The 568,439-nt window shown below is 42.9% G+C and overlaps 4 protein-coding genes and 2 long non-coding RNA genes across 19 annotated transcripts in view; 3 read left to right on the top strand and 3 right to left on the bottom strand.

Moving 5' to 3' along the window:
- CPAMD8 (C3 and PZP like alpha-2-macroglobulin domain containing 8) overlaps positions 1-25,420 on the bottom strand; it is a 115,166-nt gene extending 89,746 nt beyond the window's left edge. The window contains exons 1-4 of the mRNA XM_056562863.1: positions 24,831-25,420; positions 9,480-9,631; positions 2,991-3,013; positions 5-116 (exon numbers count right to left, since the gene is read on the bottom strand). Of these exons, the coding sequence (XP_056418838.1) occupies positions 5-116; positions 2,991-3,013; positions 9,480-9,631; positions 24,831-24,889 (346 nt within the window). The 5' untranslated portion in view covers positions 24,890-25,420. The remainder of the gene's footprint in view (positions 1-4; positions 117-2,990; positions 3,014-9,479; positions 9,632-24,830) is intronic.
- Positions 25,421-91,161: 65,741 nt separating this feature from the next.
- On the bottom strand, positions 91,162-107,016 carry LOC130306080 (uncharacterized). The gene is made up of 4 exons (XR_008855483.1): positions 106,940-107,016; positions 96,131-96,170; positions 91,946-91,981; positions 91,162-91,315 (listed from the first exon to the last, which is right to left on the bottom strand). It is a non-coding gene; the product is annotated as an uncharacterized LOC130306080 (long non-coding RNA).
- LOC130306091 (uncharacterized) lies at positions 105,011-106,492 on the top strand. Its single transcript, XR_008855494.1, has 4 exons — positions 105,011-105,152; positions 105,476-105,615; positions 105,719-105,881; positions 106,237-106,492. It is a non-coding gene; the product is annotated as an uncharacterized LOC130306091 (long non-coding RNA).
- A 5,001-nt stretch (positions 107,017-112,017) lies between the features above and the next one.
- HAUS8 (HAUS augmin like complex subunit 8) lies at positions 112,018-165,829 on the bottom strand. Of its 3 annotated transcripts, XM_056518146.1 has the most exons (12): positions 165,682-165,815; positions 144,103-144,179; positions 139,224-139,364; positions 128,641-128,696; positions 127,311-127,425; positions 124,549-124,659; positions 123,445-123,521; positions 121,824-121,898; positions 121,104-121,262; positions 115,147-115,288; positions 113,690-113,831; positions 112,018-113,079 (listed from the first exon to the last, which is right to left on the bottom strand). In XM_056518146.1, the coding sequence occupies exons 1-12, from the start codon at positions 165,693-165,695 to the stop codon at positions 112,959-112,961; spliced, it is 1,230 nt and encodes a 409-aa protein (XP_056374121.1). In that variant the 5' UTR covers positions 165,696-165,815; the 3' UTR covers positions 112,018-112,958. The 3 variants fall into 3 exon arrangements, with proteins under 3 accessions (XP_056374121.1, XP_056374122.1, XP_056374123.1); XM_056518147.1 differs by lacking the exons at positions 139,224-139,364; positions 165,682-165,815 and adding an exon at positions 165,614-165,650 and having other exon boundaries at positions 112,025-113,079; XM_056518148.1 differs by lacking the exon at positions 139,224-139,364 and having other exon boundaries at positions 112,032-113,079; positions 165,682-165,829.
- MYO9B (myosin IXB) lies at positions 162,135-357,673 on the top strand. 11 transcript variants are annotated; one of them, XM_056518137.1, is made up of 42 exons: positions 162,135-162,154; positions 236,860-237,741; positions 267,898-267,992; positions 275,773-275,835; positions 277,297-277,396; positions 285,203-285,303; positions 285,410-285,539; positions 285,838-285,927; positions 292,981-293,097; positions 293,589-293,723; positions 295,327-295,448; positions 295,565-295,706; positions 296,901-297,096; positions 298,862-298,937; positions 300,855-300,944; positions 302,789-302,902; positions 303,565-303,604; positions 305,453-305,575; positions 306,305-306,385; positions 306,624-306,734; positions 306,826-306,948; positions 309,182-309,331; positions 311,740-311,909; positions 313,318-314,256; positions 314,356-314,410; positions 314,495-314,613; positions 314,703-314,854; positions 314,946-315,130; positions 317,870-317,968; positions 319,186-319,356; positions 320,584-320,628; positions 322,892-323,000; positions 328,414-328,487; positions 330,201-330,384; positions 330,948-331,076; positions 336,208-336,313; positions 339,005-339,136; positions 340,079-340,202; positions 341,275-341,322; positions 341,692-341,825; positions 345,186-345,313; positions 352,369-357,673. In XM_056518137.1, the coding sequence occupies exons 2-42, from the start codon at positions 236,914-236,916 to the stop codon at positions 352,779-352,781; spliced, it is 6,543 nt and encodes a 2,180-aa protein (XP_056374112.1). In that variant the 5' UTR covers positions 162,135-162,154; positions 236,860-236,913; the 3' UTR covers positions 352,782-357,673. The 11 variants fall into 11 exon arrangements, with proteins under 11 accessions (XP_056374112.1, XP_056374110.1, XP_056374113.1 ...); XM_056518135.1 differs by lacking the exon at positions 162,135-162,154 and adding an exon at positions 165,737-165,836; XM_056518138.1 differs by lacking the exon at positions 162,135-162,154 and adding an exon at positions 166,147-166,285 and having other exon boundaries at positions 300,858-300,944.
- A 2,794-nt stretch (positions 357,674-360,467) lies between these two features.
- LOC130306059 (uncharacterized) lies at positions 360,468-512,217 on the top strand. Of its 2 annotated transcripts, XM_056552062.1 has the most exons (9): positions 360,468-360,537; positions 418,717-418,842; positions 508,721-508,786; positions 508,864-509,377; positions 509,458-509,555; positions 509,631-509,693; positions 509,889-510,115; positions 510,185-510,344; positions 510,409-512,217. In XM_056552062.1, the coding sequence occupies exons 5-9, from the start codon at positions 509,479-509,481 to the stop codon at positions 510,590-510,592; spliced, it is 711 nt and encodes a 236-aa protein (XP_056408037.1). In that variant the 5' UTR covers positions 360,468-360,537; positions 418,717-418,842; positions 508,721-508,786; positions 508,864-509,377; positions 509,458-509,478; the 3' UTR covers positions 510,593-512,217. The 2 variants fall into 2 exon arrangements, 1 of the variants encoding a protein (XP_056408037.1); XR_008855472.1 differs by lacking the exons at positions 360,468-360,537; positions 418,717-418,842 and having other exon boundaries at positions 508,717-508,786; positions 509,889-510,111; positions 510,185-512,217.
- Positions 512,218-568,439: the final 56,222 nt, after the last annotated feature.

The raw sequence follows: 568,439 nt of genomic DNA, 5'->3' as shown, positions 1-568,439 counted from the left end.
AAACCTTTGCTATCCACTGTTACAGTGGTAGAATTGTGGAAAATAAATCCACCATCATTTAAATGACGATTGCCCCAAACTTTAAGATGAGCTTGTCCTCTCAGTCCTGGTGGAACCTGTAATAGGGAGAGAATAATAACTGAAGAAAGCAAAGAAATTTGACTTTTAAAAGTACAGAACAAAACTAGATGAATAGCATAATTTCAACAATTTGCTAATTTATAGCCTTCCAGACAGAAGTCTGCGGTCAGATCACAAAAAACATTTTTCATGATGAACATATATATTTGCAGCTAGCATTCCATAATCTGAATGGCTTTTAGATTTGCAGGTCACTTATCTGCAGATCTACACTGATCCTAAATTACAGTAATTGGAAATAAATCTAATATATTAAGGTTTAGGAAGCACATACAAGTAAAGTTTCACGGTGAAAATGTTGCAATACAGATGGGGAGGAGAACCGTGTTTCAGTTTTATGATACAAAAAGACAATCATTAAAGAATTTTAAGTATTTAAACAGTGCAAATAAGGCTGAACAAAAATAGCATTTTCACTGGTCTTATGAATCATGGTTCTTATGATGTACGTTTTAATAATGTAACTGACTGACAAATTTTGTCTTAAATTTTGCAAAACAACCCAATTGTCGCCACATGAATTCATAATATATTGGCATCCTTTTGAACAGCTAAGGTACATATTACTACAATACAATGAATGCAATATTCTATAAAAGATAACATAGGGTGGTAAATGGGTTAATACAAGCTCAATATGTAATCCTAGGAAATGTAAAAATCTTCAGATGGGATGTTGACAAGTATCTATGACTAATATGTGTTTAAGTAGTCCTCTTGCTTACACAGGTTACCTCTAGTGTTGCTCGCGAATATTCGCAATTCGAATATTATTCGCGAATATCGCATATTCGCGAATTCGCGAATTTCGCGAATATAGCGCTATATATTCGTAATTACGAATATTCGTTTTTTTTTTTTTTTTTTTTTTTCACAGTACACATCACAGTGATCACCCCTCTCTGCTTCCAGCTTGTGTGGTGTAAAGACTTGTGTGGTGTAAAAAAGGCTGTAATACTACTGTGTGAGACTGGCGTGCGAAAATTCGCATATGCGAAAATTAACATATGCTAAGTTTCGCATATGCGAATTTCCACATATACTAATTTTCGCATGCGCGTATTTTCGCATACGCGAAAATAAAACGAGAATATAACGAATATGCGAATATTCGCGAATATATGACGAATATTCGTCCATATATTCGCGAATATTCGCGAATTCGAATATGGCCTATGCCGCTCAACACTAGTTACCTCATGGCTTATCCTGCCAAATGTTCAAACTAATGTGGCCTTTCCCTCAGCTCCCCACCTCTTTACAAGGGAGGTACCACACAATGGAGGAGGCAAAAAAATAGTAAATCCTAAATATTTGTGCATTAAAATTTTTTTTTTTTATTGAAATGATTATCTTTCTTTAGTTTAGCACTGAGGAATAAGTATGTGAATTATAAATTATATACAATTTATTTTAACATTATTTTACTATATATTTTGATGCTTTCCCTAATTAATTTTTTTTGGGTGAAAGTAAAATTCCATTCATATAGTGGGACATGTATCTGTGGTAGCTTGGGGGAGTAGGGTATATGGGGTGTAGCTGTGCAGTGACTAAAGGGTGTCTGGTTAACCTTTTCTATTCGTGACGCCAGAGTGTGGGCTCCTTTGCAATGCTTGTCCTACCGCCACCCTTCCCAAGAGCAATAGGGAGGTATAGAATAATTGAATGTCCACAACCGGAGAGTTTGCTGAAAACAGTCGGAACTTTACTTAAGATTTTATGCAAGCTTCATAACCGGAACAGTCTCTATACATGCAGTATCTATACATGCAAAGTCTCTTTGACAGAGATTGACAGTGGTTGGGACCTTAAGCGTTTTAGAGTCCGTAGACTGATATGCGCTGTTCCACCAGATTTAGGGGAACTAGTTTCGGTCCAGTATTCACACTAGCTTTAGCGGGGATTTAGTTTAGGACTCACGGTTTAGGTTAGGCTGAGGCCGGTAGGTTTTCTGGCCTAGCTTGTCTTTGAAAGTTGCGCAGATCCGTCCTGCTAGTCCGGCATCCACGAGAGCAGCAACCCAAGAGAGCGATAATTGGCTACAGCTCCGTTATATGGGCAGGGGCTGGACTAAAGCTGATTGGTCCAATACTTCTGTCAATCATCTTTACACAGAGTTATGGGTAAACATGTGACCCAAGGACTTCCCAAGGTCCTCCAACATACCATAGAGGAATTAACATAGTCACAAGACTCGAAGGTCCTGCGACGCTAACAAGGTAAGCATACTAATATACGTCATACTAAATATACACATTATTAAATATGTACACATTAACATTATAAGAATAGAGAAAGAAGAGGCGACTAGGGGCTGTCCCACCTGGGTGACCCTACCTGAGCGTAGTAACTCTGACTTTGGGGACCACCATACAAGGTACGGTATGCAATACGGTACTGGGACACTACATATTATTTGTGTATGGTAGAAGCAGTTTACCCCTTTTGCAGAATTCTAAATTATGTGCAGAAGCGCAAAATTTATCAATCAAGCGCAGTGCGTTTGATATCATCGATTTTATCTTTGAAAAATTAAATCGATGATTTAGAGCATCTTGCTACGTGCAGTCCAAGATGGCTTATATTTGCGTTAAAAACATGGTCATTGCGCAAGATTTCTGCGGGTAAATGAAATGTATGCAGTTAATAAATTTATGCGTACTAAATATGTCACTCCAAGGTACACCGAAACATTCACATCTGGAGGAAATGCTCCACCAGAATGTACGAAAAAAAAAAAAAACGCCAAAAATGCAAAACCGGGGTAAAATCTTTGATACATGTCCCCCATAGAGTTGTGATTTTTCTTCTATATTCTTTTGAAATTATCTGAAAGCAACACTCACCTTGATTTTCACTGTGCCTTTATCTGAGAATATAAAAAAAACAAAAAACATTATGTGTTAGATTTACTACTTAACATTGCTTTGCAAAGAAAATACAGGTATAACAGATTTAGGGGCATCAAAACTAATGATAATGATCCTCCTGAGTTTGTAATAAGTAAACTTCTGCAGGAACCATAAAAGGGAAATATATATATTGTGAACTGGTATAGAACTTTAAATGGGCACTGTAAGATACAAAAACCTTTTATATTTTGTACGTCTTGGCAAAACAGTAGTTTTCGTAATATACTTTAACCCCTTAAGGACACAGGGTTTTTCCGTTTTTGCACTTTCGGTTTTTCCTCCTTACCTTTAAAATATCAAAACTCTTTCAATTTTGCAACCAAAAAATCCACATGGCGGCTTATTATTTGCGCCACCAATTCTACTTTGTAATGACATCAGTCATTTTACCCAAAAATCTACGGTGAAACGGAAAAAAAAATAATTGTGCGACAAAATAAAAAAATAAAAAACACGCCATTTTGTAATTTTAGGGGCTTCCGTTTCTACGCAGTAAATTTTATCGGTAAAAATTACACCTTATCTTTATTCTGTAGGTCCATACAATTAAAATGATACCCTACTTATATAGGTTTGATTTTGTCTTACTTCTGAAAAAAATCATAACTACATGCAGGAAAATGTATACCCCTATAACTTTTTTTTTCCACGTATGGGGCGGTTATGAGGTCTCATTTTTTACACCGTGATCTGAAGTTTTTAGCAGTACCATTTTTGTACTGATCGGACTTATTGATAGCTTTTTATTCATTTTTTCATGATATAAATGATGACCGCCACGCTCCCTTCCCATAGACTTGTATTGACGGGGGTGCTGTGACGTCACGAGGGGCGGAGCCATGACGTAACGATGCTCCGGCCCCTGTATTGCCCGTCATTACATGCAGAGCGATCTCACTCTGCGCAGTAATGATAGCGGGGTGCTGCAGCAGCGATCCCCGCGGTCCCCAGCAGCGGGACCCCGGCGATCTGACATCTTATCCCCTATCCTTTGGTTAATGACGGGAGCGGACTCATGACGTACTGTTACGTCATGGGTCTTTAAGTGGTTAAAAAAATTTCACATTTTATTAAAGAAAACTGCCTTTGAAAATCCCACCACAAGGGCTCCCCATACCTCCTGGGACACTGAGAAGTCCCACAGGAGTATGAGCATGTCCAAGGGTCATGGACACAAGATGGCTGATTGACAAAGCTGCAGGAGGAACAGATTGCAGCAATACTGCTGTAACCCAAAGTTTTAACAAACATGTGCCAGCAGCTATTGTAAAACTACAACTCCAAGCATGCCTGGACAGTCAAAGGATGCCTGGATATGCTGGGACTTGTAGTTTTTCCAAAGTTGTAGGCACACAGCTGAAGGCAACACTGCTGCAAAAAAGACTTATCCAAACACTGTACCTCCAACTATTCCAAAACTACAAGTCCCAGCATTACAGGACTGGCAAAGGATGATACACAAGAATGACATATGAACATATAGAAAATATATGCATAAAAAAACACTACTTTTAGCACTAAACCCTTAAACTAATTTTGGAAAATGTAATTTATACACTCACCATATTGTCTTTGGTGGTAAAGTACAGGCAATATCCAATAATCATTGTGTGTGTGTATATACACAGCATGAAACCAGAGAGGAAAGAGCAGGGCTGCCAGGCTCAATCTCAGGGAAGTGTGAGTCAGTATAGTGAGGGAGGGGGAGTCATCTCAGTGCAGACAAGAGAAGGACACGCCCCCTCTCTTTGGATAGATGAAAAAGACATTGAGCAGCTGTAATATGCTATTTAGTGAAATATTTGTGATGGAAACATAAAAATGACATGTACATGATGAGGATTAGGTAACAACAGTTTAGTTTTTTTGTGGGATCTGACAGGTGCGCCTTAATGTAGTCACTTAATATACTATTTCTCTTAAAGGGGTACTCCGCCCCTAGACATCTTATGCCCTGCTGGGGAGCCCCGGGATCCCCACTACGCCACCCCGCTATCATTACAGCACACAGCGAGTTCGCTCTGTGCGTATTGATGGGCAAAACAGGGGACGGAGCAGCGTCAATATATGGCTCCGCCCCTTGTGACATCACAGCCCGTCCCCTTAATGCAAGTCTATGGGAGGGGGCGTGACGACCGGGGGCGGAGCCGTGAAAAGGGCGGGCCGTGACGGCACAAGGGGCGGAGCCGTGACGTAACGATGCTCCGGCCCCTGTATTGCCCGTCATTACGTGCAGAGCGAACTCGCTCTGTGCTGTAATGATAGCGCCGTGCCGCAGCGGGGATCCCGGGGCTCCCCAGCAGCGGGACTGCCGCGATCTGACATCTTATCCCCTATCCTTTGGATAGGGCATAAGATGTCTAGGGGCGGAGTACCCCTTTAAGGCTCCTTAACACAAGGTGGTTATAGGTCAAACAACTGCCCCATGTAAAAAGCCCAGAGATCAGTCAATGATCGAGCAAATGCTTGTTTATCAGCTGACTGCATCTTTTATGCAAGCCTAAAAATGTATTGTTTGTTGGCAACACATTTCCCCATGTAAATAGGGTGTGCTGCCAAAAAATAATGAAAATGAAGAACCCCATGAATAATTAAGCAATCATTTGTGCAGCTGTTCACTCAAGATTATTGCCTAGAGTAAATTGTCCTTCCGACCTTTCTATAGAAGTCGACAGGCACTTGTTTTGGACAACTGTTTGCTCTTCTAAAAGGACCCTTAGACTTTTTTCACATTGTAGGAAATTCAAAGGCTTCGCCTAGATACAGAAACATGTTCTTTTTTTCTATTCTGTTTCTACTTTCTAATTTTTTTTATACATCATTATGAGAGCTGCCATCTTGCTTGTGCCGTTTTTAACAGCATTTAGAGATACGCTTCATAGCAGGCCACATGGACCATAGGCAACAATATGAATCGGAAAAAAGTCTGTGCATGTTCAGTGACCCTTTTTAAAAGTTCTTATACAAGGGGGAGGCTGATCTATGAGCAACATCTAATGTGTGTACATCTGCTATCAATATACTTGTGTGACCTTTTCCTTTAATCCTCTCTGTAGTGATAAGAAAGCACTGCTAGGATATGATATGTACAAAACAGGAAGTCTCAGTTTAGTTTTTAGCCTGGTGGCCAGAATTGAAACTACCGGTACAAAATTTCCAGATTATGTAAATATATACTTTATTCAGTTATGGTTCAGTTTTGTATTTAGTGTCAAATCAGTAAAAAAGAGAAATATTGGAGGTGTTCTCTGTGCATGCTTATCCTGTGCTAAAGATGGGGTAACTGCACATGTAGTTTTCCTGAGCATGCGATAGTCAGAGAACGTATCAATCATATCATAAAAAATTTATACTGCTCAGTAAACACTTTCTTTTACAATTGGAATAAATGAAAGACTGAGCAGCTGTATGGCATACTGTTGCTAAAGTCCAGGCCAAATGTCTAAAGTATGGGTCAGGATTATATTTTTATAATAATATAGGAGATCAGGTAACGCTTGAGGAGGTGCTTTTCCTCTTTTGTGGATGGGTTTGGAGATGTAGCAGGGTTCCTCTTTTGTGTTCCATTTTCTGCCCTGTCTCTTTCTGTTTGCTGAGTGCGCCCACTGTACATGTGCGTTCAGTGATCTTTGTGTGTGCTATTTAACTTCCTGTTATTGAATACCTTACCTTTACTCACATAGCGGTCACGGGTCCTGGATCCGGTTATATGGTGGACATGGGGCTGTTTGTGGGGTGGTTAGTGTGTTGGGGTGGGGGGAGGTGCTGTGAGTGGGTGTTCATCTTTGTTATGTGTAATCTTGAAAAAGCTGAGGTTCAGGTGGCTACACACTATACTTGATGGTGTGCCTTATACTGAAGTACTGAGTTGCACTATACCCGTAGTGCATAAAAACAGTATTAGGATTCAGACCTCAAGGTATAGGGTGAACTGGGAATGTAAGACTGGAGATGTAGCTGGTTGTACAAAATGAATTATGCTTTACTTAGATAAAATGACTGTGTATTATCTGAGCAGGGCTCTTGCTACACATATAGTACATACACTATATAGTAAAATGTGGTCAAATCAAATATGGTAAAATATAGTTGCATAAAATTATGATATGATACATACACAGATAACGCCACCTAGTTTTGTGCCAATTTAAATGTCCAGTGTAATGCGCATATATAGGTTTTCAAAGTCTATTTAAATCCGTAAGTTGGGATACACATCGGGAATCAAGTTGTGAGCGTTGCAGGTATGGCACGGGTATTTGCCCGGCCTAATAGAAGGATATTACCTGCGAGTCAGATGAATACTGAGATGGGAAGATGATATCGCAGGGACTTGCCATCTTCATGGAAGGTTGCGGTGAGATGCAGACTCCCTTAGCTGTCGGATGGCATGGACGTGCGTCTGGCTCAGTAGGTGAGAAGATTCTGGCAGTAAGGGTGATGTGCCCTCCTTAGCAGTGGTGTCCTTGTGTAGAGATTTGTTTTTTGGGAGCGTATCACACCACAGTGGTCCCCAAACAGGGGGACTGCAGCACTTGCCAAAGTAAAACCAATGTGGTTGGTTATTGCGCTTGCAGACAATGACATAGATGGTGGTATACTGGCAAACAGGTGGCAATAGAGATATAGGTGAGGCCAAGCGTGTTTCGGGGGGGGGGGGGGGGGGGTTGGAGTCCCCCTTTATAGATGGCTTAATCACCATATTTGATTTTACCACATTTTACTTAGATGCATTGCATTGGCAGTATGACCATGTGTACTGACATTTAAAAATATTGAATTATTACTTCACTCCAATACACCCTTCCACATGGGCTGCAAAGTAGGAAAGTCATTTTTGGCATTAAATGGGCACTGTTCGATCCGAAAACTTTTTCTAGGTTGTTCCTGATGAAAATTTAAGACATTTTGTAATATGGTTGTTGAATTTTTTTTTTTATATTTAATAAAGAAAACAGCCCCTGAAAAATCCCACCACTACGGGTCCCCATACCTACAGGAACACTAACTAGTCCTGCAGCAGAATCAGGCATGTCCATGTGTCATGGACAAGGCTCCATAAGCAGACACACCAATCACCTCCCACCCCAACAAGGGAGGGACACGTCCCCTTCCCCAGAGAGGATTTCCAAGACTTTGAAGTAATGAAAAGAGGTATTTATATAATAAATATAGGCATAAAAAGGACATGCACGTGGTCACAATTAGGTACTAAGTAACATATGAATTTTTTTGTGGGATCTGACAGGAACGCTTTACAGGAAAACATTTGCAGGCACCAATTTGTGTTACTTTGTAAATGCTGTATAGTTATTTGTTGTAAAAGATAAATGCTTTTCACTACTCTGTACAGAGGCAGACATCATGCTGATTTTGGAAATTCCAAGTCATTATTTGTAGAAATCTTGTTGTCTATGGCAGCAGATTATAACCCATGCTGTTCAAGGAATTCCCTTGAATTGGGAAAGTCAAAACATGTTGTTTAAAATGCCTTTAAGATAATCTTATTTCCACTTAGCCAAGGACAGATTACTGCCTGCATTATTCCTGTGATTAAGTTTGTATTTGGTGAACAATTATATTGGTTTTCAAAGTGAATTTTCAATAAGAACTTTATGTCCATGTACTATTACAAAGAATTTGGCATCTCTGGATATATGGTAATTGAAAAAAATTGTATGAGATTAGAAAAACAGGTTTCATCTAGAACCAGTGGCACTTGAAGCTGTATTGCAAGACACATCCCATGGAAAAGAAGGTTACCTATTTTGCAGCCATGCCTTTTAATCTCATATAATCTCCTACAAGTAAGACTAATTTATGATTGGCATCTAATTGTTTAAAGGGATACTCCGGTGGAAATTTTTTTTTTCCAATATCAACTGGCTCCAGAAGGTAACACATATTTGTAAATTACTTGTATTACAAAATCTTAATCCTTCCAGTATTTATGAGCTGCTGTATACTACAGAGGAAGTTTAGTTGTTCTTTTCTGTCTGACCACAGGTGCTGATACCTCTGTCAGTGTCAGGAACTGTCCAGAGTAGGTGCAAATCCCCATAGCAAACCTCTCCTACTCTGGACAGTTCCTGACATGGACAGAGGTGTCAGCAGAGAGAACTGTGGTCAGACAGAAAATAACTATTTACCTTCCTCTGGAACATATAGCAGCTGATAAGTACTGAAAGGATTAAGATTTTTAAATAGAAGTCACAAGTTGATTAGAATTTTTTCTGGCACCAGTTGATTTGAATTTTTTTTTCCCACTGGAGTACCCCTTTAAAGATAGGATGGATAAAGAAAGGATGATTCACTGACAGCTAAAAACCAGTAATCATACAGTAAACACATTTTCCATACACAAAAAAATGAAAATATCTTAAAATTGTATAATTTTATATTAGGCAAAAAACATTTACATACCTAATACTGATCCATAACCTGATGCTACATTCTCACCCTTCACCACCAGCTTCACCTGGACCTTGGTTTCTGTTCGTGTGTTGAAGATGGTAACACTCACCGCTTCTTCAACTCCTGAGCGGAAAACTGATGGAGCAGTTATCAGGTATCCCCTAATATTGAGACATTAAGACAACTTAATCTGAGAAGGGGAATGTGGTAATTTCTACAACATACTTAAGAGTATGGACAGTGGAACAACAAATAAATAAATGGGTCAGAAAGATAAATAAATGGATCTTAAATTATTGGGAAAAGCAGTAAATCCACAAACAAAAATGTCCTTTGTTTTTTTACCATTATTAACAATAAACATTCCATAACTCTCAAGGTACCTGGAGGCATGCTATGTCAATTATCTTTGTGGGTTTTGTCCCCTCCAACTGATAAAAGAACATCACCAAACAAAAGCCACATAAAAGAACAGGAAAAATTCCGATTACTGTAATTACCTACGGAGAAGGTTCACTTCAAAGCATAGTAATGGGTTAGTATCGAGCTTTGGGCTGTCTAGAAAGCAAAGGAGGGGGAAAGAGCAGAGATAATCTCCAGTCTGTAGGCATATTGTTCAAGGTATAAGGATGATCTAGAAACTTTTGTAATATAACACATATATGTAGAGAGCCATTGGCTCTTATGCAGTAATAAGCCCCAATATAAAAAAAAATGTAGTAACTAACTTTAACCCCTAAAGGACATAGCCCATTTTGGCCTTAAAGGAAAATGGTCAGCCTGTTCATCCACACTAAACCCAATACACTGGGTTATAGTGTGGGTGAATAGGAGTCCAATGAGTGGTCACTGACTAAACTACATACCTTAGGCCTGGAGATATGTCCCACCGAAGATCTGCTGCTATATTTTGTAAATTGAGCGTTGGAGGCGGGCCCCACAGGCTCAATTTACATATTTATTGTCTGTGACTCCACGTCCTAGTAACATGCAGTTGCTGGTCACATAAGCGCATGCACCGACTGAGCGCCCACGAGACCAGCAACTCCACGTCAATAGGACGTGGAGTCACAGACATCTATGTAAATTGAGTCATCAGTAGAGATGAGCGAACTTACAGTAAATTCGATTCGTCATGAACTTCTCGGCTCGGCAGTTGATGGCTTTTCCTGCATAAATTAGTTCAGCTTTCAGGTGCTCCCGTGGGCTGGAAAAGGTGGATACAGTCCTAGGAGACTCTTTCCTAGGAATGTATCCACCTTTTCCAGCCCATCGGAGCACCTGAAGGCTGAACTAATTTACGCAGTAAAAGTCATCAACTGCCGAGCCGAGAAGTTCGTGACGAATCGAATTTACTGTAAGTTCGCTCATCTTTAGTCATCAGGGCCCGCCTTCAGCAGGCAATTCACAGAATATAGCAGCAGATCTTCGGGGGGACATATCTTCAGACCTAAGGTATGTATTTTAGCCAGTGACCGCTCATCAGACTCCTGTTCACCCACACTATAACCCAATGTATTGGGTTTAGTGTGGGTGAACAGGATGACCTTTTTTTTTGTAAAATGGGAAAGGGGATTTTATTTAAATTTTTTTTTTTTTGGGGGGGGGGGGGGGGGGTTTAAGAGGCTTATTCACTTATTTAAAAAAAATTTATTTAGCTTTTTATGTACCCATAGATGATCATTAGATTGCTATCACTGATCAGTAATAATGGAGATCTACTTTTCTGGTCTGCTAAAAGGCAGACCAGAGTAGAAGATCGCTAGCGCGATTGCTGATGTTTGCCATTACCTGTGGGAAGCTCCTGTGCTCGCTCCATGTACAGGATGTAAATGTACTTCCAGGTGCATTAAATACCAGCGCACCAGGATGTACACTTACATCCATAGTCTTAAAGGGTTTAAAGGCAACCACAATGTATCTGAAGAATGCCTTGTTTCTATAGTGCATCCTTGTGCCATTTGTCCTCCAAGTAAGTGACACACACCTAGCAGTTCACATGATTGATGTAATAGATAGCATGATTCATCAGATTCTTCCATTGCTTCCTGCTTCTGATACTCAGGTTGGAGGCATTTTGTGTGGTAGACAGGGTCAGCATTGGCACTAACCAATCTGTGGCTGCACAGGCCCATACCTAACAAGCTGCATTGCACTGTTTGTAATGGTGCTTAGTTATTATCAGCAAACATTGACTTTTTTTTTTTCTTCATGTGGCTATTCTGTGGGATCAGACGAGTTAGGCTACCTTATTCCCCCCCCCCCCCCCGCAAATAGGCATCTATTAGCATTATTTGGACATACTTGATCCTGTCACCATCTGTCATTGCTTGGACCATCACAATTTAGTTTTTGTCAAAGTGAATCAGAACCTTATGCTCGCCCATTTTCTGGCTTTAACACATCAAATTCAAGAACTGACTGTTTATCTGCAGCTTTACCTGTCAGTGGTTTTAATGTTATAGCTGATTGGTGTACATTGACTGCAAGTCTTTGTCCAAGCTTATCACTATAAAAAGTCACCCTTCAATATGATCTATGGTGCATAATGCAATTACTTTATCATAGTTATTTCCAAGAGCCCATGTTTTTGTATGTTAAAACCCCTTAAAGGGGTTATCCACCATAAGGTGATTTTAGTACATACCTGGCAGACAGTAATAGACATGCTTAGGAAGGATCTGCGCTTGTCTTGGGGATAAATGGCTATGTTGTAAGATTACCATAAACACTGTGGCTAGCTTTTTGAGAACTGGTATTTCCTTTTTGAGTTTTCTTTTTTGCATACAATTCCAATAATTCCATTTTCCTCCCTCCCACACATCAGCCACCCCACCCATTGAAACATAAATGAGCGGCATCCATTCAAAAGACCTGTGGTTTTCAAACAGGGTGCCTACAGCTGTTGCATTAGTTGCAGATTGATCTCCCTCCCACTAAGCGATCGCTCCACCCACTGAAGCAGACAGGCTCACTGTCATCAGCGGACTAGTGAGTCAGGTCTCGGCCGCATTGCAACCTGGGAAAAATCTGAGGCAACAGTCATTTTGTATGCTGTTAAAAATAAATATTGGAGTGAAAATGACAGAAGAATTGTGAGAAAACGGTCACAAACAGGTACAGACACTATATTATGAACTACACTAACTTACAGCCCCTGTAGCATAGTTAAATAAAAAAAATCCTGGAATACCCCTTTAAAGGGGTACTCCGGCGCTAAGACATCTTAGGGGATAGGATCGCGGGGGTCCCGCCGCTAGGGACCCCCGTGATCTTCCACGCCGCACCCCGTTAGAATCAGTCCCCGGAACGTGTTCGCTCTGGGTCTGATTACTTGCGATCACGGGGACGGAGCATAGTGACGTCACGGCTCCGCCCCCGTGTGACATCATGCTCTGCCCCCTCAATGCAAGCCAATGGGAGGGGGCGTGACAGTTATCATGCCCCCTCTCATAGGCTTGCATTGAGGGGCGGAGCGTGATGTCACACGGGGGTGGAAGCGTGACGTCACATGCCGTCGGCCCTGTGGTCGCCGGTAATCAGACCCGGAGCGAACACGCTCCGGGGACTGATTTTAACTGGGGTGCCGCGTGCAAGATCACGGGGTTCCCAGTGGCGGGACTCCAGCGATCAGGCATCTTATCCCCTATCCTTTGGATAGGGGATAAGATGTCTAAGCACCGGAGTACCCCTTTAAGGACACAGCCTTCTAAAAATCATACCTCTTTCATATTTACATCCACAGACCCACGTGAGGGCTTCTTTTTTGCCTGACCAATTGTACTTTGTAATGACATTCCTCATATTACCATAAAATGTACAACAAACTCAAAAAAAAAATTTCTGTGAGAAATTGAAAAGGAAACTGAAATTTTACGAATTTTGAAGAGTTTTGTTCTCACTCTGTACACTTTACGGCAAAAATGACATGTTTTCTTTATTCTGTCAATACAATTAAAATGATAACCATGATTACATACTTTTCTATTATTGTACTGCTTTAAAAAAAAAAAAAAATTATAAATAAAACTTTCAAACTTCTTTCACAAAATAAATATATCTTTAAAATTGCCCTATTTTGACCCCCTCTAACTTTCTCATTTTTCTGTATAAGGGGCTGCATGAGGGCTAGTTTTTTTTGCGCCATGATCTGTAGTTTTTTTTTGTACCATTTGTGTGTATATGTGACTATTTGATCACATTTTATTATTTTTATAATGTGATGTGAACAAAACATAGCAATTTTTTTTTTTAAACCTTAAAGCCGTTCACAGTACGGGATCATTTACATTATATTTTGTTCAGACATATACGCATGCGGGGATACCAACATATGTTTATCAATTTATTTCACTTAATGCTTTTTGGGTGTTAAAATGGGAAAAAGGGTCGATTTACATTTTTATTGGTGATGGGGCTTTTTTCACTTCTTATGTTCCCACAGGGGACTATTTATAGTAATGAATAGATTGCAGTTACTGAACAGTGCTATTCATAGGCATAACACCGATTAGTATTATCAGCGATCGATATCAGCTCGATATCAGACCAGAGGAAAAGACTCTGGGAGGAAAGCAGAAGCAGGTGAGGGGACCGCCGTCTGCCTTCTTGGATGATTGGATCCCCACGGGCGAGCTGATCATTCAACAAAAGTGACGCAGATGCCGTTATCTGTATTGATCACTGCTTTTGAGTGGTTAGTGGCAGACATCAGCATGATGGCTGATGTCCACTATTATCGGCGGGTCCCTGGCTGCTAAAAACAGCCAGGACCCATGGGGCATGATTCTCCCGTCATGTACCGGACATAAACGTACATCCTGGTGCGCTAAGTCTCAGCAGATCAGGACGTACATTTACGTCCAATGTCCTTAAAGGGTTAAGGGGTATGTTTGTGTTCCACAGTATGGATGCTTAGTATTCTAACAATATGATAGCTCTGCTGTTCCCTGATGCAGAGTCTTGCAAAGAAAAACAACCAGAAGTTTCAGTCACAATTGTCCTATCTATGGTGCCAAGGGTATGTTAAATTATGGTCTTGATTCACAGTAGCCGTATAGCCTTATAATTAAGCCATGACAACTCTGTTGGCTCTGTTTTCTAATAAATACGAACCGATATACATCACTTTAAAAAGTGTACCTGTTTTTTAAAAAACATTTTTGAAATGTCACAGAAACATGTCAAAAGTTTTGATTGGTGGTGTCTCAGACTCCACAATTATTAGAATGACTGTAGAAAAACATGTGGTAGTGCACTTTACTCCCTGGCTTGAAGCATTCTCTGTCCAGCTTCACTAGATAAATTCTACTATAAATCTATGGGCTGTCTAGTAAATGCTGTGAGCAAGACAGTGAAGCCCGCGTTCACAAACTTCTGTCTTGTTCTAATAGTTGTAGAAGTCTCAATACTGTGACCCTGACTGATCAATTTTTATTTTATTTTAAAGACAAAGCACCATATACAGTATTGTTCACAGGCAGTTTCTGATATTGTAGTATAGCACCTTTCACTTCTATAGAGAAGAGCTAAAAAATGAGCCATCATCTTAAAGGGGTACTCCGGTGCTTACACATCTTATCCCCTATCCAAAGGATAGGGGATAAGATGCCTGATCGCGGGAGTCAAACAGCTGGGGACACTCGCAATCATGCACGTGGCACCCCGTTTGTAATCAGTCCCCGGAGCGTGTTCATTCCGGGTCTGATTACGCTCGACCGCAGGGCCGGCGGCGTGTGACATCACGCCTCCACCCCTGGGTGACGTCACGCATTCGCCCCTCAATGCAAGCCTACGGGAGGGGGCGTGATAGCTATCATGCCCCCTCCCGTAGGCTTGCATTGAGGGGCGGAGCGTGACGTCACACGCCACCGGCCCTGTGGTCGACCATAATCATATCCCCAAAGCGTGTTCGCTCCGGGGCCTGATTACAAATGGGGTGCCGCGTGCATGATCTTGTTTGATTGCTGGGGTCCCATCGCTGGACCCCCGCGATCTCAGTGCCACACCCGGTGCATTGCCGTGGAATGAGATTTGCCATAGAATGAGATGGTCCGCCTCCATCACATCCTATTGGCTCTCTCTTGTCACGTGACATATTTAAACGTCACGCATCGATGCGCACAGCAGTGTCAGTTTGGCTATCACAGGGAGAGGATCTCCTCACCCTGTGATTGCTGAAGGTGTACGGAGCTCTCGTGGCCCGACAGAAGTTCACACATGTACGCAGCTCATGCGGCTGCCTCATATACATTTACTGTTAATCCACAGCGCTATCGGGAGCCCGATGGCGCTGTCATCAGGATCCCCACGCCCGCAGCTCTACACCCCGTCCCCCGCATCTCTACTCCCCGTCCCCCGCATCTCTACTCCCCGTCCCCCGCAACTCTACTCCCCGTCCCCCGCATCTCTACACCCCGTCCCCCGCATCTCTACTCCCCGTCTCCTGCATCTCTACTCCCCGTCCTACGCATCTCTACTCCCCGTCCCCGGCATCTCTACTCCCCGTCCCCGGCATCTCTACTCCCCGTCCCCCGCAGCTCTACTCCCTGTCCCCTGTGAACGCTCAGGGAGCGATCCGCAGCGCTATGGGGATTCCTACGCCCGATGGCGCTGTCATCAGTGTGCGTCCCCGCGAGCGCCCCATGCCCGCAGCTGTACTCCCCGTCCCCCGCATCTCTACTCCCCGTCCTCCGCCCCCCGCAGCTGTACTCCCCGTCCCGTTAACGCTCAGGGAGCGGGGAACAGAAAGTAGAGCATCGGGCGCAGGTAAAGTAGTACTGCGCATGCGCAGCACTACGCGAATAACTTAACCTGCGCCCGATGCTCTACTTTCTGTTCCCCGCTCCCTGAGCGTTAACGGGACGGGGAGTACAGCTGCGGGGGGCGGGGAGTGGAGCTGCGGGTGTGGGGTGCTCGCGGGGACGCACACTGATGACAGCGCCATCGGACGTAGAATCCCCATAGCGCTGTGGATCAACAGTAAATATATATGAGGCAGCCGTATGAGCTGCGTACATGTGTGAACTTCTGTCGGGCCACAGAGGCCATGAGAGCTCCGTACAGCTTCAGCTATCACAGGGTGAGGAGATCCTCTCCCTGTGATAGCCAAACTGACACTGCTGTGGCGCATCGATGCGTGACGTTTAAATATGTCACGTGACAAGAGAGAGCCAATAGGATGTGATGGAGGCGGACCATCTCATTCTATGGCAAATCTCATTCCACGGCAATGCACCGGCATTCTATTCAATATGTTTAGAACGCTGGATTTCCGTGGCCATAGACATGACGTCACGCCCCGTCCCCTCCTTTCAAGTCTATGGATAGGGGATAAGATGCCTGATCGCGGGAGTCCCGAAGCTGGGGACGCCCGCGATCAGGCATCTTATCCCCTATCCATAGACATGAAAGGAGGGGACGGGGAGTGATGTCACGTATATGGCCGCGGAAATCCAGCGTTCTAAACATATTGAATAGAATGCCGGGTGTGGCACTGAGATCGCGGGGGTCCAGCGATGGGACCCCAGCAATCAAACAAGATACTTGCGGGAAATTGAAAAGAAAACCACAATTTTGCTACTTTTGGGAGGTTTTGTTTTCATGTTATGCACTTTACAGTAAAAGTGTTTATTATTTTAATCATATTGACCCACGGAATAAAAAAAAAAAAAAAACATCTTTACATGCTTTTCTATTATTGTACTAAAATAAAAAAACACCACCACCTTTTTAAACAAAATGAGTATGCTATAAAATTGCCCTATTATGACCACCTTTAAGTTTCTAAATTTTTCATATACAGGGATGAATAAGGGCTCTGTTTTTTGTGCTGCTACATGTAGTTTTTATGAGTACCCTTTCTGCGTATATGTGACTTTTTAATTCTTCTTTTTCTGGGCTGTGAGGTGACCGAATAGCAGCAATTTTGGACTTTTGTATTGTTTTATGCTGTTTATCATAGGGGATAGTTAACATAATATTTTAATAGGTTGTCAAAGAAGGAAGAGCCTTCTCGTCCTGAGATGGTAAGCGGTTTATGATGGGGGATGGGAGCTATCCACTGCTGAGGTAGATGGAGGGCTTACCTCTCCTTCACTGCTGGCTCCTGCACTCTGAATGATAGAGCCAGGCTTTATCAATCGAGCACAGAGCACACAGATCAGTGTGGTTTTTGAAAGTGTAAAAATAAAAAGTAAATAAAAAAAAGTTTAAAAACACACACATTAACCCCTTACTTATTAAAAGTGTAAAGGGGTTTTCAAGAAAAAAAAACTTTTTTTTATATATCAACTGGCTCCAGAAAGTTAAACAGATTTTTGAATTACTTCTATCAAAAAAATCTTAATCCTTTCAGTAATTATGAGCTTCTGAAGTTAAGGTTGTTCTTTTCTGTCTAAGTGCTCTCTGATGACACGTGTCTCGGGAACTGCCCAGTTTAGAAGCAAATCCCCATAGCAAACCTCTTCTAAACTGGGCGGTTCCTGAGACACGCGTCATCAGAGAGCACTTAGACAGAAAAGAACAACCTTAACTTCAAAAAAGAACAACCTTAACTTCAGAAGCTCATAAATACTGAAAGGATTAAGATTTTTTAATAGACGTAATTTACAAATCTGTTTAACTTTCTGAAGCCAGTCGATATATAAAAAAAAGTTTTTTCCTGAATAACCCCTTTAAATCACCCCCATTTTCCCAAATTGCATATAAAAAATATGTAACCATAATAAAAATAAACATATGTGGTATTGCCGCGTATGTAAATGTCTGAAATATAAAAATATATTGTTAACTAAACTGCACGGTTAATGGCGTAGACACTAAAAAAAATTCATAAGTCCAAAATAGCGTATTTTTGGTCACTTTTTAGATCATGAAAAAATTAATAAAAAGCAATCAAAAAGTTCAATCAATACAAAATGAGATCACGGCGCAAAAAATGAGCCCTCATACCACCCTGTACACGTAAAAATAAAAAAGTTATAGGGGTCAGAAGATTTTAAAACGTATTCATTTTCGTGCATGTAGTTATGATTTTTTTTCCAGAAGTAAGATAAAATCAAACCTGTAGATTTTTGGTAAAATGACTGATGTCATTACAAAGTAGAATTGGTGGCGCAAAAAATAATCCATCAGATGGATGCATTTAGGCGCAATTGAAAGGGTTATGATTTTTAAAAGTAAGGAGGAAAAAACTAAAGTGCAAAAACGGAAAAACCCTGCGTCCTTAAGGGGTTAATATATTGGACATTTGTGCACACGGTGATACTAAATATGTTGATTTTATTTTTTTACATATATTTTTTTTTTTGCAAAACTGGAAAAGAGGGAAAAAAATTTTTTATTGGGGGAGAGGCATATTCACTTTTATTAAAACTTTTCTTTTTATTTTTTTAGTGCTATGCATAGCACTGATCAGTGTTATCGGCAGTATACTTCTCTGTTTGGCCAGAAAGCAGACCAGAGAAGATCATTGCTGCAGATGGCCAGGAGCTGGTAAGCGAAGCTCCAGCGGCCATCTTAATAATTCAGACACTCTCAATTGCACCACGGGTGGTTTGATGAATCCCTTAAGCCCCGTAGATACTTCAGATGTGGTGATCGGCAGTTAATCAGCAAGATTGCTAATGTCCACCATTATCTGTGACTCCCTGTCTGAGATAATAGGCGGAGCTCACATGCAATGTAGCAAGCCCTGCTCCTGCTCTCACTTCATAGCCGTGCTGTAAATGTGTGCGCTGAGCCCAAAGTTGCTTGCTGCTCCACCATAATTTCATGGCGCATGTCCTTATAGGATTATAGAGAATTTGAGGGTGGTAGAGTTTAGCCCAATATTCAAGATGGTACTTGAATTGTCTATCCTTTGTTAATTATTAATTTTTTCTTCAGAAACTCCAAAACCTAAAACTTATGTGCAGAAGACCTTAGTGAACAGGTATTATTTAAAGAATACTTATTTTTAAAACTTTAGAAAAATTAGATGCAACATCACGCAGCTAAGACCGTTTTTGCATTTGTACACTAAATGCTGCATTCAGCTAGCACTGTTGCACCTTTTTATTAGTTGTCAGTGGGGATGGGATATATTAGACAGAAAGGCAGCAGTCAGTTCTTGAAGCTAAAATTAGCATGTGCAAAAATTCACAAGATTTAAAGTGTGATAGCTATATCATTTAGCCAGAAAATATTCAAAACTTCAGGACTTGTGTGGTGTTCCACATATATGCAGTAGTTGTGAAATGTGGTCAAAGGAAGTAGCATGAGTGAACTGGTGAGAGGGTCATTTATTCCAAGGATGATGTGCATGGGAAATGAAGGCTATCCTGTTTAGTCTGATTCCACAAAAGAGGTACTTCAGATAATAAACCCATTTTCTGCAAATATCTGATAGGCTACTTTTGAGGGAAAGCTCTTAAATACTGGTTATGATAGAAAAATGTCAGAACAGACTGCTAATTCTGACCCTCTCTACAGTAATAGGCGCATTCAATAGGCAACAGAGTATGAAGTAATTAAAGGGGTACTTCGATGGAAAACAAATGTTTTCATATCAATTGGTGCGAGAAAGTTAGAGAGATTTGTAAATTACTTCTATTTAAAAATATTTCGCCTTTCAGTATTTATCAGCTGCTGTATACTATAGAGAAAGTTGTGAAGTTCTTTCCAGTCTAACCACAGTACTCTCTGTTGACACCTCTGTCCATGTCAGGGGATCCATACCCTGTCGAATTTCTTAGGGCACCTATGTCTCACATGTAGAGCCTGGTACAACGGGACACATTTTTTCACCAAAGCTAACCAACGAGACAATGGGGGGGGGGGGGGGGGGATGTATCCTTCCATGTCATTACCACCACTTTACAGGCACAAAATAGCTGGAAATTAATCACTAAGCATCTATGTGAACGAGAAACCAAATCATTAATAATTCCCAGCAGGCACACCAAAGGGATGAATATAAAAGTGAAGCCTAGATTATCTGCCAGAAACACCATCACCTCCCACCAGAAGAGAGCAATGACAGGACACTGCCACACCGCATGCAAAAAGGTGCCAAGCTCTGAAGAGCATCTAAAACACCGATCTGACAAACAAACTCCAATACGCTTAAGCTTAGCAGGGGTATAATCTAACCTCAATACATATCTAGATTGGATCAGCATGTCTCTACTGCTAACCACAGTGTAATAGACAAAAACTTATTCATAAGAGTGATGGTCACATGACACAATGTCCATGCACAAAATAGTTGGTCTTTAGACACTACTATGAGAACTGCACTGAAAACATAATTTAGGGGATTGGTGACCACCTCTTTAATAATAATGAGGAACTGGACCTATATAAGAACCCCTCTTGTCGGAGATCGCCATGATTCGCCGGTCAATTCAGGTGATCCGATCGCCCGGAAAATAGGAGTGGATCAAAGCTGACAGCACTGACCACCATGAAGGGCAAAGCTGGGGGGGGGGGGGCTTTGGGAGAATTAGAGTTGAGATCCCCCCCAGTACGGCGGGGGGACTGGCTGCTGCAACCCAGTGGAATCAGTAGTTAGGTCTCCAAACTGTTCTCCTCCATTTGTTACATAACTACATCTCCCAGCATGCTGTTGGGGCTCGCTGAGAGTTGTAGTTTTGCAACAACCGGAGGCACACTGATTGGGAAACACTCTGTTTGAGTAACACTGTACGCTTCCAAACTCAGTGTTTCCAAACCTGTGTGCTTCCAGCTGTTGCAAAACTACAACTCCCAGCATGCACTGACAGACCATGCATGCTGGGAGTTGTAGTTTTGCAACAGCTGGAGGTACAATGGTGTGGAAAAACTGCGGTAGTCTGTTACCTAACTCAGTGTTTCCCAACCAGTGTGCCTCCAGCTGTTGCATAACTACAACCCCCAGCTACACGGTCTGTCATTGTATGCTGGAAGTTGTAGTTTGGCAACAGCTGTAGGTTTGTGCCTTTAGTTTTTTTGCTGTTCTGGCACCAATGGGGCTTCCTAAATGCGATATGACCCCCAAAAACCATTTCAGCAAAATTTGCTCTCCAAAATTCCATTGTCGCTCATTCCCTTCTGAGCCCTGTAGTGCACTCGCAGAGCACTTTACATCCACATATGAGGTATTTCCTTACTCGAGAGAAATGGGGTTACAAATTTTGGGTGACATTTTCACCTATTACCCCTTGTGACAATAAATAAAAAAAATTTGGGGTAACACCACCATGTTAGTAAAATTTTTCTTCCTTCATTTTCACGTTCCACATTTACGAAAGTATGTCAATCATCTGTGGGGTGTTAAGGCTCACTATTACCCCTTGTTACGTTCCTTGAGGGATGTAGTTTCCAAAATAGTATGCCATGTGTTTTTTTTTTTTTTTTTGTTTTTTTTTACTGTTTTGGCACCACAGGGGCTTCCTCAATGCGACATGCCCACCAAAAACCATCTCAGCAAAATTCGATCTCCAAAATCCCATTGTCGCTCCTTCCCTTCTGAACCCTGTAGTGCACTCGCAGAGCCCTTTACATCTCCATATGATGTATTTCCGTACTCGAGAGAAATTAGCTTACAAATTTTGGTGGGCTTTTCTCCTTTAACCCCATTATAAAAATGAAAAATGAAAAAAAAAAAAGATAATAAAAATGGGTCTACAAGAACATGTTAGTGTAAAATATGAAAATGTTGAATTTTCTCCTCCAGTTTGCTGCTAGTCCTTTGAAAAACCTAAAGGGTTAAACTTTCTGTAACGAAAAAATTATCTCGGAATAAATTTCATAAGTAAAAGCATCCCAGTTATTCATGCTTAAAGTGACAGAGGTCAGATTTGCAAAAAATGGCCTGGTCCTTAACCCCTTAAGGACGCAGGACATAAATGTACGTCCTGGTGCGGTGGTACTTAACGCACCAGGACGTACATTTACGTCCTGTGCATAACCGTGGGCATCGGAGCGATGCCCGTGTCATGCGCGGCTGATCCCGGCTGTTGATCGCAGCCAGGGACCCGCCGGCAATGGCCGACGCCCGCGATCTCGCGGGCGTCCGCCATTAACCCCTCAGGTGCCAGGATCAATACAGATCCTGGCATCTGCTGCAGTACGCAATTTCAATGAACGATCGGATTGCCCGCAGCGCTGCTGTGGGAATCCGATCATTCAGAACGCCGCACGGAGGTCCCCTCACCTTCCTCCTTCCGGCTCCCGGCGTCTCCTGCTCTGGTCTGAGATCGAGCAGACCAGAGCAGAAGATGACCTGTAACACTGATCTGTTCTATGTCCTATACATAGAACAGATCAGTATTAGCAATCATGGTATTGCTATGAATAGTCTCCTATGGGGACTATTTAAGTGTAAAAAAAAATGTAAGAAAATGTAAAAGTAAAAAAGAAGAAGTGAAAAATCCCCTCCCCCAATAAAAAAGTAAAACGTCAGTTTTTCCTATTTTACCCCCAAAAAGCGTAAAAAATTAATTTAATAGACATATTTGGTATCGCCGCATGCGTAAATGTCCGAACTATTAAAATAAAATGTTAATGATCCCATACGGTGAACGGCGTGAACGTAAAAAAAAAAAGTCCAAAATTGCTACTTTAATACATTTTATAAAAAAAGAATTATAAAAAATGTATTAAAAGTTTTTTATATGCAAATGTGGTATAAAAAAAAAAAGTACAGATCATGGCGCAAAAAATGAGCCCTCATACCGCCGCTTATACGGAAAAATAAAAAAGTTAGAGGTCATCAAAATAAAGGGATTATAAACGTACTAATTTGGTTAAAAAGTTTGTGATTTTTTTTAAGCGCAACAATAATAGAAAAGTATGTAATAATGGGTATCATTTTAATCGTATTGACCCTCAGAATAAAGAACACGTCATTTGTACCGTAAATTGTACGGCGTGAAAACGAAACCTTCCAAAATTAGCAAAATGGCATTTTTCTTTTTAATTTCCCCACAAAAATAGTGTTTTTTGGTTGCACCATACATTTTATGATATAATGAGTTATGTCATTACAAAGGACAACTGGTCGCGCAAAAAACAAGCCCTCATACTAGTCTGTGGATGAAAATATAAAAGAGTTATGATTTTTAGAAGGCGAGGAGGAAAACATGAAAACTTTAAAATTTTATTGTCTGAGTCCTTAAGGCCAAAATGGGCTGAGTCCTTAAGGGGTTAAAGGGGTACTCTGGCCCTAATACATCTTATGCCCTATCCAAAGGATAGGGGATAAGATGCCTAGCGGGGGACCCCCCGCAATCTGTCATTCAGCACCCACCTTTGCGAGCTCTCCGCAGCAGGTTCCGAGTGTGCAGCATGACGACCTCGACCGTCACGCTCCCTCCCATAGACTTGCATTTAGTGGGCGGGGTCGTAACGTCACACAGGGTCGAGCCGTGACATCACGATACCCCGTGGTCCTCACGCTACACAACTGGAGCCTCCAGCGCTGCGGAGAGTTCGCAAAGGTGGATGCTGAATGACAGATTGAAGGGGGTCCCCAGTGGCTGGACTCCCGTGATCAGACATCTTATTCCCTATCCTTTGGATATGGGATAAGATATATTAGTGCTGAAGTACCCCTTTAAGGTCAAAATGGGCTTGGTCCCATTAAATTATTGCTACGTTTTAAAGTTTATAAATATTTTACAAATGGCAGCAAATGTAGTAGATGGCGTAAGTAAATGAATGGGAAGCTCATTGCACTGCTATGATTTTATCACGTGGGTGCATCACTGGCTGCCTATTGTGCCTCTCCTTATGCATAGTGCACATTGTAAGGTCTTAGAAGTTAACTTCATGCCTGTTAAACTGCTGTGACATATCAACTAAGCTGTATATCCCTACCCCATAAGTCATTACATGTTTCTGTATATTGCACAGGTGTGTGAAATTTCAACAAAAAGCTGTAATATACATACTAATTGTAATGGTTATTATATGCATGAAATTTTGTAGGTGATTTTCTCTGTATGGCATATATATGTATGTGAAGATAGTCCTGGAGTATAGAAGTGCTAGGTTACGCAACAAATTGCCAGTTGGCTACATGTAGTAGCAAATTGTGCCCACAAATATCTCTAATATTAATTTGACAGAATTTGCTTTAGTTATACAGTTCATCAAAGTAATAGGCTTAAATAAACAATGTTATTAGGCATGTTATTTTGTGATACTTATCAAACCTCTTCATGTAGGTTACTGAATGCTAGTGCAGTGTATAACTATTGTCCACTCTCTTCAAAAGATTTGTGAGCTGTTACTAAAAAGGTAAAACAACATTAACCTTATGAACTTATAAGAGCCTATGGAAGATACAGATATCAGAAGCATTGATATGAACAGACATGCATCAGGAGTACTTACGGATTGTTCTGCGCTATAGTCAGGCTGCAAAGAGTTCCCAAAATCCACAATAGAACCATATTCAGCAACAAGCACAGTTCAATTCACACACAGGACTCTACCCAGTGCCCCTACAGGGGTAACTGTCTTCCTTTGGAATCACACAGGACAGGAGGGGTGAGTGTGCCCTGGGGGTGGAAGGAGCAGTGTGTGCTCTGCTCTCACTCTCCCCCCTTCCTCAGTTTGAGAAGGGTTTAACCCTTGTTCCGACTTGCCCTCATGCAATGCTTGCAACTGTAAATATTCCTGTCTTCCTCTTCCCAAAGCAATCTTGAAATTACACCGCTTTCATTTGCATTGATTCTTTGTGGGTTTTTTGTGCAATAGTGCAATATCTTCAGTTGTTTTCAACTGCATAATCTTGCTTTTTGTAATCAGTGTATATATATATATATACACACACACACGTTTCCTCTTCTATGCAGAATAGGTTACCTGTCTAGAACCACTTTGCCTCTGTCTCCTCCTCCATTCCCTCATTGTTTGAATCATATATAAAGCTGGAGTAGGCATAATGAAGAAGAATGCAACCAGCCTTTCTATAAATATGAGCTCCCTACTCTAGCCAGTCTGAAGGGAGTGTGAGTTTCACCAGCCAAGCCTCAAACTGAGGAGGGCTGGGCATCCAAGGAGAAAAAGAAGGAGGGGGCATGGCCCTATAAATCACTAGTAACAGACCTTTTAAAACAAGATATATGGCATGTTCCCCTTTCCCTCCTCCCTCACTGCTAATTAAATGAATGACCTTAAGCTGGAAGAGGTAAAATAAGGAGGGGGAGATATTAAATCAGCCCCTAAGGGAATTCCCTTTTATCCCTGTGGTATTTTCTGCCAGATCCTACTACTACTTGTTTCTGGGAGTGCATGTTTACTATAGGGTACTGTTAGTACACAAGCAACTGTAAGTACGCAAAGTAAGATCTTACACTAGGCTAAAATCACACATGCAGATTTTTGAGCCAAACACAAGAGTACATATAAGAAGAGAGAAGACAGATCTGTCATTATACGCTGCTAAAAAAATAAAGGGAGCACTTAAACAACACAATGTATGGCTGGGTTCACACTACATTTCTCCCATACAGGAGCGCATACAGCAGGGGAGAGCTAAAACCTTGCGCTCTCGTATGCCTTCATATGCGCTCCCGTATGTCATTCATTTCAATGAGCCGGCTGGAGTGAAACGTTCGGTCCGGTGGGCTCATTTTTGCGCCGTATGCGCTTTTACAACCGGACCTCAAACCGTGGTTGATCACAGTTTTAGGTCCGGTTGTAAAAGCGCATACGGCGCAAAAATGAGCCGACCGGACCGAACGTTTCACTCCGGCCGGCTCATTGAAATGAATGACATACGGGAGCGCGAGGTTTTAGCTTCCCCCCTGCCGTATGCGCTCCCGTATGGGAGAAAACGTAGTGTGAACCCACCCTAACTCCAAGTCAATCACACTTCTGTGAAATCACACTGTCCACTCAGGAAGCAACACTGATTGACAATCAATTTCACATGCTGTTGTGCAAATGGAACAGACAACAGGTGGAAATTATAGGCATTTAGCAAGAAACCCCCGATAAAAAAAGAGTGGTTCTACAGGTGGTGACCCCAGACCACTTCTCAGTTCCTATGCCTCCTGACTGATATTTTGGTCACTTTTTAATGCTGGCGGAGTCTACAACCCACACAAGTGGTTCAGGTAGTGCAGCTCATCCAGGATGGCACATCAATGCAAGCTGTGGCAAGAAGGTTTGCTGTGTCTGTCAGCGTAGTGTCCAGAGCAAGGAGGCACTGCCAGGAGACAGGCCAGTACATCAGATGTGGAGGAGGCCAACAACCCAGCAGCAGGACCGCTAACTTCGCCTTTGTGCAAGGAGGAGCACTGCCAGAGCCCTGCAAAATGACCTCCAGCAGGCCACAAAAGTGCATGTGTCCACTCAAAAAGTCAGAAACACTCTTAATGAAGGTGGTAGGAGGGCCGAAGTCCACAGGTGGGGGTTGTGCTTACAGCCCAACACATCCATGCAGGATGTTTGGCATTTGCCAGAGAACACCAAGATTGGTAAATTCGCCACTGGCACCCTGTGCTCTTCACAGCAGGTTCACACTGAGCACATGTGACAGAGTCTGGAGATGCCGTGGAGAACCTTCTGCTCCCTGCAACATCCTCGAGCATGACCGGTTTGGCGGTGGATCAGTAATGGTGTGGGGTGGCATTTCTTTGGGGGGCCACACAGCCCTCCATGTGCTTGCCAGAGGTAGCCTGACTGCCATTAGATACCGAGATGAGATCCTAAGACCCCTTGTGAGACCATATGCTGGTGCGGTTGGCCCTAGGTTCCTCCTAATGCAAGACAATGCTAGACCTCATGTGGCTGGAGTGTGTCAGCAGTTCCTGCAAGAGGAAGGCACTGATGCTATGGACTGGCCCGCCCGTTCCCCAGACCTTAATCCGATTGAGCACACCTGAGACATCATGTTTCGCTCCATCTACCAATGCCACATTGCACCACAGACTGTCCAGGAGTTGGCGGATGCTTTAGTCCAGGTCTGTGAGGACATCACTCAGGAGACTATCCTCCACCTCATCGGGAGCATGCCCAGGCATTGTAGGGAGGTCATGCGGACAAGTGGAGGCCACACACACTACTGAGCCTCATTTTGACTTGTTTTAAGGACATTACATCAAAGTTGGATCAGCCTGTAGTGTGGTTTTCCACCTTGATTTTGAGTGTGACTCCATATACAGACCTCCATGGGTTGATAAATTTAATTTCCATTGATAGTTAAAGGTCAACAAAGTCACACAAAAATTATGTAAAGATGAAAGTATTTCATACAATCATTTCATTCAGATCTAGGATGTGTTATCTTCATGTTCCCTTAAATTCTTTGAGAAGTGCACTTCTGTGAGAATCTGCCTCTGGCTGAAACATGGCATCCTAAACAGCCACAAACACTTTGGCTGACATTTATCAAAGGATGTCTAGTATAGTAGTTTTTCACCACCTTTCTTTGACGATGGTTTTGACGTGCACAAATTTATCAAAAAGTCACAAAGAAAATGATAAATTTGATGTGTCATCAGTACTTTGTACAATTTCTTAGTGTAGAGGTTTTTCTCATGTCTCCTTTTAGATAGCGTAGATTTGTGCCTCGATTTTGCTCTTTGTGCAAAAATTAGCTACTTTTATTTTTCAACTAAAGTCACAATTACCGTAATAAATATGTGACCACTGCATGGTGAAAAGGATAAATAGTGTACTGCAAGACAACATTGTGAAGAATGCCTATTTAAACCCTTAAGGACTCAGCCCATTTTCACCTTAAATGGGCACTGTCAGATACAAAAACTTTTGATATGTTGTAAAGCCAATAGGTTTTGCAATTGCTTTCATGAAAAAATTCAGTATTTCATACTGAAAAAGCCAGTCAAACAACTGCCCCCCATGCCTGCTTGGACACATACTAGTCCTGCTGTGTCCATGCGTCATATTCTACGTCATGGACACACTTACTTGATTGACAGCTGTCAGCGCAGGGCTCACAGCTGGAAGAAAAATCCTCCCACTGTCAGCTTGTGTCCCGCTACTGTCAGTGAGGACAAGCTGGGAGTTGTGATTTTGCTAATTCTAGGAGATGTGAGCAGACAGCATACTGATGGAGGGGGCGGAGACCTGCACAGTGAGGCCACACCCCCTCTTTTTTAGAGGAATTCAGACTAGTGAGCTAAATTAAAAGTGTAATAAAAAAATAAATGTGCTAGACTCAAAAATTAAAAAGGATTCGGTACTGAGCGATACATTAAAAACTATTTATTTTTTTTGTTAGATCTAACGGGTACGCTTTAAGGACCCTAACATTTTTTGCACATCTGACTACTGTCGCTTTAAGCATTAATAACTCTGGGATGCTTTTATTTTTCATTCTGATTCCAAGATTGTTTTTCGTGACATATTCTACTTTATGTTAGTGGTAAAATTTGTTCGCTACTTGCATCATTTCTTGGTGAAAAATTAAAAAATTTGATGAAAATTTTTAAAATTTTCATTTTATTTTATTTTTTACTTTGAAACTCTCTACTTATGAGAAAAATGCAATTGGTAAAGGTCCCCGGGACACTAGTTCTCAGGAGAAAAAAATCTGCGTCCAGAAGCGCTCTCTCCTCTGGGTCAGCTCACAGGTTCAGGATTTAGATTGTGGTCATATGAAAAATTAGCCAGGCTCGGTGGAGTTAGTAGATAATGGATTTTATTGATAGAGATCACAGGTAACGCGTTTCGAGGGGTGGGACCCCTTCTTCGTCAGATCCAATGATGTGGCAGATGTGCAGAGGCCACTAGTTTATACACAAAAAGCCTGCGAAACTCACCATGAGTTACCGGGTACAAGATAAAACATAGTTTTACTTTAATACAAATATAATATACATGTGAACTGTACAGTGTCAGCAGTATTTGCGGACATCTGGCAGAAGTAAATCTAAAAATAAACAAAATCATACGATCTATCTTTCTTACTAAGGATACCTGAAGGTATTGGGACCATTAGCCCAGCTCTCCGTACGAGAAGCGGGGCAGGTACAAGAGGCAGAGTGCTGCTCTCCATGTTCCGGCAGCATGTAAAGATAGACGTGCGGCAGGATCGCGGCTGCTTACACTATAGGAGACTTTGCTCATCCGTTGAAGAAAGAAAATCAGGGTAAATGTTTCCTATGTAGACAGCATCTTATCTTGACTTTTCCTGGTGAAGGGACAATTCTTAGGAGTCAGTATTTCAGTAGAAGTCAGTTCTTCAGTGTGGCGTTTTTAATCTTTTTTGGTAACATGTTGGACTCCAGGCATAACAGTCAGCAGCGTGCGAGGACAGAGGTGCAGCAGGATCGCGGCTCCTTGCAGTTTTACTCCGGTAAGGGAACATTTGGTAAAAGTCGCCACTTCCATACAGCGACTTTAGTCTATTTAAACTGTTTAAAAGATGACCTATTCAAATGCTGGTGTGGCAGTCAGAGAGAGGATCCGGCAGGCGAGTATCCGACTATGGTTCCTAATGAAAAAATGTTGAAATAGCGGTGCAACAGTCAGAGAAATGATCCAGTGGGTTGGTCTGTAGACTGTGGTGTCTATATTCATAATTGTAACAAGGAACTGTGAAACACGATAGTAGTGGATGGTCATAATTCTCTGCTACTATTGCCGCTCAATAGTTTTGGAGGGTGAAAAATAGTTCCAAATGATGTTACCACTTCTTCAAATGTTAGAGAAATAATTTTTTCTCTTTTCTCTTTCTCCACAAAGTGTTTGTATTTCATAGGTGGCTACTTCATATAGCCCTCCTACATGGGTGGAGTCCATTCTGTATGGCCCCGGACTAGATATCTCGTTTGCCGGTGCCAACATAGTCAAACGTTAGTAAGGGATTAGTATCCAGGGTTCTATGTGGTCCTTCCAGTGGTCATGGTTTATTTTTTGCCTATCATACTGATAATGACCCTTTCTTATAAGCATATCGTAAGAATCATCCTCATTTCGAATTATATAATGTCATTCCATGCATGCAAGAGTGTGCAAATGCAGGATATCGGGAAAAGGTTCAAATCGATCTAGTAGTTCAGTAGATTAATTCAGTGGCTTCATTCAGTCCATGGGGTTGGAGAGATTCTAATCTATAAATCCAGTACATTTCTTTTTTTCCCAAAGCTTCCAAACGATTAGTGACATGTGCAGGGATTTAATCAATGGGCATGATGGAAAAGGCTCCTTTGATCCCATTGTGTTTGGTTGTGATATGCCGTGATAGGCCATGAGGCATAAATCCCTTTTTCACATTACATCTGTGTTGGTTCAGTCTTTGATGTAATTTTTGCATAGTTCTCCCCACATATTGTTTCCCACAGCAACAATTGATGAGGTAGATGACAAACTGGAATTGCAACTGAAATGTTTCTCCTGTGTGGTGACTCTTAAAGTCGGTGCTATGATCTGCTAGGATGCTGCAGCAAAGGCACCTTTTTTTGCCACATTTGAAAGCACCTTTTTTGAGGGTGTTCTCTGTAGTGATCCGTTTGGCTGGTCTTTGTTTTTTCAAGCGGCTGGGCGCTATCATATTTCTAAGAGAAGGAGCTCTCCTAAATTTAAGCATGGGTTGAGAGGGCAAAATATCTTTTAGGTAGGGGTCATTTTTTAAAAGACACCAGTGTTTCTGTAATATTTTTCTTATGTTGTAATGGCCCGAGGAGTAAGTAGTTACATAACTACTGTTCTTCCTCCCCACATCTTGTTCTATACGTTTGTTTGCATTTCCTTGGATTTTCTCAAATTTTTCATTTTCACTTCCTTTTTTCTGTGGTATTTCTGGTGGATCTCTGTCAGCCCTGTCACGGGGGCCCTCATAGGTTGAAGCGGATGGCGCTGAGTTTGCATTATCTGAAGTCACTGGCGCCACTGAAAGGGACGGTAGACAGGATTCCTGGGTGAGTACAAGCGCTTTCTGAAATGCATTCTCTACCAAGGTTTTGGGGTATCCCTTTACAGCAAATCTGTTTTTTAGAATTTTTGATTGATCAATGTATGTCTTTGTGTCCGTACAGTTTTTTCGCACCCGGCGGAATTGGCCATAAGGAATGTTCTGCTTCCATTTCGAGTAGTGGCCACTTGACAACGGTACATAAATGTTTTAAAAAAGGAGAGGTGATTATTTTATTGTCATGGTGGGAGATTAGCAGATCCAAAAATTTGATTTCCTTATCGGAAATATTTGGTGTTAGGGTAATACTCCAATTGGTGTTGTTCATTTTGCGGATCAATGTCTGGATCTGCTCGACTGTACCTCTCCAAAGAAAAAATAAGTTGTCTATATAGCGTTTATAGATGACTGTGTGCTCGCAAAACAGATTATTTTTATAGAGGAACTCTTCCTCAAACTGCCCCATAAAGAGGTTTGCATAGGAGGGCACCACTCGGGTGCCCATTGTTGTCCCTCTTATTTGCTGGAGTGTTACCCCATTATAAGTGAAGAATTTATTCTTTAGAATAAGTTCAAGGCATGCAATCGAAAAATCTGCCTGATTTGCAGGGATTTTGGTGTCATTTCTCAAGTAGGATGCTGTACTCCTTATTCCTAAATCATGTCTGATGTTGGAATATAAGGCTGACACATCCATGGTCACAAACAGCATGTTCTCCTCCCATGTTAGATCTTTTAGTATTTGGATTAATTGATCCGAATTTTTGAGATGGCAAGTTCTGAACATAGGTTTGGAGTATTCGGTCCAGGTACTGTATGATGTTGCTAGTAATACTCTCAATCCCAGAAATAACGGGTCTTCCCGGTGGGTGTTCCTGGTCTTTATGCACCTTAGGTAGGTGATAATAAAAGGGTATTTTGGGGTTGGAAATCCATAAAAAGTTATTTTCTTTCTTAGTAATGACACCCTGTTTTACACCATCTTCCAGCATGGAGGAGACTTTTTGTTTCAATGTAGGAAGGGGGTTACTGCTGATCTGTTCATAGTACGAGACATCCCCCAAAATCTTCCATGCTTTCTGATCATAGTCCGTGTAATTTTGTATTACATTGCTTCCACCCTTATCGGCGGGGCGTATCACAATATTCTGATTTTCCTTTAATGCCTTCAGGGCAGCACGTTCACATTTAGTGAGGTGGCCCTCCTTTGAAGGTATCAGGGAGGCTCTTGAAGTCCTCCGCTACCAAGTCATGAAATGACTTCAGGAGATGACCCTGACTCTCTACAGGGTAAAACTTAGATTTGGCCTTCACCTCCGGGTGCACCCCGAGTATTATGGTGGCATCCTGTGGAAGATATTTAGAGCTGACACTTGGTAGCGCGAAGTGACGTTGTAATGTAAGACGTCTTGTGAACCTGTGAAGGTCCAAAAATAAATCAAATTTATCAGGGTGCGATTTGGGGCAATACGATAAGCCTTTCTGCAGCAAGGATAGCTCCCCTTGATTTAGTAGGTGATCTGATAAGTTAAAGATTTTTATTGTGGATTCTTGTATGGACTCCTTTACGAGTTCCGGTGTGATGGAATTCTTTAGTTTTTTCTTTTTGGTGTTTTTCCACTGTGTATTTCGGACCCCTCCTCTTGTTCCTCTCCTAGTTTTCTTTTTGTTGGTTTTCCGGGTTGGAAGTAATCCGTTATTGGCCGGGTCCGATTGTGACCCACCCCTAAAAAAAATGAGCAGATGGATTATTAGGGGTGGTTTCTGGGAATGTAGTGATCACTTCTGAAAAACGATGGATGTCTCCATGGTCGGTGTTTTCAGAGGTTTATAAGATCCGGGTGATATCTTCCTTCAGTTTATCCTTCAGGCATTTTATTGATTGTCTGATATCCTTCATATGTTCTTCCACCCGTGGGTGTGAGATCCCCGAGGTCTCCTGGTTGCGTGTTCCTTCTTTTGGCTTAGTGGGGAGAGAAGCATTCCTTGTTGGGGTTAAGGGTGGAGGGATGGTTATATTCTTATTCTGATTCTTAGTTATGTTTCCATTTTTCTGTGTGGTATTGGTAATAGGTTTTTTGTTTTGTGTGTTCTTGGTAGTATAGGCGAAGTTTCTCCAGGTGGCTGTTCTCCTCTTGTTGTTGTTGGCTCCAGAGTAGTGGTTTTTGTGATGATCTATTCCTGTGGCACTGCTGTTGGAATTAATCCGGGGTCTCCATGATGTCCTTTTGTGGTTATGGTAGGGTTTATTAATTTTCCTGGGAGTCACTGGTGTAGTCCTAAGTACAATTCTAGATTCGATGGTGGGGACAATTGGTCCACCTCTTTTTGTAAAGATTTGTTCTTGTTCCAGTTTCTGTATTTATTATTCGATTTGTCCATCCGGTCTCTTTTCAGTTTTTGTGCTTCTTTTGCAATTATTTCCTGCTGTGCTTGGAAATCCGTGTGAAAATTTTATTGTTAAGTGCCTTCTATTCCATATGTGTGGAATATTGTTCCAGGCTGGTTATTAAATCCTGTATCTTAAACATAGCACTTAATTGCAATTTTGCCCTCTTGGTTTTGATGTGATTCATAAGCATCTCAGAGCATTTGGTTAATAAACATTCCCATTTTACCAAATCTTCCCTTACCGGAGTAAAACAGCAAGAAGCCGCGATCCTGCTGCACCTCTGTCCTCGCACGCTGCCGACTGTTATGCCGGGAGTTCAACATGTTACCAAAAAAGATTAACCCCTTAAGGACGCAGGACGTAAATGTACGTCCTGGTGCGGTGGTACTTAACGCACCAGGACGTACATTTACGTCCTGTGCATAACCGCGGGCATCGGAGCGATGCCCGTGTCATGCGCGGCTGATCCCGGCTGCTGGTCACAGCCAGGGACCCGCCGGCAATGGCAGACGCCCGCGATCTCGCGGGCGTCCGCCATTAACCCCTCAGGTGCCGGGATCAATACAGATCCCGGCATCTGCGGCAGTGCGCGATTTGAATGAATGATCGGATCGCCCGCAGCGCTGCTGCGGGGATCCGATCATTCATAACGCCGCACGGAGGTCCCCTCTCCTGCCTCCGTCCGGCTCCCGGCGTCTCCTGCTCTGGTCTTAGATCGAGCAGAAGATCACCGAAAACACTGATTTGTTCTATGTCCTATACATAGAACAGATCAGTATTAGCAATCATGGTATTGCTATGAATAGTCCCCTATGGGGACTATTCAAGTGTAAAAAAAAAAATGTAAAAAAATGTTAAAGTAAAAAAAAGTGAAAAATCCCCTCCCCCAATAAAAAAGTAAAACATCAGTTTTTTCCTATTTTACCCCCAAAAAGCGTAAAAAATAAATTTTACAGACATATTTGGTAGCGCCGCGTGTGTAAATGTCTGAACTATTAAAATAAAATGTTAATGATCCCATACGTGAACGGCGTGAATGAAAAAAATTAAAAAGTCCAAAATTGCTACTTTTTTAATACATTTTATTTTAAAAAAAATTATAAAAAATGGATTAAAAGTTTTTTATATGCAAATGTGGTATAAAAAAAAAGTACAGATCATGGCGCAAAAAATGAGCCCCCATACCGCCGCTTATACGGAAAAATAAAAAAGTTAGAGGTCATCAAAATAAAGGGATTATAAACGTACTAATTTGGTTAAAAAGTTTGTGATTTTTTTTAAGCGCAACAATAATATAACAGTATGTAATAATGGGTATCATTTTAATCGTATTGACCCTCAGAATAAAGAGCACACATCATTTTTACCATAAATTGTACGGCGTGAAAACGAAACCTTCCAAAATTAGCAAAATTGCATTTTTCGTTTTAATTTCCCCACAAAAATAGTGTTTTTTGGTTACCCCGATTTTCTTTCTTCAACGGACGAGCAAAGTCTCCCATACCGTAAGCAGCCGCGATCCTGCCGCACGTCTATCTTTACATGCTGCCGGAACATGGAGAGCAGCACTCTGCCTCTTGTACCTGCCCCGCTTCTCGTACAGAGAGCCGGGCTAATGGTCCCAATACCTTCAGGTATCCTTAGTATGAAAGATAGATCATATGATTTTGTTTATTTTTAGATTTACTTCTGCCAGATGTCCGCAAATACTGCCGACACTGTACAGTTCACATGTATATTATATTTGTATTAAAGTAAAACTATGTTTTATCTTGTACTCGGTAACTTGTGGTGAGTTTCGCTGGCTTTTTGTGTATAAATTAGTGGCCTCTGCACATCTGCCACATCATTGGATCTGAAGAAGAGGGGGTCCCACCCCTCGAAACGCTTATGTGTGATCTCTATCAATAAAATCCATTATCTACTAACTCCACTGAGCCTGGCTACTTTTTCATATGACCACCATCTGAATCCTGAACCTGTGAGCTGACCCAAAGGAGAGAGCGCTTCTGGACACAGATTTTTCTCTCCTGAGAACTAGTGTCCCGGGGTTTTACCAATTGCATCTTTCAGATGTCCAGGATCCACAGGACGACACGGTGTAAGCTGCACCTCCTAAACCCAGCGATTCCAGTCTTACCGGGATACAAGCCCTATATGGTGTTGTGCCCAGCACATAACACCCCAAGGTGAGCAAAACATTTTTCACATTTAGCTCTTTCTATTAAGAACAACATTTACGGCACATTGTTGCGCAATTTTTTGTGTTTCTATTTTTTTCATATACAGAGTATGAGGAAAATGGACATCCCAAATAAATGATATATTGATTCACAAATACAATATGTCTAATTTATGTTTGCATCATAAAGTTGACATGGAATAGCAGCAACAGGAAAAAATTCAAAATCTTCATTTTTTATACGCGCATGTTCTTGTAGACCCAGATTTTGAATTTTTACAAGGGGTAAAAGGAGAGAAATTTCCCTAAAATTAGTAACCCAATGTTAAGTGCTCTGTGGGTGCACTAGAGGGCTCAGAAGGGAAGGAGCGACAATAGAATTTTGAAGAGTGATTTTTTTTGAAATTTTTTTTGGGGGGCATGTCACATTATGGTGCCAGAACAGCAAAAAAAAAAAACACATGGCATACTATTTTGGAAACAACACCCCTTAAGGAATGTAACAAGGGGTACAGTGAGCCTTAACACCCCACACGTGTTTGTTGTATGTGTAAATGATAAATTTTTTTTCACTAAAATGCTGGTTTTCCCCCAAATGTAAAATTTTTACAAGGGGTAATAGGAGAAAATACCCCCCCACCAACCCAAAAAAAGTGTGGACGTAAAGTGCACTACGGGCGCACTACAATGCTCAGGAGAGAAGGAGCCCCATTTCGGTTTTTGAAAGCAACTTTCTTTGAAATTGTTTTTGGGGGGCATGTTGCAGTTCAGAAGCCCCTATGGTGCCAGAACAGCAAAAAAAAAAAAAAAAAAAGCCCCACATGGCACACTAATTGGGAAACAACACCCCTCAAGGAAAGTAACAAGGGGTACAGTGAGCCTTTACACACCACAGGTGTTTGACAAATTTCCGCTAAAGTTGGACGTAAAAATGAACAATTAGATTTTTTTTCACTAAAATGTTACCCTCAATTTTTTACTTTCATAAGGGGTAATAGGAGAAAAAGCCTCCCAAAATTTTTACTCCCGTTTCCTCTGAATATGGAAATACCCCATGTGTGGATGTAAAGTGCTCTGCTGGCAAACTACAATGCGCAGAAGAGAAGGAGCACCATTGGGCTTTTGTAGAGTGAATTTGTTTGGAATGGAAGTCGGGGGCCATGTGCGTTTATAAAGCCCCCCGTGGTGCCAGAACAGTGGACGCCCCTCGTGACGCCATTTTGGAAACTACACCCCTCAAGGAATGTAATAAGAGGTGCAGTGAGCATTTACACCCCACTGGTGTTTGACAGATCTTTGGAACAGTGGGCTGTGCAAATGAAAAATTACTTTCCTTTTACTACTTGTGAAAATTAGTATGGGGCAACACCAAGATGTTAGTGTAAAAAAAAAAAAATTTTTTTTTTTTACACTAACATGCTGGAGTAGACCCCAACTTTACCTTTTCATAAGGGGTAAAAGGAGAAAAAGCCCCCCAAAATTTGTAATGCCCCATATGTGGCTCTAAACTGTTTCCTTGAAATAAGACAGAGCTCTGAAGTGAGAGAGCACCATGCGCATTTGAGGCCGAAATTAGGGATTTGCATAGGGACGGACCCGGATGCAAGAATTACACTTGCCTCCGATACCAAAATTACCCTACCGCAGTGTTTCCCAAACAGGGTGCCTCCAGCTGTTGCAAAACTCCCAGCATGCCTGGACAGTCAATGGTTGTCTGGCAACACTGGGAGTTGCTGTTTTTTAACAGCTGGAGGCTCCGTTTTAGAAACTGTGCCGTACCAGACGTTTGTCATTTTTATTGGGGGGGGGGGGGGAGGGGGGTAAATGTGTAGGGGTATGTGCATATGTAGTGTTTTAATTTTTATTTTGTGTAATGTAGTGTTTTTAGGGTACATTCACACGGGCGGGTTAACAGAGTTTCCTGCTGGGAGTTTGAGCTGCAGCGGAAAATTTGCTGCATCTCAAACTTGCAGCGAGAAACTCACTGTAAACCCCCGCCTCTGTGAATGTACCCTGCATCTGTTGCAAAACTACAACGACCAGCATGCACTTTGGCTGTCCGTGCATGCTGGGGGTTGTAGTTATGCAACAGCTGGAGGCACACTGGTTGCAAAACACTGAGTTTGTTACTTGCCACAAAGTTTTGCAACCAGTGTGCCACCAGCTGTTGCAAAAGTACAACTCCCAGCATGTACAGACAGTTAAAGTGCATGCTGGGAGTTGTAGTTGGCATCAGCTGGAGGCACACTGGTTGCAAAACACTGAATTAGGTAACAAACTCTGTGTTTCGCAACCAGTGCGCTTTCAGCTGTTACTGAACACAGAGTTGTAGTTTTTGCAACAGCTGAAGGCACACTGGTTGTGAAACACAGAGTTTGTTACCTAACTCAGTGTTTCGCAACCAGTGTGCCTCCAGCTGTTTCATATGTACAACCCACGGCATGCACCGACAGCCTAAGGGCTTGCTGGAAGTTGTAGTAGTATGCCTCCAGCTGTTGCATAACTACAATTCCCAGCATGCCCTTTGGCTGTCCATACATGGCTGTCTGTAGGATGTTATCCCTCTGGAAGGGGTGGGCGGATTACAGGGATTTGATTCGTCACTAACCTCACGGCTCGGCGTTTGCTGACTTTAGCCTGCATAAATTAGTTCAGCTTTCAGGTGCTCCGGTGGGCTGGAAAAGGTGGATACAGTCCTAGCAATGTATCCACGTTTTCCAGGCCACCGGAGCACCTGAAAGGTGAACTAATTTATGCAGGCTAAAGTCAGCAACCGCCGAGCCGTGAGGTTCACGACGAACTTACCTGTAACTTACCTCATCTTTACTATTAACTATTAAAGTGACAGGTCCTCTTTAAAAAATTTTTGTTTACTACCTAATTCCATATGTGTTCCTGCATAGTTTTCATGGCTTCAATATGAATGTACAATGTAGGAAAAATAAAGCAAAACAGAAACACTCTGGAATGAAAAGACATGTCCAAACTTTTGACTTAAAGGGGTACTCCACCCCTAGACATCTTATCCCCTATCCAAAGGAAAGGGGATAAGATGTCTGATCGCAGGAGTCCCGCTGCTGGGGACCCCGGGATATGGGCTGCGGCACCCCGCTGTCATCACTGCACAGAGTAAACTCGCTCTGTGCGTAATGACTGGCGATACAGGGGCCGGAGCATCGTGACGTCACGGCCTGCCCCGTTAATGCAAGTCTATGGGAGGAGGAGTGACAGCCGCTCCCATAGACTTGTATTGAGGGGGGCGGACCATGACGTCACAAGATGCGGAGCCGTTTCGTCACGATGCTCCAGCCCCTGTATTGCCCGTCATTTCACACAGAGCGAGTGTGCTCTGTGCAGTAATGACAGTGGGGTGCCGCAGCCGAGATCCCAGGGGTATCCAGTGGCAGGACCCCCGCGATCAGACATCTTATCCCCTATCCTTTGGATGTCGTGACATCATGGCCACACCCTCTCAATGCAAGTCTACGGGAGGTGGTGTGATTGCCGCCATGCCCCCTCCCATTGACTTACAATTTTGAAACTTGTGGTTTTTGTTTTCATGCAGTGCACTTTATGGTAAAACTGACGTTCACTTTAATCTGTCAGTCAATACTACTACAAAATTAGTATGTTTAAATTTGCCCTAGTTTGACCCTCTAACTTTTTTTTATTTTTCCGTACACGGGGATATATGAGGGATCATTTTTTACGCCATGATGCATAGTTTTCATTGCTACTTTAAAAAAATGTATTATAATATTTAAAGGGGTAGTCCGGTGGAAACTTATTATTATTTTATTTTAACCCCAGCCCAAATATACCTTAAGGACCCAGCCATTTTTTGAACATCTGACCACTGTCACTTTAAGCATTATTAACTTTGGGATGCTTTTACCTTTCATTCTGATTCAGAGACAGTTTTTTCGTAACATATTCTACTTTATGTTAGTGGTAAAATTTTGTCGCTACTTGCATCATTTCTTGGTGATAAATTGCTAAATTTTATGAAAAAATTGAAAATTTTGCATTTTTTTTTACTTTGAAGCTCTCTGCTTATAAGGAAAATGGATATTCCAAATAAATTATATATTGATTCACATATACAATATGTCTACTTTATGTTTGCATCATAAAGTTGACATGTTTTTACTTTTGGAAGACATCAGAGGGCTTCAAAGGTCAGCAGCAATTTTCCAATTTTTCACAAAATTTTCAAAATCGGAATTTTTCAGGGACCACTTCAGTTTTGAAGTGGATTTGGAGGACTTTCTTATTACAAATACCCCATAAATGACCCCATTATAAAAACTGCCCCCCTCAAAGTATTTTAAATGACATTCAGAAAGTTTGTTAACCCTTTAGGTGTTTCACAGGAATAGCAGCAAAGTGAAGGAGAAAATTCAAAATCTTTATTTTTTTACACTCGCATGTTCTTGTAGACTCAGTTTTTGAATTTTTACAAGGGGTAATAGATGAAAAATCCCCCCAAAATTTGTAACCCAATTTCTCTCGAGTAAGGAAATACCTCATATGTGGATGTCAAGTGTTCGGCGGGCTCAGTAGAGGGCTCAGAAGGGAAGGAGCGACAATGGGATTTTGGAGAGTGAATTTTGCTGAAATGGTTTTTGGGGGGCATGTCACATTTAGGAAGCCCCTATGGTGCCAGAACAGCAGAAAACCCCCACATGGCATACCATTTTGGAAACGACACCCCTCAAGGCACATAACAAGGGGTCCAGTGAGCCTTAACACCCCACAGGTGTTTGACGACTTTTCGTTAAAGTCGGATGTGTAAATGAAAAAAAATATTTTTTCACTTAAGTGCAGTTTTCCCCCCAAAATTTATCATTTTTACAAAGGGTAATGGGAGGAATTGCCACCCAAAATGTGTAACCCCATCTCTTCTGAATATATAAATACCCCATGTTAGGACATAAAATGCTCTGCGAGCGAACTACAATGCTCAGAAGAGCAGTAGTCACATTTAGCTTTTGGAAAGCAAATTTTGCTGAAATGGTGTTTGGGGGGCATGTCGCATTTAGGAAGCCCCTAGGGTGCCAGAACCGCAAAAAAAAAAAAACACATGGCATACTATTTTGGAAACGACACCCCTCAAGGAACGTAACAAGGGGTACAGTGAGCCATAACACCTCACAGGTATTTCACGACTTTTTGTGAAAGTTGGATGTGTAAATGAAAAACATTTTTTTTCACAAAAATACTGTGTTTTCCCCAAATTTTAATTTTTTACAAGGGGTAATAGGGGAAAATGAACACCAAAATTTGTAACCCCATTTCTTCTGCATATGGAAATACCTCATGTGCGGACGTCCAGTGCTCTGCTGGCGCACTACAATGCTCAGAAGAGGAGGAGCGACACTGAGCTTTTTGAAAGAGAATTTGTTTGGAATGGAAGTCGGGGGCCATGTGCGTTTACAAAGCCCCCATGGTGCCAGAACAGTCGACCCCCCCCACATGACCCCATGGGAAACTACACCCCTCACAGAATTTAATAAGTGGTGCAGTGAGTATTTACACCCCACTAGCATTTGACAGATCTTTGGAACAGTGGGCTGTGCAAATGAAACATTTTATTTTTCATTTTCACGGATCACTGTTCCAAAAAATCTGTCAGACACCTGTGGGGCATAAATGCTCACTGCATTGCTTATCCATTGTTCTGGCCCTATGGGGGCTTTGTAAACACATGTGGCCTTCAATTCCAGACACATTTTCTCTTCAAAATCCCAATGACGCTCCTTCTCTTCTGAGCATTGTAGTTCGCCCGCAGAGCACTTTACATCCACATATAGGGTATGTTCTTACTCAGAAGAAATGGGGTTACACATTTTGGGGGGGCTTTGTTCCTATTTTCTCTTGTGAAAATGAAAAATTTAGGGTAACACCAGGATTTTATTTCTCACTTTCCCATCCAACTATTTTGTCAAACACCTGTGGGGTCTTAAGGCTCACTATACCCCTTGTTACGTTCCGTGAGGGGTGTAGTTTCCAAAATGGGGTCACATGTGGGTATTTATTTTTTTTGTGTTTATGGCAGAACCGCTGTAAAATCAGCCACCCCTGTGCAAATCACCAATTTAGGCCTCAAATGTACATAGTGCGCTCTCACTCCTGAGCCTTGTTGTGCGTCCGCAGAACATTTTACGCCCACATATAGGGTATTTCCGTACTCAGGAGAAATTGAGTTACAAATTTTGGGGGTCTTTTTTTTGCTTTTACCGCTTGTGAAAATAAAAAGTATGGTGCAACCCCAGCATGTTAGTTGTAATTTTTTTTTATTTTTGAAACTAACAGGCTGGTGTAGACCCCAACTTTTCCTTTTCATAAGGGGTAAAAGGAAAAAAAAGCCCCCCAAATTTGTAGTGCAATTTCTCCCGAGTACGGAAATACCCCATATGTGACCCTAAACTGTTTCCTTGAACTACGACAGGGCTCTGAAGTGAGAGAGCGCCATGCGCATTTGAGGACTCCATAGGGATTGCATAGGGGTGGACATAGGGGTATTCTACGCCAGTGATTCCCAAGCAGGGTGACTCCAGCTGTTTCTAAACTCCCAGCATGCCTGGACAGTCAGTGGCTGTCCAGAAATGCTGGGAGTTGGTGATTTGCAACAGCTGGAGGCTCCGTTTTGGAAACACTGCCGTACGATAAGTTTTTCATTTTTATTGGGGGGGGGGGGGGGACAGTGTGAGGGGGTGTATATGTAGTGTTTTACTCTTTATTATGTGTTAGTGTCGTTTAGTGTAGTGTTTTTAGTGTACGTTCACACTGGCGGGCGCTTACAGTGAGTTTACCGCTAGGAGTTTGTGCTGCGGCGAAAAGTTTGCCGCAGGCCAAACTTGAATCAGAAAACTAACTGTAAATCTGCCTGTGAGAATGTACCCTGTACATTCACATGGGGGGGACAAAACTCCAGCTGTTTCAAAACTACAACTCCCAGCATGTACTGACAGACCATGCATCCTGGGAGTTGTACTTTTGCAACAGCTGGAGGCACACTGGTTGGAAAACCTTCAGTTACCTAACTCAGTATTTTCCAACCAGTGTGTCTCCAGGTGTTGCATAACTTCAACTCCCAGCATGTACTGATCACCGAAGGGCATGCTGGGAGATGTAGTTATGCAACAGCTGGAGGTACACAACTACAACTCCCAGCATGCCGAGATTGGGATTTGCAGTTTTGCAACATCTGGAGAGCTATAGTTTAGAGACCACTGCACAGTGATCTCCAAACTATGGACCTCCAGATGTTGCAAAACTGCAAATCCCAGCATGCCCAGACAGCAAACTGCTATGTGGGCATGCTAGGAGTTGTAGTTTTGCAAGATCTGGAGAGCGACAGTATAGAGATCATTGTGCAGTGGTCTCAAACTGTAGCTCTCCAGCTGTTGCAAAACCACAAATCCGTAGGATTCACAGAGCTGCGTCGCCGTCCTCCTCTTCCGTCGATCGTCGCCAGCTGCTGCCGTCGACCATCGCCCGCTGCCGTCACTGATGGGTTAGTGGACTTCGGCGCCGGTCCTGTGTCGTTTCCCCATTCTGCCCCGCCTATTGTGGGTGGGCAGGATGGGGAAACGGAAAGTAAAGCCCCTGATCTGCTATTGGTCATCGAGTCTTGATGACCAATAGCAGGGATAGGAGGGGTGGCACCCCTGCCTCCTAACTCCTATCGCTTCAGGGGGATCGTGGGTGTCATGGACAACCGCGATCCCCCTTCTATTCCCGGTCATCGGGTCACCATAGACCCGAATCGGCGCAAATCGCAAGTGTGAATTCACTTGCGATTTGTGCCGATCGCCCACATGGGGGGGGGGGGGTCTGATGACCCCCCCTGGGCATTTGCGCGGGGTGCCTGCTGATCGATATCGCAGGCACCACGGTCCGGTCCCCACCCGGCGGAGACAGAAATTCCCACGGGCGTATGGATACGTCCTGGGTCCTTAAGTACCAGAAAGCCAGGGCATATCCATACGCCCTAGGTCCTTAAGGGGTTAAATCAACTGGTGCCAGGAAGTTAAACAGATTTGTAAATTTCTTCTATTAAAAAATATTAATCCTTCCAGTACTTATTAGCTGCTGAGTACTACAGAGGAAATTATTTTCTTTTTGAAACACAGTGCTCTCTGCTGACATCATGACCACAGTGCTCTCTTCTGACATCTTTGTCCATTTTAGGAACTGTCCAGAGTAGCATATTTTCTATGGGGATTATCTCTTACTCTGGACAGTTCTTAAAATGGACAGAGGTGTCAGCAGAGAGCACTGTGGTCATGATGTCAGCAGAGAGCTCTGTATTTCAAAAAGTAAAGAATTTACTCTGTAGTATTCAGCAGCTAATAAGTACTGGAAGGATTAAGAAAAGTAATTTACAAATCTGTTAAACTTTCTGTTACCAGTTGATTTAAAAAAAATAAAAAAAATAAAAAAGTTTTCCACCGGAGTACCCCTTTAATGTTATATTTTAATAGACATTTCCACATGTGGCGATACCAAGACTATTTATTTTATATATAATTTTTTACTTTATTTTTAAAAATGGAAAAAGAGGGGACATTTTTTATTGGAGAGGGGCTTATTCACTTATTTAATTACACTTTTTTAGTCCTTACAGGGGACTTTAGATTGAAATCTTTAGGCATAGCACTTATTAGTGTTATCTGCGATCTACTTTTCTGGTCTGCTTGAAGGCAGACAAGAGAAGAAGACCCCATAATAATGGCAGAAGGCAGGAAAGGAGACCACCGGCCACCATATTGGCTGATCTGATGCCCACAGCCGTGTAGTGCATTGGCGCAGATTCTGTGATCAATATTGATTAGTTCCGAATGCTCTGTGAGGTCTTTGGAGTTGCCACCACCCCTCGTGACTTCACGACCCCCCCCCCCTATCGTGACGTCATGCCCTGCCCCCTCAATGCAAGTCTATGGGAGGAGGGTGTGATGGCCATCACGCCCCCTCTCAAAGACCTGCATTGAGGGGGCGTGTCATCACGAGAGGCGGGGCATGACATGAGTGGGGCGTGGCAACCCGTGAAGCCCACACCCATCGTTTGGAACTAAATGTTCGAACACTGGGGAGTGGAGTACCCCTTTAAGGATGAAGATCGTACTATCAGCAGCTATTCCTGACACATCGCCCAGGGGGGGTCCCAAGAACAATTCTGACCAGCGAATCCTGGTGCTTCTGTGGCAGTCGCGTCCCTGGTGACACAGAAGATAAAGGTAATTTATGCTATCTGAGACCTTCAGCATCAGGAAAGGGGTGGCACTTGTGCCACCTCCTGATCGCTGCTATTGGTTGGTCAGAGAGACCGACCGACTGACCAATAGCAGCGCCTGGCAGGTGATTCAAATCACCGCACCAGCTCTGCCACCCGATCCTGGTCTGGACGGGGAGCAGAGTGGGTGCCGTGATTGTGCCGGAGGTCCTGACCGACAATCAGGAGGCTCCGGCCAGCAGACCCTTTACTGTGTGCATGCTGGGAGTTTTAGTTTTGCAACAGCTAGAGGCACTTGGCTTGGAAAACACTGCACTCACTCAGTGTTTCCCCAGACAGTCAAAGGGCATGCTGGTGGTTGTAGTTTTGCAACAGCTAGAGGCACACTGGCAGAGAAGCACTAAGTTAGGGAAGTGTCTCATAACACCCAGCATGCCCTTTGACTGTCAGCATGCACAAATAGCCAAGGGCATGCTGGGAGTTGTAGTCCACCCCCAGTTAAAGGGTATGGTCATGCGGCAGGATAACAGCGAGCATGTTTGAGTTGCACAAAATCCGCAGCAGATTCCATTGACTTCAATGGTGTCTGCTGCGGAAAATGCACCATAGAAAACCCACCACAGCTCAAACTTGCAGGGCGAAACTCTGTAAACCCACTGTGTGACCATACCCTAAAAGTATTACACTACAAAAAATTATGAATAAAACACTACATTTACACACACCCTTGCACTGTTAATCCCCCCCTCCCCAATAAAAAACTACAAACATATTAACAGTATAACAATATAAACAGGGTGCCTCCAGCTGTTGCAAAACTACCACTCTCAGCAAGGCCGCACAGCTTGAGGCTCCCTGTTTGGGAGACACTGCCTAAGGTATTGTCAGCAGAGGAGGCAAACAAGAAGAAAGAGGGGGAAAAAAAACACACCTCAGCTCACCAGACCAATGTGAACAAGTATTCATGGACAGCAACGGTACATCCAGGTGGTGGAGCTCGGACTGAGTGGGCCTTCTCCTGTAACATGCAGCTTGATCAAACGAAGGAGTGTCCAGGTGTCAACAAAAATAGCGGCAGTTAAAATTTCACTTTTAATGCATGGCTGACACGTTTCGAGCTATGGCTAGTTCTTAAGCATGGCGATATCAAAAAGAACAGTGCTTGCTTATATACACACACAAGAAATGAATAGTGATTACCAGGTTCGCACAAACACCGGCTTCAGCGTGTGACGAAAGCTCTGGTGTGTGCAGAGAATAAACATGGGCAATAAGGAAAATATGGGGTGGATATCTGCCGTTCAAAAATATCAACACCGTACAAGTAAGTAACGGGACACACAAGCCCATATATAGCATTATGAACATGAAGATTGTCACCCCATGTTATCCACATGTGACATGTGTTAGACACATCTTAAAGGGGTATTTCAGGAATTTTTTTTATTTGACTATGCTACAGGGGCTGTAAAGTTAGTGTAGTTAATAATATAATGTCTTTACCTGTGTGTGACAGTTTTCTCACAATTCTTATGTGATTTTCATCCCAATATTTATTTTTAACAACATACAAAATGACTGTTGTCTCGGAATTTTTCCCAGCTTGCAATGCGGTTGAGACCTGACTCACTAGTCAGCTGATGACAGGGAGCCTGTCTGCTTCAATGGGTGGAGAGAGCAATCTGCAAGTAATGCAACAGCTGGAGGCACTCTGATTGAAAACCACAGGTCTGCAGCTCATTTATGTTTCAATGGGTGGGGTAGCTGATGTGTGGGAAGGAGGAAAATGGTATCATGGGATTTGTAGGCAAACAAGAAAACTGAAAACAGGAAATACAAGTTCAGAGAAAGCTAGCCACAGTGTTCTGGTAATCTCATAGCATAGCCATTTAGCCCAAGACAAGCGCAGATCCTTCCTAAGCATGTCCATTACTGTCTGCCAGGTACGTATTAAAATCACCTTATGCTGGATAACCCCTTTAAAATATCACTCTTTGCAACAACATATTTAACCGTGGATTGTAATTATGGAAAACCGGGACCGAACCAGGCACCAGTATAAAATTATCGTGTCTAGCAACATGGCAGAATGTTAAAAGATCTCCCCCTGTGTATCAGTCAAAAGTAAACAAGATATCTATCTATCTATCTATCTATCTATATATATACATATATATAATGAATGCTTAGTGCTGAAAGATTTTAATTACATTAGTGCAGGTAATATCTTCAGCTCTGGTGCATACAGAAAGCAAAAACGCATGCACCTAGACCGGTTTGAATACTATACCTACAAAAAATATATACGGATGCATAACCACATTAAACCAAATAAAAATTTGGGCGTGACTTGGATGGCAGACTGAGTGGTAGCACCTCACGGTGCTCCCGCTACCCCGACTCTAATTTACCCTGCTAATTTATCCTGAGGGCCGCTTGTGGATCATCTTACTGGGCTTTTCATATACAGATGCGCGGCAATTGGGGTTCTCCGATACCCTACTCTGACTCTCTGGCTGCCAGACTGTGCAGGAACTGCTATACCTGACATCCTGCCATTGCTCCGTTCAGTGCCCCAGGGTTTGGGCTCCAGTGAGTACACCCGGACGCCTGACTCCTCTGTGGGGTGGACTACAACTGTCATTCAGTCTCTACATCCTCTCCCTGCCTCTATACTCACTGTGGTGCTGGACTTTGTGGTGCTGTCTGTCTGTCTATACTATACCTGCAGTGGCTTCTGGACTTCACTGATTCACCACTGATACCCTGTATGCACTGGGGGGAGCTGCTGTGCCTGACAAAACCAGCACCACAAGGGCTTACAACTTTTTAGAGTTGTAAGCCCTTGTGGTACTGGTTTTGCTGGCCATAAATAGTACCTGCTCCTGGACTCCACTCTCTAGTTCTGGCACCGTGAGTGGCCTGTAGGGGGTTGTGGCGTACTGTTGGGCTTGCTACTGTAGCCTGGACTCTGTTGCTCTGCTGGGACTTGTGGTGCATAATCTATTATATTTGGTCCTGAAAGAAGTATGGCAGAACCACCGAACAAGTCTAAAAAATCTAACAACCTACATGAATAAGACCATCAATCCTAAAGTAATACCAACCGAGGCGAGAAAAAACAATATATATTAACCTACAAGAGTATCTCAACCCTCAAGTAAAGAAACACTACATACAAATGTGAAAAGCAATATATAATCTTTATTAAACAACCCAAATCAATGACATAATTAGCCCACCCCTAAAAAACATTTATACACATAGACACGTTAAAAAACATAGCAGCAATGGGGTAACACAGAGTCACCAATTAATACATCTAGAAAAATAGAAAATTCCTATGTTGCATGCTGGGAACAAATTCATAACAAGTATATACCCCTTCAATGTGGGCTAATATGAATCCAGTCCCCAGCATGCATCAGATATAACCAAAAATTGAGGTGCAATAGTGCATATAGCAGCAAAAAAAGGTGCACTGATAGTTGTATGTCACTAATTCTCAGCCACTAATATTGCACATTTGCCATATAAAAGTTCACATAGAAATAATGTGATACAGACCCAGTGGTACGTGACTAAGACCGACTTCAGTGTTCCCCCCACCTCACACTCTGCGCATAATCTATTACATTTGGTCCTGAAAGAAGTATGGGAGGACCACGGAACAAGTCAAAAAAATCTAAACCTGCGGCTGAGACCGCTAGACAATCCTCAGAAGATGATGCTTCTTTGGATAAGGGCCACTCTCAGGCCGGTTGGCCCTCTAGGTGGGATTCCTGCATTCCCACGCCTCTTGTCTCCAAAATTTCAGCTCATGCAGTAAAAACCCTCAGTCAATTTTCCAGGCGAGCTGAAGATTCAGATAGAGCTTCTCCTGCTCACCACATCATCTCTCCTGTTCTGCTGAGTCCATTGTCCAGAAGTTTACTCAGTTTCTGGCGGCCTTCACCTCTTGTCAAACCATGATGTGTCCAAAGTGGATGAATTGAGACAAGAATTTGTGATCCTCCATCATGAGACACAGAAACTGCGGGAACGCACTGGGGAGGTGGAGCACAGAGTCTCGGCTTCTGAAGATACTTTGCATCCTCTCCCTGAACAGATGTCCTCTATGCAGCGTCAAATTAAACATATGCTTGACCGGGCTGATGATCTTGAGAACAGACTGCGACGTAATAATATACATGAGGTGGGACTACTTGAAAAAGCGGAAGGCTCTGATCCTGTGGCCTTTCTGAAAATATGGCTGAAAGAAATTCTGCCCCGGACACCTAGGTAGTTTCTAGCAAAACTACTTCACTACTGTGACTGAGATGCTGTCCTAAGGGCAGTCCACATCAAGGGAGAAGTTCGCTTTAATGAAAGCAGTCACCTTCTACCCAGATTTCTCAGTGGAGCTACATTCAGAGGATCGAGTTTACTGAAGTCCATCTTCGCTTTCGTACCAAAGGCTATCGATATGCAATATTGTTTCCGTCAAGACTCCGATTGGTGGATGGAGCAACTGCTCGGTTCTTTACATCACCGGCTGAAGCACTACAGTGGGTGGACGCTGCGCCTGCTGCAGGCACCCCCCCCCACCCCACCCCGGACTGATCTTCCCCTGAAACTCTTCCTGCTGATTTTCTTTTTATTATAAATTTTAGTTAGTGTAGGGAGATAGGTCATTCTCAAGTTTGCTATCCAGGACTTATGGACATTGCTCTCCAGTACCTTCATCAGTTAAGGGGTTAGTGGGCGAGTTGGCCCATTTAGCTTAGTTGGGGTTGGCAGGAGGGAGTGGGACGGTTTGAGTTAGAGTTCTTGCTACTACCCATCGATAGTGTTTAGGGTCTAGGTCTGCACATGTTCCCAGTGTTGGACAGGGGGTTTATGGAAGCTGTTATTGCTTAATGTTGAATTTGTTTTTGTGTCATCTTTGTTGTTTGTGTGTCCGGTTGCCGTGCGTGCTCCAGGTGGACTTCCCAGATTGGGCTGTAGATCCCACTTTGCTTCTCCTGAGTGTTATGTTTTTCTGCAAGGACAATGGGGTCACTTAACTCCTTGGGGACGGAGCCCATTATAACCCTAAGGACGGGAGCCTTTTTTGCAATTCTGACCACTGTTACTTTAAGCATTAATAACTCTGGGATGCTTTTACCTTTCATTCTTATTCCGAGAATGTTTTTTCGTGACATATTCTACTTTATGTTAGTGGAAAAATGTTGTCGATACTTGCATAATTTCTTGGTGAAAAATTCCAAAGTTTGATGAAAAAATTGAAAATTTTGCTTAACTTTGAAGCTCTCTGCTTGTAAGGAAAATAGACATACCAAATAAATCATATATTGATTCACATATATAATCTGTCTAGTTTATGTTTGCATCATAAAGTTGACATGTTTTTACTTTGGAAGACATCAGAGGACTTCAAAGTTCAGCAGCAATTTTCAAATTTTTCACCAAATTTTCAAAATCAGAATTTTTTAGGGACCAGTTCAGATTTGAAGTGGATTTGAAGGGCCTTCATATTAGAAATACCCCATATTGGACCCCATTATAAAAACTGCACCCCTCAAAGTATTCAAAATGACATTCAGAAAGTTTGTTAACCCTTTAGGTGTTTCACAGGAATAGCAGCAAAATGAAGGAGAAAATTCAAAATCTTCATTTTTTACACTCACATGTTCTTGTAGACCCAGTTTTTTAATTTTTACAAGGGGTAATAAGAGAAAAAGCCCCCCAAAATTTGTAACCCAATTTCTCTCGAGTAAGAAAATACCTCATATGTGTATGTGAAGTGCTCGGCAGGCGCAGTAGAGGGCTCAGAAGGGAAGGAGCAACAATGGGATTTTGGAGAGTGAGTTTTTCTCAAAATGGTTTTTGAGGGACATGTCACATTTAGGAAGCCCCTATGGTGCCAGAACAGCAAAAAAAATTAAAACACATGGCAACTATTTTGGAAACTACACCCCTCAAGGAACGTAACAAGGGGTACAGTGAGCCTTAACACCCTACAGGAGATTGACGAACTTTCGTTAAAGTGGGACGTGAAAATGAAAAATTAGATTTTTACCACTAAAATGATGGTATTACCCCAACCTTAAGTAATAGAGTAATAGAAGAAAATGCCCCACAAAATTTGTAACTCCATTTCTCTCGAGTATGGAAATACCTCATATGTGGATGTAAAGTGCTCTGCGGGTGCACTAGAGGGCTCAGAGGGGAAGGAGCAACATTGGGGTTTTGGAGAGCGAATTTTGCTGAAATGGTTTTTGGGGGCATGCCGCATTTAGGAAGCCCCCATGATGCCAGAACAGTAAAATAAAAAAAACACATGGCATACTATTTTGGAAACTACACCCCTCACAGAATTTAATAAGGGGTGCAGTGAGCATTTACACCCTACTGGCATTTTTACAGATCTTTGGAACAGTGGGCTGTGCAAATGAAAAATTACATTTTTCATTTTTACAGACTGTTCAAAAAATCTGTCAGACACCTGTGGGGTGCTCACTGCCCCCCTTGTTACATTCCGTGAGGGGTGTAGTTTCCAAAATGGGGTCACATGTGGAGGGAGTGCACTGTTCTGGCACCATGGGGGCTTTGTAAACACACATAGCCTTCAATTCCAGCCTAATTCTCTCTCAAAAAGCCCAATGACGCCCCTTCTATTCTGAGCATTGCAGTTCGCCCAAAACCTTCAGCTGTGGCAAAACTACAACTCCCAGAATGCACTGACATTCCATACATTCTGGGAGTTATAGTTTTGCAACAACTGTAGGCACACGGGTTAAGAAACAGACTCTAGCTCAGTGATTCCAATCCGTGTGCCTCCAGCTGTTGCAAAACTACAACTCCCAGGATGTTCTTTCAGTGCATTCTGGGAGTTGTAGTTTTGCAACAGCTGGAGGCACACGGGTTGGAATCACTGAGTTAGGAAACAGACTCTAGCACAGTGTTTCCCAACCAGTGTGCCTACAGCTGTTGCAAAACTACAATTCCCAGCATGTCCAGACAGTCAGGGATGCTGGGCATGTAGTTCTGCAATATCTGGCCCTTATGATGTTGCAGAACTACAACTCCCAGCATGCCTGGACAGTCTGGGCATGCTAGGAGTTGTAGTTATGCAACAACTGGGGAAGAACAGTTTGGAGACTGCTAAGTAGTGGTCTCCAAACTGTATCCCTCCAGATGTTGCAAAAATCTGGCCTGAAGGGCTACACGCCCAGCATTCCTGACTGTCTGGCCATGCTGGGAATTGTAGTTTTGCAACATCTGGAGGGCTACAGTTTGGAGACCACCGTACAGTGGTCTCCAAACTGTGCCACTTCAGATGTTTCAAAACTACAACTCCCAGCAAGCCCAGACAGTCAGTGCATGCTGAAAATTGTAGTTTTGCAACATCTGGAGGACTACAGTTTAGAGACTACTACACAGTGGTCTCCAAACTGTGGCCCTCCAGATGTTGCAAAACTACAACTCCCAGCATGCCCAGACAGCCTTTAGATGTCTGGGCATGCTGGGAGTTGTAGTTTTGCAGCTTTTAGAAGGCCACAGTGAAGATCACTTACCGCAATCTTCACTGCAGCCTTCTCCATCAACGCACTTTCTGGCCGCCGCTCTGATGATGATACAGCCGCCGGTCTGGGTAAGCCGGCTATGCTCTCCCCTCGCCGCCCGTGTTCCCCCCGCTCTGCCTGACATTGATCGTCAGGCTGAGCTAGGGAAATGAACTCTAACCCCTTCCGCCCACTCCTGCCATTGGTGGATGTTCTGACCGACCAATGGCAGGGGATAGGAGGAGGTGGCAACACTGCCACCTCGCTCCTATCCTTTAGGATGATCGGAGCGGTCTCTTATTTTCCGGGCGATCGGGTCACCAGTGACCCGATCGGCCCGGATCGGCGCAAATCGCCGGTCTGAAATGACCGGCGATTTGTGGCGATCGCCTAGGCATTGCCACGGGATGCCTGCTGATAGATATCAGCAGTCATCCTGGTCTGATCACCACTCAGCGAGCGGCGGTGACCGGAAATGCGAAGGGCGTACAGGTACGCCCTCTGTCCTTAAGTGACGGGACGCGAGGGCGTATCCATACGCCCTCCGTCCCCAAGGAGTTAAAGTAGTGGGTTGGAATGTCAGGGGCCTCAATTCTAAGTTTAAATGGGTTTTATGTCTTAATTTCCTTAAACGACAGGCCCCGCACTTGATCTGTTTACACGAAACCCATATAACTGGCCAAAAGATTCTAGGTCTTAAGAGGGCATGGATTAAGAGGGGATTTCATTCCACATACTCTTCCACTGCTAGGGGGGTATCTATTATGGTATCCAAATCTCTTCCTCTAGTGATAGAGCAGGTGGCCTGTGAATATTTTGGTAGGTTTGTCATCATCCATTGCTCCCTGCATGCTTTTCATTTCATTTTTGTGTCTGTGTATGTTCCCCCTCCGTTTCAAGTGGATGTTTTGGATTATGCTAAATATAAGCTACAAATTTTTCCCTCTCTGCCTGTTCTTATAGGGGATTTGAATGCAGTTCCACATCCTAGCATTGATCGCACTGGTGCTGTGGACTCTGGCTCTCCTGGACTTAATGCCCGGAGTTCTGCGTTGTCCCTTACTGAGGTATGGCGTTGGGAGCATCAGTCTGACCCAGTGTTCTATTATTCAGCAGTTTATAAATCATTCTCCAGAATTGATCTAGCATACGCATCATCAGATCTTCTTCCTATGGTAAGAGACGCAACATACACCACTAGGGGGATCTCTGACCACTCAGCTTATACTTACTCTGTCTGGGTCCTCGCCCTTCCTCTAAGATCTGGCGGATGAATCCCCGGTAGGTTGCAGGAGGAAGTGGTATCTGCTTCATTGCTGGAGGCACATAACTGTTTTTTGGGAACATAATGGGTCTCAGCCCGATAAATATAACTATTGGAAAATTTTGATTGCACCTTCGATGTATTTGTGTGTATTTTGTAATTTTTGTAAATTAAGCATGATTATGCACTTGATTTTTCACCTGATATATTGGAGCACTGATATCCATTGCATTATGCTTGAGAAAGGCAGTGTGATCCTGCTGAAATGTTGTATCTGAACATGGGATATTAAAAATCACCTTATTTGCAATTCCTTGGGGTGCTGCTGGACTTTTCTGCTGGATATCTCTATACAGACTGGGACTGTTTGAAGTAGCCTGCACCCTCCAACCGCATTCTACTTTGGTTGTGCTGCCTCAACATCCCTTTTAATATAATGTATAGGTATACTTCCGTTTCTCGACTGTTATCTCTTATTAAAACAGTGGCTGAGGTGTGGTTGGTGGTCTCAGAGCGCTTTTCGATGCCGGCTTTCTCTCCCAGACCACTCCTGTGGTGGAACCCTCACTTTGAGCACCTATGGGAGTCGGAGGAAGCCAGCTTCTGGAGCGATCATGAGATCAAATTTGCTATACACTTATTTGGGGAATTTCCTTCTTTCCCCTCCTTTCAAGATTTGTGTGATCGCTTTCATGTCCTTCGGAGTGTCCACTTTCGTTATCTGCATTTGAGACATGCGATCGTTTGGCTCTCTTGGATGTGACTCCAGCCTTTTCTGAAGTAAAGCTGCTTTTGCGTACCACCGATCTCTCCAAAACCCTGTGGGGCCTGATCCTTTTGAGTTAGCTTTTTTGAAGTGGGTGACAGATATTCCTGAATTGACTGAGGAATAGTGGAAGGAAGTCACGAGAACTTATTACCCTACTGTGGTTAGCGTCAGAGATATGCTTATCCAGTCTAGACTTCTATTGCGACTGTACTATACTCCGGCTAAACTTTTCCGTCTTGGTCTCTCTGCCTCAGATACTTGTTTCCGCTGTTCCCTTTGTGTTCTCCCCCCGTGGTCTGTTTGTTGGGTGTCATTAACGACCTGGAGTCTGGTTCCCATAGGCGCCTGCTCATAGGTTTCCTTCTGTTTTGCGCGCTTAAGGTGGTGATAATGGCGTGGAAAGATACTACCCCCCCCCCCTCCTATTTCTCGACGGTTTAATTTAGTTAACAAATATGCCCCACTGTACAGGATTCTCTATATGAGCCGTAGATGCCCGAAGAAATTCGATAAAGTTTGGATGCCGTGGCTGATGTTGGGAGAGTTGGTGGTTCCTCCTTAGTGTGTAGCTCCTTAGTTACTGGGTGCTGGATTGGGGAAGTTTTCCCGGGAATGTGAATATGGTGAGTTTGGGTGTGCATGATATGGATGGGTGTACTGTCGAGCGCGGGGCCTCTTGGTGAACCTATTTATATTATAACAGCTGTTTGTTCCTGCCTTCCCTTGTGCGGTAGGTGATCTAGGGAGCTCTGCACTTGTGCAATGTTATATTCTTTGCAAGAAAAAAGTTATAAATAAAACCTTAAAAAAAAATATTAAAGTTTACTAGGGACCTAAAGGACTATTCAAATATGGTGTACACTTGGTACAGGACAAAGAGGAATGCACCACGATCTATTCTCAAAAATCTGAACAACACAAACAACATACCCAAGAAAAACGTGAGCTTTAGCTCATTGGAAAATGAGTCTACTGATTATGGTACTGATGTATTGGATATTGAAGACAAATCCACATAGGCATGGAGAGCTTTATAAAGGTTAAGGAGAGAAAGTAAAGGACGGGAGAATGTGAGAAGGACATCATCAGCAAACAAGCAAATCTTAAATTCCCTATCATGTAAGGGAATGCCAGTGATGTCCGGGTCCCCCCTAATCATGGCAGCAAGAGGCTCAATGCAAAGGGCAAAAAACAGTGGGGACAGCGGACAGCCCTGGAGGGTTCCATTAGACAGAGGAAAGGTTGGAGAAGGAGCATGAGGAAGTTTGAGAGAGGCTGTAGGAGAGGAGTAGAGACCCCGCAGTGCATTTAACCTGTTAAGGACCCATGACGTACCGGTACGTCATGAGTCGTCTCCCGTTCTATAACGCGGGGCCCAGCCTCTAACAACGGCCAGAACCCATGGCTATTAGCGCGCGGCACTGATCGCGGTGCCGCGCACTATTAACCCTTTAGAAGCGGCGTTCAAAGTTGAACGCCACGTCTAAAGTGAAAGTAAATCATTGCCGGCTAGCTCAGGGGGTTGTTATTGATGTCCGTGGCAAAATCGCAGCATCCTGAACAGCTGTGACACAGCAGGAGGGTCCCTTACCTTGCCTCCTAGTGTCCGATAGCCAAATGACTGCTCAGTGCCTGGGATCCAGGCATGAGGAGTCAAGCGGCAGAATCATTGATCAATTGATTCCTATGAGAAACCAATGATCAATGTAAAAGACAGTGTACAGTGTTATAGCCCAATATGGGAGCTAACACATTGCAAAAAATAAAATAAAAAAAAAGATCATTTAACCCCTTCCCTAATAAAAGTTTGAATCACCCCCCTTTTCCCAATAAAAAAAAAAACAGTGTAAATAAAAATGAACATATGTGGTATTGACGCATGCGGAAATGTCCGAATTATAAAAATATATCATTAATTGACCACAAAATCGACAAAATCAAAACCTACATAAATAGGGTATAATTTTAATCTTATGGACCTACAGAATAAAGAAAAGGTGTAATTTTTACCGAAAAATTTACTGTGTAGAAACGGAAGCCCCCAAAAGTTACAAAATGGTGTTTTTTTTTTTCAATTTTGTCTTACAATGATTTTTTTTCCCATTTCACCGTAGATTTTTGGGTAAAATGACTGATGTCATTACAAAGTAGAATTGGTGACGCAAAAAATAAGCCATCATATGGATTTTTAGGTGCAAAATTGAAAGAGTTATGATTTTTTAAAGGTAAGAAGGAAAAAAAGGAAAAATGCAAAAACGGAAAAACCCCGGGTGCTTAAGGGGTTAAAAAGCTGCCCGTGATACTAAATTTCTGGAGGGTAGCAAAGAGAAATGGCCATCCCAATCTATCAAAAGCCTTTTTGGCATCTAGGCTAAGGAGTAACGCCTTTCGGACCTCCAATTGACTAAGTCAATGAGATCTACTACCCTCCTGGTGTTGTCACGGCCCTGGCGGAAGGGGATAACCTTATGGATAAGAGATGGGAGAAAAGAAGTCTGACTGCTAACACCTTAGAAAATATTTTCAAATCTGAATTAAGAAGGGCAATAGGTCGGTAACTTGAGCAAAAATGACTTCGGGATCACCTTGCGCAATGCAGCAGTTTTGCTCTACCTATCCCATGATGCTTTAGCATAATTTGGGCATTCAAAGCATTTTGAAAGATGTAGATCAAAACATCAGCAGGACCAAACGGTTGACTATGCTTTTTTTTTTTTTTTTTTTTTTTTTTTTTAAGAGATCATAAACATTGGTAAGGTCTAATAGTGTTTGACATCACATAGTAGAATCGAAATGTATTAATACATCCAAATTTTTGATTGCTGGTAACCCTTTCAAATTAAAAAATTTTATTACACGTTTATTTTTGGTAAGCACTATGTATTAATTTTTTTTACATTTATAAGCTAATTTGCAGACAAAAGTCCAGTGCCAAAAAGGTAGATTGCAAAAACTCCCAAAAATTACAATTAATCTGACAATCTAGGCTAATCTTGATTTCAAACAGATAGATGCTTTGCACTGTTACACTAGAACTCACAAAAAGGAACAAACCACTTTCACAAAGTTTAAAACAAATTCATAAAAAAAAAAAAAGATAGAACTAACATCACTTGATGTCCTTAGAGGGCTTAGGAATAGGAGCCACATTTCCAGGAAAGCTTGGTAGTTGGGTACTGAACAATTTGCAATATGCTTTCCATCACACCCCACAGGAAATCTTGTGAAGTGGATTCATAAACAGGTTTGACAACCCAATCACGCCTGCCTTTTGTAAATTCAATACGGTGACACAAAGTGCAAACTGGATCACTGGTTGTGTTTGGTTCTCTCACTCTTGCTTGAACACAACCCACATTGTTGTTGTGGTCTAATGCCGCCTACTGTGTACGTGCCAACATAGAGTCCATGTAAAAATGGGCCCTTTTAGTGCAATATTTCATACACAGGCTATGAAATACTTCTAAATTGCCTGTGTGGCAGAAAGCCGAAAGCTGTCTAATTTCCTTCAAAAGAATAGGGTTTGGGACAGTTATTTTAAAACATTATATGCAGATGAATTTGGGACAAGCCATTTGGTTTCTTCTTTTTGATCCTCTCTTAGAGGAGGGTGTTGGCATTGACTAGACTGCCCTTCCTCAACCCAGGCATGTTCCTTTACCACATTTTTTATGACAGATTTCCGAATTTCAACCAGAATTTGTGGATCATGAGTACAGTTCCGGGCCGACCACCATAGGCGATTCTTTATTGGTTGTACCCATCCAGCTAAGATTTTTGTTTTCTCAGTTTTTGCACCCGCTAATATTTTATTGCCAACATTCTTTGCAAGGTGCCACACACTGGTGGTTTACCCTTGGATATTGTTCACAAATCATTTTACGAATTGAGGCATGGGATCTGTCGCCAACATGTGGACATCAATTCCCTGGGCAATAAGGTGATCCAGAGTTTTTTTTACATGCTTTTTTTTTTTTTTAAGGCTGCTGAAGACATTGACGGACCCAACTGCTCCACAGAAAAGCCACATATCTTGTTTGTACTGACATCCAACATGGTATAAGTACAATATTTTGTGGAATATCCAGGAGAGTCACATTGTCCATCTCCTGGGGCCTGGCGCAGTGCAGTTAGGACAGAGTTCTTTTCTTTGCACCATTCTTCATTCATGCCAGGAAAGATAAATTTCTTTTGATGGTTAAAGAAAGCAGTTTTACAATATCATTTGTGTTCATAACTTTCAGAAAAGTTTGAATCTTACAAAAACTATTACCATGAAGAACAATGGACGACAAAAGTAACATTACCAGCAGGTACTCTACAAATGACAGGTTGCGTTTCCCATTTTGGAGATTGGTAACCCTTTAAGCACTTCAAATAAACTGTAAGGGGAGTCCCTTCTATAATTTTTTTCCACTTAATAATTTTAGCCATACAGTGTGGTGCCAAATGACAATGAAGGGAATCAAAAAGGCTGCGTAGTGAAGAATCAAAGATTATCTACTTTTCATCAATTACTTGGTTGTTTTGGTGTAATGTCACATCTTCAAAGCCATCTAAATCATCCGATTCACATTGAGATGATGTAAAGCATAAGTCCATTAAGGATTCTTCAGAGTTGCTTAGCCTAAAAGTGAGATCCTTTGGATCTTCAGTTGAGTAGGCACTGTTTGGCGAGATTACTAGATGAGAAGGAGAGAGCCTTCAAACATGGAGATTCTTGGTTGGTCACCTTTACGGGTGTCTGGTGTTCATGTGCCCAATGTTAATGGTTGTTGCATTAGGTAATGCTCAAATGCTTCTTGAAAGGTGTTGACTGTCATTGGCATAGCAGTATTTGGGGTTTTTGTTGTTCCTTCACTTGATCCTACATCTAGGGAATTTTCAGTATGTAGTGAGGACTCCATGCTAGAACCTGTTTTCCGTTTTTTTTTTTTTAAAGTAGTAACCCTGCCTCACGCTCTCTTTTCAATTTAATTCTATCCCAAGTACTCAAAACGGAAGTTAGTTTTCCTGAATTTAATCTTGTTCATGTTGATCTTGAATGTTTTTTTTCAATTGAGTAAATTTTTCAGATTCCAGGAGGAAGGCTTTTTTGCTCGCAATGCAGGTTTTCTTTGCAGGTATTTTTTTTTGGTACATCGCTGAAGGTTGCACATAATTTGTCTATGTTTAGATGGAATTTTTATCTGGATTTTTTTGTTTTTGGGTTCATGAATAAGCACAGTATATGTTGCAAAATCACGCTTCAAGGTAGTTTTGGGTGCATTTTCCCACCAATTTGACAGGGTATTTGTGGAATGACTTTTACTTTGGCTTGCTTTCGTCAAAAGATACTTCCTTTTGGTGATGTTCTAGGTTCTGAAAACTTATTGAACAAGGAGGATTAGTAGGGATGCACCGACATATCGGCGGCCGATACATATTGGCCGAAAATAGCTATTTTGGGGAAATGCCGAAACAACAAAAAATTTGCCGATAATGACCCACCTCCCCTGCCCGCCCACAGCACAAGTTACAAACACTGCCAGTAGCGTAGCGTGGGGGTGCAGGGGGGGCCGGCCACACCGGGCGCAACATCTGGGGGGGCACGCTCTCCGGGATAGGAATACTTCTTTTTATGTGCCCGGGCCGGCTCCCGTGTGTGGCTGCAGGCGGGGGCCGGCCAGAGCATATAAAAACTAATACTGTATACTAAAAACCAGGGGCCCTCCAGCTGTTGTGAAACTACAACTCCCAGCATGCCCAGACCGGCAAAGGCTGTCCGGGCATGCTGGGAGTTGTAGTTTCACAACAGCTGGTGGCCCCCTGGTATTCCTATCCCAGACATCCCTGTGTCCCGAAAAATCTTTTCGGGACATAAGGATGTCAGCCGGTCACTCACCATTCCCCGGCGTCCTCCTGCGATCCTCCTTCGGTCCTTCGCCTCTATGGTTGCATGCACGGGAAGTCACTGACATCCCGTGCGTACAACCATAGAGACGCAGGAGGACCGCAGGATCGTCGCAGGAGAACGCGCGCTGCCCGGGGCCTGGTAAGTGACCGGCGGTGCGTCATCTTCTTCAGTGTTCCGGTCACCGCTCCTCCGGTCCCGGCACCCACTGCTATGGTCCATAGGCCATAGCAGTAGATGTGACCCCGGGCCGGAGGAGCGGTGACCGGATCACTGTGGGGGCAGCAGTACAGACATACAGCCTCCAGCCATACACTGTAAATGGCTGGAAGCTGAATGTCTGTGGGGTGGGAGGAAGCTGCCTACTATTGTGGGGAACTGCTGACCTAATGTGGGGGGGAGCTGCCTACAAATGTGGGGGGAGCTGCCTAATATTGTTGGGGGGGAGCTGCCTAATATTGTGGGGGGGGGGGGAGCTGCCTACAAATGTGGGGGGAGCTGCCTAATATTGTTGGGGGGAGATGCCTGATATTGTGGGGGAAGCTGCCTACTATTGTGGGGAACCTGCCTACTATTGTGGGGGAACTGCTGACCTAATGTGGGGGGGAGCTGCCTACAAATGTGGGGGGAGCTGCCTACAAATGTGGGGGGAGCTGCCTAATATTGTTGGCGGGAGCTGCCTAATATTGTGGGGAACCTGCCTACTATTGTGGGGGAAATGCTGACCTAATGTGGGGGAGCTGCCTACTATTGTGGGGGAGCTGCCTACTATTGTGGGGGAACTGCTACTATTGTGGGGGAACTGCTACTATTGTGGGTGAGCTGCCTACTATTGTTGGGGAGCTGCCTATTAATGTGGGGGAGCTGCCTACTATTGTGGGGGAGCTGCCTACTATTGTGGGGGAGCTGCCTACTATTATGGGGGAGCTGCCTATTAATGTGGGGGAGCTGCCTACTATTGTGGGGGAGCTGCCTACTATTGTGGGGGAGCTGCCTACTATTGTGGGGGAGCTGCCTACTATTGTGGGGGAGCTGGCAATCTAATGTGGGGGAATCTAATCTAATCTAATGAGCGGAGCACTGCATTTTACCAGAAGACGGGGAGAAGTCATTTTCGGTTTTGGACGGACATTTTTTTTTTTTTCGGTTTCATTTCGGTTCTGAAATTTCCATTTCGGTGCACCTCTAGATTCATGCATACTGGCTAAAGAGTCATTAAAAAAGAAAGAAGGTGCACGGTATGGGTGATCAAATAATGAGGAATAAGGATGTTTGCCTTTCTTAGGGACGACTGTTGAAGGAGTAGTGTTAGAAGACAAAGTACTGCTTACTGACGTGGAAGAACTAGCAAGGGTGTAGGTAACTACACAGCTAGTGGCAGTGGTGAACACATCACATTCCCCAAGTGTTGTTTTTGCTACTTCATGGGAAATCCCTGCAGCATTTGACACTTCAACCGCTTGAGTTGATGAGTAAGTTTGTTTTAGACCAAAAAAGAGTTGGAATTGTATCCTTACATAAAGATGGTCATTTTGATAGTTGAAACTGTCAGGGGTAAAGTGAAGGGAACATATCCGGTAGCTATCATTGACTGTTCCTACCCAAACCATTTCCTCCAAATTGGAATGGTATTTCCCAGTCTTTTCAAGCCATAAACTGATTTGATTAATATCCTTTGGAAATTTAAGTAGAGACACTGAGAGATCCTTTTTGCTCCAAGAGGTTTTGCCTCCTTTCACATGACACAAGAACATATTGAATCTTAACCACATAGGGACCAAGGGCGTACAGGTACGCCCTGGCTCCCTGGTACTTAACCCTTTAAGGACCAAGGATGTACAAGTACATCCTGAGTTCTTTCCCTTTCTATAACGTGGGGCCGCGGCATGGCCCTGCGTCATAGCGGGTCGGGCCCGGCCTCTAACAACGGCCGGGACCCGTGGCTAATAGCGCCCGGGATTGATAGCAGTGCCGTGCGCTATTAACCCTTTAGACGCGGCGTTTAAAGTTGAATGTCGCGTCTAAAGTGAAAGTAAAACAATGACGGTAAGCTCAGGGGGCTGTTCGGGACGGCTGCGGCATCCCGAACAGCTACGATACAGCTGGAGGGTCCCTTACCTTGCCTCCTGGTGTCCGATTGCCGAATGACTGCTCAGTGCCTGTGATCCAGGCATGAGCAGTCAAGCGACAGAATTATTGATCAATGGTTTCCTATGAGAAACCATTGATCAATGTAAAAGATCAGTGTTTATTGGAAATAAGTTAATAAAGATAATTTAACCCCTTCCCTAATAAAAGTTTGTATCACCCCTTTTTTCCCATTTAAAATAAAAAACTGTAAATAAAAATAAACATGTGGTATCGCCACGTGCGGAAATGTCCGAATTATAAAAATATATTTTTAATTAAACTGTACGGTCAATGGCGTACGCGCAAAAAAATTCCAAAGTCCAAAATAGTGTATTTTTGGTCACTTTTTATATCATGAAAAAATGAATAATAAGTGATCAAAAAGTCCAATCAATATAAAAATGGTACAGCTAAAAACTTCAGATCACAGCGCAAAAAGTGAGCCCTCATACCGCCCGTACCCGGAAAAATTTAAAAGTTATAGGGGTCAGAAGATGACAATTTTAAACGTATAAATTTTCCTGCATGTAGTTATGATTTTTTCCAGAAGTACGACAACAAATTTTGTAGCACAACGATTTCTTCTTCGGTTTTGTCGTAGATTTTTGGGTAAAATGACAGATGTCATTACAAAGTAGAATTGGTGGCGCAAAAAATAAGCCATCATATGGATTTTTAGGTGCAAAATTTTAAGTTATGATTTTTTAAAGATAAGGAGGAAAAAAGTAAGGTGTAAAAACTGAAAAACCCCTGGTACTTAAGGGGTTAAGGACAGAGGGCGTACCTGTACGCCCGTGGGAATTCCCAGACAGCTGTTTGGGCATGCTGGGATTTGTAGTTTTGCAACAGCTGGAGGGCTATAGTTTGGAGATCACTGTGTAGTGGTCTCTAAATGGTGGCCCTCTAAATCTTGCAAAACTACAACTCCCAATTTGCACGAACAGCAAACGACTGTCTCGCCATGCTAGAAGTTGTAGTTGCGTGCATCCAATTTTTGCATAACTACATCTCCCAGCATTCCCTTCGGCGATCAGTACATGGGAACTCACTGTAAACCCTGTACATTCACATGGGGGGGGGGGGGGGGGGGGGTGCATACCTCCAGTTGTTGCAAAATCACAACTCCCAGCATGCACTGACAGACCGTGCATGCTTGGAGTTGTAGTTTTGCAACAGCTGGAGGCACACTGGTTGGAAAATGCAGCGTTAGGTAACAGAACCTAAATCAAGGTTTTCCAACCAGTGTGCCTCCAGCTGTTGCAAAACTACAACTCCAAGCATGCACGGTCTGTCAGTGCATGCAGGGAGTTATGATTTTGCAACAACTGGAGGTATGCACCCCCCCATGTGAATGTACAGGGTTTACAGTGAGTTCCTTGCTTCAAGTTTGAGCTGCAGCGTAAACTCCTAGCGGGAAACTCACAGTAAAAGCCTGCCAGTGCGAATGTACCCTAAAAACACTACCACATAATAAAGAGTAAAACACTACATATACACCCCCTTACACTGTCCCCCCTTCCCACCTAATAAAAATGAAAAACGTATCGCATGGCAGTGTTTCCAAAACGGAGCATCCAGCTGTTTCATAACAACAACTCCCAACATTTCCAGACAGCCACTGACTGTCCAGACATGCTGGGAGATTATCAACAGCTGGAGGCACCCTGTTTGGGAATCACTGGCATAGAATACCCCTATGTCCACCCCTATGCAATCCCTAATTTAGTCCTCAATGCGCATGGCGCTCTCTCACTTCAGAGCCCTGTCGTATTTCAAGGAAACAGTTTAGGGCCACATATGGGTATTTCCTTACTCGGGAGCAATTGCGTTACAAGTTTTGGTGTTGCCCCATACTTTTTATTTTCACAAGAGGTAAAAGGAAAAAAAGACCCCCAAAATTTGTAATGCAATTTCTACTGAGTACGGAAATACCCCATATGTGGGCGTAAAATGCGCTGCAGACGCTCAACAAGGCTCAGGAGTGAGAGCGCACTATGTACATTTGAGGCCTAAATTGGCGATTTGCTCAGGGGTGGCTGATTTTACAGCGGTTCTGACATAAACGTAAAACATTTTGGAAACTACACCCCTCACGGAATGTAACAAGGGGTATAGTGAGCCTTAACACCCCACAAATGTTTGACGAATTTTCGTTAAAGTTGGATGGGAAAATGAAAAATCTGTTCCAAAGATCTGTCAAACGCCAGTGGGGTGTAAATGCTCACTGCACCCCTTATTAAATTCTGTGAGGGGTGTATTATCCAAAATGGGGTCACATGTGGGGGGATCCACTGTTCTGTCACCAGAGGGGGCTTGGTAAATGCACATGGCTCTCGACTTTTATTCCTAACAAATTCTCTCTCCAAAAGCTCAATGGCGCTCCTTCTCTTTTGAGCATTGTAGTGCGCCAGTAGAGCACTTGACGTCCACACATGGGAATTTCTATACTCAAAAGAGATGGGGTTACAAATTTCGGGTGGCATTTTCTCCTATTACCCCTTGTAAAAATGTAAAATTTGGGGGAAAAACTGCATTTTAGTGAAAAAAAAAGTTTTTTCTTCATTTACACATCTGTCTTTAACGAAAAGTCGTCAAACACCTGTGGGGTGTTAAGGGTCACTGTACCCCTTGTTACATTCCTTGAGGGGTGTATTTTCCAAAATAGTATGCCATGTTTTTTTTTTTTTTTTGCTGTTATGGAACAAAAGGGGCTTCCTAAATGCGACATACCCCCCAAAAACCATTTCAGCAAAATTCACTCTCCAAAACCCCATTGTCTCTCCTTCCCTTCTGAGCCCTCTAGAGCACCCACAGTGCACTTTACATCCACATATGAGGTAGTTCCTTACTCGAGAGAATGGATACACATTTTGGGGGCTACCCCTTGTAAAAATTCAAAAACTGGGTCTACAAGTAACATAGTAACATAGTTCATAAGGTTGAAAAAAGACCAGAGTCCATCAAGTTCAACCTATAACCCTAATAAGTCCCTACTGAGTTGAGTTGATTCAGAGGAAGGCAAAAAAAACCTCATACTAGAGGTAAAAATTCCTTCCTGACTCCAAATACGGCAATCAGAATAAATCCCTGGATCAACGTTCTGTCCCTATAAATCTAGAATCCATAACCAGCGATGTTATTATTCTCCAAAAATGCATCCAGACCCCTTTTATATTCTTTTACAGAGTTCACCATGACCACCTCCTCCGGGAGAGAATTCCACAGTCTCACTGCTCTTACAGTAAAGAACCCCGTCTGTGCTGGTGTAGAAACCTTCTTTCCTCTAAACGTAGAGGATGCCCTCATGTAATAGATACAGTCCTGGGTAGAAATAGATCATGGGAAAGATCTCTGTACTGTCCCCTGATATATTTATACATAGTTATTAGGTCTCCCCTAAGCCTTCTTTTTTCTAAACTAAATAACCATAATTCTGATAATCTTTCTGGGTACTGTAGTCCTCCCATTCCCCTGGTTGCCCGTCTTTGAACCCTCTCCAGCTCCACTATATCTTTCTTGTACACTGGTGCCCAGTACTGTACACAGTATTCTATGTGTGGTCTGACTAGTGATTTGTACAGTGGTAGAATTATTTCCTTGTCGTGGGCATCTATGCCCCTATTGATGCACCCCAGGATTTTATTTGCCTTGGCAGCAGCTGCCCGACACTGGTCACTACAGCTAAATTTACTGTTAACTAAGACTCCTAAGTCCTTTTCCACGTCAGTCGTCCCAAGTGTGCTCCCATTTAATATATAATCCCAGCCTTGATTTTTCTTCCCCATGTGCATTACCTTACATTTATCAGTGTTAAACCTCATCTGCCATTTCCCAGCCCCAACCTCCAATCTATCCAGATCCATTTGTAACAGTTCACTGTCCTCTATTGTGTTTACCGCTTTACAGAGTTTAGAATCATCTGCAAAGATTGCTACTTTACTATTCAACCCCTCTACAAGGTCATTAATGAATATATTAAAATAGAACAGGACCCAAGACTGACCCCTGTGGTACCCCACTAGTAACAGTCACCCAATCAGAATAAGTACTATTAATAACCACCCTCTGTTTCCTATCACTGAGCCAGTTACTTACCCACTTACACACATTGTCCCCTAGCCCAATCCCTCAAATTTTTTGCACCAACCTTTTATGTGGAACCGTATCAAATGCTTTGGAAAAATCCAGATATATGACATCCAGCGATTGCCCCTGGTCCAGTCTGGAGCTCACCTCCTCATAAAAGCTGATCAGGTTAGTTTGACACGACCGATCCCTCATAAATCCATGCTGATACGGAGTCATACATTTATTTTTGTCAAGATACTCCAAAATAGCATCTCTTAGAAAACCCTCAAACAATTTACATACAACCAAGGTTAAACTAACAGGTCTATAATTCCCGGGTTCACCTTTTGATCCCTTTTTAAATATTGGCACCTCATTTGCCATGCACCAGTCCTGGGGAACAGTCCCTGTCACTATAGAGTCCCTGAATATTAAAAATAGGGGTCTGTCTATTACATTACTTAATTCCTTTAGAACACGGGGGTGAATGCCATCTGGACCTGGTGATTTGTCTGTTTTGATTTTTTGTAGGAGGCACCGTACTTCTTCCTGAGTTAGACAGGTGGCCTGTACTGCAGAGTTTACCTTATGTCGCTGTATTTCACCTGGCATTTCATTTTCCTCGGTGAATACAGTGGAGAAGAAGTTGTTCAATATATTTGCTTTTTCCTGATCCCCGTTTATAATTTCTTCCTCATCATTTTTTAAAGGGCCTACACTTTCATTTTTGCTATTTATATAGTTAAAGAAAATTTTGGGGTTAGTTTTACTCTCTTTAGCAATGAGTCTTTCTGTCTCTATTTTTGCGTCTATCAGTTTTTTTTTTTTACATATTTTACATTTTTCTCTATAGCTTTTTTAATGCTTCTTCACTGCCATCCTGTTTTAGTAGTTTAAATGCTTCATTTTTGTCATTTATTGCTCCCTTCTCTGAGTTGATCGAACTTTGCCTTCCTAAAGATCATTGTTTTTGTGACCCCTCGAGAGATTCCCTTATTGAAGAACAAGTTATAATGTATTATATTATGATCACTATTTCCTAGGTGTCCTTCTACTTGCACATTAGTTACTCTATCAGGTCTGTTGGTTAATATTAAGTCTAGTAGGGCGCCCCCTCTGGTCGGGCTCTTCACCATTTGGGACAGATAATTGTCTTTAGCTATAGTCAGAAACCTGTTTCCTTTATGAGATTCACAGGTCTCAGTCTCCCAGTTTATATCAGGATAGTTAAAGTGGTACTCCGGTGAAAACCGTTTTTCTTTTAAATCAACTGGTGGCAGAAAGTTAAACATATTTGTAAATTACTTCTATTAAAAAATCTTAATCCTTCCAGTACTTATTAGCTGCTGAATGCTACAGAGAAAATTCCTTTCTCTTTGGAACACTGATGACATCACGAGCACAGTGCTCTCTGCTGACATCTCTGTCCATTTTAGCAACCATGCATAGCAGATGTATGCTAAGGGCAGCATGGTGGTTAGCACTTCTGCCTTGCAGTGCTGGGGACTTGGGTTCTAATCCCACTAAGGACAACAATAAATAAAGCATTATTATAATAACGTCAGCAGAGAGAACTGTGCTCGTGATGTCATCAGAGAGCATTCCAAAAAGAAAAGAATTTCTTCTGTAGTATTCAGCAGCTAATAAGTACAGGAAGGATTAAGATTTTTTAATAGAAGTAATTTACAAATATGTTTAACTTTCTGCCACCAGTTGATTTAAAAGAAAAAAGGTTTTCACCGGGGTACCCCTTTAAAGTCCCCCATTATTATCACCTCATTTTGATTTGCTGCCTTGTTTATTTGCCTCAATAACTGATCTTCTGGCTCTTCCATTATGTTTGGTGGCTTACAGCAAACCCCTATCAGAATTTATTTTTATCTCCATATATTTCTACCCATAATGACTCTACATTACCGTTTCCCTCCCATATATCCTCCCGCATTGTGGCCTTCAGACTCGATTTCACATAAAGACCAACTCCTCCCCCTTTCCGTTTTGTCCGATCCTTCCTGAATAGACTATAACCCTGTATGTTGACCGCCCAGTCACAGCTATCATCCAACCAAGTCTCTGTTATACCCACTATGTCATAATCCTCCACAGAAATTTTCAACTCCAGTTCGTCAATTTTATTGGACAGACTTCTGGCATTAGTCAACATGCAATTCAATGGTGTATTTTTTTTTCCTATGATGCCTACCCCTATTAGCTATTCTAACCCACCCTCCGCTCCACCCCCAGGTACATTATTAAGTCCCCCCCTCTATCTACACTAGCTTCCCCATCTATGTTGTAGGTCTCCCCCCCCCCAGTCCCCAGTGTAAACACTCCTCCACCCTTCTAGCCATCTTCTCCCCAAGCACAGCACATGCGTGTGTAAAAAATGAAGATTTTGAATACTTTGGGGTGTGCAGTTTGTATATTGGGGTCATTTATGGGGTATTTCTAAAATGAAGGCCCTTCAAATCCACTTCAAAACTGAACTGGCCCCTGAAAAATTCAGATTTTGAAAATTTTGTGAAAAATATGAAAATTGCTGCTGAACTTTGAAGCCCTCTGATGACTTCCAAAAGTAAAAACATGTCAACTTTATGATGCAAACAAAGTAGACATATTGTATATATGAATCAATATATCATTTATTTGGGATGTCCATTTTCCTTATAAGCGGTGTCAGCAGAGAGCCCTGTGGACAAGACAAAAAAGAAAAGAAAACAAAAGAATTTCCTCTTTAGCATACAGCTGTGAAAAAGTACTGGAAGGGTAAAGATTTTTTTAATAGAAGTCATTTACAAATCTGATTAACTTTCTAGCACCAGTTGATTTAAAAAAAAAAAAAAGTTTTCCACCGGAGTACCCCTTTAAGGTGAAAATAGGCTTGGTCCTTAAGGGGTTAAAGAATTAGAAAGTGCAGTCATTTTTAAACTCATTCTGTAAAGAGAAATTTTTTGAGAAGAACCTGGACCCAAAAGCCAACGACCAAGGTATGTCGCCAGTGTGTTCAAAAATTGACTCAAAGAAGAGAATCCATCTTGCAAGTATCATGATGTATTTTACCAAAATGCGTTAGTGTAGGGTTGAGGATCAGATGCTCTTTCTTCCTTGAGAACCATTATCGTTCCAAATATTTTAAGTTATAATTTTCTATCAAAAAATTATAGGCCAAGTGTAAAGTCTTATCTGTGTTTACTGAAACTTGCACCCAAACTTTCTCTAAGTGTAACACGTTTCATTTTGACGTTTACTAATTTCCCAATCAATTCTCTTTTAGAAGGATAACAAAAGGACCCTCTATCCGCATACTTAGTGATTACTTGTGTGTTTCAGGGTGTGGCCAATGTTTTGTCCCTCCGCTATGTCATGCATGGGGCCACAGCTCTGCCACTGCTTTCCCATGCAGGTGGTGTATTGGCTGCAGCATTACGTTGCTGCCAACATACCTCCTACATGTAGATCTAGGCGTGTGGTGGGGAGGCCTTGATTGTGCCTCTCAGCCTCTCACCCTGAAATGTCTTTGTAATGGTTGATGAAGGGTGAAGAACCAGCTCTTATCTAGATACCTCGATTTTTTATTGTGTTTATTTAAAAAAGAAGCCTCTGTTGATACCCCCTACTCCTATATTGGATAAAAGGTCCACATATACAACGGCATGAATCACAGGGGTGCATTTTTTCCAGAACATGAAAAAATGAAAATTTGCTCAGTTGCCTATAGCAACAAATCATATTGCTTCTCACATTTGCCATTGGCTTTGTTCAAATTTTAAGAAGCAAGTAGATTTTTTGCTAGTGGCATATGTGCAACTTTTACACTGTCAGGTTTAGAGATTTTGCACCAATTGACTGGAGCCAGGTAAAGTGCATGCTCTAGTGAACACATTTTGCCAGTTCCATCCCCCAATATACACGCTCAGTCATTGTTGATCAAATGAGGGACAAGTGCTATGGTGGACACATGATGCTATGTTGGTGATGAGTCACCCAGGGTAATATTTTATTTAAAAGGTACAGAGTATAAGTAGATTAGTTGCCTATAGCTACTAATCTGCTAACTTTGTTCATTTTTCACATACCTTGTGAAAAATTATGCAAGTTAAGTAATTGATTGCTATGGCAACTCATCAACTAGTTCTCTATAAAAGTTTGGAGAAATCTCCTCCACAAAGCTTAGTGTACTCCTCGTCCCTAGGAGCAAAGCTCCGGAATCAGAACAGGATACATGGGCCCCCAAAAGCAGCACACTTGTACAATGGGGAGAAAGTGCGCTTTTAGGCACAGTGAACGTCTGGCTAGGTTACATAAAGGTTGCAAAGTGGATTTAGGTTAATTTCTAACATACAAAGATTGGATGCGCAGAATTTGATGCACAGGATTTTCTGCAGCAGATTTCAATTTAAACTAAATGACTGAGCACAGCTTCGAATCTGCAGTTCCAAATCTGGTGCAACAGATATGCGCAGGATCCTGTATATGAGAACTTATATTTACAGTATTTTGCATCCCCCTTTTAAAAAAAACACATACAAATAATAGCAGGGGGTAGGCGTATGTCTCTCAGGTAAACACAATACTTTAGTATGACTTAGCAGGGTCCCCAACTAGTAAGTCACATTCAGTTCCAAAAATAATTTTTTTGCCCCAACATCCATGCTGTATTTGGAATATGCAGCATGCTACAGCTAGAAACTAATTCTCAATCAATTTTAAACTCATGTAACATAGAAAAAGCTATTTTTTTCTTTAATAAAAATGAAAAATGGGTTGCTCTGGGCAACCCACCATTTTCAAACAATATGTTAACTAATATAAAATTGTACAGTCACATCCAAGGTGCATTATAATGTACCAACACTGGTCTAGCAATGCTGGGACTTGTAGCATAAATCTAGCAATAGGCCTAATGGTTGTAGAATAAATGAGACAACACACTAAAAAGCACCAAATAAAACAAAGGTAAGGGCAACTGGGCATGTGCATTACTAGCAATAAACTACCTAATTTCTGAGCAAATATTAAGCAACACATAGCAATAATGTAAATTACACCATGAAGAGGCAAGCAAGCAGAGCTAAAGTGAACTGAAATGTACATTCACATGGAGGGTGGGGCGCAAACCTCCAGCTGTTGCAAATCTACAACTCCCAGCACTGACAGACTATACATGCTGGGAGTTGTAGTTATGCAACAGCTGGAGGCACATTGGTTGCGCAACACAGAGTTTGTTACTTAACTCAGTGTTTTGCAACCAGTGTGCCTCCAGCTGTTGCAAAACTACAACTCCCAGCATGTACAGTCTCTCAGTGCATGCTGAAAGTTGTATTTTTGACACAGTTGGAGGCACACTGAGGGCAACAGAGTTAGGACACAAACTCTGTTTCACAACCAATGTGTCTCCAGCTGTTGCAAAACTGCAACACTCAGCATGCATTGACATTGCATTAAAGGGCATGCTGAGAGTTGTAGTTTTGCAACAGCTGGAGGCACACTGCTACAACTCCCAGTATGCCCTTTGGTAGTCTGTGCATGCTGGGAGTTGTAGTTACGCAACTCCTGGGCATTTGCACGGGATGCCTGCTGATAGATGTCAGCAGTCATCCTTGTCCGGTCCGAAATTCCCACGGGCGTACAGGTACGCCCTGGGTCCTTAACCCCTTAAGGACCAGGCCATTTTACACCTTAAGGACCCGAGCGTTTTTTGCAATTCTGACCACTGTCACTTTAAACATTAATAACTCTGAAATGCTTTTAGTGATCATTCTGATTCAGAGATTGTTTTTTCGTGACATATTCTACTTTAACTTAGTGGTAAAATTTTATGGTAACTTGCATCCTTTCTTGGTGAAAAATCCCAAAATTTGATGAAAAAAATGAAAATTTTGCATTTTTTTAACTTTGAAGATCTCTGCTTGTAAGGAAAATGGATATTCAAAATATATATTTTTTGGGTTCACATATACAATATGTCTACTTTATGTTTGCATCATAAAATTGACGTGTTTTTACTTTTGGAAGACACCAGAGGGCTTCAAAGTTCAGCATCAATTTTGAAATTTTTCACAAAATTTTCAAACTCACTATTTTTCAGGGACCAGTTCAGTTTTGAAGTGGATTTGAAGGGTCTTCATATTAGAAATACCCCATTATAAAAACTACACCCCCCAAAGTATTCAAAATGACATTCAGTAAGTGTATTAACCCTTTAGGTGTTTCACAGGAATAGCAGCAAAGTGAAAGAGAAAATTCAAAATCTTCCTTTTTTACACTCGCATGTTCTTGTAGACCCAATTTTTGAATTTTTGCAAGGGGTAAAAAGGAGAAAATTTTTACTTGTATTTGAAACCCAATTTCTCTCGAGTAAGCACATACCTCATATGTCTATGTTAATTGTTCAGTGGTCGCAGTAGAGGGCTCAGAAGGGAAGGAGCGACAAATGGTTTTTGGGGGGCATGTCACCTTTAGGAAGCCCCTATGGTGCCAGGACAGCAAAAAAACACACATGGCATACCATTTTGGAAACTAGACCCCTCAGGGAACGTAACAAGGGGTAAAGTGAATCTTAATACCCTACAGGTGATTCACGACTTTTGCATTTGTAAAAAAAAAAGATATATATTTTTTACCTAAAATGCTTGGTTTCCCAAAATTTTTACAATTTTAAAAAGGGTAATAGCAGAAAATACCCCCCTAAATTTGAAGCCCAATTTCTCCCGATTCAGAAAACACCCCATATGGGGGTGAAAAGTGCTCTGCTGGCGCACTACAGGTCTCAGAAGAGAAGGAGTCACATTTGGCTTTTTGAAAGCGAATTTTGCTCTGGGGGCATGCCGCATTTAGGAAGCCCCTATGGTGCCAGGACAGCAAAAAAAAAAAACACATGGCATACCATTTTGGAAACTAGACCCCTCGGGGAACGTAACAAGGGGTAATTTGAACCTTAATACCCTACAGGTGTTTCACGACTTTTGCATATGTAAAAAAATATATATTTTTTTTTACCTAAAATGCTTGTTTTCATAAAAATTTTTACATTTTTAAAAAGGGTAATAGCAGAAAATACCCCCCAAAATTTGTTAGGCAATTTCTCCCGAGTACGGCGATACCCCATATGTGACCCTTAACTGTTGCCTTGAAATACGACAGGGCTCCAAAGTGAGAGCGCCATGCGCATTCGAGGCCTAAATTAGGGACTTGCATAGGGGTGGACATAGGGGTATTCTACTCCAGTGATTCCCAAACAGGGTGCCTCCAGCTGTTGTAAAACTCCCAGCATGCCTAGACAGTCAACGGCTATCTGGCAATACTGGGAGTAGTTGTTTTGCAACAGCTGGAGGCTCCGTTTTGGAAACAGTGGCGTACCAGACGTTTTTCATTTTTATTGGGGAGGGGAGGGGGGTTGTGTAGGGGTATGTGTATATGTAGTGTTTTTTACTTTTTATTTTATTTTGTGTTAGTGTAGTGTTTTTAGGGTACAGTCACACGGGCGGGGGTTCACAGTAGTTTCTCGCTGGCAGTTTGAGCTGCGGCAGAAAATTTGACGCAGCTCAAACTTGCAGCCGGATACTTACTGTAATCCTCCGCCCATGTGAGTGTACCCTGTACGTTCACATTGGGGGGGGGGGGGGTGACATCCAGCTGTTGCAAAACTACAACTCCCAGCATGTACGGTCTATCAGTGCATGCTGGGAGATGTAGTTTTGCAACCGCTGGAGGCTCCGTTTTGGAAACAGTGGCGTACCAGACGTTTTTCATTTTTATTGGGGAGGGGGGCGGTGTAGGGGTATGTGTATACGTTGTGTTTTTTACTTTTTATTTTATTGTGTGTTAGTGTAGTGTAGTGTTTTTATGGTACAGTCGCACGGGCGGGGGTTCACAGTAGCTTCTCGCTGGCAGTTTGAGCTGCGGCAGAAAATTTGCCGCAGCTCAAACTTGCAGCCGGATACTTACTGTAAACCTCCGCCCATGTGAGTGTACCCTGGGGAGGGGGGAACATCCAGCTGTTGCACAACTACAACTCCCAGCATGCGCTGACAGACTGCACATGCTGAGAGTTTTAGTTTTGCAACAGCTGGAGGCACACTGGTTGTGAAACACCGAGTTTGGTAACAAACTCAGTGTTTTGCAACCAGTATGCCTTCAGCTGTTGCAAAAGCTACAACCCCCAGCATGTACGGACAGCGGAAGGGCATGCTGGGTCTTGTAGTTATGCAACAGCTGGAGGCATACTACTTTGGCTGGGGATGCTGGGGATTGTAGTTATGCAACAGCTGGAGACACACTGGTTTGCTACTTAACTCAGTGTGCCTTCAGCTGTTGCAAAACTACAACTCTCAGCAGTCACCGACAGCCAACGGGCATGCTGGGAGTTGTAGTTATGCAACCACCAGATGCACCACTACAACTCCCAGCATGCACTTTAGCTGATTGTGCAAGCTGGGAGTTGTAGTTATACAACAGCTGAAGGTACACTTTTCCATAGAAAGAATGTGCCTCCAGCTGTTGCAAAACTACAAGTCCCAGCATGCCCATAAGGGAATGCTGGGAGTTGTGGTGGTCTGCCTCCTGCTGTTGCATAACTACAGCTCCCAGCATGCCCTTTTTGCATGCAGGGAGCTGTTGCTAAGCAACAGCAGGAGGCTGTCACTCACCTCCAACGATCCTCGCCGCACAGGTCAGTCCCTCGTCGTCGCCACCGCCGCCGCTGCTCCTGGGGCCCCGATCCCAACATTAATGCCGGGGATCGGGGTTCCCAGCACCCGGGGTGCACGTCCCGCACCCGCTCACGTCCTCCGGAAGAGGGGCGGAGCGGGTTGCGGGAGTGACACCCGCAGCAGGCGCCCTGATTGGTCGGCCGGTAATCCGGCCGACGAATCAGGGCGATCGTGAGGTGGCACCAGTGCCACCTCACCCCTGCTGGCTCTGGCTCAGCCAATAATTCCGGGTCACCGGGTCACTGGAGACCCGATTGACCCGGAATCCGCCGCAGATCGCTGGACTGAATTGTCCAGCGATCTGCGGCAATCGCCGACATGGGGGGTCATCATGACCCCCCTGGGCGATATGCCCCGATGCCTGCTGAACGATTTCAGCAGGCATCGGGCACCGGCTCCGCTCCAGATGGTTGCGGGGGGCCGGTAAAACACATGACGTTATCATACGTCATGTGTCCTTAACCCCTTAAGGACACATGACGTTCTCATACGTCTCCATTTCCGAGTCCTTAAGTACCAGGAAGGACAGAAAAACTCATCAATGCGGTAGATTCTTTACCCTGGAAGAATGGCAATAGGTGGAGGTCTTGCAACGTCACTGCACTCTATACCTGCATTCTGTACCTTGAGGCTGTAAACTACCACATGCTCAAGTACATAACTATACGTCCACATTGATAGAAAATACCCTTGATGTTCTATCGTTTTTTCTTCAGATGGTTGATGCCCCATGGGAGCCAAGTTCTCCCCTTCACTTGCAAATCTGTATATGTCCCACTGGGAGGAGGTTTGTCTGTATGCAGTGGTCAAAGCCCACCGTGCTCTTGTGGGGTGGTACGGCCGTTATGTCGACAAACTCCTCCTTGTGTGAACAGGTTCTGAGGAGCTCTGGCCAGCTCCTTACATGACAGTGCGCTCAGCCTGTCACCAGCCGAGGCGGGACATCGCTGCGGCAGGCAATATGCTGACCGCAATGCGAAGTTTTGAGCCTAAGAAGCACGTAGCCCAGCAGCGCCGGAGGAACGGGATGCCAATACCGGAGCAATGTAGGAACGTGAGTTAAAGGGGTATTCCGGGGCTAACTAACTTAACTATCCTGCCCATTATGAATAATTATGCTAGTTTTGCATACACTTGCTATAACGCTCTGCCGTGGATAGTCTTTTTTTTTTCTTCATTACATGGCCCCCCCCCAGGTCTAGTCTTCCTTTCAGGTCCTGATGACGTTCGTATCACAATCCTTTGTGGCTCTAGATGGCAGCTGGTATACGGGGGCTTGACTATTTCTTCTATTTCCTCACAAGCCAGCCCCCTGGTGACGTTTGCAGTCCATCTGTACGTTCTGATGTGTCGGCGTCCCGTGATCTCAACAATCTGCGCAGGGAACGCCGGCACGTCCAGATGGACCGCAAACGTCATCAGGAACTGAAAGGAAACGCTAGAACTGGAGGGGACCATATAATGAAGAAAAAAGACGATCCACGGTAAAACTAGCATAAATATTCATAATGGGCAGGATAGTTAAAAGTTAGTTAACCCCGGAATACCCCTTTAAAGTTTTTTTTTTTGCTTTTGCAGCCCGGGCATTTCTCCTTTTAATGATAACGACTTCAATCCAAAATTTACCAGTAATCTTGAAAATAACACAATCAATTTTCTAGATGTTACTTTAAAGGGGGACCTCATAACCAATAAAATGCATACAAGCATGTACCAAAAACCGAGATCCGGCAATACCATCTTACATGCCGCAGTGGTCACCCACAACATACGGTGAGAAACTCCCCACTAGGCAAAAATATCCGAGCAAGAATGTCCTCCTTCAATGAAACTTATCAAACTACTGCAAGTGAAACAAACAATTAAAAGCCTGGGGCTATCAGCCCTCTGTACTCTATAGGGCAAGAGCAATTGCTGGTGCCAAAATGAGAACACAATACCTGCAAGAACATGTCCGTAAGGCCCCTTTCACATTACCGATATGCTCCTGTAAAAACTCCCGTCAGAAAGTCCATAAAATGGCCGTCAAAAAATCACATTCATGTCAATGGCATTTTTTTACCATCCTTTAGCATCAGTTATGTCTAACATGCCTTATTTTTGACTGTGCAAATAATGATGCATGCACTAATTTTTGTCCCGTCAAAAATAACAGTGGAATAACGGACGCTAAAATTTTAACATCCGTTAGCGTCCATTATTTTCACCTTCCGTTTTGATCCATTATTGCTACTGAGCATGGTCAGTACGGCCTCACAACCAGAAGGGGTTAAAACGGACATAAAATAACGGACGATAATGGTGCATGACTGATGAAATAACGAAACGTCCTTTACTTTGACAGAATGCTGATAAAATAACGGACATTGGCCATCCGTTATGTTGAGTTATTTTGTCTATTTTTTTCATGACCTCTTTCATCAGAAAAACAGCTGTCAAAATTGACCAAATCCGGGCCTGAGGAAACGTCCAGAGGGAGTGAAACTCCCTGTCCCCTGTACAAGTTTACTTTTCCCCTCCACAATAGCAACCCTGTCCCTCATATAGGTGACCCCATTTGGACTCAATTTCTGGATGATTATGAGCCACAGATTCCAGGGTTTGTCCTTACGGAAATGGACTTTATTTTTAATGTTTTTTCTCAGTGGAGGTTATTTGATGGACACTTTATTAGCGGATTTCTTCTGAGCCCTGCGCCGCAGAGAACTTTACGTCCACATATGTGGCATTTACGTATTACGGAGTTATTGGGTTACAAATTTTGTAGGCCCTTTTTTTTTTTTTTTTTTTTTAACCCCTTGTGAAAAGGAAATATTTGGGACTTTCACGGGTTACTGCTCCAAAATTGTGTCAAACGCATGTGTGGTGTAAATGCTCACTGCCCCCCTTAATACATTCCTTGAGGGGTATTGTTTCCAAAATCGTGTCCATGGTGTCTGGGCACCATGGAGACTTTATAAATGCGACATGGCCCCTAAAAACTGTTCCAGCCAAATTCTCTTTCCAAAAAACAAATGTTGCTCCTTCCCTTCTGAGCTTTGCTGTGTGCCTGCAGAGAACTTTATGTCCACATATAGGGCATTTCTATACTCAGGAGAAATGAGGTTATGAATTTAGAGGGGCTTTTCCTCCTTTTACCTCTTGTGAAAAGGAAAAACTTTGGGCTAAAACAACAAGTTAGAGTAAAAAAAATGGAGATTCTGACTTTTCTCTTCCACATTGCTGCTATTCCTGTGAAACAAACTTTCTGAATGTCATTTGAAATACTCTGAGGGCTGCAGTTTTTATGATGGGGTCATTTATGGGAAATTTTTAATAAAAAGGCCCTGAAATCCACTTCAACTGAACTCGTCCTTGAAAATTTAGGATTCAGAAATTTCGTGCACATTTGAAAAATTGCTGCTAAAATGTTGAACCCCTGTAGTGCCTTTAACCCCTTAAGGACTGAGCCCTTTTTCATTTTAAGGAAGCAGCCTTTTTTGCAATTCTGACCACTATCACTTTATGCATTAATAACTCTGGGATGCTTTTACCGATTTTTCTGATTCCGAGATAGTTTTTTCGTGACATATTCTACTTTAACACAGTGGTAAATTTTCGTCGTTACTTGCATCTTTTCTTGGTGAAAAATCCCAAAATTTTGAAAATTTTGCATTTTTCTAACTTTGAAACTCTCTGCTTGTAAGGAAAAAGGATATTCCAAAAAAAATCATATATTGATTCACATATACAATATGTCTACTTTATATTTTCATCATAATAAAGTGGACATGTTTTTACTTTTGGAAGACATCAGAGGCTTCAAAGTTCAGCAACAATTTTCCACAACTTTTCTCAAAATTTTCAAAATCAGAATTTTTCAGGGACCAGTTAAGTTTTGAAGTAGATTTGAGGGGTCTTCATATTAGAAATACCCCATAAATGACCCCATTATAAAAAACAACCCCAAAGTATTCAAAATGACATTCAGAAAGTGCGTTAACCCTTTCGGTGTTTCATAGGAATAGCAGCCAAATGAAGGAGAAAATTCAAAATTTTTACACTCGCATGTTCTTGTACACTCAGTTTTTGAAAATTTTCAAGGGGTAAAAGGAGAAAGCCCCCCAAAATTGGTAACCCAATTTCTCTCAAGGAAATTACTCATAGATGGATGTCAAGTGCTCTGTGGGTGCACTAAAAGGCTCAGAAGGGAAGGAGCGACAATGGGATTTTGGAGAGTAAGTTTTTCTGAAATGGTTTTAGGGGGGCATGTCACATTTAGGAAGCCCCTATGGTGCCAGAACAGCAAAAAAAACAAAAAACAAACAAACATGGCATACTATTTTGGAAACAACACCCCTCAAGTAACGTAACAAGGGGTCCAGTGAGCCTTAACACCCCACAGGCGTTTGACGACTTTTCGTTAAAGTCCGATGTGTAAATTATGATTATTTTTTTCACTAAAATGCTGGTTTTCCCCCAAATTTAACATTTTTGCAAGGGGTTATAGGAGAAAATGCCCCCCAAAATTTGTAACCACATCTCTTCTGAGTATAGAAATACCCCATGTGTGGACGTCAAGTGCACTGCTGGTGACCTACAATGCTCAGAAGAATAGTCACATTTGGCTTTTGGAAAGGAAATGTTGCTGAAATGGTTTTTGGGGGGCATGTCGCATTTAGGAAGCCCCTATGGTGCCAGAACAGCAAGAAAACCCCCACATGGCATACTATTTTGGAAACGGCACCCCTCAAGGAACATAACAAGGGGTACAATGAGCCTTAACGTCCCACAGGTGCTTAACAAATTTCCGCTAAAGTTGGACAGGAAAATCTAAAATAAGATTTTTTTCACTAAAATGCTGATGTTACCCCAAATTTTAAATTTTCACTAGGGTAATTGGAGAAAAAGCCTCCCATAATGTGTAACCCCATTTCTTCTGAGTATGGGAATACCCCATATGTGGATGTAAATTGCTCTGCGGGTGAACTACAATGCTCAGAAGAGAAGGAGCGCCATTGAGCGTTTGGTGAGAGAATTTGGTTGGAATAGAAGTCAGGGGCCATGTGCGTTTACAATGCCCCCCGTGGTGCCAGAACAGTGGACCCCCACATGTGACCCCATTTTGGAAACTACACCCCTCACGGAATGTTATAAGGGGTGCAGTGAACATTTACACTCAACTGGCGTTTGACAGATCTTTGGAACAGTAGGCTGTGCAAATGAAAAATTTAATTTTTCATTTTCACGGACCACTGTTCCAAAAATATGTCAGACACCTGCAGTGCTGTGGAGTCTGAGTCGAGGAGTCGGAGGAAATTTTGGGTACCTGGAGTCGGAGTCGGCAAACAATGCACCGACTCCTACTAAATAGTTACTGCAATGCCACCCACCCAAGTCAGTGCCGAAAGATTATTTTCAGCCCTAAAAATAATAAAGTCTGACTTAAGATCCTCTATGAAAGAGGATCTGGCAAAGGCAATTCTCTTCCTTAGAACTCTACATTGAATTGATTTGCATTTGCTAAGCCTATAACTATATTTCAAGATTAATATAAACCATTTCTAGGTTTTACAGATTTTGTTTTTGGTTCATATAGATAAGCTTTGTTTTTGTTCTAAAACAACCAAAAGTCTCTATGTCAATGCACCATTGCTCTCAGACACGGCCGCCATTTCCTTAGAGACAACTACTTCTGCCCACGGACCGGATGCACCACGGAGGTCCCCGGCTACCAATAATCTGTCCAAAACTTTTGTACTATACTGGCATGTCATTCCTGCATGTCACCACCTGGATTGTATTCTCATCTTGATTCTACTTGTCTTTATTCATGCTAATGTCGATTATTAGTTTTTTCTGCAAGTGATGCTTCATTCACTGCATTGTAGTTTGGTCCCTCCCCCTTTTATTTTGGTGCCAAATGTAACTATTTAAACCCTGCATGTACTGTATAGCACTATCACTGATCTGAAGAAGGGGGCGTTGTCCCCCGAAACACGTTATCCTGTTTACTTTGCTTTATTCTCAATAAAGCGGTCCAGCTTTGTTCCGCATCACTTCTCTGGTCAGACCCTTCTTTTCCACACTGGAAACCACAGGATTTTTTTTGCATAATTCCAATGTACTTTCTTCAGGTAAGCCCTTTCCTGAAACCTTTGCTCGGGAGCTGTCTGCAGCATTGTTACCCCGCTTGGTGGGTTGATACACAAGTTTTCCACTCGCTCCAGGTGAGCACCCATTACCTACGGGCAACCTGTGCCCACCTGCCTCTACTTCATCATTCCTTCTTTATTTGCGGTAACACACTAGGCGCCCCATGCCGATCTTTACTTTTCTCTTCAAATACATATTCTACAGACATGATGGGAGTTTTAGCTTTACAGTAGCTGGAGAGCCACTTGAACCAAGGTTATTGATGGGCTGCTTATTCTAGAATGCCCGGGCCTATTTTTGATTAAAGTCCGGCCCTGCCTGTAAATCACTTATATCATTGTGTATTCTCTTGACTGTGTCCCATCAGTGCTGTAGTCACTGATATCTTTGTGACATGTATGTTGCCTTTCTTTCCTTCAAGGAATGCATAAAATACATTTGCATATTAATATAGAGGAGTCGGAAGTACAAAAAACTGAGGAGTCGAAACATTTATCTTCACAGCCCTGGACACCTATGGGGTGTAAATGCTCACTGTACCCCTTATTACATTACATGAGGGGTATATGTGGGGGGGGGGGGTCCACTGTTCTGGCACTATGGGGCTTTGTAAACACACATGGCCTTCAATTTCAGACACATTCTCTCTCCAAAATCCCAATGGAGCTCCTTCTCTTCTGAGCATTGTAGTGCGCCTGCAGAGCACTTTACATCCACATATGGGGTATTTTCTTACTCAGAAGAAAAGGGGTTACAAATTTTGGGTGGCTTTTTTCCTATTTTCCCTTGTGAAAAAGAAAGTTTAGTGAAAAAAATTATTTTTCATTTTCACATCCAACTTTAATGAAAATTCTTCAAACCTGTGGGGTGTTAAGGCTCACTGTACCCCTTGTTACGTTCCGTGAGGGGTGTAGTTTCCAAAATGGGGTCATATGTGGGTATTTTTCTGCGTGTATGTCAGAACCACTGTAAAATCAGCCACCCCTGTGCAAATCACCAATTAAGGCCTAAAATGTACATAGTGCGCTCTCACTCCTGAGCCTTGTTGTGCGTCCGAAGAACATTTTATGCCCACATATGGGGTATTTCCGTTTTCAGGAGAAATTGCGTAATACGTTTTGGGGGTCTTTTACCGCTTGTGAAAATTAAAAGTATGGGGCAACACATGCATGTTAGTGTAAAAATTTTTTTTTTTACACTAACATGCTAGTGTAGGCCCCAACTTTTCCTTTTCATAAGGGGTAAAAGGAGAAAAAGCCCCCAAAATTTGTAACGCAATTTCTCCCGAGTATGGAGATACCCCATATGTGGCCCTAAACTATTTCCTTGAAATACGACAGGGCTCCAAAGCGAGAGAGCGCCATGCGTATTTGAGGCCTAAATTGAGGATTTGGATCCGTCACGGCAGTGTTTTCCAAACAGGGTGTCTCCAGCTGTTGCAAAACTCCCAGCATGCCTGGTCAGTCAGTGGCTGTCCGGCAATACTGGGAGTTGTTGTTTTTCAACAGATGGAGGCTGTTTTGGAAACAGTGCCGTACAAAACGTTTTATTTTTTGTGTAGGGATGTGTGTATACTAGTAGTGTTTTACTTTTTATTTTGTGTAGGTATAGTGTAGTGTTTTTAGGGTACATTCACACAGTTGGGTTTATAGTGAGTTTGAGCTGGGAGTTTGAGCTGCGGCGGAAAATTTGCCGCATCTCAAACTTGCAGCAGAAAACTTGCTGTAAACCAGCCCATGTGAATGTACCTTGTACATTCCCATTGGGGGGGGGGGGGGGGCACACGAGGGGACCCCCGCCGGACCAGGGCAAGGTAGGAGACCAATGCCGGCGCCGATCTCCGCTCCGATCGCCATCCCCAGCACCCGTGCCACCTCACTCCTGCTGGGTAAGGGTGAATGGGGCTGTCTCGGACAGCCCCATTCACCCTTTTTTTCCCGGGTCACCTGAGACACGATTGACCCGGAATAGCGGCAATTCGGTCTGAATTGACCGGCGATTTGGTGTGATCACTGACATGGAGAAGTCTCAGGACCCCCCTGGGCGATCTGTCGGGATGGCTGCTGATAGATGATAGCAGTCATCCCGTTCCGATCACCGCGTCCAGAGACGCGGTGATCAAGGAAGCTGTGCCGTAAATGTATGGCGCTGTGCGCTAAGAACTTCTTAGCAGTGCCGTACATTTACAGCACTCGTCCTTAAGGAGTTAAAAAGTAAAATTGGCAAGCGTTATATAGGGTAAAATCTGATGATTGGTTCCCTTTAAGCACCATTCTAGCTGCCATGTGCCTCTGTAGCCTTTAAAGCACCCCTCTAGCTACCATGTGCATTTGTAGCATCTAAAGCAATCCTCTAGCCACCATACTCCTCCTCAACACCCCTCTAGAAGTGTATGGCAGGATTACCTTCAGGAGAACAATTTATAGAAGGCTTAAATTTAAAGGGTACAGTGTGTAGCAGTATTCTATTCAAAGGATACAGTCTCTGACAAGGTGCACGTGTGGCAGAGTTATATTCAAAGGGCTTAGGGTGTGGCAGGGATTCAGAGGGCATAGTGAGTGACAGTATTATATTTAGGGGTGCAGTGTCTGGTTTAGTTAGCAGCAACTTTCATTTTCACTTTAGATGCAGTGATCGACATTAATCACAGTGTCAAAAGGGTTAAACACAGGACAGCCGCAAGATAGCCACTGCCCGTCATAAGCGGTAAATATCTGGCTAGAGATGGTGGCCAACGCTCACTGCTCTGAAGTCAGTGCAGCTTCTGCGCTCGCTTCAAAGTCACTTCAGGCATCAGGACGTACAGGTACGCCCTGCGTCCTTAAGTACCAGGTGACTAGGTTATACCTGTACACCCTACATCCTTAACTTAAGGGTGTTTGCAGTCTGTGCTTCCAGCAACTGTTCGGTGTTGTGTGGCCGGACCACCCTGTGTGCAGTTTTTTCAGAAAGTCGGGGTGCTTTTCTTTTTGCTTTCTTTGTGGGGATTTTTTTGCCTGTGCTACAAGCTACTGTTGTGCACAGATTTTTTTTTCTATTTTGTGTGACGTAAAAGAAGAAGGATACGAAAGGTCACCTCCAATGCAACACCTGCCTGGATAACCAAGCTTCTGCATCAAAGAATGCTTTAATGTGTATCATATGAGTACTATATTTATTTTTTCTTAATCCCATTTTAATTTTACCTTAGGTTACCAAAATATACCTACATATTCTCTCACATTATAAAATTTAAATCACAAACTACTATTTGTCATACTACCCCCCCTGGGGTATATTTTCCAAACATAGGTCACTTTTATTGTAGAAGGGTGTGTCACGTTGGCGCACTTTGGGTTAAAAATACTGGCATATTAGTAGGAAAATTACAGTAGGAGAAGTCAAACAAAGAGAACTGTCTAAAGAACAAAACAAAACAAAGAACACCGCCAACAGGAAACAAACAACCGGAAAATCACTAAGAAGGGTTGGGAGCTGTTTTCCCCAATGAAGGCCACAAGAAAGAGAGATTGTACAGCAAGTACACAAAAATATTTTCTTTGGGGGCGCCTCATTGGGAGAAATTGGAACCATGGGATGTCCCAAAACAATTGCTGGGGTGGGAAGAAAACAACCGCCAGAGAACATGGAAGTCTGCGCCACTTCTGCCTGAAACAATTTGCGGCCAAGACAAGCATCTGCCTATGAAGAAGTATGCAAACTATAGAAACGCCCAAAAGTGTTCAAAAGGACCAGGTAGCGCCCTTGTACACCTGAATGGCTGACACGCAGTTGACCATGTGGAATGGGCTGTGACTCGGAAGGGAGGAACCATACCCTTGCAATGATAGGCCTCAGAAACGGCAGACCAGATTCAACCGGAGATTGTTGCCTTGGAAGCCTCTTATGAGAATAAGAGAACTGGAACGCTGGAAAGACAAGTTAAGAGAGATTAGTGCAGATGGCATTGAGAACATCCAATTTGTCTAGAGTGTTCCCGAAGATCAGAAGGGGTAGCACAAAAAGAGGAAGGACAATATCCTCGTTCAGATGGAACATGGAAATAACCATCAGTAAGGAAAAAGGGATCAGGGCAGAGAACCACTATGTACTGATTAAGGGTAACAAAGGAAACATCCCAAGGAGGTGGGAATGGGGGCTCCTGCAAGGCATCCAGGACCAGGTTCAGGTCCCAGGCAGGAGTGGGGAACCTTTTGAGCAACACCCTAAAGGAATGTCTGAACATTGGAGTTGGAAGCCAAGGGCCTCTGAAAGAGAATGAAGGAGGGACGAAATCTGCCCTTTAGGAGAACTGTGGGAGTGACCATTCTCCAGGCCAAGCTGAAGAAAGGCAAGAAGGTTTGTCAAGGGCAGAAACACAGGTCTCACATCTTTGGAAATAAACCCTCTAGGTATGGTTGTATAGGCATACAGGCAGGAAGCATGGATGACCCAAACAGAGAAACTGCAGCCATACCATTGTATACAGCAATAGATAATTTGGGTGGAAGAGGGGACCATGGGAAAGCAGGTCTCACTGATCAGATAGTCGCATTGGGAGTCTGTGATGAGGTTGATCACGTCTGTGTCCCAAGCTCATTTGAGCCAATCCGGAGCAACAAGGATGACTGGAATCTCTTTCGCCATTTTTTTTTTTAAAGATCCTGGGGAGGAGGGGCCGAGGCGGGAACAGAAACGGTATGGAAAACAAAGCCCACAGGATCCCCCAAGTGCACTCCCTACCACAAACTGGGGAACATGGCAATTCAACTGAGACATCATGAGGCCTACCTTTGGTATGAAACAGGGCGGGCAAGTGCTATTCACTGCCTATGGCCAGAGAGCACTTCCTGAAAAAAATGTGAAAAAAAATAAAATAAATTAAGATCATTTATCCCCACTCCTAATAAAAGTTTGAATCACCCCCCTTTTCCCATTTAAAAAAAAAACCTGTGTAAATAAACAAAAATAAACATATGTGGTATCGCCGCATGCGTAAATGTCCGAACAATAAAAATATATATCGTTAACATGGTCAATGGCATACGCGCAAAAAAATTTCAATGTCCAAAATAGTGTATTTTTGGTCCATTTTTATACCATAAAAAATTTATAAAAAGCGATCAAAAAGTCCAATCAAAACAACAATGGTACCGATAAAAACTTCAGATCACGGCGCAAAAAATTAGCAGAGAAATAAAAAAGTTATAGGGGTCAGAAGATGACGTATACATTTTTGTGCATGCAGTTATGTTTTTTTTTCAGAATACAAAATGAAACCTATATAAGTAGGGTATCATTTTAATCGTATGGACCTACAGAATAAAGATAAGGTGTAATTTTTACTGAGAAATGTACTGCGTACAAATGGAAGCCCTACAAAATGGCGTTTTTTTCAATTTTGTCGCACAGTGATTTTTTTTTGCTTCGCCGTAGATTTTTGAGTAAAATGACTGATGTCGTTACAAAGTAGAATTGGTGGTGCAAAACATAAGCCATCATTTGGGTCTGTAGGTGCAAAATTGAAAGGGTTATGATTTTTAAAAGGTGAGGAGGAAAAAACAAAAGTGCAACAACAGTTAAATCACCCCCCTTTTCTCAAAGTACATATAAAAAAAGTGTAACCATAATAAAAAACAAACATATGTGGTATCGCCACATGCGTAAATGTCCAAACTATAAAAAATATAATGTTAAACAGCACAGTCAATTTTTGGTCATTTTGTATACACTAAAAAAATATATAAAAAAAGTGATCAAAAAGTCCCACCAAAACAAAACTGGTAATGATATAAACGACAGACCACGGGGCAAAAAATGAGCCCTCACATATCCCCGTACATTGAAAAAAAAAAAATTATAATTATAAATACATGCACCAAAATTAGTATGTTTAAAATTGTCATCTTGTGACCCCTAAAAGTTTTTTGTAGTAAACTAAAATAAAACCTACATAAATTGGTTATCCTTATAACCGTATGGACCTACAGAATAAATATAAGATGTAATTTTTACCAAAAAGTGCACTGCGTAGAAACGGAAGCCACTAAAACATACAAATTTTTCTTTCAATTTTGTCCCACAAATAAACGTTCTTTTGGTTTCGCCGTAGATTTTGTGGTAAAATGACTGATGTAATTACAAAGTAAAATTGGTAGCACATAAAACAAGCCCTTATATGGGTCTGTAGGTAGAAAACTAAAGGCATTAAGATTTTTAAAAGTTAAGGATGAAAGAACGAGCCCTTGAGGGATTAAACATAATTTTTGCTATTTTATTCCTTTAGTGTAATTAATAAACTTACTAATGTATTTAATGTAGAAAACATTTATAATTAAGAAGAATGCTATTTTTTTCAAATAAATGTTGTGAGTATCAATCCAAATTTACCACAAAGTAGAATATGGTTTTCCCATAAGTTTTAGATCATGGGGGGGTTTGATCGCTGGGACCTCCCATGATCACCTGTACAGGACCCCCGGCTCTCTTTGGGAATGGGGCGTATCGACCCACCCCCTCTCCGGTTGAGATATATGGAGGGGGCGTGGCAGCGGCAGCTTCGTGCGAGGGTCGACAGGCCCCATTTCCGGAGAAAGCCGGGGCCCAGTACAGGAAATTGTGAGGGGTCCCAGCGGTCGTGGGCACTGAGGATAGGGGTCTGCCAATACGAAGTGTGGCAATGAAATGGGTAAACTACTAGGATAAGAAGTTCTTCCCTAACTGGCCATAGAGTAGGAGCTAAGGTGACGTTAGTAAGTAGGCTGTATGGGACTACCCAAGCAGATGTTGCTGTGGAACAAGGGCACTTATATAGGTTGTCCATGTATTGAAAAGGTATCCCTAGCCACAGGGGGATAAGCACCTAATTGCACTGGTCCGATGGCTGGGACCCTCTGTGATCTCCCGACGGTTCCTGTCTCTGATTGCTTCGGCCTCTACCTTCAGAGATGAACTGGTATCAGTAGTGACTGCCCGCACAGCCAATGACAGACTGAAGTGGGACATAGCTGAGGCTTGTGATTGTCTGAGCTGTTAGTCACTGCCAAGACCCTTTAATAATGTAAAACAGAGTACAGCTGCTTATTAAGGGGTTACATATAATCCAAAACTCTTTTCCCAAGAGTGCTGTTTCGTGCATTTGTGTAGTTAGGAAGTACATAGAGGGCATTTTAATGTGTTTTAATAAACACAGGAGAACAATTTTATATAAAAGGAGGGACATCACCCCAGACCATCAGGAAACCACATTTGTAAAGCTTTATGCATGTTTACAATTAAATGATACAGATGAAAACAATTTATTTTGAATGGAAGAGTAATTTCCAAGCTTCAAATTAGATAGATTGTGGCGTAACCTCCGTATTGTTTCTTTCTATTCTACTTTATGAGGGAATTTAATTTGTGGCTGGCAAGTCTTGAATATTTATGTCATATCTCATAGTACCACACCTTTTGACTTCATCCTGTTAAGAGAAATGGGTGTTTTGGAGCAGACTATCTACACTAACACATATGGGGATTAAGATGAATCTTATTTACAATACTACATTGTTGCTTTTTGTCACTTACATAAAATTTCTACTTCTGGTTACGGTATTTAGAATCATCAAGAAACATGCAATTTTTGACAATTTTTTTTTTTCTTTTTCTCAATCATCCACCTTGAGTGCAGTACCCCATTTATACATAATGGCTAGAGCATTGCACAAATCAAACACTTTTTGCCTATTGACTCAATCTCCACAGATTGTAATCTCTTGTGAGCAGGCCCCCTTGTTTGAATTGATAATGTGCCTTTCTGTAATGTATGATCTGTACATGTACTCTTGGAACTGTAAAGTGGTGTGGAATATGCCAGTGGCTCTTCTGAAAACATGTACAGGCATAGTACACAGACATGAAAACATTAAGACTATAGGCTTGAATTAGGCTTGCTCTATTAGGATGACCGAAGTAATGGGACGTTACATGTAAACTATGTAAAAAGCATAAAACACAAAAAAGGACAGGAAACTCAATATAGAAGGTTTAAAGAGTACCTGCCACCATGTTAATCAGCTATTTTTAGCTTCTTGCTTGTTCCTCCTCATGATTACGTGTCCCCCGATGTATTTATTTGTTCATTTTGTCCATTAGTTTTGCTGTCTTTCTCTTTTACTTCTTGCTCACTGCCTGTGAGTGTTGGCCGGCTGGAAGGGGCGTTACCCAGCAGACGTGACGTCAGCTGAAACTTGCCGGGTAAGACTTTCGCCATTCTCTGTTCTATGCTGCGCTCGGGAGCACACATAGAACAGGGAGCCAATCACGGCAGGCAGGCTGTGATTCCCCTCCTCTCTCTTATGCACAGCACGAGGCATACAGAGAGGAGCGTGATCGCAGCTGTCCAGCCTGCCATGCACAGCGTTGAATCAAGAAACCATCAGTAAGATGGTGAGTGTAATAAAAATAAAACTCACTCAGTCCAAGGATCATCAGCGCTGCAGTGAGCGCTAATGGCCAGCTAACATTGCTTCTCAGGGGGAGGGGACAAGAGGCAGTTACTAATATACCCTGTGCAGGGCCGCGCCGATGTCCCACCCCACCTGCACTTCCGGACTTTGGACTTGTGCCAGTCCAGCACAAGTCCGAAGCCTGTACAGAGAGTTTCGGCAGACATAGAAGAGAGCCCCAGTGATTTTTTTTTTTAACAGAAGATAAATTACAAAGTTTAATACAGTAACATCAGGAAGAATATATTAAAACATTTTAAGACAGGGACTCTTTAATAAAATAATAAAGCAAATAGCCACAAGCTGAAGAGCAGATTTCAGCCTGGATGCTGCTGTTATGATGCAGTTTGGAGAAAAGTTGACTTTCATTGTTCACTAAAACTAGTATGTAGTGCTTCCTTTGAGCTTCATTGGGAACAAGAGCGGTTACTCTTACATTTATTTTGCCGTTACAAATGTGAATTTACATTAAATGGACTAACTGAAAAGGTCAACAGCGGCATCTGGTGTCCATATACAACCAGTGCATTGTTAATCTAAAGTAAACAGACTCTAAATATAGCAGAGCTTGGGGTCATTGACAAATAATAAATGAAAATTCTTTTATATAGCGCACTCTGATTCCTCAGAATTGTTTGCTGAAATTGGTCCCTTTCCTCGATGGGGCTTACAATCTATAATCAGTAAGTTTTTGAGTGTAGGAGGAAACCCACACAAACACTAGGGGAACATGCAAACTTGTTGAAGATGTTTTCCTTGGTATGATTTGAACCTAGGACCCCAGCGCTGCAAAGCAAAAGTGCTAACCACTTAGCCACCATGCTGACAAATTCGGAAAATTCTCTCTCTGTTCACACATATTACCCTTCACTTCCATGCTTATCATTCTAGCGGTGAGACAAGTACTGAGTATCAAAAATTCCTTAAATATGAACAGTAACAATAACTTTGGTGTCCAATAATCTAGAAAGTCTGATAATATTGCACTTGTATTCAACATAAACAATAAAAACGTAAAAAATAGTGTGGTACCTGGATAGCAAGATTTGGTTTTCTTCATTGTACAATGCGCAGCAGTTTCAGAATGAATACCGCTGTGGCAGATGTGAGTATGCTGCCCACCAGGAAGCTCCTATTAGAGATCTGAGTAGCAAAGTAGCAAATCAAGCAGAGGGGCAGATGGACATAAGACCTGTGGGGGTAGGTTAAGAGCAGTGAATAAGGAGATCCAGGTGCTACAAACCAGCGCTGAAAACAAATGTACAAACAAGAACTCAAAAAATCTAATTGATATTGATTACATAAAACTAGGTGGCAAAATAAAGTTCACAAATGCCAGAAGACTATAGAAACATTGGATGTAGCTGATGTCACTGAAACATGGTCAGACTCCTCACATGACTGCCTAGGTCTTAGGAATGCATATGTACAGCTGGGAGAAAAACTGGAAGAGAAGGATGTGGGTGTACTTGTATTGTAGATCATAAACTACAGAACAGCTCTGTCATGCATGCAATGTCAAGCTTCTAAGGCCAGTAGGCTATTGTCATGTATCTAAAGAGGCATGGACTCAAGGGACTGGAACCGTTTTATATAGTTTTGGGCACCGGTTCCTAAAAGGGACACTACAGAGCTGGAAAAGGTACAGAGACACGCAACTAAACTAATAAGGGGTATTGAAAATCTTAGCTAGCAGTTAATATTAGTTTAGTCTTGAGAAGAGATGTATAAGGGGGAATATGATCAATTTATATAAAGTATATACATAAATGGCTCGAAAAAGAATTGTGAATAAGAATTGTGAATTTATGGAGCAGCCTACCTCATTAACAGTAGTGGGCTTCAAAACAGAGATTCCCTAGAACAAAAAAAAATGAATGCAGATGCGGGAATATAGACTCGCATCCCCTCCCCTTCATTCACCCATTCCCCTTCCCACATGGTTTGAACCTGATGAAAATGTGTCTCTATTCAACCATACTAACTACACTGCTCAAAAAAATAAAAGGGAACAATTAAACCACACAATGTAACTCCAAGTCAATCACACTTCTGTGAAATTACACTGTTCACTCAGGAAGCAACACTGATTGACAATCAAATTCACATGCAGTTGTGCAAATGGAACAGACAACAGGTGGAAATTATAGGCAATTAGCAAGACACCACAATAAAGGAGTGGTTCTTCAGGTGGTAACCACAGACCACTTCTCAGTTCCTATGCTTCCTGGCTGATGTTTCGGTCACTTTTGAATGCTGGCGGTGCTTTCACTCTAGTGGTAGCATGAGACGGATTCTACAACACACACAAGTGGCTCAGGTAGTGCGGCTCATCCAGGATGGCACATCAATGCGAGCTGTGGCAAGGTTTGCTATATTTGTCAGCGTTGAGTCCAGAGCATATGGGCGCTACCAGGCGACAGGCCATTACATCAGGAGACGCGGAGGAGGCTGTAGGAGGGCAATAACCCAGCAGGAGGACTGCTACCTCCGCTTTTCTGCAAGAAGGAGCAGGAGGAGCACTGCCAAAGCCCTACAAAATTACCTCCAGCAGGTAACAAATGTGCATGTGTCCACACAAACGGTCAGAAACACACTCGTTGAGTGTGGTATGAGGGCCCGATGTCCACAGGTGGGGGTTTTGCTTACAGCCCAACACCGTTTGGCATTTGCCAGAGAACACCAAGATTTTCGACAAATTCGCCACTAGCGTCCTGTGCTCTTCGAAAGCAGGTTCACACTGAGCATGTGACAGAGTCTGGAGACGCTGTTGAGAACATTCAGCGGCCTGCAACATCCTCCAGCATGACAGATTTGGGGGTGGGTCAGTAATGGTGTGAAGTGGCATTTGTTTTTGGGGGGGGAGGGGGGGGGCACACAGCTTTCCAGGTGCTTGCCAGAGGTAGCCTGACTGCCATTAGGTACCAGGATGAGACCCTCAGACCCCTTGTGAGACCATATGCTGGTGTGGTTGGCCCTGGGTTCCTCCTAATGCAAGACCTCACGTGGCTGGAGTGTGTCAGCAGTTCCTACAAGAGGAAGGCTTTGATGCTATGGACTGGCCCGCCCATTCCCCAGAGCTGAATCAGATTGAGCACATTTGGGACATCATGACTTGCTTCATCCACCAACGCCACGTTGCACCACAGACTGTCGAGGAGTTGGCGGATCCTTTAGTCCAAGTCTGGGAGGACATCCTACAGAAGATCATCCGCCACCTCCTCAGGAGCATGCCCAGGCGCTGTAGGGAGGTCAAACGGGCACGTAGGGGCCTCACACACACTACTGAGGCTCATTTTGACTTGTTTTAAGGACATTACATCAAAGTTGGATCAGCCTGCAGTGTGGTTTTCCACTTTGATTTTGAGTATGACTTCATATCCAGACCTCCATGGGTTGATAAATTAGATTTCCATTGATAATTTTTGTGTGATTTTGTTGTCAGCACATTCAACTATGTAAAGGCGAAAGTATTTAATACCATTAGTTTATTCATTCAGATCTAGGATGTGTTATTTTAGTGTTCCCTTTATTTTTTTGAGCAGCGTATTTAACTATACATAACTATGTTAGCCAGAAAAATCTATGATAATAAATAAATGTGTGTCAAAAAGACAAAAGTATGTTAGGAGGGATACCTTTTTTGATACCCTTGTGGGCAAACATTCCTTTGGAACAGGAAATAGGACAGATTTAATTATCTTAAAGGGGTACTCCGGTGCAAAAAAAATTTTGTCATCAACTGGTGCCAGAAAGTTAAACAGATTAGTAAATTATTTCTATTTAAAAATCTTTATCCTTCCAGTACTTATTAGCTGCTATATACACAACAGACAAAGTTCTTTTCGGATTTTTTTTTTCTGTCCACTGTGCTCTCTGCTGACACCTCTGTCCGTACCAGGAACTGTCCAGAGCAGGAGCAAATCTTCATAGCAAACCTATGCTGCTCTGGACAACTCCTGAGATGGACAGAGGCGTCAGCAGAGAGCATTGTGGACAGATAAAAAAAAAAAAAGAAATATATAAGTAATATACAGCCGCTAATAAGTACTGGAAGGATAATTTTTTTTTTAAACAATATTTTAGTGGGATTTTCATAAAATATAAACATGTGAACCAGGACATAAACGAACAGAGCAGTAAAAGCCCACAAGTGGACACCCAATCATGAACAGGAACTGGTCTAAGTCTAGCATTTGTATATAGCAAGAAGTAAAACAATGCACTACAAAGCGATAGGACTAGCGTAGCTTGATTCTGCTTATGTTGAAAAATAGAAGTAGGGCCCCAGAATTTAGGTGCGCACAACTCGTAGTCTCCCAAGAGATCCTACCAATGATCTGTTCAGATACCACATAATCTTATTGATATCTGCATCAGAACAAAAAGATACCAGAAAAGCCCTCCATTTCTTAAAAAAGGATCTGGCCGACTTTTCTTTGGTGTGGGCGATTTCGGTAAGGTCCATGAACAAATACTTTTTCATCTGGACAAGCACCTCAGATACAGGGGGCACCGACGGCTGTAACCATTGTGCCAAAAGGCATCTCTTCGCCACCAGAAGAAAGGCACGGAGAAGCAAGGTCAGCCTCCTATCCCCAGGAGCAATATGGAGAACCAGTAGGGCAGGGTCCAGCAGGAGGGATATCCGCAGCCGGTCATTCAGGAGCGAACCGAGGGATGCCCAAAAGCCATGAGAAAAGGGGCACGTAACCAGACAGTGTAGCAGATCAGTTTGGTGTGCGCCACATTTTGGGCAATCCTCGATGACATCCGGGTGATTGTGGGTGCGGGGGAATGTAAAGCCATAGGTGGCATGGTGCATTAGGCTGGGTTCACACCACGTTTTTCAAATACGGTTACCGTATACGGTTTTCCGCTAAAAAACGTATGGCAAAAACCGTATGCAAACATATACAACCGTATGACTCCAAATTAAAACGTATACGGTTTTTCCCTGTACGGTTTTATCCGTTTGCATCAGTTTTTGCCAACAGTTTTGGTATTTTGTTGGAGTGTGTTTTCCAGCAATTTAATAAAGTTACTATTGTTCTATTGAAATTCCAATCTGGGCATGTGTCAACTCCGAAAACGGATTAGAAAAACTGTGTGCAACCGTATTCTGAAATTCTGTGTACGGTTCTCATAGACAACAATGTTAAAAGAACCGCATACTGTTCGCATACAGTTTTCCAACCGGAGGCAAAAACGTGGTCGACAGCGTTTTTGCCTACGGTTGAAAAATCGGCAAAACCGTATCCGAGGCAAAACGGATGAAACCGTACACAACATTTGGAATACGGTTTACAATGCATTCGATTTCGGATACGGTCTGATACGTTTTTTTGCGGAAAACCGTATATGGTTAACGTATTTAAAAAACATGGTGTGAACCCAGCCTTAGCTTGACATGGGTCTCCCTCCAGTGTTCACTAATCACTGCTTTGCATACCTTCAACCACCCTTCTAGAATAGGGATCATCAGATCCACCTTCCCCAGTACTGAAATAACAAGGAGTGAGTCCCCTCCTCTGAAGATAGCGGTATAGCCTCGAAAGAGAATGGGTGCTCTCTGTCGAGGAAAATTAATTGGTCTAAATACGAGTGAGTATGTTCCTTAGAGAGGTCCCGAAGACCGGGTCTCAAAAAGGCCATAACCTGTTGATAAGGGAGGACGTGTTCTGGCCCTAACGCGTAAGTCGATGAAACCTTCAGAAAAGTGCAAGTCCGATAAAGATTTTTTAATAGAAGTAATTTACAAATCTGTTTAACTTTCTGGCACCAGTTGATAAAAAAAACAACTTTCTGCTGGAATACCACTTTAATACTAAAAGGTAACTTCATGAATGACAGATATGACCATTTTGGGCCCTACCATTTGCAACATAGCCTAGGTTTTTATTACTTTGGCTTATCTTAATTGATATTTCCCCGTAATGTACACTGTTTTGCTGTAAAATCTTTTAAATGGTGTGCTAGTCTTTTAATCATTCATTTGTAAACTTACCTGCTAAAAAGGGGCCTTTGTGCTCCAAAAGCTTGAAAACCTATTTTTTGACACAAAAGAATTTACCACAACACATTTTACAATACTAGATGCAAAAGAATGAACAAAAAGCGCAAAAAACACTAACAAAAGAATCAGATCTGTTAAAAACATTTTATTTTAGGAGACCAGACCCCTGCTGACCATAAAGCGATTGCACATCCTAGTGATATGTCATCACTTGACATACCCCATTAAGGTTCTTAACACTATGTGAAGAAAAGTATAGAACAGTTTCCTACAGCCTAAAAAATCTAAAGAAATTGATAATCTGGCATCTGATAGGCCCTAATACAGAAGAGTTCTCCAGACATTTTACATTGATGGCCTATCTTCAGGATAGGCCATTAATGTAATCGGCAGGGCGGCGACATGTTTGGCAGAGGCACAGTAACGGCATATACACAGTGAACACTGCCTAAAGCATTGGCTCCATTCATTATGTAGTGGTGGCTCCTGGTTACTGCAGTGTAGCTCCTGTTAAGAGGACTGTGGTCAGACTGAAGAGAACTGCACAACTATACAGCAGCTAAGTACTGGAAGCCTTAAGATAGTCATTTACAAATCTGTAATCTTTCTGGCAACAGTTGATTAAAGTAGTACTCCGGTGGGAATTTATTATTTTTTTTTAATCAACTGGTGCCAGAAAGTTGAACAGATTTGTAAATAACTTCTATTAAAAAATATTTTTTTTCTTGTCCACAGTGCTCTCTGCTGACACCTGATGCCCTTAACAGGAACTGTCAAGAGCAGGAGAAAATCCCCATTGTAAACCTATGCTGCTCTTTTAATCAAAGTCATTTACAAATCTGTTTAACTTTCTGGCACCAGTTGATTTAAAAATAAATAAATACATTTCCACCGCAGTACCCCTTTAAACATCTGTTGCTAGAAATGTAAACAGATTTGTAAAATTACTTCTATTTAAAAATCTTAAGCCTTCCAGTACTTAGCTGCTGTATAGTTGTGCAGTTCTTTTCAGTCTGACCACAGTCCTCTGTTGTCACCTCTGTCCGTGTCAGGAACTGTCCAGAGCAGGTTTGCTATAAGAAATGGCTCATGTTCTGAACAGTTCCTGACATGGAAAGAGATGTCAGCAGAGAGCACTGTGGTTAGACTGGTAGGAACTACACAACTTCCTCAGGAGCATGCAGCAGCTGATAACTACTGGAAGGCTGAAAGGGGTACTCCACTGCCCTGTATCCGGAGCTCCGCTCCCCAGTGTCCAGAAGTTTATTGTTCCGAACGCTGTGTGCGGGCTTCCGTGTTCAGGGCTGCCCCTCGTGACATCAAGCCCACCCCCTCGTACGGCCCTGAACACAGAAGCCCACACACAGCGTTCAGAACAATAAACTTCCGGATGCTGGGGAGCGGAGCTCCGGAAGCAGGGCAGTGGAGTACCCCTTTAAGGATTTTTAAATAGAAGACATTTCAAATCTGTAAACTTTCCGGCACCAGATTTAAAATGTATTTTTTTTTTACCGGAGTGCCCCTTTAGATGCCAAATCAAAGTTGATCGCAGGGTCATAAAAAAAAATAAAAATAATCCAAACAGCTTAGCGGGGTTCTGATGAGCTGAGAGGACGGGCAGAGGGCCCCTAACTCTCTCCGTCACATTGGCGCTCCAGTGCTGCAGAAAGCCATGGCAGCCTGAAGCACAGATAACTCTGATAAATACCGTGCTATGGCATAGTATTTGTTCCCTATGGGGACTGTAAAATAGTGAATACAAGTTTAAAAATAAATAAATAAATAAATAAGTTAACAAATGGAAGTCTGTTCCCTAATATACATTTGAATCATCTCCCTTTTCTCATTTTATATATAAAATTATGTAAACAAAAACATGTGGCATTGCCATGTGCATAAATGTTCGAACTACTAAAATATTAGTGTTAATAAAATAACAGTCAAAGGCATAAACTTTAAAAAAAAAAACTAAACCCAGAATTGCATATTTTTAGTCACATTTACCATAATTTATTCTTTTTTTATTTTTTATAATAAAAAATGTATTCGAAAAGTCCAACCAAAACAAAAACAAAAAGTTTCCAATGAAAACTGCAGATCACTGCATAAAAAAATGAGTCCACATACAACCCGTATAAAGGATAAATAAAAGTGTTATAGGGATCAGAAAAGGAAAATTTTAAACATAGAAACATAGAAGGTGTCAGCAGATAAGAAAAATTTGGCCCATCTAGTATGCCCAATAATCTGAATACTACGAATAGTCCCTGGCCCTATCTTATATGAAGGATAGCCTTATGCTTATCCCTATCTTATATGAAGGATAGACTTATACCTATCTCTATCTTATATGAAGGATAGCCTTATGCCTATCCCTATCTTACATGAAGGATAGCTTTATGCCTATCCCTATCTTATATGAAGGATAGCCTTATGCCTATCCCTATCTTATATGAAGGACAGCCTTATGCCTATCTCTATCTTATATGAAGGATAGCCTTATGCCTATCCCTATCTTATATGAAGGATAGCCTTATGCCTATCCCTATCTTATATGAAGGATAGCCTTATACCTATCCCTTTCTTATATGAAGGATAGCCTTATGCCTATCTTATATGAAGGATAGCCTTATGCCTATCTCTATCTTATATGAAGGATAGCCTTATACCTATCCCTATCTTATATGAAGGATAGCCTTATGCCTATCCCTATCTTATATGAAGGATAGCCTTATGCCTATCCCTATCTTATATGAAGGATAGCCTTATGCCTATCTTATATGAAGGATAGCCTTATGCCTATCTCTATCTTATATGAAGGATAGCCTTATACCTATCCCTATCTTATATGAAGGATAGCCTTATGCTTATCCCATGCATGTTTAAACCCTTTCACTGTATTTGCAGCGACCACTTCTGCAGGAAGGCTATTCCATGCATCCACTACTCTCTCAGTAAAATAATACCTCCTGATACTACTTTTAAACCTTTGCCCCTCTAACTTAAAACTACCGTATTTATCGGGGTATACCACGCACCGGCCTATAACACGCACCCTCATTTTACCAAGGATATTTGGGTAAAAAAAGTTTTTTACCCAAATATCCATGAAAAAATGAGGGTGCGTGTGTGCGCGTGTATACCCCGATATACCCCCAGGAAAGGCAGGGGGAGAGAGGCCTTCGCTGCCCGCTTCTCTCCCCCTGCCTTTCCTGGGGTCTAGAGCGCTGCTGTCGGCCATTTTCACCCCCTGGTTATCGGCGCCGCTGCCCGTTCTGTCCCCCTGACTATCGGTGCCGGCGCCGATAGCCAGGGGAGAGAAGCGGCGCCGACAGCCAGGGGGAGAGAAGGGGCAGCGGCACCCATTGCCGGCGCCGCTGCCCCGTTGCCTCCCCCCATCCCCGGTGGCATAATTACCTGAGTCCGGTCCGCGCTGCTCCAGGCCTCCGTCGTGCGTCCCCAGCGTCGTTGCTATGCACGGCGCGACGCTCTGACGTCATGCGCCGCGCCGTTCAGCGCATAGCAATGACGCCGGGGACGCACGACGGAGGCCTGGAGCAGCGCGGACCGGACTCAGGTAATTATGCCACCGGGGCTGGGGGGAGGCAACGGGGCAGCGGCGCCGGCAATGGGTGCCGCTGCCCCTTCTCTCCCCTGGCTGTCGGCGCCGCTTCTCTCTCCCTGGCTATCGGCGCCGGCACCGATAGTCAGGGGGACAGAACGGGCAGCGGCGCCGATAACCAGGGGGTGAAAAGGGCCGACAGCAGCGCTCTAGACCCCAGGAAAGGCAGGGGGAGAGAAGCGGGCAGCGACGGCCTCTCTCCCCCTGGCTTTCCTGGGGGTGTATCGGCGTATAACACGCACACAGACTTTAGGCTAAAAATTTTAGCCTAAAAAGTGCGTGTTATACGCCGATAAATACGGTATGTCCTCTTGTCATAAGCATACTAATTTTCATACAAAAAGTAATTTTTATTAAATTAGTAAAACAAAATAAAACCTATATAAATCAGGTATTGTTTTAATTGTATGGACTTATAGAAGATAATGGCCCAGATTTATCAAGCTGTGTGAGAGAAAAAGTGGAGTGATTTTTCCACAGCAACCAATCACAGCTCAGCAAACGAGCTCTGGTAAAGTGAAAGCAGAGCTGTGATTGGTTGCTGTGGAAAACTCACTCCACTTTTTCTCTCACACAGCTTGATAAATCTTGGCCAATGTGTAATTTTTACCGAAAAGTGCACTGCGTAGAAACAGAACCTTCCTAAAGATACAAAATGGATTTCTTTCTCCAACTTCGACCCACAAATTTGTTTTGTTTTATTTTACTGTAGATTTTGTGTTAACATTAGTGATGTCATTACAAAGTACAATTGATACAAAAAAACAAGCTCTCATATGGGTCTGTAAGTAGAAAATTTAAAGGGTTATGGCTATTAGAAGGCGAGGAGGAAAAAACTAAAGTGCAAAAATGAAAAATCCCTGTATTTTTAGGCGTTCACACGGCAGAATTTCTGCACTGAATTCTGCATGAATTTATAGCCAATACACTCCAATGGGATTCTGCTGTCCCATTCACACAGAAGAATTTCTGCTGCTGAATTTCCACTGCAGGAATTCCATTGAAGTGAATTGGTTGTAAATTCTTACAGAAATGTAATGCAGAATTCAGTGCAGAAATTCTGTCATGTGAACCTGGGGTTAAGACCCCTTCATGCGTCTTGTTATCTGCTGCAGTTGGAAATGTTGTGGCTCACCAGAGCTAAGCACCTCTGCCAGGAGCACTGGGATCCTGGAAAAGATTCCAACTAGAAACAACATCTGCATAGAATTTCTATACGCTTGTGTAGATTTCCTGCCATAATACATACTTGAGTTAGAGAGATTAGATTGTGCTTACACCAGTCCCTGTCTACAGGGAGACACCCAATTTGTGCATAGCTCAGACTGTGCTATATAAACAGAAATACTAAAACAGATCACTCCTAAATACAGTATTAACATTATAGAACTCGCACAATTACAACTAATAACTGGAATTTCTCATATTAATATTCTTTATCAGGTAAATTGCTAGTGCATTCATCATTGATAAGATTTCCTTCATATCTTTGATGGTGAACATTTTTATTATTTTTATGGCTCAACCACACCTTTTTTTTGTAAATGTGGGAATCAGCAAAATAAAAATAAAAAATAATAAATAAAATTGGGGTTTGACACTACCATGTTCCTACTTCAAAGCATGCTAATAAATAATTCCTCTATTTGAAAGAAATTTTTTTGCTTTTAACCTGACAAATATTAGATTGGATACTCTTTTGCTTATGTGAACTAAAGAGACATTGGAAAACTAAATATTTAAGGGAACAAGACTAGTCCTGTTAGAAGAACATCAAAAATAGTTTTAACAGATAATTAAAAAGGATAGATCAGAGAGCAGTGGTAACACTTGGAATCTAGATAGAGAAAAAGCAGCTGTTCTTGGGTAGATGCAAACTCCTTATACACCCATTCATCAACAACAGAAATATCATGCAAAACATAGATGTTGAAATTCTGATAATCAGTATATTCCCGTCACTGTGGCATTTTTTTATTTTTTTTTTAACTCCCCTTCACCTTTTAAGTTCATTCTATTTTATTATTTTTTTGATTGATTGATCTTGTGGGACAAGCTGTAGTTTAAAATGACACCCTTATATTCCATCATTTAACCCCTTAAGGACCTGGGGGTTTTCCATTTTTGCATTTTCGTTTTTTCCTCCTTACCTTTAAAAAAATCATAATTTTCTGTTTTGCACCTAAAAATCCATATGATGGCTTATTTTTTGTGCCACCAATTCTACTTTGTAATGACGTCAGTCATTTTACAACAAAATCTACGGCGAGAAAAAAAAAAAAAAGCATTGTGAGACAAAACTGAAAAAAACAAAACAAAAAACGCCAATTTGTAACTTTTGGGGGCTTCCGTTTCTACGTAGTACATTTTTCGGTAAAAATGACAACCTATCTTTATTCTGTAGGTCCATACGATTAAAATGATACCCTACTTATATAGGTTTGATTTTGTCGTACTTCTGGAAAAAATCATAACTACATGCAGGAAAATTTAAGTGTTTAAAATTGTCATCTTCTGACCCCTATAACTTTTTTATTTTTCCATGTATGGGGTGGTATGAGGGCTCATTTTTTGCGCAGTGATCTGAAGTTTTTAGCAGTACCATTTTTGTATTGATATGACTTATTGATCATGATATAAAAAGTGACCATAAATACACTATTTTGGACTTTTGAATTGTTTTGCGCGTACGCCATTGACCGTGCGGTTTAATTAACTATATATTTTATAATTTGGACATTTCCACACGCGGCAAAACCACATGTTTATTTTTATTTACACTTTTTTTTTTTTTTTTAAATGGGAAAAGGGGGGTGATTCAAACTTATTAGGGAAGGGGTTAAAGGGGTTCTCCACTGCTTTAACCTTCTTTGGCCAGTTCGTTAGTACTGTGGCTATATGTCATTAACGCTTTCTTTCCTGTTGCTAACGCTACTACATTTTTTTTTTTTTTTTTTTTTTTTTACCTTTTTTAACAGACCCGGAAGCTGGTTAATTCCTTAGTTTGCTGGCTTGCCTCGACCACTTTTTTTTTCTCCCGCCGCCATCTTGCCATCGATACGTCACCCTGCAGGGTGTTGTGTGGGAGGCCGGCCTGCCCCTCGCTCCATTCGTGCCCTCCTCCCGCGCTAATGAATATTCTGCACCTCCTTACTTTCAGCTTCTTCTAAGCTGAATGCTGATTGGGCTGCTTGCGGCGAATCGGCTCCGGTGATTGGCGCGTGCGCAGTTCGTCCTCGATCGTGAGGGTCATCTGCGCATGTGCCATTGTGATGTCAGCCTCAGGCCTGACGCGTTGGGGGATTGTTAACACTAACCTTGCCAGAGGGGAGTCCCTGAGCGCTGGACAGCTCCAGAAGGTTTGCTATGGGCTCTCTGGCAGATGTTCGCGCCGCATGTGATCCTAATTTTTCATATCTGTTTTACTGCAGGTGTTTTAGGGATTGGACTATTTAAATAGGATATTTCAAAATCTGCCAAAAAACCACCACAAACTTACCCAAAATACCAGGAATAAATGGACTTGCCAAAACACTATAGACAAGGGAAAAATGCAGCATACACACTGACACCATGCCCAGAGAAAAGAGGTTTATTGCAGCACATGTTCCCCTTAAATAGTCCAATCCCTCAAACACCTGCAGTAAAACAGATATGAAAAAGTAGGACCACATGCGGTGCGAACATCTGCCAGAGAGCCCATAGCAAACCTTCGGGAGCTGTCAAGCGCTCAGGGACTCCCCTCTGGCAAGGTTAGTGTTAACAATCCCCCAGCGCATCAGGCCCGAGGCTGACATCACAATGGCACATGCGCAGATGATCCTCACAATCGAGGACGAACTGCGCATGCGCCAATCACCGGAGCCGATTCGCCGCAAGCAGCCCAATCAGTATTCAGCTTAGAAGAAGCTGAAAGTAAGGAGGTGCACCCTTATGACGGCAGAATATTAATTAGCGCGGGAGGCGGGCACGAACGGAGCGAGAGGCAGGCTGGCCTCCCACACAACACCCTGCAGGGTGACGTATCGATGGCAAGATGGCGGCGGGAGAAAAAAAATAAAATAGCGCGCAGCACCGCGACCACGCCATTATAGAACGGGAGCGGACTCATGACAGGTACGTCATGGGTCCTTAAGAGGGGTTAAGGACCAATTTCCATTTTTGCTTTTTCCTCCTCTCAAAGCGCAACTGTAAACATTTACTCCCCCCCCCCCCCCCCCCCCCCCCTGACTACTACCAATATAGTACTGATGTCCAGGGGTGTGGAAATAAAAAAAAAAAAAATACTTGTCCAAGGGACTAAAGCGGAACAAAATCTACTTGTCCCTCAAGAAAATCCACTTGTCCTGGTAGATAAAATAATTTCAACCAAAATAGTACAATTCCTCCCACTAGACCACCAGGGATGGATATAAGATTCCTTTAGACACTGCTGTCAACTTAGACAGTGGTTATCTAATGGTTTAATAGCGGCCACGGTGATCGCAGCATGCCAGGCTATTAGCGGCGGGAGGGCTGTAGCTAGCTCCTTTTACACCCGAGGCAACTACAGAAAATTGTGCCCCCTATCTGACCCCTACAATGCCAATTTTTCCATATACAGGGATAAGGGTAATCTTGTGTGACATGATCTGTTGTTATTATCGGAACTTTTATTAGGAAAGGGGCTTATTCACATATATATACGCACTATTTTTCAGTCTTCATAGGGACTTATAAATGGAGTCTTTTGCTTGGAAGACACTGAACAACGATGTGTTACTGGGGGGGGGTTCTGCTTCTCCAGTTTATGTGCTGCGTTTTATTTACTCTAATTTATGTGTCAGAAAATGCTGGAAGTTGCATTTAGTTACTAGATAACTACAACACCCAGCATGCCCTGTTACAGTATGTTGCACTGTATAGTAGGACAGTAAGGTTATTGTGTAACATGCTGGGAGTTGTAGTTTTGGTTTGTGTCAGCGGCAGAGCCATAGGCTGTGTCAAGGAATACTGGGAATTACAGTAGAGAGTGGTGCTGGACGATTTAATTATCGTAATCGATCATATAAGAGGAAGCAGGAGAATCCGCAGACCTCTGCTAAACGCAAACCCGATCTACCAACAACAAATCCCACTTCTGACACCAATCTTAAGGTAATTAACCTTTCTCAATACACATTCTCAGATACTGATTTGTCTGTACTTGCCAAAGGTCTAACTTTCTCCCCTTGCGCAAATTTTGATCACTTCACAGCCATGAAGGATCTCCATCTTTTTGCACGATCACTAATTTTCAAAAAATGGTTTCATCGCACTGAAATGGAGGAATTTTCTACTGCAGAAGATAGGGCGGCTCTACGTATCCTGAATGAACTATTATCAGAACAAGAAACCTCTGTGGAACAACAGGTACCATCATGCATTAAGAAACTGTCACAAAAATTTCCACCTTTATCTATTTGTCCACCTGTGGAACTGTTTGTAAAATTAGTTACGAGGGAATTCCAAAATTTGCCAAAAACTATTTTCAATGATAATCTTACATTTGAACAACGTTCATCTTTGAAACACCTATGTAGTCTCCCGGATATTATATATAAACCAGCTGATAAAGGCGGCAACATAGTTGTCTGGCCAAAGAAAATGTATGAAGCGGAAGCTTATCGTCAGTTACGTGATCAGTCGTGTTACAAAAAACTAACGTTTAACCCACTTTCTACCTTTCAATTCAGTTTACAGGAAATACTCAATACTGCAACATTATCATCTATCATTACCAAAGATTTGGCTGAGGCATTACAAGTACAGTATCCAGTGATACCTACATTATATTTGTTGCCTAAGGTGCACAAGAACCAGACACGTCCACCAGGTAGGCCAATTATCTCTGGTAACCAAAATTTAACAGAAAATGTGGCAAAATTTATTGACTCTAAATTGAAATCATTGGTCGAATGTCTCCCCTCGCACATTAGAGACACCACAGATCTTCTACAGCGAATTGAGGGACTACAATTGGAACCGGACACTCTGCTAGTTACTTGTGATATTGAATCACTTTATACTAGTATTAGACATACTGACGGCCTTGCAGCAGCGAAATTCTTCCTGGATTCGAGTAACTACACACCACCCATGGTAAGTTTCATTATGCAACTCTTGGACTTCACCCTTACGCACAATTTTTTTACTTTTAATGGGTCCCTCTTCCTACAGCTCCAGGGGACAGCCATGGGGGTGGCCTGTGCGCCCTCCTATGCGAATCTGTTCCTTGGGGCATGGGAGAGGGACCTGTTCCTGTCAGATCATGGGGGGGCATCAATGGATCGCGTCCTATTTTGGGCGCGGTACATTGATGACATCCTCATGATCTGGCAGGGTAATTCTTCCCAGTTACTGGAATTTATAGATTTTTTGAATAATAACAACAAAAACATCAAAGTCACATTCCATTATGATCCTAATCACGTTCAATTCTTGGATGTATCTATAGAAAGAGATCCTGCGGGCTACCTTCAGACAAATGTTTTCCGTAAAGAGACATCAGTAAACTCCTATCTTCATGCGACCTCCTCCCACCCACCTCATATGATCAAAGCGGTGCCGTAGTGTCAGTACCTTCGCGCTAGACGAATTTGCTCTTCAGATGCCGCTTTCAAAGAACAGGCTGATGACTTGAGAGAATGTTTTAAAGAGAGGGGGTATAGTAACCGGAACATCAGAAAAGCTTACAACAGAGCCAAGAATCAGTCAAGACAACAACTTTTACAAGTAAAAAGAGGACAATCGTCTAATGATCAGGTACGTTTTGTTACCCAATATAATTCACAATGGCATCGCATGTACCAATGTATAGAGAAATTCTGGCCAATTTTGACAGTGGATCCCACTCTTAAACATTATCTAATGCCTAAACCAGCTCTAACTGCACGAAGGGGGAAAAACCTGAGAGACCTTCTGGTTAAAAGCGAATATGTTCCAAGTCCAACTTGCAACTTTTTCGGTACATTAGAACAACGCTCTGGCTGTATACCATGTGGGCACTGTGTGGCCTGTCCAAACATTGAGCGTGCCTTTACTTTTACAGATTCCTCTGGCAAGAAATCATATACTATTAGACGTTACATCTCATGCTCGACGAAAGCAGTTATCTATTATGCGACTTGCCCCTGCCCAAAGATTTATGTTGGACTTACCACACGAGCCCTGAAAGTTAGGACAAGAGAACACATTAGGGACATCAGGTTGGCCATCTCTGCTGAGACACTTGAAGATCTGAAACCAATACCAAGACATTTCAAATAAAAAAAAAACTGTAATTCTGCTCTCCTTCAAGTTTGTGGGATCGACTCGATTGATTTAGGTATGCGGGGGGGCAATATTGGAAAACGTTTGGCCCAATGTGAGAGTCGATGGATTTGGCGTTTAAGTACAGTCCAACCTTTTGGACTAAATGAAACACTAAGCTTTGCTCCATTCCTTTAAGGAATTACCTTGTTATGTCCTCCTTATCTCATGATACATATTTTTCTATTTTAATTTTCACGTTTCATGTTCGTTTATAATTTCTCTGGCTGAAAAATCCCCCAGTAGTTTTCCTTGTAAATATGTGGTTTTTATTATACTTTATGTATTTTAACACTCTATTTTTTAATGTTTTTTTCAGGACCATTTAAACAGCTAGCACAGGATGAATCCGATGATCGAATGTTAAGTTATCTCTTTCAGGAGAATTTACGCTCATGTACATCTCTTCTGCATTGCCTCCCATCGGTGCATAGGATGACATCCATCCAGTGAGACCATTATTCACTCACTCACAACATATATATATATTTTTTATTACCACTAATATATAATATAATTTTTTATTTTTTATTTCATGTGTTATTATTATATTGTTTTTGTTGTTGTTGTTGTTTTTGTGTGGTATATATTCACAATTGGCATCCATGCAGACATGTGTGCACCATGTCTACATGCATGTACAAAGTTTTTATTATCTGTATTCACATTATTTTTTATTAATTGCACTTATTTATCATTTTTATTCTATTTATTTTTCACAAAGATTTTCTACATACTTGATTTTCACGTTTCACATATGTATAACATACATTAGATTATTTATTTTTTATTTTTGCACTTTTGCATTTTATCACTTTTTTTCAATTACATATTTTCACTTATTCTCAACATCCTCCTTAGACCTGTTTTCTATAGCACAATACATATTCTCACTTCACCACTCACACTCCACCACTTTTTATTTTCACATTTATTTTCATTCATCCATTTATTTATTTATTCATTATTTATTACTTTATTTATTATACATAAATTCGTTCAACAATTTTTTTGAAATGAAGGGACCTTTTATGTATTTAATAATTGGTTATCTACTTATAATTATTTTTCTAAGTCCCATGTATGTTATACATTGTATTGTCCTCTAGGTGTCATTATTCTTATGCACTTTATGTGGCAAATGTATATTCTAAGTCCTCCACTAGATGTCACTGCTCTACAAGGGATTTGCACACATCGTGCGGGACTTTGCTGCCCGATGTGCGCATGCGCCGTCCTGGTTCCCTGTGCGCGCAGTCCTGCTGCTCCGTACCTTTGTGCGCGCGCTGCCGCGTCTCTATGTGTATGGTCACGTGAGCCATCATGTGACCATCACTTGACGCGCTGGCTCGCGGCGCGAACGTCGGGGATGATGCAGAGAGTGTGCGCCAATGTTTTGGACCAGGTAAGGCGTTTCTTTACCTATTACTTCCGCCGGGAGTTATTCCCGATTGGTCCTTGGGCACATAAATAGCCACTATTTCATGGATGCCGTCACCCTCGGACGAAGGTCAGCAGACCGAAACACGTGTAGGGGTGGCGGCATCCTGGGACTTGCAGTACTTTTTCTATATTACTGCGGTATGTATATGTTATTTATTTGTCACTATATGATTAATGCTTAGGCCTTATCCTGTTTGCACTTGCACTTTAACTGGAATTGCCAGCATATGTATCTACTGTACCCCCTTGCCTCAGTAATTGTATACATAAATTTAATGAGATTCAGCAATATTTGCACATTTATTGCCATTGTCCCAGGTATGCCGCCTGTCTGTGCCGTATTCCTCCTTTTTTAACATATTGCACTGTTTTTAATAATATCATTAAATAAAGTTTATATTTTATATTTCACTTATAATTTTTGAGTAGCTCCTTTTTTCTTTGGGTCTATTATGGGAATTACAGTTAGTAACAACAACTCCCAGCATGCCCTGATGCAGCTTATGGCTCTGCAGCTGACCCGAACAAAAACTACAACTCCCAGCATGTTACACTTTATAGTTCTATAGATTAGGTTATGGTGCAACATGCTGGAAGTTGTAGTTTTGGTTCGGGCGTGTTTTCGTGCATCCGTGGGGCTCTTGGTTGGCGGGTGAGTATGAAGGGTGGGATTCTGGGGGTGCAATTTAGTACGGGGCGCCAGAAACCACTAAAAAAAAAAAAAAAAAAAATGAAAAAAAATTAGCACAACTGGCAGCAGCACTTGTCAGTCCGCCCCTGTACAAAACATACATGCATACACATATACATACACCGGGTCACTGCCCCCTATATTCTACATTACATACATCCTACATAGACCCGCCGCTGCCCCCATCATACATTACATACACACATCCACCATACACACATCATATATACACATACAATCACACCATAAATATACACCATACATATGCACACAACATACATATACTCCCCCTAATCATACATTACATACATATACAACCACCCTTGACGCCGCCTGCATGCTCGGCCTCCTCATCTGAGCCGGTGTGAGGTGAAATCCCCAGCCCGTGCAGTGCAGTCTCCTCACACACGTCCTCTCCCCGCTCTGTATTTTCCCTGTGAATACCTGAAACCTCCCCCTGATAAATGAGGTCCTGTGTAGACAGAGCAGGGGGAAGGGAGAGGCTTTGTGTGGGAGAGGGAGGAGCTGTGTACGTCCTCATTCTCCCCCTGTGGTCTTTTATTATGCAGAGCTGCGCTCTCCATCCTCCGGGAGGGGGGGGGGGATGAGGGGGCGTGGCTTAATCATCTCCTGCAGATGGCGACCTGGGGCTCTGCCCTCGCTCCTGAGATCCCCTCACACCGGCTGGTGGGGCTCTGAGCAGCAGCCCCCCGGCTACTGAAATCAGCTGGGGGCCGCTACTGCCCCCTCCATACACCCTGAGAGCCGGTGTGAGGTGCAGACTTGCATCGGCTCCTGCACCTCACACCGGCATTAAAGAAAAATAAGGGAGAAGTCTGTCTGTCCCTGCCAGCCCGATACAGGGCTAAATCTATAAAAAAAATTCACCTGCCCGGCGCCCAAAACTACTTGTCCCGGGCATCGGGCGATAGGATTTCCACATCCCTGATGTCATAGAACAAAAAATACAGCCATATATTTGGTTTGGCTTCTTCATCTTTCATCATGTTCAAAATCTTAAAAGGAAAACTGTCAGCTTCTTCCCCAGCACTAAGCAGCGGTACTGGCTGATAAACTAGCGACAGTTGTGCAAAAATATTTGCAGGCAGAAAATAAAAAACAAAAAAAAAATGCAATGTTGTAACTTATGGGGGGTTTGGTTTTTATGCAGTGCACTTTATGGTAAATCGTAATTTTCACAAAATTTGCACTTTTCGGTAAAAATGACACCTTATCTTTATTCTGTATGTCCACAGGATTTAAATGATACTCAAGTTATATAGCTTTGGTTTTACTTCTATTAAAAAGTTATAACTTTTTGCAGGAAAATTTGCATGTTTAACCCCTTCCCGCAGATGGACATGTATACACGTCCATTTTTCCCCTGACTTAACGCAAATGGACGTGTATACACGTCCAATACATTTTTTTAGATCACCATGTCCGTTGGCAGCAGCGGAACCGGTGATCGCGGGAGGCAGCGGTGGGACCGGCGGAGGCAGCAGTAAAGGTAAGTGACCTTCACTGCTGCCTTCCAGGAGTTGCCAAACTACAACTCCCAGCAATCCCAGACAGCCAAAGGCTGTCTTAGCATGCTGGGAGTTGTAGCTTTGCAACATCTGGAGGGCCACAGTTTGGAGACCCCTGTGCAGTGGTGTCCAAACTGTAGCCCTTCAGATGTTGCAGAACTACAACTCCAAGCATGCCTGGACAGTCTGGGCATGCTGGGAGTTGTAGTTTTGCAACATCTGGAGGGCTACAGTTTGGACACCGCTGCACAGGGGTCTCAAAACTGTGGCCCTCCAGATGTTGCAAAGCTACAACTCCAAACATGTCCTTCGGTTGTTCGTGCATGCTGGGAGTTGTAGTTTTGCAACAGCTGGAGGCCCACTGGTTGGGAAAAACTGAGTTAAGTAACAAACTGTGTTTTGCAACCAGTGTGCCTCCAGCTGTTGCAAAACTACAACTCCCAGCGTGCACGGACAGCCAAAGGGCATGCTGGGAGTGTTAGTAGTATGCCTCTTCAGTTGTCACTGCATGCTGAGAGTTGTAGTTTTTGCAACAGCTGAAGGCACACTGGTTGCGAAACACAGAGTATGTTCCCTAACTCAGTGTTTCCCAACCAGTGTGCCTCCTGCTGTGGCAAACTACAACTCCCAGCATGCACTGATAGACCATACATGCTGGGAGTTGTAGTTTTGCAACAGCTGGAGGTCCCCCCTGCTCCCCCATCCCATGTGAATGTACAGGGTACATTCTCACGGTTGGGTTTACAGAGCGTTTCAAGTTTGAGATGCAGCAAATTTTCCGCCACAGCTCAAACTCCCGGCAGGAAACTCGCTGTGAACCCGCCCGTGTGAATGTATCCTAAAAACACTGTTTGGGAAACACTGCCGTACGGTAATCTCGGTATTGGAGGCAACTCTAATTCTTGCATCCGTCCCTATGCAAATCCCTAATTTAGGCCTCAAATGCACATGTTGCTCTCTCACTTCAGAGCCCTGTTGTATTTCAAGGCAGTTTAGTTCCACCCATACTGAAGCGAAATTGCCTTACAAATTTTGGGGGGAATTTCCTCCTATTACCTCTTGTAAAAATGTAAGATTTTGGGGAAAACCAGCATTTTAGTGAAAAAAAAAAGATTTTTATTTTTTTTTACACATCCAACTTTAACGATAAGTCTTCAAAAACCTGTGCGGTGTTAAGGCTCACTGTACCCCTTGTTTCGTTCCTTGAGGGGTGTAGTTTCCAAAATAGTATGCCATGTGAGTTTTTTTTTGCTGTCCTAGCACCAAAGGGGCTTCCTAAATGTGACATACCCCCCAAAAACTATTTCAGAAAAACTCACTTTCCAAAATCCCATTGTCGCTCCTTCCATTTTGAGTACTGCGTCTGTCAAACACTTTACATACAGATATGAGGTATTTCCTTACTCGAGAGAAATTGGTTTACAAACGTTAAGGGGATTTCTCTCCTTTTACCTCTAGTAAAAATTCAAAAACTGGGTCTACAATAACATGCGAGTGTAAAAAATGAAGATTTTGAATTTTCTCCTTCACTTTGCTGATATTCCTGTAAAAAGTGATGTCTCACTCTTGTAATCTGGTTCACCAGCACTATAACTGGAGTTTCATGCTGAGGATTTTTAAAGTGGGAACAGTGGTGTAGTGTTTACTAGTTTCACTAACTACTTGTACTGACGTATTCCTACAAAATCTGTACTAAACTGATAAAAGCAGAAAAAGAAAGTTTTAGCATACAGAAGTAATTAACAAAGACCAGGACTGCCATGATCTTTCTGCTCACTAATTTTGACTGGTCAGATTTAAGTGAATAGGGGTTATCATGTTACTAAAAAACATAGTATAGCATGCTGCATATTCATTTTTATTTCAGGTTTGCTTTACTAAATTATGCACAAAGTGAATGCCTCTAATAGAACAAACACAAACAAAACAACAAATTATATAGAGTGCAATTTTACTTTCTATACACTTATACAAGGAAATGACCTCTTCAGTCTAGACCTTGTTTACTTCAAAGCAACTTCACAATTCCACCATGGTGCAGGCTGAATGAAGACTGTATGGTGTGGATGATAAAATCTGATGTTCCAATGAAACTACATTATTTCCGAAAAATACATGAAAGTATGTTCTGAATATTAAGAATCTGTGTCAAAAGTGCTTCAGATGCTACTAAACTGTTCAGGGTCACTAAACTTAATTGGTGGCCTAGTCAAAATACCACTGCCTTACAAGGTCCATTTCAGAATTTTTCTCCACCAGTTTCTGGTTTTGTAGAGATACTTCTTTGTTCACTTTAAAAGACAAGTCCAGTACTTGGTGCAAACTCCTGTAAAAATAAATATGTAGATAAGAAATTGTAACTGCATATACTTGGATGTGCTCTGGCTGCAATTTCATGAACCACAAAATAATGCTTGAAGTGGAAGGCAAGAGAAAAGTGAAAACGGCTCAATCTTGGCCTACTCATAAATAAAGGTTTTATATTTCCCCAACGTTCACCTTCTCACTGAGCCCCTGCTGATCGCTCATCTGGAACAGCTGGGTGCCTTATTTTATAAATAAAGGATTACTTGGCACATAAAGCAATAAACACAGCTAATACTTAATCCTACCAAACATTTTGGTAACCTAGACGGTAGACAAAAATTTTACAAGTAGATCTTCAATTTCTTATTTTTTTTTTTTAGCTTATCTGGGTTCATTGCATTAATTAACACAAATAAAAATACCATTTCCCTGAGGAAAAAGTATTTAGTGTAGTTGTGGAGAAAAACAAAAACAAGGTTCATAAAATACAAACTGGTTTACATGAATAATAAAAGTGTAATGCGTATATAAAATCACCTTTTATGTAACTAGCGTTTAGCAAACAGTTAGCCTACATGTATGGCTAGCTTTAATAAATGGCATTTCAATAATCTCTATAAATTACAAACCGTGAAAGCTCTGCATCTGTCTTGAGCACAACATCTTCCAAGTTTTTGGTTGTGTCTAACAAATCCATACTGTCACTAGCAGGGCTTGGCAAGGCCTCTTGAAGTAGAGCTTTGGTGGAAGCTAGGTGTTTCTGAGTATCCTCTATCAAACAAATAGATTACAAAAATAAGTGACAATAGGTTCCCTGATAATCCTGACATTTACAGAATGCAGCAGTGAGCCATAAAGCTATATACAATTCATTGCACAATGTACTAGAAAATACAAACATTTTATACTGTTCTAGAGTAGTTAAAGTGTACCTGTCATTTGAAGGAAAAAAAAAACAACTTTTTATCCAAGTAGATAAGAGATGTCCAGATATAATTTTTTTCTTCTTTTTAAAAGACTGAGTACAAGTACCGATACTTTTTTTTAAAGCACTTGCCGATACCAATTACCGATGAACTTCCCACAGTGCTCTGTGTACTGCCTCTCACCCAGCTTTCCCAGTCTCCTAAAATATATAGTCTCCACAGAAGACTGGGAAAGCTGGGTGACAGGTATGTGTTATTTTATTATGTGGGGGTGAGACAGGGAGATTACCTGCCTATCCATAGGATGGGGGAGAACATGCTGATAAGTGAGATTCAGACCGCTGGGACCCCCACCGATGCAGAGAACATGGATATAATTCTCCCAGGAATGAAGGGCACACAGTGCTCCGCAGGCATAGCTACATTTATCGAGCAGCTGGACGCTTCTGATCTCTGAACTCGAAAACGCAGTATATTTATAATGGAATACCCCTTTAAGCCCTAAAAGCTGGTTCAAGTACTTGATTTCAATGTACCACATGGCAGAAAGGCATTCCTAAAGTACAATTATTATTTTGTGGTCTAAAGCAATATACATAAATTTTTCTTTGTATATGAAAAATAGATATTCTGTGTACATAACTTAGTTATTTCATACCAGCTAAAATAAGAATAATATTGCCCAAATAAGATAACTTGTTCTGATTTACTTTGAAAACTATATCCAGAATATGCGAATTCTTGCAATGATAGCAGTGTTGTGCAATATTTCAGCATGAAAGGAGATTTCCAGCATTGTGTACAAAGTGTGGGAGACAGAACTGAGCAAAGTTATGCCCAGAATTTCAAGACTTTTAACAGCTCCACTAAGGCAGAAAAGCAACAAATTAATGTACACAGCTTTTTTGTTTCCTGCCCAAAATGTCACAATAAACTGCACTTGCCATAGAAAAGGACTAACAAACTTTGAGACGTGAATGTTTTGTTTTATTATTCTGCTCTAAGAACACAGAAACAGTCTAGAGTCAGATCAAAGTTATTAATATTAACTAGTCATCAGAACTGAGAAAAGGACCAACGTAGGAAAACAGATCAGTGCACAAACATAGATAAAGATAAAAATGCAAAAGTGATATCTATGAGAAATAAAATCTTAATACCAAGGAATCTCTGTCGGGTGCCAGGGATATGGATATCTTTTATAGGCAGCTGATGCCTTGTGAAATCCAGAGCTGTGGCAAAGGAGGAGTAATTGTCTTTAAATTGGATTGTGGTGGCAGTAGAAGGAGCAAGGGTTTCAGCCTGCAAAAAATGACAGCAAGAAGATGGTAGACAATACAAATGTTATGAATTCTCAGAACAGGGGCACCAAGGAAACATTTTTGGTCAGAGAGAAGAACAAGCATGACGTGTCCCTCTCTCAACAGTTAAATGAAGGCATCAGAAACCAGATACGCTTAGCATTTTGAACGGATTTTACATACAGATTTCACTTGGGTCTAGGTGATTAAAAAAAAAAAAGCTAACATCTTCCTGTTTTACAACTTTACATTTTTCTGACATCCACCTATAGAAATGTACCTGTACAAGATAAGTTTTAGGTTACCCAAATCACAATTTTTCATGTATATTTGTCAAGAGGATTCATCCAAAAATGAAATTTTTTTTTTATAGAAATTGTTAAAGAGCCAATTCAATAGAATAGTGTTAAAAATAGCTCACAAACGAAAAGTTTACATATTGCTTAATAATTTACTGACTATAGGCAGATACAGATTATTTTTTTTAAATCTGTTTTTACTCTGTTTCTATCAGCATTTATAGATATGCTTCATAGCTACATAGTAAGCCCCTTGGATGTTTACACAACTGACTAGCCTTGACATCATTTCCTAGTAAGCAAACATCTTTTGGGCATGTTGTGGGGTCATTCCAAATGAGGGGGGGGGGGTTAAGGGGTCAGGATAGGGAATAGACTAGTCTATTCTTTCTGCGGAAATGCATTGCAGTCTATGAGATGGCGCCTTTACGATAGGTCCTAGAGATGACATGTTCTGCCAGCACTACGCTGTCAGGTGAATAACAAAAAAGGAGATGTTTGTACTCCCCGTAAAATCTGTTTCTCGTAGCTCTCATTGGGTGACACCTTACAGATGGGTGTATGCTCCTGCCACTAGGAGGCGCTGACACTAAGAAAGAGTTGGCTCCTTCCTGGCAGGATATACCCGCCCATCTGCCGTGAGATAATCAGTTTTGTCACAAAGCAGTAGGAGAAGGCAACAAGAAATGCGTCCGAAGGACCCCAGAAAGGAATCCCAGAGAGACAAATCCAGAACTGGAAAGAATAATCTGGAAAAAGAATAAGAAATGGGTGGGTGCGGTGTCCCCCAATGAGAGCTACGAGAAAGAGATTTTACGGCGAGTACAAAAATCTCCTTTTCTCTTGCGCTTCTCATTGGGGACACCTTACAGATGGGTGGTACCAAAGCAGTCCCCTAGGGTGGGGAAATTACAACCAGCGAGAAGGAATCAGCCCCAAGACTGAACTCACGTGTCCACGGAGCCCGTGGACGAGCCCCCAGGTCGGAGACAAACTAAAAGCCGGAATGTGAACTCCCAGAAGATTGCCCATCCAATAAGATGGACCAGGACCCCAAGGAAAAAGCCGACCTCTGGAGGGACCAGACAAGAAATTGAATATGTCAGGGTCTCCTGGAAAACGAAAACCCCAGAAGAGTAAGGAAAAACAGATGACCGCAAAAAGACTCCGGACGACCACTTCCACTTAAAACATGAAGAAGAGAGGGAGTGCAGTAGAGAAAAAAAGCCGCCCCGCCTGACCGGCTAGCCAAAGGCGGAACCAGCACCAAGGGTCAACCGAAAGAGCTGCCCGAAAAGAAGGCACGCCACAGCATCCAAAGACAGAGGTGAAGCCAAGGACCAACAAGTTATAGACCCAGTGGTCCAGAGCACTCTGAACAAACATTCCGCCAGAACGGGAACGGAGGGGGAAACAAAGGAGAGCCCAACTGGGACTCCCAGGGTCTAGGTGCAGGAAGGAGTGCGCCAGAAGACTTAGGTGGCAGTGTAGTATAACTGACACAGATAAAAAAAAGGGTAAGAAAAACTAACCCTGCCATGGAGAACGAACAAAGTTCTCCAACAGAGGAGAGAGTCCAGGCTGAGTGAGTAGCAGAAGATAACAAAAAAGGTAGAAAAAAAACAGGCTACAAGGGTGGCCGGCAAGCCCACAAACCTAGAAAGTAGAAAACTCTGTTGAATGTCCTTGAAAAAGATCACGGCCCCGCCGATAACCCACCTAAGAAAAAAAAGGGGGGGGGGGGAGAACAACGAGACGGTATCAGTTTGGCAGCAGAAAAAACTCAACAGCATACTCCCTCTAGAGGAGGGAAAAGCAAGGGTGGTCAATTAGGGAAGAAAAACACCAGTAAAGACCTATGTCAAGCACCCCGATCCCCACACCCCCTATGGAAGGGGAATGACAAGTGCGCTAGGCACAGCAACAAAAGGGAAATGCTGCCTCACAGCCATGTAACAAGTGCAAGGTGGGCAGAGCCCCCAGACCTCGGAGGCAGCCCAACGCCGTCTAGAGGGGCCACAGGAGACTCCAGAGGGATCGAAAGCCTGTACCCCAGAGCTGGGCCAAAAAACACAAACGTATGGGTCCATAGTAGACAGTGAGTCATGCTGTCCGTACCGCACACCGTAGTGGGGCACCAGGACTCCAGCCGCAGATACATCAGCCGTTCGATGTATGACAATGTAGACAACCATGCAGAACACTGTCCGGCTTACTGGTATGGGTCCAAAGTAGACAACGGGACACTCCATCGGACACCACATAAAGAAGAGAGGTACCGGAATTCCGGCCGCAGATACGTTTGATGTATGACAGGCGGTGGAGGCAACCATGCAGACCACTGCCTGGCTCTCTGGTATGGGCCCATAGTAGACAATGGGACACTCCGTCGGAAACCTCCACAGCAGCGAGGGACCGGGACTGCTGCCGCTGGAGTAGAAGACACCTTCCAGTAGCAGAGGGGTACCGAGTGTGAGCTCGGACGCGGCATCCATGAAATGAGGAACAGGCGAGACTACTGCCTGGCTTGATCAAATCAGGTCGAAGCCATGCCACGCAGGAATATTCCTCAGAGCACCGTAGCACTAGCCGCGTATGCAATAGCCCATGGAGAAGGAAAACCCACAGCATGACATGTCAAGAACTCCAAGGATGGACGCTAGAGACGTAACAGAGGAGGAGTTTTGAAGGAAACCTGAGGGTCCGCCAGGAATGCAAAACTTTTTTCATTGTATGGCCCACAGTGGTAAAAAGGAACATATTGCTTTGGAACATGACCCCCGATTCCAAGGGAACTTTAATCCCTAGTAATAGCCCGCCATGGCGGTGGATGTGGTCCCTGAAATGAGCAATAATAGACGCCAAATGTTAACACAAGTGTAGGCCACAAGAGAAAGCCAAACACCAAGAAATGGTCTGAGTGACCAAGAATATATGTTTTTTTTATGGAAAGGGAGATTATACACAGTAAAACAGACACCAGCCCCCCTAGGGGGGCATAGAGCCCAGAGCCCCCACTGTGGCCCCAAGTGCTGCCCGTAAGAGGCAGACAAGGTCGACTGACGGAGCGACAGCTCATAGCAGAGTGTCATAAGAGCCTGCTAAGCCGCCGGAGGGTCAATAGTAGGGATCGACCGATATCGTTTTTTTTTTAGGGCCGATACCGATAATGGGTGGAGGTTAGGGCCGATAGCCAATAACTTATACCGATATTCCGGTATAAGTTATCGGCTATTTATCCCCCGCGACACCGCTGCAGATCATTGATTTAAAACGGGCGCTTTAAATCAATGCACTGCAGTGGCTTTTGCGGTGCCATAGACCGCCGCCTCCCCCCGCCTGTCCGGGGGTCCTGAGACCTATCACCGCCACCGCCCCCGACCCGCCACACCGCTACCGTCAATGTATAAAACACAGTCCCAAAACCAGAAGGACCCGCAAAATGAAAGAGAGGAACATACTCACCTTGACCGTCACATACTCACCCTCGAAGTCTTCGAGCAGCTAGTGCCACCTGCCTTTTGCGAACAGGGGCGAATGGGGGACCGGACCCAAGGTACACCGCCAGGCGCTGGATGTTGGCGAGGAGGGGTTAACGGGTCATTCTCACCCAATGCACCGTGCCCCTAGCTCGCATGTGGGGGATCAGGCAGCGCCATACTCCTGTCGCCCCCAATGCTAGAAACAATAAAAAAGGAGAGAAAAACTAAACTTTTAGTCTAAATCTAGGAAAATAACAGAGAAAAAGACAAGGTCTGGGTACCCACAGACCACGTCTGGCCTCCTAATGACACTAACTAAAACTGATTATCTCACGGCAGGTGGGCGGGTATATCCTGCCAGGGAGGAGCCGACTCTTTTTTCTTTCTTAGTGTCAGCGCCTCCTAGTGGCAGGAGCATATACCAATCTGTAAGGTGTCCCCCAATGAGAAGCGCAAGAGAAAATATGAGATTTTCAGAGGAGCCATTCCCACGTCTGAACTTAGCTTTATACTACACTACTCAAAAAAATAAACACCTAACAACACTTAAACAACACAATGTAACTCCAAGTCGATCACACTTCTGTGAAATTACACTGCCCACTCAGGAAGCAACACTGATTGACAATCAATTTCACATGCTGTTGTGCAAATGGAACAGACAACAGGTGGAAATTATAGGCAATTAGCAACCCCCAATAAAGGAGTGGTTGTGCAGGTTGTGACCACAAACCACTTCTCAGTTCCTATGCTTCCCGGCTGATGTATTGGTCACTTTTGAATGCTGGCGGTGCTTTCACTCTAGTGGTAGCATAAGATGGAGTCTACAACCCACACAAGTGGTTCAGGTAGTGCAGCTCATCCAGGATGGCACATCAATGCAAGCTGTGGCAAGAAGGTTTGCCGTGTCTGTCAGCGTAGTGTCCAGAGCATGGAGGCATTACCAGGAGACAGGCCAGTACATCAGGAGACATGGAGGAGGCCGTAGGAGGACAAGAACCCAGCAGCAGGACCGCTACCTCCACCTTTGTGCAAGGAGGAGCACTGCCAGAGCCCTGAAGGCCACAAATGTGCATGTGTCCACTCAAATGGTCAGAAAGACTCCATGAGGTTGGTAAGGGCCCAATGTCCACAGGTGGGGGTTGTGCTTACAGCCTAACACCCTGCAGGACATTTGGCATTTGCCAGAGTACACCAAGATCGGCAAATTCACCACTGGCGCCCTGTGCTCGTCACAGATGAAAGCAGGTTCATACTGAGCACATGTGAACCTGCCAGTCCGAGTCTGGAGACGCCGTGGAGAACGTTCTGCTGCCTGCAACATCCTCCAGCATGACCGGTTTGACGGTGGGTCAGTAATGATGTGCTTGCCAGAGGTAGCCTGACTGCCATTAGGTACCGAGATGAGATCCTTAGACCCCCTGTGAGACCATATGCTGGTGCTGTTGGCCCTAGGTTCCTCCTAATGCAAGACAATGCTAGACCTCATGTGACTGGAGTGTGTCAGCAGCTCCTACAAGAGGAAGGCCTTGATGCTATGGACTACCCCCCCCCCCGTTCCCCAGACTTGGGACAGCATGAGCACATCTGGGACAGCATGTCTCGCTCCATCCACCATCAGTCCATCCACAGGAGCATACCCAGGCTTTGTAGGGAGGTCATACGGGCACATAGAGGCCACACACACTACTGAGCCTCATTTTGACTTGTTTTAATGACATTACATCAAAGTTGGATCAGCCTTTGATTTTGAGTGTGACTCCATATCCAGACCTCCATGAGTTGATAAATTTGATTTCCATTGATAATTTGTGTGTGATTTTGTTGTCAGCACATTCAACTATGTAAAGACTAAAGTATTTCATATGATTAGTTCATTTATTCTGATCTAGGATGTGTTATCTTAGTGTTCCCTTTATTGTTTTTGAGCAGTGTATGTCCACATAGGGGAATGTCTGCATGTAAAATCTCAGTGCAGACATTCCCCAGATAGCAGAACGACATTTTTCATCAAAACAAAAAGCATTTAGCATACCTGCTTATCAAGCAAATCATTGAGTTTCCCTTCCCTTTTTGTCATTAACAGTTCCCGTTTTAGCTGTTGCACTTTCTCCTGTAATTGTGTCTTCTCATCATGCACTAGCAACAGGCTGCGTTCGGCTTTCTCTTCCAGACGTGTAATATTTTTCTGCATCTGTAATATAAATTAAGGCAAGATGTTATTTGAGCTCCTTACATATGTGACAAATGGAGCATGTGATAGCTACCTAACAGTGGCCTTTCACCCATAGGATAAAATTCCACTGAAAAAATGCCATGAGCTCTTTTCATGACATCCATTAAATGAATGCAATGACAGCCTACTGGTGATGGATGCTACTTTATGTCATCTGTCACAGACATCAATCACTCAATATGATAAATTGCATTCTTGTGATGGATGTCATAAAGTGGCCACATGCTTGGGTTATGATTGGAATTTTTTTTTAATTTAATTAACTTTTTAAGCTCGTTTGATCACTTGCATAAAAAACTGCAATACTTTTGCATTGCATATGATTGTGTTCTATTAGCTCTGAAGCTTGATGCACGCACATCCTGCTGACTTCAGTTGTACATGTGCAAAGGATGTTGGGAAAGGATTTAAGTCCTAATAATTGCATTTTGTACAGTGACTGGTGGCTGACCAAATATCTTGAGCCCATCAGATAACAGAACAATAAAAAAAAATCGGAGAAAGAGAAAGACGTCTCACCTTCATAGTGAGATAGGTAAATATCAAGGTCTGCGATTCGATCATGTCTATCAAGTCCTCTGAAATGCTGCTAGACTATGGGAAAAAGAAGAAACACAATATATAACAAAAACTGTTCTTAAAGTGAAATTAAACATTAAATAGCAGTGCTGTATATAAGAATAAACACTCAGGTGTTGCAGAGAAATCAAAAAATTAAAAGCTATTGGGAACAGGCTAAGAAGTCATTAGGTTTGCCAATGGTAACTGTTCCCTGCCACGCTGGCCATAAGTAACATGTCTCTCCCTGTGTGTGTAAAGGGAGTGGAAAGAACCTGTGAGGAAAGCTGCGGGGCTACCCAGTTTCCGGTGTCTTTTAAAACTATGAGTAATAGTATGTCATGATCTTAAGCCTGGTCTCTGTTTCATGCTACCTGTAGTTGAAGACACCCAGGAGACGTAATACTAGAGGACTTCTAAGGCGTGTCATGGTAGCTTTTACTATATAAGGCTGACTTAACATGAATACACATATAGGGGGAATCAAATCATTTTATCCAGTTTTTTTGCTGTTCTTTGGCGCAGTGATTTTTGCACCAAAATTTTGCAACATTCTAGTTAGAAGGTTTTTCAAAACAAACATACAAAGTTGTGATTTTGTTTGATATTATGCAGTGATCAGGAATTTATGATGTGCGACTTTTCAGTGTGGTGCATCTTTTGGCGCAAATGCACTAACTGAGACACACATCTACACCAGCCCTGACTTGGCTTACAAAACTGGCAGTAGACAGCATTATCAAAAAGTCGCAAATTTTGTTGTACGGGTTAAAAAGTCGTACAAAAAGTTGCAGAAGAATCACCAAAGTGGATCTGCACCATATTTATCACATGCTCTTCACCATGTAATACATTTGGTGCAGGTACACAGTTTCTACCACACAAATTAAAGGGGTACTCCGGTGCTTAGACATCTTATCCCCTATCCAAAGCATAGGGGATAAGATGCCTGATCGCGGGAGTCCTGCCGCTGGGAACCCCCGTGATCTTGCACGCGGCACCCCGATTTTAATCAGTCCCCGAAGCGTGTTCGCTCCGGGTCTGATTACCGGCGACCACAGTGCCGACGGCGCGTGACGTCACGCCTCCGCCCCCGTGTGACGTCACACCTCCGCCCCTCAATGCAAGCCTACGGGAGTGGGCCTGATAGCTGTCACGCCCCCTCCCGTAGGCTTGCATTGAGGGGCGGAGCGTGACGTCACACGGGGCAGAGGCGTGACGTCACGCGCCGTCGGCCCTGTGGCCGCAGGTAATCAGACCCGGAGCGTGCACGCTCTGGGTACTGATTACAAACAGGGTGCCGCGTGCAAGATCACGGGGTCCCCAGCGGCGGGACTCCCGCGATCAGGCATCTTATCCCCTATCCTTTGGATAGGGGATAAGATGTCTAAGCACCAGAGTACCCCTTTAATGGGGTAAAAAGACACGCACCTAAACCACCCTTGATGAATTCCCGCCATATAGTCTAACTGTTGCCTAGAAGTTATGTTTTAATTTATACAATACTGTGGCATCATATATACAAGCAAACATATTCAGTAATTTCCAAAAGTGTCTGTGCATCATTTAAACCAGCACTTACAGCAGAAGCTTCTCTCTTGGGTTTTCTCTGTTCTGACGTTTGTTGGGCCCTTGGGGTTAGTTTTTGCAATGTTTTATCTGAGTTGTAAAAAAAAAAAAAAAAAAAAAAAAAATTATTATATTAAACACAGTTTAAGTCAATGCTTTTAACGCCATCATTTATGAAATCATGTGGTATAACTTGGCTTAATTTCAGCCAAATTATAAAGCAGTTTAAATTTGCCACTTCAGAATAGGCGCAATTTTGGGCTAAATATAATTTACTGATTACATGTGGTGAATGGAGAGTGGAGAGATAGAGATAAACATACATACACGTGTGTGTGTGTGTGTGTATTTATTTATTTCAGCAACTAGAACACTCACAAGATCTGTCACCCAGATTTCCTGACAGGCAGATCTGCCTCAGTTACAAGATGGGAAAAAGCGATGCATTACACTTAACCATCAATGTTTACCAATCAGAGATCCTGGAGAGCTGGGTATCAAAAGGTACAACATGTACGGGCACTGTCACCGAGCTTTCCTGACAGGCAGATAAACCAAGTAATGAAAATTGTTGAATTGGCAATTTAGGCAAAAACTCTAATTGTGCTGCTCTGAAATGGTAATTCTGCAGGAGTGTCCCATTGATATCGGTGGGATTCTGCTGCACTGTGGACACAATGGAATTTCCCCAGCAGATAATTCTGTTGCAGAAATCCCGATTCTGGAGTCTGCAGAGAAAAATAGACATGCCTATTTTTTTTTGCGGAGTCCGCATGGAAAAGCAATGCATTCTATGAGATGGCACATTTCCGAGTGGTCATAGTGCTGGCATGTGTTGCACGGAAATTTTCAGTGCGGACATTCACCCCTCTGAACATCGCCTTAGGGTATGTTTATACACTATGGATGTGCTGCAGAAAATGTGCAGTACATCCGCACAAAAACAAATCAATTTAAATAAAATCAGTTGCAGAAAATCTGCAACAAATGAACATAGCATGTGAAAGTACCCTTAAACTACTATGGTACAATGAAAGCTATGTTGTGAATGGTTGTTATGGGAAATTTTTCTTTAAGACACTTTCAATAAATCTGCCCCTCTATATGTGGTTCTCACCATTTATAACAGATAAGTCCAGGTCTGGGCGTGCAATCTTGTGACCATCCAACAAAGTAGACTGCAAGTCATCTTTACATAAGAAACTTCCATCTGGTACGTTAGAAGGTACTACAAAGTAAAATATGGATCACATAAATATGGATGAACATTGTTCATATTATAATGGAATTAAGACAAAAGATCAGACCGGCAGACTCACCACGATTCTCTTCTTCTTTATTTGCGTCAGCAATGCATAGACAAATACTCACAAACTTGGGGGGTCAGGACGTGCAGTGGGGGGGGGGACAAAGTGGCAACAGACTCCGTTTCGCACGGACCCCCGTGCTTCCTCCGGAGGAAGCACGGTGGTCCGTGCGAAACGGAGTCTGTTGCCACTTTGTCCCCCCACTGCACGTCCAGACCCCCAAGTTTGTGAGTATTTGTCTATGCATTGCTGACGCAAATAAAGAAGAAGAGAATCGTGGCGAGTCTGCCGGTCTGATCTTTTGTCTTCATTCCATTATATCAACTGTGTCTCAGTTTTGACCAGAGCACCACCACCCTCATTCACATTCATCCACCTATACCACATCGAGTCCATCAGTGAGAGCAGTGCCGTGCCACTCGTACTATCTTCTATTGTTCATATTATGTTTGTTAAAAAGATGTCATACAAAAAAATAGTGGAGTTAATGAAAACTGTACATAGTAAAACTGCTTTGCTGCCCATGGCAAAGCGATGCTTTTTCATTTTATCAGATAAGTTAAGATATGAAAGCTAGACTTTCTTTTTTTAATTATTATTAACTCCCCCATTTAGAGTGAATGTCAGGATCATTCCTGGTGTATATGCTACAAGTTCATCACGTGACCAGAACATAGCCATACAAATAACAGAAAAAAAACTATAGCCCAGCTTTACAATTGCAAATGCCAAGAAAAGGGCCTGGTCTTCGTTTGCAGTATGTCAACTAATATTTAGTCTAAACTTACACTAGAAAGTCTTCAGATATGCTAGATTTATCAAACAGCCTGAAACACATAGATGGACAGTCCTTAAAAGCGGCAGATTTATCAAAGTTTGCACATATCAAAGAATCACAATTTGTACCTCCGAGGCATGTATACGTTGACAAATGAAAAATCTATTGCTGATGCTCTAAGTACCTATGCTCTAAGCGGCACGGGCCCCATTCTACTCAAAGACACAAACGTAGTCAGGTGATCACATTCAGCTAATTTACCAAACACATACTAGTCTTGGCTCAAACTGAAAAGCATCGTCAGAAAATGACCTGAACATAATTCGCTGACTATGTTCAGGTCATTACAGCATATCTGTCAGATCCCACCCCCCAAAAAAAATTATATACACACACACACATATATATATATATATATATATATATATATATATAATGTGTTACTCAGTAGCTAATCCTGACCATGTACATATAATTTATATGCCTCTTATTTATTATAAAAATACCTCTTCATTAGCTCAGTGTTAGAAATCCCTTCCCTATGGTGGTGGGAGGTGATTGGTGTGTCTGCTCATGCAGCCTTGTCCATGACTCATGGACGAGCGGGATTCTGCTGCAGGAGTGGTTTGAGTGAGTAGGCTTGAATTTTCCTATACCTTTATGCGCTAATCTTACTCTGTTATTACCATGGCTTTCTTTACAGCATTTATCTATACAGCTGTGACTAGTTAACTATTCTGGAAACTGTTGTGATATTGTGGAATAACCCTTCTTTTAAATCAACTGGTGGCAGAAAGTTAAACATATTTGTAAATTACTTCTATTAAAAAAAATCTTAATCCTTCCAGTACTTATTAACTGCTGAATGCTACAGAGGAAATTCCTTTCTTTTTGGAACACTGATGACATCACAAGCACAGTGCTCTCTGCTGACATCTCTGTCCATTTTAGCAACCATGCATAGCAGATGTATGCTAAGGGCAGCATGGTGGCTCAGTGGTTAGCACTGCTGCCTTGCAGTCCTGGGGACTTGGGTTCAAATCCCACTAAGGACAACAATAAATAAAGAAATGTTATTATTATAATGACGTCAGCAGAGAGAACTGTGCTCGTGATGTCATCAGAGAGCATTCCAAAAAGAAAAGAATTTCCTCTGTAGTATTCAGCAGCTAATAAGTACAGGAAGGATTAAGATTTTTTTAATAGAAGTAATTTACAAATATGTTTAACTTTCTGCCACCAGTGGATTTAAAAGAAAAAAGGTTTTCACCGGAGTACCCCTTTAACATTTTACTTTGTTTTGCATGATTTGTGAGCGTTCCAGTGGTCAGACCCTCACTTATCTGCTAGTTATCTCCTACCCTATTATGGTAGGAAATAACTTTCAATAGTGAGTTAACAGTTTTAAATCCATGGTTACATTTTTAAGGTTGCTGGAATTACCGTATGTTATTGCCCAACTTTCTAGTATAGTCTGCTTTAAGGGAACTTGGCACTATTCTTATGCTGCCCGAACCACATATATCTTCCTATTTGTGTGATTAATTTATGGAGACAGCACAGATATTCACAGTGAATAATGGATTGTTGTGATATCTCAGAGTTTCATGCTTTCTGTGGCCCAGGCAGGATTAACATAGTGGGGGATCGGGACAGGGGTGTATTACTTTTTTGTTACTTCCATATTTATGCCAGCAGGAGCCCATGGACAAGACTTGTGAGGCTAGACATCTCCTTGAAGTACAATTATATTGATAAATTGATGGGAAAAAAAAACAAAACAAGTTGACTTACCTAGGGGTGCTTTAAACCTTTGTGGTGCCATAGACTTACGAGTGGGAGTACCACTGCCACTTTTTTCTTGGCTTTTTCCAGCTGATAATACTGTTGTGTTTGCAACATTATTCTTCTAAAACAAAACATTAATACTAAAATATTAATACTATAGAAAGCAGATATAAATGCAAAATATCCTCAACTCATGGCACAGAATAAAAGTTTTTACAAATGGAGGTCATAGAGAATAGTACATCTCATTTCCATTAATATTTTTAAAATATACAATTCCAAAATAGAAACACCATGACCCTACCTACTCCATTCCCTCAGTCTCATCCCTGGCAGTATAAATACATCAGCAATATGAAGTCAGCCTAGTATCCCTCTAAGGTTCTAAGAGCAGTACCATTGTATATATTGAAATACTTTTATCTAGTTATGTATTTCGGAGGTGGTAGGTTTGAGCTAGTTGCACACAAGCCATTTCATGGCCCCCAGCAGTGCTGTTCAAAGAAATATCATGACTTAAAGGTGTGAATGCTGCTTTAGTATGCAGCTGAACTGATTTTCAATCAGATGGACATAATAAATTCTAATCGGACGCTGACTCAATGGGAGAGTTTTGTAGGAATACTTTGCAACATATGCAGACATCATTGTGCTGGGAGTGAAAATTATGAAAATTAGAAGAAAAGAATCTTAATATACAGGTTAAAGTCCATTGTATTTCCACAATGCAACCTACAAGGAAAGGAAGCATGAAGTGCTCCAAAATCTCCTGGTAGACGGATGTGTTGACCCTGGACTTAATAAAGCACAGTGACCAACACCAGCAGATAACATGACTCCTCAAATTATAATATATTGGGGATTGGGGTTTTCATGAGCTGTAACCATAATCATCACAATTATGACAAATCACGGCTTGGACTATCTCGCTTTGCATGTAATGAGTCTCTCATATATTAGTTTCACCTTTTAAGTTGCATTTCTGAAATAAATGAACTTTGCATGATATTCTAATTTTTCAAGTTTCACCTGTATATTTAACATCATAAATTAATATAACAAATTTATTTTCCTAATGACACATTCCCTTTAAATTGCTGCCCTTGGCATTTGAGTTAATGTGTCCAAACCAAAAACAAACACAAAACAAAACACTTTTTACATGTCTTAGACAAATGTTAAAAGTGCACAGCTGAGCGATCTTTCTCTGACTGCAGGTAACAGGCAGTAAAATGCTTAGCTGAGCACTTCTCAGAGCTCTAATTAACGGTGAATCAAAACGTTTGACATGTCAAAAAATCTTTGAAGTGACGGTGCCCATTAAAGGAAGGTTTACCTTTGTAATTTTAGGCTTATCGTACTGCATGTAACGAGATTTTACCACCTTTGGACCTGTAAAAGACATGCATTGGGTTATGGAACCATATACTCGACAGACAAAAGTTAGAATCTCATCTAAGCACCAATAAACTTGTAAGGCTCCATTCATATTTAAGGTGGGAGACAATTTCTTCTTGTATTTAAGGAAAAATCTAGCCAGATACAAATGACAAACCATAAACATTTTCTACTGGGCAAGATCTGACTCACCACTGATTTCATTTCAACACATGGGGACATTAAGGAAACTCTATTGTTCTCCCTTTAAAAGGGAACCTGACATTTTTTATGCTGACTAAAAGAGTCAATGGGGTGAACTCTAGTGGCTTTTGATTAGATATCTCCCTGTAACGAAACAAAGATCTATCAACCTCGTTAGGCTGTAAATGTATGGTGCTGCAATCAAATGATTGCTATAAACAGTCCCCTATGGTGACTATTAACCCCCTAAGGACCCAGCCAATTTTCACTGTAGGACCCGGCCATTTTTTGCACATCTGACCACTGTCACTTTAAGCATTAATAACTCTGGGATGCTTTAACCTTTCATTCGACATATTCTACTTTATGTTAGTGGTAAAATTTTGTCGATACTTGCATCATTTCTTGGTGAAAAATTCAAAAATTTTATGAAAAAATTGAAAGTGTTGCATTTTTTTTCACTAAAATGCTGGTTTTACCCCACATTTTTTATTTTCACAAGGGGTAAATGGAGAAAAAGCCCCCAAAATTTGTACCCTATTTCTTCTGAGTATGGAAATAACCCATATATGGATGTAAAGTGCTCTGTGGGCGAACTACAATGCTCAGAAGAGGAGGAGCGCCATTGAGCATTTGGAGAGTGAATTTGTTTGGAATGGAAGTCATGCGCGTTTACAAAGCCCCCCGTGCGTTTACAAAGCCCCCCGTGGTGCCAGAACAATGGACCCCCCCCACATGTGACCCTGTTTTGGAAACTACACCCCTCACAGAATTTAGTAAGGGGTGCAGTGAACATTTACACCCCACTGGCGTTTCACAGATCTTTGGAACAGTGGGCTGTGCAAATGAAAAATAAAATTTTTCATTTTCACGGACCACTGTTAAAGAATCTGTAAGACACCTGTGGGGTGTACCCCTTATTACATTACATGAGGGGTGTAGTTTCCAAAATTAGGTCACGTGTGTGTGTGTGTGGGGTGGGGGTGGTCCACTGTTCTGGCAGTATGGGGGTTTTGTAAACACACATGGCCTTCAATTTCAGACACATTCTCTCTCCAGAAGCCCAATGGCGCTCCTTCTCTTCTGAGCATTGTAGTTTGCACGCAGAGCACTTTACATCCACATATGGGGTATTTTCTTACTGAAATGGGGCTACACATTTTGGGGGGCTTTTTTCCTATTTTCCCTTGTGAAAATGAAAAATGTAGTGTAACACCAACATTTTAGTGAAAACATTTTTTTTTTTCATTTTCACATCCAACTTTAACGGAAATTTGTCAAACACCTGAGGGGTGTTAAAGGGGTACTACCGTGCTGACAACTTATCCCCTATCTAAAGGATAGGGGATAAGATGCCTGATTGCGTGGGGTCCCACCGCTGGGGACCCCCGCGATCTTGCACGCAGCACCCCGCTCTCATCAGGCCCCGAAGCGAACATCGCTCCGGGTCTGATGACTGCCGATCACGGGCCGGAGTAACGTGAAGTCGCGGCTCCGCCCCCATGTGATGTCACGCTCCGCCCCTCAATGTAAGTCTATGGCAGGGGGCGAGACAGCTGTCCCGGCCTCTGCCAAAGGCTTGCATTGAGGGTCGGAGCGTGATGTCACACGGGGGCGGAGCTGTGACATCACGATCACCAGCCCAGTCATCAACGTGGGGTGCTGGGTGCAAGATCGCGGGGGTCCCCAGCGGCGGGACCCCGCGCGATCAGGCAACCTATCCCCTATGCTTTAGATAGGGGATAATTTGTCAGCATGGTAGTACCCCTTTAAGTCTCACTTTACCCCTTGTTACATTCCGTGAGAGTGTAGTTTCCAAAATGGGGTCACATTTGGGTAATTATTGTTTTGCGTTTATGTCAGAACTGCTGTAAAATCAGCCACCCATGTGCAAATCACCAATTTAGACCTCAAATATACATAGTGCGCTCTCACGTCTGAGCCATGTTGTGCGCCCGCAGAGCACTTTACACATATGGGGTAGTTCTGTACTAAGAACATTGCGTTACAAATTTTGGGGGTCTTTTTTTTCCTTTTACCGCTTGTGAAAATTAAAAGTATGGGGCAACACCAGCATGTTAGTGTAGAAATATATATTTTTTTACACTAACATGCTGGTGTAGACCCCACTTTACCTTTTCATAAGGGGTAAGAGGAGACAAAGCCCCCCAAAATTTATAACGCAATTTCTCCCAAGTACAGAGATATCCCATATGTGGCTCTTAACAGTTTCCTTGAAATACGACAGGGCTCCGAAGTGAGAGAGCACCATGAGCATTTGAGGATTAAATTAGGATTTGAATCCGCCACAAAAATACCCTACGGCAGTGTTTCCCAAACAGGGTGTCTCCAGCTGTTTGCAAAACTCCTGGCATAACTGGACAGTCAGTGGCTGTCCGGCAATACTGCGAGCTGTTTTTCAACAGCTGGAGGCTCCGTTTTGGAAACACTGCCGTACAATACTGTTTTCTTTTTTATTTTTTATTGGGGGGGGGGGGGGGGGGGGGGGGGGTATGCGTATATGTAGTCTTTTACCCTTTATTATGTGTTAGTGTAATGTAGTGTTATTAGGGTACAGTCATATGGGCGGAGGTTTACAATGAGTTTGAGCTGCGGCGGAATATTTGCCGCATCTCAAACTTGCAGCAGAACTCGCTGTAAACCCCCCCGTGTGAATGTACCCTGTACATTGGGGGGAAGGGGGGGGGTGGCAAACCTTCAGCTGTTGCATAACTACTTTTCTGTTGCATAACTAGCTTTTTGTAAACGCATATGGCCCCTGACTTCTATTGCAAACAAATTCTCTCTACAAAAGCTCAATGGTGCTCCTCCTCTTCTGAGCATTGTAGTGCGCCAGCAGAGCACTTGATGTCCACACATGGGGTATTACAAAAATGGGGTTACAAATTTTGTGGGGCCTTTTCTCCTATTACACCTAGTAAAAAATATAAAATTGGGGGGAAAGCAGCATTTTAGTGAAAACTATTTTTTTCTTCATTTACACATCCAACTTTAACAAAAAGTCGTCAAACACCTGTGAGGTGTTAAGGCTCACTGTACCCCTTGTACATTGCTAAAGGGGTGTAGTTTCCAAAATAGTATGCCATGTGTTTTTTGTTTTTTTTTGCTGTTATGGCACAATAGGGGCTTCATAAATGCAACATGCAACCCAAAAACCATTTCAGCAAAATTCACTCTCCAAAATCCCATTGTTGCTCCTTCCCTTCTGAGCCCACCGAACACTTGACATACACATGAGGCATTTCCTTACTCTAGAGAAATTGGGTTACAAATTTTGAGGGGCTTTTTCTCCTTGTAAAAATTCAAAAACTGAGTCTACAAGAACATGAGAGTGTAAAAAATTAAGACTTTGAATTTTTTTCCTTCACTTTGCTGTTATTCCTGTGAAACACCTAAAGGGTTAAAGGGGTACTCCGGTGGAACACTTTTTTTTTTTTTTCTTTTTTTAAATCAACTGGTGCCAGAAAGTTAAACAGATTTGTAAATTAGACAAAGCAAAGGTGTGATATTCGGCACTGCTACGACTGGCTAAACCGGACTATTGGACGGACACTTAACTAGGAAAATCCATTGAGATGCGGTGGTGCTCTGATAGAATAACAAAGTTCAAATCTTCAGTGCAATGAAGGAATAGAAATAATCGGCACTCACCGGTCTTCTCTAAAATAAGCTTCTTTATTGCTAAATACTCACAACATGAAATGCAATCAGGGAGAGGGATCGGTGCAGGGGGGGTAAGTAGTTGGCGACAGATTCTGTTTCACTCGTTACACGAGCTTCATCCGGCCATAACTACCTGGAACTCTGTACTGCTTCTTACAGGTGAAAGGCCAATCGCAAAAGCTCTGGACCGCACTCCTGACCTAACGTACCTGGCGAGTCCTCGTTAGAGTCTCGTCAATGGCTAACCATCGCCATTTTGTAAGTACGTCAGTGGAAGCTAGCACTAACAATAGACTTGTTATAAAACTGTGCAAATTAAAAACTAAATAGTTTAAAAACATGGCGCATAATCTACTTTTTCATTGAGGCCAAGAGGGCCTGCTGCTGCTGTCTGTATGATCCAATATGTTTCTATTTGCAAAAGGTACTGATCTAAACCGATTCCCGGCCTGGGTTTGACTCTATCCCGGAAAATTTTGTATGGTCCAGTTGTCCCCTGTGGGTTTCCATCATATGGGCAATAAGACGAGGCGCTCCTTTTAAAGTACGAAAGGAATATAGGTGTTCCCTAATCCGAGCGCAAAGCTGTCTTATCGTTTTTCCCAATATAATAGAACCCACAGGGGCAGTAAATAACATATACTACAAATTTAGTTCTGCACGTAATTAAATCTGACACTGTGTGCGTAATTGCACCTAGGATCATGGTTTTAAACTCTGCATTGTATTTGCATAAACTACATGACTTACATGCATAGTTCCCTTTCGGGGTAAATTTCTCCAGCCATGTACTTTCTGCATTTTTCTTTGCCTTTTCTTGTTTCTTTAGAATGTCACTTATGGTTTTATTCTTCCTGTATGAGACTAGTGGCTTCTTACTTGCAACTTCTTTTAGTTCTACATCACTTTCTATTATGTGCCAATTAGGTCTTATTGCCTGTTCTATGGTTTTATTTAGGGGAGTATTCTGAAAAGTAAAGGTGAAACGTCTCTGCTCAGGTAAGTACTTCTTATTTTTGTTCTTCAATAGATTAACTCTTTGCAACTCGGTTGCTCTTTTTCTACCTTCTTTTATTAGTTGTAATGGGTACTGTCTCTCTACGAGTCTCTTTTGTAGATCATCTGCTTGTTTATTGAATGTATCCTCCGATGCATTATTATGTTAAAGACGAATAAATTGTCCATAGGGGACACCCTTCTTCACTGATGCTGGATGAGAGCTGTGGTAGTGAAGAAGGGTGTTCCTAGCCATCTCCTTTCTATAACCCTCACTCAATATCATGTTATGATTAACTGACAATTTATTTTCTTCTGACATCATGAGCACAGTGGTCTCTGCTGACATTTCTGTTCATTTTAAGAACTGTCCAGAGTAGGAGAAAATCCCCTTAGAAAACATATGCTGCTCTGGTCAGTTCCTAAAATGGACAGAGATGTCAGCAGAGAGCACTGTGCTCGTGATTCAGCAGAGAGCACGGTGTTCCAAAAAGAAAATAATTTCCTCTGTAGTATTCAGCCGCTAATTAGTACTGGAAGGATTAAGATTTTTTTAATAGAAGTAATTTACAAATCTGATTAACTTTCTGGCACCAGTTGATTAAAATAAATAAAAAAAAGTTTTCCACGGGAGTACCCCTTTAACACACTTTCTTAATGTCATTTTGAATACTTTGAGGGGTACCGTTTTTATAATGGGGTATTTCTATATAAAGGCCCTTCAAATCCACTTCAAAACTGAACTGGTCCCTGAAAAGTTCAGATTTTGAAAATTTGGTGAAAAATTTGAAAATTGCTGCTGAACTTTGAAGCCCTCTGATGTCTTCCAAAAGTAAAAAGATGTCAACTTTATGATGCAAACATAAAGTAGACATATTGTATATCTGAATCAATATGTAATTTATTTGGAATGTTTATTTTCCTTACAAGCAGAGAGCTTCAAAGTTAGTAAAATGCTAAATTTTAAATTTTTTCATAAAATTTGGGAATTTTCCACCAAGAAATGATGCAAGTATGGACGAAAATTTAGAACTAACATAAAGTAGAATATGTCACAAAAAAAAACTCTCGGAATCAGAATGAAAAGTAAAAAATATCCCAGAGTTATTAATGCTTAAAGTGACAGTGGTCAGATGTGCTGGTCCTTAAGGTGAAAATGGGCTTGGTCCTTAAGGGGTTAACCAGTCCCTGGATCGAAAAAAAGAATCACTGAAAAAAATTAAGCAAAACGTGATCAAAAAGTCTGATCAATATCACAATGGTACCGATAAAAACTAAAATAATGGCGCAAAAACAAATAAAAGTCATAGGGGTCAGAAAAGGGCAAATTCTAAAAAAGTTTAAAATATTTTACAATTTTGGAGCATATGATGAGGAAAAAATGAATAAACATTATACAAAGTAAAATTGGTCCTGTAAAAAACAAGCTCTTATATAGGTCTGTATAAAAAAATAAAAATAAAAAGGGAGGAGTAATGGCTATGAATGGATGAGGAGGAAAAAAACAAAAGTGCAACAACGAAAATTGGTCTGGTGCTTAAGGGGTTAGTATGTAAATTCCATGCAATTTTCAGCTCCAGCATGAGGAGACTTCAGGCCACACTGGGTGGCATGGTTGCCAAGGCAATTGGACAAGCTCAGCCAAGTTCCGTGTGAGAGTCCAATTCATTAGGAAATGGCTCGTCTGCGGAACTTTGATGAGCATAGCATGGTTGTCTTGGCCATGATTGTGCCATCAGTGTGGCCTGGTTCTTCCCACGCTGCAGCTGAAAATAACAGGGTGGAAGTATGGGACTTTAGCTCTCTCTGTTTAGGTACAAGGTAAAGATCTATCAATCAAGGATAGAGGGGCAGGCAGAGGCAACTGGGGACAGTCCCAATGACTCCTTCAGCTCTTGAAAATAAAAGCTGTGATTGATTGCTCTGGGTGATTAAGCCAGTTTTGCCTTGTTTTTTAGGCATTGAAGTTACTTCAACTACACAGTCTTTAGTTTTGCACCACCCTTTTTAATTAGCTTGTACACAAAATACATAGGACAAAAAGGAGCTTAGACTTTTTTCTCAGTGCAGCACACAAAGCTTACCACAAGGTGTCAGACACACATCACCTATTGAAGGTCTAACATCCTGGTGTTTGTAATGTATTCACTGATATCTGCCTCCAAGACAACCATAACTAAAGGCTTTCCTTGTCCATTCTGTAACTGAACACTTCCTGAAAAAACAAGTAGCAAAAAGTACCCTATATGGCATTGTGTATTCTCTCTGTTGCTGATTCAACTTTGCACTCTAATTTGCCAAACATAACAGATATGACCTCAAATCTGTGAATCAGATTTCACATATTTAAAGCGAAAGAGATTCATCATATATCCACAATAAAACAGCAACTCCTGCTTACCACAGCTGTAAAATTCAGGAATTCTGTCTAAGTGTCTATAAAGATACGAGTTTGCCACGCACGGTGCCATCTTGTTCATATATAGTGAGAAATACTGCAGAAAATGACAGCTGCAGGACAAGCCTGGCCTCCTCCTCTTAAGCTACCACACAAAAAAAAAAAAAAAATATTTAAAAAATAGGTGGCGCAGTGAGGTCATCATATAGAAGACGTTCTCCTGCAAACACCAGCTTAGCACCAAATCTACGGTGAAACAAAAGAAAAAAGAATGGTGCATGATACTGTACGCGTGGATACCACCTTCAAACTCTTCACTTTGCATTTCACAGAGTTTTGAGTGTAAATCAGGGGAATACCAGACACTTCATGCCATCCATCATTCATAGGGTTTCAAAATATATACCGTATAAAAATATATACCATTCAGCATTTTTTTTTTTATTAAAGAGAATCTGACACCCTGTTCACCGACACTAAACCCAATAGACGAGATCATAGTGCGGGTGACCAGCTTTACAAAGGGGGGGTCCCTTAAATCCATTGAGTATAAAAGGGGGCAGGGCAGACAGAATGTAGAGGAGGCAGGGGGAGCTGGGCAAGCCGGCTCCCCACCTCCAATGCGCACTGGATATCAATTATCAATGCAGCAGGAGGAACTTTACAGTACCAAAACTCTGCATATACTCAATGGACTTAAGTGACCCCTCATGGTAAAGTAGTTCACCTGCACTATAACCCAGTATATTGGGTTTAGTGGGGAGTGAACAGGGTGTCAGATTCTCTTTAAGGTAATTTATATGTAAAACATCTAAAAAGGAGGCCAAAATGCTACTCTTTAGGCCTCAAACAGCTAATATAAGTCTATGGATACATCTATATGTCAGGAAAAAGCCTTGAAAATGCAGTGTAAAAAGCACCTAAAAAAATGCAGTTTGAGTTTTTTGCCGCTGTTTCTTTCTAAAACAACAGTCATTAAATAATACAATGAAGGGACTAAATGAATTAAACTGTCTGACATATCTTTGGTTGGTTTTGTGCCAAAATGTTGATGCACTGGTCTATTCTGTAGACCGCACAAAATTTACAAGACTGCAACCCATTATTTTGGGCTGAAAGCACAATTCACCTACAAGACTATGTAAAATGGTGCCAGTAATTTTCTGGCACATATTTTGGGTTATTGTATACCAAGTTAAAGCAAACCAAGCATTAGATTTTACCATTTATAACATTTGGCGACACATGGTAAAATCTTTATCCTCACCAAACCCTGGGGGACTTTTCTGCCCCAAGGATGGGGAGGATATATAGTTTGTATGTTACCCCCACCACCCCATAAAGAGCAAGTATAGCTCCCCGCCCAGGGGCCCACTTACGGAGCTGCTGGACTAACTTACAAACTTCATATCCTCACCATTTTTCGGGGCAGGTGAGGATAAAGATTGTGTGGACCTAAAAATAATTTGCTGGCAGCACATTTCCCCGTGTAAACAGAGGACATACTGCAGACAATGATGAAAGTGAAAGGCCACATGTACAATCCAGCAATCCCTCTCTCAAACCATGTTCTAAAACAGTGGTTCTGAACCGGGGTTCGGTGAGGCAGTCTCCGGGGTTCGGCGGGGAGGCCCGCCAAGTGTTTTTGCCTCGGGACATCCCTATGTTCCGAAAGCATCTTTGTTGCCTCTGTTAAGTCACTGCGGCCCCGCGTTTAAAACGCGGGGATCGCCAGGAACTAGCGCACACAGGGACGTCACGTCCCATGCGTGCGCCTATGGCAACGGAGCACGGAGAAGAAGCACGGTGAAGAAGCTTCGGTGTTCCGGCCACCGATCCTCCAGTCCTGCTATGGCCCGACCCGAGGAGCGGTGATCGGAACACTGAAGTGGGGCAGTACACAGGCATACAGCCTCCAGCCATACTGTATGGCTGGAGGCTGTATGTCTGTGGGGGAATATACTGCACAAAATGTGGGGGGAACTATACTGCCAACGTAATGTGGGGGACTATACTGCCAGCCTAATGTGGGAAAACATATTGCACCTAATGTGGGGGACTATACTGCCAACGTAATGTGGGGGACAATATTGCACCTAATGTGGGGGAACATACTGCCGGCCTAATGTGGGGGACTATACTGCCAACCTAATGTGGGGGAACATACTGCCAGCCTAATGTGGGGGAACATACTGCAAGCCTAATGTGGGGGAACATACTGCAAGCCTAATGTGGGGGAACATACTGCAAGCCTAATGTGGGGGAACATACTGCCAGCCTAATGTGGGGGAACATACTGCCAGCCAAATGTGGGGGAACATAATGCCAGCCAAATGTGGGGGACTATATTGCACCTGTGGGGGACTATATTGCACCTAATGTGGGGGAACATACTGCCGGCCTAATGTGGGGGAACATACTGCCGGCCTAATGTGGGGAACTTTATTGCACCTAATCCGGGGGAACATACTGCCAGCTTAATTTGGGGAACTATATTGCACCTAAAGTGGGGGGACTATATTGCACCTAAAGTGGGGGGACTATATTGCACCTAATGTGGGGGGGACTATATTGCACCTAATGTAGGGGGGACTATATTGCACCTAATGTGGGGGGACTATATTGCACCTAATGTGGGGGGACTATATTGCACCTAATGTGGGGGGACTATATTGCACCTAATGTGGGGGGACTATATTGCACCTAATGTGGGGGAACATACTGCCGGCCTAATGTGGGGGACTATATTGCACCTAATGTGGGGGAACATACTGCCAGCTTAATGTGGGGGACTATATTGCACCTAATGTGGGGGGGGACTATATTGCACCTAATGTGGGGGACTATATTGCACCTAATGTGGGGGAACATACTGCCAGCTTAATGTGGGGAACTATATTGCACCTAATGTGGGGGGGGACTATATTGCACCTAATGTGGGGAAACATACTGCCGGCCTAATGTGGGGGAACTATGCTGCCAACCTAATGTGGGGGGAGCTGTGCTGCGTTCTTGAAGGGGTAGTCCACTAATAAGATATAAGTTAACATAGGAATTTGTTCATATATATATTTTTTTTAACTATAGTTCGGCCCTCCAATGGTCTGAGGGACCGTGAACTGGCCCCTTGTTTAAAAAGTTTGAGGACCCCTGCATTAGGGCCTAATGTGTGGGTGAACACTGCCTGTGCCTAACGTTTTGGTGTCAACAAATGGTAACGTACCCTATTATTGCTAAGAAAGCTCTGGAGATTTTCATACCGTTTGTTACAACATATCTTTGCGAGCAATCCATTTCCAGGATGCTGGACATAAAAACAAAGAAAAGGAACAGACTTTGTTGCGAAAATGACATGAGAGTGGCACTTGCCAAGGTAAAGCCGCGCATTTCTAAACGGGTCTCTGAAAGACAACAGCAGAAGTCACACTGATTTGCAGTAAATATTCATTGTTTTTGCGTGAAAATCATGTTTTCATGGTTTTGTTCTTAATCGTTTTGTTCATTTTGTGCACTTATGTATAAATATATACTTAACCCCTTAAGGACTCAGGGTTTTTCCGTTTTTGCACTTTCGTTTTTCCTCCTTGCCTTTTAAAAATCATAACCCTTTCGATTTTCCACCTAAAAATCCATATTATGGCTTATTGTTTGCATCGCCAATTCTACTTTGCAGTGACATTAGTCATTTTACCCAAAAATGTACGGCGAAACGGAAAAAAAAATCATTGTGCGACAAAATCGAAAAAAAAAACGCCATTTTGTAACTTTTGGGGGCTTCCGTTTCTACGCAGTGCATATTTCGGTAAAACTTACACCTTATCATTATTCTGTAGGTCCATACGGTTAAAATGATACCCTACTTATATAGGTTTGATTTTGTCGCACTTCTGGAAAAAATCATAACTACATGCAGGAAAATGTATGCGTTTAAAAATGTCCTCTTCTGACCCCTATAACTTTTATTTTTCCACGTACAGGGCGGTATGAGGACTCATTTTTGCGCCGTGATCTGAAGTTTTTATCGGTATGATTTTTGTTTTGATCGGACTTTTTGATCACTTTTTATTTATTTTTTTATGGTATAAAAAGTGACCAAAATACGCTTTTTTGGAGTTTGGAATTTTTTTGCGCGTACGCCATTGACCGTGCGGTTTAATTAATGATATATTTTTATAGTTCGGACATTTACGCACGCGGCGATACCACTTTTTTTTTTTACACTGTTTTATTTTTTTTATGGGAAAAGGGGGGTGATTCAAACTTATTAGGAAAGGGGTTAAATGACCTTTATTAACACTTTTTTTTTTACATTTTTTTTTGCAGTGTTATAGGTCCCATAGGGACCTATAACACTGCACACACTGATCTCTCATACTGATCACAGACGTGTATTAACACGCCTGTGATCAGTGTTATCGGCGCTTGACTGCTCCTGCCTGGATCTCTGGCACGGAGCAGTCATTCGCCGATCGGACACCAAGGAGGCAGGTAAGGGCCCTTCCGGTGTCCGGTCAGCTGATTTCACCGCGGCGGTCCCGAACAGCCCGAATGAGCAGCCGTGTCACTTTCACTTTCGAAGCGGCTAAACTTTCAGCTTTGACCGCCGCTTCTAAAGGGTTAATACCGCACATCGCCACGATCGGCGATGTGTGGTATTAGCCGCGGGTCCCGGCCGTTGATGAGCGCCGGGACCGACGCGATATGATGCGGGATCGCGACGCGATCCCGCTTCATATCGCGGGAGCCGGCGTAGGACGTAAATATACGTCCTGCGTCGCTAAGGGGTTAAATATATACTTCCTATGTTTTTAATTTGAAAGAATCATATTTTATTTGTCCAATTAAGAGTGGTTCGGTGAATGTGCATATGAAACTGGTGGGGTTCAGTACCTCCAACAAGGTTAAGAACCACTGTTCTACAATCTTTGAAATAATTGTCTTAAAAGGGGACCCTCCAGCTCTAGACATCTTCTCCCCTATCCACAGAATAGGGGATAAGTGTCTAATCATGGGGGGCGGGTACAGCTTCTGGGACCCCCTGCGATCTCTGCTCCATGCTGGATTACTGTCAACCATAGCCGAAGCTCCATATATATCTTTATGGGAGATCCAGAGAGACCCAGACGCTGTATTTCAGTCTCTCCCACAGACGTAAATGGGGGCATTACGAACACGGCTGCTCTGAAGCCTAGCACAGCCAATGTTCATTTATGTTCAGAACACAAGGGTGCTGGGCCAGAGATCGCGAGGGTCCCTGCAACTGGACACCTCGCGATCAGACATCTTATTCCCCTATCCTGTAGGTAGGGGATAAGATGTCTAATACAGCAGTTCCCCTTTAACCCCTTAAGGACTCAGCCCATTTTGGCCTTAAGGAATTTAATTTTTACGTTTTCGTTTTTTCCTCCTCGCCTTCTAAAAATCATAACTCTTTTATATTTTCATCCACATACTAGTATGAGGGCTTGTTTTTTGCATGACCAGTTGTCCTTTGTAATGACATCACTCATTATATCATAAAATGTATGGCGCAAACAAAAAAACACTATTTTTGTGGGGAAATTAAAAAGAAAAACGCAATTTTGCTAATTTTGGAAGGTTTCGTTTTCACGCCATACAATTTACGGTAAAAATGACGTGTGTTCTTTATTCTGAGGGTCAATACTTAAAACTAGTGCTTAAAAAAAAAAACACAAACTTTTTAACCGAATTAGTACGTTTATAATCCCTTTATTTTGATGACCTATAACTTTTTTATTTTTCCGTATAAGCGGCGGTATGAGGGCTCATTTTTTGCGCCATGATCTGTACTTTTTTTTTATACCACATTTGCTCATAAAAAAATTTATACATTTTTTATAATTTTTTTAAATAAAATGTATTAAAAAGTAGCAATTTGGGATTTATTTATTTTTTTACGTTCACGCCGTTCACCGTACGGGATCATTAACCCCTTAAGGACGCAGGACGTAAATGTACGTCCTGGTGAGGTGGTACTTAACGCACCAGGACGTACATTTACGTCCTGTGCATAACCGCGGGCATCGGAGCGATGCCCGTGTCATGTGCGGCTGATCCCGGCTGCTGATCGCAGCCAGGGACCCGCCGGCAATGGCCAACGCCCGCGATCTCGCGGGCGTCCGCCATTAACCCCTCAGGTGCCGGGATCAATACAGATCCCGGCATCTGCGGCAGTTCGCGATTTAAATGAACGATCGGATCGCCCGCAGCGCTGCTGCGGGGATCCGATCATTCAGAACGCCGGACGGAGGTCCCCTCTCCTTCCTCCGTCCGGCTCCCGGCGTCTCCTGCTCTGGTCTGTGATCGAGCAGACCAGAGCAGGAGATGACCGATAATACTGATCTGTTCTATGTCCTATACATAGAACAGATCAGTATTAGCAATCATGGTATTGCTATGAATAGTCCCCTATGGGGACTATTCAAGTGTAAAAAAAAATTTAAAAAAAATGTAAAAGTAAAAGTAAAAAAAAAGTGAAAAATCCCCTCCCCCAATAAAAAAGTAAAACGTCCGTTTTTTCCTATTTTACCCCCAAAAAGCGTAAAAATTTTTTTTTATAGACATATTTGGTATCGCCGCGTGCGTAAATGTCCGAACTAATAAAATAAAATGTTAATGATCCCGTACGGTGAACGGCGTGAACGAAAAAAAAAAAAAAAGTCCAAAATTCCTACTTTTTTAATACATTTTATTTAAAAAAAAAATATAAAAAATGTATTAAAAGTCTTTTATATGCAAATGTGGTATCAAAAAAAAGTACAGATCATGGCGCAAAAAATGAAGGGATTATAAACGTACTAATTTGGTTAAAAAGTTTGTGATTTTTTTTAAGCACAACAATAATATAAAAGTATATAATAATGGGTATCATTTTAATCGTATTGACCCTCAGAATAAAGAACACACGTCATTTTTACCATAAATTGTACGGCGTGAAAACAAAACCTTCCAAAATTAGCAAAATTGCGTTTTTCGTTTTAATTTCCCCACAAAAATAGTGTTTTTTGGTTGCGCCATACATTTTATGATATAATGAGTGATGTCATTACAAAGGAAAACTGGTGGCGCAAAAAACAAGCCCTCATACTAGTCTGTGGATGAAAATATAAAAGAGTTATGATTTTTAGAAGGCGAGGAGGAAAAAATGAAAACGTAAAAATTAAATTGTCCAAAATGGGCTGAGTCCTTAAGGGGTTAACATTTTATTTTAATAGTTCGGACATTTACGCACACGGAGATCCCAAAAAGGTCTATTAAATTTATTTTTTACGCTTTTTGGGGGTAAAATAGGAAAAAACGGACATTTTACTTTTTTATTGGGGGAGGGGACTTTTAAATTTTTTTTTTTTTTACACTTGAATAGTCCCCATAGGGGACTATTCATAGCAATACCATGATTGCTAATACTAATCTGTTCTATGTATAGGACATAGAACAGATCAGTGTTAACGGTCATCTTCTGCTCTGGTCTGCTCGATCTCAGACCAGAGCAGAAGACGCCGGACAGAGGCAGGTGAGGGGACCTCCGTGCGGCGTTCTGAATGATCGGATCCCCGCAGCAGCACTGCGGGGGATCCGATCATTCATTGAAATCGCGTACTGCCGCAGATGCCGGGATCTGTATTGATCCCGGCATCTGAGGGGTTATTGGTGGACGCCTGCAAGATCGCGGGCGTCGGCCATTGCCGGTGGGTCCCTGGCTGCGATCAGCAGCCGGGATCAGCCGCGCATGACACGGGCATCGCTCCGATGCCCGCGGTTATGCACAGGACGTAAATGTACGTCCTGGTGCGTTAAGTACCACCGCACCAGGACGTACATTTATGTCCTGCGTCCTTAAGGGGTTAAAAGATTAATTAACTGCTGCATTGGGGAGCAGGATATGTCACTATTGTTGCATTGGGAGTGGTTCATAGCACATAGGAGACATAAGAACAGGTAAGGCAGAAGTCTGTGCAAAGAGGGCCAAATAAAAATGATATGTGCACTGCTGGGACACAAGAAGGTGAAACATGACTAGGTCGCCAGAAGAACTGTAAAAATGTAGTCTTGGACATGACATGCACATGCTTTGCCTGGAGTTTCTCTTTATTGTAAAAGATTAAGAGATCTACTGACCTTTGATTTTTTTCAAAGCTATATCACCACTACTACCCCCCGAGCTGTTCTGTGATCCATTTTCCAAAGAATTTGACCTAAAACACAATTAGTGCAAAATATTACTGCTTAAACAGACAATCAAACTTATTAAAAAAACTGATTTTAACATATTAGTCACAATTCGCACCAACTATCCTCAGATATCAGTGGCAGAAAACATACCATTATAAATAAATTTGGGCTAATGACAAATACAACACCATACACCACTCGTATGTAGGAGAGAGCCTATAATGTCAAACCTAGAGGTAGGTAGGGAGTGTCAGATACACGAGTTGCTGCATGAATGAATAGGACTTATTCATGCAAGCGGAATTCCCTAGCGGGCTGAATTTCAGCAGTGTGGACGAGGCCATACGATGCATTTGCAAGTTTTCAGACCCATTTACTTTTTTCACATTTTCTTATGTTGTGGAATCGTGCAACAATTAAAAACAACAAACTCAGTAAGCTTTCCCTCATAATTCTGCGCTCAATATCTCATAATGACAAAGAAGAAAAATGTTAGAAATCTTTGCGAATTAAAAAAATTTAATAAATAAATAATTATTAACCAGGGGACTCTTTTTTCAGTTTTAGCACTTTCGTTTTTTCCTCCTTATCTTTTAAAAATCATAACCCTTTAAATTTTGCACCTAAAATTCCATATTATGGCTTATTTTTTGCGCCACCAATTCTACTTTGCAGTGACAGTCATTTTACCAAAAAATCCACGGCGAAACGGAAATGGACTTTCAGGGGCTTCTGTTTCTACGCAGTGCACTTTTTCATAAAAATTACACCTCTTTATCCTATAGGTCCCTACGGTTAAAATGATACCCTACTTATATCGGTTTGATTTTGTCTTACCTCTAGAAAAAAAATCATGACTACATGCACGAAAATTAATACGTTTCAAATTATCTTCTGACCCCTATAAGTTTTTAATTTTTCCACGTACAGGGAAGTATGAGGGCAAATTTTTTGCGCTGTGATCTGAAGTCGGTACCATGTTTGTTTTGATTGGACTAAAAATACGCTATTTTGGACTTTGGAATTTTTTTACGTGTATGCAATTGACCGTGTGTTTTAATGAACAATATATTTTTTATAGTTCGGACATTTCCGCACACGGCGTTACCATGTTTATTTTTATTTACATAGTTTTTGTTTTTTTTTAAACGGGAAAAGGGGGGTGATTCTTACTTTTATTAGGGAAGGGGGTTAATTCATCATTAGTACCTTTTTTTCCCGCCTGTTTTTTTTTTTTGCTGTTCTAGCCCCCTCTAGTGGCTATATTATGCATTACATGGATTCCTAACACTGATCATCGGCATAGAACTACATGCCGATGATCAGTGTTATCGTGGCTTGACTTCTCCTGCCTGGATCTCAGGCATGGTGAAGTCAATCGCCGATCGAACGGGCCAGAGGCAGTTAAGGGACCCTTATCCTAGGTGATCAGGATCAGGTTTTACCGCTGTGTTCCCGATCAGCCCAACTGAGCTGCTGGGATGCAATTTTATCAACTTTAGACGAGGCAATCAACTTTGATTGCCGCGTCTAAAGGGTCAATAGCGCATGGCACAACGATTGCTGCAGCGCTATTAGCCCAGGGTCCCGGCTTTCATTAGCCGCCGGGACTGACCCACTATGACACGGGGTCATGGCGTGACCCCGCATTATAGACCGGGTGCAGGGAGTACAGGTACACCCTGCATCCTTAAGAGGTTAAGTATTCAGGCCCTTTACTCCATACTTAGTTGAAGCACCCTTGACAGCGATTACAGCCTCAATTCTTCTTGAGGATGAGGCCACAAGGTTTACATGTTCAATTGGGTTCAAGTCAAGGCTCTGGCTGAGCCACATTCACAGAGTCATCCCAAGCCACTCCTGTGTAGTCCTGACTATGTGTTTATGGTAACTGGGGGAGATCTATCAAAACTTGTGCAAAGGAAAGCTGACCAGTTGCCCACAGCAACCAATCCAATGATCTTTTTCAGAGGCCCTTTTAACCCCTTAACGACAATGGACGTAAATGTACATCATGGTGACGTGGTACTTAGCGCACAATGACGTAGATTTATGCACCGCCATGATCGCGAGCACCGGAGCGGTGCTTGCGTCATGCCCCGGCTGCTATCAGCAGCCAGGGACCCGCCGGTAATGGCGGACATCTGCGATCGCGCAGATTTCCGCCATTAACCCCTCAGATGCTGTGATCAATACAGATCACGGCATCTGCAGCAGTGCAGTACTTTGAATGGATGATCGGATCACCCGCAGCGCTTCCGCAGGGATCTGATCATCCAGCATGGCGGCCGGAGGTCCCCACACCTGGCTCCAGCCATCTCCTGGGGTCTTCTGCTCTGGTCTGCAATCGAGCAGACCAGAGCAGAAGATCACCGATAACACTGAGAAGTGCTATGTCCTATACATGTCCCCTATGGGGACATAAAAAGTGTTAAAAAAAAAAAAAAGAAAAAAAAAAATGTAAAATAAAAAAGTAAAAAATAATTTGAAAAGTACCCTCTCCCAATAAAAAAGTAAAACGTCCGTTTTTCCGATTTTACCCCCCAAAAATAATTAATACACATATTTGGTATCATCGCATGCGTAAAAGTCTGAACTATTAAAATATATTGTTAATTATACCGTACGGTTAACGGCTTAATCGTAAAAAAATGTAAAAAATCCAAAATTGCTGCTTTTTTGTCACATTTTATTCCCCAAAAAAATGAATAAAAAATTCATAAAAAGTAAAACCTAAGCAAAAGTGGTACTGATAAAAACTACAGATCATGGCGCAAAAAATGAGCCCTCATATCACCCCATATACAGAAAAATTAGAAAGTTATAGGTGAGTGGTCAAAATAGGGCAATTTCAAACATACTAATTTTGTTAAAATGGTTTGACATTTTTTTTTTTTAAGCGGTACAATTATAGAAATTCACATAACATGGGTATCATTTTAATCGTATTGACCCACAGAATAAAGAACACATGTCATTTATACCTGAAAGTGTACAGCGTGAAAACAAAACCTTCCAAAATTTGCTAAATTGCATTTTTCTTTTCAATTTTCCCACATAAATAATATTTGTTTGGTTGCGCCGTACATTTTATGGTAAAATAAGTCAAGTAATTACAACGTACAAATGGTGACGCAAAAAACAAGCCCTCATATGGGTCTGTGGATCTTAATATAAGAGAGTTATGATTTTTAGAAGGCGAGGAGGAAAAAACGAAAATGCAAAAATAAAATTGGTCTGGTCCTTAAGGCCAAAATGGGCCTGGTCCTTAAAGGAGTTAAAAAAAGAAAGCAGCAATCGGATTGGTTGCTATGAGCAACTGGTCAACTTTTCATGATGTCACGAAGCTCCGCCCATGCTCCTTGTCGGCCCTTGAACAGAAGATACCGAAGAAGATAGAAGAACCGGAGGTTAGTGCAGGTGAAACTGATGACAGATTTCCTTTAAAGGGGTACTCCGGCGCTTAGACATCTTATCCCCTACCCAAGGGATAGGGGATAAGATGCCTGATCGGGGGGGTCCCGCCGCTGGGGACCCCCGTGATCTTGCACACAGCACCCAGCATGCTCCGGGGACTGATTTTAACTGGGGTGATGCGTGCAAGATGACGGGGGTCCCCAGAGGCGGGACCCCTGCGATCAGGCATCTTATCCCCTATCCTTTGGGTAGGGGATAAGATGTCTAAGCGCCGGAGTACCCCTTTAAGTGTCCTGGTAGTTCTCTCCACCTCATGGATTGGTTAGCTGTTAGGTCAGCTGTGATATCAAGGGGGAGTATTTTCAAATCATGTCCAATCAGCTGAATTTACTACAGGTGACTTCATCTTTGAGATGTTTCTACACCTTGATTAAGAGAAATGGGAGCCTCCCCAGAGCTACATTTCGAGTATCATAGCAGAGGGTCTGAATATTTATGACTATTCAAAATTTTAGTTTTTTGTTAACGTGCTTAAACTCTGTTTTTACATTCCTATTACATGGAGTGCAGATTGACAGGGAAATATTCGTTTTATTTCATTTTTGGTAGTACAAGGCCAAGTACACGTACAAAAAGGTATTGTGCATTGCTTCTTTTTATTGTGAGGGCTTGTTTTTTATTTTGCGGGACTAACCTACTTCCTGATAACACCTTTCATTTTACTATAAATGTACAGTTAAACTGGAAAAAGGAGATTGTTTGCACTCTGATGGGTATATGCTCTTGCCACTAGGAGGCGCTGAAACTAGGAAAAAAAGTCAGCTCCTCCCTGGCAGGATATACCTGCCCACTGGAAGTGAGGTAATCAGTTTTGCCACAAAGCAGTAGGAGAAGCCAAGAGATCTGTCCGAAGGACCCTGGAAAGGAATCCCTAATAAAAAAAAACACCAGAGCCGGAAAAGATGATCTGGAAAAGAAATGAAGAAATAGGTGGGTGCTGTGTCCCCAAATGAAGGCTACGAGAAAGAGATTTTACGGGGAGTACAAAAAAAAAATCTCCTCTTTTAGGTTGCTCTTCATTGGGGGACACTGATTCTGATGGGACGTACCAAAGCAGTCCCTGGGGTGGGAAAGAACAACCACCAGAGGAAGGGGGTCAGTCCAGAGACTGAACGCCAGTCTGCCATAAGGCTCACAAAGGAGACCCTAGGCCAAAAGACAACAGAGGCCTGGAACTGAGGGTCCGGCAGTGCCCACCGTCCATGCAGATGGACTAGGATGCCAGGAAGGGACCGTCCTAGGAGAGACTCTAAACCAGGCCACATTGAGAGACCAGAAATGGGCACTTAGGAGACCCGAAGGGCCGTAACAAACGTAGAAGGAGGTAGCAAAACAACTCCAAGAAGCGCAGAATAAGACAGACGGAGAGCCTGGCTGGCAAACAAAAAAGGGAACGACAAGAGGACCCCATACGGAGCAGCAACCGAAACCAGAGATCAAGGCGAGAAAACGCCAGGGAGAGCTGCGGGCGGCTAAATCGAAGACAAGCACAGTCAAGGTGAAGACCAGAAACTGTTGAAAAAGAGGAAGAGAGACGAAACCAGTCTCCAGAGAGGCACTGTGCAGAAGATCAAAGACCTGAACCAAACAACTGTAGGCTCCAAAAACCACTGTCCCAGAGCACAGCCCGAACACCCAGGGGGAAAGCAGACAGAGGATAACACAGTGCCTAAACAGCGGGAAGGAATCCACATCCACACGTAAGCAGAAATTGGCCCGACTGATGAAAAACCGGCAGACCAGATTGCCCTCCATCCCCCGGAGTACACGGACCCCGAAGGAGACTGAAAGTAAAAAAATAGTCTGGAGGTTCTACATCTGTAGGGAGAGCATCCCCAACATCTGCGAAATACTCCGGGAGACATAACGCTATGTCGAGACAAGAAAGGCAGCACAGAAAGACCGCCCACAAATGGGATTGCGGAGAAGTCCGGAAAGGACCACTACACATGCCCGAGACTGCAACAATCACCAAGGCCCCCGAAGAAGCAGGAGGGCCGACCTAGAAAAGAAGGCACGCCACAACAGTCTAGGAAAGTGTCCAGTACAAGGAGACTAACCAGTCTCGGACCCTAGAGTGCTCAGAAGCAACATCCCGTCAGGGCGGGAACGGAGGGAGAAGCAAAAAGGAAACCAGCTGGGGCTCCCAGGATCCGGGGATGGGAAGGAGGAACACACCTTTCAAGGAAGAGCACGCCAAGGAAGGAGGAGAGCAATGGCAGGACCTGAACAACAGACGGTGTCTAGATCTGCTGTCGATTAGCCAAACATAAATGCATAAACCCCTCTCACAGGAGGAGTGTGCCTCAGCTGCATGAGCAGTAGAGACAACCAAGAAAACAGGAGGGGAGCCAGGCTGCAATCGTTTGCAGCAAGCCCACAAGCATAGCCGACGAAGAGCTCTTCTGATTGTTCGCAGTGAGAAGAAAAAAAAAAAACACAGGGGCCCAGCCAGGTACCCCACCCATGTAGGGGGAAGAGAGAGATGGCACCATCTGGGCAGAAGAGCTCAGCAAAACAGTTCCCCTGGTGGAGGGAAAAACAAGGGGTGGTGGAGATGAAGCTCAGGCATTGACCGTGTCAAACTCCCTGATCCCCAAACCACCTGTGGAAGGGGAATGCGAAAGTGTGCCAGGTAATGTAGGTTCTGGGAAATGCCGCCCTACGGCAACTGTCAAGATACTGGGTGGTCATAGCCCCCAGGAACCTTGCAAAAAAAAAAAAAAAAGGCACGGAGGAGCCAAAGGGATCTGAAACCTGGACACTGGAGCTTGACAAGGGTACAAGACATGACTACGAATGCAAAGAAGAAGCATTAGGAAGAACACCCCCGTCAAATGAGCCATCCTGGTCATTGTCGAAGGCAACAGAGCAGGCGCCTGAGCCACCCTGCGCAGGAACCGAGGAGGCATGGGGGGGGGGGGCTACAGAACAGAGGCTACAGGCCCAAGGTACATCCCACCAAAAAGGAGGGGAGGTAGGCTCTACCTGTGCAGAGCATCCAAAGCATAAGTAGTGACACCGACATTGGTACCTTATGATAGTAATGGGGCACCAAGAGTGCAGGCACTAAAGGAACCGTAGAATCTAAATGTGCGTTAGTATGGAAAACAGGCTCAGCACTCAACGGTGTGTCACAACGATGCCCTTAGCAGACCAACGCTACATCTCCAGAAAGGGAAAGAGTGGTGTTGTTGCTGCGAAGGACCATAGAACCCTCAGAAAATGCCACACCCCATCTCTCCATGGTGCAACACACCAGCACTGTGGTCACAGACGAAAGTGATAAAGGACACAAGCAGATAGTGTCCAGCTTACAGGTATAATTTATTCCAATAGATTCCCCATAAGGAAAGCAAATAAACACCCTAATTTCCCATATACTTATTTTATTAAAAAAATCTCATAAGCTTTATTATTTTCTACACAGTATAAAAACCAATAGTGCTGTATGCCCTTATTGTGTATATTCACAGAAGACGATGTTGATGTACGCTAGCTTGCTCACATGTATAACTGAATGTGCCTGCAGGTCACACCCTGTTTCACTGAGCTATAGTACTATTCCTAGTTAAAATTTCCTACTTTGCCCCCCTCGACATGTTTCGCTACTAAGTAGCTTTATCAAGAGGTGGCGGGAATCTGAGCATGGATGCCGTGTCTGCCATACTTCTAGACTTCGTTTGTAACGTCACTGACAGGAAACTCGATCTGTTCCTGTTCAATAGGGTAATCGGTTCCTCCTCCATTCCTGTGAAAGGACCATTCATTTAGATTGTCATATACTTATTTCAATCAGTGCCCTCCTTCCTTCATACACTGGTCACATGTGAATAATGTCGGAGTGTCCAGCCAATCCAGTCTTTTGTTTGCGCACATGACACCACATATGATGTCGTAGGTAATCTCGGCTGCGCAGGGACTTTGCCTATACTCTCTGCCTCTTCGCACACATCCCGTGTGCGCATTTGCGTCTGCGCGCGCTGTTTGTTTAGTCCCGATGTTACCTGTGCATACCAAGATGCGCAGACACTCAGAATATCCCAAGTATGGGACTTCTATTATTGTATACTCACTGTGGGTACAAGGTATTGGCTTGGCTCTAAACTCTTAGCTGATATATTAATCTCATTAATTTCACATGTATAATCTCTATAGAAATGCCCTGATGCTAATTCTTAATTAGGAGAATTGTTATTTTGTTAGTACATACAATTCTATAGTTCTTTTTCTTTATATCTATTACTCTGTAAACCCTAATTTTCTTTATGCTTGTGTTTCCATTATAATTGGTCGAATCAAAGAATGATTAAAGTAAAAGTACTTAGATTAAATAGAATAATTGCAAGGGAAAAGAGGAAAGGGAAGGGAGGAGGGTTTAAGGAAGGGGGGGGGGGGGAAGAGGTAAGTTTGGGTATAAAGGACCAATGAACACAGAAGGTCATTCGTCTGGAACTGCACATGTGAAAGTGAACCACCAGACTTCAGCCGCGGGAGCGTCTGGCTAATAGGCATAGGGACCGTGGACACAGCGAGTCCTGCATTAAGAACCCCACACTGAAAGTGGGTTACCAGCCCTCAGCCGTGAGAGGGCAGGCATGTGGAGAGGGACCTGGGAAAGTAGCGAACCCTGTGAACCACTATGTGGTGCATTGTATAAGGGCCATGGAGCAACAGGGGGTCACTCACTCGGAACCACAGCATGGCAGTGGGTTATCTGAACTTGCGCCACGGTGCAGGTAATGTACAGTGGGTGATCCGACATAATAGTAAACTATGCCGACAACCACCACGTTGGCTGGAATAGGATTCTTTAATGCACAGGGTCACTCCTTCAAACTCTAGGAGACCATGCAGAGGAATGTCTGCCTGACTGGCATCAGTCCTGTGTACTGGCAGGGACCCATGGCCCGATTCCTCCCACCAGCAGAGAGATACGGGAAACCCTAGCCATGCACGCGGCAGCCCAGAGATGGGAGGCAGACTGTGGCGGCAGACAACAGTCTGGCTTAGCGAGTACTCCTCCGAGTGCTGGCGAAAAGGGGGCAAAAGGCAGATAGGCGAGAACTGTGTACCTCTGACGCATGTGGGAGGACAGGGAGGCCTAGGAGCCATAGACAGAATCCCCGCCCCACTTGGAGATCCGGGGATACTAAGGAGCCGTGGATTGTATCCCTGTCGCCACGCATAGGGTCAATAGGACACGCCAGGCCGTCTTCGGGTACCGAAACTCCAGCCGCAGATACCTCAGCCATGAGATAGAGGACAGGCGGTGGAGGAAACCACGCAGACCACTGTCTGGCTTACTGGTATGGGTCCATAATAAATAATTGGTTACTACTTCTGACACCTGGCACTAGCATTGGGGTGCCGGAATGCCAGCCGCAGATACATCAGCCATGAGAGAAATGACAGGCGGCAGAGGGAACCACACAGACCACTGACTGGCTTACTGGTATGGGTCCACCAAAATCCCCAGGTCCCGCTCTAAAGGAGCTCCAAGACCTCGGCCAGCCAGCAGTGGAAGGGAGAGCAGCCAACCCCAGCTGCTCATGGGGAAATAGAAGACATGTGGGCTTCTTCTGCGGAAGCAGCCGATGCTGGAAGAGTTGGGTGCGGATGCTCAGCTGCCTTACATGAGCAGCATACTGTAGGAGCGCCTGCCGATCCGAGTCAGCGGGGTTACTGTAACACCTGGCTGGAAGGGCTCCTGCCAGGCTGGAGGTAACCATGGCCCTGAACCAGGGAGTCAGAGGAGGAATACAGCCTGACATCCCAGGTAGCACTATGACCCCTGCAGCGCCAAGCCTGGAGGGCTCACTGTGGGGAGGAGAGGGGTAGAGGAGAGCAGAAAGGCACCAAGCTTCCCATCGGGCGCTCTGAAGGCTGTGCCGACAAAGCAGGGAGAGAGTCTCCCCCCCCCCCCCTCAGTTAATCCACCATGATTCCCACGTTGAGCTCGGGAAGAAGAGGGGCGGGGCTACCTGTCGCCATTATGGCTCCCGCCAGCCAGCACAGTGCCAGAGGAGCTAAGAGTTGTGACCAAGGAGGGAAAGGTCTGTGGCCGCAGAAAGTACAGGGAGCTGCCACAAAAGCTGGGGGCTGCCCTGAGACAAAATGGCCACCGTAACTCGCAACCTATAGACAGGTGAAATTACTGGTAGGAATCCAGACCCCCTGTAAGACCGGGATCAGGGCCTCTTAAGTGCCCCGTTGAGGACCTGCATATAATCAAACCACAAGCGCAACTCCACAAAGCGACAGCCCTAGATACCCAGGGAGAATATTAACCACTCAGGTCCAGCCACAGTCCTGCCAGAAGAGGGGGGGGGGGGTGTACATACTCACCCGGACTATCTTCATATACTCACCTAGACGGCTTTAGCCAGCTTATGGCCACGCTGCATCATACCAGGCTAAGATAGCGGGGATAGGGGCAGTGGGGGACCCAGACCCAGGGTACAACCTCCAGGCGCTGGCGAGAATGGGTTAACAGTACATGCTCTATGTCTGTGTCCCTTTGTCGCATATGGGGGAACACATAGCGCCATGCTCCTGAACCCCCACCTGAAAATGAGAAACAAAAAAGGGAGGAAAAAAGCTAAACAGCCCTTACTAGAAAATAATAAAATTTAAAAAAAGACCAGGTCTGGGAAGCTCCTACTGACATTAGCTAAAACTGATTACCTCACTTCCAGTGGGAGGTTATATTATGCCAGGGAGGAGCTGACTTTTTCCTAGTGTCAGCGCCTCCTAGTGGCAATAGCATATACCCAAATGAAGAGCGACCAAGTAAAAATTATTTGTAAGGCTAAATTTAAGGCATTTGCATTTTAATTTTTTCATGTTTACACAGTGCATTTTTTTTGGTAAAAATGACATGTCCTCCTTATTCTGTAGATCCATATGACTACAGTGATAAGTTTATATAAGTTGTGTTTTACTACGGTACTATAATAAAAAATTTTGTAAGAAAAGGAATATGCTTAAAAATTTCCTCTTCTGACCTATGCATGAGTGCTCATTGTTTGTGCCGTGATCTTTAGTTTTTATCTGTACATTTTTTTTTGTTTTGATGGATCTTTTTGGATCATTTACATTTTTTGTGGTACATGAAGTGACCAAAAATCAGCACATTTGGACTTTGCTTTTTTCCCCAACATTTTTGTAATTAACCGTGCAGTGTCGTTAATATTATATTTTAATAGTTGGAACATTTCTAAACTTCTGATGAATGTCCTTTATAGGCAAGCACCTTTAATCGCTTAATGACAGAGGGCATACCGGTATGCCCCCGTTTTAGAGTCCTTAACACCTTGGGGACGGAGGGTTTTCCAGTTTTTGCACTTTTGTTTTTTCCTCCTTATCTTTTAAAAATCATAACCCTTTCAATTTTGCAGCTAAAAATCCATACGAGGGCTTATTTTTTGTGCCACCAATTCTACTTTGTAATGACAACAGTCATTTTACTCCCAAAAATCTAAGGCGAAACGGAAACAAAATTAATTGTGCGACAAAATTGAAGAAAAAATGCAATTTTGTAACTTTTAAGGGCTTCCGTTTCTACGCAGTACATTTATCGGTGATACCTTATCTTTATTGTGTAGGTCCATAAGATTAAAATGATACCCTACTTATATAGGTTTGATTTTGTCGTACTGGAAAAAATAACTACATGCAGGAAAATGTTAAAAAAGTTATAGGGGTCAGAAGATGACAATTTTAATTTTTCTGCGTATGGGTTGGTATGAGGTGATCTGAAGTTTTTAGCGGTACCATTTATGTATTGATCTGACCTTTTGATCACTTTTTATTTATTTTTTCATGATATAAAGTGTGACCAAAAATACGCTATTTTGGACTTTAGAATTTTTTTTGCGCGTACACCATTGACCGTGCGGTTTAATTAACGATATATTTTTATAATTCGGACATTTCTGCACACAGCGATACCACATATGTTTATTTTTATATTGGGAAAAGGGGGGTGATTCAAACTTTTATTATTAGGGAAGGCTATTACACTGCACACACTGATCTTTTACATTGATCACTGATTTCTCATAGGAAACCAGTGATCAATCAATCATTCTGCCGCTTGACTGCTCATGCCTGGATCTCAGGCACTGGGCAGTCATTCAGTGATCGTACAGCATGGAGGCAGGTAGGGACCCTACGGCTGTCCTGTAAGCTGTTCGGGATGCCGCGATTTTGACGTGGCGATCTCAAACAGCTCCCTGAGCTAACCGGCATTAGTTTATTTTTGCTTCAGACGCGGCAATCCACTTTGAACGCCGCGTCTAAAGGGTTAATAGCGCGCGGCACTGAGATCAGTACCGCACACTATTAGCCACGGGTCCCGGCTGCTGTAAGAGGCCGGACCTGACCCGCTATGATGCAGGGCCACGTCGTGGCCCCGCATTGTAGAATGGGAGTTGGCTATGGGCGTATAGGTACGCCCTCCATCCCCAAGGAGTTAAGGACTGAGGGCGTACGGGTACGTCCGTGGGAATTTCGGTCCCCGCCGCTAGCCAGTCGGGGACCGGACCAGGATGCCTGCTGAAATCATTCAGCAGGCATCCCGGCACATCGCCAAGGTGGGTAAGTCAATTCAAACCAACGATCTGCAGTGATTCCGGGTCATACGGGTCTCCGGTGACCCGGAAGATAAGGGGGATCAGGGGTGTCCATGACACCCACGATCCCCCTGAAGGCATAGGAGTGGGGTGGCAGGGGTGCCACCCCTCCTATCCCTGCTATTGGTCAGTCAGAAGCGACCGACCAATAGGAGAGCAGGGGGCGGGTTAAAGTTCGGTTCCCCCATTCTGCCCACTCACAGAAGTCTGGGCAGAACTGGGGAATTGTCCTGTGACCAACGCCGGAGGGTCACTTACCATCGGCGGCAGTGACGTGTGGCTGGCTCCCTGGTGCAGACTACGGAAGCCGGTGGGTTACCTAGCAACATCTGGAGGGCTACAGTTTGGAGACCACTATTTGGTGTACTCCAAACTGTAGCCCTCCAGATGTTGCAAAACTACAACTCCCAGCATGCCCACACATCAGTTTGCTATTTGGGCATGCTGGGATTTGCAACATCTGGAGGGCCACAGTTTGGAGATCACCATACGGTGGTTTCTAAACCATGGCCCCCTAAATCTTGCAAAACTACAACTCCCAGCATGCACGAACAGCAAACAGCTGTCTCGCCATGCTGGGAGTTGTAGTTGCGTACCTCCAGCTGTTGTATAACTACAACTCCCAGCATGCCCGTCGGCGATCAGTACATGCTGGGAGTTGTAGTTTTGCAACAGCTGGAGGCACACTGGTTGGAAAATACTGAGTTAGGTAACAGAACCTAACTGAAGGTGTTCCAACCAGTGTGCCTCCAGCTGTTGCAAAAGTACAACTCCCTGCAAGCACGGTCTGTCAGTACATGCTGGGAGTTCTAGTTTTGAAACAGCTGGAGGTTTGCCCACCCCATGTGAATGTACAGGGTACATTCATACGGGCAGGTTTACAGTAAGTTTCCTGCTCCAAGTTTGAGCTGCAGCAAATTTTCTGCCGCAGCGCAAACTCCTAGCGGGAAACTCGCTGTAAACCTCTGCCAGTGTGAATATACCCTAAAAACACTAACACATAATAAAGGGTAAAATACTACATATACACCCCTTACACTGTCCCCCCCCCCAATAAAAATGAAAAACGTATTATACGGCAGTGTTTCCAAAACTGAGCCTCCAGCTGTTGCAAAACAACAACTCCCAGCATTTCAGGACAGCCACTGACTGTCGAGGCATGATGGGAGTTTAGCAACAGCTGGAGGCACCCTGTTTGGGAATCACTGGCGTAGAATACCCCTATGTCCACCCCTATGCAATCCCTAAATTAGTCCTCAAATGCGCATGGCGCTCTCTCACTTTGGAGCACTGTCGTATTTCAAGGAAACCGTTTAGGGTCACATATCGGGTATTTCCGTACTCGAGAAAAATTGCACTACAATTTTTTATTTTTTTTTTATTTTTTTTAGGGGGGTGCGGGGTGGGGGGGCTTTTTCTCCTTTTACCCCTTATGAAAAGGAATAGTTGGGGCCTACACCAGCCTGTTAGTGTAAAAAAAAAAAAAAAAAAATTACACTAACATGGTGTTGCCCCAAACTTTTTATTTTCACAAGCGGTAAAAGGAAAAAAAGACCCCCAAAATTTGTAACGCAATTTCTCCTGAGTACGGAAATACCCCACATGTGGGAGTAAAGTGATCTGCAGGCGCACAACATGGCTCAGAAGTGAGAGCGTGCCATGTACATTTGAGGTCTAAATTGGTGATTTGCACAGGGGTGGCTGATTTTACAGCGGTTCTGACATAAACGCAAAACAATAAATACCCAGATATGACCCCATTTTTGAAACTACACCCCTCACGGAATGTAACAAGGGGTATAGTGAGCCTTAACACCCCACAGGTGTTTAAAGAATTTTCATTAACCCCTTCCCGACCCATGACATACATGTACGTCATGGGTCAGCTCCCATTCTATAACACGTGGCCCCGCGTCATAGCGGGTCGGGCCCGGCACCTAGCAATGGTCAGGACCCGTGGCTAATAGTGTGCGGCAGTGATCACGGTGCCGCGCGCGATTAACCCTTTAGACGCGGCGTTCAAAGTTGAACGCCGCTTCTAAAGTGAAAGTAAACTAATGCCGGTTAGCTCAGGGAGCTGTTCGAGATCGCCGCGGCGAAATCGCGGCATCCCGAACAGCTTACAGGACAGCCGGAGGATCCCTACCTGCCTCCTCGCTGTCCGATCACCGAATGACTGCTCAGTGCCTGAGATCCAGGCATGAGCAGTCAAGCGGCAGAATCATTGATCACTGGTTTCCTATTAGAAACCAGTGATCAATGTAAGAGATCAGTGTGTGCAGTGTTATAGCCCCCTATGGGAGCTATAACACTGCAAAAAAAAAAAAAAAAGTGGGAAAAAAAAGTGAAGATCATTTAACCCCTTTCCTAATAAAAGTTTGAATCACCCCCCTTTTCCCATTTAAAAATAAAACCAGTGTAAATAAAAATAAACAAATGTGGTATCGCCGCGTGCGGAAATGTCCGATTTATAAAAATATATAGTTAATTAACCCCTTAACGACGCAGGACATAAATGTACGTCCTGGTGACGTGGTACTTAACGCACCAGGACGTACATTTACATCCTAAGCATAACCACGGGCATTGGAGCGATGCCAGCATCATGCGCGGCAGGTCCCGGCTGTGGATCGCAGCCAGGGACCCGCCGGTAATGGCGGACACCCGCGATCCCGCCATTAACCGCTCAGATGCCGTGATCAATACCGATCACGGAATCTGCAGCATCGCGGTCACTTAACAGGATGATCGGATCGCCCGCAGCGCTGCCGCGGTGATCCGATCATCCTGCACGGCAGACAGAGGTCCCCTCACCTGCCTCCGCTGCCTTCCGGGAGTCTTCTCCTCTGATCTGTCTTCCCGCAGACCAGAGCAGAAGATGACCGATAACCCTGATCAGTGCTATGTCCTATAAATAGCACTGAACAGGATTAACAATCGAGTGATTGCTTTAAATAGTCCCCTATGGGGACTATTAAAGTGTAAAAATAAAAGTAAAAGTAAAAAAAATTTGAAAAACACCCTCCCCAATAAAAACTTAAATTGTCCCATTTTCGCTATTTTACCCCCAAAAAGTGTAAAAAATTATTTTATATAAATATTTGGTATCACCACGTGCGTAAATATCCAAACTCTTAAAATAAAATGTAAATGATCCCGTACGGTGAACGGCGTGAACGTAAAAAAAAAAAAAGTCCAAAATAGCTGCTTTTTTATAACATTTATTCCCCCAAAAAATAAAAAATGTAATCAAAGTTTTGTATAAGCAAATATGGTATTAATAAAAAGTACAGATCACAGCGCAAAAAATGAGCCCTCATACCACTGCTTATACAGAAAAATGAAAAAGTTATAGGTCTTCAAAATAGGGGGATTGTAAATGTACTAATTTGGTTAAAAAGTTTGCATTTTTTTTTTTTTTTTTTAAGCGCAACAGTAATAGAAAAGTGTATAATCATGGGTATCATTTTAATCGTATTGACCCAGAGAAAAAAAAACATGTCATTTTTACCATAAATTGTACGTCGTGAAAACAAAACCTTCCAAAATTTGCAAAATTGCGGTTCTTTTTAATTTCCCCACACAAATAGTATTTTTTTGGTTGCGCCATACATTTTATGGTAAAGTGAGTGATGGCATTACAACGGACAACTGGTCGGGCAAAAAACAAGCCCTCATACTAGTCTGTGGATGAAAATATAAGAGGGTTATGATTTTTAAGGGGAGGAGGAAAAAACAAAAACGTAAAAATAAAATTGTCTGAGTCCTTCAGGTCCAAATGGGCTGAGTCCTTAAGGGGTTAAACCACATGGTCAATGGCGTACATGCCAAAAATTCCAAAATAGTGTATTTTTGGTCACTTTTTATATCATGAAAAATGAATAAAAAGCGATCAAAAAGTCTGATTACAAAAATGGTACCGCTAAAAACTTCAGATCACGAAACGCAAAAAATGAGCCCTCATACTGCCCCATACGCAGTAAAATAAAAAAGTTATAGGGGTTAGAAGATGAGAATTTTAAACGTATAAATTTTCCAGCAGGTAGTTATGATTTTTTCCAGAAGTACGACAAAATCAAACCTATATAAGTAGGATATAATTTTAAACGTATGGACCTACAGAATAAAGATAAGGTGTATTTTTTACCGAAAAATGTACTGCGTAGAAACGGAAGCCCCCAAAAGTTACAAAATGGTGTTTTTTCTTCAATTTTGTCTCACAATGATTTTTTTACCGTTTCGCTGTAGATTTTTCGGCAAAATGACTAATGTTAAAAAAATAAGCCATCACATGGATTTTAAGGTGCAAAATTGAAAGAGTTATGGTTTTTTAAAGGTAAGGAGGAAAAACCGAAAGTGCAAAAACGGAAAAACCCTGGGTCATGAAGGGGTTAAAGTTGGATGGGAAAATGAAAATAAAAGTTTTTCACAAGGGAAAATAGGAAAAAAGCCCCCCAAAGAGTAAGAACATACCCCATATGTGGATATAAAGTGCTCTGCTGGCAAACTACAATGCACAGAAGAGAAGGAGCACCATTGGGCTTTTGAAGAGAAAATTTGACCGGAATTGAAGGCCACGTGTATTTACAAAGCCCCCATAGTGCCAGAACAATGGACCCCCCCACATGTGACCCCATTTTGGAAACTACACCCCTCATGTAATGTATTAAGGGGTGCAGTGAGCATTTACACCCCATAGGTGTCTGACAGATTTTTGGAACAGTGGTCTGTGAAAATGAAAAATGTAAGGAGCGGAAGGGAAGGAGCGACAACGGTTTTTGGGGGGCATGTCACCTTTAGGAAGCCCCTATGGTGCCAGAACAGAAAAAAAAAAAAAAAAAAACACATGGCATACCATTTTGGAAACTAGACCCCTCGGGGAACATAACAAGGGGTAAAGTGAACCTTAATACCCCACAGGTGATTCACGACTTTTGCATATGTAAAAAAAAAAAAAAAAAATTATTTACCTAAAATGCTTGGTTTCCCAAAAATTTTACATTTTTAAAAAGGGTAATAGCAGAAAATACCCCCCAAAATTTTTAACAAAATTTGTGACCCTATTCTGTTGCCTTGAAATACGACAGGGCTCCAAAGTGAGAACGCCATGCCCATTTGAGGCCTAAATTAGGGACTTGCATAGGGGTGGACATATTTTACGCCAGCGATTCCCAAACAGGGTGCCTCCAGCTGTTGTAAAACTCCCAACATGCCTGGACAGTCAGTGGCTGTCTGGTAATACTGGGAGTAGTTGTTTTGCAACAGCTGGAGGTTCCGTTTTGGAAACAGTGGCGTACCAGACGTTTTTCATTTTTATTGGGGAGGGGGGCTGTGTAGGGGTATGTGTATATGTAGTGTTTTTTACTTTTTATTGTGTGTTAGTGTAGTGTAGTGTTTTTACGATACAGTCACACGGGCGGGGGTTCACAGTAGTTTCTCGCTGGCAGTTTGAGCTGCGGCAGAAAATTTGCCTCAGCTCAAACTTTCAACCGGATACTTACTGTAAACCTCCGCCCATGTGAGTGTACCCTGTACATTCACATTGGGGGGGGGGAAACATCCAGCAGTTGCAAAACTACAACTCCCAGCATGTACGGTCTATCAGTGCACGCTGGGAGTTGTAGTTTTGCAACAGCTGGAGGCACACTGGTTGTGAAATACCGAGTTTGGTAACTTTTCCATAGAAAAAATGTGCCTCCAGCTGTTGCAAAACTATAAGGCCCAGCATGCCCATTAGGGAATGCTGAGAGTTGTGGTGGTCTGCCTCCTGCTGTTGCATAACTACAGCTCCCAGCATGCCCTTTTTGCATGCTGGGATCTGTTGCTAAGCAACAGCAGGAGGCTGTCAATCACCTCCAACTGCTGCTCCACGCCGCCGCACACAGGTCAGTCCCTCGTCGTCGCCGCCGCTCCTAGGGCCCCGATCCCAACAGGGACGCCGGGGATCGGGGTCCCCAGCTGCCGGGGTCAACTTCCCGCACCCGCTCACGTCCTCCGGAAGAGGGGCGGAGCGGGTTGCGGGAGTGACACCCGCAGCAGGTGTCCTGATTGGTCGGCCTGTAAACCGGCCGACGAATCAGGTGATCGTGAGGTGGCACCAGTGCCACCTCACCCCCGCTGGCTATGGCTGTTCGGGGCCATCTCGATCAGCCAGTAATTCCGGGTCTCTGGAGACCCGATTGACCCGGAATCCGCCGCAGATCGCTGGACTGAATTGTACAGCGATCTGCAGCCATCGACGACATGGGGGTTCATCCTGACCCCCCTGGGCGATATGGCGCGATGCCTGCTGAACGATTTCAGCAGGCATCGGCTCCGCTCCAGCTGGCTGCGGGGGGCCGGGAAAGCTCATGACGTTCTCATACGTCATGAGTCCTTAAGGACTCTGAAATGAAGACGTATGAGAACGTCATGAGTCCTTAAGGGGTTAAGGGGTGTAGATTCTAAAATAGTATGCCATATGGGTATTTTTTGCTGTTCTGGCACCACAGGGGCTTCCTAAATGCGACATGCTCTCCAAAAAACCATTTCAGCTAAATTTTCTTTCCAAAAGCCAAATGTGACTCCTTCTCTTCTGAGATTTTTAGTGCGCCCGCAGAGCATTTTACGTCCACACATGGGGTTTTTCCATACTCAAGAGATGGGGTTACAAATTTTGGGCGGCATTTTCTCCTATTACCTCTTGTAAAAAATTTAAAATTTGGGGGAAAACTAGCATTTTTGTGAAAAAATTAATAAATAAATCATTTACACATCCCAATTTAACGAAAAGTCGTCAAACACCTGTGGGGTGTTAAGGCTCACTGGACCTCTTGTTACATTCCTTGAGGGGTGTAGTTTCCAAAATATTATGCCATGTCGTTGTTGTTTTCTTTTTGCTGTTCTGGCACCATAGGGGCATTCCAGGCCAAATTTTTTTTTTAAATATCAACTGGCTCCGGAAAGTTAAACAGATTTGTAAATTACTTCTATTAAAAAAATCTTAATCCTTCCAATAGTTATTAGCTTTCTGAAGTTGAGTTGTTGTTTTCTGTCTAACTGCTCAATGATGATGTCACGTTCCGGGAGCTGTGCAGTTCCTATGGGGATATTCTCCCATCATGCACAGCTCCCGGGACATAACATCATCATTGAGCAGTTAGACAGAAAACTTCAGAAGCTAATAACTATTGGAAGGATTAAGATTTTTTAATAGAAGTAATTTACAAATCTGTTTAATTTTCCGGAGCCAGTTGATTTTATATATATATATATAAAGTTTTTGCCTGGAATACCCCTTTAAATGTGACAGATCGTTGAAGTTCCTGAACGGAAGGAAACAGCTGTCATCGGTAAACGCACTAGCGTTCGATATCCCGATGCGGCGTGGAGCCGCTTTGCCTGCATGCCCCAGCAATAAACACGAAGTTACAGCAACGTGGTGAGTTGCTTGTACTTTCTTCTTTATCAAGTGGATTTGTATACATCTGAATATCTTTATAGTACACGAGCACCACCACATGAAGTTACACTGCTAGCTAGATTGGACACATGGACTATTCAAGGGAATCAAAATTGAGGGATAGCAGTGCCAGCAAACTACATTTCTATTGAAGCTCTGTGTTCGCAAATAAATGGTAGGCATGAAACTGCAGTGAGAAATCCCGCACATGCGTAGTATCATCCGGGACTCGGCCGAGATGAGACGGAGATAGTAATAGGGATCGACCGATATCGTTTTTTTAGGGCCGATACCGATAATCAGTGGAGGTTAGGGACAATAGCCGTTAACTTATACCGATATTTCGGTATAAGTTATCGGCTATTTATCCCCCCGCGACACCGCTGCAGATCATTGATTTAAAGCGGGCACTTTAAATCAATGCACTGCAGTGGCTTTTGCGGTGCCATAGGCCGCCGCCACCCGCTTCTCTCCCCCTGCCCGTCCGGGGGTCCTAAGACCTATCACCACCACCGCTCCCCCCACCGCCGCGCCGTACCGCCCCGCCACAATGCGACCGACCCCCCGCACCGCCCCCATTGCCTCACCCATCCCCGGTTTTATAATTACCTGTTCCCGGGGTCCACTCCACATCAGGCTCCGGTGGCGTCCTCCTGAGCTGTCACTGTGCACACTGACGGTGACGTCACGTCGCGCACGTCACTCGTCATTGCGCACAGCGTAACGCAGAAGGAGCAAGAAGTAGCATGGGCCCCGTGAACAGGTAGTTATGGGGGAGGCAATGGTGCCGAGCCGTTGGGGGGTGCGGCGGGTTGGGGGGGGGGGCGGTCGCGGTGCTGCGGGCATTATCGGCAAGGTAATTGCCGATACCGATAATGCCCAAAATCGTGATTATCGGCCGATAATATCGTCCATACCGATAATCGGTCGATCCATAGATAGTAAAGCAATATATGAATATTCATTAGCCAGGCGACGGTTATATCACAGTGCCAGTTGAAGGCAGTAACCCCGCCCGTGCCAGTTAGCAGCTAATTTGAATACACCGAAAAAGAGCTATAACGGCGAACGGCACAGCGGATCCGGGCAAGGTAGGACTCAAAATGTTCAGCGTCTCCCGCACTATCCACAGGTACCCGTGGATAGTGCAGGACAAAACATGTGAGTTTTCCTTTAATGCTTAAAGTGACAGTGGTCAGATGTGCAAAAAAATGGCCGGGTCCTACACTGAAAATTGGCTGGGTCCTTAAAGGGTACCTCTCATCCAAAAAACTTTTGATATATTATAGATTAATGTATGAACAATAACTTCACAATGGCATGTTATTAAAAAATATGCTTCTTTCTATTTAATTTTCCACTTTGAAGAAATGACCACTAGGGGTCTCCCTACCAGTCCTGGCAGCTAGCATTTCAGACTCATGCTGGAGTCCTAAACACTACGAGCTGCCAGTCTGCTTTGTTCACAAAGGAGAACACACAGAGCTGCCAGCCTGCTTTGTTCACAGCCTGTTTGGCTGTGAACAAAGCAGACTGGCAGCTCAGTGTTTAGGACTCCAGCATGAGAGAAATGCTTGCTGACAGGACTGATCGGGAAAAATACAATAGAAAGAAGCATATTTTTCATTAACATGCTATTGGAAAGTTATTCAACATTCATTAATCTAAAATATATCAAAAGTTTATTTGATGAGGGGTTAAAGGAGTTATGCAGAAATAGAGAAAAAGAGCTGCTTTGCTCCAAAAACAATGCCTGGTTAGTCCCATTGGTGTGAATGGAGCCAAGTGGTAATACCACACACAACCTGATGACAGGAGTGAAGCTATAAGAAAGCAGCTGGTTTTTACTTTCATACCATTTTAAACGTTAATGTTTTTTGCACTTGTTTCTTGGCTTATCTACCTAAACGCCTTTTCATACGTACGAAGCATTGTTGGTAATGGCGCTTCAACATAAATACCTGTACTCACCCAGATTCTGCCATTTCCTTGACTCTCCCGCCAAACAGTCAAACTGAGCTAAATGCGCATGCTCAGTTTTGCCACAGAGACGGAATTATTCTGGGCCACTCTACATTTCCTCTCGTTTACTCGGAGGATCGTCGCTCTTGGCTATGTTCTCTATGGTAAAATAGGCGTTCGTCTTGTCGTCTCTATGATAGTGGAGGAGTGGAGGTTTGGGACGTCTGTAAGGGGAGGGCTGGAGTAAAGTTACAGGCGTGACGTCACGGGGAGGAAGTAAGGCAAGGAGGGAGAGGGGAGCAGTGAGTGAGCGGAGCTTCCTTACGCTGTGCAGAAAGACAAGAAGAAAGAAGAATTTCGTGAAGAAAAGTCAGTGGAAGGGACTACTGGAAGGAGACGGTCCAGGGAAGCAGACGTGGAGGACAAGGCATGTGGGGAGCAGTGTGAGGTGAACAGTCTTTTCTGCCCCTGGACAGGGACTCCCAAGACAGTGGCACAAGCTCAATGGGATGCAGTGAAAGTCTCCAGGTTCTGTTGTTAACCCCTAAAGGTCTGACTCCCACCTCTCCATGGAAATAGCCCCTGGGCGACATAGCTCCTCCAGGAGTGTGAGGTGAGTGTTCCCTGGCAGAGGGTGGTCTGTGGGCAGATACAATGAGTAATGGGCAGCATCCTCTGGATGAGCTCACACTGTGTAGAACTCTATTAGGAAGGCGCTCCTACTCACACTGGCCTCTGTGCTGTCAACTTCCTGTGATCAACTTGTATACTAGGCTGGCATGAAGTTACAGAGGATCAGCTATGCCATAGGGTTATATAGGAGCCCCACCTTTTGGAGCTGAGGTATTGGGAATGGCATAGATAGCACTTCCTTAGTCTGGGAATTACAGTTCATTTACCTCAGCAATAGGGCAGTCATCAGGCTCTAGACTACACAATGGTGTCATTTATTGATAGCTAGGATGTCAGACTGTCTGCTTTCTATTGACTAGAACACCCTTCACCACTAATGGCCCAGTGCTGGGATCCCCACGGCCAGGACAGTTTTACAGTATTCAAAGTCATTTTGGGTTTATAGAGGGAGCCCTTACTTTGCAAAGCCTTGTATGTCAGTGGGCACCATGCAATGTAGTCATCAAGTGGTACACCAACAGAACTGCACAGAAAAAAAAAGTGACAATGTTTTTGTTTTCCCCCCAGGCTGGTGGTTTCATTATTGGCCTTTTGTAGTTGAGTTTTTGTGGCCATTGTTTTCAGCCAGAGGTGAACTCAATGTGAAATATATCAGAAGGACTTCTACCTTACTTGCTGGATCCACTACTCTCATTGGCTCAAATTGTGTGTGACTCCAGCCTTAGGCTGGGTTCACATCATGTTTTCTCCCATACGGGAGCACATACAGCAGGGGGAGGTGAAATCTCGCTCTCCCGTATGTAATTCATTTCAATGAGCCGGCCGGAGTGAAATGTTCGGTCCGGTCGGATCATTTTTGCGCTGTATGCGCTTTTTCCCTGGACCTAAAGCTGTGGTCAACCAGAAAGACAAGGTTTCAGCTCCCGTATGGGAGAAAACGTGATGTCAACCCAGCTCTGTGCTTCAACTATCGAGTCTTTCTTGCAACATTCCGCAGCAGTTTTTGAGCCAAAGCCAAAAGTGTATTCAAAAGAAACGAGAAGTATAAAAAAAAACAACATACTTCCCCTCCCTCATGGATCCACTTCTGCCGTTGGCTCCAAAACTGCAGTGTAAGTTTTTCAAGAAACTGGCAAGTGGATACTTTAGGGTAGGCTAACACTACATTAGTGTTCCCATTAGTCATTCAAATCGGCATCCCACGGAAAACAGGATGCTGATGTATACTGTTAAAAAGTATCTGTCACCAGTATCACCCACACTAACCTGTGACAATGATACTTACTGGTCTCCATTATGCCGATTCTTTGGTACACGCTAATGACTGTGCACAGTGATGTCCAGACGGCAACTTCATAGTAATGCTTCCTTTGCTGCAGAATGAAGCTCCACTCTGCAGAGGCTCAAGGGAGAATGCGTTAATAGGAAGTTCCTGGCCGGACTTCATAATGCCCGGGGAGCTTGGGAACACCTGTTGTTCTTACTGAAGAACCAGGATTTCAGTAAACCTGGCATGGTGCCAGGACTGGTAAGTATCATTGTCATCAGTGTCGCCTGCACTGCAAGCCTGTACACCAGGTCAGGCTGGGTTCACACCACGTTTTTTTTCAGTACAGTTTCCGTATACGTTTTCAATTTGAAAATCATTCGGAACCGTATTGAAAACCATATGCATTAACTCTCTTTTGAAAACCATATGCCAAACCATGCATCCGCTTGTGTCCATTTGCATCCTGTACGGTTTTGTTTTTTTTCCCTTACCCAAAACCATAGCCTACCACGATTTTTGGTCCGGGTGAAAAACTGTTTTGAAACGTATACTTTTTTTTTTTAACATGGGAGTCAATGGGAACCGTTCCATATGGTTTTTGACTTTGCACAGTTTTTTTTTTTTTCTTGGAATTTCAATCAAACAAGTGAAACTTTATTCAGAATGGAGTGAAAAGTTAAAAAATTATACGTATTTTCTCTTAAAAAAACGGATGCATCCGGGCATAATTTTTCAAACCGTATATGGTTTTCAACCGTGTATAGATTAAAATTTGTACACACATTTTGATAGTTTAGTCTGGTTTTGAGGAATCCGTTTTTTTTATTTTATTTTTTATCAAAAAACAGATATGCAAACTGTATTGCAAAAACGTGGTGTGAACCCAGCTTTAGTGTGGGTGATACTAATGACAGATTCCCTTTAACAGAAGTAGGGGATCCCATTGATTTCAATGGCTAAACAGAGTAACCTACTGATTCCATTGTGTGCCCAACTACATATTGATAGTATGCCGACACATAGCTGGCATGTACACCCAGCCCTAGATGGGGTTGTCTGAGCAATTGGAAGGGCATGATCATTGTAGAAATGACAAGCTCTACAAACTTCTTTTATACTTTTGTTTTAGTTCCTCTCTATCGCCAAGATATATTTAGCTGTCAGTGACTGTGTACACAGTTGTTTACATTCAGAGGCTGTATTCACACCGATAGACAGCTGTTTTTTGAGCACTTTGCGTTCCAAGAACTGGTTCTTTTCCCATTTCTTGTGTTTAGTGAAACTAAACTGGAAAAATTACAATGATAATGCACACGTTGCATTATTTGACAGACATTATTTTAGATAAAGATATCCACAGATGACACTTCTGCTCTAGGTGAGACATGAATACAATAGTATCTAGTAGGCAGTCCACTGTGTTGCTGCCATGATTCCACATATTTTAACAGTTTGTTTGTTGTTGTGTTTTTTTCAGTTGGATGCTGCTCCTGATCCATTTTATCAGCAGTTTTTTGACCTTTAAAATTGTGCCTCAAAAACATCTCAAAATACTGTGTGTGAACATAGTCATGATCTTTTAACCCCTTAACGACCACGGGCGTAAATGTACGTCTTGGCTTGGCGGTACTTTGCGCACCAGGACGTACATTTATGTTCTGTGTATGACCGCAAGCATCGGAGCGGTGCTTGTCATACACGGCAGGTTCGGACCCGCCAGTAATGGCCGACATCCGCGATAGCGCGGATGTCTGCCATTAACCCCTCAGATGACGTGATCAGTACAGTATTTTAACATGCGGCAATGCGCATGTTAAAATAGATGATCGGATCACCCGCAGCGCTGCCGCGGCAATCCGATCATCTATAATGGCGGACGGAGGTCCCCTCATCTGCCTCCGTCTGTCTCCCGGCGTCTCCTGCTCTGATCAGTGCTATGTCCTATGCATAGCACTGAACAGTATTAGCAATCAAATGATTGCTATAGATAGTCCCCTATGGGGAGATAAAAATGTAAAAATAAAAAGTAAAAAATCCCCTCCCCCAATAAAAACTGAAAATTGTCAGTTTTTCCCATTTTACCCCCAAAAAGCGTACATTTTTTTAATAAACATATTTGGTATCGTCGCGTGCGTAAATGTCCGATCAAAATATAATGTTAATGATCCCGTCCAGTTAACGGCGTAAACGTAAAAAATAAAGTCCAAAAATGCTGCTTTTTTTTTTTAGTCACATTTTATTCCTCAAAAATGTGGTATCAATAAAAAGTACAGACGACGGCGCAAAAAATGAGCCCTCATACTGCCCTATATACGGAAAAAATGAAAGTTATAGGTGGTCAAAATAGGGCCATTTTAGATTACTGATTTTGTACAAAAAGTTTTTGATTTTTTTTTAAGTGGTACAAAAATATAAAAGTATCTAGCTGTGGGTATCATTTTAATCGTATTGACCCTCAGAATAAAGAACACATCATTTCTATCGTAAAGTGTACAGTGTGAAAATGAAACCCTCCAAAATGTGCAAAATTGTGGTTTTCATTAAAATTTCCTCCCTAAAAAAAATATATTTTTGGGGGTTCGCCGTACATTTTATGGTAAAATCAAAGGTTTCATTACAAAGCCCTTATATGGGTCTGTAGATGGAAATATAAAAGAGTTACGGATTTTAGAAGGCGAGGAGGAAAAAACGAAAACGCAAAAATAAAATTGGCCTGGTCCTTGAGGTTAAAATGGGCTTGGTCCTTAAGGGGTTAAAGCAAACAATCAGGAAGCTTTGTGCTGGTATGATTTAGCTCACAGAGCATTACTCAGCCATATTCACACATCGGCTTAGAACTGTACAGTTTTGTAAATTATCTTTTGTATGTTGAGGCATCAAGCTTGTATTGAATTCAGTGGGTAAAAGCTACAGAGGGTTTTTATTTTTTTTTTGGGATGTAATGGGCTGCTTTGCCCCCTATTACATGTTTATTATGCTGTGTAATCAAATGTGTACACACATAAAATAACATAAGATTTGCAAGGCCTTATCTGCAGGAAAGTTTCAATCAGTTGGGGTCTGAGTGTTTAGATGCCAATTAGAGATGAGCGAACTTACAGTAAATTCATCAATTCGTCACGAACTTCTCGGCTCGGCAGTTGACGACTTTTCCTGCATAAATTAGTTCAGCTTTCCGGTGCTCCGGTGGGCTGGAAAAGGTGGATACAGTCCTAGGAGACTCTTTCCTAGGAATGTATCCACCTTTTCCAGCCCACCGGAGCACCGGAAAGCTGAACTAATTTATGCAGGAAAAGTCGTCAACTGCCGAGCCGAGAAGTTCGTGACGAATTGAATTTACTGTAAGTTCGCTCATCTCTAATGCCAATCAATCAGAAGAACGAGCCTGGAGAAATCTGCATTAAGCGTGTTCATACCTGGCTCTGTGCCACATGACCTAGACAAACCTTTATTGCAAATCTATGGGTTTGTCCCGATTGCATGCACAAAGAGCAGGGAGGGGAGCGCTCGGCCGCACTCTACTTTCTCAGCTCATTGTAGCAGTTAGTTGTGGTCTTAACACTTATTTTATGTTCTCACGACGGAATGTCTGCACGGAGAATCTCTGTGCGGACACTCCACAAACTGGCGACGGGGTGCAAGGACCGCACAGGAATGTGCCATCTCATAGACTACTGTGCATTCCGTGTGGACTTCTCACAAAGAATGAAACGTGTTCATTCTTTCTGCGGACTCGGAAAACTGAATTTCCGTGCCAAAAACATCTGGCACGAAAACTCTACTGTGTGCAGCAGAATCCCACTGAATCGCAGGGACTCTGCTGCAGTGGGAATCTCCCTGTCGAATTCCAATGTGGAATCCAGCACAGAAATTCTGACATTTGAACATGGCCTAAGGCTGATAATACGGCAGAATCTCTGCATGGAATTCTGCATGAATTTATAGCCAATTCACCGCAAGAGATTTCCTGCAGCAGAAATTCTTCATCAGAATTTCTGCTGTGTGAATGGGACAGTGGAATCCCATTGAAGTGTATTGGCTATAAATTCATGCAGAATTCCATGCAGAAATGTTGGTATGTGAACATAGCCTTAGACTCAGACCCATCAAAAATATTGATATGTCTGAAGTTTTTCCAAGTGACAGGTACACTTCAAAGAGTAAGCCTGGAGAATGTTTTATATATTTTTTTATTTCATGACAGGTACACTTTAGGGTACATTCCCACACGGCGTATTTGCTGCGTATATGCTGCTGCGTATTTTATTTTCTCTGTTGAAGTCAATGGGTAGGAAAATATGCAGCACCAAATACGCAGCAAAATACGCCGTGTGGGAACGTACCCTTAAGGCTATATTCTCATGCAGGGGTGTGGAAACTTTAAAAAAAAACTAAAACGGTAAATAAAACTTGTCCTTTATGAAAATCCACTTGTCCTGGTAGACAAAATAATTGCAAACAAAATAGTACGTAAATAAGGTCTTTATTAGTTTCTAAACTTTCGTTTCTTCTCCTCCCCCTATAATATCCATAACTCTTACTTTTCCATCTACAGACACATGAGGGCTTGTTTTTTTGTGTAATGAAATTGAAAAAAAAAATGCTAATTTGGGGGGTTTCTTTTTTTCACCATTCACCTTGTTGTCTAACTTACATGTTATTTTGACCGTGATCTGCTGTTTGTATCGGTGCGATTTTGGTATTGATCGGACTTTTTGAACACTTTTTACTTCATTTTTCTTTGATATGTTATAAACATAAGAAACGCAATTCTGTGATTTATTTTCTTTATGTTAACACCATTGACCGTATGGGATGTTTAATGTTATATTTTAATAGTTCATTCAATTACGCACGTGCCAATACAAAATGTTTTTAATATGTTTTATTTGGAAAAGGGGTTTATGGGTGTTTAAAACTTTTTTATTAAACTTTTTTTTATTTTTTATTTTTTTTTAAGTATACTTTATTAGGAGAAATCACTAGATTCCTCATACAGATCAATGCAGTTCTATTGAACTCCATTGATCTGTGTTGATTTGGTTGAGCCTGCTCAAGGCAGGCTCAATCAAATGCAGCTCCACTGGGTAGCAGTAAATGAAGAGGTGAAGGTACCTTCCCAGTGGATTGCTACCCCCCCCCCCCCCTCCATGGTTTCACTCCGGGGGGGGGGGTCAGCAATCCACCCCACTAGACCACCAGGGATGGTTATAAGATCCCTTTAGACGCTGCTGTCAACTTTGACAGCTGCAATCCAAAGCGTTGATAGCCGGCCACGGTGATTTCCACATATTGGCTATTAGCGTTGCCCCCAGCTACTAAAATCAGCTTGTTGCCGCCGGGTATGGAGCTGACTCGAGTCAGGAGCCCGCTCCATACACCCTGAGTGCCGGCATTATAAATATAAAGGGGAAAGTCGGTCTGGCCCTGCTTGCCCGATACAGGGCTAAATGTATGAAAAATTCACCTGTCCGGCGCCCGGGACTACATGTCCCAGGTGTCGGGCGATAGGATTTACACATCCCTGTCATGTAATATTTGGTCAGTATTTTTGCCAGGACACAGAGAAAACTATAATGGAAATATCTGCACCTGCTTTGTCTTGAAAACTGACCAAAATACTGCATGAGAACATATTCTAAAGCCAGTTTACACTTATTGTTTAAGAAACTGATGGTCTGGTTAAACAATCATTTGTCATTGCTTTGGCTGATAAATATACATTCCGCTGAGCTTGCTGTCACAGGGCAGCAGTCATGCCACTTGCCAGGAGTTGCAGAAACTCATTGAGTGGGCATCTACATAAATGCCATGTACTCGAGGGCTGTTAGACCAGAGGAAATGAATGGAGTTTGTTCTATTTATTCTGCCATCTCATTTATTTTCATGTTTTAGAATAGTCTAGCCATCAAGCCCCCGCTCTGGACCATTGTAATTATACACTTTATAGCTTCATTTAAAATGATATTTTAGCAGACTGTGCAGCCAGCATAATACGAGAACAGATCTGCTCTCCAAAACAACGAAAATAATATTGTGCCAACTGGCTAATTGGAATGACCAGAGAATACACTGGACACATACGAGCAAACCTTGCTTTTTTGACTGTTGGACATTTTTTAGACACTTTGGAGGGCATTTATCATTGTAGTGTGAAGCATTTTCTACACTTTTTTTTTTTTTTTTTTGTATGCTGATAATGTGTAGGAGCACGAAATTTAGTAAATGGTCGCAGAGCATTTGATACATTTTGTGCAGGTCACATTTTCTGAAATTTCTCTCTTCATACACCAAAAAGCTAAGCTAAGTCTGGGCTGGTGTAGTTTAACCCCTTAAGGACCGGGGGTTTTTCCGTTTTTGCATTTTCGTTTTTTGCTCCTTGCTTTTAAAAAATCATAACTCTTTCAAATTTACACCTAAAAATCCATATGATGGCTTATTTTTTGCGCCACCAATTCTACTTTGTAATGACGTCAGTCATTTTGCCCAAAAATCTACGGTGAAGCGGGAAAAAAAATCATTGTGCGACAAAATTGAAAATAAAACGCTGTTTTGTAACTTTTGGGGGCTTCCGTTTCTACGTAGTACATTTTTCGGTAAAAATTACACCTGATATGTATTCTGTAGGTCCATACGATTAAAATGATACCCTACTTATATAGGTTTGATTTTGTCGGACTTCTGGAAAAAATCATAACTACATGCAGGAAAATTAATACGTTTAAAATTGTCATCCTCTGACCCCTATAACTTTTTTATTTTTCCGTGTATGGGGCGGTATGAGGGCTCATTTTTTGCGCCGTGATCTGAAGTTTTTAACGGTACCATTTTTGCATTGATAGGACTTATTGATCGCTTTTTATTCATTTTTAAATGATATAAAAAGTGACCAAAAATGCACTATTTTGAACTTTGGAATTTTTTTGCGCGCACGCCATTGACCGAGCGGTTTAATTAATGATATATTTTTATAATTCGGACATTTCCGCACGCGGTGATACCATATATGTTTATTTTTATTTACACTGTTTTTTTTTTTTTTTTTTTTTAATAGGGGAGGAGTTAAATGATCTTTATTCACTTTTTTTTTTTCACTTTTTTTTTTTTGCAGTGTTATAGGTCCCATAGGGACCTATAACACTGCACACACTGATCTTCTATGTTGATCACTGGTTTCTCATAAGAAACCAGTGATCAACGATTCTGCCGCATGACTGCTCATGCCTGGCCTGGATCTCAGGCACTGAGCAGTCATTCGGCGATCGGACAGCGAGGAGGCAGGAAGGGGCCCTCCCGCTGTCCTGTCAGCTGTTCGGGATGCCGATATTAGCCGCGGCTATCCCGAACAGCCCGACTGAGCTAGCCGGGAACTTTCACTTTTAGCCGCGCGGCTCAGCTCTGAGCGCGCGGCGCCGCGATCGGTGCTGCGCGCTATTAGAGGCAGGTCCCGGCTTCACTATGATGCCGGGCCCGCCATTATGTGACGCGGGGTTACTGTGTAACCCCGCGTTATATCAGAAGAGCAGGACCAAGGACGTACCGGTACGTCCTTGGTCCTTAAGGGGTTAAGAGACTTTTCCCAAAAGGCGCAGTTGATAAAACCCTTCCATATCATGTGTATTGCCAAAATCAGTGGAAAATCAGTGGATCAGTTGCAACTCAAAATCAGCAGAAATGTGTAAACCAAAAGGCGCAAATAAACCCTGCTTGCACCTTTTCTAGAAACAAAAAACAGTCTAAAGACAATGATAAATGTCAGCCTGTTACTTGTATGCAGTAGCGCGGCCTTGACAAAGAGGTATGGCTTTGGTAAAAGGTGTGGTTAAAGATGCAGTACCGTGTTCCACGATTCTGGCAACTTCACCAGACAGCAAAATACATTTTGTTAGATCATGTTTTTGGATTGTCAGATATAAGTTTTAGACCTCTTCAGTAAATCCAGCCATAGTTTATGAGTAATACATACATTTAGGTGCACTATTGTGGTAGATGTAGACAGTAACATATGATTAACCCTAAAAATGATAAAATTGAGACATTAGCCAGTATATCCTTATATGAAGGACATACCAGAGCCCGCACACCAACGCCAAGGTTTCTCAAGTGGCACGGGACCTAACACAAACCTATCTGTGCGTGAAAAGCAAAACCAGGGGCCAGTGGGCAATTACAGCAGCATTAGGTCCGACTCACAGCCTCCTCCCAGTTACCTCCAGTGTGTCTGAGCACACATACAATGGGAGGAGGGGGACTATAAGTCCCACCCAAGCTGGCTGATATGTTGCTGGTCTCATCGGTGAACCTTAATGCTACCTATAATATAGTGATTAAGGCGTATTAGATGTGGAGTTTATACACCTCCAAGCACAAGATATGAACTACAAGAAAAAAACGTGGTTTCAAGTGGCAGGGAATGCTCAAACCCAAATGCAGTTGTGCATTTATGCGGGGGGAGCATGCTTGGGGGGGGGGGGGGGAGCTCATAACCTGTCTCCCTCCTCCCACTGTATGTGTGCCCAGCCACACTTGAGGTAACTGGGAGCAGGCTGTGAGTCGGCCTGATGCTGCCGTAATTGCCCACTGGCCCCTGGTATTGCCCATACGGTACAGGTAGGTTTAGTGTTAGTCCAGTGCCACTTGAGAAACCTTGGCGTTGGTGTGCAGGTTCAGGTATGTCCTTCATATAAGCATATACTGGCGAATGTCTCAATTTTAACATGATTTTGAGGGTTAGTCATATGTTACTGTCTACATCTACCACAGTAGTGCACCTAAATGTATGTATTATTCTATATGTTACACATCCACACCTTTCATCTGGTGTAGGATTCTATTGTGGCACTTGTAGTCTGCTGCAGGCATCCCCCATCGTATACATTTTATGCTGGGGATCGTCCTTAGCAATGGACCACAAGGGCAGGATCTGCTCCCCCAGTATAAATGCACAACCGCATTTGGGGTTGAGCATTTCCTGCCATTTGAAACAATGTTTTTTTCTTGTAGTTCGTATTTTGAGGACAATATATTAATGAGGTGAGTGCCCCCGCCTCTTTCAGCAGTGGTTGACAGGTGGCTGCTGGATTTATTAAGCTATTAATTTATCAAAAATGTGTAACATTATTGGTGTTTTGTACCTAAGCTAGAATAACTTTTGGAAGATATTTATTGTCTACGGGGAAAAGCTTATCTGTAGCTGTTATGTTGCTTGAATTACTACAATATCTGTATATTGCTTTATTTGTACTTAGTTACTGTTTTTAGAATTGCAGAACTGTCATTTGTCATTCAGCTTGCAGTTTTCAAATGAATAGGAGCAAACAGAACACTTATTCACAACCATATCACTGTTAAACAGTACAGTGCCAAATGCAACAGAATAATACTTGTAAATGTAGCAGGATTGGTGCTTTGGACCTTAGAAAATACACAACATATATTTTCATGCTGAATAAATCCCAGGTGGCCAGTTTACACAAAGAATGACTGTACAAGCATATTTTTTAAGTTTGCCAGGGTGGTTCTAGTCTCTGCAGTATTCCGTCCGCCCACTGATATAATTTGTATGAGCTTCAAGTAAGATTACAAGTAAACATAAAGCTGGGCGGTATGACCAAAAATGTGTATCACTGTGACCTGTGGGCGCTGCTTCTCCCACCAACATAGCCCCTCCCCCCCGCTGGTTTATCATCCCAGCGCTGCGCTGTTCCCCATATCGGGAAACTAATCATATTTCTCCCCCCCCCCCAAATAATTATTAGCCACTGCGCTTTACTGTACTATCCTGTGCCCGAGCTGCAAAAATAAACAAAATAAATTTAAAGAAGAAGCCAGCTAGCTCCTTGCATGACAGTGGGTTCAGCCTATCACCAGCCAAGGCGGTACATCGCTGCGGCCGGTGATGGGCTGATGGCTCTGTGACTTTCCCATCCCCAGGACCGTAGCGGAGGGACAGTGAGGCCAGTAACGGGGAAAGTCGGAAGGTGACTTAACCTCTTAAGGACCCATGACGTATGCATACGTCATGGGTCCCGGTCCTGCGATATAACGCGGGGTCACACGGTGACCCCGCATCATATCGCGGCGGGCCCGGCGTCATAGTGAAGCCGGGACCCGCCTCTAATAGCGCGCGGCACTGATCGCTGTGCCGCGCGCTATTAACCCTTTAGCCGCGCGCTCAAAGCTGAGCCGCGCGGCTAAAAACGAAAGTAAAAGTGCCCGGCTAGCTCAGGGAGCTGTTCGGGATCGCCGCGGTATAATCGCGGCATCCCGAACAGCTGTAGCACAGGAGGAGGTCTTCTTACCTTCTCCTGTGCTGTCCGATCGCCGAATGAATGCTTCAAGCCTGAGATCCAGGCTTGAGCATTCAATCGCCGAAAACACTGATCCATCTCCATAGGAATGGATCAATCAATCAGTGTAAAAGATCAGTAAATGCAATGTTATAGCCCCTTATGGGAGCTATAATGTTGCATAAGAAAAGTGTAAAAAAATCATTAACCCTTTCAATTATCCCTTCCCCTAATAAAAGTTTAAATCACCCGGCATTTCCAAAAATAAAAAAAACATTATGTAAATAATAATAAAAATAAACATATGTGGTATCGCCGCGTGCGGAAATGTCTGAATTATAAAAATATACCGCTTTTTAAACCGCTCGTTCAATGGCGTACGCGCAAAAAAATTCCAAAGTCCAAAATAGCGCATTTTTGATCACTTTTTATACCACAAAAAAGTAAATAAAAAGTGATCAAAAAGTCTGATCAGAACAAAAATGGTACCACTAAAAACTTCAGATGACGGCGCAAAAAATGAGTCCTCAAAGCGCCCTGAACACAGAAAAATAAAAAAGTTATAGGGGTCAAAAGATGACCATTTTAAACGTATAAATTTTCCTGCATGTATTCATGATTTTTTTCGGAAGTGATACAAATTCAAACCTATACAAGTAGGGTATCATTTTAACCGTATGGACCTAAAGAATAAAGATAAGGTGTAATTTTTGACAAAAAATGTACTGTGTAAAAATAGAAGCCCCCAAAACTTACAAAATAGTGTTTTTTCATCAATTTTGTCGCACATTGATTTTTTTTCCCGTTTCACCGTAGATTTTTGGGTAAAATGACTAATGTCATTACAAAGTAGAATTAGTGACGCAAAAATTAAGCCATTATATATAATTTTAGGTGAAAATTTTTAAGAGTTATGATTTTTTAAAGTTAAGGAGGAAAAATTTAAAATGAAAAAACGGAAAAAGCCCGGGTCCTTAAGGGGTTAAAGTTTATTCTGTTTATTTTTGCAGCTCTGGCACAGGATAGTACAGTACAGCGAGCGCAGCGGCTAATAATTATTTGTGGGGGGGGGGGGAGAAGCAGTGCTTGTGGGTGACATATGATTAGTTCCCCAATGTGGGGGACAGCACAGCGCTGGGCTGATAATTCATTTGGGGGGGGGGGGAAGCAGAACAGCGCCCGCGGGTCACATATGATTAGTTCCCCGATGTGGGGACAGCCGCTGCAGCTGATAATTCATTCATTCGAGGGGGGGCAACCGATATTGCGGTATGGGAAAAATTTGTGCAGGTAAAAAATTTCACTACTTGGTATGAACCGGTATACTGCCCAGCACTAATTAAACACAACAGTGGTCACGTGAGGGCTATAATTCGATCTGCTAGATGACTACTCCATCAGATGGTGATAGTAAGATGGCCACAAGGAAACAAACATTTCTATATGACGGCAGACGTATATGGGCCACTAGTGGATTTCTATCGCTGAATGTCTCCAGGGATTTCTGTAGCCTTGATATACAGTGATCCTTCAACTTACATTGGCATCAACATACAATAGTTTCAACATACAATGGTCTTTTCTGGACCATTGTAAATGAAACCAGACTCCACATACAATGCTACGGACAGTCAAGATCTGCGAAATGTGTCAATGGCCGGAAGATCTGACCAATCAGAATGGGCATTTTACTAGTAAACACTTGTATTACTGAAGCATATGAACTGAATTCCTGTCTGATAGCGCCCCCTAAAGTACAGGGAGGTACTACATGTCCTGTACTTCTTTACCTGTGCCACACAGTTGGCTGCTCCTTTGGACTCCAGGTAAGGGCGGCTCCATTTTACTTTTTTAGGACATTGCGTGTACTGTACAGGACCCTGAAGAAGCTCCTGTCCTCTACATAGACAGTGATTTACAGCTCCTAGTAGATCTTTCTTACTTTTATATGTAAGGATTTGCTTTTATCTTTATCAGTGATCTACTTATTTTTCTTTAATCCTCACTTTTTCCTATTTTTAGATAACATTTTGGTGGCTTCAGAACCAATTACCAGGTTTCCATAGAGTTATGGTCTCAACATACAATGGTCGTCCTGGAACCAATTAATTCCTTGCCGCAAAACGGCACAGGAGGGTTATGAAGCGAGCTCAGGAGCTGAGCTCGCATCATACCTGCACGGTCCCGGCTGCTAGCAGCTAGGACCCGTGGCTATTGCCAGACATCGCCATTCCGGCAGATGTCTGGCACTAACTCTTTAGACGCGACGATCAACTTTGATCGCCGCGTTGAAAGTGAAAGCTTCCCGGCTACTCCGTCAGGCTGATCGGGACCATCGCGATGTCCCGATCAGCTAAAATTCCACAGGAGGGTGCCTTACCTACCTCCTGTGTGTCCGATCGGCGATTGATAGCTCCAAGCCTGAAATCCAGGCTTGAGCAATCAACCGCCGATAACACTGATCAATGCAGTGGCATTGATCAGTGTATTGAATCAATGTAATGCATGTAATAGTCCCCTATGGGGGCTATAACATTGCAAAAAAGGGCCATTTTTTTTATTTTTTATTTTTTTTAATAAAGATTATTTAACCCCTTCCCTAATAAGTTTAAATCACCCCCCTTTTCCCATAAAAAAAATTGTGGAAATAGAAATAAAAATAAACATATGTGGTATCGCCGCGTGCGTAAATGTCCGAACTATAAAAATATATTGTTAATTAAACTGCACGGTCAATGGCTTACGAGCCAAAAAAACTCCAAAATCCCAAATAGCTTATGGTTGGTCACTTTTTATACCATAAAAAATGAATAAAAAGTGCTCAAAAAATGCGATCAAAACAAAAATGGTACCAATAAAAACTTCAGATCACGGCACAAAAAAATTAGCCCTCGTACGTGGAAAAAATAAAAAAATGTATACATTTTCCTGCATGTAGTTATGATTTTTTCCAGAAGTAATACAAAATCAAACCTATATAAGTAGGGTATCATTTTAAGCCACGACCCCCCCCCCCTCCCCCCCAAAAATTATCAGCGGAAAATTCGCTCAACCGAAAATGCAGAAAGAGGCAATTTTGGACAATAATTTTCGACGGCTGAAATTTCGGTGCATCCCCAATCCTTTGTATACTAGATATTAAATGATTCCTGTTGTATAGGAGAATGGTGTCAATAGAAATGGTTTGGCTCACAGTGCAGCTTTGTAAAATGCTTTTGGAATATGCATGTAAGTACATGTTTCTGGATATGTTCTCTTGTGTGCAGAAGTGTCTGTTACAGGAGTAAGGCATTTCTGTACAAAAGAGAACACTTCCTGAATGAGATATCAAGGACATGTTGCTACTCAGCACAAGCTTCCCTTCCAGCCAGTCTTGAATTTGGTGCAGAGATAAAATCTGCACAAGGTATAGATTTCTTCCTTATGGAGCGCCAACTAGCCATGGTGTGTAGTCCTCCTGATGTGCATGTGACACTAAAGTTTACATGTAATCTGCACTTAATCTCCTCCTTTCCATCATAGAAGTTGTACCAAGATTCACTTTTGTATCTACTTCATCCATAGCGCCCCTTATCTATGTACACAAATCCAAAGTTGTAGTGAAAGTTGCCTTCTATGGAGATGATGTTCTGAAAGAAAATGGACTGAAAATCTGTCAAACAAAATCTGGTCTGAATAGAGGGTGGTCTTCTCAAAGAGTTGGCACATAGAAGAATTTGCTCAGTATGACACGCACAAGCATTTTTAACTATTTGTATATGCATTTTTATCCATTAAATGGGAACTTAAAGGGGTACTCCGGCCCTATCAAAAGAATAGGGGATAAGATGTCTGATCGCAGGGGTCTCTCCACTGGGGACCCCCACAGTCTCATGCAGCACCCACCTGTCTCAGCTGCACAAAGCGATGTTCGCTCCGTGTCTGAAGCCTCACGACCCATAGACTTGCATTGAGGGGACAGGACATGACATCACAAGGGGGCGGAGGCATGACGTCCTGTGGATAGGTGATAAGATGTCTTAGGGCCGGAGTACCCCTTTAAATCTTCTTGCAAAAAAAGAGGATGCAGAATGTACAGTTTTTTGTCAGGCTATTCCTGTAGATGTCATGCTCAGCAAGTGTATTTGGGGTTAAAGGGGTACTCCAGTTGAGTCAACTGGTGCCAGATAGTTAAACAGATTTGTAAATTACTTCTATTAAATCTTAATCCTTCCAGTATTTATCAGCTGCTGTATGCTCCACAAGTTTTATTTTTTTTTCTGTCTGACCACAGTGCTCTCTGCTGACACCTCTGTCCATGTCAGGAACTGTCCGAAGCCGGAGAGGTTTTCTATGGGGATTTGCTTTTATTCTGAACACAGAGCACTGTGGTCAGACAGAAAAGAACTTCCACTTTAGTATACAGCAGCTATTAAGTACTGGAAGGGTTAATATTTTTCAATAGAAGTAATTTACAAATCTGTTTAACTCTACAAAACTTTTTACAAAACTTAAAAAAAATAAAAAATTCCCACCGGAGTACCCCTTTGACCCCTTAATGACACAGGAAGTAAATGTACGTCCTGGTGAGGTAGTACTTGCACCAGGACGTACATTTAAGTGCTATACAAAACCAGGCACATCGGAGCCATTCTCGGATCATGCGCGCCAGATTCCGGCTGCTAATAGCCGACATCCGCGATCGACCGGATGTCCGCCATTAACCCCCTCGTTAACCCATCTGCAGAAGTGTGGCACTTAATGTGGATGATCAGATCGTACGCAGCGCTGCCGAAGTGATCCGATCATCTGTTATGGGGGACTAAGGTCCCCTCACCTGCCTTTGTCCTTCTCCCAACGTCTTCTGCTCTGGTCTGAGATCGAGCAGACCAGAGCAGAAGATCGCCGATAATAATGATCAGTGCAATGTCCTATACATAGCACTGAACAGTATTAGCAATCAAACGATTGCTATAGATAGTCCCCCTATGGGGACTATTAACCCCTTAAAGGAGAACTCCGGAATATAAAAATTGTGGCCCATACTGCCGGCAGTAAAAAAAAAAAAAAAAAAAAAAGATGTACATACCTTCCTCCGCTCCTCTGGTAAACGGCTCCGGTCTCCGCCACGATCCACTTCCTGGTTGACTGTGGTTGGCTGAGTGCAGTATGACTCATCCGATCACCGGCCGCAGTGAAGTCCCGACTTGGCCGACGATGGGCTGAGCGGCAGTGTGACGTTTTCGGCCCCGGCCGCAGGTGCCGTGTAGTGAAGAATTATGTGTCCTGAAGTGTTCTCACACTGCCGCTCAGCCTATCGCCGGCCGAGTCTGACTTCTCTGCGGCCGGTGATTGGCTGAGCGCAATATGACTTATCCGACCACCGGCAACCAGGAAGTGGATCGTGGCGGAGACCGGAGTCGGTTACCAGAGGCCCCGGGGGAGCGGAGGAAGGTATGTACATCTTTTTTTTTTTACTGCCAGCAGTATGGGCGACAATTTTTATATTCCGGAGTTCTCTTTTAAGGACTGAGCCCTTTTTCACCTTATGGACGCAACCCTTTTTTGCAATTCTGACCACTATCACTTTATGCATTAATAACTCTGGGATGCTTTTACCAATTATTCTGATTCCAAGATAATTTTTTCGTGACATATTCTACTTTTAAAGGAGTTCTCGAGCTGAAATCTTTTATCCCCCGCTGTGCCCGGGCTGTTAAACTATACATAATAAACTTTCACTTACCTGCCTACGATCCCCCGTTGTTCCGATATCGCCGCCCGTGCTCCGGTCCCTGTCAGCTTCCTCTTCCTGTGGGTCGGTGACTTCACTCTGTGCTCAGCCTCTGTGCTCAGGATCAGCGGCCGCGACGGGACATTGCTGCGGCCGCTGATAGGCTGAGCGCAGTGTGAAGTCACCGACCCGCAACAAGTCGAAGAGACCGGGACCGGCGAACGGGACAGCGAACGGAACAACGGGGGATCGTAGGCAGGTAAGTGAAAGTTTATTAGGTATAGTTTTACAGCCCGGGCACAGCAGGGGTTAAAAGTTTTAGCTTGGAGAACTCCTTTAACATAGTGGTAAATTTTCGTCGTTATCTGCATCCTTTCTTGGCGAAAAATCCCAAAGTTTCATGAAAATTTTACTAATTTAGCATTTTTCGAACTCTTAAGCTCTCTGCTTGTAAGGAACCTGGATATTGCAAATAAATTATGTATTGATTCACATATACAATATGTCTACTTTATATTTTCATCATAAAGTTGACATGTTTTTACTTTTGGAAGACACCAGAGGGCTTCAAAGTTAAGCAGCAATTTTCCAATTTTTCCCAGAATTTTCAAAATCTAAATTTTTCAAGGACCAGTTCAGTTTTGAAGTGGATTTGAGGGGTCTTCATATTAGAAATACCCCATTATATAAACTGCACCCCTAAAGTATTCAAAATGACATTCAGTAAGTTTGTTAACCTTTTTGGTGTTTCATAGGAATAGCAGCAAAATGAAGGGGGAAAAATCTAAATCTTCATTTTTTTACACTCTCACTTTTTACAAACCTCCAGCTGTTGCAAAACTACAACTCCCAGCATGCACTGACAGACCATACATGCTGAGATTGTATTTATGCAACAGCTGGAGGCACATTGGTTGCGAAACACTGAGCGTTTGTTACTTAACTCAGTGTTTCGCAACCAGTGTGCCTCCAGCTGTTGCAAAACTACAACTCCCAGCATGTACAGTCTCAGTGCATGCTGGCAGTTGTATTTTTGCAACAGCTGGAGGCACACTGGTTGCAAAACTCTGGTAGTGAAACCGAGTTTGTTACCAAACTCAGTGTGTCTCCAGCTGTTACAAAACTGCAACAATCAGCATGTATTGACAGTCAAAGGGCATGCTGAGAGTTGTAGTTTTACAACAGCTGGAGGCACACTGCTACAATTCCCAGCATGCCCTTTGGTAGTCTGTGAATGCTGGGAGTTGTAGTTATGCAACGCTGAATGCACACTTTTTCATTGAAAAAATGTGCCTCCAGCTGTTGCATAACTACAACCCCCAGCATGCACAGACTACCAAAGGACATGCTGGGAGTTGTAGTTGGAACTCCAGCTGTTGCAAAACTACAACTCCCAGCATGCCCTTTGGCTTTGCATGCTGCGAGTTGTTGCTAAGCAACAGTAGGAGGTGAACAGGCCTCACCTCCTGTTGTATCCTGCCGCCACCGATCCTGCTGCTCCTGCGCCGCCACCGATCCTGAGGGGACCCCCGCCGGGCCAGGGCAAGGTAGGAGACCTCTGCCGGCCCCAATTGCCGCCATGCTCGCCATCCCGATCACCGCCCAGCAGGGTCGTGATTGGCCCGTCGTTCCGACCGATCATTCTCATGATCGTGAGGTGGCACCCGTGCCACCTCACTCCTGCTGGGTAAGGGTGAATGGGGCTGTCTTGGACAGCCCCATTCACCCTTTTTTACCGGGTCACCAGAAACCCGATTGACCCGGAATAGCGGCAATTCGCCGGTCTGAATTGACGACATGGGGTGATATGCCGGGATGGCTGCTGATAGATACCAGCAGTCATCCTGTTCCGATCCAGGAAAGCTGCGCCGTAAATGTATGGCGCTAAGTACTTCTTAGCAGCGCTGTACATTTACGGCGCTCGTTCTTAAGGGGTTAAAGTGTAAAAATAAAAGTGAAAAAATTTGAAATTTTTTTTTTAAATAAAAATGTAAATTGTCTGTTTTTCCCAATTTTACCCCCAAAAAGTGTAAAAATAAATAAAATAAAAATGTAATAAACATATTTGGTATCGCCGCGTGCATAAATATCCGAACTATTAAAATATAATGTTAATAATCCCATACGGTGAATGGTGGGAACAAAAAAAAGTCCAAAATTGCTGCTTTTTTATAACATTTTTTGTTCCCAAAAAATGTATTAAAAATGTATAAAAAGTTTTATATATGCAAATGTGGTATAAAAAAATGACACAACGGCGCAAAAAATTAGCCCTTATACTGCCGCTTATATGGAAAAATGAAAATGTTACAGGTCAGCAAAAATAGAGGGATTTTAAACGCACTAATTTGGTTAAAAAGTCTGCGATTTTTTTTTTTTTATTTTTTTTTTTCAGCAGTATAATAATAAAGTATGTCATCATTTTAATCATACTGACCAACAGAAGAAAGAAAACATGTCTATTTTACTGTAGAGTGTACAGCATGAAAATGAAACTTTGCAAAATTTCGGTTTTCTTACGAATTTCCCCTCACAAATAGTATTTTTTTTTTGGTTGCACCATACATTTTATGGTAAAATTTGTGATGTCATTACAAAGGACAACTGGTCGCGCAAACAAGCCCTCAAACTATCTGTGGATGAAAATATAAAAGTTATGATTTTTAGAAGGTGAGGAGAAAAAAACGAAAACGTAAATATAAAATTGTCTGAGTCCTTAAGGGGTTAAGGAGAGAGAGCTGCCAGCCAATCCCTGAAATGTATTGCCAGTTTAAGAATAATGTAATCAGGGCCTTAGGGGTGTGCAAGCTGTGCAGCCGCACAGGGCGCCATAGCAACAGCAATTTGTATTGCCCGGGATTTACCCCTGCTTCGTGCAAGCAGCGCTAAATGCCAGTGTAATGAAGAAAACTGTGCCCTGTAGCGGAATGTGACCCTCCGCATAGGGACACAGTTTTCTGCTTTGCAGGCCGCTCCCTCTCATTACATTCCCACTACCCTCCCTCAACTGTGTCCCTATGCGGAGGGTCACATTCCGCTTCAGGGCACAGTTTTCTTCATTACACAGGGAGGTTTCACTTACCCCCGACCTCCTCCGCGTCTCCGGTTGGCTGGCGGCCCGAGTCTGAAGAGGGACGTCGCACATGTGACGTACCTCCGCAGACCCGCACAGGACGTCAGGGACGTCACTTGTCAGGCTGCCGCCAGAGAGAAGAGAAGCGCAGGTCTGGTAAGGTTGTCTGTGTGTGTGTGTGTGTGTGTGTGTGTGTGTGTGTGTGTGTGTGTGCGCGCGCATGTGTGGTTGCCTGTGTGTGTGTGTGTGTGTGTGTCGGTGGGGGGAGGGGGGGATGGGGGAACGACAATGCTACCGAATTTGGGGAACCTGCTACTACCTAATGTGGGGGAGCTATACACTGCACCTAATGTGGGGGAGCTATACACTGCACCTAATGTGGGGGAGCTATACACTGCACCTAATGTGGGGGAGCTATACACTGCACCTAATGTGGGGGAGCTATACACTGCACCTAATGTGGGGGAGCTATACACTGCACCTAATGTGGGGGAGCTATACACTGCACCTAATGTGGGGGAGCTATACACTGCACCTAATGTGGGGGAGCTATACACTGCACCTAATGTGGGGGAGCTATACACTGCACCTAATGTGGGGGAGCTATATACTGCACCTAATGTGGGGGAGCTATACACTGCACCTAATGTGGGGGAGCTATACACTGCACCTAATGTGGGGGAGCTATACACTGCACTTAATGTGGGGGAGCTATACACTGCACCTAATGTGGGGGAGCTATACACTGCATCTGATTAAGGGGGCAGGGGAATGATTAAATATATTTAAAAAAAAATATTTATGGGGTAATGTGGGGGGGGGGGGCGCCACAAGGTTAGCTCGCACAGGGCGCCTGAACACCTATGGCCGGCCCTGAATGTAATTATTAAATGGGAAGGAGTAAATGAAATTATGCAGAGACGATAATGTAACAATAGAAGAGTGCCTCTATAAACACATCTGACCTAATCCTATGGCCATGTGGCCTGTATTCAGAGTATACACGACAACGCCCCATTGTCTACTCTAGCCTTTTCAGTCTACATGTGAGCCTCCATTAAACAATGTTTTGATCTACCCAAACACCTTCAATAGCTTTCAGCTTTCTTCATTACTGGACAAATTTGGCTGACTTGGCTCCAGTATCTATGGTCTTCTTAATCCAGTGTGTCAGTAGTTTAAAGATGTTGTATTTTGACACTCTTTGATGCCAAAAGCTTTCAAAGTTGTGTAAATGTTCATAGCAAATAACTTGCGAAATATTTACCTGTTTTATTAAGTTAACTTTTTCATCTTTCTGTGCTGCACCATACAGGAGAGATTGTGGGTTGTATTCAGAGGAGGCACATGTGATGGGACCAGTGAGGTTCTTATTCTGCAAGCCTCAGGATGTCTTACATGCACTTTCACATTGACCCACCCCCAACTGAGATGCAGTGAGAAAGCAGAGTATGAGCAAAAGCCACTGCTATTTGGACTGCTGGGTAGGTCTAGCCACATATTTTGTTACTCTGTCATATGCATATCCTCCAGTGAAAGCATCACTGGATGGTAGCAAGAGCAGGGAATGCCAGTCTAAGGCTGGGTTCCCATTGTTTTCCCCCATACGGGAGCGCATACGGGCAGGGAGAGCTAAAAAATTGCGCTCCCGTATGCCTTTCCATGCGCTCCCATATGTAATTCATTTCAATGAGCCGACTGCAGTGAAGCATTTGGTCCGGTCGGCCCATTTTTGCCCCGTATGCGCTTTTACAACCGGACCTAAAACCGTGGTCGATCATGGTTTTAGGTGCGGGGGAAAAGCGCATACGGGGCAAAAATTAGCCGACCGGACCAAATGCTTCACTGCAGTCGGCTCATTGAAATGAATTACATATGGGAGCGCATAGAAAGGCATACGGGAGAGCAAGTTTTTAGCTCTCCCTGCCCGTATGCGCTCCCGTATGGGGGAAAACAATGGGAACCCAGCCTAAGGTAATCTGGATGTGGAAATCCTATGGCCCAGGACATGCAGTTCTGGGCAGGTGAATTCTACAACCATTTAGCCCTTCTTCTGGCAAGTAGAGCCAGGGCCCGCGTCACCGGCCTAGAGCGCCCAGGGGATCCAGGATTCTCGTCCCGGATGCCCCAAGCAAGCAACGCTTTAACGCCTTGCTGCAGAACGCCATGTATATATGGTGCAGCATTGTTATGAACCGAGCTCAGGAGCTGAGCTTGCTTCATACCCGCTTCGTCCTGGCTGCTGATAGCAACCCGTGGCTAATGCTGGACATCGCTAATCAGGGTGATATCCCAATTTAACCCTTTTATATTAAAGTTGATTGCAGTGTCTAAAAGTTCCAAAATCTACTGCCAGTAGCTCAGGGTAGCTGAGAAGGACACGCCGCGGTGAAACCGCAGCATCCCAATCAGCTGTAAGGACGGAGGGAAGTCTCTTACCTGCTGTCGGATCGTGGCTCCTATTCTGCAGCCTGCCATTGCAGGCTGAAGCAATAGAGCGCCATTAACACTGGTCAGTGCTCTTTTAGTCCTGGGCGTTATGACCATAAATGTATATCACTGTATTTTTCTAAATTATGGTGGTTTCGTGGTATTTTACGGTATTTATTTATTTATGGGAATTTTTAATTTTGATTTTGACTTTTATTAGGGGAAGGGTTAAATAATTTTTAACTTTTTAAATTTTTTTTTTTTTTATGTTTTAGCCCCCATAGGGGGCTATAACATTGCATACACTGATCTTTTAAATTGATCATTGTTATCCCATAGGATAACATGGATCAATGATTCTACCGCTGGACTGCTCCTGCCTGGATCTCAGGCACAGAGCAGTCATTCGGTAATTGGACACGCAGGTGGAAGGGAGGGGACCCTCCTTGTGTCCTCTGGCAGTTCGGGACGGCGTAATTTCGCTGCAGCAGTCCCGAACAGCCCACTGAGCTATCTGGCACTGATTAGCTTTCACTTCAGGCACGGCAATCAACTTTGAACGCTGTGTCTAAAAGGTTAATAATGCGCTGCACCGCATTCGGTGCCGCGCGCTATTAGCCATTGGTCCAGGCCGTTGCTAGGTGCCGGGTCTGACCCGATATGACTGGAGTGGTCGGAGGGCGTACAGGTACGCCCTTCGTCCCCAACAGGGTATACACTCACCGATATTGCGGTATATGAAAAATTCATATCATGGGGGGAAAAAAAACACACACAGGTATTCCGTATGTACCTGTATACCGCCAAGCACTTTTATGGAAAAACATTGTTTAGCGTTTGCATATTAGGCTGTTTATTTCTGTTCTGATGAGCCTAACTGGACAGCTTGGGGATCTGCTTCTACTCTGGACACTCACAGAGGTGGCAGCAGAGAGCACTGTACTGGAAGGCTTAAAGGGGTTATCCAGTGTAAATACTTTTTTCAATCTTACGTTCGAGTCTATAATGGCCATGCTAGTGAAGTATTCATGCTTGACTTGTGGCTAGCAGGCTGAGCTCTGTGTCCACCATAATGCTGCTTCATTTTCCCTTCCAAGCTGTTTCCTGTTTGTTTCTCCATACTACAACTACCATGCTGCTTTGCAGGGGATTGTGATGTCACATCCCCCCCCCCCCCTTCCTCCCCATAAGTTGTTCCTCCCATTGCTTGTTTGCCATGCTCCCTTTTTTTTATTTTTTTTTTATTTTTTTTTTCATGCCTCATTTATTTCCTTGCCCTCCCTTTTTGGTTTGGGCACACCCTGTGGTTGTGTTCATTTGCATGCGTGCTGGGCTGTGAACTACATTTCCCTGCATGCATCTTTTCTTTCTGATCACACCCACACTGTGATGCTGATTCCCTGCCCTCATCTTCCTGTCACCTAATGTGGGCTGTGATTTAGCCTCAGCGTGAGGGACTGTATGTTGGTGTGCAAACCTGGCCTGGATTACAGTTATGATAACTAGTCTGCACTTAGCCTATGTTATTTTTTGTATTCTGTGGCATTTTGCTGTGTAATGTACTGTATATTTTAAGCCTGTATTTAAGGGGTTAATTTTTTTTTAAAAAGTTGATAAGACACACATTAACCCGTTCCAGGTTAAAAGTTCAAATCACCTACTTTTCCTATATAGAAAAAAACCATGTTAACAAAATAAAAATACTGTATTTTTCCACGTATAAGACGCACTTTTTCTTCCCCAAAACTGGGGGGAAAAAGTCGGTGCGTCTTATACGGCGAATACACCCCTATCGAGGTGGTCCCGCGGCTAATACAGGACATCACCGATCGCGGTGATGCAATGTATTAACCCTTCAGACGCGGCGATCAAAGCTGACCGCCGTGTCTGAAGGGAAAGTGACACTAACCCGGCTGTTCAGTCGGGCTGTTCGGGACCGCCGCGATTTCACTGCGGCGGTCCCGAACAGCCCGACTGAATAGCCGGGTTAGTGCTTACAGGACACCGGGGGGGACCTTACCTGCCTCCTCTGTCTCTTCTCCGTTCAGGGATCCCCTGTATGCCGGCGCTCTCCTTCCTCGTCGTCGCGTACGTGCGTCGGCGTGCGTAACGACGTGATGGCAGCAACGGAGAGCGAGGATACCCGGCCGGCAGCAGAGACGTTCCAGAGCGACGGGGACACGGCGACAGCGATGGAGCGACATCCAGGGCAGCGGTGACGGGTCCGGAGCGGCGGGGACACGTGAGTATTACCTCCTCCTGCAGTGGTCTTCAACTGCGGACCTCCAGATGTTGCAAAACTACAACTCCCAGCATGCCCGGACAGCCAACGGCTGTCCGGGCATGCTGGGAGTTGTAGTTTTGCAACATCTGGAGGTCCGCAGGTTGAAGACCACTATTGGTTTCAAAATCTTAATTTTTTTTAGATTTTGCCCCTAAAAATTGGGTGCGTCTTATACGCCGGTGCGTCCTATAGGACGAAAAATACGGTAAACATATTTGGTATCGCAGTGTGTGTAATTGTTTGTACTTTGAAAATATAGCGTTATATATCTCATATGGTAAATTACGTAAATGTAAAACAAATCATATCCCAGAAGTAAAAATCTATTAAAGTCAGGTCAATACCAAAATGGTGCCGATACAAACAGATTATGTTGCAAATAATAGTTACATGGGGTCAGAAAATGGCAATAAAAAAGCTTTAGAATAATATATATATATTTTTTTTTATTTATTTTTTTAAATAATAAAACGTGACGTAAACCTATACAGATTTGGTATTTCTAGAGTCAGGCTGACCTAAAGTATCAAAGTAACGTGCTAGCTTGACCACAAGGTAAATGGTATAAAAAAAGAAAAAACACCAAATTTATAAAAATATCATTTATTTTTTTTTTTTCACCTTGCCAATATTTTTTTTTGTTTCTGAGCAACTGTACAATTGGTCCAACAAAAAAACAAGCCCTCATATGGGTCTGTAGAGCAATGGCTATTCTACGGCAATGAGGAAAAAACAAGAGTGCAAAAAGGAAAATTAGGCAGGATAAGTGGATTGTGCGACCATTTTAGTTCCTTAGACAAGTATTTTTGGGGTCATTGTCCTGCTGGAAGACCCAAGATCGGACGCAAACCCAGGTTTCTGACACTGGGCTGCACAGTGAGACCCAAAATCCGTTGGTAATCCTCAGATGTCATGATGCTTTGCATACATTCAAGGCACCGAGTGCCGGAGGCAGCAAAACAACCCCAAAACATCATTGAACCTCCACCATATTTCACTGTAGGTACTGTGTTCCTTTCTTTGTAGGCCTCATTACATTTTCGGTAAACAGAATAATGTACTATACCAAAAAGCTCTATCTCTGTCTCATCTGTCCACAAGACATTTTCCCAGAAGGAGGCTTACTCAAGTTCATTTTGGCAAAATGTAGTCTTTATTTTTTATCTCTGTGTCAGCAGTGTGGTCCTCCTGGGTCTTCTGCCATAGTGTTTCATTTAATTTAAATGCTGACACTGAGGCTCCCTGAGCCTGAAAAACAGCTTGAATATCTTTGGAACTTGTTTGGGGCTGCTTATCCACCATCCGCACTATCCTGCGTTGATACCTTTCATCTATTTTCTCTTCCGTCCACGCCCAGGGAGATTAGCTACAGTGCCATGGGTTGCAAACTTCTTGATAATGTTGCGCACTGTAGATGGACTTGTAACCTTGAGATTGTGGATATTTTTCCATAATTTTGGTTCTCAAGTCCTCAGACAATTCTCTTCTGTTGTCCATGCTTAGTGCAGCACACACAGACACACAATGCAAAGACTAAGTGAACTTCTCTTCTTTTTATCTGCTTTCAGGTGGGATTTGTATATTGCCCACCCCTGTTACTTGCCCCAGGTAAGTTTCAAGGAGCATCACATGCTTGAAAATATCTTATTTTTCCAAAATTTTGAAAGGGTGCCAATAATTTTGTCCAGCCCATTTTTGGAGTTTGGTGACATTATGTCCAATTTGCTTTTTTCCCCCTCCTTTTTGGTTTAGTTCCAATACACATGAAGGGAATAAACACGTGTATAGCAAAACATGCGTTACTGCAATCCTTTTCTGTGAGAAATACTTCATTTTCTTAAAAAATATCAGGAGTACCAACATTTACGACCATGACTGTATGTGCATATATATATAATATATATATATATATATATATATATATATATATATATATATATATATATATATATATATATATATATAATATGTGTATGTGTGTGTATATGTAAATAAATATATATTTACAGACCTATAGTCTGCCTTCCTGTAATGCATGCTCTGAATTATATTTAATCCATAGACGTTGTCTTTTCTTTTAAATGGTGCTTGTTCATTTCATCCAATTTCAGTTGTGTTGACCAAAAATTATGTACAGTCTATTTCCAAAGCTTTGGTGCAGCATATTAAGAGTTAATGCCCCTGGGTGCATGCACCAACATATGAAAGTTATTTTCAGAGGCACTGAGAGGGGGTGGGGAAGCCAGGAAACAGTGCTAGGTTTTGTAAGACTTTGGCCACAGGAGAGGTTCTCTGTGCTGTGGAGAAAGAGAAATCCCAAACAGGGCTTTATATATTTGCTATGGGTATGTAAGTTGTGCATGTGACACACAGAACTGGCTTTACATATGGTTTCCTGCTGGGTATATGGTTTTGTTAACCAGGTTTCTTTTAAGCAGATGCTGTCCTCCGTGTTGAGCCTTATAACATATTCATGTTTATAGGCAAGTTGTGTCTTGCTGCATGTTCAGGGATAGAATAGATGCATATGGGTGGACCAAGGGTCTGGCTACACTGCAGTGGAGTAATGGGAGTTAATTCTGGCCTGTGATAAGGATGCTAGTCTCCAGCAGCCTGGAAGTTATTATCTAATCTGCTCCCTGCTGTACAAGTGCTCTTATCTGCTTATCCTCCTCCACATTTACAGCTTAATGTCCTATTGAGTGGAGTGGGGCCATAAATGTGCTGATTAGCCTCTGTTATATTCACACAATGTCATGTGGGGGATCATCGGCATCAAGTTGCCTATGTGCCATTGTTTGCTTCAGAGCTAAGCTTTTAATTTTTTAACCCCTTAACTAGGGATCGACCGATATTGATTTTTTTTTTAGAACAGTTACCGGTAACCTGTGAACTTTCAGGCCGATAGCCCATAACGTATACCGATATTCCGTGCATTTTAATAGCCCCCTCACCCCGTGGGCGCTTTAAATAAATGAACTGCAGCGGCTTTTATGGGGCCAGAGATCACCGCCGCCACCCGCTTCTCTCCCCGTGCCTGTCCTGAGTCCAACCACCGCCTCTGCCCGATTGCCTCCCCCATCCCCGGTTTTATAATTACCTGTTCCCGGGGTCCGCACTACTTCTGGCTCCAGCGGCATCCTGAGCTGTCACTGTGCGCCAGGCCACTGACGGTGACGTCACGTTGAGGACGTCACTCGTCATTATGCAGCGCACAGAAACAGTGCAGGACACCGCAGGAGCCAGAAGTAGCGCAGACCCCGGGAACAGGTAATAATAAAGCTGGGTATGGGGAAGGCAATGGGGAAGCGGCGGTCTCTGGCCAGAGGATAGACAGTGGCAGTGGTTGGACTCAGGACCCCAGGACAGGCAGGGGCAGAGAAGCAGGTGGCGGCGGTGGTGGTCTCTGGCCAGAGGATAGGCAGGGTGAGGCAAGCGGCGGTGGTTGGAGTCAGGACCCCAGGACAGGCAGGGGGAGAGAAGCGGGTGGCGGTGGTCTCTGGCCCCGCAAAAGCCGTTACAGTTCATTGATTTAAAGCGCTCGCATTATCGGCAAGGTAATTGCCGATACAGATAACTTAAAGCAATCGCACTCATGTCCGCAATTAACCCCTCAGATTCCGTGATCAATACAGATCACGGCATCACTTAAAATGGATGATTGGATAGCCCGCAGCACTGCCGCAAGCATCTGATCATCCAGCATGGCGGCCGGAGGTCCCCTCGCCTGCCTCCGGCCGTCTTCTGGTCTGAGATCGATTAGACCAGAGCAGAAGATGACAGATAGCGCATCGCACTAATCAGTGTTATCAACAGCACTGAACAGTATTAAAAAAAATTCTAAATTGCTGCTTTTCTCTCGCATTTTATTCCCAAAAAAATTATAAAAAGTTAAATATAAGCAAAAGTGGTACCAATAAAAACTACAGATCATGGCTCAAAAAAATTAGCCCTCATACCGTCCCGTATTCAAAACAATTTCAAACATACTAATTTTGTTAAAATAGTTTGAGTGGTACCCATGTTATGCCTTTTTTATAATTGTATCATTTTTATCGTATTGACCCACAGAATAAAGTAAACATGTCATTTATACCATAAAGTGTACAGCGTGAAAACAAAACCTTGAAAAATTTGCTAAATTGCTGTTTTCTTTTCAATTTTCCCACATAAATAATATATTTTTTGGTTGCGCCGTACATTTTATGGTAAAATAAGTGATGCTATTACAAAGTAAAATTGGTGACTCAAAAAACAAGCCCTCATATGGGTCTGTTGGTGGAATTATAAGAGTTATGATTTTTAGAAGGCAAGGAGAAAAAAAACTAATAAAAATGTATAAAATTGTCCTGGTCCTTAAGGGATAAAATTCTTTGTAAAGTATTTTTATTTATTTTTTAAAGTTAATACTTGCCTGAAATTTACATGTTTAACCAGGAAAAAACTTTTTTATATATATCAACTGGCTCCAGAAAGTTAAACAGATTTGTAAATTACTTCTATTAAAAATATTAAAAAATCTTAATCCTTTCAGTACTTATGAGCTTCTGAAGTTAAGGTTGTTCTTTTCTGTCTAAGTCCTCTCTGATGACACCTGTCTCGGGAAACGCCCAGTTTAGAAGCAAATCCCCATAGCAAACCTCTTCTAAACTGGGCGGTTCCCGAGACAGGTGTCATCAGAGAGGACTTAGACAGAAAAGAACAACCTTCACTTCAGAAGCTCATAAGTACTGAAAGGATTAAAATTTTTTTAATAGGAGTAATTTACAAATCTGTTTAACTTTCTGGAGCCAGTTGATATAAAAAAAAGTTTTTTCATGGATAGCCCCTTTAACCCCTTAACGACGCAGGACATATATTTACGTCCTGTGCCGGCTCCCGCGATATGAAGCGGGATCGCGCCGCGCGCATCATATCGCGTCGGTCCCGGCACTCATCAATGGCCGGGACCCGCGACTAATACCACACATCGCCGATCGCGGCAATGTGCGGTATTAACCTGCCGCTTCTAAAGTGAAAGTGACCCGGCTGCTCAGTCGGGCTGTTCGGGACCGCCGCGGTGAAATCGCGGTGTCCCGAACAGCTGACAGGACACCGGGAGGGCCCTTACCTGCCTCCTCGGTGTCTGATCGGCGAATGACTGCTCCGTGCCTGAGATCCAGGTAGGAGCAGTCAAGCGCCCATAACACTGATCACAGGCGTGTTAATACACGCCTGTGATCTGTGTAAAAGATCAGTGTGTGCAGTGTTATAGGTCCCTATGGGACCTATAACACTGCAAAAAAATGTAAAAAAAAGTGTTAATAAAGGTCATTAATTAATAAAGTTAAAAATTCCAAAGTCCAAAAAAGCGTATTTTGGTCACTTTTTATACCATTAAAAAATGAATAAAAAGTGATCAAAAAGTCCGATCAAAACAAAAATACCGATACCGATCATACCGATAAAAACTTCAGATCACGGCGCAAAAAATGAGTCCTCATACCGCCCTGTACGTGGAAAAATAAAAAAGTTATAGGGGTCAGAAGATGACATTTTTAAACGTATACATTTTCCTGCATGTAGTTATGATTTTTTCCAGAAGTACGACAAAATCAAACCTATATAAGTAGGGTATCATTTTAACCGTATGGACCTACAGAATAATACGGTGTAATTTTTACCGAAATATGCACTGCGTAGAAACGGAAGCCCCCAAAAGTTACAAAATGGCGTTTTTTCTTCGATTTTGTCGCACAATGATTTTTTTTTCCGTTTCGCCATACATTTTTAGGTAAATTGACTAATGTCACTGCAAAGAAGAATTGGCGACGCAAACAATAAGCCATAATATGGTTTTTTAGGTGGAAAATTGAAAGGGTTATGATTTTTAAAAGGTAAGGAGGAAAAAACGAAAGTACAAAAACGGAAAACCCCTAAGTCCTTAAGGGGTTAAGGAACCAGGACATACGGTACATCCTGACACTCTGGTACTTAAAGACCCAGGAAGTACCTGTACGCCCGTGGGAATTTCGGTCCACACCGGGCGGATATCGATCAGAAGGCACCCCATGTCAGTGAACAAACACCTGTGATTTGCGGCAATTCCGGGTCATACGGGTCTCCGGTGACCTGGCAAATAAGGGGGATCACGGTTGTCCATGACACCCACGATCCCTTTGAAGGGATAGGAGTGAGGTGGCAGGGGTGCCATCCCTCCTATCCCTGCTATTGGTCATCAAGAAGCGATGACCAATAGCAGATCGGGGTCTGGGGAGGTTAACTTTCGGTTTCCCCGTTCTGCCCAACCACAATAGGCTGGGCAGAATGGGGAAACCGACGACCGGCGCCGAAGGTCCACTTACCTGGCGATGCGGCTCCCCGGATCCTACGGAAGCTGGTGAGTTGCCTAGCAACTTCTGGAGGGCTACAGTTTGAGACCACTTTACAGTGGTCTCTAAACTGTAGCCCTCCAGATGTTGCAAAACTGCGAATCCCAGCATGCCCAAACAGCCAACAGCTGTCTCGGCATGCTGGGAGTTGTAGTTGCGTCCCTCCAGCTGTTGCATAACTACATCTCCCAGCATGCCCTTCAGCGATCAGTACATGCTGGGAGTTGTAGTTTTGCAACAGCTGGAGGCACAAAGGTTCTGTTACCTAACTCAGTATTTTCCAACCAGTGTGCCACCAGCTGTTGCATAAGTGCAACTCCCAGCATGTATGGTCTGTCAGTACATGCTGGTAGTTTTGAAAAAGCTGGAGGTTGCCCCCCCCCCCCCCATGTGAATGTACATGGTACATTCACAGGGGCGGGTTTACAGCAAGTTTACTGCTTGAAGTTTGAGCTGCGGCAAATTTTTCACCGCATCGCAAACTCCTAGCGGGAAACTCACTGTAAACCTGCCTGTGTGAATGTACCCTAAAAACACTACACTAACACATAATAAAGGATAAAACCCTACATATACACCCCCCTTACACTGCCCCCCCCCCCAAAATAAAAATGTAAAAGTATTGTGCAGTGTTTCCAAAATGGAGCCTCCAGCCACTGACTGTCCAGGCATGCTGGGAGTTTAGCAACAGCTGGAGGCACTCTGTTAGGGGTATTCTACTCCAGTGATTCCCAATGTCCACAGGGATGTGGAAATCCTATCGCCCGACGCCCTGGACAAGTAGTTTAGGGCGCCGGGCAGGTGAATTTTTCATAGAATTTAGCCCTGTATCGGGCTAGCAGGGACAGACCACCTTCCCCCTTATTTTTCTTTAATGCGTTAATTCCGGTGTGAGGCGCAGAAGCCGATGCAAGTCTGCACCTCACACCAGGGCTCAGGGTGTATGAGGGGAGCGGCGGCCCCCAGCTGATTTCAGTTGCTCAGAGACTCCCCCCCGGCGTTTCTGTGATACAGGTTGTTGCTGGGAGCAGATTTGCAGGTGTGCGCTGTGCAGGCACGCACGAGTCTGCTCTTAGCCCCTGAGGTGCCGGCCGGATCTTTATGGGGATGAAAAGAGTTCATGCGGCCTAACTGCAAGCGGCTGAGTGCCGCCCCCGACACTGTTGCGCCGGGACTACAGTTCACTGTGTACTCGTGGCCAGCTCAGGTGAGAAGGCTGAGCATGCAGGCGGCGGGAAGGGTGGTTGTATATGTATGTAATGTATGATTGAGGGGGGGGGGGGATCAGCGGTGGGTGTATGTATGGTGTGTATGATGTCTGTGTATATATGATGTGTGTGTGTGTGTGTATGTGTGTGTGTATGATGTCTTTGTATATATGATGTCTGTATGTGTGATGTGTGTATGTAATGTATGATGAGGGGGGGCAGCGGCGGGTGTATGTATGATGTGTGCATATGTATGGTGTGTATGATGTATGTGTATGATGTCTGTGTATATATGATGTGTGTATGATGTCTGTATATATTATGTGTGTCTGTGTATGTAATGTATGATGAGGGGGCAGCGGCATGTGTATGTATGGTGTGTATGGATGTGTGTATGTAATGTATGATGTAGGGCAGGGGTCTGCAACCTTTAAGACAAAAAGAGCCACTTGGACCCGTTTCCGAAGAGAAAAAAAAAACTGGGAGCCGCAAAACCCCCCCTCCCCTCTGATGCCCTGGTTGGGATACACTGGCATACACACACAAAAGGGACTACAACTCCCAGCATGTGTCATTCAGAAGTCTTCAGTCTGTGGTATAACACCAGCATGCTGCCTCTATAGTCTACTGGGAGTTGTAGTTCACCAACACCTCTATTGTATCTTAGTAGTCTCCCGGGAGTTGTAGTTCACCAACACCTCTATTGTATCTCAGTAGTCTCCTGGGAGTTGTAGTTCACCAACACATCTATTGTATCTTAGTATTCTCCTGGGAGTTGTAGTTCACCAACACCTCTATTGTATCTGAGTAGTCTCCTGGGAGTTGTAGTTCACCAACACCTCTATTATATCAGTAATCTGCTGGGAGTTGCAGTTCATACACCAGTGTTTCCCAACCAGGGTGCCTCCAGATGTTGCAAAACTACTACTACCAGCATGCCCTAGTTGGGAAACACTGGCATACACACACATAAGAGGGACTACAACTCCCAGCATGTGTCATTCAGCAGTCCCCATCCCCCCATCATTCCCAGTATGATATTTATTCCCCTGCAGTCTTTACATCCCCAGCGTGTGTAATATGTCTCCTCACACATAGAAATCTTCCCCAGCCCCTGCAGTGCAGTATGTCTCCTCTCCCCTCACCCGCTCTGTGTTTCCCCTGTGCAGACATGAAACCTCCCCGTGAAAAATTAGGTCCTGTCTGTACAGAGCTGGGGGAGGGGAGGAGTTTTTCCCCCGTGAAAACATGAAACCTCCCAGTGAAAAATGAGGTCCTGTCTGTACAGAGAAGGAGGAGCTGTGTCCGTCCTCACTCTCTCACTGTCTCCTTGTATTATGCAGAGCTGCGCTCTCGCGCTCTTCATCCTCCGTGAGGGGGCGTGGCTTCATTATCTGCAGACGTGCGGTGAAAAAATCAAACCCATGGCTCTGCCCTCGATCCTCCCCGCTGTAGCTTCGGAAAACTTGCCCCTCCCTTTTTCACCTGACACCGGAGCCACGGCAAAGATGTAAAAGAGCCACATGCGGCTCCGGAGCCGCGGGTTGCCGACCCCTGATGTAGGGGGAACAGCGGCAGGTGTATGTATGGTGTGTGTATGTTTAATGTGTGTATGGTGTCTGTGTATGTGTGATGTCTATATATGATGGGTGTATGTATGTAATGTATGATGTGGTGGGGGCAGCTGCGGGTGTATGTATGTATGTATGATTTGTCTGTATGTATGTAATGTGCTGCTGCCAGTAGTGCTATCTAATTTTTTTATTTTTAGTGGTTTCTGGCCACCCGCACTAAATTGCACCACCAGAACCCCTCCCCTTCATACTCTCCCGACGACCAAGAGCCCCAAGAATGCACGCAAACAGGCCCGAACCAAAACTACAACTTCCAGCATGTTGCACCGTAACCTAAACTGTAGAACTATAAAGTGCAACATGCTGGGAGTTGTAGTTTTGGTTCAGGTCAGCTGCAGAGCCATAAGCTGCATCAGGGCATGCTGGGTGTTGTAGTTACTAACTGTAATTCCCAGTATTCCTTGACTCAGCCTATGGCTCTGCAGCTGACACAAACCAAAACTACAACTCCCAGCATGCCCTGATACAGCCTATGGCTCTGCAGCCGACATGAACCAAAACTACAACTCCCAGCATGTTACACAATAACCTTAACTGTACTACTATACAGTGCAACATGCTGCAGCACTAACAGAACCATAGACTGTATCAGGGCATGCTGGGTGTTGTAGTTATCTAGAAACTAAATGTAAATGTAACCAGCTTTTAACCCCTTAAGGACCAGGCCATTTTACACCTTAAGGACCAGAGCGTTTTTTGCAATTCTGACCACTGTCACTTTAAACATTAATAACTCTGGAATGCTTTTAGTTATCATTCTGATACCGAGATTGTTTTTTCGTGACATATTCTACTTTAACTTAGTGGTAAAATTTTATGGTAACTTGCATCCTTTCTTGGTGAAAAATCCCAAAATTTGATGAAAAAAATGAAAATTTTGCATTTTTCTAACTTTGAAGCTCTCTGATTGTAAGGAAAATGGATATTCAAAATAAAACATTTTTGGGTTCACATATACAATATGTCTACTTTATGTTTGCATCATAAAATTTATGGGTTTTTACTTTTGGAAGACACCAGAGGGCTTCAAAGTTCAGCAGCAATTTGGAAATTTTTCACAAAATTTTCAAACTCCCTATTTTTCATGGACCAGTTCAGGTTTGAAGTGGATTTGAAGGGTCTTCATATTAGAAATACCCCATAAATGACCCCATTATAAAAACTACACCCCCCAAAGTATTTAAAATGACATTCAATAAGTGTATTAACCCTTTAGGTGTTTCACAGGAATAGCAGAAAAGTGAAGGAGAAAATTCACAATCTTCATTTTTTACACTCGCATGTTCTTGTAAACCCAATTTTTGAATTTTTGCAAGGGGTAAAAAGGAGAAAATTTTTACTTGTATTTGTAGCCCAATTTCTCTCGAGTAAGCACATACCTCATATGTCTATGTTAATTGTTCAGCGGGCGCAGTAGAGGGCTCAGAAGGGAAGGAGCGACAAATGGTTTTTGGGGGGCATGTCACCTTTAGGAAGCCCCTATGGTGCCAGGACAGCAAAAAAAAAACACATGGCATACCATTTTGGAAACTAGACCCCTCGGGGAACATAACAAGGGGTAAAGTGAACCTTAATACCCCACAGGTGATTCACGACTTTTGCTTATGTAAAAAATAAAAAAAAATGTTTTACCTAAAATGCTTGGTTTCCCAAAAATGTTACATTTTTAAAAAGGATAATAGCAGAAAATACCCCCCAAAATTTGAAGCCCAATTTCTCCCGATTCAGAAAACACCCCATATGGGGGTGAAAAGTGCTCTGCTGGCGCACTACAGGTCTCAGAAGAGAAGGAGTCACATTTGGCTTTTTGAAAGCAAATTTTGCTCTGGGGGCATGCCACATTTAGGAAGCCCCTATGGTGCCAGAACCGCAAAAAAACCCCACATGGCATACCATTTTGGAAACCAGACCCCTCGGGGAACGTAAAAAGGGGTAAAGTGAACCTTAATACCCTACAGGTGTTTCACGACTTTTGCATCTGTTAAAAAAAAAAAAAAATTCTTACCTAAAATGCTTGGTTTCCCAAAATTTTTACATTTTTAAAAAGGGTAATAGCAGAAAATACCCCCCATAATTTGTAACACAATTTCTCCCGAGTACGGCGATACCCCATATGTGACCCTAAACTGTTGCCTTGAAATACGACAGGGCTCCAAAGTGAGAGCGCCATGCGCATTTGAGGCCTAAATTAGGGATTGCATAGGGGTGGACATAGGGGTATTCTACGCCAGCTATCTGGTAATACTGGGAGTAGTTGTTTTGCAACAGCTGGAGGCTCCGTTTTGGAAACAGTGGCGTACCAGACGTTTTTCATTTTTATTGGGGAGGGGAGGGGGGCTGTGTAGGGGTATGTGTATATGTAGTGTTTTTTACTTTTTATTTTATTTTTTGTGGTAGTGTAGTGTTTTTAGGGTACAGTCGCACGGGCGGGGGGTTCACAGTAGTTTCTCGCTGGCAGTTTGAGCAGCGGCAGAAAATTTGCCTCAGCTCAAACTTGCAGCCGGATACTTACTGTAATCCTCCGCCCATGTGAGTGTACCCTGTACATTCACATTGGGGGGGGAACATCCAGCTGTTGCAAAACTACAACTCCCAGCATGTACGGTCTATCAGTGCATGTTGGGAGTTGTAGTTTTGCAACAGCTGGAGGCTCCGTTTTGGAAACGGTGGCGTACCAGACGTTTTTCATTTTTATTGTAGGGGTATGTGTATATGTAGTTTTTTTTTACTTTTTATTTTATTGTGTGGTAGTGTAGTGTTTTTAGGGTACAGTCGCACGGGCGGGGGGTTCACAGTAGTTTCTCGCTGGCAGCTTGAGCTGCAGCAGAAAATTTGCTGCAGCTCAAACTTGCAGCCGGATACTTACTGTAATCCTCCACCCATGTGAGTGTACCCTGTACATTCACATTGGGGGGGGGGGGGGGAACATCCAGCTGTTGCAAAACTACAACTCCCAGCATGTACGGTCTATCAGTGCATGCTGGGAGTTGTAGTTTTGCAACAGCTGGAGACACACAGGTTGTGAAACACCGAGTTTGGCAACAAACTCAGTCTTTTGCAACCAGTGTGCCTTCAGCTGTTGCAAAAGCTACAACCCCCAGCATGTACGGACAGCGGAAGGGCATGCTGGGTGTTGTAGTTATGCAACAGCGGGAGGCATACTACTTTGGCTGGGGATGCTGGGGATTGTAGTTATGCAACAGCTGGAGATACACTGGTTTGCTACTTAACTCAGTGTGCCTTCAGCTGTTGCAAAACTACAACTCTCAGCAGTCACCGACAGCCAACGGGCATGCTGGGAGTTGTAGTTATGCAACCACCAGATGCACCACTACAACTCCCAGCATGCACTTAAGCTGTTTGTGCAAGCTGGGAGTTGTAGTTACACAACAGCTGAAGGTACATTTTTCCATAGAAAGAATGTGCCTCCAGCTGTTGCAAAACCATAAGTCCCAGCATGCCCATAAGTGCATGCTGGGAGTTGTGGTGGTCTGCCTCCTCCTGTTGCATAACTACAGCTCCCAGCATGCCCTTTTTGCATGCTGGGAGCTGTTGCTAAGCAACAGCAGGAGGCTGTCACTCACCTCCTGCTGCTGCTTGATCGCCGCACAGGTCAGTCCCGCTGCCGCCGCCGTCGTCGCCCCTGGGGCCCCGATCCCAACATTAACGCCGGGGATCGGGGTCCCCAGCACCAGGGGTGCACGTCCCGCACCCGCTCACGTCCTCCGGAAGAGGGGCGGAGCGGGTGCGGGAGTGACACCCGCAGCAGGCGCCCTGATTCGTCGGCCGGTAATCCGGCCGACGAATCAGGGCGATCGTGAGGTGGCACCAGTGCCACCTCACCCCTGCAGGCTCTGGCTGTTCGGGGCCGTCTCTGACGGCCCCGATCAGCCAGTAATTCCGGGTCACCGGGTCACTGGAGACCCGATTGACCCGGAATCGCCGCAGATCGCTGGACTGAATTGTCCAGCGATCTGCGGCCATCGCCGACATGGGGGGGCATAATGACCCCCCTGGGCGATATGCCGCGATGCCTGCTGAACGATTTCAGCAGGCATCGGGCACCGGCTCCCCTCCGGCTAGCGGCAGGGGGCCGGGAAAGGACAGGACGTACTCCTACGTCCTCGGTCCTTAAGGACTCGGAAATGGGGGCGTAGGAGTACGTCCATTGTCCTTAAGGGGTTAATGACTCATAAATTAGAGTGAATAAAATGCACCACATAAACTGGAGAAGCAGACCCCCCCCCCCCCCCCAGTAACACAGCACAGTGTTTTCCAACCAAAAGACTCCATATATAAATCCCTAAAAAGTGCGTGTATATGTGAATAAGCACCTTTCCTAATAAAAGTTCTGATAATAAATGGTTCCAGTAAAAACTACAGATCACGGCACACTCAATTTTCTGGCCTTGCCTCGGGTGTAAAAGGAGCTAGCTACAGCTCTCTCGCCGCTGATAGCCTGGCATGCTGCGATCGCCGTGGCCGCTATTAAACCATTAGATCACCGCTGTCTAAGTTGACAGCAGTGTCTAAAGGGATCTCATAACCATCCCTGGTGGTCTAGTGGGGTGGATCGTACTATTTTGGTTGAAATTATTTTATCTACCAGGACAAGTGGATTTTCTTGAGGCACAAGTAGATTTTCTTGAGGCACAAGTAGATTGTGTTTCACTTTAGTCCCTTGGACAAGTAGTTTTTTTTTTTTTTTCCAATTTCCACACCCCTGGTCCACCCCTATGCAATCCCTGATTTAGTCCTCAAATGCGCATGGCGCTATCTCACTTCGGAGCACTGTCGTATGTCAAGGAATCAGTTTAGGGCCACATATGGGGTATCTCCGTACTCGGGAGAAATTGCACTACAAATCTTGGGGGAGCTTTTCCTCCTTTTTACCCCTTATGAAAAGGAAAAGTTGGGGTCTACACCAGCCTGTAAGTGTAAAAAATAAAATAAAAATGTTTATACTAACATGCTGGTGTTGCCCCATACTTTTTATTTTCACAAGCGGTAAAAGGGAAAAAAAGCCCCCGAAAATTTGTAATGCAATTTCTCCTAAGTATGGAAATACCCCATATATGGGCGTAAAATGCTCTGCGGACGCACAACAAGGCTCAGGAGTGAGAGCGCACTATGTACATTTGAGGCCTAAATTGGTGATTTGAACAGGGATGGCTGAAATGGGGTTACAAATTTTGGGGGTCATTTTCTCCTATTACCCCTTGTAAAATGTTGCTCAGTCATAGGAAACAGAGGGTGGTTATTAATGGTACTTATTCTTATAAGGGGTAAAAGGTGTTGTGTTTTTTTTTTTTTGGGACGAATGATGCCAAGTATCGCACACTGCTCATCAGCAATTGATTATCTATCCTGTGCATAGGCCATCAATCATACAGTAGTCCCAGAAATGTGGAAGAAATTATAAACCGGGATCAGGAAAAAGCAAATATATTAAACAAATTCTTCTCCACTGTATTCACTGAGGAAAATGAAATGCCAGGTGAAATACAGCAAGATAAGGTAAACTCCCCAGTACAGGTCACGTGTCTAACCCAGGAAGAAGTACAGTGCCGCCTACAAAAAATCAAAATAGACAAATCACCAGGTCCAGATGGCATTCGCCCCCGAGTTCTAAAGGAATTATGTAATGTAATAGACAGACCCCTATTTTTAATATTCAGGGGCTCTATAGTAACAGAGACTGTTCCCCAGGACTGCCGCATGGTAAATGTGGTGCCAATATTTGAAAAGGGGTCAAAAGGTGACCCCGGGAATTATAGACCTGTTAGTTTAACCTCTGTTGTATGTAAATTGTTTGAGGGTTTTCTAAGAGATGCTATTTTGGAGTATCTTGATAACAATAAATTTATGACTCCATATCAGCATGGCTTTGTTAGGGATCGGTCCTGATCAGATTTTATGAGGAGGTGATCTCCAGACTGGACCATGGGCAATCGCTGGATGTCGTATATCTGGATTTTTCCAAAGCATTTGATACGGTTCCACATAAGGTTAGTGCATAAAATGAGAAGGATGTGGCTGGGGGAGAATGTGGGTAAGTAACTGGCTCAGTCATAGGAAACAGAGGGTGGTTATTAATGGTACTTATTCTGATTGGGTGACTTTTACTAGGTGGGTACCGCAGGGGTCCATCTTTGGTCCTGTCCTATCTAATGACCTTGTAGAAGGGTTAAATAGTAAAGTAGCAATCTTTGCAGATGATACTAAACTCTGTAAAGTGGTAAACACAATAGAGGACAGTGCACTGTTATAAATGGATCTGGATAGATTGGAGGTTTGGGCTGGGAAGTGGCAGATGAGGTTCAACACTGATAAATGTAAGGTAATGCACATGGGGAGAAAAAATCCGGGCTGGGATTATGGATTAAATGGGAGAACACTTGGGACGACTGACGTGGAAAAGGACTTAGGAGTCTTAGTTAATAGTAAATTAAGCTGTAGTGACCAGTGTCAGGCAGCTGCTGCCAAGGCAAATAAAATCCTGGGGTGCATCAATAGGGGCATAGATGCCCATAACAAGGAAATAATTCTACCACTGTACAAATCACTAGTCAGACCACACATAGAATACTGTGTACAAGAAAGATATAGTGGAGCTGGAGAGGGTTCAAAGACGGGCAACCAGAGTAATACGGGGAATGGGAGGACTACAGTACCCAGAAAGATTATCAGAATTAGGGTTATTTGGTTTAGAAAACATAAATATATTGGGTACCGTACAGAGATCTATTTATACCCAGGACTGTATCTATAACAAGGGGGAATCCTCTACATTTAGAGGAAAGAAGGTTTCTACACCAGCACAGATGGGGGTTCTTTACTGTAAAAGCAGTGAGACTGGAATTCTCTGCCTGAGGAGGTGGTCATGGTAAACGCTTGAAAAGAATTCAAAAGGGGTCTGGATGCATTTTCGGAGAATAATAACATCGCTGGTTATCTATATTAGATTTATAGGGACAGAACGTTGATCCAGGGATTTATTCTGACTGCCATATTTGGAGTCGGGAAGGAATTTTTACCTCCTAGTATGAACGTTTTTTTGCCTTCCTCTGGATCAACTCAGTAGGGACTCATTCGGGTTATAGGTTGAACTTGATGGACTCTGGTCTTTTTTCAACCTTATGAACTGTGTTACTAAGTGGTTTGTGTGATGTTTTAAAATTGCCAATTTTAGTAGTAAATGCATGTATTATATAACGCTTTCACAGTGGATTCATACCCAGCAGCAAGGATCTGCATGTAGAATTTCAGTCAGTATTTTTTAGCCAAACACTGTACGTGGTTTACATCTGGGGGGGGGGGGGGGGGGGGCAGTTGCTGGCTGGCACCTCACCGATCAGCTGTTCATGGCCTATTCTGTAGCAAAGCTAATTATTTTATCCCGGAAAAGCTCTCAAACGTGCAGTACTGGGAAGGCCTTCCTTCACCATTCTGCTTTTTCTTCTATTTAGTGAGTCTCAGCGCTGAGATCCTGAGCAATCTAAACTTTTGACATGTTTGTGACATGTCAAAAGCTTTTTGAAATGACAGGGACACTTTAAACTAGTTGATAATTCTAAAGTACATCACCGTTGTCAGTCTTCAGGAGCCTCTTACTCCTATTTTGCAGCTATGATTTTGTGCATCTGATTGTTTTTTTTGTTCCGAGTTGCCTAAAGCTTTGAAGATGGGGCAGAATCACAGCTTAAATAAATACATTAATCTGCCTGCAGCATCTTGCCAAAGTACATATACATTTGTCCCCCTCCAAATATTTATTTTATGACATTTACTTCCCTGTTATTAAAATTATTTGCAGCCTTAAATAAACGTAAAGCAAAAATAAGTTGTTGTAAAACACATTTTCTAAAGACACACAGTTGGTTTAAGACAAATAGCTAAGAATTCTGTTTAAAAGATGTGCTGAAATGTCCTTGCTGCTTACTTTTCCTCTCTCTCTTGCCTAAAGTTTAGCTTCCTCTATTCATACTTCAGATAGGAAGTTGGGGAGGAGTCATGAGGCTGAAATCTCTTCATGCAAGTCTTTGTGTCTTAGCACGGAACATGGCAGTCTAGACCATTGTCAGACATTGCTTTGGGTGTTAAAATTCACATTCTGCACTGAACAGAGAAAGTTTGACAGCACTGACATTGGTGTTTACTGTAGAAGTTTTTCTTATTGCTTTTGGGGAAACGTTGGCTTCTTTGTTTTGCTTCTATCCACATCACTGCCGTACTAGCTTCACCAAAGGTACATACAGTACTGCCAATCCTGGAAGCAATCTGCACAACCCCCACCTTTTTGTCTTTATCCCTATCTCTCTCATGTTAAGCCTACAATGGGCAGGGCTCTTTGCAGTTGTATCAGGTAGCTCTTATGTTCCAAACTATCTTTCTTTTTATTTATTGCTTTATGCTCTCACCCCCTTAATATAGTGTCATGGAGACTGATACTAATGAAAGGTTGTTGAATGTTACATTATTGGGGAACAGGAAATGATTACTTTTATTCACACAGTATGGAGACAGTCCTTCAGTTCAGCTCTTTCTTAAGTGACTGTCTTGTGTGTGAAAAATGGTATACAGCATATGCATTGTGACATAATGTAACAAAAATATAACTACACTAGAGGTTAAAAAAAAAAAGTATTGGTCACTGTGCGGTGGTTGATGACAGGTCTGTCTGTTTCAGCATATGTTTTTCTGCTGGTTGTGTCTGCATAGAAAAGTAAAGTATAGTTTACTGTACTTTCTCTTCAGTAAAATGATACTAACCCAAATAAGCCAAAAAGACATTTTGTTTGGTTTGTTTGGCTTTTTCTAAGTTTTTTTGCTCTGTCTGTAAATGTGGCCAATGGTAACAGAGTAACCTAGAGTCACAGAGTAATTTCCTTGCTGAAATTTTTTGAATAGACTTGTGCATTCTTTCACAGGAATTTCCTAATAAAATCCCATGAAATCAATGCTAATTTCTTCATTTTACCATGGAGAAGAAAGAGTATTTCTTTGAGGAGATTTCAGCAAGAACAATTTCCATGCCATGTCCTACATAATAATCATACTCTTACATGAACTCAGCTGTTGTATTCCCAAAAGGTATAAAAGTTGTATTACCTGTTGTCCTTTACATGTACAATGCAACCTTGAGGGTTTTCTAATCTGAATTAAGAAGTACAGTGCATATCCCCTCTCTAGAGAGAAGCAAGTGTATGCACAGTGCAAAAGATCCCAGAGCACACTGGTGTAAAAGTCACAGGTTATAAACAGAGTCCATATACCGCTCACCTCTTCCAGGCTTGTGTGACTAAACTCTCTACCACTTTCCAAAAGCAGAATCCAAATAGAATAAAAATCGAGATGAATAAAGCGGAGCACTCACCAGGTAATATGCCGGTGCTTCTTTTATTGTTCGACAAGCAAAATAGGCTGAAACATTCAGGGGAGCAGATGGACGAGATGCATGGGTATTGAGCTGGCGACGGACCGTTGTTCGCCAAAGCGCTTAGTCAGTCCAGAGCGTGATGACGTAGAGGAAAAGGTGTGCTTAAGAACAGACAGGTGACCATGGAGATACAGGTTAACAAAAAAGCATTCACATGTTTGCGTACAATACAAAACATGAGTTACATTAAAAGCAATACCTTAACCTAGAGAAAACACTTAGAGCAGGGCATCTGATTCACAGAAAAGCCCCTAACTCGTTCCTTTAATTTAAGCCGAGTGGGCCGGTGTGCGAACATTCCATCTGGCTTCGCTTCTTAATTGGTGTTCGTGCCTGTTCAGACCACGCTCTGGAATTAAAATTTTCTCTATAGCAGCAAACTGAAGAGCTTCTGGGTTACTATTAAGAACATTTTGCATATGAGAAATAAAGCAGGGAGCTCCTGAGCCTGTACTTAAAGAGCTAATGTGTTCCCTGATTCTGTGGCACAGTGGCTGAATTGTCTTCGCTCTGATGGATTGTTCGCACTGATGCCACCGGCTCGCTCTGCTTAAATGATAGGAATGAGTTTGGGGCTTTTGTGAATCAGATCCCCTGCTCCAAGTGTTTTCGCTAGGTTAAGGTATTGCTATTAGTGTAACCTCATGTTTTGTATTGTACGGAAACATGGGAATGCTTTTTTTGTTTACCTGTATCTCCAATGTCACCTGTATGTTCTTAAGCACAGCTTTTACTCTACGTCATCACGCTTTGGCGCGCAATGGTCCGTAGCCAGCTCTTTACCCCAGCGTCTCGTCCATCTGCTCCCCTGAATGTTTCACCCCGCTTGTTGAGCAATAAAAGAAGCACCTGCATATTACATGGTGAGTGCTCCGCTTTATTCTTCTCGATTTTTATTCTACTGCTTGTTCATTGTCGTAGTAGCACCCACAGAGGATCTCCAGCGGCTTCTAGGGACCGTGTTAACCCAGCACCTGATTACAATCCACCGAACCCTGATAGGCTAAGTTTCTACTTGTTTCTTTTGGGGAAAAACACCAATTCTGCAGCATGGCTTTTTTTCGGCCAAAAAACGCTGTGGCCAGAATTGTTAGCTGTAAATTAATGAGAAATTGCTAAATTCTTTTTCCACTTGGGCGTTTTTCAGTTAGGTGTTTTTTGTAATCCTTTTGGCATTTTTTCACTCCTTTTTAGCTCCTTGGCGGTTTTGCAAAGTTGCAGCATGTTGAGCCCATGGTGTTATTTTCCCTGAAATCGTGTGGGTTTTAACATTGGCGTTTTTGCAGGTGGTTTTTATTCTTTTTTGGACTTCTATCTATCTAATGAAATTAATCTTTTTTTATAACAACATTTTTATTAATTTTTTAACAGGGCTAAATTTATGTGGGCGGGCAGGGCACTAAAAATGTAGCCAGCAATAATAAAAAAATACTCCCAGCATGGAACACACTGCTCCATGATGGGAGTAGCAGTACCTGTACTAATTTACAAATCACCCGGGTCCGTTGCGATCCTTCTGTATAATGTATAGATGCGGCCGGATGCTCTTCTATGGTCCCCTGCACTGATGTATATATACACATCTGGCCAGTCACAGCTCTCTGCGGGAAATATGAATAGGTGTGTATATATACGTCAGTGCAGGGGACCATAGAAGAGCGGCTGCCACATCTATACATTATACAGGAGGATCACAGCGGGTGTCAGGAGTGACACTCGCCGCGATCTGTCTATTAATGCAAGTACTACAGCTCCCAGCATGGAGCAGAGCTTGCTCCATGTTGGGAGTAGTAGTACCTGCAGTTAAAAACAGATCACAGCGGGTATCACTCCTGACCTCCGCTGCGATCCTATCTATTGCAGAGATGTGGAGCGGCTCTATACAGCGCTGGCATCTCTGCACTATACTCCAGTGATATGAATAGAACATCACTTCTTCATATTTCCCTCTGAGAGCGCTGATGGTGGCCATCTGGCCAGTCACCACTCTGAGTGGAAAATATGAATGAGTGATGTTCTATTCACATCACTGGCCGGAGTACAGAGCAGAGATGCCAGCGCTGTATAGAGCCGCTCCGCATCTCTACTATATTATGGACAATCGCCTTGGGTGTCACAACTGACGCCCGGGGCGATATGTCTATTCGTACAGGTACTACTACTCCCATCATGGAACAGTGTTCCATGCTGGGAGTGGTAGTACTACCTATAAAATGTAAAAAAAAATATAGGGAAAAATAATAAACACACACACACACACTCTTGTTAAAATTTAGTTATAAAAATTTATAAATTTTGTTAAATACATTTATTTTCAGTCACTACTGCATCCTATTTTCTTTTTTTTTTTGGGTGGGTACAAAAAAAAACAAAAAAAAAATGCCCAAAGCGGTCAAAAATGGAATTTCCACTCAAATGCGAAAAACGCAAGCAAAAAAAACGCCAAACACAGGAAAATGCTGTTTTTTTTTTTTTTTCTTGTTTTTTTTTTTAGAGAAAAAGTAGAAACTTGGCCATAGAGTGGTGCCGAGTGTCTCCATGTTAACTAGAATCCAAATAGAACACTGCACTGGCAAGTCACAGGGTAGTCTCAACACTTTTAAGACATAATGCAAATTCCTTCCCTTTTTTATAAGTTTAAATGGTCACTGTTATTTCATTCAACATCCCTCTATATCAGGCATAGGCAACCTTCGGCACTGCAGATGTTTTGGACTACATCTCCCATGATGCTCTTACAGCTAAAATGCTGACAAAGCATCATGGGACCTGCAGTGTCGAAGGTTGCCTATGCCTGCTCCATATGGATAGTCTATAGCAGGGTCAGCAACCCCTGGCACGCATGCCACTCATGGTATGCGGGTTGCTTTTGAGTGGCATGCGGGGCCCCGGATGGAGAGGCGCTCACTCTGCTAATGGGGATCCAGGACACCTGTCCCGGATCCCCAGATGAGTGAGCGCTGCCTTAACTGTGTGCACATACGTACACAGCTAAAGCCTGCTCTCAGTGTGAGCCGCAGGATCTGTGAACTCTGCCCCCACACTGTGCAGGCACCGATGACGTCACACGGTGCCTTCACTGTAGTGGGGGAAGAACGCAGCAAGCTTGTGCTGCCCAGAGGATCCCTGCCTGCTATATAGGTGAGTAAATTTTTTTATCATCCTGCCATCAGCAGGGGAGGGAAGAGGGTGCAGGTTAGAGGGAGGTGGGAAGGGAACAATTCACCAAAACAAATAATTATACTGCCCTTAGGGAAAATAATAAAATACAATACTTTATTGGTAATCGCTATAGAAAGCTACCAGACAGGTAATATTGGTAACCATACAAAACAAAATCTCACACGTTGCAATAGATGTGATGGTGTGTAGTTAAAGGGGTTGATGGCGTGATGGTAGGGTTGGGTTATGATATTTCCAAGTTCTCAGATGGAAAAATGGAATATAGGAAAAGTGCCCACCCTACACACTTCAGACCCCCTTGATACTGTCCCTGCCTTTTGAGGGACCAATCTCCTTAATAGGATGGCCATCCTTTTAAAGAGATGGGTCCCTAAAAAGGCAGGGACAGTATCAAGGGGGTCTGAAGTGTGTAGGGTGGGCACTTTTCCTATATCCCATTTTTCCATCTGAGAACTTGGAAATAACATCATAACCCAACTAGGGCTGGGCGGTATGACCATATGTGTGTATCACGGTAACTTTTGGTGGTTCCATGGTATATAACGATTTTTCCTCCCCCACCCCCAAATTATCAGCCCAGCGCTGCGCTGTCGCCATTGGGGTACTACTCACATGTCACCCGCAAGCGCTTTCCTCCTCGTCCTGTTAGTTGCGGCCGCCGGCACTGACACTCTATACTGTGCGCTATCCCTATGCCCGGGCTGCAAAAGGTAAGCAAAATAAACGCATGTTTCAACGTCTGCCTCACCCTGGGGACGTGAATGTCGGAGAGCTGTCACCCTATCATCGGCCGGTGATAGGCTGAGCCCACTGTCGTATAAGGAGCTCTGGCCGGCCGGCTTCTTACATGACAGTGAGCTCAACCTATCACCAGCCGAGGCGGAACGCTGCGGCCGGTGATGGGCTGACGGCTGTCCGACGTTCCCGTCCCCAAGAAGCAGATGAGGCTGGTACCGGACAAACTGGAGGTGAGTTAAAGTTTATTTTGTTTACCTTTTGCAGCCGAGGCATAGGGATACAGCAAATGGATACCGCACAGTATAGAGTGTCAGCGCCAGTGGCCGAAACAAACAGGAGGATGAGGAGGGCAGAGCAGAACAGAGCTCGCGGGTCACATGTTATTAGTTCCCCAATGTGGGGACAGCGCTGGGCTGATAATTCATACATTCCCGAGAGGGAGGAGCCAGACTGGTATTGTGGTATGGGTTAAAATTCATATCGTGCAGCACAAAAATTCCGGTATTCAGTATGAATCGGTATACCGCCCAGCCCTAAACCCAACCCTACCGTCACCCCATCAACACCTTTAACTGCACACCATCACATCTATAGTCATGTGAGAGATTTTGTTTGGTTACCAATATTACCTTTCTGGTACCATTTTTTAATAGCGATTACCAATAAAGTATTTTATTATTTTCCCTTAGGGCAGTATATTTATTTTCTGGTAAATTATTTCTAATTAGGTGGTCAGCCCACCGCCCTGGGCAGTTGTTATAATCGGTTGGTCGGTTGCTGATATTAATAAGCTGCTTCTGTGAATTGCTCAGGTGGGAAGGGGGTGCAGGTGACAGGGAGGGGGTGATGATTTGGATGTGGAGGAGCACTGGCTACTTCCCTACCTAGCTACCTACACAATTGCCTGCCTGGCTACTTCCCTACCTGGCTACCCACACAATTGCCTGCCTGGCTACCTACCTTATTAATTTCCTGGCTCCATACCCACCTATTTAGCCACCTGGCTACCTACTTACATAGCTACTTACCTACATAGCAACCTAATTACCTAGCTACCTACTTGCTACCTACCTATCTACCCAGGTACCTACCTACCTATATACATAGCTACCCATTTACCTACCTTGCTACCTACCTATGACCTTAACTACACATCTTCTTACCTACCTGCATAGCTAGCTACCTACCTATTTCCTAGGAAAATCATAGCTCACCAAAGTATAAAGTGCAGAATTCAGTGCAGTTTATTCCATTTCAGTGTTATAGAACAGGCCACGTTTTCTCACCTCTCGTGCATGGCAAAGGCGAAGACAGGTCGCTGAAACATGGCCTGCCTGTTTGAAATTGAATAAACTTCACTGAATTCTGCACTTTATACTGTGTGGTGAGCACTGTAAAAATGCAGAAACTACAATGTTTGTCCTCCAGATGCGGCAGTGATGGGTTTTGGCTTTAAAAAGTCGTCATGGTGGTCTGAGCCAGGTGGAGAACAGAAGGAAAGAGGACAACGCTGACCGTAAGACGTGAATTGTCAGTCAGTTAAAGGGGTACTCCGGTGGAAAACTTTTTTTTTAAAATCAACTGGTGCCAGAAAGTTCAACAGATTTGTAAATTACTTCTAATAAAAAATCTTAATCCTTCCAGTACTTATTAGCTGCTGAATACTACAGAGGAAATTCTTTTCTTTTTGGAACACAGAGCTCTCTGCTGAATCACGCGCACAGTACTCTCTGCTGACATCTCTGTCCATTTTAAGAACTGTCCAGAGTAGGAGAAAATCCCCATAGCAAGCATATGCTACTCTGGGCAGTTCCTAAAATGGACAGATGTCAGCAGAGAGCTCTGTGTTCCAAAAAGAAAAGAATTTCCTCTGTAGTATTCAGCAGCTAATAGATACTGGAAGGATTAAGATTACTGGAAGTAATTTACAAATCTGTTTAACTTTCTGGCACCAGTTGATTTAAAAAGAAAAAAGTTTTCCACCGGAGTACCCTTTTAATGTAACTGTATGTATATTATTGCGCGACATGACTGGGGTTTGATCTTGAGGTCTGTATTATGGAAGGGTCTGATTCTGGGGTCTGTATTATCTTAGGGTGGTGATTCTGAGGTCTGTATTATTGTGGGGTATGATTCTGGGATCTATATTATGGTGGGTGGTGATTCTGGGGTCTGTATTATGGTGGGGTCTGATTCTGGGGTCTGTATTATGGTGAGGTCTGATTCTGGGGTCTGTATTATGGTGGGGTATGATTCTGGGGTCTGTATTGTGGCGAGTGGTGATTCTGAGGTCTGTATTATGGTGGGGTATGATTCTGAGGTCTATTATGGTGGGGTATGATTCTGGGGTCTGTATTATGGTGGGGTATGATTCTGAGGTCTGTATTATGGTGGGGTATGATTCTGAGGTCTGTATTATGGTGGGGTATGATTCTGGGGTCTGTATTATGGTGGGGTATGATTCTGAGGTCTGTATTATGGTGGGGTATGATTCTGGGGTCTGTATTGTGGTGGGGTATGATTCTGAGGTCTGTATTATGGTGGGTGGTGATTCTGGGGTCTGTATTATGGTGGGGTATGATTCTGGGGTCTGTATTATGGTGGGGTATGATTCTGGGGTCTGTATTATGGTGGGGTATGATTCTGAGGTCTGTATTATGGTGGGGTATGATTCTGGGGTCTGTATTATGGTGGGGTATGATTCTGAGGTCTGTATTGTAGTGATTCTGAGGTCTGTATTATGGTGGGGTATGATTCTGGGGTCTGTATTATGGTGGGGGTGATTCTGGGGTCTGTATTATGGTGGGGGGTGATTCTGGGGTCTGTATTATGGTGGGGGGTGATTCTGGGGTCTGTATTATGGTGGGGGGGGGGTGATTCTGGGGTCTGTATTATGGTGGGGGGGGGGGGTGATTCTGGGGTCTGTATTATGGTGGGGTCTGATTCTGGGGTCTGTATTATGGTGGGGTAGGATTCCGGGGTCTGTATTATGGTGGGGTAGGATTCCGGGGTCTGTATTATGGTGGGGTATGATTCCGGGGTCTGTATTATGGTGGGGTATGATTCTGGGGTCTGTATTATGGTGGGGTATGATTCTGGGGTCTGTATTATGGTGGGGTCTGATTCTGGAGTCTGTATTATGGTGGGGGGGGGGGTGATTCTGGGGTCTGTATTATGGTGGGGTCTGATTCTGGGGTCTGTATTATGGTGGGGTAGGATTCCGGGGTCTGTATTATGGTGGGGTAGGATTCCGGGGTCTGTATTATGGTGGGGTATGATTCCGGGGTCTGTATTATGGTGGGGTAGGATTCCGGGGTCTGTATTATGGTGGGGTAGGATTCCGGGGTCTGTATTATGGTGGGGTAGGATTCCGGGGTCTGTATTATGGTGGGGTATGATTCCGGGGTCTGTATTATGGTGGGGTATGATTCTGAGGTCTGTATTATGGTGGGGTATGATTCTGGGGTCTGTATTATGGTGGGGTATGATTCTGAGGTCTGTATTATGGTGGGGTATGATTCTGAGGTCTGTATTATGGTGGGGTATGATTCTGGGGTCTGTATTGTGGTGGGGTATGATTCTGAGGTCTGTATTATGGTGGGTGGTGATTCTGGGGTCTGTATTATGGTGGGGTATGATTCTGGGGTCTGTATTATGGTGGGGTATGATTCTGAGGTCTGTATTATGGTGGGGTATGATTCTGGGGTCTGTATTATGGTGGGGTATGATTCTGGGGTCTGTATTGTAGTGATTCTGAGGTCTGTATTATGGTGGGGTATGATTCTGGGGTCTGTATTATGGTGGGGGTGATTCTGGGGTCTGTATTATGGTGGGGGGTGATTCTGGGGTCTGTATTATGGTGGGGGGTGATTCTGGGGTCTGTATTATGGTGGGGGGGTGATTCTGGGGTCTGTATTATGGTGGGGGGGTGATTCTGGGGTCTGTATTATGGTGGGGGGTGATTCTGGGGTCTGTATTATGGTGGGGGGGGGGGGTGATTCTGGGGTCTGTATTATGGTGGGGGGGGGGGGGTGATTCTGGGGTCTGTATTATGGTGGGGTCTGATTCCGGGGTCTGTATTATGGTGGGGTAGGATTCCGGGGTCTGTATTATGGTGGGGTAGGATTCCGGGGTCTGTATTATGGTGGGGTATGATTCTGGGGTCTGTATTATGGTGGGGTCTGATTCTGGAGTCTGTATTATGGTGGGGGGGGGGTGATTCTGGGGTCTGTATTATGGTGGGGTCTGATTCCGGGGTCTGTATTATGGTGGGGTAGGATTCCGGGGTCTGTATTATGGTGGGGTAGGATTCCGGGGTCTGTATTATGGTGGGGTAGGATTCCGGGGTCTGTATTATGGTGGGGTAGGATTCCGGGGTCTGTATTATGGTGGGGTAGGATTCCGGGGTCTGTATTATGGTGGGGTAGGATTCCGGGGTCTGTATTATGGTGGGGTATGATTCTGGGGTCTGTATTATGGTGGGGTCTGATTCTGGGGTCTGTATTATGGTGGGGTCTGATTCTGGGGTCTGTATTATGGTGGGGTCTGATTCTGGGGTCTGTATTATGGTGGGGTCTGATTCTGGGGTCTGTATTATGGTGGGGTCTGATTCTGGGGTCTGTATTATGGTGGGGTATGATTCTGGGGTCTGTATAATGGTGGGTAGTTAAAATGTTTGTTTTCACTGTAAGGTCCTTACGAGAACAATATATATGGACAATTCAGAGAAAAATGCACCCTGTGACAAGCCACCCCCACTCTATAGTATGTACAGGAGACAGGGAGAGAACCTTGTTGGTATGTTTCACTCTATGCATGCCAGGTAAATCAAGGCTAACTATGCATATATGTTTTGGGCTTCTTTACCTTGTGTAAATGCTTCTGTTCTTACATTGAACATACTCCTGAAAGTTTAAATGTTTCTCTCTGCTCGCATAGCACCTTGTAAACCAATACACCCCCAATGTGTGTAGTTTTCTGTATATCACTCCCAGCGACAGGGCCATTCTGTTTAGTCCAGCACACTTTTTCCTCTACTATGTCCTGTCTTCGTAGATATTTTGTAGATGCTTAACCCCTTAAGGACGGAGCTCATTTTCACCTCTAGGACGAAGCCCTTTTTTGCAAATCTGACCACTGTCACTTTAAACATTAATAACTGTGGGATGCTTTTAGTTATCATTCTGATTCTGAGATTGTTTTTTCGTGACATATTCTCCTTTAACATAGTGGTAAAATTTTATGGTAACTTGCATCCTTTCTTGGTGAAAAATCCCAAAATTTGATGAAAAAATTTAAAATTTAGCATTTTTCTAACTTTGAAGCTCTCTGCTTGTAAGGAAAATGGATATCCCAAATAATTTTTCTTTTGGATTCACATATACAATATGTCTACTTTATGTTTGCATCATAAAATTGACGAGTTTTTACTTTTGGAAGACATCAGAGGGCTTCAAAGTTCAGCAGCAGTTTTGAAAATTTTCACAAAATTTTCAAACTCGCAATTTTTCAGGGACCAGTTCAGGTTTGAAGTGGATTTGAAGGGTCTTCATATTAGAAATACCCCATAAATTACCCCATTATAAAAACTGCACCCCCCCCCCAAAGTATTCAAAATGACATTCAGTAAATGTTTTAACCCTTTAGGTGTTTCACAGGAAAAGCAGCAAAGTGAAGGAGAAAATTCAAAATCTTCATTTTTTACACTCGCATGTTCTTGTAGACCCAATTTTAGCATTTTTACAAGGGGGTAAAAGGAGAAAATGTATACTTATATTTGTAGCCCAATTTCTCTCGAGTAAGCACATACCTCGTATGTCTATGTAAAGTGTTCGGCGGGCGCAGTAGAGGGCTCAGAAGGGAAGGAGCGACAAGGGAATTTTAGAGAGTACGTTTTTTCTGAAATGGTTTTTGGGGGGCAAGTCGCATTTAGGAAGCCCCTATGGTGCCAGAACAGCAAAAAAAAAAAACACATGGCATACCATTTTGGAAACTAGACCCCTTGAGGAACATAACAAGGAATAAAGTGAGCCTTAATACCCCACAGGTGTTTCACGACTTTTGCATATGTAAAAATATTTTTCTTTTCCACTAAAATGTTGGTTTTCCCCCAAATTTCACATTTTTTAAAGGGTTAATAGCAAAAAAGACCCCCCAAAATTTGTAACCCCATCTCTTCTGAGTATGGAGGTACCCCATAAGTGGACCTGAAGTGCACTGCGGGCGAACTACAATGCTCAGAAGAGAAGGCGTCATATTTGGCTTTTTGAGAGCAAATTTTGCTCGGGGGGGCATGTCGCATTTAGGGAGCCCCTATGGTGCCAGGACAGCAAAATAACCCCCACATGGCATACCATTTTTGAAACTAGACCCCTTGAGGAACGTAACAAGGGGTACAGTGAGCATTTACCCCCCACTGGTGTCTGACAGATCTTTGGAACAGTGGGCTGTGCAAAATTTTTCATTTTCACGGACCACTGTTCCAAAGATCCGTCAGACACCTGTGGGGGGTAAATTCTCACTGCACCCCTTATTACATTCCGTGAGGGGTGTAGTTTCCAAAATGGAGTCACATGTGGGTGTGTTTTTTTTTTTTTTGCTTTTGTCAGAACCGCTGTAACAATCAGCCACCCCTGTGCAAATCACCTCAAATGTACATGGCGCACTCTCCCTTCTGGGCCTTGTTGTGCGCCCCCAGAGCACTTTGCGCCCACATATGGGGTATCTCTGTACTCGGGAGAAATTGCGTTACAAATTTTGGGGGGCGTTTTTCCCCTTTTACCTCTTGTGAAAAGGAAAAGTATAGGGCAACACCAGCATGTAAGTGTAAAAATTATTTTTTTACACTAACATGCTGGTGTAGACCCCAACTGTTCCTTTTCATAAGGGGTAAAAGGAGAAAAAGCCCCCCAAAATTTGTTAGGCAATTTCTCCCGAGTACGGCGATACCCCATATGTGACCCTATTCTGTTGCCTTGAAGTACGACAGGGCTCCAAAGTGAGAGCGCCATGCGCATTTGAGGCCTGAATTAGGGACTTGCATAGGGGTGGACAAAGGGGTATTCTATGCCAGTGATTCCCAAACAGGGTGCCTCCAGCTGTTGCTAAACTCCCAGCATGCTTGGACAGTCAATTGCTGTCCAGAAATGCTGGGAGTTTTTGTTTTGCAACAGCTGGAGGCTCCATCTTGGAAACACTGCCGTACAATACGTTTTTCATTTTTATTGGGGAGGGGGGTGGTGGGGGGGCAGTGTACGTGTGTATATGTAGTGTTTTACTCTTTATTTTATGGTAGTGTAGTGTAGTGTTTTTAGGTTACATTCACACTGGCGGCAGATTACACTGAGTCTCCCGCTAGGGGTTTGAGCTGCAGCGAAAAATTTCCCGCAGCTCAAATTTGTAGCGGGGAACTCGCTGTAATCTGCCGCCAGTGTGAATGTAGCCTGTACATTCACACGGGAGGGGGGTCAAAACTACAACTCCCAGCATGCACTGACAGACCATGCATGCTGGGAGTTGTAGTTTTGCAACAGCTGGAGGCACACTGGCTGGAAAACCTTGAGTTAGGTTCTGTGACCTAACTCAGTATTTTCCAACCAGCGTGCCTCCAGCTGTTGCAAAACTACAACCCCCAGCATGTACTGATTGCGGAAGGGCATGCTGGGAGATGTAGTTATGCAATGGCTGGAGGCACGCAAGTACAACTCCCAGCATGCCAAGACTGCCTTATGCTGTTCCTGAATGCTGGGAGTTGTAGTTTTGCAACATCTGGAGGGCCACGGTTTAGAGACCACTGTAAACTGTGGCCCTCCGGATGTTGCTAGGCAACAACTCACCTAGCAGGACCCGGAAGTATTGCTGCCGCCGCTGCCGCCGCACGTGGGGGAGGATTGCGAACGGGGATCCGGGATCCAGGTAGGGACCTAAGGCGCAAACCTTCCCTGGACGGTTCCCCCGTTTTGCCCGGACACCGATAGGTGGGCAAAGCGGGGGAACCAAACTTTAACCCACCCTCCCCCGGTCTGCTATCGGTCGGTCGCTCGGGCTACCAGTAGCAGGGATAGGAGGGGTGGCACCCCTGCCACCAAACTCCTATCCCTTTAGGGGGATCGAGGGTGTCTCGGACACCCCTGATCCCTCTTATTTTCCGGGTCACCAGTGACCCGTATGACCCGGAATCGTGCAGATCGCAGGTCTGAATTGACCTGCGATTTGCGCGCATCGCGGTCATGGGGGGGGGGTCTCAGGACCCCCCTCGGCGATGTGCCGCGATGCCTGCTGTTAGATAACAGCAGTCATCCCGGCCCGATCACCGCTACCGGTGATGCGGCGCTCCCGGAACCCCGCGACGTGCATGTACGTCGCCGCGCGCCAAGTGACACTTCGCGGCGCCGTACATGTACGTCGCTCGTCGTGAAGGTGTTAACGGTATATGCCTTAAGCACTTAGTACACTAGTTACAAGACTCTACCATATAGTTGAGATCCACCTGTATCCCTCACTAAAGGCAGTGTCTGTTGCTGGGCAGCCCTTCAAACTATTTTTATGTGGAAAAGGATGTTATTCTGTGATGTCAACAGCATCCATATAAATGTAAAGGTATTTGCCCAGACAATATACTGGAGCATGATTCAAATTTGGACAAGTATTTATCACTAGACAGTATTTTGTTTTTAAAGTTTTTCTCAGCTAATTTAGATGCCACATAACAGCCTAGTGATGTCACATGTTATTGTAATGGTATTTGCATTTGCATTAGACCTGTATAATTTCTTTAATCTGACATCAAACGGAATTTACAAGTGTCAGCTAAGGAAACTTAAAATACTTGTACTGCTTTGTCAGTCTGATAGTTTAAAGACCAAACTTACACGTGGCATCATTCTTTCTTTGCTGACTAAGTCAAATCATAGTAATAATCTCTATACACTTTACAAAACGATCTCTCTACTACCTTACCTGCTAAAGTTTTATGTGATTACTAGACTTTATTTTCCTGTGATGGGGTAACCTATTTTCCAATAAACATCCCCTACTCCGGTGAAAATTTTCTGACCCCAATAACATTTAGATTTTTCTGTATATTGGGCTCTATGGGGGCTCATTTTTTGTGCCATAATCTGCTGTTTGTATCGGTACCATTTTGGTATTGATCGGATTTGAACGCTTTCTACATAATTTTCTCTAGGATATAATGTTATAAACATAAAAAACGAAATTCTGTGATTTGGCTTTTTTTTTTACGTTAACGCCATTGACCGTACGGGATATATAATGTTATATTTTGGTAGTTTGGATAACTACTTGCCAATACCAAATATGTTTATTTTTGTTCCATGTTTACATCTTTTTTATATGGAAAATGGGGGAAAAGGGGGTGATGAGAATTTTTAATATGGAAGGGGTTAATGTATGCCTTTTAGGCTTTTATATTAAACTTTTTTTTTTTACACTTAGGGGACTTTTTGGAGGAATCATTCAATTTCTCATACACATTAATGCAGTTCTATTGAACTCCATTGATCTGTTTGATCTGTGCTCATTTGGTTGAGCCTGTTCCAGGCAGGCTCAATCACATACAGATCAACTGTAGCCATGGAAGGAGAGGTAAGCCCTCCGGCTACCTCCATAGTATTTCCCTCCAGCTAAACCCACCCCACCCACACTCCCACGATTGCACTGCAGGGTTGGTGGGGGAGGGGGCGGGCAATCCACCCCACTAGACCAACAGAAATGATTAAAAGGTCCCTTTTAGATGCCACTGTCAACTTTGACAGCGGCGATCTAAAGGGTTAATTGTTGGCTGCGGCGATTGCCGCGTGTCTGCTATTAGCGGCGACCCCCAGCTACTGAAATCAGCTGGGGGCCAGCGGGTATGGAGCAGGCTTGAGTGAGGAGCCCGCTCCATACACCCTGATCGGTGGCATAATAAAATAACAGGTGGAAATTGGTCCGGCTCTGCTTGCTTGCCTGAAGCAGGGCAAAATGTATTAAAAATTCACCTACCCGGCACCCCGAACTGCATGTCCCGGGTGTCGGGCGATAGGATTTCCACATTCACACTGAATGAGAAAGTTATAGGTGGTCAAAATAGAAGGATTTTAAAGATACGGATTTTGTTTGATAAAAGTTCGAGATTTTTTTGTTCAGCATTACAATAACAGTAAAGCATGTAACCATGGGTATTATTTTAATCGTATTGACCCACAAAATAAAGAAAACATGTCATTTTTACCGTGTGGACAATTGGTCATACAAAAAACAAGCGCTCATATGGGTCTGTGATGGAAATATAAAAGTTATGATTTTTAGAAGGCGAGGAGGAAAAACAAAATCCAAAAATAAAATTGCCCTGGTTCTTAAAGGTGTACTCCACCCCTAGACATCTTATCCCCTATTCAAAGGGGTTCCACAGCCAAGATCGTGGGGGTCCCCAGTGGCGGGACCCCCAGGATCAAACATCTTATCCCCTATCCTTGGATAGAAGATAAGATGTCTAGGGGCTGAGTACCCCTTTAAGGCCAAAATGGGCTTGGTCCTTAACCCCTTAATGAAGCAGGACCTACATTTACGTTCTGCACCGGCTCCTGATATGTGAAACGAGCTCGGGCTGAGCGCGCTTCATAACCGGGAGGTCCCGGTTGGCATCCGCAACCAGGACCCGCGGCTAATAACGGACATTGCCGATCGGTCTGATGTCCGGTATTAACCCTTTAAAAAACTGTTGCCAGTTAGCTCAGTGGGCTGTTCGGGACCGCTGCGGTGAAATCACGGCGTCCCGAACAGCTGAGGGCAGTTGGAGGTTTCTTACCTTTCCGCCGTCCAGTCGTCACTCTGCTGCTCCGCGCCTGAGATCCAGGCTGGAGCAATGGAGCTCCGATAACACTGATCAATGCTATGCTATGGCATAGCATTGATCAGTTTCTACAATCAAGGTATTGCATGTTATAGTCCCCTATGGAGGCTATAATATTGCAAAAAAAAGTGTAAAAAAAAAATTTATAAAAGTGATTTAACCCCTTCCCTAATAAAAGCTTGAATCACGCCCCCCCTTTTTTCTCATAAAAATGTAATTAAACGTATGTGGTATCGCCACGTGCGTAAATGTCCAGAACTATAAAAATATATTGTTAATAAACCACACGGCCAATGGCATACACGTAAAAAATTGTGTAATTTTGGTCATATACCGTAAAAAATTTATAAAAAGCGATCAAAAAGTGCCATCAAAACAAAAATGGTACCGATAAACTTCAGATCACGGCGAATAAAAATGAGCCCTCATACATCCCCTGTATGCGGAAAAATTAAAGTTATAGGGGTCAGAAGATGACAATTTTACACATACTAATTTTGGTGCATGTAGTTATAATTTTTTTTAAAGTAGTAAAGTAAAATAAAACCTATATAAATTATGTATTTTTGCAACTGTATGTACCTACAGAATAAAAAGTGTCATTTCTACTGAAAAGTGCATAGTGTAGAATCGGATGCCCCCAAAATTTACGAAATTGAATTTTTTTTCCAATTTTGACCCACAAATACATTATTTCTGCTTTTGCTGTAAATTTTGTGGTGAATTGACTGATGTCATTATAAAGTACAATTGGTGGCACAAAAAATAAGCCCTCATATGAGTCTATAGGCGCAAAATTGAATGTGTTATGATTTTTAGAAGGTGATGAGGAAAAAATGGAAAAACTGAGTCCTTAAAGGGGTAATCCACCATAAGGGGATTTTAGTACGTACCTGCCAGACAGTAATAGTCATTTTGTATGCTGTTAAAAAAAACATTGCACACAGGTACAGGCACTATATATTATGAACAACACCAACTTTACAGCCCTTCTGTAGCATAGTCAAATAAAAATAAAAAATCCTGTAACGCCCCTTTAGGGTACGTTCCCACCAGGCATATTTGCTGCGTATTTGCTGCTGCGTATTTTATTTTACCATTGAAGTCAATGGTTAGGAAAATACGCAGCAGCAAAATACGCCAGGTGGCAATGCACCCTTAAGGGGTCAAATGGGTATGTCAGTGAATTTTTATTTTTTTAAATCAACTGGTGCCAGAAAGTTAAACAACAGATTTGCATTACATCTATTAAAAAAAATCTTAATCCTTCCAGTACTTATCAGCTGCTGTATGTTCCACGGGAAGTTGTATTTCTTTCTGGAGTTCTTTTCAGTCTGACCAGTGTTCTCTGCTGACACCTTTGTCTGTAACAGGAACTGTCCAGAGCAGGAGAGATTTGCTATGGGGATTTGCTTGTACTCTGGACAGTTCCTGACATGGACAGAGGTGTCCGCAGAGCACTGAGGTCAGGCTGAAAAGAACTGCAGAAAGAAATAAAACTTCTTGTGGAGCACACAGCAGCTGATAAGTACTGGAAGGATTTAAAAAAAAGAAATTTACAAATCTGTTTGTTTAACTTTCTGGCACTAGTTGATTTAAAAAAAAAAAAATTCCACCGAATTACCTCTTTTAACCCTTTGAGGACAGCCATTTTTCATTTTGTACATTAGTTTTTTTCCTTCTCTCCATCTATAAATCATAACGCTTTCAATTGTGCACCTACTCCCGTATGAAGGGGTTGTTTTTTGCACCACCAATTTTACTTTGTAATACTGTCAATCATTTCACCACCAAATCTGCAGCAAAACCAGAAAAAAAATATTTGTGAGGCAAAATTGAAAGCAAAAAAACACAATTTTGCTACTGCCGATTCTACGCAGTGCACTTTTGGGTAAAAATGACACCTTATATTTATTCTGGAGGTCCATACGATTAAAATGAAACCCAACTTATATAGGTTTGATTTTGTTTTACTTGTCTTAACCCCTTAAGGACAATGGACGTACTCCTACGACCCCGTTTCAGAGTCCTTAAGGACCGAGGACGTAGGAGTACGTCCTGTCCATTCCCGGCCCCCCGCCGCTAGCCGGAGGGGAGCCGGTGCCCGATGCCTGCTGAAATCGTTCAGCAGGCATCGCGGCATATCGCCCAGGGGGGTCATTATGCCCCCCCATGTCGGCGATGGCTGCAGATCGCTGGACAATTCAGTCCAGCGATCTGCGGCGATTCCGGGTCAATCGGGTCTCCAGTGACCCGGAATTACTGGCTGATCGGGGCCGTCAGAGACGGCCCCGAACAGCCAGAGCCTGCAGGGGTGAGGTGGCACTTGTCCACCCCTATGCAAGTCCCTAATTCAGGCCTCAAATGCGCATGGCGCTCTCACTTTGGAGCCCTGTCGTATTTCAAGGCAACAGTTTAGGGTCACATATGGGGTATCGCCGTACTCGGGAGAAATTGTGTTACAAATTATGGGGGGTATTTTCTGCTATTACCCTTTTTAAAAATCTAAAATTTTTGGGAAACCAACATTTTAGGTAAAAATTTTATTTTATTTTTTACATATGCAAAAGTTGTGAATCACCTGTGGGGTATTAAGGTTCACATTACCCCTTGTTACGTTCCCCGAGGGGTCTAGTTTCCAAAATGGTATGCCATGTGTTTTTTTTTTTTTTTTTTGCTGTTCTGGCACCATAGGGGCTTCCTAAATGCGGCATGCCCCCAGAGCAAAATTTGCTTTCAAAAAGCCAAATGTGACTCCTTCTCTTCTGAGACCTGTAGTGCACCAGCAGAGCACTTCTCACCCCCATATGGGGTGTTTTCTGAATCGGGAGAAATTGGGCTTCAAATTTTGGGGGGTATTTTCTGCTATTACCCTTTTTAAAAATGTAAAAATTTTGGGAAACCAAGCATTTTAGGTAAAAAAAAATTTTTTTTTTAACATATGCAAAAGTCGTGAAACACCTGTAGGGTATTAAGGTTCACTTTACCCCTTTTTACGTTCCCCGAGGGGTCTGGTTTCCAAAATGGTATGCCATGTGTTTTTTTTTTTGCGGTTCTGGCACCATAGGGGCTTCCTAAATGCAGCATGCCCCCAGAGCAAAATTTGCTTTCAAAAAGCCAAATGTGACTCCTTCTCTTGAGACCTGTAGTGCGCCAGCAGAGAACTTTTCACCCCCATATGGGGTGTTTTCTGAATCGGGAGAAATTGGGCTTCAAATTTTGGGGGGTATTTTCTGCTATTATCCTTTTTAAAAATGTAAAATTTTGGGGAAACCAAGCATTTTAGGTAAAACATTTTTATTTTTTTATTTTTTTTACATATGCAAAAGTCGTGAATCACCTGTGGGGTATTAAGGTTCACTTTACCCCTTGTTACGTTCCCTGAGGGGTCTATTTTCCAAAATGGTATGCCATGTGGTTTTTTTTTTTTGCTGTCCTGGCACCATAGGGGCTTCCTAAAGGTGATATGCCCCCCAAAAACCATTTGACGCTCCTTCCCTTCTGAGCCCTCTACTGCGCCCGCCGAACAATTAACATAGACATATGAGGTATGTGCTTACTCGAGAGAAATTGGGTTTCAAATACAAGTAAAAATTTTCTCCTTTTTACCCCTTGAAAAAATTCAAAAATTGGGTCTACAAGAACATGCGAGTGTAAAAAATGAAGATTGTGAATTTTCTCCTTCACTTTTCTGCTATTCCTGTGAAACACCTAAAGGGTTAATACACTTATTGAATGTCATTTTGAATACTTTGCGGGGTGTAGTTTTTATAATGGGGTCATTTGTGGGGTATTTCTAATATGAAGACCCTTCAAATCCACTTCAAACCTGAACTGGTCCATGAAAAATAGCGAGTTTGAAAATTTTGTGAAAAATTTCCAAATTGCTGCTGAACTTTGAAGCCCTCTGGTGTCTTCCAAAAGTAAAAACTCATAAATTTTATGATGCAAACATAAAGTAGACATATTGTATATGTGAACCCAAAAATGTTTTATTTTGAATATCCATTTTCCTTACAAATCTGAAAAGAGCAAAAGAAGGAAAGACCGACGGAAAGGCGCCTAGTGTGATACCGTTGATGACAGGTGGGAGGGGTTAGTCGAAGAGTAGATGTTGGGTGCTCACCTTGAGCGGGCAAAAAACTCGCATGTAGACCCACGGTGGGGTTAGTGGTATGGATAATAGTCCACCGGATACAGCTGCTAAGCCCAGGGTACAGGACAGGACTAGCCAGTCCTGGATAGATTTGCAGTGGTAAGGAAGAAAAAAACCTTTTCAAAGGGCGCTGCTGTTGTCCTGGTGAGATGAAGATGAAAAGTCTGAGGCAGAAGTATTTTGCAAGATATAGCTTCTTTATTGGTGTAGAATCATAGCAAGCAGGGATACAGGCTAGATAACGCGTTTCGGGGGACAGCGCCCCCTTCTTCAGATCAGTGATAACAACTGGTGGTGCTTACATGGTATATATACACTTAAAATGGGCGCCAAACATAAGGGGGAGGGGCTACAGTAAACAGGGGCACATACTGTAAAGGCATGATAAATACATCAAAATAGACATGCAAATCATGAAAACCTATTCTGACACATAGAACAGCCTGATGGAATGGAGCTATTACAAAAACTCTAAATTAAAATCATTGGTGAACAGTAGGTAATATGCGCGCATCTGGAGCCGCTGGCCGCAGCTCCGGAGCGTGCGGCGGAAGTGGCCGTTGCTACAGACGCGTATCCATGCAGTCTGTCGGAAGCGTCCGGCCAGAGAGCGTTGCCCGGGAGACGCACGACGCGCAGAGGCGCAGCGCGTCACGGGCAGCGCTCAGGAGGCCGGCTCACCCGTGATGACAGGCACTGAAGTCCCTCGCTGGAACCCACAGGAGGGAAAATGTCAGGATGATAGTATATGATGAATAGGCAGTGGTAGTTAATGTGTATGGACGTCAATAAAAGGGTCACTGAATATGGACATCTTGAACTATAGCCAGTGATGTGGCAATGAGAAAAATGGGGGGGCGGGGGGGGGGGGCTTAAGGGGTGGAGGGAAAGTAATAAGGGGGGGGGGGAAACAATGGGCAGAAACAGAAAAATGATCTATGATGGTAGAAATAATAATGAAAAATAAATAAAAATAAATAAAAAAAAGTAAATATAAATGAAAATAGAATTAGAAATAAAAATAGAATTGGAAATAAATATGAAAATGAAAATAAAAATTAAAATTTATTTTTATTTTATTTTTATTTTCATTTTTATTTCCAATTCTATTTTTATTTCTAATTCTATTTTTATTTATATTTACTTTTATTTATTTTTATTTATTTTTCATTATTATTTCTACCATCATAGATCGTTTTTCTGTCTCTGTCCATTGTTCCCCCCCCCCCCCCCCCTTATTACTTTCCCTCCACCCCTTAAGCCCCCCCATTTTTCTCATTGCCACATCACTGGCTGTAGTTCAAGATGTCCATATTCAGTGAACCTTTTATTGACGTCCATACACATTAACTACCACTGCCTATTCATCATATACTATCATCCTGACATTTTCCCTCCTGTGGGTTCCAGCGAGGGACTTCAGTGCCTGTCATCACGGGTGAGCCGGCCTCCTGAGCGCTGCCCGTGACGCGCTGCGCCTCTGCGCGTCGTGCGTCTCCCGGGCAACGCTCTCTGGCCGGACGCTTCCGACAGACTGCATGGATACGCGTCTGTAGCAACGGCCACTTCCGCCGCACGCTCCGGAGCTGCGGCCAGCGGCTCCAGATGCGCGCATATTACCTACTGTTCACCAATGATTTTATTTAGAGTTTTTGTAATAGCTCCATTCCATCAGGCTGTTCTATGTGTCAGAATAGGTTTTCATGATTTGCATGTCTATTTTGATGTATTTATCATGCCTTTACAGTATGTGCCCCTGTTTACTGTAGCCCCTCCCCCTTATGTTTGGCGCCCATTTTAAGTGTATATACCATGTAAGCACCACCAGTTGTTATCACTGATCTGAAGAAGGGGGCGCTGTCCCCCGAAACGCGTTATCTAGCCTGTATCCCTGCTTGCTATGATTCTACACCAATAAAGAAGCTATATCTTGCAAAATACTTCTGCCTCGGACTTTTCATCTTCATCTCACCAGGACAACAGCAGCGCCCTTTGAAAAGGTTTTTTTTCTTCCTTACCACTGCATTTTCCTTACAAGCAGAGAGCTTCAAAGTTAGAAAAATGCAAAATTTTCATTTTTTTTCTTAAAATTTTGGGATTTTTCACCAAGAAAGGATGCAAGTTACCTTAAAATTTTACCACTAAGTTAAAGTAGAATATGTCACGAAAAAACAATCTCGGGATCAGAATGATAACTAAAAGCATTCCAGAGATATTAATGTTTAAAGTGACAGTGGTCAGAATTGCAAAAAACGCTCTGGTCCTTAAGGTGTAAAATGGCCTGGTCCTTAAGGGGTTAAAAGGGTACTCCGGTGGAAAACTTATTTTTTTTTTTTTTTTTTTAATTCAACTGGTGCCAGAAATTTTAAATAGATTTGTAAATTAGTTCTATTAAAAATCCTTAATCCTTCCAGTACTTATTAGCTGCTGAATACTACAGCGGAAATTCTTTTCTTTTTGAAACACAGAGCTGTCTGCTGACATCATGAGCACAGTGCTCTCTGCTGACACCTCTGTCCATTTTAGGAACTGTCCAGAGCAGCATATGCTCTGGGGATTTTCTCCTACTCTGGATAGTTCCTACAATGGACAGATGTCAGCAGAGAGCTCTGTGTTTCAAACGGAAAATGATTTCCACTGTAGTATTCAGCAGCTAATAAGTACTGGAAGGATTAAGATTTTTTTTTAATAGAAGTCATTTACAAATCTGTTTAACTTTCTGGCACCAGTTGATTTAAAAAAAAAAAAAAAAAAGTTTTTCACCCGAGTGCCCCTTTAAAAAATTACAACTTTTTGTGCAAAAATTAGAATGTTTAAAATTGTCCTCTTTTTTTATTATTTTTTCGATGTGGTCTGAAGTTTTTATCAGTACCCTTTTATGGGACTTTTTGATCGCTTTTTATAATTTTTTTTTTTTTTGGAAAAGGGGGGTGATTTAGGGTCTATTCGCACGTACAGTAATCTGCGCAGATGTGATGCACAGGATTCCAAGCTGTGTTCAGTTTACATTGAAATCTGCAGCAGAAAATCCTGCGCATTAAATCCGCACAGAATACTGTACGTGTGAATAGACCATTAAACTTTTCTTAGGAAAGGGGTTAAATCATATTTATTGACTTTTTTTTTTTTTTTTTTTAACATCATTTTTTAGTCCCTATAGTCTGATTGCATGCACTGTTCAGTGCTTTGCCATAGCATTGATCAGTGTTATCGGCACTCTGTTGCTCCAGCCTGGCATGGAGCAGCATATCACCGATCGGACGGAGAGGAGGCAGGTAGGGACCCTCCCCCATCATCTCAGCTGTTCGAGGCCACCATGGTGAAATCGCGGCATCCCGAATAGCCTGACTGAGCTGCCAGGATACTTTTACTTTCACTTTAGACGCAGCGATCAACTTTTATCGCCACATCTAAGGTGTTAGTGCCTGGACATCACCGCGATTGTACCCCCAAAAAATAATGAATAAATAAATAATTTGTTACTCAGTACCTAATCCTGACCATGTAAATTTAAAAATTCTCTCAGGGGAAGGGGGCGTGTCCCTCCCTTGTGGTGGTGGGAGGAGATTTGCGTGTCTGCTCATGCAGCCTTGTCCATGACTCCTCTCTTGTCCATGACTCATGGACAAGCCTGATGCTGCTGCAGAACTGGTTAGTATCCCAGTAGGCATGACGACCCCTAGTGGTGGGATTTTTTTAGGGGTCGTTTTCCTTAATATTCAAAATTAAATCCCTACCCCTTAAATAGTAATGTAATGGCTTTTTGCATTCTCTCAATATCTCAACAGAAAATTTTCTTTTTCTATAATTTAGTATAGAAGACTTACATTACTAATAAGATGACTCTGCTCACACATTTAGATAAATAAATGTAATTTATTTATCTAAATGTGTATCAATCTTCTCAGCTCCTCCTGCTCTGATTTGCAGATTGGATTGCATTTTGACTGGTTTTCTAAAGTGTCACTTGCTGTACCATGAAACAATGGCTTTTGGTCCATACCCATACTGTTGGAAACTGTACCTATGAGTTTATCATTTGCTTTCTGTAATTCTGTTTTCGACTTAACATGAAAAACCACCCCACTGGACCACCAGGGAGCATTCACATGTCCCCATAGAGGCCGCTGTCAGCTTTGACAGCGACGATCTAAAGGGTTAATAGCCAGCCGCATGCTGGCTATTAGCAGTGGCCCCCGACTACTGAGAACAGCCAGAGGCTGCAGAGTACGGAGCAGGCAGGAGTCCGGAGCCCGCTCCCTACAGACTGCTGAGCACCGCTGTGCTTATGAGGTCTGGCCCTGCTTGTCCGAACAGGGCTAAGGGATGGAAAAATTCACCTGCCGGGCGCTCGTAACTGCATGTCCCGGGCGTTGGGCGATAGGAATTCCACATCCCTGCAGTATCTGGTGATAACCAATAAAAAAAAAAAAAGTCCTTCTCTGAAAGCAGCCCTCACCCTCCTAAGAGACAGACCATGTGGTATCTGCCCTGCACTGATGAGTCATGCTTCCTTTAGTGCTGGGAAGTGTGTGCAGCCTCAGCGAATCAGACTCTTGATCTCTCTGCTCACAGAGTAGGAGGGTAGCGGCTGCTTTTAGAGAGGAAGCTGGAAGAAAGTGAGAACAGAACTGCAGGGAAATGTAGTATTCATACTGAAGAATAGGGAAGGGTGGCAAAGAATATCAAGCAGCCAGAGAAGACAACAGGGGCTACAAAAGCCATGCATATCAAACAGGCTCCTTTACAGGGAAACTTATCCATGTAGAGTTGTGGCTTTGGAGCTTTTTTTTTATAATTTTTTTTTTAAATATGTACTTTTTTGCTTATGAGCATTTTTAAATAAAAAATCTTTATATATGCAAATGAGCAGCAAGTGCCCATAAGGCATGGCTGATTGTCCATTTTCTCTCGCTTTCCACCTCCTCCATGCATGCACTTGCTGCTTACTTGCTCAGCTTACAAGCAAAAGTTTGTAGATCTAAATCCAGCACTGTGAAAGTGCTTTTAACCCCTAATTGGCACTGTGCTTATTTAGACTACGGTATGTTAAATCATTTCCCTTTAGCTCAAAGCATGCCAAATGCACTTGTCTGTCTTATGCCACTTAAAGGGGTACTCCACTGGCACTGCAAGGGGTCGTCCATGCCCCTTTGTGAAAATGTTACAGGCTGATTATACATTTTGATAATGCAATAGCTATGTTTTTTTTATACTCTGAAGTTAATGTATTGCCTAGATTTTTTTTTTTTTTAAACATAGTAGAGCCAGATATAGAAATTTGTTTTCTTCTTAACTTTCTGTTTTCTAATTGTAACTTTTTTTTTATTTTTTTTATTTTTTAGTAGCATTTATTATTGGGGAAGCCATCTTGCCTGAGAGGTTTTTTACAGCATTTAGAGAGATGCTTCATATACATAGATAACAATAGACTGACACTGTCCCATTTAGAGTAATAGAAAGGTGGGCCTGGGCATGGTAGTTAAACTCTTCAGAGGTCATTCTACAGGGAGGAGAGGCTGATCTGTGGCCAACCGCTATTATGTGTGTATGTATATATATTCAACTGGTGTCACCTTTCACTGTAATCCTATCAATAATTATTTTAAAATATAGCTAGTAAACTGAAAGTAGAAAAAAACAAAAGCAAAAATGTGGTTAAAGGGATCACACATTCCGTTTCAACCATTTTTTATTTTGCTCACTTTGTTTCCGCAAACTGACGTAGAAATCTTATTTTGTACAGAATTTACAGTACCAGGGAAGTGAATCCGATTTAAAAATTCATAGCTCCATGCTGTATCAGTGTGGAATCTGACCAGTGGTATATTGCCAATACATTGCAGGTTTGAGTATTTTTCCCATGGACTTTATGTATGTTTTTTATTATGCTACATGTTTTATTTGCATATTCTTTAGGAGGTCCATAACAAATCTTAAAGGGGTACTCTGCTGCTAACATCTTATCCCCTATCCAAAGGATAGGGGATAAGATGTTAGCTCACAGGGGTCCCGCTGCTGAGGACCCCTATGATCTCCGGGCCTGCAGTGGCGGCGGTCCAAACACGGAAGCTTGCAGCGTCCGCATTTGTCACATCATGCCACGCCCCTTCCAGTCATTACTATGGGAGTATGGGAGGGGTGTGACAGCTATTACATAGCCATCACGCCTCCTCCCATAGACGTGAATGGAGGAGGCATGGTGGCCGGCATCGACAGTCATTGGGCATAAAGCGTGGTTCGCTCCGTGCACCAAATGACAGGGGTGCCGCAGCGGAGATTGTGGGGGTCCCCAGTGGCGGGACCCCCACGATCTAACATCTTATACCCTATTCTTTGGATAGGGGATAATGTTTACAGCGGAGTACCCTTTTAACGCTGCACAATTAGATTTAGATTTTCTGCTATGAGTTTTTTGGTGGTGAACTGCTGCCGAAAATCAGCAGCATTATTGCGACATATGGCCGTTGCCTGGAATAGATCAGAGTAAAACATCAGTGTACTACAAAAGTATCCGCTGTTCATGATAAAGCTATTGTAGAGTAGGGTTTAGCCATGTGCTATGCGTTAGACTCCATTTAGTGTACATTATGATACTGACTGCACTTGGAAGATTATACATAATTTAATATGACCTAAGCATGACCTGGCAGCGAGTCAGTCTGACAGGATGTCTTCTGTGATTTGATGTCTTAAAGGAATTATTTCCTGATGCTTGTAGAGAATGTACTTTCATAGATCCCAACGACAATTGGCTCTGGTATGGAAAAGACTGTCGGTCATTTGAGACTTTATTTTTATTTGTGCCAGAATACTTGTAACATATCTATTATTAAAAAGTCCCATGCCTAGAAATACGGAAAAACTGGATAGGGACCCACAGCATAGGGGATAAGTTATAGATCACTGGGGGGGTCCGACCACTGTGACCCCCTGCCTTCTCCTGTACGGAGTCCCGGCTCTCTCCCAGAGCAGCACGTCACGACCCCTGCCCGAAGTGGGGGCCACCACGCCTCCTCCATATATCTCTATGGGAGAGATGTTTGTCTATCTTTGGCACTACCATAGAGATATATGTAGGGGGCGTGGCGGCGACTAGTTTCTCTTATATGCCCTAGGCACCAGCTAATTTAAACAATACCCTAAAGATTTGGGATCTGTGCATATTTAGTGGCTATGCTGGATTTTTCTGCAGCAGCTATGCTTGTGGAAAGTCTTCATGTTATAATAGCAGCAATGAGGATAAATTCTCATCCATGTTCTTTGGACAGTTGACCTGCTGTGCACATTTTATTATCTGCAGAATACAATGTTGCAGATACGCTGTGTAATTATAATATAGCTTCCCCATTAATGGTGCTGGGAAAAATGACATCCCTAGTTTGCATTCTGCTGCAGATCCGCAAAGTCTTTATCTGTAGGTTTTAAAACGTGGGTTTTCTACATTATGTACATGCAGTACTTGTGCTATCTAATGTGCATGGGGTGTCCTGACCCTCCCCCTGATGGCAGATGTTCGGGGGAGAGAAGGGGCAGGCAGGTTGAAATTCAGAATACCTCAACCCTTTGTTCTTTTAGGAGAAATATCTCCATCAGAGGAGGTTTTTGCCAGTGGCTTATTATCCTCTCCTCATTAATAACCCATGCATATTTGGTAAGGGGTGCACATGTATACTTGAGGGTTGAGAGGAATAGCTGACAGCTAAAGAAATACCATATAGGAAAAAATCTAAAGTATAAATGCACATAAGGTAACAAGTAGACAAGTGTTAAAACAGGTAATTAGCATAACTTGGGCCTTTCAAGTGATTGTATCTCTGTGGATGTTTATGTCCATAGTAACATTATGAAAATGTATTTCCAGCACTTCTACCATATACCGCTAAAGGTTTTTCTTTATTGCCTTTTTAGATGCTGAATACAGCTGTCTGATACACGGCATGCAGAACCAAGGACTGGCACAGAATGAGTTTAAAAAATGACGCCAGCCATGACAAGGCGTCTTACAATCTGTACATTTATTCCCAACTCTCTCAGGAAGACTCCAACTGCTGCACTGTTTTGGCCACAAAGGAATCGTCTGCCTCCGACGTCATCCAAAATGCAGTTGCTTCTCTGTGCCTGGACTCTTCGAAAACCTATGTTCTGACTGAAGTAAAGGAGTCTGGAGGAGAGGAGTGGGTACTAGATGCCAATGACTCTCCAGTACAGAGGGTGCGTCTGTGGCCACGAAAAGCTCAAGAGAGGCATTTGCAGACAGAAGGATACTACTTCCTGCTACAAGAGAAGAATCAGGATGGGACCATTAAATATGTACACCTCCCTCATGTGTCTGAAGAGGAACCGGCTAGGAGGCTTGTGGAGAGGGGATTTCTTCCCCGTCCCCAGGAGGACTACAATGATCTATGTAACTTGCCCAATCTTACAGAGTCAACCATTTTAGGAAACTTGAAAGTTCGTTTTCTAAAACAGAAAATCTACACCTATGCCGGAAGTATTTTAATAGCTATAAATCCTTTCAAATTCTTACCTATCTATAACCCAAAGTATGTCAAAATGTACGACAACCACAATCTGGGTAAATTGGAGCCCCACATTTTTGCTATTGCGGATGTATCTTATCATACAATGTTAAAGAAGAGAGTTAACCAATGCATAGTGATCTCTGGAGAGAGTGGATCTGGAAAGACGCAAAGTACCAATTTCCTAATACACTGTCTGACTGCGCTGAGTCAGAAAGGCTATGCAAGTGGAGTGGAGAGAACCATACTGGGGGCTGGACCTGTGCTAGAGGTAATATATATGTCGTTATGGGTGATGTCTATTACATACGACATATTATGTCTGTTATTTACCTAAAGAAGAACTATTTCAAGAAAGTTAGTGACTTTTGAGTTCACCATTGCATGCTTTGCAATTCTTATTGCTTTTGCCAACTTTAGTTAGAGCAAAAAATGTCTATGGTCACCATTTCCTTAGGCTGGCTTTTTTTATGTTAGTCAAAGCTTGCACCAGATTTTCTTAAATGGTGCATGCTATGAAGCTGGCATAATGTTGCATCGATGCTTACAACTGTTAATAATGAATATGGCTTGAACGAAGTCTTCTTGAAACCACTTCCACTTTTGTTGTTACTTGCCAAGTTTGACATGAAAAGAAGTAGATTTTATCACCAAGTTGCCATGCATCATATATATATATATATATATATATATGTGTGTGTGTATCTATCTTATCTATCTATCTATTTATATATACACACTCAATGTGTGTGTGTATGTTCCAGCATCACGTCCAAATGGCTAAAGATATTAACATGAAACTTGGCACACATGTTACTTATATGTCAACAACAAACATAGGATAGGTAATCTAACCGTTACTCACCCCCATTTGCCAGGGGCGGGGTTTATGATTAAAGTCAATGGGAAATATATGTTACTGCATAACTTCCAAACGGCTGGAGATATTTCAATAATACTTGGCCACATGTTACTTATATGTCCACTTAAAATATAGGATAGTTAATTTAACCCTTAACTACCCCCATTTTTGAGTGTCGGGGTTTTTGTTTAAAGTCTCATGCAAATCAATGGGAAATGTGTGTTCTCACAAAACTTCCGTTCGGCTGGAGATATTTCAATAACTGGTACACATATTACAGGTCGGGATAGGAGCTCCGGATTGGAGCTCAAGATAGGAGGTCGGGACAGGAGGTCAAAAGCTTCCTCCTTTGTTTATTTTCCTCCCCAACAAGGATTAGGAAGGAAAAGCCGGGCAATGGCGGGTACTCAGCTAGTATGTATATTAATATTATGGATATATACAATGAAGGAAAAAAAAACTAACATAATTTAATAATAATAATTTTATTGGTAGGTTTAATTGAAAAGTGGGAGACAGAATTGCAACAAAAAATCCAGAGAGATACATTTAAAATAAGTTATGAATTGATTTGCACTTTACTTATGAATTAATTTGACCACTTTTACAAAACATGACCTAGTACTTGGTGGCAAAACCCTAGTTTGCAATAACAGATGCCAGATATTGCTTGTAGTTGGCCACCAGATTTGCACACATCTCAGGAGGCATTTCCACCCACTACTCTTTTGTAGGTCCTCTCAGTCATTAAATGGGCACAGTCAGATACAAAAAAACTTTTTATATGTTGGACATCTTGGCAAAACATTAAAGGGTACCTCTCATTAATCTAAAATATATCAAAAGTTTATTTTATGAATGTTGAATAACTTTCCAATAGCATGTTAATGAAAAATATGCTTCTTTCTATTGTATTTTTCCCGATCAGTCCTGTCAGCAAGCATTTCTGACACATGCTGGAGTCCTAAACACTCAGAGCTGCCAGCCTGCTTTGTTCACAGCCAAACAGGATTTGAACAAAGCAGGCTGACAGCTCGTAGTGTTTAGGACTCCAGCATGAGTCTGAAATGCTTGCTGCCAGGACTGGTAGGGAGACCCCTAGTGGTCATTTCTTCAAAGTGGAAAATTAAATAGAAAGAAGCATATTTTTTAATAACATGCAATTGTAAAGTTATTCTGCATACATTAATCTATAATATATCAAAAGTTTATTTGATGAGAGGTACCCTTAACCTTTCTAATAAACTTCATAAGAAAAATGTATTTCCTTTTTATAGAAATCATGGCTTATAAAATCATGGCTTTGTTGAAGCTGAAGCACAGGCATGGACAAAGTCCAGTAAGTGCGGGTGGGCTAGATCTCCTCTGTGCTCTCCCCTGTCTGATAGGACTCCTCTGTGCTCTCCCCTGTCTGATAGCACTCCTCTGTGCTCTCCCCTGTCTGAAAGCACTCCTCTGTGCTCTCCCCTGTCTGAAAGCACTCCTCTGTGCTCTCCCCTGTCTGATAGCACTCCTCTGTGCTCTCCCCTGTCTGATAGCACTCCTCTTTGCTCTCTCCTGTCTGATAGCACTCCTCTTTGCTCTCTCCTGTCTAATAGCACTCCTCTTTGCTCTCTCCTGTCTGATAGCACTCCTCTTAGCTCAGAGGAGTGCTATCAGACAGGAGAGAGCAAATATGAGTTCTTTCAGACAGGGGAGAGCACAGAGGAGTGCTATCAGACAAGAGAGAGCACAGAGGAGTGCTAGCCCACCCTAACTTACTGGACTTTGTACATGCCTGTACTTTAGTTTGGAGAAAGCCATGGTTTTATAAGCCATAATTTCTGTAAAAAGGAAATCAAATTTTATATTAGAATGGTTAATGTTTTGCCAAGATGTTAAAAAAGTTTTTGAAGTTGACAGTGCCGATTTAAGGTTTCATAGTTGATGTTTGTCAACTCAAACCTTCAGCTCACTCCACAGATTTTCAGTGGGATTAAAGGGGTACTTCACTGGCCAGTGCTCGGAGCCCGCTGCGATGGCCACGCTCCCTTGTGACATTAAGCTCACCCACTTAATGGAAGCCTATATAAGAGGGCGTGATGGCTGTCACATTGACTTGCATTGAGGGGGCAGGGTGTCACGAGGGGGCATGGCCGACCCCGCAGCGCGCGCACAGAATTCGGAACTAAATGTTCCGAATGCTGGCCAGTGGAGTACCCCTTTAGGCCTGGAAATTGGCTTGAGACACTCTTTTGTTGCCTTTGCCGTGTGTTTTGAGTCATTGATAAGCTGGAATACCCATCCACTACACCTTTTCAATGCCCTGGCTTAGGGAAGGAAATTCTTATTCAAGATTTGATGGTACATGGCCCAATCCATAGTCTCTTTGATGAGGAGAAGTTGTCCTGTTCTCTTTACAGAAAAAAATCTCCAAAGCATAATGTTTCCACCTCCATGTTTGATGGTACGGATTTCTTGGGGCATAGGCAGCATTTCTCCAACTCCAATCACAGCAAGTGGAGTTTATGCCAAATAGCTCGATTTTGGTCTCATCTGACCATAGCATTGTCACACCCAGTTTTATTCTGAATCATTCAGATTTTCATTGGCAATTGTGCTTTGAGATCATTGACAAGATCCTCCTGTGTAGTTCTGGGCCGATACCTTGTGGAGTTTTAATAATCACGAGAAGGAAAGATCTTACGTGGAGCCCCCGACCGAAGGAGATTGACAGTTTTTACCTTTATAATATTTGCGAATATCGCACAAACTGTTGTACACTTCTCGCCAAGCTGCTTGGCAATGGTTTTGTAGCCCATTTCATCTTTGTGTAGGTCAACAATCTTGTTCCTGACATCCTTTGACAGCTCTTTATTATTGGCCATGGTGGAGAATTGGGAATCTGATAAATTGCTTCGGTGGACAGGTATCTTTTATACAGGTAACGCCTGGGATTAGTAGTCCCTGTAAGAGAGTGCTCATAATTTCAGCTTGTTACAACTATAAAAGTCTCTTAAAAGCCAAAAGTCTTGCTGATTAATAAAGCCACGTCACGACCACCTGTAAGTAGTTAAAATTATAGACTGATCATATTTGTCAGTGGGCAAATAATCAAAATCAGCAGGGAATTTTTTTTTTTCCCCTGCAGTGTATATTATGTTTATTTGAATTATTGTTTATGTGTTGTTGGCACATAAGATTAAGTGCGTTACAAACTTATTATAAAAATTTTTACGTTACTAAGAATAATACATATTTGTAGTAAGCGCAGCATTCGACAAGTTGCTCGCTCGTTATTTATTTTTTTTATTTATTTTTTGTTTAGGATTATCATTCCTTATGCATAAGAGATGTGCTGGCTCTGCAATATATGACCCTCAATTACAAAATTTAGGTTTTTACCAGTGTGAAATGTTGTTTCAGGCTTGCAGGATTCCACTTTATTTACTATGGGGATTCACAGATTTACAAATCGGGAAAATTTTCTGACCAGCTTTTTGTAGGTGGAAATTCACACGATTTTCTGTGAATTCAATTGTAAATAGGTTGGGTTGTGAAACCACACCTTTTTGGTCATGCCCCCTTTTTAACAGGCCACGCCCCTGTATCGACATCTTTTTACAATGCAATGCCAGGTTAGTCGGATTTTCCTGGTGCACAAACTGATGGATTTTAGCTTAGTAAGTGAGGGGCATTGTCTCGATGTTAAAGGGGTACTCCGCCCCTAGACATCTTATCCCCTATCCAAAGGACAGGGGATAAGATGTCAATCGCCGGGGTCCCGCTGCTGGGGACCCCGGGGATCGCCACTGCAGCACCCCGCTATCATTACTTCGCAGAGCGAGATCGCTCTGCACGTAATGACGGGCAATACAGGGGCCGGAGCATCTTTATGTCACGGCTCCGCCCCTCGTGATGTCACGGCCCCCGTCAATACAAGTCTATGGGAGGGGTGTGGCGGTCGTCACGCCCCCTGCCATAGACTTGCATTAAGGGGACGGGCCGTGATGTCATGAGGGGCGGAGTCATGACGTCACGCTTCTCCGGCCCCTGTATCGCCTGTCTGTGCTGTAATGATAGCGGGGTGCCGCAGCGGCGATCCCAGGGGTCCCCAGCAGCGGGACAGCGGCGATCTAACATCTTATCCCCTATCCTTTTGGATAGGGGATAAGATGCCAGGGGCGGAGTACCCCTTTAAGTAACATACGTGTTTTCTGAAATTGAAAGGAAATAATTGTTTCTTGGAATCATTATCTTTTAAAGATTGCTGAAATGTGATAACTCTTATTATCCATACAAAAGACTGTCCTTGACAAGCTGTGTAATGGTCAACCTTCATTGTGCACTAAATGTTACCTATTTGTTCTGGTGGCCATTAGTTAAGTCAATAAACATACGTAATAGATAAGTGCATTTTGCAGTACAAGTATGGGTGTTTTAGTTTAGAGCTATAGCGTCTCCATTTTTGCTCCTCTGATTATATTTCTTATTGCCCTCTTACAGCTCATCGTGCACAAGGATCACTACTATGAATTAATATGATTCCTCTAAATGGAAGAGGCCTAACCATTTAGAGTTGGAGGAGGATTACTAGTCTGCACAGTTTCATGTTACAGAGAACATGTCCCTGGATTTGTGGAGTAACCTGGTGTGAAACTAAATTCAGCACCTCTTTTTGGCTCCCTGTGTGGCTGGTTTAAGGTGGTTTTAATTTGTTTAGGTACACGTCTTAGTATAGCTTTTATAAGGCATCATACTATGGCTCTAATTTTAAAGTAGATCTGACACCATACATAAATCTGCATTTTTTTTTTTTTTTCAAAATCAACTGGTGCCAGGAAGATAAACAGATTTGTAAATTATTTCTATATAAAAATCTTAATCCTTCCAGTACTTTATCAGCTGCTGTATACTACAGATGAAATTCTTTTCTTTTTGAATTTCTTAACTCTGACCACAGTGCTCTCGGCTGACACCTCTGTCCATGTCAGGAACTGTCAAGAGCAGGAACAAACCCCCATAGCAAACCTCTCCTGCTCTAGATAGTTCCTGACACGGACAGGGTTGTCAGCAGAGAGCACTGTGGTCAGACAGGAAAGAAATTCAAAAAGAAAAGAACTTCCTTCAGTGAGTAGGAAAATTCACAGCAGCATATACGCTATGAGGGACCCTGCCCTTAAAGGGTTTCTCCGCCCCTAGCGGCGGGTCTGGCTGCTGGGATCCCTCGCCATCTCTGGGTTGGCACTGCGGCATTCTGAACACGGAAGCTTAGAGCTTCCGCATTCATGAAGTCATGCCAGATGACTGGTGGTGGCTTTGGTCACCCATCATCTGGCACGGAGCGGAGATAACTGGGGTCCCGTGCCGGAGATTGCAAGGGGTCCCAGTGCCTGGATCCCCGAATTCAGATATCTTATCCCCTATCTTTTGGATCAGGGGGTAAGATGTTTAGGGGCAGAGTACCCTTTTAATATCAGTTTCATAGTTAAAAAAAAAAAATAAATGGATTGATGGTTAGGAGCACATCGACTTATTCTAGCAACACACCTGGTGAAAGGACTGTAGAAGGATTATGGTGTTCCATATGAGGTCTATAGTATAATTGCTTAGAAAAGTCCTGCAGACTAAACTTAGCCTTTACTGGGTAAAGCAAAATATTTTTAGAAGGTCAAAGGGGTACTCCGGTGCTTAGACATCTTATCCCCTATCCAAAGGATAGGGGATAAGATGCCTGATCACGGGAGTCCCGCCACTGGGGACCTCCGTAATCTTGCACGCGGCACCCCGTTTATAATCAGTCCCCGGAGCGTGTTCGCTCCGGGTCTGATTACCGGCGACCACAGGGCCGGTGGCGTGTGACATCACGCCTCCGCCCTTGTGTTACGTCACGCTCCGCCCTTCAATGCAAGCCTATGGGAGAGGGCGTGACAGCTCCGTTTTCTGTTTTAAATATCCGTTCAATGTTCTGTTATAAAACACCTTGAAAATTGGCCGTTAGAAAATCCCATTATAGTCTATGGGATTTTTAAATTATCTGTCTTAACCCATTATTAATAACGGAAGTTATTTTGTGACGGAAGGAATAGAGCATGCAATATTTCCTCTGTTCATTCTCCCGTCACAAAATAATGTCCGTTATTAACGGGTTAAAATGGATAATGTAAAAATCCCATAGACTATAATGGGATTTTCTAACGGCCATATGGGATTTTCTAACAGCTGTTTAAATAATTGATCTGCAGCGGCTTCTGCAGGGCCGGTGGGGGGGGGGCAATAGCCGATAACTTACACCGGAATAAATATCGGTATAAGTTATCGGCTATCAGCCTGCAAGGTCATAGATTATCGGTATCGGCCCTAAAAAAAAAAATCAATATCGGACAGTTTTTATAATGGAACATTGAACAGATCTTTAAAACGGATACATTTTATAGTGTGAAAGCAGCCTTAGAATTGCTTTGCCATATTTTGGCCAACTATAAGCATATATTTTGTGATAAATCTTTAAATTTGCATGCTGAACAATGCTTAAACAAATTGATAAATGAGAGACCTAATGAAGATGGCCATAATTCAGCAGAATGACATCATCCATATATCAACCACAAATCCCAGCCTGATGAGTCCAATGTCCTTAGCTATGATCATTATATGGATGAGACTTGGAGTCAGGCTGCAGCTGCTGTTAGTCTGCGTAATCAGACCTAGGGTTGGGCCAGAATGCAGCCATCTGGATGATGCCACAGATAGATAATAGGTTAATCTGATAGGTCTGAAAGGTAGTTAGAATGTTAAACTCTCCTTCTTCAGGAACTTGTCATTTATTTTATACTAATAGGTAAGTCAGCAATCAAAGACCATTGGAGCGGTATCAGTACATATAAATTTATGCCTCCCATTCATTTCAGTATAAATCTATGTTGTCATTCACGTAGAACATCATTTTTGTCTTAGTATTTGTACATTTTCATAACAGAAAAAACACATTGAAGTTGACTCCACTTGGTAATTACTGTCACATAACCACACCTCTCAATGGGATAAATTAACATGTGAATCTTGAAAATTTGTTTTGTAATCCTGGCCTAATTCGGGGGCTTGAGAAATTTGCTAGGAGCCAGTAAAATGTTGGGAGCCAGGATGCCACACGTCATGTAACTTTGTGATGTCCTATGATCAGTCATTAGTGTCTGTCCCCCCCACCACCACACACCTCTCTCCGTGTCAGTTATTACTGTCCCCTCATCTCTCCCATGTGTCAGTAATACAGAACAAACACGAGGGAGATGAGGGCACAGTAATATCTGACACACAGTGCATCAGTTGGCAACTTTTGTTTAGGATCCAGAATCTATTATTTCTGAATGCCAGACAGAGAAATGTGTCACGGTCATCACAATTAAGACTCTGGATGAATCTGGATTTAATTAACCCCTTAACAACCACGGACGCAATGCGCACGTTTAAATAGATGATCATTTAAAATGGCATCCGGAGGTCCCCTCACCTGCCTCCAGCCGTCTTATGTGGTCTCCTGCTCTGGTCTGAGATCGATAACACTGACCAGTGCTATGCTCTATGCATAGCATTGAACAGTAATAGCAATGTATTGATTGCTATAGATACTCCCCTATGGGGACATTAACCCCTTAAGGACCAGGCCATTTTACACCTTAGGACCAGAGCATTTTTTGCACATCTGACCACTGTCACTTTAAACATTAATAACTCTGGAATGCTTTTAGTTATCAATCTGATTCCGAGATTGTTTTTTCGTGACATATTCTACTTTAACATAGCGGTAAAATTTTGTGGGGTAACTTGCATCCTTTCTTGGTGAAAAATCCCAAAATTTGATGAAAATTTTGAAAATTTAGCATTTTTCTAACTTTGAAGCTTTCTGCTTGTAAGGAAAATGGATATTCAAAATATATATATTTTTTTATTCACATTTCCAATATGTCTACTTTATGTTTGCATCATAAAATTGACGTGATTTTACTTTTGGAAGACACCAGAGGGCTTCAAAGTTCAGCAGCACTTTTCCAATTTTTCACAAAATTTTGAACCTCGCTTTTTTTCAGAGACCAGTTCAGGTTTGAAGTGGATTTGAAGGGTCTTCCCATTAGAAATACCCCACAAATGACCCAATTATTAAAAATACATGACAATCAGTAAGTGTTTTAACCCTTTAGGTGTTTCACAGGAATAGCAGCAAAGTGAAGGAGAAAATTCACTATCTTTATTTTTTACACTCGCATGTTCTTGTAAACCCAATTTTTGAATTTTTACAAGGGCTAAAAGGAGAAAATGTATACTTATATTTGTAGCCCAATTTCTCTCGAGTAAGCACATACCTCATATGTCTATGTAAAGTGTTCGCCGGGCGCAGTAGAGGGCTCAGAAGCGAAGGAGCGACAAGGGGATTTTGGAGAGTACGTTTTTCAGAAATGGTTTTTGGGGGGCATGTTGCATTTAGGAAGCCCCTATGGTGCCAGAACAGCAAACATAACCCACATGGCATACCATTTTGGAAACTAGACCCCTTGGGGAACGTAACAAGGAATAAAGTGAGCCTTAATACCCCACAGGTGTTTCACGACTTTTGCATATGTAAAAAAACATTTTTTAAATTTTTTTCACTAAAATGTGTGTTTCCCCCCCAAATTTCACATTTTTGCAAGGGTTAATAGCAGAAAATACCCCCAAAATTTGTAACCCCATCTCTTCTGAGTATGGAGGTACCCCATAAGTGGACCTGAAGTGCACTACGGGCGAACTACAATGCTCAGAAGAGGAGGAGCACCATTGAGCTTTTGGAAAGAGAATTCATTTGGAATGGTAGTCAGGGGCCATGTGCATTTAAAAAGCCCCCCGTGGTGCCAGAACAGTGGACCCCCCCCCCCCCCCACATGTGACCCCATTTTGGAAACTACACCCCTCACAGAATTTAATAAGGGGTGCAGTGAGCATTTACACCCCACTGGCGTTTGACAGATCTTTGGAACAGTGGGCTGTGCAAATGGAAAATAAAATTTTTCATTTTCACGGATCACTGTTCCAAAAATCTGTCAGACACCTGTGGGGCGTAAATGCTCACTGTACTCCTTATTACATTACATGAGGGGTGTAGTTTCCAAAATGGGGTCACATATGGGGGGGTCCATTGTTCTGGTACCATGGGGGCTTTGTAAACACAAGTGGCCTTCAATTCCGGACAAATTTTCTCTTCAAAATCCCCATGGCGCTCCTTCACTTCTGAGCATTGTAGTGCACCCATAGAGCACTTTGCATCCACATATGGGGTATGCTCTTACTCAGAAGAAATTGGGAAATTTTGGGGGCTTTTTTTATTTTCCCTTGTGAAAATGAAAAATTTAGGGTGACACCAGCATTTTAGTGAAATTTTTTATTTTTTTTTCATTTTCCCATCCAACTTTAATGAAAATTTGTCAAACACCGGCTCACTATACCCCTTGTTACGTACGTGAGGGGTGTCGTTTCCAAAATGGGGTCACATATTTTTTGGGGTTTATGTCAGAACCGCTGTGAAATCAGCCACCCCTGTGCAAATCACCAATTTAGGCCTCAAATGTACATGGTGCGCTCTTACTCCTGAGCCTTGTTGCGCATCCACAGAGCATTTTACGCCCACATATGGGGTATTTCCGTACTCAGGAGAAATTGCGTTACAAATTTTGGGGGTCTTTTTTTCCTTTTACCTCCCGTGAAAATAAAAAGTAAAGGACAACACCAGCATGTTAGTGTAAAAAAAAAAAATTTTTACACTAACAGGCTGGTGTAGACCCCAACTTTTCTTTTTCATAAGGGGTAAAAGGAAAAAAATCCCCCAAAATTAGTAGTGCAATTTCTCCTGAGTACGGAGATACCCCATATGTGGCACTAAAATGTTTCATTGAAATACGACAGGGCTCTGAAGTGAGAGAGCGCCATGCGCATTTGAGGACTAAATTAGGGATTGCACAGGGGTGGACATAGGGGTATTCTACGCCAGTGATTCCCAAACAGGGTGCCTCCAGCTGTTGCTAAACTCCCAGCATGCCTGGACAGTTAGTGGCTGTCCGGAAATGCTGTGAGTTGTTGTTTTGCAACAGCTGGAGGCTCTGTTTTGGAAACACTGCCGTACAATACGTTTTTTATTTTTATTAGGGGGATAGTGTAAGGGATACGTTTTTTATTTTTATTAGGGGGATAGTGTAAGGGGGTGTATATGTAGTGTTTTACCCTTTATTATGTGTAAGTGTAGTGTAGTGTTTTTAGGGTACGTTCACACTGATGGGTTTACAGTGAATTTACCGCTAGGAGTTTGCGCTGCGGTGAAAAATTTGCCGCAGCTCATACTTGAAGCAGGAAACTTACTGTAAACCCGCCAGTGTGAATGTACCCTGTACGTTCACATGGGGGGGGCAAACCTCCAGCTGTTTCAAAACTACAACTCCCAGCATGTACTGACAGACCGTGCATGCTGGGAGTTGTACTTTTGCAACAGCTGGAGGCACACTGGTTGGAAAACCTTCAGTTAGGTTCTGTTACCTAACTCAGTATTTTCCAACCAGTGTGCCTCCAGCTGTTGCAAAACTTCAACTCCCAGCATGTACTGTTCGCCGAAAGGCATGCTGGGAGATGTAGTTATGCAACAGCTGGAGGGATCGCAACTACTACTCCCAGCATGCAGAGACAGCTGTTTGCTGTTTAAGCATGCTGGGAGTTGCAGTTTTGCAACATCTGGAGAGCTATAGTTTAGAGACCACTGCACAGTGGTCTCCAAACTGTGGACCTCCAGATGTTGCAAAACTACAACTCCCAGCATGCCCAGACAGCAAACTGCTGTCTGGGCATGCTGGGAGTTGTAGTTTTGCAAGATCTGGAGGTGCACAGTATAGAGATCACTTTGCAGTGGTCTCAAACTGTAGACCTCCAGCTGTTGCAGAACTGCAACTCCCAGCAAGCCTAAACAGCTCTCTGGGCATGCTGGGAGTTGTAGTTTTGCAACATCTGGAGGGTTACAGTTTAGAGACCACTATAGTGGTCTCAGACTGTAGCCCTCCAGATGTTGCTAAGTAACTCACCGGCTTCCGTTGGATCCAGGAAGCTGCGTCGCGGTCCTCTTCTTACGCCGATCATCGCCCGCTGCCGCCGCTGATCGTCGCCGATGGGTAAGTGGATCTTCGGCTCCGGTCCCTGTCGGTTTCCCCGTCCTGCCCCGCCTATTGTGGGTAGGCAGAACGGGGAAACCGAAAGTAAACCCCTCCGCCACCGATCTGCTATTGGTGGTCGCGTCTAGACCACCAATAGCAGAGATAGGAGGGGTGGCAACCCTGCCACCTCACTCCTATCGCTACAGGTGGATCGTGGGTGTCTAGGACACCCGCGATCCCCCTTCTATTCCGGGTCACCATAGACCCGTAATGACCCGGAATCGGCACAAATCGCAAGTGTGAATTCACTTGCGATTTGCGCCGATCGCCGACATGGGGGGGGGTCTAATGACCCCCCTGGGCATTTGCGCGGGGTGCCTGCTGATAGGTATCAGCAGTCACCCCGGCCCGGTCCCCGCCTGGCGCACGGTGGGGACCGAAATTCCCACGGGCGTGCAGGTACGCCCTTGGTCCTTAAGTACCAGGGAGCAAGGGCGTACCTGTACGCCCTTGGTCCTTAAGGGGTTAAAAGTGTAAAATGAAAGTTAAAAAAAAGGGAAAAATACCATCCCCCAATAAAAATTGAAATTGTCCCTTTTTCCCATTTTAGCCCCAAAACGCATACATTTTTTTAAATAAACATATTTATTATTGCCACGTGTGTAAATGTCAGAACTATCAAAATATGTTAATGATCCTGTACGGTAAACAGCATAACGTAAAAAATGTCCAAAATTGCTGCTTTTTGGTCACATTATATTCTAAATTTTTTTTATAAACAGTGATTTATAAGTTTTATATAAGCAAATGTGGTATTTAAAAAGTAGAGATCACTGTGCAAAAAAATGAGCCCTCATACCGCCCCATGTGGTCAAATTAGGGCAATTTTAAACATACTGATTTTGTACAAAAAGTTTGAGATTTTTTTTAAAGCGGTACAATAATAGAATAGTATGTAATCATGGGTACAGTGTGAAAACGAAACAGTCCAAAATTAGTAAAATTGTACTTTCTATTTAAATTTTCTCCTTAAAAATATAATTTTTGGGGTTCGCCGTACATTTTATGGAAAAATTAGGTGTCATTACAAAGTAAAATTGGTCATGCAAAAAACAAGCCCTTATATGGGCATGTAGATGGAAACATAAAAAGTGATGGATATTAGAAGGCGAGGAGGAAAAAAAATACCAAAACGTGAAAATAAAATTGGCCTCGTCCTTTAAAGGGTAACTCTCATTAAAACAGATTTTTGCTATTGCGCTCCATATGGTAAATAAAAAATATTTCTAATATACTTTGTTTAAAAAAAAAAAGTTTTCTATGTTTTATTTGTGCTTAAAAAAGCTCAAGAGCACATTTTCCACCATCTTATACACAGACTTTGGACCTAAGTCCAAACACAAAGTGCAGCCTGGAGTGCTGAGGGGTGTTTCCAGCCTCATCCAATCATAGCTCTTCTCACACTTAACTGCCATATGCTGTTGGCTGGACCCCCCCCCCCCTCCCCTCAGCACTCCAGGCTGCACTTCCTGTGTTTGGACTTTGGTCCAAAGTCTGTGTATGAGTTTGGAGAAAATGTGCTCTTGAGCTTTTTTAAGCACAAATAAAACATAGAAAACTTCATTTTTTTTAAACAAAGTATATTAGAAATATTTTTCATTTACCATAAGGAGTGCAATAGCAAAAATTAGTTTTAATGAGTGCCCATTTAAGGTGGTCCTTAAGGGGTTAAATGGGATCAGTTCTATCATCCTTTTCTCTATAGTGATTTTTGGACAGCACCGAAGGACAATGCCACCAGATGCTGTCACCAATCAGTTGTTTGCCAGAACTACAGTGTCACCACACACAGTGAATTTGAGCACCCACTGCCATCTCCTTTTACCGAGCCCTTTCTCATTACCTGTCATCGGCGCACTCTTGCCCCCACCTTCCTGGATAAGCGCCAATGACTGCCTGCTCAGCACCCATCCCACAATACAAATAAAAAAAAGGTCAAAGCACTGGATCAAAAACTTGAAAATGACAAAATAGATGTCTTATGCAGTCTTCCTGTCCCGAAGAAAGTTGCTTGGAGGCAACGTAATGCATGGGGTTCCAGTGTGGCCTCATCCACCCTGTACCTGCTGTTCACCTGGTCTGGCTTACTTGTCTATGGCAAGTGTCCTTTGCCTTAGTTATTTCTTTATTTTGATGTTATAATTGCTACAGTTATGACATTATTCCTGTCATTAGGGACAGGGAGACTGTGTAAACAATCTTTTCTGTCATTTCAAGTTGATCAGGTGCTTTGACCTTTTTTTCATTTCTATTGTGGGACGGGTGCCATTGTTAAGAGGGGCTATATGCCCCTCCCCCTTGTTTTGGATTGGCTCTTTTCTCTGAGTTATTTTAATTTTGTTTTTAATGTGTGTCTCCAAGGGATTTTTTTTGTACATTTTGTCACAAAAAAAAGTTTATAATTTATTATTAATGGTTGCTGTGCGCTTCCAGCATTTCTCTTTTAGCTTCTGTTTTTTAGTTGGGTCCCTGAACAGGAGATCGGGGGTGGTCCAAGCAGTAGGTTCTGTGGATAGGGGAAAAGTGTCTGATACGTTCACTTCCCTGGACTACCCCTTTAACTTGATTTTATTTTGTAGTGTTGGCTATAAAAAATGAAAATATCGTACTTCCTTAAATTTATCAGCGTGAAGCATCCACAAATGTTCCTTTTTCTGCATTGCCTTCATTTTAAAACTTAGCAAACTTCCGCTGTATGATCCAAAAGTTGCTTTAATGTTCAATGGTGACTAACACAAGTTCAGATATTTTTACCTATTAGACAGTCCTTATTGACTGACCGAACTTCTGCCAGGAAGTACAATTATACCATATACATTAACTTGGACACATGACAAGCAGCATAATGCGTTCATGTTTGCATGGCTGATGCTTTTTCGTTCATTATAGCCGTATCAACTTGTATGTATCTTAGTCTTCAGCATTCAGGGATAAAGTATTGTAGGCTTTAGAAGACACTTTGTTAGACTATAGATTTTTTTTTGTTCTTTTCGTGTACTCAGTGATATTCTTATTTTAATTTTTTTTTTTTTATGAGGAAACATAGCTGGATGGAAACTAGTTATGTGCAGGCTTGTAATTTTGTTGCATTTTCAAAATAAATTTACAAATGTAACCCCTTAGGGACAATGGACGTACTCCTACGCCCCCGTTTCCGAGTCCTTAAGGACCGAAGACGTAAGAGTATGTCCTGTACTTTCCCGGCCCCCCGCCGCTAGCCGGAGGGGAGCCGGTGCCCGATGCCTGCTGAAATCGTTCAGCAGGCATCGCGGCATATCACCCAGGGGGGTCATTATGCCCCCCCCCCCATGTCGGCGATGGCCATAGATCGCTGGACAATTCAGTCCAGCGATCTGCAGCGATTTCGGGTTAATCGGGTCTCCAGTCTCTGACGGCCCCGAACAGCCATAGCCAGCAGGGGTGAGGTGGCACTGGTGCCACCTCACGATCGCCCTGATTTGTCGGCCGGTTTACCGGCCGACCAATCAGGGCGCCTGCTGCGGGTGTCACTCCCGCAACCCGCTCCGCCCCTCTTCCGGAGGACGTGAGCGGGTGCGGGAAGAAGACCCCGGGTGCTGGGGACCCCGATCCCCGGCGTCAATGTTGGGATTGGGGCCCCAGGAGCAGCGGCGGCGGCGAGGGACTGACCTGATGCGGCGTGGAGCAGCAGCAGGAGGTGAGTGACAGCCTCCTGCTGTTGCTTAGCAACAGCTCCCAGCATGCAAAAAGGGCATGCTGGGAGCTGTAGTTATGCAACTGCAGGAGGCAGACCATCACAACTCCCAGCATTCCCTTATGGGCATGCTGGGACTTATAGTTTTGCAACAGCTGGAGGCACATTTTTTCTATGGAAAAGTGTACCTTCAGCTGTTGTATAACTACAACTCCCAGCTTGCACAATCAGCTAAAGTGCATGCTGGGAGTTGTAGTGGTGCATCTAGTGGTTGCATAACTACAACTCCCAGCATGCCTTTTGGCTGTCGGTGACGGTTTTGCAACAGTTAAGTAGAAAACCAGTGTGTCTCCAGCTGTTGCATAACTACAATCCCCAGCCAAAGTAGTATGCCTCCAGCTGTTGCATAACTACAAGACCCAGCATGCCCTTCCGCTGTCCGTACATGCTGGGGGTTGTAGCTTTTGCAACAGCTGAAGGCACACTGGTTGCAAAACACTGAGTTTGTTACCAAACTCAGTGTTTCACAACCAGTGTGCCTCCAGCTGTTTCAAAACTACAACTCCCAGCATGCACTGATAGACTGTACATGCTGGGAGTTGTAGTTTTGCAACAGCTGGATGTTTCTCCCCCCTCAATGTGAATGTACAGGGTACACTCACATGGGCGGAGGTTTACAGTAAGTATCCGGCTGCAAGTTTGAGCTGCGGCAAATTTTCTGCCGCAGCTCAAACTGCCAGCGAGAAACTACTGTGAACCCCCACCCGTGCAACTGTACCCTAAAAACACTACACTACACTACCAAAAAATAAAATAAAAAGTAAAAAACACTACATATACACATACCCCTACACAGCCCCCCTCCCCAATAAAAATGAAAAACATCTGGTACGCCACTGTTTCCAAAACGGAGCCTCCAGCTGTAGCAAAACAACTACTCCCAGTATTCCCAGATAGCCACTGACTGTCTAGGCATGCTGGGAGTTTTACAACAGCTGGAGGCACCCTGTTTGGGAATCACTGGCGTAGAATTCCCCTATGTCCACCCCTATGCAAGTCCCTAATTTAGGCCTCAAATGCTCATGGCGCTCTCACTTTGGAGCCCTGTTGTATTTCAAGGCAACAGTTTACGGTCACATATGGGGTATCACCGTACTCGGGAGAAATTGCGTTACAAATTTTGGGGGTATTTTCTGCTATTACCCTTTTTAAAAATGTAAAATTTTTGGGAATCCAAGCATTTTAGGTAAAACATTTTTTATTTTTTTTACATATGCAAAAGTCGTGAATCACCTGTGGGGTATTTAGGTTCACTTTACCCCTTGTTACTTTCCCCGAGAGGTCTAGTTTCCAAAATGGTATGCCATGTGGGGTTTTTTGTTTTTTGTTTATGCTGTTCTGGCACCATAGGGGCTTCCTAAAGGTGACATGCCCCCCCAAAACCATTTGTTGCTCCTTCCCTTCTGAGCCCTCTACTGCGCCCGCTGAACAATTAACATAGACATATGAGGTATGCGCTCACTCAAGAGAAATTGGGTTTCAAATACAAGTAAACATTTTCTCCTTTTTACCCTTTGCAAAAATTGGATCTACAAGAACATGCGAGTGTAAAAAATGAAGATTATGAATTTTCTCCTTCACTTTGCTGCTATTCCTGTGAAACACCTAAAGGGTTAATACACTTACTGAATGTCATTTTGAATACTTTGGGGGTGTAGTTTTTATAATGGGGTCATTTGTGGGGTATTTCTAATATAAAGACCCTTCAAATCCACTTCAAACCTGATGGTCCATGTAAAATAGCGAGTTTGAAAATTTTGTGAAAAATTTCAAAATTGCTGCTGAACTTTGAAGCCCTCTGATGTCTTCCAAAAGTAAAAACTCATCAATTTTATGATGCAAACATGAAGTAGACATATTGTATATGTGAACCAAAAATTTTTTTATTTTGAATATCAATTTTCCTTACAAGCAGAGAGCTTCAAAGTTAGAAAAATGCTAAATTTTCATTTTTTTTTCATCAAATTTGGGGATTTTTCACCAAGAAAGGATGCAAGTTACCATAAAATTTTACCACTATGTTAAAGTAGAATATGTCACGAAAAAACTGTCTCGGAATCAGAATGATAACTAAAAGCATTCCAGAGTTATTAATGCTTAAAGTGACAGTGGTCAGATTTGCAAAAAAAATTTCAAATTTTTCATCAAATTTTGGAATTTTTTACCAAGAAACGATGCAAGTATCGACTAAAATTTACAACTGACATAAAGTAGAATATGTCATGAAAAAACTCAGAATCAGAATGAAAAGTAAAAGCATCCCAGAGTTATTAATGCTTAAAGTGACAGTGGTCAGATGTGCAAAAAATGGCAGTGTCCTTAAGGGGTTAAAACTGGCTCCTGAAATGATCTGTTGGAAACTTTGAAATCTGTGCGTGTTACCATCGGTTAGATCACGCTCAAAATTCTTTATGGGCTGCCAGGTTTTTCCCTCTCATATCCCATTTATTACACTAGTTGTACGGCCCCATGTTTTTTTACCCTAGTACCGCTGCAGCCACACACTTTGTTACTGTAACTGGGTCATGTGATCACCAGTCTGACCCACAGAAAATCAGTGTTTAATGTAGGAGGACATCATCAACTATCTGATTTCTACCACCAGCTCTAAAGTTCCAACTAATTTGCCAGCAAACACGGTGCTATACGTCTTTCATAGATTGAGCCCATTATGCTGTAGAAGTACATCTACCTAGATGACAACCACCAGTTTAACCCCTTAAGGACTCAGCCCATTTTGGCCTTAAGGACTCAGACAATTTAATTTTTACGTTTTCATTTTTTCCTCCTCGCCTTCTAAAAATCATAACTCTTTTATATTTTCATCCACAGACTAGTATGAGGGCTTGTTTTTTGCGCGACCAGTTTTCCTTTGTAATGACATCACTCATTATACCATAAAATGTATGGCGCAACCAAAAAACACTATTTTTGTGGGGAAATTAAAACGAAAAACGCAATTTTGCTAATTTTGGAAGGTTTTGTTTTCACGCCGTACAATTTATGGAAAAAATTACATGTGTTCTTTATTCTTAAGGTCAATACGATTAAAATGATACCCATTATTACATACTTTTATATTATTGTTGCACTTAAAAAAAATCACAAACTTTTTAACCAAATTAGTACGTTTATAATCCCTTTATTTTGATGACCTCTAACTTTTTTATTTTTCCGTATAAGCGGCGGTATGGGGGCTCATTTTTGCGCCATGATCTGTACTTTTTTTTGATACCACATTTGCATATAAAAAACTTTTAATACACTTTTTATAATTTTTTTTTTAATAAAATGTATTAAAAAAGTAGGAATTTTGGACTTTTTTTATTTTTTTTCGTTCACGCCGTTCACCGTACGGGATCATTAACATTTTATTTTAATAGTTCGGACATTTACGCACGCGGCGATACCAAATATGTCTATAAAAAATTTTTTTTACGCTTTTTGGGGGTAAAATAGGAAAAAACGGACGTTTTACTTTTTTATTGGGGGAGGGGATTTTTCACTTTTTTTTAACTTTAACTTTTACATTTTTTTACATTTTTTTTTACACTTGAATAGTCCCCATAGGGGACTATTCATAGCAATACCATGATTGCTAATACTGATCTGTTCTATGTATAGGACATAGAACAGATCAGTATTATCGGTCATCTCCTGCTCTGGTCTGCTCGATCACAGACCAGAGCAGGAGACGCCGGGAGCCGCACGGAGGAAGGTGAGGGGACCTCCGTGCGGCGTTCTGAATGATCGGATTCCCGCAGCAGCGCTGCGGGCGATCCGATCATTCATTTAAATCGCGAACTCCCGCAGATGCCGGGATCTGTATTGATCCCGGCACCTGAGGGGTTAATGGCGGACGCCCGCGAGATCGCGGGCGTCGGCCATTGCCGGCGGGTCCCTGGCTGCGATCAGCAGCCGGGATCAGCCGCGCATGACACGGGCATCACTCCGATGCCCGCGGTTATGCTTAGGACGTAAATGTACGTCCTGGTGCGTTAAGTACCACCTCACCAGGACGTACATTTACGTCCTGCGTCCTTAAGGGGTTAATGCTGGATAAGACTGGAAACAAAACCCAGAGTAGATTGGATTTCTATATCACATTGTTACAAAATATAGCCCTTTTAGTAAAGTTATTGCTTATATATAGAAAGCTGGCTCCTTTACTGTCAGAAGTATGTGGAAATGAGTATATAGGAGTATTTCTCTGAAAACGTCTGCCTTTATGTAAAACTATTCATTTTAAAGTGAAGCAATTTTTGGCTGAGTAAACGTGGCAGTGTTAGTGGTTCAAAAAGGGTGTGTACCCAATGGCATATATCCTCCCTGTACCAAGACACAGCTGCTGTCATTCTGCCAAGCTCCTGGGAGACGGAGAGATTTGTGCTCCCAGTTTTGTATTGTAGAAATGTAGCGTCTAATGTGAGGTCTGATAAGATCACTTTGCTCAAACCTATTCTTGGCTGGTTACTTATGTGATCAGCCTGGATGACATATATAAGCCTATTGCCAGGTTACATTCTTTTATTTTATTTTATTTTTCAATTACAGGGACTTTGGAGGGGACCACTTACAGCTGCTTAGTCTTTTCTTTCTCTAAACCTTTTCAGATAATGTAAGAATAGCATGGAGAGTGTTACTAGTGATGTGAAAGCATCTGCCTCTAACCCAATTTCTGTAACCTTTTTTCCCAATTTGTCATATTTATCATTCAGAACAGCCTACTGTTTTTCCTCCTTTCCTTCTATTGCATTAGCCATTAGCCCAGACCTCTGAAGAAGCTCTTGTGAGCGAAACATGTCAGGGGGCTATGACTGTTTGTTATTAAAGCTCTGTGTTGCTGAGTAATCCAGTGATAATCTGCAGGACTGCAGTCTGCGGTTTAAAAGCGAGAAGTGTGACAACATGGTTGGTTGTGGAGTGTCGATAAACTCCCAATAATAACACGTTGGGGGAGATTGATCGTAACCTGTCCAGAGGAAAAGTTGCTGAGTTGCCCATAGCAACCAATCAGATCGCTACTTTCATTTTTCAGAGGCCTTTTAAAAAAAAAAAAAGAAGAAGAAATCTGGTTGCTATCGGCAACTCAGCAACTTTTCCTCTGGACAGGTCTAGATCTACCCCTTTTTTTGTTTAATATATATATATATATATATATATATATAAGACTCAGCAATATTGGTAGTTTTTAAATTTTTCTTTCATCCTTTAATGTAATTAATTTTAGTTTTATTTCAGGGGACTTATAGGGTAATTCTTGCTGGTGGGCAATTGTTTGTTGTATTTACTATACTCTTCTCCATGAAAGGGGTATACTACTTGTTGCAGCCCTATAGTACAAGCGAAAGCCAGGTAAATTTACTCTTCCTTTCTCCATGTGAGATGTCATGTTACTATTGGTACTTGTGGCTAACTCGCCCCCACCATCCCTACTGAATATATTCAGTAATTTTACCATTTTAATAGGTCCCTGTTGACTGCCTAATATCAGGCTTAAAGGAGTCTATAGTTTTATGCCTGAGGATGTGTTAACATGTTTGTCTTTTTCAGGTTTTGCTATGATTTTCCAAAATGGTGCTATTTTACTGCAATCGTGCAAATCACTGTAAAATTTTTATTTTTACTGTGCTTTTGGAAATTCAAAGAAAAAAAGTGGGAAAAAATGCAGTAACAATTCATCAAGTAAAGAGAACATGTCGTCTAGAATAGGCGTGTGAAGCTGCACACAGTGCAACATGGATTTACATTCTATTTAAGGCATGCCTGTACTAATAATGCAGCCTACCCTGTTTACCCTGAAAATAAGCCCTAGCTGTATTATCAGAGTGGGCTGCAATATAAGCGCTACCCCGAAAATAAGACCTAGGTCAGTGGTCTTCAACCTGCAGACCTCCAGCTGTTGCAAAACTACAACTCCCAGCATGCCCGGACAGCCAATGGCTGTCCGGGCATGCTGGGAGTTGTAGTTTTGCAACAGCTGGAGGTCTGCAGGTTGAAGAACACTGACCTAGGCAATGCCCGGGCTGCAAATATTAAAAAACAAACTTTAACTTACCTTCGTCCCCCGTTGCTAAGGAACCGGCCTCACTGTTTTCCGTTGCTCTTGCTGCTTCCTGGTGTTGTGACGTCTCAGAGCCTTCAGCCTATCACCTGCCGCAGCGATGTCCCGCCTCTGCCGATGATAGGCTGAGCGCATTGTCATGTAAGGAGCCTGCCGTAAAAAATATGCCCTACCCTGAAAATAAGCCCTAGTGTGTTTTTTGTGACTAAAATTAATATAAGACCCGGTCTTATTTTCGGAGAAACACGGTACTGTATACTGTCTGTACTGTTTACACTCTTGATTGACACACAGGGTGCCCTGTGTATTTCTCTTGTTTTGTGACATAGCTGGAGAGAAGCAGTGCAGCCCCAGTGCATACTGGACCCCAGGCCTTGCCTCTCCCGACTTTTCAGGTGACTGCAGGAGGGGATTACAAAGCTGTTCAATGAAAGTACACAGCAGCAAGCTTTCTCAGCAAAAGTATTCCTAGGATAGGCGACAAACCTGGTCTAGGTGACAGTTGCACATCAAATCTTCAAAGATGATGTGCAGGAGAGAGTTATTTTTGCAAATTTTATAAATAGATGGTGTGTGGTTTTGTGCGGCTATCTTACCACTAAACATTGCAGCAGAAGCAGTCAGGAAATAGTAAGAGGTTTGTTCAAATGTAGACTGGGTTAACATGTCGAAATCCAATGGTTTTTGCTCTGAAACATTGACATCAGTAAGTTTGCTGTTCCTTCTTTATATGCTTCTGTTTTCCTGTTTCAAACAAAAAAAAAAAAACAACCCTATATGATGCATAGTAAAAAGTGTTAATGTGCTGTGGTTGTCAAATTTTTACTTACTAGCCGAGTAGCTGGCATAGTCTGGTCTTCCTACCTAAACCTTTGGGACATGAAAGCAACAATGATGCGACCTCATATACCCATCTCCTATCCCCACCTCATATTTCATCTCCTGCACTAACTATTCACAGCACCTTCTGTTTAAAAGTCTTGGGCAATCTCTGCAGCCCAATAGTAAGTAACTCGATCAGGAGATGTACCAGAAGTCTCATAGACTTGCATGTGGCTTCAGAGACAAAACTCCACCCTCCAATAAAACACACTTTGTTACTCAGTCTTAGGCTAGAATTCTACTGAGGATTTTCATGCAAAAATGTCGATAAATACGCCCATTTTGCAGCACAGAGTTTTTTCTGTGAAAAAAGCTACGGCCAGATGTTAGGCTGCGTTCGCATCACAATTTCTCCATCCAACTGGAGTAAAGTCAGATCCATTGACCTCTATAAAAAAATTGAATCCATAACACACATGGATCCGCATTTCACACGATTTGTGTACGGGTCTGAAATCAGGTTTGACCGTGATTTCAGACCTAACAAAAATCATGTGAAATCCCATGTGGATCAAATCGGATGTGTGTAATGGATCCGTTTTTTTAATGTGTGTCAATGGATCCGACTTTATATACGGTTTTAAGTTATAAAATTGTGTACTCAAGTCAGATGGAGAAATCGTTATGTGAACGCAGCCTTAGCTGCAAGTCAATAGTGAACTGCAAAATGCCAGATCCACTTGGTGCTTTAATGTTGGGGTTTTTTTTTTTTTTTTTTTTGTTATTTTATTTTTTTTTTTTTATCCTTTGGGCGTTTTTCTGCTCTTTTGGGCTCAGAGACTGGTACTCAAAAAGTCCTCAAACTCAGAGTATGGTGTTTTTCTGTTTTTTTGGGGGGGAAAACTTTGGCATTTTCCTCACTTTGAAGTCTATGGGAGTGAAAAAACGCCAAGAAAAAGGCATGTGGGTTTTAAAGTTTTTGTTGGTTTTTATTCTTTTTTTTTTTTTTTTTTTACTTTAGCGATCAAAAAAAATTCTTAGCCATTTTATAAAAATAAAAAAAAACAGTTCATCCGCAGTAGTCCACTGAATCCGCCGTAATCCTCTGCATACACTGATCTGAAACGAGAAGAAAAAAGAAACACAAAAAATTAGTTAGTACATTTTTGGCGCTCTCCGCTGGAGAGCGCCCATAATGCAATGTCTTTCCAAACAGGGAGCCTCCAATTGTTGCAAAACTACAACTCCCAGCATGCTCAGGCATCCTTTGGCTATCTGGGCATGCTGGGAGTTGTAGTTTAGCAAAAGCTGGAGTCTCCCTGTCTGGGAGGACACTGCCAGAAGGGTCTGTTCACATTATACAAAACGGACCATGTCAATAGAGCCTCACACCCTTACCAGCCTGGCTCCCGTCTGTAGCTCTGCCCGCTAATAACGTCCTCACTAGGGTGCGGAGCTACACTGACCCGACAGGGAGTGAGGGAGGTAAGCGGACCTCGTCTTCTGTATACACTATATACAGCTATCTATAGATAGCTGTATATAGCGTATACTGCCCAAAGTGGCTATAAGAGCAGGGAGTCTTGTCGATCTGGTGACAGGATTCTGGGCTTCTGTATAGTATACATGGGTAAACTATGCCCCCCTGTATATTATACAGCCGAGGAGGTGAGTAGTGATGCTATACATCACTCCTCATCTCCTTACACTATGGACCAGGCGCTCAGCATCCAACCCATAGTGGTACCCAGAAACTGCCGCAGGGTACAAATTTGGCTGTTTCCATACGTCTGGAAAAACGCCTGAAAAAACACCAGAAAAACTGCCAAAATGCAGAAAAAAGCTATGGCAGTCTTTCTGGCAGTTTTTCCGGCAGTTTTTCCTGCCATTTTTGCTGGTGGGGAAAAAACCTCAGTGGAATCCTAGCTTAGGGTCTATTCACACGTACAGTATTCTGCGCAGATTTGATGCGCAGGGTTTCAAGCTGTGTTCAGTTAACATTGAAATCTGCAGCAGAAAATCCTGTGCATCAAATCTGCACAGAATACTGTACTGTTGTATTCTTGTTCAGAGTAAGTCTATTATACAAGACTGGCCACACCCATACATTACACATTCCCAGTACCATTCCTACAATTATATGTTGTGAAAAACCACAGCCATTTCAGTAAGATAATATCTTGTCTTGCAGAGAATGTAAGCTACATAAACTGTTTAGTAGTTTTTTTTTTTGTCTATGGATTTGTTTAAAGGTGTAGTCCGCTGAAATATATATATTTTTTTAAAACAAACTAGCCCTTAATCAATAAACAATACTCATTATGTACTCTTTGATAGTGTTAGTATTGTTATGATTATCTGTTTGTGTAAATGAGCCTAATTATTAAAGGGGTACTCCGGTAAAAAACTATTTTTTTTTATAATCAAATGGTGCCAGAAAGTTAAACAGATTTGTAAATTACAGCTATTAAAAAATGTAAACCTTTTCGTTACTTATTAGCTGCTGTATGCTGAAGAGGAAGTTATTTTCTTTAAAAAAAAAAAAAATAATTCTGTCTCTGCTCTCTGCTGACGCCTCCGTCTGTGTCAGAATAGGAGCAAATCCCCATAGCAAACCTCTCCTGCTCTGGATAGAGGTGTCAGCAGAGAGCCCTGTGGTCAGACTGGAAAACTACACAACTTCCTTTGGAGCATACAGCAGCTGATAAGTACTGGAAGGATTAAGATGTTTTAATAGAAGTGATTTACAAATCTGTTTAACATTCTGGCACCAGTTGATTATAAAAAAAAAACAAAAAAAAAAAACGGTGTACCCCTTTAATGACTATGCTCATCTACACAAACAGATTATCATAACAATACTAACACTATCAAAGAGTTCATAATGAGTATTTTTTATTGGTTAAGGACTCGTTTACACGGGAACATTTGATAGCGAACTCGCAGTGTGTTTCTCCGCAGCAGATTTTCGGCAGCACAATTTCCACTGAAGAAAATATGCTCCAGACCCCATTAACTTCAGTTAAAATACCCCAATTTCCCATTTTACAAGAAAGTTAAAAAAATATATAAGGTAAACAAACATATTTGGTCTCCTACAGTGAGCAGCACCCCATATATGGAAAAATGTGAAAGTTAAAGGGATCAGAAGAGAACAATTTTAACCCTTTAACGATAATGGATGTAAATATACGTCCTGATGCGCTGGTACTTCAGGACAGAACATACATGACCCGAGCACCAAAGTGGTTCTTGCGTCATTCATGACAGATCCTGGCTGCTATCAGCAGACATAGACCCGTCGATAATGGTGGAAATTAGCGATTGAGCTTATGTCTGCCATTAACCCTTCAAATGCCATGATGAATACAGATCATAGCATCTGCGACAGTGCGGCGGATGTAATGGCCGATCTGATCGCCTGTGGCATGGCCGCGTGGATCAGATCAGCTAAAATGGCGGACGGAGGTCCCCTCCACTGCTCTCCTGGGGTCTTCTGCTCTGTTTTGTCTTCCAGCAGACCAGAGCAGAAGATTGATGGTAAAACTGATCAGTGCTATGCCTATGCATAGCACTGAACAGTATTAGCAATCAAGTGATTTCTATAGATAGATCCCTATGGGGACGTAAAGAGTTAAAAATAAAAGGGGAAAAAATGTTGAAAGCCCCTCCCCCAATAAAAATTTTAATTGCCCCATTTTACTCAAAAAAGCGCAATAAATAATTATTAAACGTGGTATCGCTGCGTGCAAAAAAGTCCAAAATTGCTGCTGGTTGGTCACATCACATTCCCCCCCAAACATTTTTTAAAGGGATACTCTGGCGCTAAGACATCTTATCCCCTATCCAAAGGATAGGGGATAAGATGCCTGATCGCAGGCGTCCCGCAGCGGGGGGCCCCCGTGATCTTTCACGCAGCACCCCGTTACCATCAGCCCCCAGAGCATGTTCGCTCCGGGTCTGATGACTGCCAATCACGGGGTCGGAGTATTGTGATGTCAAGGCTCCATCCCCGTGTGACATCACGCTCCACCCCCTCAATGCAAGCCTATGGGAGGGGGCGTGACAGCTCCGGCGCAGCACCCCGTCATTCGGCGCACGTCATTCAGCCGCCCGCTCTATTTACTTCTATGGGAGGAGGCTGACGTGGCTGCGGCATATAAAACAACTGGAGTCACCTGCCAACGTTCTGTGTCCCACTATCGCCGCTCCAGCCCTCCGGGGCAGTCTTCTACCTGGTTGCCAGTGGTCAACGTGTCACTTCAGCTCAGCAAATCGCCGGCTGCAGCTATGTCCTGCCTTGCCAGTGATAGGCAGAGCAGCAGTGTGATTTTGTTTTATATACTGGCAGCCCAGGGATGACGGCACAGAAACTTTCTACACTGGACTACACCTTTTAAAGAAAAACTGTCAGTGCAGGGGACGCTGATCAATATGCTGCCTACCATGCCTGGATCCGCTCTGCCAGTTATCTTCATTCTTCTAGATATGCAAATGACCTGCTAACTGGCACAGGTGGGTTACAAGACTCCTTTTGACACTCTGACGTCAGCGCCGCTCGTTCGCAGCGCTGCCCGGCTTATGAATATTCAACCCCTCCCTCTGACTGTTCCCTCCCCTCCCCACTCTATACTGGACCCCACTGAGGAGGGAGGGGATGAATATTCATTCAAGCCGGGCGGCGTTGCGGACGAGTGGCTCTGACGTCAGAGTGCCAGAAGGAACCCCGCCAGTGCCAATTAGCAGCTCATTTGCATATCCTGAAGAATGAAGATAGCCGGCGAACGGCGGGGCGGATCAGGGCATAGTAGGCAGCAAACTGATCAACGCCCCCCCCCCCCCCCAGCTACTACCAGCCAGTACCTCTGTTTAGTGCGGGGGGAGTTTACTGACAGTTTTCCTTTTAGTCTTTTTATGTTGTCCTGATTTATTTTTTATTTTTCTTTATGTCATCAATGTTTTTTTTTTTAGTTTGTTTGTTTATTTGTTAACTTAAATCTAATAGCTGGCTTTTAAGTAGCCCATCTTCCATTTAATTTAATCTCCGCTTAGGCTAGGTTCACACTGCCATTGTGCTCTGTCCACTTGCATCCGTTCGAGTGGGAGCACAACTGTCATTACTGGATCCAGATGGATCCCCTTGACTTGAATGGGGTAATTCAAGGATTCAGTAGTTTACAGAAGTTCTGCGGAGAGAAAAAAAATGCATGCACAATTTTGTTTTCTGCCCGAAAAACTCTCATGTTTACGACGGACTTGAGCTTCATAAAGTGGAGCCCAACAGTAATGTGAACGAGCCCTTAGGCTGTTATGCAAAACATGTATACATTTATTAATACATAAGGGGTGGGGGGAATTTATCATTTCATAAATCTGTAATGCCTGGCATATCTTCTGCTAATTATTATTAAGACTGTTGTATTGTACCTATTCTACCAATTATGTGTGTTAAATTGAGCGCAGCTATGAAGCGGATTTACTCTTTTCCATAACTTGTGTTAAGGTTCCATTATAAGTTTGATCAGGACTGCAGTAAGTTTGCACAAAAATTTAAAAGTCGCAAATCCTAAATCTTTAACACATTTCCCGAACTGTAGTTTACTTATGTCTTTGGTACAGTTTAAAGGGACTCTGCTGGCATAGTGTTTGCTAAATACTGCAAATGTTTAAACTAGTGCTTTGGGCAGAAATATGCAGCAATAGTGTGCCAAACAGCCGGTGTAACATCCTCCCAATACCAAAAAAAACGGTATCATATGATAAACATTGGTCTGGGTTCACACTAGCATGATATTGATGCGTTTTTTGCATCTGTATTCTGGCCGGATCATGTGTCTGATGTTTTAAACTGACATCTGTCCGTTCATGTGGTCAGACCTACAGACAGACCAAGACTTACTGCTATATTAGGTGTCAATCCAGCCTTATTCTTAAACTGTTGTGATTGTGTTTTTATAGCTGGAGACATGTGCTTTGAGGAGCAAAAAAATCTCTGCCTTACAAACTTCTCTGCATCGTACAGCTTTTGATGTCGATTTGCATATGAGAGATGGTGCAGATTTTAAAGGGGTACTCTGGTGGAAAGCAATCTTTTTCATATCAGCTGGTGCCAGAAAGTTAAACAGATTTGTGAATTATTTCTATTAAAAAATCGTAATCCTTCCAGTACTTATTAGCTGCTGTATGTTTCACAGTAAGTTAAGTTGTTCTTTTCTGTCTGACCACAGTGCTCTCTGCTGACACTTCTGTCCACATCAGGAATTGTCCAGAGCAGGAGAAGTTTGCTCTGGGATTTGCTCCTGCTCTGAACAGTTCCTGACATGGATAGAGGGGTCAGCAGAGAGCACTGTGGTCAGACAGAAAAGAAATTAAAAAAGAAAAGAACTTCCTCAGTTGTATACAGCAACTGAGAAGTACTGGAAGGATTAAGGTATTTTAATAGTAATTTACAAGTCAGTTTAACTTTCTGGTACCAGTTGATATGAAAAAAAAATGTTTTTCACCGGAGTACCCCTTTTTTTTGGGTGAAATAATCCATGCAGAAAAGTAGCATGTCGAGTTCTTTTCCATGGTTTTAAAAACCTCAGGTTTTTAGCATAGTGTGGAATGATTTTTTTTTTCTCATGCAAAACTGTGATGATTTGCTGATATTGGGTACGAATATTGATGCCAGTTCTGTATCTAAATCATCACAATTTATATAGATATACCTGTATATATCTCAAAAGTTTGTTTTGACAGTTTCTTTTTTGGCAGAACAAAGCTTGCGTGTATGAGTATAATACTGCATTCTTTTTTATCCTTAAGGTGTTCTTCACCTTTACTTTAAGACCGACCTGTGCCCTACTTTAGTCGTGAACCTCCCTCAGTTACTTTAATTTAGTTCATACTCCTAAGAAATAGCCCATCCTCCAGGCATATGCAGCAGCACATTAGAACTCATTACGTCTCCCAGAGCCTTGAGTAAATGGTTTGTCATACGATTCCTGGGCTTCATATGACCTCACCAGTCTCTGCAGGGCTTTGACTCACACATTCTTTCAGCATATATCCTGCTAACCTAAAAGTCTGTTTTTTTGTTGTTGTCTTTTTTTTTTTTTTTCTTCCCAACTACTCAACATTTTTCTTGCTGATTCTTTTTAGTAATCTGGACATAGGCATTAAAGAAAAGTCAACAGGACAAGCAAACTATCTTATGTGTATGATTGCCTCCTATCTCTCCTAAAGTGCCTTTAGTGAGCACAAAATTCTGAACCAATTTGGAATAGTGTATAACTTTGCACACTTAAATCTATAAAAAACAAACCTTTACTTACCCCCAGTGCTCCAGCGGTGCCTTCAGTGTCCGCCTCTGGTGTTTAGCTGCACTCTTTTCTGCTCACAAATCGTGTTGTCAGGGCCCAGTGTCGCACTGCCCTTCCTGCAGTCAATGGCCACAGCGATGTCCTGCCTCGGCTAGTAATTGGCTGAGGGGCAGTGTTACACTATGGGCCCTGACGTTATTTTGGGCCATGACAACACGATTTCTGAGCAGGAGAGAAGTGCATTCCATTCCCGCTGGACAACCCCTTTTAAAATCCCCTCCATTATAGTTTTGTTTTTGTCAAGAAAATTAAAGGGTAACTGTCACTTTTAAAAACCTGTGACTTGTCAGATGGTTTGATAGATGATTTCTTAATGATAAATATATATATGTTCATATAAATATATATGTTATTTTCATTATATCTTTGTGTTTGTTTTAGGCCTTTGGAAATGCCAAAACTGCTCACAATAATAATTCCAGCCGGTTTGGAAAATTCATCCAGGTCAATTATTTGGAGAGTGGAATCGTACGGGGGTAAGCATCACGCATTCTTGTAAATGATTTTTTCCTTGATATTTCCATTAGTTAATATTTTATTGCCATTAACCTCCATTATTTATGCATATAGCTGAAGAACTTGATCTTCATTGATTGCCTATCTCATCCTTTGTCACCATTTGTAAAATGATCAGACATTGGCCCCCTGATTTACCAAGTGTGGAGTATAGTTTACTTTGTGGGTTTTGATTCCATGCTAGTATTTTTCCACAGTATGTGCTAATGTTTCCCTACATTTTGCACCTTTCCCTACAGTTTTCTTAAATTTTTTTTTTTCCTTCTGCTCTGAGCTCAAATCAACCACATTTTCTGTGGAAAACTTAGTAAATACTTTGGGATTTTTTGGAAATGTCAGGGATAGGCCTCCTTTTTGGTGGCCACACCCCTTTTCAGCTTTCCTGAGTAAAATGGAGAGTTGTTAAGGATTTTACAATTTTTCGTGTAAATTCTAGTGCAGACAGAATTTGTGGCACAATGCACCAACTTCTGGCGCACAACCCAACAAAACAGGTCGGGTTTACAATAGTAAATCAGGACAATTCTCTTGTTTTAGATTGACCAGGATACAGAAATTGGTTTATAACTAGCACAATACAAATAATATCCATGGAAGAAAGACTAGGAGTCGCACTCACCAGGCAGCTTCTTTATTCACAAAAGTGTCTTGTACATGAAAAGACCCAGTACAAACAGTGGCATCCCCAAAGTGCAACGTGCAGACCAGCAAGGACGTCTCACCTGGACAACGGCAATCCTTTCACACCTGTGGTGCTTCCTCAGGCCCCTGGTGAGCGCCGACAGGCGTAAAAAGACTGCCGTCGTCCAGGTGAGACATCCCTGCTTTTTGCTGCTCTGTACGTTACACTTTGGGGATGCCGCTCTTTATATCATGTGCAAAACACTTTTGTGAATAAAGAAACTGCATGAAGATGGGTGAGTGTGATTCCTAGTCTGTCTTCCATGGATATTTTCTTATGTACTGTATTGTTATAAACACACTGCCGGGATCCTTCCATTCCCCACACCTTAGTGTATGTAGTAGCCTACTTCTCAGGTGTCCGCTATATCCTACTTGTGTGGTGCCGAGTGGAGCACTCTGTTTACAAGGACAATACAAATAATACAATCTGCTGCTCACCATTAAAGCAGCTTTATTCATCAGAATAACGCAGACAACAAATGTTTTACTTTACAGCGTTATCTAGGTCCAAATGAAGCTATTAAGTGAAACAATCATTACCTGTGTTACCCTGATCATTTGATAAATAAAGCCCCATAACAGTGAGTGCTGTGGATTTTGTCAGTTGTTAAACTGATCCTCGAATCGAGTGAGCACCGCCAGTATGGCCAGGAGTCAGCGCATAAAGGCATATAATGCTACAACTTTGGATACAAGGGATACCTAGCAGTGTCTGCAAGTTTACTTTTAATTAGAGACCGAAATTGAGTTATGTACTTTATCTCAGTCTTCCAGTAGAGCACATGGGGGAGATCATGTAAATGGTGCTGATGGTTGTCTAAACTCTGAGGGTAACACAAGTTCCCTGTAGGGCACCCCTTTGGATGACTTCCTCTAAAGGAACATATTTAAAAAAAATAAAAATAAAGTCTCAGAGATCCATAATCCAGAGGTAGACCCCAACCACCATTTCTTTCACTGGCAGCTGACATTCGAGTGTTAAATGAATGTCGCAGCTTATGACCTCCATGGTACTTTAAAGATCCAACTGTGTAGCCCCTCAGCCATGGCCTATGATTGGATCCCATACTAGTCTATGGGTGATGGATGCCATTGTTGGATACCTCCCCTAATCTCTCTTTAACATATAGTCAGGACCTCTTCCTAGAGCATGCGTTGAAAGAGTCCAAAAACGGAGTGTCAACTTAGTCTAACATGCATATGGCAAAGCAGAGTGGTGTCCTTTACAACCCTCACACAATGGAGTTCACCATTAAAGTACAGCTCTGTCTTTAGAAACTAGCTGAACAAATAAACACCCGATGGTAACTTTCTTCTGATATGAACAGTACATACAGAGGAGAATCTATAAAAAAAGGTTGTCGTGTTAAAACTATCTTATTCCCTATCCACAGGATAGGGGAAAAGAATCTGATTCCAGAACAGGACCCTGGCTCTCAGAGGAGCACATGTGGTAATTGACACACACTCCATTCATTCTCTATGGGAGCACCAGAAATGCCTGGAGTGCTGTACTCGAGTATCTTTGATCCCATACAAATGAACAGATATGTGAGGGCCGTGGTCCCGTTCCACAGTGGATAGGGGATAAGATAATTTACACTGGAAAAGCCCTTTTAAGACCAGTGTTTCACATTAATACAGTTCACACAGGTGAGAGACACATTCTGAGAGTCCTTAAGGTGCTTTTTTGCAAACTCCAAGTGGGCTTTCATGTGTCTTTTTTTTTTTTTTTACTGAGTAGAGTCTTCTTTCTGGACACTCTGCTATAAAGCCCAGATTGTGGAGTGCTGTAGTGATTGTTGACCGTCTGGAAGTTTCTCCCATCTGCACACGGGATCTTTGGGGCTCAGCCAGAGTAACCATTGGGTTTTTGGTCACCTCTCTTACCGAGGCTCTTCTTCCCTAACTTTGTTGGGGCAGCCAGCTCTATAAAGTGTCCTTGTTGTTCCAAATTTATTACATTTAAAGGGGTACTCCCCTGGAAAAAAAATTTGGGAAATTTCAGTGCAGTAGCTTTTTTTTTTGTGCCCTTCTCCAGATATGTGCCTCCACACAATCCTGTCTCTGGTGTTTGCTCTGATATGTATTATCAGCTCAATCAATGCCTATCTGCTGAATTTGTGTGAGGGGCGGGAGCTTACGGCCAGCCCCCCCCCCCCCCACACGTTCAGGTGGGGCATAGAGCAATCGAGGTTAGGGGCAGGGGTATATAACGCCCCTGCTCCTACGGGAGGGGCGTACGGGAGATTTTGCGGACGTGACATGGTGAGGCTGTGCGTGGTGGATCTCCCGCCAAAAATCATGCGGCGCTCGGGTAGCTGCTCACAGCCGGTCCCGCTGTTGGAAAACAGCTTATGAAGTAAGGTAGGATGGCCACCCGCCTGCTCGGCCAGTTACGCTCCAGGATCCAGGAGCCGGGCGGGTGTGCTAGGGTGGTACCAGAACCAGCGGGCCATCTGTTCGCGGGTAAGCTTCTCTTGTTCCGCTGTTTACTTACCTGCAAGATAACCATCGCCGGGCCAGTACACACGCCCCCCCCCCCCCCCCCCCCCAGCATGATTGGCTGCGAAGCCTCACGTGACTATGCTACACTACATAGTGACACGTCCATAGTTACTGACACTGCTGGGTGACTCCAGTACATTTTCTAACTGGTTACCACAGATGCAGTGTCACATCGGAGCTTCGCAGCCAGCTACTGCTGCCGGTATATGGCAGTGGAGACCATTGTCATGTTATGGAGGTTGCAGTGCATTGATGTATGCCATTCTCTGTACTGAATTTCATGTTTACGGTGGATCAGTCCATCCCTGGTTAGGTGGGGACATTGTTGGGGGTACTCCGACGCGGCAATTAGCGCTGAAAAGTACTCCTTAAAGAACATTACTGATAAGAGATAGCGATTGCTAAGATGCTGTTCTTGATAGCGGTGGGCACCTGTAAACTAGTGTACCGTACTTAATGTCATGGTTTCTGTACATACGCTCATCACGTTACATGGTCATTCGCTAGCAGCCCATACGGCCATACACTTGTAATTCTACCCGCTATTCTACACGTAAGAAAAAAATATATATATATCAACGCTTTCACGGCACGTATGCTCCATATGTATACTAGTAACGTGCATACTGCAAGTACGTTTACAGCTTACCTTGCAAGTACACTCATTGTGTCTACACAGCTACGATCATAGGCGTACTGTTCACAGGTCATGGCGCGCCATACTTTCATACACTCATGGGGTGTACATGGTCAACTTGCTTATTATGTTCATTAAACATGGCATCCACACTATTCATTTGTTCTTGGCTTTGATTACACTGGCATACCTTGACCTGTTCACATGGGTAGGGCATCTTCACTCTTCGTACCTTTATAACTTACTTATCGTCTGTACGCTCATGGCCTTATTCTCATACACGCATGGGGCACTGCTCGTACATCCACAGTATCTCTACGGCTTCACGCATAGCCTCTACACGGTACACAAGCTCACATTATTTAATTAGCTGTACGTCCGTAGCGCTCACACTTGGCACTCTCATTGATTCAGTTTCACCTCATGGTGGTTCTACTCCCATGCTCACTATGAGTGATACTGTCACAAAGGTTACTGACACGTCTTCAGAACGATAACGTTACGAATTCATAGGTGGCCTGCTTACCCGTTATGCCTGCCACATCTGCAGGGGGCACACCACGCAATAGTTGCTACGGACAAGTCTTCAGAGCGGTACACTACGACACATAGGTGGTGGTTTTACCCTGTATGCCTGCCACGTCCGCAGGGAGAGACACCACGCAAGTTACGGTTACTGACACGTCTTCAGAACGATAACGTTACGAATTCATAGGTGGCCTGCTTACCCGTTATGCCTGCCACGTCTGCAGGGGGAGGCGGCACGCAGGTTATTGTTACTGACACGTTTTCAGAACAATAACATCTAGATTCATAGGCTGTCATACACTCGTCATACCTGCCACATCTGCAGGGGGCACACCACGCAATCATTGCTACTGACACATCTTCAGAGCAACAATATCACGCTTCACGGGTTGTGGCACGGCGCAATTGGTATCACTGACAAATACAACTACATCACGACACGTAGGCGGTTGTATACGCTTCATTCCTGCCACGCCTGCAGGAGGATACACTGCAAAGTTATTGTCATGGCCATTTTCACAGGGTTTTTCAGGAACACAGGTAGTGGCAAGAACGGGAACATAGTTATGTGGATAGGGGATAAGTGTTAATCACGCTGCAGATGTCCTTTAAGCACCTTCCAAATACATTGTACTACATTTATGTTTATTGCACTTGTTGCTCATGGGGGTCTTGATAACATCTATAACTCAGAAGTGCTTTGATGTTGCTGTGAGTGGCTGAGAGGCTTCAGACAGGTTTGTAATAATTAACCAACAGAGCTTTCAATGCAGCCTTACTGCACGTTATTCAGACGTGTGGACACACACAGATATAAGAAAAAGACCACTATGCTACTCACACATGCAGCCCCACCAATCTGGTATCCATCACCCATCCTGAGGACCATACAATATTACTAGAACATTACTGCGTGAAGTCTGCGTGTATGTAGAAGTAGCTCTTAAAGTGGTTATCCAGGATTAGAAGAGCATAGCTGCTTTCTTCCAAAAAACATGCCACACCTGTCCTCAGTTGTGTTGTGTATGTGGCATTAAAACTCTTCTCCATTCACTTCAGTAAATGTGCACAGCAATACCAGTCATGTGATGTTTAGTCCAATTCAGTTAGCCTGTAAGTTATACCATTCTACTGTGAAAACAGGCTGCTGTACTGGTAGGAAAAATGTATGTGAGCAAAATTCTACAAAATGTCTATATTTAGAAATGTATTTTTATAAATAAAAATACAAAGACATGGTGTGCTACCCTGATCTATTTGAGATACAGCACAGGAAAAAAAAATTTTGTTTTAATATTTGCCATGAAACTATCCCCATAGATGAGGGTTTTTATCTCTTTTGTACCAGATTTCCTGTCTGTAAGTATATTTTACACTAATGCAATATACGAATATTAACCTAAAATGACTAGATAATGCAAAATTTGTCTTGAAACAAAACACCAAATATTTAACCATAGATACACAAGGCATTAATTTATCTAGCCTTATGAACACTCCTTATGTGAGTCATATGCTCTGTGCCACAGGCAGCATGGAAAAGACAGCTTTTTTTCCTTTTACAAAATATTAGGCTTTTGTGTAAGCTGTTCCTATAGTCTGTCCGTAAGCAGGCGTGATCCTGTAGTAGATCAGACCTGCTTGGATAGTAATTGGTTTCCCGTTTGCTTTCTTGCTTAGCATTACTTAATATTGCCTATATCCTCTACATGGTGTGATTAATGTAATTATTGGGATCAGTTCATGGGTATTGACATTCTGCTTGTTGTTTTAATATTGCCCCTTAATATAACAGTAACTCTGGTGTAGACATTCCCTTTAAAGTAAATCTGTCATTCGTGTCACCTGCACTAGCCTGTCGGTAGAGACAGGTAGTGCAGGTGACCCTGATGACAACGGTGATTATCTTGTCCTGTTCTGAGCTGTGGTTCTCAAGGAATACTCTTCTTTATCTTCAGTTCCTTGCCCGACTTGGAGCATGGGCGGAGCTTAAAGGGGTACTCCACTGGGGAAAAAAAAATATATTTAAGCCAACTGGTGCCAGAAAGTTAAACCGATTTGTAAATGACTTCTGTCTAAAAATCTAAATCCTTCCCATACTTCTCAGCTGCTGTATACTCCCCAGGAAGTTCATTACTTTTTGAATTTTCTTTCTGCCTGACCACAGTGCTCTCTGTTGACACCTTTGTCCATTTTAGGAACTGTCCAGAGTAGGAGCAAATCCCCATAGCAAACCTATCCTGTTCTGGACAGTTCCTAACATGGACAGAGGTGTCAGCAGAGAGCACTGTGGTCAGACAGAAAGGAAATTCAAAAAGAACAGAACTTGCTGTGGAGCCTAGTTCAACTGATAAGTACTGGAAGGATTAAGATTTTTAAATAGAAGTAATTTACAAAACTGTTTAACTTTCTGGAACCAGTTGATTAAAAAAAAATTGTTTAATGACGTCAGTGTCACCTGCACTAACCCATATTTATTGGCGTATAATACGCACCCTCATTTTAACAAGGAAATTTGAGTAAAAAATAAATAAAAGCTAATTCAATGACTTGGAAGTTCTGAACTCCCCCCATTTGCCAAATCATCCGCTCTTGTGCCACACCACTCCGCCCCTCCTTGTGCTTTTCGGCTCCTCAGCATGTTAGGGACATCACTCGTCAAACCCAGCACCAGCCGCTGGTCACTAATTTAAAGTGGCTCAGACTGGGGGTTTTAAACGTGGATCATAACATCGGCGGGTAACACAAAGTATCAATGTATTACACGTAGGTAGGGATTTAGCTTGTAATTGTAGTTTTAAAAGTTATATGCCGATAAATCCGGTATATAGCAGAGGCCAAATACAGGTTGTCATAATGATCGCTTGTATTCTGCTCTCTATATAGCAGGACAAGGTCTTTCAATTTTAACTTTCCTACTGGTGCCATGTTTTATTAGCAGATCGTTGTAAAGAAGTAATACCCACTGTTTATACCTCAAATGCAGTTCACTGATGCATTCATTTTTCATAAAAAAATTTCATTTAAAATAAAACTTTATTGTAAACATTCACTTCCAGAAGTAAAAATACCTTTGCAGTTGATGCATGCTGCTGGTCGTCAACATCCACAGCATGCTTTTTTCTGCTGAGGCTTTGTGTGGTGTTTTCTCATGTAAAAGGTAAAATCAGTAATACTAGTAAGTTTAATGCAAAATCACAGAAATGTTGCTGTGCATGAACCCTGCCTAATTTCAAATAGGTACCCAGCTTATGATTCATATGGTGTGCTGGTATTGATAAATGTTCTCTGTTGTGTTTTTTGCATATGTGTTATTTCTTTTCCTTTTTGAATGCCATGAAAAAGGATGATAATTGAATAGCATCTTATGAATTATTTTCCAGGGCTGTGGTGGAAAAATACCTCCTTGAAAAATCCCGGCTAGTTTCTCAGGAAAAGAATGAAAGGTAAGACATGTAATAGTGTAATATGATACATATCCTATGCCATGACATGGACTATATAGGTCATATCATGAGCCAGTTAAAAATGTATAATCATATACATTCTTTTGAAGTAGTGTATAATAATCTTATTGATAACTAAAATAACTAGCTTATGATATTATTACTCTGTAAAGTCCATGTAATGGTGTATGATCGGACCTCTACTATTTAAGAAATGTATGTGATTGATTTATCATAAATTAATATTGGCTCATGACATTGGCGGTATCATAAATTTGAACTTATTGAGAGTAAGGAATCTAAAATGCATTTTCCGACCAGAATTGAAAATCTTTATTGACGTCAGGCATGTACAAAGGCAAACATGTCATACAGGGGCTGAAAACAAACTGTAGAATATATAGTATGAATAAATCAATGACATTTTAGAAAGTGTACACCTACAGCTGGCAGACAAGCATACAATCGATTAGATTGGGTATACACTGTGTTAATGCAGTTATATGGCGAATCCTCAAAAAAACTGATGCTGATGTATACTGTTACGCATTGCAGTGCGTCTCATTCACTTAAATGGCTTATATACAGTTGGACACAATAGTGCAACAGTTTATGCAATTGGATAAAGCAGATTAAACATATATATGCACACACAGGCGGAAATCGGCTTAATAGTGCCGGCTGCAGTCCACCACAGTATGTGTAAGCATCCCGGTTTTCATAGGATCCAAGATAAAACAGGGATGCACTGTATTAAATGGGCACTGTCATCTATTAAAACTTTTTATGTTTTACATAATGGCAAAATAATAGTTTTCTAATATACTTTCCTTATATACTCGAGTATAAGCCGACCCGAATATAAGCCGAGGCCCCTAATTTCACCTCAAAAACCCAGGAAAAGTTAACTCGACTATAAGCCTAGGGTGGGAAATTCATCATCCCCCCCCATGTCATCATCCAGAACCCCATCATTAACACCCCCGTCATCCTCACCCTGTCATAATCTCCATGTCATCACCCCCCTCGTCATCATCCCCCCCCCCCCCCCTTCATCATCACTGCCTGTCAATCCCTTCATCAGTGGTCTTCAACCTGTGGACCTCCAGACCCCCCTTTAGTCTTCTACTCACCTCCCCTCGGTGGGAAGGAAGGGTGAGCTGGTCCGGGCCATCTATGCTGCAGGGACCGTCCGGTGGGGAGGGTTAGTCGTTCCGGGCTGTCCATCTTCACCGGGAGGCCCTCTTCTCCGCTCCGGGCCGGCCCTGGACTAGTGATGTTGCCTTGACTACGATACACAGGGACGTCAGTGCGCAGCAGACGTCCCTACGCATGAACGTCCCTGTGCGTCGTTGTCATGGCAACGTCACTAGTCCGGGGCCGAACAGTCAAAGGACAGTTGGTACTCCCTATTAAACTACATGTGTTTACCTTACTTGCATCAAAATTTTGCTTTCACAGGAATTACCATGTCTTTTACTATATGCTTCTTGGGGCCTCTGAAGAGGAGAGGAAAGCTTTTCAGCTCAAGCAGCCTGAAGACTATTTTTACCTCAATCAGGTAATAGATGTTATAGATAATGAACATTAAAATTAAAACATTAAAATCTTTGTTTCAAACATCAGGGAAACAAATGTGTAAAGAGGCACTGTCATTGTTAAAAACTTTTCATATATTGCAGGACTCATTATAATATGACATTTCACAATATACACCTGTTAAAAATTTTTTTAATTTTCACCTGAAATTCAAGCTCAAAATAGCCACCACTAGGGGTTGCCTGTCTTTTAGACAGACAGACTAGTCTAGATTTTACAGCATACTGAATACCGGCCGTAAAGCATATCGGTATCCAGTATAGGAGATTTCTATTGTGTTTGCAAAACTACAGATAAAGGATGTGTGGACATGCTGGGAGCTGCAGTTTTAAAACAGCTGGAGGCAACACTGCTCTAACACAGTTATTTACAAACATTGCAGCTTCAGTTGTTACTAAACTACAACTCCCAGCATGCTGAAATAGTCAAAGCTTTCTCGGACTCCTGAATGACAAAGAAGTTGATCAGACATTCAGGAGTCTGTGAAAGATGAATGACACACATAGTGACAGCTATGCTGATTAGCATCCAGCTTTACTAGGAGAAGATAAAACAGATAGAACATGTATTCATAAAATGCTGTACTTTTATCTAAAAAATCCTTGCACTAATTTTATAAAGATCTATTCTTATATTTATACATTTTATCCTGTGATGAATTCACCATAATGTCTTCTGATTACTGCAGGCAAGCTCCAAGTATCTTCCTCCTACACATGACACAGCATAAAACCAGAGAGGAAGGGGTTACAGAGTAGAGAGTACTGATTGGCTGACTGCACAGGCTTGCTCCTGTGAGGGAGACAGACTGACACGCCCCCTCCAGCTTGCACAATGAAAAAGTAACTCACCAGCAGATAAATGCTTATATCTCTGGATATATAGGTCCGAGACACATAAAAATTATATGCACATGATCAGGATTGGGTCCTGAGTAACATATCACTTTTTTTTTCTTTTCTTTTTTTTTTTTTGCACTATGACAGGTACGCTTTAACATTCCTTCTTAAGATTGAGATAAAATACACAGTAAACATAGATACATGAGACAGATTTTTGTATTGGGTATTAAGATTTTGTTTACACATAATAGAAAATACAGATTCAAAGTATAATAAAGCAAAATTGGTTATACTTATTGGTGCCTGTTGGAATATCATTTAAGTTTTAACAATTGCTTCATTGTTCTTGCAGTCAAGTGATGTACCTGCCAATGGAGGCTGTAAATGAGCCCCAATCACAAATGTGAACATAGCCTAAGCTTTATCTCTCAAAAAAAAAAAAAAAAAAAGTGGCTACCAGGCTACAGTTCTAGAATTTTTGGGGTATTTTTTTAAAAACTTAAGGGTACACAGCATATTTTCTAAGTGTAATATGCGTTATATTTTTACAACATATTTGAAATCTTTGTGGATCAGTGACCTGTCTCTTCTCCCGTTTAGAGAGTTCTTTGGGTTGCCAAGACACATATTAGCCAAATTGAAGGGGCTAATCTTCTTTAAAATATGCAGCAATAGAAATTGACATGTAGCAAAAATCTAAGTGTATTTGAACTCCCCATGGGGGCTCATTTACACTGCAGAATCTTCATTGAAATGAATTCCATCTGTAGTGGGTGCCACATTTTGAACAGCTGCTTGAGTCACATTTGGCTATCGAGCACAGTTTTCTTCACCACGCTAGGACTGCTCTGAAATGCGCCGTCTCCATAGACTGCTATCTATTTCCAAGAGGATTCCACAGAAAGAATGAACGTGTTTGAGATGCGGAATTTTCATGGCGGAACATCTGCTGCAGAAATTCCATTATGTAAAAACAATGCAGTGGAACTATTGAATAGGCCCCCTACGGTTGAGTAGAAAAATGTGATAGGGAGGAGTCATACACTATTGGCATCCTTATTGATTTAGTATACAGAAAGGTAAATATTTTATTTAGAAATAAGTGCCCCACCTTTGTGTCCTTACAATATGTAACAATATGTCCAAATACATTCAACAAAAAAGAGTTGACCTCTTAACATGCATACATTTATTTCTGAAAAGAAATAAAGAATAAACATGGCTATAAGAAAGTTTGTTGCCTGTAATTCTTTCCATGTCATATACCATCTGTGAACTCCTTGCCCCTATCTACTGATAGTTTCTAACACCGCAGTTCTCTCAAGCTCTTAAAGGGGTACTCCCCAGGAAAACTTTTTTTTTTTTTTATCAACTGTTGCCAGAATGTTTAACAGATTTGTAAATTACTCCTATTAAAAAATCTTGATCCTTCCAGTACTTATCAGCTGCTGTATGCTCCACAGGAATTTTTTTTTCTTTTTGAATTTCCTTTCTGTCTTACCACAGTGCGCTCTGCTGACACCTTAGGAACTGTCCTGAGTAGGAGCAAATCCCCATAGCAAACCTATCCTGTTCCAGGACAGTTCCTAAAATGGACAGAGGTGTCAGCAGAGAGCACTGTGGTCAGACAGAAAGGAAATTCAAAAAGAAAAGAACTTCCCGTGGAGCAAACAGCAGCTGATAAATACAAATCTATTTAACTTTCTGGCACCAGTTGATTAAAATAAAAATGTTTTCCAGGGTAGTACCCCTTTTAAGGCTAAGCCGGTTCACACTTCAGAATCTTCGGGCAGAAAATTTTCACCCGGAGATTCAGAGTGCGGCCAGCGGTGACTGAATCAGTCGGCGCTAGGACCGCGCGGACACTGCAGTCTCCAATAGACTTCAATGTGTTCTGTGAGTTATTCCGTCTGAAGAATGAGCAACGCCATTATTCAGGCAGAAATTTTCAAAGTCTGAATTTGTGAACTGAACCCATTCACTATACAGTACATTTTAGTAAGCAAAATTTCTGCCTGCAATTTCAAAGCGGAATTGCAGGCGAAAATTCTGTAGTGTAAACCTAGCCTAAATGTTTGCAAGGTTCCTTCCCCCAATAGCAGCTTGAAGCTTTTTGTTGCATTGTGATCAGGACTCATTGCTTGCCAGTTTAAAATGGTTCATTGTTTTCCTCCTTAACCACTCTTTGATGTGTAGTTAGGGGCATTATCCTGCTATAGGAACCATTTTGTTCTACTCAAACCTAGGTTTCTTACTCATTCATACCTCCCAACTTTTGATGAGAGCAAAATGGGACAAGCCACACCCCCTAGCTGCAACTTCCTCCGGGACACACCCCCTAACCACTCCCTTAGCCATGCCCCCAACCACGCCTGCACATGTGGAATTGGAATATCTATTTAACAACAATAATGTTGTCAGTCTGTCATCTGAGTTTAGGACCACCTCCGATACACAGGTGACAGACTGACAACAACCATCATTTCCACAACAGATCATATAAGTAATCGCATACAGTTATATCAAGTGACACAGGTGACGTCTTTGCTGATCGGAGTCGTTTACTTTCCTTTTTCTGCTCCATCTGAGGCCGTCAGAATTTCTTACAGCAACTACTGCAGAACCTGCAGGAGAAAAACATTTCAGGCTCCACACTTTCAAGACCTATAGTGCCCCAAACTGTAATAGCCCCCCCCCCCTTTAGGTAGAAGCCACTTTGTAGGTACCAGTCCCCCTGCAGGATCGTTCGCCCCCTGTTGGTAGCAGCTGTTTTGTAGGTAGTAGCTGTTTTTTGCCCCCACCTGTAGGTAGCAGACCCCCTGTAGATAAATGCCCCCACCAGTAGGTACCAGACCCCCTGAAGATAGATGCCCCCTTATAGGTAGCAGACCCCCTGAAGATAGATGCCCTGCTGTATGTAGCAAACCCCCTGTAGATAGATGCCCCCTCTGTAGTTAGCAGACCAAGATAGATGTCCCCCTGTAGGTAACAGACCCCCTGTGGATAGTTCCTGATTCCCCTCCACACACACACACACACACACACACACACTCTTGTAGGTAGCAGATGATAGATGTCCCCTTTAGGTAGCTGACCAGATAGATGCCCCCACCATAAGGTAGACTCTTTTGTAGATAGATGCACCCCACCCCTTCAACCAACCAATCGACCCCCTCCCCCCACCACCGTTGGTGGCAGACCATTTGTAGCTATATAACACCCCCACTTCCCCCCAGCAGACCCCTATATACTTAGCCTTATATACATAGCCATAAGCAGAAGGTCTGCTGACCAGAGGAGCAGTGGAACACAGGAGCTTTAGATACCTGCGGCGGATGCTGTGGGGCCAGACAGATGCCTCCTCACGGTCCTTTCCTCTAGGTGTCTTGCCACTGCCTATCCTGACGCCTGGGCAGGATAATGATATAGCACCGGACATGTCTGCACGTGGCACGTCCCGCTACACTGCGCCGACCCCCGCCGGCCATCAAATGGGAGTACCCTATTGGCTTTTCCGTGCAGCAGCAGTGTTTCCGATTTTAATATAGAACAGGAGGTGATGGGGCAGTTCCGGGACTGCGGGACATGACCCCTAAAACGGGAACTGATCCAGGACGATTGGGAGCTATGCACATGGGAGGACATTTTACTCTAAAATACTGATATCAAAGGATTATTACATATTCCTGTAACACATTCAATGCCTCTAGTCATAGAGACAGCAAAGCAGCCCCACAGCATTATAAATGTTCCATCATGTTTCACTATAGGTGGAGTGCACTTTTTTATAGGCATCTATAAACATGACCCTAGTATGCTTTGCCATAAAGCTATTGGTTTCATCTGTCCAACAAACGTTTTCAGCTGCTTATGCCTTTCTTTAAGCAGTGGGGTCTTTCTTGGCCTTTTACCTTAGAGCCCTGTTTAGCTTAGTGGGCAGCATATGGAAAGGTTTGAAATTATCTCCCCCTGATGTCCTTTGCTTAGCCTGAATTTTTTTAGTATGTTGTCTGTAGTATAGATGAGTGAAATTACAGTAATTTGATTTGTCACAAACTTTTCAGCTCGGCAGTTGCTGACTTTAGCCTGCATAAAAGAGTTCAGCTTTCAGGTGCTTTAGTGTGCTGGAAAAGGTGGATACAGTCCTAGAAGACTCTTTCCAAGGACTGTATCCACCTTTTCCAGCCCACCGGAGCACCTGAAAGCTGAACTCATTTATGCAGGATAAAGTCAGCAACTGCCGAGAAGTTTGTGACGAATCGAATCACTGTAAGGGTGGGTTCACACTACGTTTTCTCATACGGGAGCGCATACGGCAGGGGGGAGCTAAAACCTCGCGCTCCCGTATTCCTTCGTATGCGCTCCCGCATGTCATTCATTTCAATGAGCCGGCCGGAGTGAAACGTTCGGTCGGCTCATTTTTGCGCCGTATGCGCTTTTACAAACGGACCTCAAACCGTGGTTGACCACAGTTTTAGGTCCGGTTGTAAAAGCGCATACGGCGCAAAAATGAGCCGACCGGACTGAACGTTTCACTCCGGCCGGCTCATTGAAATGAATGACATGCGGGAGCGCATACGAAGGCATACGGGAGCGCGAGGTTTTAGCTCCCCCCTGCCGTATGCGCTCCCGTATGGGAGAAAACGTAGTGTGAACCCAGCCTAACTTCGCTCCTCTCTAGTCTGTAGTTTCTTTACCACTTTGTGAACCAGTTTTTAGTTCTAATGACTCTAATAAAAGCTTCTACCCTTGACCAAACCGACTGTGTCCAATGAAACATCGGTTTTAAATGGCAGTTAGTGGAGAATCCATAGTGAGTCTAGAGACATAACACTAAGCCAATTGAGGCATAAAGAGTCATTCCCTTATTGTATTGACTACATAACAGATTCCAATTCCATAAAATAATATACTACCTAATCCTATCTATATGTTTGTAGTTTTAATTAGGATTTTTTTTATTTTATACTAAAAAAATGAAAGTGAGGGTAAAAAAAAGTCGGGAGGGGTCCCTAGTTGGTGGGAATTAGTCCCTGAGGGGTGTCAGCCCTGAAGGGTTTTGGTATTGTTTATTCTATACTATACACATCCTGTCCTGACATTGGTTTTAATCTTGGATCTTTTTTTCTTTTATGTGCATGCTTTTTTCTGTATCTAATGAATTAATATAATATTTTCAAGCAGTTATACTAAACAGGTTTTCAGCAGATATTTAACATTGAAAACATAATATTCAGGGGAGCCAATAACAGTCAATGTAAAGTTAGCATCCAGCAGATTTAGTGTGTCATACATCTGGTTCTCTGTGTCATAGGAGAGTGTACTTCACACCCAGGGTTTTATCTTGGACTTTTTTGTTGGGTTCATAAACTTTTATGAAGCTTTTCTATTTTTTACATATCTATAAATTGTGTTGTTGCTTTTGCCAACTGTATGCTGGTTATGGAAATGGGAATTTGATAGTAAGGTATATCTGGCCCTCTAGTGGCTTAGTAAGTGATACTGCATACATTGCGGACCAGGATAGCATAATAGTTGTCTCTCAATTATGTCAATGTACCCATTTGTCGTTTATTATTTTTGACTGATTTTAAGTCAAAGGATTGAAACTTGATCAGCCCATTGTTAAATTTAGAAATCTTCATCTTTTATGTACAACAAAAGCCAAAGACTTGTCATTAAAAATGACATTGCATTTACCAGAAGTACCAAATAAATTCTTAAAACAGGTTTTTGTGAAATTCTAGTTTTCAGAGCACAATATCTAGAGCCTAAAACTTTACATGAATAAAAGATGTGATCCCCATTACATGGGGCCTCTTGTTATAGAGTAAGTTAAATGGAGCGGAGGTCATGCATGTGCTTTACTCCACTATTCAAAGTCTATAGGACTGACAGATGGCAGTACCTAGTGGTATCTGTTGGACACATACAGACTTTAATAGGAGCAACAGTGTGCATGCATGAGCCTCACTCCATTCAAACAGGGGGCTGTGGATGAGTGATCAGTGGGGCCCTGAGCAGGGGAACTCAGTTATCTTACAGTTATTACCTATGCTGTGGATAAGGGCATACATTTTTTTTTTGTGGGATAATTCCTTCAAGCATTACATATGTCTGTGTTTGTTTAAGTATTTTGTTTGTATTTTATTCCCTATGATAATTACCTAGAAAGGATATTGGATTTTCCACACCAGAGACTTCCTGTAATATTCTCTCATTTTCAGCTTTCTAGATAACATCACTGTATCCTACACATGAATCTCTAATTTTCCTATTAAAGCTCTGCCCACACAGTAGTATTAATTTTTATCATATATGTCTTAAATGGGCACGGTCAGATACAAAAACTTTTGATTTGTTGTAAAGCATGCAAAACAAATGCTTTCATTAGAAAATTTTCAGTATTTTATAATGAAAAAGCCAGTCAAACAACTGCCCTCCCCCCGCCTGCTTGGACACATACTAGTCCTGCTGTGTCCATGCATCATCACCTATGTCATGGACACATTTCCTTGATTGACAGCTATGAGTGCAGGGCTCACAGCTGGAGGAAAAACCCTCCCACTGTCAGCTTGTGTCCTGCTACTGTCAGTGAGGACAAGCTGGGAGTTGTAGTTTTGCTAATGCTAGGGGAGATGTGAGCAGACAGCATACTGACGGAGGGGGTGGAGACCTGCACAGTGAGACCACGCCCCCTCCCTTTGAGAGGAGTTCAGACTAGTGAGCTAAATTAAAAGTGTAATAAAAAAAATAAAGGTGCTAGACACATAAAAAATAGATGTAGGTACGGAGTGATATATTAAAAAAAACAAAAACAATTTTGTTGGATCTGACGGGTACGCTTTAAGTGATGATCAACTACAAATTTACCCTCTATATTCTATAATGTTCTTTAACTATGATAATGTACATTGTGTTTGTAGAATAATTTCAAGATTGATGATGGAGAAGATCTTCGACATGACTTTGAAAGGTTAAAGCAAGCCATGGAAATGGTTGGATTCCTCCCAGCCACAAAGAAACAGTAAGCATCTCATGCTTCATGACTACATGCCATGTCAGCCACTCTGTGTACTTAGTACAGCTTTATATTTGTGGTGTATTTTTATTTTTTTTTACTTTTTTTCTAGGATATTTTCAGTTTTATCAGCTATCCTCTATTTGGGCAATGTTACTTACAAGAAAAAGGCTTCTGGAAGGGATGAAGGTCTTGATGTTGGCCCCCCTGAGGTCCTGGACACCTTGTCACAGCTGCTTCAGGTATAGAATATACTGTATAAACTAGATCTGAAGCTATATTCTTGATGAAGCAAAGCATCCTTTGTTTTGTTGGTAGATTTCTTTATTCACTGGTGCAGATTTTCCTGTGAATAGTATCTGTTGTTTGACCTAATATAAAATCCAAGCTTCCGTTAATTTATCTATAATTGTGTAGACTTCACAATTTTATAGTTTGGGATTTGATTTTAGTAACCCTGCAAACTGTATAAAAGTTGCTAAATGTTACAAAAATGTATGATATATATTTGACTGAGACAGACCTATGTTACCCAACCAGGTTAAAAGAGAGATGTTGGTGGAAGCACTAACCAAAAGGAAGACTGTTACTGTAAATGAAAAGCTGATATTGCCATATAGCATCAATGAGGTGAGAGAAAACCTTGGAACATTTTTTACATATTTGTCTTTGCTTTTTCTCCTGTAATTCAAGAAACTTCTGGAATGTGTTCCAGAAACACATGCATGGATTTGAAAAGGCTTGTATGGTTATTATTTACACTGTGCATCCCACAGTGTCTGTGCACCCACTCTACAATATTTTATATATTTTTTTTACATTTTTTTTATAAAAATTTTTTGTGCTTGTTGCTTAAAAAAAAACCTTTTGACATGTGCTAGAGGAGGGGGCCACACCTGAATTGAGCTCCATGTTGTGGATGAGGAGAGGTTATCTGTAGTGCGCCGGGGAGCTGATTTAGTGCTAGTGCTAGTGTGCATATGTAGCACAAAAGAGTAGCCCTGTCTGTAGGCTTCGCACCTCTCCTGTAAAATTAAAAGAAGTCGGATCAGTTGCTTTTAGGATGTATGGCAACCCTGATTGGACTTCATTTCAGAATATCCTCTATCCCACTAGCATAGCACCTAGTTTATTTATTTTCAGCTTCCTCTTCTCCTTATTGTTTATATTATTAGTAAGTTACTCTGTGGTCAGATAGCAGGGAGAGTGAGATTGTTCTGGACATAGCTTGTGTCATATCAGCTGCCGGGACTCGTGACTAATGCCAGATATCACCAATTAGGGGGGATGCATGCCTTTTAAATGAGCACTGTAAGATTCCAAAAAAATTTACTGATTAAAAGTAAAGACCTTTTGTAATATGGTTGTTTAAACATTTCTGAATATTTAGTAAAGAAAACGGTTCCTGAAAAACCCACCATTATGTGTCTTCGTACCAACTAGGACACTAACCAGTTCTGCAGCAGCATCAGGCTTGTCCATGAGTCATGGACAAGAGATGACTCATGGACAAGGCTGCCTTACGCCCCCTTCCCCTGAGAGGATTTCTAACACTGTAAACTAATGAAAAGAAGTGATATATATCTCACCTCTTTATATAAATATAGGTGATATAGGCATAAAAAATAGATGTACACGGTCAGGATTAGGTACTGCGTATAATTATTATTATTATTGTTATATATATTTTTTAAATATACATATTTTAATTGGTAGGCATGCACTGGTTGATATAATGCTTCTGTTATACTGGTTGCACGGCTCGTGTAGAAGACTTATGGGGGTGCTCACATTCGTAAAGAAACAGTTCATATCATAAATCTTCAGCAGAGAATATGAAGAAAAATTGGAGCACTCACCCCGAATTGTAGTCTTGAAAAATATTTATTCCATTCAGGACATCACAGGATACGACAAAGAGCAAGGGGTAGACGAACAAACGAAGGAGCAACAATTGTTTCAATCTTTTGGAGCCAGAGGAAGCGCTATCTACCGTGAAACAATTGTCGCTCCTTCTACCCCGTCGTTCGTCTACCCCACCTCATACCCACACACTTTGCTCCTTGTAGTATCCTGTGATGTCCTGAATGGAATAAATATTTTTCAAGACTACAATTCGGGGTGAGTGCTCCAATTTTTTCTTCATATTGTCTGCTAAATATATATATACATAAAAACATTTTTTATTTATTTTTTGTGGGATCTGACAAGTACACTTTAACTCTTAAGACTCCTCGATCACGGTTGATCACAGTCTAAAATGTAAAAAAAATAAATAAATAAATTATCCCTGGCTAAATCATTCAGGTTGATAGGAACACTTTCGGGGTCCCGACTAGCTGAGAGGATTGTGGAATGGCCCTTACCTGCCTCCTCGCCATCTGAACGGCGCGCTAAATGCTCCATGAAGCCTTAGCAGCCTGGAGCAATGGAGCACCAATAACACTGATCAGTGCTGTTCTATGTAGCAGCATTGATCTATGTAAGCAAACCGAAGATTGCATGTAATAGCAACAAAAATCTTAATAAATGTTAATAAACCCCTTTCCTAAAAAAGTTTGAACCATCCCCCTTTTCCCATTAAAGGGTTCAGATGATTAATCTGCCCTGCAATCATATGAAATCATAAAGGGGAAAGAAAAATATAGGAAGTGCTCTAAGATATAACTTTTAATAGTATATATGTAAAATCCACCAGTAGTGACCCATAAAATAGAATTAAATGTATTAATGCACCAATATAAATATAGTTTAAAGCCCAACGCATTTCCACTGCATCCAGCAGTTTCCTCAGGGGACAACTATTATAGGTACATTGACCCAAATGGTTAGGATTCGCATCACATGAGTACAATTCAAGCCTTGGTTAAATGCAGCTATTGATATACATGGATTCATAAGTATAAAAATTACATTTTTAAATAGGTATTGCTGTGGCAAATATCCTACTGTTACCGGACCAAAGGATCACACATGGAAACCTAGGGAAGGAAAGAACAAACAACAATATAGTTGATATATCCACAAATGGTATATAGCCATGTTTGCCAGCTGGTGTCAGCCCATCCATACCTCTGGGTCCATGGGATACCTAAAAGGGAGAAGGAAGGATCCCTATAAATAAATATGCTCTGTTCCTGGTACCCGGAAAAAAGAGAGCCAATGGTGCCCATAGGGGCTACTCAAGTTTGTGTGGTCCGGTTTCCAAATGGGGTTAAGCGCAAACCCACAATGGTGGGGAGCCTAATTACAGGCTACCAGCGCTCTCCTCCATGTTGCCGGCGTCCGGACTTATATCCGGAACGCCGGTGCGCAAATCCCAGTCACGTGATCGCGCTCTCGCGACAACATGCGACGGGGAAGCAGGTCATGTGATGGCTCACATGACTCTGCTGCACTCTCCTCCCTGCAGTGTATCGCCGATGAATACACTACAGGGAGGATTTCCAGGTACGTCACTGGTCACCTGATCTGTCAGACCACGTGACCCGTTTGTTTACTCCATCTCTGCATAGTGGGGATTGCATCGTATGAGGTAAACTTAAAGTAGGATAATAGAAAGTGATTTAGAGCTGTTTTCAAAGAACTTATATAGCAATGATATTGTATTTACAGTAGCTAATATAAAATTCACAGTTTTATTAAATACTCATTATTTAGATAATTTTTGAGAAATAATTTTATATTTAATTTAATTACTCAGAGGGCATGTAGCGAACTCGGATGATGTGTTAGTGCATGTGGCTATCATGTATTCCTCCAAGGCGGCATGAGGCCCCTCCTCTAGGTGGGATTAACCTAACAAGGGTGGGGGACATTGATTAGCATGGGTCTAATGAACCTAAGCTATGTCCCTTTATGACCCTATTGTGGGGCCCTGTGTCCTAGGTGGGGCTGCCGCCCTAAGAAGGGCGGTCCAGCTCCGGAGCCTCCTATCACTCACACCTAGTGAAGCTATCATACCTGCAACGACCCTAGCTAAAGTATCCTCCTAAGGATCCACTGACTACCTAACTAGGTCATTGCTCTTGGTGGAGCCAACATGGACCCTAGAGGAAACATGAGTAATTTTGTTGTTCATTGAGGCCTCCAGGGGTAGTTGAATTGAGTAGGTAGATCCATTTGCACTTTTTGTAAAAGGGTGCGATCAATATCCCCACCCCTGGGGGAGGGTTTGATCCATTCAATTGCCACGAAATTCAAACCCTCCGTTCGGCCATTGTGCACAGTGTTCATGTGAGTGGTCAATGATGTTTCTCTCATGTTTAATGTCCCTTATATGCTCTAAAATCCTTCTTTTAAAGGGCCGGGTAGTTTTACCCACATATCTCTTCTGAAAGGGACATGTGGCCACATAAATCACTCCACAGGTGTCACAATTTATAAAATTTTTGATACTATGATCTCGAGTCAGATGACTGTCCCTAAGTTTGTCTGTTTTAACTACAAACTGACACGCCTTGCACTTTCCGCACTTGAAACAACCGTTAGGGGGTGGTGTCCTACCCAGCCATGTTTGTCTCGAGCTCAAATCTGGAATCAAGTGAATTTGTGTTAGCAGATCCCCCTAGGCTCTTACCCCTCCTATAGGTAATTTCTGGTCTCTCTTGAATGATATCTACCAAATCTTGGTCCATGCGTAGTATTCCCCAATATTTCTCTATTATATTTCTAATGGGGCTAGCTGCTTGATCATAAGTTCCTATTATTCTGATAGATTTGGAGGACTCTATTTTGTTACAGGGCAAGAGTAAACTCTCTCTAGGAGTACGCTGAGCACGCTGAAAGGCATCCCTTAGAATGTAGTCTGGATACCCTCTGCTCCTAAATCTCTCTAGTCACGTGCCTGGGTAATGAAGTCTTCTTTATGTGAACAGTTCCTCCTGAGACGGAGGTACTGGTCCCTAGGAATCCCCCTTTTCAGGGGGGTAGGGTGCCAGCTTCTCCATCCCAGGAGGCTGTTCATGGTTTGTTTACGGTGTACCGTTGTTCGCAACATGCCATCCGATTCTTTTACAATGTTCAAATCCAAGAATGCCAATTTAGTGTGGCTGATTTCAAAAGTGAAAAACAGTCCAATATAATTACAGTTTAATGATTCTAAGAACTGCTTGAACTCGTCCTCAGTACCCTGCCAAATAATAAAAATGTCATCAATGAATCTTGCCCATAGTAGGGCCGATTCACAGAATATTTCTCTCTCGTCTGCAAAGACTAGGCTGGCCTCCCGACAGCCCAGGAGCATATTGGCATATGTTGGGGCACATGGGCTCCCCATAGCCGTGCCCCTGAGCTGGTGGTATAATTGGCCATTAAACAGAAAATAATTACGAGTGAGGACAAAGTTCAACAGTCTTAGTACAAAATTATTATGAGCTGTATATTGGTTACCTCTTGATGATAAGAAGTATGCCACCACTCTCATGCCAACCTCATGTGGAATAAACGAGTACAGAGATTCCACGTCTATACTCGTTAAGTGTCTCTTGTTCTAGTGTCAATCCTTCAATTTTACGTAACAAATCCATCGAATCTCTTGTGTGTGAGGGCAAAGACAGAACAAACTCCCTCAGGACTTGATCCAAATAGATCCCAACATTCTGTCCTATGCTCCCTATTCCCGAGACGATAGGACGCCCTTTGAGGGGGATTACCCCCTTATGTTTTTTCGGGAGGGCATAGAACATAGCGATGATCAGTTTTGTTGGTAACAAAAATAGACATTCCTTGTCATTTAGGAGCCTGTCTGTCTTTGCCTGGGAAATAATCCCTCTCAACTCCTGTGGGATTTCTCTGCAAAACCTCATAAGTGGTCCTGTCATCAAGCAATCTATGACACATTTGAATATATTCCATTCTTTTGAGGACTACAATGTTCCCCCCCCCCCCCCCTTTGTCCGATGCTTTGATGACAAGATCTCTATTGTCTCTCAAGGTTTTCATGGCTTGTTGTTCTTGTCTAGAGAGATTTTTCTGCATGGATAAATTTGAAATATCAAGTGACTTTAGGTCACGTTGTACTAGATCTAAAAAGACGTCAATGCATGAAGTTTCACGAAGAGGTGGATAGGTCTTGTTGGGGAGGGCACACTTTGTAAAGGGTCCTTTACCACTTGATCTAGTATTTTCATCTAATAGATCTGCAAGATTTCTAGTAATTAGGCTCCCCACCATTGTGGGTTTGCGCTTAACCCCATTTGGAAACCGGAGCACACAAACGTGAGTAGCCCCTATGGGCACCATTGGCTCTCTCTTGTTTCCAGGTACCAGGAACAGAGCATATTTATTTATAGGGATCCTTCCTTCTCCCTTTTAGGTATCCCATACCCAGAGGTATGGCTGGGCTGACACCAGCGGGCAATCATGGCTATATACCATTTGTGGATATATCAACTATATTGTTGTTTGTTCTTTCCTTTCCTAGATTTCCATGTGTGATCCTTTGGTCCGGTAACAGTAGGATATTTACCACAGCAATACCTATTTAAAAATTACATTTTTTATACTTCTGAATCCATGTATATCAATAGCTGCATTTAACCAAGACTTGAATTGTACTCATGTGGTGCGAATCCTAACCATTTGGGTCAATGTAACTATACAATAGTTGTCCCCAGAGGAAACTGCTCGATGCAGTGGAAACGCGTTGGGCATTAAACTATATATATATATATATATATATATATATATATATATATATATATATAATTTCATTCTATTTTATGGGTCACTACTGGTGGATTTTACATATATACTATTAAAAGTTATATCTTAGAGCACTTCCTATGGTTTTTTTGTCCCCCTTTATGATTTCGTAAACCAAAAATAACAAACGTGTGGTATCGCTGCATGCGTAAATGTTCGAAATATAAAAAATGTTAATTAAACTGCAGGATCAATGGCTTGCACGTAAAAAATACCAAAGTCCAGAACTGCGTATTTAAAAAAAACGATCAGTCACATCAGAACAAACGCTACCGATAAATACTACAGATCATGGCAAAAAATAAAAAAACGAGCAGGGGTGTCGATGATATCAGAGTACAGCAATCAGATACTCATTCCCTATTTTGTGGACATGGGATAAGTACCCAAGGTACCCAAAACCCTTGGGTAGATGTCTAATGCACAGAATGGGTGGATCCTTTACTTCAGTCATTCTCTAGTACAGCTTTTGGCTGTTTCTAAAGCTCCCGTACAGAGTGAATGGTGAGGCAATAAACATGCTCACCCTGCTACTCCATTCTAACAGAAGACTGGAGTCCCCATTCTGGAGATTATGTTGGCCTGACTGGTTGGACCCCTTTTTTGGATAGGGCAATTTGATGCATTAGAAGTATTCATAACCTGAGGGTTCAAGGCTTTGACTTATGTGTTCCAGGACACATAATATGCAGCTTGTGCAATATGACTTTCTTTACATGTATGGACTTAATCGGCACATTTGTGACAGTATGTCCCAAAAGCTGTCCATTGATATTTCCCATGGCTAGGCAGGTTAATGTCACTCATTTTTACACACTGCTTTTAAAATGCTGTTTTCAGCAATTTATTCAGTTACTGTTGTGGTAGCTACAAATGCAGCATATTTAGTGCCTTCTGATAACCCTTTTGCCACTTTAGACACTGAAGAAACAGTTGGTATTGGTGGCATGTTGATCCTCCTATCAATCTTTCTTGCAGGCTGTAACTGCTCGTGACTCTATGGCAAAATCTCTCTACAGCGCACTTTTTGACTGGATAGTTCTTAGAATCAACCATGCACTGCTCAATAAGAAGGACGTGGAGGAATCTGTCAATGTGAGCTTATTTATTCTTTTCTGTTTTTCTTTGACTGTAGTTATTTAAACTGTGTAGCCTTTCTCTTTATGTGCCTTCATTTCTACCTTCTAGACAAATACATAAATGATGTGCACCCTATATTTTCCACTTTTGGACTCATTATGCAACAGAAATGTCTATTTGACTCCATCCATATGTGTATTTTTAGTTTTTACTCATTTTGACAACCATTGTTTTTTTGTCATTTATGTGGACATGTATATGGGGGAGATTTATCCAAACCTGTCCAGAGGAAAAGTTGCTGAGTTGCCCATAGCAACCAATCAGATCGCTTCTTTCATTTATCAGAGGTCTTTTTTTTTTTTTTTTAAATGAAAGAAGCGATCTGGTTGCTATTAGCAACTCGGCAAATTATCCTCCGGACAGGTTTTGATAAATCTCCTCCATCGTGTTTAATGCAAGTTTCCATAGTACGAAGTATATGTATTTGGTTTTATTTTTCGTTTCAGTGTCTTTCTATTGGAGTTCTTGACATCTTTGGGTTTGAAGACTTTGCAAACAATAGCTTTGAACAATTTTGCATTAATTATGCCAATGAACAGCTTCAGTATTACTTCAATCAGCATATCTTCAAGCTAGAACAGGTAAGAAATACAATCGCCCAGTATATATGTATGTAAGGCGGTATATACCAAGGATTCTTAACATTAAAAACACTGACAGATGCAATGGATAACATTTGATTCAATTGGATAACATTTGATCTTGTGACAATTGCATCTGTCAATGGATGGGGATATATTAAGCAGCAATGGAACAGTCAGAAGTTGAAAGCAGGAAATATTTACAAGTTTAAAGGTTGCCATATTCAGTAGCTGTTGATCCAACTTTTGTTCATCTTTTACCTTTCTCCCCATACATTATTAACATTTGACTCATCTGGTGGTGGCTTATTTCTTTTATAAAATTGGGCCAGGCAGTTGAAAGAGGACAGCATACACTTTAGTCAACCTGTCCTGTTAAAGTTGGCTGGTGTGGCCGATATTTTTATAAGGAATATGGGGACCTTAAGAAGCAAAATTATTCTAGACAGTTGGGTTAAGGCATTTCCAAAACTGCAGATCTTGGGAGTGTTCCTGGTATGCAGTGGTTTGTAAGTACCAAAATTGGCCCCAGGAAGTATAACTGGCAAAGCGGCAGTTGGATCATTAATGTCCAAGGCTTATTGATGTGTGTGATAAGCAGAGTCTAATCTAGTCCAGTCCCACAGCCTGTCTAGTCCAGTTCCACAGAATAGATATTGTAGTACATGTTGCTGAAAAAGTTAGTGGTTGGCCACTTTAGGTGTAATGTTAACAAATGTGTGGCAAACACAAATCTAGGTTACCTACAAATATACACTTATTCAAAGTTCTGTGCCATTTCTTCTGATGCTATGCTTCACAGATTAAGTTGTGAAATCTCTTCTTTTTTTTTCTTCTTTTTCCGGCACCTGGGCATTGTAGACCTAGGCTAAGGAGTTTTATATTTGTAAGTAGCTTTGATTCATTTTTGCCCCATGTTTGTTAGCATTATTCTTTAGGTGGCTTGCTCTATAGCCTCAGACCAATTATGGTGCCCATACGGTCTCCTGTTTACCTCCAGATTGGCATGTGCACATCAAAACTGGACAGTGTAACTATGAAAGGAGGTGACCCGGTCTGATGAATCTTTTACATCATATAGTGACCCAGTGTGTGTCAGTTTTGCTTACCTCAGGAAAGAGATGGAACCAGAATGCAGTATGGAAAGAAGGCAAGCCTTCAGAGTCAGTGTATTGTTCTTTCTAATGTTCCGCTGTGAAATCAGTACTATTACTACTACTACTCTGTAATAACTGCACCTTAAAGGAGGAGCTGGGGCAGGGATATATTGGAGGAACAAGGGTGATTGCAGAGATTGCAAAATAAGGACTGTCATTTGTTTTACTCCAGCGCAGCTGCATTCATGTTTTTTTTATTACTCTAATTTGTTCATGTGATCACATTTCTGACTCTCCATATCTTCAAGTTCCTAATGTACCAACAGGAGGTCAGAACCTCTGTCTTCCTGTGGACTACAGGATAACATCATTACCTACCATATCCCTTCTACTAGCTCCTAGACCCTTTGGAATTCTTCTTTGAAAATACTCTGAGCACTCTTATTAAAAAGGGTGCATAATAACCAAAATTATTTTCAGATCTGTATTTGTTAAATGTCTTTTAGGAAGAATATCAAGGTGAAGGAATTAGTTGGCACAACATAGACTACACAGATAATGTGGGCTGCATTCATTTGATCAGCAAGAAACCAACTGGCCTTTTCTATTTACTGGATGAGGAAAGCAAGTATGTAATGTTTGACTACCATGAAAAGAAGACAGTATTTTTGCCATGCATGACATGTAAACCCAGTAATATGGTCTTTGCTTTAAATGTTTCACTTGTACTTTTTGCATTCTTAGTTTTCCTCATGCAACCTCCCATACTTTGTTGGCCAAGTTCAAACAACAGCATGAGGATAATAAGTACTTTGTTGGCACACCAGTCATGGAGCCTGCATTTATCATCCGTCACTTTGCAGGCAAAGTAAAGTACCAGATTAAGGTAGGTTCATTACATGTTGTAAGTCTAGCTTGCCTAGGATATGCCATTAGTGTCACAGAAATGTGAAAAACCCATTTAGTTTTCTATATACTAGCTGAGTACCCAGCGTTGCCCAGTTTTTCCTTCCTATTCCTTGTTGGGGAGGAAAATCAACAAAGGAGGAAGCTTTTGACTTCATATATTGTCCTACTATATTGTTGTCATATCCCGTCCTCATGTCCCGCCTGAATGTCCCAACCGATTTGTGATGAAGATATTGTAAGCTGAAAATAGAAGGGGACGTGGCTTTGTGGGACTAGGTGTGATTTTCAAGCCAGACCGATGCACAAAAAGAGTAGATTATAAAAGAGCTGGAGCTTTAAACATGGGAGTGTCTTTGTGAGATGGGTGTGGCTTGCAAGCCGGATTGACACATTCACCAGGAGATGCAGAGGGGAGCTTGTGGAGTAAGGTACTGTAAGTCCCATATCCTTGCATGGCACTTGAAGCAAAAACACATCTTTTATATAAGAGTGTAGGTAAGAGTTAATTTAACTATCATATCTTTTTATTTGACATATAAGTAATAGGTGTACCAGGTATTACTGAAATATCTCCAGCTGTACGGAAGTTATGTGGGAACATACATTTCCCATAGATTTGCATGGGGCTTTAAACAAAAACCCCGACCCTCACAAATGGGATAGTTAATGGTTAAATTACCTATCCTATATTTTAAGTGGACATATAAGTAACATGTGACCAAGTATTATCGAGATATCTCCAGCTGTTTGGAAGTTATGCAGTAACATATTTCCCATAGACTTGTATGGGACTTTAAACACAAACCCCGACCATTGCAAACGGGGGTGAGTAAGGGTTAAATGACCTATCCTATGTTTGTTGTTGACATATAAGTAATATGTTGGCAAGTTTCATGTTAATACCTTTAGTCGTTTGGACGTGATGCTGGAACATACATACACACACACATTGTTTTTTATATATATATATATATATATATATATATATATATATATATATATAATATAGATAGATACTGCTGAAACGTTGTATCTTGATATGGGATATTAAACCGCACTTGATTTGAATATTACTTGGTGTGCTGCCTGATACCTGCTCTGGATATATAGATAGATAGATTACTTGCTGCCTGCATATATATTCCTATAGATAATTGTTTTTTTCCAACAGGATTTTCGTGAGAAAAATACAGACTACATGAGACCTGATATTGTGGCTCTCCTCCGGAGCAGTGACAGTGCATACATTCGTGAACTCATTGGTATGGACCCGGTGTCTGTCTTCCGATGGGCTGTGCTGCGGGCAGCAATTAGATCAATGGCTGTACTAAATGAGGCTGCAAGGCAACGGGCAGAGAAGACAGCAGGTACATTGCACACTCACTGATATCTTGTAATAGTAGTGTAGTGGATATACAAGAGCTTTTAAAAATTATATGCAAGCAATCAATAACAATGGCACACAGCAGACTAAGATCTGCTAAAAAAAAAAATGTGATCTACTTGAAGCATGGTTTTTATCTTTTTCAAGAATAAGTATGCTAAAATGTATGTTAACATAAACACAAAAGCAGTGTGTACTAAGCAGTATGCCAAAACTGTCAGTTTGTTAAAAAGTGCCATGCATTCTCTATTGAACACTAGAATGAAATGCATATATGGTAACAGCTTTTGCCCAAAGGGTTGCTTACTTAGGGTGCATTCACATCACGTTTTTGCTATACTGTTGCTGTATACATTTTCTATTTGAAAACCGTATACAGCCCTATAGCAAACCGTATTCATTGACCACCCATATAAAAACTTGCATAACTAGATGTATCCGGTTGTGTAGGTTTTTGTATAGTTGTTTGTGTTTTTTTGTGTACAGAACCAGTAAGTTTCAAACTTTGCTCCACAGCCCTCAGGACTCCTACAGCACTGCGGTACTACTCCTACTGCTATCATGGAACAGACTCTGCGCTCAGGGCGGCTTCTGCACACCCCCTGCCTGCGGGAGTCTGCGGGTGGCTGTGGTGACTCTGCAGTAATGATTGTACTACTGCTCCCATCATAGAACAGAGTCTGTTTTGTGTTGGGGGTAGTAGTACAGGGGCTGAGGGACTGATCACATCGGGTCTCACTCCTGAAACCCACTGTGATCCTAACTTTTCAACCAGGGAAGCGGGCAGCATTGTGTGCCGTTCCCCGGCCGACTGGACAGTCAGTGCCTGCCAATCAGGGCTTCGGGGGGGGGGGGGGGGGGGGGGGGAGATATCAAGTTACAGCACAGAGATGTTCTATTCTTAACATCATTGGCTGGCTGGAGAGTGGAGGGGAGCGTGCTGCTTGCTTCCCTGGTTTATAAGTTAGTATAGAAGTGGGTCTCAGGAGTGAGACCTGGTGCGATCGATCTCAGTCCCTGTACTACTACTACCCCCAACATGGAACAGACTGTTCAATTATGGGAGTAGTAGTACAAGCGCTACTGAAGACTCCCACAGTCGGGTGGGAACTAATACTCTCATCATGGCACAGAGTCTGGTCCAGTACCCCCGGCTGCGGGAGTCTGTGGGCGGCCGTGGAATGGCTTTTTCACAATTAAAAAAACTGTATACAGTTTAAATAGTATACAATTTTGCATACAGTTTTGTCAGTTTGTTGTTTCCTGTTTTTGGGGGATAAAAACTGCTAGAAAACCAGATTGTAAAATAGAGTAGCTATAACTGTAGCCTTATGATACCAATTTATGTGTAAAATGTTCCACCGTTAGGAATGGCAAAGCCAAACGTCAGTCCACAACATAGTGGAGGTACAAATCTTTCTATTATTGTTTTGCACCATTTTTGTTTCATTCCTGGTTTTGACTGCTTCTTCTAGAAAGACCATAAAAATTAGATAGGTGAGGGTTTACTTGAGCTCATGCGTTTATCACTGTACGAATTGTAGCGGCAGTGCAAGAAACTGCAGTTAACAAGGCAGTGCTGCAGTTCTAGTAGTTGGACCCTGCTGATCTAATATTGATGTCTCCTCTGCAAAATAGGCTATTAATGTTTACAGGCTAGATAACCTCTTTGAATGTTATGATTCTAAATACTGACCAAAATATTGCCATGGGAAATTGGCCTAACTTTTCTTGACTGTTTGTTCTAGGTGTAATTAGGAAAGGCCAGCGAGTTCCTTTGGGGGAACTACAGAAGTCAAATATTTCAGCTGAGAAAGTATACCGGTAGGTAGCGCATTAGAGAAACTTCAAAACCTTGTTTAACATTGTATAAAAAGACCAATTTTATCCTACTCTGACAAATTTAAAGGGGTACTTCGGCCCTGAGACATCTTATCCCCTATGTCTCACAGCGGGGGTCCCTGTTGGACTCCCGCAATCTTGTATTCGCCACTCACCTGTTTGAGCTGCATGCCGCGGGGCCAGCTCACAAACAGCCAGGTGGCGACCACGGAGCCGGAGTATTGTGACGTCACGACTCTGAGGTGAGACATCTTATAGCCTATCCTTTGGATAGGGGATAAGATGTCTCAGGGCCGGAGTACCCCTTTAAGGTTGTTTGTTTGTGTGGCTTAATAGGCAACCATGATGAGGTTTTGTTCTGGATTTATAGATTGGTCTTTCTGATTCTACTACTCAAAGTATTGTATTGTGGGTAATGCAGTTCTCTTTCACATTAGTGTGTGCTTCCACAATGCGTAGGAGGTATATAAAAGGAATACGAAGATAGAAATAATGATGCAAATGATGTGTGGAGATGTGGGTGAGGTTTCTGACCCTTACTTTTACAGAACGTAGGGCTCTCAGCATCCCTGATCCAAACTTTTGACATGTCACTATAACTCGTCAAAAGCTTTTATAACGGATAGTTAGCCTTTATAGGGATATTTTTAGGGAACACACTTACCGCCTTCTCCACAGGAAGTGGATACAATTGTCACATGGGGAATACAAACAGCAGTTTAGAATAAACTATGGGTTAATAGGGCAGAGGACACTTATGAACCACATACTTTTATTATCCCTCTATGCTGCGCCAACTTTGTGTAACATACATTTCTGTTTATATGCTTATGAAGATGTACGGTGTATTGGGGGTGTTGCCTTACTGCTTGATGCACCAATCTGCCTTCTGCTGCTGTAACTGCTTCCTAATGAGTATTCATCCAGCCCCCCGACCTGGCTATGTCTCTCCACATGGCTGGATGAATATTCATGAGATGGCGCTGTTACACAAAGACTGCACAGTTATGTTATTAACCAGTGCTCCCTGCCCTATTAACTCGTATCAGCAGCTTAGATTCTTCTAACCTGCTGCCAGTTTTCCTTTCATGCTAACTAAAGTTTCAGGATGTTTTTTGTACATTTTAAATGTTTAGTGCTTATTTATTTGTTCATTCTGTAAATGTATGATCATAAAGTTATGGTCACTTTAAAAATGGCAGAGGCAGGCAAAAGAAGGACTTATTCTAAGTATGCAAGGTATGAATTTAAAGGGGTATTCCAGGAAAAAACTTTTTTTATATTTATCAACTGGCTCCAGAAAGTTTAACAGATTTGTAAATTACTTCTATTAAAAAAATCTTAATCCTTTCAGTACTTATGAGCTTCTGAAGTTGAGTTGTTCTTTTCTGTCTAAATCCTCTCTGATGACATGTGTCTCAGGAACCGCCCAGTTTAGAAGAGGTTTTCTATGGGGATTTGCTTCTAAACTGGGCGGTTCCCGAGACAGTTGTCATCAGAGAGGATTTAGACAGAAAAGAACAACCTTAACTTCAGAAGCTCATAAGTACTTAAAGGATTAAGATTTTTTAATAGAAGTAATTTACAAATCTGTTTAACTTTCTGGAGCCAGTTGATATATAAAAACATTTTTTTCCTAGAATACCCCTTTAAAAAAGTTTTAGAAATGTCTTAGTTGCATCATTTCAATTCTACTCTGACAGGCAATACTAAGACTTTTAGCTCTGGTTTTGTCTAATGACGACAAATTTCATGTAATATTTTATTTCATGTGTGACTGGAGGCCATTTTGCCAACTCACCTTTCATAAAACATCAAATAAATTAGATAAGCAAGATAAGTGTAGTACATACATATCTGTTCCACATCTTACTGGGGATCAACTGTACTCCACTTCAGCAGCTCTCTCCTCGATTTCTCCTTTGATTGCACAATGGATTATGATATCAATGCGTTTGAAGATTTCATAAGCGTATATGAAAATAAGAAGTAAGTGATGTTGGTGACATGCAGTTAATTTGTGTGTCTCCCCCCAAAGGAGTCTTTAGACATTTGAGGGATAAGCTTTTAAAGAAAGCATAGTTTTTCGTATAATAGATTCCATCTTTAATTTTAAGAAACAACTATTGAGTTTAAAAAGTGTGATCAGTGTACTGTAGTAAGTTTTTTATTGGCATAATTATATGGAATCTTATTGGTGCCATATGAAGCACCAAAAAACTGTGCTTTATGGTGAAAAGGCTCCTTTGGGGCATAAGAGGTGCATGGGGAAATATAGGTGATTAACACTTTGTCACACTGCATGGAATGTGTCCACACAACCTACTAACCTAAGTGTCAACACTGACAGCACTTGGTGTGGGGCTTCCGGCTAACTCAAAAATTGAATTGCATCTATATACTACATGGGAAAATCATCATCAACATGAGACTACCTTACTGGTTTAATTTTTAGCTCATTTGTCAGTAGCTTTGTATCACTGCTTTTTTTTCTGGTGTAATAGAATTCTCACATTGGTCCAGATTTACTGAAATTGTCTAATTCTTAGACAGTACAAAATTAGACTTGACAATGTGCCAGGTTTATCAAAGTTAATCTGTAGACTGTTTATTGTAAGTTTAGACCAACTATTGGGTTACTTTAAACCAGAATGTGACACAGTTTTATGTAATAATGTGGAGAAGAAAAAAATGACCTGCTGGTTCAGGTAAGAAGTAGATCCAAGCCAGGAGTATTATAAAACACTGAAGTGGCTTATTGGGTAAAAAAAAAATACACAGAGATGACACGTTTCGGGGGAGCCACCCCCTTCCTCAGATCAGTCTGATGTGAGGAAGGAGGTGGCTCCCCCAAAATGCGTCATCTCTGTGTATTTTATTGTTTTTTTTTACCTAATAAACCACTTCAGTGTGTTATAATACTCCTGGCTTGGATCTACTTCTTACCTGAACCAGCAGCGCCTTTGGAAGGGTTGTTTTTTTCTTCTCCACATTTTAACTTCTATCAGGATTGGATTACTCCTTCTCCTGTGACCTGGGCTCCGCAGCTGGCTCCTATCTTCTTGGAAAACCCTTATTTGGGTTGATATGCAAATTTCCTATTCGCTTCTGGTAAGCGGCCATTTCCTAAGGGCAACCCTTGCCTAGTGACGCCACCTGTCACACTACTGCCAATTTTTATAGTGGTAACGCACAAGGCCTCCCCCCCCCCCCCCTTTGGTCTCTTTTGTCTATTTTCAGGTACATTTTTATGTACACTTTGACCACACTGCTTTTTACAATATGGGCTAGGTTCACATTGCTGTTGTGCTTCGTTCCGTTCTGGATACGTTAAGCTTTTTTTTTTTTTTTTTTGTGTACTAAACAGCCCTAAAACTGGTCGGAGTACAACTGACTCAACCAGGTCCCGATGGATGCCATAAACTTCAGTGGGGTCCATCAGGGATCCGGTAGTTTAGTGGGGGGGGGGGGGGGGAGGGGAATAGTGAATGCACTTTTTTTTTTCTCTGCTAAACTTCCGTAATTTTGACAGAATTGCCGACGGAGCTCCCTTAAGTGGAGCCCGACTGCAAATGTGAACCCAGCCTAAGGCATGTACATTTGGCAAATGGACCAAACAGAGAGCACTATGGCAGCTTCCATTTAGCTGACGTAGAGCCCAATGAAAGAGCAGAAACGTGATGTGTGTGCAACCGAAGACAGTAGTAAATCTATTGTTTTATGTGAAGAAATGTAAGCAGAACAGCTTTGTTGCATAATTTCTTTAAGATATATAAATAATATAAAAGCCCTCACATCTGTAATCAATTATGTCTCTCCCCTGTCACTGGTAGAGAGCGGCACTCCCAGCTGATGAACAGTATTAAGGGACTTTCCTGGCAGGGGGATGACCCAGCTAACCTGCTGCGCACCCTTTCCCTACGCAGACACTCTCGGCTTCAGTTACAGTGAGTGTGCAAGGGACTCTTAGTCTGACTACAGAGGAAACAGCAGTAAAATTAGCATTGTGTGCTAATGCATAGTACATGTGCGTTTTGTAAGCTATGCATTGCTGTAAAATGCTGGGCATGTGTTGAGAAAATGTCTTGCAGTTTTTTTTTGCAGTGTTCATGATAACATTTAGCTTTGTGCTGTGTGTTCTCAATGTGTCTCTGACATGCATTAGTTACAATGCACATAGTATAACTGTACGCATGCATATAAACACTTAGTAGGGTTTTATAAAGACTACAGGTAAGTTTGGTAAGTTTACTTATTAAGAGTGTTAAGTGTTTTCTGTAAACTAACATAGCTTTTGAATTATGGCAAGAATAAAGATATGTTGCACACCTTTCCACAGTTCTTATGTGATATGGTTTGTTAACAAAATAGCTTCTTATCATAGAAGAGGGTGTGCCATGTGGTAGAGTAAATTGGCTAACATTACTCCTTTGTTCTTAACATAATCAGAACTGTTTAAGGGAGTGCACTTATCTCATAACTTTACATCTATAGCTAACTAAATATCGAACTGGTTATGCTGCCAGGGTGCTTCAACCAAAACGAAGGATGTGCTTTTTAGGGGGTAGAAAGGCTTTCTAAATCATTCTACACTATGTTCTCTCTACAGGAAAAGTAAAGGTGCACGCCAGAAGCAGCTCATTCCAAAGGTAATATTATCAATAATTCCTTCCTTGAATTAAGTAATATTACTTTTGTCAGCACAAGGAATTAATCTGTTGGTTCAAATGATTTTCACTAAAGGGATATCTGTCATTTGAGTCGTACAGCAGGAAATGTATGTAATAATTATTGCCCACAAGTTACCTTATATCTTCAAGGGAATGTGGCTTCAATGATGATGGCTTGGGGTGGGGGGGGGTTTCACCTTCAGGAGGTAGAATTGTCTACATAGTAAGAACAAATGTATTCAAACAAGGGGTGGCTGCCGGAAACCTTGATGTACCTTTCAGGAACAGGAACCCCGTTAAAGAGGCAAACATGCTCAGGATGCATGCACACAGTCCAGGCTTTCTCCTGCACATAGCTCGATCTAGGCCCCACCCCCCACTTCCTGTGTTCCAGCTGGGCTCTCCAGTTGGCTTTTCTTTCTTTTTTAGGCTATCAATTGGAGGGAATTGATAGGTCATTTTTCAATGACTCATTCCCCTTAAGTTGGCTATATGAGCTTGTTTTATACAGTAAGTAGAACTAGCCCTATAGAGGTTGAGAATACAGTGCATGCTGGAGCTGGACTAAGCAAGGAGCACAAATATTGTAAATGGCAGTAACTAGTTTGATATATTTTTTTACATAACCTTACAAAAGTATTGTCACAGTAAGTAAATAATGCTTCGAAAAGGACCCTTACATTAATAATGGAAAACCTTAGTAACTAATAAAGATGATTAACTCTTTCTTGACCACTATGCAGCTGTATACCTTGACAGTTGTAATGGATTGTACAGAATGGGTTCAGGAGCGAAGTCCGCTCCATACAAGGCAGGTGCCAGCTACTACCTGTTGATAACGTTTTAAATAATGGGTGGAATTTGATGGTTTGCCCCTGGAACAGATTGGCAAAAATGTTCAACTTTTTGCTTATCTGCTGTACCCGCTACAAAGTGGGCAAAACGGTGCAGAAGGGGTGTGGTTTCACATGGAGGGAGTGTGCTCTGAATATACTAGAAGCATATAAAATTTGTAGAAATTAGTAGAAATCTATGCCATCTTCAAGCTGACGTAGATTTCTGAGGCTGCCGCACCATAAACGGTGCAATTAAAAAGTTATAGATGTAACGTAACATGCACTGTGTAAAAACAGAAGGGTGTTGCAAAATTGCTATTTTTTTATTTTTTTTTATGGCATATTACTGTAGCATTTCTGTTTTGATGAGATATGTTTTGTCAGCTAATGTGCTGTTTTGATGATGGTATCCTGGAGCACCAAATGCTCCGGTGTGAAAATGTAAGCCTCACAAGCTGACAAGAGACCTTGTAAGTTTTAAAGCCAAGAAAGCCAGGAGCACTGTATAAGGGAAATGTTATTGCTTCATGAAATCTTGGGAATTTACTTCCTTATTATTTGGGTTAATATTTTTGAGAATGCCTTGCATGTGCATGTAATAAGGTCCATAAAACGCAGCCTGCCAAGTATAACATTGGGGGTAGAGAAGACTGGCCTTCACAAAGCCTTTCCACACTGCACGGAACAATTTTAAGATGACATGGGGCTATAAGTTGGTCAGAGTTTATTGCCGAACACTGTTGCCCAAACACCTGTGACTGAATGGGTGTAAATTCTTTAGTTATATTCTAAATGTAGTGTATGTTGGACCAACCTCAAAGATATACATAGGGTCTTTGGGTATCCTGTTTGTCACTATGACTATACCTAAGATGTAATCTTTTTCTCCTCCAATGTGTGTCTTAATGGTATTCAAGTTTAACATTTCAGAAAATAATGAAACTCCCTACAAATCATAATTTACCAGCTTTGTCTTTCATAATGTTCCCAGAACCTGCTTGACTCACAGTCTCTGAAAATAATAATGAACATGACTCTCCATGATCGAACTACAAAATCCCTTCTTCACTTGCATAAGAAAAAGAAACCACCCAGCATCAGTGCCCAGTTTCAGGTTTGTTCTGGTTAAAGTTAAGTTGCCCCACCATTTTCTGTAACATTAAGTATGGATATAAGAAATTGAGCTGTAATCAGTTACGTTTTTAGTGTTTAAAGGGGTACTCCGATGCTTACACATCTTATCCCCTATCCAAAGGATAGGGGATAAGATGCCTGATCGCGGGAGTCCCACAGCTAGGGACGCCCCTTATCATGCACGTGGCACCCCGTTTGTAATCAGTCCCCGGAGCATGTTCGCTCCGGGACTGATTACGGTCGACCGCAGGGCCGACGGCGTGTGACATCACGCCCCCGCCCCCGTGCGACGTCACGCTCCGCCCCTCAATGCAAGCCTACGGGAGGGGGCGTGATAGCTATAGCTACTTGACATTTTCTCTTTTCTACACATAACCACGCAATAGTAGATGGAGCCTTCTGCTCAGTGTTTTAGGTAACCATAGCCAGCATGATACCCAGCACTATAACATTCTACTTGCACTGGCAACAGTTATCTAGGAGACCAAGCAGGAGGCTCCATCTCCTATAGCCAGGTGGCCGGGAGCACAGGCAGCAGCTACTCCATTCAGGTGTTTGGAGGTCAAACTAAAAATTATTGTAATAAAGAAAAATGACAATTGTGCACAGTGCTATCACTAATTTTTCCTTTGACTTTGTATGTACACACACAAATTTGTTGTTAAATAATGCAAACTTTTCCAAGCATACATATTTTTTTTTCTTTCAGGCATCATTAAACAAACTCTTAGAAACACTGGGAAAAGCTGAACCATTCTTCATCCGGTGTATCCGCTCTAATGCTGAGAAGGTGGGAATTCACTATTGCAATAAAAAATGTTGCCATTTCTTTACAACTCAAACTTTTTTGCAGAAAATATTTGCATCTGATGACACCAATAAAAACCAAATTTTTCCCTCATTGTAGAATGCTAAGGAATGGTATTCTCTCTTGACTATTCATGTTGTAAATGTGTAGTTGCTGCATGTTGTGCCTGTCATTATATGGGAGAGTATTTTAGTTACCTCTTTTATTCACTTTCAAATAGATGGAGATGACTTTTGATGAAGTATTGGTGCTTCAGCAGTTGCGATACACAGGAATGTTGGAAACTGTGCGAATACGCAGATCAGGCTATAGTGCAAAGTACACATACCAGGTACTTGGATAGCCTGGCATTTACTTATTTTATGATTGATAGATTTATATATCTATTGTAATTACATTTCTTTCTGGTCTTCACTTTTTAGGAGTTTAAAGACCAATTTCAGGTTCTTCTTCCTAAGTCATCATCAGCCCTAAAAGGGGAGATCACGTCTTTGATGGAGGAGATTGGTCTAGACCCTTATAACTACCAGCTGGGAAAAACAAAGGTTTGACTTTTTTATATATGTTTTTTTATTGAACATGTTGGGGGAACTGTTAGCGTTTATTTGTTGACTTTAATGTATCTGGTTATAGCTACTCATGATGTGACTAATGGGATTCAGGAAAAGCGGGGCAACTGAATATAGTGCACATCAGTATTTCTGTGGTGTATTTAGTGATTAGGGACATTCATTGTTTTTATTAGGGACATTCAATATTTTCCTAGCCAATATTAGTTTATTATGTAGATACAATATTAGTTTATTATGTTGACAGTAAAAGGGTTAGCCTATTATTATATCTAAGGCCTAATTGCATTATTGATATAATGTCAAAGTGTAGCACAATTACTGTGAAAGTTATTGTAAAAATACTGTTCTATAATACTAATTCTGACTTTAGTAGAATGTAGCATACACAAACACAGTGATGTAGATAAATAGTGAAAAACACAGTGAAACATATGCTCTGTGAAAACTACAGTAATAGGACTATTCTGTATTATTAAACAAATCATATCAGAAAGTATAATATATAAAACAAACCTTTAATCACCTCCTGTGCTCCTTAATGCCACCGGTGTCCTGCTCTGGGCCCTGCAACGATGGTCTTCCTGAGCAGCAGCCCGATGTGTCTGGCCCAGGAAGCACCAAGGTCTAGTGTGGGACACTGCCGCTCAGCAAATTGCTAGCTGCAGCGATGTTTCACCTCAGCCAACAGTTCACTGAGTCACAGTGAGACAAACTGGGCCCGGGTGCTTTTGTTTGTCTGCCTTTTATTGGACAGCAAGGTTTCTAATAGGGCTCTTAGTAGCCTTTTGGTTCTTTTTTTTATTTTTCCACAAGTGTGATACAGTTCCCATCCCAGTTTTGTACTGTGGTCCTCTTTTTTTGTTTTTAAACATTAACCCCTTAACGACAAAGGACATAAATGTACGTCCTGGTAATTAACGCACCAGGACATATATTTACATCCTATACATGACCGCGAACAACGGAGTGGTGCTCGTGCCATGCGTGGCCGGTCCCGGCTGCTATCCGCAGCCAGGGACCCGCCGGTAATGGCGCATATCGGCAATCCTGCTGATGTGTGCCATTAACGCCTCAGATCCCGTGATCAATACAGATCACGGCATTTGCGGCAGTGCGGCACTTAATATGGATGATCGGATCGCCCACAGTGCTGCCGCAGGCATCCAATCATCCAGCATGGCGGCCGGAGGTCCCCTCACCTGGCTCCAGCCATCTCCAGAAGTCTTCTGCTCTGGTCTGAGATCGAGCAGACCAGAGCAGTAGAAAGCCGATAATACTGTTCAGTGCTATGCTAGCACTGAACAGTATTAGCAATCAAATGATTGCTATAAATAGTCCCCTATGGGGACTATTTAAGTGTAAAAAAACAAAAGTGAAAAATGTGAAAAATCCCCTCCCCCAATAAAAGTGTAAATCGTCCGTTTTTCCCATTTTACCCCAGAAAGTGTAGAAAATGAAATAAAAATAAAAATGTTACATATTTGGTATTGCCTCATGTGTAAATGTATGAACTATCAAAATATAATGTTATTGATCCCGTACGGTGAATGGCGTAAACGTTAAAAAAAAAAAAATTGCTGCTTCTTTTGTCACATATTTAAAAAAAAATTTATTAAAAGTTTAATACATGCAAATGGGATATCAATAAAAAGGACAGATCACGGTGCAAAAAATCAGCCCTCATGCTGCTGCCTATACAAAAAATGAAAAAGTTATAGGTTGTCAAAATAGAGGCATTTTAAACGCACTAATTTTGTTAAAAAGTTTGAGATTTTTTTAAAGCGATACAGTAATAGAAAAGTATGTATTCATGGGTATCATTTTATTCATATTAACCCACAGAATAAAGACAGCATGTCATTTTACTGTAAATTGTACAGCATGAAAACGAAACGAAACGCAAAATTACATTTTTCTTTTCAATTTCTCCACAAAAATAGAATTTTTTTTAAAATTTTGCCATACATTTTATGGTAAAGTGAGTGATGTCATAACAATGGACAACTGGTCGCGCAAAAAACAGTCCCTCATACTCGTCTGTGGATGAAAATATAAAAGTTATGATTTTTAGAAGGCGAGGAAGAAAAAATGAAAACACTAAAATAAAATTGTCTGCGTTCTTAAGGCCAAAATGGCCTGTGTCCTTAAGGGGTTAAGAAGAGGGAAAGTATGATAAATATTTGTCATGGTCACCTCTGCTTTTCAGGTGTTTATGAAGGGACCAGAAAGGCAAAAGCTGCAAGATTCCCTTCATCAGGCTGTCATCAGGAAGATTATTCTGCTGCAAAGTCTTTTCCGTATGGTTGTGGATAGAAGAAATTTTCTAAGAATGAAAAGTGCATGCATCACCATACAGGTAACACATATGAAGAAGAGATCGATATACGGTAGATCTATATAGATATTCTATTGTATTAGTTATTTTTAATGCAATATATTAAGGTAAATCTGCCAAAATCGTTGTAGAAAGGTTATTTCTTCTAGCTGGATGTAGCATAAGCTGCATGTAAATGCACTCAATGACATTAACTACCCCTATTACTTTTTCTTTGCTGAACATTGTAATTGAAAAGAGGGAAGCATTGAAGAGAACCAGTCAGCGGTTTCATACTGCCCGAATTCCAGACAGACTGACAGGTCTTTCCATGTGTGGGTGTATAACTGCGTGCTGCACTTCTTCTGGATATGATTATTTATATGCAGGGAGCCCATGCTGCAGCGCCTTCACAATATGTGCTGTACCCGCTAGCAGACTTAGGGTATGTTCACACTGCGTAAATCCGCTGTAATTCCGAGTGGAATTACGCGCAGTGAACATTAACATCAGTGTGAATGGGTTTTCCACTATACCCGTTCACACTGAGGATTTTTTTCCGTCAGACAATTCCGCCGCTGAAAGTGACCCGCGCAAAGAAAGAACATGTTCATTATTTGCATAGAAGGCTGTGTTACTATCCATAGAGGAAACTTTTTTGATTTTAAAAATTAAATTTGAGAATGTTGTAAGGTATGAATTTGCCCATATATCTTAACATACTTTTTATTATGCTTTAAAGAAATGTATCAAAAACATTAATGTCAGGTCCACACAGAATCCAGCCCATGAATTAAAACTTTATCTTCATATTAAAAGTAGAAAAAATGTATACACCTTCCCTGTGCTTGCGAATTCTGCTCTTTCCAACCTCCCACAATCTATCCAAACAAAAGATTGCAGCACTGGCAGTTAAAACTGCCATTTTATTTTTCCATTAAACACTGTGCAGTTCAAATAGATAAGACATGAAGTTTTTAATGGAAACTGCCAGTGCCACAATCTTTTAAACATTTTTTTTTTCTGGCTATTTATTCTCTTTTTACATTGTTTAAAGGGGTTCTCCAATGGAAAACACACACACACACACATATATATTTTTTAGCAACTGTTGCCAGAAAGTTAAAGGGTTACTCCACTCCCCACCGTCCAGAACATTGAGTTCCTGAACGATGTGTGCGGGCTTCCGTTTTCCCCTCGTGACGTCACGGCCTGCCCCCTCAGTGAAAGCCTATGGGAAGGGGGCGCGACGGCCGTCATGCCCCCCTCCCATAGATTTGCATTGAGGGGGCCGGACGTGACGTGAGGGGGCGTGACGTCACGAGGGGGCAGTCGTGAACACGGAAGGCCGCACACAGTGTTCAGGAACTCAATGTTCCGGCCACTGGGGAGTGGAGTAACCCTTTAAACAGATTTGCAAATGAAATATTAAAAATAGGAGACTCAGTCCTCAACTATATCACTCAAAAAAGTGGCTGATGGATAGATGGTTCAGATGAAAAACATTAACTTTCCAGACCAATTAAGGTTATAATATTTAATGTAAGAAATAGCAAAACAATCCTAAAATCACAGCCGCAGGACCCTACGTCTGTGATTTTAGGATTGTTTTGCTATTTCTTACATTAAATATTATAACCTTAATTGGTCTGGAAAGTTAATGTTTTTCATCTGAACCATCCATCCATCATACACTTTTTTGAGTGATATAGTTGAGGACTGAGTCTCCTATTTTTTATATTTCCTTTCTTAATTCTCATTTGGGTGTGAGTTTCTCAGTTAACCTTGAATATTTTTTCTGTGAGCTTCACATACCCTATTGTTTATCAGATTTGCAAATTACTTCTATTTAAAAATCCGAATTCTTCCAGTTCTTATCAGCTGCTGTATGCTCCAGAGGAAGTTCTTTTCTTTTTGAATTTATTTTCTATCTGACCACAGTGCTCTCTGCTGACACTTCTGTCCATATCAGGAACTGTCCAGAGCAGGAACAAATCCCCATAGAAAACCTATACTGCTCTGGACAGTTCCTGACATGAGGCATCAGCAAAGAGCAGCCTCAGACAGAAAAGAATAACTCAACTTTCTGTTCAGCGTACAGCAGCTAAGTACTGGAAGGATTAAGGTTTTTAAACAGAAGTGATTTAAAAATCTGTTTAACTTTCTGACACCAGTTGATTTAAAAAAAAATTGTTTTCCTCCAGAGTACCCCTTTAATAAAGGTTGACCAACCAACGACACTTTACAAACAGAAGTGCTCAATCAAGTGCTCTCTCTTGTTAATCAAAACCTCTGATATGTCTTTATGAAATGTGAAAAGATTTGTAGAAGGGCGGTTACTTTTTGTTCAATTTCTCCATTGTTAGATGTTCATCACAATAAAACAAACTTTGCAGAAATATGTATTTTCATGTATATAGTAATAATGTAAATATATAATGTCCTTTAAGGCATACTGGAGGTCATATCTTGTGAGGCGGAACTTGGCAATAAGAAAGAATGCTGCTATATGCATCCAGGCAGCATGGAAAAGTCGTGTACAGAGAAAGATCTTCATCGGTCAGATTCAGGCTATCAGAATGTTACAAGCACTTTGCAAAGGATACTTACAAAGGCAAAAGTAAGAGAAGTAGTGAATCCAATGAATTGTGCCTGGAGTTTCACATAATATATTATTGCTGCTCTTCCTTGATTTAACCTCTAAAGTGTGCTGGACGAAATGTAGCCCTGGTACTTAAGACTAGACTGGTACATTACTCACCAGGGCATACACTGCGGCATGTACAATCAGTGAAGAGAGCGAACATCGGCAATGTCGCTGATGCCCGCCAATAACCCTTTAGATGGTGTGATCAAAACAAAAACAAAAAATCATTGTGCTGAAAAATTGAAAAGAAACCTCTATTTTGTAACTTTTGGGGGCTTCCATTTCTACTAGTGCACTTTTTGGTAAAAATGACAACTTATCTTTATTCTTTAGGTCCTTAAGATTAAAATGATACCCTACTTATATAGGTTTGATTTGGTCTTACATCATAACTACGTGCACAGAAATTTATACGTTTAAAAATGTGCTCTTCTAACCCCTATACCTTTTTTATTTTTCTGCATACGGGGATGTATGAGGGCTAATTTTTTGCACTGTGATCTGCAGTTTCATTAATTTATATATTTTTATAGTTCGGATATTTACGCATGTGGCGATACCACATATGTTTATTTTTATTTACATAGTTTTTTTTTTATCGGAAAAGGGGGTGATTCAAACTTTTATTAAGGAAGGGGTTAAATCACATTTATTAACTTATTTTTTATTTTATTTTTTACACTTTTTTTTTTGCAGTGTTCTAGCCCCCATAGGGGACTATAACATGCAGTACATTGATTCAGCACACTGATCAATGCTATGCCACTGCATTGGATCTTAGGCTTGGAGCAATCAATCCCTGATCGGACATGCAGGAGGCAGCTAAGGGACCCTCTTGATCCGATCAAGCTGATCGGGACACCGCGGTGGTCCCGATCAGCCAGACTTAGCTGCCAGGAAGCTTTTTGTTTAACTTTGGACGAGGCGATGAAGGGTTAATACCCGGCATCACCGCAACGCAATATGACTTAAATATACATCCTGCGTCGTTAAGGGGTTGAAGGGGTTATCTGACGGGATGGCAGGGGGGGGGGGGGGTTTACAACTTTGCCCATTGCATATTATATAAAAAGAGAAACCTTTACTTACCTCAAGCGTTCCCGCAGTGCCTCTGTTGTCCCGCTGCAGTCCCTGGCTGCGATCCTCTTCCTTTTAGAAATCATGATGCTTGGGCCCAGAGTGACATCAGGGCCCCTGAATGTCATAGTACCGCTAAGCAAATCACTGGCCGATGTCCTGCCTCTGCCAGTGATTGGCTGAGCTGCAGTGTGTCAACCCTCCACCTGGATAACTTGTTAATGTATAAAGTCCTGTAGGTGAAGAAAATAATAATAATGGCATAGTGTTTCTCAAGTCAAATTATTATTTTGTCTCTTTCAAGGTTTAATATCATGTTGGAAGCAAAGAGGAAGGCTGATGCAGAGGAGGAGAAAAAAAAACAAGAAGCTATTGAAAAGGAGAAAGAGGCCCTGGAAAAAGAGAGACAGGCCCTGATGGAAAAGATCCAAAAGGAAAATGAGCAAAAAGAGAGAGAAGAGGAAGTTAAAAAGAAAGCAGGAGTGAGTGAGGCTGGTGGTCCGAAAAAAGGGTCTCAATCAGTCATACTTAGTGTACCTCAAGAATACAATAAGGAGGAAAAGCAAAGTGAAGCAATAAAGGAAGAACCAATTTGGCTTAAGAGAACAAATGAAGATGAGAGGGTTCAAAAAGAAAACGACCGGAACAAGACTGAGAGAATTCAGTTGGAAAAAGAAGATAAAAAATTATCCCAAGCAGAAGAGCGAGGCACATATTTAGGGAAATCTGATCGTATAGTGGCAGTCAATGCTGGTGGTGAAATGAAGAGCCTTGACCGTACATCCAGCAGCAGAGAAAGAGAAAACAGGAGGCTTCGATGCTTGCTCCATGACATGCTGCAGAACAAACATACCTACACCTCATTGGAGGGGGATGAGAACTTGGAAGGAGCTATTTCCAAAGTTGTGCAGCAGGAAAAGACAGATGAAGGAAAAGAACAAGATTTTATTAAAGCCAGTGAAGCAACAACCATAGATCAGGATTCAGAAAAACCTAAAAGGCCATCAGATCTTTGTTTGGACCTTCAGCAGCCATCAGAAAAACAGTCGAAAGATGCAACACTAGATGTGGAAACGCCAAGTGTAGGGATCATACAGAGGTATAGTGACCAGGGGAGTCTTAGAAATAAAGCTGAGAAGTGGAAGGAGAAAAGACAGAATGAGTCTGGCCAGGTTGAACTTACAGGCACATCTGAGCAAAAGGAGGTTAATCATCAAAAAGATAGCACAGAAATGTCAGAAAGGTATTTTGAGTTTCTTTTTAATAGTAATTTGTTGAAGGGCAAGTACAAATGTTTTTATACAGTACAGTATAACTAGTTGCTCTCATTATTTTCCAACAGAGAAAAGTCACCTTCAGAGGACTCAGCAATGACACAGTCTCCTCCTGCCCCTCAGGTTTGTGTATTAATGGATTTTACAAGACAGCCAAAACTGTTTTATAGTTTGTAATATTTCATTGGTTAATCACTTTGTTCACAGACACCTCCTGTCCCTGCTGAGGTACATAAAGGATCAAATAAGCCTAACCTACAGAAGAAGAAGTCTAATGAGTACAGCACTCATTCTGAAGTTGTACCACCTCAACCCTCAGACTCTAGGTGGGTAAGATTATCAAATAATGCTGAATTTGCTAGCATACTAATTAATAGCATTTCTGTGAATAAATTCTCTTTTCTTTTATGTGCAGGCACAATTTCAGGGGTCCTCTTTATAGGCTTTTGGGAAAGAAACCTGATAAAAAGAACAGCAAAGAGAGTCCTCTCACGCCAGATGGCACAGAACAACCATCTTTCCCACCTTCATCCCAGGATAATGTTGCAATCAAGAGATCCATAGAAGGTTATATTTCATCAATATGTATTCTTAATAACTTCTGCTCCTGACAGCCCCGCATTAAGTCTGACATATAAACACTTTATATACCCCACAGGGACAGTCATTGGAGGACAAGCAAGTCGCCAGTCACCAATTGAACCAGCCAATAAACTTCTTAGGAGTCGCTCTATTAAAATTGGTAAAGCCACCACAGTGTCTGAGACGTGGAAGTCATCTTTGTGCCGGGAAATCACCAATTCTACTGAGTTAAAACATCTTGATGAATTTTTGTTTACTAAGGTAAATTGTAATGCAATATAGAAAGCAAATCAAACTGCCCAATTTTGTATTTTTATAGGTAAGAATAATTGTTTGATTGTTTGCTTTTGTTATTGCTATTGTTTTTTGTAGTGATTATTACTATGAATCATTTCCTTTAAGGCAATGTTCACATTGCGGAATTCTGCAAGTAGAATTCCACACTGTGAACATTATCATCAGTGTGAATGGGTCTTCGGCGAGACCCGTTCACACTGCAGAATTTCATAGGTGGACAACTCCGCTGCTGAAATTGTTCAGCGCAAAGAAAGAACATGTTCATTCTTTGCACAGAATTCCGCAAGTACTGCATAGCCATCAATGGTGATGGCGCAGTGCCCCACGGTCCTACCGCCAAAGTATTTTCTCCGGCGGCCGCCTGACGGCATCTCCGCTCACGGAATTTCACAGTGTGAACATACCCTAAAGCTGTCATTTTACACGCACATGTCAAAAGTTAAGATGGAATGGGGATCTCAGTGCTTTGACACCCCTTGTATTGTTAATTAAAGCCAGGTGAAGTGCAAGGCAAAGCTCCATGAAATATATTAGAGCCTGTTTCTTGTAATCAGTCCGGCTTTTTATTTGCTTGATAGTTTTAATAGTGTCTTTTTAACTGTTTGTGCAACTCCCAGCAAATATCCTCCTGATCTCTCATTAAAAGAGTGTTCCCATGTACATACGTTATCTCCAATCCACAGAATATAAGGCTGATCTGCATTGTTTGGAAGCCCCCGGGTTCTGAACCAGGGGTACGCGTACCCCTAAATACGCCAAGGGTTATGTGGGGGTACGGCAATTCGCTGACAAATACCGGCCATGCATTGGCCAGTATTTGTCAGCGCAGAGCGGGGATTGGTCGCCACAGCAGCTCACTATATTGTACTGCGACCGGAGCTGCCGCCACCTTACCTGAGCGGCACTTACGTGAGCTGCAGTGGCTGCTGGGCCTGATGTGAGACATCCCTGAAATTGCGTGGATGTTCCGGCACAGCGCAGAAGGACGTCACCCATCAGTGCAGCCCTCTGACTCCCGCCGAAAGGGATAGACACAGGCCTGGTAAGCATATTAAATGAAGTGTAACACAGCAGTATGGGAGGGTATTATTGTATGTAACTCATATATTGGCCCAGGGGGATTGGAGGGGGGATAATGGCAAAAGGGGATCAGAGGTGGGGGGATAATTGCTCAATGGGATTAAGATGGAAAAGGGGGTAATCATTATCTTCTCCCCCCCCCCCCCCCCCATCCATCTTAATTCCCTTGTGCCATTATTCTCCCCTCCCTCTGATTCCCTTTTGCCATTATCCGATTGTGGCAATAGGGGATCAGAGGGAGGGGGGAATAGTGGCAGAAAGTAGTGCATTAGAAAGGTAAGCACACGCCATTATGAAATTAAGTACTTTTATTACTTAATTTGGCCACGGGTACCCCTCGCGTGCAAGTACCATGCGAGGGCTACCACGGCCATACTTTCACCCTTTGGAGGTACAGTCGCGAAAAAGGTTGGTAACCCCACTGCCCTAGATAATGCATCTCCAGTCATTATCTAAGAGGCTTCCAAACATTGCAGATCAGCTGGTTATCTCCTATCTTGTGGATTTTTCACTGCTTGCTGTCTGTCAGGTTGGGTTTATACAGGCATATTTACTTTTACATGCCTATTTGCAGCGAAGATTCGGCCACTATCTGTAAAAATGTGGTTGCATTTTCGTAGGCTATGCGCTTGTAAAATACAATTCACGCAAAAGATTTTACGTTGTGTGAACCCAACCTAAATGGAAACATTCTTGTTCCATTATAAGAATGTAAATGGGCACTATCAGATACAAAAACTTTTTATATGTTTTAAAGCATGCAAAACCAATAGGTTTTGTAATTGCTTTCATTAGAAAATGTTCAGTATTTCATCCTGAAAAAGCCAGTCAAACAACTGCCCCCCTGTCTGCCCAGACACATGCTAGTCCTGCTGTGTCCATGCACCATCCCCTATGTCATGGACACACTTCCTTGATTGACAGCTGTGAGCACAGGGCTCACAGCTGGAGGAAAAATCCTCCCACTGTCCGCTGTGTCCCGCTGCGGTCAGTGAGAACAAGCTGGGAGTTGTAGATTTGCTAATGCTAGGGGAGATGTGAGCAGACAGCATACTAAGAGAGGGGGCGGAGACCTTCACAGTGAGGCCACGCCCCCTCCCTTTTAGAGGAATTCAGACTAGTGAGCTAAATTAAAAGTGTAATAAAAAATAAAGGTGCTAGACACATAAAAATTACATGTACATGGTCAGGATTAGGTACTGAGTGATAAATAAAAAAAAGTTTTGTTGTTGGATCTGATGGGTACGCTTCAAAAGTCATACTAAAATTGGCAAGGTGATGAAGATTTTTTTCTTTTCACTAATGGCAGGCGTATGTTTCTTGGAAATTAAAGCCTGACCCAATCAGACATAGATCACAGATCCTAGTTATAGGGCATTAAAGGCTGCCCTCCAGTAACAACTGTGTTTTATACAATGTCTATAAGACATGTCAAAAGCACTGTTCACGTGGGCTGTGTATGTGCAGTCATTCCCCATTAAAATGATACATATTGTTCACAGATAGTTTTGGTGGCCATGGCATCATATTTATTTCATAAACAATTGCACAATCCCCAGTTATTACTCTACATTGGCATAGCTACTCCACTTAAATGTATTATGTATGTTCATATCTTTTCAGATTAATACACTGCACCAGGATAAATCTGCCATTGAAAGTCTTCTTTACAGAGCCATGGAAATGTTTAGAGCAAATCTCAAATCTATGTATTCTTCTCCCGTAAGTTGCTGTATAAGCCCCTATGTAAAAAATTTTATTAAGATTTTTTTCTATTCTTTTGTGAGTATTGAGTTTCCAGTTTAAAAGCAGACGTGTTGCATGGAAAAATGCTTGATATACTTAAATCAAGCACCATCTTTCTTTAAACCACTGTACTGAAAAGCTTAAATGGGTACGGTCATTAAAATTATTTTTCTGCATATGATACAGCAGGTAAAATAAGATTTGTAATTTACTTTCATGGCCTTATAAATCTGGCCACTAGGGGTCTCCCTTCTGGTGCAGACTGCATTCAGTCTAGAGTCCTACATGGGACTGGTTCTTCAATCCCGCTCCCGCCTGATTTTTTTTTTTACCAATCCTGCCCGCTCCCCATAAAATGTTTGTCCAATCCCGCCCGCTCCCGCTAGCATAGGAATGTACCGACCCTAGGGTGCAATGCTCTGTACATACCCCCCATGTATAGCAGTGTAGGTACTACACACACTGCTATGCATGGGGAGTATGTGCAAAGCATTGCACTCTAGTGTATGTACAGATGCGAATAGCAGTGACTGTGCAGACGGAGGCCCTGGCTGAGCGGGGGATCCAAATAAAATGGCAGCAGGGGGAGGAGCATTAGGCTGAGACTGAGTCACTGAGGCTGCTGTGGGATTTTGCAGGATCTGTGGGACCCTCAGGCATAGCGCCTGACTGCCCGCATGCTTCTTGACCGCCCGCACGTTTTGGGTTGGGTCCCGCGGGATCCCAATCCCAATGCAGGGCTCTAATTCAGTCTGGTCAAAAGTACAGACTTTGGTCTCCTGGCAGGAGACCAAACTCAGGAAGTGCAGTCTGGCCATAGGCAGTGAATAGCACTTGCACGCCCTGTTTTATACACAGTCTGTACTTTTGAGCAGACTGAATGCGTTCTGGATCAGAAGGGAGACCCCTAGTGGCCAGATATATAAGGCCATGAAGGTGATATAAAAATACCTTGTTTACAGGGAGTGAATTTCAAATCTTATTTATTTTTACCTGCTGTATCATATGCAAAAAAATAATTTTAATGAAAGTGCTCATATAAATAGTCAGAACATATAATACTTACTTAGGAAGGTACAACAAGATATGCAGCAATGTACTTTCTTGCCTGTCCGTTTGTTATGGTGAGAAAGTACGTGTAATAAAATATTAAGATAAAGATAAATGTATGGATTCCTTGTTTGCTTTTTCAGCACATTCATGCTGGTTACAAGGATCTTATGGAAAACTTTCAGCTTCTTGTGAGTAGCCTAACGAAGGAAAAGAATGAGAAGGATGTGAAGCTTGTCCTTAACTTGTTCCAATCATTCCTGGATGAATTCACACGTGGTTACTCTAAGAGAGAGGACCATGATCTGCAGAAAGTAAGTTTAGTCTTTCTTTTTTCAGTTATTTAAATTGCTTCCTGCAAATCTTGAACATTTTTATGAATTACATTCATAAGCTATGCACTGTCCCAAAATGAGTGTTAATAACATTTTTATCTCCCGTGACATAGCTGAGGCCTTAGAAGAGAGTACTTTTTTTTTTTAGTAAGAAGCTAGGTGCAGGTAGTGTAGGGATAAAAACACAGCACAGTCCAATGTTTCCACCACAGATCTATCTGTAAAACCACAGTGATTCCACATTTTCTGTTTTATCCCTCAGGAGATATTTGAACAGTTTGCTGCAGTTTCTGCACTGCAAATCTGCAGCAGATTATGGTTTAATACATGTGGATGGGGTGGAGAAAATACTGTCTACACACAAAGGTGTTACCTGTACAGATGTTACCATTTTAATGTATAGGGGTGAAATCCACAGGGAATCTGGAGCAAACCTCACTAGTAACCCGTAACTCTGGGATCACCACAGACTTGTGGTGAAATTTAGAGCATAAAGATTCTGCTAGGTGTGTTAGGTTTGTGTCCTTAATTTATAAATCTCAATTAAAGGGGTTGTCCAGGAATAGAAAACTAGGGTAATTTTTTTTTCCAAAAACAGTGCTGCCTCTGTTCTCAGGTTATGTGGTATTGCAGCCCAGTTTTATTGAAGTGAATGGAGCCAAATTGTAATACCACAGGCAACCTGAGGACATCTCTTTTTTTTATACTTTAAAAAAGTAGGCACTGCTGGTCTATGATGTCACTACCATAGATACACTTGCCCAGATTTATCAATCTAGCTGAAACCAAAGTAACATAAATTTGCCTTTTACAACCAACCACAGCTCTGCTTTCATTTTACCAAAGCTTGTTAAGGTATGAAATCTGAGCCATGATTGGTTGTTATGGACAAAACAAGACCGATAAAGCTGGGCCACTGTCCCTTGTGGACAACTAGTATATTGCACAATTATTACTGATCATTATGCTTAATTTATGACACAAATCATAACCATATTGGTGAATAACCAATACAGTGTGGACTTTGCTTAGGCTAACAGCAGTAGTTTACATTTATTAACAGGCATTATCCTAATCTCAGAAATAAAGGGGGATTTTGGGAGGGCTTGGAAGGTCCCGTCTCTAACAAGAGCAAAAAAAATTTTTTCGTCTGGAGAAATGTCACTATAAAGTGGTTTTATTTTATTTTTATTTTCTTTGTTTTAGCAGAGGAAATCTCAGAAGAAGAAAAGAAAGAGACAAGACCAAAATGTAAGCATTCCAAGTGTAATTACATGACTGCACAATGGAGAGATCTAACAGAGAAACAAATTAGGGTGAGATGATAGATTAAAACACCTTGCGACCAAAAGATTCATCTTTTGGTTGCAGGGTGTCTCAATCTATCATTTACACAGAATGGTCCAAAAAAAAAAAGAAAATATCAGTGGCAGTTGTGTGGACAAAAATGCCTTGTTGATGTCAGAGGAGAATAGGCTGACTAGTTCGAGATAACAGAGGCAACAGTAACTCAGTAAAAAAAAAAAACATTAGTTACAACCAAAGTATGCAGAACACCCTCTCTAAACACACAACATGTGGAACCTTAAAGCAGATGGAGTACAGCAGCATTAGACAACATCGGGTGCCACTCATGCACACCTTGAATTTTAAATAATTTATTTATTAACCCCTTAAGGACGAAGCCCATTTTGGCCTTAAGAACACAGAAAATTTTATTTTTAAGTTTTCATTTTTTCCTCCTCGCCTTCAAAAAATCATAACTTTTATATTTTCATCCACAGACTAGCATGAGGGCTTGTTTTTTGCGCGACCAGTTGTCCGTTGTAATGCCATCACTCACTTTACCATAAAATGTATGGCGCAACCAACAAAATACTATTTGTGTGGGGAAATTAAAAAGAAAACCGCAATTTTGCTAATTTTGGAAGGTTTCATTTTCACGCCGTACAATTTATGGTAAAAGTAACATGTGTTCTTTATTCTTTGGGTCAATACGATTAAAATGATGCCTGTGATAACATACTTTTCTATTACTGTTGCGCTTAAAAAAAAATCACAAACTTTTTAACCAAATTAGTACGTTTAAGATCCCCCTATTTTGAAGACCTATAACTTTTTCATTTTTCCGTATAAGCGGCGGTATGAGGGCTATTTTTTTGCGCCATGATCTGTACTTTTTATTGATTCCATATTTGCTTATATAAAACTTTTAATACATTTTTTATTAATTTTTTGGGGAATAAAATGTTATTAAAAAAAAGCAGCTATTTTGGACTTTTTTTTTTTTTTTTTACGTCCACGCCGTTCACCTTACGGTATCATTAACATTTTATTTTAATGATAGATACTTCAGATAGATACTTCAGTTCAGATACTTACGCACGCGATACCAAATATGTATATAAAATATTTTTTTTAACACTTTTTGGGGGTGAAATAGGGAAAATGGGGCAATTTACGTTTTTATTGGGGGAGGGGGTTTTTCGCATTTTTTTTACTTAATTACTTTTACTTTTTTTACTTTTATTTTTACACTTTAATAGTCCCCATAGGGGACTATTTATAGCAATCACTCGATTGCTAATCCCGTTCAGTGCTATGTATAGGACATAGCACTCATCAGGGTTATCGGTCATCTTCTGCTCTGGTCTGCAGGAAGGCAGATCAGAGCAGAAGACAGCGAAGGCAGGTGAGGGGACCTCCTGCTGCCGTGCTGGATGATCGGATCGCTGCGGCAGCGCTGCGGGCGATCCGATCATCCAATTAAGTGACCGCGATGCTGCAGATGCCGTGATCGGTATTGATCATGGCATCTGAGGGGTTAATGGTGGACATCCGCGGGATCGCGGGTGTCCGCCATTACCGGTGGGTCCCTGGCTGCGATCAACAGCCGGGACCTGCCATGCATGATCCGGGCATCGCTCCGATGCCTGCGGTTATGCTTTGGACGTAAATGTACGTCCTGGTACGTTAAGTACCGCATCACCAGGACGTACATTTACATCCTTCGTCGTTAAGGGGTTAAGAGCAGGGTGGGTGAGAGAGAATGGTTGGGGGAGAGAGGAGGCGTGCATACTGCAGCCCAGCACAGCCTCTACAACTCTTGATCTTGGAAGAAAAACATGATTTTATAACTTACAAAAATCAATCAGAGACATGCATCATTTGTTTTATCTTTTTATTAGCTATCTGCCCATGTCTGCAGGTCTGATCATGATACATAGATGACAGATTCCCTTTAATTCATGAAAAAGTAAATGATCCCCCAAATAACAGCATAAAAAAAGTATTTGTTTTAAACAAAGTTTTATTTATAACCATACTTAACCCTGCGTGCTCCTGCTTTTTGTATACTTCACATACAATCAGTATGTAAAATACAGAGATTAAATTAGAGGGGAAATAAATTGTAATCCTGGCCACCAGACATTTATTATGTTTATGCGGGATCAGAAATGATAATTATATATATATATATATATATTTTTTTTTTTCTCTATATATTCTACAGGTGGAATCACATGGGCATGTGTTTGTCAGCTACCAGGTGAACATTGGCCAGTCTTGTGAACATTGCTCCTCTGGAATATGGCCAATGGAGAAGGCTTTTCTCTGTAGTAGTAAGTGCAAGATGATCTTGTAAGGCATTGAATAGCAATTTCTAAATGACAAAAGTAATTTTAATTTATTACCATATCTACTAACATGTAAGTTTAGGTATTTTTATTTATTAATTTTTTTATGTTTAGGAATGCTTACCGTGAATAAATAAATTCTGTAGATTACAGTTTTTTCATGGAGTTCAGTTTAAAAAAAAATATGTAAAATATTTTTTTCACATTAGAGCAGAACAACTTTTTTTTTTTCTAATTTATTGGTATTTGAAAAAAAGAGTACAAAACAGAAATAAGGAATAACAAGGACAGAGGTACTAAGAACAATAGGTCAGGTATAAACTGCAGGACAGTGTTAAAACAAGCATATAAACTGACCCCCCCAAAAAAGGGGAACAGTAACAATATACAGTGCATTGGTCATATCATAAATTCCAGAAAATCACGCATGACCAGTTACATATCAGAAACAAGCAATATTACCAAGACATCCAGCATTATTAAGAAAAGAAGGTACCTATATGTGTTACCAATAATCGAAATGATGTAATAACAGAAATACTCAATATAGCACGAACAGTGCCTAGGTATGATGAACAGGTCTTACCACCATCAAAAGTAATCACAGTAAAGTATATTGGTCATAGGAGATGAGATCACCCCCGGCAATCAACCACCCTTTCACGAAAGGTGAGGGCCTAGGGTGCACAACAGTTGAGGTCACAAAGAAAGACCCTGAACTAGGCTTCTATCAATAGGAGAACCACTGACTGACAGAAAAATAGAGTAGAAAGAGAAATCAACAACGAGACAGAACACCAACACGGCACATTCAACAATGGGCAAGGACACAGAAGGGTGGGGGAAAGAAAGAATAAGGAAAAATATAGGCGAGCTAAACAAAGGGGCCCCGGGGTTCCCACAGGACAGTAAAGAACGATATTCAGGGGTAGACTGAAACGACACCCAGTCAAACCAATTTTTAGAGTGACGTTCGCTCTCCTCCATACGATGAAAAAAGTTAACCTCCGCTATCCACTCCCCAATAGTAGGGGGATCACTTGACTTCCATTTACGAGGAATGATTTTAGCCGCCTGCAAGAGGAAGCGAACAAAGGACTTCTTATAGGATGAGGGGGAAATATCAAACATGAATAGCAAGGTCACATTGGGCGAGTCAGGTATGGAGACCCCAGTAACCGCGCGGGCAGTGGATCGCACTACGTCCCAAAACGGATGCAATGAAGGACATCCCCACCAGATATGTGACATAGTTCCAGTTGCCAGTCCACATCTCCAGCACTCCTCAGGCACCGACGGGTACCAGCGGTGCAGAACCTCAGGGGTGCGATACCATCTTGATAGGATTTTGTAGTTTGTCTCCTGAGTTCTATTAGCAATGACAGATTTGTGCGAAAGAAGGAAACCTTTTTTCCACTGGGCCGGGGTGAACTGTTTATCTAGCTCAATCTCCCAAGCCGAGCAGAAAGAGGGCAGGGAAGAGGTGTAACGAGTAAGTAATAGTTTATAAAGAAACCCAATAGTATGAGGAGGGACAGGAGGAGTAAGGCACAGTGTTTCAAAGGGAGTGAGATGTAGACGAGCAGAGCGAGAAACAGAGGAATAGAAGTGTTTCAGTTGTATGTATTCAAAATGTCTACTTGGTCTAGAGATCACATCAGTACATAGGTCAGAAAGAGGAAGCACACCCGAAGGAGAGAGCACATGAAGAAAACGTAACGGAGATGGTCCCTCCCTACCTAGGAAGGAGCGGGCAGCAACTCCCGGCGGGAAATCTGGGTGATCGGTTATGGGAAGCAACGGACCTTTGGGGTCAACCATAGACCCACTGGACGCCGAGCAATGAAGGGCCGAGAGTGTCTGACGCGTGGTGAATGATAGCTGAGATAAGGATGACGGCGGTGGGGGCCAGAGCCACGGAAGTCCCGCCACTGCGAGAGGGGAGATATCATGCGCTATACGCACCCAGAGTTTAGAGTCGGCATTATGCAGCAGGTCCAGCAGACGTGCGTGCATTGCCGCCAGATAGTAAATGCGGCAGTCTGGCAGGCCCACACCCCCGGCCTCCTTTGGGCAAAATGGTGTCTCTAGGCGTATCCAGGTATGCCCCGACGCCCACACAAAGGAGCCAAAATTACTCTGCATTGAGCGCCAATAGGACAAGGGAATATGTATGGGTAGCGTCTGTATTAGGTAGAGCAGCTTGGGTAGCAGGGTCCTTTTTAAAATATAAATCCTCCCGAACCAGGAGAAGTTCTTCCTACGCCAGGACTGCAAAAGAGATTCGAACCGTGACAAGAGGGACAAAATTACACTGATACAGGCTAGATAAGTCCTCTGGAATTACCGTACCCAGATAGGAGAGACCCTAGGAAGGCCAAGTAAAAGGGAAGTTCTGCCTAATGAGATCCACAGAGGACTGGGGCAGGGATATATTTAGCGCCTCGGATTTAGCCATATTAATCTTAAAGTTCGACCAGGCACCAAACCCAGACAGCTCCACCATAAGCAAGGGAAGAGATATATGAGGATTAGTGATATATACTAAAAGATCATCAGCAAATGCTGAACACTTATACATGTTACCACCAATAGAAATGCCCGCGATGTCAGGGTTCCGGCGTATGGCCGACATAAGACATACAGCAATGGAGATAAGGGGCAACCCTGCCTAGTGCCGTTATGGATGGTAAAGGGCCTGGATAGGGTCCCATTAATCCTGAGGCGTGCCGAGGGAACCTGGTAGAGGGAAAGAATTTTAGAGGTAAGAACTGGGCCTAGACCAATAGTCTGCAGAGTTTGTTGAAGGGAAGACCAGGAAATACGGTCAAAGGCCTTTTCTGCGTCTATGGAGAGAATCATAAGTGGAATATTTTGCGATTTAGCATAGTGGATAATATCAAGGGTCTTTAGGGTGTTATCGCAGGCCTCCCTCCTCAGAACAAAGCCCGCCTGATCCGGGTGAACGAGATCAGGCAAGAGGGGACCAAGTCGCAAAGCAATCAATTTAGAGAAGATTTTAAGGTCCACATTCAATAAAGAAATAGGACGATAGCTAGCACAGACCTGCGGGTCCTTGCCCGGTTTAGGGAGGACCGTGACATGTGCCATAGTGGTTTGAGAGGGGAAGGGGGCATCCGGTGAGACAGCATTAAAAGCCTCAACCATCAATGGGGCAAGACGCTCACCAAAGGACTTATAAAAGGCAACGGTAAAGCCGTCGGGGCCCGGGCTCTTCCCTCCCTGATAGGGAGGCAATAACCCCCTGAAGTTCGGATGGTGCAAACGTGGTCTCCATAGAGTCCACCACCTCCGCGGAAATCCGAGGAAGGGAAGAAAGAGGGAAAGAGTCCGTCCGAGGGGTCGCGGGGGGACGATAGGGTAAATTATACATAGAAGCATAATAGTCATGAAACACCTCTGTAATGGCTGGGGTAGCATGCGCTACTGGGCCTAAAGGGGATTTAATACACGGGATATGGGATTTCGCCAAGCGCTCCCTCAGGGCTCTCGCCAACATGCGTCCACTCTTGTCGCCAAATTCGTAGAATTTACTGCGACATAATTGGAGAACACGCCTTGAGGAGGCATCGAGCAAACGACGAGCCTCCTGACGCGCAGAGAGGAGGTCACCCAAAATGGAGCTAGAGAGTGCACGCTTGTGGGCCAGTTCCAACTCGCACGTACTGGCATGTTCCTTCTTTAGGCGGGCCCCATGTTTGATAAAAACTCAGCGCAGGACGCACTTAAGAGCCTCCCATTTCAACAAAGGGGAAGTGGAATCCCGGACATGATCCAATATAAAATTAGAGATTGTCCATTCTACCTCTGCCCTACACACAGTGTCGAGTAAGAGGGATTCATTCAATCGCCAGGTCCACTCCCCCCTAGTGAGAAAGGGCAAGCGCAAGGTGCAAACTATCGGGGCATGGTCAGACCATAAAATATTACCTATAGAGGAGGAGACCAACCACGGGAGAGCACTATGTTGCAGGAAAATATAATCAATCCTACTATAGGAGCTGTGAGGAGTCGAATAAAAACTATAGTCCTTGTCGGAGGGGTGGAGAATCCTCCAGGCATCACAAAGCTGCAGCAGCTTAAGGGCCCTCTTAAAACTTTTAATTGCAGAATAGGAGAGGGAAGAGCGGCCAGTAGAGTTGTCCAATGTGGGATCCAAAGTGAGGTTCAGATCACCACAAAGGAGGACCGTACCTTTGAGCAGGGGGAGGGCCACATCTACAAAGTCCAGCAGGAAAGAGACCTGATTATGATTAGGGGAGTATACATTCAGAATCGTAAATTTGTGACCCCCAATAGACAAGGTGAGAATGAGATGACGTGCGTCAGGGGCAACTGTACAGTTCAGGAACTGGTGGGTGAGAGACTTGTGTATAGCAATAGCCACCCCACAGGACCTGGAAAGAGGGTTGTTAGCAAAGAACCATGTGGTGTAGTGTGGGTGTTTAAGAGAGGGTTCGTGTCCTACCTTGAAGTGGGTTTCTTGGAAACACACCAAGTGTACTCTCTGTTTGTGAAAGTGATGCAGTATCTGAGCTCTCTTCTCCGGGGTGTTCAGACCTTTCGCATTGAAAGAGGCAATTTTGAAGTCCGCCATTGGAATGTAAGAACAACTTTTTTTTGTGTACATTTTGTTGCAGTTTGCACAAAAATTTAGCAACTTTTTAAACTTTAGCCCTTTTTGGGCTATTTGCGATCTCAAATGTATTTTTGCTTTTGCTGTATTTACTAAATCATCATATGTGATGTGTTCATCAGCAGAATCGGTTTTATATTACTTGTTTAGTACATTTGACTAGACCTATGGCCAGGTCTGTTCACATAAGGACTGATGCTTATAATGACTACTTTGTACACATTGCCTACATAATTAGAATGCTTCTTTAATTTTTAAAAAGGCCTCTGAAAAATAAAAGAAGCAATCTAATTGGCTGAAACTTATACTTTGGCCTGCTAGTATCCTATATAACACACAGTACAATACAAATTCTAATTGGTTGGCATAGGCAACTGCTCCACTTTTCCTTTACACAGATTATGATAAATCACTCCCCTTTACGTCTACGCATCCTCTGTCGTGATTACTTGAGCCTACAGCCGCAGCTTGTATGAAAAACCTATTTTTTTCTATTTGCATCATGTGGTTGCTGGGCAAAGTAGTGTAGCAAGCTGCTACAACTATATGCCTAACAATAGTGTTGAGGCTACCTATAGCACAAACTGACCAGGTTAGTAGAAACCTGTGGTGAGCTGGTTTGGACACATTCTCCTCTGACATGAAGTTGCACCCCCCTGTTTTTATTTATTTTTTTTGTCTTCAGTTCCTCCATTTTATGAAACTAAAATGCCTTATTCTAAAATGTTTCCCCCAAAATAGACTGCAAGATGATCTGCCACAAGAAGTGTCAAAGCAAGATTCAGACTCGCTGTATGCCAGCTGGAGTGAGACGAGTAAGTGCAATATAAGAACAGATTGTGCTGAATTGGGACAAATACTTGGACAGAGAATTTATACTGCATTTTAAGGATCAATTTATACCTCTTGGGCTATGTCCCCACATAGTATTTTGGGCCCTTTTTTTAAACATAAACAGCTGAAAAAATGTAACAGCAAAAAATACATTTAAAAAAAGAAAAACACTGTGTGGGAATATAGCCTCATACAAAGGCCATGAAGGGGACACATTACAAGCTAACTAGCCTATGTTACTTGAAGGGGGAATTCCCATCTCTCTAATCATGCCTCGAAGTGTAGAGCAAGGCAGCATAGACAAGTTTGCAACTGACTTCAATTAGCAAACTTGCCTGCTTCTGTAGATATTTTTCTGATCTCCCTTCTTGTTTACAGCTGGTAGCCATGGTTTCCATCCACCAGCTCTGCTTCAGAAGCAATGGTGATGTTACTCCTTGGCCCAGAGCTCCTGAGTGCTGACTTATCTCAGCACATTCATCATGTCTGACAGCTGCAGGTTTTAGCCTCAGAGCTGTCAGGCACAAAAGCAGATGATCTGCCTCTGACCCCGCCACCATCCACCAGCAATCCCAGGAGTGTGCACAGAGATAACCCTTTTAACATGAATCCACCATAGGTGCTCAAGCACCAGAAGCATTTGCTTATTATTCTTAATGTAATGCATTTTGGAGACCAACCTGCTTTTTCTTCAGACACATTTGTGAGGTTGTCTGATGAAGGAGAAAATTTTGTTGCGGAATGTTGCGCTTAAAAAAAATAAAAAAATAAAAAGTCCTCGTCATAAGCTCCCGGTTCTTTAGTTGTTCACTTTAATGAGAAACAGTACTTAAGGTGGATATTTTTTTCCTACCATATCAATGACCCCGTAAGTAGTCCCCTGGGCAGGGAACTATATTTACCTGGTTCCCTCTTCTCTGGCTGTAATCACGCCCCCTCAGCGTTACTGACTGCCTGGGCACGGCCCGCGTCATCGCTCTGCTCCGTCATCTTAAGGATCAGAGCATTGACACGACATGTCAATCACGATGAGTGGGGCGTGGACTAGGTTAGTATAGCTCCCTGCCCAGGGGAAGACATACTACCTTCATAGCCTTACTAACCCTGGTGGCTGGAAGGTCTCTCGGGGATGGTGAGGAAGAAGATTTTATCATATATAACACGTTGCTACATGTTATATATGGTAAAATCTCATGATTGGTTACCATTAAAGGGAACCAATCAGCATATTTTAGCATATATAACGCTCAACAATGCATTATATATGCTAAAATCATAATCCTCACCATTACCTGTCTTCTGTTTCCTAAATGCAGTGATAGATCATTCCACTCTGATCCTCACTGCTGCTTGTTTACTTCCCCTGATGACTTGCTCCGGTTGCTCTTATGATGACGTTGTGAGCATATTACAGCCAATCACTGGGCTAATTGGTCTTGTGCATGCTCCAGGGCATATCATCACAGTCAGTAAACAGAGGCAGCACTGCAGAAGACAGGTATGTATAGTGTATTCAGTTATTTTAGAACATCTTAAAAATCCATTAAGGAACATAAAACAGAATCATGTTGCAGAAAATAATTACAGACAATTAACCTTCCGATTTCTCCCACCCAGCCCCATTGAAGAGAGAGAAGAAATAAAAAAATAAAAAAAATGTATTCTTAACCTGACTTTCATTTTTTGTTAAACAGAACCCAGGAAGCCATCACTTTGGCGTGCACGTGGCAGACCTAACAAATGACACTACATCACTACCAGTTGTCATGGAAATCCTCCTGGAGTACTTGGAGATGCATGGCCTGTATACTGAGGGAATTTATCGCAAGTCTGGTGCCGCTAATTGCATGCGAGAGCTGAAAATATCCCTGGAGAAAGGTATACTGTAGATGATTTAGATTTTTACATCTTGAGACTCAATGACAATACGAATGAGAAAATGTGACGGCCGATTTGCCGAGGGGGCACGCCTGTGACGTCACGAGCCTCCACCCCACATTGCCAGTCATCCAGCATGGAGCTAATATCGCTCTGTGCACTGGATGTCTGAGGTGCTGCAGCTGAGATCGTGGGGGTCCCCAGCGACGGGACCCCCGTGATCACACATCTTATCCTCTATCTTTTGGATAGGGGATAAGATGTCTAGGGGCGGAGTACCCCTTTAAATATGTAACCATATTAGTTGGTTTGGTCTTGGTTTTGTAAGGGGTCTGTTTTTGTATTTGCTTTTCCCAAAACGCATGAGCAAATCGCATACCATTCATGCAGGAACTTGTTCTTCATAGCTGATTATTTAACATCTGCTGTTTTTGACATTTCGATAGAATTCACTTTTTAATATGCACCTGCATTCGTACAGGTGTATATTATTGCATTATTAGGGATATACACTGGCAGCCGTAATTCTGAATATCTTATTGCTTCACTTTTGTTTTCAACAGACCCTACCTCTGTCAAACTTGATAAATATGCAATCCATGCAATCACTGGGATTCTAAAACAATGGTTGCGTGAGCTTCCTGAACCTCTAATGACATTTGCACAATACAGTGAGTTCCTGAAAGCTGTGGGTAAGTGCACTTTTTTCTGTTTTTCCTACGTTGCCTCCTGTAAATTAGCAACAAAATATGTATGTGTCATAAGGATGGAGAACTTTCAAGAGGACAGTTTCAAAGAGAAATGCTATAAAAAATATAAATTTGTCTGTAGAGATATATAAGTACTGTTTTTATACAGTTTATCTGTGAAAAATATAAGATTCTAATTTCTCGGTCACCTTATTGGGGGACACAGAGACTATGGGTATTATGCTGCTGTCCACTAGGAGGCTGACACTAGGCAAAAAAAAAAAGTCTGCTCCTCCCAGCAGGATATACCCGCCCACTAGCACAGAGCTAATCAGTTTTAGCTTAGTGTCAATAGAAGGCAGACACAGGTCTGGAGTTCTCAAGACCTGGTCTTCTATCTTTTATTATTTTCTAGCTAGGTACGTCTAGTTGGCATTTTTTTCCTTTTTATTATTTTTTTTTCTAGGTTTGGCGACAGGAGCATGGCACTACCTGATCTCCCACATGCAACATAGGGGCACGGTGCATAAATTATGGTCCGTCTACCCCTTCTCGCCAACAGTCAGCACCTAGCGGTAGTACCCTGGTCCGGGTCCCCCACTTGCCCCTGCCTGCCTCGCCATGGCAGCTTGGGGCGACACAGCGCGGTCTTTAGCTGACTGAAGACTTCAAGGGTGAGTATGAGAAGATGGAGTCCGTGGGTCAGTATGAACTTCAGAGTGAGTGAGTGTTGACCGCTGTACAATGGACCCTGCTACACCACCCATGGAGGTTGGTTTGTCTGCCGTAGCTGCTATTCCTGTACTCCACTGTGAGTGAGAGTTGACCGATGTACCATGGCTCCTCTACACCATTCATAGAGATGGCGATGTCTGCCACACCCACGGTTGCAGCTTCGGTACCCAGCTATATGTCAGAGTTGACTTTGTTATTAAACCCTCTGCGATGTCCATGGAGGACGTGATGTTCATGCCTGTAGTCCTGGGTGTCCCTCCATGCACCCAGGTTTCCCAGACGTCCATGGGAGCGTGCTTTTACACCACATCTGTGGCTGAATTCCGGACCCCTGCTACCAGTGGGAGACAACCAAGCTATGGCAGCAGCATCCGCTTACATGGGTGATGTCCCGTTAGTTTGCCGTAGAATTGGTTTCTAGTACGAGGGATCCAGTGGGTGACCCTGCATATTCCTACGGCGCTCTGTGGTAATAGCATCTGCCTTTTTTTCCCCCTTGGAGGGGGGTTATCATTGGCCTCCCTGTGCCAGTGGTTCACGTGTTTCCTGCTGTAGCCTACACAGCACAGGGTTGGTGGTGGGAAGCCTGCTCTAGCCGTTTCTTTTCCCTCTTTATGGGTGGAGTTGTTTGCAGTGTCTCTACCATTGCTGAGGTACCTTCATGTCAAGGTTTAGTTGGTTACGCCTCTGGCTCGTCCAGGGTTTCCATTCCCCACCCCAGGAGAGGCGCTTAAGTGGGCTAGGTAGGCCTTCTGCAATGGCTATTTTCTCAGTCTCATTTTTCCTTCTATCGAAAGGGTGTATTAGTGGTCCGGCGATGCACTAGTATTGCCTACTTAAGGATGCCTATCGTTGCTCATAAGTCTTTGCTCACACCCCTCGAGTTTGGGTGGCGTTTCCTAGGTTTCTGCAATTTCACGGACGGTCTTTGCATTTCTCCTCTTCTTTTAGGTGGAGTGCTGTTGGTCTTCTATGCTTCCTCCTGTGGCTGATCGTTGAACCCTTCCGCTACCGGCTTAGGGGTAGCTCATTGGGTGTCTGCTCTTGAGGTTCAGCCCTCACGCATCTCTCCGTCTTCTAAGGGGTTGTGTGGCCCTTGCACGGTTCCTGCCATTGCTTTTGCAGCCGTTGACCTCCGATCTCCCAGTATCTGTGGTTTTCTTTATTCTGCTCCTGCCCTCGGAGTTCTGCTGGATTGGCTTAGTTGCAGCTGTTGCCGTCCTAGCTTTCACATTGACCCTCTCTGGGGCACTTTTTGGTCCTGCCTGGGAAATTCCAGTTTTCTCCCCTCTTTCTCTGGGTGGGGTTATGTTGGTTTTTGCCAGGTCTATACCCTGGCTTCTAAAGCCCCTTGCGCTGCCCTCTCTCTCCCTGTCGGGGTACATCTTGCTCGTAAGCCATCCTTGTGGTCCTTGTGCTTCCTTCTGGACGTGAAGGCTCTGTTGTTCCCTGCTCTTACTCTCCAGCGATCTTTCTGCTTAGTGTGTCTCTAGGCCTTCCTCTTAAGGCCTTTCTGTTCTGGTTGCCTTTTGGCTCCCCAAGGTTCCTCGTCAGTCTACGCTGTGGCAAGTCATTCCTCCTTTTTTGGAGGGTGTCCATTTGTCCTGTGCATGCCCGCCAGTCTAGGTGGGCGCCTTTCCACGCCCTCATAATGTCTTCTTTACCTCGCCTTGTTGCTTTGGTTGGGTTGACATCTTGCTGGGTCCCCTCTGTCTTTGTCTTGGTGACTGTCCTTCTGGGTTATTACTCACTCGGTCTTCCAGCAGCAGAAAGAGGATTTCCAGCCGGAAAACTTGTGTAATAAAACTTCAAGTTTATTCCATAATAATATGCAGTTACGGGTGTGGACAGGCAAGGTGACGTGTTTCAGCCTACATAGAGGCCTTACTCATACTTTCTCGGTCATCCAGTCCATTCCGACCATTGGAATCCCCTGCTTGATCGGCCTTGTCTATCCCATAGTCTCTTGTGTCTGCGAGTGCCGGGCAGCACGGTGACCTCAGGGATAGTGGTCACTTTTTCTTTTGGCCACTATTCTCCCCTAGGGTAGGGCACTCTCCTCTGGTGGCCACAGAGTTGTTCCCTCTGGAAACAACTCTGGGTCCCTCTACCTCGGTATTTTGCCTTTCGAGGCTCTCCTTGCCTTGGGCACTCTTCCGGGTGGACTTTCCATGCCTTGCACTCCGGGGTGGTACTTCCTGATGCTTCCACCATTCTGGGGGTTCTTGTTTCTGGCCTTGGCGAGGTTCCGGTCCCGCTCTTCTCCACCATTTTTCTGCAGAGGCAGTCTGTGTTCACCACTCCATGTCCTGTCCTGGCCTAGGTGCTCGTCAGCTGGAGTGTTCACTCAGGCTTGAGTTTCCCTGCCTCTCCTGGTTTGGGACTCCAGGGTCCCTCCATTTCTTCCTGGATCTGGGATCTTCTGTTTCTCTGGGTGACGGCTCCGATGTTCCAGATGGCTTTGCCTCCTTCTCAGGGTAGAGGGCCTGCCGGTCATTCTGCCGGTTAGTCTGGCCATACAGGCGTAGTCCACCTTGTCGCTCTCATGGCTATGCGGCATACTCTTGGGTTCTCCCTTCCTCCCGGATTTTCGTTGGGTGGTCTTAGGATTGAGGAGTTGAGTCTGGCCCTCTCAGTTTGGATGGTCGGCAGGTGTATGTGCCCTAGCCTTCTTCCGGGCCGGTTTCTTTGGGCGCTCGGGACTGTACATGAGTTTTGCTTTATTTCTCTCTTTGTCCTATTCTAGCGGCTTTGGGATCTGCCTTCTGAACCTTTCCTTCTTGCTGTGTGCTCAGCTGTTTTTTTCCACTTGTCTCTCTCCTCCTCCTCTGCCCTATGGTTGCAGTTGGACTCCTGTCAGGGCTCTCCCTTCCAGCTTCTCCAGCACGTTTCTCTTCTGGGAGTGGGGTTTGCTCGCCATGTTTGCCTTACTTGGACAAATCTCTGCATTAGGGGTTCTCTTTATCTCTCTCTCTTCTGCGTTTTGGCCAGGCCTTGGTGGTCTGGCGTCTTCTGTCTTTTCATCAGTGGTGTCTTCTGCTCTCCTGCCAGGACCGATTCAGCCCAGCTACCTCCAGGGTGACCATTTGTTGTTTTATTTGGATGCCTGTCGGACTCAAGCCCCCTGCGGGGGCTTCCGGGTATTTGGTTGACTGTTTCCTCTGAGCCTCGTCAACTTTCTTGGGCGAATGGTTATGGCTCAGTCTCTGGCCTGACCTTCCCTTCTCTGATGGTTCTTTTTTCCCACCCCAGGGACTGCTTTGGGACACCCCATGGTCTGTGTCACCCGATAAGGCGACCGAGAAAAGGAGATTTTTTTTTGTACTCACCGTAAAATCTTTCTCGTAGCCTTCATTGGGGGACACAGCACCCACCCATTTATGGTTACCTGGTCAGGTTGTTTGTTGCCTGTTATTACTTTTGATGTCCTTCGGACGTTTCATCCTTTTGTGGTTTGGTTTCTCCTACTGCTTTGTGACACAACAGATTAGCTCAGTGCTAGTGGGTGGGTATATCCTGCTGGGAGGAGCCTACTTTTTTTTTTTTTGCCTAGTTTCAGCCTCCTAGTGGACAGCAGCAGAATACCAATGGTCTCTGTGTCCCCCAATGAAGGCTACAAGAAAGAGATTTTACGGTGAGTAGAAATAAAATCTCCTTATTTAATTTTCTATATAGTCAGTAGAGCATAGCATATACACAGCATATTTCCCGCTGCGCAGCTGGAAATACGCTGCATAGTCTCCTATGAGCCGACACACAAGGTTACCCGCAGTAGGCCCTGTATGTGCAGTGAGATTTTGGAGGTGGAGCCAGCGCACGGACATAACTGTTAGGCACACACAGGGCTGGTGCCAGGTAGCCCTGTGTGTCTGCTCATAGGAGAATACGCAGCATATTTCCCACTGCACAGGATAAAATACACTGCATATATCTACATGGGTGAGATTTATCAAAACCTATCCAGAGGAAAAGTTGCTGAGTTGCCAATAGCAACTGATCAGATTGCTTCTTTTATTTTTCAGAGGGCTTTTCAAAAATGAAAGAAGCAATCGGATTGGTTGCTATGGGCAACTCAGCAACTTTTCCTCTGGACAGGTTTTGATAAGTCCCCTATAAGCTGTAATTGATCCAGCACACAACAGACACCAGCGCCATCTGACTTCCCCTATTGACTTTTAATGGGGTCTGTCATGTTAAACGGAAGAAAAGCATTGCATGCAGTGCTGGTCTTATGAATTATCATAAAAAAATCTGCAGTGGAGCCTCCAGTTCAGGTGTTCACTTCCTAACATCCATTGCACTCAACATGGTAATGTCTCATCTTTTGCAAATTATATTTGAAGCCAAGCATTTCTAGAATACAATGTTGTAACACAAAACACAACTGTATTTTCTTTAGAGCTCCCAGGAAAGCAAGAACAGCTTTGTGCGATTTATAAAGTTCTTGGACAACTTCCGCAGGCCAACTATAATAGTTTGGAAAGACTGATCTTCCACCTTGTCAAGTTAGTAAAATGAGTGCTGCTTAGATTAAAAAATTAAAGAAATAATAAAACATAAGAGTTCAGCTCTTCAGTCCAACCCAGTTCCTCTGTGAACCTGCTGATGGCGTTTTGAACACACTGGAACCAGTCCCTGAGGAAGCAGTGTGTTCAGCATGTCATCAGCAGAGTCAGCAGAATGTGTCACCAGGGTGGCCCGAAGCACTGGCCTCTGCAATGTGAGTATGATATAATTAACAATTTTACCTGTAACAAGCTGTAATGTGTTGTGTTTTTTTTTTAAACCCTTAACGACCGTATATTCACGTCCGTGACTGGCTCCAGTTATGTGAACACGCTCAGGAGCTGATCCCGGTTGCTATCATTAACTAGGACCCGTGGCTAAGACCGGACATCTTCGATTGGGCTGATGTCCTGTATTAACCCTTTAGATGCCATGATCAAAGTGGATTGCGGCATCTAAAATGGGGGGAAAACAGTTGCCAGTTAGCTCAGCGGGCTGTTCGGGATGCCACAATTTTACTTTGCGGTCCTGAACAGCTGAGAAGACATCGGGAGGCTCCTTACCTTGCTGTCCGATCGGTGTTTTATTGCGCCAAGCCTGCCACGCAGGCTGTAGCAGCAGAGAACCAGTAACACTGATCAGTGTTATGCTATTGCATAGCATTGATCAGTGTATGCATTCTAAGAATTGCATGCAATAATCCCTTATGGGGAAGAAAAAAGTTAATGTGATTTAACCCCTTCAGTAATAAAAGTTTAAATCAGCCCCTTTTCCCATAAAAAAAAAGTTAATAAAAATAAACATGTGGTTTCACCGCGTGCGTAAATGTACGAACTATAAAATTATAATGTTAATTAATCCGCACGGTCAATGGTGTACACTTAAAAAAAAAAAAAATTCCAAAGTCCAAAATTGCGTATTTTTGGTCACTTTGTATACCCTAAAAAATGTATAAAAAGCGATCAAAAAGTCCCACCCCAAAAAAATGGTACCAATAAAAACTGCAGATCACAGCGCAAAAAAATTGCCCTCATACATCCCTGTATATGAAAAAATAAAAAAGTTATAGAGGTCAGAAGATGACAAATTTTACACAAACTAATTTTGGTGCATGTAGTTATAATTTTTTTTTTTTTTTAAGTAGTAAAATAAAATGAAACATTTATAACTTAGGTATCCTTGTAACCATAAGGGACCTACAGAATAAAAATATGGTGTTATTTTTACCGAAAAGTGCACTGCGTAGAATCGAAAGCCCCCAAAAATTACAAAATGGTGTTTTTTTTCAATTTTGACCCACAAATATTTTTTTTTTATAGTTTTGCCGTAAATTTTGCAGTGAAATGAATGAGGTGGAAAATACGAAAGTGCAAAAATGAAAAAACCTGTGGTCCTTTAGGGGTTAATAATCTATCTTGGTACACAGTCCCTATACATGATCCTCGCCCCCTCCATTCATGTGTGTGGGAGGGGGCGTGCTAGTACAAAGCTGTTATGCCTTTTCCCATAGACCTGAATGGAGGGGGCGTGGCGGCTGTGTTCACCAGTCATGTGGCCCTGCAAGGAGTTCGCTCCGTGCACTGAATGACTGGGGGGCCGTCGTATAGATCGCGGTGGTCCCCAGCGGCCAGACCCCTGTGAGAAGGCATGTCATGTCTAGCTGGGTTCACACTATGTTTTGTGTTTCCGTTGCACTGTTTCCATTTCATTACAAATAGTTTTGCTGTATTTGACCTCACTATTGTGTACAGCAAAATATGTTAAAGGGGTATTCCGGGCAAAAACATTTTATCCCTTATCCAAAGATAAAATGTTTATGCCCGGAATACCCCTTTAATGGGAAGCTGAATCTGTTTTAGCATATACTTTTTTTTTTTACCCTACTTAAGAGTATAGCAAGTATACATTAAAGGGGTATTCCAATGATAAACAATTGGCTCTATAAAATGTAACAGATTTGTAAATTACTACTAATCAAAAAATCTTAATCCTACTAGTACTTATCAGCTGCTGAAGTTTAGTTGTTGTTTTCTGTCTGACAACAGTGCTCTCTGCTGACACCTGTCTGTCTCAGGAACAAACAGAGGTGTCAGCAGACAGCACAGAAAAGAACAACTCAACTTCAGCAGCTAAGTACTGGTAGGATTAAGATATTTGAATTGAAGTAATTAAAAAATCTGTAACTTTCTGGAGCCAGTTGAGATATATATATATATATATATATATATATATATATATATATATATATATATATATATATAATATATGTGTGTGTGTATATATATATATATGTATATGTGTGTGTGTATATATATATATATAATATATGTGTATATATATATATATATATATATATATATATATATCTCTATCTATCTATCTATATCTATATATATATATATATATATATATATATATCTATATATATCTATATATATATATATATATATATATATATATATATATATATATATATATCTATGTTGTAGGAAAACAGCACATCCAAAAAAGGTTCAAATATATTATGGTGCTCGCAGGTCCAGACCCGGGTCAGGGATCCATATATATATATTTAAAAAAAATAGTTTTTCACTGGAATACCCCTTTAAATGTGAACAAAAAAGTAGTGTAAACTGAGCCTTAGTCTAGTGAGCCTTGTTAGATGACTTTGCTCCATTGATTCGTTTCAGGGTTGCTCTTTTAGAGGATGTGAATCGTATGTCTCCAAACTCTTTGGCTATAGTCTTTGCCCCCTGCATACTTCGCTGTCCTGATAGTTATGACCCATTAACAAGCATGAAGGAGGTCTCCAAAGCCACTGTGTAAGTAAGAACTAAGTGACAAGTGGTTTATCTGACCGTATTAAAAATTAGTGGTGGTATCGCTGGTTTTGAAATAATGTACTGTTCTAACTTGTGAAAAGAGAAATGTTCTTCTATGGTATGGGTACGTTTACACAGGGCAGATATGCTGCAGGTGATTTGCATGTGGAAATTCTACACTGTATTAAAGGGGTACTCTGCTGCTCAGCGTTTGGAACAAAATGTTCTGGATAGCCATCACGCCCTCTCCCATAGACTTGCATTGAGGGGGCGGGGTGTGACAGCATGATGGGGCGGGGCTATGACGTCACGAGCTCCCCGCGTCGGCTCTAAGCATTCGGAACAGTTTGTTCCAAACGCTGAGCAGCGGAGTACCCATTTAAAGTAGCAGCAAAGAGAAAAAAATATGCACATACTCCACACTGAAGTCATCCTGCAGTATGGACTTTAAGGGTAGAGTCACATGTGCCATATTTTGCTGCGTTATTATCTACCCATTGAAGTCAATGGGTAGCAAAATCAGCTTCAGAGATATGCAGCAAAATACGGCATGTGTGACCCTACCCTTACTGAGGGTTTTGCTGCCGAAACACTGTGAATCCTCACGAAAAGTGTGGAGAGATTTATCAAAAGCTATGCAGAAAAAAAGTTGGCTAGTTGCCCGTAGCAACCTATCAGTTTCCTTTTTATTATATATGATTCCTTTTTAAGAATGAAGGCAATCTGATTGGTTGCTATCGGTAACTACTCCACTTTTTCTCGGCAAAGGTTCTGATAACTCTCCCCCATTGACTTTTTTTTATATTTTCTGTTGACCTAAATCCGGAACAACAAATCTAGTGTGGTGCAGATTTACCAGTGGGTTTTATTAAATATTTCCGTCTAGTGTGGAAGTACCACTAAAGTACAAGGACTAATTACATTCTGTTTTTTCACTCACAGATGTGTAGAGATGTTACTAAAAGAACAACTGAGACAGTATAAAATTAAAATGCAGGAAATCGGTCTTTTGGAAGCAGCAGAGACTCGTGCAGTGTGCAGACTGTCCCTACTAAGGCAGAGCTCAGTAAGTAATACTAAACAGACCGTGGTTATATATAGGGGTTTATTTGTACAGCAGTTTCTAATTACACTTTTGGATTTTTCAACAAAATATAATGTACAGAGAGTTTTAGTATTCGCTTGGCAAAATATGCAGACTACTCTGCACAGAATTCAGCATTATATTGGTCCCTGAATACTTTATGTACTAATAAACAGTATGGATACATGAAGACCAGATTTTGGACTGAAAGTAAATAAGTTCTATGATACTAATCTTAATTAAATATTAAAATTAATAAAATAGACAATCTTGGATCTCTTTTTTTTTTTTTTTTTTTTTTTTTTTTTTATGTGCTCACTTTGTTATATGGTTTTCAGATATGTCACTAAAGTAGACTCCCCCCACCTCCTCCCCAAAGTTCAACTTACCTGCCTTGTGCAAAGAGCCTCCATTGCACTAGGCTAAATGTGCAGCCTGTACTGGCTTTCGTATACAAGCAACTCTCCTATGAGCCCCCTGTACATGTTTTATATTTCTTTTCTGACTCTGGTTCCGTATTACAATGCTGCCCTGTTATGGCCAGTAGAGGTGCCCCTGTATCAAGGGGCATCTTGAGAACAATAATATTTCATCCATTCAAGTTTTTCCAGCAGAGTAGTGCCAAGAGCATCGCACTTGTGTCTCCAACACTGTCTTTTTCCCATAGTGCATCTTGATGCAATCTCTTCCACAGCTTCCAACACACCAACTTAAATAACTGCCTAATATATACCACCACATGACATGTGCCATTGTCATGTGATAAAAAAAACTCATTGGTATTGAAGAGGACCTGTTGCCAACCCCCAAAAATTGAGCTTGTAATGTTGTTAAATAGCCCTGATCTTAGATCCTATTACAGTTTCTGTTCCTGAGTTCTGAGGAATAGTATAGTATAGTAGTGCACAATAAAGGTCTGCTTACTAGAAAGACACCCTATAGTTCGTTAGTGGTAGTGTTTGGCAGAAAATAATTATGTTTTAGTTTTCTTATCAGTTGTATATTGTGTTCAACTCTGAGACTTGCATCGTCTACCCATTTATTTTTGCAACAGGCATGGTCTGGTCATTTAGGATTTGTTTCTCCTATTGATAATCTTCTGGTAGGTATAAATCTTGTGCCACCTTGTACTGCATGCTTAGAAGTGCCTGAATCACACAGAAATGATTATAAAAAAGCAGACTGTTTTAATGGTCACACTCATATCCTTCTTAAGATTTTGGATTTATTTAATTCTGTGCAATCTGTCAATAGCACGATTGGTCCTGCTTTCAGCGATGACCTAATTACAATTCAAAATTACAAATCGAGATACCAACGTATTGTCCATTAAAATGTTTGCTACTTTTGCACGTGCCAAATTTGCTTCAGAAACAAAATGAACTGAACAGCATATAATGCTATTGGGATTGCGATTTCCATTAACCTGAATATGATAAATGTATATCTCATGACTTTCTGTTATTTGCAGAGTAAGAGCCCATCACCCAGTGGCAATGGTCTACCTGATCTGGAAGCAGTGCAGGAAGTGCAGTTGGAAGACTGTGCGGCTGCTCATGAATCAGAATTACTTATAGAGAGGATAAGATCTATTAAGGATGAAAAGTAAGTTAAGAAAAAAAAGACTGCATGTTATAGTCCCCTATGGGGGCTTAAAATAAATAAATAAATAAAATGTAATAAAAGTTCATTAACCCCTTCCCTATTAAAAGTTTAAATCTCCCCTTTTCCCATTTTTTTAACCCCTTAACAACAACGGACATAAATGTACGTCCTGGCTTTGCAGTACTTCGTGCACCAGGACGTACATTTAAGTCCTGTGTATGACCGCGAGCATAGGAGCGGTGCTCATGTCATACACGGCAGGTTCCGGCTGCTATGAGCAGCCGGGGACCCCGCCGGTAATGGCTGACATCCGTGATTGCACGGATGTCTGCCATTAACCCCTCAGATTGATCAGTACAGATCATGGCATCTGCGGCAATGCGCACGTTAAAATAGATGATCGTATCGCCTGCAGCGCTGCCGCGGCGATCCGATCATCTGTAATGGCGGATGGAGGTCCCCTCACCTGCCTCCATCCCTCTCCCGGCGTCTCCTGCTCTGGTCTGAGATCGAGCAGACCAGAGCAGAAGATGACCGATAATAATGATTAGTGCTATGTCCTATGCATAGCACTGAACAGTATTAGCAATCAAATGGGGACATAAAAAGTGTTCAAAAAATAAATGTAAAAATAAAAGTAAAAAAAAAAGAAAAATCCCCTCCCCCAATAAAAATGAAAATTGTCCGTTTTTCCCATTTTACCCCCAAAAAGTGTAATTTTTTTTTTTATAAACATATTTGGTATCGCCACATGCGTAAATGTCCGGACTATCAAAATATAATGTTAATGATCCCGTATGGGGAACGACGTAAACGCAAAAAATAAAAGTCCAAAAATGCTGCTTTTTTGTCACATTTTATTCCCCCAAAAATTTTTTAAATATGATCTAAAAGTTTTATATATGCAAATGTAGTATTGATAAAAAGTACAGATGACGGCGCAAAAAAATGAGCCCTCATACTGCCCTATATACAGAAAAATGAAAAAGTTATAGGTGGTCAAAATAGGGCGATTTTAGATTACTGAATTTGTACAGAAAGTTTTAGATTTTTTTTTAAGCGGTACAAAAATATAAAAGTATCTAGCCATGGGTATCATTTTAATCGTATTGACCCACAGAATAAAGAACACATGTAATTTTTACCGTAAAGTGTACAGTGTGAAAACGAAACCCTCCAAAATGTGCAAAATTTTGGTTTTCATTTAAATTTTCTCCCTAAAAAAATATTTTTGGGGGGTTTGCCGTACATTTTATGGTAAAATGAGAGGTTTTATTACAAAGTACAATTGGTCACGCAAAAGGAAAGCCCTTATATGGGTGTGTAGATGGAAATATAAAAGACTTATGGATTTTAGAAGGCGAGGAGGAAAAAACGAAAACGCAAAAATAAAATTGGCCTGGTCCTTAAGGTGAAAATGGGCTTGGTCCTTAAGGGGTTAAATAAAATAATAGAATAAAAATAATCATATGTGGTACCGCCGCGTGCGTATATGTCCGAACTATTAAAATATAAGGTTAGCTAAACCACACAGTCGATGGCGTACACGTAAAAAGTACCAAAGTCCAAAATTGTGCATTTTTGGTCACTTCATATACCATAAAAATATTTAAAAAAGCAATCAAAAAGTCCCATCAAAACAAAAATTATACCAATAAAAACTAAAGACGATGGGGCAAAAAATGTGTCCTCATACCGCCCCGAACATGGAAATATAAAGTTATAGGGGTCAGAAGATGCCAGTTTTAAACATACTAATTTTGGTGAATGTAGTTTATATATTTTTTATGTATTAAAATGAAATAAAACCTATATAAATTGGGGAACCTTGTAACCGTATGGACCTACAGAATAAAGATAAGGTGTCATTTTTACCGAAAAAGGGCACTGCGTAGAAACAGGAGCCCCCAAAAGTTAAAAAATTGAGTTTCTTTTTTTAATTTAATTTTTAAAAAAATTTTTGGTTTTGCTGCAGGTTATAGTAATAAATAAGTGATGTCATTACAAAGTACAATAGGTGGCGCAAAAAACAAGACTTTATATGGGTCTGTAGGTGCAAAATTGAAAGTGTTATGATTTTTAGAAGGGAAGGAGGAAAAGACGAAAATGAAAAACTAAAATTTTTTGTTAAATCAACTGATGCCAGAAAGTTAAACAGATTTGTAAATGACTTCTGTTTAAAAATCCTAATCCTTCCAGTACTTATCAGCTACTGTATACTACAGAGGAAGTTCTTTTCTTTTTAAATTTCTTTCCTGTCTATCCACAGAGCTCTCTGTTGACACCTCTGTCTGTCTCGGGAACTGTTAAGAGCATGATAAGTTTGCTATGGGAATTTGCTCCTGGTCTGGACAGTTCCTGAGACAGACAGAGGCGTCAGCAGAGAGCACTGTGGACAGACAGGAAAGAAATTTAAAAAGAAAAGAACTTCCTCTGTAGCTTACAGCAGCTGATAAGTACTGGAAGGATTACATTTTTTATATAGAAGTAATTTACAAATCTGTTTAACGTTCTGGCACCAGTTGATTTAAAAAAATACCCCTTTAAGGTGAAAATAGAGTCCCCTAAGGGGGTTAAAAAATGTCGCTGGAATGGAGAAAAATACAACAATTTATACAACAATTTGAGCCATAGCTTATGGATGGTGGATACCTAGGGTGATAGAGCAAGGAGTCTATTTTTTGTGCACTGGTCTAATTTGTTCTTTACAGTCCACACTTTTACATAGTAGAATTTTGGTTAGCATTTTGCATTTCGTTTTTGTGGTAGTAGTATTATTTGTAAGTTAAAACTAGGAGATGTTAAGTCCAAAACATGGAAGATGTTAAAACCATTCTATCATATATTGTTGATGATGCTATGTAAGGGTTAATGCTATGGTGAAAAGGGAATTAAAAATAAATCTGCTAAAGAAAAAAAACCTCACTGGACACAAACTCAAACACAAACATTTCTTTATAGTTACCCCTTTCTAGTTTATTGATTGGTATAGCAAGGGGTCATTGTACCTGCCACTTGTAATGTAATTAAGGGTGCTGCTGCCTTTCTCACTTAATGGGCTACTTTGCCTGTAGGCATTTTATATTACCCAGCAGAGGGATAGGGCCTTTTTTTCTTTTCTGTAATCATTTACACGAACTGTTCACTTTTCTTCTTTGCTTATGCTTTCCTTTATAGCTTGAAACTATAATAGGTATATACTATAAACAAAAATGTATAAAGTTAGCAGGGAGGAAGGGGCTCCTGGCTGTTCAGTTCAAGTGATTGGGGTTTGGTCAAAGAGTTAGGTTTACATTAACCTTGTATAGTCAAGTTAATTTATTTCCGAGTACCTGTGTACTTATATATATTGTATTGTAGGGAAGATATTACTTATCGACTTCCAGAACTTGAACAGCGTGGCTCAGATGAAGAGAATATGGACTCTGAAACCTCAAACAGCACAGAGAGTTTATTGGACGATAGACCTGTTCCTGTTGAAAAGGAAGGTCAGTATTAAGGTAGTGTGTCCTTATTCCTTCTATATCAAAATATTGCATGCCGAGTTCTTCACAAACATGACATATCAGAATGGTTACACTAAGGATGTGTTGTCTATTATGGTATGTTTATATGGAACATAATTGCTATATTTTTCACATCTGCAACACCATACAGTCCACACTGTCTCATACTATTCAGTCAGTGCTGACCGTGTCATACAGTGTAGGAACACACCCCCAGCTAGTAGCACCCTGTTGGCTATTTATCCATATATGTTTAGTAAAAATAACAGCAGAATGGCACAACACAGAGCACAGAAGAAAGATTTTCCAGAATAAATATTTATTGGGAAATACATATATTTGATAAAACAGGTAAGGAAAACCATAGGTCCTGAACGCTGAACAGTATCACAGAGTACAAAGCTGTACCCTCCCTCCAACTACAAGTCCCAGGATCCCATGTTTGTAAGTTTGAGGTAACTTTTCTCCCACACATCAGTCTCCCCATTCATTGCAGCAATACTAGGCTCTTTCTCGGTCACTCTTCATTGTGGGACACCTTACTGATGGGTATATGCTCTTGCCACTAGAAGGTGCTGACACTAAGGAAAAAAAGTCAGCACCTCCCTGGCAGGATATACCTGTCCACTGGAAGTGAGGTAATAAGTTTAGCTGAGTGTTAGTAGGAGGCAAAACACAGGCCTGGAGTTCTCCAGACCTGGTCTTCTTTTATTATTTTCTAGTAAGGGCTGTTTAGTTAGTTTTTTTTTTTTCCCTCCCTTTTGTTTCTCATTTTCAGGTGGGGGTTCGGGAGCATGGCGCTACCGGTTCCGCCATATGCGACAAAGTGGCATGGAACATAAGAGTATGGGCCGTCAACCCTTATCACCAATGGCCAGCGACAGGGTTGTACCCTGGGTCCGGGTCCCCCTATGGTCCCTGCTCACCCCGCTAGCTTAGCCTGGTATGATGCAGGTGACACTTTGCTGGTTGAAGTCAGTCGTAGGTGAGTATTGGCGGGTTTGGTATGCCTGAGTCTCATCTCACCCACTCCTTGTTTTCCCCTTCCCTGGGGGCCTATTTCTTTGAGCACTTCCTACTCTACTGCTGCTCACGCAGCCTTGGCACTCTCGTCTGTTGGGGAAGTTTATGCATTCTTACAGGGCTCTGTGACAGCCGGCCTTGCCACCACCTGTTGTTGGGTCCTGCCATTGCTCTCCTCCTCCCTCGGCACATTCTCCCTGGAAGGCTGTGTTCATCCTTCTCTTGACAGTGCCAGTTGCGCTACACTGACACTTCAGTCTTCTGGAGTAACCTTCATGTGCTCAGGACCTGGGAGTTCCAGCTGGGTTGCTTTTTGTTTCTCCTTCTGTTCCCGCCCTGATGGGATGTGGCTTCGTATTGCTCCGGTCCGCTTGAACTACTGGGGTCCAAGAGTGGTTGGTCTATTTGTCTTGGATTCTATCCTTGGTTGCTGTGGCGTGCCTTCTTCTCTAGGTCGGCCCTCCTGATTGATGGGACTTAGTGGAGCTTGGGGTCTCAGGCATGTGTAGCGATCCTGCCCAGACTTTCCCGCAAGCCCATTTATGAGGCGGCATTTCTGTGTCACGCTTCCTGTTGTCTCAACATGACATTTGGCCACCCGGAGCGTTTCGTGGATGTTGGGTTTACCTACTCTCAAAGTGTAAGTCTCCCAGGAGTCTCAGAACCCTCCATTTCCCTTGTCGGATGCGCCAGTGTTCAGGGATGCTCGTTTTCACAGTTTTCTGCTCCTTTCTTGACCGTTTATCCCTTTTTGGCCGTTGTTTCTTTCCGTCTCCTCCCTCGGGGTCCGTGTATCCCGAGATGGGGGGAGCGTTCCGGTTTTCTGGATTACGCCAGTAGAGCTGATTTCACCTCCCGAGTGCTCGCGTTGGGTCCCTGGGTTTTGGGTCTGCAGTTGGTCAGGTCATTGTTTTTCTGCAACAGGCCTCCCTAGAGCCGGTTTCCGTCTCTTCTTTTTTCCAGTGGTTTTCTGGTCCCCACCTTCTGCTTGGGCATATGCTGCCCTGGTGTGTTTTCCGCCCTGTTTTCGCATGCAGCCCTATGTCTAGTTCCTACTTCCTAGGATGCTTCCGGGACATCTTGTTTTGTGGTCGACCTTTTCTTGTCTCTCTATTATGACCATCCCTTCCCTTTGCGTCCCATTTCCATGGACGGGCGATCTTCCAGGAGCTAAATTTCTGGGCCTTGGTTGTCTCTTGCCCAGGGTCTCGTCTGCAGACCCTACGGTCGAATTGGTTCGGTATCTGGACTGTTTTCCTTTCTCTGGTGATTGTTCTTCCCACCCTTGGGGACTGCTTTGGTACGACCCATCAGTAAGGTGTTCCCCAATGAAGAGCGACCGTATCCTTCATTGGGGGACACTGCACCCACCAATTTCCGGTTCTTGGGTTTTTTGTCCAGGATTCTTTTCAGGGCTTTTGTGACAAAACTGATTGCCTCATTTCCAGGGGGCGGGCATATCCTACCAGGGAGGAGCCAACTTTTTCCGTTAGTGTCAGCACCTCCTAGTGGCAAGAACATATACCCATCAGTAAGGTGTCCCCTTCAATAAGGTGCTACGAGAGAGAAATTTTACAGTGAGTAAAAAAAATCTCATTTTTCCATGCATGCTGTGCTTGATAAAATATGGTGTTGCTTAAACAATCTTTCGCTTTATTTGTAAAATATAATACTATTGGTCAAACTTAATATAATAAAAATACAAAGGTGACACAAATGATAAATAAGATTCCTTATTAATCATCAAATAAAATCATGTAATAAAACGTACATCCAAGATTGCTATAATGTGTAGCTGCATTATAATGAATTTTTTATTTTACAATTTTATTTATATATTGAAATAATTGTTTACCATAATGGTCATGGTATGAAAATCAACTATATGTGGTGGTATACAGGAATTCTTTGAGTGGGAATATAGATATCCGCTTATAACTTGTGTTTTTTGCTGCTACTTTATTGTGATTATTTATCCTTTACTTATTTATAGATGTTAATATCCATAGTAGCCCCTCCCCTTTTTACTCTTCTAAGATATCATGGGAATTCCTATAGTGTATACAGTCATGTCCGTAAATGTTGGCACCCCTGAAATTTTTCAATAAAATGAACTATTTCTCAGAAAAGGATTGCAGTAACACATGTTTTGCTATACAAGGTTTATTCCCTTTGTGTGTGTTGGAACTAAACCAAAAAAGGATTGAAAGAAAGCAAATTGGACATAATGTCACACCAAACTCCAAAAATGGGCTGGACAAAATTATTGGCACCCTTAACTTAATATTTGGTTGCACACCCTTTGGAAAAAATAACTGAAATCCTTTGCTTCCTATAACCATCAATAAAATCAAAACCGAATGACCAGGGAGTCAGGAGTTTGTCTGGCGCAGAAAGGAACCATCAGGCAGCCAAGTAAAATCAATGTATTTATTAGATGCAACGCGTTTCGCTGCGCATGCGCAGCTTCATCAGGCATGACAAGGGAAGGCTGGTAACAGATATATATACCTCCAGGAATTAACCATTAGAGTGCTTTTTTTGAAAGAGTTGTTACATAGAATTACATATCCATGTGACAATGTATGAAAAAAATATATAAAAAAACCATCAATAAGCTTTTTACACCTCTCTGCCGGAATGTTGGACCACACTTACTTTGCAAACTGCACCATGTCTCTTATTGGAAGGGCGCCTTTTCCTAACAGCAATTTTAAGATCTCTTCACAGGTGTTCAAAGGGATTTAGATCTGGACTCATTGCTGGCCACTTCAGAACTCTCCACCGCTTTGTTGCCATCCATTTCTGGGGGCTTTTTGATGTATGTTTGGGGTCATTGTCCTGCCTTAAGACCCAAGATCTCGGACACAAACCCAGCTTTTTGACACTGTGCTGTACAGTACGACCCAGATTCCGTTGGTAATCCTCAGATTTCATTATGCCTTGCCCACATTCAAGTCACCCAGTGCCAGAGGCAGCAAAAAAAAATCATTGAACCTCCACCATATTTCACTGTAGGTACTGTGTTCTTTTCTTTGTAGGCCTTATTAAGTTGTTGGTAAACAGTAGAATAATGTCTCTGAATTAGCAGTGGGGTTCTCCTGGGCCTCCTGCCATAGCGTTTCATTTAATTTATATGTCGACGGATTGTTTGCACTGACAATGATGCTCCCTGAGCCTGCAGAACAGCTTGAATATCTTTTGGAACTTGTTTGAGGCTGCTTATCCACCATCCGGACTATCCTGCGTTGACACCTTTCATAAATTTTTCTCTTCCGTCCATGCCCAGGTTAGCTACTGTGCCATGGGTTGCAAACGTCTTTATAATGTTGCGCACTGTGGTGAAAGGCAAATCTAGATCTCTGGAGATGGACTTGTAAACTTGAGATTGTTGATATATTTCCACAATTTTGGTTCACAAGCCCTAAGACAGTTCTGTTCTCCTCTTTCTGTTGTCCATGCTTAGTGTGGCACACACAGACACACAATGCAAAGACTAAGTGAACTTCTCTCATTTTTTTATCTGCTTTCAGGTGTGATTTTTATATTGCCCACACCTGTTACTTGCCCCAGGTGAGTTTAAAGGAGCATCACATGAAACAATCTTATTTATCCACAATTTTGAAAGGGTGCCAATAATTTTGTCCAGCCCATTTTCAGAGTTTGGTGTGACATTTTGTCCAATTAGCTTTTTTTCCTCCCTTTTGAGGTTTAGTTCCAATACACACAAAGGGAATAAACATGTGTATAGCAAAACATGTGTTACTACAATCCTTTTCTGTGAGAAATACTTCATTTTCTTGAAAAATTTCAGGGGTGCCAACATTTACGGCCATGACTGTATTTACCATTTTAGAAGCACTACAATTAAACAATACTTACCATCTAACTAATATTAAGAACTATCCGATCAAGTGATATAATTTTTTGACCCATATTCATCTATGATTACTTTGAAAAAGATCAGTATTATGTTTATTAGTTACATGTTTTCACAGGTCGATAACATTTATACTGCATATTTACCACATAACATGATTTTTAAATCTATTCCTGGCATGAGTTTACATAGAGTATGATCTGTTTCTCATTTCTGATTTATACGTTTTGGGGCGTGTGTGGGAAGCCGCGCATGCGCCAATGATACCATAAACACTGTACGATGTCAAGTTCCTGCAAATGTGCTAGCTTGTGCGCAGGAGCAGTAGACCCCGGATCCGCTCTTTACAAATAAGTTGTTGAGTTTGCACACCGAAACAAACAAGGTGATGTAGTTTTCTGTTTGGGGTACATCAATTCCAGTGAGTCTTTCCTAATGGAAGGATGAATGATTGATCACAGGACCTATTGGTGATTATAACATTATGCGTAGTAGTAGGCAGGTCGATAGTCTATTGGATGATGTTATGAGTCTTGCAATAGGATTTAATTCTTGTCAATATGCATTAAGCAGTACCACTGGTTGTTTGTTAGAGGTGTGGCCGTTGACCTCATATTGAGAGGTGGATATAAAACCCTCTGTGCTGCGTTGTTTGGAGTCAATGTCTTATAACTTCTGAGCACATCACGTATGTGACGAAACATGTTAGCGGGGGGGGGGCACTGTGATTGATTTGTATTTTAAGTTCAACCCAAGTACTAGAGATGAGCGAACTTCCAGTAATTCGATTCGTCACAAACTTCTCGGCTCGGCGTTTGCTGACTTTAGCCTGCATAAATTAGTTCAGCCTTCAGGTGCTCCGGTGGGCTGGAAAAGGTGGATACAGTCCTAGGAGAGAGTTTTGCAGGTCTGTATCCACCTTTTCCAGCCCACCGGAGCACCTGAAAGCTGAACTCATTTATGCAGGCTAAAGTCAGCAAACGTCGAGGTGAGAAGTTCGTGACGAATCGAAGTTCGCTCATCTCTAACAAGCACCATAAACCTTGGACACACACTGCAGGTGTGCTTAGGAAATATGTCCCATCGTATCCTTATAAGCGACCACGAATATATAATGATGAGGTGCATAACAGTGCTGGGTTTTTAGTTCTAACTTTTTTTGCTCATAAGTATAATTTGGAATTAAAAGTTGTTTTAAAACTCTCTTTAGTGAGTGATAAAAAGTGGACATTATCACTCCGCTTTCACGGCTGAGTTGCTTTACAATTTAATATTACAACTTGGCTTCATTAACTTCAACTGAATGAAGCTGCAATACCACACACAATTTTAGAACAAGGGTGGTGCTGTTTTTGGAAGAAATTAGCTCAGTTTTTCGAATACTGAAGAACACCTTTTAGGCTAGGTTCAGACTACGGAATTTCCGCATGCAATTCCGCTTTGAAATTGCAGGCGGAAATTCCGCTTGCTAAAATGTATAGTGTAGTGAATGGGTTTCCGTTGACAAATTCACACTTCGGAATTTGTGAATGGAAAATCTGCTTGGAAATTTCCGCCTGAAGAAAGGCGTTGCTCTTTCTTTAGGTGGAAATCCGTGCGGAACACATTGCAGTCTATTGGAGACTGCAGTGTCCGCACGGTCCTAGTGCCGACTGATTCAGTCAGCGCTGGCCGCACTCTGAATCTCCGGGCGGAAATTTTCCATAGTCTGAACCTAGCGTTAAAGTTTCCAGTCGTAAAAAAGTGATGGCATATTGCTAGAATGTCATTGTTTGATCACCAGTTGGGTTCCAACTGCCAACCCCAGATTACGTTTTTCCTTCACCTTTATTTTTCCTTAAATGTCTAGATGGGAGCAATTCAAATATCTGTATACTGCCTTGGATATAAGAGGCACTGTACAGGAAAAACTCACACTGTAGCTCTTTACTGATGATCTCCGAGAGAGAACCCTAACTAGCAAAAGGTTTGACTATCAAATTAATATAAAATATAATTGGCTGTATAGAATACGTAGTTTTGCCTTTCAAGACCAGAATAATTTTAATGGTAGCATAGCCATGCACATGTTTATTTTTCAAGACCAGGAGACTGTTTTGCATAATTGTATGTTTTTATTATTTATTTTTTACAGCACCTTGTGTGGTGGATGTAGCTGCTGTGTCTCAACCAGTGGGGAAAAACAACAATTTGGTAACCAAGGCCCTTACATTCACATTGAATCCTCCTCCAAGTATCAAGAGAAGGCCTTCCTCCTTTCTTGCAAAAATGAGAGGCACGAGACGAAATCCTGTACTGCCAACTGCCAATATAAAGTTACCCCCTGGAATATCCAAAGCCACAGAATGCCCTGATGATTCAAATGGTGTTCGAAGGAGAGAGCAGCCTGGGCGAAGAACTGACAGCATCCAGTCTGTTTATGTCCTTGATGGTTCTGAATTGGGAGCCTCACAGGGAACTCTAGATTATGAACCTACAGCCAAACTAATACGTCGTTTCTCAGATCCTCATCTCCAGATCCCCTGTCCTGAAGAGTCCAACCTATGAACCATGATAAAAAAAAAATCTGTCCTCCCTGTCTATTGCTGAAAGGAACTACTTTGGACTAATGAGGCAAAAATATCAATGATAATTGTAGGGGAAGTGTATTCATTTATATATTTAAACAGACTGTTACCCTTCACTTCTGTACAACATGTAGTGTTGGGGTGTGTGAATGGAATGCTGAGTAAATGGAGTGAGTGTTACCATTCCTACAGAAGTGTAGGAGTTGAGTTCCAATCCAGTCATTCCTGGTTTGTAATATCATAGGACCAAAGGTGTCATTTTTTTTTTGCCTTGTGCACCTGTTACAGTAATATTTTTAAAATGTATATGAAAAAACGTTTTTAATATTTTGTTGCAGTTTTTTTTATATATATAAATGTATGTAGTACGAGAAGGGCCAAACTATAAAGAGATGCCAGAGGTGTTCAGTTTTATTTGAAGCGTTTGCCCAGATTTATCAGCCAGTCTTAGACAAAAATGGTTTTGCCCAGAACAACCAATCACCAATGGAAACTGAGTTGTGATTGGTCGTTATAGGAAAAACCAGACAGTTTTAGTTTTAAGCAGAATAAATTTGGGCCTCTGTTCTTCTTTGTAGAGATGACAGCATCTTCAGCAAGATGCAGTAATAGAATGTAAGTGTCCGCCTTTAGAGAGAGTGCTGATCAAAGGTCTAGCACTACAAAATACAAAGGCCATGTTATATACACAATGACACAGGAGTAGGAGCAACAGGTGCCTTATCAGTATGATTTGTTTTTAGTTACGTTCTATTTGCACATCTACACATGTACATACCGCAGGTCATGCTGCCTATTTGCCCATTTACAACTGAAGCACTAATTGTTTTAGCTGTAGTCAAGTTTACTCCATCTGACTTGCAGCATTAGCATTCCCATTCTGCTTCTTGATGTTCCCAAAATGTTATATACTATAAATATTCTATTGAATTGACTTATGTTAACCTTAGACATAAAGGTTATAGGGAAGTTATTGTATTGTAAGTGCGTTGTTCCATGTTTATTAGTAGCTCAAGAAACCATTAGTATTCATGTATGGATGATTAGAGTTGTAACCCATGGAGCAAATTTCTGTTTTTCTTCTGACATTTTACAGATATGATAGTATTTTTCCAAATTAATGATTTACTGTGACCATTGTTCAGTCAAGAATCTTAACAAGATAGTATGTTATTCAAAAAGGCTTTGTACATCTTTGCAACCAAAACATTTTGTATTATATTGAAAAATCAAGCAACTTTCCTTAGGTTTAAAATAAAAACTTAGATTTTTTGTTTCAGACTTGTGCCCAGATCTGTCAATCTGTTGGAAACAAAAATGGGAGTTTTTTGCCCATAGCAACCAATCACAGTTCAGCTTTCAGGTAAAATGTAAACTGAACAGTGATTGGTTGCTATTGGCAAAACACTCCCATTTTTGTTTCTAACAGACTGTTACAATAATAACACAATGGCCCAGATAGTTCAGTCTGTTAGAAACAAAAATGGGAGTGTTTTGCCCATAGCAACCAATCACAGTTCAGCTTTCAGGTAAAATGTAAACTGAACAGTGATTGGTTGCTATTGGCAAAACACTCCCATTTTTGTTTCTAACAGACTGTTACAATAATGACACAATGGCCCAGATAGTTCAGACAGCAAACATACAGTAGTGTCTCATACTTTTTTCTATTTGTCCTTTACTTTGGGCTAATGCATATGTGGTAAGTTAGTAGGAATTATAGAACAGTAGGAATATGAACACAGAATTTTTGATAAAACCGTAAACAAAACAATAGAAAACTTTTATTTAAGGCCAATTACAAAGTTGCTTCATTTTATCGGCATATAATGCAAATCGTTAAGGTGGATGTAGCCTTTAAATTATCCGAACCAGAAGCTAGATGAATGTTTTGCACCACAATGGCATTTTTGTGCTAAGTGGTTTTAGAAAATGTAATATGAAATATTCTGATAACATTTAAAAAGTTCTTCTCCACTAATCCAAGCTCTTCTACATTTTCCGAAAAGAGACAAACATAAAGGTGAATGCTTTTGGCTTCATAGCTGCCCAGCTCTAAATTCCCTGGCTTGAATATAAAGAGCCACTACCCTATGGAATATTTAAAGCCTAATGAACGTAGATACAGATGACATTGGTTTTGTACTTTCTTCTTCCCACAGTCTAGGTTTCCATTTGAAAGCATTTTTAAGCTTAAACATTGATGCACTCAACACATAAAGCAGAGTAACTTTGAGAATACATTGCTTGTAATAAATTCTGCTCCAGAGGTGCATTCACAAATTAGAGCACTGAATAATTTGACAGCATTTGCTGTTCGTTTGTTACTATTGTATTGACTTCTTTATATTTTATTTTTCAAAATGCATACCTAAGTAGATAAATAAAACCTCTTAGGATATGTTCACACAGTACAATTTCTCTATAGCAGAAGAATGCCCTGAGCAGTGACAGTGGCAAAAAGTCCAAGGGAAGCCTCAAACTTCTGGCACATATATTATGTGTTCAAGGGTACAATTTGGCCCCATCCAGTAGGGCTTTTCGGAGTACGGTCCTTTCCAAAAATAAATATGTTCCATAGTTGGCATTGTAAAACTGTGGGTGCGCACTGAATGCTTTTTTAGGGCATTATGGTACATGATGTGTATTGAGTGAACCTAGCATTAGAATGCCTTGCATCAAAGATTGTTGAAAGCTTCCAGCAGACTAGTGAATGCAGCTCTGGACTACAACTCAGGATCAGTAGAAGTAATGTAGTGTATTTACAAAGGTCCTCAACTTTTTAAGCAGGTTATTTATACATATATGGTGAAGATGCACTTTAAAGAATTCTGTAAGGTGGGGTATTCAGATCAATACTCCATCATAATTGAATGCAATAAAATGCTACACTGCTATTTTGTTATTGATCTATTATAAATATTTGGTGATCGCCTCATTTAAGTCAGCTTTTGTCCACCGTGGTACATTGCACTCTTATGACTCTTAAGTGCCTTATTACCCATGAATGTACTGGAATGTCAGAACTTTTAAGAGCTTAATTGGGTTGCCCACAATATTACCTTTTCATGCTCCCAGTCACTCCACCCTGCACTTGTCTTAGAAGTATGCTATCCGAGATGATAGGGGGCAGGTAACCTAGCTCTATCATCGCATGTGGGGAAACTACAACTGCATGCAACGTCCAGTAGCTCAATGCCAATATCGTGGCTACATTATGCGGCACCTTTGGTCTTGGAATATATAGTTTCAAGACTTGCATAGGGTGGAGGTAGATTACTTGAGAGCAGAACAGGTAGGATGAATCCTGGACAACCCCTTTTGTGTTTTCATGTAATATGCTTAACATGTTAGTGGTGAGGGGCCACCTTTTATTTATCATTTTCTGCATTATCATCAAATTCACAGGAAGGTGGCCATTGTTCTTATGCCTTGAATATATTTAATAAGTATTAAGTACTTTGCCTCAGATTTGTTTAAAAATATTAGCACTAAAACTTTCCATATGTGTAAGATAGCTGTTGGCCAAAAAGTAATTCAGCCTACTATTATCGATATAATCCCACCTAACACATGCACACTGAGCTCTGTAAAAGCATGCATGTGTTCTGAATGGGGAAAAGGGGGTAATCCGCTTCTAGGCTCCTCTTGCAGAATCTTATCTCCCTAAGAACAAAATGATCTAGGACGATCCTTCCCGCCCCCAACATATGTCATCTGAGAAGGGCTAGAAGACTATTACACACAGAACATGCCGATTTTTGATTTGGTTTCTGCATTGAAATTCCCAACAACAAAAAAACACATTCCATTGGTTTTATTGGAAATCTGAGCTGTAGTTTATAAGATGTAGATTTAAATGGGTTTTACCATCTTGTAAACGTATTTACTATCCACAGGATAGGGCAGGGTTTTCACACTCTCTTTCAGTGAGGGCCACATCAGCCTTATGGTTGTCTTCAAAGTGCCATTTGTAATTTTTAAGACTATATAACTGTAACTACTCCTTAAATAACCACATCACCATATTACTACACTTTAAATAACCATATCACCATATTACACACAAAAGTTGTTCAATTTGTTCTACCAGAGATGTTATGGTATACCACTGGGTAAGTAAAAGGCCAAGATGTCCTTTATGACTAGGTTAGGTGATAGCCATGCCCTTCTACCTGTTTAGCACCAAGCTTCCTATCTGGGAAGGGTGGCTAGGGTTCCTGGCAGATCTTTGATAATGTTGCCACTGCCTGCGAGTTGTTGAACAGAGCAGAGCACAGAATTCAAGATGGCACCTACTCCCTGTACTGCCGCAGACTGTTTACTCTGTTCTTCAAATGTAGAGGACACATTCAGCCCTTGGAGGGTGCAGGGGTCCACAATCTCAAGAACAGGGACCTCAGTCTCCCTTTAGAATGGAGTGGTTAGGTGCACATTCATTTGCTCAATTGGTTCCTTATGGGAGATGCTTGAAACAGTAAAATAATGTACTCTGCTGTATCTGCGACTCTCGTAGAGAATGAATGGAGTGGTGGTCCGGATGCACGACCCACAGATCCATTCTAAATGGAGACTAATAATGTTTCCCGAGATGGGGGGAGGGGGCAGTGGTTGGTCCCTCTGTGATTAGCTAATTATCCCCTATCCTGTGGATAGAGGAAAATCTTTACAAGATGGCTCAACCCAGATTTCTGATACAAAACCACACCTATGGCATGCTGTAGTGTGATCTGTATCCTAAAAGCAAGAATAGTTTCTTGTCTTGTACTCTTCCATTTGAGGACCAGCCTTCTCCAGATGGTATAATAAACAACTGGTATGTACGCAAGAAAGACTAAGTGTCAGGGTGCATACACGCTACGTATCTTAAGATACGGGACCATATACGGCTGGGGAGAGGGGGCGGAGAGTCGGGGGCAGGGCAACCGCATGCCGTATGCGGTCCTGTATCTAATATATTTCAATGAGCGACCGGCGTGAAACACTGCCTCCGGTTGGCTCGGTTTGCCCCATATACGGTTTCCCGACTGGACCTAAAAACGCTGTTGACTACGTTTTTAGGTCCAGTCGGGAAACCGTATACGGGCCAAAACGGAGCCGACCGGAGGCAGCGTTTCACTCCGGACGCTCATTGAAATACATTAGATACGGGACCGCATATGGCAGCGTGCAGTTGCCCCGCCCCCGACTCTCCGCCCCCCTCTCCCCAGCCGTATACGGTCCTGTATCTTAAGAAACGTAGTGTGCATGCACCCTTAGTCTTCTTTGCTTACATACCACAATCTAAACCTGGCCATGCATTAGATGGAAATCGTCTGGTAATGATGATTTAGATGGGATTGATCTGGGGTTGGTTTTTAACATTCTGCCAGAGGAATCTGCTATCCACTTTATTGCCCTTTCTCCATGAAAATACATTTACAAACACACAAACTGCTGAGAAAGGGAGAATAGCAATTCAATCTCGAGTGTATGAGCAGATTCTTCCTGTGTAAGATTTCTAAACTCATAAAATAACATTGTATTTTTTTTTTAAACACAATCCCAATGCTTAAGTAAAGCTGCATTCTCTGAATTGCATCTACAGTGGATAAAATGTATTACTTAGAGGGGTAAAATTAAATATACTGCATTACCTTATATTGTTCCTATATTCTAATCCACATATGCATTCACAATAATACTAGCGCCAGAGCTGAAATCCCCCAGCATTTCATCCTGGCTTAATGTCTGTTCAGAGCGGATTTGATCTCTGTGAAGCAAAGTCCATTATGCGGTCCTACCTCATTATACGATCTCAGCTTTGCTGTTTGATAGTGTGTCTGGTCACAGACTTGTGAACTGTATCCAATGTAATGTACAGACCTGTGAATGCAGGTCTAGACCATAAGAAAGAGTCTTAACAGGACAGAGCCGCATTTGGTCAAGTGCATAATTCTTTCATGCAAACTGGAGTTTTACCTGGAAGACCATGTGGCAATAAGTAGGTAGGGCTTTTTTCCTACTACACTCACTATTTGGGGACTTTTCCCCCAAAAAATACTGTAGTATACTGGCTTGTTTTCATTAGACTTCATTTTTATAGCTGGAGAATTGTCAGGCCCTGTAAATGGCCCAAATCACATCCCAAGTGCAAAACAGTTGAAAATATGAATGAAAAATTGTGACAAGAATAGTTTGGGAAAAAATTGACAGTTAAAATTACAGCTCAAAACATGGCGAGTGAACATAGCCTTTCTCTGCATTTTAATTGAAAATAATTAACGGGCTAGTTAAAAGCTCTGTGTTTGCTGAAATAAAGGCTTTGACTCAGGGCCAGCATATGATAAATGATGTAATGTATTATCTAAACTTTAGGAATGCATTCAGTGGTAAATAGAAAGGCTTGAAATATTGTTCAATATAAGACATTTATAAAAAAAAAAAAAAAAACAGCCTGGCCAATTGTCATGTCTAGTTATTTGCCAAGTCCTGCTAACCAGATAAGCCCCAACAATAATGTTATTCTATGTATTTACATTACAATATTTTCCTAAAATGGTATAGCTGGTATTAATTAAAAGGAATGAATTTCTTAGATGCATCATTTTGGATGCTATAGGTACATAACTGTCAGTAAGACCACAGTAAAGACACATTTTTTTTTTTTGCAATCCTCTACAAGTAGTAAGTAAATACATTTGCTCTTTGTACATTGCGTGCACTAAGCAACCTCTGCTAGTAGCCCACCAGGTAAGCCATGGTAGCCTGCAGTTTAACAACTATGGGGGAGATTTATCAAAACCTGTCCAGAGGAAAAGTTGCTGAGTTGCCCATAGCAACCATTCCGATCGCTTCTTTAATTTTTCAGAGGCCTTTTTTTTTTGTTTTTTTTAGAAATGAAAGATGCGATCTGATTGGTTGCTATGAGCAACTCTGGACAAGTTTTGATAAATCTCCCCCAATGTGTATATATGTATAGACATGTTGGCACCACCTTTAAGTAATTGTCACATAGTCTGATGTTTGTGGAAATGTATGTAAAAACATTTTATGTGCTCCTCCTTGTCATGTTTATTAAATGTTTATAAATGAATCATGCCTATTCATGATTTAATTTCCTCATGCACTTTTTACTTTATTTCCACTACTTTCCTAACCAACTGAAAAGGTCACACGTAAAATAATCCACCTCTAAGGTGAAGTGTATGTAGAATAAACAGTCCCCCATTGTCACAATAGTAAAAGAAAACCTTTGGCCAACCCCCCAAAATGAGATTGTATGATCATTAAATATCTCTTTATGGTTTCTTGATATGCCTCCTATACCTGAGATATAAGGGTTAATATTTTGTCTGACAATTCAGGGAATCAGTCAGATGGGCGTAAACTTAATTTTAAAGGGGTGTTCCGCCCATAGACATCTTATCCTCTATCCAAAGAGACTCCGCTTACTCTTTCGACACTTCCATCTCCCTTTCAGAAGCAACCAGGAGAGATCTCAGATGGTGATTGTAAAAAGACAATCAGTTGTTTCTTACTACTCTCTAGGTCTAATGGAAGTGGTCCTAGACTCCCTTAGTCTTAAAATTCGTACAATCTGATGTGAGATGTTTGGCTGCACAGAGATGGATGATGTGCTAGTTCCTGTTTTTTTTCTTCCTCACCAGGAGGGATTCTCCAGACTTCCTGACAGTCTGGCCATAAACTGGAGCAATAGATTTCCTCTCATCACAGAAGTTCTGATGAAGATTCAGGTGAAGATACAACAGTTATTGTAATTCTTGCCTTTTAACTCAGTAGGGGGCCTCATTGTACATTGGAACTTTCAAGGGGCTTCCACTGAAAAATTCCTCTTTATCCAGATCTCCTTAGTGAGAGCAACATGTTGCTCCTGTCTCCTCAGAACTTACATCTCACTGCTTGAAAGCTGACAGAAAGTTAAACAGATTTGTAAATTACTTCTACTAAAAAAAAAAAAAAAAAAATCTTAATCCTTCCAGTACTTATCAGCTGATGTAAACTACAGAAGAAGTTCTTTTTTTAGTTAATTTTCTGTCTGATCATAGTGCTCTCTGCTGGCACCTCTGTCCATGTCAGGAACTGTCCAGAGCAGGAAAGGTTTGCTATGGAAATTTGCTCCTACTCTGGACAGTTCCTGAAACGGACAGAGGTGTCAGCAGAGAGCACTGTGGTCAAACAGAAAATAAGTTCAAAAAGAAAAGAACTTCCTTTGTAGTATACAGCAATTTACTGGAAGGATTCATTTTTTTTAATTTACAGTAATTTACAAATCTGTAACTTTCTGGCACCAGTTGATTTAAAAAAAAGTTTTTTACCGGAGTACCCCTTTAAGGTTTTAAGAGGAAGTGGTGAATAACTTGGGTTACTCACATAGGCCCTCTACTATAAAAGTCTATAACATAGGGGAAGCCTGTTCTGAAGAGTGTCTCCTGCAGGAGGTGTTTAATAAGGTTTAAGATACAGTCCTAGGTGAGAGTCTCCTAGAACTGTATCCACCTTTTCCAGCCCACCAGTCGCCTGAAAGCTGAACTAATTTATGCAGGCTGAAGTCAGAAAACGCATAGCCGAGACGTTTGTGACTAGTCGAATCAGAGTAAGTTCGCTCCTCTCTATCAGCCACTACTTCATGTGTAGTGTTAGCTCGTGTCCTGAGACCAAACCTGATTACACTACCTACAAGATCAATATGTGGAGGGTTAATGTTTGAATTATATACCCATTGACCAGCTACTAGGGGTGGTCCAAAAATACACCATATTTTCCCATAAACTGTACAATACCTAGTAGGTTTTAATGAACTCTATACAAATGGATTAATTAAAAACTTGTGCTTAAATCCACTAGTCAGAACAAACACAAATGCTGCTTGTTACGATCGGGCAGCCCTCCGTGTCTCTGTGTTCCAAACAGCTGACTGTCGTACAGTTAGATGGTGGATTGAGAATTCAGCACTTCTCTATATAGCACGTGCCCATGGTCTCGTGGTGTAGCATGTCCAGTATATGTTTTAAGTGCTAAATCCGCTATCTGACCGTAGGCCTACTGCAGATCCAGGGCAGTCAGCTGTTAGGAACACAGAGATACGGCCAGCTGGCTGATAGTAACAAGCAGCATTTGTGCTAGTACAGACTAGTGGATGTCAGCCCAAGTTTTTAATTAATCCATTTTTGTAGATTAAAAAAAAAAAAAACTTACTAGGTATTTGAGTTTATGGGAAAATAGAGTGTATTTTTGACAGGGTCACTGTGACCGCACAGGGACCCTGGCGCAAGTGGTGTAGGTGGCCATTACACACCACTTTCCTGTACTAGTGTGAACCTGTCTCTATATTAAGGTCTGTAAATTAATGCTCCTGTCTCTATATTAATGTGATATGAGAGTGTTTTGGCTACACATTCCAGCTGCAGGGTTTCCTTTCACTTCCCATTATCATGGTCTTTGCAATAGGGGCAAGACTTACCCAATATGGTGGCATACAACAGACTCCAGAAGCTCTGACAGACATTTTTGATCCCCTGTGGAACATGGAAAGGGATCCTTAGTTCCAGCTGGTAGGCTGGAGGTGTACTTTGGTTCCTCTGTAATGGGATGGTACTTTTCCATGCTGCCACTAGCTTGAAACTAACCACTGGTGGGCTAAAAAATGTAAAGTAGTTTATCCCTTGAGTTACATGGTTCCTAAGGTCTCAGGCTGGGTTCACATCATGTTTCTTACAAACGGGGACTGGATCCAGCTGGGAAAAGGGAAAAATAGGTGCTCACGAATTCAAGCCAGACCCAGCCCCCATTTCATTAATTTTAATGAGCCGACTGGAGTCAGATACAGGGAAAAATCTGCGTCCGGCTGGGATATGGTAGTGTCAGTTTTCCCATCTCCCAGCCGGATCCGATCCCCATGTGAACCCAGACTAAAAAAGACAAGAATCCATCAAGTTCAACCTATAATCCAGAGGAAGACCAAAAAGAAAAACCCTTATGGAGACATATCAATTGTTCCTTTCTAGGGGGTCCTTGCCAATTCCAAATATGGCACTCAGAGTAAATATCTGGATTAATGTACCACCTCCAGAAATAATTTAACTATAGCTTGTTGGTAAGGTAGCCCAGCATACCTTGCAGCTATCATCAAAATCATGTGAGCCCGGGTTATCCAATCATTGCTTTGCATTATGTGTCATACAGCTCCCAGGCCTATGAGGACACTCCATTGGGAAAGGGGGTTTAAGAGCTGCTTTTTTTTTTAAGAGAACAGGAACGACTCATTCCATAAAGACTTTACAAATCTAATAACATTTCAGTAAAAGCTGAGCAAAACATTAATCAGTGGGCTGACTTCAGAGAGTGACCTCCTGTCCCCTGAGGTACTGTGTCCAGTTGGTGCACTACAAATCCGAGCCAGCTGAGCAAAGCAGTGGGCTGACCTGTATAACATAAATACACATAAAAAGCACCGAATGTGAAATATACATTTAGGCTAAGTTACATATATTTTCTGGGTTTAATTGATTTAACATAGCTATGCATTTAAAAGTGTTGCAAGTGAACATGGCATAGCAATCTAAGGACAAATCACATGTATTTTTATTTAACATATAGGCCCTGATATTCTAAGGGTGTTGAGTTTTTGCTAGTGTGAAATGTTTCCGACTTGCAGGATTCCACTTTATTAGCTATGAAGATACAACAGACTGCACACCAATTAGGTCCTGTACACGACCGATCTGTTCAAAATGACCTCTAAACCAATAATCAATAATTAATAACACCAGCTGACCTACACCAGTGATAAGAGGTGGCTTAAAACATAACTTTTAATTGTTAATCTCAAATAAAAGATTCATATAGTACAAATAGTGCCGTTTTGTGCATGTACCCAATGATCTTTAAACCAGAGTAATACTGCTAAAAGAAGAAATCAATATTCCTTCATCAATAATATTCAAGTAGGGAGTGCTATAGTGTTATACAAGCACATCCAACTAGTGGTCATTCAACATACAATTACTCCCTCAGTCAACCCAAGTGGTGACTGATATGCCCAACGCGTTTCTATCGCCTATTTCAGTGATGTCATCAGGGGAGATAACATAGGAGTCAATCTCAGAAGACCGTCAGGATATATATCACCTGAACTGACTCACACAAGGGGCCACAGCATGCCAATGTGCATATCATGCGATGGCCTCTTGTTTGCAGTACTTAGATATATAAAAAAATATCAACAGAAAGCCATATGGATATATCTCCTAGAGTCCGGTGCCAATGGGGGCTTATCCTGCAAAAGAAGAGAAAAAGGAACACGTGTATAGACAAATGGCCATATGTAACTGTTCTTTGTTTAAATCAGTCAACATAACGTTGTTCACTCACTCAACACCTCCACTTGGCTGCCCTGTAAAAAAAGATAGACATGGCCCTATTCAATATTCAGTTGTCCATTCCACCTGTAAGGAGAAAATGCTCCATATGGAGTGTACTCACTGTTCCGTGACTTCAATAGAGTATACCGGCGGCGCGCACTCTCGCAGTGGCGAAGAGGCCGGCTGATATCCAGCCCAGTGCGCTGCCGGGGAAGCCGGCGTCTGACATTATATCCTGCGCGACCAATGCGTCACGTCCGGTGCGCCCGCCCTGCTTCCCTGGGCGACGCGTCCTCTGGCGGTGCTAGGTTACCAGCACACGCCGGACGTGTTAACTGTTTATGGTCCATGCAGGAAGTTCATGTATTTTCATAAAGGTCAGTAACTGAATTATCCTAGTATTTCTAATATGGAACAAGATAGTTATCTCGATTGTCACTGAGGAATCTAGATACATATACAAATATTTAAAGACCAAATATTTGGTACCACACATTATGTGAGAATCAAATAAATTATGCATTATATAAATAATTTATTATATTATTAAACAGGGTCAAAAAACAGGAGTTACATATAACTTCCAATAGGGGAGGGGCAACGTGCACGAGGCTACGAGTGCGGGGGGCTATACAATGAGCCAACTGGGTGGAGTAAATAAACAGTGTACCCTGATGCATGAGTGCGGGTGAGAAGGGGAAATAGGCTGGGCCCTAGGTGTAATAACACCCTACTTGGCCCTAATGTCACAGCCCTATGCCTATGCGGCTTCACCCCTAATGGATGGCCCCACTCTGGAACCTCCTATATACCCTGACGATCCTGAGTTCCTATTGGAGGTCTATCTCTAAGGCCCACTAGGGTCTCCCCTATCTACCTAGATCCTCCAATAAAAACTCCACCCAGTGCGTCTTTACAAAAAACATGAAAAATTGAGTTGCTCATTTAAGCCGTGGGGGGTATAGGTTTTTAACTTATGGATCCATTTGCACTCTTTTTGGAGTAACAAACGGTCCAGATCCCCTCCTCTTGGAGAGCTGCGTATGTGTTCAATACCCTAAATCTGACACTGTACATGTCATTAGGATGATGTTCCCTCATATGTTTGGCCAACGGTGTATCCCTGTTGTTGCGGATGTCACCAATATGTTCAAGAACCCGTCTACGCAGTTCCCGTAGAGTCTTACCCACATAATAGCTCAGGCATGGACACTGGGCCAAATAAATCACGGCTCTCGAACTACAATTAATGAATTGCCTGATCTTCAGATTGCCACCATACACATCACTCGTAACCTCCTTTGTCTTAAGCACATATGCACACGCTTTACAATGGCCACATTTATAGCAGCCCAAAGGTTGTGCATATCTGTCCAGCCACGTATTGGCCCCTCTCCTCATTGGAGCCAAGTGGCTCCTCACCACTGTGTCTCCTATACTTTGCCCTTTACGGTAAGTAATCATGGGTCTCTCACCTATTACCTCTCCCAAATCTTTGTCTAACTTTAAAATATTCCAATGTTTTGTCAAGGATTCCCGAACCACAGAGGCTGCATTATCAAAGATACCTATTATCCGTAACTGATTGCCCGTGACTTCCTTCATGCTTGGTCTCAAGAGTGTCTCCTGTGGGGTCATTAATGCATGTTTATAGGCCCTTCGAAGCACATAATCAGGATAGCCCCTATTCCTAAATCTTCTACGTAATTCAATCGCTTCCTGTTGGAAGACCCTCAGACTCGAACAATTCCTCCTCAGTCGGAGGTATTGGCCTTTTGGAATGCCCCTTTTGAGGCTTACTGGGTGACAGCTGTTCCATCCCAGCAAGCTATTAGTTGATCCCAAGTCAGGAAAGTTTTCTAACCAGCATTTTCTTGGTGGAAATCTGCAGCCATTTATTCACAGGATTTTCTGTGAATTCAATAGTAAATAGGTCGGGTGGTGAGAACATGCCCCTTTTCTGCCTGACCACGCCCCTTTTCAGGAGGCCATGTCCCCTTTTTGTCCCACTGCGCAACATTTTGGTGCACATCTTGACAAAACTGGTCTGGTTTACAAAAGTAAATCAGGGCCATAGTATTTCTACGTGGGTTAAACATAAGTACACATTTAAAAGTGTTGTGAGTATATGTGGCATAGCCATCCAAGGCCATGTTACGTGTATTTTTTTGTTTTAATTTAACATATAGTATTTCTACCTGGGTTTAACATAACTTCGAATTTTAAGTGTTCAGATTGAATGCGTTTAATAAAAATAAAAAATTAACCATGGCATGTGTAGCTGGGTTTAGCATTAATGCACATTTCTAGCTTTGAGAGTATAAGTTGACTAGTAGGTGAGTGACAAATCACCCCAATATGTGGTAGTTGGATAGGGTAAAGGACCGAGCACCCCTGCCATGTACAGTGCTAAGCAGAAGGATATTATTAGCGAAGAGAAGGAGTTGTATAAGGACAGTCAACCTTTGTAGAGTGTTGCAGAGGAGGTAAAAGCAGTGGCCAAGCATATCACTAGTGGGACTGGGGATGGTAGGCGTAGTGGGGATACTGTAAGGCATCATGATGGATATGCTAGGGGGGGAGGAAGGAGCTCATGATGATAAAGTAAGCCATGGCCCGGGTATGAGTATAGGAGCTATGTCTCTACGTAGGTACATGTAGCGGCATCACAAGGCTGCCTGGGACAGTCAAGATGCTCCACAATGTGAGGAAAACTTTGCCCCTGCTGCTGCTGCTCTAGATCCCTCCTAACTATCAGCCAGGCCTTGTCTGTCTTCTCCTCATTAGTTTTGTGTCTCCTCCTCTATCCCATCAGTTGTCTATTGAGGAATCTATGTCATACAGACAACAGTATTCGTTCAGTCACCTGTTGTAGTGTGACTTAATTTGCATCTGGCCAAGATGTTGGTGGTGCAGGCGCTACTGTATCCACTTGTTGGCTTCCTGTCCTTTAGGCAATTAATAGGGTCTGCCCAGCCCAGGTGGTGCATACCTATTTGCTGTCATTTTTATGAAAAAAAGATGTCCCCACTTTGCACAATCATGTGGCAGAAACGGTCAGGCACTCCATGCAGTAGTTTTTGTGCAAAACAGTGCATTTCATGGTAGCTATGGCCAGGGCTAATCAATGTCTTTTATGGCGCACTGGGCCAACATTCTGCAGAACAAAGCTTCACCACAACAAGGCCAGGAAATAGTAGTGACACCTCCACAGTTGCTCCAATCAGCATCAACTTCTGACACATGCTGCCTATCCTCCTCCTCCACCTTATCCAGGTCCTCCTTCATGGACATCTTGCATGCCCCCTCTGTGAAGAGAGTAGCTTACCCTGCTTGAATGCAGAAAGGAAATCCAGTTCCTGTAGTGCAGTATAATAGCTCTGATGCAAAAATTAACCAGCTTAACGCCATAGCTCTATCTAAAGATTTTAAGGAGACATGGGGGAGACACTACCAGTTGGAAAATTAAAGGAGTTCTGTAGTGAAAAATAAATGATCCCCTAGTCAAAGAATAGGAGATCCTTAGAAAGTTATAGATCACGGGGGTTTGAGTGCTGGGACCCCCCACGATCTCCTGAATGGGGCCCCAGCAGTCTGCAGGAAGGGGGCATGCTGACTCCCACACGGAACGCCGGCCAACGCACCCCCTCCATGTATTCCATAGAGATACATGGAGTTGGTGTGTTGGCCACGGCTTCCTACCAGGGTCGGAATGGCCACTTCCGGCAGACTTCAGGAAACTGCGGGGAGGGGGGTGAAGGAGGGTTCCCAGCAGTCGCTCCCCCCGTGATTTATAACTTATCCCCTATCCTTTTGGATAAGTTTTTTTTTTCCGCTACACTACTCCTTTAAAGGCATAGAGAGATTCTCTAGAAATTCAAGAGGAGGTGATCTGAGACCTGAACTATTCAACAGGGAATACACCACTGGAAAAAAAAAATTCTTTTTTTTTTAAAATCAACTGGTGCCAGAAAGTTAAACATATATTTGTAATTTACTTCTATTTGAAAATTTTAACCCTTCCAGTACTTATCAGCTGCTGTATGTTCCAGAGGAAGTTATTTTCTTTTTGAATTTCCTTTCTGTCTGACCACAGTGCTTTCTGCTGACACCTCTGTCCATTTTAGGAACTGTCCAGAGTAGGAGCAAATCCCCATAGCAAACCTATCCTGCAGGATAGGTTTGCTATGGGGATTTGCTCCTACTCTGGACAGTTCCTAAAATGGACAGAGGTGTCAGCAGAAAGCACTGTGTTCAGACAGAAAGTAAATTCAAAAAGAAAATAACTTTCTGTTGAGCATACAGCAGCTGACTGGAAGGATTAAGATTTTTTTAATTAAATAATTTGCAAATCTGTTTAACTTTCTGGCACCAGTTGATTTGAAAAAAAATAAAAAATTATAATAATGTTTACCAGGAGAGTACCCCTTTAATTCCAGATACCCACACGGTATGAATTCCGGACAAGATCTGATTTTGACCGATTAGCATTAATACAGTATGAAATTTTCAGGGGTGTATTATAAAAATGTACTGTTGTATTCTTGTTTAGGGATGTACATTTATGAATATATATATATATATATATATATATATATATATATGTATTACACATACACACACACACACACACACATACATATACTACTAGCTAAGTACCCAGCGTTGGACGGTTTTTCCTGCTTAATCCTTGTGTCGGAGGAAAGGCAACATAGGAACAAGCACTTGTCCTCATATCACGTTCTCACATCCCATACTTATGTCATCCAAAAGGGGTGTGGCTTACATTGCAGGTGTGGCTTTGTGAGATGTGGTGGGCCATGCGGGAGAGGTGTGGCTTGCAAGCCAGACTGACGCACTCACCAGGAGATGCAGAGCAGAGATGAGATACTTGCATGCAACTTGAGACAAAAAAAACATTCTTCATGTAACGGAGTAGGTTAGGGTTACTTTATCTATCCTATATTTTTATTTGATATATAAGTAATATATGTACCATGTATTATTGAAATATATCCAGCCATTTGGAAGTTATGTTGGAACATATATTTCCCATAGACTTGAATAGGATTTTAACCCCTTAAGGACCCAGCCCAAATATACCTTAAGGACCTGGCCATTTTTTGAACATCTGACCACTGTCACTTCAAGCATTAATAACTCTGGGATGCTTTTACCTTTCATTCTGATTCAGAGATTGTTTTTTCGTGACATATTCTACTTTATGTTAGTGGTAAAATTTTGTCGATACTTGTATAATTTCTTGGTGAAAAATTCAAAAATTGGATGAAAAAATTTAAAATTTTGCATTTTTTTTAACTTTGAAGCTCTCTGCTTATAAGGAAAATGGATATTCCAAATAAATTATACATTGATTCACATATACAATATGTCTACTTTATGACTGCATCATAAAGTTTACATGTTTTTTACTTTTGGAAGACATCAGAGGGCTTCAAAGTTCAGCAGCAATTTTCTAATTTTTCACAAAATTTTCAAAATCTGAATTTTTCAGGGACCAGTTCAGTTTTGAAGTGGATTTGAAGGGCCTTCATATGATAAATACCCCACAAATGACCCAATTATAAAAACTGCACCCCTCAAAGTATTCAAAATGGCATTCAGTAAGTGTGTTAACCCTTTAGGTGTTTCACAGGAATAGCAGCAAAGTGAAGGAGAAAATTCAAAATCTTCATTTTTTACACTCGCATGTTCTTGTAGACCCAGTTATTGAATTTTTACAAGTGGTAATAGGAGAACAAGCCCCCCAAATTTGTAACCCAATTTCTCTCGAGTAAGGAAATACCTCATATGTGTATGTCAAGTGTTCGGCGGGCACATTAGAGGGCTCAGAAGGAGCGACAATGGGATTTTGGAGTGTGAATTTTTCTGAAATGGTTTTTGGGGGGCATGTCACATTTAGAAAGCCCGTTGGTGCCAGAACAGCAGAAAACCCCACATGGCGTACCATTTTGGAAACGACATCCCGCAAGGCACGTAACAATGGGTCCAGTTAGTCTTAACACCCCACAGGTGTTTGACAACTTTTCGTTAAAATCGGATGTGTAAATGGAAAAAAAAAATTTCACACTAAAGTGCAGTTTTTCCCCCAAATTTACCATTTTTACAAAAGGTAATGGGAGAAAATGCCCCCCCAAAGTTGTAACCCCATCTCTTCTGAGTATGGAAATACCCCATGTTAGGACGTAAAATGCTTTGCGGGCGAACTACAATGCTCAGAAGAGGAGTCACATTTGGCTTTTTGAAAGCAACTTTTGCTGAAATGTTTTTTTGGGGGCATGTCGCATTTAGGAAGCCCATGTGGTGCCAGAACAGCAAAAATACCCACATGGCATACTATTTTGGAAACTTCACCCCTCAAGGAACGTAACAAGGGGTCCGCTGAGCCTTAATACCCCATAGGTGTTTGACGACTTTTCGTTAAAGGTGGATGTGTAAATGAAAAAAATTAATTTTTTTACTAAAATGCAGTTTTTCCCCTAAATTTTACATTTTTTACAAGGGGTAATAGGAGAAAATGAGTATGGAAATACCCCATGTTAGCACGTAAAATGCTCTGCTGGCGAACTACAATGCTCAGAAGAGGAGGAGCGCCATTGAGCTTTTGGAAAGAGAATTCGTTTGGAATGGTAGTCAGGGGCCATGTGCATTTACAAAGCCCCCTGTGGTGCCAGAACAGTGGACCCCCCACATGTGACCCCATTTTGGAAACTACACCACTCGCAGAATTTTATAAGGGGTGCAGTGAGTATTTACACCCCACTGGCGTTTGACAGATCTTTGGAACAGTGGGCTGTGCAAATGAAAAATAACATTTTTCTTTTTTACGGACCACTGTTCCAAAAATCTGTCAGACACCTGTAGGGTGTAAATTCTCACTCTACCCCTTATCCAAAATGGGGTCACATGTGTCGTGGGTCCATTGTTCTGGCACTATGGGGGCTTTGTAAACACATGTGGCCTTCAATTCCGGACAATTTTTCTCTTCAAAATCCCAATGGCGCTCCTTCTCTTCTGAGCATTGTAGTTCGCCCGCAGAGCACTTTAAATTCACATATGGGGTATGTTCTTAGAAAAGATGGGGTTACAAATTTGGGGGGGCTTTTTTTCCTATTTTCCCTTGTGAAAATGAAAAATTAAGGGTAACACCAACATTTTAGTGAAATTTTTTTTTTTCATTTTCCCATCCAACTTTAATGAAAATTCGTCAAACACCTGTGGGGTGTTGAGGCTCACTATACCCCTTGTCACTTTTCGTGAGGGGTGTAGTTTCCAAAATGGGGTCACATATGGGTATTTTTTTTTGCGTTTGTCAGAACCGCTGTAAAATCAGCCACCCCTGTGCAAATCAACAATTTAGGCCTCAAATGTACATGGTGCGCTCTCATTCCTGAGCCTTGTTGTGCATCCGCAGAGCATTTTACGCTTGCATATGGGGTATTTCTGTACTCAGGAGAAATTGCGTTACAAATTTTGGGGGTCTTTTTTTTTCCTTTTACCGCTTGTGAAAACAAAAAGTATGGGGCAACACCAGCATGTTAGTGTAAAAATTTTAATTTTTTTACGCTAACAGGCTGGTGTAGCCCCCAACTTTTCCTTTTCAAAAGCGGTAAAAGGAAAAAACAGACCCCTAAAATTTGTAGTGCAATTTCTCCCGAGTACGGAAATACCCCATATGTGGCCCTAAACTGTTTCCTTGAAATACGACAGGGCTCCAAAGTGAGAGAGCGCCATGCGCATGGGAAGACTAAATTAGGGATTGCATAGGGGTGGACATAGGGGTATTCTACACCAGTGATTCCCAAACAGGGTGCCTCCAGCTGTTGCTAAACTCCCAGCATGCCTTGACAGTCAGTGGCTGTCCAGAAATGCTGGGAGTTGTTGTTTTGCAACAGCTGGAGGCTTGTTTCTGATGACTCCCCTGGGCATTTGCGCGGGGTGCCTGCTTATTGATATCAGCAGTCACCCCGGTCCGGTCCTTAAGTACCAGGACGTCAAGGCGTATCCATACGCCGTTTGAAAGTTATGCTGGAACATAAATTTCCCATAAACATGCATGGGACTTTAAACTAAAGCCCTGACCCTCTCAAATGGGGATGGGTTAGGGTTAATTTATCTATTCTATGTTTGTAGTTGACATTTAACCCCTAAAGGACCAAGGACGTATGAGTACGTCCTTGGTCCCGCTCCCGTGATATAACGTGGGGTCCCACGGTGACCCCGCATCATATCACGGCGGGCCCAGCGTCATAGTGAAGCCGGGACCCGGCTATTAACCCTTTAGCCGCGCACTCAAAGTGAAAGTAAAAACTGCCGGTTAGCTCAGTGGGCTGTTAGGGATAGCCGCGGCGAAATCGCGGCATCCCGAACAGCTTGCAGGACAGCCGGAGGGTCCCTACCTGCCTCCTCGCTGTCCGATCGCCGAATGACTGCTCAGTGCCTGAGCTCCAGGCATGAACAGTCAAGCGGCAGAATCATCGATCACTGGTTTCTTATTAGAAACCAGTGATCAATGTGAAAGATCAGTGTGTGCAGTGTTATAGGTCCCTATGGGAAATTAGTTGTGTGAGTCAAAATGGTTTAGACTTGTTTGTTTAAAAATGTTTCCATGAATCAAAAGTATTCATGTGTTATAATTTTCCAAACATTACAACAATTATCCTTGTTTATCAGCTTTGGTGTTAAATTGATTTAAACCTAATATTGCAAATGTGTTCAAAAAAATATGAACATTAACCCATACCGGACCCCTGACGTAATGTTACGTCCCGACACCCTGGGTCTTAAGGACCAAGGACATACAGTTACGTCATGGGTAGTTCTGGTCCCCGCCGGTCGGGGATCGGACCGGGATGCCTGCTGAAATCATTCAGCAGGCATCCCGTGCAAATGCCCAGGGGGGTCATTAGACCCCCCCCCCCATGTCGGCGTTCTCCGCGATTTGCGGCTATTCCGGCGATGCGGGTCACGTGACCCGCTGACCCGGAGATACAAGGGGGAGGTGGCGATTTCGCCACCCCCCCAGGATCGCTGCTATTGGCTGGATGATCGTCCAGCCAATAGCAGCCGGCAGGGGAGGAGTTAACAGCATCCTCCTGCAGCTCCCGCGGCTGGCTGGGTTCAGTCAGCGGTCAGAGCTGCTGGAGGAAGCCGGGGACCCCCCCTCTGCCGAGATCGGAGCCCCCAGAGAAGAAAAGAAGCCCCCCATAGATCAGGGAAAGCATACAGCCCAGGGAAAGGTAGGGTAAATAGTAAAAAACTGTAGTAAAAAAAAAAATTCCCCCCCTAATAGGTCCCCAAGGGTCTTCTGCATATTAGGGGTTCAGGGCGCTGCATTAGCCCCCCCCATTTTTTTTTTTTGGCTGCAGCATATTTCTCCCCCCATATAAGTGTGTGATTTCTAATCACACACCGTTATATATAGTATACACTAAGCACACACACAGTACATAACCCCCCCCCCCACACACACACACACACACACACACACACACACACACACACACACCCTCCCCCCCCCCCCCGCCACCGCCCCCCCCTCCCACCACCATAGAGACGCTGCCAGGCGAGGCCACGCACCCCCCATGATAGTGGCCCAGTGGCCGGCACTAGTGTGAGTGGTGATGCCGCTAGTACAAGGAGTCCGACCCCCCAGACAAGTTTACCGGAGCCCCCTTCCGGTGAACCTGTCTGGAGACCCCCAGAGGGTTATCAGCCACGGGTTCCGGAGTTTGTTGGCAACTCCAGAATCCGGATTGACAATTCTGGATTCACTGAAATTGACTATTTCAGTTATTTTTTCAGTGACAGTTTTGTCAATCACATGGTGGAGCAGACGAATCTGTACGCCAGGCAGTTCATCGCCCACTAACCTGATTCTTTTTTGGCAAGGTCCAATGAATGGTGCACCATTGATGCAGCAGAAATGAGGACATTTTGGGGCCTCTTGCTGCATATGGGCCTGGTCAAAAAGCCCAGTGTCAGACAGTACTGGAGCGGGGACATCCTATACCAGACCCCGCTTTACAGTATGGTCATGACACAGAGGTGGTTCGAGGCCATTTGGAAATGCCTGCATTATGCAGATAATGAGGCATGTCCACCCCGAGGTGATCCCGCCTATGACCGGCTTTACAAAGTGAGGCCGGTCATCGATCACTTAGGGGCCAAATTTTTGAAGGCCTATGTACCCCTCAGGGAGCTCTCGGTTGATGAGTCTCTTATCAGCTTTAAGGGGAGACTCATCTTCCACCAGTATATTCCCTCAAAGCGGGCGCGGTATGGCGTGAAGCTCTATAAACTTTGTGAGAGTACCTCCGGGTACACTCTCAAGTTTAAAGTGTATGAGGGACGAGATTCCTGTATTGAACCTCCAGATTGTTCCCCCACTCTGGGTGTTAGTGGGAAAATCGTTTGGGAGCTTGTGCACCCATTGCTGGCTAAGGGTTACCACGTGTACGTGGACTACAATCTGTATATGGGGGGAGTTGATCTTTCTGATCAAGTCCTCAAGCCATATAACGCCATGCGGAAAACACGGGTATGGTAAAAGAAAGTTGCGGTCTACATGGTACAGGTTGCCATGTACAACTCTTTTGTACTGTCCCAGTACGCTGGCAACACAGGGACATTACTCCAGTTCCAAGAAGAAGTCCTAAAGGTCCTGATCTTTGGCGACCGGGAAAGAGCAGGCCGGACTTCCCAAGGAACTGAAGTAATAGGTGACAGGATCGTTCTGGCCAACACTTTCCAGGTGAGGTCCCCCACACTGGAAAGAAGGGACGAGCCCAGAAAAGATGCAGAGTGTGTTACAAGAGGGGGATTCGGAAGGACACCACCACTCAATGTGACACTTGCCCAGATAATCCGGGCCTCTGCATTAAGGATTGCTTCAGGGAGTATCACACTTCCATGGAGTTCTAAATTTTCCCTCTTCATTTTAATTTTCCACAATTTGACCCAAATGTACCAAGTCCAGAGTACATTTTAAGTTTTAACCAAAAAATTGATAAGACCTCTGGGGGTATTTTTTTTTAATAAAAAATGGGTCATGAGTCACTAAGTCACTATCATCGGGGACTTTTTATGTTGCCTCAAATGCGCAGCACTCTCTCTCCACCTGAGCATTTGAGGCAACAAGTTAGGGACGGCCACACATATCACATTGCAGAATGATGATTCAGAGCATAGGGTTTGGGGGGGCATATTTTTTTGTTTTGGCTATGCTCTGGGTCATCATTCTGGGAACATAATCTGTTTTATAATTTTATGTCCCACTGTACCCCATTTTAGTTACTTAGTGTACCCCAGTTATTTACCCCATGTAATGCCCCTTGAGGGGGGGTCCCACTGTTCTTGCTCCATAGGAGAAAGCCAAAGCTCAAGGACCCTGACTGATCTCCGGCACCTCTGAGACCGGTGTGCACACTGTTTACGCCCAGACTTGAGGTATGTCCTTACTCCAAAGAAATGTATTTACACATTTACAATGACATTTTCTCACTTGTGAAAATGAAAAATTTGGGGTAACCCCAGCATTTTAGTGTAAAAAAAATCACATTTTTAATTTTCACCTCCCACTTCATGAATACTTATCAAACACCTGTGGGGTGTTAAGGCTCTCTGTACCCCTTGTTATGTTCCTTTAGCGGTGCAGTTACCAAAATAGTATGCCATGTGTTTTTTTTTTTTGCTGTCCTGGCACCATAGGGGCTTCCTAAATGCGACATGTCCCCCCCCCATTTCAGCAAAATTTGCAAACGTGACTCCTTCTCTTCTGAGAATTGTAGCGCTCCCGTAGTGCATTTGACGTCCACTTATGGGGTACTTCCATACTCAGAAGAGATGGGGTTACAAATTTTGGGGGGGTATTTTCTGCTATTAACCCTTGCAAAAATGTGAAATTTGGTGGGAAACACATTTTAGTGAATTTTTTTTTTTTTTTTTTACATATGCAAAGGTTGTGAAACCCCTATGGGGTATTAAGGCTCACTTTATTCCTTATTACGTTCCTCAAGGGGTCTAGTTTCCAAAATGGTATGCCATGTGTTTTTTTTTTTTGCTGTTCTGGCACCATAGGGGCTTCCTAAATGCGACATGCCCCCTGAGCAAAATTTGCTCTCAAAAAGCCAAATATGACTCCTTCTCTTCTGAGCATTGTCGTTCGCCTGTAGTGCACTTCAGGTCAACTTATGGGGTACCTCCATACTCAGAAGAGATGGGGTTACAAATTTTGGGGGGTATTTTCTGCTATTAACCCTTGCAAAAATGTGAAATTTGGGGGAAACACACATGAAAAAAAAAATTTTTTTTTGTTTTTTACATATGCAAAAGTCGTGAAACCCCTGTAGGTTATTAAGGCTCACTTTATTCCTTGTTACGTTCCTCAAGGGGTCTAGTTTCCAAAATGGTATGCCATGTGGGGGGGGTTTTCCCTGTTCTGGCACCATAGGGGCTTCCTAAATGCGACATGCCCCCCAAAAACCATTTCAGAAAAACGTACTCTCCAAAATCCCCTTGTCGCTCCTTCGCTTCTGCGCCCTCTACTGCGCCCACCGAACACTTTACATAGACGTATGAGGTATGTGCTTACTCGAGAGAAATTGGGCTACAAATACAAGTATAAATTTTCTCCTTTTACCCCTTGTAAAAATTCAAAAATTGGGCCTACAAGAACATGCAAGTGTAAAAAATGAAGATTGTGAATTTTCTCCTTCACTTTGCTGCTATTCCTGTGTAACACCTAAAGGGTTAAAACGCTGACTGAATGTCATTTTGAATACTTTTTGGGGTGCAGTTTTTATAATGGAGTCTTTTATGGTGTATTTCTAATATGAAGACCCTTCAAATCCACTTCAAACCTGAACTGGTCCCTGAAAAATAGTGAGTTTGAAAATTTTGTGAAAAATTGGAAAATTGCTACTTAACTTTGAAGCCCTCTGGTGTCTTCCAAAAGTAAAAACATGTCAACTTTATGATGCAAACATAAAGTAGACCTATTGGAAATGTGAATAAAAAATAAAATTATTTGGAATATCCATTTTCCTTACAAGCAGAGAGCTTCAAAGTTAGAAAAATGCAAAACTTTCAATTTTTTCATCAAATTTGGGGATTTTTCACCAAGAAAGGATGCAAGTATCGACAAAAATTTACCACCATGTTAAAGTAGAATATGTCACGAAAAAACAATCTCGGAATCAGAATGATAACTAAAAGCATTCCAGAGTTATTAATGTTTGAAGTGACAGTGGTCAGATGTTCAAAAAACACTCTGGTCCTAGGGTGTAAAAAGGCCTGGTCCTTAAGGGGTTAAACTATCACAAAAACATTCAATATTTTATTCATAAAACTGTTGAACTGTACAAAATGTTTTGAGGTTATAAAACAAGTTACTTTCACACAAAACTCAGTGACAGTCCCTTGTTCAAATAATTCCATTTTTGGAATTTCACTCAGCCTCTTGGCTGTCGGTTTATGTGTGAGGCGAACTCACACTTTTTCTCGAGTGATTTTCTTAAGTACTCAGAGTATTTTTTTGTTTTTTTTTGGTAAAACTTCCATTTTTGCATAAAACACGCCCATCTCAGAGTGAAAAAAAAACTCAGTGTTTTCTAAAATGTCTGTTGTACGACGAAATTTTTGTCGCATAATTAATCACACAGACGTTGCCACTAAAATTTTGGCGCAATAACCGAGAAAGAGTCGGTTGGTCTTTAGTAAATGAAGGCCATTGAGTTTTATATATATATATATATATATATATATATATATATATATATATACACACACACACACACACATATATTTATATAGACACACATATAGTTCCACCCATGAAGTACAGTGTACTTGATGGGTGAATAAAAGACACCATTTTTTGCATATCCTGGAGTGCCGCTTTGTTCTTGGAACTTGTTGAAGGAAGGTTTTGGAGTTTAAACCTGTTGAAGCTGAGCACCCACTTGTGACTACAAGTCACTTTTTACAGTGCCCGGTGCAGTGCCATGGATTGTAATTTGCCATAGATTGTGATGGAGTGACTCAGCAGTTTTCCCTGCTCGAGCGCTCCGCCTCCATCACATTCTATAGGCTGACACTTGCACACCACCCCCCAACCATTGGTTACTGCGGGGGCTGGAGGGGGGGGTGGTTGTGCGAGTGTCACGTGACATATTTAGTCATCAGGCATCGTAGCTCACGGCAGTCTCACTTGGGCTATCACAGGGAGAGGATCTCTCCCTGTGATAGCCCGAAGCTGCACGGAGCTCTTATGGCGTCTGTGGCCCGATTCCGAGAGCGGAATGGAGCCACAGAAATCAATCCATTTACTGTGTCCTCCCCGCTGTGCCTGTTGTGTGCCCCTCGCACAAGCTGACAGTCAGTGTCACCCGCCAGCGCGATCACTATTCACTGCTAATGGGACCCCTGTGCCTGCTAGCAGTGTCGTGTGTCCTCCGCCTGCGCGAGCCATCCACCCCGCCCGCCCGCGGCTCTGTTCCCCGCTCCCTGTTGGCTCAGGGAACGGGAAACAGATTTAAAGTGCTTCGGGCAAAGCGCTAGCCATTGCGCATGCGTAGGTTCGAGTGCAGCTAAATTTGTACTGCGCATGCGCAGCACTACGCAAATAGCGTAGGGCTATAGTTAGTGTAGTTTAGCATAGTTTAGTATTAAAAGTGAAAGGGGGTTAGGCACCACAACTCCCAGCTTGGGAGTTGTAGTTTAGCTTAGATTAGACAGCAAAAGGACTACAAGTCACAGCATGCCAAGACAGCTAAAGGCTGCCCAGGCATGCTGGGAGTTGTAGTTTAGGACTACAACTCCCAGCATGCCCAGAAAGCTAAAGGATGCCCAGGCATGCTAGGAGTTGTAGTTTAGCTTAGATTAGACAGCGAAGGGACTACAACTCCCAGCATGCCCAGACAGCTAAAGGCTTCCCAGGCATGCTGGGAGTTGTAGTTTAGGACTACAACTCCCAGCATGCCCAGAAAGCTAAAGGATGCCCAGGCATGCTAGGAGTTGTAGTTTAGCTTAGATTAGACCGCAAAGGGACTACAACTCCCAGCATGCCCACACAGCTGAAGGCTGCCCGGGCATGCTGGGAGTTGTAGTTTAGCTGATTGGACCACAACTCCCAGCATGCCCAGACAGCTGAAGGCTGCCCGGGTATGCTGAGAATTGTAGTGCAGTGAAGGGACCACAACTCCCAGCATGCCCAGACAGCTGAAAGCTGCCCGGGCATGCTGGGAGTTGTAGTGCAGTGAAGTTACCACAACTCCCAGCATGCCCAGACAGCTAAAGGCTGCCCAGGCATGCTGGTAGTTGTAGTTTTACACAGGTATAAAGTAGTTAGCGTAGTGTTAGCGCGATTTTAGCGTAGTTAGCGTAGCGTTAGCTAAATTTTAGCGTAGCTTTAGTTTAGTGTTAGCGCGGTTTTACAGTTTTTAGCGTAGCATAGTGTTAGCGCAGTTGTAGCGTATTTAGCATAGCGTAATGTTAGCGCAGTTGTAGCGTAGCTTAGTGTTAGCGCAGTTTTAGTGTATTTAGCGTAGCTTAGTGTTAGCGCAGTTTTAGTGTATTTAGCGTAGCACAGTGTTAGCGCAGTTGTAGCGTATTTAGCATATCGTAGTGTTAGCGCAGTTTTAGTGTATTTAACGTAGTGATAGCGCAGTTTTAGTGTATTTAGCGTAGTGTTAGCGCAGTTTCAGTGTATTTAGCGTAGTGTTAGCGCAGTTTTCGTGTACTTAGCGTAGTGTAAACGCAGTTTTAGCGTATTTAGCGTAGCTTAGTTTTAACGCAGTTTTAATGTATTTAGTGTAGTGTAGCATTAGCTCAGTTTTAGCGTATTTAGTGTAGAGTATTGTTAGCGTAGTCTTAGAGTAGTGAGCGCAGCGTAGTCTTAGAGTAGTTAGCGTAGTGTAGTTCTTCATGGCACTTTTTACATGGTGCTGGAAATATTCCTCATAAATTTTGGTCCATATGAACCGGATGGCATCACACATTCCTGCAGATATGTCAGCTGTATTGGATTGAGATTTGATGACCATTTGAGTACAGGAAACTCATTGTCATGTTCAAGAAACCAGTTTGAGATGATGTGAGCTTTGTGACATGGTGAATTATCCTGCTGGAAGTAGTCATCAGAAGATGTGTAGACTGTGGTCATAAAAAGATGAACATGGTCAGCAACAATTCTCAGGTAAGCTGTCACATTGATACTAAGTGTGCAAAAAAAAAAAATCTCCCACACCAATACACCACAATCACAGGCCTGAATTGTTGATACAAGGCAGGATGGATCCATGCTTTCATGTTGTTTACCCCAAATTCAGACCCTGCCATCTGACTGCTGCAGCTGGAATCGAGACATATAGTCCAGGCAATGTTTTTCCAGTCTTTCTTTGTGCAAGTTTGGTGAGCCTTTGCCTTATTGAAGCCTTTAAACTACTCAGCTCAACTGGCCCCAAAAACCATACCATGTTCAACGTTGCTTAAATCCCCTCTCTTCCCCATTTTGATGCTCAGTTTCAACTCCAGCAAGTTGTCTTGACCATGTCTACATGCATAAAAGCATTGAGTTGCTGCCATGTGATTGGTTGAAGAGCTATTTATGTTAAATGGGTTATCTAAGATTACAAGAACAGAGCCAGACATCTTAAAAAATCGCACCTGTCAAATTGTGATACCACACACAGGCTGAGGACAGGGTTAGTGCTGTTTTCTTAAGACATTAGCTCTGTTTTTTCTATTCCTGGGTCACCCCTTTAACAAGGAATTGAACAGGTTCACCTAATAAAGTGGCGAGTAAGTGTATATTGCTTACAAGCCCTATTTATGATAAAGGGAACCAATCAGAAGATTTTAGCATATATAACACTTGGCAATGCGTTATATATGCTAAAATCATTATCCTCACCATCCCAGGGGGACTTTTGTGCCCCCAGGGATGGTGAAGATATTAAGTTATGAAGTCCCCCCGGCCGCCAGGAAAGAAGTCCCCTGAGCAGGGACTTCTACTTACCAGCACCCGTTGCTCTGCATTGCTCCAGCCGTGGCCCCGCCCTGATGGCTTGAATGACGGCTTGCGTCACAGCTCTGCTCCATCTGCTTAGGGTGCAGAGTGATGGCGCGAGCCGTCATTCAAACCATCGGGGCGGGGCCACGGCTTGAGCAATGCGGAAAAACAGGTGCTGGTAAGTAGAAGTCCCCACCCAGGGTACTACTTTCCAGGGCGGTCGGGGGTGGTGGTGGTGGGGGACTTAATAACTTAATATCGTCCCCATCCCTGGGGCACAAACGTGTCCCGGGGATGGTGAGGATAACAATTTTAGCATATATAATGCGTTTTTGATCGTTATTTATGCTAAAATCTGCTGATTGGTTCCCTTTAAGTACACTTAACTTGTGTACTTAATTTTTTGAGGATTGAAATTCAGTTTATATATCTAAGGTCTTTACTTAGTTGTTAAAAATTAACCTTTCTGAAGTTCAGTATTTTTGTAGTCTGCTGCAAAAAGTTTTTTTTGAAGGATAACTGAAAACTTATTATGTTGTGTTCATGGTTCCAGGTCCAAACTTATGGGAAATTGCCACAATACTTTTACAGGCCTATACAGGGGGGCAAGCAACCCAAATGTTACCCCTAAAACTGTGCTTCTCAAGCTACAGTGGTTATTACTTATAGTATGTGACAGTTTTAAATATGTCCACAAGAGGTCACCATTAATTCAGATTGGTGATGAATAATATGTATAATGGCATAAATACACAAGAGAAAACTATAAAAAGTACTAGTTTACAGTTCAAGCACAGATTCATAAATATTTAAAAGGGGAAAATTTACAGTATCATATGGTAAGCAGGTAAAACAGTGCAGCATCTACAGAAAAGGATTATTAAATTAAATGCATTGCTTTCCTTATCAAGGGAATACATAAATTATTTGCAGTAGCCTTTCAGCCCCAATGGAGAAAGACCTAGTGGACTGATTCTGGTGAATCTTGAACAAAATGGTAACATCTATGCAGGTTTATCATGTTACATAGAAACAAAGGAGATTGTCAGAAAGACCACCCAGCTCATCATGTCTGCCATTATATTATTATTCTTTTAATCTTTAGATACATATATGTTCAGGGGCGGACTGACTGGCCTGTCCGATTGGACGTCGTCCGTGGGCCCGGCCGGGTTAAGGGCCTGCCGCTACTGAGGATCCAAGGCGCTCGTCCCAGATCCCCGCCAGACAGCGCTGCCTTCTCCGGTATGTGCGATACACACACTTACAGGAGAAGGCGTCCCCTCCGTCTGAGCCGCATCTGCAGCTTACACAGAGGAGACATGACCTCTGCCCCCACACAGCATGCAGTACAGGCGCCGATGATGGCACTCATCGGCGCCTGCACTGTGGAGGGGAGAAGATGCGGGCCCCTGCTGCTGAGGAGATTGCTGCGTGGGATATCAGGTGAGGATCACTTTTTTTTTATTTTTCAACCCTGCCTATACCTATGGGGAAGGGGGGGGGGGGTAGCTCTGCCTATATCTATGGGGAAAGGGGGGGGGGTAACTCTGCCTATACCTATGGGGAAAGGGGGGAACTCTGCCTATACTTATGGGGAAAGGGGGGACTCTGCCAATACCTATTGGGAAAGGGGGGGGGACTCTGCCTAAATTTATGGGGAAAGGGGGGTAACTCTGCCTATACCTATGGGGGAGAGGGGTGGGTAACTCTGCCTATACCTATGGGGAAAGGAGGGGGGTAACTCTGCCTATACCGCTGGAATTCCGTAGTGGGAAAGAAACCCTTAATGTTTATCCCAGACAGGTTTACACTCACTTAGGATACATTCATACAGGTGGATTTGTATTTCTCCTACTGGGTAGGAGAATATGCATCAGCAAATACACAGCAAAATACGCAGTGTATACCCTAAATGGGACCCTACCTTACTGTGCATTTACCATTAAGATTTGCTGAAAGTTCATTCCAATCTACCACTTTTTCAGTAAAATTATATTTTCTCATGTTACTTCTTATATTCCTCCAGTTAACCTTATTCAACACATTTGTTGCAAGTGCCCAGCCACTGTTAATAACCGTCACTCACCACTATGAAGGGAGCACAGCTCCTGTGCTTGCTTCAAAGTCGCTTAATGCACCAGGACATATGTCTGATGTCCCTAACAGGTGAATTTTACACAAACAATTTAAATAAATAATTAAATATTTATGATTGCTGAGTTGCCTTGGCCTGGTGCCATACTCTGGATGGCAGAATCACACGTAGAAGATCTTTTTTCCTGCTTCCGGTGCTTTGTGGCAATGTGTAGGTGTACGTGTATGATCTCATTAAACAGGGAAGAGATCTCGCAACTTGTGCTATTACTATAATGGGATGCTTCTGTACTTGCCAGAAAATTTGAGCAAGGCTGCCTGGGGCGAATCCTTAGTAAGAGCTGGGTAATTTGCACCTGGCATGATATGTTATTCTTTATGAAATTCTTCATTTAAGTCAATTATATTTAATAATTCTGTTTTTATAGCTATGAATCTATCAAACAAAACATAGGTCCTCTGAGGGCTCAATTTTTGTACCATCTGTTTTTTTTTCCTATTAGTACCATTTTTGTTTCGATTTGACTTTTTGATAACTTTTTATAAAAAAAATTCTGGTATATGAAGTGACCAAAAATCAGCAGTTCTAGTATTTTTTTAAGTTTATGTTTAATTAATGTTATATTTTAATAATTCAGACATTTACATGTGTTGATACCACATTTGTTAATGTTTATGTGGTGAACCAGGAGAGTTGTGGTGTCTGGGGTGTTGCGGTAATGTTAGAGGGTCTGGTGGTATTAACCCTTCAATGTCGTGAAGCCAGGGTGGGGTTTGCTTAGACTTAATGGTCCTACCACCAACCGGTACAGCCACTGACTGTCCAGGCATGCTGGGAGTTAAGCAACAGCTGGAGGCACCCTGTTTGGGAATCACTGGCGTAGAATACCCCTATGTCCACCCCTATGCAATCCCTATTTTAGTCCTCAAATGCGCATGGCGCGCTCTCACTTCGGAGCCCTGTCGTATTTCAAGGAAACAGTTTAGGGCCACATATGGGGTATTTCTATACTCGGGAGAAATTGCACTACAAATTATGAGGGGGGGGGGGCTTTTTCTCTTTTTACCCCTTATGAAAAGGAAAAAGTTGGGGGCTACACCAGCCTGTAAGTGTAAAAAGATAAAAAAATGTTACACTAACATGCTGGTGTTTCCCCATACTTTTTATTTTCACAAGTGGTAAAAGGGAAAAAAGACCCCCAAAATTTGTAACGCAATTTCGTACGGAAATACCCCATATGTGGGCGTAAAATGCTCTGTGGACGCACAACAAGGCTCAGGAATGAGAGCACACTATGTACATTTGAGGCCTAAATTGGTGATTTGCACAGAGGTGGCTGATTTTACAGCGGTTCTGACATAAACGCAAAAAAACAAATACCCACATGTACGCCATTTTGGAAACTACACCCCTCAAGGAATGTTACAAGGGGTATAGTGCGCCTTAACACCCCACAGGTGTTTGATGAATTTTCATTATAGTTGGATAGGAAAATGAAAAAAAAAAAATTTTTTTTTCACTAAAATGCTGGTGTTACCCTAAATTTTTCATTTTCACAAGGGAAAATAGGAAAAAAAAGCCTCCCAAAATTTGTAACTCCAATTCTTCTGAGTATATAAATACCCCATGTATGGATGTAAAGGGCTCTGCAGGCGAACTACAATGCTCAGAAGAGAAGGAGTGCCATTGGGCTTTTGGAGTGAAAATGTGTCTGGAATGTAAGGCCACATGTGTTTACATAGCCCCCATAGTGCCAGAACAATGGACCCTACACGTGTCTGACAGATTTTTGGAACAGTGGTCCGTGAAAATGAAAAATTTTGTTTTTAACTTGCACAGCCCACTGTTCCATAAATCTGTCAAATGCCAGTGGGGTGTAAATACTCACTGCACCCCTTATTAAAGTCTGTGAGGGGTGTAGTTTCCAAAATGTTTCCACTGTTCTTGCACCACGGGGGGGTTTTGTAAACGCACAGGGACCCTGACTTCCAATCCAAACAGATTCTCTTTCCAAAAGCTCAATGGCACTCCTCCTCTTTTGAGCATTGTAGTGCGCCAGCAGAGCACTTGACGTCCACACTTCCATACTCAGAAGAAATGGGGTTACAAATTTTGGGGGTCATTTTCTCCTATTACCCCTTGCAAAAATGTAAAATTTTGGGAAAAAAATGCAATTTTTTTTTCATTTACACATCCAGCTTTAATGAAAATTCGGCAAACACCTGTGAGGTCTTAAGGCTCCCTGTACCCCTTGTTACGTTCCTTGAGGGGTGTAGTTTCCAAAATAGTATGCCATGTGTTTTTTTTTTGCTGTTCTGGCTCCATAGGGGCTTCCTAAATGCAACATGCCCCCCAAAAACCATTTCAGCAAAATTTGCTTTCCAAAAGCCAAATGTGACTCCTTCTCTTCTGAGCATTGTAGTTCGCCCGCAGAGCATTTTACGTCCTAACATGGGAAAGATCATGCTTTGGGGCTGTTTTTCTGTAAAGGGACCAGGACGACTGATCCGTGTAAAGGAAAGAATGAATGGGGCCATGTATCTTGAGATTTTGAGTGAAAACCTCCTTCCATCAGCAAGGGCATTGAAGATGAAACGTGGCTGGGTCTTTCAGCATGACAATGATCCCAAAAACACAGCCCGGGCAATGAAGGAGTGGCTTTGTAAGAAGCATTTCAAGGTCCTGGATTGGCCTAGCCAGTCTTCAGATTTCAACCCCATAGAAAACCTTTGGAGGGAGTTAAAAGTCTGTGTTGCCCAGCGACAACCCCAAAACATCACTGCTCTAGAGGAGATCTGCATAGAGAAATGGGCCAAAATACCAGCAACATTGTGTGAAAACCTTGTGAAGACTTACAGAAAATGTTTGACCTCTGTCATCGCCAACAAAGGGTATATAACAGATAAACTTTTGTTAATGACCAATGACTTATTTTCCACCATAATTTGCAAATAAATTCTTCAAAATATCTTCAAAAATCAGACAATGTGATTTTATGGATTTTTTTCTCATTATGTCTCTCATAGTTGAGGTATACCTATGATGAATATTACAGGCCTCTCTCATCTTTTTAAGTGGGAGAACTTGCACAATTGGTGGCTGACAAAATACTTTTTTGCCCCACCGTATATACAAAACATGTTACATACAATGTGATATTTCATAGTCTCTATTGAGACCCCTTGAGTGACAAGGTCTCTAAGGTATGTATTTAGTATGCCTCTCGGTGAAGAAGTTTTTTAATATTACCGCCCCTCCTAGGATATCTCACCTGCTCTAAAATCTGAAAACGTAACTGAGCTATAGAATGTCACTTTTCATGGAAGTGGTGAGGTACTGGAACAACAGGTTTTTACACCTAATAGTGGATTTATGTTTGCTTAGACGATCTTTCATATGTTTTTAAGTCTCCCCAATATACAATAAGCCAAAAGGGCATTTTAATAAAAATGGTGTACCTCTGTGTGGATGAAATATCTTAGCACCTTTCAGTACTGTAGAAAAATGGGTACAATGCAAACATGGGAATGTCCCATTTTTGGGCGTAGACAAAAACTGTTGATGTGGTTTTTTTCCCGGGTGCTGCCTATATCTGCCCTAAATAATTTGTTTCTAATATAAGGGGCTTTTCTATTACAACAGAAAGGTACATTAGTAAATTCTCTTATGTGTGGATAGGCCTCTTGTAGGGTATTATTGTATCAATTTTAAAGTTTAGTGGAGGAAATTTATGAATAAAATACATGCATGGCTGTTGTATTCCAGGTTTCTTGTGTTGTAATGATTCTTTTTCTGCTCTTTCTAAAAGACAGGGGGGATAAGCTCTATTCATACATTTTTCCCGCATTTCTCTTATTCTCACCTCTTGTATGTCAGGTCTAAAGACAATACGTCTTACCCTCTTATTCTCACCTTTGTATGGTCTTACCCTCTGATATTGGGACTTTGGAATTGCTCACTTAGTCGTGTGTGCGTGGTTAATAGAGTAATGTAAGATGCAGCTTTTATCCGTATTCTTGATGTACAAATCAGTGACTAATAAGCCCTTCTTTACTGAAAGTTGTTTCCAAAAAATTCGCCAAATCTTGTCTTGCTGTCATCGTAAAGTTTAAAGGGGTACTCCAGCGCTTAAACATCTTATTCCCTATCGAAAGGATAGGGGATAAGATGCCTGATCGCGGGGGTCCTGCCGCTGGGGACCCCCGTGATCTTGCACGCAGCACCCCAGTTAAAATCAGTCCCCGGAGCATGTTCGCTCTGGGTCTGATTACCGGTGACCACAGGGCAGGCAGCGTGTGACGTCATGCCTCCGCCCCCCGTGTGACACCACGTGCCTCCCATAGGCTTGCATTGAGGGGTGGAGCGTGATGTCACACGCCGCCGGTGTGAGGTGCCCCGTTGTCGCCGGTAATCAGACCCTGAGCGAACATGCTCTGGGAACTGATTTTAACTGGGGTGCCGCGTGCAAGATCACGGGGGTCCCCAGCGGCAGGACCCCCACGATCAGGCATCTTATCCCCTATCCTTTGGATAGGGGATAAGATGTCTAAGTGCCGGAGTACCCCTTTAACTCTGGCCACAGCCCATTTATCTCATTTACAAAAGTCCTGTAGTGTAGATCGTGGCCCCTTCCTATACGCAAAAAATTTAATCTATAAAGCAATACCAAGCTTTAGCATATTGTCTGAATAATGAACTCCTATAAACAAAATGTTCCTCAAAAGAAGCCATTTATGAATTTGCGTATTGGGGGGGGGGGGGGGGGCACGTTCACTCACATGGCCGATCCACGCTGCTGTATATAAAACTCATCTTGAAAAAGAAAATAATTGTAATGTACAACAAATTCCAACATCTCTAAGAAAAACTATGAGAGCCGATTTGATAGATGGCTGTTCATTTAGATGACTCGATCATTGCATGGTCATGTAACTGCAGGTTGGAATGAGGAAGTTGGTCTATTATATAAATTATTTTAGCGCTAAAATTAGTTTCTTAATCAGTAGTTTCTTATTCACAGCAAATGTATTTATCCTCACAGAGACACACAGACAATAACTGTAGGAACAAAGATATACACATTTTTTAACCAATTTATATTGCAAACATACATATGCAGTAATGGTATTATCTACATATAAAAAGCTTTTGTTAATGACAGGTACACTTTAAAATGCAGCCATTATTCTCATAAATAAAAAAAGGTGGGCATATTGAATGCATCCTAAAAAAGATAATGTTAAAGGGTAACTCCCACCATCATGATTTGTTTTTTCTGTCCCTGCCTATTGTCCTACTATCCCTAACACCCTCCCTGCCTTTATTTTTATTTTTTTTACTATTTTTAAAATGGCATTTAGTCTGCCTGGTAGTGTGCAGACTTCCAGGCAGACTTCCCCAGCAGGCACCACGTCACTGATGCCTGCTGGGGCCAGCACTTCCGCCCTTAGTTCTCCTAACAGGGTGCCTCCAGCTGTTTCACCACTACTATCTATCTATTCACCACTATCCATCTATTGACTGTCAGGGCATGCTGAGAGTTGTAGTGGTAAAACAACTGGAGGCACCCAGGACAGGAGTTTCATGGGGGAAGGAGTGAGCCAGGAGCCGATGCGGGAGGGATGGGTGCGGGAAAGACTCTTCCTGCCGCTCGGTAAGTAAACCCAAACACCCCCCCCCCCGCGCCCCCCGCGCCCCCCGCACCTTGCAGCAGCGCCCCCCATCCCCCCGTACCTTGCACCTTGCTGGAGCAGCCAACCCCCCCCGCGCCACCCGTACCTTGCAGCAGGGCCGTCGGCGAGTGCGGGAAGCCGATGCGCAGCCCTGGCTGTTACTGCGCCTGCGCAAAATTTCGACTGATGCCCTGCCGGAATCAGTCGGAATTTTGCAGTGACGTCACTTTGCACTGCATTCGGCCACTAGGACATGCGCCCCCTAGTGGCCGAATTTCAAATTGCTTTTAAAATGTTTTTAAACCATTTTTTTTTAAATAAAAGTATATTAGAGATATGTTGTAGTACTTAAGTACTACAACATATCAAAAATAATTTTTCATGACAGTGCCCATTTAACCTTAGCTTATAGATTTATTAATGAGAACTTTCCTTTATGAGCGGCACTGAGGCAGACGTATAAACAACATAAAAGATTGTCGACAGAAAAATACCACTTGTCCGTCTGTCATTTTATTATTATTTCTTTTTGTTGTTCATCCCAGACAAGTGTAAATGCACTTTCATTTAATACAATTAAAAGTCACATTAAAACAGAAGTAAAATTGCTTTAGGTTTAGACCTATAAACTCACACTGCTGCCACACAGAGAGAAAAGCTCTCTGTTAATGGGAAGCAGTCAGCTGTATTTGCTGCTAAAAGTAGCAGACATTGTTGAATAGCTGTTAGGGTGATGACAAACGTAAAAAATTGCCTTTTTTATTTCTCAGCCAAGTGTCAAGGAGGCGGAGCCGAGCTGATCAAGTGCTACAGCATGACATGTGGTCGAAGTAGCCCTCATATGTTTTCATGACCGCTTTATGAGGTAGTTACCTTGAATGGTTTTTCTACACATTTGAAGGAGTTGCCAGAGGTTCTGAGCACTTGTTGTCTGTGTTTCCTTCACTTAGTGATTCAATTTATCCCAAACCATCTGATTTGGGCTTAGGTTAGGTGATTGTGGAGGCCATGTCAACCAACACTCGATCACTCTCCTTCTTCACGTAGCCTGGAGGTGTGTTTGGGGTCATTGTCTTGTTAAAATCATGGTTGCTGCAGAATAAAGGGGTTTTACCATGAAGAAAAATAGATCTAAACTGATATCCTATGTAAAATGTAACATATTTTAAATGTATAAGTATTGCAGAATTATCCCCCTATGTCTTCTTTTTTTTTGCCTTGTTGCCCTTGGTTACGACCGTCTTACGGCATCAACTGAGATGGTCAAGCATGCTCAGTTCAACTACAATAACTGCTTGTTAGTCTTTACTGTGTATAAAAGGGAGATTGCGGAAAAGTGTGTGCTCTTTTGTATGGGAACAGCAGGGTTAGGGTGGGTTCACACTACGTTTTCTCCCATACGGGAGCGCATACGGCAGGGGGGAGCTAAAACCTCGCGCTCTTGTATGCCTTCGTATGCGCTCCCGTGTGTCATTCATTTCAATGAGCCGGCCGGACGGAAACATTCGGTACGGTCGGCTCATTTTTGCGCCGTATGCGCTTTTACGACCGGACCTCAAACCGTGGTTGACGACAGTTTTAGGTCCGGGGGAAAAGCGCATACGGCGCAAAAATGAGCCGACCGAACGTTTCCCTCCGGCCGGCTCATTGAAATGAATGACACACGGGAGCGCATACGAAGGCATACGGGAGCGCGAGGTTTTAGCTCCCCCCTGCCGTATGCGCTCCCGTATGGGAGAAAACGTAGTGTGAACCCAGTCTTACAGTTCATAGAGGAAACCAGGAAGTGCTCAGATGCTCAGTTCTCTGGGAAGAAATGTGTATTCTGATATAAATGTGTGTGTATATGTGTATGTGTATATGTATATGTGTATATATATATATATATATATATATATATATATAGTGGGGAGAACAAGTATTTGATATACTGTGGAGTCTGCAGGTTTTCCTACTTACAAAGCATGTAGAGGTCTGTCATTTTTATCATATCACATTTTATCAAATTTGAGAGACGGACTCTAAAGCAAATCAAAATTAATTTGCATTTAATTGCATGACATAAGTATTTGATAACCTACCAACCAGTAAGAATTCCAGTTCTCACAGACCTGCTATTTTTTCTTTAAGAAGCCCTCCTGTTCTCCACTCATTACCTGTATTAACTGCATCTGTTTGAACTTTTACCTGTATAAAAGACACCTGTCCACACACTTAGTCAAATAAACTCAAACCTTTCCACAATGTCCAAGATCAGAAAGCTGTGCCAGGACATCATGGATAAAATTGTAGACCTGCACAAGGCTGGGATGAGCTATCAGACAATGGGAAAGCAGCTTGACGAGAAGGCAACAACTCGGCGCAATTATTAGAAAATGGAAGAAGTTCAAGATGATGGTCAATCTCCCTTGGTCTGAGACTCCATGCAAGATGTCACCTCATGGGGCATCAATGATCATGAGGGAGGTGATGGATCAGCCCAGAACTACACCTCAGGACCTGGTCAATGACCTGAATAGGGCTGGGACCACAGTTTTCAAGAAAACCATTAGTAACACACTACACAGTCATGGATTAAAATCCTGCACAGCACGCAAGGTCCCCCTGCTTTAGCTAACACATGTCCAGGTCCGTCTGAAGTTTGCCAATGACCAGTGCCTAAACTCTACTTACTTTGTTTGGAGGAAGAAGAAGAATGAATACAACCCCAAGAACACCATCCCAACCGTGAAGCATGGAGTTGGAAACATCTTTCTTTGGGGCTGCTTTTTTGCAAAGCGGACAGGATGACTGTATCATATTGAGTGAAGGATGGATGGAGCCATGTATCGCCAGTAAGAGCATTGAAGATGGGTCGTGGATGGGTTTCCAGCATGACAACGACCGGAAACACACAGCCAGGGCAACTGAGGAGTGGCTCTGTCAGAAGCATCTCAAGGTCCTGGAGTGGCCTAGTCAGTCTCCAGACCTGAACCCCATTGAAAAACTTTGAAGGGAGCTGAAAGTCTGTATTGCCCAGTGACAGCCCCAAAACCTGAACTATCTGGAGAAGGTCTGTATGGAGAAGTGGACCAAAATCCCTGCTGCAGTGTGTGCAAACCTGGCAAAGAACTACCCGAAACGATTACGATCTCTGTAATTGCAAATAATGTTTTCTGTATCAAATATTAAGTTATGCTTTTCTGATGTTTCAAATACTTATGTCATGCAATAAAAGGCAAATACATTTTTTAAAAATCATACAATGTGATTTTCTTTTTTGATTTAGATTCTGTCTCTCGCAGTTGAAGAGTAGCTATGATAAATATTACAGACCTCTATATGCTTTGTAAGTAGTAAAACCTGCAAAATTGGCAGTGTATCAAATACTTGTTCTCCCCACCGTACATATGTGTGTGTGTGTGTGTGTGTATATATAGCACTAGAGATCAGCAGCCAGTCACCCCTGTGATGTCACAGCCCTATATAATCGGCAGCCATATTCCGGCTAGTCACTTCATTCATTACACTGCAGAGAGATAGGACAGCCAGCCTGTGTGTGTGTGTGTGTGTGTGTCACACAGAAAAGCTTTTTCCAGCAGTGTTTCACCTCCTAGTCACATCAGCATTCTGGTGGACAGAGAGCAGTGCTTTTTTCACTGAAATTTTTTTTACAGCAGTCATTAATCTCCCAGTCACTTTCTACAACATTGTATTACAGAGAAGGGCATAAAGCTGTGTGTTGCCTCGTACATTTGAACAAGCTGCCTCACATTCATAAACCTTAGCAGAGGCTGGAGAAATAATTTTGTTCCATAACAAATGGTCTGCTGGTTATGCTAGTCTGTAGACGGTATAATACATAGCAGTCCATTCCTAATAGTCTTTGAGAGAGTGCAATTTTGAGTTAGTACACAGCGACTGTGTGCTACAGCACTGATGTATACTGCTGGTGTTATGCAAAAATAAGTTTTTAAATAAGCATTTTTCTGCCCTCATCAGTGCATACCACATATCTACATCTAAGTAGTGTACTATTCTGTACCTGTTAATCCATCAAGGGCCTAAATATTGTGAAAGGACAGCCAAAAGTACACACCTGCTGTTGTTCTAGACAAATACTGTTTTAAGCGTAGTGAAGTGTATTGTACTCCCCTCATATACAGACTAAGTATGGAAGGCAGAGAAGTGCCAGGACATGCACAGAGGAGTGGCAGAGGCGTAAATTCATCAGGCGCAGGCAGAGGTCGCAGGAGTCGCAGCGAGAGGCCTGAGCTCCCGGTATCAGCTAGCGGTTGTGTCTCGACCAGCAACCCATCTGCCATCATCGACTGGTTAATACAGTCATCCACTTAATCATAAGTGACATCTGATAACCCCAGTTAACAGTCGGTGGGTTCCTCAGACACAACCCTCAGTTGGTATGGCCCTGGAGCAGTCCCTGTCCTCCCATTGCCTCTGTCCTATGCTGTTCCCTCCCCTAAAGAAGTATCTTATACTGTGGATTCAGCTCAGGGGTCGAGTCCTGGAAAAAAAAAGTGTGGGAACTCACCGAAGATTTCTAATATATAGCCACCAAACCTCCCCCCCCCCCCGGTTTGCGCAAAAAATAAAAAGTCTAAGCTAAAACTTGACATTCTGCTCGGTTCCAGGCTTCTTACAGGCCATAGGCACACAGCTGCCTACGGTTTCTAAGAGCTTAGTAACAGGGCAAGACTCATTGCTCGGTCACAGATTTTAACTGTATACACATTTTTTATAACGGGTTAATCCTCTGTGTTATCCTACTAGGGGGCTGTTCATATCACCATTTAAAGGGGTACTCCAGGCCCTAAGATATCTTATGCCCTATTCAAAGGATAGGGGATAAAATGCCTGATCGCGGATCCCCGCAATCTTTCATGCAGCACCCCGCTATCATGAGCCTCCGAAGCGAACATCACTCCGGCTCTGATGAATCATGATCTCAGGGCCGGAATATCGTGATGTCATGGCTCTGCCCCCTCAGTGATTCATCAGACCTAGAGCAATGTTTGCTATGGAGGCTGATGATAGCGGGGTGCTGCATGAACGATTGCGGGGGTCTCCAGCGGCGGGACCCCCGCGATCAGGCATCTTATCCCCTATCCTTTGGATAGGGGATAAGATGTCTTAGGGCCGGAGTACCCCTTTAAACTTAGCTTAGAATATACAAAAAGGGTTGCCAACACATACTGTGATATACTTGCAGTTGTCTATTTCACTTTAACCTGTTAAGGACCAGAGACGTACGCATACGCGTCCTAGCTCCCTGGTACTTAAGGACCAAGAACGTACGCGTACGTCATGTAGAATTTCGGTCCGCGCGGTGGGCGGGGACCGGGATGACTGCTGATATCGATCAGCAGTTATCCCGCGCAAATGCCCAGGGGGGTCATCAGACCCCCCATGTTGGTGATCGGCGCAAATCGTAAGTGAATTCGCACTTGCGATTTGCGCCTATTCTGGGTCATACGGGTCTATGGTGACCCGGTGACCCGGAATATAAGGGGTATCGCGGTTGTATAAGACACCCACCATCCCCCTGAAGGGATAGGAGTGAGGTGGCAGGGATGCCACCTCTAATATCCCTGCTATTGGTCGTCAGAAGCTGTCTGGGCATGCTGGGATTTGTAGTTTTGCAACATCTGGAGGACCACAGTTTGGAGATCACTGTGCAATGGTCTCTAAACTGTAGCCCTCCAGATGTTGCAAACATAGACGTGCGCACGGGGTGTGCCGGGTGTGCCTGGGCACACCCTAATCAAGCCCAGGCTCCCGTCACATTCGGGATATCCAGGGAGCGTAGGAACAAGGGGACACATCCCCCCCAGAAAATCATGCAGGGGGACAGATCATGGGGAATCCTCCCCAGTTCTGCCCGCAGACTTTGCTGTATTATATGCTCCCTGGGTCTATTTAACCCAGGGAGGCATTCATAGCTGTTCACTCATGACCGGAGTTTCTCTACTGCGTGCGCACACAGTTCAGAGAAGGCCGTGACCTCTTCCCAGACGCAGGCGCCGATGATGTCATTCATCAGCGCCTGCACTGTGGAGAAGAGAGAACGCGGCCCAGCTCTTCTGGAGATTGCTGCGTGGGACTAGGTGAGTTTTTTTTTGTTATTTTCTTTGGTACTTTGGGATGGGGAATCGTGTGGGGGTGGTGACCCGGGGGGGGGGGGGGGGGGCTTTTAGTCACAATACACAGTGTTACTTCACACTTACTCTACTGCAGTTTTTCCCAACCAGGGTACCTCCAGATGTTGCAAAACTACAACTCCCAGCATGCCTGGACAGCCTTTGGCTGTCCAGGCATGCTGGGAGTTGTAGTTTTGCAACACCTGGAGGCACCCTGGTTGGGAAACACTGCTCTACTGGACCCTTTTCACATAGACACGCTATTATGCAGTTACTTCTGTGAATGTTTATTACTGCTCTTTATTTTGCAGTCCAATTATATGTGAGTTAATGTCCTTTGTATGTTTAGTTCACAAATAGAGCAAAAGATGGAGTGCACTTCATACAATCATAGATGCATAGCCTCTAGTGCAGTGGTCTCCAACCTGTGGACCTCCAGATGTTGCAAAACTACAACTCCTAGCATGCCCGGACAGCCAACGGCTGTCAGGGCATGCTGGGAGTTGTAGTTTTCCAACATCTGGAGGTCCGTAGGTTGAAGACCACTGCTCTAGTGTTATTCAAAGTGCATATATAATTAGGTGTTACTGTTTTTTTGTGTAAACTGTGCATTCATAAACATAAGGTGCATAACTTTGCCTTGATGTCAGGACCCTTCTTGTATAATTGCACAAAGTCCTGTGTATTACATCGGGTCCATATATTAGCACCAGGTTATGTATTCACTGTTCACTTTATTGCAGATGTCCCAACACTGCGCTATTTCACTAGTGCCCGTCACTCCATTTCCTAATCCACCCATGTACACAGCTTCCTTTGTTATGCATTGGCTGCAGATTGTATAACACTATGCCATTGCACTTCGCTGTTTCCTAGGTAGTGGTAGCTGGTTTCAAGTATTTGGGCTCCGTTCACATTGCCATAGGTGATCCTACATGCTTTAATTAATCAGGGATCACGTTGTAGCGTGTATTCTTCTAATATCGCTTCACGGGCCACCAGTGACGGGCACTAATGCAATAGCGCAGTGTTGGGACGTGAACAGTGAATACATTACCTGGTGCTAATATAGGGACCCGATATAATACACAGGACTTTGTGCAACTATACAAGGGTCCTGACATAAAGGCAAAGTTATGCATCTTATGTTTACACAAAATGTGAAACAGTAACACCTAATTATATATGCACTTTGAATAACACTAGAGGCTCTGCATCTATGATTGTATGAAGTGACTCTATCAGTTGCTCTATTTGTGAACTAAACATACAAAGTGTGAAGTAACATTGTGTATTGTGATCTGACTTTGCCTACATGCTATCTACCTAGCTATCAACTACCAATCCACCTAGCTACCAACTGACCTAGCTAGCTAAAAACCAACCTACATACCTTATAGGCACTGATTTGAATAGGGACCTTCCATATGACAAAATATACCTTTTATTAAGTTCCATTTAACCCCTTAACGGCGAAGGACGTAAATGTACGTCCTGATGACGTGGTACTTAACGCACTAGGACGTACATTTATGTCCTAAGCATAACCACGGGCATCGGAGCGGCAGGTCCCGGCTGTTGATCGCAGCCAGGGACCCGCCGGTAATGGCGGACATCCGCGATTCCGTGGATGTCTGCCATTAACCCCTCAGATGCCGTGATCAATACAGATCATGGCATCTGCAGCATCGCGGTCACTTAAATGGATGATCGGATGGCCCGCAGCGCTGCCGCGGCGATCCGATCATCCAGCACAGCAGACAGAGGTCCCCTCACCTGGCTCCACTGCCTTCCCGGCGTCTTCTGCTCTGATCTGCCTTCCCGCAGACCAGAGCAGAAGATGACCAATAATACTGATCAGTGCTGTGTCCTATACATAGCGCTGAACAGCATTAGCAATCGAATGATTGCTATAAATAGTCCCCTATGGGGACTATTAAAGTGTAAAAATAAAATTAAAAAAAGTTAAAAAATAAAGTAAAAAAAAATTTGAAAAAGCCCCTCCCCAATAAATACGAAAATTGTCCGATTTTCCCTATTTCACCCCAAAAAAGGAAAAAAAAATACTTTATATACAAATTTGGTATCAACGCATGCGTAAATATCTGAACTATTAAAATAAAATGTTAATGATACCGTACGGTGAACGGTGTGAACGTAAAAAAACAAAAAGTCCAAAATAGCTGCTTTTTTTTGTAACATGTTATTCCCAAAAAAATGTATAAAAAATGTATTGAAAGTTTTATATAAGTAAATAAGGTATCAATAAAAAGTAAAGATCACGGCGCAAAAAATTAGCCCTCATACCACCGCTTATACGGAAAAGTGAAAAGTTATAGGTCTTGAAAATAGGGGGATCTTAAACGTACTAATTTGGTTAAAAAGTTTGCGATTTTTTTTAAGCGCAACAGTAATAGAAAAGTATGTTATCATGGGTATCATTTTAATCGTATTGACCCAAAAGAATAAAGAACACATGTCATTTTTACCGTAAATTGTACGGCGTGAAAACGAAACCTTTCAAAATTAGCAAAGTTGCTGTTTTATTTTTAATTTCCCCACACAAATAGTATTTTTTTGGTTGCGCCATACATTTTATGGTAAAGTGAGTGATGGCATTACAATGTACAACTTGTCACACAAAAAACAAGCCCTCATACTAGTCTGTGGATGAAAATATAAAAGAGTTATGATTTTTTGAAGGCCAGGAAACGAAAACTTAAAAATAAAATTGTCTGCCTCCTTAAAGGGGTACTCCGCCCCTAGACATCTTATCCCCTATCCAAAGGATAGGGGATAAGATGTTAGATCGCCACAGTCCCCCTGCTGGGGACCCCGGGATCCCTGCTGCGGCACCGCGCTATCATTACAGCACAGAGCGAGTTCGCTCTGTGCGTAATGACGGGTGATACGGGGGACGGAGCAGCGTGACGTCATGGCTCCGCCCCTCGTGACATCACGGGCCATCCTCTTAATGCAAGAGTATGGGAGGGGGCGTGACGACCGCCACGCCCCTGCCCATAGACTTGTATTGAAAGGGGCGGAGCCGTGACGTAACGATGCTCCGGCCCCTGTACTGCCCATCATTACGTGCAGAGCGAACTTGCTCTGTGCTGTAATGATAGCGCGGTGCCGCAGCGGGGAACCCCGGGGTCCCCAGCAGCGGGACCCCGGCGATCTGACATCTTATCCCCTATCCTTTGGATAGGGGATAAGATGTCTAGGGGCGGAATACCCCTTTAAGGCCCAAATGGGCTGCGTCCTTAAGGGGTTAAATATTGACTTACACTACAAGATAAACAGGCTGTCACCTATGGTTTAGCACGCATTTATCATATTGCACTTTAGTATATATAGTCTCTCAGGATAAACTCCATATAAAGTGCAAAAACAGTGTATAAAAACACAGAAGATATATACACAAAGAATTCCAACGGGAGGTACGGTCCAGGTTTATCTTCTATTCTGTTCTCACTAACGGTCAAAGCTGAGTTTTTTTTTGTTACATGACATAAATTCCTTTATGTATCAATGTTCTCATTTATGCCACTGTTCACATGTAACTCTGTTTATTTGCTGTATCTGACTACATTCATTCTGGGGATAAAGGGATTTATGTCATGTACAGAACAGAAGATAAACCTGGACCATACCGCCTGTTGGAATTTTTTGTGTGTACATTATGTGTGTTTTTATACACTGTTTTTGCACTTTATATGGAGTTTATCCTGAGAGACTACTTATACTCAAGTGCAATAAGATAAATGTGTGCTAATCCATAGGTGACCGGTGGCAGCCTGTATATTTTGTAGTGTAAGTTGATATTTTATTGGAACGTAATAAAAGGTATATTTTATTGTATGGAAGGTCCCTATTCAAATCAGTGTCTATATTATTAATGTACTGGGAGACCCACCATTTTAACCTGAAAAGTGTTAATACCTACCTAACAATCTAGCTAACAACCTACCTACCTGGTTACCTACTTCCCCGGCTATCTAACTACCTGGCTACCTACATAGCAAGCTAGCTGCCTGCCTACCTACCTGGCTATCTAGCAACCTGAATATCTACCTACCTAACTATCCATCTACCTAACTACCTACCTAGCTATCTATCTACCTAGCAACCTAACTACATGGCTACCTAGCTAGCTAACAACCTACCTAGCTAATTGCCTACCTGGCTACCTTGCTAGCTACCCACCTATGTTGCTCATAACCAACCTTGCTACCTACCTAGCTATCTACGTAGCAACCTAACTACCTACATGTATGGCTATCTACTTAGCTAGCTAACAATCTACCTAGACACTAAACAAGCTATCTGGCTAACAACCAACCTAGCTATGAACATAGCTAGCTACTGACATAGTTGCAACCTACCCATGTAGCTAGCTACCTACTTACCTGCCTACCTACCTATCTAGCGAGCTAACAACCTACCTACTATCAGACGTATTTATCTATGGTGGGGGAAAAACATGTTTTTCCTGCAGATGCTAAAGAGACGATTTTTACCTGGAAGAAGTTGACATGTCAGTCTGATCCAGATGCACAAGAAAAGGAAAGAGGACATCGCTGATCAGAAATGATGTTACCTGTGAGTCCCTAGATGTAACTATAATCACCTATATGGTATACAGATCCTGTGTACAGCTGGTATCTACCTTGATACAATTACTTATATGGTATACAGGTCCTGCAACAAAGTCCAAGACCACAGTACCAAAAATTATAAACTGATATGTGCAAAAGAGCTGTAGTTTATTGGTTCCCCAAAAGTTTTTTTTGAGGAACCAATAGATAATAGCTCTTTTTTCCAATTTTGGTGCTGTGGTCTTGGACTTTCTTGCATGTTTGGTATCCGAATTGGCTATGTGGATGACTATGGGGACAATGGATTTATCTAGTGCTGTCTTATCTGTTTATGTATGTGTGCATACAAGCAAGAGTGTATTTGTGTGTGTGTATATATATATATACATATATATATATATATACACGCACGCGTGCGGCGTGAGTTTGTACTTTAGGGTGCACACCCTAATGCAATAGGCTGCGCACGCCTATGGTTGCAAAACTGCAAATACCAGCATGCCCAAACAGCAAACGGCTGTCTCAGCATGCTGGGAATTGTAGTTGCGTACATCCAGCTGTTGCATAACTACATCTCCCAGCATGCCCTTCGGTGATCAGTACATGCTTGGAGTTTTGCAACAGCTGGTGGCACACTGGTTGGAAAATACTGAGTTAGGTAACAGAACCTAACTGAAGGTTTTCCAACCAGTGTGCCTCCAGCTGTTGCAAAAGTACAACTCCCAGCATGCACGGTCTGTCAGTACATGATGGGAGTTGTAAATTTGAAACAGCTGGAGGTTCCCCCCCCCCATGTGAATGTACAGGGTACATTCACACAGGCAGGTTTACAGTAAGTTTCCAGCTTCAAGTTTGGGCTGCGGCAAATTTTTCGCCGTAGCGCAAACTCCTAGCGGGATACTCACCATAACCCCCCAGTGCGAATGTACTCTAAAAACACTACACTACACTAACACATAATAAAGGGTAAAACACTACATATACAACCCCTTACACTGTCCCCCCCAATAAAAATGAAAAATGTATTGTACGGCAGTGTTTACAAAACGGAGCCTACAGCTGTTGCAAAACAACAACTCCCAGCATTTCCATACAGCCACTGACTGTCCAGGTATGCCGGGAGTTTAGCAACAGTTTTACATCTATTTGGGAGTCACTGGTGTAGAATACCCCAATGTCCATCCCTATGCAATCCCTAATTTAGTCCTCAAATGCGCATGGCGCTCTCTCACTTCAGAGCCCTGTTGTATTTCAAGGAAACAGTTTAGTGCCACATATGGGGTATCTCCGTACTCGTGAGAAATTGCACTACAAATTTTGGGGGGCTTTTTCTCCTTTTACCCCTTATGAAAAGGAAAAGTTGGGGTCTACACCAGCCTGTTAGTGTAAATTTTTTTAAATTTTTACACTAACATGCTGATGTTGCCCCCATACTTTATATTTTCACAAGCGGTAAAAGCAAAAAAAGACCCCCAAATTTTGTAACGCAATTTCTCCCGAATACGGAAATACCCAATATGTGGGCGTAAAATGCTCTGCGCACGTACAACAAGGCTCAGGAGTGAGAGTGCACTATGTGCATTTGAGGCCTAAATTGGTGATTTGCATAGGGGTGGCTGATTTTACAGCGGTTCTGACATAAACGCAAAAAAATAAATACCCACATGTGACCCCATTTTGGAAACTACACCCCTTACGGAATGTAACAAGGGGTATAGTGAGCCTGAACACCCCACAGGTGTTTGAAGAATTTAAATTAAAGTTGGATGGGAAAATGAAAATAAAAATTCTCACTAAAATGCTGGCGTTACCCTAAGTTTTTCATTTTCACAAGGGAAAATAGGAAAAAAGCCCCCCAAAATTTGTAACGCCATTTCTTCTGAGTAAGAACATACCCCATATATGGATGTAAAGTGCTCTGCAGGCACACTACAGTGCTCAGAAGAGAAGGAGTGCCATTGGGATTTTGGAGAGAGAATGTGTCTGAAATTGAAGGCCATGTGTGTTTAAAAAGCCCCCAAAGTGCCAGAACAGTGGACCCCCCCCACATGTAACCCCATTTTGGAAACTACACCCCTCATGTAATGTAATAAGGGGTACAGTGAGCATTTACGCCCCACAGGTGTCTGACACCTGAGTTTTGGAACAGTCGTCCGTGAAAATAAAAATTAAATTTTTCATTTGCACAACCCACTATTCCAAAGATCTGTCAAACACCAGTGGGGTGTAAATACTCATTGCACCCCTTATTAAATTCTGTGAGGGGTGTAGTTTCCAAAATGGGGTCACATGTTCTGGCACCATGGGGGGCTTTGTAAACACACATGGCCCCTGACTACCATTCCAAACAAATTCACTCTTGGAGTGCGCCAGCAGAGCACTTGATGTCCACACATGGGGTATTTCCATACTCAGAAGAAATGGTGTTACAAATTTTGGGGGTCATTCACTCCTATTACCCCTTGTAAAAATGTAAAATTTAGGGGAAAAGCAGCATTTTAGTGAAAAAAAAAAATCTTTTACACATCCAACTTTACCGAAAAGTCGTCAAACACCTGTGGGGTGTTAAATGCTCACTGTACCCCTTGTTACGTTACTTGAGGGGTGTAGTTTCCAAAATAGTATGCCATGTGTTTTTTTTTGTTGCTGTCCTGCCACCATAGGGGCTTCCTAAATGGGACATGCCCCCCAAAAACCATTTCAGCAAAATATGTTTTCCAAAAGCCAAATGTGACTCCTTCTCTTCTGAGCATTGTAGTACGCCCGCAGTGCACTTGACGTCCACATATGGGGTATTTCCATACTCAGAAGAGATAGGGTTACAAATTTTGGGGGACATTTTCTACTATTACCCCTTGTAAAAATTAAAAATTTGGGGGAAAAGCTGCATTTTAGTGAAAAAAAATTTTTCATTTACACATCCAATTTTTACAAAAAGTTGTCAAACCCCTGTGGGGTGTTAAGGCTCACTGGACCCCTTGTTACGTTCCTTAGGGGTGTAGTTTTTTTTGCTGTCCTGGCACCATAGGGGCTTCCTAAATGTAACATTCCCCCAAAAAAACATTTGAGAAAAACTCACTCTCCAAAATCCCATTGTCGCTCCTTCCCTTCTGAACCCTCTACTGTGACCGCCAAACACTTTACATACACATATGAGATATTTCCTTACTCAAGAGAAATTGGGTTACAAATTTTAGGAAGATTTCTCTCCTTTTACCCCTTGTAAAAACTGGGTTTACAAGAACATGCGAGTGTAAAAAATTAAGATTTAGAATTTTCTCCTTCACTTTGCTGCTATTCCTGTGAAACACCTAAAGGGTAACACACTTACTGAATGTCATTTTGAAAACTTTAAGGGGTACAGTTTTTATAATGGGGTCATTTATTGGGTATTTCTAATATGAAGGCCCTTCAAATCCACTTCAAAACTGAACTGGTCTCTGAAATATTCTGATTTTGAAAATTTTGTGGAAAATTGCTGTTGTACTTTGAAGCCCTCTGATGTCTTCCAAAAGTAAAAACATGTCAACTTTATGATGTAATCATAAAGTAGACATATTGCATATGTGAATCAATATATAATTTATTTGGAATGTCTATTTTCTTACAAGCAGAGAGCTTCAAAGTTAGAAGAATGCAGAATTCTAAATTTTTTCATAACATTTTGGAATTTATCACCAAAAAATGATGCAAGTATCGAAGAAATTTTACCACTAACATAAAGTAGAATATGTCACGAAAAAACAATCTCGGAATCAGAATGAAAGGTAAAAGCATCCCAGAGTTATTAATGCTTAAAGTGACAATGGTCAGATGTGCAAAAAACGCTCTGGTCCTTAAGGCCAAAATGGGCCTGGTCCTTAAGGGGTTAATGGCCTAAACATAGTCAACTAGTGACTAAGTTTCCATTTCCTGCATGTATAGGTTTAAAAAGTGTGGTCTGCTGTGCTTTACAGTTCTGCACAGTAGTCACACGAAGTAAACATATACATGCAGAAAATGGACTAAACATAGACACTAGCCCTTGACTTTGTTTAGGCCCCTAAAGTAAATGTGGGCATTGCCTCTACACCGCAGTATATGTTGACATCTCTGTTTGACAGGATATATACCCTAAGTTTAAGGTTAAATCATGATGTGAATATATAGTAGCCAAAGAAGGCAAGAACAGGGGTAACTACTGCCCCCTACCCCCACTTCTACAAACATTCCCTCATACGGTGACCATATAATGGTAGACTATCAGTTGCACACAGGCTCTGCAGACCATCAGTTACATAAGGTGACTCGCTCGTGACGTCTTCTCTGATCAGAGTCGGTTACTTTCCTTTTTCTTCTCCATCTGGCCCAGAATGTCATGACGATTAATTACAGACACAACTCGTCTCCACAGAACCTGGAAGACAAACATTTTAGGCTCTGCACTTTTCCAGCACCTGTAGTGCACCAAACAGTAATAATGCCCCCCCTGTAGAGATTACCAGCCCCCCTGTATCGCCCCTATATGGCAGTAGGCCCTGACTGAAGTTAGTTACCATCACAGTCCGACTCCTCAGTAGTGGCTGTTCTGCTCCTCATTGGCGGGCAGCGGAGGCCCCGCTGTATTCTAGCAAACGTGACTGTCTCAGCATATCTACTCCCAGCAGCCATTGCCCTGTTTAAGTGGTAGAGGGCGGCTGCATTCCTAATGTGGTGGTGGGTGACTGTCACTCAAGAGTACACATTGTTACAAATTACCTTTCTGATAACAAACCCCTCATAGAATTAAGAACACAGCCCATTTTGGCCTTGAGGACACAGAAAGTTAACTTTTTTGCGTTTTGATTTTCTAAGATTTTCTTCGCTTTCTAAGAGCTATAACCCATTTTGCCATCCACAGACGCACATGAGGATTGTTTTTGCACGACCAATTGTGCTTTGAAATGACATCACTCATTTTACTATAAAGTGTATGGCGCAATCCAAGGGAAATTTAAAAGAAAAACGCAATTTTGCAACTTTTGGGGAGGGGTTTGTTTATTTGGAGTGCAAAAATTATATACCATCTTTATTCTGGGGGTCAATATGATACCCATGTTTACATGCTTTTATATTATTGTACTGCTTTTTTTTTAAAGTTGTATTCTAACTCCTGTAACTTTTTAAAATTTTTCCTATACGGGGCTGTATGAGGGCTCATTTTTTGCACCATGATCTGTAGTGTTCACCAGTACCACATAAAAGACTTTTTAATCACATTTATATTCAATTTATTCTGGGTTGTGATGTGGATATTGGCATTATTTTACATTTAGGCCATTCACCGTATGGGAACATGAAAATTATATTTTAATAGTTCGGATATTTCTATAAAAAAAATAGAAAAAGGGAAGGATTTAAATCTTTATTAGGGGAGGGGCTTCTGTGTGTTTTAAAAAAAAAACAACAAAAACATTTTTTTTATTAGTTTACTTTTACTTTTTAGGTCCCCCATAGGGAACGTTTACATGCAATCTTCAGATTGCTTACACTGAGTAATGCTTCGCTGTTGCATAGCATAACTCCATGTTATTGGTGATCTGCTAGTAGAGCCTGGCTCAGCAGGCACTATCAGCAGATTGGAGCCGGGACCCACACAAAGCAGGTGAAAGGACCTCCAAAAGGTGAGCAAACTGATTGGACCTCCGCATACATGTTGCAGGGTAGCCTATTGGTTTAGGGGACAGTGATTGTGGCGCTTAAGGGGTTAATGAAGGAGTTAATGAAGGAGAACAGCAAGAACCAAATAACCTATAACTTTTTCATTTTTCCGTATAAGTGGTGGTATGAGGGCTAATTTTTTGTGCCGTGATCTGTACTTTTTATTGATACCATATTTGCTTACCGTATATTCTCGAGTATAAGCCGACCCGAATATAAGCCGAGGCCCCTAATTTCAACCCAAAATCCCAGGAAAAGTTATTGACTCGAGTATAAGCCTAGAGTTGGGAAATACATCATCCCCCCCCTGTCATCATTCAGACCCCCGTCATTAACAACCTCATCATCATCACCCTGTCATAATCCCCCCTTCATCATCAACGCCTGTCATCATCCCCTTGTCATCATCCCACCCCCCCTTCATCATCCCCCTTCATCATCCCCCTGTCATCATCCCACACACCCCTTCATCATCCCCTTGTCATCATCCCACACACCCCCTTCATTATCCCCCTGTCATCATCCCACACCCCCTTCATCATCCCCTTGTCATCATCCCCTTGTCATCATCCCACACCCCCCCTTCATCATCCCCTTGTCATCATCCCACACCCCCCCTTCATCATCCCCTTGTCATCATCACCACGTCATCAGCCCCCCCCTTCATCATCATCACCGCTTGTCAATGTCTGACACAGTGGTCTTCAACCTGCGGACCTCCAGATGTTTCAAAACTACAACTCCCAGCAAGCCCGGGCAGTCATCGGCTGTCCGGGCTTGCTGGGAGTTGTAGTTTTGAAACATCTGGAGGTCCGCAGGTTGAAGACCACTGCTGCCTTCGACATCATACAGCCCCCCCCCACCCTCTCACCCCCTTTAGTTTTGTACTCACCTCCGCTCGGCGGGACGTTCGGGTGCGCTGGTCCGGTGCTGCAGGACTGTCCGGTGGGGAGGTCGTCCGGTGGGATAGTCGTTCCGGGCTGTCCATCTTCACCGGGGGGCCTCTTCTCCACGCTTCGGGCCCGGTATAGAGGCGTTGCCTTGACGACGACGCAGAGGGACGTTGCTAATGAACGTCCCTGTGAGTCGTCGTCAAGGCGTCGTGACTATTCCGGGGCCGGGCCCGAAGCGCGGAGAAGAGGCCCCCCAGTGAAGATGGACAGCCCGGAACGACTATCCCACCGGACGACCTCCCCACCAGACAGTCCTGCAGCACCAGACCAGCACACCCTAATGTCCCGCCGAGCGGCGGTGAGTACAAAACTAAAGGGGGTGTGGGGTCTGGATGATGTCGAAGGCCGCAGTGGTCTTCAACCTGCGGACCTCCATAGGTTTCAATACTACAACTACCAGCAAGCCCGGACAGCCAATGGCTGCCCGGGCTTGCTGGGAGTTGTAGTTTTGAAACATCTGGAGGTCCGCAGGTTGAAGACCACTGAGGGCGGAGAGTTCACTTGAGTATAAGCCGAGTGGGGTGTTTTCAGCACGAAAAATCGTGCTGAAAAACTCGGCTTATACTCGAGTATATACGGTATGTAAAACTTTTAATACTTTTTGTATAAATTTTTTTGGGAATAAAATGTTATAAAAAAGCAGCTATTTTGGATTTTTTCTTTTTTTTACGTTCACGCCGTTCACCGTATGGTATCATTAACATTTTTATTTTAATAGTTGGGATATTTATGCACGCGGTGATACCAAATATGTATATAAAATATTTTTTTTTTTTTTACACTTTTTGGGGGGAAAATAGGGAAAATGGGACAATTTAAGTTTTTATTGGGGGAGGGATTTTTTCACTTTTTTACTTTTTTTTTTTTACACTTTAATTGTCCCCATAGACTATTTATATCAATCTTTCGATTGCTAATACTGTTCAGTGCTATGCATAGGACATAGCACTGATCATTATTATCGGTCATCTTCTGCTCTGGTCTGCTCGATCGCAGACCAGAGCAGAAGATACGTGGGAGGCAGGTGAGGGGACCTCCGGCTGCCTTGCTGAATGATCGGATCGCCGTTGCAGCCCCGCGGGCGATCTGATCATCCATTTTAGTGACCGCGATGCTGCAGATGCCATGATCTGTATTGATCATGGCATCTGAGGGGTTAATGGCAGACATCTGTGCGATCGTGGATGTCCGCCATTACAGGCGGGTCTCTGACAGCTATCAGCAGCCGGGACATGCGGGGAGCATAGGAGCATTATGCATAGGACGTAAATGTACGTCCTGGTACGTTAAGTACCAGCTCGCCAGGATGTACATTTACGTCCTGCGTCATTAAGAGGTTAATACTGTGGTGACACACTGTAACAAATCTCCTTCTATGTAATTATTTTACTGGAGTGACATGTGACCTCTCCTCCAGCTCAGCCCCGCCTCCTCCACAGCAGCACACAGGTCCTTCAGCCCCGATCTTTCCTCTCCTCCACAGCTGAGCTCCGCCCCCAACATGTGATGTGACATCATCACAGGTCCTACTACTCTAGGATCTAGCAGTGCGGGACGGGGAGGAGACGGAGGGAGGGTAAGAAGAGAGGTCGGTCCTGCAGGACTAATGTAACAGGGACGGCATTCCGCCTCTGGAAAAAGCAAAAGAACGCCGTTCCTGTGCGTTCCTGCAGGACTCGAGCTCTGTTCAGCTCCACTATTTAGTTAGAACAGTCAGCAGCTACTGCCCAGCCAAAAAGTGGAGGAGCCATCAAGCGCTTCCCCCGCTAGGCGGGCAAGTAGTGATGAGGAGAGTGACGTGGGAGGTGGTGTTGCAAGCCTTCAGGGTCCTGAAGCAGACACTGTTGAGGAACCTAAGGAGGACATCAGTCACGTGCAGACACTTGTTGATGATGATGAAGCCGATCACAATTGGGAGCCGGGTGCAGAAGGGCTTCATCATCATCATCATCATCATCAGGAGAAGAGGGTTGCAGGTTGCCCGTGAGGCAGCAGCTGAGCCTGCAAGGTGGTAGCATGGTTGGCAGTCAGCATGGCAGCAGAAGTGGAAATTCTGGGGCCAAACGTGCCCGGGGTAGACCACCCAATTCGTGGCAGCTCTAACTTCCCGGGAGATACTGGAACAGGGGTTCCTGAGACGGCGGCAGTAGCAGGCAATCAGTGCGGACTGTTGGAGGGAAAATCGGCTACTCGGCGGTGGGGCAGTTTTTTCATCAAGCATCTGGAGGAGGTTAACATAGCCACATGCAAGATGTGTTGGCAGAAGGTGAAGCGTGGCCAGGATCCCAATGTTGGCACCCCGGCCCTGCATATCAACATATGCTGCGCCACCATAAAGCAGCCTGGGAGAACCATGGCTCCGATGTAGTGGTCCAGCCTGCTGCATCACCCAGTGGCACGCTGCTCCTTCTTTCAGCCAGCCAAGACTCCACCACCTCAGCCAAAGGGAGCTGTGTGTCATACTCTCGTTCTGTCACTCCAGATGCTCCTGCTCCTTCTACTTTTTGTCAGCCTTTCCGCCAACAATCCATCGGTGAAGCCATGTCCAAGAGACAACAGAATGTACCCACTCATTCAACAGCGCAGAAGCTAAATGCGCTCCTGTCCAAGATGCTGGTGCTGCAGTCCCTCCCTTTTCAAGTGGTGGACTCTGCACCTTTTAGAGAACAAATGGCTTGTGCTGAGCTGAGGTGGAAAGTGCCAAGCCGTCATTTCTTTGTGAAGAAGGCAGTACCCGCCCTGCACAATTTGGTGGAAGAGAAGGTGGGCCTGTCCTTGTGCCTGTCGGTGTGTGCATGGCAGCGCCGATGTCTGGAGCTGTAACTATGGTCAGGGACAATACATGTCCTCTACGGCTCACTGGGTGAATGTGGTTCCTGCACAGCCACAACACCAATTTGGAAAGGTCACGCCGCTTCCTCCTCCACGCTCTCAGGCTGTTGGTCCTGTTACAGAGTGCAACTCCGCCTCCTTATCCTCCACCATGTCCTCAGCCTCCACTGCCCAGACAAGTCTCAGTGCCCTTCAGCATACCATGTGTGCAGGGCAAGGCGGTGTCACGCTGTTCTTCACATGGTTTGCCTTGGCGAACGGAGTCACACAGGGGAGGAACTGCTAAAAGTAATTCATAAAATAATCGGAGCATGGCTTACTCCACGAAAACTGGAAATGGGAACCATGGTGACTGACAATGGGAAGTACATCTTGTCTGCGCTGTGACAGGGAAGGCTGAGCCATGCGCCCTGCATGGCACACGTGTTCAATCTGGTTGTCATTTGTCAAGCGGTTTCTGAAGTGTTCCCCCCATTTGCAAGACATCCTAACAATGGGAAGGAAACTTTGTATGCACTTTAGCCACTTGTACTCTCCTAGAGCTGCAGTGTCAGAACAGTATCTGGCTGAACCGGAGGAGGAGGATGAGGGACACAGTGGAGCACAGGTTAGGTTTCACCAAATGGGCGGTTTTTCTAGTCATCTGACAGGAGAGGAGGAGCAAGAGCAGCCAGAGGAGCTAGAGGGTTATGAGGAAGGCGAGACAGAGGACCCAAACACATCATGGCAGTATGTAGTGGAGATTGAGGCAGGGAGTCCCTCCGAGTCACTTGTACAAATGGCACGATGCATGCTCACTTGCTTGCGTAGTGACCGCCGAATTGTCACCATTCGGCAGCGGGATGACTTCTGGCTCTCCACATTATTGTACCCTCGCTACTGCCACAAAATGAGGGCCTTTTATACATCCACTGAGAGGGAAGACAAACTGACCTACTACAGAGACCTCCTACGTAGTCAGTTGCCCATCATCCATTCTCTCACAGGTCTGACTCGGGGGGCCCTCTGCGCTCACCTTCCACTGCCATGGCTGCTGGGGAGGGTGGCAGGAGCAGTACCTGTCTGAGTCTACAGTCTCGGATGAGTACCTTTCTTTACCCGCATAGTGAAGCAACTCATCAGCAGCAGGTAGATCTGGAGCAGGACCTGAACCAGCAGGTGGTGGCATACCTTGACATAACAATGCCAACACACCTTGAAGATCCGCTGGACTTCTGGGCAGCCAAACTTGATTTGTGGCTAACTAGCAGAGTTTACCCTTGAAAAGCTGTCTCAGCTGGCCAGTAGTGTGCCATCAGAGCAGGTGTTTAGTGCGGCGGGTGCGATAGTCACCCCAAGGTGGGACTCGTCTGTCCACAAAAAATGTTGGTATTGATTGCCACCTACCGCACCACTCTGCCACCGGGTCACTTTCCGGAATCCTGATGCTGCTGCTGCCACCTTCAGGCTGTCTCATTCAGCCACTATATCATCTCCTCATGCTTCAGCCAACTCCAGGCTGTGCCATTCAGCCACTATATGGTCTTCTCATGCTTCTGCCAACTCCAGGCTGTGCCATTTAGCCACTATATGATCTCCTCATGCTTCAGCCACCTCCAGGCTGTGCCATTCAGCAACTATATGGTCCCCTCATGCTTCAGCCACCTCCAGGCTGTGCCATTCAGCCACTATATGGTCTCCTCATGCTTCAGCCAACTCCAGGCTGTGCCATTCAGCCACTATATGGTCTCCTCATGCTTCAGCCACCTCCAGGCTGTGCCATTCAGCCTCTATATATGTGTCACGTATGGGCAGGGAAGGAGTGCACTCTAATCTTGCCCGCTCCCCTATTCCTGCCTACTTACGTACCTGCCCTAAATGACAGGTCCATAACCACAAAGATAGTCCCTTCCTGAATACGTGAGGGGAGTAAATGTCAAAACAATAAAATACAAAGTAACTGACAATGTCTGGGATCAGTGGGATACAAGCAGACTAACAAAATATAACTAAACACACACACAATAGTCCAGTGTCAACTAACCGCGTTAAAACCAGGAGAAGACAGTACTACCAAATCGCTAATATCAGAGAGAAGTCGAGAACAAAGCCAGAGGTCAAAAGATGCAGGGGATACAGGGAACACGCTAGTTACTGGAGCTGAATTTTAAGATACAAGTACAAGCTTTTTCACTGCAGCCACTACTAGCTTTGTGCGCCCACTTATCCAATGGCACAGAAGTTGAATGTGCTCCTGCTCAAGTTGGTGCAGTCCCTCCCTTTTCAAGTAGACACTCAGAGTATAGGGGTACGCTGAGAGGCAGGGTCTGGAACAGGTGGTAGCTTGCCTCGTGGCCGACTGCCATCTCGATGCTCACCAGAATGGGTAATCAAAAAAATTCAAATAAATTCAAATAAAATAAAAATTACATTAAAAAATCTGCCACATCCAGATGCTCTGCAGCAGTGATTCGAATTGTGATGCCTGTAATCTACATGTCATACTGAATAACAGTATTATTTCACTAACACAGCATACTCCCTATACGTGTTAGAACAAAGCAAAGTGTTCTACATCCCTATTGAGGCTCTCTGTAGGCCAGAAATAGCCGTTTTTAATAAATTCGTACTGAACAAAATTTGTTCGGAAAATTAGGCGAATCGGCCAAATCAAATTTTTCAAAAGTTCGCTCATCTCTATAAAGCACTTTACCAACTTTGCATCATGGAAAACCCATAGCGTCAGACAAACAGGGTCACTATCAAAACCCGTTCACACTATCACACCTCCTCCTCCTCCTCCATGCTTCACTGTGGAAACCACACACCTAGAAAGTATCCAGTCACCTTTTCTACATCTCATAAAGACATGGTGGTTGGAACCATAAATCTCAAATTTTGAACCAGACCAGAGTACTTATTTCCACTGGTCTAATGTCCATTCCTTGAGTTTTTTGGCTTAAAGGGGTACTCCGGTGAAAACCTTTTTTCTTTTAAATCAATTGGTGCCAGAAAGTTAAACAGATTTGTAAATTACTTCTATTAAAAAATCTTAATCCTTCCTGTAATTATTAGCTGCTGAATACTACAGACGCATACCATTTTGGAAACTAGACCCCTTGAGGAACGTAACAAGGGGTACAGTGAACATTTACCCCCCACTGGTGTCTGTCAGATCTTTGGAACAGTGGGCTGTACAAAATTTTTAATTTGCGCAGCCCACTGTTCCAAAGATCTGTCAGACACCAGTGGGGTGTAAATTCTCACTGCACCCCTCATTACATTCCGTGAGGGGTGTAGTTTCCGAAATGGGGTCACATGTGTTTTTTTTTTTTTGCGTTTGTCAAAACCGCTGTAACAATCAGCCACCCCTGTGCAAATCACCTCAAATGTACATGGCGCACTCTCCCTTTTGGGCCTTGTTGTGCGCCCCCAGAGCACTTTGCGCCCACATATGGGGTATCTCCGTAGTCGGGAGAAGTTGCATTACAAATTTTGGGGGGCTTTTTTCCCTTTACCTCTTGTCAAAATGAAAAGTATAGGGCAACACCAGCATGTTAGTGTAAAAAATAATTTTTTTTACACTAACATGCTGGTGTAGACCCCAACTTCACCTTTTCATAAGGGGTGAAAGGAGAAAAAGCCCCCCAAAATTTGTAAGGCAATTTCTCCCGAGTACGGCGATACCCCATATGTGACCCTAAACTGTTGCCTTGAAATACGACAGGGCTCCGAAGTGAGAGCGCCATGCGCATTTGAGGCCTGAATTAGGGATTTGCATAGGGGTGGACATAGGGGTATTCTACGCCAGTGATTCCCAAACAGGGTGCCTCCAGCTGTTGCTAAACTCCCAGCATGCTTGGACAGTCAACGGCTGTCCAGCAATACTGGGAGTTGTTGTTTTGCAACAGCTGGAGGCTCCATTTTGGAAACAGTGGCGTACCAGACGTTTTTCATTTTTATTGGGGAGGGGAGGGGGGCTGTGTAGGGGTATGTGTATATGTAGTGTTTTTAACTTTTTATTTTATTTTGTGTTAGTGTAGTGTAGTGTTTTTAGGGTACAGTCACACGGGCAGGGGGGTTACAGCGATTTTCCAGCTGCGAGTTTGAGCTGCCGCGCAAAATTTGCTGCATCGCAAACTTGCAGCCTGATACTCACTGTAAGCCCCCTGCCCATGTGAATGTACCCTGTACATTCACAAGGTGGGGACCTCCAGCTGTTACAAAACTACAACTCCCAGCATGCACAGTCTATCAGTGCATGCTGGTAGTTATAGTTTTGCAACAGCTGGAGGCACACGGGTTGGGAAACACTGAGTTAGGAAACAGACAATGTTTCCCAACCAGTGTGCCTCCAGTTGTTGCAAAACCACAACTCCCAAACATTTTCAGGCATGCTGGGAGTAGTAGTTCGGCAACATCTTTAGAGCCAGATGTTGTCGAACTACAACTCCCAGCATGCTTGGAGTTGTAGTTTGCAACATCTGGAGGACTACAGTTTGCAGACCACTAATACAGTGGTTCCCAATCTGTGCCCTTCCAGATGTTGCAAAACTACAACTCCCAGTATGCCAAAACTGTCCAGGCATGCTGGGAGTTGTAGTTCGGCAACATCTGAAGGGCCAGATGTTACAGAACTACAACTCCCAGCATGCCTGGACAGTAAGGGCATGCTGAGAATGTGTAGTTTTGCAACATCTGGAAGGGCACAGTGGTCTCCAAACTGTGGACCTCCAGATGTTGCAAAACTGCAAATCCCAGCATGCCCAGATGCCAAGGGCTGTCTGGGCATGCTGGGAGTTGTAGTATATAGGGTCCCAATACAGCAATGCATGTCGCTTTACGGCGACGTGCATTGCTGTAAAGGGCCCGACCGCGGCTGAAGATCAATTCACCTGTCGCCGCCGCCGCCATCTTCCTCGCCGGGATCCGGGTCTTCAGGGACGAGGTAAGTACCGGGGCCGGTCCCCAGCACTCCCCCGTCCCCCGCCGCGTCCTCCGGTCTTCCTCCCGTCCTCTCCGGACTTCAAGGGGCCGGGCAGGACGGGAGGAAGTAACCGCCCCCCCCCCCCCCCCCCCCCCTGCGTTTGGTCGGTTAACTAACCGAAGAATCGCAGGGGATCGGAGGAGGTGGCAGGCTTGCCACCTCGCTCCTATGCTTTAGCATGGTCCTGGCTGTCTGTGACAGCTGGGATCATGCGAAATTACCGGGCGGTCGGGTCCCAGAGACCCGATCAGCCCGGTATCGCCGCAGATCGCAAGGGCGATTTCCCTTGCGATTTGCGGTGATCGCCGACATGGGGGGCCCTCGGCGTTTGCCCTGGATCCCTGCTGAAGGATTTCAGCAGGGATCCGCTTCCGATCTCTGCCGGTTGAGCGGCGGAGACCAGGAAAAGACATGACGTATGCATACGTCATGGGTCCTTAAGACCCACGGTGTGATGACGTATGCATACATCATGGGTCCTGAAGAGGTTAATAATCTCTGAGATGTTTCTACACCTTGATTGGAGTCACCTGTGGTAAAGTCAGATGATTGGACAGGATTTACAAAGACACGCCGTGTCTATAATAGGTCTCACAGCTGACAATGTACATCAGAGCAAAAAACAAGTCTTGAGGGGGAAAGAACTGCCTGTAAAGCTTAGAAACAGAACTGCGTTGAGGCACAGATCTGGAGAAGTGAACAAAAGAATTTCCGCTTTGCGGTGGCCTACATAATTACATGAAATACGTTTGGAACAACCAGGACTGTTCCTAGATCTGGCCACACCACCAAACTAAGCGATCGGGGAGAAGGGACTTAGAGGTGATCGGGTAGAAGGGAAAGAGGTGACCAAGAACCCAATGGTGACTCCATTTGAGCTTCAAAGATCCTGTGTGCAGATAGGAAAAATTTGCGAAAGGTCAGCCATCACTGCAGAGGGGACAGGCTGCGTCACCACTTTACTGCCTAAGCAGACAGAGCAGAGTGGTGCCATGGGCTGTCAATTATGCGGAGAGAGCGTGATTACAGTGCAGTCTACAGGACAAGGTAAGTATAGTTCCCCACCCAGGGGACATCTTACGGAGGTGGAGAGGAAGACTTACAAACTACCCCTCCCTGGGGACAGGAACATCCCCCAGGGATGGTGTGGATGCAGATTTTACTATTTATAATGCTTTGCAGAGCGTTATATATGGCAAAATCTGATGCTTGATTCCCTTTAAGTTGAAGGCTTATGACTTGCAAGGAATTCCTACGGCATTTCTGCATAAGGAATCTGCTCAGAATTCTGTGGAGTGAACCTTTAAATTAGTGTGAATGGGTCTTCCACAGACCTATTAACACTGCAGAATTTCAGCGGCTGAGAATTTCACCGCTGAAATTGATCAGCCTAAAGAATAAACATGTTCAATCTTTCGGTGGAATTACTCACACACTGCATTGTCATAACTGGTGACGATGCAGGTCCCTGCAGTCTAGGAGAAAATCATTTTAAAAGAATTTTTTTTTTTTTTTTTTTACTTCTTCTTTTGTCATTGTAGGTGGAAGCAAACTAGATCAATTTGTGGTGCTGCAGAAGTTAAAAAGAAACCTTCCTTCCATTAAATTAGATCTCTAGCCTGATCTTTGTTATGGGAAAAGGAATCTATAACATAGGCATTTCTGTATTAAATACAGTATATGTGTTAATGTCAGTGAATGTTTTCCATGACTCTCTTGTGAACAAACGTTACCTAGGAAGGGGTACTAAGATAACAGTAGAATTCACCTTACACATGAAGGGACTTTGACATTGACTTCCTTGATAGGATTTGTATGTAAATACAGAAATATAACTGTGTCTTCATTGTCCTTGTGAGAGCAGAGATTAATGTTTTATTGATAATGAAGCCAGGTCGGGGACTTTTGGCGATATTCCTGGAATATGCACAGTGTGTTTTTTTTTTGCTTTTGTGTTTGCTTTTCTGGAACAATGGTTACGCATCTACTGCATAATTTTGACAAAAGAACTCTGTTATTTAGCATTTTTTATGTGAACATAATGCAAAGGAGAAAAAAAATATGGGAGCTCCACATAAATCAAAACTAACCTAAACCAAGGATACTGTGATACACATAGCCCATTGTGTCAAAAAATACCAAAAAATATCAAGAAAATATGACAGTCCTACTAGGTTAAGGATATGGATTGACAGATTAGAGGATGTCCAATAGTATTCTAAAACAGTTTATTTTATGATAAATAACACTCATTATGGTGTCTTCTGCAGGGCCCTTGCATAAGACAAACCACAAATAAATAAAATAAAGTAAAATCACGTAAATATTATGCAAATGCTCATAAGTATATCATAAAAGTGAATGTTCATAAATAAAGCCTTGAAAGTTTGAATAGTAATAGTTCCCCAATTGGCAAGTAAGTTAGTGGTAACACACTGGTAGCGCTACATATGTGCAGAACGGGGCTTCTCCGTACTGGACTAGCGTCATACAGGGCCTGACAGTTCAAGATGACAAAAGAGTTGTTAGATAGTCTCTAGCAGAGAGCAGGGCTGATGTGCATCAGACTAATGCGCTCTGCAGCGTTGTAGACCCCTTGTTAGTTTCCCACTCTACCCTGGCGGCGCAGGGATGGTAAATTGTGAGTGGGATGGGGATTGAGGTTAAGTCTCTCTTGCCTGTAATGCTCAGGGTATGTTCGGCTGGTGCGCTCTGCAGCGCTGGAGACCCCCTATTGACTTCCAACTTTACCCTGGCAGCACAGGGATAGTAGATGTAAAGTCTTAAGTGGGATGGGGGTTGGTACACCCAATCCCACATCCTCGGTTTAGGTTAATTTTGATTTATCTGGAGCTCCGATACTTTTTTCTCCTTTGCATTACCTTTTTATACCCACAGTGCTACTGCTCCATAAATCTCACTTTTTTTTATTCCCTCTTTCCTTTTCTCTTCTTCTTCTATAATGGATATTTGGAACCATTTGGAATCCAAAAAATGTAAAAGTGATTATTTCCTATTTAACCCCTTAAGGACTGAGCCCTTTTTCACATTAAGGACTGAGCCCTTTTTTGCAATTCTGACCACTGTCAATTTATGCATTAATAACTTTGGGATGCTTTTATTGAATATTCTGATTCCGAGATTGTTTTTTTGGGACATATTCTACTTTAACACAGTGGTAAATTTTCATCGTTACTTGCATCCTTTCTTGGTGAAAAATCCCCAAATTTCATGAAAATTGAGAAAATTTAGCATTTCGGAAAATCAGCCACCCCTGTGCAAATCACCAATTTAGACCTCAAATGTACATGGCACGCTTTCATTTCTGAGCCATGTTGTGCACCCGCAGAACATTTTACGCCCACATCTGGGGTAGTTCTGTACTCAGGAGAAATTGCGTTACAAATTTTAGGGGTCTTTTTTTCCTTTTACCGCTTGTGAAAATTAAAATTATGGGGAAACACCAACATGTTAGTGTAAAAATATCGTTTTTTTTACACTAACATGCTGGTGTAGACCCCAACTTTACCTTTTCATAAGGGGTAAAAGGAGAAAAAGCCCCCCAAAATTTGTAACGCAATTTCTCCCGAGTATGTAGATACCCCATATGTGGCCCTAAACTGTTTCCTTGAAATACGATAAGGGCTCCGAAGTGAGAGAGCGCCATGCGCATTTGAGCCTAAATTGGGGATTTGAATCCGCCACAAAAATACCCTACGGCACTGTTTCCCAAACAGGGTGTCTCCAGTTGTTGCAAAACTCCCAGCATGCCTTGAGTCAGTGGCTGTCCGGCAATACTGTGAGTTGTTGTGTTTTTCAACAGCTGGAGGCTCCGTTTTGGAAACAGTGCCGCACAAGATGTTTTCTTTTTCTATTGGGGGGGGGGGGGGGGGGTACTGTGTAGGGGTATGTGTATATGTAGTGTTTTACTTTTTATTTTGTGTAGTGTAGTGTTTTTAGGGTACATTCACACGGTCGGGTTTACAGTGAGTTTCTCGCTGGGAGCTTGAGCTGCGGCTGAAAATTTGCTGCATCTCAAACTTGCCCCAGAACTCGCTGTAAACCCGCCCGTGTGAATGGGGGGGGGGGGGGGGGCAAACCTCCAGCTTTTGCAAAACTACAACCTCCAGCTTTTGCAAAACTACAACCAGACCAGGGCAAGGTTGGAGACCCTCGCCGGCCCCGATCGCCACCCAGCAGGGTCATGATTGGTCATCGACATGGGGGGGGGGGGGGTGTCTCTGGAAGGTTTTTTTTGTTTTTAAGCTTGGCAAGTAAAAAATGTCATCAGCTGATTTGGTTACTGTGGGAAACTCAGCCACTTTGTTTGCAGTCAAGGTATTGGTAACTCTCCCCCTATGACTCTGACTTTCCGGTTTTACTTTCTATTATTTTGTGTGTTTTTTGGTTGTTGCCCAATTTTTTTTTTTTTGGGTGGCACTTGAACGTTTGATTGCTGATTGCTGAACATGTGCTTCATTTGTTTTGTCTGGGACCTTTCAACTTTCGTCAATATACTTTTGTTTGCCTTTTTCTAAAATTGTTTATTTTAAATGGCCCTAAGATTTATATTTCTTTTTGTCAGGGTCACCAATATAGGTCCATTTTGAAACCATCCACTAGAGCCATGGTGTGCCTTACATCAGGATCCTGCTGACATGGATTTCTAGGCCAATTTATCCAATGTATACAGAACTGATTTCAAAGAAAGGTAGTCACATATTGTCCCAAAATCCAAAGCCACTTTTATTCTAAAGGGTATAATACATGTTGTGCTCTAGTAAAATGGCTGAAATTGCCATGTGACTGGGCTATTCATGCAATTGCCCTGCTAAATGAATTTGCTTGTTTTTTTTGGTTAGAAAGTTTAAGAACGTTATGAGCGGACTGGGATGCAACTTGGAAGCTATGTGTGTGATCGTAGTCAGATTTTTAGGAACTGTGCCAGGCTACCTGACATAAAATTTTATCAATGCTCCAAACAGGGTACACTAACTGTTAACTTATGGTTAGGGTGCCATTTGCCCATTTAGGTCCTTTATGCAAATGTGAAAACCTAACAAGAAACATGTTGTGTGGCATTATGTAATGCGTGTTCCAAGTGCAAGATTTAACCCTTTTAATTGTGCCTTATTGATTATTTGCCAATTTAAAAAAAAATAAAGTTATATATTAATTATTTTTGTTACGTTATGCACTCTGGCCGCGAGTCCCTTTACCTACTGCTGCCGCCGGTGGGGCTGGGGTTCACATCGCGGGATGCGCCCGCATGCGAATCCCAGCCCTTCCCTCACCTGGTGCTTCTCCTGCCTCTCTGCTCCACCACACGTGTACCCATCCCCTAGGGCCTGTGCTCGATGGAGCTTTAAGATTTAAAGGGCCAGTGTTCCCATTAGTGAAGTAAAATCTGTGGCTCATTGATAAATTCCTCCACCTCCCACACTTCCCTGCCAGATCTTTGTTGCCCTAGAGCCACTCCTGTGATTGTCTTGCTGTGCCGTGACCTGACTTGCTCCTTTGCCGCCTGCCTACTGATCATTTGCTACTTTCTTGAATACGCTTCTGTGCCGCCTGCCCTCACCTTCTGCTATCCTGACCATGAGCTGCCTTATTCCTCCTGTGCCTCGAATTCCTTAGCCGTCTGTGTGGTCGAGCCGTGCCAGGGGTAGTGACATGGGTGCCGCCTGTTGCAGCAAGTCCATCCCGCTTTGCGGCAGGCTCTTGTGAAAACCAGCAGCACCTTAGATTCTGCTCCCTGGTACGGTCCGAGTCATCTCCCACACAGGTCCAGCAGATCCACATGCACCGGTGTTCCTATCTTCTGAAACTTGAGTGTTACAGTAAGATCCAGCCATGGATCCCGCTGAGGTACCCCTGCCTGTAGTTGCGGATCTTCCCTCCGTTGTGATATGCCAGTCTCAGCAAGTGGCGCGACAGGCGCAGCAACTTACCCAACTGATTGCTATGATGCAACAGCTATTAGCCTTGCAGCAACAACAGCAGCAGGTAACACAACCCCACCATCAGTTCCTGCAGTGTCTTCTGGCTCCCAGCTACATCTGCCTTTATCTTCTAAGTATGATGGTGATTCCAAGTTATGTAGAGTCTTCGTTATGCAGTGCTCTATGGACTTGGAGCTCATGTCTGTACAGTTTCCGACGGAACATGCGAAGGTGGCCTTTGTCATTAGTCTACTGCCCGGAAAAGCCCTGGCCTGGGCTACACCCCTTTGGGGCCATGGTGATCCGGTATCCTCCAATTTGTTGGCTTTCTTAACAGAATTTCGCAATGTCTTTGAGGAACCCGCACGTGCCTCTTCATCTCTTTCCTGCTGAGACGGCTTTGCTTAACATCTGTCAAGGGAATTCTTACCGTTGGTGACTACGCGGTTCAATTCCGTACTCTAGCCTCAGAACTAGCATGGAACGATGAGGCCTTGTGGGCCACATTCAAAAAAGGACTGACAAGCAGGATTAAAGATGCTCTCACAGCACGTGATCCTCCATCTTTTTTGACTGAACTTATCCACTTGGTCACACGCATTGATGTGCGTTTTGCTGAGAGACTGGAGGAACTGCACTTAGAGAGGTAACCTGCCCGAACACGGAGATATCCTCGCCTGGCACCCGTGTTTCAACGTCCACCTCTTGCCGAAGAGGCTATGCAAGTGGATCATTCTCGTCTTACGCAACAGGAGAGGTCACGCCGACGCAGTGAGAATTTGTGCATGTATTGTGCTAGACCAGAGCAATTCCTCAAGGACTGTACAGTTTGCTCACTGTGTCCAGGAAACGCCCACATCTAGGGTATGTGAGAGAGGCGTCCCTGGGTCTGAATACTACTTCTCCACGCTTAACTAGTTCTGTACAAGTCTTCACCTCAGCCAAGTCTTCCTTCAGCGCTACAGCATTTTTTGGATAATGGATCAGCAGGTGACTTTATTGATGCTTCTTTGGTCCACAAGTATCATCTTTACTCAGCTTGCCAAGCCCTTGTTCATCTTCTCTGTTAATGGACTGTATGTTCACTTCCATACAGAATCTATCGTCATGCAAATGGGAGTATTGCATAAAGAAAAGATTGAATCCTATGTTCTGCCACACTGTACTTCAGAGATTCCTCTTGGCCTTCCTTGGCTGCAACGCCATTCTCCGCAACTGGATTGGAGAACTGGAGAAATTATTCGCTGTGGACAATCCTGTCAAAATCTTTGCCTCCAGTCTAAAGTTGTTTCTCATATTTCTCCTTTACCTGGCCTGCTGCCACCTTACCAAGATTTCTCTGACGTCTTCTGCAAGAAACAGGCTGAATCTCTGCCTCCACATCGTCCTTACGATTGCCCTATAGATCTTCTGCCTGGTACCACTCCTTCCTGTGGAAGGATATACCCTCTATTGGTTCCTGAGACCGAAGCCATGGCTGAGTACATTGGTCCCTCAACATACGATGGTAATTCGTTCCAAATGAACCATCGTTAGTTGAAGCCAGGGCTGTGGAGTCGGTAGATAAATGTTCCGACTCAGACTCCACAGTTTTTTGTAATTCCAACTCCCCAACTCCGACTCCTCTGTATTAATATGGAAATGTATTTATAAACACTTACAGTTGAATCCAAGAAGCTGTTCCACCAAGTTCTTCTAAGCTATTCTAGCAGAGAGAGGTTTGTTGTGCAGAAGCTGCTGCCTTCTCCTTTTTGTGTGCTGATCTGCTGCTGAAGATAGGGAAGTGGGAGGATCCAGGAAGGGGCATTTATTATAAAACATGATTTCCCTAGTAGAATCCCATAGTCATGTTTAAAGTTTAAGCTAACAATTGGAGTTTATAAGTGTTTATAGCTTTAGCTGAATGGCAGCAGTTTTTCCAATGGTTTACAGCTTCAGTCTTGAACTATTGACACTCCCCTTCACTTATACAAGTGTCTCTAGTCCTGCAATAAACATATTTATTTAAAGGGGTACTCCACCCCTAGACATCTTATCCCCTATCCAAAGGATAGTGGATAAGATGTCAGATCGCTGGGGTCCCGCCGCTGGGGACCCCCGCAATATAGCAAGCAGCACCCACCTGTAACGGCTTCCGGAAGCGCTGGAGGCTCTCAGGCTAATTCCTCCTGACCACGGGGATGGAAGATCGTGACGTCACGATCGTGACATTATGACTTCTCTACTGTAAGAATAAAGACCAATGGATGCAGTGCCTCACGTAACCGCAAAACGAACACGTTAAGTGTCTGTGAAGAAGCATGCTTTTCATGTGCTTCACTATATGGCACGCAACGCACAATTAAGAGTGGCAATACTTATACTTTCCATAGTGTTGTGTTCTGCTGTTACAGGGAACCCATGGGTAACGTAGCCTCTCACTAATAGGGGATTAAAGGGGTACTCCGCCCCTAAACATCTTATCCCATCACGCCCCCTCCCATAGACTTGCATTGAGGGGGCGGGGCGTAATGTCACACGGGGGCGGAGTCGTGACGTCACGATCTTCCGCCCCCCGTGGTCGGGCGGAATTAGCCTGACAGCCTCCAGCGCTTCCGGAAGCAGTTACAGGTGTGTGCTGTTTGCTATATTGTGGGGTCCCCTTGTAGGGGATAAGATGTCTAGGGGCAGAGTACCCCTTTAATTCCTTATCAGTGAGAGTCTAGATTACCCATGGGTTCCCTGTAACAGCAGAACACAACACTATGGAAAGTATAAGTATTGCCGCTTTTAATTGTGCGTTGCGTGCCATATAGTGAAGCACATGAAAAGCATGCTTCTTCACGGTCACTTAACGTGTTCGTTTTGCGGTTACATGAGGCACTGCATGCATTGGTCTTTATTCTTACAGTAGAGAAGTCATTAATTATAACTTTTTGTGAATTGGGACATTTAAACTTGCTTTTCTTTAAATTCCAATCTAAATTTAGTAGGTGCATTGTTTGCCGACTCCGACTCCAGGTACCCAAAATTTAGTCCGACTCCTCGACTCCGACTCCACAGCACTGGTTGAAGCCATTGTATGTTTAGGGATCCGTGCAATGTAAAGTATAGGAAGTTATACCTTCCTGTCCCCACCGCTCTGGACCGTCACCGCTGCCCTGGATGTCGCCCTCCATCGCTGTCGCCGCGTTCCCGGGGTGTCCCCGCAGCTCCGGACCGTTTCTGCTCACTGGGATCATAGCTCTTCATCGCCGTCATCACGTCGCTGCGCACGCCGCTCCTATTGGATGACGGGACTGCGTGCCCGGCGACGTGATGACGACGAAGGAGAGCGATGGCGATGTAGCGGAGCCCGAAGAGGATGGTCCGGAGCGCCGGGGACAGGGGAGTGACCATCACCGGACAAACGCAGGGCCATTATGATGGGCCCCCCCGACAGTTCCCCCACATTAGGTTGGCAGTACATTCCCCGCACATTAGGTTGGCAGTACAGTCCCCGCACATTAGGTTGGCAGTACAGTCCCCGCACATTAGGTTGGCAGTACAGTCCCCGCACATTAGGTTGGCAGTACAGTCCCCGCACATTAGGTTGGCAGTACAGTTCCCCCACATTAGGCTGGAAGTACAGTTTCCCCACATTAGGCTGGAAGTACAATTCCCCCACATTAGGTTGGAAGTACAGTTCCCCCACATTAGGTTGGAAGTACAGTTCACCCACATTAGGTTGGAAGTACAGTTAACCCACATTAGGTTGGAGGTACAGTTCCCCCACATCAGGTGCAGTACAGTTCCCCCACATTAGGTGCAGTACAGTTCCCCCCACATTAGGTGCAGTATACTTCCCCCCACATTAGGTGCAGTATATTTCCCCCCACATTAGGTGCAGTATACTTCCCCCACATTAGGTGCAGTACAGTTCCCCCACATTAGGTGCAGTACAGTTCCCCTACATTAGGTGCAGTACAGTTCCCCTACATTAGGTGCAGTACAGTTCCACCACATTAGGTGCAGTACAGTTCCCCCCACATTAGGTGCAGTATACTTCCCCCCCACATTAGGTGCAGTACAGTTCCCCCACATTAGGTACAGTATAGCTCATTCACATTAGGTGCAGTACAGTTCCCCCACAGACATACAGCCTTCAGCCATATATAATGTATGGCTGGAGTCGGTATGCCTGTTTGCCTCAGTGTTACGACCACGGCTCCTCCAGTCAGGGGACCCCGGGCACCAGGGTCACAATCTACTGCTATGGCCTATGGACCATAGCAGTAGGTCGGAACACTAAAGATGACGTGCCGCTGGTCACTTACCATGTGCGCGCGTCCTCCTCACTGCTCCGCTTTTCTCTAATGGGCACATGCACGGGACGTCAGTGACGTCCCTGCGTGCGCTATCTCCCGCACAGAGGTAACCGCCGGGACATTCTTGTGTCCTGAAATATTTTTTTGGGGACCCAGGGATGTCCCGAATGTGACGGGGGCCCCCTGCGAGCGCCAATGATGATCTGGCCCTGATCAGAGGGCTTCAAAGTATAGCAGCAATTTTCCACAAAATTTTCAAAATTGAAATTTTTCTGAAATTTTTCCCGTTCAGATTTGAAGGGCCTTCTTATTAGAAATACCCCATAAATTACCCCATTATAAAAACTGCATTCAAAATTACATTCAAAAGGTTTGTTAAGCCTTTAGGTTTTTCACAGGAATAGCAGAAAATTGAAGGAGAAAATTCAAAATCTTCACTTTTTACACTCGCATGTTCTTGTAGACCCAGTTTTTGAATTTTTACAATGATTAAAAGGACAAAAATCTTCCTAAAATGTGTAACCCAATTTCTCTTGAGTAAGGAAATACCTCATAGGTGGATGTAAAGTGTTCTGTGGGTGCACTAGAGGGCTCAGAAGGGAAGGAGCGACAGTGGGATTTTGGAGAGTGAGTTTTTCTGAATTGGTTTTTGGGGAGCATGTCGCATTTAGGAAGCCGCTATGGTGCAAGAACAGCAACCCCCCCCCCTACATGGCATACTATTTTGGAAACTACACCCCTCAAGGAACGTAACAAGGGGTCCAGTGAGCCTTAACACCCCACAGGTGTTTAACGACTTTACTTTAAAGTTGGATGTGTAAATGCTAGCAAATGCTAGTATTCCCTCAATTTTTTTTACAAGGGGTAATAGGAGAAAATGCTCCCCAAAATTTGTAACCCCATCTCTTCTGAGTATGGAAATACCCCATATGTGGATGTAAAGTGCTCTGCTGGCGCACTATAATGCTCAGAAGAGAAGGAGTCACATTTGGCTTTTGGAAAGCAAATTTTGCTGAAAAGGTTTTTGGGGGGCATGTTGCAATTAGGAAGCCCCTATGGTGCCAGAACAGCAAAAAAAAAAACACATGGCATACTATTTTTGGAAACTACACCCCTCAAGGAACGTAACAAGGGGTACAGTGAGCATTAATACCCCACAGGTGTTTGACGACTTTTCGTTAAAGTTGGATGTGTAAATGATTTTCTTTTTTTTTCCACTAAAATGCTGGTTTTCCCCGAAATTTTACATTTTTACAAGCGATAATAGGAGAAAATGCCCCCCAAAATTTGTAACCCTATCTCTTATGAGTATGGAAATTCCTGTGGATGTCAGGTGCACTGCGAGCGCACTACAATGCTCAGAAGAGGAGTCACATTTGCAAATTTAGCTGAAAGGGGGGGGGGGGACTTGGGAGAGAGAATGTCGCATTTAGGAAGCCCCTGTGATGCCAGAACAGAAAAAATAAAAACCACATGGAATACTATTTTGAAAACTACACCCAGAGGTACAGTGAGCCTTAAAACCCCACAGGTGTTTGATAAATGTTCATTAAGTGGGATGTGAAAAGGAAAATTTTTATTTTTTTACACTAAAATGCTGGGGTTACCCCAATTTTTCATTTTCACAAGTGGTATTAGGAGAAAATGTCACCATAAATTTGTAAGTACATTTCTTTGGAGTAAGGACATACCTTATATCTGGACGTTAGGAGCTCTGTGGGTGCACACCGGTCTCTGAGGTGCAGGAGCGCAGTCAGGGGCCTTAAGCTTCTGCATTGCTGCCTATGGAGCCAGAACAGTGGGACCCTCCCTCAAGGGGCATTACATGGGGTAAATAACTGGGGTACACTAAATAACTAAAATGGGGTATATTGGGACGTAAAATCATAAAAAAGGTTATGTTCTCAGAATGATGACTCAGAGCATAGACAAAACTAAAAAAAATATGCCCACCCCAAACCCTATGCTCTGAATCATCATTCTGGGAATTTGATGTGTGTGGCCGTCCCTAACCTGTTGCCTCAAATTCGCACCCCACTCAGGTGGAGAGAGCGCGGTACATATGAGGCAACATAAAAAAGTCCCAGATGATAGTGACTCAGTGACCCATTTTTGGAAAAAAATACCCCCCAGAGGCCTTATAAGTTTTTTTTTCTTTTTTTGATGGAACTTTTTTGGGGCAATTTAGTGGTTTATGGGGTTAAAACTTGGAATGTACTCTGGACATGGTACATTGGGGTCAAATTATGGAAAATTAAAATCAAGTGGGAAAATTTAGTACTGCATGGAAGTGTGATACCTGAAGCAGTTTTTAATGCAGAGGCCCGGATGATTGGGGCAAGTGTCACATTGAGTGGTGGTATCCTTCGGAATCGCCCTCTTGTAACACACTCTGCATCTTTTCTGGGTTCGTCCCTTCTTTCCAGTGTGGGGGACCTCACCTGGAAAGTGTTGGCCTGGGACGATCCTGGCACCTATAACTTCAGTTCCTTGGGAAGTCCAGCCTGCTCTTTCCCGGTCGCCTTTAGGACTTCTTCTTGGAACTGGAGGAATGTCCCTGTGTTGCCAGCGTACTGGAACAGTACAAAAGAGTTGTACATGGCAACCTGTGCCATGTAGACCACAACTTTTTTGTACCATACCCGTGTTTTCCACATGGCGATGTGTGGCTTGAGGACTTCATCAGAAAGATCAACTCCCCCCATATACCGTTTGTAGTCAAAAATACAATCGGGCTTAAGGACCGTTGTTGTGGTACCTCGCACAGGAACAGGTGAACTGCCGTTGCCATGAATTGTGGTCAGCATAAGGACATCCCTCTTATCCTTATACTTGACCAGCAACAGGTTTTCATGGGTAAGGGCACGGGACTCACCCTTGGGAATAGGTGTCTGGATAAAATTTAGAGGAAGGCTTCTCTGGTTTTTCCGCACGGTCCCACAAGTAGACGTGGATCTGGCGGCAAGGGATGTGAACAGAGGGATGCTGGTATAAAGTTGTCCACGTACACGTGGTAACCCTTATCCAGCAATGGGTGCTCAAGGTCCCAAACAAGTTTCCCGTTAACACCCAGAGTGGGGGAACAATCTGGGGGTTCAATACGGGAATCTCATCCCTCATTTACTCTAAACTTGTAAGTGTGCCCGGAGGTACTCTCACAAAGTTTATAGAGCTTCACGCCATACCACGCTCGCTTCGAGGGAATATACTGGCGGAATAAGTCTCCCCTTAAAACTGATAAGAGACTCATCTACCAGAGCTCCCTGAGCAGAACGTAGGCCTCCAAAAATTTGGCCCCAAAGTGATCGATGACCGGCCTCACTTTGTAAAGCCGGTCATAGGTGGGATCACCTCGGGGTGGACATGCCTCATTATCTGCATAATGAAGGCATTTCTGAATGGCCTCGAGCCGCTTCCGTGTCATGACCATACTGTAAAGCGGGGTCTGGTATAGGATGCTACAGTACTGCCTGACACTTGGCTTTTTGACCAGGCCCATATGCAGCAAGAGGCCCCAAAATGTCCTCATCTCTGTTGCATCAATGGCGTACCATTCATTGGACCTGGCCAAAAAAGAATCAGGGTGGTGGGCGATGAACTGCTGGGTATACAGATTTGTCTGCTCCTCCATGTGATTGACAAAGCTGTCACTGAAACAATTACTGAAATAGTAAATTTCAGTGAATCCAGCGTTGTCAATCCGGATTCCGGAGTTGGCAACAAGCACCGGAATCCGTGGCTGATAAGCCTCTGGGGGTCTCCAGACAGGTTCACCGGAAGGGGGCTCCGGTAAACTTGTCTGGGGGGTCGGACTCCTGGGCCACTTTTATGGGGGGGTGCGTGGCCTCGCCTGGCGTCGTCTCCGCTGCCGTACAGGGAATTCATCATCAGTACACCAAGCACACACTACATACTCCCCCCCCCCCCCCACACACACCCTCTCCCCCACACACACACCCTCCCCCAGCCACCGCCCCCCTCCCCCACCACAGTAGAAAAAAGGCGATGGCTCGCCAGGCATTTTCGGCTCACCACCTCCCCATAGATACAGTCGGTGATTGGGGGTGTATCCTACACCTTCGATCAACATGTATCTCCGGGTCACTGGAAAGGCAGCGAATCGCTGTTATCGCTGCTTCCTGGTGTTGGGACATCACAGATCCTTCAGCCTATCACCGGCCGCAGCGATGTCCCGCCTCTGCCGATGATAGGCTGAGCCGACTGTTATGTAAGAAGCCATCCGGCTTCTTACATGACAGTCGGCTCGGCCTATCATCGGCCGAGGCGGGACATCGCTGCGGCCGGTAATAGACTGAAGGATCTGTGACGTCCCAACACCAGGAAGCAGCGATAACAGCGGAGGGACCATGAGGCCAGTGCCTTAGCAACGGGGGAACGGAGGACGAAGGTACGGTAAGTTAAAGTTTGTTTTGTAATACCCTATTTGCAGCCCGGGCACAGGAATAGATACAGCGCAGCAGCCGATCATTATTTGGGGGGGGGGGGGGGGGGGGGAGAGAAGCTGCGCTTGCGGGTGACAAAAGATTATTACCCCGATGTGGGGTGCTGGGCTGATAAACCGGCGGGGGGGGGGGGCTTGAGGGGAGAGGGACGTTGGGCTCCAGAGCTTTTTTATTGGGGGAGGGGATTTTTCAAATAGTTTTACTTTTTTATTTAACATTTTTTTACAATTTTTTTTGCACTTTTTATGTCCCCATAGGAGACTATTCATAGCAATTAGTTGATTTTTAATACTGTTCAGCGCTATGTGTAGGATATAGCACTAATCAGTATTATCGGTGATCTTCTGCTCTGGTCTGCTCAATCTCAGAGCAAAGCACAAGACCCCGAGAGACGGTCGGAGCCAGGTGATCGGATCCCTGCGGCATCTGAGGGGTTAATGGCGGACATCCGCGTGATCGCGGATGTCCGCCATTACTGGTGGGTCCCTGGCTGCTGATAGCAGGCGGGACCTGCTGTGCATGACGCGAGCACTGCTCCGGTGCTCGCGATCATGGCAGCGCATAAATGTACGTCATGGTACGTTAAGTACCACTTCACCATGACGAATATTTACGTCCATTGTCGTTAAAGGGTGATGCGACTAGGGGATAGCTACAAGTGGGAGAGGGGGATAGTACTTGGCCCTTAGGAGCCTGAACTTACCCTACTCTAACTAAAGGCCCTACATGTAGGCGGGTGCCCCCGTCCTAAAAAGGACAGACCCGCTCGCCAGCCTCCTACTTGGCCTAACCAGTGCTAGACTAGATGGTGGGTGTATCTCAAGAACTCCTAAGGTCTCCACTGCCTTCCTAAAACACCACCGTATAGGGGAGCCACATCCCTACAACCAGCCTCAACTTAAAAATGAAAATTGAAAATAACAGTTGGAAATTATGTTAGAGAAAGCAGGAGAAATTAAGTTGGTCATGTATCCAATGACATTCTTTTTGCAACAATAACCGATCAAAATCTCCTCCTCTCGCTGATGGATAAAGTCTCCCAAGACCAAAAAATTGCACTTCCCTTACATTTCCAGCATGTCTATCATTGATGTGCCTAGCCAATGATGTGTCACGTTTGTTTCTTATGTCTATTAAATGTACACGTTTCTTAAAGATTCCAAGAGTTTTACCAATATAGCGCATACCACATATAAACACTCATATAAATAACAGATGGTGTGCCACAGTTGATAAAGTCCCTTATAGCGAATCTTTTCCCTGTTGTTTTGTTCAAGAAGCATTTAGTTTTTTTTCACATTGGGACAAGCCTTCCACCTTCCACATGGAAAGCTCCCCTGGGATTCTTTCCAACCAGGTTCGACCTACTGTTTTGTCTGATGGCAACTGACTTTGGGTAAATATGTCTTCATTGTTGCCTCCTCTTCTATAAGTAATCTGTGGATAATCAGGGACAATGTCAATAATTTTGAAGATACTCCAGTGCTTATTCAGTATCTCTCTCATGGCTGATGAGCCCTGATCGAACGTAGCAATAATACGTGCCATATTGTTGGTCTCTTGTCTTTTTCTTGGGGGTAAGTAAAGACTCCCTGGGTGTGCTCATGGCTTCTCTATATGCATGATGTTAAAGGGTATCCTGCATACCCCCTTTCCTTAAATCTTTCACCTCTCGTACAAAGTCCTGATGATCAGAGCAGTTGCTTCTGAGGCAGAGATACTGCCCCCTCGGGATACCCCGTTTAAGGGGTGGCAGCTCTCCCACCTCAGGAGACTATTGGCGGTAGTGGATTTCCTAAATATTGACATTTTGAGACTACCATCTTCATTTTTCGGGATGCAGATATCCAAAAACGAAAGAGCTTCCACTTTTACTTCAAAGGTAAAGAATAAACCCAACTGATAAGAATTGAGAGATACCAGAAATTCCTCAAACTGTGTCCTCGTACCTTGCCACAAAAGAAATATGTAATCTATGAATCGGGTATAAAGCGCAAACCACTCCAGACGTCTCTGCACAGCCTGAGAGGGAAGCAAATTTTATCCTAGACCTCCTATGCCCACCACAATGGGGCAACCCTTGAGTGGGGTCACCCCCTTGTGCACCTTCGTTATCATCCAGTAATCTCTGACACATCTTTATGTATTGCTGACGATTCATCACCACTATGTTCCCCCCCTTTGTCCCACTATGTTCCCCCCACCACTATGTTCCCGCCTTGTTATTATTCTGTAATTCCTTAAGTGCTCTTCTCTCAGTCCTAGAGAGATTAGTCCTTATCTCAGTCAACGGTGGCAAAGACAGTTAGGTCACATCTCGTAATACTAGTTCTAAAAACATCAATACTTGACATGTCCCCAACAGGAGGAAAAGATTTGCTTCTTGGCTTACTTGACTTAAAAGGGCCCTCATTCTGTATTCTTCTATTGTCATCCAGTAAAGACGCTAGAACTCGCACAGCCGGAAGATCATGAATACCTATGCCTAATTCTTGGCGTTACTTCCTCTCTTTAATTTTATGGAACTTGTGCCATTTCAACCTACGGGCGAACAGGTGGAGGTCCTTGGTCCATGTAAAATGATCAAAGGCTACAGATGGTACAAACGACAGGCCACGGCCCAGCACTCCCACCCGCTCCTCTGTCAAGTCAGTTCCCGAGAGGTTAATCACTTGTAAGGTATTACTCGGCTGTGTATTGAGATCTACCGTCAATTTTCTTTGGGTCGCAGTGGGTAGGGTTCTCGGCTCATATCTCTACCCGGGTCCCCTAAAAAAGGAGAGGAAGATGATGGCACAGATGAACCATCTCCCCCCCCCCCCCCCATTCAGTATCGTGATATTTCTTTCTAGTGTCTCCTCGACTGCGGTTAGACCCCCGACCTCTATAGCCTCGAAAGGTCCCCCTACCCGTCTATTATGTGAACTACCACGATCACCCTCACCCGATTCTGAAGATGATATTTCAGTTTCAATATCACGTGATTGGGGAACCCTAGTCAATACACTATAGGCTCTGTTGTTCCGAAAATTCTGGAGGTGTCTTACAAACTGAGAATGCTTCAGTTCCTTTAATTGATACTGAAATCGCTCTATAGAATTATAGGCCTGTGTCTCTTTTGCTACATAATCTGGATCCTCCCTAAATTGTAAGACAATCTCCTGTTGTTCTTTCAATTTAGATTCAGCAAGAGCAAGATTACTTTTTTGTTCTTCTAACAAAATAGGTAGAAATTTCAGAGATGTACTGGTGGCCTCAGCTTCCCACTTCTTAAGTACTGATGGAGTGCGAAGTCGAGCTGCTGGGGGCACAGGGATTCTCAAGCCCCTTGGGACAATACCATTTTTTTTATATAGCTCTCGAATCCCTGTATCTCCCAGAAGGACATTGCAAACTGTTTGACAAGAAACCAAATCTCTCAATGCTATTTTAAAGGACGGGGTGAACTTAGGTAATGCAAGCAGAGAAGACTTCCTCAGCTTCAGTTAACCACTCTACCAAATTTGGGGTTCTGGTCACAAGAATAGCCATCACTAGAAATTGAATACACCAAACAACCTTGCTACTGATTCAGACCTACAAGGGATCCATAGCTCCCAGCATAAGAGATGCAAAAAGATTTTATCAAAAAATGATTAAAAAAAAGGGGGAGGAGGTGACTAAAACTTAACTTTTAATAACTCTCAATAATATACACCAAAATGATATAGTGCACAAAGGACCACAACCAAATCAATACAAACATGGCCGGTTAAAAATATATATGCGAACAGATATAGCTCTGCTTAACCTGAGAGTTGCTATATAGTGTTTGGCATATTTATAAGCATTATAATAACCTACTGGTGGACTGTTATATCCATTAGTATACACAACTGCATTTTATTATCCCCTGAGGAAGCCAATCAAAATTGGCAGAAACACGTAGGGATTTGTAAATTGCTGGGATTTGTAGTTGGCTGCATACTTCTACTAATACGCTTAAGACTGAATTACACTTGGTTTTTAACCGGCCATGTTTATATTGATTTGGTTGGGGTCCTTTCTGCACTATATCATTTTGGTGCATCTTATTGATAGTTATTAAAAGTTAAGTTTTAGGCACCCTCCCCCCTTTTTTTTTTATAATTTTTTGATAAAATCTTTTTGCATACTCTGTTGGTTTGTCAGTCTCCCCATGATTAGCCTTTTGCAGCTAGTATTGTTACAATGTAGGAACAATTATGGCATCAGGGTTGTTTCTTCCAAAATAAACAAGTGTAAATTGATTTGTCCCAAGTTACTCATGGAAATCCTTCATATTGTTTGGAAAAATTACAAAAATGTCTTGATTAAATAAAGAAGATAAATGTTTCATTATTTGGGGCTACATAACGGTTGTTTTTAACCAAAAATAACACCTTAACATTTTTTTAAAAAGGGGTACTGGGGCCCCTGACCTTACCAGATAAATTTGTCCAAATAGTTACCTTGTATGTGGTAAAGAATGATATGTTTGTAACAGAACTGGATGTGGATCCTCTACCTGTGTGGTTGACGACTCAGACCGTATCGGGGAGCGGAGTCTAAGGTGTGCTGGTCTTAGCTAGAGCCCGCCGCAAGGCAGTATGGGCTTGCTGCTGCAGCCGACACCCAGGTTGCTACACCCGACATGGCTCGACCACACCGGTAACTGGGCAAGGCGAGGTACCGAAGGGGGAGGCTGTAGTGTAGTCAACGTAGCAGAAAGTCAAGGCAGGCGGCAAAGGTTCGTAGTCAAAAATGTATTGGGAAGGTCTTGGTACATGGGTATGGCAAAACAGGCAATAGGGAACGCTTTCTCTCAGGCAATAGGCACTGTAGATCCGACAGCGGGGTGTGGGAGGTGCAACAACTAATGTGCTATCAGGTGCTTTTACTATTTATGGTGTACTGGCCCTTTAAATTTCAAGGCTCCGGCGCGCGTGCCCGGAGGGACTGGGACGCACGCACTGGAGCTGAGAAAGTGAGAGAGCTGCAGGAGCGAGACGAGGTGAGGGACGGGTCGGGATTTGCATGCGAGCGCGTCCCGCGATGCGAATCCCAGCCCTGCCGGTGGTCAGGGACACTGCGCTCACGGCCGTTGCTTGCGGCCGGAGCGCAGTGTGTAACAGTACACCCACTTTGGTCTTCCCCTCTTTTTACGGCTCAAGTAAAGGTCTTTTGAGAAGGTCTTGATCTAGGATTTTATCCCATGGTTCCCAAGACCTCTACTCTGGTCCGAACCCCTCCCAATCTACAAGAAAGGAACGTTTTCCTCTGATGAGTTTGGAGTCCACAATTTTTTTGACCGAATATACATCCGAAGTACCCGAGATGGGAGTAAGAGAAACGTCCTTTTTAGAGAAGCGGTTATAGATGACGGGTTTCAAGAGGGAAACGTGAAAAGAATTTGAGATCCAAAGGGAGGAAGGGAGATGAAGAGAATAAGTCACTGGATTTAGGCGTTTCTTGACTTTGTAAGGACCCAAATAGTCTGGCCCCGCTTTGTAAAAGGGTACTTTGAAGCAGATGTATTTAGATGATAACCACACTTTGTCCCCAGGTGAGTATTCGGGAGGAGGGCGGCTTTACTTGTCCGCTTGAAATTCCATACGGGTCATGGCACGAAGAAGGGAGAGACAAGTTTTCTTCAAGATGAAGGAGAAGTTCCGTACAAGTTCATCAGCCATAGGGACACCGGAGGGAGAAGACAAGGGAAAAGGTGGACGAGGAGGAAGTCCATAGACTACAAAGAAAGATGAAGATCCTGTGGATTCGTATACTTTTGGTTGTACAAAAACTCTGCCGAGGGTAGTAGATCGGCCCAGTCATCTTGACGGGCAGAAACAAAGTGGCGAAGGTATTCTCCCAAGACTTGATTTACCCTCTCAACTTGACCATTAGATTGAGGATGATAGGCAGCTTAACTTGAAGATGTGAGCAGAGAGCCCTCCAGAATTTAGAAACAAACTGGACTCCCCGGTCAGAAACAATATGTGTCGGTAATCCATGGAGACGGAAGATATGGGAAAGGAACAGTTTAGCGAGTTGAGGTGCAGATGGTAAACCAGGCAAGGGCGCAAAGTGAACCATGTTAGAAAATCGGTCCACAACTACCCAGATTACCATATTGCCGCTAGAAGGAGGAAGGTCTGTAATAAAGTCCATTGCAATGTTAGTTAGTCCAGGGCAGGTCAGGAACAGGTAAAGGATGTAGAAGACCGGCTGGCTTGGCACGTGGTGTTTTGTCCTGGGCACAGACTGAGCAGGAACGAGCAAAGTCCATGACATCCTGTTTCAGAGTGGGCCAGAAATATTGTCGGGATATTAGTTGCAAGGATTTACGGATACCGGCGTGACCAGCCAACAGAGAAGAATGACCCCATTTCAAGAGTCCGAGTCTCAGACGAGGAGATACATATGTCTTCCCAGGGGGCAGATGCTGAATACGTGCTGCGGAAATAAGACTATCAGGAGGAACAATATGCTGAAGGTGTGATTCCAAGTCTTGTACTTCAGAAGATCTTGATAGAGCGTCAGCCTGAAGATTCTTCTCTGCTGGACGGAAATGAATAAAAAAGTTAAACCTGGAGAAGAATAGGGACCAGCGAGGGACAAGAGATTTGTGTCAAGACTGCTCCTGCACCAACTGAAGATGCATCCACCTCCAAAGTAAACGGCTTGTCCAGATCCGGTCTTGACAACACCGGAGCAGAAGCAAAGGCAGACTTTAAGTGCTTAAAGGCTTCCTCGGCCTCTGGAGTCCAGACCTTCGGATTTCTAGTTTTCTTGGTAAGAGACACGATGGGGCCAACCAAGGTGGAATAGTGGGGAATAAACTGCCAGTAATAATTGGCAAAGTCAAGGAAGCGCTGAATCGCTTTCAGACCAGAAGGTTGAGGCCTCTCCAGTATAAATAATTTGTTAGGATCCATTTTAAGTCCTTGACTGGTAACAATATACCCCAAAAATGGTAGACTGGTCTTTTCAAAAGTACACGTTTGAAGTTTTGCATAGAGTTGGTTGTCTCAGAGACGCTGTAAAACTTGACGGAGATGGAGATGATGTTTGTGGAGATTGGACGAATAGATAAGAATGTCATCCAAATAGACAATGACACAGGAGTAGAGAAGATCCCAAAAAATTTAATTGACAAACTCCTGGAAGACTGCTGGAGCATTACATAGTCCGAATGGCATTACAAGGTACTCAAAATTTCTATCTCGAGTATTAAACGCAGTCTTCCACTCGTCCCCTTCTCTTATACGAATCAAATTATAGGCACCACAAAGATCCAGTTTGGAGAAAATCCTGTCACCTCGCAGCCAATCAAACAACTCCGAGATTAAAGTAAGGAGATAACAATTTTTTACTGTAATTTTATACAGTCCTCGGTAGTCGATGCAGGATTTTCTCCAAACTGGATCTTTGTGGTGCCTATAATACCTTTGATTCGTATAAGAGAAGGGGACGAGTGGAAGACATATAAACAGCATGTAAGATACTGTATATATCCAGACCTACAAGGGGTCAAATTGCCTCCCAGCATAAACAATATGAGAAAACCTCAAAATAAATATAAAGGTGTGGGGGAAGTGCTATTTAAGACATAACTTTTGTTATATGCTTACTAAAACACACCAATATGTGCAAAGTGACTATTCCCAAATAAGAATGAAATCATGCGACACAGGATCCGTTACGACCACCACCCATCTGGTGGATTTATCATGACTCTTATGTGTAGATACAAATCTTTTGTCATGAATCTCTAATAAAAAATATAATTCTCAACGCGTTTCTACTCCAATTCAGAGTGTCCTCAGGAGAATGTCAAAATCATAGAGATAATAAGAGTATCAAGATGCCGAAGGAGGCGGATCAAGATGCCGAATACACCACTGCAGTCCAGGGCCAGATTAAAGTATAAGTGGGAGTGACTTAATGCTAGATATAGAGTGTATTAACTCCTGTCTGACTGGTTATGTATTGCTAATTAAGCCAATGGGGGTAAAAACAACAAAATGGCATTAAAATACTCATCATGCAAAAAATGCCAAAACGGGGGTATATAAAACCAGTCGTGAGCATGCCGCAGTGTTAGGTGCCATTTAAATAATGATACAGGCACAGGGTCCCGATAGCTAAGGGAACACATGCGGAACGATCACGACCGAATATACCCCAATAGTATGACCAGAATATACATTAATAAGGTGACTTAGTTGGTCTTAATATAAAACAACCTGAATAGATTAAACTCATCCCAAAAGCTTAAGAATAAGCCAGGAGAACCCCACATAAGAACAGCCCATGTCCAGAACTCCTCTATTGTATTTATTATTACATTTTCTTGTATATACATGAAAACAGCAAACGGATGAAGGAGGCAAAGCCCCCTGGAGAACAATTATGTACCAAAATGACATGCCTATTGGTCCCCATTCAAACAAAAGGGTGGTCCCCCTGGGGGTCTAACAAAAAATAGGGGGAAGAAGGGGAAAGACAGGGGCCTAGGGATCCTAGACTCACCCTGCACTAACTCAAGCCCTATGCCCTAGGCGGCGTTAAGGCCCTAATAAGGGCGGCCCCGCTCATGTTCCTCCTCACGTCAGGTGACACTAGCTTGAAGACCCACTAGGGTCTCAACTAACTACCTATTAGTCACCAATAAGGGGGACCAGAACCCTTTATTGAGGGGGACCTCACAAAAAGGGGGCAAAACTTAGTTGGTCATTGAGACCTCTAGGGTTCAATGTGCCCATCTCAATTCAATGTGCACCCAACACTGCGGCATGCTCACGACTGGTTTTATATACCCCCGTTTTGGCATTTTTTGCATGATGAGTATTTTAATGCCATTTTGTTGTTTTTACCCCCATTGGCTTAATTAGCAATACATAACCAGTCAGACAGGAGTTAATACACTCTATAACTAGCATTAAGTCACTCCCACTTATACTTTAATCCGGCCCTGGACTGCAGTGGTGTATTCGGCATCTTGATCCGCCTCCTGTGGGCGTCAGAGCGGGGTGGGTACAGCCGGCATCACACGAAGGCGCCAGGATATGACGCCAGACGCCGAGGGACCCGGAAGGTGAGCGCATCGCAGCCGGTTAGAATTACTCCGGCTCCCCGCCACTGCGGGTTGCGCACCTCCCGGGATCCTGTGATCGGCATTTAGACCAGCTGATAGTGAGTACAGCGCACTAGCGGCGATATGCTAGATTTACATTGCAGGTACAGCGGAACCTATGTTTATTGATAGGAATATATTATTTTATTTTTAGGTGTCCGGAACCACGGCAAGGACTGTGAGTCTCTTAGCCCTACAGAAACTACATTAAGTGCAAGTCCATATATTGGGCTGACTGTATTGTTGGTTTTCTTTTTAGGTCATGCCGGCATTCTCCTGTTTCAGCTGGGATAGATCACACCATCTGAGTGATACCCTGTTTCGTGAGTCACTCAGTATAACCATGCTTGTTTAAATTTAAATGTGATACTCTTATTATCTCTATGATTTTGACATTCTCCTGAGGACACTCTGAATTGGAGTAGAAACGCGTTGAGAATTATATTTTTTATTAGAGATTCATGACAAAAGATTTGTATCTACACATAAGATTCATGATAAATCCACCAGATGGGTGGTGGTCCTAACGGATCCTGTGTCGCATGATTTTATTCTTATTTGGGAATAATCACTTTGCACAAATTGGTGTGTTTTAGTAAGCATATAATAAAAGTTATGTCTTAAATAGCACTTCCCCCACACCTTTATATTTATTTTGAGGTTCTCTCATAATGACGAGTGGAAGACCCATCTTTTTTCCACGAAGAAGAACCCGGCTCCTGCAGGAGAAGAGGACTTCCTGATGAACCCCTTCTGAAGATTCTCCTGGATGTAAGTTGACATGGCCTGGTTTTCCCAAACTGACAAGGGGTAGATTCGGCCCCTGGGAGGTGTGGTTCCAGGCAGTAAATCAATTGGACAATCGTAAGGACGATGTGGAGGCAAGACTTCAGCTTGCTTTTCACTGAAGACATCAGCAAAGTCCTGGAGGAACAAAGGTAAACCTGGCAGAGGACTAGACGAAGATTTCAACAAGATTTCAACTCCCTGTGAGAGGTGTGGGAGACTCCGACTTGCATAGATAATGGTTCTGTGCGATATAGCACGATACAGTCAAGTCTTTCTCCATTGACGTAGAGATATACAGTGGTTTTAAGAGGCGGGACACCGGAAGATGATACCTGTGGACTTGGGAGGCATCAATAAAGTTTTCCGCTGAGCCAGAGTCAAGTAAAGCCAGAACAGAGATGATCTCTTTAGAAGGCAGAAGAAGCTGGACCATCAGATTTAATCATGGAGAGGTGGAACTCAAACCTAGGGAGGCCTCTCCCATGAACCCCATGTCCCTGTGGCTGTGGACGCAGAGGACAATCCTTAAGGAAGTGGTCTGCACTGGTGCAGTATAGGCATAGATTTTCGGTTCGTCATCGAGTTCTTTCCTGCTGGTCAGGCAAGACCGATCCACTTGCATAGCCTCCACTGCGGAAGGCAACATAGAAGGTTGCTGTGGTTGCTAGAAAACTGGTGCCAGACGAGGAAAGCGCCGAGGTCGTGCAGATTCCCTTTCTTGTCGCAGTTCCTCTCGTCACTCAGAGAAACGGATAGCAATCCAGGATGCCAATTGTATGAGTTAATTCAGGTTAGAGGGCAATTCCCAGGCAGCGAGGACATCCTTCATTTGACTTGATAATCCTCTCTTGAAAGTAGCACAGAGAGCTTAATTATTCCAAGACAACTCTGACACCAGGGTCCGGAACCGGATGGCATACTCGCCCACAGTGGAGTTGCCCTGGGAAAGACTCAGCAAAGCCGCCTCAGCAGAGGAAGCTCGGGCAGGTTCAAAGATGAAATTCCATTAGGAATGCCTGGCGATTGGTAGTGATAACATCACTGCGATCCAACAGTAGATTTGTCCCGGCCAAGGCCCTACCAGATAGGAGACTGATGACGAAGGCTACCTTTGCTCGTTCCGTGGAGAACTGGTCGACCATGAGTTCAATGTGCATGGAGCACTGCGTCACGAAACCACGACAGGACTTGGGATCACCCTCAAACTTCTCTGGAAGTGACAAACCAAGTTTGGTTCCGGAGGAGACACTAGCAGCGGGAGGCTGTACTGGAGCTGGAGGAGGCTGTGGCTGTGGTGGGTGCTGCTGGGCAGATAGCAAGTGCTAGATCATGGCGGATAGCTGGTTAAGCTGCTGTGCTTGCTGGGCCAACTGCTGTGACTGAAGCGCCATGATAGAAGCAAGATCCGTGTTGTCAGGCAGAGGAACCCCAGTGGGATCCATGGCCGGATCTTACTGTAATGAAAGACAGGAACCCCGGTGGATGTGGATCCTCTACCGGTGTGGCTGATGACTCAGACCGTATCGGGGAGTGGAGTCTAAGGTGCCGCTGGTCTTCACCAGAGCCCGCCGCAAGGCAGGATGGGTTTGCTGTGGCAGGTGACACCCAGGTCGCTATACCCGACATGGCTCGACCACACTGGTAACACTGGGCAAGGCGAGGTACCGAAGGAGGAGACTGTAGCGTAGTCAACGTAGAAGAAGGTCAAGGCAGGTGGCAAAGGTTCGTAGTCAAAAAATGTAGCAGGAAGGTCAGGATACATGGGTATGGCAAAACAGGCAATAGGGAATGCTTTCTCTCAGGCAATAGGCACTGAAGATCCGGCGGGGGAGGGGTGGGAGGTGCAACCACTTGTAATGTGCTGTCAGGTGCTTTTACTAATTATGGGCGTACTGGCCCTTTAAATTTCAAAGCTCCTGTGCGTGCGCGTCTTAAGGGATGGGGATGCAAGCGCTGAGAGAGTGAGAGAGCTGCAGGAGCGGGATGAGGTGAGTGATGGGCCAGGATTCGCATGCGGGTACGTACCACAATGCGAATCCCAGCCCCGCCGGCTGTCGGGGACAAGAGCACACTGCGCTCACGGTCGGTGCTTGCGGCTGAAGCGCAGTGTGTAACAATGTCGAGTCAATTTTTTTTAAATAATGTTTCCAAGAGGGTTTATGAGGCACAGAACAAAGGCATATTGAGGAACTAGCACCATGGCCACCTTCAAGTTTGTCCAATGACTACAATTGTTTGTGTATTGTATGATGTGTGTATAAATCACCTTGGGACCTACATGTTTTGGATGTCTATAAATTCTTGCTACCAGCACAGACCTTGACTGTGTAAGTATGCAAGGAGTTGAATTTGGTCCAATAATGTGTTCAATGCTGCTTTGTGAATGTGGTGCTATGTGGTGTATTGTGTGTACTGTATGTGATGTGTGAAATCTCATACAGTATAGTTCTTTACTGAACATGGGAGTCACAATGACCAACATTCTAATCCATCATACTATAGCTCTTGATGAATGTCAGTGTAGTGCAGTCATCAATTGATTGGGGGGCTGCAGCAAGAGGCAAAAGCCGATTGCCTATGGAAGCACAGGGTTGGTCAGAGGCTACAAGGAGATCACAGTTCAAACCTGTCCTGATGGAAATTTGTTTATTTACCCATAGCAAACAATCTTATGCCTTCTTAGTTTTGTAACTAGCCCACTGTATAATTAAATAAATAATTGGATTGGTTGCGATGGCCAACTGTGCAATATTTCCAAGGCCCAGGTATTTCTAAATCCCCTAATTTGTGCTTACCAGAAGGACATGTGTGGAGTCCCGGTACCGTATCCTATCCGGTACCTGCGTGTGTGGGTCCCCTTAGCCAGAGTCCCTAGGACGTCGGGGTCCCCATTGTCTAGTTCACCCCTGGTCACCTCTCATCCAGATAGTTATTGCGCTAATAGTTTATTTAGGAAGCATGTAAATATGATATCAATGTCTATAAATAGTTAATTACCTGTCTATAGCGTAGCAGGACCTTCGGGTCACGTGGTCAGGTGAACTCTATGGTATTTCTGCTTAAGGACCTTTGGAGGTCCCTGAGTCGTAGACAATCCCATCACACTTTGTAACAGTGAATGACGGCTGTTCGGACCAATCAGATTCACCCCGCCCCTTCCCATATAAGGGAGCGGCAGGCCATTGTTCTCGCTCTTGTTCCCGGGCTGTCAAACGAGCAGGATCTGCGCAGCTGTCTATCACAGTGAGTTAGGCCTGATATATTCAGCAACGGCTGATATATTCAGGATCGCGAGTGTATCAATCCCTAAGCACTCTGCAGGGTCACCGGACCTTATCTATCCCCTAAATCCAGACGGATCTGCAATAATTACCCAAAATTCAGAGACTTTAATTTCATCCAAGGTCCGCAACAATTGTCAGTCATTGAGGTATATAGAGACTGTTTGCCTGAGACTGTTATTGTTCATTGGATGTACCGCAAGCATCTAAGTAAAGTTCTTCAAGTTAAAGTTCAACTATTTTGTTGATCTTCAGTCATTTTATTGCATGCACCTATCGTTACTGGGAAGGGCGGCGATAGGCCGGAGAATTACCTCAGCATACTAGCCCTCAGCCTGGCGTCACGAACTATAGGGTTAACATTAACCCCTCATTTACCGAAACAATACCCCCACTACCAACACCCCCCAAGGGCTACCACAAAGCCTTTTTGGCATTGCACGAACAGGATACGGGTGTGTGCCTACTACAGTCGCCATTAGTGAAAGTGTACTCCCCCGCCCCCCCAGAAAAAGAACTTTATTTATGTACTGTGACTTATACTCCAGAGTAAGGGGTTGCGCACACAGTGCTGTGTGGAGGAAGTGCGCATGTAATGTAAGGGGGTAGGCAAACAGTACAGCAGAGCTACAAGTTAGTGCGGGACATCCCTGCGCACGTGATCCAGAGACCCCGCCCACCGAAGCTCTCGGTGCCGCGGTGGCCATTTTGTTGGAGTCTAGTGCTAGAAACCAACAAAGAGACAGTTCAGCGTGGGAAAAGGCGCAGAGTGCGACAACGGGCTGGAAGCTGTGAGGAGCCAGAACAGTACGGGACTCTAAGACATCAGATTGCCGAATTGAAGTCTTACATAGAGTCGTACAGAGTCTTACATAGAGTCATAGTTCAGCTACCGATCAACGCACTCAAATTTCAATTAAAGGCTGTTGAGTTTCAGGTCACCGCTCTCAAATTTGAAATATACGCTATCAAGTTCCAGAGAACAACTGCGTATTTCTTTGGGACCTAGGAATTCAAGTTCTATTTAAAGGGCCTGCATACCAAATACAGAGATGTCAGAACCTGCAGCCCCACAGTCCCCATCTGAACAGCAAGGGGGCGATGCTCCAGTGGCCCCACCAACGGGGTCTCAACCCCAAGTCAGAAGGGTGTTGCCGCCTTCACCAACACTTTCTACCTCACAAGGACGTGCTCTTCCTGTGATTCCAGCAAGACCTCCAGCACAGGCGGAGCAGGACCCAGCAAGTCCACCTTCAGTCTATCCCTATGTGTTGGGAGCCCCTGTTGCTGCACCTGTCTTCTTGGGGAATCCTGTGCTTCCCACCTACAATGGTGACCCTTTTACATTAAGAGACTTTAAAGAAATATTCTACAGCCTCTTTGGATTTTATGCACTTCCCCCTCATCAACAGGTACAGCTGCTTCTGGGACAGCTCCAGGGACCCGCCTTGGAAGAACTTTGCACCTGGCCAGCGGCTGATGAAGCTACAGTGGGACAGATTTTTGAAGGACTTTCTCAAGTGTTTGAATCTCATTCTCCCTCAGAGGTACGCCTCCGACTCTATGAACGGCGCCAGAAGCCAGGTGTGACTCTCCGAGCATATGCAGTGGCTTTACAGAGCGCATTAGAGGCGGTACAGAAGTTGGACGGCATCACGCCCGATCAGGGAAATCGAGTACTGATGGACCGTTTTATAGAAGGGGCACTGAACAAATGGGACAAGGCCCAAATTAGGATGCTAGCCGTGCAAAATCCCGACATGGCTTTCCCAGCTTTTAAGAGACTCGCGGTTAAAGTAATCGAGTCGGGACCTAACACAGAAGAAACTAGTGTCCCCGCTACCGAATCTCCGGGGCCCGCGCCCCAGCCGCCTGTCCCTTCTCAATCTGCCCCGCAAACACCTTCTTCTAGCCCTTGGACAGCTGACTTACAAGACATTAAACAGGACATTGAACAGTTAGCCAAGGCCTTTAAAGAAATGGCTGTACGGCCAAATCCTTCTAGATCTGCAACACCACCACCTAAGAAGGCTGACCCTCGCCCTGTTGGTCCACCTGGTACCCCTCCTGTGAGACCACCTGGGAGTCAGAGACCCGTCTTTAGCTATTGTAACAAGAATGGACACTGGAAGAGCCAATGCTGGGCTTTAAATGGGTGTCCCCTGGGGTCGAGGACCGCACCCCAGGAGTAGAGGCTGAAGGTCCAGAATCAACCAGTGACCAGAAGGGACTGTCTATGCAGGGAACGGGAAACCAGTACCTAGGCATGGTTACTGGGAGCCCACGGTACAGGTGGGAAAACATGTGTTAGGAAGGCAGGGTGTGATTGTCACCAATGTTAGGGATGAGGGGGCAGCTGATTTTATTTTAGGCATGAATATTGTGAGGCACTGTTTTGATGACATTGTCTGTGCACTGCATGCATCTCTCCCTCATCTGTCACCTCCAGGCCGGCGAGCTGCCCAACACCACCTCAAAATCCTAAAAGCAGAACAGAAGTTCGTGAATCATCAAGGAGAAATCTGTCGAGTAAGGATTCAAGATATCTGAGCCATTAGTCTACAGCCACAGACAGAGACAGTTATTTGGTGCCGTGCCCGACCGGGGTTGAAAAATCAAGATTACCAAGCGCTCTTGGAACCCCTTCTACTGGAAGATTGTCCCTTGGTGCGAGCCGCTAGAAGCCTGGTAACCGTACGTAATGGGAAGGTTCCAGTGAGACTTATTAACCTCTCTCAAGTTGTGGTCCAACTACCCAAGTATACCCCAGTGGCAACTCTACACCATTTAGACATCAGAGATGTCGTCTCAAAGTCATAAGTGGTTCAACAAGGACCTGACCAGAATCCTGCGGAACCTTGGTGGAGCCAACTACAGATAGGAGGCGAAGATACCCCCAAGGAACAGGTGGAAGGAGTCATCCAGGTGGCTAAGAAATATCAAGAAGCGTTCAGCAAGTTTCCCACAGACTTTGGCAGGACCACCATGATCAAACATAGGATTCAGTATCAGGTATCAGACTATAAAGAAAATGCTTGTGGAGATGAAAGAGGCCGATGTCATCCAGGAAAGCCAGAGTCCTTGGGCTGCACCTTTGGTCCTGGTGAAGAAAAAAGATGGAGCTATCCGCTTTTGCGTGGATTACCGGAAGTTGAACAACATAACTCATGAGGATGCCTATCCTCTCCCTCGCATCAAAGAATCCTTGACTGTGTTGGGGTCGGCCGCCTACTTTTCCACACTGGATCTGACTAGCGGCTACTGGCAGGTGCCAATGGCAGAAGAGGATAGAGAGAAGACCGCATTTGTGACCCCTATGGGTCTCTTCGAGTTCAAGAGTATGCCCTTTGGACTGTGTAATGCACCAGCTACTTTCCAACACCTAATGGAGCGATGCTTGGGGCATCTTAACTTCCAGAGTGTCCTGTTGTATTTAGATGACGTCATCGTCTATTCTCGGACATATCAGGAACACCTGGATCACCTGAAAGAAGTTTTCCAAGTCCTTATCCAACATGGACTCAAGGTTAAACCTTCCAAATGTCACTTGCTAAAGCCACAAGTGCACTATCTGGGACATGTCGTCAGTGCTCAAGGAGTCCAGTCTGATCCAGACAAAGTGAGGGCTGTGAAAGAGTGGCCTACACCCAGGACGGTGCGAGACGTCCGAAGTTTCCTGGGGTTTGCTGGATATTACCGGCACTTCATTCCCCATTTTGCTCAAATTGCTGGACCCTTGACCGAGTTGCTGAGAGGGACTGCCCGGGATAATTATAATGGGAGGCTTCCCATACAGTGGGCCGAAGAACAAGAAGATGCCTTTCAAGCCCTGAAGTACCTCCTCACGGAACCCTCCATTTTGGCGTATCCTGACTACAGCCTGCCGTTCTGTTTATACACAGACGCTAGCTTTGAAGGTCTGGGGGCGGTCTTATCTCAAGTGCAAGATGGCAAAGAGAGGGTGATTGCCTATGCCAGCCGGCATCTTCGAGGTGCTGAGAAGAATGAGGCCAACTATAGCTCATTCAAGCTGGAGCTCCTGGCCCTGGTCTGGGCCATTACTGAGAAGTTTAAGGACTATCTGGCTGCTACTCCCTTCACGGTCTACACTGATAACAACCCCTTGGCCCATTTGAACACTGCTAAGTTGGGAGCTCTTGAACAGCGTTGGGCCTCTCGGTTGGCCAACTATGATTTCAACATTAAGTATCGAAGCGGAAAAAACAATGTTAATGCGGATGTGCTTTCTCGCATGGCCCCGGGAGAAGCACCTCCTGCTGAAGATGTGTGGGAAGATGTTGAAATGCCTCCCTTCTACCAAAGGTTCGTGAGCCAGAGTGCTCTAAATGCCCAGGCGGGTGACGGACCTGAATCTCCCAAAGTCCTTGAAGATCTGTCCACCTGGAAGACACTTCAGGATGAAAGCCGGGTTATCTGGGACCTCCTAGACTATTGCCTCCACAAGAAGGTGCCCACTCGGGTGCGCAAGACCCACGGGGACTTCGAATTGAAGCGGTTGTGGCGGCAGAGGGATCGCTTGTTCCTGCACAAGGGGCTGGTTTACCGAAATTCCCTGGACCCAGTTTCCGGAGACCGCATACACCAGATTGTGGTTACCAGAAGAGATGCAGCCATGGTCCTGAATGCCTATCATGATCAATCCGGACACTTCAGGGTCCATAAGACAGAGATCACCGTCAGAAGATTTTACTGGTGTGGGATGCGGGGAGACATCGAGAAATGGTGTGCCAAGTGCTCCGTGTGCAACGTGATAAAGAACCCCCGGAGAGTCGCGAGAGCCCCTTTGCATCCCATCTGTACAGAAAGGCCGAACCAAATTGTTGCCTTGGATCATGTGAAGCTGACCCCCACTCGATCTGGCTATTGTCATGCTCTAACTATGGTGGATCATTATTCCAAGTGGGTGGTCGTGGTCCCTGTCAAGGATCTTACCGCCAAGACTGCTGCTCAGCTCTTCTATCGACATTGGATCCAACCTTTGGGGTGTCCCGAATCGGTCCTCACAGATCGGGGAACCGCCTTTGAAGCCCAGTTGTTCCAGAAACTTTGCCGGTTGCATGATTGCAAGAAGCTCCGGACAACGGCCTACCATCCCCAAGGGAATGGGCTCTGCGAGAGGATCAATCAAGTGTTCATCCAGATGCTCAGAGCTGCCTCTGTCTCAAAGCATGAAGAGTGGCCTCAGTTGTTGCCTGAACTCCTGGAAATTTACAACAACACTGTCCATTGCTCTATGGGGTATACGCCTTTTTTTCCTGATGATGGGCCGACACGGCCAATTGCCAAAGGATCAAACATTTGGGCTACAGGCACCTTTCAACAATTCTCCTCAGGCTTCCCAAGGTTGGGTGTCAGAGCATCAACGAAGAATTGAGGAAGGACATTGTTGAGAAGAAGATGGGTGAAGTTCATGAACGCCAGCAGAAAGATTATAATCGACATGCTTCGGCTCAGCCCTTGCAGCTTGGAGATAAAGTGTGGCACAGAAAATTTCCTAGAACCCATAAATTGGACTCCTTGTTGGAAACGGAGCCATACACCATTACTGCGGTTCCTTATCCTGAAACGGACGTGTACGAGATACAAAAAGATGGGTTCGAGGCACAGGTGGTCCACCGGAATAGGATAAATGTGTGCCTGAAAGAAGATATGCTGGGCCCATCTCCTCCTACTCCTCCTGATCCTCCTGCTACTTCTACTCCACCTCCACCAAGGCCAATGAGAGAATATGTGCCGGGAGAAGGAATTTATCCCACTATGGACGTTCCTTTGTTCCCATCTCAGCAGCCTACCATGTATTGGGGTATACCGTTCCCAGCTCCATCCAGCCAGCCACCACTGGTTGCACCACCCAGTCAGTTGCCAGTAGCTGTTGCTCCCTGTCAACCACCATTGGTTGCTACACCCAACATCTGTCCTGCTCCTGTGACTACTCCAGGTCTTGATGACCCTACTCCACCTGTCTTCAGAGAACCCCCCAGTCCAACCGAAGATATTGCTTCTGTTTCCAGCCCTCCAGCTGGTCCCTCGGGGACTGAAGTTCTTGAAGAATCCCCAAGTGAAGGAACTCCTGATGACTCGGAGGTGGTGTTGCGGCGGTATCAAAGGACTACACAGGGCAAACTACCCGTAAGGTACCAGGACTCACATTTAGTACCTGCACACATAGTACCTTTGATAACCCACTTCAATGCTCTGCCAATCACTTTTCAGTACCCTATATTACTGACTTAATTGTACTACCTCAAGTTCCTCTAGTACATACATCAAAATAAATATCTCACTTAAGAAAACACTTAGGAATTGTAGCATATTGATACCCAATTCCTGCCACTGTTAGGTACACTTCTTCTTCTCTTTCATTGCATGTGTGAGATGCTCTGCCTGGCCAGTAGGTGCTCTTGCTAATACAGAATTAAACACATAATTCTAGGAATAACCTAGTTAGGTTGTTTTGAAAGTGCTCTAGGGGCAAGTAGCCTGTAGCCGATAGACCCTAGCAGCCACCCTTACTGACACCTAGCTTCCGGCTAGCCAGTATAACCTTATGTGTACTTACAGATAACTTATTGTTGGCAAAGAAATAAAATGTGTGAGATAATAAAATTGTCTAGTCAGCTTGACGCTAAAGGTATATAGAGCTGAACTAATGTCTAGATAGTCTCATGTATAGAGAGTTATATTAATGTTCAGTTTAGCCTCCAAGAATGTGTAGAGAGCTAATAAGTGTCTTAGGAGCTAGCAACTATATGTCAGATAGCTGCATAATTGTCTAGTAAGCTTAGAATGTATAGTAAGCTTAATGAAAAATGTATAAGAAGCTAGAAACTAAAGGATAGATAGCTTCGTTAATGTCTAGATAGCATTTATGTCTAGATAGCACCAATGTCTAGCTAGATTTCTATCGTCTAGTCCAGATACTAGTAAGAGTATCAGAGAATGTAAATGTGTTCAATGTTTACTTAGGATGTATAGCAAAGTTATAGATCACCCAGTCCTAGTCCCTCTGTCTTAGGCGACAGGCATCGTGGTCGACTTATCTTAAGTAAGGGGGTTTGTGGTGTCCCAATACCGTATCCTATCCAGTACCTGCGTGTGTGGGTGTCCTTAGCCAGAGTCCCTAGGACGTCGGGGTCCCCATTGTCTAGTTCACCCCTGGTCATCTCTCACCCAGATAGTTATTGCGCTAATAGTTTATTTAGGAAGCATGTAAATATGATATCAATGTCTATAAATAGTTAATTACCTGTCTATAGCGTAGCAGGACCTTCGGGTCACGTGGTCAGGTGAACTCTATGGTATTTCTGCTTAAACCCTTAAGGACTCAGGGTTTTTCCGTTTTTGCACTTTTGTTTTTTCCTCCTTACCTTTTAAAAATCATAACCCTTTCAATTTTCCACCTAAAAATCCATATTATGCTTATTTTTTGCGTCGCCAATTCTACTTTGCAGTAACATTAGTCATTTTACCCAAAAATGCACAGCGAAACGGAAAAAAAATCAATGTGCGACAAAATCGAAGAAAAAACGCCATTTTGTAACTTTTGGGGGCTTCCGTTTCTACGCAGTGCATATTTCGGTAAAAATTACACCTTATCATTATTCTGTAGGTCCATACGGTTAAAATGATACCCTACTTATATAGGTTTGATTTTGTCGCACTTCTGGAAAAAATCATAACTACATGCAGGAAAATTTATACGTTTAAAAATGTCATCTTCTGACCCCTATAACTTTTTTATTTTTCCACGTACAAGGCGGTATGGGGACTCATTTTTTGCGCCTTGATCTGAAGTTTTTATCGGTATGATTTTTGTTTTGATCGGACTTTTTGATCACTTTTTATTCATTTTTTAATGGTATAAAAAGTGACCAAAAATGCGTACGCCATTGACCGTGCGGTTTAATTAACCCCTTAAGGACCAGGCCATTTTATACCTTAAGGACCGGAGCGTTTTTTGCAATTCTGACCACTGTCACTTTAAACATTAATAACTCTGGAATGCTTTTAGTTATCATTCTGATTCCGAGATTGTTTTTTCGTGACATATTCTACTTTAACTTAGTGGTAAAATTTTATGGTAACTTGCATCCTTTCTTGGTGAAAAATCCCCAAATTTGATGAAAAAAATGAAAATTTTGAATTTTTTTAACTTTGAAGCTCTCTGCTTGTAAGGAAAATGGATATTCAAAATAAAACATTTTTGGGTTCACATATACAATATGTCTACTTTATGTTTGCATCATAAAATTTATGAGTTTTTACTTTTGGAAGACACCAGAGGGCTTCAAAGTTCAGCAGCAATTTGGAAATTTTTCACAAAATTTTCAAACTCGCTATTTTTCATGGACCAGTTCAGGTTTGAAGTGGATTTGAAGGGTCTTCATATTAGAAATACCCCATAAATGACCCCATTATAAAAACTACACCCCCCAAAGTATTCAAAATGACATTCAATAAGTGTATTAACCCTTTAGGTGTTTCACAGGAATAGCAGAAAAGTGAAGGAAAAAATTCACAATCTTCATTTTTTACACTCGCATGTTCTTGTAGACCCAATTTTTGAATTTTTGCAAGGGGTAAAAAGGAGAAAATTTTTACTTGTATTTGAAACCCAATTTCTCTCGAGTAAGCACATACCTCATATGTCTATGTTAATTGTTCGGCGGGTGCAGTAGAGGGCTCAGAAGGGAAGGAGCGTCAAATGGTTTTTGGGGGGCATGTCACCTTTAGGAAGCCCCTATGGTGCCAGGACAGCAAAAAAAAAAACACATGGCATACCATTTTGGAAACTAGACCCCTCAGGGAACGTAACAAGGGGTAAAGTGAACCTTAATACCCCACAGGTGATTCACGACTTTTGCATATGTAAAAAAAAAAAAAAAATGTTTTACCTAAAATGCTTGGTTTCCCAAAAATGTTACATTTTTAAAAAGGATAATAGCAGAAAATACCCCCCAAAATTTGAAGCCCAATTTCTCCCGATTCAGAAAACACCCCATATGGGGGTGAAAAGTGCTCTGCTGGCGCACTACAGGTCTCAGAAGAGAAGGAGTCACATTTGGCTTTTTGAAAGCAAATTTTGCTCTGGGGGCATGCCGCATTTAGGAAGCCCCTATGGTGCCAGAACCGCAAAAAAAAACCACATGGCATACCATTTTGGAAACCAGACCCCTCGGGGAACGTAAAAAGGGGTAAAGTGAACCTTAATACCCTACAGGTGTTTCACGACTTTTGCATATGTTAAAAAAAAAAATTTTTTTTTACCTAAAATGCTTGGTTTCCCAAAATTTTTACATTTTTAAAAAGGGTAATAGCAGAAAATACCCCCCAAAATTTGAAGCCCAATTTCTCCCGATTCAGAAAACACCCCATATGGGGGTGAGAAGTGCTCTGCTGGCGCACTACAGGTCTCAGAAGAGAAGGAGTCACATTTGGCTTTTTGAAAGCAAATTTTGCTCTGGGGGCATGCCGCATTTAGGAAGCCCCTATGGTGCCAGAACCGCAAAAAAAAACACATGGCATACCATTTTGGAAACCAGACCCCTCGGGGAACGTAAAAAGGGGTAAAGTGAACCTTAATACCCTACAGGTGTTTCACGACTTTTGCATATGTTAAAAAAAAAATTTTTTTTTTACCTAAAATGCTTGGTTTCCCAAAATTTTTACATTTTTAAAAAGGGTAATAGCAGAAAATACCCCCCAAAATTTGAAGCCCAATTTCTCCCGATTCAGAAAACACCCCATATGGGGGTGAGAAGTGCTCTGCTGGCGCACTACAGGTCTCAGAAGAGAAGGAGTCACATTTGGCTTTTTGAAAGCAAATTTTGCTCTGGGGGCATGCCGCATTTAGGAAGCCCCTATGGTGCCAGGACAGCAAAAAAAAAAACACATGGCATACCATTTTGGAAACTAGACCCCTCGGGGAACGTAACAAGGGGTAATGTGAACCTTAATACCCCACAGGTGATTCACAACTTTTGCATATGTAAAAAAAATAAAAAAAATTTTTACCTAAAATGTTGGTTTCCCAAAAATTTTTGATTTTTAAAAAGGGTAATAGCAGAAAATACCCCCCATAATTTGTAACACAATTTCTCCCGAGTACGGCGATACCCCATATGTGACCCTAAACTGTTGCCTTGAAATACGACAGGGCTCCAAAGTGAGAGCGCCATGCGCATTTGAGGCCTAAATTAGGGATTGTATAGGGGTGGACATAGGGGTATTCTACGCCAGTGATTCCCAAATAGGGTGCCTCCAGCTGTTGTAAAACTCCCAGCATGCCTGGACAGTCAGTGGCTGTCTGGTAATACTGGGAGTAGTTGTTTTGCAACAGCTGGAGGCTCCGTTTTGGAAACAGTGGCGTACCAGACGTTTTTCATTTTTATTGGGGAGGGGAGGGGGGCTGTGTAGGGGTATGTGTATATGTAGTGTTTTTTACTTTTTATTTTATTTTGTGTTATTGTAGTGTAGTGTAGTGTTTTTAGGGTACAGTCGCACAGGCGGGGGTTCACAGTAGTTTCTCGCTGGCAGTTTGAGCAGCGGCAGAAAATTTGCCTCAGCTCAAACTTGCAGCCGGATACTTACTGTAATCCTCCGCCCATGTGAGTGTACCCTGTACGTTCACATTGGGGGGGGGGGGGGGGGAACATCCAGCTGTTGCAAAACTACAACTCCCAGCATGTACGGTCTATCAGTGCATGCTGGGAGTTGTAATTTTGCAACAGCTGGAGGCTCCGTTTTGGAAACGGTGGCGTACCAGACGTTTTTCATTTTATTGTAGGGGTATATGTATATGTAGTGTTTTTTTACTTTTTATTTTATTGTGTGTTAGTGTAGTGTTTTTAGGGTACAGTCGCACGGGCGGGGGGGTTCACAGTAGTTTCTCGCTGGCAGCTTGAGCTGCAGCAGAAAATTTGCTGCAGCTCAAACTTGCAGCCGGATACTTACTGTAATCCTCCGCCCATGTGAGTGTACCCTGTACATTCACATTGGGGGGGGGGGGGGGAACATCCAGCTGTTGCAAAACTACAACTCCCAGCATGTACGGTCTATCAGTGCATGCTGGGAGTTGTAGTTTTGCAACAGCTGGAGACACACAGGTTGTGAAACACCGAGTTTGACAACAAACTCAGTGTTTTGCAACCAGTGTGCCTTCAGCTGTTGCAAAAGCTACAACCCCCAGCATGTACGGACAGCGGAAGGGCATGCTGGGTGTTGTAGTTATGCAACAGCCGGAGGCATACTACTTTGGCTGGGGATGCTGGGGATTGTAGTTATGCAACAGCTGGAGACACACTGGTTTGCTACTTAACTCAGTGTGCCTTCAGCTGTTGCAAAACTACAACTCTCAGCAGTCACCGACAGCCAACGGGCATGCTGGGAGTTGTAGTTATGCAACCAGCAGATGCACCACTACAACTCCCAGCATGCCCTTAAGCTGTTTGTGCAAGCTGGGAGTTGTAGTTACACAACAGCTGAAGGTACACTTTTCCATAGAAAGAATGTGTCTCCAGCTGTTGCAAAACCATAAGTCCCAGCATGCCCATAAGTGCATGCTGGGAGTTGTGGTGGTCTGCCTCCTCCTGTTGCATAACTACAGCTCCCAGCATGCCCTTTTTGCATGCTGGGAGCTGTTGCTAAGCAACAACAGGAGGCTGTCACTCACCTCCTGCTGCTGCTTGATCGCCGCACAGGTCAGTCCCTCGCCGCCGCCGTCGTCGCTCCTGGGGCCCCGATCCCAACATTAACGCCGGGGATCGGGGTCCCCAGCACCCGGGGTGCACGTCCCGCACCCGCTCACGTCCTCCGGAAGAGGGGCGGAGCGGGTGCGGGAGTGACACCCGCAGCAGGCGCCCTGATTCGTCGGCCGGTAATCCGGCCGACGAATCAGGGCGATTGTGAGGTGGCACCTGTGCCACCTCACCCCTGCAGGCTCTGGCTGTTCGGGGCCGTCTCTGACGGCCCCGATCAGCCAGTAATTCCGGGTCACCGGGTCACTGGAGACCCGATTGACCCGGAATCTGCCGCAGATCGCTGGACTGAATTGTCCAGCGATCTGCGGCCATCGCCGACATGGGGGGGCATAATGACCCCCCTGGGCGATATGCCGCGATGCCTGCTAAACGATTTCAGCAGGCATCGGGCACCGGCTCCCCTCCGGCTAGCGGCAGGGGGCCGGGAAAGGACAGGACGTACTCCTACGTCCTCGGTCCTTAAGGACTCGGAAATGGGGGCGTAGGAGTACGTCCATTGTCCTTAAGGGGTTAATGATATATTTTTTATAGTTCGGACATTTATGCACGCGGCGATACCACATATGTTTATTTTTATTTACACTGTTTTATTTTTTTTTATGGGAAAAGGGGGGTGATTCAAACTTTTATTAGGGAAGGGGTTAAATGACCTTTATTAACACTTTTTTTAACATTTTTTTTGCAGTGTTATAGGTCCCATAGGGACCTATAACACTGCACACACTGATCTTTTACACAGATCACAGGCGTGTATTAACCAGCCTGTGATCAGTGTTATCGGCGCTTGACTGCTCCTGCCTGGAGCCTCTCAGGCACGGAGCAGTCATTCGCCGATCGGTCACCGAGGAGGCAGGTAAGGGCCCTCTCGGTCTCCTATCAGCTGTTCGGGACGCCGCGATTTCACCGCGGCGGTCCCGAACAGCCCGACTGAGCAGCCGGGTCACTTTCACTTTAGAAGCGGCAGTCAGCTTTGACCGCCGCTTCTAAAGGGTTAATACCGCACATCGCCGCGATCGGCGATGTGTGGTATTAGCCGCGGGTCCCGGCCGTTGATGAGCGCCGGGACTGACGCGATATGATGCGGGATCGCGGCGCGATCCCGCTTCATATCGCGGGAGCCGGCGCAGGACGTAAATATACGTCCTGCGTCGTTAAGGGATTAAGGACCTTTGGAGTCCCCTGTGACGTAGTCAATCCCATCACACTGTGTAACAGTGAACGACGGATGTTCGGACCAATCAGATCCACCCCGCCCCTGCCTATATAAGGGAGCGGCGGCCAATGTTCTCTCTCTTGTTCCCGGACTGTCAAACGAGCAGGATCTGTGCAGCTGTCTACCGCAGTGAGTTGCACCTGAGCCTTGCGGCAACGGCTGATATATTCAGGATCGTGAGTGTATCAATCCCTAAGCACTCTGCAGGATCACCGGACCTTATCTATCCCCTAAATCCGGACGGATCTGCAATAATTACCCTAAATTGAGAGACTTTAATTTAATTCAAGGTCCGCAACAATTGTCAGTCATTGAGGTATATAGAGACTGTTTGCCTGAGACTGTTATTGTTTATTGGATGTACCGCATGCATCTAAGTAAAGTTCTTCAAGTTAAAGTTCAACTATTTTGTGGATCTTCAGTCATTTTATTGCATGCACCTATTGTTACTGGGAAGGGCGGTGATAGGCCAGAGAATTACCTCAGCATACTAGCCCTCAGCCTGGCGTCACGAACTATAGGGTTAACATTAACCCCTCATTTACTGAAACAATACCCCCACTACCAACACTCCCCAAGGGCTACCACACATGCGAGTATCAGGAGACATAATGGCAACATTTTTCTGCTATTACAGGGTTGGGGATTCAGTCAGTGTTCTATCATTATTTTTTATTTTCAATATGCCAATACCAACAAACATTCTGTTGAGCATTTGATAAACCTGTCCTGAGGCAAAGTTGCTGAGTTGCTCATAGCAAATAAGCAGTTCACTTCTTTCATTTTTCAGAGGCCTTTTAACCCATTAAGGACGCAGGGTTTTTCAGTTTTTGCATTTTCGTTTTTCCTCCTTACCTTTTAAAAGTAATTCATAACCCTTTCAATTTTCCACCTAAAAATCCATATTATGGTTTATTTTTTGCATCACTAATTTTACTTTGCAGTGACATTAGTAATTTTACCCAAAAATCCACGGCGAAACGGAAAAAAAAATCGTTGTTCAACAAAATCGAAGAAAAAACGCCATTTTGTAACTTTTGGGGGCTTCCGTTTCTACGCAGTGCATATTTCGGTAAAAATTACACCTTATCATTATTCTGTAGGTCCATACGGTTAAAATGGTACCCTACTTATATAGGTTTCATTTTGTCGTACTTCTGGAAAAAATCATAACTACATGCAGGAAAATGTATACGTTTAAAAATGTCCTCTTCTGACCCCTAAAACTTTTTTATTTTTCCATGTACAGGGTGCTATGAGGGCTCATTTTTTTGCGCCGTGCTGTGTTATTTTGATCAGACTTTTTGATCACTTTTTATTCATTTTTTAATGGTATGAAAGGTGACCAAAAATACGCATTTTTGGACTTTGGAATTTTTTTACGTGTACGCCATTGACCGTGCGGTTTACTTAACGATATATTTTTATAGTTCGGACATTTACGCACGTGGCGATACCACATATGTTTATTTTTATTACACTGTTTTATTTTTTTATGGGAAAAGGTGGGTGATTCAAACTTTTATTAGGGAAGGGGTTAAATGATCTTTATTAACACTTTTTTTTTACTTTTTTTTTTTTGCAGTGTTATAGCTCCCATAGGGACCTATAACACTGCACACACTGATCTTTTACACAGATCACTGGCGTGTATTAACACGCCTGTGATCAGTGTTATCTGCGCTTGACTGCTCCTGCCTGGATCTCAGGCACGGAGCAGTCATTCGCCGATCGGACACCGAGGAGGCAGGTAAGGGCCCTCCCGGTGTCCTGTAAGCTGTTCGGGACGCCGCGATTTCACAGCGGTGGTTCCAAACAGCCTGACTGAGCAGCCGGGATACTTTCACTTTCGCTTCAGATGCGGCGGTCAGCTTTGATCGCCGCGTCTGAAGGGTGATTATTATTATTAAACTCCTTAGTGTTGCCATCAAACAGGTTATAGGATAGGACCTCCAACCATGTTATGCAGTGTTTTTGAGTCCAGGTTTGCAAAGTGCAAACATCTCCAAAAAGAATCAATTTGAGACACCGTTTTACTACGGTCAGAACATTGAAAGAAATTAGATATGCGCTGGGTCCGCCACGTATACATGAGCGGCCATTTTTGTTCATTTTTTAAAGAATGGGGAAACTCTATGGTGAAGTAGTATTGTGAACCCACCCTTAGTGTGTGTGCACATTGCACTTAGGCCATACTTTCTTCAGATGTTGATGTTTTTTTTGTCCAAAATTGTTTTAAAAAAGGACTGTATGTCAACCTTTTGAATGAGCTGTAGAGACTCAACCTTTGGCTCAGGTTTTGTCCTTTTGGACCTGTATTATATTTTTTAACTGAATTTGGAAACAGGTTTATTTATTTTTTTAATATTTGTAAAAATGTTTATTTATAAAAAAAAAAATATGTCACCTCCTATTTATAGTCGGGGACATTGACCACTACGACAATTTTTTGCACAAGCAAAAGTAATACTGGTCCACGTTGCTTGAGATATAGTAATTTTTTTTTGTTTAAAAAATGCTATGCTGTGCAAAATAAAATAATAAAAATGGTAAAGACTATGTAAGACTATGCTAGAGAGAAAAAAACAGGTGACTGATTTCAAATTCAACAAGGCTTACACAAAGTGAATGACACAATGTAATTTTTTTTTAAGAGGAGCACCTTGCAAAAATGAAAGCACGACCAATTCCCACCAATTTTTTGGACCAACATCGTTGCCTTAAATGTTGGTATAATTTTGTTCTAACCGTGTCAGAGGAAACTTAAAAAGTTTAGCCTACCAACCAACCAATCAATCCAGCCACTTTGAAAACTATGTAAAATGCATCCCAACATTACTTCATGGAAAAAACATGGTTGCTAGGGGCAACATGGAAACATAGAATGGGTCGGCAGATAAGAACAATTTGGCCCATCAAGTCTGCCCAGTAATCTGAATCCTATCAATAGTCCCTGGCCCTATCTTATATGAAGGATAGCCTTATGCTTATCCCATGCATGTTTAAAGGACATGTCCGGTGTTCACTTTTCTTATTGTATCCGGTCCGGTTTGATTGTATGCATGCCTCCCTGTGCAGTAAATACTTGTGGGTCAATGATTTTTTGTGACACTGTCTCCACTTGCTCCTGCACAGTACCTTTTTTGGTAAAAACCTCCTGAGGAACCCCGGGTACTAGCTTATTGCCGGGGGGAAACGCGTAGAGGTACTCTAAAGGTTTACATTTCATCCTTCATTTATTTTTGTTCCATTATCTCATGATTTGGTGAAGGATTTATTTATTTATTTATTATTTATCACTTTTTGTACACATAGATGTGCTGTATAATGATGCATCATTATATACATTAAAGGTATGCTTTGTATTGTTATGCATGTATACTATGGTTATAGTCAGCTATAGGGAGTGGAGAGTCAACGGTTGAAGTGGGGGCGCCTCCCCCGCTGTTAGGTAGGGTGAGGATCTGTTGTAATAGGAGTGTCAGTTAGATTACATCATCAATATTGAATACATCAGAGCAATATTCTAACTTTATCTTACCCTATGACAGTCTCCCCCCATAGGACTGAAAAGAAAGCATAATCCACAATACGTAAGTGCCATCCTACGTTATTGCTTTATTGTATTGGTGATTTATATATATATTACTGTCCAAGTATACATACCTCTGACACATATGGTTATCAGGTTTATGTGAGCATCATTAATTATCTATATATACAGCAGATCGCTGGAGATTTAAAAATTGTAATATTTTAATAAGATATAATAAAAGGTAAATTTTAAATAGGGTATTGGTTATATTTAGTAAGTTATTTCTACACATGCCCACTCTATATGGTAATTTATTTGTAAAAAAATTTTGTTTGTATCCGGTCCGGGTTGCAAAAAAAAAAAAAAAAAAAAAGAGAACAAACATTCTCTTACCTGCCTACGCTCCCCCGGTGCTCCGGTAGAGGTGTTCGGTCCCCGGGCTGTATTCTTCTTACTTCCTGTTAGCCCGGCACGTCACACGGAGCTTCAGCATATGTCCCACCTCGGCCGGTGAAAGGCTGAAGCTCCGCGTGACGTGCCGGGCTAACAGGAAGTAAGAAAAGTACAGTCCGGGGACAGAACACCTGTACCGGAGCACCGGGGGAGCATAGGCAGGTAAGACAGAGCTTATTTATTTATTTTTTGCAGCCGGGAACGGATACAATAAGAAAAGTGAGCCCCGGACATGTCCTTTAAAATCCTTCACAGTATTTGAGGTGACCACTTCTGCAGGAAGGCTATTCCATGCTTCCACTACTCTCTCAGTAAAGTAATACTTCCTGATATTACTTTTAACCCATACAGGACCTAGGGCATATGGATATGCCTTCTGTACCTGGGTCTTAAGGACCAAAGGCGTACAGGTACGCCCGTGGGAATTCTGGTCCCCGCCAGACGGGGACCGGACCGGGGTGACTGCTGATATCGATCAGCAGGCACCCTGCGCAAATGCCCAGTGGGAATATCAGACCCCCCATGTTGGCGATCGGCGCAAATCGCAAGTGAATTCACCCTTGCGATTTGCGCCTTTTCCGGGTCATACGGGTCTATGGTTGTCCATGACACCTACGATCCCACTGAAGGGATAGGAGTGAGGTGGCAGAGGTCTCGGCAGCTGTCTCGGCATGCTGGGAGTTGTAGTTGCGTACCTCCAGCTGTTGCATAACTACATCTCCCAGCATAAGTACATGCTGGGAGTTGCAGTTTTGCATCAGCTATAGGCACACTGGTTGGAAAATACTGAGTTAGGTAACAGAACCTAACTGAAGGTTTTCCAACCAGTGTGCCTCCAGCTGTTGCAAAACTACAACTCCCAGCATGCACGGTCTGTCAGTACATGCTGGGAGTTGTAGTTTTGAACCAGCTGGAGGTCCCCCCCCATGTGAACGTACAGAGTACATTCACACGGGCAGGTTTAGAGTAAGTTTCCTGCTTCAAGTATGAGCTGCGGCAAATTTTTGGCCGCGGCGCAAATTTCTAGCAGGAAGCTCACTGTAAACCTCTGCCAGTGCGAACGTACCCTAAAAACACTACACTAACACATAATAAAGGGTAAAACACTACATATACACCCCCTTACACTGTCCCCCACAATAAAAATGAAAAACGTATTGTACGGCAGTGTTTCCACAACGGAGCATTCAGCTGTTGCAAAACAACAACTCCCAGCATTTCCGGACAACCACTGACTGTCCAGGCATGCTGGGAGTTTAGAAACAGCTGGAGGCACCCTGTTTGGGAATCACTGGCGTAGAAAACCCCTATGTCCACCCCTATGCAATCCCTAAATTAGTCCTCAAATGCGCATGGCGCTCTCTGACTTCGGAGCTCTGTCGTAATTTCAAGGAAACAGTTTAGGGCCACATATGGGGTATTTCTGTACTCGGGAGAAATTGCATTACAAATTTTGGGGGTCTTTTTCTCCTTTTACCCCTTATAAAAAGGAAAAGTTGGGGGCTACACCGGCCTGTGTAGTGTAAAAAAATGTAAAATGTTACACTAACATGCTGGTGTTGCCCCATACTTTTTATTTTCACAAGTGTTAAAAGGAAAGAAAAGACCCGCAAATTTTTTTTGTTAAAGTCGGATGTGTAAATGAAAAATATTTTTTTAAGGGGTAATAGGAGAAAATGACCCCCAAAATTTGTAACCCCATTTCTTCTGAGTACGGAAATACCCCATATGTGGCCGTAAAATGCTCTGCGGGCACACAAAAAGGCTCAGGAGTGAGAGCGCACTATGTACATTTGAAGCCTAAATTGGTGATTTGCACAGGGGTGGCTGATTTTACAGTGGTTCTGGCATAAACGCAAAAGAAATACCCACATGTGACCCCATTTTGGAAACTGCACCCCTCACGGAACGTAACAAGGGGTATAGTGAGCCTTAACACCCCACAGGTGTTTGACGAATTTTCATTAAAGTTGGATGGGAAAATGAAGAAAAAAAAATTTTTCACAAAAATTCTGGTGTTACCCAAAATTTTTCATTTTCACAAGGGAAAAATAGGAAAAAAAAGCCCCCCAAAATTTGTAACCCCATTTCTTCTGAGTAAGAACATGCCCCATATGTGGATGTAAAGTGCTCTGCAGGCGCACTACAATGCTCAGAAGAGAAGGAGCACCATTGGGATTTTGAAGAGAAAATGTGTCCGGAATTGAATGCCACGTGTGTTTACAAAGCCCCCATAGTGCCAGAACAATGGACCCCCCCCACATGTGACCCCATTTTGGACACTTCACCCCTCACGTAATGTAATAAGGGGTAGAGTGAGCATTTACGCCCTACAGGTGTCTGACAGATTTTTGGAACAGTGGTCCTTGAAAATGAAAAATGTAATTTTTAATTTGCACAGCCCACTGTTCCCAAGATCTGTCAAACGCCAGTGGGGTGTAAATACTCACTGCACCCCTTATTAAATTCTGTGAGGGGTGTAGTTTCCAAAATGGGGTCACGTGTGGGGGAGGTTCCACTGTTCTGGCACCACGGGGGGCTTTGTAAACGCACATGGCCCCCGACTTCTATTCCAACCAAATTCTGTCTCCAAAAGCTTAATGGTGCTCCTCCTCTTCTGAGCATTGTAGTGCGCCAGCAGAGCACTTGACGTCCACACATGGGGTATTTCCATACTCAGAAGAAATGGGGTTACAAATTTTGGGGGTCATTTTCTCCTATTACCCCTTGTAAAAATGTAAAATTTGGGGGAAAAAACAGCATTTTTGTGAAAAATTTTTTTTTTCATTTACACATCCGACTTTAACAAAAAGTGGTCAAACACCTGTGAGGTGTTAAGGCTCACTGTACCCCTTGTTGCGTTTCTTGAGGGGTGTAGTTTCCAAAATAGTATGCCATGTGTTTTTTTTTCCTGTTCTGCCAGCATAGGGCCTTCCTAAATGGGACATGCCCTCCAAAAACCATTTCAGAAAAACTCACTCTCCAAAATCCCACTGTCGCTCCTTCCCTTCTGAACCCTCTAGTGCACCCGCCGAACACTTGACATACACATATGAGGTATTTCCTTACTCGAGAAGTTGGGTTACACATTTTAGGAAGATTTCACATGCCAGTGTAAAAAATGAATAACTCTGGGATGCTTTTACTGAGATAGTTTTTTTCGTGACATATTGTTCTTTATGTTAGTGGTAAATTTTTGTCGATACTTGCCTCATTTCTTGGTGAAAAATTCCAAAATTTGATGAAAAAATTTTGAATTTTGAATTTTTTTTTTTACTTTGAAGCTCTCTGCTTGTAAGGAAAATGAATATTCCAAATAAATTATATATTGATTCACATATACAATATGTCTACTTTATGTTTCCATCATCAAAATCAAAATTTTTCAGTGACCAGTTCTGTTTTGAAGTGGATTTGAAGGGCCTTCTTATTAGAAATACCCCACAAATGACCCCATTATAAAAAACTGCACCCCTCCAAGTATTCAAAATGACATTCAAAAGGTTCGTTAACCCTTTAGGTGTTTCACAGGAATAGCAGAAAATTCAAAATCTTCATTTTTTACACTGGCACTTGTAGACCCAGTTTTAGACTTTTTACAAGGGGTAAAAGGAGAGAAATCTTCCTAAAATGTGTAACCCAATTTCTCGAGTAAGGAAATACCTCATATGTGTATGTCAAGTGTTCGGCGGGTGCACTAAAGGGCTCAGAAGGGAAGGAGCAACAGTGGGATTTTGGAGAGTGAATTTTTCTGAAATGGTTTTTGGAGGGCATGTCCCATTTAGGAAGCCCCTATGCTGGCATAAAGTCGAATGTGTAAATGAAAAAAAAAAATGTTTTCACTAAAATGCTGGTTTTTCCCCAAATTTTACATTTTTACAAGGGGTAATAGGAGAAAATTACCCCCAAAATTTGTAACCCCATTTCTTCTGAGTATGGAAATACCCCATGTGTGGACGTCAAGTGCTCTGCTGGCGCACTACAATGCTCAGAAGAGGAGGAGCACCATTGAGCTTTTGGAGACAAAATTTGGTTGGAATAGAAGTCGGGGGCCATGTGCGTTTACAAAGCCCCTGTGGTGCCAGAACAGTGGGATCCCCCCCACATGTGACCCCATTTTGGAAACTACACCCCTCACAGAATTTAATAAGGGGTGCAGAGAGTATTTACACCCCACTGGCGTTTGACAGATCTTTGGAACAGTGGGCTGTTCAAATTAAAAATGACATTTTTCATTTTCAAGGACCACTGTTCCAAAAATCTGTCAGACACCTGTGGGGCGTAAATGCTCACTCTACCCCTTATTACATTACGTGAGGGGTGAAGTTTCCAAAATGGGGTCACATGTGGGGGGGGTATCCATTGTTCTGGCTCTTTGAGGGCTTTGTAAACACACGTGGCCTTCAATTCCGGACACATTTTCTCTTCAAAATCCCAATGGTGCTCCTTCTCTTCTGAGCATTGTAGTGCGCCAGCAGAGCACTTTACATCCACATATGGGGTATGTTCTTACTCAGAAGAAATATGGTTACAAATTTTGGGGGGCTTTTTTCCGATTTTTCCCTTGAGAAAATGAAAAATTTTGGGTAACACCAGCATTTTAGTAAAAAACATTTTTTTTTCATTTTCCCATCCAAATTTAATGAAAATTCGTCAAACACCTGTGGGGTGTTAAGGCTCACTATACCCCTTGTTACGTTTCGTGAGGGGTGTAGTGTCCAAAATGGGGTCACATGTGGGTATTTCTTTTGCATTTATGCCAGAACCACTGTAAAATCAGCCACCCCTGTGCAAATCAACAATTTAGGCTTCAAATGTACATAGCGCGCTCTCACTCCTGAGCCTTGTTGTGCGCCCGCAGAGCATTTTACACCCACATATGGGGTATTTCCGTACTCAGAAGAAATGGGGTTACAAAATTTGGGGGTCATTTTCTCCTATTACCCCTTGTAAAAATGTAAAATTTGGGGGAAAACGGCATTTAAGTGAAAACATTTTTTTTTTTTTCATTTACACATCCGACTTTAACAAGAAAAATTTGGGGGTCTTTTCTTTCCTTTTAACAACTTGTGAAAATAAAAAGTATGGGGCAACACCAGCATGTTAGTGTAACATTTTTCTTTTTTTACACTACACAGGCCGGTGAAGTCCCCAATTTTTCCTTTTCATAAGGGGTAAAAGGAGAAAAAGACCCCCAAAATTTGTAATGCAATTTCTCCCGAGTACAGAAATACCCCATATGTGGCCCTAAACTGTTTCCTTGAAATACGACAGAGCTCCGAAGTCAGAGAGCGCCATGCGCATTTAAGGACTAAATTAGGGATTGCATAGGGGTGGACATAGGGGTATTCTATGCCAGTGATTCCCAAACAGGGTGCCTCCAGCTGTTTCTAAACTCCCAGCATGCCTGGACAGTCAGTGGCTGTCGGGAAATGCTGGGAGTTGTTGTTTTGCAACAGCTGAAGGCTCCGTTGTGGAAACACTGCCGTACAAGTTTTTCATTTTTAATGTGGGGGGACAGTGTAAGGGGGTGTATATGTAGTGTTTTACCCTTTATTGTGTGTTAGTGTAGTGTTTTTAGGGTACGTTCGCACTGGCAGAGGTTTACAGTGAGCTTCCTGCTAGAAATTTGCGCCGTGGCCAAAAATTTGCCGCAGCTCATACTTGAAGCTGGAAACTTGCAACAGCTGGAGGCACACTGGTTGGAAAACCTTCAGTTAGGTTCTGTTACCTAACTCAGTATTTTCAAACCAGTGTGCCTATAGCTGTTGCAAAACTACAACTCCCAGCATGTACTGATGCTGGGAGATGTAGTTATGCAACAGCTGGAGGTACGCAACTACAACTCCCAGCATGCCGAGACAGCTGTTTGCTGTTTGGGCATGCTGGGATTTGCAGTTTTGCAACATCTGGAGGGCTACAGTTAAAGACCACTGCACAGTGATCTCCAAACTGTGGACCTCCAGATGTTGCAAAACTACAAATCCCAGCATGCCTAACAGCTTTGTGTTCCAATTTTATAGGTACTATGAACTGTACTAGGTACGCTAATTTGATTATCATATACTTTTACAGTTCTTGGAGATCACCTTAAGTCTATCCCCGTAGTTCTGCTGAAATAGTTTTGGGACTACTTCACCACTCTTGATGTGCTATGGTTGCGGACATTAGATGGGGCTAACACAGAGGTACAATATCAATATCTATATATCATATATAGAATCTGTGTACTCCACTAGTGACTTTGATGGTGTTTATATATACGCTATTCTTTTTTACAGCTATATTCACCCCAATTTGGCCGTATTCTGGACCAAGTCGGCGTCATGTTTACAATATAGGGGACACATCATTCGACTTGCATCATATATAGTGAATGTACTCAGCTCATATGTTGGATTGTTATCCTAAGCAGTTCTATGACTCACTCAATTGTGCTTTATAACTATCTTTATCTTTATTATACTTTATATCTTATTGTAATATTTTCTCCTCCATTCCCTGATGAACCCTAGTCATTTGCTAAGGGAGAAACGCGTTGGAAAGGGATTATTGAGGCACGAGATGCCTCAATAATTACATTTCATCTTTTTTATTGTATTTCTAATTAAATATTAATATCTTCCTAACCCTGTCCACACTTATTTTCTCAGTGAGGGCAAGGGTTTAGACTAGGTAGGGCTTTCTAAGAAGTAGGGGTTCACCTGTATCCTATACCCCGTCCCTTCCTGAGTTTTGATCTGTGCACAAATGCCGGATCGAGAGACATAATTTTGTATTGTCAGTGTACCTTTATATGTCCACTTGTATTTATGTTTTCAAATAAAGATTCATTTTATCACATAGGCCTTATCAATGATTTTGAGAGTGTTGGTTGTTTACTAAATTATCATTAAGGGCATCCATATCATATATATATGAGGATTTATATACCAGTTTTCCTCAACAGGTGATTTAGGAGTTGTAGTTTTGCAAGATCTAGAGGGCAGTATAGAGATTACTGTGCAGTGGTCTCTAAACTGTAGACCTCCAGCTGTTGCAAAACTGCAAATCCCAGCATGCCCAAATAGCTCTCTGGGCATGCTGGGAGTTGTAGTTTTGCAACATCTGGAGGGCTACAGTGTAGAGACTACTGTATAGTGGTCTCTGACTGTAGCCCTCTAGATGTTGCTAGGCAACTTACCGACTTCCGTCGGATTCAGGGAGCAGCTGCACGACATGCCACGCCGAGCACCGCAGCCGATCGCGTCCCGTAGCCTCCACCGACGGGTAAGTGGACTTCAGTGCCTGGTCCTCTTCGGTTTCCCGGTTCTGCCCCACCTATTGTGGGTGGGCAGTACGGGGAAAACAAAAGTTCTCTTTCGATTTGTGCCGATCGCCGACATTGGGGGTCTGATGATCCCCCTGGGTATTTGCGCAGGGTGCCTGCTGTTCGATATCAGCAGTCACCCCGGTCCGGTCCCCGCCCGGCGGGGACCGGAATTCCCACAGGCGCACCTGTACGCCCTTGGTCCTTAAGACCCAGGTACAGAAGGCGTATCCATATGCCCTAGGTCCTGTACGGGTTAAAAGTAATATCAGGAAGTATTACTTTACTGAGAGAGTAGTGGATGCATGGAATAGCCTTCCTGCAGAAGTGGTCACTGCAAATACAGTGAAGGAGTTTAAAGGGCATGTCCGGGGCTCGCTTTTCTTATTGTATCTGTTCCCAGCTGCCAAAAAAAAAAAAAAGCTCTGTCATACCTGCCTACGCTCCCCCGGTGCTCCGGTACAGGTGTTCTGTCCCCGGGCTGTATTTTTCTTACTTCCTGTTAGCCCGACACGTCACACGGAGCTTCAGCCAATCACCGGCCGAGGCGGGACATCGCTGCGGCCGGTGATAGGCTGAAGCTCCGTGTGACGTGCCGGGCTAACAGGAAGTAAGAAGAATACAGCCCGGGGACCGAACACCTCTACCGGGGGAGCGTAGGCAGGTAAGAGAATGTTTGTTCTCTTTTTTTTTTTTTTGCAACCCGGACTGGATACAATAAGAAAAGTGAGCACCGGACATGTCCTTTAAACATGCATGGGATAAGCATAAGGCTATCCTTCATATAAGATAGGGCCAGGGACTATTGATAGGATTCAGATTACTGGGCAGACTAGATGGGCCAAATGGTTCTTATCTGCTGACACATTCTATGTTTCCATGTTGCCCCTAGCAACCATGTTTTTTTCCATGAAGTAATGTTGGGATGCATTTTACATAGTTTTCAAAGTGGTTGGATTGATTGGTTGGTAGGCTAAACTTTTTAAGTTTCCTCTGACACGGTTAGAACAAAATTATACCAACATTTAAGGCAAGGATGTTGGTCCAAAAATTGGTGGGAATTGGTCGTGCTTTCATTTTTGCAAGGTGCTCCTCTTAAAAAAAAATTACATTGTTTCATTCACTTTGTGTAAGCCTTGTTGAATTTGAAATCAGTCACCTGTTTTTTTTTTCTCTAGCATAGTCTTACATAGTCTTTACCATTTTTTATTTTATTTTGCACAGCAAAGCATTTTTTTAAACAAGAAAAAATTACTATATCTCAAGTATAGTGGACCAGTATTACTTTTGCTTGTGCAAAAAATAGTCGTAGTGGTCAATGTATCCGACTATAAATAGGAAGTGAAATTTTTTTTTTTATAAATAAACATTTTTACAAATATTTAAAAAATAAATAAATAAACCTGTTTCCAAATTCAGTTAAAAAATATGATACAGGTCCAAAAGGACAAAACCTGAGCCAAAGGTTGAGTGTCTACAGCTCATTCAAAAGGTTGACATACAGTCCTGGTCAAACTTTGGTATTTAAAAAAAAAATTTGGGACAAAAAAACCATCAAAATCTGAAGAAAGTATGGCCTAAGTGCAATGTGGACACACACTAAGGGTGGGTTCACAATACTACTTCATAGAGTTTCCCCAATGTTTAAAAAATGAACAAAAATGGCCGCTCATGTATACCTGGCGGACCCAGCGCGTATCTAATTTCTTTCAATGTTCTGACCGTAGTGAAACGGTGTCTCAAATTGATTCTTTTTGGAGATGTTTGCACTTTGCAAACCTGACTTCAAAAGCACTGCATAACATGGTTGGAGGTCCTGTCCTATAACCTGTTTGATGGCAACACCAAGGCAAACAGAGTAACTGTTTGTTTCAGGTCAGCTCATTACAAAGAATTAATAATAATAATAGCCCAACCCTAAATAAGTAGTAGTTAGCTGGGAGAGCATGGTAAGTGAGCTATTGGACCTTGTTCACACTGGTGTGGTGCTGTGCGGTGTCCGTTGCTGCCGTGGCGCCGTGTCTGCGGGGGGGGGGGGGGTGCGGCCCATAGACTGGTTTGAGTGGCATTGGGGCTGCTCTGCCGGTGGGTCGTTCCCCCCTGTGGGCATTGGTGTCGCGGTGGTGGTGGTCGCCGCCCGGTGCTGCGCCATTTTATGCTAGGGACGTTAGGGACCCACTCTAAATAGGTGGCCTTGACGTGGCGAGTGGGCTTGTACTTTTTGATCAAAAATGTATACTAACAACCTGTTAGTTTTTGATATTATGCTGAGAAGCATTCAGATCATTATACAAGATTGTAGATGTGCACCATGTCTGTTTTTCTACCCAAATTCACACTATGATTTCTATCCCCTCCTTTTTTTTGTTTTAACATGTGCTGCACTCTTCCCCACCCCCTCAGCCCAACCCTATATAAGTAGTAGTTAGCTACACATGGGTCATTTCTTTCCTAGCAGCCTCCCAGTCTGACTGGGAGAGCATGGTAAGTGAGCTATTGGACCTTGTTCACACTGGTGTGGTGCTGTGCGGTGTCCGTTGCTGCCGTGGCGCCGTGTCGTGGGGGGGGGGGGGGGTGCGGCCCATAGACTGGTTTGAGTGGCATTGGGGCTGCTCTGCCGGTGGGTCGTTCCCCCCTGTGGGCATTGGTGTGGCAGCGATGGTGGTCGCCGCGCCATTTTATGCTAGGGACGTTAGGGACCCACTCTAAATAGGTGGCCTTGATGTGGCGAGTGGGCTTGTATACTAACAACCTGTTAGTTTTTGATATTATGCTGAGAAGCAGTCAGATCATTATACAAGATTGTAGATGTGCACCATGTCTGTTTTTGTACCCGAATTCATAATAATAATAATAATCACCCTTCAGACACGGCGATCAAAGCTGACCGCCGCGTCTGGAGCGAAAGGGAAAGTATTCCAGCTGCTCAGTCGGGCTGTTCGGGACCACCGCGGTGAAATCGCGGCGTCCCGAACAGCTTACAGGACACCGGGAGGACCCTACCTGCCTACTCGGTGTCCGATCGGCGAATGACTGCTCCGTGCCTAAGATCCAGACAGGAGCAGTCAACCTAAACATTGAATACATTTTTTAGAGGAGGACAACATGTGAAATGCAATATATTTGGTTGCTAGGGGCAACAACAACACTACACAAAGCTAAAAAAAAAAAAACATAAAATAAACCCCCAAAAAGTAATGAGGCAACAATGTAAAATACACATAAACATCCAGTAAGTGTTAGCAACCAAAATGTAAACAGTATACCTTATATTCTGATAAGTAAAAAAAATTATGATAATTTAGGGGGTAGCGGAGACTCCAGCACCTTAACAGATGTCACATTGTGTCTTAGAATTTACCCTGACAAACCAACAAGAGAACTTTGAGGTAAAGCTTCATATACTTCCACCAGAGCTACTGAACCAAAAGAAAAAGAAAAATCCTGATAAATATATAAAAAAAAATACCTCCTTAGAAATCCACAAAGCGGGAAGAAACGAACACTCACTCCAAGACTGAAATAACCACACAGCAAATACTTTCAGAAAAACATTCTTTTAATAGGAGCTACACAACACGATGAAATTAATGTTACCAATAATCAAAACGCCCCCCCCCTCCCCAATAAAAAGGGAAAAAATAGACAGCACAAGCCACCTACCAACGCAGAGCAGCCCAAAATCTGCAGCGCATGCGCATAGCTAGGTCGGCGATGTAAAGTTTACCTTGAACCACAGAAACTTTAGAGTGCATGCGCAGCACTACGCTGACCATATAGCGCATGCACAGTTGTCCGTCGGAACAGAGACAACTCTGCAACGCAACCTAACATTGTCTGACATACGCAGCAAGGAGCCTGAAAGCAAAAGTACACAACAACAGATGGGTGAACCCACACAAGACACATTGGTGCAAGATCAACCAAACGGAAACAAGAACTGCATATAGCCCCACCACCACAAATGAGCATCATGAGGTGAAATTTAGAATATTCAGCGTGCAGGCGTCGAAAAAAAGAAAGCTAGGAGGAGGGCAAAGACCCGTCACAAGGAACAGAGCTGACCTAACGAAATCAACGGTGTGTGAAAACAACTAAGACAAGGTTTAAAAAAAAGCACAGTAAAACAACCACAGGAAATTAACACTATGGACAAAAATAGCTGCCAGCAGAGTACCCATTTAAGGATGATGTTCAGTGCCATTTTTCATCCAAACATGGAATCTATTCTGGTATCAAAACAGTAAAATTTTGCTCCCAACTGACCACACTCCCAGTATTTTACTAGCTTAAAAAAATGTTGTGCAGCAAACTTTAAAAAAGCTTTAACATACTTTTTATTCGACAATAGAGTCTTGTGTGGTGAGCGTGCACAGTGCATTACTATTTGTTTTCTTTGAGACAACAATACCTGCTTATTTCAGATCTTTTTAAAGCTCTTAACAAGTAGCTCTTTGCTCTTGGACAACTCTTCTGAATATTCTTTTTACTTCTCTGTCAGAAATGTTCCAAGGAGCATCTGGTCAGGGAAAATTTATGGTGAAATGATTGTCTTTCCACTTTCGGTGCTCGCTGGAACATTAAGAAGCTAAGAAATGCAGCCGGAACTAACACCATAATTTTGTTTTGCAACAATTAGTGTGTGAAAGTCTTGAGACTGCTCTTGGCTTTTACCCATCATGAGATGTGTCTTGTGTTACACCTTGGCAATGAGACCTTTTTTAGGTAGGTCATCAATTGGGATTGAACCAGCCAATATTAATTTGCACTAAGGGACTGGATTGCTTTATAATTACTGATATATTTCTGTGAGAGCAGTGTCTCTTTACATTTAGGCTAGGTTCAGACTACGGAATTTCCAGGCAGAAAATTTCCAACTGGACATTCCGAGTGCGGCCAGTGCCGGCTGAATTAGTTGGCGCTAGGACCGTGCGGACACTGCAGTCTCCAATAGACTGCAATGTGTTCAGCGCGGATTTCCACCTGAAGAAAGAGCACCGCATTTCTTCAGGCGGAAATTTCCAAGCGGATTGTCCGTTCACAAATTCCCCTTCACAAATTCCGAAGTGTGAATTTGCGAACGGAAAATCATTCACTACACTATACATTTTAGCTAGCGGAATTTCCGCCTCCAATTTCAAAGCAAAATTGTAGGCGGAAATTCCGTAGTCTGAACCTAGCCTTACTGTTTGTTTTTTTAGTTTGGTTGCTGTGGTTACATCCTGACCTATCATGGTTCTGTCTCGCCCACCGATCAGATACCTGTTTAGCTGGCTATTTAAGCCTTCATTGACTAATGCACCTTTGCGGGTCAAAAAAGTTATTTTCTGTAGCTAGCATTCTGTATTGTTTTCTGCTTTCCGGTATCTCACTTTGGCTCTGCTTTCCTGGATTAACCCCTTGTTTTCTGATTCGGCATCTCTCCGATTCTCTCGGTTCTGATTTTGGCTTGTTGACTCTGATTTCTCTGTTGGTTTGTTTTTCTTCCTCTTTGTGCATTTACCTTCTTGAATTCCTGACAATCTCCTGAGATGTGACTGAGTATTTTAGTAGTTTGCTCTTTGGACGCTAAAGCCCTGGCATGTAGATAGGCAGGGACTGTCTTTGTGGTTGTAGATCCGTCAGTTAGGGCGGATACGCAATAGGAAGTGAAAGAGGTTGTGGGCGAGTGCAGGATTTCACCTTTTCCCTTATAATGCTCCACGGGGTGTGAACCCTCTGTGTCACTTACCGAGTTCTTTTTAGCCAAATCCTGATGGTGGAAGCAACCTCGGTTTGTGACAGCTGGCTTCAGTAGATCAGGATGTATAGATCAGCAGAGAAGGAGCTGGTTGACAACAGATGGTGCAGGTGCCGGAACAGCAAGATGTATCAGAGTTGCAAGTATTCAGATGTAGGTTGCAGTAGAATGGTCAGGCAGTCCATAATCAATCCAGGAGAGGCAAAAGAGGAACAAAGGATAAAGCAAGAACGAAGTCAGGAACAAGCCGGGATCAATATCAGGATGTAGCAGATCAGGAAACAGGTGCCTTAGCTCAGGGAAACTCTCAAGAAAATCAGACAAGGCAGGAAGTCTGGAAACTCCTTATATGGCAGAAGTAGGTGAATGATTGGAGGAAGACTGGATCATGGGCGTGCACGAATCTTCAAAGCAGTTGACCCAATGCGACCTCTGCTGGAAGTATCAGGAATAGGAGCAGATGCAGAAATCCCAGATCTTAGTCTGCTGCGAGCAGGCGGAGTCGTGCAGCCGCACGTCCAAGAAAGACAGTGGATCAGGGTACATGTTGGTGTACGCCAACCGCCAGCATTACACCATGCCTTTTTGCAACTCCCTTTTTTCATATGTTCAATTCTTTTTCCCTGTGTTATTTCACATTATTACACATAACTTAATTTCTGAGTTGATTTGTTTTGGTTTATTTGTATGTATGGATCACTTGGATTGCTACCAACATCTGATGAAAAATTAATGTCAATAGCACCTTTGGATATATGTTTTGTGAGAAAAATGGTGACGTGTTCAATACTTACTTCACCCGCTGTATAATCACTTGGTATGAATATCCTGTGTACAGCTGTTATATATCTATATGGTCTTAGTAGTGACACGGGGTGGGGTTGGTGTTGGTGGAAATACCTGATCACTTTGTGATGCCAGGGCACCGTTATCCTATACATGGTCTGATGTTGGAGACAGCTTCTTCTGGACCAGACAAGGAGAGTAAATGAACACACCGACCGTTATGGATAACTGTCTTTACTGAGCTGAGTAATACACATGTGGTATCCAAGTACAGGACCTTGTCCTTTCCTTTTTCTAAAGTCTCCTCAGCTAGAGTCCCTCCATTCATATAGGGCTCTCCTGCAGGGCTTACCCTTGGTCGACTCATGTAAAGTGTGCTTATATTTATTTAATGTATAGAACTTATATGTAATGGACCTTAGTGGTCACATAATGTACAGTTGTGATGTATAAAATGTTTAAGGACCTTCCTGGGTCATGTGATGTACCCAGAGTTCACTGGGTCAGGACTTACAAGTTTTCTGACCAATGAGCTTGTCCAGCCCCTTATTATATAAAGGGCTGTAGCGAATCAATTCACTCTCTTATTTCCTGGATCTCATCCTGTACACACGAACAGCACAAATCTTAAATCCAGCTAGGCCAAAGCCTAAGCATCTGCAGTCACTAAACGTGAGTTACTCAAAGCTCAATCTATCAAATCCTGTGTGACTACTACCAGCTCAAATCTTCTAAATTAGTAGCACAGTGGCTAGCATCAAAGCTCATTGCTTCAAAGTTCCAGCAAAACCTGTGAGGAACCTGTATCCCGGTTCACTCTTAAGAGACTGTTATGTACAAAGACTGTTGCAGAAAATCTTCAAGTAAAGTTCTTCAGTTTATTCATAAAGTCTGCTGTGGACATTCCGTTATTTTCCCTACCGTTTCTGGCCGGTTGGTGATAGGATCATTAACACTAAGGAACCACCAGACCCTGCACTAACATTACCCCAACACCCCAGACACCATTACTCTCCTGGTTCACCACAAACAAACAGCTGGCCTGGGTGTGAGAGTGCAGTGTGTAACCCCTTGGGAGCCCTGTTGCCTTGCTGAGACTTGTGGTGCTTACACTAAACAGATTAATACTGACTTGTGTGATGGAAGATTGATTCCTGGTTGCTAGGGTCCTGTCAAGGTACTGAAGATTGTTCCACAGAGGCATGAATTTCCTCCTTGTGAGTAATACTTGCAGGATGACCAGTTGAGAGATTTGATTCGAGCCAGGCCTCTCCTCATAGCACACAACACACAGGACACCTGAGCTAAGCTGTTGCTCAGGAGCCACACTAGGGTGAACACTGACTCAGTAACAGCAGTGGACTGACTAACTCAGTATGTATCAGCAGTGGACTGGCTAACTCAGTATCAGCAGTGGACTGACAAATACAGGGGAGACTTTTGAGGTTCTAATTGGCAGGCAGGATCACATGGGGTTCACTGCTCACAATTAAAGGCACAGTAACAAGAAAACATATGTACTTACAAAATCAATTCATAAAAATATATTATCGGCATTATAACTCCCACATAATCACTGTCACAATAAAACTCTGGTGGGCCCAACACCTTGTGTTGCCGAGCTGCCCGAGACAGTTCCTTTTGCTGGAACACCACACTTATATAGAATAACTTATATGGTATACAGATCCTGTGTACAACTGGTCTTTACCTCTACGTGGTCATTGTATGGGGGGTATATAAGTCTGTGTTATTCCCTAACAGTATGGTGCTTTGGTCTGGGATTGTTGGTCTGTGTACAGTGATTTATACTTAGTAAAGCGGCGTGATCTAGTCTTTGTGTTGTGGTATAATTTGTCCATGTGTACTGGTAATATTGGTCTTAGTATACAGGATTTGGTCAGTAACAGTATGGTGGTAATATGTATGGTGATAATACTTCTCCTTGTATATGTAATGTTATATATTTTCATATATATATATATATATATATATATATATATATATATATATATATAATATGCGTGTATGTGTGGTACCAGGGGGTGTTAGGAGAAATACCTATCACTTCATACACTATAAAGGCAGGAATTTAGGGGTTCCCATTGGCAGGGTCACATGGGGTTCACCACTCTGCACATGAATAACATATATACAGATAACAACAATAGAGTTAATTAGAAAAATATATTCCTTCGCACCAAAGTGCATGTATAATTAAGGGTACAATCAGTCCTTTGGTGGGCCCAACACTTTGTGCTGCAAAGCTGACCAAAGCAGTCTGAAACCACAGGAACGCCATTGGTGCTGGGGTACCACATATATATATATATATATATATATATATATATATATACAGTGGTCCCTCAAGTTACAATATTAATTGGTTCCAGGACGACCATTGTATGTTGAAACCATTGTATGTTGAGACCATAACTCTATGTAAACATTTTAATTGGTACTGAAGACCACAAAATGTCATCCAAAAATGGAAAAAGTGAGGATTAGAAAAAAATAAGTAGATAACTAATACAGATAAACCACATCTTTAAATATATAAGTAAGAAAGATCTGCTGGAAGCTGTAATCACTGTCTATGTAGAGGACAGAAGCTTCTTCAGGGTCCTGTACAGTACATACAATGTCCTAAAAAGGTAAAATGGAGCCGCCCTCACCTGGTGTCCAAAGGAGCAGCTAACCGTGGCACAGGTAAAGAGTAGTACAGAACATGTAGTAGCTTTCTGTATTGTAGGGGGCGCTACCAGACAGACAGTCAGTGCATGCACTTCAGTAATACAGGTGTTTTACCAGTGTAATGTCCATTCTGATTGGTCAATTCTTCCAGACATTGACACGTTTTACAGATCTGGACTGTCTGTAGCATTGTATGTTGAATATGGTTTCAAGTTACAATGGTCCAGAATAGACCATTGTATGTTGAAGCTATTGTATGTTGAGACCATTGTAAGTTGAGGGATCACTATATATATAAAAATATATATATATATATTTATATATATCAAATGATCTAGTTTGAAAAAAGGGCACAGTGAGGGGAAGATTGCCCGAATAGTTAAATTCTGTAGAAAGGGCCCTAGACTACATAATAGTTTCTTTCTCTTAAAGAGATTAGTTTTCACCTGCATGTTTTTTGTAGCCAGCTTTCCTATCACTTATTTTGTCCAATGAAGAGAATTAGGTCGTGTTTTTTACTCCATAACTTCCCTGATGACGCACTAGGAAAGCTCTTTGTGGTTTACAATTCTAAAGTATTTGTCATTTAATACTTTTATGTCATGGAAAGAAGAAGGGATTTCCTTTTGTTCAGTTTTTTCCCTCAGGTTATACTGATAAATGTTTGTTGAAGACATTATTCTTGGCATTGTTGCTGCCAATAAAGGCTTCCCACAGTGCAGGCTTTCTGTCAGATATAACAGCACTGAAGGCGGGGGAAAATACTTATGCATCTAACAGATGTCAACTTTTTTTTTAAATCTCATTATTTCTTGTGTTGTAATAAAAGTAATTTTGCACTTTCAAGGAATTATGCATGTTGTGCTTAACAAATGATAAAAGTATATTTGAATTCTAGTTTGTAACAGTAGAAAATTAGGTTTAGATTCCAGGGTGGTGAATACTTATGCCAGGCATTGTACCTGTCTGTGTATACAAGGGTTAATTCTGACTGTGGTTAAACCCTTTTAATCCTGACTTATATGGTCTAATTTAGTGTGGGTGTTCAGTTCACCTCAGTTACCCTTATAGCAATTTCCCAACTATGGTACTTGGTACATGTGAAGACTAAACCAAATTCCTTATGCTGACATGTGTGCTGCTCGGAGGCTTATAACAATATAGACAAATATTGGTTTCACTACTATCTTTAAATTACATCTTGGCTGTTGGCAAGCAAAACATATGAACAACCCAAGGGAAAGACCTGACAGGAAACAACATGACTACTTGTTTCTGTGGCCTCACTTGAGCACATCATTTATTGCTTTCTTTTTTCTCATTTGCATGAGATTTAGTTCAGTCAATTAGGCAGAGTTATAAAAACCAATCAGAACGCTTCCTTAATTTTTAAAAGGGCCTTATAATTAAAATAATTATGACTGCTAAGGGCAACTGGTAAACTTTCTCTCTGTACAGATTTTGATATATCGCCCGACCGGCTGAGTCCCTGGTGAGTTGCTGGCATCACCGACGGGGTCCTTCAAGCCGATGGCAAGGGCTGCAAACACCGCCATTTGCTCTAGACTCGCTTGTCTCAATTGCTCACGTGGGCTCTCCATCTTGTTACTCTCTCTCTTCTCCTCACAAGAGGAATTTAATGGGTGGAGTTCTGCTACTGGCTTTATAGCAGGCTCCCCCAAAATGGCCGCCAACCGGAAGTACGTCATCCGTGCAGCCTCTTCAACCGTCCCTGTGCAACAAGGGGGCAGTCCTTTGTGTTTCACTTAGGCTTTGGCACAGCAACTTGGTTTCTGCTCCCAGGGGCGAGGCGTTTCTTCTGGCGATAATTCTATGCGTGCTTTGCGCTTGCTGGATTAACCCCTCCTGGGGCAGACTGGAATCTGTGATGCAGCATGAATTCGTTGCGCTTCTTACACATGTCTGAAAACTTGAGATACACATTTATTTTTTTTTACAATCTTCACACACTGTATGGTCTTGAATAAAGTGCTCCCCCTCTATTTGATTAGCGCCGGTTGGCATAAAAGCAAAGTCCCTAACAATATTCTGGCGCATAAACTGTTGCACGCTCCATGCAGCTTCTAAGACACAATTCAGACTGGGGGTTTTTGTAGGCACACACCCGAATCCTGTTCGTGCATGCCAAAAAGAGTAGGGGTGACACAGGGTGGTATTAGGGGAGACTTTTGAGGTTCTCATTGGCAGGCAGGGTCACATGGGATTCACTGTTCACAATTAAAGGCACAGTAACACAAAAACTTATGTACATACATATTCTATTTATAAAAATATATTATCTGGCATTATAACTCTCACATAATCACTGTCACAAAACTATGGTGGGCCCAACACCTTGTGTTGCCGAGCTGCCCAAGACAGTTTCTGTCTAACTTATATGGTATACAGATCCGGTGTACAGCTGGTCTTTACCTCTATGTGGTCATTTTATGAGGGGTATACGAGTCTGTGTTATTCCCTAGCAGTATGGTGCTTTGGTCTGTGTACAGTTGTTTTTACATAGTAAAGCGGCATGATCTAGTCTTTGTGTTTTGGTGTAATTTGTCCATGTGTACTGGTAATATTGGTCTTAGTATACAGGATTTGGTCAGTAACAGTATGGTGGTGGTAATATGTATGGTGATAATACTACTCCTTGAATATGTAATGTTATATATATATATATATATATATATATGTGTTATGTATATAATGTGTGTGTGTATTGGGTGCTAGGAGAAATACCTTATCACTTCCTGATGCCAGGGCACCATTATCCTAAACATGGTCCGAGGTTGGAGACAGCTTTTCCCGGGCCAGACACAGGGAGTAAATGAACACACCAACATCAGGTTACGGATAACTGTCTTTACGGAGCTGGGTGCAGATGGTATTATACAGACAGTTGGTATCAGGTGAGAGGATGCAACGTAACCCCTTGGGAGCCCTTTGCCTTGCTGGGACTTGTGGTGCTTTCACCTAATGGATTGATACTGACTGACGGATAGATGCATTCTGGTAGGTAGGGTTCTGTCAAGGTATTGAGGCTTTCTCCGCCGAGCATGAACTTCTTATAGTACAGGTGATCCTTGAAGAATTACCAGATGAAGTAGATTTGAGCTAGGCCCAGCTCAGGGCACACAACACAACACACCTTAACCACACTGTGGCTCAGCAGTAAGTGAAGAGGAACTCTAAACAGTGATTAGCACTGAACTGGGGCAACTCCTCCCCCCTTACACTATAAAGGAAGGAATTTAGAGGTTCCCATTGGCAGGCAGGGTCGGGGTATTATATTATGATAAAGAATTTCTAATGTTGCTGGGTCTGGGCTAAAAAAAGAAAATACTGATACACACCTTTCCTAGTTCTCTACAGGACAAACCTGGCCTAATTTGACATGACCTTTGCCTGTTTTCTGACTATTTTTAACTAAGCTGTCATTCTGGTTTGACCCTACCTTTTCCTGACCCTTTCTAGTTGTGATTTCGCACCTCCCTTCCCTCTAGATTGTGACTCTCTGGCTTGTCCCTGATTAACCCTATGTCTGCTGATATGGTACCTACTCTGTGTTGCTGTGTCTGACTTAACTGTCACCCAGTGCACTTCGCAAGTCTAGAGTCACTTTCCCAGTTGGGGGCCGCCATTTAGAGTGGATTGTCAAAGGAGGTAGAGACAGTGGTTTAGGGCAAGCAAAGGTCTGCACTGATCCCCACCTGTTGTGACAGAATCATGTGCCCACATATTTTCCTGGTGCCACTAGTCTGAGATGGACACCATGTGTGAGCTTGTCCAGGACTTAGTTGAGAGAGTATGTCCCCATGGGATCCCTTTACCCCTTCTGTGGTTCCCCCTGAACCCTAGTTAAGCTCCTCAAAGGCTTTTCAGGAGATAGAAAAGCCTTTGTGGTGTTTAGTGTAAGTGACAAGCTATATTTGACAGGCTCTGACGTCCAAAAAGTTGAGTTATGTCTTTACTGCAAGGGAAATTCCAAAAGTAGGTACTCCTCCTTTACCCTAATGATCCTGAATTATCTTCAGTGGATAGTCTTTTTGCTGCTACATGTCTTCTGTGTGAAAAATTAAACAGGGCTGCATTTGCAGAGTCAAGGTTAGTTGCTTTACAACAGGGCCATAGACTAGCAGTGGAATATTAATATAAGTGGTGTGTAGCTTCCCTATGGAATGATCTAGCCTTCCCTTTTGAGTTTAGACTGGGTCTGTCCATACTCCATAACCCTGTTTTTAATTAGTCATTCAAAGAGTTGGATAAATGTGGTTTAGGGCGATCCTTGAAATGCACTTTAGTCAGGCCAGTGTGGAGGAGAACAAGGTATCCAATTATATAAGGGATTTTTGTGACATATTCCTTAAGGGGTTCTTCAATGTTTTCAGCCAAAGCCACACATCAAACATTTTTCTGACTGGAAAACCCCTAAAAGAGAGCTGTGCATAAATAAATGGCCATAACCCTCTATGAAATTAAGCAATGTTGTTAAACAAAGTGGGCCAGAATTCCTCCAGAATTATGTGAGACTGATAAAGGGAGCCTGATATTGTGACATCCCATGTGGACATACTATCTCAACTAAGTTAGGCCAGTCTCAATGTGGAGGAGAACAAGATTTCCGATTATACAAGGGATTTTTTTGACCTGCTCTCTAAGGGGGCCTCCAATGTTCTCAGCCAAAGCAACACATGGACATTTTTTCAAACTGGAAAACCCCTAAAAGAGAGCTGTGCAAAAATCATTGGCCACAAATCTCAATGAAATTAAGCAATGTTGTTAAATAGAGTAGGCCAGAATTTCTCCAGAATGATGTGAGACCAATCAAGTCATACAGAAAACAACTTATTGTTGCCGCTAAAGCTGGTTCTACAAGCTCTTGTTACATGATGTGTACTTTACTTTCTGGCTTTTCTATTTTGACTTCAATTTAGTTAAATAAATATTGACACTGTGAAATGCGTTGTTGCTCATCTGTGGCTGTGTTAACCTTATTTTAAGACCTTCTAAGGAGCAGATTTTTTTTTATTATGTCCTGATATGTAAAACCATAGAATAGAGGGCATGCCTTCCCTTTCTTATAACTTTACCTAATGCCATGCACTCAGCGCTCAGCAATTTATAAGAATTATTATTTAACCTCTGAAGGACAATGGCCCTAAATCTATATCCTGATGCACTGGTACTTACATTTGCACCAGGATCTACATTTACATCCTGTACATGACGTCAGCACCGGAACTGTGTTCACATCATGCAGAGCAGATCCCGCCTGCTATCAGCAGCAAAGGACTTGCTAATAATGGCAGACATCAGTGATCGCACCTGCTGTCCACCATTAACCCCTCAGATGGTGTGATCAATACGGATTACGACATCTGCGACAATGCAGCACATCCAAGCTGATTGCCCACGGCGTGGCTGCCGGGATCAGTTCAGCCAACATGACAAACGGAGGTCCCCTCACTTGCCTCCGTCCGTCCTCCTGGCATCTTCTTCTCTGGTCTGCTTTCCAGCAGACCAGAGAAGTAGATAGTCGATAATACTGATCAGTGCTATGCCTATGCATAGCACTGAACAGTATCAGCAATATAGTGATTGCTATAAATAGTCCCTTATGGGGGGCATAAAAAGTTTAAAATAAATGTGAATTTTTTTTTTTAAACTGTGAAAAAGCCCCTCTCCCAATTAAAATTTAAATAACCCTTTTCCCTGCGCCTGCTATGACCTAAGGTTAGGAGCTGGGGTGGTCCTGGCAGCTCTCAACGGCCGGGACTCGTGTCTAATGCTGGACATCACTAATCGTGGTGATGACCCCCAGCATTACCCCTTAGACGCAGTGATTAAAGTTGATCGCCATGTCTAAAATAAAAAAAAAAAAAGCATTCCGGGCAGCTCAGTCGGCCTGATCGGGATCACCGCGGTGAAACTAAGGTGTCCCAATGAGTTTAGAGGATGGCTGGAGGGCCCTTAACTGCCTCCTCACCGTCCAATCTATTCTTCGATGCTCCAGCCTGGCTGGAGAAATCGAGCGCAGATAACACTGATGAATGTAATGCTATGGCATAGCATTGAACAGTGTATGCAATCAGAAGATTGCATGTAATAGTCCCCTATGGGAACTAAAAAATGGTGGAAAAAACAAACAAAAGTTAATATACTTGAATTAACCCCTTCCATACTAAAAGTTTAAATCACCCCCCCTTTTCCCAAATTCCATATGAAAAATATGTAAACATAATAAAAATAAACATATGTGGAATTTATGTCCGAACTATAAAAATATAATGTTAATTAAACCACACAGTCAACGGTGTATACATAAAAAGATTCCAAAGTCCAAAATTGCTTAGTTTTGGTCATTTTGTATACCTTAAAAAATGCATAAAAACAATCAAGAAGTCCCAGCAAAACAATAATGGCACCGATAAAAACTACAGACCACGGCACAAAACAACTTAGCGCTCATATAGCCCCGTAAGAGGAAAAAATGAAAAAGTTATAGGGGTCAGAAGAGGACAATTTTAAATGTACTAATTTTTATGTACAAAGATATTTTTTTTTTTAAAGAAGTAAAACAAAATCAAACTTTTTATAAGTTGGGTCTCATTTTAACCCCTTCAGGACCGGGCCATTTTTGGCCTTAACCTCTTAAGGACCCTTGACGTACGCGTACGTCATGACACCCTGGTACTTAAGGACCCATGACGTACGTGTACGTCATGGAGAATTCTGGTCCCCGTCACGCGCTGGGCGGGGATCGGACCAGGATGCCTGCTGAAGTCATTCAGCAGGCGTCCCGTGCAAATGCCCAGGGAGGTCATCAGATCCCCCCCATGTCGGCGATCGCGGCAAATCACAAGTGAATTCACACTTGCGATTTGCTCAATTACGGGTCATTACGGGTCTATGGTGACCCGGAATATAAGGGGGATCGCGGCTGTCCAAGACACCCACGATCCCCCTGAAGGGATAAGAGTGAGGTGGCCGGGGTGCCACCCCTCCTATGCCTGCTATTGGTCATATAGACGCGACGATCAATAGCAGATCGGGGGCGGGGGGGGGGGGGTTACTTTCGCCCACAATAGGCAGGGTCGGACGGGGCAACCGACAGGGACTGGCGACGAAGGTCACTTACCGTTCTGCGGAGGCTGCGGGCGACAGTGATCGGCGGGCGGCGATGTCGTGCGGCTGGCTCCCTGGATCCTACAGAAGCCAGCGAGTTGCCTAGCAACATCTGGAGGGCTACAGTTTGAGACCACTATACAGTGGTCTCAACTGTAGCCCTCCAGATGTTTTAAAACTACAACTACCAGCATGCCCAGGGCATGCTGTTTGGGCATGCTGGGAGTTGTAGTTTTGCAACAGCTGGAGGTCTACAATTTAGAGACCACTGCACAGTGATCTCCAAACTGTAGACGTCTAGATCTTGCAAAACTACAACTCCTAGCATGCCCCCACAGCAGTTTGCTGTCTGGGCATGCTGGGATTTGTAGTTTTGCAACATCTGGAGGGCCACAGTTTGAAGATCACTGTGCAGTGGACTCTAAACTGTAGCCCTCCAGATGTTGCAAAACTGCAAATCCCAGCATGCCCAGACAGCAAACAGCATGCCCTTCGGCGATCAGTACATGCTGGGAGTTGCAGTTTTGCAACAGCTGGAGACACACTGGTTGGAAAATACTGAGTTAGGTAACAGACCCTAACTGAAGGTTTTCCAACCAGTGTGCCTCCAGCTGTTGCAAAAGTACAACTCCCAACATGCACGGTCTGTCAGTACATGCTGGCAGTTGTAGTTTTGAAACAGCTGGAGGTTTGCCCCCCCCCCCCCCCCCCCCATGTGAACGTACAGGGTACATTCACACGGGCAGGTTTACAGTGAGTTTCTTCCTTGAAGTTTGAGCTGCGGCAATTTTTTCGCCGCAGCGCAAACTCCTAGCGGGAAACTAACTGTGACCCGCCAGTGCGAATGTACCATAAAAACACTACACTACAGTAACACATAATAAAGGGTAAAACACAACATATACACCCCCTTACACTCTCCCCCCCCCCCAATAAAAATGAAAAACGTATTGTATGGCAGTGTTTCCAAAACAACAACTCCCAGCATTTCCGGACAGCCACTGACTGTCCAGGCATGCTGGGAGTTTAGCAACAGCTGGAGGCACCCTGTTTGGGAATCACTGGCATAGAATACTCCTATGTCCACCCCTATGCAATCCCTAATTTAGTCCTCAAATGCGCATGGAGCTCTCTCACTTCAGAGCCCTGTGGTATTTCAAGGAAACAGTTTAGGGCCACATATGGGGTATTTCCGTTTTCAGGAGAAATTGCACTACAAATTTTGGGGGCTTTTTCTCCTTTTACCCCTTCTCCTGAGCACGGAAATACCCCATATGTGGGCGTAAAATGCTCTGCAGGCGCACAACAAGGCTCAGGAGTGAGAGTGCAGTATGTACATTTAAGGCCTAAATTGGTGATTTGCACAGGGGTGGCTGATTTTACAGCGGTTCTGACATAAACGCAAAAAAATAAATACCCACATATGACCCCATTTTGGAAACTACACCCCTCACGGAACTTAACAAGGGGTATAGTGTGCCTTAACACCCCACAGGTGTTTAATTAAAATTCTTCAAAGTTGGATGGAAAAAAAGCCCTCCAAAATTTGTAACCCCATTTATTCTGAGTACATCCACACATGGGGTATGTTCTTAAAGTGCTCTGCGGGCAAACTATAATGCTCAGAAGAGAAGGAGTGCCATTGGGATTTTGAAGAGAAAATGTGTCCGGAATTGAAGGCCACATGTGTTTACAAAGCCCCCATAGTGCCAGAACAATGGACCCCCCCCAACATGTGACCCCATTTTGTAAACTACACCCCTCACGTAATGTAATAAGGGGTGCAGTGAGCATTTACGCCCCACAGGTGTCTGACACATTTTTGGAACAGTGGTCCGTGAAAATGAAAAATAAAATTTTTCATTTGCTCAGCCCATTGTTCCAAAGATTTGTCAAATGCCAGTGGGGTGTAAATACTCATTGCACCCCTTATTAAATTCTGTGAGGGGTGTAGTTTCCAAAATGGGGTCACATGTGTGGGGTCCAATGTTCTGGCACCACGGGAGGGGGGGGGGGGGCTTTGTAAATGCACATGGCCCCTGACTTCCATTCCAAACAAATTCACTCAAATTCAAAAGCTCAATGGCGCTCCTCCTCTTCTGAGCATTGTAGTTCGACCGCAGGGCAGGATAATAAAGCAAAGAAAGCAGACAGTGGGATGGATAGGTTAGAGAGGGATCAGGACATAATGGTGGGTGGAGAGGAGTCCTGTGGGGGGAGGTTAAGAGCAGTGGATAAGGAGATCCATGGGTTACAAACCAGCCGTAAAAATAAATGTAGCCCGAAAAACTGTAATCCCAATAATTCAAAAAATTCCATTAGCCCCAATAACTTAAATAACAACGTTAGACCCAATAACTTAAATAATAACGTTAGACACAATAACTCAAAAAATCCCATTAGCCCCAATAACTTAAATAGTACAATTAGCCCTTATAACTCAAAAAATAACATTAACCCCAATAACTCTGAAAATCCCATTAGTGAGACTATATGTGTAAAACTTAATGGAAATGTAAAGTGTATGTTCACAAATGCCAGAAGCCTAGCAAATAAAATGGGGGAGCTTGAGGCCTTGATACTGGAGGAACATATTGATATAGTTGGGGTCACTGAGACATGGCTGGACTCCTCGCATGACTGGGCTGTTAATCTGCAGGGGTTTACATTGTTTCTCAAGGATAGAATGAACAGAAAAGGTGGTGGAGTCTGTCTGTATGTAAGAAGTGGTATGAAAGCCAGTGTGAACGATGCCATAGTGTGTGATGATTCTGAGGATGTGGAATCACTGTGGGTAGAATTACAAAAGGAGGGAAATATTGAAAAAATAATACTTGGTGTAATCTACAGACCCCCTAATATCACTGAAGAGATAGAAGGGCAGCTGTATAAACAAATAGAGAGGGCCGCCCGGGCAGGTACAGTGGTAATAATGGGAGATTTTAACTATCCAGATATAGATTGGGGTCGGGGGTTGGCTAAAACTACAAAGGGGCGACAATTCCTAAATTTATTGCAGGATAATTTTATGGGCCAGTTTGTGGAGGACCCAATAAGAAGTGATGCCTTGTTGGATCTGATCATTTCCAACAACGCAGAGCTGGTTGGTAATGTAACTGTGCGGGAAAACCTTTGTAATAGCGACCACAATATAGTTACTGTTGACTTAAAATGTAGAAAACAAAGACAGACGGGGAAGGCAAAAACATATAACTTTAAAAAGGCAAATTTCCCTGGGCTGAGAGCTGCACTACAGGACATAGACTGGGGGGAGGTGTTCTCAAATACTGATACAGAAGGTAAATGGGACATCTTTAAATAAACTCTAAATAACTATACAGCTAAATTTATACCAAAAGGGAACAAATATAAACGATTAAAACTAAATCCTACATGGCTGACAAATTATGTTAAAAGAGCAATAAACAACAAAAAAATAGCCTTCAAAAAATTCAAATCTGATGGGTCAGCTATAACATTTAACCCCTTAAGGACTCAGCCCATTTTGGCCTTAAGGACTCAGACAATTTAATTTTTACGTTTTCATTTTTTCCTCCTCGCCTTCTAAAAATCATAACTCTTTTATATTTTCATCCACAGACTAGTATGAGGGCTTGTTTTTTGCGCGACCAGTTGTCCTTTGTAATGAAATCACTCATTATATCATAAAATGTATGGCGCAACCAAAAAACACTATTTTTGTGGGGAAATGAAAACGAAAAACGCAATTTTGCTAATTTTGGAAGGTTTTGTTTTCACGCCGTACAATTTATGGTAAAAATGACATGTGTTCTTTATTCTGAGGGGCAATACGATTAAAATGATACCCATTATTACATACTTTTATATTATTGTTGCGCTTAAAAAAATCACAAACTTTTTAACCAAATTAGTACGTTTATAATCCCTTTATTTTGATGACCTCTAACTTTTTTATTTTTCCGTATAAGTGGCGGTATGGGGGCTCATTTTTTGCGCCATGATCTGTACTTTTTTTTGATACCACATTTGCATATAAAAAACTTTTAATAAATTTTTTATAATTTTTTTTAATAAAATGTATAAAAAAAGTAGGAATTTTGGACTTTTTTTTTTTTTTCGTACACGCCGTTCACCGTACGGGATCATTAACATTTTATTTTAATAGTTCGGACATTTACGCACGCGGCAATACCAAATATGTCTATAAAAAAAATTTGTTACGCTTTTTGGGGGTAAAATAGGAAAAAACGGACGTTTTACTTTTTTATTGGGGGAGGGGATTTTTCACTTTTTTTTTACTTTTACATTTTTTTAAATTTTTTTTTACACTTGAATAGTCCCCATAGGGGACTATTCATAGCAATACCATGATTGCTAATACTGATCTGTTCTATGTATAGGACATAGAACAGATCAGTATTATCGGTCATCTCCTGCTCTGGTCTGCTCGATCACAGACCAGAGCAGGAGACGCCGGGAGCCGGACGGAGGAAGGAGAGGGGACCTCCGTCCGGCGTTCTGAATGATCGGATCCCCGCAGCAGCGCTGCGGGCGATCCGATCGTTCATTTAAATCGCGAACTGCCGCAGATGCCGGGATCTGTATTGATCCCGGCACCTGAGGGGTTAATGGCGGACGCCCGCGAGATCGCGGGCGTCGGCCATTGCCGACGGGTCCCTGGCTGCGATCAGCAGCCGGGATCAGCCGCGCATGACACGGGCATCGCTCCGATGCCCGCGGTTATGCTTAGGACGTAAATGTACGTCCTGGTGCGTTAAGTACCACCTCACCAGGACGTACATTTACGTCCTGCATCCTTAAGGGGTTAAACAGTACAAGGAGCTTAATAAAATCTGTAAAAATTTAATAAAAACAGCAAAAATTCTAAATGAGAGACAGGTGGCCAAAGAAAGCAAAACTAATCCTAAATATTTTTTTAGATATATAAATACAAAAAAACCAAGGACAGAGCATGTAGGACCCCTTAATAATGATAATGGGGAGGTTGTCACGGGCGATCAAGAGAGGGCGGAGCTACTGAATGGGTTCTTCAGTTCTGTATACACTATGGAAAAAGGAGCTGACATTGTCCAGGTCAGTGCTGGTAACACATCATGTAATGTACTGAACTGGCTTAATGTAGAGATGGTACAAGGTAAGTTAAGTTAAGTAAAGTAAATGTAAGCAAATCTCCAGGGCCGGATGGACTACACCCAAGAGTTCTTAGAGAGGTAAGTTCAGTAATATCTGTACCCTTGTTCATGTTATTTAGAGATTCTCTGGTGTCTGGTATTGTGCCAAGGGACTGGCGCAAGGCTAATGTGGTACCAATCTTCAAGAAATGCTCTAGGTCTTCGCCAGGCAATTATAGACCGGTAAGTCTAACGTGCATTGTGGGTAAATTGTTTGAAGGACTTATAAGGGATTACATACAGGAATACATAGGGGATAATAGTATTATAAGTGATAGCCAGCATGGGTTTACTAAGGATAGAAGTTGTCAAACCAATCTTATTTACTTTTATGAAGAGGTGAGTAGAAGCCTTGACAGAGGAATGGCTGTGGATATAGTGTTTCTGGATTTTGCCAAAGCGTTTGATACTGTCCCTCACAGACGTCTGACAGGTAAGTTAAGGTCTTTGGGCTTGGAAACTTTAGTTTGTAACTGGATTGAACTCTGGCTCATGGATCGTACCCAGAGAGTGGTGGTCAATGATTCGTACTCTGATTGGTCCCCGGTAATTAGTGGTGTACCCCAAGGTTCAGTACTGGGCCCGCTGTTGTTTAATTTATTTCTCAATGATATAGAGGATGGTATTAACAGCTCTGTTTCTATCTTTGCAGATGACACCAAGCTTTGTAGCACGGTACAGTCTATAGAGGATGTGCATAAGTTACAAGATGACTTGGATAGACTAAGTGTCTGGGCATCCACTTGGCAAATGAGGTTCAATGTGGATAAATGTAAAGTTATGCATCTGGGTACTAATAACATGCATGCATCGTATGTCTTAGGGGGATTAAACTGGCAGAGTCACTGGTAGAGAAGGATCTGGGTGTAATTGTAGATCACAGACTACAGAATAGCAAGCAATGTCAGGCTGCTGCTTCCAAAGCCGGCAGGATATTGTCATGTATAAAAAGAGGCATGGACTCAAGGGACAGGGACATAATACTCCCCCTTTATAGAGCATTGGTACGGCCTCACCTGGAAAATGCTGTTCAGTTTTGGTCGCCTGTTCATAAAAGGGACACTGTGGAGTTGGAAAGGGTGCAGAGACGCGCGACTAAACTAATATGGGGCATGGAACATCTTAGCTATGAGGAGCGATTATGGGAGTTACAATTGTTTAGTCTTGAGAAGAGACGTTTAAGGGGGATATGATAAACGTATATAAATATAAAGTATATAAATGGCCCATACAAAAAATATGGAGAAAAACTGTTCCAGGTTAAACCCCCCCCAAAGGACGAGGGGGCACTCCCTCCGTCTGGAGAAGAAAAGGTTTAGTCTAAAGGGGCGACACGTCTTCTTTACCGTGAGGACTGTGAATTTATGGAACGGTCTACCTCAGGAACTGGTCACAGCAGGAACAATTAACAGCTTTAAAACAGGGTTAGATACATTTCTGGAACAACATAACATTAATGCTTATGCAGAATTATAAAACTACATCCCTTCCCCTTATCCCCTTACACCCCTTCACTTCAATTCCCTGGTTGGACTTGATGGACGTATGTCTTTTTTCAACCATACTAACTATGTAACTATGTAACACATGGGGTATTTATATACTCAGAAGAAATGGGGTTACAAATTTTGGGGGGTATATTCTGCTATTAACCCTTGCAAAAATGTGAAATTTGGGGGAAACACACATTTTAGTGAAATTTTTTTTCTTTCTTTTACATACGCAAAAGTTGTGAAACCCCTGTGGGGTATTAAGGCTCACTTTATCCCTTGTTACGTTCCTCAAGGGGTCTAGTTTCCAAAATGGTATGCCATGTGTTTCTTTTTTGCTGTTCTGGCACCATAGGGGCTTCCTAAATGCGACATGCCCCCGACCAAAATTTGCTCTCAAAAAGCCAAATATGACTCCTTCTCTTCTGAGCATTGTAGTTCGCCCGTAGTGCACTTCAGGTCAACTTATGGGGTACCTATATACTCAGAAGAGATGGGGTTACAAATTTTGGGGGGTATTTTCTGTTATTAACCCTTGCAAAAATGTGAAATTTGGGGGGAAACACACATTTTAGTGACATTTTTTTTACATATGCAAAAGTCGTGAAACACCTGTGGGGTATTAATGCTCACTTAATTCCTTGTTACATTCCTCAAGGGGTCTAGTTTCCAAAATGGTATGCCATGTGGGGTTTTTTGCTGTTCTGGCACCATAGGGGCTTCCTAAATGCAACATGCCCCCCAAAAACCATTTCAGAAAAACGTACTCTCCAAAATCCCATTGTCGCTCCTTCGCTTCTGGGCCCTCTACTGCGCCCGCCGAACACTTTACATAGACATATGAGGTATGTGCTTACTCGAGAGAAATTGGGCTACAAATACAAGTATACATTTTCTCCTTTTACCCCTTGAAAAATTAAAAAATTGGGTCTACAAGAACATGCAAGTGTAAAAAATGAAGATTGTGAATTTTCTCCTTCACTTTGCTGCTATTCCTGTGAAACAACTAAAGGGTTAAAACGCTGACTGAATGTCATTTAGAATACTTTGGGGGGTGGAGTTTTTATAATTATAATGGGGTCTTTTATGGGGTATTTCTAATATGAAGACCCTTCAAATCCACTTCAAACCTGAACTGGTCCCTGAAAAATAGTGAGTTAGAAAATTTTGTGAAAAATTGGAAAATTGCTGCTTAACTTTGAAGCCCTCTGGTGTCTTTCAAAAGTAAAAACTTGTCAATTTTAGGATGCAAACATGAAGTAGACATATTGTATATGTGAATAAAATTTTTTTTTATTTGGAATATCCATTTTCCTTACAAGCAGAGAGTTTCAAAGTTAGAAAAATTAAAAATTTACAATTTTTTCATCAAATTTGGGGATTTTTCACCAAGAAAGGATGCAAGTTACCACAAATGTTAAAGTAGAATATGTCACGAAAAAACAGTCTCGCAATCAGAATGATAACTAAAAGCATTCCAGAGTTATTAATGTTTAAAGTGACAGTGGTCAGATGTTCAAAAAACGCTCTGGTCCTAAGGTGTAAAATGGCCTGGTCCTTAAGGGGTTAAAAACCATTTCAGAAAAACTCACTCTCCAAAATCCCACTGTCGCTCCTTCCCTTCTGAGCCCTCTACTGTGCCCGCCGAACACTTGACATACACATATGAGGTATTTTCTTACTTGAGAGAAATTGGGTTACACATTTTAGGAGATTTAACTCCTTGTAAAAATTCAAAAACTGGGTCTACAAGAACATGCCAGTGTAAGAAATGAAGATTTTGAATTATCTCCATTAATTTGCTGCTATTCTTGTGAAACACCTAAAGGGTTAACAAACCATTTGAATGTCATTTTGAATTCTTTGAGGGGTGCAGTTTTTATAATGGGGTCATTTATGGGGTATTTTTAATATGAAGGCCCTTCAAATCCACTTCAAAACAAAACTGGTCCCTGAAAAATTTTGATTTAGAAAATTTTGTGAAAAATTGGAAAATTGCGGCTGAACTTTGAAGCCCTCTGATGTCTTCAAAAGTAAAAACATGTCAACTTTATGATGGAAACATAAAGTAGACATATTGTATATGTGAATCAATATATAATTTATTTGGAATATTCATATTCCTTATAAGCTTCAAATTTTCTATTTTTTCATCAAATTTTTAATTTTTCACCAAGAAATGATGCAAGTATCGACAAAACTTTACCACTAACATAAAGTAGAATATGTCACGAAAAAACTATCTCGGAATCAGAATGAAAGGTAAAAGCATCCCAGAGTTATTTCATTTTAAACATTTTATTGGTTTTTCATAAACGGTAACAAAACATATCAGTTCAAGATGAACAATAATTAAGAAAATATAAAAATAAAACAAAAACATAAAAACGTAGTACACAGACAAATGAATCTATGCATCCAATACAGAGGTAGCAGGTAGAGATAAGGGGAAGTCCCCCTACGACAAATCTCGGTTGCTCAGTTCGTATCTCAGTCCTCCAGATATAAGGTATCTAAGGCATAGTACATATGGGGAGAATTCCTGGAGGAAATTGCATGTTGTGTTCGAAGATGTCACATATGTGGACTGAGAGAGCAAGTGATCAAAGTATGCATCCCAGAGTTATTAATGTTAAAGTGACAGTGGTCAGATGTGCAAAAAATGGCCGGGTCCTACAGTAAAAATTGGCTGGGTCCTTAAAGGAGTACTCTGATTTAAAAATTTATACCCCCCAAATGTCCCCCATGGCTGTACCTCTCTGGCCATGTACTTTTTACTCCAATCGGTCAAGCCTTTCTCCCGGTGTGGTGCTCGGTATTTCATGGCACTTCCTGGTTATGGTGTTGTGGAGGATGACGTAAGTGGGGCCGGCATAGAGCGGGGAGGATCCTGAACAAGGTGACGTTTCGTTACCAAGATGGCTGCGGCCCGGGAACGAAATTCATAATTGTGACAGACAGCCTGTACTTCCAGATTTCGGAAAAGTCGGGGATGCGTGGAAGTAAGACAATGGAGGTAATTGAGGTTGTTATATAACTTATTGCTTGCTTTACAATGGGATAAGATAAGTTTGCTTCAGAGTACTCCTTTAAGGGGTTAAATGGGCACTGTCAGATACAAAAACTTTTGATATGTTGTAAAGCATGCAAAACCAATAGGTTTTGCAATTGCTTTCATTAGAAAATTTTCAGTATTTCATACTGAAAAAGCCAGTCAAAGAACTGCCCCCCTGCCTACTTGGACACATACTAGTCCTGCTGTGTCTATGCGTCATGGACCCATTTCCTTGATTGACAACTGTGAGCGCAGGGCTCACAGCTAGAGGAAAAATCCTCCCACTGTCAGCTTGTGTCCCGCTACTGTAAGTGAGGACAAGCCGTGAGTTGTAGTTTTGTTAATGCTAGAGGAGATGTAAGCAGATGGCATATTGAGCGAGGACCTGCACAGTGAGGCCCCCCCCCCCCCCCCCCCATTTGAGAGGAATTCAGACTAGTGAGCTAAAGTAAAAGTGTAATAAGAAAACAAATAAAGGTGCATGATACATAAAAATTAGATGTACATGGTCATGATTAGGTACTGAGTGATATATTTAAAAAAAAAGTTTTTTTGTTGGATCTGATGAGTACACTATAAAGGGGTACTCCGTTTAAAAAACTTTTTTTTTTTTTTTTAAATCAACTGGTGCCAGAAAGTTAAACAGATTTGTAAATTACTTCTATTAAAAAATCTTAATCCTTCCTGTACTTATTAGCTGCTGAATACTACAGTGGAAATTATTTTCCATTTGAAACACAGAGCTGTCTGCTGAGATCATGAGCACAGTGCTCTCTGCTGACATCTCTGTCCATTTTAGGAACTGTCCAGAGTAAAAGGAAATCCCCATAGCAAACATATGCTGTTCTGGACAGTTCCTAAAATGGACAGAGATGTCAGCAGAGAGCACTGTGCTCATGATCTCAGCAGACAGCTCTGTGTTTCAAAAAGAAAATAATTTCTGCTGTAGTATTCAGCAGCTAATAAGTACAGGAAGGATTAAGATTTTTTAATGGAAGTAATATACAAATCTGGTTAACTTTCTGGCACCAGTTGATTTAAAAAAAAAAAAGTTTTTCACCGGAGTACCCCTTTAATGACAAAGAACCATTTTTCTAATCTGACTTGTCCCATTTCATGTTGTTATAACTTCAGGACACTTTAACTTATCAAAGTGATTCTGAGATAGTTTTATTGGTAAATTTTGGTCAATAAATTCAGCATTTTTGTGTGTAAAACTCAAATATTTCAGATTAGCATTAGCATTTTTCTCGAATTTCAGATCCCCTACTTTTAAGAAAGATAGTCACACAACATAAATCAGTTATTAATTTGCATTTAAAATATGTCTACTTTATATTGGCATCATTTGTTAAAAGTTGTTTTACTTTTTTTTAGGAAGTTTGGCAGCAATTTTCAAAATTATAGAGAAAATTTCAAAATCAGATCTTTTTAGGGGCCTCTTCAGTTCTGAAGTGGATTTGAGGGCCCTGTGTGTAAGAACCCCTATAAATCACCCCACTATAAAAACAGCACTCCTCAACGTAATCAAAATGACTTTTGGGAAGTTTATTAACCCTTTAGGTGTTTCACAGAAATTAAAGCAAAGTGGAAGTGGAATTCAAAAATGTTTGTAAAAATATTTTGTAAAAAATTTCTGCAACACAGCGGGTGCCTCAGGCATGAGAGAGCACCGTGTGGATTTTGGGTCTTTCTATTTTTTAGTTAGTTAGTGTCATCCTATTCTCAGAACTGTTACGTTTTTATTTTTTCATCAATGGAGAAGAGGGCTTATTTGTTTGAGGGATAAGTAGGTGTTTTGAATAGTACTATTTTGTGGTATGTCTGACATTTTGATCACTTTTTATTACATTTTTAGTGAGGCAGGATTACCAAAAAGCAGTAATTTTAGTAAGATGATTATTATATTTTTGCAGTATCAATGCAGTATCAATCACTGGTAATTTTATCCTGCAGGTCGGTACAATTATAGCGATACCTCATTATGTACCGTATTTATTGGGGTATACCATGCACCGGCCTATAACACGCACCCTCATTTTTCCAAGAATATTTGGGTAAAAAAAGTTTTTTACCCAAATATCCTTGGTAAAATGAGGGTGCGTGTGTATGCATGTGTATACCCTGATAGACTGTTTCTGACCCCGCAGAAGCGCGGCTTTTGCAGGGTCAGAGACCGCCGTCGCTGCCCGCTTCTCTCCCCCTGCCTTTCCTGGGGTCTAGAGACCTGCTGCCGCCGCTTCTCTCCGCCTGGCTATCCAGAGACTGCCGCGGCCGCTGCCCCATTACCTCCCCATCCCTGGTTTTATGATTACCTGTTCCCGGGATCCACACTGCTTCTGGCTCCGGAGGCGTCCTTAGCCGTCACTGTACGCCGGGCCACTGACGGTGACGTTGCGTTGAAGACGTCACTCGTCATTGCGTAGCGCATAGCAACAACGCAGGACACCGCCGGAGCCAGAAGCAGTGCAGACCCCGGGAACAGGTACCATAATTATAAAACCGGGGATGGGGGGAGGCAATGGGGCAGTGGCGGCGGTGGTCTCTGGACCCTAGGATAGGCAGGGGCAGAGAAGAAGGCAGGGACAGCAGGTCTCTGGCCCCGCAAAAGCTGCTGCAGTTCATATAACACGCAGATAGACTTTAGGCTAAAAATTTTAGCCTAAAAAATGCGTGTTATACGCCAATAAATGAGGTACTTTATTTGACGGTTATCATATTTACACTATAAAATCTATTTTTGATTAAAAAAATCTTTTTAGTGCACCGCTATTTTCAGTTTTTTTATTTTTATACTGACAATAATGTGTAATAGCAATTTTTTTCTGTGAGCAGTTGACGTCCTTATTGGCAAAATTTTGGGGTACATGGGACATTTTGATCACTTTTTATTTTCGTTCTACAGAGGCGACATTGATATAAAGCCATAAATTTGGCAGTATTTTAAATAAATTTTACGGCATTCATTGTGTGGGTTGAATAATGTGATATTTTTATTGCTAGGGTTGTTACGGACATGGTGAAACCAAATATGTGAATATAAATTTTTGGGGGAGGGAAAGGGAGATTGTGTATGTTTATTTATTTATTTATTTTTATTTATTGTCTATTAATTATTTATTTAGTGTATTTAGTGTTTTTTTTTTTTCACTTTTTCTTTTTTACTGGCCCACTAGGGAACTTGGCACTTACAGTGGGGATCAAAAGTTTGGATTCCCAGGGTAAAAATTTGTATTACTGTGCATAAAGAAGCCAAGGAAAGATGGAAAAATCTCCAAAAGGCATCAAATTTCAGATTAGACATTCTTATAATATGTCAACAAAAGTTAGATTTTATTTCCATTATTTACACTTTCAAATTAACAGAAAACAAAAAAATGGTGTCTGCAAAAGTTTGGGCACCCTGCAGTGTTAAAGGGGTTATCCAGCATCAGGTGATTTTAGTACGTACCTGGCAGACAGTAATGGACATGCTTAGGAAGGATCTGCGCTTGTCTTGGGCTAAATGGCTATGCTGTGAGATTACCATAATACTGTGGCTAACTTTTTGTGAACTTGTATTTCCTGTTTTCAGTTTTCTTGTTTGCCTACAAATCCCATGATTCTATTTTCCTCCCTCCCACACATCAGCCACCCCACCCATTGAAACATAAATGAGCTGCAGACCTATGGTTTTCAATCAGGGTGCCTCCAGCTGTTGCATTACTTGCAGATTCCTCTCTCCAACCATTGAAGCAGACAGGCTCCCTGTCATCAGCTGACTAGTGAGTCAGGTCTCGACCGCATTGCAAGCTGGGAAAAATCCGAGACAGCAGTCATTTTGTATGCTGTTAAAAATAAATATTGGGGTGAAAATCACATAAGAATTGTGAGAAAACCGTCACACACATGTACAGACACTATATTATAAACTACACTAACTTTACAGCCCCATTAGCATAGTCAAATAAAAAAAATTCCTGGAATGCCCCTTTAATATCTTGTACTGGCCTCTTTGGCAAGTATCACAGCTTGTAAATGCTTTTTGTAGGCAGCCAAGAGTGTTTCAATTCTTGTTTGAGGTATCTTTGCCCATTCTTCCTTACAAAAGTTTTCCAGTTCTTTGAGATTTCTGGGCTGTCTGTCACGCACTGCTCTTTTAAGGTCTATCCATAGATTTTCAATTATGTTGAGATCAGGAGATTGTGAAGGTCATGGCAAAACCTTCAGTTTATGCCTCTTGATGTAATACCCCATGTATTTCGAGGTGTGTTTAGGATCAAAATCCATTTGTAGAAGCCATCCTCTCTTTAACTTCAGCTTTTTCACAGATGGCATCAAGTTAGCATCCAAAATTTGCTGAAATTTTATTGAATCCATTTTTCCTTCTACTCGGGAGATGTTCCCTGTGCCACTTGCTGCAATACAACCCCAAAGCATGATTGATCCACCCCCATGCTTAACAGTTGGACAGAGGTTCTTTTCACTAAATTCTGTTCCCCTTCTTCTCCAAACGTACCTTTGCTCATTCCGGCCAAAAAGTTCAATTTGAACCTCATCAGTCCACAGAACTTGTTTCTAAAATGCATCAGGCTTGTCTATATGTTCCTTTGCAAAGTTCAAACACTGATTTTTTTTGGTGAGGATGTAGAAGAGGTTTTCTTCTGATGACTCTTCCATGAAGACCATATTTGTACAATTATCTCTTTATAGTGGAATAGTGTACCAGTGTCTGCCAGATCTTTCTGGAGGGATTGTGCAGTCAAACATGGATTTTGAATTGTTTTTCTCACAATCCTGCGAGCTGTTCTGTCTGATATTTTTCTTGGTCTTCCAGATCTTGCTTTAACTTCCACTGTTCCTGATGACTGCCATTTCTAAATTACATTCCGAACAGAGGATATTGACATCTGAATATGTTTTGCTATCTTCTTATAGCCTTCTCCAGCTTTGTGAGCATCAACTATTTTCAGTTTCAGATTTCTAGACAACTGCTTAGAAGAACCCATGGTGCTGATTGTTGGGGCAAGGTCAGATGAGTCTGGGCATTTAAAACCTTTGAGATTGACATCACCTGGTCTTCCCAGATGATGATTGAGAACAATCCATGACACTGGCAGGTCTCAGCTTTGCAAAGGGGGCAGTGCATGCTATAAATTCTGCAGGGTGCCCAAACTTTTGCAGACGCCACTTTTTTGTTTTCTGTTTTGAAAGTGTAAATTATGGAAATAAATCTAACTTTTGTTGACATATTATAAATCTAATCTGTAATTTGATGCCTTTTGGAGATTTTTCCATCTTTCCTTGGCTTCTTTATGCACATTAATACACATTTTCACCTGGGGTGCCCAAACTTTTGATCCCCACTGTATAATACACTGCAGTACAGATCTGTACTGCTGTGTATTATCCCTATCAGGCTAAGTTTCCACTTGTTTTTTTTTCTGGCAGTTTTTGGAAAACTGCCACTGCAGTTTTTGAGCCAAAGCCAGAAGTGTACTCAAAAGTAATAGGACATATAAAGGAAGAACTTACACTTCTCCTCTCTTATGGATCCAGTTCTGATTATGCTCAAAAACTGCAGTGGCAGTTTTCCAAAAGCTGCCAGAAAAAAAAAAAAAAAAAAGTGGAAACGTAGCCTTAGTGTGACACTGACAGCTGTCAGTGTTTCACTGATACACAGTGAAATTCAGACTTTGCCTTTGGGCAGAGCCTGATCGGCTTCAGTAGCCAGGTAACCATGGGCCGTTCGGAGGTCCCTGGTTGCCATGGCTACCAATGAGACCCTGCAATCGCAATCCAGGGTCTCATTGGAGAACAGAGGGAGCTCCCTCCCTGTTATCAGCAATCTGTGCTGCGGTCACATTGACCACAGCCCTGAAGGGTTTAACTGTCAGGATTGGAGTGCATGACAGCTGCAGCAGGGGCCCGGCCATATGCGATCACCACCCACATGCCCGCGGCGCTGGGATTTGGAAATGGACGTATATATAAGTCCATTTGTGTTAAAGGAAATCTGCAGCAAAAGACAACTTATGCCCTATCCTCAGGATAGGGGATAAGTGTTTGATCGCGTGGTGTCCGACCGCTGGGACCCCCCCACAATCTCCTGCATGGGGCCAAGGCTATGCCGCGGCTTTCCCGTGCTGGAAGTGCGCCGGCCGCTGCGTGAAGTCACAGCCAACACGCCTCCTCCATGTATTTCTATGGGAGAGGCGGGGAGGCAGCGTTCGTGACTCCCTGCCTCTCCCATAGAACTGTATGGGGAGGGGGCATGAAGGGGGTGTGCAGTTGACCTCAGAGAGGGTGATGCTATGCGCATTAGCCGCTCACATAGGGGGGCCCCGTTTGGGAGATCGCGGGGGTCCCAGCGGTCGGACCCACTCCGATCAGACACTTATCCCTTATCCTGTGGAAAGGGGATGGATGAGTTGTCTTTTGCTGCAGATATCCTTTAAGACACAGAGAAAATTGTCTTATATATACATCCATCTGCGGGAAGGGATTTATCGTATGGACCTAAAGAATAAATATAAGGTATAATTTTTACCGAAAAGTTCACTGCGTAAAAACGGAACGGAAGTGTTTTTTTCAATTTTGTTCCACAATTTTTTTTTTTGTTTCGCAATAGATTTTGTGGTGAAATGACTGATGTCATTACAAAGGAAAATTGGTAGTGCATAAAATAAGCTCACCTATAGGTCTGTAGATGGAAAACTGAAAGTGTTATGATTTTTAAAAGGCGAGGAGGAAAAAACGAAAATGCAAAAACTGAAAAACCCTGAGTCCTTAACCCCTTAAGTACGCAGCCCTTTTTCACCTTAAGGACTGAGCCCTTTTTCGCAATTCTGACCACCGTCACTTTACAAATTAATAACGCGAAAACGCTTTTACCGAATATTCTGATTCTGAGATTGTTTTTTCGTGACATATTCTACTTTATTTTGGTGGTAAATTTTCGGAGTTAATTGCATCCTTTTTTGGTGAAAAATCCCAAAATTTCATGAAAATTTAGAAAATTTTGCATTTTTCTAACTTTGAAGCTCTCTGCTTATAAGGAAAATGGATATTCCCAATAAATTTTATTTTTCTTCACAAACACAATATGTCCACTTTATGTTGGCATCATAAAATGGACATACTTTTGCTTTTTGAAAAAATTAGAGGGCTTCAAAGTAGAGCAGAGATTTTCAAAAATGTCATGAAAATTGCTAAATCTGAAGGGACAGATGTTACAGAACTACAACTCCCAGCATGCCTGGGCAGTCGAGGCATGCTGAGAGTTGTAGTTTGGCAACATCTGGAGGGCTACTGTTTGGGCACCACTGTAACAGTGGTCTCCAAACTGTGACCCTCCAGATGTTGCAAAACTACAACTCTCAGCATGCCCAGACATCCTTTGGCTCTCTGGGCATGCTGGGAGTTGCAGTTTGGCCCCCCTAGTGGTTGCCACAGTAAAGATCGATTTACTTTCACTTTCAATTCCCCCCCCCCCCCCCCCACTGTCGATTCCCTAACTGATCAGGATCCTGCAGGCTCCAGCGAAGATCCCAGGTCCCCAGGCATCTTCTCCTGCAGGTACGGCCTCCATCTTCTTCCCAGAGCCCCTCGACATCCAGGGGCGGGCCATGTCCTGCGCTGCCATTGGTCAGAACTCCGTTCTGAGTAATGGCAGGGGATAGGAGGAGATCGCAGCTTTGCGATCTCACTCCAATCCTTTAGGCTGATCGAGGGTGTTGCTGACAACTCCGATCAGCCCTATTTTCCGGGTGATCGGGTCACCAGAGACCCGATCAGCCCGAAATTGGAGAAAATCGCATGTCTGAATTGACATGCGATTTTCTCCGATCGCCGACATGGGGGGTCTCAGGACACCCCTGGGCGATGTGCCGGGATGCCTGCTGAATGATTTCAGCAGGCATCCGGCTCCGGTCCCCAACCGGCTAGCGGTGGGGACCCGATTTCCCACAGGCGTATGGATACGCCCTCGGTCCTTAAGGACTCGGAATGCAGGGCGTATCCATACGCCCTGCGTCCTGAAGAGGTTAAAGGGGTACTCCGGTGGAAAACTTTTTTTTTTTTTTTTTAAATCAACTGGTGCCAGAAAGTTAAACTGATTTGTAAATTACTTCTATTAAAAAATCTTAATCCTTCCAGTACTTATTAGCAACTTTATACTACAGAGGAAATTCTTTTCTTATTGGATTTCTTTTCTGTCTGTCCACAGTGCTCTCTGCTGACACATCTGTCTCTATCAGGAACTGTCCAGGAGAAAATCTCCATAACAAACATATGCTGCTCTGGACAGTTCCTAAAATGGACAGAGGTGTCAGCAGAGAGCACTGTGGACAGACAGAAAACAAATCCAAAAAGAAAAGAATTTCCTCTGTAGTATTCAGCAACTAATAAGTACTGGAAGTATTAATATATGTATTAAATATATTTGGCATTGACAAGTGCATAAATGTCTGAACTATCACAATATAATGTTAATGATGCCGTATGGTGGATGGCATAAACATAAAATAAAAAAAAGTATGACATTGCTGCTTTTTGGCCACATTACATCCCAGAAAAATTAAATAAAAAAGTGACCAAAAAGTCACATATACGCAAAAGTGGTATCGATTAAAAACTATAGATAACGTCGCGGAAAAATGCGGAAAAATGAGAGAGCTAGAGGGGTCACAATAGGATGATTTAAAACATAGTCATTTTGTTTAAAAGGTTAGATTTTTTAAACCCCTTCCCGCTATAGGACGTATGCATACGTCCCAGCGCCCGACATGTTTGTGCTCTGGGACGTATGCTTACGTCCTAGCGATCTCCTGCCCTGCCGTGGGCAGTGCAGGAGATCGGTGGCAGGAGCCAACTGTCAATCACAGCGTGGGTCCCGCCACAGCTGCCAGGGCCACGATCGCGCAGGTCCCGGCAGCATTAACCCCATTGATGCCGTGATCAATCCTGATCACGGCTTCTATGGTGTTGACAGGGGGAGCGCGCTCCCCCTGTTCACCAACAGCGGCGCTGCGTTACGATCGCCATCATGCCCTCTCCCATAGACTTGGACTGAGAGGGCTGGGTGTGACGTTATGAGGGGGCACGTTATGAGGGGGCATGTTTTGTTCCAAACAATTTGTTCCAAACGCTGAGCAGCGAAGTACCCCTTTAACCCCTTCCCGACCCATGACATACAGGTACGTCATGAACATTTTTGCCGCTACTCGCGGCATCCCGCAGCGCCCGGTAAGATGGTGGCTATCACTGATAGCCAGCCATCTTACCATGCGACCACGGGGGGTTTCATCCCCCCCCCCAGCGATCGCTGCAATCAGCTAGTCAAATCTGACTAGCTGATAGCAGCGTTTCGCTATCAGAATACTTAGCAGCGCGGTGTGTGAGTCCCGATCACGGGGATCGGGACACACACCGCTCTGCTAAGTGTCCCTTACCCGTCCCCCGGCGTCATTTACCCGGCCATGCGATGTCCCGAGCAGTCCCGTTGCGAGCGGCGTCCTCCAGGCGGTCCCGGCGGTGGTGCGTCCTGGCGGTGAGTTTCCGGCAGCAGGGCAGCATCTTCATTGGCAGCAGTGAGATCGCCGTAAAGCGATCTCACCGCTGCCTCTGGGAGTTTCAAAACTGCAACTCCCAGCATGCCCAGACAGCCTTTGGCTTTCTGTACATGCTGGGAGTTGCAGTTTTGCAACATCTGGAGGTCCACAGTTTGGAGACCACTGTATAATGGTCTCCAATCTGTACTCTTCTAGATGTTGCAAAACTACAAATCTCAGCTGCTCAGTCTGTCCAGGCATGCTGGGAGTTGTAGTTCTCTAACATCTGGAAGAGCACAGATTGGAGACCATTATACAGTGGTCTCCAAACTGTGGACCTCCAGATATTGCAAAACTACAACTCCCAGCATGCTCAAGCATGCTGGAAGTTGTAGTTCTGCAACATCTGATCCTTCAGATATTGCCGAACTACAACTTCCAGCAGTCTGGGCATGCTGGGAGTTGTAGTTTTGCAACAACTGGAGGCACACTAGTTGGGAAAAATTATCCGTTTCCTACCTCAGTGCCTCCAGCTGTTGCAATTGTTGCAAAACTATAACTCCCAGCATGCACTGACAGACCATGCATGCTGGGAGTTGTAGTTTTGCAACAGCTGGAGGCACACTGGTTTGGAAACACTGTTTGGTTGCAAAACACTTGAAAGTTTATTACTTAACTTAGTGCTTCCAAACCAGTGTGCCTCCAGCTGTTGCAAAACTACAACTCTCAGCATGCACGGACAGCCAAAGGGCATGCTCGGAGTTTTCAACAGCTGGATGTTTGCCCCCTCCCCCCAATGTGAATGTACAGGGTACACTCACATGGGCGGAGGTTTACAGTGAGTGCTGCAAGTTTGAGATGGCGCAAATTTTGCGCTGCAGCTCAAACTCTCAGCGGCAAACTTGCTGTGATCCTCTGCCCATGTGACTGTACCCTAAAAACACTACACTACACTAACACTAACCTAAAATAAAAAGTAAAAAACACTACATATACACATACCCCTACACAGCCCCCCTCCCCCCAAAAAATTAAAAACGTCTGGTATGCTACTGTTTCCAAAACGGAGCCTCCAGCTGTTGCAAAATAACAACTCCCAGTATTGCCACACAGCCATTGACTGTCCAGGCATGCTGGGAGTTTTTCAACAGCTGGAGGCATCCTGTTTGGGAATCATTGGCGTAGAATACCCCTATGTCCACCCCTATGCAAATCCCTAATTTAGGCCTCAAATGCGCATGGCGCTCTCTCACTTTGGAGCCCTGTCGTATTTCAGGGCAACAGTTTTGGGACACATATGGGGTATCGCCTTACTCAGGAGAAATTGCCTTACAAATTTTGGGGGGCTTTTTCTTCTTTAACACCTTATGAAAAGGTGAAGTTGGGGTCTACACCAGCATGTTAGTGTGAAAAAATAAATTTTTTACACTGACATGCTGGTGTTGCCCTATACTTTTCATTTTCACAAGAGGTAAAAGGGAAAAAAGACCATCTAAATATGTAATGCAATTTCTCCCGAGTACGGAGATACCCCATATGTGGGCGCAAAGTGCTCTGGGGGCGCACAACAAGGCCCAGAAGGGAGAGTGCACCATGTACATTTGAGGTGATTTGCACAGGGGTGGCTGATTGCTACAGCAGTTCTGACAAACGCAAAACAATAAATATCCATATGTGACCCCATTTTGGAAACTACACCCCTCACGGAATGTAATAAGGGGTGCAGTGAGAATTTACACCCCACTGGCGTATGACAGATTTTTGGAACAGTGGTCTGTGAAAATGAAAAATAAAATTTTTCATTTGCACAGTCCACTGTTTCAAATATCTGTCAAACGCCAGTGGGGTGTAAATGCTCACTGCACCCCTTATTAAATTCCATGAGGGGTGTAGTTTCCAAAATGGGGTCACATGTGGGGGGGGGTCCACTGTTCTGGCACCATAGGGGCTTCCTAAATGGGACATGCCCCCCAAAAACCCTTTCAGAAAAACTCACTCTCCAAAATCCCATTGTCGCTCCTTCCCTTCTGAGCCCTCTACTGTGCCCGCCGAACACTTTACATACGCATATGAGGTATTTCCTTACTCAAGAGAAATTGGGTTACAAATTTTAGGGTGATTTCTCTCCTTTTACCCCTTGTAAAAATTCAAAAATTGGGTCTACAAGAACATGCGAGTGTAAAAAATGAAGATTTCGAATTTTCTCCTTCACTTGGCTGCTATTCCTGTGAAACACCTAAAGGGTTAAACACTTACTGAATGTCATTTTGAATACTTTGGGGGTGCAGTTTTTATAATGGGGTCATTTATGGGGTATTTCTAATATGAAGACCCTTAAAATCCCCTTCCAACCAAAACTGGTCCCTGAAAAAGTACGATTTTGAAAATCTTGAGAAAAATTGGAAAATTGCTGCGGAACTTTGAAGCCCTCTGATGTCTCCAAAAGTAAAAACTTGTCAATTTTTTTATGCAAACATAAAGTAGACATATTATATGTGTGAATCAATATGTAATTTATTTGGAATATCCATTTTCCTTTCAAGCAGAGACTTTCAAAGTTAGAAAAATGCTAAATTTTCAAAATTTTCATGAAATTTTTAGATTTTTTACCAAGAAAGGATGCAAATATCAGTGAAATTTTACCAATAACATAAAGTAGAATATGTCACGAAAAAACATTCTCGGAATCAGAATGATAAGTAAAAGCATCCCAGAGTTATTAATGTTTAAAGTAACAGTGGTCAGATTTTCAAAAAATGCCCAGGTCCTGAAGGTGAAAATGGGCTGGGTTAAGGGCTCTAAACAATTTTAGTTTTTTGCACTTTTGTTTTTTCCTTCTCCACTTCTAAAAATCATAATGCGTTAAATTTTGCACCTACAAACCCCTTTAAGGGCTTTATAACATAGTCTGCGGTGAAACAAAAAATGTAATTGTGGGGTGAAATTGTGAACTTCCTTTTCTACGCAGTGCACTTTGTGGTAAAAATTACACCTTATCTTTATTCTGTTGGTCCATACAGTTACAAGGATACCTAATTTATGTAGGTTTTATTTTATTTTACTACACTGCTCAAAAAAATAAAGGGAACCCTTAAACAACACAACGTAACTCCAATGACAATCAACTTCACATGCTGTTGTGCAAATGGAACAGACAACAGGTAGAAATTATAGGCAATTACCAAGACACCCCCAGTAAAGGAGTGGTTCTACAGGTGGTGACCACAGACCACTTCTCAGTTCCTATGTTTCCTGGCTGATGTTTTGGTCACTTTTGAATGCTGGCGGTTCTTTCACTCTAGTGGTAGCATGAGACAGAGTCTACAACCCACACAAGTGGCTCAGGTAGTGCAGCTCATCCAGGATGGCACATCAATGCAAGCTGTGGCAAGAAGGTTTGCTGTGTCTGTCAGCATCAGTGCATGTGTCCACTCCAACGATCAGAAACAGACTCCATGAGGGTGGTAGGAGAGCCTGACATCCACAGGTGGGGGTTATGTTTACAGCCCAACACCGTGCAGGACGTTTGGCATTTGCAAGAGAACACCAAGATTGGCAAATTCGTCACTGGTGCCCTGTGCTCTTCACAGATGAAAGCAGGTTCACACCGAGCACATGTGACAGAGTCTGGCGATGTCGTGGAGAATGTTCTGCTGCCTGCAACAATCTCCAGCATGACCAGTTTGGCGTTGGGTCAGAAATGGTGTGAGATGCCATTTCTTTGGGTGGGCCACAAAGCCCTCCATGTGCTTGCCAGAGGTAGCCTGACTGCCATTAGGTACCGAGATGAGATCCTCAGACCCCTTGTGAGAACATATGCTGGTGCGGTTGGCCCTGGGTTCCTCCTAATGCAAGACAGTGCTAGACCTCATGTGGCTGGAGTGTTTCAGCAATTCCTGCAAGAGGAAGTCATTGATGCTATGGAGTGGCCTGCCCGTTCCCCAGACCTGAATCCGATTGAGCACATCTGGGACATCATATCTCGCTCCATCCACCAACGCCATGTTGCACCACAGACTGTCTAGGAGTTCAGGGGCTTGTGCAGGCATTGTAGGGAGGTCACACGGGCACGTGGAGGCCACACACAATACTGAGCCTCATTTTGACCTGTTTTAAAGGACATAACATAAAAGTTGGATCAGCCTGTACTGTGGTTTTCCACATTGATTTTGACATCGCAGCCAGGACCCAGCGGGTTTAAAGTGTTTGCGGCTCGTTAGAATGCTTAAAACACCGGTAATGGGTCTCAGGACGTACAGGTACACCCTGAGTCCTTAAGTGCCAGGGTGTTCCTGGAGACCAGGGCGTACCTATACACCCTGCGTCCTTCAGTGGTTAAGTAGTACAATAATAAAGTGGGTAAACATGGGTATCATTTTAATCATATTGACTCACGGAATAAATGGAACATGTCATTTTTACCGTAAAGTGCACTGTATGCAAAACCCTCTTCACTTTCCCCACAAAATTATATTTTTTTGGTTACAACGGTACATGATATATTTTATGGTAAAATAGGAGATGTTATTACAAAGTACAAATGGTCACACAAAAAAAAACCCTCATAAGGGTCTGTGGATGGAAAAATAAAAAGTTATGAATTTTAGAAGGCTAAGAGGGAAAAAAAATCAAAAATTAGACTGGCTTTGTTCTTAACCCCTTAAGGACCAAGCGTTTTTCAGTTTATGCACTTTCGTTTTTTCCTCTTTACATTTTAAAAATCATAACCCTTTCAATTTTGCACTTAAAAATCCATATGATGGCTTTTTTTTTGCACCACCAATTCTACTTTGTAATGACATCAGTCATTTTACCCAAAAATCTACAGCGAAATGGGAAAAAAATCATTGTGCGACAAAATTGAAGAAAAAATACCATTTTGTAATTTTGGGGGCTTCCAATTCTACGCAGTACATTTTTTGGTGAAAATTACACATTATCTTTAATCTGTAGGTCCATACGATTAAAATGAAACCCTACTCATATAGGTTTGATTTTGTCTTACTTCTGAAAAACATAACTACATGCACTAAAATTTATATGTTTAACCCCTTAAGGACTGAGCCCTTTTTCGCAATTCTGACCACGGTCGCTTTACGAATTAATAACTCTAAAACGGTTTTACCGAATATTCTGATTCTGAGAATGTTTTTTCGTGACATATTCTACTTTATTTTGGTGGTAAATTTTCGGCGTGACTTGAATCCTTTTTTTGGTGAAAAATCCCCAAATTTCATGAACATTTTGAAAATGTAGCATTTTTCTAACTTTGAAGCTCTCTACTTGTAAGGAAAATGGATATTCCCAATAAATTTTATTTTTCTTCACAAATACAATGGGGGAGATTTATCAAAGGATTTAGACTGGTTTTTCTTGTCTAAATTTGTCGCACAGAAAGTCGCAGTCTAAATCTGTGCGACTTTTCTGCGCTCTAGAGGATTTTTAGAACATGATGCATGCAAGTCTATTTTAGACTGAAATGCATTGAAAAATGCATTGGTGCTGAATTTATCAAGTGCGACTTTTCAGCGACAAGTCGCATAGGCTGAAAGTACGCCGAAATGTCAGACCATGTTGGAGCAGGTTTAAATATAGACTAAAGCATAGATCATGCAGTCTGTGCACAGAATTTATCAAGAGCCGTGCGCCATTTGATAAATTCGGTGCACAATAGACCAGACTAACCCTCTGTAGTTTGGTCTATATTGATGCGGGACATAGACAACTTTGATAAATCTCCCCCTATATGTCCACTTTATGTTGGCATCATAAAATGGACATATTTTTGCTTTTTTTTTTAAAAATTAGAGGGCTTCAAAGTAGAGCAGCAATTTTCAAAAATGTCATGAAAATTGCAAAATCTGAAGGGACATATGTTACAGAACTACAACTCCCAGCATGCCTGGACAGTCTAGGCATGCTGAGAGTTGTAGTTTGGCATAGTGGTTGCCACAGTAAAGAGTTTCCCTACCTGTGCCTGTCTCCAGCGACGATCGGGGGTCCCCAGGCATCTTCTCCTCCAAGTACCGGCCTCCATCTTCTCCCCACGTTTCCCACGACATCCAGGGGTGGGTAGAACCCCTGTCCTGCGCTGCCATTGGTCAGAATCAGTTCTTAAGGACTGAGTCTATGGCTAACGGATGTTCTAAAAAACGTCCGTTATTTGTACTGAGCATGCTCAGTAAAGTCTTCACACCCCTGAAGTCACATGGGAAGTGGCTTCCTGCACTCAACAGCAGGAGGCAGCTTGCAGCAGGACCAGCTGGAACAGATGTATAATCCGCTACCATCCGCCATTTTGTTTTCTGTATTTGTACGCAAAATCACCTTTGAGTGAAGGTAGGTACATGGATGGCTGCTATGCAGTATGTTTTGTGACTTTTTCAGAGTTTGTTGGGAACATGTGTTGAGGGTATGAATTATTTGGCTAGGGAAGTGTGCAGGACTATTTTGGACCGTGTGGTGCCACTCTGTGGCAGTTTTTTGCTCGTCATGTGCTTTCCAGTTTGCAGGCTGCGGGCAGTTTTGCCATCAGTTTGTATGGCGGGATAAATGCATTGGCTAGGGAAGTGTGAAGGATGATTTTGGACTGTGTGGTGCCACTCTGTGGCAGTTTTCTGCCCGCCATGTGCTTGTCAGTTTGCAGGCTGTGGGCAGTTTTGCCCGCAGTTTGTATGGGGGTATGAATGCTATGGCTAGGAAAGTGTACAGGACGATTTTGGACCATGTGGTGCAACTCTGCAATTTTTGTTCTTTTATTTTTTTGGTTTTTAAATTAAAATGCTAATTTTTTTCTTAATAGGAAACAAAGATGCCTAAGAAAAATGCAGCAAAAAACACTGAGCCCAAGAAGGCACAGTCTAAAAAGGTGAGTTTTCACATTCTGGAATGTTTTGACATTTAATTGCATTTCTGAAATTTTTTTTGTTTATTTGTATTTTTCAGAAGCAAGTCCCAATAGAAACCTCATCCGAGAATGAGGTTGACGAAGTAACCCAAGAATTTGGCTCAAGATGGGCTCCAAGTCCAAGTGGGAGAGCATTTATCATGTTTATTTTTCCATAATTTATCAAGATTTTAATTTATACTTCCAGTTGGATAATGGCTAGTGAAGCATGCAGGACGAATTTTGACCGTGTTGTGCCACTCGTTTTTTTAATTTGTTATATTTTTAGGATTTTATTAAACTTAAATTATTTTATTTTTAATTTCTAGAAACAAACTATGCCTCAGAAAAAATGGACCAAAAACCAATGAAAACAAGAAGTCAAAATCAAAAAAGGTGAATTTTAACTTTTTTGACAATTTTGACTGCCAATGATTTCTTTATTTCTTTTTTTTTTTTTTTTTTTTTTTGCAGAAGCATGTCCCTGTTGAATCCTCTTCAGAGGAGGTGGAGGATACTATTTCTGAAAAGACGGTGTCTGAAGTTGGATCTAGATGTTCAAGAAGCCCAAGTGTGAGTATTTTTCTTTTTGAGTAATTATTCTAAATATTTTTCTCTAATTTACTAACTTTTAATTTTTTGCTTACAATCAGAAGATTATTATATAAGTCAGCATGACTTGGAAACAGAGAAGGAGAGTGTCCCGCATGTGTTGGCCCCCCAGGATAGACCTTCCAAAAAGCCTGATCCAGTATGTATTGTACAATTATATGGCAGTTTGTTCTACATGTTATACTGTAATCAAAAAAATTTTTTTTGTAAATAGCGTCCTGCGCCTCGCCAATCCAGGGGAAGAGGAGGCAGGAATTGTGGCAGAGGACATGGTTGTGTGAGTATTTAATAAATAGATATACTTGTTTTAAGTGTACTTTGGAAGTCAGTTGCCCATAGCAACTAATCACATTGCCTCTTCATTCTTTTGTTTGTTTTCTTAAAGCTTTAAAGAGCCAATGTGATTGCTTGCATAGGCAACTGAATACACTACAGTGTTTGCCAAACTATTAACAGATCTTTCAAATTTCAGGGTGGCATGTGCTGGTTGGGTGGAGATTAAAGGGGGGCAGGATGAGTCGGAGATCACGATAGACACCGATCTCCTAATAACGATGATCGAGGCTTGTTCTGCTCTGGGGGATTCGTCTGACCCACACCACGCCAAGCTACAATATTCACAGGCTCTTTGGATTGAGATTTATTGTGCCATCTGCAACAACTGGGAGGACCTGTCATCTACTGAAAGATGGACAGTAGGTAAATATTTTAGAATGAAAGGTTTTACATTTTTTTTTTAATTATTTAATTAAAATGTTTTCCTTCTAGGCAAGCAGATTAGAAATCGGTGGGCATCCATCAGGGACCAGCACATGCGGGACATAAGGGAGGAAGAAGAGAGGCCCAGTGGATCCGGGGCCTCCAGTAAAACCCCATACTACAACCGGCAACTCCATGGATTTCTTCAAAAGTGTCACGAGATGCAGAAGTACGTCCAATTTTTTTTCTTTTTAAATGTTTTTTGTTAATAAACAAATTTTTTTCTCTTTCAGGACACATTCCAGTGTTAGACAAAAAAGGGCTCAGACCCTCCAACAGGCACCCCCCCCCTATCTGCCCAGCCCCCTGACACTGCTGATCAGGGGCAAGAACCTTCTCCTCTACCAGCTTTCTCATAGTCCCGACCAAGTTGCCAGAGGATCGAAATATCCTTTGGAGATTTGGTCCGGCCAGTGAGGACTGGTAGGAGAAAGCATGGGATCCTTAAAGATCTCATAAAGCTCACAAAGGAGAGCTTTATGAGATTGGATGATAAAGTGGAAGTCTTGAGGGAAGAGCTTTGTAAGTTACAGCAGGTGGGGGCAGGGCTGTCTACTGGTCCCCTTTCAGACTCTCTATCTCCGGAGCCTGGCTCCCATGCTGGAGAAACTGTCCCTTGAAAAGCAGTGTCAGGAGTTGTTTGAGCTTCTGAGTTGACTCTGCTTGCTTCAGGAAGTCCCATCTCACAAGAGGAGATCCTCCTCCCCATGGCAGAGTTCTTAAACACACGGAAGTTGTTGGTCCTACCATATGACCCGATGTCCACAGCAATGAATTTGTACTGCGCATCCGCAATGGCCATAAGTATGGTGCAGAAGAACCTCTTGTAATTATAGTACTTTGACCCAGTGTACGCCAGCTTCTGGATCCTGATGTATTTCCCGTCGACTGCTCCAACACAGTTTGGAAACTGTGTGACTTCCTGGAACTTCTCTGCAATGCCACACCAATGTTCTGCTGAAGGATGCGGAAGAAAGTCTGCTAGAAGGCAATCCCACATGGCCTAACAGGTGGTCCAGACAATCCCAGAGATGGTGGAAATTCCCAGGTGAAACTGGAAGAGGAGCAATTATAAACTCTCACCGGATTCCAGGAACCTGAAATTAACAGTTAAAAAAAAGAGTTTTACTATTTTACAAAACACATTGGATAAACACTGCAAAAAAAAAAAAAAAAAGGATTTTGATTACATACGTGAGGGTTACGATGAGGCGTTCCTCTGGCGAGATGCTCCTCCTGAGGTGGGTGTCTTGGCAACAGAAACTTTCACTGATGCATTGGAGAAGGTCATAAACATTGCTACAGACATCTTTAGGTAGCTTGTGAACTTCTCTGGGTGCTGGCGCAGCTCCACATACAAAGTACTATGCACCCCATGGGTCATCCATGCTGCAGTGATGGGATGGATCCAATATCTTCGGTGACGTCTCTCATCATCTTCAGATCTTCTCCTTCTTCTTTGGGCATGCCACAGCAGAACATCAAAACTGTAGGAAAGGTGGGTGGGAAACATTTTGAAATTCGCAATGGTAAAGTCTGACAGTACTCTCCCTCTCAATGCTGAAATTCAGACTGGTGTCAGATCATTGTGGCACCCTTTAATACCCTTCCCTAGGAGTAGGAGGCGGAGCTTCAGGTGCTGCAAGGTGTGACAGGTAGGAGAGGTAAAAAAAAAGGGTTAAAAACAGACATTATAAAAATTCATAACGGATGTAATAACGAGTGATAATGGGTAAAAACGGGCCAATATTTAACCCCTTAAGGACTGAACGTTTTTCCATTTTTGCACTTTCGTTTTTTCCTCCTTACCTTGTAAAAATCATAACCCTTTCAATTTTGCACCTAAAAATCCATATGATGGCTTATTTTTTGCACCACCAATTCTACTTTGTAATGACATCAGTCATTTTATACTAAAATCTACGGCGAAACAGAAAACAAAAATCACTGTGCGACAAAAAGGAAGAAAAAAACCCATTTTGTAAATTTTGGGGGCTTCTGTTTCAACGCAGTACATTTTACATTAAAAATGACACCTTATCTCTATTCTGTAGGTCCATACGATTAAAATGATATCCTACTTATATAGGTTTGATTGTTTATTACTTCGGAAAAAAAATCATAACTACATGCAGGAAAATGTATACGTTTAAAATTGTCCTCTTCTGATCCCTATAACTTTTTTATTGTTCCATGTACGGAGCGGTATGAGGGCTAATTTTTACGCCGTGATCTGAAGTTTTTATTGGTACCATTTTTGTTTTGATCGCTTTTTGTTAATTTTTTTATTATATAAAAAGTGAGCAAAAATATGCTATTTTGTACTTTGGAATTTTTTTGCGCATACGCCATTGACCGTGCGGTTTAATTAACAATATATTTTCATAGTTCGGACATTTACGCATGCGGCAATACCACATATGTTTATTTTTATTTACACAGTTTTTGTTTATGGGAAAAAGGGGGTGATTCAAACTTTTATTAGGGAAGGTGTAAAATGATCTTTATTAACTTTTTTTTTTCACTTTTTTTTGCAGTGTTATAGCTCCCATAGGGGACTATAACACTGATCTTATGCACTGTTCACTATAAAGCCATAGCTTTGCATTGATCAGTGTTATCGGCGGTTGATTGCTGCTTATAGCAGCCGAGACCATGCGGGTATGATTCGAGCTCAGCTCCTAAGCTCGCTTCATAACCCTCCTATGCCGCAGCGCCGTAAAAACACAGCATTCTGCGGCAAGGGGTTAATAGAGTGGTGTCCCATTTCGGCTTAATCTCGCAAGCAGGAAAAAGAGATAGCCAGTGGGGGACTGGAAGTTTTAGAAAAGCAGGCTGTGGGGAACTGGGATAGGTAAGTATTACTTGTTTGTTATTTTTACTACATGTCCACCATGATCATGATCTCCGAGAGGTGATAGGAGTTAGGCCCATGTTAACTTATAGACGTGGTCCTAATCTGAGGGACCTTCTGGTACGTAGCCACCTCAGTCCGGATGGCAATCCGAGAGAACTAGACCGGGGTGGCAGTACCAAACTAGTGGGCTCATTCCCATGTGGTCGATGTGACTTTTGTAAATTTATACCTAAAGTGAAGGAATTCACTAATCCAACAGATGGACGAACATACCAAATAAGACAATTCCTTAATTGTTCCTCTAGAAACATTGTATATGTAGCACAGTGTCAATGTCCGAAATTATATGTAGGAAAAACGACTCAAGAATTTAAAAGACGCATCTCCAAACATTTGAGCACAATTAGGACTAATAGTGAAACACCTTTAGCCAGGCACATGAGGACAGTACACAGAGACAGTATGTTTAACATCAAATTTTGCGGAATTTGTCAGAAACATTTGGGCCAAAGGAAAGGTAATATTGATAAAGAGTTATTGAAAGAGGAATCCAGATGGATCTTTAGATTGGGTAGCAAGAGTCCATTTGGACTCAATGAGGATTTTTCGTTTTCTGCATTTTTGTAATTTATTCCAAGGTTGGATTTATAATAAGATGGACACACAATAGGGGGTTAAATGAAGAAGACAGGCGGAGCCTTGTAATCTCTATATCAGATGGTTCCTGACAAGAAAGTAATCCAAATGGAGATATCTACAAGATAATCCTGTAATCCTTCCCTTAGTAATCTTTGGATTTAGTGAATATCCCCACCTAATAGAGTAAAAGAGTTCTCTGATACCTATATACAGTGCCTACTATCCCTGTGGTCTGCTCCCCTTGATGTGATTATTTTCTGTGGTCTGTTCCCCTATATGAAATTGAACATGTATAATGATAGTATAGAAAACAATGTGGGCCTATCATTATTCTTGGTATTTTGTATATATGATAGGACTCATGCTATAAGTCTCAAATTAACATAATTCATATATTTATCTCCAGGTCAGTGGCTGACATGATTTAATTTTATCTTTATTATTTTTTTGAGCATCATCTCTAATCTCTAATCATAAATCATGTTGTAACATGCATAGAGCCGCAAATAAAACCATCAATAGAGGTAATAAATACATCAAAAAGTTTTTTTCAGAGTCTATATCATTCACCCAGGTTTAGGTATGCATAAATTCTAAGTTTGCGCGCATGCGCGAGGAGTTGAAGGACCTAATGAAGTATGTTGTGGATCTTTTTCTAAGTCCGCGCGCATGCGCGAGTAGTGGTTACGTCCAAAATGTCCACTATGTTTGTTTTGACAGATAATGAGCCAATCATGAGGCGTTTGAACCACATGATCGGGCTATCCAATGAGTAACAGAAACGCCACTGAAGACCTCACGTGACTGACAAGTATCGGAAATAGCGGAACTTCAATACTAGGCAGGGGAAAGAGTTTACAGAGGGACAGGAAATACGGAGTATGGCGAAAAGTGGCGCATATATGAGATAAGCAAATTATCCTTAGAAACTAAACTAGGATTGGATGGATGCAAGCACTTGGGAAGTAAACTGGGAAGTGATTGGAGAACTCTTGGGATGGATGAAGGGATTGAAACTATAAAAGGTGGAATTAAGGGCCGCCGCGTGTCTTATGCCTCATATACCCCTGATAACGTGACTGCTGTCACGAAACATGTAGGGGAGGCATTGGTTGTTTGGATTTAAGATACAGCTGAGTGTCAATAATATAGATCCTGTAGCACTGCAGGCACAGGAGATACATGATTTGGAATACCAAATAGTAATACAATTATATCAGTTGGACAAGATCAGCTGGGTTTTTAAACTGTTCTGTTTACCCCAAATACATTTTAACATGCAATTGTAATAAAAGTGAAGTTTTAGGGAGGGTGCTTTAAAAAGGGTTTTGCACCCCCACCTGGAGTAGCGTCTAGGTGTGGGGTTTGGATATTATTTTGGTTTATAGTACCCTAGCACAACTCCTGGGGCATTTGTTTGTTTGGAATTTTCTGCCGCAGCTCAAACTGTGAACCCCTGCCCGTGTGCCTGTACCCTAAAAACATTACACTACACTAACACAAAATAAAATAAAAGTAAAAAAACACTACATATACACATACCCCTACACAGCCCCCTCCCCAATAAAAATGAAAAACGTCTGGTACGCCACTGTTTCCAAAACGGAGCCTCCAGCTGTTGCAAAACAACTACTCCCAGTATTACCAGACAGCCACTGACTGTCCTGGCATGCTGGGAGTTTTACAATAGCTGGAGGCACCCTGTTTGGGAATCACTGGCATAGAATACCCCTATGTCCACCCCTATGCAAGTCCCTAATTTAGGGAATTAGGGCATGGCGCTCTCACTTTGGAGCCCTGTCGTATTTCAAGGCAATAGTTTAGGGTCACATATGGGGTATCGCCGTACTCGGGAGAAATTGGGCTTCAAATTTTGGGGGGTATTTTCTGATTTTACCCTTTTTAAAAATGTAAAAAATTTTTTACATATGCAAAAGTCGGGAAACACCTGTGGGGTATAAAGGTTCACTTAACCCCTTGTTACGTTCCCCGAGGGGTCTAGTTTCCAAAATGGTATGCCATGTGTTTTTTTTTTTTGCTGTTTTGACACCCTAGGGGCTTCCTAAAGGTGACATGCCCCCCAAAAACCATTTCAGAAAAATGTTCTCTCCAAAATCCCTTTGTCGCCCCTTCCCTTCTGAGCCCTCTACTGCGTCCGCCGAACAATTTACATAGACATTTGAGGTATGTGCTTACTCAAGAGAAATTGGGCTACAAATACAAGTAAACATTTTCTCCTTTTACCACTTGCAAAAATTGGGTCTACAAGAACATGTGAGTGTAAAAAATTAAGATTTTGAATTTTCCCCTTCACTTTGCTGCTATTCCTGTGAAACACCTAAAGGGTTACAACATGGACTGAATGTCATTTTGAATACTTTGGGGGGTGTAGTTTTTAGAATGGGGTCATTTATGGGGTATTTCTAATATGAAGACCCTTCAAATCCACTTCAAAACTGAACTGGTCCCTGAAAAATATCGAGTTTGAAAATGTTGTGAAAAATTGGAAAATTGCTGCTGAACTTTGAAGCCATCTGATGTCTTCCAAAAGTAAAAACTCATCAATTTTATGATGCAAACATAAAGTAGACATATTGTATATGTGAATTAAAAAAAATTATTTTTAATATACATTTTCCTTACAAGCAGAAAGCTTCAAAGTTAGAAAAATGCTACATTTTCAAATTTTTCATCAAATTTTGGGATTTTTCACCAAGAAAGGATGCAAGTTACCACAAAAATTTACTACTAAAGTAGTATTAAAGTAGAATATGTCATGAAAAAACTATCTCTGAATCAGAATGATAACTAAAAGCATTCCAGAGTTATTAATGTTTAAAGTGACAGTGGTCAGATGTGCAAAAAACGCTCTGGTCCTTAAGGCCAAAATGCCTTAAGGAGTTGTGGGTAGGGGTCGGGGTATACAAAGCCCCTGCACCTATTGGTGGGGCGTACATGACATTTTGCGGATATTTGTTGGCAGGAAACTGTCGGCGTTTGAATTCCCCACCATTTTTTGGAGCTCAGGAGGTTGCTCAAGCTACTGCAAAGATCACGGTTTGTGAGTCCAGGTCGGGTGGCGCAGTCTCTGCATCCCTTGTAGCCTACAGGCTGCCTCACGGGGGGTATGCGTGACTGCCCACTACTAGTGTGGCAAGGTATTAGGGTATGCACTGCTGCAGGATGGCTCTGCCCGTGACGCTAGTGGGTTCAGAGCCGGTTAGTGTGGGACATGTTGTATTGTGCAGCATGTTGGGGTCGAAGAACGGCACGGCGTACAGCAGCGGGATTGGGTCCGGTGGGACTGGAGGAGCATTGGTTTAAGTGAGGCCATTTCTTGACACCTGTCAGCTATGCCTGCAGCGCTAAGGGATACAGGAGCCGGGCGGAAGTGTGGGCAGGAACAAGGATTAGGTGCCCGGAGTAGGTTTAGTACTCGGGCAGTTTGTACTGACATGGACGCGAGTCCTGATTCATAAATTGAGGCTAGGGATCAGTGTCATTCCTGACGCTATCGGGCTCAGCTGGGCTGCTCAGTGAGGAGGCATCGGCAGTCATTAGCAGGCTGCGTTTCTTCAAGTACTGACAAACACGTTGGCACCATGCTGAATCTGCTAAGCTGTTGTTTCTAATATTCCTGTGGGTATTAAATCACTGTCTCTACCTCTAGTGACACAGGCTTTCGCTCTGGGCAATTTTACAGGTCATGATGTTGAGACAGTGCATTCATTCATAGCATTTCTTCTGTGTGCATGTTTCATACCAATAATATTGTGCATTCATAGTATTTATACTGTGCGTTTATGAATTGCATTCATACAGTGCACTTACACTGGAACAAAAAAAAAACTACCAGTCTTTAAGGGGGTATAGGTTGGAATAGGATGTATGTACATTATATATATATATATATATATATATATATATATCCAATGGAAGTAGAAGCGGCACTCCAATATAGTGATCAATAAGTCATAGGTTTATTCACACATCTGTGCAGAAAAGCGCAGATTTTGACGTGTGAATAAAGATGTGTGAATAAACCTACGATTTATTGATCACTGTATTGGAGTGCTGCTTCTACTTCCATTGGATATTATTTGGGAATTGGTCTGTTCCTGAAGCTGTGCACCCAGATGGATCTGGAATCCCTATCACGTTGCTCCTCTTCTATATTGCTTTATATATACACATACAGTGCATACGGTTTTAGTATATATATATAGATGCAAATCAAAAAATGTTGCAGTATCTTGTAATACCTTTTTTATTGGACTAACAGAATTTTGTAGAGAGAAGCTTTTGGGATTTCTCCCTTTTTCAAGTCCAAAGCAAATCTTTGGATACTGCAACATTTTTTGATTTGCATCTGCATCATTGGACTAATACGGCTACTTAAATTTACTATACATATATATATATATATATATATATATATATATATATACAAACAGTTATAGTATTTATAGTGCTTACGGTCATAACATCTTCAGTGTATACAGTCGTAATAATCTTAGTGCTTACGGTCATAGTGTTATTATACAGTACATGTGGTCATAGCATTTATACAAGACATACAATAGTGTTCATAGTGTCAGGTACAGGGAATACACTTATAGTATTTATATGCAGGGCATACAGTCAAAGTTTTACATGCAGTATGGTTATAGAGTTTATATGCATTGCGTACGGTTATAGTCATACATACAGTCATAGTAATTGTATACAGTGCATGCAGTCATAGTATCTATCTATATGCAGTACATACGGCCATAGTTTTATATGGAGTTCGGTCATACAGTTTATATGCAGTGCGTATGGTTATAGTCACACATATGGTCATAGCATTTGTATACAGTGCATGCAGTTATAGTATCTATCTATGTAAAAACAAAAGTAAAAATAGCCAGCACAACAACCTAATACACAGGTGCCCGCTGCTGTGGCAAATACAAAATGTACAAACAAGAAAGTTGCAACAGCACTCTAGGTCAAAAAATGGAGGCTCTTAGCGCACTTGTACATAGTATCTATCTATATTTATGGCATTTGTACTGTTCAGGAGCTCGCGGCATTATTCTGTTCATGTGCTCATGGCATTTTTACTGTTTGTATGCTCATGACATCCATACTATTATACACTCATAGCTTTATACTGTTCATACGCTCAAGGCATTTACACTATTCATACGCTGTGGCTTTTATACTATTCACACTCATGGCAGTTATACTGTTCATACGCTCATAGTAGTCATGTCGTTCATATGATCACGGCATCTATACTATTCTTGCGCTCATGGAAGTTATACTGTCCCTACACTCACGGCTTTTATTCTGATCATATACTTGTGGCATTTATACTACTCACATGCTCGTGCCATTCATACTGTTCTAATGTGTATAGTATTTATACTGTTCACATGCTCATGCCATCTCTACTGTTCATACACTCGTGGAATTTATAATTTTCATAAGCTCATGGTGTTTATATCATCTATACTCTTATGACCTTTATTCTGGTCCTCCGCTCATGGCATTTATTTGGTTCATACGCCCATCATAGTCATACTGTTCATACGACAATGGCATTTATTATGGTCATACGCTCATTTCATACTGTTTCACACGCTAATGGCATTTACACTGTTCATACACTTATTATATTGTTATATTGTTTTCACTCTCATGGCTTTTATACTGTCTCACACGTTTATGGCATTTATATTGGTCATATACTCATGGCATTCATACTGTTAATACGCTCGCTACATTCATACTGTTGATACGTTAATGGCATGCATACTGTGCATATGCTCATTATATTCATACTGTACACACGCTAATTGGCTATTGTACTGTTCATACACACATGGCATTTATAATGTTTCATATGCTTAGGCTTTTTATGGGTCATATGCTCATGGCGTTTGCATACGCTCATGGCCTTTATACTGCTCATACCCTCATAATATCTATATTGTTCATACTTTCTTGGCTTTATTACTGTTCATACGGTCATAGCATTCATACTGTTCATATGCTCATGGCATTTATTCTGTTCATATGCTCCTGGTATTACATTGCTCATAAGCGAATTGCCTTTATACTGTTTGTACGCTATGACTCTTACGCTATTCACACGCTCCCGTTGTTCATACGTCCATAGCATTTATGCTGCACATGCACTCTTGGCGTTTGTGCTGTTTGTGTACTTGGGGTGTTTGTGCAGCACATGCGCTCATGGCGTTGTGTTCATCCGGCCATGACGTTTCTGCTGGGCATACGCTTCTGTCATGCGTTTTCATGTGCCCATGGCGTTTGTGCTGCGCAGGTGCTCGAGGCGTTCGTGTTTCAGGCGCCCATAACAGTGGTAGTTTTCGAACGCTCGTGGTGTATCATGTACGTTACTAAGTCAGTCTCATTTATTGCTAGGATTGGAGCAGCACACTATGCAAACATTAGTTTACCTTGCATGTTACAATTCATATCACGTGCATACGCAACTATGCTGTTATACTGGCATTCGTTCCTGCAGCTGATAGGGCACTCAGGTTACTTTAGTAGTTGTACCACAGTTAGTCACTAAGTCAGTATTACAGTGACGTATTAGCACTTGTATCTTGATATCTTATATTCAGCCTCTACCTTTTAATCCTTTTGTCCAAGGGCATGCACTGTTTTGTTGCAGACACATTTTCAGCAAAATAACATCAGTACACATAAGCGGTTGTTTTCCCAACATACCTGCCACGTTTGCAGGGGGTTGCACTGTGCAGTTGTTGTTACTGACAGTTTTTTTCAGAGCAACACCATCACAACACATAGGCAGTTGTATACCCTTCATACCTTGCCACGTCTGCAGGGGGATGACCTGCATTAGTTGTTTGTTACTGACACGTCTTCAGAGCAACAACATCACGACACATAGGTGGTTGTATACCCTTCATACCTGCCACGTCTGCAGGGGGATGCACTGCATAGTTGTTTGTTACTGACACGTCTTCAGAGCAACAACATCATGACACATAGGTCGATGTATACCCGTTATACCTGCCACGTCTGTAGGGGGATGCACTGTGCAGTGGTTATTACTGATGTGTCTTCAAAGCAACAACATCATGACACAAAAGTGGTTGTATACCCTTCATGCCTGCCACGTCTGCAGGGGGATACACTGCGTTGTTGTTGTTACTGACACGTCTTCAGAGCAACAACATCATGACACATAGGTGGTTGTATACCAGTTATACCTGCCACGTCTGCAGGGGATACACTGCGGAGTTTGTTGTTACTGACATGTCTTCAGAGCAACAACATCATGACACATAGGTGGTTGTCTACCCTTCCTACCTGCCACATCTGCAGGGGCATACACTGCATAGTTATTGTTACTGACACATTTGCAGAGCAATAACTTCATGGCACACAGGTGGTTGCAAAAAGAACAATGGTTACGCAAGACCTGTCACGTCTACAGGCACGATGGTTACGCAAAGACCTGGCACTTTTAAAGGCATGATGGAACACAAGACCTGTCTAGTCTACAGGCACAATGGTTCATGTAAAGAACTGCCAAGTCTACAGGTATGATGGTTACGCAAAGACCTGTCATGTCTACAGGCATGATGGCTAGAGATGAGTCAATCGAAGCAGAGGAACCCAAATTCCTTACGAATTTCAGGAAATATTTGATTCGCAACTAATGCGAATATCACCGCGATTCTATAGCACAAATCGCTTCATTGAACTCAATTTTACAGCATTCCATTGTCAGTACAAGGAGCAGGAGATGCTGGGAAGGCGAGAAGGGAGGTAGGCGGGATGACCCTGAATCACATGCAGGATGCAGCATTCAGTCACCCCTGTGATGTCACAGCCCTATATAATCGGCAGCCATTTTGTGGTTACACAGACACGCAGCGCAGCATTCCACTTCCAACTGCTAGTCACATCAGCGTTGTGGACAGAGAGCAGTGCTTGTTCTCACTGAAAAGGATTTTTACGCCAGCCATGAACCTCCCAGTCACTTTATTCAGCATTTTATCAGAGAGGGGCTTTTCGTTGCCTCATACATTTCAACAAGCTGCCTTAGCTTCATGAACCTTATCACAGGAGGCAGGAATGATTTGTCAGCGCAATTCTGTGTATTTTTTTTACACAATAAATCATCTGCTGCTTATACTAGTCTGTTGACGGTATAATAACCAGCAGTTCACACCATCCTTAATACTCTTTAACAGAGTGCAATTTTGGGTTTAATACACAAATAAATTTTTTTGTGGTGCTGCACTGATGTGTACTGCTGCTGTTGTGCAAAACTATATTTTTTCAGCAGACTGTAGTGCATTTTTCTGCCATCATACGTGCATAACACATACCTACATGAAAGCAGTGTACTATTTTGTAGCTGTAAATCTGTAACAAGTCTAGATACTGGGAAAGTCCAGGCAAAAGTAATCACCGGCTGGTGTTTTACAAAAATAAGTTTTCCAAGTGTACTGTACTCATTTGTTTGCCCTCAGATGTGAATACCACATACCTACATCTAAGTAGTGCACATTTTTGTACCTGTCAATCTGTAACAAGCCTACATACAGTGAAAGGCCAGGGAAAAGTAATCACTGGCTGTTGTTTTATGAAAACACGTTTTACAAGTGTACTGTAGCGTATTTTTTTGCTTCAGACAACTTCAGGCTGTGTCATTCAGGGAATATATGATTTACTGATGCTGCTGGGCCTGGGAATAACATTTTTTGTTACAGTAGCACTAACTACCCAAAATCTTCAGTTTAAATTTAAAACTTCGTCTGTTTTTCTTAGGGATTGTGAAGCTCTGGGGTCTCCTCATGCTTCAGCCAACTCCAGGCTGTGCCATTTAGACACTATATTGTCTCCTCCTACTGATGCCACCTCCAGGCTCTGTCATTGTGCTGACATGTGACATGAGATTCCTTGTTAGATTAGGTCCTTTGTCCCCAAATGCCGGGGCACTAAAACTTTGGAGTTAAAAGTTCCATTTCAAAATCCTCAATTTCAATTCCAAAATCTTAGATTTCTATTTAAAATTCTTATATTTCAATGGTCTCCTCATGCTTCAGCCAACTCCTGGCTGTGCCATTCAGACATTATATGGTTTACTGATGCTGCTGGGACTGGGTCTGGGAATAAAAATGTTGTCATGGTAGCACTAGCTACCCAAAATCTTCGGTTTAAATTTCTGAATTAATCTTGTAATCTTAGGGATTGTGAATGCCTAGTGTCTACTCATGCTGCTGCGAACTCCTGAATGTGCCATTCAGACACTATATGGTCTCCACATGCATCAGTCAACTTCAGGCTGTGCCATTCAGGCAATATATGGTTTACTGATGCTGCTGGGACTGGGTCTGGGAATAAAAATTTTGTTATGGTAGCACTAGCTACCCAAAATCTTTGGTTTAAATTTCAGAATTCATCTCATAATCTTAGGGATTGTGAAGGCTTAGTGTCTACTCATGCTGCTGCCAACTCCTGGCTGTGCAATTCAGCCACTATATGGTCTCCTCATGCTGCCGCCACCTCCATGCTGTGTCATTCAGCCACTACATGGTCCCCTCATGCTTCAGCCTCATCCAAGCTGTGTCATTCAGCCACTATATGGTCTCCTCATGCTGCCAACACCTCCACGCTGTGTCATTTAGCCACTATATGGTCTCCTCATGCTGCCAACACCTCCCGCTGTGACATTCAGCCACTATATGGTCTCCTCATGCTGCCAACACCTCCATACTGTGTCATTCAGCCACTATATGGTCTCCTCATGCTGCCAACACCTCCACGCTGTGTCATTCAGCCACTATATGGTCTCCTCATGCTGCCAACACCTCCACGCTGTCTCATTCAGCCACTATAGGGTCTCCTCATACTGTTGCCACCTCCAGGCTCTGTCATTGTGCCGCTCTGCGGCAGTGATTCTAAAAGCAATGTCGGTAATCTGCATGTTATTCTGAATAACAGTATTATTTCACTACCCCAGCACACTCCATATGCGTGTTAAAACATAGCAAAGTGTTCTACACCCCTATGGAGGCTCTCTGCCGCCACCTCCACGCTGTGTCATTCAGCCACTACATGGTCTCCTCATGCTTCAGTCTCATCCGAGCTGTGTCTTTCAGCCACTATATATAGTCTCCTCATGCTGCCAACACCTCCACGCTGTGTCATTCAGCCACTATATGGTCTCCTCATGCTGCCAACACCTCCACACTGTGTCATTCAGCCACTATATGGTCTCCTAATGCTGCCAACACCTCCGCTGTGTCATTCAGCCACTATATGGTCTCCTCATACTGCCAACAACTCCACGCTGTCTCATTCAGCCACTATAGGGTCTCCTCATACTGTTGCCACCTCCAGGCTCTGTCATTGTGCCGCTCTGCGGCAGTGATTCTATAAGCAATTTCGGTAATCTGCATGTTATTCTGATTAACAGTATTATTTCACTACCCCAGCACACTCCATATGCGTGTTAGAACACAGCAAAGTGTTCTACATCCCTATGGAGGCTCTCTGTAGGCCAGAAATAACCATTTTTAATATTGATTTGGCGCAAATAAATTTGGATCAAAACAAATTGTTTCAAAAAATTCGGCGAATCGGCCGAATAGAATTTTTTTAAAGTTCGCTCATCTCTAATGATGGCGATAAAGGGATCGGTCACTCGCAGCTGAGATCGATTTTGAGTCGGAAGCTTGGCAGTTTAAGGTTTGGCTTAGTCTCCAGGTAAGGTGCTTATTCGAGTGAAGTTTGATTTACAGGCGATATGACGGCACAAGGTAATTATCACCAAGGTCTGTCATGTAGTCCTTGTGGTGTTTCATTTTCCTAACAGTTTATATTTTGCCTCTTACTAGCAGGGACTTGGATAGTTTCATATTATGCCTAACAGGTATCTATTGGTTTCCCTCTTGCCATGATGTCATAGGCAAGTATATTAACCCCTTAAGGACCCAGCCCATTTTCACCTTAAGGACCCGGCCATTTTTTGTACATCTAACCACTGTCACTTTAAGCATTAATAACTCTGGGATGCTTTTACTTTTCATTCTGATATTGTTTTTTCGTGACATATTCTACTTCATTTTAGTGGTAAATTTTTGTCGATACTTACATAATTTGTTGGTGAAAAAATCAAAAATTTCATGAAAAATTGAAAATTTTATCATTATTCTAACTTTGAAGTTCTCTGCTTGTAAGGAAAACAGACATTCCAAATAAATGATATGTTGACTCACAAAAACAATATGTCTACTTTATATTTTCATCATAAAGTTGAAATGTTTTTTACTTTTTGAAGACATCAGAGGGCTTCAAAGTTAAGCAGCAATTTTCCAATTTTTCACAAAATTTTCTAAATCAGAATTTTTCAGGGACCAGTTCAGTTTTGAAGTGGATTTGAAGGGACTTCATATTAGAAATACCCCACAAATGACCCCATTATAAAAACTGCACCCTTCAAAGTAGACCCAGTTTTTTTTATTTTTACAAGGAGTTATAAGAGAAAAAGTCCCCCAAATTGTAACCCAATTTCTCTCGAGTAAGGAAATACCTCATATGTATATGTCAAGTGTTCGGCAGGTGCAGTAGGGGGCTCAGAAGGGAAGGAGCGACAATGGGATTTTGGAGAATGAATTTTTCTGAAATGGTTTTTGGGAGGCATGTCGCATTTAGGAAGCCCCTATGGTGCCAGAACAGCAGAAAACCCCCACATGGCATACCATTTTGGAAACTACACCCCTCACGGCACGTAACAAGGGGTCCAGTGAGCCTTAACACCCCACAGGTGTTTGACAACTTTTCGTTAAAGTCGGATATGCAAATGAAAACTGCACTAAAGTGCATTTTTTTTCCAAATTTACCATTTTTACAAAGGGCAATGGGAGAAAATGCCCCCCAAAATTTTGAACCCCATCTCTTCTGAGTATTGAAATACCCCATGTTAGGACGTAAAATGCTCTGGGGGCGAACTACAATGCTCAGAAGAGAAGGAGTCACATTTGGCTTTTGGAAAGAAAATTTTGCTGAAATGGTTTTTGGGGGTATGTCGCATTTAGGAAGCCCCTATGGTGCCAGAACAGCAAAAAAAAATGCCACATGCCATACTATTTTGGAAACTACACCCCTCAAGCAACGTAACAAGGGGTACAGTAAGCCTTAACACTCCACAGGTGTTTTACGACTTTGTTAAAGTTGGATGTGTAAATCAAAAGGAAATATGCAGTTTTTCCCCCAAATTTTACATTTTTACAAGGGATAATAGGAGAAAATGACCCCCAAAATTTGTAACCCCATTTCTTCTGAGTATAGAAATACCCCATGTGTGGATGTCAAGTGCTCTGCTTCCGCACTACAATGCTCAGAAGAGGAGGAGCGCCATTGAGCTTTTGGAAAGAGAATTTGTTTGGAATTGAAGTCAGGGGCCATGTGCGTTTACAAAGCCCCCCGTGGTGCAAGAACAGTGGACCCCCCCCCCCCACATGTGACCCCATTTTGGAAACTACACCCCTCACAGAATTGAATAAGGGGTGCAATGAGCACTGGCATTTGACAGATCATTGGAACAGTGGGTATCTGGTAAAGTTATGCATCTGTGCACCAAAAATCTGCGTGCATCCTATGTCTTAGGTGGGGTTAAACTGGGAGAGTCACTGGTAGAGAAGATCTAGGTGTACTTATAGATCATAGACTACAGAATAGCATGCAGTGTCAGGCAGCTGTTTCTAAGGCCAGCAGGATATTGTCCTGTATCAAAAGAGGCATGGACTCAAGGGACAGGGAAGTAAAGCATGGACTCAAGGGACCCCTTTATAAAGCATTGGTACGGCCTCACCTGGAATGTGCTGTTCAGTTTTGGTCACCAGTTCATAAAAGGGACGTTGTGGAGCTGGAGAAGGTGCAGAGATGCATGACTAAACTAATATGGGGTATGGAACATCTTAGCCATGAGGAAAGATTAAAAGAATTACGTTTGTTTAGTCTTGAGAAGAGACGTTTAAGGGGGATATGATCAATTTATATAAGTATATAAATGGCCCATATAAAAACTATGGTGAAAAACTGTTCCAGGTTAAGCCACCTCAAAGGACAAGGGGGCACTCCCTCCGTCTGGAGAAAAAAGGTTTGGTCTAAAGGGGTGACACGCCTTCTTTACCATAAGAACTGTGAACTTATGGAACAGTCTACCTCAGGAACTGGCCACAGCAGAAACAGTTGAAAGCTGTAAAACAGGATTAGATGCATTCCTAGAACAAAATAACATTAATGCTTATGCAGAATTATAATCACATCCCTTCTCCTTCATCCCACCATACCCATTCCCTTTAATTCCTTGGTTGAACTTGATGGACGTATGTCTTTTTTCGACCATACTAACTATGTAACTATGTAACTTGTCTTGGAAAAAAATAAGCCCTAAAACAACTCTGTCAGTAAAGAATAAAAAAAGGTTATGTGTGTTAGATGTGAGTAGAAAGACAACATAAGCCAAAAATCTAAATTTGAGAAAATTTGGCAGGATCAGAAAGCGGTTATTTTTTAACAAGCCATTTTAACATATACAATTAGTGAGTAAGATAATAAATGCATGGTTTGCATTCTGTTCCCATTTAGAAATGCCACACCTCAAATTAAAGCTTAATTTATTGGTGTACATGCATTCATAGTTTCATTAAACCAGAGTGATTCATTTACGTGGGAAGAATGTATATGGAAGGGTGGAGTGAATTTTTTATCAATGCACTATATATTAGTAGGCAGAATATGAAATATCTAAACAGAAAAAAGTGCAGAGAGCATGTGCCGTTATTCTGGTGGAGCAGTGGTTACCTATAGCAACAAATTCAAAACTGCTCACCTGATGGTGTTGTGCTGAGAGCACAACACCTCTAGTAGCTTGAATGCCCAGTACTTAGGTGCAAAGCCGGGGTGCAGCCTGGATCGTTCCCGTCTCTGGTGGCATGCAGGGACGGTCCGGGAAATCTCAAGTGTAGCTGCGGAGTGCAGGAAAAAGTGATCCTCCTGGCACTCACCCGATGATGGTATATAAATCAATGCGGACAGCAAATAAAATAAATAAATTCTTTAATCTCAGCGCTTGTGGACAAGCGCTGAGAATAAAGAATTTATTTATTTTATTTGCTGTCCGTATCGGTTTATATACCATCATCGGGTGAGCACCAGGAGGATCACTTTTTCCTGCACTCCGCAGCTACACTTGAGACACTATATATATATTAGACACTTAAAAAGAAATTCCTATTTAACATGTTCAGACAATCAAATAGGGTGCAGGGAGGGACAGATACAATTTTCAGCATTTTTTTTCTGAGACCATCAAGCTAAGAGTACCTTTACTGAAAAGATGTACTGCTGCTCTCTCATTTCTGTAAATGGGAAAACCACCATGTCTATACTACTGCAGCAAATAAACAGAATTTGACATGTGAGCCTTATTATTTTAATAGTTAAAGGGGTATTCCCCTGGAATTTTTTTTTTCTTTTTGAAAAATTTTTTTTTTCTTTTTGAATTTCCTCTCTGTCTGACCACAGTGCTCTCATCTGACACCTGGACATCTGTCCAGTTTAGGAACTGTCCGAAGCAGGATAGGTTTGCTATGGGGATTTTCTCCTACTCTGGACAGTTCCTAAAATGGACAGATGTGTTAGCAGAGAGCATAGTAGGCAGACAGAAAGGAAATTCAAAAAGAAAAGAACTTTCTGTGGAGCAAACAGCAGCTGATAAGTACTGGAAGAGCCAATATTTTTAAATAGAAGTAATTTACAAACCTGTTTAACTTTCTGGTACCAGTTCATTTAAATAAATGTTTTCCAGTAAAGTGTACCTGTTTCAAAATATTTTTTAAAACCTGTTTGGTTTTGTTAGATTAACCCTTCAGAGTGGTGACAATATATTTTAGTGCTCTGAGAGACCTCTGCACAACTTTTTTTTATAAAAGGGGGAAAGACAAGAGTTGGGCTAATTGCCAGCATTATGCATGCAGTTACTACCTCCCTAATCTGTCTTGCCACTCACAGTACAGCAAAGCACAGTCTTCAGTCTTGACTGCTATGCCATAACATAGTGCTGGTGGAAGCACATTAAACAGACTGGCACTGTTTAGCACACTACTATAGACGGCATGTGGAGTGAAAAGGGGTCACTGGTGGGTACTGTTTGCCATGTGTGCACTTATGTGATTGATTTTCATGTTTTTATATTCTGAATTTACGTTAAAGGGGTACTCTGGTCAAAAACTTTTTTTTTTTTTATCAACTGGTGCCAGAAAGTTAAACAGATTTGTAAATTACTTCTATTGAAAAATCTTAATCCTTCCTGTACTTATTAGCTGCTGAATACTAGAGCGGAAATTATTTTATTTTTTAAACACAGAGCTGTCTGCTGACATCATGAGCACAGTGCTCTCTGCTGACATCTCTGTCCATTTTAGGAACTGTCCAGAACAGCATATGTTTGCTATGGGGATTTCCTTTTACTCTGGACAGTTCCTAAAATGGACAGAGATGTCAGCAGAGAGCACTGTGCTCGTGATGTCAGCAGACAGCTCTGTGTTTCAAACGGAAAATAATTTCCACTTTAGTATTGAGCAGCTAATAAGTACAGGAAGGATTAAGATTTTGTAATAGAAGTAATTTACAAATCTGTTTAACTTTCTGGCACCAGTTGATTTAAAAAAAAATAAAATAAAATAAAACGTTTTTCACCGGAGTACCCCTTTAACCCCTTAACCTCTTCAGGACCCATGACGTATGCATACGTCTTCACACCCTGGGTCTTAAGGACCCATGACGTATGCATACGTCATGGCGTTTTCCGGTCTCTGCCGCTCGCCGTGCAGAGATCGGAACTGGATGCCTGCTGAAATCCTTCAGCAGGCATCCAGGGCAAAAGCCAAGGGGGGCCATGTAGGCCCCCCATGTCGGCGATCGCCGCAAATCGCAAGGGAAATCGCCCTTGCGATCTGCGGCGATACCGGGCTGATCGGGTCTCTGGGACCCGACCGCCCGGTAATTTTGCATGATCCCGGCTGTTACAGACAGCCAGGACCATGCTAATGTATAGGAGCGAGGTGGCAAGCCTGCCACCTCCTCCTATACCCTGCGATCTGTCGGTTAGTTAACCGACCAATCGCAGGAGGGGGGGCGGTTACTTCCTCCCGTCCTGCCCGGCCCCTGAAAGTCCAGAGAGAACGGGAGGAAGACCGGAGGACGCTGCGGGGGACGGGGGAGTGCTGGGGACCGGCCCGGTACTTACCTCGTCCCTGAAGACCCGGATCCCGGCGAGGAAGATGGCGGCGGCGGCGACAGGTGAGTAGATCTTCAGCCGCGGTCGGGCCCTTTACAGCAATGCACGTCGCCGTAAAGCGACATGCATTGCTGTAATAGGACCCTGTAAACCACAACTCCCAGCATGCCCAGACAGCCCTTGGCGTCTGGGCATGCTGGGAGTTGCAGTTTTGCAACATCTGGGGGTCCACAGTTTGGAGACCACTGTGCCCTTCCAGATGTTGCAAAACTACACATCCTCAGCATGCCCTTACTGTCCAGGCATGCTGGGAGTTGTAGTTCTGTAACATCTGGCCCTTCAGATGTTGCAGAACTACAACTCCCAGCATGCCTGGACAGTTTTGGCATACTGGGAGTTGTAGTTTTGCAACATCTGGAAGGGCACAGATTGGGAACCACTGTATTAGTGGTCTACAAACTGTAGTCCTCCAGATGTTGCAAAACTACAATTCCAAGCATGCTGGGAGTTGTAGTTCGGCAACATCTGGCTCTAAAGATGTTGCCGAACTACTACTCCCAGCATGCCTGAGAATGTTTGGGAGTTGTGGTTTTGCAACATCTGGAGGCACACTGGTTGGGAAACATTGTTTCCTAACTCAGTGTTTCCCAACCCGTGTGCCTCCAGCTGTTGCAAAACCACAACTCCCAAACATTCTCAGGCATGCTGGGAGTAGTAGTTTTGCAACAGCTGGAGGTCCCCCCCCCCTGTGAATGTACAGGGTACATTCACATGGGCAGGGGGCTTACAGTGAGTATCGGGCTGCAAGTTTGCGATGCAGCAAATTTTGCGCGGCAGCTCAAACTCGCTGTAACCCCCCGCCCGTGTGACTGTACCCTAAAAACACTACACTACACTAACACAAAATAAAATAAAAAGTAAAAAACACTACATATACACATACCCCTACACAGCCCCCCTCCCCTCCCCAATAAAAATGAAAAACGCCTGGTACGCCACGGTTTCCAAAATGGAGCCTCCAGCTGTTGCAAAACAACAACTCCCAGTATTGCCAGACAGCCGTTGACTGTCCAGGCATGCTGGGAGTTTTGCAACAGCTGGAGGCACCCTGTTTGGGAATCACTGGCGTAGAATACCCCTATGTCCACCCCTATGCAAATCCCTAATTCAGGCCTCAAATGCGCATGGCGCTCTCTCACTTTGGAGCCCTGTCGTATTTCAAGGCTACAGTTTAGGGTCACATATGGGGTATCGCCGTACTCGGGAGAAATTGACTAACAAATTTTGGGGGTCTTTTTCTCCTTTCACCCCTTATGAAAAGGTGAAGTTGGGGTCTACACCAGCATGTTAGTGTAAAAAAATAAACTTTTTACACTAACATGCTGGTGTTGCCCTATACTTTTCATTTTGACAAGAGGTAAAGGGGAAAAAAGCGCCACAAAATTTGTAACACAATTTCTCCCGACTACGGAGATACCCCATATGTAGGCGTAAAGTGTTCTGGGGGCGCACAACAAGGCCCAGAAGGGAGAGTGCGCCATGTACATTTGAGGTGATTTGCACAGGGGTGGCTGATTGTTACAGCGGTTTTGACAAACGCAAAAAAAACAAAACCCCAAATGTGACCCCATTTCGGAAACTACACCCCTCACGGAATGTAATGAGGGGTGCAGTGAGAATTTACACCCCATAGGTGTCTGACAGATCTTTGGAAGAGTGGGCTGTGCAAATTAAAAATGTTGTACAGCCCACTGTTCCAAAGATATGACAGACACCAGTGGGGGGTAAATGCTCATTTTATTCCTTGTTACGTTCCTCAAGGGGTCTAGTTTCCAAAATGGTATGCCATGTGGGGGTTATTTTGCTGTCCTGGCACCATATGGGCTTCCTAAATGTGACATGCCCCCCGAGCAAAATTTGCTCTCAAAAAGCCAAATATGACTCCTTCTCTTCTGAGCATTGTAGTTCGCCCGTAGTGCACTTCAGGTCAACTTATGGGGTACCTCCTTAATCAGAAGAGATGTGGTTACAAATTTTGGGGGGTATTTTCTGCTATTAACCCTTGCAAAAATGTGAAATTTGGGGGGAAACACACATTTTAGTGATTTTTATTTTTTTTTTTTACGTATGCAAAAGTCGTGAAACCCCTGTGGGGTATTAAGGCTCACTTTATTTCTTGTTACGTTCCACAAGGGGTCTAGTTTCCAAAATGGTATGCCATGTGTTTTTTTTTGCTGTCCTGGCACCATAGGGGCTTCCTAAATGCGACATGCCCCCGAGCAAAATTTGCTCTCAAAAAGCCAAATATGACTCCTTCTCTTCTGAGCATTGTAGTTCACCCATAGTACACCTCAGGTCAACTTATGGGGTACCTTCATACTCAGAAGAGATGGGGTTACAATGTTTGGGGGGTATTTTCTGCTATTAACCCTTGCAAAAATGTGAAATTTGGGGGGAAACACACATTTTAGTGAAATTTTATTTTTATTTTTTTACATATGCAAAAGTCGTGAAACCCCTGTTGGGTATTAAGGCTCACTTTATTCCTTGTTACGTACCTCAAGGGGTCTAGTTTCCAAAATGGTATGCCATGTGGGGGATTTTTGCTGTTCTGGCACCATAGGGGCTTCCTAAATGCAACATGCCTCCCAAAAACCATTTAAAAAAAACGTACTCTCCAAAATCCCCTTGTCGCTCCTTCGCTTCTGAGCCCTCTACTGCGCCCGCCGAACACTTTACATAGACATATGAGGTATGTGCTTACTCGAGAGAAATTGGGCTACAAATATAAGTATACATTTTCTCCTTTTTCCCCTTGTAAAAATTCAAAAATTGGGTCTACAAGAACATGCGAGTGTAAAAAATGGAGATTGTGAATTTTCTCCTTCACTTTGCTGTTATTCCTGTGAAACACCTAAAGGGTTAAAACGCGGACTGAATGTCATTTTGAATACTCTGGGGGGTGCAGTTTTTATAATGGGGTCATTTGTGGGGTATTTCTAATATGAAGACCCTTCAAATCCACTTCAAACCTGAACTGGTCCATGAAAAATTGTGAGTTTGGAAATTTTGTGAAAAATTAGAAAATTGCTGCTGAATTTGACGCCCTCTGGTGACTTCCAAAAGTAAAAACACGTAAATTTTATGATGCAAACATAAAATAGACATATTGTATATGTGAATAAAAAAAATAATTATTTGGAATATCCATTTTCCTTACAAGCAGAGAGCTTCAAAGTTAAAAAAATGCAAAATTTTCAAATTTTTCATAAAATGTTGGGATTTTTCACCAAGAAAGGATGCAAGATACCACAAAATTTTACCACTATGTTAAAGTAGAATATGTCACGAAAAAACAATCTCGGAATCAGAATGATAACTAAAAGCATTCCAGAGTTATTAATGTTTAAAGTGACAGTGGTCAGAATTGCAAAAAATGTCCGGGTCCTGAGGTGTAAAATGGCTGGGTCCTTAAGGGGTTAAGGACCAGGCCATTTTACACCTTAAGGAACGGAACGTTTTTTTGCAATTCTGACCACTGTCACTTTAAACATTAATAACTCTGGAATGCTTTTAGTTATCATTCTGATTCTGAGGTTGTTTTTTCGTGACATATTCTACTTTAACTTAGTGGTAAAATTTTATGGTAACTTGCATCGTTACTTGGTGAAAAATCCCAAAATTTGATGAAAAAAATGAAAATTTAGCATTTTTCTAACTTTGAAGCTCTCTGCTTGTAAGGAAAATGGATATTCAAAATAAAAAATTTTGGGTTCACCTATACAATATGTCTACTTTATGTTTGCATCATAAAATTAATGAGTTTTTACTTTTGGAAGACACCAGAGAGCTTAAAAGTTCAGCAGCAATTTGGAAATTTTTCACAAAATTTTCAAACTCGCAATTTTTCATGGACCAGTTCAGGTTTGAAGTGGATTTGAAGGGTCTTCATATTAGAAATACCCCATAAATGACCCCATTATAAAAACTATACCCCCAAAAGTATTCAAAATGACATTCAATAAGTGTATTAACCCTTTAGGTGTTTCACAGGAATAGCAGAAAAGTGAAGGAGAAAATTCATAATCTTCATTTTTTACACTCGCATGTTCTTGTAGACCCAATTTTTGAATTTTTGCAATTGGTAGAAAGGAGAAAATTTTTACTTGTATTTGAAACCCATTTTCTCTCGAGTAAGCACATACCTCATATGTCTATGTTAATTGTTCGGCGGGTGCAGTAGAGGGCTCAGAAGGGAAGGAGCGACAAATGGTTTTTGGGGGGCATGTCATCTTTAGGAAGCCCCTATGGTGCCAGGACAGCAAAAAAAAACCACATGGCATACCATTTTGGAAACTAGACCCCTCGGGGAACGTAAAAAGGGGTAAAGTGAACCTTAATACCCCACAGGTGATTCACGACTTTTGCATATGTAAAAAAAAAAAAAATGTTTTACCTAAAATGCTTGGTTTCCCAAAAATTTTACATTTTTAAAAAGGATAATAGCAGAAAATACCCCCCAAAATTTGAAGCCCAATTTCTCCCGATACAGAAAACACTTCGCATGGGGGTGAAAAGTGCTCTGCTGGCACACTACAGGTCTCAGAAGAGAAGGAGTCACATTTGGCTTCTTGAAAGCAAATTTTGCTCTGGGGGCATGCCGCATTTAGGAAGCCCCTATGGTGCCAGAACCGCAAAAAAAACCACATGGCATACCATTTTGGAAACTAGACCCCTTGGGGAACATAAAAAGGGGTAAAGTGAACCTTAATACCCTACAGGTGTTTCACGACTTTTGCATATGTAAAAAAAAAATTTTTTTTACCTAAAATGCTTGGTTTCCCAAAATGTTAACATTTTTAAAAAGGGTAATAGCAGAAAATACCCCCCAAAATTTGAAGCCCAATTTCTCCCGATTCAGAAAACACCCCATATGGGGGTGAAAAGCGCTCTGCTGGCGCACTAGAGGTCTCAGAAGAGAAGGAGTCACATTTGGCTTTTTGAAAGCAAATTTTGCTCTGGGGGCATGCCGCATTTAGGAAGCCCCTATGGTGCCAGAACCGCAAAAAAAAAAAACACATGGCATACCATTTTGGAAACTAGACCCCTCGGGGAACGTAAAAGGGGTAAAGTGAACCTTAATACCCTACAGGCGTTTCACGACTTTTGCATATGTAAAAAAAAAAAAAAAATTTTACCTAAAATGCTTGGTTTCCCAATATTTTTTCATTTTTAAAAAGGGTAATAGCAGAAAATACCCCCCAAAATTTGAAGCCCAATTTCTCCCGATTCAGAAAACACCCCATATGGGGGTGAAAAGTGCTCTGCTGGCGCACTACAGGTCTCAGAAGAGAAGGAGTCACATTTGGCTTTTTGAAAGCAAATTTTGCTTTGGGGGCATGCCGCATTTAGGAAGCCCCTATGGTGCCAGAACCGCAAAAAAAAAAAAACACATGGCATACCATTTTGGAAACTAGACCCCTCGGGAAACGTAACAAGGGGTAATGTGAACCTTAATACCCCACAGGTGATTCACAACTTTTGCATATGTAAAAAAAAAAAAAAAAATTTTACCTAAAATGCTTGGTTTCCCAAAAATTTTACATTTTTAAAAAGGGTAATAGCAGAAAATACCCCCCAAAATTTTTGTAACACAATTTCTCCCGAGTACGGCGATACCCCATATGTGGCCCTAAACTGTTGCCTTGAAATACGACAGGGCTCCAAAGTTAAAGCGCCATGCGCATTTGAAGCCTAAATTAGGGACTTGCATAGGGGTGGACATAGGGGTATTCTACGCCAGTGATTCCCAAACAGGGTGCCTCCAGCTGTTGTAAAAGTCCCAGCATGCCTGGACAGTCAGTGGCTGTCTGGTAATACTGGGAGTAGTTGTTTTTCAACAGCTGGAGGCTCCGTTTTGGAAACAGTGGTGTACCAGACATTTTTCATTTTTATTGGGGAGGGGGGCTGTGTAGAGGAATGTGTATATGTAGTGTTTTTTACTTTTTATTTTATTTTGTGTTAGTGTAGTGTAGTGTTTTTAGGGTACAGTCGCACGGGCGGGGGGTTCACAGTAGTTTCTCGCTGGCAGTTTTAGCTGCGGCAGAAAATTTTCCGCAGCTCAAACTTGCAGCCGGATACTTACTGTAATCCTCCGCCCATGTGAGTGTACCCTGTACGTTCACATTGGTGGGGGGGGGGGAAACATCCAGCTGTTGCAAAACTACAACTCCCAGCATGTAGGGTCTATAAGTGCATGCTGGGAGTTGTAGTTTTGCAACAGCTGGAGGCTCCGTTTTGGAAACAGTGGCGTACCAGACGTTTTTCATTTTTATTGGGGAGGGGGGCTGTGTAGGGGTATGTGTATATGTAGTGTTTTTTACTTTTTATTTTATTTTGTGTTAGTGTAGTGTTTTTAGGGTACAGTCGCACGGGCGGGGGGTTCACAGTAGTTTCTCGCTGGCAGTTTGAGCTGCAGCAGAAAATTTGCCGCAGCTCAAACTTGCAGCCGGATACTTACTGTAATCCTCCGCCCATGTGAGTGTACCCTGTACATTCACATTGGGGGGGGGGGGGGGACATCCAGCTGTTGCAAAACTACAACTCCCAGCATGTACGGTCTATCAGTGCATGCTGGGAGTTGTAGTTTTGCAACAGCTGGAGGCACACTGGTTGTGAAACACAGAGTTTGGCAACAAACTCAGTGTTTTGCAACCAGTGTGCCTTCAGCTGTTGCAAAAGCTACAACCCCCAGCATGTACGGACAGCGGAAGGGCATGCTGGGTCTTGTAGTTATGCAACAGCGGGAGGCATACTACTTTGGCTGGGGATGCTGGGGATTGTAGTTATGCAACAGCTGGAGACACACTGGTTTGCTACTTAACTCAGTGTGCCTTCAGCTGTTGCAAAACTACAACTCTCAGCAGTCACCGACAGCCAACGGGCATGCTGGGAGTTGTAGTTATGCAACCAGCAGATGCACCACTACAACTCCCAGCATGCACTTTAGCTGTTTGTGCAAGCTGGGAGTTGTAGTTACACAACAGCTGAAGGTACACTTTTCCATAGAAAGAATGTGCCTCCAGCTGTTGCAAAACCATAAGTCCCAGCATGCCCATAAGGGAATGCTGGGAGTTGTTGTGGTCTGCCTCCTCCTGTTGCATAACTACAGCTCCCAGCATGCCCTTTTTGCATGCTGGGAGCTGTTGCTAAGCAATAGCAGGAGGCTGTCACTCACCTCCTGCTGCTGCTGATCGACACTGCAGGTCAGTCCCGCCGCCGGAAGAGGGGCGGAGCGGGTGCGGGAGTGACACCCGCAGCAGGCGCCCTGATTGGTCGGCCGGGAATCAGGGCGATCGTGAGGTGGCACCAGTGCCACCTCACCCCTGCAGGCTCTGGCTGTTCGGGGCCGTCTCTGACGGCCCCGATCAGCCAGTAATTCCGGGTCACCGGGTCACTGGAGACCCAATTGACCCGGAATCGCCGCAGATCGCTGGACTGAATTGTCCAGCGATCTGCGGCCATCGCCGACATGGGGGGGCATAATGACCCACCTGGGCGATATGCCGCGATGCCTGCTGAACGATTTCAGCAGGCATCGGGCACCGGCTCCCCTCCGGCTAGCGGCGGGGGGCCGGGAATGGACAGGACGTACTCCTACGTCCTCGGTCCTTAAGGACTCGGAAACGGGGGCGTAGGAGTACGTCCATTGTCCTTAAGGGGTTAATAACTCCTTTCCCTTGGTAACTCCTTACCCTCTATGTTCAATGCAGTTTTTTTTTACTGTGTTCTATGCAGCATTATTTTTCATTTTGTTTGTCTGTTTTAGCATTGGGCTTACCCATCGATATGTAATTATGTTTTCTAATATGTCTAGTGCTGTAATTGATGTCGAACTATGCATATCTTTTTGTCATGGCTTAGGGTTGATATTGTTGATTACTATATCTATTTATTTAGTTTCCATTGTTTTTTTTTTTCAGAAGCAATGTCCAAAAAACAAGGAGGCTGAATAACAGTGATAAGAATCCTGTCAACTACCTAACCAATATATGAACACCTTTAAATCTGTTTGTGGTTTGTACTCCGGAGCATTCTAGTGCTATCTCTATATGGCACTATGGAACATTTTTTCTAATCTGATGCTACATTTGGGGCATATGCTCTGTATATTACAGTATGAGTTACATGGACATGTTAATGTCTTCTGTTTTCTGCTGTTTTTTCTTAAAGGGGTACTCTGCCCTAGACATCTTAAGATGTCTGATCGCAGGGGTCCCGCTGCTGGGGACCCCCGCAATCTCTCCTGCAGCACAATTCCCCCACCCACCCCCGAGTCATCAGCTCTGATGTGTACTGTGTAAAAAAAAAAAAAGTGATCATTCATTCCTGCTTCCAGCTTGTGGTCCAAAGAGGGCTCCAAAATGATTTACAATGTGAGTCGATGTGGAGCGCAAATTTTTTATATATGCGAATATGCAAATATTTGTGAATATCAGCACTTCCAGAGGGCACTGATCCCTCCCTTCTTCTAGTTTTAGATAGGGTAGGTTAGATTAGCAGATAGGTGCTAGTGTAGGGTATAGTGTTAAGTTAGTTGAAAGATATAATCGCACAAGGGGCCCTCTATCACAAATATTCACTGAATCCCAGGGCCACAGCCAACACCCCTATTGAAATATCCCTAACAATTTACTTTTTTTCTGTGTTCAATGTAAAATAGTAAACCCGGAAAAATAAGGTTAAAATTAATGCCAGGTGGGCAATGCTGTGTATGTATGACACTGGAGATATTCACACTGCAGTACCGATACCTATAATATGGAGTGAATATCTCCAGTGTTATACATACACAGTATTGCCCACCTGGCATCAATTTTAACCATATTTTTCCTGGGTTTACTATTTTACGTTGAACACTAATAAAAGTAAATTTTTAGGGGTATATCAATAGGGGTGTCATACCCCGGGCTGCGGCCCTGGGGTTCATTGAATATTTGCTATACGAATTTCATCACGATTTTCGCATGGAAAAAAAAGTGAACGGACATAGCAAATCTGCGAATTTCGTGAACATAGGACAAATATTCGTCCATATTTTCACGAAATATCGCAAATTCGAATATGGCCCCTGCCGCTCATCACTAATTCACATACATATCCTAACTTTTATGTTTTTAACTGTTTATGCTTTACCTCTTCCATCCCTGATAAACCCACTAGAAAATGCCGGAGAAACATGTCGAATAAGGTTATTATGGTTAAGCGATAATTCATTAGTTATTTTTATTGAGGTGAATACGGTTTCATTATTTATTAAGGTCTTATAGGAATTCTTACAGTCATTGTCTAAGTGATAGAACTGCAAATGCTACAGAGATCTACGGTATATGATTAATTTCCTCAATTCAACACTTTAAGTTAGGGAGGGATGGTTTATAGAAAATAGGTAGGGAGAGCTGACTGGTTATCAAGTTTAGGGATTGAGCACTTATACCCTTTACTTTCCCTCCCCTCCTCCATTACATTTATACACCTATTATTGTTTGATGTATTTATACACTTCATTATTACTGACTGAAATAATTCTGTGTTATACACTGACTGATGTGTGAATTTAGTGAAGTTTTATTACATTTTTTGGTTACCTAATTGGTTGTTACATTTCCTAGTGGAATCTTTTTGGTGTTGAATTTCTGAGGCTGATGCTATGGCACTGGCATTGTCTGCTCTGATTTTTAGCAGCGAATAAAATGCGCACCTCGTGAAGACTGTACAGGAGGATTTTAAGAACAGTGAATGGTCTCCTTACCAAAGGGTGTTTTGCTCAGGGCACAACACCTAGTCGGGCATATAACATAGCATGGCCAGGAGCCTTGTGGGCAGGCATCCACCAGTGTCGAAACAGTGCAAAAATTATACGGATGATTGGGACATGAGCCTAGGTGCTTCTCAGTGAAATGACAATAAGCCAATTCATAAAATAGTGTGACTGAACCGAAATGGAACAATAAAGTACCTTTTAAGCACAACTATCATGAAGTTTTAGCCATATAAACAACAGTACTGTATGTGCGATGGGTGTAGAATAGTATCCAGCATAACCTTTGTCTTTTTTTTTTATCAGGATTTATGATTGTAAAAACAATGCTTTTATCTGCAGTCAACATCAGTCGGATATGTGTGGCCACTCCTGATGGCTGTGAGCACATGCTTAATGCTATAGGCAGAGAGCTCATTCACACTCTACCTCTAGTGACTGTGGCAACCAGCTGGCAACCGGCAGCATAAGGAGAGGGAAGAGGGTTGGTGGTTGCAGATAAAACCAGCTAAAAAAGGGCAAAGATAATGCTGGATTACTATTCTACACCCATTGCACATACTGTTGTTAGGTTATATGGCTAAAACTTCATAACAGTTGTGCTTTAATACAACATAAGAAACATAATAAAAATATTAATTAAAGTAACACATGGCTGGACCCCAAAGGATAACACATATTTACCACATTGGAAAAGATATATATATATATATATATATATATATATAAAAGGAATGAACTAATACAGACAAACCTCAATCTATTTAAGTCAAATGAGTAATGAGTGCTTATCTTAAAGGGGTTATCCACCATAAGGTGATTTTAGTACGTATCTGGCAGACAGTAATGGACATGCTTAGGAAGGATCCGTTCTTGTCTTGGGGCTAAATGGCTATGTTGTGAGATTACCATAACACTGTGGCTAGCTTTTTGTGAACTGGTATTTCCATTTTGAGTTTTCTTTTTTGCCTTCAAGTCCCATAATTCCGTTTTCCTCCCTCCCACACATCAGCCACCCCACCCATTGAAACGTAAATGAGCTGCATCCATTCAAAAGACCTGTAGTTTTCAATCAGGGTGCCTACAGCTGTTGTATTAGTTGCATATTGATTTCCCTCCCACCAAGCGATCCCTCCACCCATTGAAGCAGACAGGCTCCCTGTCATCAGCTGACTAGTGAGTCAGGGAAAAATCTGAGACAACAGTCATTTTGTATGCTGTTAAAAACAAATATTGGCATGAAAATCACATAAGAAGTGTGAGAAAACCATCACATACAGGTACAGACACTATATTATGAACTACACTAACTTTACAGCCCCTGTAGCATGGTCAAATAAAAAAAATTCCTGGAATACCCCTTTAATATCAATAAATCACCTACGATACTCTAAAGTAAAAAAGATCATAAGTAATAAAAAAAAAAGACAGATAATGATGATGACTACTATGACCTTCCATGAGTTGCAGTGATTGCAACCTCAGCTGCAACTGTGTCTATAGCAATCGCTGAAATAATCGGTCTCAAAGAATTGCTGTATCCTTGTCAGGTGAATGTAATTCACAGAAAGAGTTTTAGACCTTTGTATCTCCCATGACAAAACTACTTTATTCACTGTCACTTTCTTTAAACCAGTGAACACACACAATTATTTGGATTTCCACAGCGTCCATTGCAAAAAATGGTTACAAAATATACCATATAGTCAGTATAAGGGCATCAGGAGGAATTGCACAGCTTTACCATGTTTAAACAACAATCACTTGTACTCAGTAAGCGGTTTCATCAGAAACATTACCCAGAACAAATTCTAAGTAATGCTTTTAATAGGGTGAAAAACAAAGTCAGCTTGAGAGTCTTAATCCGTTAAGGACACAGGGCGTACAGGTATGCTCTTATCCTATGGTACTTAAATGGGCACTATCAGATACAAAAACTTTTGATATGTTGTGAAGCATGCAAAACCAACAGGTTTTGCAATTGCTTTCATTAGAACATTTTCAGTATTTCATACTGAAAAAGCCAGTCGAACAACTGCCCCCCCTGCCTGCTTGGACACATACGAGTCCTGCTGTGTCCATGCATCATCACGATGTCATGGACACACTTCCTTGATTGACAGCTGTAAGCACAGGGCTCACAGCTGGAAGAAAAATCCTCCCACTGTCAGCTTGTGTCCCGCTACTGTCAGCGAGGACAAGCTGGGAGTTGTAGTTTTGCTAATGCTAGGGGAGATGTGAACAGACATCATACTGAGGGAGGGGCGGAGACCTGCACAGTGAGGCCACGCCCTCTCCCTTTGAGAGGAATTCAGACTAGTGAGCTAAATTAAAAGTGTAATAAAAAATAAATAAAGGTGATAGACACATAAAAAATAGATGTACATGGTCAGGATTAGGTACTGAGTGATATATTAAAAAATATGTTTTTTTGTTGGATCCGACGGGTACGCTTTAAGGACACAGGGTGTACCGGTAGGACCCAACTTAAGTGGCTTTGAAGAGCTTCAGAGCAGTGAGTGTCGGCTACCATCAGTATCCACACATTTACTGCTTATGCATTAGACATTTAACCAACATGATCAATGCCGATCACGGCGTATAAAGTAAAAATGAAACTTGCAGACAGCTAAGTGAAGCTCAAGGGTTCTGTGAGCTAAAATGGCAGAGGAGGTGCCCCTTACCGCCTATCCACTGATGTAGCCTAGGCTTAGCCAGTCCAGATCTAATGACATCTAATGATGTGATGTTAAAGTCCCCTATGGGGTCTTAAAAAGTGTCAACAAAAGTCTCAAAAATTATATAAAACCCCATCCCCTAATAAAAAATAAAAAAATTACCCTTATTTTACCATTTTACAAAAAACAAAAACAAAACAACATATTTGGTATTGCCACATGTGTAAATGTCCAAACAATTAAAATATAAAGTTTATGATCCTGCACGATAAACGGCATAAAATACCAAAACACCAAAAATACTCATTTTTAAATACAGATCAAAAATGGTACCGATAAAAACTACAGATCACTGCACAAAAAATTAGCAATCATACATCCCTGTATACAGAAAAATATAAAATTTACAGGGGTCAGAAAAGTATAATTTTATGCATACCAATTTTGTTAAGAAAAGTTAGCATTTTTTTTAAAGTAGTACAATAATAGAAAAGCTATATAAATTGGATTTCGTTTTAATCGCGTTGACCTACAAAATAAAGATAATGGCCCTGGTTTACTATTGTAAACCCGAAATGTTTTGTTGGGTTGTGCTCCAGATTCTGGTGCAATGCTCCAGAAATTCTGTCTGCGACAGAATTTGTGCCAAAATTGGAAAAAACCTGACTAACCCTCCATTTTACTGGAAAAAACTGAAAAGGGGGCATGGCCATTGGGGAAAGTGTGCAGTTTCACAAAAAACAGAAGATGTGGGGGATTTGAAAACCCCACAGATCAGAGCATGTGTGAAAAAAGCAAAATGTACGGAAAAGTGCAAAATGTACGGAAACCTTAGTAAATACCATGGAAAAAAATTGTAGGGTATTAAAACCCACAAAAGAAAACTACACTCCACTCTTAAATGAGGGCCAATGTGTCATTTTTACAAAAAAAAGCGCACTGTGTAAAACCCAAACCCCCCAAAAGTTGTAAAATTTCAGTTTTCTTATACAGTTCTACCCACAAATAATATTTCTTTGGTTTTGCGGTACATTTTGTATTAAAATGCAAGTGGTCATTACAAAGTGCAAATGGTCACATAAATAACAAGCCCTCATATGGGTCTGTAGGTGGAAAAATAAAAAAAAAGTTATGGCTTTTAAAAAGAAAGGAGGAAAAAATTTAAATACAAAAATGAAAATTTCAAGAGTCCTTGAAAGGGTACTCTGCCCACAGATATCTTATCCTCTATCCAAAGGATAGGGGATAAGATGTCTGATCGTGGGGGGTCCCACCGCTGGGACCCCCCGCGATCTCCATGCAGCATGTCGTGCCCCTCCCACAGACATTTATGAAGGGGGTGTGGCGTGACATCACTTCTCCAGCCGTGGAAACTGAGCATTCTAAACCTACTGTTTAGAATGCTGGATGTGTTAGGGGTGCTGCATGGAAATCGCAGGGGCTCCCAGTGGCAGGAACCCTGCGATCAGACATCTTATCCCCTATTCTTTGGAGTCCTTAAGGGGTTAATGGGAAAACACAAAGGACACACTTCAAAGAAATGCACCCCGTAAGCTGAAGGAGTAACTTTATTGGACCATCATGCAAGGCGTTTCACTGCGCAATCGCATCTTCATCAGTCATAAATGGGAAAAGGTCTGTGAATGCACAAGAAACAAATACTACCCATATCACTGCCAATTGTATTACTACATTTAGTAATAATTCACAAAACATTAAGAAAATTCTTCGGGACTATTGGCATATCTTACAAGAAGATCCATACCTGAACATACCTGAAAAATTTGCTCCCCAATCAACTGAAGTGTACATAAAGAAGAGATGCCACATTGAAAAGTCTGTTAGCCTCGAGCCAGATCCAAAAACAAAGAAATGAGTGACATATTTTTGGGTGCGCATGGGAAAAGGGGAGCATTAACCCCTTAAGGACTCAGCCCATTTTGGCCTTAAGGACTCAGACAATTTAATTTTTACGTTTTCATTTTTTCCTCCTCGCCTTCTAAAAATCATAACTCTTTTATATTTTCATCCACAGACTAGTATGAGGGCTTGTTTTTTGCGCGACCAGTTGTCCTTTCTAATGACATCTCTCAATATATCATAAAATGTATGGCGCAACCAAAAAACACTATTTTTGTGGGGAAATTAAAACGAAAAACGCAATTTTGCTAATTTTGGAAGGTTTTGTTTTCACGCCGTACAATTTATGGTAAAAATGACATGTGTTCTTTATTCTTAGGGTCAATACGATTAAAATGATACCCATTATTATATACTTTTATATTATTGTTGCGCTTAAAAAAAATCACAAACTTTTAAACCAAATTAGTATGTTTATAATCCCTTTATTTTGATGACCTCTAACTTTTTTATTTTTCCGTATAAGTGGCGGTATGGGGGCTCATTTTTTGCGCCATGATCTGTACTTTTTTTTGATACCACATTTGCATATAAAAAACTTTTAATACACTTTTTATAATTTTTTTTTTTATAAAATGTGTTAAAAAAGTAGGAATTTTGGACTTTTTTAATTTTTTTTGGTTAAGCCGTTCACCGTACGGGATCATTAACATTTTATTTTAATAGTTCGGACATTTACGCACGCGGCGATACCAAATATGTCTATAAAAATGTTTTTTACGCTTTTTGGGGGTAAAATAGGAAAAAACAGACGTTTTACCTTTTTATTGGGGGAGGGGATTTTTCACTTTTTTTTTACTTTTACTTTTACATTTTTTTTTACATTTTTTTTTACACTTGAATAGTCCCCATAGGGGACTATTCATAGCAATACCATGATTGCTAATACTGATCTGTTCTATGTATAGGACATAGAACAGATCAGTATTATCGGTCATCTCCTGCTCTGGTCTGCTCGATCACAGACCAGAGCAGGAGATGCCGGGAGCCGCACGGAGGAAGGTGAGGGGACCTCCGTGCGGCGTTATGAATGATCGGATCCCCGCAGCACCACTGCGGGCGATCCGATCGTTCATTTAAATCGCGAACTCCCGCAGATGCCGGGATCTGTATTGATCCCGGCACCTGAGGGGTTAATGGCGGACGCCCGTGAGATCGCGGGCGTCGGCCATTGCCGGCGGGTCCCTGGCTGTGATCAGCAGCCGGGATCAGCCGCGCATGACACGGGCATCGCTCCGATGCCCGCGGTTATGCTTAGGACGTAAATGTACGTCCTGGTGCGTTAAGTACCACCTCACCAGGACGTACATTTACGTCCTGCGTCCTTAAGGGGTTAAAGGGGTACTCCACTGGAAAAAAAAATTCTTTTATCATCTAGTGCCAGAAAGTTAAACAGATTTGTAAATTACTTCTATTAAAAAATATTAATTCTTCCAATACTTATCGGCTGCTGTATGATCCACAGCAAGTTCTTTTCTTTTTGAATTTCCTGTCTGTCTGACCACAGTGCTCTCTTCTGACATTTTAGGAACTGTCCAGAGTAGGAGCAAATCCTCATAGAAAACCTATCATGCACTGGACAGTTCCTGACATGGACAGAGGTGTCAGCAGAGAGCACTGTGGTCAGACAGAAAGGAAATTCAAATAGAAAAGAACTTCCTGTGGATCATACAGCAGCTGATAAGTACTGAAATAATTAATATTTTTAATAGAAGTATTTTACAAATCTGTTTAACTTTCTGGTACCAGTTGACTTAAAAAAATGTTTTCCACTGTGTACCCCTTTTAAATGCAGAGATGTCTCTCATCACATAACACTGGGGAGCCCTTTGATATAAAATATCATCTCACTGCCAAACCAGTCATGTCATCTATTTTATTAAATGCCTATGCTGTCCCCTACAATATGACCCAACCATTCCACTGAACGCTTTATCAGCACAGACAGAACATAAAAAAAGAGTTTTCTTCTTCATGGTCTTTCCCAGCATTCTGCTTTAACTGAAATACCGGTAAGTCTTCTGGCTCTACAAATTGGGCACCCTGACTGGGTTGAATGGGTTAACTGAAATCTTAGAAGTGATCGTTTGAACCATTGACATCTATCCTTCAGATTCCATCAAATGTGTTTGCTCCACATTGGACCCCCCTAACAAAACCCTTTAGTGGTTCTACTATAGAGTAGTATTTTACATTGCTTAGCAAAGATTTTACACATTAGAACTTTAACGCTTATCTTTCAGTGTGTGCTTATTCATTATGCTTTCGGTCATGTCTAAGTAAACATATTTAGTATTATTTGGGTTATGTTTACATATACTTATCTTGTCGTTATCAGGTGTTCTGTACCTAGTAGTACTGCTATAATTACCATCAAGTGCAATGCCTCCTTGAGGGTGACTCCTACTTACGGAATCTTTACTCCTCTATGCTCCCCAATAATTATTTTTCCGTCAAGCCACATTTGGCTGATAAACCTGCTGTTGATTATTACACTTACTCCCATCTGGACACAGATATACTCTAAGGCGGTCTCTCATAGTGGTGAGATTCTTACGTAGCTCAATTCTAATACATACATTATGAGTCATGTTTATTTATTCACAACAGCGGTGAGATCCCACTGTGAGTTACGTACATTTATGACAAGGATATGGCAACTATCCAAGACTGGTTACTCAGCCGGTTGGTATAGACACAGTTTCATCTGAGGCTCATGGAAGGTCACAGTAATCATCATCATTATCTTTTTGGCATTCCTTATTACTTATGGTAGGTGATTTGATTATATTAAGATATGCACTCACTCGACTTATATAGGTGGAGGTTTGTCCATTCCTTATTATTATTATCTGTTTCATTATGTGTTTCATATGTTCATTATGTTTCATATGTGTTTTATCCTTTGGGTTCCAGCCATGTGCCACTTTTATTATTTTTATTTTGTTTTGTAATATATATAAGATATTCTTTATTGTTTTATCCTGGTTCAGTCACACTTACCTGTAACCCAAAACATTATCATATTGGCTTTTCTTAGGTCACTTTGTTTTTGTGTATTATGCCTGACTAAGAGCCAAGTTCGGGCTAGAAACACTGGAGTGTGTGTCGCTATATTAAATAAAGCTGATCTATTTTATGAATTGGCTTATTCAGAGAATCAGATCGGCTGATGTCCCAATCTTCTATGTGATTTCTGCACTGTTTGTGCTGATTTTTTAACAGGACTCTCAGGTTCAGGGGTATCAATGGACAGATACATAAATGCAGTAAGTTCCACTGTATAGAGAAAACATCAAGTGTTGGCCAGCAATTTCTGTAAATTAGAAAGCTACCATTGAAAACCAGCGCATCAACAAAATATGGCAGAATATAATTCAGAGCCATGGGCAGAGCTGTAGCTAGCTCCTTTTGCGCCTGAGGCAAGCCCAGAAAATTATGCCCCCCCATTTCGACACATATCCCCTATCCTTTGGGTAGGGGATACATTTTTCTGACCCGTAGTACCTCTTTAAGGATTCAATAATTAAAGAGTACCTCTCATTAACTTGATACATTTTATAATCCTCCAAGTTCACTGCCCCAATCATGATAATCCACCCCTGCCTTTATTTTTACTAATTTTTAGTTTTCTACCTTGATATTGCTCTGTATTTTCCGCTCAGCCTCAGGTTCACAGACTGGGAAGGGGCGTTACCCAGCAGGTGTGGCATCATCTGAAGCCATACAGGGGAGAACTTCCTCCCTTACTCTGCAACCAACAGCAAACAGCAGTTAAATGTGAGAGGCGCTATGACTGGATAAGGCTGGACACACACCCCTCAGAACTCCAGACTGCATTTCCTGTGTTTGGACTTCTGCCAGGCCAGCAGGAGTCCAAAGCCTGTGCAAAAGATGGGGGGAAATGTGCTTTGGACAAGTAGGGAGACACCTAGTGGCAGCTTTTTTAAACACAAATAAAACATAGAAAACTTCATCTTTTTTAAACAAAGTATATTAGAAAGATTTTTTTATTTACCATAAAGGAGTGCAATAGCAAAAATTAGTTTTAATGAGGGTGCCAATTTAAGTAGAAAGGTTGATGGATTGGTTGGTTAGGTATGTGGGGGGTAGAGAGATGGGGGTAGGTAGGTAGGTGGGGGGGGAAGTAGGTAGATGGGTTGGTTAGGTATGTGGGGGGGGGTAAGCAGATGGTGGGTAGACAGGTGGGGGGAGGTAGGTAGGTAGCTGTTCTGCGGAGATCCTAAGTTTTCCACTTTTTGCTGTTTAAATACCTATATGGTGGACTGTGAACAGTAATGCATATAGTGTATGGATTGTTGCTCTCCAGGGGTACACGCAGGATTTTCACAAAATAATAACTCCACACCAAGACGACATATTTCTACTGCAGTGACTTATACCCTCATACTGTTATTAAATAAAATAAAAACACTATACAGAGACCAATAACGCCACCATATAAGGGACAAATAATTGTATCTCACCATAACCACCACCCTTACCATCATATAGTCACAGGATAATACTGCCATACTGATACTGAATTAAACCACTATACACAGACCGGTATCACCAATAACACCACTATACACAGATGAATATCACCATTTACACCACAGATAATACCATGACACTATGACCACTACCATTATGACTATATAATGACAGGATAATATTACCATACTGATATTGATTACAATCATTATACAGAGACCAGTATCACCAATAACACCACTACACAAGGGACAAACAATACCGCCACAATATGACTACTACTATTACCACCATATAATGACAGGATAATACTACCATACTGATACTAAATATAACCACTGTACACAGACCAGTATCACCAATAACACCACTATACAAGGGACAAATAATACCACCACAATATGACCACTACCATTACCACCATATAACGACGGGATAATATTACCATATTGATACTGAAGAAAACCACTATACACAGACTAATACAATGACTATATAGTGGTGACCCCAGTTCTACACAGGCTCTACAGACCATATAAGTGTTTACATATAGTTTCATCAGGTGACGTCTTCTCTAATTGGATTCAATCACTTTTCTTTGTCTTCTCCATCCAGCCCAGACCGTCACATCAATTCTTCCATCCACAATTCCTCTCCACAGAACCTGCAAGACAAACATTTTAGGATCAGTAGAGTAAGCAGATAAGCAGATTGGGGAAAGAGTAGGTAGGTACCCCCACTAAGAAGATTCATTTACATGGTTTTCCCCATTACAGATGTGCCCCGAGTAGGTAAGTGCCTGTAGGTAGGTCCCTATGTAGATACCTGTTGGTATTTACTCCCTGTAGGCAGTAGCAGCCTCCTATAAGTAGGGGTCACTCCCTGTAGGTAGGCCCATTGTAGATGGTAGCCCCCTTTATTAAGTTGAAGTCCCCAGTATATGGTTGCAGCCTCCCATATATAGTAGTAGAAGGCCTCCCACATATAATAGTAGCAGCCCCTATTTAGGTAGAAGTAGCAGCAGCCCCCCTAGGGTAGTAGTCATAGTAGAAGCCCCCTGTAGGAAGTAGTAGTAGCAGCCCACTTTAGGTAGGTAGTAGTAGTAGCAGCAGCAACACTGCATTTTAGGTACACACATCTATCATACACACACATCATACGTACAAACATCACACATACATACATATTGTCAGGATCCGGATGGGTATACAGTGATGATACTGGTGGTGGATCCTCTGTGTCAGTGGGGTGATGACGTGGGCCGTACCAGGGGAACGGAGTCTAAGGGGTCACTGGTTTTCACCAGAGCCCCCTTGCATCGGCAGGTAACCCCCAGGTCGTTCCACCCGATAGCGACTCAACCCCAGCTGACGGCTGAGACAGGCGCGGTTCAAGGGATAAGGAAAGAGCAAGGTCGGACGTAGCAGAAGGTCAGGGCAGGCAGCAAGGATCGTAGTCAGGGGCAACGGCAGAGGGTCTGGAACACTGGCTTGGAACATACCCAAGAACGCTTTCACTGGCACTGAGGCAACAAGATCCGGCGATACCAGGAAGGGGAAGTGGGTTTTTATAATGAGGACACAGGTGAATATACTGATTGGGCCAGGCGCCAATCAATGGCGCACTGGCCCTTTAAATCTCAGAGAGCCGGCGCTCGCGTGCCGGGACTGGGCCGACGGAGGATGGGACAGGTGAGGGGATTGGGATGCGAGCCGCGGGCGGGCGCGTCCCGCTACGCGGGTCGCATCCCCGCCGGTGACACTAATACAGCGCTCCCGGTCAGCGGGTCTGACCGGGGCGCTGTAGGAGGTGAACGCCGTGAGCGCTCCGGGGAGGAGCAGGGACCCGGAGCGCTCGGCGTAACAGTACCCCCCCCCCTTCCCTTGGGTCTCCCCCTCTTTTTGGAGTCCAGGAACCTGTGAATGAGCTCCTTGTCGAGGATATTATCCTCGGGTTCCCAAGACCTCTCTTCGGGGCCACAATTCTCCCAATCTACGAGAATTTTTTTTTTTTACCTCTGACCACTTTGGAAGCTAGGATTTCCTTTACAGCGAAGACATCAGAGGAGCCAGAGAAAGGAGCTGGAGTGACAACCTTGGGGGAGAAGCGGTTAAGAACGAGAGGTTTGAGAAGTGAAACATGAAAGGAGTTAGGAATACGGAGAGAAGGGGGAAGAAGTTTGTAGGAGACAGGATTGATTTGACTCTTGATTTTAAATGGTCCAAGGTAACGTGGACCCAGCTTGTAGCTGGGAACGCAGAAGCAGATATACTTGGCAGAGAGCCACACTTTGTCCCCAGGAGCGAAGACAGGAGGTATTCTTCTCTTCTTATCGGCATGTCTCTTCATACGAGATGAGGCCAGTAGGAGCGACTTTTGAGTCTCCTTCCAGATAACAGAGAAGTCCCGGGTAACTTCATCTACAGCAGGCAATCCAGAAGAAGTGGGAATGGGGAGGGGGGCAGAGGGTGACGGCCGTACACCACAAGGAACAGGGATTTGGCAGAGGATTCAGAATTTTTGAAATTGTACGAGAATTCAGCCCAGGGTAGAAGGTCGACCCAATTGTCTTGGCGGGAGGAGACAAAATGTCGCAAATAGTCACCAAGAATCTGGTTTACTCTCTCTACTTGTCCATTGGATTGGGGGTGATAGGAGGACGAGAAATTTATTTTGATTTTTAATTGGTTACAGAGAGCTCTCCAAAATTTTGACACAAATTGAACGCCTCTATCCGTGACGATATGTGTGGGTAGCCCGTGAAGGCGAAAAATATGCAGAAAAAATTGCTTCGCCAATTGTGGCGCAGAAGGGAGACCTGGAAGCGGAATGAAATGTGCCATTTTGGAGAAACGATCAACGACCACCCAGATGACGGTGTTGCCATGGGATACAGGCAGATCTGTAATAAAATCCATGGCAATTTGGGACCATGGCTGCTCGGGAACGGGTAAAGGAAGGAGGAGTCCAGCAGGCTTCTGGCGAGGAGTTTTATCCCGGGCGCAAACTGTACAGGCCCGAATGAAATCAGTGACGTCACCCTCCAGCGTAGGCCACCAATACGAACGAGAAATAAGCTGGATGGACTTGATGCCAGCATGGCCAGCAAGGTGAGAGGAATGTCCCCATTTGAGGATCTTGAGGTGCTGGCGTGGAGGGACAAAGGTCTTTCCAGGAGGAGTTTGTCCAATAGAAGCTGGAGCAGAGGAGACCAAGCACTCAGGAGGTACAATATGCTGCAGAGGAACTTCAGATTCGGTGGCATCAGAGGAACGTGAAAGGGCGTCAGCCCTGACATTTTTGTCTGCAGGACGAAAGTGAATCTCAAAGTTAAAGCGGGCAAAAAACAACGACCACCTAGCCTGGCGAGGATTCAGACGCTGGGCAGACTGGAGGTACGAGAGATTCTTGTGGTCAGTGTGAATGACAATGGGGTGTTTGGAACCCTCCAATAGATGCCTCCATTCTTCGAGTGCTAACTTGATGGCTAGAAGTTCACGATCTCCAATGGAGTAATTTTTTTCTGCCAGAGAGAAGGTTTTAGAAAAGAAACCACAAGTAATATTACGTCCGGTAGAGTTTTTTTTGGAGAAGTACGGCTCCGGCTCCGACTGAGGAGGCGTCCACTTACAGCAAGAAAGGTTTCGATGGATCAGGTCTGGATAGCACTGGAGCAGAAGCGAAGGCAGTTTTGAGGCGATTGAAGGCCTCATCCGCTTGGGGAGGCCATGATTTAGGGTTGGCATTCTTCCTGGTCAGAGCCACAATAGGCGCCACAATGGTGGAAAATTGGGGAATAAACTGTCGGCAAATCCCAGAAAGCGTGGCCAATCTAAAACCGCTGACAGTTTGTCTGGGTCCATTTGAAGTCCTTGGCCAGAGACTAGGTAACCTAGGAAAGGAAGAGATTCACATTCAAAGAGACATTTTTCCATTTTGGCATACAGGTGATTTTAGCGGAGTCTCTGGAGCACTAGGCGGACATGACGACGGTGTTCCTCTAGACTAGAGGAGAAAATCAAGATGTCGTCCAGGTAAACCACAAAACAGGTATATAACAAGTCCCGAAATATTTCATTAACGAAGTCCTGGAAGACTGCAGGAGCGTTGCAGAGCCCAAAATGCATAACAAGATATTCGAAATGTCTGTCTCTGGTATTGAATGTGGTTTTCCACTCATCCCCTTTCCTGATGCGAATAAGATTATATGCGCCTCTTAAGTCCAATTTAGTGAAAATGTTGGCGCCACGAAGACGGTCAAAGAGTTCAGAGATCAAAGGCAGGGGATAGTGGCTTTTGATGGTGATTTTATTTAAACCGCGGTAGTCAATGCATGGCCGCAAGGAACCGTCTTTTTTAGAAACAAAGAAGAACCCCGCTCCAGCAGGGGATAAGGACTTTCGAATGAATCCCCTTTTTAGATTTTCCTGGATATAGTCGGACATGGCTTGAGTCTCTGGGGCGGACAGAGGGTAGATCCTGCCCCGGGGTGGAGTAGCACCAGGAAGGAGGTCAATAGGGCAGTCATAAGGCCTATGAGGTGGCAAAGTCTCTGCTTGTTTTTTACAGAAAACATCGGCAAAGTCCTGGTAGGCATTGTGAAGACCTGGTATAGGTGGAGCCACAGGGGTTTGACAAATGGGAGCAGACGTGAGGCAATGTTTGAGACAAGATGAACCCCAACTCTTGATCTCCCCGGTGGTCCAGTCAAGGGTAGGAGAATGACGTTGGAGCCATGGCAGACCGAGGAGGATTTTAGAGGTGCAGTTGGGTAGGACAAGAAATTAATTTTTTTCGTGATGCAGTCCAATGCACATAAGCAGGGGTTCTGTGCGGTAATGCACAGTGCAGTCCAATTTTTCTCCGTTGACTGAAGAAATGTAGAGTGGTCTGACGAGACTGGTCACTGGGATGTTGTACCTATTAACAAAGGAGGCCAAAATAAAATTTCCTGCAGATCCGGAGTCCAAGAAGGCCACAGCTGAGAAGGAGGAGTTAACAGAAGGAGAAATCCGCACAGGCACAGTGAGACGTGGAGAAGCAGAATTCACACCTAGAGCTGTCTCACCTTTGTGAGGAAACGGAGTGCGTCTCTCCTGACGCGGAGGGCGGATAGGACAGTCTTTTAGGAAGTGTTCGGCACTAGCACAGTACAGGCATAGATTCTCGTTACGGCGGCGAGTCCTCTCTTGTAGGGTCAAGTGGGACCGATCCACTTGCATAGCCTCCTCGGCAGAAGGCACAGGAACAGATTGCAGTGGACTCGAGAAGAGAGGAGCCGGGGAGAGAAATCGCCTGGTGCGAACAAGATCATTTTCCTGTTGGAGCCCCTGGCGTCTTTCAGAGAAACGCATGTCAATGCGGGTGGCCAAATGGATAAGTTCAGACAGGTTAGCAGGAATTTCTTGTGCGTCCAGTACATCCTTGATGTTGCTGGATAAGCCTTTCTTGAAGGTCGCGCAGAGAGCCTAATTGTTCCAGGATAATTCTGAGGAGAGGGTACGAAACTGGATGGCGTATTTGCCTACGGAAGAACTTCCTTGGACTAGGTAAAGCAGTCTCGGCAGAGGAGGCCCAGGCTGGCTCCTCGAAGACATTATGAACTTCAGCGAAGAAGTACTGGACAGTGGCAGTGACAGGATCATTGCAGTCCCAAAGCGGTGTGGCCCATGACCAGGCCTTTCCAGACAGGAGACTAACCACGAAAGCCACCTTAGACCGTTCTGTGGGGAATTGGTCCGACATCATCTCCAAGTGTAGCGAACATTTAGACAGGAAACCACGGCACAGTTTAGAGTCCCCATCAAATTTGTCCGGCAGGGACAGGCGGAGGCTAGGAGCGGCCACTCGCTGCGGAGGAGGTGCAGGAGCTGGCGGAGGAGATGGTTGCTGAAGCTGTGGCAGAAGTTGTTGCAGCATGACGGTCAGTTGGGTCAGCTGCTGTCCTTGTTGCGCTATCTGTTGAGATTGCTGGGCGACCACCGTGGTAAGGTCAGCGACAACTGGCAGCGGGACCTCAGAGGGATCCATGGCCGGATCTACTGTCAGGATCCGGATGGGTATACAGTGATGAAACTGGTGGTGGATCCTCTGTGCCAGTGGGGTGATGACGTGGGCCGTACCAGGGGAACGGAGTCTAAGGGGTTACTGGTTTTCACCAGAGCCCGCCGCAAAGCGGGATGGACTTGCAGCAGCAGGTAACCCCCAGGTCGTTCCACCGGATATCGAATCAACCCCAGCTGATGGCTGAGACAGGTGCGGTACAAGGGATGAGGCAAGAGCAAGGTCGGACGTAGCAGAAGGTCAGGGCAGGGAGCAAGAATCGTAGTCAGGGGCAACGGCAGAGGGTCTGGAACACTGGCTTGGAACATGCACAAGAACGCTTTCACTGGCACTGAGGCAACAAGATCCGGCGATACCAGGAAGGGGAAGTGGGTTTTTATAATGAGGACACAGGTGAATAAACTGATTGGGCCAGGCGCCAATCAATGGCGCACTGGCCCTTTAAATCTCAGAGAGCCGGCGAGCGCGTGGCCCCGCTCCCTAGGGACTGAGCCGACGGAGGACGGGACAGGTGAGGGGATTGGGATGCGAGCCGCGGGCGGGCGCGTCCAGCTACGCGGGTCGCATCCCCGCCGGTGACACTAATGCTGCGCTCCCGGTCAGCGGGTCTGACCGGGGCGCTGCATGGAGGTGAACGCCGCGAGCGCTCCGGGGAGGAGCAGGGACCCGGAGCGCCGGCGTAACACATATCATACAAACACACACATACATCATTCATCCATCCAGCTTAAACACATCTATCATACATATGCACATCGATCATATATACATCACACATCTTACATACAAACATCAAACATACATACATAATACATATATACACATAATACATTCACATAAATCATGTGGGTCAGAAAAAGCATTTAGTCAGCCACCAATTGTGCCAGTTCTCCCACTTAAAAAGATGAGAAAGACCTGTAATTTTCATCATAGGTATAACACAACTATGAGAGACACGATGAGAAAAAAAATCCATAAAATCACATTGCCTAATTTTTAAAGAATTTATTTGCAAATTATGGTGGAAAATAAGTATTTGGTCACCTACAAACAAGATTTCTGAGATTTCTGGCTCTCACAGACCTGTAACTTCTTGTTTAAGAGTCTCATCTGTCCTCCACGTGTTACCTGTATTAATGGCACCTGTTTGAACTTGTTATCAATATAAAAGACACCTGTCCAAAACCTCAAACAGTTACACTCCAAACTCCACTATTGACAAGACCTAAGAGCTGTCGAAGGACACCAGAAACAAAATTCTAGACCTGCACCAAGCTGGGCAGACTGAATCTGCAATAGGCAAGCAGCTTGGTGTGAAGAAATCAACTGTGGGAGCAATTATTAGAAAATGGAAGACATACAAGACCACTGATAATCTCCCTCGATCTGGGGCTCCATGCAAGATCTCACCCCATGGTGTCAAAATGATTACAAGAACGGTGAGTAAAAATCCCAGAACCACACAGGGGGACCTAGTGAATGACCTGCAGAGAGCTGGGACCAAAGTAACGAAGGCTACATCAGTAACACACTATGCCACCAGGGACTCAAATCATGCAGTGGCAGACGTGTCCCCTTACTTAAGCCAGTATATGTCCAGGCCCGTCTGAAGTTTGTTAGAGAGCATTTGGGTGATACAGAAGAGGATTGGGAGAATGTCATATGATCAGATTAAAACAAAGTAGAACTTTTTGGTAAAAACTCAACTCGTCATGTTTGGAGGAGAAAGAATGCTGAGTTGCATCCAAAGAACACCCTACCTACTGTGAAGCATGGGGTGGAAACATCATGCTTTGGGGCTGTTTTTCTACAAAGAGACCAGGATGACTGATCTGTGAAAAGGAAAGGATGAATGGGGCCATGTATCATGAGATTTTGAGTGAAAACCTCCTTCCATCAGCTGTAATGTCCGTTTATTTGTTTTTGCATTATACAGTTTTAGGCCCTGTTCAGACCTTGTTTTTCATGCATTATATGATTTCTGTGTTTTGCTTTCCAGGCAAGGAAGAGTTAAGCCTTTCACACATGTGCAAGGCAGGTGTTTCTTTATAACTCCCGCTCTGTCTGTGTGCTGGTTATTCAGTGCAATACACTTTGTCTGCTTGTGCAATAATGCTGCTACTATGTCTGTGCATTATACTTCTATGTCTGCTTGAGCATGCACCTTGTATTTATCTTGTATCATTATTTGAGTTTTTAGCCATGGTTAAATAGTCTTTTATTGTAGATTTTAGTCTGTGTTTCATTAGTCGGTTTTAGGATGTATGTCTGTTCTGCTTAGTTTGTGTTCACACTGTAGAATCCTGTCCTGTTCCTCCACTTAGTGGAGTTCGGTTTTGAAATATATCTAGTTTGTTATCTTGATTAATATCCTGTCTAGTATCCTGACCTCAGTTCCTCTATGTTGTAGAGTTTCATTTTCTTGTATCGGTGTTTATGAAGTTTCATGTATTATATTTCTGTTTCCTACTGGGTCAGCATCCTGATCACACAGTGGAGTGTGCCCGCTGGCTAGTAGTCTATTTGGTTTTATTATTCATGGCTACTCCTTTTGTGGAGTGGGGTTTCCAGTTTGTTTGTTCTGTGTCCCAGTGTGAACAGTGTCCTATGTTACCTGATCTGTTTAGTGTTTTATCTCTCAGTTCTTCCGCCTATCCCCTGCATCTCTTGTATTCTGCTTTATTCCTGTTCCATTCCTAGTCTTGTTCATTTTGTCATGTCTGCCATTTATCTGATATCTAGTTTGTGAACTGTTTGTTAATACACTTTATTCTGCCCTGTTAGTATTTGTATCCTGTCTGATTTATATGTTCTGGTTTTTGTATTCCCGTTCTGTTTCTGGCCTGTGACCGACTATGTTTATTATTTGTTTTTACGCCACTGCACTTTAGCGCAGGCAGGGACCGGCTCCAAGTTGTCGATCCATCACCTAGGATGGATGGGCAAGTAGGCAGGGAGAGTGTTTTTAGGGTCAGTTTAGGGCTCACTCTCCCTGTCTCTCGGACGGTCATGACATCAGCAAGGGCATTGAAAATGAAATGTGGCTGGGTCTTTCAGCATGACAATGATCCCAAACAAACCACCCGGGCAACAAAAGAGTGGCTTCGTAAGAAGAATTTCATGGTCCTGGAGTGGCCTAGCCAGTCTCCAGATCTCAACCCCATAGAAAACCTTTGGAGGGAGTTGAAAGTCTGTGTTGCCCAGCGACAGCCCCAAAACATCAATGCTCTAGAGGAGATCTGCATGGAGGAATGGGACAAAATACCAGCAACAGTGTGTGTAAACCTTGTGAAGACTTACAGAAAACCTTTGACCTCTCTCATTGCCAACAAACGGTATATACATTACATTACATCATTGCCCCCCCACATCATACATTACATACATACATCACACATACACACACATACATATAAACACATTATACATACACACACACACGCTGCCCCCCCCACATCATATATTACATACATACACACATCATACATATACACATACACACATCATACATACATATCATACTTACACCCGCCGCTGCCCCCACATCATATACTATATACACACATCACACATACACACACCTTACATGTACACATACATATACACACACATCATGCACATACCCGCTACTGCCCCCACATCATACATTACATGCATACGCACATCACACGTACACACATCATACATATACATATACACACATCATACATATACACACATCATACATACACACACATTATGCATACACATTATACATACACCCACCGCTATCATATATTACATACACACACACACGACACATACACATCATACATATACATACATCATGCATACACACACACACATCATGCATACACATATCGTACATACAATTTATTTTTTATTTTTTTTTGCTGCCATATTGGATTTTTTTTGAGCCACAATTGCAGAGTTTGTTGTCGTACAGAAAGGGGGATGTATCCCATCCTATGTCTTTGTGATTACTTTTATATTGGTTCCACAAAAAGATGCTTGTTCTATTGCTTCAGAGAACACAAAAGATAGTTGCAAATGAATGGTGAGGTTAATTGAGCATATGAGACTTGTTCACAACAGTGGCAGTAATCTGCTATGTTCAGACTCAAAAGAATCACTGCCAATAGTAGTGACAAGGAGAGAGTATTGAGACAAAGAGAAGCACTCGGAATCCTGGGGTTGAATGACCGCAACAAATTAAATGTCTTCCTATTATATTATCTCGTACCAACCTTGTGCTATCACTATTAACTTCTAATTCCTCTTTCAGTAAGAAAACTTTGATTTTAGAACATTTCTCTCTGTGCAGATGACCTCATCCCATGGATGACACACTGAAGGCCAGAGGAAGCGGGCAGACCGCAAAACGGCTCAGTTGCCTCGTGTATGCCCGGCCACGGCGTCATTTTTGTTCTACCCTATCGGAGGATTGCCAATTTTAATGGATTGAAATAAAGATTTACATTTTAGAGGTGCATGCACAACAACATGCCACCTCAAATGGCTGTTCAAGAATACATTGTATTGCTAATCATGAGGCACATTTTATACTCATGGGAATAGTACAAAACTCAAAACACAGCTATCTAGAGACAGACAAACCATACATCTAACTATAATGGGATTGTCACGATGCCGGCTGGCAGGTAGTGGACCCTCTGTGCCAGAGAGGGATTGGCGTGGACCGTGCTAGTGGACCGGTTCTAAGCCACTACTGGTTTTCACCAGAGCCCGCCGCAAAGCGGGATGGTCTTGCTGCGGCGGTAGTGACCAGGTCGTATCCACTAGCAACGGCTCACCTCTCTGGCTGCTGAAGATAGGCGCGGTACAAGGGAGTAGGCAGAAGCAAGGTCGGACGTAGCAGAAGGTCGGGGCAGGCAGCAAGGATCGTAGTCAGGGGCAACGGCAGAAGGTCTGGAAACACTGGCAAGGGACACACAAGGAACGCTTTCACTGGCACTAAGGCAACAAGATCCGGCAAGGGAGTGCAAGGGAAGTGAGGTAATATAGGGAGTGCACAGGTGATAACTCTAATTGGAACCACTGCGCCAATCAGCGGCGCAGTGGCCCTTTAAATCGCAGAGACCCGGCGCGCGCGCGCCCTAGGGAGCGGGGCCGCGCGCGCCGGGACAGAACAGACGGGGAGCGAGTCAGGTAGGAGAGCCGGGGTGCGCATCGCGAGCGGGCGCTACCCGCATCGCGAATCGCATCCCGGCTAGCAGCAGGATCGCAGCGCCCCGGGTCAGAGGACGTGACCGGGGCGCTGCAGCGGAGGAGGTGAAGCGAGCGCTCCGGGGAGGAGCGGGAACCCGGAGCGCTCGGCGTAACAGTACCCCCCCCCTTGGGTCTCCCCCTCTTCTTGGAGCCTGAGAACCTGAGGAGCAGACTTTTGTCAAGGATGTTGTCCTCAGGTTCCCAGGATCTCTCTTCAGGACCACAACCCTCCCAGTCTACTAAAAAAAAATTTTTTCCTCTGACCTTTTTGGCAGCCAAAATCTCCTTGACCGAGAAGACGTCCGAGGAGCCGGAAACAGGAGTGAGAGGAACAGATTTGGGAGAAAAACGGTTGAGGATGAGTGGTTTGAGAAGAGAGACGTGAAAGGCATTAGGGATACGAAGAGAAGGAGGAAGAAGAAGTTTATAAGAGACAGGATTAATTTGACACAGAATTTTGAAAGGACCAAGATAGCGTGGTCCCAACTTGTAGCTAGGGACACGGAAGCGGACATATTTAGCGGAGAGCCATACCTTGTCTCCAGGGGAAAAAACGGGGGGAGCTCTTCTTTTCTTATCCGCGAACCTCTTCATGCGTGAAGAAGCCTGTAAGAGAGAATTTTGGGTCTCTCTCCATATAATGGAAAGGTCACGAGAAATTTCATCCACAGCGGGCAAACCAGAGGGCAAGGGGGTAGGGAGGGGGGGAAGAGGGTGACGGCCGTACACCACGAAAAATGGGGATTTGGAGGAAGATTCAGAGACCCTGAAGTTATACGAGAATTCGGCCCATGGAAGGAGATCTGCCCAGTCATCCTGGCGGGAGGAAACAAAATGTCGCAAATAATCACCCAGGATCTGGTTAATTCTTTCTACTTGTCCATTGGACTGGGGATGATATGCAGAGGAAAAATTTAATTTAATCTTGAGTTGTTTACAGAGAGCTCTCCAGAATTTAGACACGAATTGGACCCCTCTATCCGAGACAATCTCCGTAGGCAACCCGTGAAGACGAAAAATGTGTACAAAAAATTGTTTAGCCAACTGAGGCGCAGAAGGAAGACCAGGAAGAGGAATGAAATGTGCCATTTTGGAGAATCGATCAACGACCACCCAAATAACGGTGTTGCCACGGGAAGGGGGTAAATCAGTAATAAAATCCATACCAATCAGAGACCAAGGCTGTTCGGGGACAGGCAGAGGATGAAGAAAACCAGCGGGCTTCTGGCGAGGAGTCTTATCCCGGGCACAGATAGTGCAGGCTTGCACAAAGTCCCCAACATCCGTCTCCAGAGTTGGCCACCAATAGAAGCGGGAGATGAGTTGCACAGATTTCTTGATGCCCGCATGACCTGCGAGATGGGAGGAGTGACCCCATTTGAGGATTCCGAGGCGTTGGCGTGGAGAAACAAAGGTCTTTCCTGGAGGAGTCTGTCTGATGGAGGCAGGAGAAGTGGAGATCAGGCAGTCAGGTGGAATGATGTGTTGCGGAGGGAGATCAACTTCTGAGGCATCCGAGGAACGAGAGAGAGCATCGGCTCTAATGTTCTTATCGGCAGGACGAAAGTGAATCTCAAAATTAAATCGGGCAAAGAACAGAGACCACCGGGCCTGGCGAGGATTCAGCCGTTGGGCCGACTGGAGGTAGGAGAGGTTCTTGTGGTCGGTGTAGATAATAACAGGAAATCTTGATCCCTCCAGCAGATGCCTCCATTCCTCAAGTGCTAATTTAATGGCTAGAAGTTCTCGATCCCCGATGGAGTAGTTCCTCTCCGCTGGAGAGAAGGTCCTAGAGAAAAAACCACAAGTGACAGCATGCCCGGAAGGATTTTTTTGTAGAAGAACAGCTCCAGCTCCTACTGAGGAGGCATCAACCTCCAATAGGAAGGGTTTGGAAGGGTCAGGTCTGGAGAGCACGGGAGCCGAAGAAAAGGCAGACTTGAGTTGTTTAAAGGAGTCTTCTGCTTGAGGAGGCCAGGACTTGGGATCAGCATTTTTCTTGGTTAAAGCCACGATAGGAGCCACAATGGTAGAAAAATGTGGAATAAATTGCCTGTAATAATTGGCGAACCCCAAAAAGCGTTGGATAGCACGGAGTCCGGAGGGGCGTGGCCAATCTAAGACGGCAGAGAGTTTGTCTGGATCCATCTGTAGTCCCTGGCCAGAGACCAAATATCCTAGAAAAGGAAGAGATTGGCATTCAAACAGACATTTCTCAATTTTGGCATAGAGTTGGTTGTCACGAAGTCTCTGAAGAACCATACGGACATGCCGGCGGTGTTCCTCTAGATTGGCAGAAAAAATTAGGATATCGTCCAGATATACCACAACACAGGAGTATAATAGATCACGAAAAATTTCATTGACAAAGTCTTGGAAGACGGCAGGGGCATTGCACAGTCCAAAGGGCATGACCAGATACTCAAAGTGTCCATCTCTGGTGTTAAATGCCGTTTTCCACTCGTCCCCCTCTCTGATGCGGATGAGGTTATAGGCGCCTCTTAAGTCCAATTTAGTGAAGATGTGGGCACCTTGGAGGCGATCAAAGAGTTCAGAGATGAGGGGTAAGGGGTAGCGGTTCTTAACCGTGATTTTATTAAGACCGCGGTAGTCAATGCAAGGACGTAGGGAGCCATCTTTTTTGGAGACAAAGAAAAATCCGGCTCCGGCAGGAGAGGAGGATTTACGGATAAAGCCCCTTTTTAGATTCTCCTGGACGTATTCGGACATGGCAAGAGTCTCTGGGGCAGAGAGAGGATAAATTCTGCCCCGGGGTGGAGTAGTACCCGGGAGGAGGTCGATAGGGCAATCATAAGGCCTGTGAGGAGGTAGAGTCTCAGCTTGTTTTTTGCAGAAAACATCCGCGAAGTCCATATAGGCCTTGGGGAGACCGGTTACTGGAGGAACCACAGAGTTACGGCAAGGGTTACTGGGAACCGGTTTTAGACAGTTCTTGGAACAAGAGGACCCCCAACTCTTGATCTCCCCAGTGGACCAATCCAGGGTTGGGGAATGAAGTTGAAGCCAGGGAAGTCCAAGGAGAATCTCCGAGGTGCAATTGGGGAGGACCAAAAGTTCAATCCTCTCATGATGAGATCCGATGCTCATAAGAAGGGGCTCCGTGCGGAAACGTATGGTACAGTCCAATCTTTCATTATTTACACAATTGATGTAGAGGGGTCTGGCGAGACTGGTCACTGGGATGTTGAACCTGTTGACGAGAGAGGCCAAAACAAAATTTCCTGCAGAACCAGAGTCCAAGAAGGCCACTGTAGAGAAGGAGAAGGCAGAAGCAGACATCCGCACAGGCACAGTAAGACGTGGAGAAGCAGAGTAGACATCAAGGACTGTCTCACCTTTGTGCGGAGTCAGCGTACGTCTTTCCAGGCGGGGAGGACGGATAGGACAATCCCTCAGGAAGTGTTCGGTACTAGCACAGTACAGGCAGAGGTTCTCCATACGGCGTCGTGTCCTCTCTTGAGGTGTCAGGCGAGACCGGTCGACCTGCATAGCCTCCACGGCGGGAGGCACAGGAACAGATTGCAGGGGACCAGAGGAGAGAGGAGCCGAGGAGACGAAACGCCTCGTGCGAACAGAGTCCATATCTTGGCGGAGTTCCTGACGCCTTTCAGAAAAACGCATGTCAATGCGAGTGGCTAGGTGAATAAGTTCATGTAGATTAGCAGGAATTTCTCGTGCGGCCAGAACATCTTTAATGTTGCTGGATAGGCCTTTTTTGAAGGTCGCGCAGAGGGCCTCATTATTCCAGGACAATTCTGAAGCAAGTGTACGGAATTGTACGGCATACTCGCCAACGGAAGAATTACCCTGGACCAGGTTCAACAGGGCAGTCTCAGCAGAAGAGGCTCGGGCAGGTTCCTCAAAGACACTTCGGATTTCCGAGAAGAAGGAGTGTACTGAGGCAGTGACGGGGTCATTGCGGTCCCAGAGCGGTGTGGCCCATGACAGGGCTTTTCCGGACAGAAGACTGACTACGAAAGCCACCTTAGACCTTTCAGTGGGAAACAGGTCCGACATCATCTCCAGATGCAGGGAACATTGGGAAAGGAAGCCACGGCAAAACTTAGAGTCCCCATCAAACTTATCCGGCAAGGATAAGCGTATCCCAGGAGCGGCCACTCGCTGCGGAGGAGGTGCAGGAGCTGGCGGAGGAGATGACTGCTGAAGCTGTGGTAGCAACTGTTGTAGCATAACGGTCAGTTGAGACAGCTGTTGGCCTTGTTGCGCAATCTGTTGTGACTGCTGGGCGACCACCGTGGTGAGGTCAGCGACAACTGGCAGAGGAACTTCAGCGGGATCCATGGCCGGATCTACTGTCACGATGCCGGCTGGCAGGTAGTGGACCCTCTGTGCCAGAGAGGGATTGGCGTGGACCGTGCTAGTGGACCGGTTCTAAGCCACTACTGGTTTTCACCAGAGCCCGCCGCAAAGCGGGATGGTCTTGCTGCGGCGGTAGTGACCAGGTCGTATCCACTAGCAACGGCTCACCTCTCTGGCTGCTGAAGATAGGCGCGGTACAAGGGAGTAGGCAGAAGCAAGGTCGGACGTAGCAGAAGGTCGGGGCAGGCAGCAAGGATCGTAGTCAGGGGCAACGGCAGAAGGTCTGGAAACACTGGCAAGGGACACACAAGGAACGCTTTCACTGGCACTAAGGCAACAAGATCCGGCAAGGGAGTGCAAGGGAAGTGAGGTAATATAGGGAGTGCACAGGTGATAACTCTAATTGGAACCACTGCGCCAATCAGCGGCGCAGTGGCCCTTTAAATCGCAGAGACCCGGCGCGCGCGCGCCCTAGGGAGCGGGGCCGCGCGCGCCGGGACAGAACAGACGGGGAGCGAGTCAGGTAGGAGAGCCGGGGTGCGCATCGCGAGCGGGCGCTACCCGCATCGCGAATCGCATCCCGGCTAGCAGCAGGATCGCAGCGCCCCGGGTCAGAGGACGTGACCGGGGCGCTGCAGCGGAGGAGGTGAAGCGAGCGCTCCGGGGAGGAGCGGGAACCCGGAGCGCTCGGCGTAACAGGGATTAGTTTGGAAAAACACAAACTAAATGCATAAAAAATCCTGATACCTACATAAAACAAAGGCCTCCATACGCTTCAGCCTAGCAGGCATCTAATTCATCCTATGTAGGGTGAATTACCATTCTGCATAGCATGGACAAATAAGGATACTCCCCTTCCTTTCAGTCTTCACCAGATAAATCAGAAAACCCACAAGACATTTGTTATATGACCTATTAAACGGTTAGGTCCCACTTGTCTTTGGAAATGTACATAGCTTGGTAAGGCACTTAAAGGGGTATTCCTGGCAAAACATTTTTTTATATACCGTATTTATCGGCGTATAACACGCACTTTTTAGGCTAAAATTTTTAGCCTAAAGTCTGTGTGCGGGTTATACGCCGATACACCCCCAGGAAAGGCAGAGGGAGAGAGGCCGTCGCTGCCCGCTTCTCTCCCCCTGCCTTTCCTGGGGTCTAGAGCGCTGCTGTCGGCCCTTCTCACCCCCTGGTTATCGGCGCCGCTGCCCGTTCTGTCCCCCTGACTATCGGTGCCGGCGCCGATAGCCAGGGGGAGAGAAGCGGCGCCGACAGCCAGGGGAGAGAAGGGGCAGCGGCACCCATTGCCGGCGCCGCTGCCCCGTTGCCTCCCCCCATCCCCGGTGGCATAATTACCTGAGTCGGGTCCGCGCTGCTGCAGGCCTCCGGCGTGCGTCCCCGGCGTCGTTGCTATGCGCTGAACGGCGCGGTGCATGACGTCAGTGCGCCGCGCCGTGCATAGCAACGACGCTGGGGACGCACGACCGAGGCCTGCAGCAGCGCGGACCCGACTCAGGTAATTATGCCACCGGGGATGGGGGGAGGCAACGGGGCAGCGGCGCCGGCAATGGGTGCCGCTGCCCCTTCTCTCCCCCTGGCTGTCGGGGGTGAAAAGGGCCGACAGCAGCGCTCTAGACCCCAGGAAAGGCAGGGGGAGAGAAGCGGGCAGCGACGGCCTCTCTCCCCCGCCTTTCCTGGGGGTATATCGGGGTATACACGCGCACACACGCACCCTCATTTTACCATGGATATTTGGGTAAAAAAATTTTTTTACCCAAATATCCTTGGTAAAATGAGGGTGCGTGTTATAGGCCGGTGCGTGGTATACCTCGATAAATACGGTATATCAACTGGCTCCGGAAAGTTAAACATATTTGTAAATTACAGTGACCCCCCGACCTACGATGGCCCCAACATATGATGAAATCGACATACGATGGCCTCTCAGAGGCCATCGCATGTCGATGTCAGCATCGACATACGATGCTTTTTTATGTCGGGGCCATCGCATTAAGTGCTATCCGGCAGTGCAAAATGCTTAAGCTGCTGCCGGATAGCAGCTTAATGTTCCCCGTGTGGTGCGGTAAGTATTACTTACCCCTCCACGATGCTCCGGGGTGCCCTCCGGGTCCAGCGCTGCTCTTCCGGTGTCTTCTCGGCCCTCTCCGATGACGTCAATACGCTGCTGCGCATGCCATCCAATAGGAATGACGTACGCAGCGGCGTAATGACGTCGCTACGCAGACCCAGTAAGGCCTTGCGGAAGACAGAAGAGGACCGGAGAAGACAGAAGAGGACCGTGGAAGACAGCGGAGGACCGGAGAAGACAGCGGAGAGCCCAGCGGAGGCCCGGGATCACCATCGGGAGCATCGGGGACACCATCGGGAGCGGCGGGGACACCATCTCGAGCGGCAGGGACAGGTGAGTACAGCTTCCTATACTTTACATTGCACGAATCCCTCAACATGCGATGGATTCGACAAACGATGGCTCGTTTGGAACGAATTACCATCGTATGTTGAGGGACCACTGTACTTCTATAAAAAAATCTTAATCCATCCAATAGTTATTAGCTTCTGAAGTTTTCTGTCTAACTGCTCAATGATGATGTCACGTCTCGGGAGCTGTGCATGATGGGAGAATATCCCCATAGGAACTGCACAGCTCCCGGGACATGAGTCATCAGAGAGCAGTTAGACAGAAAACAACAACTCAACTTCAGAAGCTAATAACTATTGGAAAGATTAAGATTTTTTAAGTAATTTACAAATCTGTTTAACTTTCCGGAGCCAGTTGATATATAAAAAAAGTTTTGGCCTGGAATACCCCTTTAAACAAGTCTTGAGTTCCAAAAAGGTTAAAGTTTGAAGTAAGAGAGGGGAATGGTAGGACATGTTCATATGAAGCAGAATCACTGCAGATTTTCTGCTGCTGATTTGTTTCAAATTGAAAACAAAAAAGTAAACTACAAACAGTATGTATCTTAAGCGAATGTAAAGCGTCACATTGCCTATATGGCCAATTAGAGCCACTGCGGTTAGATCTAAACTGTGAAAGGGACCAAAGGCTAATGGCTAAGTTCTCTGTGTAATGGCCATGCTGGGTTACTGCAACTCAGCTCCCATTTACTTTAATGAAAGCTGAGCTGCAGTAATTTGCATCTCTACTACAAAATCAACAGAGCCAACTACTTCTTGTCCTGTTTACAGTACAGATCTGGCCACTACAGAACAGCTGAATGGCGGGTGTGCCTGGTGTTGTTACCCAACAATTAGATATTTAAGATCTATCCTCTCAATAGGCCATCAATATATAGAATTTAAGAACTTCTTTTACAGTACGGTGTTAAAAAAATTGTACAATTTGTTCATCCTGGTGGTGCTGTGTGACATTTATAAAACAATATTGTCTAGTATGCTGATGTTAGAGAGTTGTCCACACAGTAACAGTATTTCGTGCTTCATTCAATATTTTTTTTTTCTCGCTGTGAGTGCAATTGCATGTTTTTTGTGATGCTACGCTGGGAGATCAAGGCATGATGACACTCATTTTGTATGCTTTCAAAATAAACTTTGGGGCAAAAATGACAGAATTGCAAGACCGCCATTAATGAAATAACATGAATTGTATTTTGTTGAAGAATCCTACTTGCACTACCTACTGACTACATCTGGTATGAAGGACAGCTGGCGTTACTATTACCCAGAGAGAAAATCAAAGAGTAACCATCATATTATACAAGAAAAAAAAAAAAAAGGACCACTCCAGGTCCAGGACATACATATATATTCCTTATATGAATACTGTTAACTGTACATAGTGATCAGCCCTGTACAAATCTGTACATCTTGTACAGTATGTAAAGATGATAATGTAGTTCTGCATACAAAAAGGTATACAAAAGCATCACATGACAGTTGAG

The sequence above is a fragment of the Hyla sarda genome, chromosome 1, assembly GCF_029499605.1.
Source record: "Hyla sarda isolate aHylSar1 chromosome 1, aHylSar1.hap1, whole genome shotgun sequence".
NCBI lineage: Eukaryota > Metazoa > Chordata > Amphibia > Anura > Hylidae > Hyla > Hyla sarda.
Note: the sequence above shows the minus strand (reverse complement) of the source record. Positions and strands in the feature narration are given on the sequence as shown.

Bases quoted from the DNA above. Each gene is read 5' to 3' on its own strand.
- HAUS8 (XM_056518146.1), bottom strand. The intron at 121,263-121,823 runs GTGAGACGTCTT...TTTATATTACAG, and splicing joins TTACCTATCTCACTATGAAG to ATGCAGAAAAATATTACACG. The intron at 113,832-115,146 runs GTATTAAGATTT...TTTGTTTGATAG, and splicing joins CACCCGACAGAGATTCCTTG to AGGATACTCAGAAACACCTA.
- MYO9B (XM_056518137.1), top strand. From the start codon at position 236,914: ATGAGTTTAAAAAATGACGCCAGCCATGACAAGGCGTCTTACAATCTG. The intron at 293,724-295,326 runs GTAAGAAATACA...AATGTCTTTTAG, and splicing joins ATATCTTCAAGCTAGAACAG to GAAGAATATCAAGGTGAAGG. The intron at 341,323-341,691 runs GTAGGTATAAAT...TGTTATTTGCAG, and splicing joins CTCCTATTGATAATCTTCTG to AGTAAGAGCCCATCACCCAG.
- LOC130306059 (XM_056552062.1), top strand. From the start codon at position 509,479: ATGACTTGGAAACAGAGAAGGAGAGTGTCCCGCATGTGTTGGCCCCCC. The intron at 509,556-509,630 runs GTATGTATTGTA...TTTTGTAAATAG, and splicing joins CTTCCAAAAAGCCTGATCCA to CGTCCTGCGCCTCGCCAATC. The intron at 509,694-509,888 runs GTGAGTATTTAA...TTCAAATTTCAG, and splicing joins GTGGCAGAGGACATGGTTGT to GGTGGCATGTGCTGGTTGGG.